This window comes from Epinephelus lanceolatus, chromosome 7 (genome assembly GCF_041903045.1).
Source record: "Epinephelus lanceolatus isolate andai-2023 chromosome 7, ASM4190304v1, whole genome shotgun sequence".
NCBI lineage: Eukaryota > Metazoa > Chordata > Actinopteri > Perciformes > Serranidae > Epinephelus > Epinephelus lanceolatus.
The window spans coordinates 14,706,313-15,256,326 of NC_135740.1; the positions used below are offsets into that span (position 1 = coordinate 14,706,313).

A 550,014-nucleotide genomic window follows, 5' to 3' on the forward strand; every position below is an offset into this window, starting at 1 on the left:
CTGCTTTGTGTCTATTATACTCTAAAGGGTACCGTACTTTAAAAAATGAACATCATGCTGTATTGAGGAAGACTTGAAAGTAGCGATTGAGACCATAAACTCATTAGGAAAACGTTTACTGAGGTAACTAATCAAGTAAGAAGTACAGTCATTTTCTCAAAGACTTCTATAAAGTCTGACTTCTTGCTGCAACCAAACGACAACCTCCATGGTTGAAAAATGAAGCCAACATGGAAGTGCCAAAAACTGCAGTTCTTTAAATGGCTGCTTGAGGCTAGCTACACAAGCCAGGCAGTCCCTATACCCACGTTAAAATGCCCAACTTTAAAGTAGAAATAAACATTTACAGCCTGGTAGAAAAACAGATTTTGGTGGTTAGGCCAGACAGTTGACCTATGGCTAAGCCACGCCCCCCTCCACTCACTCGGACAAAATATCAACATTCAGTGACCGGCGCTATGGAGGTGTCACAGTACACGGCATTTCGCAGGTGGCAATTGATGATTTTTGGAGACATAACGATCAGATGTCATTGAGAGGTAACCAAAAGGGCCTAAACTACGCACTGGAGGGATATATTCATTATTTTATTGTTGAGAAGGTCAATGAAAAGCTTAAATTACAAGCCAAAATTTACAGGTCCCAGTGTAAGCGTGATAAACTGCATCTCGTTGCCACTAAAGTTCAGGTTTTTGGCTCAGAATATGAGAAAAGGATAACAGCCTTTTTACCATCTTTACCAAGAGCAGGGGCGTCGTTTCAGCAAAAACTATGGTATGGCAATATGACATGATGTCACAGAGCTACTGATGATGGAGTTTCAAAAATATGAACTTAAATAAAACTTCACTTTGGTCTTTGACCTGTCAGAAGTACATACTATGCTATGCTATTGAAAACTGTTTCAAAGGACATGAAGCTGTTTCTCTCATTCATAATATCTCATGTCTGCATGTAATGCACAACTTGGTGAGAGCAGTGAAAACATCGGACCTATTTCGGCGCATATTTCAGCACCACGGACAGCGAGCGGATGTTTAATTATCATTATCATGTGTTTAATTTCACAGAAAATAAAGAAAATAAATTAATTACAAGCTCATTTCTAGAAGATAACCAAGGGGTCTGGTGTATGAAACACAGTAAAACAAAGGCCAATTTGGTACAATACTGTATAGGCGAATTTATTGGAGTGTCTCCAGAGACCGAAAATACAAGCTTAACATGCCAACATGAAGAAAAAAACCCCACATACAATCAGACAGGCTTCAAGACATCATTAAGACAGGCTGTCTACAGCTGCTGAGCAAAATGCCTTTACAACACATAGATACTGTATTTTTCCAAATAGTCGCCCGGGCGTTTATTTCACAAAATCGATTTTGACCCCAGGCATTTAAAAGAACCAAGGGCTATTTGCTCAAGGCTTTTGTTTGTTTTTTTTTGCACTGACCTGCACCTGGCCGTTATTTGGTTACAGTTCCTGTCCAGTAGGTATGTTTTTAGTGGGCGGTGGGTGGGCGGGCCTTCCTGCCCCGCCCATCTGGGGTGCGTCTGGTGTTCAGTATAGACTTCTCTTTTGTTTTTTTGTTGTGTTTTTTTTATTTATTTTTTTATTATAGGACAGTCTAAACGTGAATGGGAGAGAGAGGGGGAATAAGATTAACAATGATGTCTACATCTGTTCTAAGGTAAGTCAACATTGTGTTTGAGGCAACATATTGTCACTTTGCTGGAAATAAATATAAAGTTATCTCTAACATCTCTAGCTAACGTTAGCTAAAGTTAGCCTTACGTTAGCTCCTAGCTGCGTTGTTCATCATGTCACCTTGTTTGCTGGGAGTTCATCAGCCTATTTTGTTCTAGTTTTGTACTTTGGTGATCGTACATCATTGTTAGCTGTTGTCCAAAGGGCTCTAGTTAAGCTAACGTTAACTTCTGGAGCTTAGCTTCATTAATTTATCTGTAATCGCAGAGATAACAAAGGTTGGCAAACGTTATGCTGAATGATTCAGTGTAAATACTGTAGCACCATACTAACAGAGAGACACTTTTGGTAAAGATGGTAAAAAGGCCGTTATCCTTTTCTCATATTCTGAGCCAAAAACCTAAACTTCAGTGGCACTTTAACTTGTTGTCTTTGATGGTGACGGCAACAAAATGCGGTTCACAAGCGTACACTGTGACCTGTAAATTTTGGCTTGTAATTTAAGCTTTTCATCGACCTTCTCAACAATAAAATGATGAATATATCCCTCCAGTGCATAGTTTAGGCCCTTTGGTTACTTCTGAATGAAATCTGATCGTTATGTCCCAAAAAATCATCAGTTGCCTCCTGCGAAATGCCGTGTACTGACACCTGCCATAGCACTCGATCACTGAATGTTGATAGTTTGTCTGAGTGAGTGGAGGGGGGCGTGACTTAGCCATAGGTCAATTGAGTCTGCAGCCACTGTGGCAAGGACATTGCCTTCATATGTGAAATGGCTGCTCTACCCACTAAGCCACCAAGCGCCCCATGTATATTATTTTTGCAGTCTATGTTTGCAACCAGAGGAGTCACCCCCTGCTGGCCATTGGACAGAATGCATGTTTAAGGCACTAAAGCATTGGCTTCACTTTTCAGACCTGTATGCTACATCAACTTCTTACGGTAGGCCCTAGTTAGTTTGTTTTAAGCTAAGCGGTTACATTGCTGTTTAAATGCACATCAGTAAGTGAGCACATCATTGTTAATACGTCTGTGACCTTCAAACCTGATTCTGACAGTACTCAGGTTTAATTCGTTGCTGGGTAAAGCAGTTAAGGAAGAAGGTTTTATCGGGTCATCAGCTCAGCAGCCAACTATTTGCAACAGATTTATCACATTACAATTGTTTCGGAGTCTTTTGCTGTATAATTATAAGCTTTCAACCAGGCAGTAACATACTGTGTATCACAGCTGAGCAGCAGTGACAGCACAGCAGCTCTACTGGCAAAAGCTACAAAGCTACAAAGCTTACTCGGGTACAGACTATAAGTACGGATCAGTAATAGTGTGAGAGAACCACTTAATATTAATTCACAGATAATAATTAAATGTTGAGTTCAGTATCAAGCATGTATTACTACATGACTTACACACCACTCTTATCTGTGTCATATGAAAACAGCCTATGAGCCCACAGTCATCCTTATCTAGCTAATTACTAAAATCAATTACTTGTTATACAGAGTAGCTTAAACGCAAAACAAAGATGAAAAAATTCTAACAAGCAACCAGAAGGTCTTCTGCAATATAACCTTCATTATAACAACAGTATAGGAAGTTAAGACATATAGACACAGGGGGCTATTTAGAAATGTGCAATGAGCTAACAAAGAAAGTGAGACAGAAAGAGATGGTTTCTGTCATGGAGGCAATGTGCTAAACATCCATGTTAGAGAGACTGAGACTGTCCTCAAGAGAGGAACGACAGCAACAGCATAATATGTTTTCAGCAAAAGCACATTTGTTCAAAGAGCCTCTATCAGCTGCAAAAACTATGACTTTGGTCCATCAGAAGAAAAAAAGAATCAGTCGACATAATTATAAAGTGTGCTGGGTTAATGGATAGGTCCTGCAAAATGTCAGACTTTAAAGGGGTAGTTTGGATTTTTTTGAAGTGGGGTTGTATGAGGCACTTATCCATAGTCAGTGAATTACGTACAGTAGAAGGCTAGAGAAACAGACAAGAGTGCTGCCACAGAATCTAAACAATGTACTACTGTGGATGGGGGCAGCAGCAAAACGCATTTTAGCCACCTGAAAAAATTGTTTGTGTAATTGACCTTTCGCTAAGCTCTGCCCCTGTCTGATGGTCCACAACAAACTGTCAGAGTAAGCATGGAGCCCACACTGTAACTAACTGCACTCCCTGAAGAAATATTATAAAATTTTGGATAAATGAAACAGTGATTCCAGAGAGAAGAAGACAGAGGGGTCTACAGTCTGTGTTTGAAGGATATATCCAGGATGTCAAACTGACTCAGCAGCAACAACAGGTTAAAAAGACAAAGATAGTTAGAAGCTAAAGCCGAACTATAGGCTACAGATCACAGTGTAAAAGGGAACCACCACATCACTGCTGATCGTCACAGAAGACAATGAATATAATGGGAAACTTTGCTGATATTGAACCAGCTGTGTGGCATCACAGTGTGTGCAGATGAACGGTGTTTGGCTTCACCCCTGTGCTACTGCCAGCACCTGACCTCCGCCACTGGACAGGCAGGGATCTCCAGGGGAAATCAAACAACATTCATCTATGCACACTGCGATGACACACAGCTGGTTGAATATCTACAAAGTTTCCCTGGTTCCTGTACAGCAGGGTCGGCCTTTTTTTCATTGTTATGGTAATCATTAAAGTAGCTAGCTAGCTAACTCTACACTTTTCAGGATTTGATTTTGGTTTTGAAACAGGAAAGAAACATATATCTTTTTCCAACCTCTCCAGGTAACAAGTATCATTAATACACGATGTGCCCCAGGCACAACATTTAGCTCCAAATCCACAAAACCAGCCTGAAAATGAAGGAAAACTGAAACCATTGCATTAGAGTCAATGGAGCACAGCTGTGTTGTTGTCAGACCCCTGCTACATTGGCCAGTCTGTATTCGGGGGCGGGACTTAGTGAAAGGTTAATTGTGTGACTTTGGTGTTTGAAATGAGTTAGTTCAGATTCACCAAAGTTACACAGTACTCCTGCCCATAGACATAATATACGTAGACATTGCATCGAGTGGGTTTGCCCACTGCTGCGATACGTCAACGTGGCCGCCATATTGGATGTGGCAAGGCTGCGCTGTAAACGAATACAAGTAAATGGACTTAATTTCATAAAGTGCCTTTCTACAAAGAAATTTACGTTAATGCCTCTTGTTTATTCATTCACACACACACTAATATACTTGGGAAATAGTTAGGCACCAAAAACAATGTATTTGATCTTCTCAGATGGCTAAGATAAGAACTTTACTGATCCCACACAGGAGTAATTCACGTTACATCAGCTAAAGAGAACAAGGTAGTGCCGAAAAACAATACACAGTATATACAGTACAGGCCAAAAGTTTGGACACACCTTCTCATTCAATGTGTTTTCTTTATTTTCATGACTATTTACATTGTAGATTCTCACTGAAGGCATCAAAACTATGAATGAACACATGTGGAGTTATGTACTTAACAAAAAAAGGTGAAATAACTGAAAACATGTTTTATATTCTAGTTTCTTCAAAATAGCCACCCTTTGCTCTGATTACTGCTTTGCACACTCTTGGCATTCTCTCCATGAGCTTCAAGAGGTAGTCACCTGAAATGGTTTTCCAACAGTCTTGAAGGAGTTCCCAGAGGTGTTTAGCACTTGTTGGCCCCTTTGCCTTCACTCTGCGGTCCAGCTCAGCCCAAACCATCTCGATTGGGTTCAGGTCCGGTGACTGTGGAGGCCAGGTCATATGCCGCAGCACTCCATCACTCTCCTTCTTGGTCAGATAGCCCTTACACAGCCTGGAGGTGTGTTTGGGGTCATTGTCCTGTTGAAAAATAAATGATCGTCCAACTAAACGCAAACCGGATGGGATGGCATGTCGCTGCAGGATGCTGTGGTAGCCATGCTGGTTCAGTGTGCCTTCAATTTTGAATAAATCCCCAACAGTGTCACCAGCAAAACACCCCCACACCATCACACCTCCTCCTCCGTGCTTCACAGTGGGAACCAGGCATGTGGAATCCATCCGTTCACCTTTTCTGCGTCTCACAAAGACACGGCGGTTGGAACCAAAGATCTCAAATTTGGACTCATCAGACCAAAGCACAGATTTCCACTGGTCTAATGTCCATTCCTTGTGTTTCTTGGCCCAAACAAAACTCTTCTGCTTGTTGCCTCTCCTTAGCAGTGGTTTCCTAGCAGCTATTTGACCATGAAGGCCTGATTGGCGCAGTCTCCTCTTAACAGTTGTTCTAGAGATGGGTCTGCTGCTAGAACTCTGTGTGGCATTCATCTGGTCTCTGATCTGAGCTGCTGTTAACTTGCGATTTCTGAGGCTGGTGACTCGGATGAACTTATCCTCAGAAGCAGAGGTGACTCTTGGTCTTCCTTTCCTGGGTCGGTCCTCATGTGTGCCAGTTTCGTTGTAGCGCTTGATGGTTTTCGCGACTCCACTTGGGGACACATTTAAAGTTTTTGCAATTTTCCGGACTGACTGACCTTCATTTCTTAAAGTAATGATGGCCACTGGTTTTTCTTTAGTTAGCTGATTGGTTCTTGCCATAATATGAATTTTAACAGTTGTCCAATAGGGCTGTCGGCTGTGTATTAACCTGACTTCTGCACAACACAACTGATGGTCCCAACCCCATTGATAAAGCAAGAAATTCCACTAATTAACCCTGATAAGGCACACCTGTGAAGTGGAAACCATTTCAGGTGACTACCTCTTGAAGCTCATGGAGAGAATGCCAAGAGTGTGCAAAGCAGTAATCAGAGCAAAGGGTGGCTATTTTGAAGAAACTAGAATATAAAACATGTTTTCAGTTATTTCACCTTTTTTTGTTAAGTACATAACTCCACATGTGTTCATTCATAGTTTTGATGCCTTCAGTGAGAATCTACAATGTAAATAGTCATGAAAATAAAGAAAATGCATTGAATGAGAAGGTGTGTCCAAACTTTTGGCCTGTACTGTATATATATATATATGTATTGTAGCGACCCTGCAGTAAATGTAAATAATGTCAGTGTTCTGTGAGTTAATGGCATATCTGGGATTGAATGAGTAGTATAGGTAGGGGGGCGGGGGGCGGGGTGCGAGTGTGACAGGGATGAGGGCTGCGTGCTGGTGTGTGTAGGAGCGAGCTGGAGGAGAGAGCAGGAGTGCACAGTTGGAGTTACAGCTAAGTTCTTGTTTGTTGGTTGTTTTGGCGTGGTTATGGCCAACAGTAACGTGTACTGTTCAGTAGCTAATAAACGGTGGTTTGCCGAATAACTGCATCATCCTTTCCACACGTCCTGGCGGACACTACAGTATGTATGTATATATATAGCCTATGTAAGGGATAATGTATAATGAGCCGGTGAATACTGGGAAAATAACTCCCGACAGTTAATTCCCATGAAGGGAGTTATTTTCCCAGTATTCACCAGCTCATTATACATTATCCCGCTTATTACACGGCTAATTATCAGTTAAATAAATAATGTTGTCTGCCTCTGCGAAGTGCATTAAAACCGACCGGATTCGACAACTTTTGGTGAAAGTTTTGTACTCACCCAGGCTTAGTGGACTGAACCAAGACATAAAACTCGCGTAAAATGTCATTAAGCATGACTGCCGAGTGTGTATTCAAATCCGTGTTCTTTTGTTTTTGGCAGAGAAAGTTCGTCAGTATAGTAGTAGTAGTGCAGTGCAGTATAGTACAGTAGCCCATTTTGTTGTCTTTTTTGTATTTATCTCATCTTTCTCCTCCTGGTGTCAGTTTCTTGTGCTGTTTTTCGCTTGATTTTTTCTTTCCTTCTCCATTTCTTTTTCTTCAGCGGCATCCCATTCCTCAAAATCTTTGTAGCTACTCTCCAAATAAGTTAAAAGAAATGTTAAAATTAGCCACTTCTGTTTTTTTTTTCCCTCGGAAGTTGTTTGATAGCTGCAGTGTTGCAGGGCAGCCTCCCTAGCAACGCTGGGCTGCATAGCAACTGTGTAATGACGGCTGAATGCCGTGACTGACCAATTAGAATACAGCATTTAATAGAGCCGTGTAATAAATGTGTGTATATATATATATATATATATATATATATATATATATATAGACGTATATGTATTGTGTATTGTTTTTCGGCACTACATTGTTCTCTATAGCTGATGTAACGTGAATTACTCCTGTGTGGGATCAATAAAGTTCTTATCTTAGCCATCTGAGAAGATCAAATACATTGTTTTTGGTGCCTAACTGTTTCCCAAGTATATTAGTGTGTGTGTGTGTGAATGAATAAACGTGAGGCATTATCGTAAATTTCTTTGTAGAAAGGTGCTTTATGAAATTAAGTCCATTTACTTGTATTTGTTTACAGCACAGCCTTGCCACATCCAATATGGCGCCGATGCTGACGTACGGCTCAGCGCTCGATGCGGCGTCTACGTACAGTACAGGCCAAAAGTTTGGACACACCTTCTCATTCAATGCGTTTTCTTTATTTTCATGACTATTTACATTGTAGATTCTCACTGAAGGCATCAAAACTATGAATGAACACATGTGGAGTTATGTACTTAACAAAAAAAGGTGAAATAACTGAAAACATGTTTTATATTCTAGTTTCTTCAAAATAGCCACCCTTTGCTCTGATTACTGCTTTGCACACTCTTGGCATTCTCTCCATGAGCTTCAAGAGGTAGTCACCTGAAATGGTTTTCCAACAGTCTTGAAGGAGTTCCCAGAGGTGTTTAGCACTTGTTGGCCCCTTTGCCTTCACTCTGCGGTCCAGCTCACCCCAAACCATCTCGATTGGGTTCAGGTCCGGTGACTGTGGAGGCCAGGTCATCTGCTGCAGCACTCCATCACTCTCCTTCTTGGTCAAATAGCCCTTACACAGCCTGGAGGTGTGTTTGGGGTCATTGTCCTGTTGAAAAATAAATGATCGTCCAACTAAACGCAAACCGGATGGGATGGCATGTCGCTGCAGGATGCTGTGGTAGCCATGCTGGTTCAGTGTGCCTTCAATTTTGAATAAATCCCCAACAGTGTCACCAGCAAAACACCCCCACACCATCACACCTCCTCCTCCATGCTTCACAGTGGGAACCAGGCATGTGGAATCCATCCGTTCACCTTTTCTGCGTCTCACAAAGACACGGCGGTTGGAACCAAAGATCTCAAATTTGGACTCATCAGACCAAAGCACAGATTTCCACTGGTCTAATGTCCATTCCTTGTGTTTCTTGGCCCAAACAAAACTCTTCTGCTTGTTGCCTCTCCTTAGCAGTGGTTTCCTAGCAGCTATTTGACCATGAAGGCCTGATTGGCGCACTCTCCTCTTAACAGTTGTTCTAGAGATGGGTCTGCTGCTAGAACTCTGTGTGGCATTCATCTGGTCTCTGATCTGAGCTGCTGTTAACTTGCGATTTCTGAGGCTGGTGACTCGGATGAACTTATCCTCAGAAGCAGAGGTGACTCTTGGTCTTCCTTTCCTGGGTCGGTCCTCATGTGTGCCAGTTTCGTTGTAGCGCTTGATGGTTTTCGCGACTCCACTTGGGGACACATTTAAAGTTTTTGCAATTTTCCGGACTGACTGACCTTCATTTCTTAAAGTAATGATGGCCACTGGTTTTTCTTTAGTTAGCTGATTGGTTCTTGCCATAATATGAATTTTAACAGTTGTCCAATAGGGCTGTCGGCTGTGTATTAACCTGACTTCTGCACAACACAACTGATGGTCCCAACCCCATTGATAAAGCAAGAAATTCCACTAATTAACCCTGATAAGGCACACCTGTGAAGTGGAAACCATTTCAGGTGACTACCTCTTGAAGCTCATGGAGAGAATGCCAAGAGTGTGCTAAGCAGTAATCAGAGCAAAGGGTGGCTATTTTGAAGAAACTAGAATATAAAACATGTTTTCAGTTATTTCACCTTTTTTTGTTAAGTACATAACTCCACATGTGTTCATTCATAGTTTTGATGCCTTCAGTGAGAATCTACAATGTAAATAGTCATGAAAATAAAGAAAACGCATTGAATGAGAAGGTGTGTCCAAACTTTTGGCCTGTACTGTATATATGTCTATGCTCCTGCCTGCCTCTCCAAATTGGAGGCGTGCCGACAGACATCCACCGTATGTAATACACTGACTATGGATAAGTACCCCATACAACCCCACTTCCACAAATCGGAACTACTCACTTTAACACAGGAGACTGCTTTTAATTTCCCGTTTCCCAATATTTATTTTATTTCATCTTGACCACAGCTGTTTCTCAATCAACACCCTGGTTATTACTGTAACTATGACCACATAGGGCCCCTAACCTAATTTTAACCCAAATCATGATCTTTTCTGAACCTTTACCAAGTTGTCTTTGTGACTAAACCTAAGCAAACTTAGTCATAGCGCTATAAAATCATAAAACAGTTATACTGTATATCAGTTTTGGAAGTCTTGGTTGTTCACACTCCACAACTTGCATGGCTATCCTCTGCTGACTTCCACAGTTCTTTTATTTAAATGATGCTATCTTTTTCCAATTTTTGTTATTGGCAGGCCAGAATGCAATTAGCTTCACTTTTCCCCAGAGTCCTGACAGTTCACTTTTACAGTGGCATGATGGGTAACTAACATGATTGTCTTGTACCATAACAGTGAAATACATTCTCTAACCACACAAAGTGAGTGACATTTACCACATGTTAGAATGCCAAGGAGTACTATAATTTAAGCAAACTTAATAAAGAATGGAGAAACTGTGACAGTGACAATGTGATACAAATAACTATTAAGTGACAAAGACATGGTTCAACCTTTTATGAAATGGCAGTAATAGTTAGTTTGAATGTTAGGGAATTTTGGAGCCTGTAGCTGTAAGGAGAAAACCACCTTCTAAAATGTATTTCCTTCCCTTTTCATTTTCTAAGTGTACATTGCTTAAAAATTCTTCATTTGCCTGAATCTTTTCGTGTGAGTGAGTACACATTCAGACATATGTCTGTGTGTGTTGCTAGACTATTTCCTCCAGCTGAACAGAAGTGAAGGTCAGTGCTCTCTGCGAGGGGTTAATACAATCACCATTACGGCTTCCTGCTGCTGTGCCGGAGCAGAGGAGGCAGGTCGTGGAGGAGGAGAGGGGGTAGGAAGGAGGTGGGATGAGAGAGCCAGCGAGGGCAGACAGAGAAAGGGGCAACTCTGACATGACAGTGACAAATTGCCTTGTATTTATTCAAATAGCGTAATGTGATCTTTTGGCTGTGTTGTAATGTGTGTTTTGAGTGTTTGACCCTGCTGATGAGTTAACGCTAACGAGCTCTTAAAGAGGAGAAGGCAAGGTGAGCTGGAGACAATGAAGTGAGTGGACGCTCGACTGACAAGAACAATATTCAAATAGACTCCCATATAAACACAGATCTGAAAAAACAGATGTCTATCAAGTCATTAATATCATGGTCTGTAATTTAACTGTATTTTTATAAACTTTTTAGGTATTTATACTACCCTCTAAGTTACCAAGACTTGTTATAGGCTACAGCTCATGAAAAGAGAAGCTTGCATCTTCAACAGCTAATATTTGATTACACATGTGCGCTGTCAGTTTAACACAACATCCTGCAGTATTTGTGGCATAAAATTATTTCCACTTGTTCGTAAGTATTAAAGGAAACCTATGGAAGCAGACGTCTGGCAGCAAAAACTTAAAGGAGGTGTTATGCATCATGTTATATTCACTCTGACCAGTCTCTGTCGGCATCAGAAACTTGTACAAACAACAAATCATAGTTCCCCATGAGATACCTTCGTAGCTGTGTCAGCCTCAGTGTGTAGTTACTGTGTATTTTTAAGGACATTAATATAGCAGCAAATAACTATTTGCTATGTAAAGATATGGTGGAGTAATACTGTCCTGACCACAGAGTGAAGTCTGGCTACCTCTATGTGTGCTGTAATTCAAGCTTCACTGTTCTTTGTTGTGGTTGATGGTCCGGCTGAGTATGCTTGTTAGTGCGTGTGAGTCCCGCCCTTCGTGTCCCATTGACTAGCTAACTGCCACCGTCTTGCACCGCAATCGTACAGTGGTTACTGCTGATAAGACCATCCCCACACACAAAACCGTAGAAGTTGTCATTGAAGGGTAACGTCCACCATCTGGTTCCTCCCCTCTGCGTTAACACTGTTAGCTCTATCAGCACTGTTGCAGTTGTTAGCATTGTTAGCACCGTTAGCATTTTGGCTCAGTCACATCAGTTTGCTCAGTTTGCTTGTGACATCAGAGTTGAGAGCCGTGCGCAGGCAGCCCCAGCCCGGGTTCTGAATGCCCCACAGCAGCTTTAAAGTAGGGAACAGTCTCCTTAACTGTAACATGTTTCACTTGTCACTCTTTTTCTCTTTTTTTTCCCTACATGTGTAATATTTTCAGGAAAACGACCTGTTGTCAGGAATTTAAGCAAGAGTGGACGCTGTTCGATCTTACAAATGAAGCACATGTAAGAGAAAATGCGCTTGTAAAAGTGGCAAGATGTTACATTTAAGGCAACTGTGGAAAATCCTTAAGCACCCCTCTACCTGTCTCCGTCTACCTGCATAGAAAATCCCCCACTCCACTCCTACCTGCCTCCCTCTTCCTGAATAGGGTGAAGCCCAGACTCTATTTGTAGCAGCAGCTCACAGGTGGCAGTCCATTTTCTTTGGATAACAACAGCCTCATCCTACCTTCAAATTGTTTGAAATGAGTCTGTGAAATGTGAGTTTCCTTTGATTTGATGCATTTTTAGTAACCTCAGAAGATCAGTTAGTTATTTCCTGATTCCTAGGTTCATAGTTATTGGGTTTGAAGTTAAATTACCTTTGTTGGATTATTAATTATTCCAAATCAGGAATCATGACGTCTAGTTTAATAATGTTGATTCTTTTCTTCTGTTGTTAGACAATCCAACTCAAACTGCCTTAAAATAAAATATTTAAGTGGAACCTCCTGCATGTGATCGTCTGTCCTAACCCACACACCACTGAGTTGATAAAGTCTTTGAATCAGAGTACCCAAATTTCTAAATATTCTCTAGCAACTCTCCCCTATTATTGTGTTTACAGGGAGTTTGAGATTCAGTAATTTAAAGCCCACCCAGAGGAAAAATTTGCTGCTCACAATAGTCTTTTTATTGTCTCGTCAGAAATAAATCTGCTTCTTATTTGGAGATCTCTAAATTCTGATCTGTTTCTCCTAAACCTCCACTTAGGAGCAATAAAGAGCAAAAGAATAAATCAGCAGGAGTTTTTTTTTTTTTTTTTTTTTTTTTTGCTGTGCTCCTAGGGTTCTCAGAGGTTCCTCGACTCTAAAAACCGATAAAATACACAGAGCTGAGACTTGAATGTGATCACTGAGACAAATTTATGAGTCAGTTTAGTTTTTTTTCTTCATCTTACTGTTATCACAACAGCTGATTATTTCAGACAAATAAAGATTACTGCAGTGAGAGAGGAAAACAGATGATTTTAAGAACTTAAATTAGGATGGGACTGAGACAGGAGGAAGGCTATTTCTCAAGAGCTGAATTTAAGAAGTACTGTATGAGTAACTAATCAAAATCACATATTGATGTTATATTGAGTTCAGTTATATCTAGAAAAAATAGGCTGGACAAAGAAGGGATCTTATTTTGAATTTTCCCTTCCTCAGGGCAGTAAGGCTCGTTACACTGTCTAATATATATGTAACATTTTGGGTGTTCAGCTTGTTGCTGTCTTACCAGGACTTGGATGGGAGTGTATGAATGATGTCTCTGTCTGTAGACTAATCAGGAACATGTTAGGGTGCCACAGGGCCTAGAGGTGCTTGGTGGTGGCTAGCCATGCCAGAAAGAGAAGAACTATGTCTTATTGTTACTCAGAAGTTTGCTATTTGACATGCTCTGTCTTCCTGGTTAGCCACAGATAAGCCTACATTAGGAATCACCTTGTTTTGTTCAGAGTTAGAAGGTGTGATAACAGGACTCTTGGAACATGGAGTGGAGTCACTGGGGCTAAGCTAATGTGAGCCGTTGAAACCTCCACAAAGTAGGCCGGCTATTTGTTTCACGACAATGTCCTGTTCTCTATTTCTACATGTTCAAATACTGAAGATGATGCAAGTGGGTCTGGAAGCTTTGGAGTTGATGGAAGGCATCTTTGATGAAGCTGGGATGAGAAATAAAAGTGAGGTAAGCTATCTTGGTGATTAGTAAAGTAATGAGATTACTTTTTAGCAAATAATAATGATGAGTAATTGACATTTTCAAGTGGCCACACAATGCTAGATGCTTTCATAAAGAAAAAAGTGCACACCTAACACTTTCCTTGATTCATTCCCTCCAATAAAACCTAGCTAATAAATGCAGAGGGAACATATAGCCAGTGATAATTGATATAGATAACTGAAACTGACTATAACTGATCAGAAAGTGTCTCTGTCAAACTCTGTGACATAACATTCAGACAAATTTATTTCAGCGGACAGACTAAACAGCCAAAGCTGGAAACAGCGGACGTAGCCTCCGCTGGTTCTCTTCACTCTGCCCTCTGGGTTATTGATACAGACACCTGCAGGGATCCGGGAAGTCGACACACACCGATGAACACAGCCAACACACACATGCACTGATACACGGAGCCAGCACGCTGCGGGATGAGTCATGGATAGCTGAGGTCAGTGCAAAGATCTGGGGACATTAGTGAGGAGCGAGGGGAAGCACCTGCTCCAACAAGCCTGAGGTAAAGAGGAGTACATAAAGCAACAGTGAGGTGGATGTAAATTAGTAGGACAGGTGGGAGATAAAAAACTTTTAGGTGGTAACACTTTTAATATAGTGCAAGTGATCTGTTCTCAGTGTATCATCAGTTCAATTAGGAGAGACAAATGAGTGAAGTAAAGATAAAGTTTAATACAGAACATGGGTGAACAGATTTGAGCCGATTAAGATTTAACAGAAGTCTTTGGTGCTTGGACACCAGGGAGATTTTTTGTCATTGAAGGGCATCTGAGCAGCAGCAAGATAAATCCTCCCATGGGGTCCAGACACTAGTGGTGGTGGAGATGTCTGATGACTGAGGCTGATGGCTGATGAGGCTGATGAGTCCGTGAAGAAAAGGCTGTGATGGGGAGGTGTAGAATACACACGACAGCAGCACGAAAGGACTACAGGAGGCAAAAGAACCAAAAAAAATGAGAGGCAATAAGATATAGAAATAGTGAGTGAGCATGCATGCAAAAAGTGAATGGCAGAAAACATGAGAAAGTATAGCCTCCCTGACCGAACTTTCGCTTTAGCTTCATTTAAATCTCACAGTGTCTGAGACCACATTCACACGTAAGTTTTGTCAGACTGCCAGTCCAAATCCATTTGGGCATATCCAGATTGTATACATAATTATTTAAGAAAGTCTAGACAGCAAAACAGCACCTTAATTGTCTGCTTTCACTTTGATGGTGAGGCTTCTGTAGGTAAAGCTAGAAAGAACCTACTGGAACAGGACAATTTCTTAAGTGATATCTCCACGTTACTACATATGTACTGACGCCTACGCCATAACTACAGCTACCCACGCAGAAAAGTTATTGATGTCTGCACACAGACATCTGATATGATCACTTGCAAATAAGTGTGGACAGTTTGTCTTGAAGTTCTGATTTGTCAAAGTGTATTAAACACCCATAAAAACTAATCAAACCACCTCTGCAGCATAGGTCACTGCTGATAAAGTCTGCTTCATCCACAACACACATGCAAAATACACTACTTCTGTGTCACACTGTCACATCCACACAGCTCCAACACTCCACAAAGGAACAAACTTACATCAGAGTACCTGGAAACATAATGGTTTGAGAATCAACTGCTAGATACTGCGTCACTAAATCATTTTGTAATGATTAATATTGGAATATGTTTGCAAATCTTCAAAAACCATCAGTACATTTACAATTAAATAGTTTATCTGTTCTCAGGTGATTTATAATTTACCACACTGATTCAGAGTTACGGCCTCAGCACGCTAGGTGTCAAAATAAGTGGAATTGAAAGTTCTCGATCTCAAGCTCAGCTCTTTTTCTTTTATTTATATTTCAGCCACAGCTTAACATAACATAACAAGACACTGTCCGAAAGTTTGCGCTGTTCTTTTTATGTGTAAGATCATCACGTTGACACGACAAAGAAATGCAGAAGATACAGAATTCTTCCAGCAAGGGGAACGCTATGACAGCAAGCCTTTTACCCCACCTCTGAGTTTGGGCATTTAGAGCAGGGTTTTGCCTTGAGACGGAATTTTGCACAACAGAGAGTTTGAAACATACTCAAACCTTTTTTCAGGAACCACCTGTTAGCCTCTTATTCCCGAAATAACAGTGAGTTCCTTCCTTACTCCCCAGTAACTACTCAGGAATTCCTGTACAATATGTAAAGTACTTTGTCCCTCTCAGTGTAATAAAATGTTTCCTCCTTTTTCCTCGATGTCCTTCTCTTCCCTGTCCTCTCTTTTTCTCTCTCCTCTCTCTTCTTGGTGAAGCCTTATCAGTGCTCCAGGGACTAACTGACATTCACACAGACGCTAATGACACCACAGGATTCGAGGCGCTTCGCTCTCCGCTCTCCCCTCTCGCCTCTCTCTCCCTATCTGTTTCTCCCTTTCTCATTCTTGCTACTTTTTCTCTTGTTCTCTCTTCCTGGGCAATTAGACAGAGGGAGAAGTCCCAGTTGGCTCGCGGTGGTAATCAAACATCTTTTTCTTGTCCATTTAACACTGGGATTAATTTCCTACAAGGTTAATTAAAGAGGCCCATCAGACAGAACTGATTATTGCAAAGGTTACTGTAGCACTGCTGCTGCACTGTTTCCCTGCCTGTGCCTGTACACACACAAGCAGTATGTGTTTTCACACACACTCAGGCACCTAAATGCACATTCCTGTACATACACGTGCAACCAGAAGACCAAAATGGAAATAGGATTATGTTTCTGTTCATGAATTTAAAGTTTGTAAATGGTCTTATCTGATGCATTATTTTTGTAAGTAAGGTGATGTTAGACACACTGAAGGGTCACAAACCATAATGCATCTGATTTCATCTTTATTCTAGTGTCCAAAAGGCAAAAAGACTGTTTTTTCTCTTGGATTCTTTTTATGCACCAAAATACACTGGTGAAATGGAGATGTATGTATTTTAAGATGATGAAATGTGTGGCTGCTACCTTTTGCATTTTGGATGTTGGACTATGAAATTATGGTTTTGGTTCAGCACCACCGAAACAAAAGCACAGGCAAGTCATGTCATGGTAGCGTTCCTCCAACAAAAGTGCTTGTATTTGCCTAAATATAGAGACTGTTTTCCCCAAAAAAACGTCTTTGCTACTGGTAAAAAAAGTAGTGGTTGAATTTTTTTGTACTGTAATTTTATGGTACAATTATTAAATGACTAATGTCTCAAAATGAATGCACAGTATTAAAGATTTATTGTTGTTAAACCATTAATTAGAAACTCAGACTGTGCACACACACTTTTTTTTTCCAAGTCCACAGAATTTATTAGCTCAGTTTTCTTTCAATAGGAAATTCAATAGATCGGGTTAAGTTTTTCTTGTGAACCTCTGCTGGTCCACAAGGTAAACTACTTCCAACACTGTTGTGGGTACAGAATTTTGAGAATTCAATTTGGGATTTGAACAGGTCATTACAAATGTTATTTTTTCACCATGTTAAAATCAAAGTTTGGATTTTAACTAAAAAGTAACAGCCCTATTGTGTAGACATCATGTAGGTACAATGAAGAGAAGGACGAAAACTCTCATGTTGGTATGTTAAAATGAGGCTACCACCAGGAGCTAGTTGCTTTAGCTTAGCACTTAGACTAGAAACAGCTATCTTGGCTCTGTCCACAGTAAGGGCCACAGACGAATATAAAATTTGCTGGTGATTTTCTTTTTTCATTTTATTTTGCTAAATTAATTGTCTGCCTCCGAAGGACAAGTGAGAGCCACTGCTTGGCGGGCAGCTGGCACAGAACTAAAACAAAGTTTTGGGAGAGGTTTGGCTATCCAAGACTACTGAGCGACAGACTCTGATTCAGTGAGCTTACTGCACAAAGAGGCCAGCAATAGCAGAGAGACAGAGGGGGAAACAACATGTAGAGCCAATATATTTTCATGTCTAACTTGATGAATTCAGAGTTTATTTTGACCAAACCAGAGCTGAAAGAGTGGACTAACCAAAACAATTCTGGTCAGTTTTATTTTGCTCCTGTCAAGTTTGAACGCAGTGTGTTAATGAGTTAACAAGGCACTTAAGCTTTTTTTCACCTAATATGTTCATTGTCATTTTGTTTTGCTACTGAAAACACATTAAAGAAATGCACACCGGCAATATAATAGTTTGAAACTAACATAAAATACATTACACAGACATCCACATTTACATACACCCACACCCTACTTGCACAGATATTAGGTACAATACTAATAAATTAAAATGTTTCCTTACTTTTTTTTTTTTTTTTACAATTTCCAATCAGGTAACATTAGGGTCACATTAGCCAATTTATATTATAATTTAAACCTTTTATTTATTGTCTGTTTTTGTGCTTTTAAGTAAGCCAAATTCCAATTTGTCACATCAATATCTTCTTTATCATTTTTCCTCGCATTGAGTGTATCTAAAGTTGATTCTGTACTATATGCCACTAATGTGCTGTAATATTTAGATACAAGGCCCGTCCCTTTCAAACTTGCAAGTGTTATGTCCTCTAGTTTTATAGAGGTGATATACTCATTTGTTTAAGTTTTGATGACATTTAGCTTTTTAACTGTAGATTTTTGAAGAAATGTTTTTGACATAACTGATCAAAAGAAAGCAAAACTCAGCGAAGAGAAAGGTCCATCATTTTCTGAATACCTTTTATATACCATGATCGAAATCCTCCATCCTTTTTACCAGGTGCAAACTGTTCATTGCCCCAAATATGAGTAAACTGAGGCAGTATCACCTACATGTTTGTGTGCAGTATGCCAAACTGTTTTGTTGTCAACCTCCTACTGATCTGGTATCCAACAATCAGTCACATCCCTGGATTAATTTTTGCTGTTTCCCTGTTTTTAGTCTTTTGTCAGTTTTTGGACAAAATAAATCACAGCACCTTTAAGTTAATAATTTTTTAACACCGTTAAAGGTTTTCCTTAAGACATATTTTAATATCTCTTGGCTGTGTACTGTGTGTTTACAGCCTCTGAATATTTGCATATGCCTTGTGTTTCATGGTGGACCTGTAAATCATGTTAGCCATGGAGAACGAGCTGTGACTGCTCATGTCCACCTCTCAGCAGTCACTGAGAACAAAGGTCACCATGACAGGTATAACTAGACCGAGAAAACATTCCTATTCGACCGGTTACCATAACAGCAGCGAGTAAGACCGGGGTCAGCCCATAACACACACACACACACCCACACACAAACACACACACACAGTCTCAATTAGCAGAGCAGCAGCCATTCCTCTGAATGCCAGCCTGTTTCTGTTTATGCTGCACAGTGAGAAAGAGCCCTCAGGTGAAACACACACTCCACACAGAGTCACTGACACACACACAGTCACACACATACACACACAGTCACACAGTCACACATGTGCAGGTTCATTAGCATGCTAATTGGAGGTGAGGACAGTGTGGTGTGGAGGTGGTGCAGAGCAGCCCCAGTGTATTAATCACAGCCTCTGAGACACCAGCTGACTCCCCAACCTGGTCTCTCAGCCCCCTCACCCAGCTCCCCCTCCCTCACCCCTGCACCTCCTTCCACCCAGTCTGCCCACCTCCTACTCTCCCAGTGAAGCCTGCCTCTATGACTCCCTGCCCAGCTGGTAAAGGGAGCTTCGGTGCACAAGGAACGCTGTGTTCACACAGGTTCAATGAGACGAAACACTGCACGTTTTCTTTTTCTTCTTCAAAATCTTTGCTTTGGGTCCAAACACCACAACATATACAATGTTTTTATTTATTAATTTTATGCATCTCATCTCTTAATTTGTAATAACTTGTGATATGGTATATTTTTTGCCTGACCAGGGCACTTCTGTTTAAGAGATTTAAATTTCAGTAAGGCAATTTTTTAAATAAAGTTATATTTTTATGATCATGTGCTGAAGCATCCTAAGTAAATGGTAATGAAATACAATGATAAACACCCATGACATTATTGTTAGTGAAGGAATAGAGTAATTCCAATCCAAAGAAACTGATATCTAAATGAATTAGCAGTGTAGGAAGCATCAAATTCCACTACAACATGCCGCTAGTTTAAGCCGACAATCGTTCTGATCAGCTCACTTTTCACTGAAACCTGCATTTTTGATTTTTAGTCACTTGGTGCAGGGGTGTAGTGCTGCCAGAGCACACTGAAAAAACACTCCGCCAGTATTTTTCCCCACATGAGGAAAAAGAATATTCACAGTTCGCATAATCTGGTTGAAATTCAAACACATTTTTTAGGTGCTTGAAGATCCAATCATCACTAACACATATGTCAGGCAAGAGAGACAACAAAAACAACCAGAATGTGCAAAGTTGTCACATTTACATTTAAGGTGTGTTGACTGATTCATCACGTCAACTCATGCATTGAGTAACGTGCAAGAAAACATTGTTGCAGCAATAGCTGCTGGTAGCCTTTGAGCAGCACAGTGAATTAAATGATGCGTCTCAGTCTATAGCTGCTGAGAAGATGAAAAGGCATCAAAGCATGCTTTCATTTTATAGTTGCAGTTGACTGATGTATGTAAAGTTGCCACCATAGTAACAGTGATCAGATAACCATCAAAATCTTAACTGTGCACATGAGTATGTCATAGGTGCCCTGCAGTACTTAACAATAATAACTTTATTTATACAGCACCTTTCAAAATAGTATAATACATATTAATACATAATTAACATTTAACATTTTTAAAAAGTCATTGAGGTTGTAAGACAGCTTAATACATTATCAACTTATGAAGTTGTCATGGCAAGCATGTTAGCAAACTGTTGCATTTTTGTAGCCTGGAAATCCAGACTCAAATCTAGAAAGATTTTGAGTTTGGCCCTCACCGATTCACCCTTCCTACCCAAGGGACAGCACTAACTGAGGCATATTAAATGCCACCGCACGCAATTGGATAGCGACTCCTATGGCGCAGCGCTGTCTTCATCATCTTACGCCCGCCCAGAGCCCGCCTCTGTCAGATAGACTGATCTGATTGGTCCAATGGCGATTCAGCGGGCTCTGCTTGTCGGGGCAGGACTCCTATTTGAAGCCTTGACTGCAGTATTTTGGCCATCACTATCTTGTTTTTTTGTTTTTCTTTGGAGCCAGAGGTGCCCATATTTGGGCGAAAGGCTGGAGCTGTGGAGGAGCGAGGGGTGGATTTGACTGAAGCCGAAGGCACTATTGTCAGACAGCCTGTCACTCTAAGCAGCCAGACCCTTAATTATGCGCAAGTTTAAGCCGTAGTAAAGTGTAAACAGGTAAGTTATATAAAAAAAAATCACCCCTGTACAATTGTTATGAAGTAGGAATTTGGCTATAAAGACTAAAACCATTTTTGTATCAGGCTGTAATCATGTTTATCTCTGCTGTAAAGTTGACCATTTTAACATGGAGGTGTATGGGGACTGAGTTGCTTTTGGAGCCAGCCTCAAGTGGCCATCAGAGGAACTGCAGTTTTTGGCACTCACGTGTTGGCTTCATTTTCCAGACCCAGAGATTGCCGTTTGAGCACCATAAGCATTCATTTGAAGTTATCTCTCTGTCCACCTAATGAGTGTAAATCCGATATTCACACTCATTTTAGCCCATTTCTTTATCTCCACCAACCACTAAAGGAAATATCTGGCTCTTTAGCTGCTAAATGCTCCACTATGGTTACTAGTTGCTAAATGTATAATTCTGCTTTTTGTTGCTTTACGGACCCTATAATATCTGCCCGAGTTAATAAATCAAATTAACATGAGTGCAGGTGGAGCTTTAGCTGGTATGAGATGCTCTATATCTTTGATTTTCATTGCCAATGTAAGTTTGCCAGGTAGCTAACAGATAAGGAGCTGAAATGTGAAAAGCTCCTGTGTTATGCAGGCAGAGAGAGACAGAGGGAGAAAAAGAGCCAATGAAGCAGCCAAAAGTAACCTGCTGTTACTGTAACAAGGGACCCTGATAACACAGTAATAACAGGCTAATCGTATTTGGGTTCAGAAACCACAACATGCTAATTCAATTAGCTTAATAAGCCCCTGTAGATAAAGGGCTTGTTTCGGCAGTCGTGATTGGCTCAAGGTCCCAGGGAGGTGGTCCTCTGGGGCAGTTCGTCTCAGCATCCACCGCCACCAGTAGAGGGGGAACTTCCTGTATGCAAGTGTACTGTCCACTGTGAGTGTGTGTAGGATAGTGAGAGATGTGTGTGCATGTAAGCACATTTTTCTGTAGCCTTTAAACTTGTACCTTAGGGGAGCAGAGAGAATTACACAGGCCTCGCTGTCACTAGATCAGACCTGAGTGATATTTCATGCAAAAAGGTGCTGGAAAACAAGTCTGACTCCAAGCACAGTCACCTAAATGTTCTCTGAGATACACTTGAGTGATACACACAAGTTTCAGCGACAGATTTTCCAAAGAAGCAAATCCCCAGCTCCCTCTTCTGTAAACTGTGCATCCTCTTAAAGTCTCAACAATGAGGAAAAAGTTGCTCGTCCCTTGGAACTTTCTTTATTGTTTGTCTCCACAAACACACAACACAATGCCGAACAAAACCATTCTCAGTCTATTGTCCCGGTGCTGTGTCTCAGTTCACTCTGAACGTCTGTCTCAGCGCTGGGCTCTTTGTGTGGAGATGCAGAGAAAGGCATGGCAGTATTGTTTCACCGGCTGAGGAGGAGAATGGAACTGTTACAGTAGAGAGAATTGGCAGCTGAGCCCAGCGAGGAGATTCTCCACACAGTATTAGGGAGAGGGATCACGACGCTCCACCGCCGTGCTGGCCCCGCTCGCCCCGCTCACCCCTCACACACACACACCCCAAAAGTAGACGCACAGCCTCGACTCCCTCCCCTTCCCTGTGAAATCTGCATTCTCTCTTAACCCTTTGTTTCTCAGCAGACGAGCTAATCTGTTTACGGGTGTTTGTGAGGGCGCCTTTGTTTGCACATATGCGTGTGCACACATACATACACACACATTAATCTGCAGGCCACGAGCCAGCTGACACCAGCAGAATATAACACCAATCCCCACAGACTCTCTCCTGCACACACACACACACACACACACACACACACACACACACAGTTCTGTTTTTTTTTCTTCTCCCATGTCCCCAGATGCATGTGTACGTGTGTGCATGCAACATGCGACAACATGCATATTCTACCCAGCTATAGAAAGTGGGGGGATGGTGCATCTGATCAGCAGTACGTAAAGCAGATAAGAGAGGAGGCAGTGTCAAATGAACAGAGGCAGTGTAGGCAGAGAGAGGATGGTGTCTGGAGGCAGAGAACTGCTGTAAACAACACAGCTCGTATTTAAAGAAGGATTTGTTCAGACGCAGAGGGCACAGCTGGATCTGTACTGTACACATCAGCAAAAAAAAAACACACACTCCCTCTCTGACTGGGCCCGTTTCTCTTCTCACACCAAGCTCGATCCCCTTCATCAAACGTCACAGCAATTTGAGAGATTAGACAGCGCGGATTAGACACCACAAGGCTGCCTCTTTTTGAAGCGTCGGATGCCTTTGTGCTCCATTCTTTCCACTTCTTTCATTTCATAAGACGATATTATATCAAGTGGTGGTAAGACTCGCACATTCACAATAACAGCGTCTCAGTCGATTCACTGACTATAGGATATGTGTGAGTAATTATGTAAGAAGTAAACACTTCTCGCTGGCTGCTTATTCCACCTTGCACTGGCACACTTGTTTATTGGTTGGCCTTACTAGATTTCCCTGCCTCTACTTCTGCTCTGATTAATGAGATACACACACACAAACTCATTCAAACACACACACACACACACACACACAGACACACACACACACACACACACACAAAGGCACGTGCTCTCAACACCAGCTCCCCTCTCACCAACTTAGCAGCGCTATTAGTAATGATTGAACCCTATCCAGTGGATGTAATATATTAGCAGGGAGATTATTCTGACGTTAAAACATGTTCCCTGTGCTGACAGCATCATCAATCACCCTCACACTGCCTGTAGAAGACTCACACACTGGACATAATTGCTTCAGCATGGGGTTGGGGAGAGGGAGGGAGGTAGGGAGGTAGGGAGGCGAGGGGAGGGAGGGTGAGGAGAAGGAGAGTGTGTGAGATTAGTGTGAGTGTTTGTATTTGCATGTTGGCCATACAGGCAAGTGCAGCGCTGAGGATAAAGGACACGGTGCACACTGCCTAAACTGACATTTGATGATCCAGATTAGTCTAAAATGAGCTTTAATCTGAGTCATTGCTCAGGAAGAATGACTCCTACAATTATTTCCGATAACTTCAGTTAATGGGCCTAAATGTCTCTATTACTGAGTGCCTCTCAAGGATGAGTCCGATGCAGGTGGAAGGAGCTTCTTTCTTTGCTGTTTGATCTAATCTCTGTTTCAGACAGCGATGGAAAACATATGCAGATCCTCTTCTTGGGTAAAAGTAGGAATACATAATGCAGAAATACACCATTATAATGAAAGGTCGTGCACACAAAATATTACTTCAGCAAAGGTACATAATTCTAATCAGAAAAATGAATTTAAAGCAGCGTTCATTAATTTTTGGCCACTTGGGGGCAGCGCCACATGCTCTAACCACAACATTGTCTTACAGATATACTATTCAGGATATTCCTGGATAGACTCATACAAAAGTAATCCCTAATCATCATTTATGACCAACTACAAATGTGTGGTTGTGTATTTATCTGCAGAGTCCTGGCGTCTGCCTATATTTTCTCATTTTCTTTGTATTTTTGTTTGGGATGTTTATGAGAGCGTAGTTCCCTGCCAATAACAGTGTGCAAGTGAGGTTAGAACTTTCAAAAGGTAGCAACCAGGTAGCAGCAGCATCAAAGAGGAAGTTACAAAAATCGTGGACAGAGCATTGGAAAACACAAATATATCGAGGCAAAGGAAAGTGAAGCTGGGGTTGGCTTTCACTGGCGAGCAACGTGGAAGACGATAAAGAGTGATGCAAAGTCGGCTGGTGTTCTGTTAGACAGGTAGGCAGTTAGCTTAGTAAGCTCGCTCATAGAGTGCCTCAGGAATGAGTCCTAAACCCCAGGAATGAGTTAGCATTTTGCCACTCCTGGTTCCCTTGTCTCAAAGTCAATGTTTTTTTTAATGGAGTTTGATGCCTAAAATAAGAGTCTTTCATGTTTTGTTCTACAACATAAAATATGTCAGTAAATACCCCACTCATGAACTCTGAAGCTTCTATGTGTCTTTAAAAAAAGGCGGTTGCTAACAAGTGGCTAAATGAGAACATCAGAACATCATCACACCGAGTGGCGCCGAAGCTTTATGGTGTTGTTATGGTGGTGATGTCAGGTCATGTGACCATAGTGCAGTTTGTTTATACCCTATAAACCCTACCCTATAACGTTAGCTTTTTACTTCTGGCAATTGCAGTTAGACTTCAATAATTATAAAAGTGGTGTTCACTTGTGAAGATTTTCTTGCTGAACAAAACATGTAAGTATCATAAATGTTTGTTTGCCGCAGAGCTTAATCCAATATGCAACAGAATAATCCCATAGGCTTTATTTCGAGGGAACCGGGGCGATGCTAACAGAAAAATGTCAACCCTGGGGCACTCAATTACAACAAATGCAAAGCGCCTACAATAGCACAACAGCTTGCAGTGTACGCACAAGCAGTGTAGGTAGGAGGGACCAGGTTTAAATGTTGCTGTTGAGTAAACCAAACAGTAATGTTTAGGCAGGAGAACAAAAACAATGAGCTGAAAGAGCCTAAAATGCAATGTTGAAATGAGGAGGACTCCAAATTTGGGTGATGATTCTCTGTGGGTTCATCACTATAAATGGCCCCTTTCACATTACACATTGTTATTTTCCCCATCGCTAATGTGAAAATATTGACTAGTGCAGCTTTAAAGTCTGCAGAATAGCCCATGTCATTGTTATAAAAGAAAAAATAAAGCTTTTCTTTATTAGTCATCTTTTTTTTTTCACTATTATTTTTACACATTACCAAGACACACAGACACATGCACAAACAGGACCTATTCACATGCTTTAATAGAGGGATGTTAGAGTGAGGGGGCTGCCTATGGACAGGTACCCACAGCAACTGGGGGTTTAGTGTCTTGCTCAAGGGCACCTCGGCAGTGCCCAGGAGTATTACCTGGCACCTCTCCAGTTACCAGTCCACACTCAGTGTTTGGTCCGTATGGGGACTTGAACCAACGACTCTCTGGGTCCCATCCAGGTCCCCTCAGACTGAGCCACTGCCGCCCCCATTTACATCATTGTCTATTATGATACTGAATTACTGATGCATTGTAGCTGCTGGAGATCATTTGAACTATTTTACACACTGTTGGGTAGTTCAGTTTGTAACACTGCATTTTATAGGTTGTTTATATGTTTTGTAAAATATTCTAAATCTTCCAGGTAACTAGTATCTTTAATATAAATGTCTAAGCATAAACTAATATAAATGTAGTGGAGTAAGAAGCACAATATTTGCCTCTATAATGTTTTTAAGAGGTAGCATTAAATAAAAGTGCTCAAATAAAGGAAGTTATTTATTTTAACTGCAGCTATGGGAAATAACTGGTCCTATAGCAGCTTCCTGTTGTCGGTGACTTTCATAGCGTACAGGTGGACAGAACTTCTTTTCCTTTCTCGTCTGCTTCCAGCGTGTTTCCAACCCTGCTGTTTAGCTTTGCTCTCACCTGCCTGTGACATTACTTTTTCATCACTAACCCAGGGTATTTGCATGCTGCTCACAGGAAGGTGTAGCTTTAAAAAAAAAAAAGAAAAAGAATACCACAGCTTGCGAAGCCCACCTTTGTATTTGTGTTATCTGATATAATCCATGCTATTCCATGCTGCTTCTTCTCCTTCTATAGCTGTAACCATCTCTCTCCCTCTCTCTCTCTGTAATGTGATCCAGTGATTAGTATTCTGCTCAGGCGTTAGGATGGAAAGCAGAGTGGCTGCCGAGAGGTGTCCTGAATCACATCACTCATATTCCACTGTGTGTGTGTGTGTGTGCGTGTGTGTGTGTTTCAAAGAGTGAGAGTGAGAGAGTGAACCAAATCAATCTTATATCACCGACCGGCCACTAAGTGTTGCGTGTGTAAGCGTCACTCTGCGTTGTTTAAACACACATTTACCATCTAACTGAGCTGCTGCACTGCCATTTGTCAGTCCCCCCCCTTCTACAGTACATGGTGTGTGTGCATGCGTTGCGTTTGTGTGCGTGTGTTCGCACACATGCCAAGGTCAACCGCACCTCATCTCTCCTGGCTGGTAAATGCAGTCGGTCCTTTCACATGCTGAATGAAACGCAGCTGAAATCCTTTGTCATTTGTTTAGCTCACAACATACGGAAAGTTATATTCGTGTGATGTATGTTTCTCTCATCTGATATGAGCCATAATAGTTAAATTTCTGTGCATGTACCAGGTAGTAATTGGTCATCTGGACAGGCTGAATTTACTGTATGTAAACATAAATAATCCGGTGTGGTATTCAGAAGAGTTACAGCTTAGTAGTATTGTTTTATAATCAGTGTTAATATGCTATTAAATACAGAAATTAGAAATAAAATGTTTTATAGCCTTTAAACAACAGTGTGAAATATAAATGGGCTGGAGTTGGCAAACCTCCTGACAGGCCAACAAGGGCATAAATTAAAGCTTCACTCCAACTCCTCTGCCTCCGTACGTAGTTATTTTTGAGGGTTGAGAATACACTCACCACATAAACTGCTCCAAGGCCGCACCCAGTTGCATGTATGTGTTAGCTTCAGTTTATGCCCACACTGTGCACTACTGGGAAACTGTATTTGTTTAAAGAACAATTAAGTTTATACTTGAATTTAACTTTTTGGCACCTATTTTACATCCTAAACAATTATTACAGCAAAGAACTGTAGAAGTCCCACCAAAACACTATGGAAAATTTGCAGTAACTACAAAATGGAGCCAAAAATCAAGCCATATTGTAATAACTGGACTTTGGTTTTGTAATCTTTACACTCTGGTAGCGTAACACTAACTACACTAACAGAAAAGCAGTAAAACAGGCATCTAAAGCAAGTCACGTGTTCCTCTAAAGTTAGCTAGTGAGCTAGCTGCAGCTACCTTTAGCATAAGCGAAAACTAGATTTACTCACGCTATTGATTTTTTTCCCTACCTGATAATGAAAAATATCTGTTTTGATAAATGTACACTAAACCTTTTTGTTATTATTACTGAATCCAGAAAAATTGAGCTAAAACAATGCTAACGGTATCTAGCTTAGCAGCGTAGCATTAGCCAAACTGCATGTCAGCTTTGACTGTAGAGGAATTCATGCACTATGGTGAGGCATGGATACATTTATTATATTGATTTTGATATGAATATTGATAGTAGAAGGATGGACACCTTGAAAACAACAACAAAAACAATATGTTTTTCCTATGAACTCTGATAAAATGAAGTTACAAACAATGATTGATTACTATTCCTCTTGCAAAGGCAGAATGCTGTATATGAATATTTTACGTATCATGTGGGTATTATGGCAATGAAATTTGGGGTTAAATACAGTAATTGGCCTAACAGGGCACAAAGTTAAGGTCTAGAATCTCACAGTGTGTGTCATTCACCTTTTAACCTTACCCACCTTTTCCCAATTTTCTTTAGAGGCCTGTGGCTCAGGAGGTAGAGGGTGTTGTCTTTTAATCACAAGGTTGGTAGTTCAGTCCCTAGCTCCGCATGTTCTTGAGCAAGACAAGTAACCTGAAGTTGCTCCTTATGAGCTGTCTCGTGCCTTGCATGGCAGCACTGTTGCCAACAGTGTGCAAATTTTGGAGCTCTTTGTCCAGTAAGATCGAAATGTGCTGTATGAATGCAGTCCATTCGGCTTCCATAATATAGTTACTGTTTGCTGCTTTTGGAGGGCAGGTTATTTAATGTTATATGCCAGCATAATTAACCACGAGACTCGTTAGCCTTTTGGCCTCCAAAATGCCACAGTTGCACAGTGTGTCCAAACTCTCAGACTACAATATGAACGAGTTGTCATTTGCAACCATTATGACCCCTTGGAAAAATTAGTTTGCATTATTGATGCTATGTTTTAGTAACACAACATGTCTCCCGCTTTTTTTAAATCACAAATGTCTGTTATCTGATTATGTTTCCTTACAGTAAATGGACTGTAGCAGATTTTGGTTAACATTTCCTGACAGCGTCTAGCATTATGACACTGTGCTGCCAAACTCTGCCTTGTGTGAAGAAAAAGGAAATTTCATTACAGTATATATTTCCAGAAACGCCACAACACTGTGAAGATATTACCATAACAAATACCACAAATGGTAACTTCCATACGCGGCATGCTTTACTAAAAGCTAAAGAGACTAGAGCGATGCTGTGTACAGGTACACAGAGGGATAAAAAAGAAAGTGTGTGTGCTGTGATTGGGGTGTGTGGCCGGGGGTTGAGGGAGGAAGACGGAGTGTGTGTGTGCATGCATTAAAATAGGGGATTTTCTTGTCAGAGTAGCAGGGTTGGGGATTAGTTTAGGATCTGACTGAGACAGAGGAGAGGAGGGCTTGCCACATAAAGAGATGACTGGGCAAATATGGGCACATACATCAATATCAGCGCCGAGCACATTATAGCGCCGTGCAGCAGGGCGAAACACATACTGTAGACAGCCGTGGAGATTTTCTTTGTTTATGCATGACTGGAGAGAAGGAAATTAATATCAGTGAATTGAATCCGCTCCTATGGAAGATCTTTATGCCTCCCCAAACCTCAGACTCGCACGCCAAAATAGATGCAAGTGACACACACAAACGCACGCACACACCCTGCTGAAAGACAGGCACTAAAATAACCTCTGTTCCAGCTGGTGGACTGCTGAGGCTCCTGCTGGGCTGTTTTAATGGGGAAAATTAGCCAAGCAGAAAGGTGGATCCTGTTTGTTATGCTCCACTGTCCCCCTTCCACGCAGTCGGCCAAGGAGGCATCCTCTGTTGTCCTCTCTCTCTCTCTGAGCTCTCTTGACATTGTGTATCTCCACCAGCTGCTGCTGCCTTCATACATCCCTCTCCTCCTGCCTCCATACTCTGCCAGGCACAGATACATACAGGACGTATATCACACACACATACACGCGCACACACACACACATCAACAGCAGAGTAATCTCAAATATGCTGCACCCAAATCAAGGAACTTGCCAAAAGGATTTATCTTTTAATATTCCACCGGTGTTACCATCATCATCTCATTTACTTCAACCTGCTCCTGCAAGTGTGCTCACTAGCTACTCCCCCCCCACACGAGAACGCCAAAACAAAAGTGAGAAAAGGAGAAGAGACACAAAAAAGGTGCAAACAAATGAGAAGTTTGCATGATAGGGGAGTCGGAATGAGAGAAATGAGAGTGAGAGGTGAGAGAGTGAAGGATGAGAGGAGGATATGCAGAGGGGTGAAAAGCGTCTTTGTTCTGGATGCCCTTGAGACAGCTGACATCGCCACAATAAGACCTTCTTTCAGAGGGAAAGAGAGAGGGAGTCGGAGCAAGAGAGGGAGAACAGAGACGGAGTAGGATTCAGTACTTTTGGCATGCTGAACCGGTAGTAGTAGTAGTAGTGATAGTAGTAGTGTCACTTTTATGTGTTAGAGTGTGCGTCTGGATTTTTTGTTTAAAGGGATCGCTGGTTTCATGTATCAGTGCTGTCTGGCACAATGATAACATTGTGCTCAGCGAGTTAACATGCATGCGCAGAATCCTGATTTTAAAGGAAAATTACATCAGCTTGGGTCTGATTTCTGCAGTTTGAACCATCATTTCCATCAGTTCTGTTAATATCATACACCACAAAGTCATTTCTTAGAACAAGCCATGTTGTGACATCACTAAAAATGATGTGTGACAGGACAAACACCGCTAGCAGTCAGACGTAAGAATTTAAACACACCTCCAGACCCCTTATTTAACATGGATTATGCGCCATTGCTGGCTTTATCTATTTGTTAAGGTCATGTAGACATAGACGTCATTACGTAAATGTTCCTAACACCTTTATTTAGACGTAACAGGACTACAAGATGTCACAGAGCTTGTGCAGTGCATCAGTGATGGATTTTCAAACTTAACTTTTTTCACTGAAGCCTCAATTAATGATCCTCATTAACGTGAAGGACACATACACCTACACACACAGAACCCACTAATAAACATACAAAATATAGGCCTACCATTACAAAGTCTGACTGTGTGTTCAGACAGAGTTTGAGGAGAAATTCAGAGGTGGTGTTTTATCTTTTTTGGTTTCCTTTGTCCTGTACTGCAAAAAAAATTATATTTAAACACAGCATTCACAGTGTTTTGTGATTTATTTGATAGTGTATGAGATTGTAAAGTGATAGTTTTATTACAGTGTTTTTGAGAAGGTTACTAGGTCCAACCTAGTTAGATTGACGTCATTACTTTTACAGTAAAAGTGACTCAGGCATGGGTGCAGGAAGGTCGGTGCTGAGGTTGCTGCAGCACCATAAGAGATGGAACAAGTCTGTAAATAGCTGACTATTTTAACATATTCAATAGGCTATCTGAACTTTTTATTATTCTGACCAGCATATGATACGGTACCAGACAGAAAATATATGAAAATATTTCTTTAAATTATGCAAAATTCAATTAATTCCTCCGATCTGACAGGTCAAAGTGCGTCAGTCAGGCTCAGCTAAACTTGGCAAGAGATTCGCAGCAGCAGGAGCTAACTAACGGCACAGAGAAGGACCAAAAATTGCCAGGACTATTTTGGAGCTGCTTTTTAGAGCCATAAAATTCCTTGGATGTGAAGAACTTCCACTGCAGAGGGCATATCCGTATCCATATATCAGGATGGAGATTCATGGCAGGTAATGATGGAGCGGACAACAAGTGGACATATGATTTGCCCAGGGGACGTGAGTGGCTTCACTGAAGAGACAACTGGATGTCCGTCACCATTCAGAATGAAATATTAGAAATGTTGGCACATGCAGTCCAGAGAGAAATTGTGTCTGAGGTGAGGGAGCGCACATTCCTTGGACTAATGGCTGATGGAACCACTGATGTAAGTGCATCTGAGCAGTTTTCCTGTGGGTACTTTGTGGGTGAGTGTAACTCATGTGCTTTTTCAGACATGGACCAACATGTTAAATTGCAGTCACACTCATATGACAAGTTGTGTGTGTCTGAAAGAGGCCTGGTTAGCCAGAAAGAAAAGCAAAGAGTAAAATTATTACTCAGAGTGTCCGTTCTGAGCATGAATCACAACTTCCTGGTTCAACTTTGACCTTCCATACTTTTTGTAGTACTGCACATAGTTTTCTTTTGCAATGAGGGATTACAGCCATCGTTTTGGTTACACTCACACGCAATTTTACCTTTTAAAAAAATATTTCAGATAACTTGGCTGAACTGTTTGCATACTCATTATCTAACCGCTCATGTCTCTGGTCCCACCTGACTTCATTGCAGCCGTGTCATGACACTCTTAGATCGCACCTTTTGGTTAAAAATGATGGCCAAAACTATGAAAGTAAACCCCAACTGTAATAATCTGAATTTGCCTTTAAACACAGCTTGTGCAAATACATCTGGGTTTTGAATATTTTCTCTACACTTAACCCCACTAGCAGAAATACAGAGGGAGTTTAAGGAGATTCAATTTATATTTTCTTTCCTGCAGAAAAAACCCTTTCTCTGTGAGAAGCTCCACCATAACTGAGATGTTTCAAGTTTTTACTGCAATTCTGTCCAACTACTGAGTTGCTGCTTAGCTTTTGTCACATCCTGTGTCAAACACACACACACACAGGCTTGCACACAAACACACTTTAGAAATCCGAGAGTGTGTTAGACCTCTCTTCCTCCTCACCCAGAGTTCCTGGCCCCAGGGGGTGGAGGGTCTCTTCACCCGTCTCACACGTCCAAGCCAAACACACAGCAACCCACCGACACACACACACACACACACACTCACGAGCGCACACACACTGGCAGCAAACCACATCAGAGGGGGTCCATTCCTCCCCAAGTCCACAGGTCTCTGGATAAACATATTATTCTGGATTAAATGTTTCCCATATTTGTTATTCTTCCCTTCGAGACTCCAGGTGGAATTGGTATGAAACCAAAAATCATATGTACATTCCTTTGAATGAAAGAGCGGGCCGAGGGGAACGCTCCGAAATGGGAACGAGAATTCCCTTTCAGAGCGAGAACTTGTAACAACATTTGTGCAGATTCTTCGATCGCCCCAGATTCTACGTTACAAGCCTAACAAAGGCTGTGCTGTGTTGTCGGGAAAGTGGTCGTTTCCCTTCTGTAAATCTCACCGCGCTGCTACCCAGAATTCTCTATGAAACCAGGAAGTGTGTGTGCTCGGCGGAGGTCCACCGCTGGCTCTGAATCAGATCCAATTGGTTCAAGAGAGCCTCACAGGGGATGCTGCAGTGTGAGAGTGTCCTGTGATGTATCCGTTTGAATGGAGATAGGAGGTGACAGCTGAGCGGTGGCTTCAGCCACAGTGAGGCCTGAATTGAAGACTTCAGAGGCAGAAGGTGACGATGGCGAAGTCCTGCTCAATTATGCAATTATGTCCAAATTACTGCCAGAGCCTCTTGCCCTATCAGGGCCAGGGTTATAGCCTTGAGCGAGCCAATCGGTGAGGTGTTGATGTGTGGTGAGAGATCCCATACTGCTCACCTACAGCACAGCCCCAGTGGCCATGGTTATATTAACTGAGCCAAGATGGCGGATTGATGGATTGATGGATGGTGCCACATGTTGCAGCAGAGCAGATTATAATTTCATCCATCAGCCGGCAATTAAAAAATTAACAACTTCCTCCATTTTCAGGACCACGGAGAGACCTTTCATTTACATTTGACGCTCTGATATTTGCATTCAACATGTTATCCTGTCACAAATATGTCAGGAAATCATGCACGATCTGATGCTCTTGAATGATCTCTGCATCAAACGTTAGCTCCTGCATACTAATGCAACCGTGGGCAACAACAGAAGCACACAATAGGCTGAAACCCCCGTATCAGCGCGTTCGTTCCTTCCTATCGTGTTTATTTTTGTAAACTGCACAGCCCCAACTTTGCGCAGCGGTGGGACGTGTGTTGTGGACAGAGGGTTCTCACTGCAGTGTGTTTGATGTCTCTCTTTCTATTTCTCTCCCTCTCCGGACCCTGGAGACATTCCTCATGCATAATCGCTGTGTGTCTTTCTGATCTGCCTCTATCTACTGCTGGTGGAGGTTAATGTACAGAGCTGCACACACAGAAACACACACATAAATTAGAGGCAAGCGAAACACAACAATCTCACTCCCCACAAATTGCTAAGAATAAAGCAAACAAAGGCAGAGAGGAGTTTTGTAATGTTTATTGAAGTGATATAAGAATCAGTACAGCTCTTCAGGCTTCTCTCATCTCCTCACATATGTCATTTAGCACCATGCCGCACTAAACAACTCAATTGAATGTTGTGTTTTAAACACAGTTGCACTGCGCTCGGCTTAATAAAACCCATCTACTCCTGTAATTCATCATCCTTTACCATACATTAAGCCAGGAAATCAGGGGAAGTGATGGGATTGGAGTGAGGAGAGCTCCTGTATGGCTCAGTATTCTGGTGAGGACTCTCTAACTGTAGAGCAGAGGGGGCAAAGGGGTCACGAGGTGTGTGTGTGTGTGTGTGTGTGTGTGTGAGAGACGGCAGCATCACCAGTCCTCCAGGGCTCAGCAGGCTAATTAATAATGAATCCCAGAGAGTCTGTGTTTGAAATGCAGATGTGCAACTGCCGGCTCCGCCTGCTCCTTCAGAGGGACCTGTGTGTGTGTGTGTGTGTGTGTGTGTGTGTGGGTTTGTGGGCCACAGGGGAAAGTATGTTGGTTGGTTATTTAACTGCAGCAGAGAACTTGAAGATATTCCACATGAAATTCATCCGCTGATGTTTGAGAGAAAAGAGATTTTTTTTCCGCACAGAAGTTTTCATAACAAGTCCGTCCTGCGTCCTTTCTCTTCCTCGTTGGTGCCAGCGGAGGCCTCGACCCCCACGAGCTCTTCTATGCTCTCAGCACAGAAGAGGAGAAGAAGGAGAAGGACGTGGAAGAGGAGGCTCGAAAGGGGCCTGAAGAGCATACATTACATTTCTATAGTCTCTACTCTTCTTCAGTGGCTCTCTGTATAGGATACTCTGTGTGTGTGTGTGTGTGTGTGTGTGTGTGTGTGTGTGTGTGTGTGTGTGTGAGCAGTTTGAAGTTTAACAGATGGTAATGTTATGTAGATTCTGACCAACCTTGGCTCCCTTGCTGACCCAGGGACAATATATACTAGCCTCTTCCGCAAACAGCACCTGTAACACACACACACACACACACACACACACACACACACACACCGGTGAATAATCTCTCTGACAAACATTCCCTTTGTTTGAGAGAAGGCAAGAGGGACAAACAGTTTCAGTTTTGCTCAGGTGTTTCAAATGCTGCCAGATAATAAAAAATAATATTGCAAAGGCTGCTTTTTGTGCACGTGACTGTTTGTTCTCCACGAGACATTTTCAGGAGCTGGGAGCCTCTCTGACCTCAGGCCTGTGTGTTGTTGTGACTTGAATTCATTTTCTAATTAACTAGAAACACCCAAAAATAATTTTACGCTGGAATTTGCATCATAGTTGGAATACTAATATCCAGACCTAAGACATTTAATTGAAGCCTCACACATTTGCACTTCATGTCCTTCAGTCGTTCCAGGAAATTAAATTATTTGGATTTTGAGGCAACTTCGGAATTCAAAACAACTTTATCTGATTTTGAAAAAACATACAGGGTGTTTAAGTTTATCTCGTCATGACGGTCCATAAAACAGCTCATTCATATTTACATATATTATGTTTATATGCATCTCCTATAATATTGTGACTGCACGGATCTGCATGACGTTTACTGAGGTTACCACTGTATTTTTTGTTTTATCTTTTAAAATGAATATGATCCTTATAAAAGGCTGAAACATTGTCGGTTTAAAATGACATTTCAAAAGCACTGCTGATGCCTTTTTAATGTATTCCCAATTTAAAGTAAGACCTGCTTTTTCAAGCGAGTTCAGGTAAATTTGCATCGTTTATTATCTTTAAAAAGAATACAAGAGGAAAAAGAATACACCTTTCTGATGATCGGAATCAGGAGAAGCTTTGTTAATCCGTTGTCTCATATTAATTGCTTCTCCCGCGGTAATAATAAGTGGGAAAATAAGATTGCATATCATTTGAAAAGAAGAATATCACAAAAAAAAAATCTGCTGAATTAATTCCGCATTTTGCATGCTGAGCTTATGTGTTTATTGAATGCAAATGTCCCTGTTAGAAATGTCTCGAATGACATTTATCTCGCGACATTTCGTGGAAGCTTGCACCCTAAATCTGTACTTTAAAATGAAACTGTCAGTGGACAACACCAACAACATAAATTAGGGAGCTGTATTCAGAAATTCTTAGATTAAGGTTTTCTAAAAACCCGAGGACACTGCAGACTTGTTGAAGAGTATAAACCCTTCAATTTTGAGGCAAACTTTCACGTGCAGCCATGCACGAACATGCACGCACACACACACAACCCCCTGCACCACTGCAGACCAAACAGACGCACCGGGCCTCATGCATTATGAATGTACATTTACACTTGTGTGCTCTCATGGGATGAGCTTTAGCTTCATATACATTCACTCATTGGTGTGTCCAATGTGTTTCTTCCTGCTCTTCCTCACCCCTGCTGGACACACACACAGACACACGCACACTTACGCAGGCAGAGGTGAGGTTTCCGTGACTGACAGGTGGACATGCAGGACAGGCTGCACTTTTCTATCACAAACAGCTCCAACAGACGTTTTTTGTTTCAAGTTGCTGATGAAAACAAACGGCTTGTCAGCGACATGATGTGAGATTAGTTTCGGGTTTGCTTTTGAAGGGCCGTCTTGTTTAAACACGGTGTCACCGTCCTTTATTAGCGACGTCACGGGTTAATGGGAGTATCGATTTTACTGTCTGGGAGCGTGTGTGTGGGGTGTGTGTGTCGCGGATGTCATGATGGCATGAGAGAGGACGACTGAGTTTAAACTCAGAGGTGACATGAAGGCTTTGGATTAAAACACAGCTCTGCAGCAAAAATTAGTAGCTTTTAATTTGCAATCCGGATTTAAAAACATTGTTAATGAGAAAATAAAGGCCTGTTTTCAGGTTTATACCTCAACACAGGCCTGAAATGATTTTTCCCACATTGAGAATTTAGGCAAAGACAGATTGATATGTTTCAGTTGTGAAATCCTTTACTGGAGGCCATATCTGGCACGCAGCAGCAGAGATTTAGGCTTCATGGGGAAAGTTTTCAAAGGTCATGACACCAAGTGACAGGTCCCGCCCTCAGGCCCAAGGCTGTCTCAATAGCAGACTAAAACTGATTTATCTATAGACTGCAGCCTGCTGCACTAAACTGGGGAGGCAAGGAAACAAAGTCGAATAAAATACAAAGAAATAATAAAAATCTAAATTAAAATTTTCAAAAAAAAAAAAATTACTCTGACACATTTAGACTTTCACACGAAAATGAACCTTATTAATATATTTTTTATTTTTTTAAGAAATGAATAAGCCTGCAAAAGCAACGGCAGAACTGTACTATTGAATTATTATAGCGTGATTAAAAATATTGTGTAGGCCTATTCAAAATCACAAACACTGACAGACACATCAAACCTCCATAGGATTTATTTATTTATTTATTTATTTATTTCTATTCATTTATTTTTTTCAATTCTCCACTGTCTGTTCTTTAACCTATGGAAACATGGTGATCTGACATTAGTTATCAAATTTAAAATTAGTGGTCCCCATTATGTTACAAACCTGCAGCCAGGAAGTCATTACACTAAATTTTCTTTTCCCCCAATCAGAATAACAATTAATCTAGCAACTTTTTTTATTTATTTTTTTTTTTTTACAAAATCTTTATTATGTAAATTTAAGTGTTAAATTGTAGGCCCATATAATGACACGGTAATGTTGTAGTGGGAAAGGCATCAATAGGCTGCATTTTTTTCCTAACAATTGCATCTCTTCCTCTCATTTGCGTCGTTATGATAAACTCCTGGAGCTTTATAGTTAACTTTTTTTTTTTATTTACTCCACTGCCTACAGCAAAATAATCAGTCAGAAGATAATCAGCCAAAGCTTTACTCAAAGCCGCCAAATAAACACAAACACGCAGCTAAACAAACGTGACAAACAAACCGTAAACTGCCGTTTCATAAAGACAAAATTAAAGAAATTATGAGTCATTAGTTTGTGTTATTTCGCAGTAATGTGCATCTCGGTGCAGAGAGAGAGAGCCTGCAGTGCTGCATGGTGTAAGTGTAGCAGGGCTGGCTCGGGTTATCTGTGAATGGGCTCTTTATTGGAGGCGCGGAGCGGGGATTTGCCTTTTATTCGCCTCGCTATGGAAACGCGCTCGACGGCAGAAAAATGTTGATGTGAATAAAAGGAATCAGCACAAGGAGCGTTTCTAGAGAAGCATCTGTTACACTTAGAAACTTAGACTATCGAGAGCAATACAACCCCCTCTCCAAGTCCCTCTCCTGTCTGCTTTATGCTCCCCAAAACGCACACTTTATTTTTGTTAGCACAAAAAAAATGTAAGCTGTATTTTTTTAGCGATTCTGTGCGTTAAAGCAGTTAGGCAAATTTTAAAACCTTAAACTGTGCTAATACCGACAGGTTTAGATTTACTGAATTAGTTTGGATTTTCTCTCAGTGAAGAATTCCTCCAAAATCAATGCGCTTTGGCGTGTCATTCAATATGACACGTGTGAAAATACAGGAATTGCATTGAAATACCACTGCTACCATTGTGCTGGAATTGTACTAATTGTTTTGCATATAATTCTGCATAATTCTATCCCATAATGACTCAAAAGAAGCAATCCGGTTCAGCAAAGTAGGCCACTCGAACAACCCTGCCATTCACATCAAATATTCAGCCACTTTAATTAAGTTTCAAAGAGTAAACTCCATGAAGAATTTACGCGCAACACCACACTGAGTATTAGAGTAAGAACGCAACAACAAACAAATACATGTGCTGGATTATTCCCATCCATACACAAGCCTGCAAGCAACAACAGCACGAGGCTACAGACTGTCCTGTCATCACCTCTCCTTCACTGCCGCTGCTGTCTGTCATTCCTCCGGTTACCGAGGCCCAGTCCACCCTCCAGCCGCCCCGTCCACACACATCCAGCCCGCGGTCAGCTCACCTGCTCCGGCCTCCTCTCTGCCTCTGTCTCCACAAGCAGCTCCTCGGCTCAGCGCTCTTTAATGACTTTCTGGTGGCTGCAGCCTTCTTTTATTTCTCCTAAATGTATGAAAATGTATGCAAATTTAAATCAAGCTTAACCTGGAAGCTCGAGCAATATATTTAATGGAATTTCAAACCAATAAGGAGACCCGGACGCGGTCCTCTAATGGCAAATATAATTACGCAGCTAAGTTAGTTCTCAGATATGCAGATAGATCTTTTTCAACTCTGAGAGGACTTGATGAGATTCTTTAAGATTGCAAGTGTGAGTGTGTAGTGAGTGAGTGAGGACAGATTTATTTCTTTGAGGAAATGCAGAAATGAAGTTTTAGGTTGTAAACATGCCCAGCGAGTGCACGGTTTTCTGTGTGGGAGCAAAATGTGTGAGTCCGGCCTGTCAGAGAAATTAAAAAGAATAAATAAATATATTATGCACTTCTTATTTTAAAGACTAAATGACAATTATAGGCCCAGGACGTGCGTGTTTTTGTCTGACCAAAATGAGTATGGATAGTTAATGTCCTGTGCGTAAAACACTTGTGCGTAAAACACTACCTTGAGAAGCTCGATCTGTAAACACCTGAGGAAGTATTCTCTAAAAGTTAATAATTAGCTATGAGAACTGCTCTTGGTTTGATTGTATGCTTCTAAATTAAGTACTGGCACGTCTAACAAATGCCATTGCGCTTTAATCTCCTCCTTCGCACGCGCTCAAGGGTGACAGGAGCAGCAATAAAGTCGCGCGTAAATCAGTTGGAAACTTTAATTAATAAACAGGAACTGCGCTCCACGCGCACATCGTTCCACAGCCAGACCCACTGGACCAACACTCCGACTCACTTCCGGTTCGACTGCCTGTAACCCTTTCCTATCCGCAGCTCTGCTTCCAGAGGCGGAGGTTCGGGAATCTGCGCCGTCATTGGTCGAGACGCGTCGTCACTGCGTCTCGGTCGGACTGTGAGTGGTGGTGGAGGCTGTCAGTCAATGCCAGGCTGCTGCCGAGACTCCAGAGAGAGGGAGATGTCAGAGGCTGAGTTGCTCCCTTCCTTCAGTAGCACTAGTGGGGTTCAGCAGCCAGCATGGCCACAGCTGCCTCCAGCCCCTACACCCTGCTCAGCTCCAGTCCCATGATCCACCCGGACAGCCAGGCCATGCAGCCTGCTAGCCCCTACAGAGGACACCAGAAGCTCCTCCAGAGTGACTACCTGCAGAGCGTCCAGAGCAACGGACACCCCCTCGGGCACCAGTGGGCGAGCAGTCTGTCGGAGGGCAGCCCCTGGTCGGCCTCCATGGAGCAGCAGGACGTAAAACCAGGCCGAGAGGACCTGCAGCTTGGCATCATCCATCACCGTTCCCCGCACGTAGCGCATCACTCCCCTCATCACAACAACCATGGCAACCACCCGGGGGCCTGGGGAACTCCGGTGTCCCACAACTCCTCCATCACCAGCGGGCAGCAGATCAACATCTACTCCCAGACGGGCTTCACTGTCAACGGCATGCTGGACCACGGTGGCCTCACACCTCCACCCAACCCGCAGGGCCAAGGCATGCACCCGGGCCTCAGGGACACACTCAGCCCCGAGCACAGCGACCTCGGTGGGCACCACTGCCACGATCACTCCGACGAGGAGACGCCGACTTCGGACGAGCTGGAGCACTTTGCCAAGCAGTTCAAACAGCGGAGAATCAAGCTGGGCTTTACGCAGGCGGATGTGGGTTTGGCTCTGGGCACGCTGTACGGTAACGTCTTTTCCCAAACCACCATCTGCAGGTTCGAGGCTCTGCAGCTGAGCTTTAAAAACATGTGCAAACTAAAGCCGCTGCTGAACAAGTGGCTGGAGGAGGCAGACTCGTCCACAGGCAGCTCTAGCAGTATAGACAAGATAGCAGCTCAGGGGAGGAAGAGGAAGAAGAGGACGTCCATCGAGGTCAGCGTGAAGGGGGTTCTGGAGACGCACTTTCTCAAGTGTCCCAAACCCTCCGCGCAGGAGATCACCTCGCTGGCGGACTCGCTGCAGCTGGAGAAGGAGGTGGTGCGCGTGTGGTTCTGCAACCGGAGGCAGAAGGAGAAGCGCATGACGCCGCCGGGAGAGCCGCCGCCGCACGAGGGACCCTATTCTCACAGCGGGAGCGCGGGAGACGCCTCCTCGTGCCATGATCTCTGACCGAAGCACCGGGAGGATTCCCCCGGCACAGACTCTCGAGCGCAGGGGCGCGCGGTGGCACCTCCGAGCCCCCGTGCCTGTCCCGGTACAGACTCCTCCAGATGCCTCCAGCACTGAAACACAATAACAATAACAGAGATACCTGTTCAGCCTTCGTCATTTTCTAACTGTCATGAGGGCATTATCCTATAGCGGCATATCAAAAACGTCACATTTCAGATTACCTTTGGAGCCCGCCAAATTATTTTCTACATCACGGATATAAATACAAAATGTGCCTAATAACCTGCCAGCGCCTTTGGTTTGTGTCACCATTTCTCATCAGCTCGATAATAATGATAGGATGGGACTGATGTTTTGTTTTTATTTGTTTGGGCTTTCCTAGCACACTTGTGTTGTTTGATCAGCGGAGTGAAACAAATAATAATAATATCACTTTTCTTAATTGATTTGTTGCAGCACCAGAGGCCGTTTCACAGTCCACCTCATGCTTCCCTCGGGCTTATACGATGCTTTAGTTCTCACCATAGTTACACTCATTATTTTGTAACATACTCGTAGCAGATCTGTAATTATTTTGCATATGCAAATATAGGCCCTCATTCCAGTTGTAGAGGTACCAACATAATAGCACTTGGAGGGGTTTTGTTTTTATTAAATCCCTCCCTCATGGCCTGTAGCTTATGACGCCACACACAGTTACAGCTATTTATAAATTCATTTATTTGATTTCAATCATCTTCGACCATATAAACTGTGTGGACTCTGGAAAAGCAGAGCCGAGAATAGAAAGAGGGGTTGACGACGCTATACACCTGCCTATAATTTTATTGTACGTTCAGTATCAAAATTTTATAATCTTAAATACTCCTGTTATTGGTTTATTTCTTAAGTATTTTTTCGAATATTGTACAGTTTTATATATTACCCTTTTGAAGTCATTAATTTAAACAAATGCTCTTAGTTATTCATGCACTTAATTAGCAATGTAAAAAAAACACAATATTTTCAGTAAGATTGAACTGTTTCGGCGGTTTTATTCCAAATTTCGATGACAGCTCAAGTAATTATTTATTTTCAGTATAAAGCTTGTATTATGTTTTGAAATAAACTATGTATGTTGTAATAAACAATTTCTTGCTACAACTGTTCACTGTCCAAAATAGAATTTAACTTCTGATGAATGAATACTGAATATTTAGAAGTAGGCTTAAAATCATACATTATTATTATTATTATTATTATTGTTATTATTATTATTATTATTATTATTGTTATTATTATGGAAGCAATAATTAAATATAAAATGAAGTAGCTAAATTACATTTATTTTTAATCAAAATTCCTTCTTTAATTTTCACACAATTTGCAGTTGGGTTCAATTTTAAATTCTGACTAATTATAATTATCCTAAAGACAACATTATGCTCCATTCATGTATTTATACACTGCTTAATCAGCATAACCTTCACTTATAGCTTCAATGTCAAGTCAAAGGTCAACTTTTTCCGAGTTCCTCATGTCACTAACAGCTGTAAAATATCCAGTGGTTCCAACAGGACCTTGGCTGCAGGTCTGCAGGCTCTACGGATCACAGCAAACTGAGTCGCTTTCTCCAGCAGTTCCTCTGAAATGTTATTGTCCGGGCCCTCTGCCCTCCTCAATCAGACATGCGTGATTTATCGCCTGGGCCACTGGGCCTGACAGCAAAACACAATGACACACACACACACACACCAAACACATACACACACTCAGACACACACAATCAGAAGCAGATGAATCTCATTTCAAAGACTACAGCTGCGTATAATTGGCCATGCAAGGGCAAAATAGAGCTATATTTCTTAAAAAAATCATAATGCCTAAAAATAATTTAGGGATGGTTTGGAAATAAGTAGGCCCATAGATGCAGCGCTGCTTAAATGATTCAAAAATAGAGCTGGAGAGAGGGAGAGTGAAGGAGGGAGAGAGGAGAAGAGGAGAGGCGGAAGGGGTGCTAGGCCTTGCCTTGAAATGGAGAGCCTGACTGGAATACTAATGCATCTGAATTTATGCATCTCCTCAGTCTGCAGCCCTGAGAGGGGGGTGGGGGAGACAGAGAGAGAGAGAGAGAGAGAGGGAGAGGGAGGGAGGAAAAAGGGTGTGAGGGTGGAGGTGAAAGGGGGCGGTTATGTAGAAAGAAGAGAAAAGTAAAACCATGGATGATTGATTCCATCCATCTATTTTAGTTCGAAATAATCCCTGATTTCTGGGGGGAGAGAAAAAAAAATGCCCCTGGATGGAAGTCAGAGCGAGCAGCCGAGCAAACAAGCAAAGCGAGCCGAGGTCCAGAGCAGCACTGCAGTATCCTTGAGCCTCATCCACCTCGTACTGCTCCACGGTGGAGTCCTTAAAACCCTCACCAGCACCTTCCAAATATGTCTTTAAAGAGTAACTGATGCCTCCACATAAATAAGTTACCAGTGAAAAATGATTGACTTGGGAAAATGTGTAAAGGACAGTGAGGAAAAAAATATAACAGGTGCAAGATGAAAGCACATTTCAGAGGTATTAAATGAAGAACTTCAGGTAATTATTTTTTCCAAAATGCTTGAGGTTGGATGACTCGCCTTTGCACCAGCAGATAATTGACGCTGTGAATCAGATCCTGAGTGAAAGCAGACTGATCATCAGACAGGATAGCAACAATAGAGAAGCAGGAGTACTGACTTGTGTAGCAGCAGTTTGGAGGATGAGCGGGTTGTTTACTGGCAGGGGATAATGGGAGCGGCTGACTCACACCTTTTTCATAATTGCATCTCATCTCAAACCTTCTGTTCTCTTTGAATTTATTCTGTATCCTGTTTCAAAGACTTTGGTTGGAAGTTAAGAAGTCAAAAGTGTAAAAAAAAAAAAAAAAAAAAAAAAAGTGGTTACCAAATTCTTCTAAATAAATTGTTTTCCAAAGCTTTTATTAATAGTGTTATTTTTCCCCCAAGCTTTTTAAAAAGAATATCTCTGAAGGTCAATAAAGTGAATAAAACACATTAGGATTAGAGAGGAGTAACTTTAAAGCAGGGTGGCAGAAATTTACTGAGAAAGCAGAAAAAAAAGTTTGTGAGGCACTGATATAGTGTTTGCAGTAAAACTGGCATGTGGGAGGTCAAAGAGAGGACATTCGACAGCACATTTATCTTTAATTGGAGAGGGGGGAGAGCGGAGGGCTGCAGTCTAGATGCCGTACAGTCAGAGAACACAGACAGCAGCCCACATGAGAGGACTCGTACATGAGAGTAATGAATATCGGCTGCTACTCGGCCGCGTGGCTGTATGACTTTTGGACTTTCTGTCTCATCTGTTGGTTTGAGTTTATAAAATCAACTCTGCATCACTCCTAAATTTTCTCACTTTCACAGTCAGATAATTCACCGTGTATTTTCACAACTCGTCTCTGCTCAGGTAACTGTAGGTCAGATCCTTGTCTTTATAGGCTACTGGTTGTTCTGTTGCATTTGTGGAAGTCTTAAAGGGGAGCACCATCTAAATTAAGAATTCAAATATGTCATTTCCTTGGCTGAGGGAAGTTCAGTCAGTTATTGTGAACATGTGCTACTCTCTCTCAAAGGCTCAAACCAGAGAAGAACGTCTCAAACTGTGATGTCATTGGGTACAAAGTCCAAAGCTCCATAGACAATGAATGGGAGACTGATTTTGTGGACCCACCGAGTATTTGTTTTCTTTTTCTTATACCCAAATGAGCTTTATTCTATTGTAGTGTTCTCAGCTCTGAAACAGAAAATGTACCCATTATAGTCAGAACACTCCCCTGGCTGCTCTCAGTGTCAACATCTTTCACCATTCATCGATAATGGAGCAGCTCCCATCTTTATACCCTATGACATCACAAATTTGAGTTTATCACCAAAATTTTTTATTTGGGGTTGAGTTGCCCATGTTAACTAATACTTTTTGGACTGTCTTAGACCACAGGAATAACTTGTATCAATTTTGAAAATGGGCACAGTTCCCCAGTAAAGCAATGTGTCCCAGCCTTTTGGCAGTGTGACTCCTTAAAACAAAGGAATGTTTACTTGTGATCCTCATAATCAACTGAATACTGCATGTCTACCAGTTGACTTAAACAAAAAAAAAACATTTTTTTTCTGAATAATCGTTAAGCCTGAAAACACTTAACAATGTCCAGTAATTCAAAAGAAAAAAAGCAAAGATTAGAGTATTTCAGTTGTTTTTGGTCTTTTTCTTCTTTCATATCCTGTTAGTAATCTTGGGACGCTATTGAAGTCTGGACATCCAGGTAGAAAACCACTGTCTTAAAGCTTATTCTACGTTACTGTTGTTGTAAGTGAGTCTTTAAATGGACAGGCAAAACATACAACAAAACATTTTCACGCTACTTACAATACAAGAAAAAAATACAACAACTAAAATAACTGAAAAATAATAACAGAAACATGTATTTAATATGTGAGCAATATGCAATATGTGAGGGTAAATATTTTCTTTTCAAAAAGATTTATCAAATTTTGGAATATAGATCATACCGTTACTAACAATGGCTGTCATCTATGGGTGGCATATTTTAAATTTACCAGTATTTTATCACTTGGGCGTGTTACATTTAATACATTTCTAATAAAATATTCCATAAGAAATCCCCAAATTAAATGAAAAAATATATATAGTGGCACCCAAACGCACTCATTTAAAGTAAAAATTTCAAAGCCAAAGTTCCAATACTTACAGGGGTCAACATACCAGAGCAGTAGTAATTAATGACAGAAGTGTATCAGGCACACAGGCCTCTGCTGTTGCCAACACATACGGCATATGCATTCCTGTTAAGGAATACCAACACTCCAAAAAGGGCGACACTTATTGAGATAGTTTGTAGACTAAAACAGCTTATTAGTTGCTGAGTATCTATAAATGACATGCCACAATTCACAACATATTCTCAGTATACTTCAGTTGAACGTGAACTTTTTACTCAAATGATGCAGCATTGGATGAAAAGTTCAAGTTCAACTGAAGTATTCTGAGAATATGTAGGTATGTTCATGAATTGTCACATATACTGTGTGGATAATCTGTTAAACATCTACAGACTTAAGCAAAACATTAGAACTGTCAGTCTATCTCTGTAAAGTCAGATTAACAGACTTTTAAAGAACCCTCCAACAGTCACACCTAATGGTTCAGACATTTCCTGTATCCTCTCTCGTCTTGAGAGAGTATGAGTGAGTGTTGCATGTTTTGAACTGTGTACACACATTGCTCTGTGATGCTTTTCACACTTGTTGCAGGGGGCATCTGCAAACTGATTCATCACATTTTCAGTGTATTTGTGCTCAGATGTAGTTGCACACTTGAAAATTCAAGCAGCTTGGAAAAATACAAGCAGCCATGCCACTGCAGGGCACTGCCACAACTTCAAAGTGAGTATGAGCAAAGCTGATAACCGATCACTGGAGGGCAAAGGACCTCTGCAGGTAACGACAGTGCATTAGTGAACAGAATCAATCCCGGAGTAACTGTAACTGGGAGCGGAGGAGAGAAGAAAGCAGATCTGGTGAGGTGGGAAAGGAGGAGAGGGAGGGTGTCGAAGAAGAAGACGGAAGAATCTGCAATATGACTAATCGCATAACCTAAAATCAATTTCACATCCTCAGTTCTGGCATCCCCTGACAGCGCTGGGCAGCTACAGTTTGTAGGGTGGGGGTTGGGTGGTGTAAGAAACACAGTACATCCAGCCAAGGGGATCCCAATATGGGAGTCTATAAGAGTTATCATGAAAAATTAAGCACACTCTTTATTGTTTCTGGCAAAATATAAAATTCTGTCTCTGAAATGTGATCGTCCCAACCTCTTACGCTCAGCGCAGCCTCTCAGAAACCTGGTATCTCCAGCTCTTCCATCCAGTCACTGACGATTAATTGTAAAAATGGTGTCAGTAGAACAGCTGCCTCTGTGATCTCATTGTTCTTCTCTGTTGAGGCTGTGGCATTCATGTCTGTGCAATTACTTTGACAATTAAAACCATATTAAGGTTGTGCGGTGTGATAGCTCCATTACGGAACATGAGAACTCTGAGTGACATCCACACTTTATTTCTGAGGCCGACACTGCTGCAAACTTTGATGTGATGCTAAGTAGTTACACGTGGCTGCACACCTGCAGTTAAGAGGCCTTATTGCAAAGAAAACAACAGAGCCAAGAAGCATGCTCTGTGTTTTTAAAGGAGCTTTAGCCACCTTACTCACCCTGCTGGGCTCCCCGTTAAACACACACATACATACACACACACACACACACACAATCGAGGGGTATATGTGAGAGGCCTGTTTATGACACTGAGAGAGTAAATCACTGTGTCTGATATCTTCATTTGAGACAGAGGGCTGATCACTGCTCGTCCTGCTTGTTCCACATTAACTCATTATCACACACGCTCACTCCATTAATTCTCTTGCTTTTATTAGCAGCAAGAGTGGATACACACGCACACACACATAAACACACAGTGGACCGATGACAAGCACTGCCTCTACCTCATCTGACAGCTAATGGCTTCATTAGGAGCAGCGTGTTAATTGGCTGACTTTGGGGAGACGCTCGTTAATGAGGATAAATAGATTCACACCTGAGCGGGGCGCTACCCAGCCACAGCAGCACTGTGGGAACTCTGGATGACGAGCGAATGTGGACTGCATATATGACTGCAGCACTTTATTATTGGAGTATAAGTCAACGTGACATAGCCCTGTCCCCCTCTTTCTCCCTTCCTCCACGCCTGAACACAGTTGTGTTTTCCTTTGCCAGGCAGACTTATTAGTGGAGTGGTTGATTAGCACCAGGAGGCCAAAACAAAGAGCAGTATGTCAAAACAATTAGCCCCACTGTTTACCTCTCAGCTCCCAGGCTGACTACTAAACGCACCTAATCCAGGACAGAGAGAGAGGGAGAGAAGAGGACATGGAGTCGGCTCAGACAGTTGCAGAAAAAGGACAACAGCTGGTCCATAGGCCAGTGTGTGTATATGTGTGTGTATGTCTGTGTGTGCATTGGTGGGAGCAGTCTTGGTGCCTCAATCCATCTGCTCTCCTGCCTAGATCTCCATCCTCTGCTGTCTGCTCATGACAGCTCTGACACACACACACCAACACACACACTTCTCTTTACACACCACTGGTTAGAGGAGCTCATATTCTCAGGGGAGCAGGGGGTTGGACAGACAAAATGGAAGCAGGCGAGACTGATCATTTACATAAGGGTAGGACACAGACCCACTGTGGGACACTGTGTGTTCAACAGCCATGTAAGTTCTCATGTACTGGACAGTGTTACCACCTAGTGGTGGCTAATACGCTTTGCATCTCATTTAGGTCTATTGATGGAGGACACAAAGGGAAATAAAGCTGCTTTGGAGGTGGCCATCATTTTAAAGGGTCTGTTCACGTGAACTACAAACATTTTTCACAACCCCTCCTATCGAACCATGAAAATACTTTGGGTTAAAGGGTCTGGTTTGTAGGATTTAATTGCATCTAGCGGTGAGGTTGCAGAACTGACACCTCTCCCACGTGCCAAGTGTATAGGAGAAATACAATGGTTGACGTGGATATGCAAAAACATCAAAAAGTAAACACCTCTATCTGGAGCCAGTGTTTGGATTGTCTTTTCTGGGCAACTGTAAAACAACATGTCGAACTCCATGGGAGAGGACCTGCTCTGTATGTAGACATAAACAGCTCATTCTAAGGTAACAAAAGCACAGCAGGTCTTGTGTTCAGGTGATTATAAACTAATGAAAACATAGTTATGAAAATTATATTCCATTTATGCCAATAGATGCCCCGTAATCCTACCAACACATTCTCACTCTGACCTCGTCACATATTCACGTTTGGTCATGGCACTTTCACATCCAGATACAACATTGAAGGTACTCTGGGTGCGTTGGTTGTTGACGTTCTGGGATGAAGCGTCAAGTTCTGCCTGTTACATGCACTGTCTTCTTTCAAAATACACTTAAGTTTTCACAGGAAACTGACGTTTTTGTTTTTTCCTCCAACAACCAGCGCACATGGTTAGGTTTAGGCAACAAAAACATGTGGTTAGGTTTAGGAAAAAGGAACCGGGTCTGGCTTAAGAGTCTTACGGGCTTCGAACAGCACTCTCCCAGGTGAAAGTTGGTGTTTGTTGGACCCATCCACCACCTCTCCCATCCCCCCTACTTGGACTTTCACCACCTTAACTTTCCCTGCCAAGCGTCCCTCTGACCCTGTGAAGTGCCATTAAACTAGTTAAAGGACAGCTTTTTTTGTCAGTGTCTGAAGCCACAAATAACTCCTCAAGCGCCAGATTTCGACGACTTTGGATTGTGACCGGGTTGGTCCTACACAGTGGACCTTTAAAGCTGCACTGATCAGTATTTTTGCATTATTAAGGGATCAAATGGCTACATGTAAAGTGTCATTCTTAGAGAATTATCACCAAACTCTGCAGTTCCCTTCAGCTATGCGAAGCATTTTAGCATCTTTAAGCTCATTATTGTGGTTTAATCGCCCCCCAACTTTAGTGTTTTGGTTCACTCTTAAGGCTCTCATCAACCTTGCTGTTGTATGTTGTATTTTTACGGCTGCAGTATGGGTGAAGAGCCCAAGACAAATTTCCGAATAAATAAAGCCAATCTTGATCTTGATCTTGGTTTTAAGCCTAAATTGTTTCCAGTGAAAACAGCTCTGATCAACTGACTGTATGCTACATGCCCAGCACCTAATGACTGACAAAACTAGCAACGAGCAGATGAACTTGTAATGATTACATATGACTTATTTTCATTTAAAGTAATCAGTTACTTTACAATATTGCTGTCTGTGTAGAGTAATACATTACTAATTATACTACTTTCACCAAAATAACAGCAGAAGTATGATGAAGCATTATAATACAGGAGATGGTAGTGTTATTTTAGAGCAGATAATCAAATCATAAAAAGCTCAAGTTTATTGCAGCTCATTACAAATCCAGTGGTGAATGATATTGTACAGCCTAATGGAGACTCTCCTCCGGAGCGCAGATCTGGGCACATTCATGCATCAATATGCAGTGGTTTCCATGTGGTATTAAAATCACCTGCCTGTATTCACAATAGTGTGATGACACTTGAAAACAATTAAATAGCTTACACCTTTTTACATAATGTAAACCCCAGGAAGTGCACCATGCTTTGAAGCCAATTTATTGTGGCCAAACAGTGTAATAACACTAACACATGATGCCCTGCAGCCCAAAGAGACTTCTCCTCACAGACTTATATGGCAGAAGAGACGTCTGTAAATCAGTGGATGAATTTTCTGAAATGTTACAACGATCCATTCAGTCTGATAACATTTGAAAAGTCTCGGAGAGCCACACAATGTAATCAATTTATCCCCATTCAAATCAGCAGAGCTCTAAACTGGAAGAAGCTGACTCGGCCAGCAGAAGTCTCTAGCGCGCTTGCTCTGTGGACTACATAGTGTGGAAGCAGTGTTGATCATCTGGTTACTTTTATACATGGCAGTTGAACTTTTTGGCTTCATGCCTTGCTAAGCAACGTTCATAGTAATGAATGAGGCCCCACCTCCAATGCTCTATCCAGTTCTCTTTATACATCCATGCTTGCACCACCACTGTGTGAATGGAAACACATCCGACATGCTAACACACATTTGATGGCATTATCCAGATGTGTCGATCACCAGCACCCTTCTATAATGTCACCCACAAAGGCACTACAAGACACAAAAACCTTTGAGGGATACTTTTTTTGGTGGCATACTGGTGGAGGTGGGGTGGATGAATGAAAAAAATTGGGTAATGACATGATACTTGATACAGTAAATGTAACAATATTACCCGAAATCCTATCAGTGACATGTTATGTTATTTACTGTTAAAAGTAATAAATTACTCTAACACATGAACCCCAACACTGGTAAACATAGCAGGACATTAAGCAGCTATGAGCCAGATATTTCCCTCAGGAGTTGGTGGAGACCAAAGTAAAGCTAAAAGGAGAGTGAATATTGGACTCACATTTGCCAGAGGGCTGGAAACAAGACTCCAAATAAATGCTAATGTTGCTCTGCATCTGCTGGATGTGTAAATAGGCAACTGTTTGCAAACACATATGACCTTTGTAGGGTGATAATATGTCAATGCTGTGTTTACATCTTCATCTGCTCCCCCTAAGTGGCCAAAAAAAATCAATGCTGCTTTATTTGCCAAAGTTTCAAGATATATCTTTGAGATTCCAGACACCACCTCAACAAAATAAGTGTGACAAAAATTATTGTAATACTTCTAACACTGAAAAAATGCATTATTGAAAGGTGAAGTCTAGATTATCCAGAGCAAGAGAACTGTCTCTGAAAAGCTACGTTACAACTGATAAGGAAAAACAATCAGTGCTGAAGTACCACAAACATTACTCAGCCCTTGTTTTACAAATAAGAAGTTAAATTCATATGCAATAAAACACAGCTTTCTTGTTCTGGTACGTTAGTTTATGATGGCTAATGTTAGTAAGCTAATTGACATTACTGTTTTAACTTACATTACTGAGTCAATTTGCTGACTTTTAAACTTAGCCTGAGTGTCAGACTGAAGCTCCCAGAACCTTCAGTCTGACATGGCTTCCATTGAAGGTGATTTACAAGGGGGAGGGAATTTGATTTTTTCCCTAACCAATCAGTAGAGATCAACGACTCACCCAGAATCTGACGTCATTAGTATCCATGCCTCGGGGGTGCCGAAAACAAGCGAGCATTGCCCGTTTAAAATGTCTCCGTAGTCGTGCACGCCCAGCTGCATTGCCGTTAAATCCAGTTTAGCAGCTTCCTTAATTTGGTCCTCCATTAACGCGAGTAGTGGCGAAATACCTCGATAGCATCGTCAATGTGGTCTGTAGGATCTGTAGCGGTCGCCATTGTTGCTATCCTTACCAGTTACCCACCGGCGCACAGCTTGACATCAGCGTGGCGCTGATTGGCTAATCGCTAGACCCCCGGCGTTCATTGGTCTGTCCAGCGTTTGGACAAGATAAATCGCAAATTCATTGAAGTATGCCAGACCAGAGATGCAAGCCTACTCAGCTGAGTGGGCGCGGTCTATGGTCTGGAACCAGGCTATTTTAAACTCCTATCTACTTGTGTTAGTTGAAACAAGTCACAGTTCAACATTTTAATGGTTTTAGCAGAGAATAATAAAAGAAGAAAACTCTTCGATTTTGACCAACTGGATCTGGATGAGCCATTTGAATTTGATGACCGCCCATATTTATTTGAACACGGAGTACATGGACGCAGAACTCATTGAAACTGAAGAGCTGACGAGGAGAGAGATGGAGCAGCAACAGGCAGAGGAACATGTCCGAATCCAGCTAAAGGTAAACACAGACGTTCATTTCTCCTTTCCGTTATGTTGTCGGATAATTATATTAACAATCCCAGCCTATCTGTGTGAATAAAATGCACTTTTAGTGGACGTATTTTGACGTTGTCTGAGTGCCCTATTATTTAATATAGTGCACGCTCACAGGCTGCCGGCAGGTCAGCCGAGCTTCGTACTGGAGAAATGTCAAACATTGAACATCCTATCAATCATTTAGACAAAAGTAGATCAGAAAACAGGGCCAAGGATGAAAAAAAACATTAGTTCCCCTTTAACATGGAGGTCTATGTGGATTGACTCTTTTCTGGAGCCAGCCTCAAGTGGCTATTTAAAGTAACTGCAGTTTCTGGCACTTGTGTGTTGGCTTAATTTTTTAGCTCCAGAGGATGCAGCTTGGAGTGCACTTATGTTTTTGACAGAACAAACCAGTTCAGATCACACTGGATGCATGTCAATAATGATCTTTAATGTCAATATATACAGAACTTGAAAGAAAAATAGAATCTTAAAAATCAAATGAAATAAATACAATATCATACAATTTCCACAATGTCTTTTTGAAGAGATATCCATGGAAATTCTTTTTTTTTCCTTTTTTTTTTTTAAATTCAGCCTCTCTGGTTCGACGGGGTGCGTCCCGTCCCCCCCAGAGAAATCCCTACAGCTCCCCCACATGCTCTTCATCTTCAACATCTTCATTATATATATTTATATATTTTTTGCAAACTAGAATTTCTTTCATCGTTACCACAATGTTTCACCTTTGAACTCCAGACATTATCTTTTGTCCATCTGCAGCTTATTTTTGATACATTGTTAGCATCACAAAGCAACATGAGTCAGACTGTGAATTTCAGGGGAAAAGAAACACAGGTTCTGTCCACACATGCATTTATGTAACAAAAGTGCTGGCGGATGATCTTGACCCTGAGGGACCTTTTAATCTGCCACAAGCAGAATCATATCTTTTTTTTTGGGGGGGGGAGGGGAGAAACAGTCTTGCAGTGTCCCTCAGTCAATATCATCCTGCCAACACTCTCACACATAAACCATTACTTCACTTTGAGGAAAAGAAGTTAAGACAGCAAAAAGCAAACGAGGGAAGAGGAGGGAGAACTGAGGAGGAGGAGGATGGCAGAGCGCAGATGAAGAGCAGTGGAAGGGGTGGGGGGGTGGGGCACAGTTTACCGAAGCAGCTTTGAATCAGCCAATCACAGTGAAGGAGAACATCAGCTGGTGCGTTTCTTCCCCAACGCGAGGAAGAGAGAATGAAAGGCGAGGAGGGTAAGTGCATATGAAAGCTGTGGAAATAAATACAAGTCTGTCTCCCCAGCAGTAACAGATATGTGAGTTTCCCCTCTTCCCCTTCAGCTGACTTCTTCACAATGCAACCTACTCCAGTGTGGGTGTGCATGTTTGCGTGCATATGTTGGGTGTTTCAAATAAATAGATTAAAAAGGGAGACAGTAGGTCTGACTGGCCAGGACTTCAGTCTGTGTTTGTGTGTGTGTGTGTGTATGTGCGCATGTTTGCGTACTAGAGTCCAACTGAGAGTGAGGTCAAAACAGGAGGGCAAGCGGTGTGTGAGTCACTACATGTCTGTTGAGGTGAGTTTCTTCATGCTGCGTCTCTGGGCTAGACTGGACGCTGCCACAGGCTCCAACACCGTCTGACTTGTCTTCTGGCTCAGTGCTGAATAGGTGGCAGCCATGGCTCCCTGGAAAACAACAAAAAGAAACACTTGGCTTTAAATGCACAGTTTGTAATTTCTGTCGCTAAGGGTCTCTCAATCAAAACAGTAACAAAAGACTCTGATGACGCTGTGAAGAAGCGTGGGATCATGGGAGCTCTCTTCATAGCAAGAGAATGGTTTCTATATCTATGTAAACAACCACCAGTGCAGATGAAAACCTAACTGACATGACTCAGGCAGAAATCATGTTCAATTGTTTAAGTTTTATCCACGTTGCGTTAAGTAATTTCATTCTAATAGCTGCAAGTTAACTTGCTGACTTACCATTAGCATTAGATGTGTCAGCTACCCATACGCTATAGGCTACAGCTACTGTAGCTAAAGCTATGTGGCAAATTCAATCATGGGGTAGCCCAGCGCTGTTATCCATGGTCAAAACGAGTCCAACAATAGCACAGACAAACTGAATGAGGCAGCGGTAGACCAGCAGCTCCCGTGTTCTGAAAGGTAAAATTACTAGGGATGTACTGATTTATCGGCCACTCATCGGTATTGGCTGGTATTCGCCTTGTTGACTACCATCAGCCTAAGGGCAAATAAGATGACATTCACTGATGGCAGTTGGTGATGTTTTTCCATAGTGTTGCATCAATCTTGCGCAGACTAAAAGGCAGGGTAACGGCAATAATGGACGTCGTCCAGGGGCTAGTAGAACCGATGGAATGAATGGACACAGTTGAAATTGGCAGGAAGAGAGCTAATTAACAGGTGGCCAGAACTAGCTGCTGTTGGTGGTTGCATTGAGTTACATTATAAACCACTCAATTATTTTAAAGGTTGTTTCATACACTGGTATGATTGAATTTGTGCTCATTCAAAGAGTGTAATGAAGGACTGAATGACTTTGAAAGAGTTCAGTTATGAGGTGTGTATCTGCTGGTGTGTTGTACGTTTGCATTCTTTCATAAGTCAGTTTGTGGTACTTAACATAGCCAAAAGACTGTGATGCTCATTTCACCACCACAACTCAGCTCATTTGAAAAAGTATTTTTTTCTCCACTTAATAAATTAGGCAGATCCATTCATTTTTCCATGTTTTTCAGATTCAGAGTGAGTTATGCTGACATCCAGTTTATTCAACTTTGCGCTGCACTACACTTGTTTGTTTATCTACTGCCACCCACTTATCCAGAGATGAATCAGACATGCGTCATCATCTGCAAATGTGCAGAATGGGAGCAGCACTAAAGCCGGGGCTTTAACAAGTGCAGGTACATCTTAGAAAGTGGAACAAATATTACATCATCAAAATTGCAAGCAAACACTGAGGGCCATGGTGCCGGCAGTCAAGGTCAAGAGACTGAGTTACAATGATATGTGTTCGTGCAATCACAACTTCCTCAGTTACACACATCAGTGTGTTTACAGCTGATAGAAAAGAGTCAAACTGGTGAAACAGTCTGAGAAAAGGTGCCTAACTGAGTTCAAGAAGAAGCTTGTTCAAACTAACACAGACGCCACAGGTACGCAAATAACACCTCAGGATGGCTGTGGCGTGCAGCAAGGCATCTCTACACAAACTATTGGTCAGACCTTGAATCATGTGTGCAAGATGAGAGGAACAAAAATAGATCAGTGACAGCAGTGGGACTCATGACTAAGAGCAGAATGATGAGTTTACAGTCAGCAACACCAAAATTCACACTGACGAGTGAAAAAATGAAGCACGGTCTCCATCGTGCTAGCACAAAAGGTATAATTTAATGCAATCAGCATTAATCTATTGAACCGTCCATCCTACCTGACGGTAATTGTACCGTCTGGTGGCAAGGTGTTAATGACGCTGGAAATCTATCAATAGAGCTTTGCTTGGATGTCTGAACTGAGTACTGTTGCTGACCAGGTGCGTTAATGGAAACTGGCTTACATCACAACACCCACGCCCCCTTTGGGTCAAAACAAGCGCTACTGGCACGGTGCCTAAAAGCTGCTGCTCCGTCTTTTGCCCATCAAACTAGGGCTGGGTGATATGAAGAAAATCAAACATCATGATATTTTTGACCAAATACTTAGATATCAAAGTTGCGACTATATTTTTAAGTTTGACTATTGGTGCTTTCACGAAATATTAACACAAATACATTTTTGACTGATGATCATAAGTAAAAGTTAAAGTTAAATAATACAACAGCTAAAACAGTGTGGTAAGTTCAGAAAATTACATCATTAACTGTAATGCAGCCTATAAAACAAGGAAAAGACAAAACTTACAGTATTACAATATCAAAAATCTAAAATGATATTTAGTCTCATATCGTGATATCAATAGAATATCAAAATATTGCCCAGCCCTGTGCCCGGCAATAAAACTAGAATTACTGCCTCGCAGTTGTATGCCTCCGTGAACCAGTCAAGTTGAATTTAAAGTTTACATCCAGGTCAACGAAAACATGGATGCTTCACACACATCTTTACCCCGGTAGCACAGAAGATCTATACAATCAGCACAGTTTCAAGGTGGGCACCCAAGATTAGTGTCAACAATTCAGTATCTGACCAAATGTTTCCTCTTCTGTTCCTGAGTTCTAATGGTGAGTAATGGCAAAGTTTTCTGCAGAACATCATAATGTCACAGTGAAGCTGACCTTTGATGTTTTGAATATAAAATGCCACCACTTGATCATTTTATTCTATTAGACATTTGTGTGAAATTTTGTCATAATTTGCGTATGAATTCTTGAGTTATGGCCAAAAACTGGTTTTGTGAGGTCACAGTGACCTTGATCTTTGGCCACCTTAATCTTATCAGTCCATTGTTGAGAACAAGTTAACGTTTGTGCCAAATTTCCTCAAGGTGTTCTTGGGATATCACATTCACAAGAATGATCAGACAAGGTCACAGTGACCTTGAACTCTGACTTGTGACCACCAAAATCCAAGTCCAAGAGTCCAAGTGGGCGTTTGTGCCAAGTTTTAAGAAATTCCCTCAAGGCATTCTTGAAATATCATGTTCATGAGAATGACAGATGTACAAATGTACAGACGTACGTATGGATGAATGGACAACCTGAAACCATAATACCTCTGGCCACAGCTATTTCTAGCATGGGGGCATAAACAGCCCCGTTATTATTCTCTGTACTTCCCCAAAAAGCAAAGGACAGTCAAAGAAGGGATCTGTAGCTTCAGATTATCCGCAGAGAGGACGAAAATGTTAAACTATGGGATCTGACCAGTCAGTTCGTCTAAGTCTGTGGCAAACGCTTCAATAACGGGTTAGTTAATATTGTTAAAATCAATAGTTATAATGTTAAAAGTCAAAGTAGTGAATGTTGAGGCTGCATTGAAATCATTTGTTTGTCCACTTTGATGGAGGCAGGCTGAAAGGACATTCACCAACTTCTGTTTCTTTAATCCTTTTCTTTGTAACAACACCAATGGTTGATCAGCAATGAAATAACATCTTTTTCCTGACAAGCAATAGGACTTTTGCTGATGATGGCTAAAACACATTCTTATTTTATGCTAATAAATTAGCCAAGACCTCGAAATTTGAATTTACCGCCAGACAAATTAGACGGCCAGGGGCATGACCAAGGGCAAAGTACCTGGATGTGCTGCTCTCATCTATCCCTTCATGGTTATACTATCCTTGGATAATGTGCATTGTCACAGCATATGCAATAAAATTGCTCCATAAACATGACACTGACCTTGTTTATGCAGTTGGTCTTCACAGTCATCAGACCTCAGAAAAGTGAGGTCGAACAGGTTGGTCATTGCACTACATGAACTTGTAGCGTGGGGTTAAGATCCTTTGCAAGATCTTGTCCAATCATTACCTTGAAATTAAGGTTTTTTTGGAGTTCTAGCACGACAACTGTAACAATTCTTAACCAAAGCAAGAAGTAAGGCAGAGATCTGCCCTGTCTTCTTATCTGTTGCATTACATGCACTGAGAAAGATCTATGATGGCATCATAGATGGAAGATTTTAGGGCTGAGAGTAAAAGGACTAAGACTGCCTGTTGTTAAAGTGCTGCAGAGAGAACTGAGACACAAAGTACAGCTCTCAATTTACTGCTGATCTTTGTTCAGACCTTCGCCCATGATCACAGGCTTTGGACTGTATCTGAAAGAACAGGATCACAGATAGACTCAGATTTCTTTGCAGGAGGGCTGGCCTCTCTCTGCATGTTTGGGTGAAGAGTTCAGCTATTTCAGTGCCTGTAAATACAACTGCTTAAGCGCTTATTAAGGATCCTGCTCAGACAACCTTTCTTTGTACAAGGTGATGGAGTAATACTCAGTTGTGAGTGCTTGGACATGGGGAGTTAATGGGAAGAAGGGTAACCAGGCCACTCTGTTGTGCTGTTTTTACTGTGACTTTTTGTGCCTTCACAAAAGGATCATTTTAAGGGTTCTCATGACTTAAAATGTGGAAACTTTACAGTTGCTTCCAGTTCATGATTTGTGTTGTACGCCATTTTGATGTAAATGTTGTGATCAGAAATGAATAACATTGCTAATTTTGTTACAATGTAATGTTCTGCTGTGTATCCTACTTAACATGCTGCACCCACCCAAACACCGTTGCAGACCAGGATCCCCCCTCATGGCAATGGCACTCTCTGATGGCAATGCCTGATTCTGATTCTGGTACCCATTAAAGTTCCTTTCTTTTTTTAATGTCAGTTTTGTTATCGACTCCCATTGTCCTATCCGTCATAATGTTCCTAAACTTGTTGTTGAAGTACCAAAAAATGATTCACCATTTTTGAAAAGTGAACATCCTTTTTTTGTTGTCAGTTGCCAGGCAACACCGCTATCACGACTTAAGCCACTTGAGTGCCAAACCTGTTGTGTGCTCGGCTTCACGTGTCAAAAATACGACCCGATGAGTTCAATTTCAAAGAAGCATCTGACCTGGATAAGTGTCAAGATGAGATAGAAGGATGGACGCATCTGCTCTGCTGGAGCTCACATTAGTAATAGATGAGACAAGAAGTGGATGAATCACCAAGGATCAGGTTCACTTTCATATGTCAAGAGGCACTGCAAAGGTATGACATCATGGAGGAGTTCAGAGCCTCTTCTGATTCGGAGAGATGATGTGGTTCCATGTTTAGAAACACTGAGTGGTATTACCCTTATTATTATAAGGCCAACACATGTTGCATCATGTATGTATCACCCCAACTCCCACGCACCTTAAGCCTTTAAATCCTACCAAATTGTAGCAAATAATGGAGGTCTTGTTTTTGATCCTGTGTCTTTAATTACGAGGATATGTACACTCACCTTGACGAGGTGTGGTGCATCATGGCGTGTGAGCTGGAAGTGCGGTAGCGTATCTCTGCAGGTGATCCAGGAATGCTTTAGAACCTGCTCTGCTGTGTATCGCTGGTGAGGGTCCACGTGGAGCATATGGGACAGCAGGTCCTGGAACATAAATTCAAGTGTGTTTTTTCATTGATAGATACACTCACAATGTGTCTCAACCATGATGAGACAAAAATGCTGTCACTGTTGTTCACTCATCTGTTTTACAACACAGCTCTGACTCATATTTTGTCACTACTTGCACAATCATAAAGCACAACAGATACATTTACGGGTCAAATCTAAACATTACAGCTAGGTTAAGTTTATGTGGCACCAAGTGTACAAAGTGCTTTACAGACATGAGAAGAGAGAAAAAAAAAGCATTAATATTAGACTTTGAAAATATGCTTTAAAGTCACAGTACCAATGAAAATCAGCTTCAAAGACACACCACCTGCGTGAAGCAACAAAGTGTCAGTGTGTGTACCTTTGAGGTGTCTGATACAGAATCCCAGTTGCCACCCGTCAAAGAGAACTTTCCAGATCCTATCCGGAGTAGAATCTCCTCTGGTGTGTCGTTTGGCCCATTAGCAAACGGCGTGTACCTGACGGGGGTTAAAAAGCAGATGTTAGGAGAGCACATGTGGCATTTCATTTAATAGATTCTATTGTATACTAGCCTCATAACTTGTCTGCCACTTTGTGGTGATTAAACACATCATGAATACAGCTATCTGAAACTGTCGCAAAATTTGCAACAAGGTAAGTATAGAAAACTGTCAAGCAAAGTACAAAGAGCACTGATGATCCTATTGTGAGGACAGTAATAAAAGTCCCTCCCACATTTACGCCAAATTATCCAACAGTTGTGAGTCTTACCCTGCCAGCATGGTATACAGTAGAACTCCAAGACTCCATATATCACAGGCTGCATCATAACCTTGCCGCATTAGTACCTGGACCCACACAAAGAAAAAACAAACCATTAGGGACTCATATTGACAATGGGAATTTAAAAAAAACATCTTGCTTTACATGCTACACTTTATTCTTTGTCCACTTTACATCCTCTCTCCTCTACTATATCTCTTTCTCCATATATAGAAAATTAAACCATGAGGTTTTCAAGTCTTATATGCCCTCCAACATTTGCTGTCTTTTGGTTCCATCATCTCACCTCTGGTGCCACAAAGTTAGCGGTGTAACAGGGGGTGAGGAGCAGGCCGTTGCCTCCTCGAAGCTGCTTAGCGAATCCAAAGTCACAGATCCTGATGGAGTCAGGATTTCCCGAGTCATCCATATATAGGATGTTACTGGGCTTCAGGTCTCGGTGTACCACCTGGTGAGGAGGAGAAGAAAAACATTACAGGAGAAGATATCAAATTGTCACCTGTGCTCATACATGTGCAGAAGTGTCTCCTCACCCCTTGGCAGTGGAGGTAGTCAACAGTCTTGGTGATGGTGTAGAGCACAGCACTGGCCTCTCTCTCGGAGAAAAACTTCTGCCTGAGGATCTTGTCCAGCAGCTCCCCTCCCTTCATCAGCTCCGTCACCAGGTACACATACCTGCCCTCATCATATACCTGACACACATGTAAGGAGACAACCTGTCAATATGAGGACAGACTTAAAACTTTACTAGTCACGAAATGCTCCGACACAAATGTCACTGACGTCTTTCAGAGTGATGATGTTGGGATGCTGTCCGTATCGCATCAGGATTTCAATCTCCTCAGAGGGGTCCCTCTTACTTTTGTCTATAATCTGAGACACACAAACACAGACATAAGCAGTCATTGTCAAATGACAGACCGTAGCAGATGAGTCAAATGTAAAAATCTCTACTGTGTAACAAAGAGCATTTAACAAACTGAGATAATCAGCAAAGCACTGCTTTAAATAAGTGTAAAGAAGGTGCTGCATTATGGCTACACTTGTTGAAGCTGTGCTGCCCTCTGCTGGCTTGTTGGCAACACTAACCACAATCGACATGCTCAATTTTCAGCAGTTTTATACACTGTGAGGTTATTTTTATGTAGCCACATCCTAGAGACACTAATATATTAAACTGTGAACTCACACTGCAGTCATCTAATTTAATCATTTAGTTCCCCCGGAGTTTAAAACCACTGCTTTTCAAAGATGATCAATCACAGCCTTCAAATTGACTAACAAATACAGTAGGAGTGGACTTCTGTTTCAATAAAAAAAAACTTACACAGGTAGGCTATAGGAGTTGACCTCTATGTAACTATTGATATTGATCATGACACAAAATGTATCAGTGGGCTGAAGGTTACAGAGGCAGGATTCCGCTCTCTGGAGGAGCAAAATAAATCTTGGGGATGTCCATGAAAGAAGTGCATGCCCATCCTTCATTAGCAACTGTGGACATGACTTTGAGAAAGCAGCTTAACCCCCAACTGCTCATGTGAGGCTGTTCAGTGGCCAACTAAACTGGGTAACTCTCAGGAGTAACTGTGTGTACACGTGTGAATGAAAAGCACGGATGGTGCTACTGAAAATGAGCACCGGTGCTTAGTGGATTAAAAGTAAAAAGGAAGAGAAAAACCATACTACCTTCACAGCATAGTCCATGGCAGAGACTCGGTGTACACAGCGTTTACAAATGGAGTAGGAGCCGACCCCTATGTCCTCCTGCAGCTCATAAAGATCGGAGAACTTGGTCGAGCCCCCGTGCATCTGGAGAGAACGAGATTTGAACTGTTTCATTACATCCTGAAATATTAACTGAATAAATTCAAAAGCAGCCTCAGCTTCTTTCCCACACATCTTCAAGCCTACACATTTGATGTGCCGACTCGTAAACCTGATGTCGTGTGCTCCCACCGCATTCATTTTAACACTTCTGTTCACAAATATGCCAGAGTGGAACTTTAGTAGTAATGTTATTACATATTCAGCACCAGCAGTCAAACTGTCAGTGCAGATTTACCACCACTGTAGTATTAGCTCCATATTCACACATCGCTTAATGGCAAAATGCTGTCAAATTAACAGTCATGGGCAGAAACGGAGCCATGCTGAACGTGTGAGTATCCATCTGTGTGAGTGTGTGAAGGTCTGCAGTGGAATACAACAACCATTAAATGATAACTGTTGTTGTTCTGTGGCTACATTTTGCAGTTCCTGCCATCATGTCAGTCACTTTTATCCTAATTTAATTTCCTTGTAAAGACGTCAACTTTTCTGTCAGAGTGAGTATTGTGAAATTGAAGAAAGGCAGCCAAGTTGACTCAAAGTAGTTGGTGTGTAAGCACCTCTAGAAAAGTATTCAACAGAGTTTTGTCATCTAAAATGCAGTGATAAATGTTCAGCAACAGTTACAGATGTGTTAACTGAAGTGTTAAATCAGCTGTGCTTTGACCAGCTTTTGTAAGTACGCTGCCGGCAAAATTAAATCTGTGTAAAGCTCCAAAGTCAAAGAGTAGACACTTCTAGTCAGTATTGTGCTGCAAAATGGCAGCTCCACTACTGGAGCTAAATGGAATAATTCTTTAACTTAAGTGCACAAACTGAGCTTCATAAAGAGTATCTGCATGACCTTCATGTTCATAAGTGGATATGCTAATAATTAACCTGCGTAGCTCGTGATAGAGGACATTTGCAAAAGTAGAGATAATGTGTGTTCACCTGTACTATAGGGAGTATGCTGAGCAGCGGGGAGCTCTTGTTCTCATCCATCGGGGTGGGAGCAACAAAACTGAAGCCTTTGAAGAGCTGGTGGGCGTTAGCACTGGGAGGGATACCTGGGGAGTCTAAACATACAAAAGATAATTCATAATATAGTCATATGAACATACAGACACCCACTAGATTTTGGAGTCATTTCTTGTAGTCAGCACTCAGTTGCAGTTTCCATGGCTGCAGGAGTGGCTGTTGTTTTTTAAGCTCAAAAGCATGTGAACGGAGCATGTGTGTGTGTGTAGGTGTAGATTTACCTTTAGGCGTTTTAGCGGTGAACTCTGGGTCAAAGCAGAACGTGTCATCTGGTTTACCTGCTGCGGGCTTGAATGGGGGCTGGAGCTCTCTCCTGTACAGCTTCTGCAGACGGCATACACCGTACAGAAAACACACATACATGTTAGAAACCGAACCCCACCACAGGCTGTTTGCAGTGTGTGAACATATGCGAGAGGGAAGCCAAGACCCCTCCCAGATTAACCCGCTCCCATCCCTCTACATCCCGGTCCAGCCAATAGCATCCTGCAGGCTCTTAAACACTCACGCAGGGCTATTAGTGCACACACAGTGAGAACTGGCCCTCTGCCCAGACACACACATACACACAAACATAGTTGGCGTGGCCAAGACTGATGGCCAGAACTCACCAAGCCAACCGTTTGTTAGGTGTGAATCCTCAACAGAAGCTGGAGAGTTACATGTGTGTGTGTGTGTCAGTGTGGGTGTGTGAGAAATGAGAGGGACGTGTGTGCTCACATTCCAGTCGATGGTGGAAAAGAAAGCGTGGCGTTTGATCTCCTCCACTCCGTCGGGTCCGGCCCCTAAAGACACAGATCACTCCGGTTCAGTTCACCTGGCACGTTCGTTTTTATTGTTTTCAGAGGATCAACACATTCACACATTTTTCTCTCAGTGGGTTTCCAGCATGTGATTTAAGTGGATGCCAAAATGTTAACAAGCTCAAGCAAAGCGAGTGGCGCAATGTGAGGATCAACACACCTCATTTTCTTTCATTGTAACAGGTTTGCGCTCACACATTCGGCTTCGATGCACCTTACCTAGTCTGTTAGCAGGGTTACGTTTAAACAGCATTCTCAGCAAACTCTGGGCTTCCAAACTTAGGAACTGCGGCATTCCCAACTTAGCTCTGGAGTGGGGAGAAGAGCAGAAAATGATAGCTGAATATGGACAAAAAGAAAAGCTACAGCTGATGAGTACTTACAAACTTATCTCACTTCTGTCACACTTTTAGTGTTGTACAAAATGACTCACTTGAGAATCATGTTCATGGTCTCATTGCGATCTTTCCCTTGGAACGGTAATGTCCCCGTTAGCATCTCAAACTGCAAACACACAATGAGAGAAACAGAATATAAATCAACATTATTTTTTTTGCCTAATGAGTTCATATAAACGTCAAAGCAAATACAAAAAAGAGACAGTTTCTGTACCATAAGTACTCCCAGAGACCACCAGTCCGCACTTTGTGTGTGTCCTCTCCTGTTGACCACCTCAGGGGCCATATACTCCACCGTACCACAGAAGGAATATGCCTTCTTATCAGCATCTACTGACTCTTTACTCAAGCCAAAGTCTGCACAACAGCAATGTAAAGCAAAATGGTAAGACAGTCGCAGCAAGTAATAACACCACACAGAGCTTTTATTCTTTTAGGTGATGGCATAAGAAACATAAAAATAGCTGCTGAGGAAAGTCAGCCTAAGGAGGTCATGAATCTATTCTTAGCAGACACATTTAATATGAAACAGTTTAATCACAGGCTATTAACTAGATCACACTATTCAATTACTCTTTTGTATTTTTACAGTAAAAAAAGTCAGTTATTACATGTGCATTATGTTTATTTAGCAGTAAGTCAAAAACATACCTGTTAACTTTATGTGTCCAGCTTCATCAAGTAAGATGCTGAAAGACAAGAACAGGTTTTCCATGGAGATGAGCTTCAAACAACAACACAACAATGACAGTACTTAAGTCATCTCATGCCTTTGGTGTCGACAACATTTTTGCAAATTTGTTCTTCATCCCACAGTGACAGTTTGTATTTTTTGAAGTGGGGTTGTATGAGGTACTCTTCCATAGCAAGTGTATTGCCTACAGTAGATGACTGTCAGCATACCCTGAATTAGGAGACGCAAGCTGGAGTACTGCCAATAAATCTAAGCTATGTCCTGTTGTGCATGGGGGCAGCAGCAAAATGTATTTTAGTCACCTAAAAAAAAATCAATATCAGTTCATGTGTACGCTATATTTATAATGTTTTCTCCACTTCACCTTGCTGCTGGCAGCTCTTTGCAACGGGTAGATGAAGCTGTTATCTGTGCTCTCATCAAAGCATCCAGACTTCATTGACAAAAACAGTAATTGTACCTTGTATAACACAGGAAAAACTGGTCTACCGCTGCCTCAATGACTTTGGTGAATCTGAACAACACGGCAGCAGTAGCACAGATGGATATAGCGGCTTAGCTCCCCAGCAAAAAGGCCTGTCTGACAGCATGGTAAAGCAGAAAAATATTCTAAATATAGTGCACATCTAAACCAATTTTGACTTTTTAGGTGGCTAAAATACTTCTTGCTGCTGCCCCTGACCACAGCAGTACATTGCTTAGCTTCTGTGGCAGTACTCCTGCCTGCTTCTCCAAAATATGGACAATGGATAAGCACCATACAACCCCACTTCAAAAAATCTGAACTATCCCTTTAAGTTCTGGACATATTTAATGGACTGCTATTCATGAGAAACAACAGATCACAGTTCTCCACTCAAAGCAACACTGGAAACATCCAGTCACAGATTCTGAAACTACTCAGGCTAAAGTCTGGACTTAAGTCAAGCGATGTTACATCCTGTTGGCTGGTACAGGTCTGTGTGATAACATCTGTTCAGTGTAGTTATGGGCTGCAATGACTAGTGGAACATAGATGAGGGGGTTGGCTGTATATGGGGGAGGCTGCCTGCCAACTACTGTAAAACACTATGACACATTCATCCTGAAGAGAACAGAATGATGCCACCACTTTGACTCCAATACTGAGGAGTAATTCTGGACATCGCTCCTTTTAAATGATGACAACCAAACGGTCTATGAATTGTAGTCAGCTGTTTGTCACATGATATTAAATGTCTATGTTCGGTGCATGCAATATATGGGCAAGATATAAATTCTGCATAATGCATAATGTTCTCTTTATGACATAAGGACAACAATGTTGCTGTTGTTTGAGAACTGAGTTCAAAAGCTCATCTTGGGCATTGTTTTTGAACCGTAAGATATTCATGGCGAATGACCCAGCAGAAAAATAATAATACAAACATTTTCAATTTTAAACGTTAATCACAGTCATGTCTGACAAATGTATGAACTTTCTAAAATAATAAGGAGTAGGTGTGGATGGCCAGAGCTGTACAGTTTATATGTATAGATCAATAATCATCAGTGGTACTTGTGTCTCTACAGTTGGAAGGAGTTCAGAGATGACGATGGGGTGTGAGTGTGAGGGGTCAAAGGTGAAGGTGAGGTCTAGGATTCATACTTCTCTGGCTTGAGATCTCTGTAAACTATGCCCAGGCTGTGCAGGTGGTCGAGGGCCAGGGCCAGCTCTGCAAGGTAGAATTTCACATCTTCCTCTGTAAACATAACCTGATAAGAACTGGACAAATTTACTCTCTGAACTAAGAAGAGGAGAGAAATTCAGCAGCAAAGAACAAAAAAAGACACAACTTCAATATTAAGCTTCAGTAACCACAAACAGAGAAAACAGAGTAGCATTATTGTCACAATATCAACATTTCAAATAAGTTACACGACTCAGCAAGCTGTTGATTTGACATTGCCAGCAGCTAACGCTTTGGTTCTGAGACACGCTTTCAACACAAGGTCTATCAAGAGAACAATCACACATTGTCTGAGTTCCCTGAAAGCATTTGAAAAGAGCTGATCCAAGCCTCTAACTGACAAGCAACCGATGATCTAAAAGCCAATAAAGATTCCAAGAAAAGCACACGCGTTTCCATGAGGAATTCAAGTCATAATTTGAATAAAAAGCAAACAGAAAAGAGGGGAGACAAATGACTTGGCAGGGCTTGTGCTCTTATAAAATAAATTAAACATTTTTGCATACTAAATTTGCACCTGTTCCATTTGTAGCTGTCAGCATCACAATTCCTTCGGGCTTTTAAGAAGAACATTGTGGCCGCATGTGTAGTTCAATTTAACAAACATGTTTAAAACATTAGCGATTCAAAAAAAGGGCTGTTTAATACTCGAATGATATGCACTTTTCTTTTCACGCAGAACACTTGCAAATAATCTTGAAGTATAATGAGACATAAAGCAACAGGACGTCAGCTTACCTCTTTGGATAAGCGAGTGAATACATCCCCTCCCCTGAGAAAGTCCAGTATTAAATACAGTTTCCCTTCTGTCTGAAAGGCTGGGAGACAAGGAAACAAGTCAATTACCTGCAAGCTAATCGCGTTTCTGACTTCAACAGAGACAGTCAGGGTGACACGAGTAAACACAATAATTCACTTAGCAACAGCTTGATGACATTACTGATGATGATACGGATAATGATGAACCTTTTGTTTTCCATCATTGTTTTTATGTGAATAACGGCAATGTAGTGTATAAAAACAGATCTAATAATAAATTTGACTATTTGGAACCATTTTCTGCTCAATAATTATGTCATAACCCTCAAAATATTCTGATAAATGATATTGCAAATTAGGGCTGGGACAATGTGCTTATCTCCAGATTCAATACTGTCACAACACTTGGGTATGAGTTATTATGTATTGCAATCTTTAAGTAGTGCTATTTAATGGTATGATTTATAAGGGATTTTTAACTACTCTTGTTAACACAAGACCATGGGAAAAAGTTGAATCATACATGTGTTGTGTATGGTCAGGAGCAACTTGTACAGCTCTGCTTAGTGTTTCTTTTACATCTGACTTAACCTCATAGGAGATTTAAAGGGATACTACACCCACAAAATGACCATTTATAAATCAATTGCTCACCACGTATTACATTGAAATTATGAAGAAAGCTTTGTTTGTCCCGCATGCCTCCACGTTGAACAGAGAATCCAAAAAAGGTGAACATTCTTGATGAATTGAAGTCATTGGGGGCCACTTGTAACAACAGTGAAACTATATCAAAGCATCTATTCACAAACTCCCACACACCTTGTGCAGTATAATCACTGTCTCATGTATCTAGTCTTACGCTCAGTACTTCCCAAATACATGCATTTTAGCTAAAACGTTACAACATAAAAACACTTTCACCTACAAGTAGCGTGCCCTGAGGTTGCACTTGCGTATGAGCTTGCTTCTCAGCCATGCATGAGACTGTTTGTACAGAAGTGATTTAAATCAGAATGCTAAAGCTTAAATGCATGTGTTTGGAAAGTACTGAGCATACGACTGGATAAATCTGCGTAGTAACGTGGCCCCTGTGTTCTTTAATTCATGAAGCATGTTTGCCTTTTTTGGATTCTCCATTCACTATGGAGGGATGCAGGAAAAACAAAGTTTTCTTCATGAATTCAAGGTAGCACCGGTGAGTGACTAATATACAAATGCTCATATTGCAGGCGAAGTCTTGTCTCTGAGAAAAACTTCCTTGATGATATAACATACCATCAGTCAAAGGTATAAACCATGTTTTGAAAATCTGTATTTTCTACCACACTCTATGGATGAAGGTCTTTGCAGATAAAATGAGCAATTGACTTTGTGATGCATTTTGCTTTCTCTGAACAGCTAGGTAGTTCATTCAATGTTCCCTCCAGGGTCAGTTGGCGAGCTGCAGGTCTTTTGGCTAATTCTACATTTAGCTCTGGATGGTATCAGGCAAGATGGGCACTCATGTTGGTCATATTACCACAATATGATACCTGCCTATGACAGAGTCTGCATGCAGCTTTAGCCATGTCAAGATCCGCTTTTCCTTGAATTGTGTGAAACCTTAAGTATTTCAATATTCTGGCTTTAAAATGTGAGGGTGCAGGTTGTGTCCCCGCGAATTTCTGACCATCTGGCATTTTCAGCTTTTTTGCTTCAGCTTTGTTCTTCTTGAACCAGATATGTCATGATATTACTCACAGATAACAACAATAAAAGCTGTAACTTCTCTCCACCTCAGAGCAGACTAAAATGAAGCTACTGAACTTAAATCATTCAGGCAGTGATTAAAAAAATTGCAATACTAAAAGAGAAACTTTGGTATTTTTGAACCTAAACTTGTGTTTAAGTGACTAACGGAGAAAATGTTTTTTGAAATCGGTCCAGTACTGAGAGAAAGAACAGTGCATCTGGCAGCAGTAAAACAGGCTGCAATGTGACCTCTAGGGCACATTGGCAGCATCAATGTACGTCCACTGAAAGTGCTTGTTTTTGCCACTGACAGGCTCAGATTTTTATGAGCAATGAAACATTATGGATCCCTACAGAGAAATTAAACATTTGTTCTTGGCTTTCGCTGATCCGGACTGTTTGTTATTGTGTGAAACCAAGTCTGACTCAAGAAGAAGTCTTGTTCTGAGATCTCATACATTTCCATATTGTTGAAATCAGATGAATATTCAGCTCTGACATTGAAATTATTTAAGATAACACGACGCAACATGTTCTAAGCTCCATCACAACAAACTCTTCCAAGCCCTCCTTTCTCCAACTCTCAATAACGTTTCCACTGTTGTTTTTCCAGTAACAAGTCACCTCTTGAAAGATTTCAGAACGACACTTCTTCTTGAGCGAGACTAGGCCACACACACTAACAAACAGACCAGCGAAAGGTAGGGAAAACATTTAATTTCTCTGTAGGGTCTTTTCCATAATGTTGTTAGATACTTTTAATAACAATCTGATCCTGTCAGTGGCAAAAACAACTTCTTTTAGTGGACATAATTGGACAGTGCGCACATGCTCCAAGTGGTTACACTGCTGCCTGTTTCGCCGCTGCCAGCTGCAGCGCTCTCTCTCAATACTTGACCAATTTCAAGAATTGTTGTTTGAATTAGTTACCCTGGAAATCCAGAGTTCTCGCGAGAGCACAATTTGAATTTGCTCAGCGAGTCACTCTTGCAATCAGTAATGATGCTCATTACCCATGCCCTTGGAGCCGAGCTGCACCAATCACATCAGTGTATCTGATATAGGTGGGCCAGAGGCGAGCTAAACAGATGACGACAGCGCTGCAACAACGAAGTCCAGAATCAGTCAGTAAACATTGCGAGATGGCTACAGATGAACACCAGTTGTTTGAAACGGCTTTGGCTGCTACAATGAACGAGTTAGACTTGGCTTTTTCTCTAAAAGAGGAACAGAAGACGGCACTTGAATCTTTCCTTTGCAAGAAGGATGTTTTTGCGGTTTTGCCGACCGGATACGGCAAGAGTCTAATCTACCAGTTAGCTCCGCTGGTAGCGCTCTGGATACATCACCCCGTGTATTGTTCTGATTGGTCGTAGTGTTAACCAATTGCGTGCAGTGATATTTTCAAATGCATGCTTGGTGCCACCCCTCAAGTTGGACCATTTGCATTACTCATAGCCAGACCCTAAGTCTTTCTAGATTTGGGTCTGGATTTCCAGGCTATGAATTAGTCGCTTAGACACAAAAACATGGGAAAATAGGGTCCAGATTGAAATGAAGTTTTCCTTTAATCGATTTTTTCCGACTACTAGTGTTTCTTTAATGCTTGCACACTACGTAAATAAGACTCTCTTACCGTAGTGCAATTTCACTATGAAGGGATGATTGACTTCCACTAAAATGTCTCTTTCCATCTTAGTGCGAACTCTGTCCCTGACTGTAGAGACAAAACAGGAAGGGACAGTGAGCGAGAGAGAAATTCAACACAGAGGACAGAACATACTGGGCGATTTGCGCTGCAGTATTTTGCAGATGGAAAACAAAGTTGCATTACCTTTCAAAGATGCCTTTTTTAGAACTTTCATTGCATATAACTGACCAGCATCTGGACCCACGATCTTCCTGACAAGAAATACCTGAGAGAGCAGGATAAATTTAGAAAGATAAAAACACGGCTAGACTGATGGAAACCTTTGATTTGTCTGCAGCATTTCCTCACCTTGCCGAAAGAGCCCTGGCCGAGGACTTTGAGCAGTTCAAACTGAGACGGATCAGCTTTCTCACAGCCCTCTTTCACATGGTGGGTGATAGGAATCTCTTTATATGTCCCTTCATCCTACACAAACAGAATCAGTATGAGACTGCCACACAAAACTACAGATCAGACATCCTACATACACGCACGTATGCCCAAAGACCTGAAGCCCATCATTACTTACACAGTGTGAGAAAGACTCTCCCTCCTCCATGGGCTCGTCCATGATCTCATGTCCATTGACCTGCAGCAAAACCAAATAATTTCATCAGAGTCTGCAACAGTAATCACTTTCACAAAGCTTGTTCATCCTTGTTTTCAGCCGAGCAGGACTATGAGTGCAGCTGCTGCACGCCCACATGTATGACGGAAGACTCAACAGATGAAATCAGTGAGTCACATGTAATAACAGTGCGCTTTCACTTTTCCAACTCGAGCTCTATTTGTTGTCAAACAGTATGGAGTCCATACTCTAAGCCTGTCCAGCTGTCCAGCTCTCATCCTGTCCCTATAAAGCCCCTCATTATTAGCATTCTAGCTTAATCCCCAGCCAGAGCAAAAACAACATGTCTGACTGGCTCTGAGAGTCTAATGTTTGCTGGGGCTGTAGTCAGCAGTCACCCTCTTGAGGACAAACTGGGGTCCTAGCCCTTTTAGGGATTCGGGCTGATGGAAGTGGCAAGATGCTTTTTATTTTTTTTCCAAGACCACAGATAGACATGCTTTGTTCTACTCACAGTTACATTTAGGAGCCTGATTCATGCCTCTCTTTTGTTGGTTCAAATAGCCATACACTGTGATATTGTCAGCAGAGGAATGTCAGATATTTCAGCATCCGCGAGTAAATCAGACAATAAACTGACCGCTGTAACATTAACCAGGTCTGCATATTTCAATTCTGTGCTGAAGCTCAGCCTGCATGATGTATTCAGTCCAGTGTGTTTGTGTGTTGAATTCCATCAAGCCTCTGAAGAGGGGGGATGAGTCATAGCGCTACGCAAACCCACTCAGTGGGTGGAGCCACCAACATACACTCACGTACATCCACAGAACAGAGGCCAACAAACCAATATTTTAACACTACAGAATAACATTAACAACATAAACATTCAGATCAGTCAAAATGTACACAAAGGAGCAAGATCTAACACGGGAAAAAAATGTCAAAATGTAAGCCTTGGTGCATCTCTGAAGTATAACATCCAGGCTAGCCAAAAGCCAGGGCAGTGCTTGTGTCATAATTCACACATACATTTTCACTCCCACCTTTGCTGTGGATCATCACGGCTTGTAACAGAGTGCAGCCTACACTTGCAGCACAACCAGGCGAGCCTTTTTCAGCCATTTGAAAAGAAGTCTGACAGCCATACATAATATCATCTCACAATCACTGATACCGCTGGCATGCAGCACTTTGATTACATATCATCTTCAAAGGTATACTGATACAAAGTGCATTAACACCTAATATTAACTCTTGTGCCGCTGTTATCTTGGCAGCTTTCAAATGTGCAGCAAACAGCAGATTAAGATGCTTATTTGTTGTATGAGTCAGAAAGACTTTTTCAAACACAGTAGTATTTGGGGCTTAACAATTAATGAATTATTCGATGTTACCATGCCACCTACATAAACTGAGCTCCTTCAACAGATTGCCAAAAAGAGTACAAATGCTGTGGCAGAAGTCTACCAAACTATCACAAGAGGGGAGTTAAGCTCAACAAAGAACGGCCTGGGTCAAAAGTGTATGTTGCAATAGCTTTCAGCTGGCTTTAAAACAGTCACAGCAGTCAGACAAACAGTTTTGGACTGTAGGTGTTAAAGACTGCAAAGAATGCCAGAGATGGAAAGGTTTAGGATGTCAGGTTGGCTTTGCTGCTCAGAAAAAAAGAGATCTCATTGTGGGGCCCTTGTGAAAGCAAACCTGTCCACAGATGTAACAACACAGCATTCAGGACAGTCTTTAAAAAGGTATCACTGGTTTCATTTAATAACTTAAGATGATAAATTAGCCCATAATTAATACAAGGGTTTATATTCCATTAAGAGATCCCTGATGTTATGAGCTGGTGGAAAGAGTATGTAGCGGTAATGTTTAATTACAACTTCACTCTGCTAATGCACTTAATATACCATCAGCTGGATAGATGAATAGTTTTATCACATTATGAGTTATTATTAAGTAGCTTACACACCAGGAGTTAAAGCCAATAACAGCATTACTAATTCACTTGTGCTGCTGACAAGCCAGCCCTCACTTGAGAAGACGTCCGAGCACATTTAACCCAGCTAGTGCTAAACTTTAAATAAATTAAACGTTGCTGAAATAGTCTTTGCTGCAGAAACATTAAAACACTTTACCAGCTCCTCGTTAACAAGACGGTGAAGGCTGAATAAAAACTTGTCCTCAAGTTTCAAGTCTGCAAGCTGTCAGCTAGCATGCTAACTACATGCTAATGCTACATGCGCTAAGCTAGCTATGAGGCAAACTCCTCTGGAGAAGTGTAAATAACAACAAAAGCTAAGAGGAGGTCATGTGTCATTGGGTTAAGAGTCCGTCCTCTGTGTGAAATAATAAGCGGTCGCGAAAGCCCGGGCGAGCAGCTATTAAAGTAACAAATCCGGACAGTGCAACAAAAATAAACATCTAAACCAGCTGTTAGCATTAGCTAGCGTGTTAGCATGCATCACGGTGCGCTGCAGGTCGTGACGCGAATTTAAGCTCTACCCAGGCTCGCAGGGCAAGCTAACTTAACGGGACAGCACAAGCCGAAAACAATGTTAAGCGAATTAATACGCAAGGCACGCATTTATCAACTCACCTCACTACTAACGCTGTTTACCTCCATCTTATGCCAGGATTCCTCTCTAAGTCTAAGGCATCCTAGTCTACCTAGACCCCCGCTCCACGTTGCATGTCTTCCCCTCTGTGGAAGTCCGGCTGTTCTGCTGTGATGATCAGATCCAAGCTGTGTGGCTGCGCACCGCTATCGGGATGGGATCGGGGGGTCGGTGCGGGGAACAGTTGATGCCGATGACTGGACCATACGCTCGCCGAGAGCACCGCTACCCTGCCATGGATGCGAATATGGCGGCTATCGTGGTACCTGATCGTCAGTGAATGAGAGTTTATTGACGTATTTATGACGCAATTCAGTTAAGGATTTCCCCCCGTCCAAACCAAAGCAACGGATCTCGAGATAGAGAGGAGGGAGAGAAGACGTGGTGGCGTGGGGGGGTCTTGATGCTGGATGACATGCTGCGTGTGACATCCATGCATCCGGGTGATGAACCATTTGCTGGCGACTGGAAACAAGTCACATGGAGTTTAATTTACGGGTTGACGCAGGATAAAATTAGGGAGCAAAACAGACACCTCTTCTGGCGAGGCGTAAATCTAAGCCTCTGATCTTAAAGAGGTGTAAGTTGAATGTTTTAAAGCCACTGTTTCATAAGCCCGTCCATCCCTGATCCAAGTGGAAATAAGAGGCTTAAAGCTCATCCACTTTCCCTCCAGCTTTGTCTCTCCCACTCACAGGCACTAAGTCTTTGTGTTGGGAGGTAATGTCATATACACTGTATGTCAACATTTGTTTATGCTACATCACAATTTATAGTTTAAAACACATTTTAATCTCATCTGGCAACTATTACTGACAATCAACACTGGACAGTCTGTGCTGCTTTGTTCAAAATATGACACTAAGGTCACAAGGACGTAACCTTGAGGTTGAAGGACAGGTTTAAGTTCAAATCTTTCACCTCACATATGAAAATAAGCCCAGTCAGTGCCATCGGAGTCACTGGCGGACTCTGGGACAATGGGCCCCTAGGCACAGATATGCAAAAGGCCCCATCACTTCTCCTTCATATGAGCGAGACGTGCAGACTTTATGGTGGTTTTGCGTCTCTTTGAAGTTCTTGTGCATGTTTTTAAGATTTTGTGTCTTTCTGTAGTCGTTTTGCATCTCTTTAAGGTAATTATGTGTATTGTAATGGTTGTTATGTGTTGCTTTGGGGTCATTTTGTGTCCCTTCGTGATTGCATTTCTGTGGCCGTTTTGTTTCTCTATAAGGCAATTTGTCATCTTGTGATTGTCGTGTGTCTCTTTGTTTTGTAGTTAATTTGTGTCTCTTTGCAGTTCCTTTGCATCTCTCTGTGGTCATTTTGAGCATTCTCCTTGTCAGTTCGTGTTAGTTTGCGACATTTAGAAGGTGAAGGCCAAAGGGCCACCTGACACTTTGGGCCCCTGAGCCTGTGCCTGACAGGCTCTTTCAGTAATCCAGCCATGATCTGAGTTATTGTATAAGAATCATGTTAGAGCAATTTAATAGCTGCAATGTTCTTGTCTGCTTGTGCAATCTACAAAAAAGATCAGCCAGTGGTGTGTGTCAACTTAATTCTTTTTACATTTAAGGCTTTAAAAATATCTGCAGTCTTTTTTCTTTCATTTAGGATGAGCTGATATATAAGGTGTCACTTCTGTCACTAAAACACAAAGCCACATAGATAAGTTAGAGGTCGTTTATTGTTCTCTCTGGACTGGTCCAGAGCAAGGCGAATGATATGCAGTAAAAAAGGCATTTGTCAGCCCAACAGTCGTAGTGAAGCATCAATCCACAGGCACTAGGCGTGGAGCATGAGTTTACCAGAGTGCTTGTGTAAATGTAACACCGTATAGTCCATGTAGTCTAAGACCAGCTTCTGTGTGGCGTATGGAAACATCTGTGTGAGTGGATGTGAGCTGATGTACATGAGATAGTCACTTTTGTTCTATAACTGCCTCCTGCAGTTGCTCCTCTGATGCAGAGGGCTCAGTAACTTCAGTTGCTGTATCGTCTTTGTTCATGGTGACCAGTGGGACTTCTTCGTCTGCCGGGGCGGGTGGAGGCTCCGCACTGCTCGCACCACTTGCTGGGGAGCCGTTGTGATTGGAGGATGCGTCTGCTGACACAGCAGCAGGCTGTGTTCCTCTCTCCACAGTCATGTCCCAGTCCTGGTCTGAAGGCTGAGGTAGACTCGCCATGAGTTCCTTAACACACACACACACACACACACACACACACACATACAACAGCAGAGTAAAGGTGAGAAATGTGTTTCACTTCAAGCTGATGTTGTACTGGATCCTGTCAATGTGTAAACATGAATGTGATTGTACCTGCTGTCTCTCCAGGTCATTGTTCCTCACAGCGCTAAGCAGGCTCTTCGTGAAGCTTGCAAGCTCGTCGTATTTTTGTTTTTGGTTCTCTAGCTCTATCTCTAAGAACTGCACTTCCTCATGCTGTGACAGATGGATTCAAAGAAATGCAAAAAGTTAATTCACTGCTTGAGGTCTTTGTGAGTTACAATGCTTTTATCTTAGCATCACACCAATTTTCATTCAACAGTAAAACGGAAGGATTGTAACTGCAGCCATCAGATTACACTTGGTCAAACTGCCATAGTCTTGTGTGTGTGCGTGTGTGTCTTCACCTTGAATTCCAGCAGGCTCTGCATTTGCTCTCGGTCTGAAGCCATTAAGTCACCGCCATCATCATCGTCATATTCGTCTTCCTCGTCCTCATCGATTACTTCGATCTTCTGTTTAAAAAAACCCCAAACAGATTAGATCAAATTATTATGACACGTGTAAGTCTTATGGTGGCTATTATCTGCTATTGGTTTTATTCCTTAGGTTCTATTTCTGTAATTGACAGTATTATGTATTATGTAAATTTTGTATTGCAGTTTTGGAAGAAAGGCGCTACATATATGTTGATTAGTTTTCTCTAAGAAACAAATCATACTCTTGTGTAAAGGAAAAACAAGTCTTTTACTGAGTCTTGTTTATAGAATGCAGTGACAACTGTGTTGTCTCAAAAAGTGCTGTAAGGATAATAGTGATTTAGCTCACACTAACCATGAAATACTAAACTGGTCTGGCGCTTCACCTTGCTATCTTTGCAAGTTTTTGCCGCTGTGTCTCTTGGATGCCTGCTGTTTATGGTCTGACCTTGCTGCTACCTGTTTATAAAGCCCTGACCTCACCTGAGCACTGGGGGGGTACACACCCATAAACGTCCCGAACACAGAAAATAAGAAGAAAGTAAGAAAATACAGGCAGAGTCACTGCAGATAAATACACACACTGCCACACACTGATTGGGTCATAGGTCATTATTGAGAGGGATTACTTCTGTATGAGTCTATACATTGTTTTATAGGGAAATAGAATTGATTTAGGTTAAAGTCAATAATGACAGAGACATGGCTTGGGAGAAAGAATCGCAGTGATATTTGGGCCCATATTGGATGAATCCTTTAAACTGATACCATCAGTCCACTAGACCAGGCACTTCCTGCAAAGCTGCATTCTTAATCATTTAACTTGTGTTTTCCATCAGACACTGATAGGATACAATCTTATGTGAAATGCTGTCTAAAAAAGACAAATTATTGGATTTGGCTGGACTACAATCACTGAAATCTTCAATATAATTTGATCACTCAAAACACTAAACTATCAACAGTTTGCATTGAATAAAACTAAACTAAAACAGTTATGGTTTTCTCTTTAGTTTTATCTTTCTAAGATAAAACTAAAAAATCCCAAACAGTTTGACTAAACTTGATAAAAAAAAGATATTTGACAGAGGACTTGGGACTGAAAAACAGAAATAGATGACAAAATGAACACTAGCCCTCATACATTTTATCACACTGGAGTATGGACTATCTTGCGATCAGCACCCATTCCTAAGTGGCTAAATCTAATGAGGCTGTACAGTAATTTCAAAGAAATAATGAAGTACCACATTATTGGCCAGTGGAGCAGCAGTGGACATATCTATTCCATCCTCTCCGTCTCTGTGTTGTGAGTCGATGGTGCCATCTAGAAGCCAGAACATCGCATGAATGCTGAGACACACAGTTTATACTGACTCAGGTGTTTGTGTGTGTGTTGTATCAGACAGCAGCCTAACCTTCAGACAGGCAGAGAGAGCCCTCATCATTCAAGTCATCTCCGAGTTCGGGCGTTCTGAGCCCCTCCTCATCGGGGCTGAGGGCCACCGGAGATTCGTTTCCTGGGGATGAGGTTGAGAATACAGCAGGCCCACCTTTGGGTGGAGGGATTTCAATACCCATCAGACGGTACTTCCTTCGCCTGTTACTGATCCACGTCTGCCGAGTGGAAAACACAAAAGACAATGTGGTAAGTGTCACAGACGTGGAAGAAAAATGTTCAACTACATTTTAAGGATATAAATCAGCACTTCAAAATGAAGTGTCCAACAATAATACCACCTGGAAACACTGGAGAGGCAAAGTTGTAAAGTTGTCTATTTCGACTTTAAGTCAGGACAAAAAAAATCACCAATGATAGTTACATTAAGCCTTAATTAAATAAGTTTTAAGTAGATGTTTAACTATTGCTATGATATGAAGATTATCCTGAGAGTGACATACTGTTTCTCTACATAGATTTTTCTTCCTTGCAATAAATATCCCAGTAAGTGAGATGGCAGTGGGTCATGTGTGTGTCAGGACTGGGAGCCTATATTTAGTCCATCAGCATTCCTGCTGTGGCCCTGATATATAGCGGCATGACTTTTACACAACTTTGAGTAAGTTAGTTAGAAAACTTCTCTGACCTAGAACAGTTGCTCTTCCCTGTTTTCTTCTAGCCCACTAAAGTTCAGATGAGTAAAACAGTCTTGTTTTCACTAAATGTCATAGACAAGGGGCCAGACAGTGTGAATAAGGCTCACAGCTCTCAAGGTCTACACAACAATTCACAGCTTCAAGGACACAGCAAAAATGTTATGCCAGGAGGGAACCCAAACTTTTCTAGATTTCTCTGTATTTGTTCAACATTGGGAGTATTCAAAACAAAAGCTTAACCTGTGGAGTTGGTTACCTTGACTATTTCAGTGTCTACATTGAGTTGGTTCGCTGCAGCTGTGATCTTTTCCCTGCAGACTGAGCCCAGGCTGGTCATGCCTCGGTCCCAGTAGCGCTTCAGTTGGATGAGATCCCCGTCGCTGAACTGGGTCCGATCCTGCAGCTGAAAACACAAACCTGTTAGACCTGTCTCACACTAGCTTTATTACATACCAGACAACATCAGTGTAAGAGTGCAATAACAATACAATAAACCTGTTACCCTTTAATGTTTTTTCCCATATAATATATTCACAATATTGTGTTTAAAGTGACAAAAAAGTACTAACTGTTCTCTTTCTGGAGTTGCTGATAACCCAGGGGGCAGCAGACACACTGACTAAAGTCTGCACACAGAGACAGACACAGTCAGGTTAAGTCTTTCAATTCACTTTGAAGGAAAGCAGCAACAACACCACAACCTCTCGCAAAGTTGCATTTCCTTGGAAAGCAAAGACCTGCCCTACTGTCCGTCTGATTGGCTACTCATGGCCCTCATTGCTTGGGTTGGTTAGGTGAGGGCAAGAGGAGTGAGATGGGTTAGGGTAAGAATGTCAGGGAAAAGCCCATTGGAAGCAGACTACGGCAGAGGAGGGCAGGTTATACCTTCGCTAACCTAGGAAATGCAAATTTTCTAATCACCTACCTGTGAGCTGGATTCCCCTGTAAGTGAGGTCTGTGCTGTGACGGAGTAGCTGCCCTGAAGAGGTGTGTTGCTGTGAAGCAGTGTGGGTCTGGAGCTAGTCATAGGAGGTGTGTGGCTTCCCCTCAACACGGATACTTCAGCCGCGATTGGGCTAGCTGATGTCTGCTCCCTCTGGATGTGTGTCTGCGCGGCCAAATTTGCCAACTCCTCTTCCCTTTGCCACTCATCTTCTTCATCTCCAGTTTCCATGGCGATGGAGAAGTTCTGACTGGCGTCCAGAACATAGGGCGCAGGCTTATGACTCTCCTGGGTTTTCCGCGTAGACACATGACTTGACCTAAGTCTTTCTCCCTCGCCTCTTTCTGACAAGGTGAAGACCTGCTGGATACGAGGTGTCTGTTCAGAGGAGGGACCAGAGTTCTGTACCGGGAGGGAGACCCGAGTCTTCTGAGGAGCAGGTGGTTGAGGTTGGGGGTTAGAGTGAGGTCTGGATTGAGGTTGAGTTTGGGACTGTGGGGAGGAGGACCAAGGGCGGGTTTGCGCTGTACCGTACTGCCGAGTCCAGCTGTGAGGTACCACCCCTGCTCCTGCACTTACCCCTGCCTCTCCGAGGGATAATGTTCCCTTCCTGACTGCAGTGTAGACTAAAGGCCCTGAGGCAGATGTGAGGGATGGGAGGTTTTGAGAGAGTGAGACCAGCTTGGAGTTGAGGGGTGAGGTGGTGGAGCTGTTTCGGCTCTGTAGGGCCCGGTTGATCAGAGATGAGGATGTGTGCGCAGAAAGCTCAGAGTCTGACTGAGATGGGGGGGCTGTAGGTCTCGGTCGGGAGCGAGGGACGGAGTTGAGAGAGTAAATCCCGGTCAGTATGACGTCGTTATTGTTGTTGTTGTTGCTTCCGCTGCTGTGGGGAGAGGAGGAGGAAGGGGAGGAAGATGTTGACGAGAAAGAAGGGAAGGACGAGGATGGTGGGAGAAGGTGCACGCGATTCTGGATGTTCCGCGCCGCAGCCAGTTCAGCAGGAAGCAGTGCCCCCGCTGCCAGGCTGTGATTGGACAGTGAACCTCCGGGTAATGAGTGATTGGAGAGTATTCCCCCGGCAAGTCCGTGACTGGATATGGAGTGAGACATGCCTCCATTCTGTTCTACCCTGGAGGCAAGCTTACGTCTTTTGTTGCCAACCCATGTCTGCGGGGAGAAGAGCAATCAGCTCAGTAACATCACTTAAAACACACATTCTGCAAAGCACTACAGGGACTAATTCAGCAAAGAGAGGATAATAATTCATGACTCGGCATTAGATGGAGAACTCACGGGGAAGAGACGAGACTCGCCGTCTCAATTACTTGCCCCCACTAAAGGTGCAACACAAATCAAAGGAAAGAGTTCTGCCTCACTCTCGCTCATTCACAAACACACAAGGGCATTTTATGGGCCTACCCGGACCACACTGAAGTCCAGTTTGGCTTCCTGAGCACACTGCAGTATTAGCTGGAAGCAAGCCTTGCTCTGATTGGTCATCCCATTATCATAGAAACGTTCCAGGATCCTCTGCTGCTCAGCTGTAAAGACTGACCGCAGGTTCATCTGATAGACAATCACAAAGATAAAGAACACCCCAAAACTTTGTATTACACAGGAACAGCTCAGTGACAGATTGTGGTAGATGATTAGTTTAAAGAGATAATGCGGTAAGAGCTAACTTAAAGTTCATGACACTTGTGCAATTTCCTCTGTAATGGACTGCAGTATCAGGGGTTTTGTTTAATACTTTTTTATTAAACATTTATTAAGCAAATGCATCAACTATGACACAATTCAATCCCCTGAGAGTGTCACAGTCTCAAGATTACAACCGCAGCAGTCATCCCTGTATTTTGTTTTCAATCTGTCAGATTTCAAGTCATGTCATCACCCCCCCTCGCTCATACTGGAATACAATTCTTGATATACTCACAGTCTGCAGGCCACGCCTCTGTGACCATGCATCCATTCTGCTACTGGATGGGAACTCCATTCTGATACTGGAGGGGAACGGGGCAGCCATGCAGATCACAGCAAAACCTCCATGTTTCTAGATTTGCGCCGTTTTGATTGTACGCATCGTGTGTCTCAGTGCACCTGTCACACTGCTGGGTAATGAGGCTGAGGAGACAGCAAGGCAGACTTTGCTTAAGAGCGTGAATAAAAAGAGTATGAAACAATACCAACTCAACCTATGTCATTATGAGCATGAATCTGTACTAATACCAACAACAGACGAACAATCTTTTCTGGATCGAGATTGAAAAACTCACTTTCATCAAGTTGTAGACAACCAGTCAACACTTTGTCATATAATACATTACAGATTACATCAAGCATTGTAAGGCTGTAAAATATACAACCCACTGTCAGTCATAAAATAATAGGCTATGGAGAAGCCGCGGTGTAGCATCAATAACACCATCAATCAAGCTAATATAATGTGCCTACAAGTTATTGTTCTAATCAGCTACTGAAAACCATTGTGCACTTGCATTAACCATAGTCACAATTACACACATATTAATTACAAATTATACTAGTCTTTTCAGCAAAAAAAACGAAATAGTATAATAATAATATTAATAACAATAACATAATAATGTATCACAAGCCTATTCAAGTTAATATTTCAACTTCAAATGTTGTTTATTGAAGTTTTTTGATGACATAATTCAGTTTTAACATGCCTGCGTGTACAAACAATAAAGACACAGTGATATACGACGTTAAATAATTTGCTTTTTGTGAACACAGCTTGCTTTTATCTTTCAAAGTGCCACACACATAACAATATTCATTTATGGGGTACACTGTTGTTAATGTGTGTTGCGTTTGCACCCTACAATAAACGTCGGAGAAAAGCAGCAACCAGCTCTGATAAAGTAACAACACAGCACTTCCAGCGAGCTGAAAACTCTGGGATAAGTTGTAAATACAGTAGTTTGTAGTCAGTAGTGGTTTGATAAAGACAGAAACGTTACATACGGGAATGTTGTGCGACCAATAAGCATCCAGCAGGTTTATTTTGGCAGGCTGACTGCGCATGGCTACAGTCAATATGGAAACATTACGGAGCGAATTAGCGAACAAATTGTGGGCACGTCAGATTAGTATGCCACCGAGGCAACAGCCTGGGGATTCACAAACACTATTCCCACACGGGAACAACATGCCATAACTTTACGCCAGCGAGCCAGACAGTAAACAAGACGGGTAAGCGCCGACATCACCACAATGGCCATACAAACAGCACACGTTAGCTTGCAGGCCCGAGCGGCCATGTCTGAGCCAGCCCAGCGTTAGCTAGCATTAGCATAGCTTTCCCCATGGATAGCTGCAGCTAAACTTTTCCTTCAAATCTGTGATTTCCCGACCCTGGCATGGTCCTTCTCGCTGACCCTGCCCGCGAGCGGATACGAACCAGAAACGAGTCGCGGTACCTCGAAGCGAAAAGTAAAACCACTTTGCCTACTTACCATTTTTAATGTCAAAATCAGACGGACGTTCAAATTCAGCAGATTTCTTCACCAGTCCCCTTTGCTAGACAATGAAATCAGAACGTCCGATCATCAATTCTAATCATGATTGTGACGTAGCGGCAGACAGGAGCCAATGGGAGCTCAAGATCATCGCTGTGACATTCGGAAAGGGCTGAAAACTGAGCACCGTGGTCCCGCCCACCATTGACTTTGTTCAGTGGGCTGCTGGAGGAGGAGGTCACAGACATGGAAGCAGCTCAAAGTTTGGATGGGAAATGGTCTGTGTCCTCATCACCTCAACATGTCAAACTATCATTAAAGTGTTTGTAGTTTAGTTAAAGCTGTGCTTGGATGTACAGCAAACCCTGAAGATGTTTAAGTGGACTGTATCACTGCAGGCTATAAAACATGTCACTGTTTAATCAGACAGCAAATGATGTATTTAGATTTCAGTCTCTAACTTTTCATATATTATTAGATGTAATGACAGGAAAAGGCTGTTTATGAGTGATGGTTTTGTTTCTATTTCAAAGATAAATGTTAAAATCACCATTTTTGAAATTACAGGTTTACATTACATTTACATTTACATACACTGTAAACTTTGTACAACATGCTTTGGCAATACTGCACTTAACTTTAGTCACACAAATAACACATTTAATTTGAATTGTATTACTTTTTTATATTAATAATCAAACGATAGAAAGTATGACAGATGTTTTAGAATAATAATTCAAAGTCATCTGTCATCCTTAAGTAAGGTATACTGCACCTTCAGCAATTACAGCTGATTTAGGTACTGTCTTATTACAGCCTGATAGCTTACTGGCAGTTTACTAGTTTTATACTTTACACTCTCCAATATGGCAACCGAGACAGTCCCTTGTGTGAGCTCTTGAGGTTTGAGTTTTTTATGTGTTGGGTGTGGTTTTTCCTCTTCATTTACATTCTGAAACTGGTTGTTCCAAAGATAAGGTCTGAATTAGGAAAGAAATCTTTTAGGTTTTCAGCTCCTGGTGTTTGGAACAAGCTTCAGTCTGAACTACATTTACATGCACTGATTCCTTTGACTGATTTTAAAGAGAGAGTGAAATCTTTGGAGTCCTGGCTTTCGGTCTGTGAATGTTTTATCTGATTGTATGAGTGTTTGTTCATGTTTTTCTAATTATTGTCAACTGTAACTATGTGACTGTATCACTACTGTCTTGGCAAAGTCTCCCGCGAAAAAGAGATCCCCCATCTCAGTGGGACTGACCTGGTTAAATAAAGGTTAAATAAATAAAATATATTAGGAAGACAGAAAGATACAGAGCATGAATGAAGAATTTGGCGACAGCAATTCAAACTATTATAATAAATGTTTTCTTTTTTTAACCAGGTTAAAACAAAAAATAATTTCTGAAGAGTTACCTTGCCAATGACATAAACACAACTACTATATTTTCATTTGAAGAACATTGTACATCATTATTATTACTTTGTGGAGCAGCCCTGTCTGTTTGAAGGAGCTACATGGCATCCTGCGCCTTGAAACAAATTTGATTTGTCTGTTTTGTTCTGTGTAAGAGAAATAAAGTCAATTTAATATATAATCAGTGTGTTTTGTGATCTGTTCCTATATGTGTGTGTCTGTGTTTGTGTATGCTTACTTTTTTTGTAGGGGTCACCAGCGCTGTAGTGGAGGGTATACACAGGTATACCGGGTACACACTCCTCTTTTTCTGGCTGTTTAGGGCCTATAGTATACCCACCTATCAGCCAAAAAGTTACTGGATTATATAGGTGAGTATACCCTCTTCCTCCTCAGTTTAACTACCTGTCTACCTAGTAGTACACACAGCTCATCAAGTATCATTACACCACAGGGTGTCACATATTCATTCTCTTTATTATTAACTCCCAGATTAAGCTATTTACACACTTAACTGCACAGGCAATTATATAGACACTGCTGAAAATGGTGTTGATGGTTGTTGTAGTCTCACTATAACAATGTTTTCTAGTTTGCTCTTTGGTATCCTCCCCTTTGTTTTGTTTCATTTTGAGGTATCCAACTATCTATCTATCTATACATATATATTTGAAGTGAGTTGGGTGGTGGTGGTGTGTGTTGAGGGGGGATGCTGCTCCAATCCATGACGTCACCTGTGTCCCAGGTGCGCAGCAGGGGGCGCTGTTCCTCACAGCTGAGCCCATGCACCGAGCAGCAGCGCCTGACAACTGATGCTGATTTCCTCATCCACAGATGGTGAACTTAAAAAACCAGCTGACATGTAAGCATCACCTTGCCGTGTGATGTAGCACGCGCTCCCAGCAGGCGCAAAAAAAGAAGAACGCAGACAAAAACAGCCTTCAAATATATATGTATAGCTATTTAAAGACTAATGATGAGACGAATTATGAAAAATACAAATAATACAATCATAAAATAAAATATTATTAATACCTTAGTGCACTGTGTATATGATTTATCATGGTGAATTAACTATATGTGAATTTCATGAAAGGGTTGGTTAAGTTATTTTTGTGTGCACCCTTGCCTGTCTCTGTATGCATGTGTGCATGTGTGTGTTTAAGGCAGGGGGGAGACCGAGGGAGAGATCCTCCCTATATGGTGTGCGATGCACCATTCCCTGGTCTGTGTTATGAGTGGTGGCCCTTGTGATGCTGCAGCGAGGCGGGCGGGAGGAAAAAGAGGAGAGGGGAGGGGTCGCTCCATCCCCTCGCGCCCACCGAATCCACTTCTCACAGCGCGCGGGCTGCTGGCGGGAAGGCACGAGGAAGGGAGAGAGAGAGAGAGTGAGGGAGCAGAGCGAGGGAACGAGAAGGGAGGGAGGGAACGGAGGAGAGCGAGCGTGTGTGTGCGTGTCTCCCCGTGTGTGCGCGTGAATTGCACCACCGCATCCCGTTCACCGTTTCTGCAGGCGGCCATGCTCTGATGGAGAGAATAAAACTGACAAAGCTTTCTTTTTCCTCAGATTTAGCCTCCGCCGTGTCATTCCAGATGTGACTGACAAGTCGTTTTATGTCGCCCGCATTGAGTCCTGTGCCGTTCATCTCGGAGAGACTGTGACACCATGGCTTTGGTTATGGAACCTATAAGTAAATGGACACCAAAGCAAGTGCTGGACTGGATGAAAGGTAAATTTCAGATCCCTTCATTGCATCTGGTTGATTGTGTTCACTGTGTTTAAATGATGCTGATGAAGATGATGATGATGGTGGTGGTGAGCAGCGGAGGGCCACACTGTGTGCATGTGTGTGCTCCTTATCCAAAAAAAATACCTGCAGGCTGACGTGTGATTTCAGCCGCTGGAGCTGACTAGTGTGAGACTGATTAAAGTCACCAAAGTGGAGTGAATGCGTTTGAGCCGGTGCAGTGAAATGGATGTCCCCAAGAAGCAGGGAGTGGAGGCTCAGCATTCTGTCATCTCGCTTGCTTGAGAGCGCACCCCTTCGCAAGCCAAGCCTATAGGCTGCTGCTGCTGCTGCTGCTGCTGACTCCATGAGCAGCAGCAGCAGCAGCAGCAGCAGAGCTCCCGTCAATGAATGTGGAAGATATGTCATCTGCTCTTTCACTCACTGCCACATGCTCCGAGCCCACATCGCCACTCGTTGAATGTGTGCGCTTGTGCCTGCGTGCACGCGCGTGTTTGATTAATGTAGTTAGCTGCATGCACCCACCCCCCCACCACCACCTATGCCAGCCGTACAGTCAGTTTCAGCACCGTGGACAGCGCAATGCCGCCTACCATATAAGGCAAACGCACCGATCACACTTGCTATTTTTTGCTGTTGCTCGCTTTGCTGGCGCGAGATAGGTCCCTTCAAAGAGACAGTATGAATGAGTAATCACTAATCATGCGTGTGTGTGTGTGTGTGTGTGTGTGTGTGTGTGTGTGTGTGTGTGTGCGTGCGTATGTGTGTGAGTGGTAGGAGCCGCTCACACACACTCATGGTCAGACACAGAGCTGTGAGAGCAACTGTGGTAGGCCTACTGAGAGACAATGAAAATGGGGAGGGAGGGTGTCCGCAATCCCTTACTTAAGAGAATGACTTAATCACTTCTTGTGTGATGACTCAAACCTACAATGCAATGTTGCTATAGATACTTGGGATGTGTGTGTCTGCATTCATCACACACATGGAGTGATTGCTTTCAGCATCTAAGCCATGAATCTATCTAAAACTGTTTATTCCTACATGTGTTTCAAGGCTACTATAGCTCCTTTTCATTATGGCAAAGCACTGATGTCTGAGATTAGAAGTCAAGGAGATTGTCAGACCCTCAGGGGACACGGCGAGGGAGTGTTTGGGATGCGTTACGTTGAGTGATTACGATGATGTTCCTGGTTTTATAATTGCTCTCCTCAGCCACAGTAAGCAGCCAGTGAAGTTACGGCTTCATCCTCTGATCTGTGGAGTGTTCACTTGGAAAGCTTTGCTCCTGCACCTTTCCTTAAGAGAATTTGATTGCAGATTAGATTAGTAACAAGGCCAAATGTGGTTGGAATTTTATAATGTGAAAAGCATACCGAAAATGTTGGTTTTAGTTCAGTTTTTTGGATGCCATGGACATATTTGGGCTCACGAGACCTCAAAGTGAGATAGAAAGTCAGATAGTAGTAATCACTTAATGCCAAATGTGGAATTAATTACACTGTCCCATGTCTCAAAACATGCTGCCAATGTAGGGCCAGGAAGTTATCAGCCAGTCAGTCCCACAAAACCATGTGCTAAAATAAAATCCTGCATGTGGCAGTGATTTGCATTCCACCCACGGCAAACCAATGATTCCCCTCCTCGTACAGGCTCCAGTAACACTAGCTTTGAGCAATACATATGTGAAGACTGCATGTGAAAACATATAAGTTGGATAAAAATGTTCTATTGCATGCTTGCTCCTGTCTGCCAGTGAGGAAAAGACACATTTTCACATCAGTAATTTCAAGTGTTGTCTTCCTCAATCTCAAATCGTGCTCACTAGGAAATCACCACAATAGGAACTGAAAGTGTTGATGTAATTCAAAGCAAGGGCTGACAGGGGAAAGACAGCACATGCAGATGTTAGTAAGTGACATGAGTAAAACCTACTTAATCTGGGAAAAAAAGATCATATTTCATTATATGTCAAACACGTTATTATTTGCAGAAACCTCTTAGGTCTGTCACCAGTAAAGTAAAGACGAAGAAAAATATACACACTTGCACCCAAAGTCTTGAGGGAACATTGTTTCATCCGCTCCTCTCTTGGTCTTCTCATATGTGTCCTTTGAAAACAAGTCTCCTGGACCCCTCCACATGAAGAGCCGGGGCTCAGAGATTCACTTTCATAGACGTTCGCCAACATCTCCCAGTGTTGTCCCCATTCCCGTGAAGCCCCCTCCTTTTGCCTGCGGGGCTTCAAACATAGACCCTCAGTGGCAGGCTCATGCTCAGATCTTATTTTCTTATGAATAAAGTAAAAGGCGAAAGGCTAGTATTAATCTGTGCGCTTACAGGGGCTTCACCGTGGCCTCTTTTTCTGAAAGCACTTCATCTCTCTCACACTGATCTGCGTGCTCTTGTGCCTTTACAGGGAGCAGTGACATTGAGACCTTCCTTAAGAAGTACATAGTGATTTCTCTTGCTCACCATAAGAGAGAAGAATACTTTAATGTACACAGATGTAAGACGAAGACAGCAAACATTTGTCTACACTAAGACAAATTGCTATCATTTGTGTGTGGAGGGCAGGGGCATCAATCGGCCATCATAGTCTTTAGTTTCTCAGTCTTTCATGATAGAAACACTGGGCCTTTTTGCCTGTGCACAGTGGCTAATTGTGGCAATGTAGCTACACCTCTAGCTGAATTGTATGCACGTTATTATTATTATTTAGGGGGGCATGTAATGCCTCCAGTAGATGCCTCTAGTAGGAAAATGCAACAAAAGCCTCCAGAAGGACTAAAACTTGAGACACCACAGATCCTGACCGGCACCCTGACCCCTAAGCCATGGGGGTGCCCCTGAATTTTGTATTCTAGCTGCAGAAGTCTCAATATGTCATCAATATTCTGTACAGAAATTAAAATATTTTCACAATTTTACATGTCTTAATGCAAGATTTTTTTTAGATTTATTGACTTAATATACTATAATATCATGTATATTTTTTAAGAGTAGGCCTACATATCTTTACACGTCAATTTACATTGTCAATTTTTAATCAGTATTTGGAGCAGTAATTCAAATTTCTTACCAAGGTAAAAATATCAATAGCACACTGTAAAAATACTAAATTACAAGTAAAAGCTCTTCATTCCAAAAATGACTTTATTATCATCAAGACATGCTTATCTGCCCCAAAGTGTTAATATATACTGCATATATACTGTATATAAAAATCTAAATATCATCAGTAGTTTTAGTTGCTTGATGCTAAGCTAACTTTAGCTACTTTGTGTACTGCTGGGTACTGTTACTCTGTTAGGCACTGGTTTTTGCTTCAGCTCCTTAAAAACACTTTTGTCTTGCATATTTGTGTATTTTACCAGATATTTAATACTGTTAAATATATTGTTCTTAAACTGGGTGCAGTGAGTGACCCTGACCCCGGGAACCCACTGGTTGTCTGGTTGGTACTGGTTGTGAATAGTTCAATAGTTCATGCCACAGGAATTTCCTCTGGGATAAATAAAGTTCTGTTGAATTGAATTGAATTGAATTGAATTGAATAGTTTATTATGTAATGATATATTATACTTTATAAAATAATTAGATATTTTGTATGATTTAGTATGCAAAGTAGTAAGAAAAGCTGTCAAACAAAATGTTCTGGAGTAAAAAGTTCATTGTTTTCCTCTGAAATGTAGTTTAGTAGAAGAAATACCTAACATAAAATGGTGATACTTAAGTGCAAGTACCTCAAAGTTCTACTTCAGTACAGGACTTGAGTAGATGTATTTAGTTACTTTCCATTAGTGGTTTTGGAAGGGGATGTTTTTCATCATAAAGCTCCCTCCACCTTTGAAATAGCTACATTTGCATTCAGGTTGGCCTTGTGGGATCATCGGAGATAGTTTGAATTCTACAGACAGTATCAGGTTTGCAGTAGTCATCAGAGAGACACATTTAGGACTGCACTTTTCAGGAATCCGTCCTTCCACAGCACAGAGAAAGAGCTAAAATTACAAGCTTCATCCAGGCTTTTTGGACAGCAGCTCCTTTCCCTCATCAGTCCCCTCCTGTCATATGAAAGAATATGAGACAGGGAGACGGGATACTCTGCAATCCTATTGAGAAAACCTGACACAGCTAGCTACCAGGCCAAGCGGCGTATACTGTATCTCTCAGTGCTGTAGAAGGACTGCTCCAGCAGCAGAACACTGGTGAGGCTCACAGAAAGATGACTCATCAGCGTTTGTTTTGATTTGAACACCCACACCGGAGGAGTTTCCTCTATGTGTGTGTGCGAGGGGTATGTATCTGCTGGGGTGTGTGCAGACGCAATTGATGTGTAAAGTATGATGCGTAAGGATCTGTGCTTTAACGTGTTAGGCAGCCGAGAAAAAATGGACTTCTTCTGTGCTCTCCGTGCTGTGTATACCTCATAAGATCACCCTGTGCTTTCAGGCGCACGGTATCGGCAGCCTGCTGATGCATACAGTGACAGGAAAATGAATAAGGCAGTTCACTTTTCCTGCAGTAATCTCTCTTTTCCTCTTTTTGTGCTGAAGTATTGGAACAAAAAGAATGTAAAAATAAAGGTGTGTGTGACGTTGCAGGCTGAGAAAGGGACTGTGAATGACTGAGATCACGAGATGCACACATTTAGATGGAATTCAACACATTGTTGTGTAGCAGTGGTATGACATGGACACAGAAGACGATTTGCTCCTCTGTTGAAAGAATCCCCTGGATGTTATTTGGGCCTTTGAGTGTCCTGGGGTGGGGAGAGTCATGTTAACTACCGTCCCATACTGTGTCCTCTGATTTAGTCTCCTGCTGACACGGTAAAGAAGTCTGTGTTGGAAAACACGCGTCCCCTGGCTCTGACTGTGTGCTTGTTGTAGTTTCAGCTGCATTAAAGATTAAAGAGCGTGCCTTATTATGAGGAAACACACACACACACACACACACACACACAGAGGAAACTCCTCCAGTCCTCGATGTTCATACACAAAAGAATTTCAGAGATGCATGTGCTGCATATGGATTCACGCGGATACAGGCGCTCTAATGCACATGCTCACTGGAATATATGGTATATATGTATGTATGTGTGTATGCACACTGACACACATGCTTAGACACACAAACTCTGGAGCAGCAGCTTTAAGTGGGGCATCGGTAGTCATGGAAACCAGATCTGATCGTGTCGGAGTCACAGCACATGTCATAAGATGGGGAACCAGCAACACACGCAGATGCCCAATCCACATCCTGCATACTTCGAACGCACATTTAGACACACAGCGAGGTGCATATACATGCCGCACTTGCACACACACACACACACACACACACACACACACACACACACACACACGTACACACACAAGCTTCCCCTCCTGTTTTATGGCCCTGGGCACAGAGAGTGAGAGAGAGCAGGGACACGCATTCCGAAATGGGGAGGCGCGGAGCAAAATGAAAGAAAGGCTGAGGAGTCTAAGATGGGGGAGGAAACAAGGGAGTGTGCGAGGGGAAGGGGTGGGCATGACAGAGAAAGAGGGGGAGAGCACAGAGGCGATGGCAGAGCGGTGCGGAGAATGGGAGGATGCAGTGGGCATCATATCAAAGCGCCCGCTCTATCCGGGTGCTTGGACAGAGGGGCCTGTGTGTGTGTGCTTGTATGTGTTTTACTGGGTTGATTTTGCACCTGTTGTTCCGGAGGATGCAGTTTTACCACCACATATATCAACTTCAAGCAAACTTTCCCAAACTGGGGGTCAGGCCTCCACATGAGGGCCCTTTGATAAACAGGCAGGGTCACTGGAGATTTCAGGATATGGCAACAGTTGTGTGAAAATTCAGATTTATGTGACTACTTTATTTCTGGGTTTACAAGCCAGCCAATGTTGAGAAACCCTGACTTAAAAGATTAAGGTAGATTCTAAGTTTGTGTCCTTTTATAGTTGTCAGGATGATTATCTGGAGTTAACAGTTTATGTCAGCTTAGTTGTCAACATTTATGCAAAGCTGGTTTGTCTGTTTAAGCCCAGACAAACAGCCTTGCAAAATGTTTCATAGTCCTAAAAGATCATTCAGTCATCATGGCTCTTGAGTTGCTTTGGTTTAAGATAGCATTCTGAAAGTGCTTCTACACTTTTAAAGACCAAATATGCTCTGGCAAATGCACTGCATGTTGCACTTATAGGTAATAATGTGCTCAGTATTAACCACAACAACCCAGCACTAACAATAAAACCAACCACAGAAGATTCATTGAGGGATCAGTCAATGTGTGTCAACTGAAGAACTGAAGAAGGGCAACTGAAGAGTGGGGTGATAATTGTCTGAGGATCTGTTACTAAGAGAGACATCTTTTAATTACACACAGTCATTTGATCCCTTTTCAATAAAAAAATATTTTGTGGAGCAGCTTTAATGTCGACGAAAGAGTTTTTTGGAGAGTTGGGATTGGATTATTGGTTGATTGTCGGTGTTAACTCTGGGAAACATGAATGAACTCTCGGGCAGGTGGGTGGTGATGTGATTCTGATGCTGGTCGCTACAATGTGACCACATTTAAGTAACATTTTGTTGAAAACCCATGTGAAGTTGGCACAAAGACATTTCCTCCAGTATGGGATTGCTAAGAACAATGTGCTTCTGCGCCACTCTACATTCGAAAGCACGCTGTATTCTTCTGTCTTCTCCCCTTCCCAAACTACAGATGCAAATGCAGTGACTAGGGTGGAATAGGGATAGTTAGGGCTTGTGAGGTGAAGCTAAAGTTCATGTTTTAATGCATTATTGTACTTCTGTGTCTGTAGTCACTTTAGATTCTCCGAGGTCGGTTAGATCCTCAGAGTGGAGCTCAGCCTCTGAACTCCTTGCAGCTTCCTGGTTGACCCTGTTTCTCGTCGTCGTGTTCCTTCAGATTGCCTCTTGACACCTCCCTGCTAGCTGGATTTCAGAGAGGAGGCTGTGGTGCACTTGAAAGCTCACATTCCGGGAAGCTAAAATGCCATGGTCTTAAGAATATTCTGTCATGATGTGATGAATATTTCACAGTAGGAATATTTTTAGTGAGCGTTGTGTCTTTTCTTCCCACTCACCCAAGCACTTACTCCAGCTGGAAGCTCACAGATGGGGGGTGGGGGGCAAGGCGACGGGACAGGAGTCTTTGCTGCCTACCGCCGCTCTTAGCCCAGGCTTTACTCTGACCCAAACATGGTCTCAAAGGAAAACACAGGTTTGACAGTCTGATTTGATGTTAATAGCCAAGCTGCAAAGTAACTGCTCTGTGAGAGTTGTTCATTTTGAATCATATTCATCTGTAAATGCACTATTTTTATTGTGGCCTTCAACAAGCTTTCAGTCAGTGTGTGGAACACATATATAGGCTACAGTATGTGTGCGTAAGTATAGTGTGTATGTGTGCTCCTTAGCCTAGCATCAGTGCAGGGACCTGAGGGGCCGCAACTGCTGATCCCTCACTTCTGCTCGGAGGCCTCTCTCGCTCTGGTTGCCTGGCAACCCTCCTGTTTCTGAAGGGGAGGGGTTTATTTTGCTCAGTAAAGAGGAAAAGATTGGAGAGAATGGCATGAAATGTGGATGAAGCTGTCAACATGAGATGCTTGCTCAAGCCTCAGCACACTGGGATATACTGATGGTCGGGATCAAGGGATTCTCCAGTGTTTCTTAGGAAAATATTTCAGTTTTGCCATTTAAAAAAATTGTATACCACATTAGACTATAAATACAAAACAAGAGCCACAATAAAAATCTGTTGCCCTTGTTGTAAGGTTGTGGTTCAACAGCATTTAAAAAATCTAAAGCAAAGAATCTCTTTTTTATCTGATGATTAAAAACGACTCTGCACTGACAGTTGTTAAAATCAGGATGAAAAATAATACAGCCTTATGGCTTATTTTGAATTCCTTTCTAAATCTAATCGGGCAAGTTTTTACGCAATAGAGTCCTGCAGGAGTGAGACAGGCGGAAATGAGTTAGCATTTTTGTACTTCCGGCTCCCTTGTCTCAAAGTCAGTGGGTTTTTTTAATAGGTTTTTGGTTAGATGCCTGAAATAAGGTCTGTGGTTAACACAAGGTTAACATTTTTCACACTTTGTTCTATGACATAAAATATGTCAGTAACTACCCCACTCCTTTAATTTTGAAGTTTTTATGTGTCTGAAAAAAGGCAGTTGTTGAAAAGTGGCTAAATGAGACTACAGAACATCATTTAAGTATCATAAAAGTTTGTTTGCCACAGAGGGTATTTTATTGCAATAATCCAAAATCCATTGGAAAAAATCCTGTTAGCTTTTTGCTAAGTTTCAGGCCACACAAAAAAAACATCATCCCTGCACCAATCTATTTGTAACAGAAGTCAAACTTAACATGATTAAAAAACATATATAACATCCAAAGTTGAAGTACAGGGAAAAAACAGTATAATTTATTAAGAGTTAAACACCTAAAACTCAAATTTACTTCAACATGCTGTAATAGTGTAGTTTAATCAGATGTGATTTAGAGTGGCCTGGCAACATTAGCAAACAGCCCACCAATGCTGTCACATTTTTATTCAAATGTCACTAAATCCTGATTGGTGGATGAAGTTTGTGACATCACTTTTTTTTCCCAAATGAGTTCCACACAGTTCAAACTGAAGAGAAGAGCACAGATTAATGAATACAGAAATCTCTCAAGTGAAATTACCAAAATATTTTTAGCACTGACAGAAAATTGTGTTTTTAAGGCTGGATCCCATAACTCACAGAAAGAAGCAGCTGTAATAGAGGACCTTTATTTTGATAAAAGGCAAAAACTGGTGCAAAAAAAATTCACTAGAATGCAGGAAATTAAATGTCTAATGCTCAAAACTTTCTGATAGAGGACCACTGAACCCCCCTGTGTCATGTATATCCACCCAGTGTGAAAAGAAACCTACACCCTTGGAGCCAGCAATCAAAACTCAGCACTGTTATGTGGTGCTTTTGTCCAGTGAAGATTCTGACAAAGGTTCTTTCCACTTAAAAGAGGAATGTAGAAAAGTGAAAAAGCACCAAGCTGACTCATACTGGCAAATCCAAGTGTCACAGCAGACTTGTGGATGTCGTGAGCGTTCGCTGCATTCAGTAATCTTATTATCTCTATCAAAACTCTCTTAGACTGTGGGAAAGAAAACAGACTGTTGACAATTGACAAATTTGTGTTATGAAGAGCTCTTCAAAGATTGATACCCAGGCAGTGCCCTGGTTCAGCAGAGGATCGCAGCAGGAAAAACAATATTTACAGGAAACACATTAGTGTGGCCTGCCATCACCACATGAGAAGCCGGCAGAAGCACGATTTCAACTATCTATGGTTAGGCTATAATAAAATATCATATTCCCAAGTCAGTATAGCTCCCAGGGGAGACTAGCAGCAGCTTATGACTTGATTACACACAGAGACACTTCTGACATTACTCATGCAAAATTACTTTTTGTTTATTTCAGCTGCACGCAGGCTAGGATTTGTTTGACTCTTATTACACTACATGGCCTACTTAGGCGTGAGGTCAGTTTTATTATTTCCTGCAGTTACTGTGAACGCAGTAAACAGTCATATGTGAGAAGGCACTTTGGCGGCAGAGAAAAAGCATTTGTTGTTGCTTGGTGCAGATCTTGACTAATCACATCTACATCATTTTAATATCATCAACTGTCTGGCGAGGTGTAGTGCTGACAAACCTGACCCCTATGTGTTGGTTAGTTTGTGTGTGTGTGTTTTTGTGAGCACCATGTGCTATTTCCAGCTGGCATATGAACTCAGCAGATGAACCCAGATCAGCTGTTTGTCCTCTGGGGGAGGCATTCTGACTTATCTGATTGGCTAGCAGCTGTGTGAATGTATGCCTGCTTGTGTCTGTATGCAGTTCTATGCTCGTGCATGTGCATGAGTGAGAATTCACATTTGTAACAACGACATATCCCGTCATACCGTCAAGAGGATGGCAAATAGATGCTCTGCTGTCAACTTAGCACCTTATTCATCTATGTGTGTGTTGCAGAAGTAGGACATAACTATCGTAGGGGGCTTTCCCAGTGGAAGCAGAGGTAGCCGGCCTGGACCTCTTTGATTCTTTATTCATCACCTCTTTATATAATTCATAAACTTTATATACTACTGTAGGTGGAGAGAGGGGAAAAGGTGCAACTATTAATGATGAGACACCAGGAAGAGGACTGAAGTGATGACTAGAATAATAAGTGTGAAAAAGTTCATCCACTCTTTCCACCTGCAGAGAATCTTAAATGTGCAGTGAAGATATTACACCGGCATCATTTTGCAAATATAGTCAGACACTGCATTTGCATTATGATGACATAAGCCATAACGTGCCACATTGTACGACATGACTGCTATTAAAAAGCGCTTCCAGAAGGGGAGGCTGGGGTGTAAACGGGGAAGGACAAATGTGAGAGTGGCAGAGGAAATGAGGAGGATGTATCGGTTTGCTTCGGGAGGCTCATCTCACCTAGGTATGGACATAAAGATTTCCATTTTGAGATTTGAGATTTCCATCTCTTTTTTTTGTATTTCCTCTCATGTCTCTCTGATAGTGAGGGTCAGGATTCATATATTCAGAGGTCCGAGTCATTAGCTGCAGGGCTTTCTCTCACTCTGCCTCCACGTTCCCTGCATGGCTCTCTCTGTATCTATATACTGTAGCTTCTGGCCAGCTAAAGAAATCTGCACGTTCAGTCCACTTGTGCATATCTCTGCCAACACTGGTGATGATTTATTAGACTACACTAGACTATTTTCGCACTGTAATAAACATTTTACACCAGGAGGAAAGAAAAACAGCTAATTTAAATATAATGCTGGAGTGTAGCAGTACACTTACTCTTAGTCAAGAATTTGTCTCCAAGAACATTCCTGTAAAAAAAAAAAAAAAAGAAAACATGCAGCACTGTATTGAAATGAATTATCATAGATTATATTTGGGTTTGTCTGAATAAAGATAGAAAACCTCGGACTGGATATGAGAGTGCACAACAGCTTTTAAAAAGATTTCTTCAGCCCTTTCCAGAGGAAACGTGTTTTCATGTTAGCTGTCCACATGAAAGAGCACAAATTCACATTTGCGAGACAGAGATGTGAAAATTAAACATTGTCTACCACTCTACCACTGGTGGAGAGTAATTAAGTGCATTTACTCAAGTTCTGTATTTGAGTACAATTATGAGATACTTGCCCTGTACTATACTAGATTTATTTTACAGCTATAGTTAATAGTTACTTTTTAGATTCATCTTTTACATTAAAAAACACATGATGACCTTATAAGGTTCAACAAATTGTTAAAGATCAAGCTAGTGGTTCCCAATGTTTTTGGCTTGCAACCACTTACAGAAAAGTCAGTGTCTATTTGGGGTTCCTTGTCACATTCCAGATATCTGTGATTTCCTGTCGTTGCACTTCAGAGGAGATAGATTTATCCATTATCTTAAAACAAAAACACTGAATGGAGAAATTGGGAAGTGAATACAGATTTGTGTATCAGAAGTTGTATTTTTTTTTCCTTTTCAGTAACCATTAATCATCTCACAATCCCTCAGACTCATCTTGTGATTGTTTGGATGGGGGCCAGTCGCAAGGTTAGGCACCGTAACTGTGAAACTAGCTCCACCTAAAAACCAAAACAAATTACTGGGGGAAAAAAAAGAAGATCCAGATTCTTTACTTAGGTAAAGGTAGGAGGTAAAAATATTGAAGTGAGAAAAAAAGTGTTGTAGTGAAATTGTTAGTTAGGTATAAGTATTATCAGCAAAATATACTTAAAAGTTATGTGTGCAACATTTAGAAAATTAATATAGCAGCAAACAACTACCTGCTATGTAAAGACATAGTGGAGTAATGACGTCCTGGGCAGAGAATGAAGTCACGCTCCCCAGTCCGAGCTTCTCTGTCCATAGACTGTACGGCCATGGGTGCATGTTAGTGCATTGGAGTCTGATGTATGTATCCCACTGGCTAGCTAATCGCCACCACTTTGCACTGCACTCATACGGCTGTTACCACTAATATGGCGATGGTGTCGTCATGGAATGCCCATGCACCGGTTACTCCCCAGGTTAACAATGTTAGCTCTGTCAGTACTGTTGCCGTTATCACCATTGTTTATGGATTTAGAACAGTTGCTAGCAGCTGGCTCTGCCACCTCCATGTTGAGAACCGTGTGCAGACAACCCTGCCCCAGACTCTGAATCATAGATATGGTCTGAATGTTGTATGCAGCTCCATTTAAGTGTCAAAATTAAAGTTTTCAATGCAGAAATGCCCTAGGCATACAGTGTGTAAAATGTGTAAAGTAACTAGTAACTATATTTGTCAATGTAGTGAAAGCAGAAAGTAAGAAACATGAAGTTGAGGTAGAAGTGGGCTACCTCACATTTGTACATAGGTACAGAACCCTACTGAGTAAATGTAATTAGTTACATTCAACCACATAATATTTGAGCAGTTTCATTTTTAAGGAATTTTCAAATTCATAACAATTGCTTAGATGTTCTAAATTAGTTTGAATTGATTATAACATCAAATGTCATGTGCACATGTAAAAACAAGTAATCACATGCCTATTTGATAACACGTTTAGTTTTCATGTTTCATGTGCAAACTTGAAGCCATACCAGCCTTGCATGAGATAACATTCTATTATTGTATACTAACACGTGGGATATGAGAGTTTGTCCATAGGGAATGTATTCCATTAAACAATTTCCACTTGTGGTGCTACAGAGCAGAGCCTCTTGCCGACGTGTTAGATTTACAATTGCTCTTCTGTGCTGGATATAACAAGATTGTTTGTCCGTGTCACTCAGAGCAACAGTAGGCTTATATTATGTCTGTTAGGTCCCATGGCATACCAAGAGCAAGATGCCTCTTGCTCATCCTTTGTAGCGAATGTGTGTGTGGTGACTGTGTTAAGGTGCTACCACACTGTCTGCTCTCTGTCAGCATCACTTCCCTTGGGCATCAGTGTTTTCCTCACAGCTCCACTCGGCTTTAACAACATGCCTCCACAGAGGCGTCAAGACCCTGAATAACAACAGCAGTTGTAATTGTATTTGTATGTGCGATTGTGTTCGAAGTGTGTGTTCACCGAGAGACAGAGAGTGTACAGTTTGTGTGTCTCCATGTGTGTGTATGTGCGCATGGATTTGCTTCCTCTCATGCGTTTTTTGCTCTGTGTGTGCTCATTTTGGAGCAGGCTTGTTCATTAGGTCTGTGGGGAGGTGTGCTTTCTGCTGACTTTGTTTGGTTCAAAGCCTGAGGCTCATACTGATCAATAGTATCCCGGACCCTCCACGTCTATGTGCAGTTGATTGGCTCTCTGCATGGCAGGCAGCCACAGCTTAACAGCGGAAAGTCATACGTCAATATGTTACTCACATCTCTCCAGCTATATTTTGGACACACGCTTAATCACTCAGAATGTGCATGACATTCAGTTTTTCTGCAAACTCTGAAAACACTAAAAATGCATTGCTCTTAATTGTTTGCATGCTAAAATCTGTGGCATGAAAGGAAATCTTATTACAGAACAGTGTGCAATCATCATCAGATATTAGATTAGAATACCAAACCAACAAATGTGTTTTCTAGGTGACAGTAAGTAACCAGGAAAGCATTGCTGAAATCTCTGGGTTTAGGCTGGTGTTTTGCTTTGTTTCTATTTGGCAGAATACTTCTGCATTGAGTTTCTGTGTGGGTGTCTGCACTCATGCCTGAATTCTGTGTTGCAGCTATGTGGACCAGGACTCAGTGTACAATGTGACAGGCAGGAGCTCATATTTGTATTTCCATCCGTCTTTAATCAATATTTCCCACTTGTTTTTATATTTTTATCTCTGCAGTGGCAGAGAGCTTTCTAAAATACAAATGAGGCCTGTTAGAATATTCGGTTGTTTGGCTGCGGCTGACCAGCAGGCCCCTTATATACAGCGATGGCACATAAACCTCAGCACTGGCTAACCTGTCTGTTTGTGCTCTCCTCAGGTCTGGATGACTGTCTCCAGCAGTACGTGAAGAGTTTCGAGCGGGAACAGATGGGGGGAGAGCAGCTGCTGCACATCACCCATCAGGAGCTGGAGGAGCTGGGTGTCACCAGAATAGGACATCAGGAGCTCATCCTGGAAGCTGTCGACCTCCTGTGTGCCCTGGTCAGTCAGCCTGTTACTTGCTGACACAATTTCTCTCACACACATACAGGTTTTGGATGTGTGTGTTATTGTGTGCTGTGTGTGAGACTACTGTGACCCAAATCTATGGAGCCCTAAAACTGACAAATGGTAGTGAAAGGTTATTACACTAGCTAAAAATAGAACCAAATATACTGATAAATAATAGTTTAGTAGTGTAAGCTTTCTTACTTTGTTGGCATTATCTTTGTCAGCTAAAATGCTTTAGCTACTGTTACAAGCAGTGGTGTAGTGGACGGTATATGCAGGTGTATAGGGTTTACCCACCTCTTTTTCTGGCCATTTACAGTATACCCACCTATCAGCCAAAAAGCCATTTGAATATATAAGACAGTATACCCACTTCCCCTTTATAACCTACCCATCTACCCAGTACTACACCCACCTTGTCAACTACCACTGGCTACAAGAGGTGATGCTGCAACAGCACACAGTGCCAACACAGTCTCATCCTAATTTGTCAAATACCATCACTTTGTCAGTGGACACAAACATCAAAATGTGACACACTAGGTAGCCTCCTGCGTCAGTTTTGGACATTCTGGGACACAAAAGGTGCCTCTGTCCATTGTCATCATGCGTGGACGTCCACTGACATAGCGGCGGTATTTGAGAAGTTTGGTTGTTGTCCACAGCATCAACAACTGCTGCTGTCCGGTGCATATCTTACTGCCGTGAAAGGTGCCTCTCCGTGTTGGTATCTTATGTCTTCTGACAAAGCAGCGGTATTTGACAACTAAGGAATGAGAACGGGCTGGCAGTACAGTATATAAATGAACATACAGGCACTGGTTGGTGTAGTTTTATGAAGCTATCTAGCTTTAGCCAGATAGTTAGCGGAAAAGACTGGTCCTCAGTCCCCATACCGGGCAAGGTCCTCAAATCACCTCAATCACCGGTGGATTACCCTCTCCGGGTTGGGAGAGAGTTACTGCCGTAGAGAGTTCCTTTATCTCAGGGTCTTGTTCACGAGTGAGGGTAGAATGGAGTGTGCATGGATTGGCGGTTTGGTGCGGCTTCTGCAATGATGTGGGCACTGTGCCAGACCATCATGGTGAAGAGGGAACTGAGCAGGAAGGTGAAGCTTTCAATTTACTGGTCCATCTATGTCCCAACTCTCACCTGTGGTCATGAGCTCTGGGTAGTGACTGAAAGAATGAGATCACGGATACAAGCGGCCGAAATGAGTTTCCTTCGTGGGGTGGCTTGGCCCAGCCATAGAGATAGGGTGAGGAGCCCGGACTTCCGGAGGGAGCTCAGAGTAGAGCTGCTGCTCCTTCGCGTCAAAAGGGGTCAGTTGAGGTGGTTCGGGCATGTGATTAGGATGCCGCCTGGGCACCTCCTGTTCAAGGTGTTTGGGCACGTCCCACTGTAGGAGGCCCAGAACATGCTGGGGGGACTACATATCTCATCTGGCCTGGGAACGCCTTGGGGTCCCCTTGGAGGATCTGGAAAGCGTTGTTGGGAAGAGGGATGTCAGGGGTGCTTTGCTTGGCCTGCTGCCCCTCCGACTCAGCCCCGGATAAGCGGATGAAAATGGATAGATGGATGGATGGATGAATGGATGGATGGATGGATGGATGGACTGGTGCTCAGTGTGTTTAGCTAAGAGTGTTTTCAGTCTAACTAGAAAGCCACGCAGTCTGTTTTATTACTCTGCTGATGTTTGACACTAGTGAAATAAAAAAATGCCAAAATTTGCTCTTTGAGTTAAACTTTGGTAAACTTTGACACATAAACGTACACTGTTGACCAATAATAGCAAAGCTAACGTTGCTGCGGCATCCACTTTTATTAAACCCTCCTGTGTCAGAGTATGAACTGCTCCACAGAGAAGGACAAGTTTGCATTGAGTTATAGAATAGTAGTCAGTGTTACAAATACATCTTGAATAAACTGAATAAACTGGGGGGTAATAAACAACACAGTATAGAGAAAATACAAAAAAGCTTGCATGTAGCTAGTATGTGCCTGTCTAGTTGCATGTTAGTGGTTAACTTGCCAGCTACAGCTGAGGTAAATCAAAATTATGCTAATTTTATACAGTTTTATTTAGGCAAGCAGCTGCTTGTCTTTGGACAACATTTAACTTTTGAGAATATTGTCTTCATTTGTTAAATCAAACATTTTTATGGAACATATAAGATATCAATGCCCAACCTTAGTATTCACTCTATATCTACCATTAGGAATTTAGAATGAATGGTTCTCAACAAGGAGGTGGTTGAGCCAGCGGCTTGCAGCTAACAGTGAGCCTGAACAGTGCTAACAACAGCAACAGTGCTGACAGAGCTAACAGTGTTAACCCAGGCAGAAACTGGAGGTTTGGCACAACGATTCCATGACAAAGTTGTTTTGCCACATGGTTCAGGAGGACGTTATTATCAGCCAGTGCAGAGTGGCAGTAATTAGCTTGCTAGTGGGATACACACACAGGGACTTACATGCACTAATATGCACGCGCAACCAGTGCAGCTACCACAACAAATACCTGAGAAGTTCAGACTAGGACACACAGGGAGAGAGATTAACCTCTGCTCAGGACACCATTACTCCAATATATATTTACATAGCAAATAGCTGTTTGCTGCTATCCAAATGATCTAAATGTCATATACGGCACCTTTAGGACCAATTTTGAGTAAGAATAGTTTTCTTGCCTATAACTGCTGAAGAGATTCTCACAGATAGAAAGATTTATATATTGGCTGATGTTTATTTTCCCCCACCAGTTATTGATATTGGCTTAAGAAATGGCTAGAAAAATCCTCCATCATTTGGGCCCTGCTTTGTGTGTACTGCCTCGGTCACTGCTGACTGTATGTGCAGTGGCCCTGCTCAGGATTAGGGAATTAGGGGGAATTAGGTGCTACTCTCCCAGAGAGAGAAAGAGACAGAGACGAAGGGAGAGTGAGAGGGAAAGAGAGAGGAAGAGGAGGAGAGCGAGTATGTAGAAAGAGTATGCAGGATGCACCTTATCTCCCAGGCACACATGGCTGGATTAGTCGGGGCTGTTTGAATGTGTGTACGAGAGTGTGTGTGTGTGTGTGTGTGTGTACGCACATGCTTGTGTGTGTGTGCTAATCAGCACCTCTTCTCATTCAAACGTTCCAGCATGTGAATGAGTGTCCCAGAGCAGCAATCACCATATGTCCTGGAACTGGACACACACCACACACATACAAGATGTATCACTAAAACTACTGCTGTGAGTCGTATTAAAGGATAATTCCGGTTTATTACAACTTGGGTCTTAATCTATGTAGTTCTAGCTATTCCTAGATATAGTAACACTGATCACCAAGCTCAGATATGTCAGCATCTGGGGAGGAAACTTTGACCCTTACCAAACTCGCCGTAGGTGTGTGTGCATACAGTTTTCATGTATGGAAAGGGATTGTTACAGGCATTTTGGCCATGCTCACTTGAGGTTTAGATAATCTGGCTAAACTGTTGGCTGGTTTACAGCTTGTCTGATCATGCGAATGCTCATTTCTCGCCTTGTTGGATTTTGTTGTTGCAAAGTTGCAGTGTTTTCCGAGATCTCAGCAATTACTTTGTTAGTACAATGAGTAAAATGTTTTCATAATCAATAGAATTAAAAAACAAAACTACAAAAGTAAGGCCCCAATCATAATAAATCAAAATTATCCTTTAAGATAGCTTGGGGAAAGCAATTCTCAATTGACCTCCTACCTCTCATTAACTGTACTCTCCAGCTTTACTTGTAGATACCGTGAATATTAGGATAATAAAGGACGATTCACTGTCATGAGCAATATAATCCATCATGAGGAAAGCAAAACCCTGCTCCCCTGGCTCAACTGTTATGACTTTCTGGTCTTTCTGCAGTAAAAAAGGGGAAGCTTCTGTGGCCCTGGATCAATGCAAGTTTCAAGCGCTGACTGAGCTTTCAGTCTCGCTGTAAATGTGGAAAAGTCCCTTCTTTTATGCCTATGCAATCGAGTTTTTGCCCCCAGCATCTATGCTAAGTAGGTTTCTGTGGGTGCAGTGAATTTTCAGCAAGATGTGCTGGGAAATGGGCATAACTTAAGAATAAAATGACTGCTCATCCCAAAATCTGAAATGAAAGACACTCATAAATGACATCGACATATGTGTCATAGTATTGAAGCTACATTAAAAGTTTAGAAACTGAACAAATTAAAACATCTCTTTAATTTTAATTTTACTCACAAAAAAAAATACGGCAGAGGGAGGCAAATATTACTACCTTTTCTTTCTCAAGCAGTCATACGATGTAGGCTATAGCAGCCAGGTTTATTGTTAAACTTTATTGCAAGTATATGACGATTTCCCATTGTCACACACTCAAATGATACGAAACTATTCAGTTAACATCTGTTTATTATCTTTTTAAAACTTGTTGTGAAGACAAATTAATGATTATTTTCCCAGATATCTTTTCTTTTTCATAAACTGTGTCTCTTTCGATGAAATGTCACAAAATTATTACTTTATTTTGAACATTTTAGGACAGCTGATGAGGTTGAGATTAGCTTTTTGCCGCAGCTTTACCGAATACTCAGGTGAAATAAATATCCATTACAGATTATGTAGTTTTTATAAGTACAAGTATCATCAGACAACACATTCTCAATCCGGCCTCGTCACATATCAATGTTTGACCATGATCTTTCCACATCGACATATGTCGTGCTAGGTTTCCTGGGTGCGTTGGTTGTTGACGTTCTGGAATGCTGTGTCAACTTCTGCCTGTTACATGCATTGTCTGTTTTCAAAATACACTTTAGTTTTCACAGGAAATGTACAGTTTGCATACAGTCTCTTTCAAAATAAATGCATTACCTTGGTACAACACCGCAAATGGACCTTTGTTTCCTTCAACAACAAACTCACATAGTTAAATTTGGCTAACACATGTACATGGTTAGGTTTAGGAAACAAAAGCACATGGTTGGGTTTAGAAAAAAGAACAGGGTTTGGTTTTACAATCACACAGGAAGCAAACACCAGCTTCCCAGGTGAAAGTCAGTGGTTGTTGGACCCATCCACCACCCATCCATCACCCCTCCTGCCTGCCCTACTTGGACTTTCGGCCCCTTAACTTGTTGTCTGGCCACGTTCCCCCCTTACACTGCTGGGCACCATTACACAACAACAGCGACTGGCCATGTATCATGCTGAGGTTAAAGGATGGCTTTTTTTGTTGGTGTCTGACGCCAGAAGTCACTGCCCAAGCACCAGCATTTGATGACTGTGGAGTGAGACAGGGACACATCAAAGTAAGATTTGTCAATATCAGTACTTGTGATTAAGGAAAATCCTCATTTGAGTGGCTGTATTCAATCTTGTACTCTTTTGATCAAAAATTATCTGAAGTTCAATTCTGAAACTGCTCTATAAAAAGTTTTCTTATAAATAATAAGTGTAGCAACTTCTTATTTACCCATGTCAATCAAGGCTTACAATAACATAGACTCCACCCACTTTCTATTTAAACTCCGCTGTAGTATGGATACTGATATAGATAATTCAGTTGGTTGAACAGATACAGATAATGGTGTACCTGCTCATTTCTACTTTTTACATTCAAGCTGTCATAGTGGTGTTCCCCAAGGATCTATTTTAGGGCCACTTGTCTTTTCTATATGATGTATCATACTAGACCAAGCTTTATTTTCTTCTCAGGCCTAATAATTACTGTAATTTTGATAACATTTAGAAATGCTAATAAAGTAGCATAGACTAAACTCCATTTAATGTCTATAACATGCCTTTCTTCTTCAGCGCCACAGGAAAGGCATCATTCTCTACTGACTTCACAAAATGCAGAGAGGCACCCCGTGCAGCTCAGCAGTCTGTCAGGACTAACACACACAGACAAACACATTCATATCTTTCAGGAGTTTAGAGTTATTAATCAATCTGATCTTCATACATTTGGAGCACCTGCAAACAGGATGCGAACAGGATGTTCTGCCTCTATACAAAAAACAAACAACTTAAGCCTTCAAAAACCTAACAACTCTGAAATCTTGGCATGATCCATAATAATAATTAGGTAGCTTTATTATGTTTGGAACTATGTCCCAGTTCTGCTTTTGTTCTGCTTTTGTTCTGAGAAAGTGATTCATGCCATCATCTCCTCCTGTAACTCTTTCACAGCAGATGAGTCAGCTTTCTATGTTGGTTCCTTTTCAGTGCTACCCTGTGTGACTCCAAATTGATTTTAAAATCCTGTCGGTTATGTGAAAGTTGTTAAATAGTTGGCCGTAATTTATATTTCCAGTCCTTTTCATCTTGATTTTAGCTAATTAGGGTCCTCAGATGTTCCATATGGGAAAGTTTAAATAATTGTTGAATGTTGGGTTTGCTCCTATAGTCTGTGAGGTAGCATCTCTCATTATTGTCGGACCCCCTCCACTAACCCCACTTGTATCCTTTGCCCTTTGTTTGGTTTGCATGTATGTGCACATGTATGTTTGTCTCTGGGTGATTTCAGTCTTACTATTGCTCAGGGGTAACGCTATCCGAATTAAAACACTTTGAAACAGTCCCATAAAAAAGGTCATTACAAACAAATCAAACCATGTTCAGTTTCATAATTTGTATTCTGTTTTTGAACAGCTGAAAACAACTCATTTTATCATTTCAGCCCCTAATTTGAACTGTAAATCAAATGTTTGAATTCACTTGTAGGAAATTGTAGCTGGACATGTTTTGGGGTAAACAAGAAAAACCTGCAGTAAAAAATCTAAAATCCGCTCATTATACAAAACTCATCTGCTTGAGTTGAGCAGTGACCCCAGATCTTCTAAGCTTTCAAACAAACATTCCAACAGGAAATACAAAGGGACTCATGGGGAATGTAAAAGGTCTGTATAGTTGTGACATCACAACTTCACACAAGTCCTAATGGCTCATTTTAAGGCACAGTTTCTGAATACAGATTGTGTACATCTCCCTGTAGATTGAGCATTTTGATAGTTTCAAATGGTGAAGTCTTCCTTTTTGCCCAAACATTGCATTAACAGCATTTGAGTGTGATTCTGTTAACAATGGTAGCAATATCAGCATAGAGGAGAGGCCACTCCACACATGGCTGCTATGGCAACCACATCGACACGAAGGTGGAGGGAAGGGAAGGGGGGGTTGCTTAATGGCATCGCCCTCTTATTGTATTGATTTGACACACACATGCATGCACTGCTCAAATTATTTCTCCCTCTTTCTCTGCACACACATACAAGCAGACAGTCAACACGGGGCATTATTCCTCCGCTTCATCTCAGCGCTCTGTCCCCTGGAGAGAGACGCACACAGCTTTAGATCGAATCATAGGATAGGCTAATTACAGCTGTGCAAACATGTGCTGCTCCAAGTTCATGTATACATCCACGTTCTCACAGAATACAGAAGAATATACAGAACGCAGTGTATGCATGACCCAGTTTCAGTGAGATGCATAGTTGGGTGCTCTCTCTCCCCCTCTCTCCCTCTTGTCTTCTTCCTCAGTTCCCTCTCTCTCTCTCTGCTGCCACTGTGAAACCCTCTCTCCTTTGTAGTCACTGTGGTCGTGACTGTGTAGAATAGATCTAGAGGCAGAGGAGGAATAGATACGTCTAGCTAAGCCTGTGCATCTGACTATACAAGGATGTGTGTGTGAGTGCGTGTGTGTGCATGTGTGTGTGTGTGTGTGCGTGTGTATGTGTGTGTGTGTGTGTGTAGCCTTTATGTCAGCAGGAATCAGGCTCTGTCAGGCAGGACATGACTGGAGGTGCCTTGGGATGCTGAGTGCAATGTGGCTCAGTGGGTCTGTGTGTGTGTGTGTGTGTGTGTGTGTGTGTGTGTGTGTGTGTTTATTTAAAAGGGTCACAGTGCAGTAATGGGCTACTCGACCAGCTTTTGTGTTCTTGTATTAGTGTGGAGAGTGGCTGTTATATGAAAATGCTAATGGATAGTCAGATATAGTAATTTCTAATTTCAGTCCATTTCACTCAGATGCACCATTTATGGTTAAATCACAGTTGATACTTCTTTTGCGCGAGCTATAAAACTTGTGGGAAGGTAAGCCTTATTTAGACTGTAGCTATGTTGTATCTATTCCAAAATATATTGCAGTGGTTTCACATTACTCTTTCATGTTTCTTTGTAGATACACTGGTTTTTATAAACCTGTCATTCAGCATTTTGGGAAATCTCTTGCTTGCTGAGAGTAAGATGAGAAGATTGATGCCCATCTCATGTTTGAGAGCTGTATCTATGTTCTCATCTAACTCTCAGAGAGATTCCACACTGGAAAACTATTTCTTTAACCTCTGATCAGACAAATCACTGCCACAGGTAACCTTGAACCAATGGCATCTTGCACAATGTCCACACAGACAGCAACAAAATATATACAGTACGTGAATGTACTTCTAAAATGAGTCCCTCTGATTGTCCACCAGAACTACGGCCTAGAGACGGAAAACCTCCGGACTCTGTCCCACAAGCTGAACGCTTCGGCAAAGAACCTCCAGAACTTCATCCTGGGCCGGCGGAGGGGCGGCCACTACGATGGACGAGCTTCCCGGAGGCTACCCAATGACTTCCTTACCTCGGTGGTGGATCTGATTGGTGCAGCCAAGAACCTGCTAGCCTGGCTCGACAGGTAGCGAACACACCTGAGGCTGTACAATGAATTTGGGAGTTTGACCTTTAACATTTAGGACACTATGCCTATTTTTCATCAAGTAAGGATCACAAAGAAATCTAAATCTATACATTTTTACTAGAAAGCAGTCACTTTAAGGTCCCATCGGGTTTCCAGTAGAACATGTTTACATGCTTTAATGTAAAAACAAACAACATTTTTCTCATACTGTCTTTCTGAATGCGCCTGCATTCAGCCTCTGACCCTCCGTTTAAGTGCCTGTGTCTTTTAGCCCCTTTCACAAAAAAGCCCAGTCTGCTCTGATTGGTCAGTGTTTCCGGGTCTCCCACATTTGCGCTCTTGTCATCTTTGCGCCCTCATTGCCGATGGGGGAATGACTGTGACAACACTGAAGCATCACTTTCTATCTTTATAGACTGACTCACAATGTTTGTTAACGGTAACTTCCGGGTAGAAGACCTCAGCGTCATATACAGTCAGATGGCGCACAGCAGATGCTGCCTCAAATGGTAAGTTTTTAACTACCTTATAAAAGTCCCACCTAAAGAATCAATATCAGTTTGAGTGTACACTATATTTAGAAAATTTTCACCACTTTATCGCAGTGTCAGACAGCCTTTTCCAACAGGGAACTGAAGCCATTATCTTAAAGCCACCAAATGGAATTTTCAGTTGCTGGTCTACTGCTGCCTTGATCAGTTCATGTGTAAGGTAAAATGGTTACAATATTCCAGATACAGCATACACTTACATTTAAGGTATTTTTTTTGGTGGGACTATTATTAGGTGGTTAAATACATTTTGCTGTAGTCTCATTCACAACAGTACATTACTTAGCCTCCATGCTGGCAGATTTGGTTATATCAAAGACACTAGCAAAGAAGCGCAGTACATAACATGAGCAACAGCCGAAACATTAGATTGATCGGACCACCGCGTTTAATTATATATCATTAAACGTTATAGTTACGTCTGAAAACGACGACAGATATAAACAACAAGTTTGCAGATTTCACATATCTATTCAGATCTATTGCCAGTAATCTACCGCAAAGTGATTGTTGTTAGCCTGAATCACAACAACTGAATTTCTAGGGAACAGCTTGGATCCATGTTTGTTGCATTCACATACACTGACAAACATTCCAACAGGAAATACAAAGGGACTCATGGGGAATGTAAAAGGTCTGTATAGTTGTGACATCACAACTTCACACAAGTCCTAATGGCTCGTTTTAAGGCACAGTTTCTGAATACAGATTGTGTACATCTCACTGTAGATTGAGCATTTTGATAGTTTCACAGTATTCATACAGCACCTATACCTGCTTTACATTAATAAAGACATGGACTCTATACAACATGGGACCTTTAACTAAACAGAGCACACCAGGCAGTGGACAATATAACAGGAACGCCTTACAATCTCCCTCCACGAAGTTTCACCAGATATTGAACATAATAAACTTTTTGGAACTGCATTATATTACCAGGATTTCCTGTTATTTTTATGCCTCATACAGTAACACAATTCATAGATGGGTAAGGAAGGATGTCTTTATGTTGTTACTGTGAAATTAGATCAGCTGATGGGACTGTATGAATCTGAGAACAAACACAAATAAAGCGATGTTGAGCTTTAGTGGATCCTTGGGTTGCGTAGCCTTCTGGCCATGATATAAAACCAAATATTGTTGTTTGTCTTTATCATTTGCTCGTGTGTTCTGAGAGGAGCAGAGAATCGCTTTTATTGCTCTCGCTCACTACTCGGTCACAGCTTTTAAAATCACACAGTTAGCAAATACACTGAACAAAACAAAATAAAAAGAGCAATATAAAAAAAGAACTCCTCCAAAAATATAGTCAAGGAACTCACTTTTTAATAGAATGACCAAATATGCTTTGCTCACATTCATTTAAGTGTGATTTTGAGACCTATTCACCCCGGAGGGATAAACACTATGCTCCTTTTCCAAACTGGGGCATTTGATGAAAACAATAACAAAATGTAGAACAAGATGACCAGTGCATTATCCAATGTTTTACCAAAGTTCTCCATATTTTAATTTCTCATATCATGAACTCTCTTTTTTTGTCTGTTTTAGGTCTCCGTTCGCCAGTGTGACAGAGTATTCATTACTGAAGAACAACATTGTGCAGCTCTGCCTAGAATTAACCACCATCGTACAACAGGTGCTTTCACCCTCACTCACAAACATACAGAACGCATGCATCACACAATCCATCACATCCATATACATTCATTACACTGACACAGTAAAGATAATGATTTTGAATAGAAACAGCAAAACTAAAGTGGGTTTGGACTGGGAGCATCAATACTTGTTCTGGTCTGGAGCTCATTTCTATAGATTTGACTATGAGTGGAGCATATGCCCACTGCCACAGACTGTTTGCAGCATGGCTGATGGGACGACTAGCTCTCAGTTATAGCCTTAGGCAAAGTTCTCATTGACTCACTGTTAGACCACATCCTCTGCTTAACTTGTGGGTGCTGATGGAGAATGAACCAGGGGTGTCTCCTCCCCTCATTTCCCGTCCTCCTTCTGCTCCCCCTGTGGCTCGCTCCCTCGTGTAGATTCACCACACTTACACACACAAATGCACTTTAGAGAAAAATAAAACTGGAGATGCATTCACACACACACACACACACACACACACTGATACTGTAGAAATCTCATTGTTTGGACAGAAAGTATGTCTGCTCTCCTGGACCCCATCCACGTCCTCCCTGTAAGAGCCTGCTTAGAGTGTGTGAGAGTGTGTTTGTACGTGTGCCCGGAGTGAGTCCTGGAGCCGAGCTGATAACACCCATCCCCTCCTACAAGGGCCAAGAGGAGAGGGAGGAGAAAGAGGGCCACAGTGGGTCCACAATGGGCCAAATGAACATGTGGCTGCCAGGGTGCAGCGAGACAGACAAAGGTGGCAGCACCGCCTGCACTAATGCATCAAACAGATGAATTAACTGCTACCATGCACATCTGGTGGATTCAGTGGGCTGCTTTCCCAGAAATAGATTAACTATCAGCTATCGTTAAATAACAATCTGTCATGTTCAAATAATGTAGTTTATAAATCCTGCGGAGGCTCGTGCAGCTCCAGGCAACTGAGTGGATCCAGAACTGGTCAATCCAGTGTTTTAGACTGCGTAGATTATAAAGTAATATGCATAATGTGGATGGTTAGAAATGAAATAGCTGACTGCTGATGTTCTTTATTGAAAAAGAAGTCATCTATCTTCCCTCCTGTTTCCCGTCTCATTTCTCTTATATCCGTCTTTCCTGGTAGTTATATTTGGAGGAGGGAGATATTTGAGCTTCTTTGCGGATGTTCACATAGATGCTTTCTCCATCTCATGTTTTCTTCTTCTGTCTCTTTGTTCCTTCCTCTCATTTTACAGGATTGCACTGTGTATGAGACAGAGAATAAGATTCTTCATGTGGTAAGTTCCTGCTTTAAAATGTCAAATTCTTATGAGAATATCAATAATAGTGTTAAAAGTACCTTTTACCTTTTAAGTACCTCTAAGATTTCACCGTCACAGTCTCCTTTTTCTAAAGCAAGTCTTTCAAAGTCCTTGTTGCATTAAAGGAGTAGATCAGCATTCTGGAAAACATGCTTATTCACTCTAATGCGAAGGAAGTGGAAGACTGGTTACAGGAGAAACAGGTAGCCTGGCAATGTCTGAAGATGACAAAATCTACCTAGCAGCACCTCTAAAGCTCATTAATTAACAGTGTATGTCTTGTTTTTTTGCCATACAAAGCCATACAAAAACAGAAGTGTAAAAACAGGAGCAGTTGCCAGGCAACCAGCAGTGACTCCAGGAAGTTACTGCTCCTGGCCAAGAACCAGTCCGGCACATATCCTCCTATTGTCATTTTTCACTTCAGGTTTTATACAGATTGAACAAAGGAGACATAACATGTTAAAGCTGCAGCTGGTAACTTTTATAAGAATTAACATTTTTCATTTTTGCTGAAGCTGTCACTGTATTCATACAATAAGACAAATAATCTGTGAAAAAAAATTATACTCATCTGCCTATTCTGTTGTCTTGTAGTGCCTCTAATGGCCTTACTGCATGTGAACGACAACAACCAATCACAGCTGAGGAGTCGCTAACCCAGTTGTCAGTCATGTCAATCCCTGCTCGTAAACTGCGGTCAGAAAGTTGGTCGGGCTAGTAGGCAGTGCTTGGCACTTCAGTCAACTGCTTCCAATATGGCAGCCGGGTCACAAACTTTCTCATTTTACAGCTAAACAGTGCACTAAAACATGTCTCTAAAGCATTTGGGGAGAGAAACAGGCAATGCAATAACAGAATTTTGATTCATATTTGATCAGCGCTGCTTAGTTTGACAGTTTGACCATTGTCAGCTGCATCAGAGACTCCTCAGCTCTGTTTGGTTGTTTTCAGTGCATCTCAGGTACTTCAGAATATAGTGACAGTTTCAGCAAATGACAAGCTTTAAAGAATAACTAATTTGTGGAGCTGCTGGTAGGCAGATTATGTAACCTCTTGACAGAACCATGCCATCTGTTTTCCCCTGTTTCTGGTCTTTGTCTTAAAGGGATAGTGCACCCAAAAATGAAAATTCAGCTATTAACTTCTCACCCATATGCCGAGGGAGGCTCAAGTGAAGTTTTAGAGTCCTCATATCCCTTGCGGAGATCCCAGGGGGGAGTGGGTAGCAACACAACTCCACCTAATGCAGGCTGACGGCGCCCCAGATTAAAACGTCCAAAAACACATAATTGAAACCACAAAATATCTCCATACTGCTCGTCCGTAGTGATCCAAGTGTCCTGAAGCCCCGACATAAAAAGTTGTTTGGAAAAACCTCATTTGAACTCTGTTTTTTGTGTCAGTTCAAATGAGGTTTTTCCAAACAACTTTTTATGTCGGGGCTTCAGGACACTTGGATCACTACGGACGAGCAGTATGGAGATATTTTGTGGTTTCAAGGGATATGAGGACTCTAAAACTTCACCTGAGCCTCCCTCGGCATATGGGTGAGTAGATAATAGCTGAATTTTAATTTTTGGGTGCACTATCCCTTTAAGCCTGGTAAGAAAGCAAACCAAAATGTGTAACTATTCCTTTAATGAAGTCTTATCCTTGCTGGTAGACTCTTTCTTTTGGTTCTGATCAAACAGTTGTAATGATTCTGAAACAAAACTGTATGAGTTCATGAACACACTGAAAAGCTGAAATATGTCTGTATGTGTGTGTCTGTCCATGTTTTCTGCGTGGGAGTGTGCGCGCGCGTGTGTGTTAGAGCACTGTGTGTTTTTGTGGGAATTTGTGGCACAAAGCTGTGCACGTTAAAGTGCAAGTGGGCCTGAGGCCGTTTTGAAAGCTCTAGTTTAGCTTCTGTGTGCGTGTGTGTTTGTGAGAGAGTGTGTGTGTGCATGAATGCGTGTGTGTGTGTGTGTGTGTGTGTGTGTGCGCGCCTGCATGTATGACAGAGAACTGTCTGTGTCCACGTGTGAAACCGAGTGAGCAGCTAGTGTCTGATCCAAGCTGACAGTTGGATTGGGACACTTCCTGCTGCCATTCAAGGTCAGGTGGAGGAAACCAAATAAAATGTTGGCAGGGGGAGTTCACAGAAAAATATCTGGCCATTTTATGCCAAGAAATAAATCACACATCAGATGTTCTGTCAGTATATAGCAACGGTGTTACATATTTCTATAAACAAAAGCAGTCATACGTCTGTATTTGAGATGTTGGTGATGCGGTGTCCCTCCTGTTAAAATGACTCCCTCCTTAGCTTTTTGGTTGTCGTTTACCTCTGTTGTTACAGGCCTGTTAATGACACAGGACAGTGACATCAGGCAAATTCAAATATTTAAATGGCTGTGCACATGTGTGCACACACATACGCACACACAGAGAACCCTGGGTGCCAGACTAAAGGCTACACATGACTAAGTCTGTTATGTGTGGGAGGTTTATGTGTGAAATAGGGAGACAGTGTGAAGGGAGAGAGAGAAAGAGAGAGGAGGAGGAGGTGTTTGTTTTTAGATGCTGCTTTCTTGCTGATCCTTGTTTACTATGTGCTCTAGAAATTAATAAAAAGTGGAGGTGAGGTGACTCTAAACTAAACACAATGGACACACACAGAGGATGAAGATGATGATGCATAGATTATCATCTAGTATTTTACTTCTTAATTTGAACCAGGACAGTATTTTCAATTGGAAGAAGGAATGTGGACTTGTCCAATGTGTCAAATAATGGTATGAAAATTAGTTCCATTTTGTTTTCTGTCATATTTTTTTTATTGGGAGCCATGCAGTATATTGTTTATTAATACAAAAAGCATAGTTTTATTTTTTTGTTTAAATGGATCATGGACAAAGACTGGGTTGGGTAGTCACCTAGGAAACATTTAAGTCAGCCAGTTACCTGCAGAAAGTCCACGAGATGAGTAAAAAGGAGACAAATTACAGTAAGCAGTGTATGTCTCTCTTTGCTCTGCTATTTAGTGGAAAATATATTTAAATTTTGTACATAGACATACATTCCATTAAATCAATATAGCCTATATGCTACGATAATATGTATTTTTCTGGTTTGTATATGTGTTAGTGAAAGATGTTTGCTATATTTTGGATATTTACAGTGGAAAGAGACGACTTTTCAACTTTTACCCCACTAATGTTTCCAAGGCATTTTATTTTGCCACTGACACTAAGAGTTTTCCTCTAAGCCTCGCAACTACCACAGTTTGGGGATAGTAACTACAAAAACAAAAGCGCTTTCTTCAACCTCTTTTGGTTGTGCAGTGGTTGACGCACTTCCTTTTGAGCCTTCATTTTCCCAAGAGATTGTACCTGATGCAGACAGAATTGCATCATTAAAGCTAGGCAATAGGGAACCAATCTAACGCTGACGATGTCATTATTTCACAGCCGTTACATATAGCAATCAACATTTACTTCATAATAATAAGTCAAAGGTACTATGCAGGAATTGTTGGCTACTGGTTATCCACAGTTTCACCAGCAAAAGTGAAAGTGTAGGCCAACTCCAGCTTTGTCCACTTGGCATTCCAATTTCTTTGTTTTTCTGTGTTCATGATTTTTGTAGCCTCCTTTTGGATACCTTTTCTTAAAATCCTGACCTCACCTGTGCACTGTGCCCAGGAATGTCCCAAATGCAGCAAAAATAGAATAAAAGAAGAAAGAAACAGGGAGAGGGCAGGGTCTCTGTGGATTAATATGACTGATGATTGAGAGGGATTACTTTTGTATGAGTCTATAAATTTTTTTGCTAACGATCTACAGTACCTAAATGCTTACTTACTGCCAACTGACTAATAACTAACTATTAGAAAACTTCATAACAGACCAGTGATGAAAATGTTTCATCACTGGTCTGTTCATTTTCATCACATAAACATGATCATCTTATAAAATAATTATATTATAAAGACATAATGTAATAAGCCACACATCATCCTGCTACAACATTAAAATGCTGGTTATATCTTAATTCATCACCTTTGGCACTCAGAAGAAGTTTCAGCTCTCCAGTGTGCGTCCAGCGTGGGGCTCAGACACTGTTTAATGCTCTGGTCAGCTCTGCTGTAGCTACTGTAGCGGTAGTTGTACGTTTGTCAGCTTCTGCTCAATAATGCAAAACTCACTGCTACTCTGCTCTCCTCCAGACTACGGCCCGCAGCAATCAGATGGACAGGGATAGTGTGTCTGTAGTGTGTGTGTGTGTGTGTGTGTGTGTGTCTGAGAGAGAGAGAGAGAGAGAGAGAGAGAAAGAAAGAGAGAGAGAGAGAGAAGATATGAGCATGTGTAAGTCTGTGTGTCTAATGGAGCGTGAAGTGTGTATGAGTGTGTGTGTGTTTTTATGTGCATGCATGCATAAGGATGAGAGGAATTACATAAGACTGTCCTAGTTGTGTGTTTTTCCCTTTCCCTTGTTTTCTCCCCTTTCCTCCCGGACTCTCCCTCCCCACCTCCCTGCCTCTCTGCTCCTCTCCTCCACTCTCCTTCTCCCTGTCTCCATCTTTTCTCTGTGTCTCGGTTCAGGTTTATATTAGTTGTGTATGCCTATGCATGTGGATGTAGATGCATTATGCAGCCGCAATCGGTGTGTGTGCACGCATGAGAGAAGGTGCGAGAGGATGAGGATGAGGGAGGTGGTAGGTGGCATGTGGGGGATGGAGGGGGGGCAGTGTGCAGCCAGAGCTTAATCCATTTGGCAGCGTACTATGTCTGGCTTTCTGTTTGACTGCTCTTAAATCTCATGCCAGCCAGCCACATAAGTTAACTTCCCTATAATCTGCGCTCTGATTCTCCGGAGGCGTGTCAGATCAAGGCTGGGTGTGTCAAAGCTGGAGGAGTTGAGAGTCTCCACACTGGTAACTGGCCTTTTGTCTCTCGGCCTGTGTTAATCCCAGGTCAAGACTATTAGTCCAATGATTAAAGAGGGATATAAGCAGAGCCACAACATTGTCACTGGCTGCGGTCTCAGGCTGGGGACTTCACATACTATTTATGGCTCTATAGGCCGGATTAGATATACTCTGCTTCTGCTTTTCTCCAATTTATTTCTCACTTATTCATCTATTTTCTCTTTCATTTTTTTAAATTAAAGGTCCCTGCTTTGAGGTAAAAAAGTCAGATTTAGTACTTTTTTAGTACAGAGCAGGTATAGACATCCTATTCTCACTCCCAACTCGTCAAATGCCACCACTTTGTCAATGATTTTGGATTCAGATACCGATGTTCAGAGGCACCTTTTGCGGCGGTATGATAAGCATTGGGCGGCAGCTATTTCTGATGCCACAGGCAACTAATGTAGTATAAAGAGCGGGAGGGTTAGCAGAAGAGGAGGTGAATGGGACAGACAAACACCGGGCTTTCACCCATTCGTGTGATGTGATATTATAAGTTTTAAGTTTGTTTAAGTTTATTTACTTTATTAATCCCCCGGAGGGGAAATTCAATGTTTCAATGTTTTCACTCTTGCTTGTCAATTACACACAGGTCCGAAAGACACACGCACAAACAGGACCTAAACATGCACAAAGTGGAGAGATGTCAGAGTGAGGGGGCTGCCCTTGGTGAGGCGCCCCGAGCGGTTGGGGAGTTCGGTGCCTTGCTCAAGGGCACCTCGGCAGTGCCCAGGAGGTGAACTGGCACTTCTCCAGCATGACCATGATGTTTTTTTCTCAATTTAACAACGTGCTTTAAAACCTAACCAGGGACATTCGCTGCCTAAACCTAAGGAAATAAACATAAAAACGATGTGTTTTACCTATGTAGGTTTATTTTTAAAAAGACTTCATGCATGTACATTTCCTGTGAAAATGGAAATGTATTTTGAAAAGACAAAATGGATCTAACAAGCATCAATTGAGACTGGGTCCATGGACATCCAAAACCAATGCAGGAGGGTGCCTACCGCAGCATATTTTGCCGTTTAGGTTTACAGACTAAGAGATGGTTTTTGACGAATTGGGATGAGAACAGGTTGGTATTTATGGCATAGAAATACTGTGAAAGTATCGAGATGCTAAATCCCCAGAGAAATGCACATAGACCGTATTCAGTAACTGTTCCTTTAAATGAGTCGTCAACTTTGGTAAAGTTGTGATGTCACAGCTACACTATACAGGGCTGTTTCAAGACACTCTGGGGGCCGTAGGCAAGAGGCACCTTGGTGCGCTGAGGTTTGTGGGCCGTTACCTGTCACAAAGAGTAATGTGAACGGCTCGTTTCTCCTCTGACACATCACATACCTGTGTGCCGCCACGGCTCGGCTGTTCAGGTATTTCTGGGCAGTCATTCTGCTGCTGGTTGAAATCTGTACTTGCATAGCGTGCTGAATGATTTGTTTTGCTTGCACAAGAGGGTGAGTGTCCATGTGTAACGGCGCATGGACACTCACCCTCTTGCGATTGGACTTTGAACTTATACCACAGTAGTGGTACCCTGAGGTACCGTAGTACTACGGTACTCCAACAATGCTAGCGCAGGTGGCAACCAATCATGCGGGACATGGTCTCAATTTGTGTGACGCGTGAAAAGAGACAGAAATTCTGTGCAGTCCCACACAGTGCGGGACGTCTGGTCACCCTACGTAGCCACTCGCAAGCAGCAGCTAGTAGGGGGCCCCATTAGGGGGGATTCCAACGTGTTGTTGTTGTTGCAGTGTCTATAGGGGTTCCATCATATTGTCATTGATATGGACCATTGTCAGCCGTCTCTGGGGGCCCCCTTCCAGCTCGGGGCCCTAGGCAATTGCCTAGTTTGCCTGTCCGGTTGCGACGGCCCTGACACTATATAGGAACTGCCGCTACAGTGTTGTTACAGTCATTACCTGGCTGTAAAGACGGTTCAGAGACGCCAAGAGTGCAGATGAGAAATACCTGGAAATGCTGACCAATCAGAGCCAAGGGGGCTTTTTCTAGTGGGATGCTTAAAGAGGCAGGCACTAAAATGGAACGTTTCACACAAAGGGTGAATAAAGGTAGATTCAGGCACACAGTATGAGAAAAATAAGGTGTTTTTAAAACTTTAAAGCATGAAATCTTGATCTAGTGGAAACCCAAAATACAAATATAAACCTGAAAATGAGCACAATGTGGGACCTTAAAAGCTTGTTTGGGGTCTGTGGATGACATGAATAGTCCTGGGTATTCCATTACGTAATGTGTACACACTGACTAGAACATTATATTACTGTATAAATGGAAAACTAAACAGGCAGTGTAATGTTCAAATAACTGACCCAGAAAAGGATGGAAGTGTGTGTGTGTGTGTGTGTGTGTGTGTGTGTGTGTGTGTGTGTAGCATAAGCATCACATAGCCAGCTCAGTGATGATCCTCCACCTTTTCTCTCACACTAAATGAATCATAGGCTCTGAGCTATAGTGTATGTGTGTGTATGTGAGTGCTTGCATTACATGTGTGTGTGTTGAAGATCTTCTCTGTTCATTTCATAACAATAATCCTGTAATTGCTCATTAGGATTGAGATCAGGAGATTATTTTATGCAGGGTTCATCACTGTCATGCTGCTTGTGTGAATGTTTACAACGTATATTCTCTTACATGTATGTCTGCCAGCATACGTGTGTATGTCTGTGTGTGTGCACCCTGTGTGTGTGTGCACTCAGCAGCGATGCGATGAGGCAGGATAACCAGGGTAACGGTCTCTGTAAGCCCGCTGTAATCAGTCAGCCAAGATTAGAAGGCAGAGATGTTGCTGATGATAAATTAACTTGCGTGCGTGACCAAGCAGACAAATAGCCTGAAAAACAGTCAAGGTTTATTTAGAACAAGGCAAGGTGAATCCATGCTTTTTATTTGGCGTATTTGCTCAGATGCACAACATATTAGGTAATATGTATTAGGGATGTTAGTGCAGCGTAAAAAAAAAAAAATACAGCTTAGATAATCTAACCACTCTACAATGTGTCAGATTTTGTTTAGTTGATGTGAAGGCAAAAACAGCCCTTTTCGTACCCCCTAAAAAATGACAGATAACAACAAATGAAATCTGTGCTCTGTAATTTAGATGTTAGAAAATGTCATCTGGGCACCTTGGGGTTCGCTGGTATCGGTGATGTGTTGTTCTGTCTGTGACAGTGTCTTGTGGGCATGCCCGTGGACAGTCTGTGACAGGAAACAGTTTGTGTGCTGGAGTGATGGAAGTGGCGATGTGGAACAATCTGATGAAATGATTTCTGTTTCACCTACTCCAGCTAGGTCACGGCATCCCTCGTGGACCAAAACCAATCTCAATAACTTTCTGTCTTTCTCTTTTTGTCACTCTCTCTTTCTCTCTTTTCCCATCATTTTCTCTCCCTCTGCTTTCTTTACCTCTGATGCCACCTCCAGTGTAAGACCTTGGCGGGAATATGCGACCACATCATCTCTCTGTCGTCAGACTCTCTGGTCTCTCAGTCTGCCCATCTGGAGGTGGTCCACCTCACCAGCATCATGCCCAGTGAAGGGCTGGTAAGGACACATCCGAGCATGCACGCACATGTATCCCCCAGAGCTGCTTTGAAGATGCATTTATCAGTAGTTTCATAAAACCATGGACCAAATGCAGTTCCCCTCAGCTCTACCTGGCATTTTATCGGCACAAGTATTCATGAGTAAATCTGCTTTTGTACTTTATTTATTAAAACAGACTACCTTTATAGTCACTGACAAGTACAGCGAGATTCAGTTTGCAAATTCTGTCCTCAGCATTTGAACATTCTCCTTTCACAGCTGGTAATAATGTTTTTACATGACTGGATCCAAGTCTCTAAAATGCATATGAATAATAATTAAATATTGAAGGTGTGTAAATATGCAATGCCTGCCTTTTGCACTCTTATTCATTATTTATTGTTGCAAGACTTCACCAGGTCAAAACATGAGACTTGAATGTTTTTGCTTTTAAGTCTTAAGTCAAGTCTTTAGGGGGTGAAATTTCAAGTACACATGAGGACGAATATACAGAAAAACATGAACAAATCTGTGGAAAAACAACAAAAGCAGACGCTTTCATATGGAGCTTCGGGGGTCAGTGGATGGTTTAAAGAGTATAAAACTGTGGATCATACACTAAAGCCTTAGAAGTCGACCTAATTGAAGATTTTGCATCAACATCACTATCATCAAAACACAAAATGAGAAAATATTGTTCGGAAGAAGAGTTACAGTATAGTTCAAAGACTTGGAGAATCTATGACGAGAAGTATTAAAGCTGTTCTGGAGGATCTTGGTCGATCAACACCTTGCTAAGACTCTTTATGTTAGTTATTAGGGATTGGCTAGACAATGTCCATCCTGTACGTGACATTACAATATGGTCCACTTATCTAATCTTTGTTCAAATGGCTAGCATAGTTAATGTTAATACACTCACCTTTCCATGTGTTCCTAGATTTGTTTGATGTCTTAGGAGCAGAGAGTGTATTTACTCTCAACTCAAAGTAAAAACATAGGTGTTGTCGATGGAGCTAGTCAGTGGCATGTAGTTGTGTTAGCATGGCCATGGTGATTCTGGAGGTTTATCCATGATGACGAGCTGTGTGAGCAGCACTGAGCTATTAACACCCTTTTGGATATGCATTACACAAAGGTGGAAGGTCAAATGTGTGGTGGTTGCTGCCAGACAAATGCATTGACCCTGTTCTATATTAAAGTTTTTTTGATGGCATACAGTGATTTAACTGCTATATATGAATATCTGTATAGAGCCATAAAGCAGTAACAGAAGATCTGCACAGCTACAGTGAGACACTCGAGCCAGCCTTACAAGTAGAATAGTGACCAAGCATAAGAGTGATGTTTGGAAGTATTTCAACACAATAAACTAAATGAATGTGCAGTGCAATCTATGTAACATCAACAGCACAGAAAGGTAGGCTAACCCTAATCCCATGATCTCAGACCGTTTTCTTATGCTAGATTTTTCTTTGCGGGTACTTGAGTATTCTATTATAATTTAATGTGAGTACTCGAATATGGAAATTACTTAAAATGCCCGTCCTTCACAGTCTTCCCTTTAATTTGTCATCCATCTGTTAGTCAGGTCTCATACTCGTCCATTTAAAGTCTTAAGTCCTCAGTTTGTGACCTACATCTGACTAAAATCTCAAGTCTGTCTTTCAGGTCCACGCACATACAGATACAGACACAGATTCACAGATGTAAATTATACATATCATGTATTTCCTTGTGTACTCTGTATTATACTGAATCCTTCTGCCCTGTGCTTGTGTTTCAGGGGATGTATATCAAATCGACGTATGATGGACTCCACGTTATCACCGGAACAACAGAGAATGTGAGTTTTAGTTTCATCAGTAGGAAGCTCGACACTCAATCCATCATCTCAAATTCCACAATGACACTGACTACATCTACATGCACAAAATATTCCATTATTTGCCCTTATTCCAAAAAAGAAAATATTCCTACTAAGCTGTGAAGCTGTGAATGAAAATAAATATATTCCACTAATATTCTCATTTACATGCAGCTGTGTAGCTCTGAATAATGTGCCCTAACATGTCTTTTATCATGCCAAAATATGGAAAAGTGGATCATCTGGAGCCACTTGTGCCATTTTGTTTAATGCATCAAAACAAGATTTTTCCACTGGTAGTAGACTTAGTCGACCGTGTCAACACAGCCTCCCTCTTTCATTCCTCCAAAAGCTTTCTTGAAAAGGTCGGCAATGCAATATTTGGGCATATCCAAAAACCTGTTGATATCTATGATGATATCCATCTTTCATGACATTTAAGAGCAGGTATATTTGTTCTTCTGACCAGAAATGTGGGCTTTTCGTTTGGGCGCGTGTCTCTTACCCCAGCCTTGCAAACTGGTGACTAACTGGTTTGTGTACAATGCACAGAGCTGACTGTAAACAGGCAAGAGGCTGTGTGTCGTAAACTAAAAATGGCTATTCACACACATACTCTGAATGCTTTACATGCATGTCCAAAGATTGCTTCTAAAACCAGAATAATATTGGATTATTCCACGTGTGAATCTGAAAATACACTCAGAAAAAGGAACACCCAAACAGTATATGCTGTTTGCATGACCCATGTCAAATTCAGAATATTGTCATATTCAGAATAATGTTGAAATGTTAATGTGCATGTAAATGTAGTCACTGAATATGTGCCTTTATATATCCTGAATTTGTCCCCATTGTCCTTTTCTCTTCTCCAATCTCTGCCTCTGTAGTCTCCAGCAGACCAGTGCAAGAAGATCCATGCAGGAGATGAGGTGATCCAAGTCAACCACCAGACAGTGGTGAGTTAAAAAGCTTCCAAACACAACAGTCACATCACAGGAAATGTACTTTCCATGTGTTTCCACACTGCAAACTGTCTTTCGTTCTCCATTCTGTGCTCTGTTGAGGAGATGTCAAGGTACATGGTGTCTGCTACCACCACCAACACCACCACTGCCGCCATGGTGCTTCCTGTCCTGTGCCTGTGCAGTTATGTAGGCTAATTAGACTTGCTGCGGGAGCAGATTATAGGACGATTGTTACAAGACCTTTGTTCAGTCCAGCGTGATTGTCAGCTCACTCTTTCCGGAATTTGTTCCCATTGTCGTAAGAAACCCCTGAAGGAGGCGTCTGGTTTTGAAATGTGAACTCGTGTTCCACTTTCAGACTTGAATAAGTTGTATTTCTTCCTTCAACTCATCACATCAGAGGGAAGCACGAAAAATGGGCAGCCATTTTAAATGGAACGGTGCCTTGTGAGAGCATGTGATTGAGCGCGCTGTCTATTGCCTGTGCTGTCAGCTCTGGCACAAACGATTTGTTCCAGCGTTTATTTGAGATTTCTGAGGGAGGGGAGGGGAGAAAAAAGGTTTGTGTATTTGTGTAGACGTCTTTTGTGTGCTTTTTTCTCGTATTTCCTCGTACGTCTCGATAGGTGCTGCTCATGCGAAAGCGTGCATGCAGGCGCTGGGGAGCGGCGTTGATTGACGCATGAGGGGGGGCTGTGTGTTATCTCTCCCTCTCTCTCCTCGGGGTGACAGTGCAGATCGCACCCTGCCAGGCTCTCAGCTCCAACCCCTCATTACTCCCTTAGCTAGACCCTCACCACTCTGATCCCTCACTCTGGGGGAGGAGATAAGCAGGGGGAGACAGATGTGTGTGTGCGTGTGTGTGTGTGTGATGGGGAAAGGGGGTTGAAGTAGTCAGGGGATGCTGGGATGAGGCAGAGCTGGGAGAGTGAGGCGAAAAAGGGAGGAGGAAGTAAAGAGGGACTTAGGGAGAAGGGGAAGTGGATGAAAAGAGAAAGGGGGAGAACAGCAGAGGGAAGTCTCTTGTCAAGATAACTCTATTTTTTTAATCCTAAATGGAGCTGCTGAGGAGAAAAGATGGATACACACTACCAGCAAACTCTCTGTCAACATCACGGCTGATAAGTTTATCTAGCAAGGCTCCATATTTAAAAATTAGATTAGTGTGAATATTGAATGAACAAATTCCATTACATTATAGAATCATTATGTAGGCCTATCCCACGTATTTAGCAACAGTGCTGCTTTCATGTCTATGCATGAGCTTCTGTTTGAGACCCACTTCAAAACAGGACTTGCAGTTTTTAGCTCAGCTTCTCTTTTGAGGTAAAATGTGGAATTTGCTCAAATAACAAACTGATTGTTTGAAGAGGCAACATAATTATGTGGAGGTAATAGCATCTGGGAAAATAATGAAGACCCCGGGGATTTGAAAAAAAAAAAAACCCTCTCCAGCAGCAGTTTATGCTCTATTATTATTTTTGGTAGGTCTCTCCCTGTTTCCCTCTGCTCTCTGTGTATTTGCATAACAGAAGAGATCTAAACTGGCCTGGTTAGGACAGGCTTTGTGTTTGCTGTTAACATACACTGTGCTGTGCAGCCATAGTGGTGGAGCTAACAAGGGTTTAGCATGAGGTTCAAGTCAGTGAATTTAGGATTAGCCTTTGGCATGATTAGCCTTTGGCATGAAAATGTCCAACTCCTTCAGAGGCCAATAAATTCTCTGTCTAAGGCTGGGCATTGTTTGAAAATGTACGATACAATTGCCGATGAGAACTCTGGCTTCTGTCATTAAAGGAATAGGTCGACATTTTGGGGAAACACTTATTCACTCTCAGTCTGAGGCCACTGATGTCACTTTCTTATGTCTTTGCTCAATATGAAGCTATAGCCAGAAGAGGGCTAGCTTATCCTAGCACAGAGACTGGAAGCAGGGGGACACAGCTAAACTTAAAATGGCAATAGACATATTTTTTTTGCTTTGTATCAGTAATTCCCAACTGGTCCGTTGCAGGTCTTTTCTGAATGGACCATAAGTGACTCGCAAATGTGAAGTCACCTTATTTTGAAGTGAATTTCCAGCACAGAGCTTTTATTTTGAAGTGCTGTTTCCTGCTGTAGTGTGAGTAACTAATGAACAACTATTTGACAGAGACAGCAACAAGCCCAAACGCAAGTATAACCCTCAATGTATTAAAATGTGTGGACTTTGAAGTAATGACTAAGGAGGAATCTGGACTCCATGGCTGGACCAGTTAAGAACCAGTGCTTTAAATTAACATTAGAAAGTAAATGTTGATTGCACAATGTAACAGCTTTAAAATAATGACATCAGCGGAATTTAGACTGGTTCCCTATGAACCTCCCTTTTACTATGCAATTCTGCCACTGGATACGATTTCCCGCAAAAATGAAGGCTTGATTTATGTCACAAAGGAAGTGCATCAACCAAAACAGGAAGAAGATAGCGCTTTGTTTTCCCCAGTAGCTAATGGTAGCTATCCCCAGTTACCAAAAGTCCCGTTTACACCAATCACTTTCGGTATGGTACCTCTGGAATGTGAAGTAACCCTTCAGACATGGTACCTACACCCTAGGTCTGTTTAGCGTTTCCACCACAAACAGTAGTAATGTGGGCGGGGTTTGTTGTCACTCACTGCTCCGTCCAGCACTCACTGTATTTCCTCTTTTATCTGTCTGCACCTCGTTTATCGTCCACAGAATGAGGTTGCACGCTGACATTTTCAGAACAAAATAGAACAGGCTGCAGTGAGTCTCTCTCCATGAGATATTTAAAAATAGCGGGTTTGTGCATTTAGTCCTTCTAAAGCAAGCTCAGGGGGTTAGTGTTGCCATAGCCCACAGGAACGGCACTCTGTGATGCTTTTTTTTTTTTCTCCGAGTGAGGATTAAGATATATGCAGTTCACATAACCCTGTTGAAATTAATTTATATAACTATTTGAAAATCCACTCATTACTAAATGTGTATGTCATTTAAAACTGAAGTAATGGTCAAAGTTGTTAACGTGAAATTTAAGGTGTGTTGATTAATTCACGTCTTCAACTCGTACACTGAGTCACATTACAAGTTAACGTTCTACCTCAAATGTCGCCGGCGGTCGGCCCAGTGAATTAAGTTATTTTTTCTCAGACTCCAGCTGCTGCAAGAGGCAGCAAAACATCTTTTATTTTTATAGTTACAGTCTACTATTAAAACTCTCCACGGTATGAACAGTGGTTACATGAGCCTCAAAACCAGCCACAACTCAGCCCTGAGCAGAGTGACCGTCCGCTATTGACCAATCAACAGACTGCAGTGTTCACAGCTTCACCTTTTAGTACCAGATCTGTGTGCTAGGTACCCCAACAGAAGGGTGACCAAAAATAGGGACTGTACAGAACAGCTCCATTGGTACCATCCACAACTTTTTCACAGTGGAACTGAACTGAACTGAACTGAACCATACTGCTTGGTGGAAACAGGGCTAAAGAGTATCAGTGTAAGTTCTTTGCTGTTATTGTCACCACAATCTTGGAATCCATCAGCTATTGCTCTGATGATGACACGTCTCTGGCGGCAACAGCCAGTATTTCAGGAGATCAGATGTAGCCAGCGGCTACCTGGGCCAAAAGATTTCCTCCTCCATGTGCCAGTCATTTGGGTTAATCTCAGATAAATATAAAAAAGCTAATATAAAGGTAAATTGTCATCGGACAATAGTGAATGGGCTCTAGGATTGCATTTCTTCCAATTATTGGACACATGAACTGTTCATCTACTGCTAAAACGTGATTGGTCAGTAACTACTACTACTCCAATACCAAAATCTTGTGCCATTTCCTACAAATTCTGCATGATATGCAGGTATCTGTTTACAGAGCTTGCCATACCGAGAAGTGGAAATGGTGGATGGTGGAACAACAAATTAAAACTTCCTAACAGCGAAGTAGCTAACTGTAAAATGTAATGTGTCAGTGTTGTCTTAGCTACAGCGGCCACAACAATAATCCCACTTGGAAACACTCAATATTAAAACAATAAAAAATGTGTTAATTAGTGAGCTTTAGAGGCGCTGCATATAGGCAGATTGTTTTTTTAACTGTGGACAGACCTAGGCTACCTGTTCCCCCCCTGCTTTCAGACTTTGTGCCAAGCCAACCATTGCCTGGCTGTAGCTTCATCTTAAAGAGACAGATATGAGAGTGGAATCGATCTTTTCATCTGCCTCTCAGCAAGAAATCAAATGAGCATAATGAAGCAAAATGTCAGACTATTCCTTTGATAAAAGATGCCAAAGTGCTCAAATGGTAAATGTTGTCTGAACACAAACAGCCACTCAAAAACTTTGCCTCAAACTACCAAAGCTGTGACTTCAATCACGATCACAATCTGACCAGAGAGTATTCAAAGACTTTCAAAGCTTTTGGTACGTGAAGGTTTTTGATACATGGACACAATTCCTTCAGTATGTTTGGTTTGATAACTAGCCCTATTTCTGTCACTAGTTATGGTTGAACAATTTATAAATCAGATAACACATGAATGATTACAGTCCTGGTTTGTTCTAGTATACCTTCTTTTATTTTAGTGGGCTGAACAGGACAAAATATACAGTAGTAAATCACTGCCATTATAATTCTTGTTGCTGGTGAACGCTGGTTGAACCCGGAAGTTGTGAACTGTGCCAAAGAGAACAGGAAATGTGCTGCTCAAGGCTGACACAGACGGTCATCATTATGTCAGGAATAAGGTCAAAGAAGTTGTGTGTGTGAGTGTGGTGCCCTCTGCGGACACTTCCAGTAGCTGAGACCAGTGTAGCCAATCAATGGCCTGACGAGTGCTGCGAGCTCTGGAGACAGGCTGGCCGGAACCACGAGGAAACACTGCAGTCAGCACTCCTCTCTTACTCTTTCAGCATCTCTCTCTCTTCCTTAGACATAAACCACACTGACTGAGACAGCTTTTATTTTATTATGTTTTCAGATCAGTGGTATAGTGGGACAGCGTGGTGGATAGTGGTAGTGCCTGGTTGTTCTGGTAGCCACAAAGTGTAATGAGTGGTTTGGTGAGGCTGTAGTAAATGTTAAGTACAGAGGGTACAAAATCAGCATGTCTGAGGTGCAATAGTTTTATCATGCCTGGATATCACAAGAAACACATTATAACTAGAAAACACTCAAAGAACGTACACTACTGACAAGCTGTGCAAGCCTCTAAACCTGTTAGTGATGCTGAGAGTTTTTAAAATCTCCACGTGGATCCAAATCTACATCAAAATACATGTTGTGATATTTATTTTTGCCTTGATCCTTGGATCCCAAGTATTTTTCTGTCATTATTTAAAACTGCTAAACTGAGAAACACTGAAAAAAATGAATAATTGGGAAAAATATGTTAATAGAAAATATACATAATGATCCAAAGTCCTGCTCCCCTTAGTTACTGTTGCTAGGATGGACAAGCTTGACAAAAAGAAATATGGCAACACCAGTTTTGATTAGCCATGTGCCAGATAGTCTCTGGGTGTCAGGCAAAATAACTTCAAGAAGCCGACAGCAAGGACTACAGTAAGTGATGGAAGGATATATTCACGATAGTGTCATGTACTGTATATCTAAATAAAGAGCTCCAAAAGTTACTTTGGCAAGTAGTGTTACAGAGATAAAATAAAATGTTAGCCTTTATTTTTTCTGGCTTAAGATACTTCATATCACTTAAAAATATGTCAGCAACTCAGTCTATCTACCCTTTTCCAAATCTATTTAATGGTACCACAGAAATAAGGAGAAAGCAAACCTGGCTGACGCTGGTGATTTGACGTTAGCTAACTCCTCTAAATGTAGCCACAATTACGTTTGCTAAGTAGTTAGCTAGCTAACAGTAGCTAACCTAAAGTCTTGTCAGTTCCATTTGGTGCACATTAGAATGGTTATTTTTTGGTTTTCTCATTTTTCATAAACCCTTTGTTGGGGTACCTAGCACAGTGGTCTGATACTAAAAGGTGGAGCTAGAAATACTGCAGTCCGTTTATTTGTCAAAAGAGAACCATCACTCTTGCTCAGGGCTGAGTTGTGGCTGGTTTTTTCATACATTAGTAGACTATAACTATGCAATTAAAAGACATTTTGCAGCCTCTAGCAGCAGCTATGGACTGAGGAAAAAACAATTGAATTCACTGCCCAGTGCCAGCAGATACCAACAACTGATCTGGGCGTTTTACAAAGGTGAAACAGTTACTTGTAATGTTACTCAATGCATGAGCTGATGATGTGAATCCATCAGCACACCTTAAGTTTCATTATGACAGCTTTGACCATTTTATTATTTCTCTAGGATGACACATGCTTGGATCTTTAAGCGTTTAAAAAATGTGTATGTATTTCAACTGGCATATATTACAATCCTTATTTAGAGAAAAAACATGGCGGAGCATCATCTGGCAGTTCTAAACCCCTGCTCTGGCCTGACGGGGACTCAATGAACAAACCCGTTATTTTTAAATATCCCATTGAGAGAGACTCTCACTCCAGCCGGTTCTTTGTTGTTCTGAAAACGTCAGTGTGCCAACTCTGTTCTGTGGACAAATACAAGGTGCAGACGTTCCTCTGTATCACTGGGGAAGAGGACATACAGCAAAAGCTGGACAGAGCTGTGATAGACAACGACTGCGCTACATTTTAGAGTACTGTCTCTGGAGGAAATGCCAAACAGATTTAGAGTCTGGGTACATGTCTGTAGGGGTTACTTTTGGTTCTAAAGGTACAGGTAAAGGTAGTTTTTGGTAAAAACGGGGCTTAAGATGTGACTTTATACAATGTAATGTGTCCATGAGGATTGTGACACAAATATAACTTTATATAGTTATACCTTTGAATAGACGTAGGTGTCCTTGGTGATAGTGTTGATGTTCAGCTGACTGCGAGGTCTACTGCACAGCCTGATCCACTCCTTACATTGGACAACAATTGTTTTCAGTTTTGGGAATAGGATAATAACAATATGGTTAGGGTATTGAGTGTAACTTTTACAGGTCCCCCAGCCACATCCTTAACCATCTTCAAAATTTGGTTTTATTTTCTGCATAGATGAGTCTAGCACATAACATATCTAAGTATTGAAGGAAAGGGGACAGTTAACTGAGGTTCTGTTGTGTTCCAAGTTTGCTCAACTGTTATTTGAACACAGAGCGAAAAGGGACAGGATTTAGGATGGATCAATTCTGCAAATTTACAGACGGCAGCCATAACTTTTGGACGTGACCTAAATCAATTCTGGGAATATTAGAGCTTTAAAAGGGACCAATTGTGTAAAGTTTCAAGTAAGCCAGACTCATGACATCTAAGTTATAGCTATTTAAAAGTAGCCCATAATGTTGCTGTGTAATCAAATATCGCAGGCCTATGCTTGAAATTTATTGTGTTACTGAGAAGTTTGTTTAATATTGTGTTGATCACAATTATATCAGTGAGGCTAGACTAAATACTAGAAACACTCCTCATTATAACACGTTACAGTTCAACAGCACCACAAGCTACAGCCTCCGAAATGATCATGTAAGTTGAATCCGTACTTCTCTTAAACAGTTTCAACAAAAAATGAACATCATAATCTTGATGCAGGTTACAGGACTCTTGTATTAGACTGCACTCATTTTAGCCAAGGGTGCCTAATAATTTGGCACCTCATAGTATGTCATATAGGCTACATTTAAAAAAATATCTCGACCAATTTTAGAGAAATGGCATAAAAATTAGGGCTGTACTGAATAGTCTGAAGCTTTGAAGCTTCTTTTATAATGTTAACATTTCTGTTCTAAATCAACAATTTAATGCTGCTAAGCTTTTTATTATTTTTTTCATTCTGTTTAAACTCCATATTTCTGCACAGTTGCAGACTAAGATTAGGGTACACTAATATTACAACGTATTAGAATTAATATTTGTAGCATTAGATTCCAGTGATGGCTGCGTAGGATTGTTTCCGACTCAAGTGATCCAAACATTTTGCAAAACACAAGAGCGCTGTAAAGTCCAAAAGTCAAAATTAATTGAAAAAGACAGATGTATTCATTTCCAAATTTCACAACATGATTTTAATTAACAAATACTTCTTCTTTTATCCATATTTGTTGGCGTTTAGCCTTTTAAAAACAACATTTTCACTACGGTCAAATCACTGTTTGCTCTCCGGCTTGCCGCACACACAGAAAGGCACACACCTTTACCAAAACACAGTCTCATGGCAATCTAACAACACCATAAGTTACATTTATTCATTAAAGAAAGTTGATTTAATGAATAAATAAATAATAAAATAATAAAAAAGACTAACTCATTTAATTTCATTAATCACTTAATTCACATTAAGGATTTTGTTTGAGGATTTATTTTTTTGGGTGATGATGTCAAATAAGTTTTAATTTAAGAGAAAAAGACATTCGGTACAGCTACAATAAAAAACATATCATTCAGATGGTTTATGTTCCAGATTTGGTGAATATGGCATCTAATGACCCTTATACCAAAACTGACAGAAGAACAGACAGTCCTCAAAATATTATGTAAATGATATACAGTAAAATGGTTTATATGGTCATTGTACTTGGTCGTTGTAAATGATAACATGTGGGGGCTCCCTTGAGGTATAGAGGTCAAGACACTGACCATGGACTGCAATGTCTCCGGTTAGACCTTTGTTGGATCTCTGTCTGCCTTCTTTCCTGTCATTTCTCTACTGTCCCAGTCTAATAAAATAAATCAATAAAGACTGGTAGCATGTGGTGTCCGAGGCAGGTAGTATCAGGGTCCGCGTGTGGTGGTTTAGTTTAGTTAGTTTATGAAACCTAATATTTGTGCGTGGTGGTTTTTCCTCAGCAGATTTGGTTGCGTGTACAGCATGTGTGTGTGGTTTGCAGCAGTTGTTTCGGTAGCCCGGTGTGTGTACTCCTCAGGTGGGCTGGCAGCTGAAGAACCTGGTCAACGCTCTGAGAGAGGACCCATGCGGAGTCATCCTCACACTGAAGAAAAGGCCCCAGAACACCCTGAGCTCAACGCCGGCTCTGCTCAGGAACGTGCGCTGGAAACCACTGGGCCTGCAGGTAAATACCAGCGACACATGGTCGACTTAAAGGCTAAGTTTGATATTTTTCAACCTTGATCCTATCTTCTCATTTTCTTGTGTCTCAGTGACTAATTGAAACAATGATTTTTTAAAGTGGTGCGGTATTGAGCGGGAGTGCTGCAGCTGGCACATGCAAAACAGGCTGCACTGTAACCACTCAGGGCAATTAAGCACCATGGATGTACGTCTACTAAAGGTGCTTGTATTTGCCACTTAAAGGCTCAGATTGTTATTCTAAGTGTCTGGCAACATTATGGAAATGAACCCTACAGAGGTAGACCTTTTTATTAAAGAGTAAGATCCTTTTGCTTCAAACAGAAACAGCCCTAATATCACCAACCTCACCAGACTCCACTTAAAGACACAGTAATTTTAGCATATGTAAAGCCGGCATATTTTCATATCTAACTGGGTGATTCAAGGATAAATTTCAAACAAACCAGAGTTTGTTGTGATTGTTGAAACAGTGGAAAGACGAACCAGGATGGTTTTTGTGTAGTCTGGCGGGTTTGACGATGGTCATTTCAGGGCTTGTTCTAATGAAGCAAAAAGGATCTTACTCCTTAACAAAAGGTCTGTCTCTGTAGGGATCCTTTCCATAAGTTATCAGACACTTGATATAATAATGTGAGTCTGTCAGTGGCACTTGTAGGGGAGGTAAACTGACAGAACATGCGCCAAGTGGTTATATTGCAGCCTGTTTTGCATGTGCAGGCTGCAGCGCTCTTGCTCAATACTGGACCAATTTTAAAAGTTGTTGTTCCAATTAGTCATTTAGATACAAGAACACGGGAAAATAGGATCCAGGTTGAAGAATACTGAACTTACCCTTTAAGTGCAGTATTATAACAAGCTACATCATGACCTGAAAAGTGCTTAACGGACTCAATGACATGCTGCTCTAAAAACTCTGTGTTGAAATTTGAACTGAAATATGTCCCCTCTTCCAAACAGTCATGTATATCTGCACACTTCTTGTACTTACAGTTAGGGATTTGAGGCAGGATGATTTAGCACTGTGTGTACAGTAAGCATGTGTTGTACCTCTGGCTTTATCTTTGACTCACTCTCAGCTCTTGTTTTTACTGCCCACACTCTGCATTTTCCTACTGGCATTTTAAACAAATATTTTCAAAGGAAACTTGTTCGCTGTGTGACCTTGCATCAATCCTCCTGTTGAGCATTTCAACAAATCTCTCTTCTTTTTTTTTTTTTTTCTTTTTTTTTGCAGCCTGCCGTACTGCTGGCACAGTTCAAAGCCATTCACAAATGTGTCGGCAGCTAAACCTCCATCTGAAGAGAAGTTATGCATACCAAAAGGATTTTTTTTTTAGATGAAGATAAATTAAGATAGTGAAGGGGAAAAATAGCTAATTAAATCTTATATTTGCACTTTGTAGTTGTGTAAATGATTTAAATGGTATAATATGGGCTGAACCTTCTGCTTAGGAGCAAGTGCAGGGCAAAAAAAGGTCACCAAAAGGTCTGTCCACACTCCCACTCACATTCATATTCATATTTACTGAGACTATGGTCCTGATTTATTCAACCTTTGTCCCCAAGGACGACTCCTTTTTCGAAAGAGAGGTACATTTTTAATGTACAGTAGATCTAAAAGGTGGAATGCTTGTTTGAAGGCTTACAGCTTGGAGTGGGTGTACACATTTCACTTCAGGGCAAATACTTTGTCAGTCCGTCACTCAGTCAGAGCCTGGAAAAGTCACTCAAATTTTGGTGCACAGAAAGAGCAAGTTGTGCTGAGACGGACAGAGGGGTAAGACGAGGGCTGATCTGACGCTGCCTGAGTGCTCTGTGAAGTCTTGTTCTGCATGTCTGTGAGCATAACCCACAGCACATGTGAGCGTATGTTCTCATGAGAGTCTTACACGTTCAGTCAGTGTTTCGTGTTTTCCATAATTGCCCAGAAACCATTAACACCCTGTAATAACCACAGAGCCTGCTGCAACTTCATCACCATCTCTGTCTCTAACAGGGTTGCTGCCTTGTTAGATCATCGCTCTAAGTTGTTACCATGAGCTTATTGTTATATTTGCTGCGAACAACAGCAGAGGATTGTGGGAATTCTACCCTGATGGGCTGCTAAGACACAAACGTGCCGTGAGCGCCCAGATCAGAGCACTAGAGATATCTGTGGGAGAAGAGAAGAAAGGAGTGTTTTAGATTTGTTCTCTCTCAGAAACACTGGAGCTCTTAATTATTCATAAGCAACTACAGGCAGCTCCACTGGCTCTGAAACAAGAGCCGCTACTCAGCAAATACTGGAGATAATGCACTGAATCCAAAATATCCTGCTAAACAGCCTGTATGTGTGTACTGGGTGGGAGTGTGCACACATTTCTAAGCATGGCCGTATGCACACTTGTCCATCTGTCTGTGTGTCAAAGCAAGTGTGTTTCTTTGCATGTCTGCGCACGCATGCAGAGAGATGTTTTCTGTTATCAGTCGCGCTGCTCCTTTGAGAGGCGAAGGAACTGGGTCACTGCACTCTGTAAGCTCAGTTTTGGATACATACTGTACATACACTCACTCCAAAACAAACACAAGTACAAACACATGCACACTCATACCTCTAAGCCCGGTTTTAGTGGATGAATCGTACGGCTGTGAAGTTTAGCCCAAATGTGGCAAATGTTCAGTTGGATTATAACTGAATCCACAAAGGAAACAATTTATCTCTGCAAATTATCATGTGATTCCAGCCCCAAATCCCTCCATGGCAACCTTCTTTATTCTGCTAAATAATGGCACATTTCTCTCTCTCCCTCTCTTTGTGTGTGTGTATGTGTGTGTGTGTTTGCGTCTACGGCAGGATGGAGTAAAAGCAATTTAATGATCCACTGTAATTACAGTGATGCTGGCAATGATTTTGACAAATACGTTGAGGATTACTGTGTCTGCTGCTTCTGCAAAACATGCATGTACCGAGTCATTTCACGTGTGACTAAAGGCCACATCAGCGTCCACATCACAGGTCGCACGTGTATGTGTGTCACATATTGTCTGTGACCTCACTTTCATAAATATGTTATATGTTTAGATACATAAATAATTACTCTTTGGAAATGCATGCTATTTTAGGCAACACGTATCGGCTGGTTATGTATTATTGATGGGCCAGCTGAATGAATGAGGGGTTACAGCTTCTTTGGTCTGTTGGTCTACTTTTGTGACGCCTAATGCAATTTAAAATCTTTGCCATCCTTTTATTTTAAATCTTTATCATGATAAATTACCTCATACGAGTAAATGTAATGATAATTGTTAGAAAAAAACAATCTCACCTATGGGTCCATTTAGTTCTCCAGCAGATCAGACCCCACGATCTCCATCAGCAGATGGAGTTTGAGGCTCAACTTTTAAACTGACATGGATAAGAAGTCCTTAAAGAGCTCAGACATAAATAGAAATTTGAACATCTACAGTTACACCTCCATATGCTGATAAAGACTGAGTGATTTGATTGAAAAACTGGCGAACAGCTGTTTAATGGACCTTATGGTGACATTGTCTGTCTATGAATGGACTTTGAAGCTAAGCAATAGTGACTAGTACTAGCTTAAAAACATGGAGAATACGCATTCTAGCTTTCAAGTTGAGTGAAGGGTAATGGTAATATATGGATCAGATCAACATTGTGCTAAGAGACTAGATATCGTCTTAGATTCTGGATATCGTAATGTCCTAAGTGTTGTCTTTTCCTGGTTTTAAAGGCGGTATTACAGTAACGTGATGTCATTTCTGAACTGTTTTAGCTGTTCTATTACTTACCTTTACCCACTTAGTCATTATATCCATATTACAGATGATTATTGATCAAAAATCTCATTGTGTAAATATCTTGTGAAAGCACCAATAGTCAACCCTACAATAATGTTGTAATATAAATATTGAGGTATTTGATGAAAACCTTGTGAAATTTGATTTTCTCCATACTGCCCAGACCTATTGAGTAAATAGATACTACTACCGAGTCTACTTGAAACAGCTCTGGTTGCCTGGCAGCCTCACAATGACAACAAGACTCCAGTAGAAGGTTGCTCCAACTGGTCTCTACTTACCCAACTGTTACGTCAGTCTTTGTTAAGATCAGTCTTTAAAGCTGACCATAGGTTGCACCAACAAAACTTAAGGCTAGTCTTAACTATGCCTGAACTTAGTAATGCATGGTTAAGTGGATGCCCATACGACTACGGTTATTGCCCAGCAGTGTGCATTGCTAGAAAACATTGTTAAAAATCTCCGGCTGTCTTGCTAACGTGCAGCATTTACAATTTGCTGCAAAGTTATTATATAGGATTGTAGAAAAAAAAAGAAAATGTCAGCCAGCAGGAGAACATGTTGACTACCAAGCAGTAGAATAAGTCATCAACTTGGAGAGAGAAAAGGAGGCGATAAATTATTGTTCCCACTCGGGCAGCCTTTAGTCAGAAAATTAAGTTCAAGGAAAGACCTCCTGAGCCTGATGGAGAGAAAAATAAATACTCACCTTGACAGACAAACTCCTTCAGCCAATCAAAATAACAAACACTGGTGAACGTCTTCTTTATCACCAGTGGAGCCAGTTGATAAACCAAGCTTTTGCCTAATCCAGTCGGAAGAATGATGAAAACGTCTTTTCCATGCTATTGTTCTTGTTTAATTGTTGTTATTGACTCTATTTCTGCAATAACTTCACTTATTGCTATGTTTACTCTGCTAACATCAGAGTTAGCACCTGTTGTTTCGGGAGCTGCCATTACTGTTCATCTATGCGGCATCAACTATGGAGATGCCTGATTGACCCGGATTGGATTTTAATTTGTAGAAAGTGTTTAGGGCAGTGCCGAGTCCAGACTGATACCGAAAGCGAAACAGAATGTTGAGCTCATGTCTTCAGGATGGTCTTACCAGGCTACCTCCTGACTACAGTAGGCGTAAGATTTACGCCCAGTTCTAGCAAAAGGGACGCATACGAGTAAATGGTGCAACCAGTGTTAACTATTAGGTCAGATTTAGAACCACAAGACCAGGCATAAGCCCCGTTGGTGCAACTGGTCCCAGGAGTCACTGCTCCCAGCCAAGGAACAGTCCGGCACATAACCCCCATAAAACCTGTTTTTACACTACAGAGTTTTCGGATGGATTAAACAAATGAGATGTAACTTGTTCTTACGTGAGCTTTAGAGGTGACTCTGATAAACTCTGACAAAAGTTGGAGTGGTATCAATCTTGACAACTGACTCTAGGCAAGAAAAGTAAAATAAGTGTATTTCCCAACATGTCAAACTGTTCCTTTAATACAATTTTTTTCCCATGCAGGCTTATTTTTTTTACACACATGACTGGATTTATTGTTATGAACTTTTGGACCAGACTAAACATCTGTTTAGATATCAGTGGTTGTTGAAGCATTTTTCAATTTAATTGTATGGGATTCAGATGAGACTCACTGAATAAGCTGGGCTAATGTTAACGGCATATTATGTTATGTTTAATATATTAGCTTGTGTTAAGAGTATACTATGCAGGAATGGTCGGACACTGTTTGTTAACAGTGGGAGTGAAAGTGGAAGGGAAAGTGAATGCTAACCCCAGCTTTGTCCGCTTGGCGTTTCACCTCGCTATATTTGTATTTATTCTGCACTATGTCCGTGATTTTCAAAGCTTCCTCTTGGCTGCGTGCTGCTTACAGTCTGGCCCCTGGTTGCTACCTTTTTATAAAGTCCTGACGTCACCTGCATGCTGTGTCCTGATGCATCCGTGCATTTTTCAAGTGTAAATTTCCCACTTAGGACACATCCTAGTTACAATTCTTTTATAACCACATTTAAGGTATCTCTATCCAAAATGATTGTTTTGTTTGAACCTATAAAAATATAAGAAAGGGTAGGGATATAATTATATAATTTGTTTCACTAGCACATATTGATATCTTTGTCAGGCATCTTTAAAATCAGTTTATCATGCAGCACTATTGTAAACTTTTATTCGTACTGTTCTTGAACCTTTAAGTCCCTTAAATAGTCATAATATTATGTTAAGCGTAGAAGTGTGTGTGTGTGTGTGTGTGTGTGTGTGCATGTGAAGGTGTTTGTATCGGAAACATTGGTCTGGAGAGGATTTGAGCAGCAGATTTTTTGGTAGTGGTAGTAGTTTCAAGTGGACGCAGCAGGGGTCAGATGGTTTAAGTGCTGTTTTAACAGACTGGTATTTCGCCTGCTGTGGAGGTCCCATCTCTCTCTACTTCCACCCCCACTCCCCCCTCCCCCTTTATTCCATGCAGGCAGCAGTGGGCTGTAATCACTAAATTACTGTTTTCACTCTCAGCTCCAGTCACCACACTGCACAGCTCCCCCGCCTCGCTCCCTCTCTCCCTCTCTCCTGCACTTTTTCTCTCTGTCTCTCTCTCTTTGTCCTATTTCCTTTACTCTCTCCCCTCTTTCGCTTTCCCTCTCTTTTCTCCCCGTCTTCATTATTTATTGTGAAGCCGTCTTACTGTAAGCTGCCTTCATAAGAGGAAGACTGTGAGCAAGAGAAAGAGATGAAGATAGAGACAGGGCCTGGGGATGGAGGTAGTGAGGGTGCTGAGGAGGAGGGAGGATGGAAAGTTTGGAATATGAAATGAATTTGCCTAATGCACTGCTGATGAAATGATGAAACACTGGTCTTCCTTAATGAGAACGCTGCCTGCCTCGCCGTCGCTCGGGCTCTCTGTCTGTTTATCCATTCTGTCCACACTCCCGTCTCCTCTCTAAAACGGAGCGTTCTCCTCAGACGTACAGTAAAACACCCTGTTTTTACAAAATCTGGAAACCTCGTCCTTGGGGAGTAATTGTCGGCACGAGGTGCATATTTGTCACCCAGCTGTTTCGGCTGAGGACAAATATAATTCACTTGAAATTTGGACTGGGTTTCCGTCAGAAGCGAGGCACGCTGTTCTCACAGAGGACCTGATGACAAATGAATCTACATGTCCTTGAGTCAAGCTGAGGAGGAGGCCACGCTAGCTTTCCTCTGTCCTCTCCTCTTCTTGTAGCACGGGAGAGGAGAGGAGAGGAGAGGAGAGGAGAGGAGAGGGTTGTCATGGGAACAGACATGGAGAGGCCTGTGTGAGTGAAGAGGCTTGAGACAAAATGACAGAATAGTGAAGTGATTGAACGTGGGAGAGGCTGCACAGTCAGACAGATACAAAAAAAGACAACATACACAACATGGCAGCTGTGTGGAAATAACTCTCTTGTGTTTGTGATTCAGTGTTAAAACGAGTGCGGGCTGCAGTACAAGGAAGATAACACAAATAAAAGGCTCCCTTCTCCTCATAACACCGTAAACTGTGTGCTTGTTTGTTTTTCTGTGAGGCAGGGAAAGATCTGATGCTCACTTTCAGGAAGTTGTGCTCCCAGATCCCCTCACCGTCCTTCAATTATAACTCAATGAAAAGGTGCGAGTCACTCTCTCCTTCTTCCTGTCGTCTTTCTCCCCTCAGCCGGTCCCCACCAGCCCCACCAGCACCTCACCTACACCCGGTGGAACTTTGGGCATGTCCAAAATGGACGCCCCCAGCATGCAGGACGTCTATATCCTCTCACCTGTCTCTGGACTCTACAGCACCAGGTCAGCACACACAGATGTTTGATGATGGCAATTATATTTATTGTTATGATCCTGCTGATGATGACAGTGATGATGTGATGATGACAACTCTGCCCTCTCAAGGGAGGAGCTGGGTCTGATGTCATGTGACGACATCAGCCGCTACAGCGTGAGCTCCCAATCTGGCTCCAAAGGTTCAGAGGCAGTCAGCTACTACCTGGACCAGGACAGTGGTCAGTACTTCTCCCTGCTGGAGGGAGACGGACCCCCAGGGCCTGACTATGACAGGGGCCGCAATACGGGGGTTCGCCGGCGGGACAAGACCCCCACCCATGGTAAGATGAAGAGCGCCATTCCTCAGTATAAGTGGGGCAGTAAAGGCTCCGGCCCAGTTTGTGTTGTAGAACAGCATGCTCTCTGTCACCACTTCTCTCACCTCTTTCTCAGAGCTCCTCCTTATGTGTTCATCATTACTCACTTCATGGCTCTGCTTTTCTGTGTCTTTACCTCGCATACGCACAAAACACTGATCACATGCCAACGGTCAGTCCAAACACAGTGTGTCCAGCTCCCTGTCTGCCCCACCACTTGTGTCAACCTTTGTCCAAGACAGCTTCCTAGACATCCTGTACCTTCTTCGGAGACTCTCAAGGGGCCTATGATGTGCAAAGTGAGGATCATGTGACAGACGGAAGCACTAGAAGACTATTTTATGGCTACCTTGCTAGCTAGGGGCCATTTGTACTGTAAAGAATGTAATCAATGGACAGCACCGAACACATCTGGAGAGAGTTGAAAACGAAAACACAATATATATTTACTCAGATATGAAAACCACTATTAAGACACATTAGTCAATGATTTTGTATTAGCGAAGCAAGTATTCAGATGTTTTACTTTAATTTTGTGTATACAACATTCATAGCATTGTTGTAGCACACTCCCTCTGTGTGTGTAGTAATCTGAGCTTCTCTGTTAATTGTTGTGGTAGGCAGTCTGGCAGCGCACACATGTTAGTGCATGTGAGCCCCTGTGTGTGTATCCCACTGGCTAGCTCATCGCTGCCGCTCCGCACTGTGCTCATGCAGCAGTTACTGCTGATAGCAGGACAGCACTGTCATGGAAGCATCGCATCCACCCTCTGGTTTCCCACCAAGTTAATAATGTTAGCGCTGACAGCACTGTTGACATTGTAAGCACACTTAATTGAGTTAGCACTGTTAGCTGCTAACAGATGTTGAAAACTGTGTACAGACTATCCTGGCTCAGAGGTTAAGTAAAAGTATGAATATCACACTGTGAAAACACTCCACTACAAGTACAAGTCCTGCATACAAAACCTTAAGTAAAAGTACAAAAGTATTAGTATTAAAATATACTTAAAGTACCAAAAGTAAAAGTACTCATTACGTAGAGTGGCCCATTTCAGAATAATTTATATTATAATTTTGGATTATAATTATTGATGCATTATCACTTTAATGTTACAGCTGGTAAAGGTAAAACTCATTTTAGCTACTTTGTGTACTGCTGTGTAGCGTTATCTATAATATATATCATAATTTGTTTATTTTTATATTAATAATCTAAATCTTCAAAGTAACTAAAGCTTATAATTTACAAATATACATTTGGTGAACTAAAAAGTACCTCAAAATTGTACTTAAGTATTTTATTCTACTTGACTAAATGTACTTTTCACCACTGATAAACAATTGATCTGTGACAATGTGTTATGCAAAATAATTATCCCCCAACCCGGCTCTGTGCAGGGGTACTCTATACGTAGTTTTTTAGCCTGTTTGTTACCATTGTTTTGGCTCTCCAATCACGCTGTCCTCACACAATTTTCAGCCGACAGCTGCTTTCAACAAAAATGTTTGAATAAGCCAACTGTACGCTACCTCCCCAGCAACAAATGGCAGAAAGACAAAGTTACAACTAGCTGGTAAACATGATGGAGCATTTAGCTGCTAAAGACCCAGATATTGCCCATAGGAGTTGGTGGAGACCAAAAGAGAGCCAAAAAATGAGTGAACACTTTACACTGACACAAACGACTGAAAAACAGGGTTAAAATGGCTCCTATTTAGACATGGTTAAGGTAAACGTGTCAATCATTATGCACAGTTGAAAACTGGCTTCTTTGTACCATGAAATTCTTCCCTTGCCTTCCACTCTGAATGCTGTTTTAGAAAATTATAAGAAATTAAAGAAAAAAAGAAAAGAAAGTTTTCAAAGAACACTATGTACAATATACAATTATGGCCATCGCCATCTTGGATTTTTGACCTGCACATTTTGCATACTGCACTACGTCTTTTGTTGACCATGATGGAAGGTATAGTTTATTTTCAGTTTGAATCTCTGACTTTCAATGGGACGGCCCTAGGTGGGAGTTAGGATCAGGACACATTGTCATTCTATTCAAGTGTCCCAATAACTATGTAAAATATACAATTTTAGCCATGGCCATCTTGGATTTTTGGAGCCTGAAGTGACCATATTTGGACAAGAGGGTGGAGCTAACCCTAACATTAGCGGCTCGCTTGGTTAGCATGGTGCATTACAGTCTATGGTTAACTGTGATTATGCTAATGCTAATTTTCTAGGAAAAAACTAGGAAAAAAAAACATTAAAACAAAGTGTACTTACCAGAAAAAAATTACATTTGACTCCTTTGAACCACATTTTTTAGGCAACTAACATGTTACAGTTAACTTTCATGAACTGAAAACACACTGAAATGGTGACAGCTACAGCTACGCCTTAACTCTGTGAATCTGGGGTCACACCATGGTTATGTCACCTAACCAACATTGTCGCTGTGGTAGCAGCCTGTCAACAGATGGCACCCACCCTGCCCTTAATTATGCATAACAGTAAACCTTAATAACATTTAAACAGGTGAGTTATAGGAAAATTCACCCCTGTGCAGTTGTCATGAACAGTGAAATTAGCTATAGAGGCCAAAACTGTTTTTGTATAATGTTGTAAACATGTTAACTTCTGCTGTAAAGTTGGGGTTTTAACATGGGGTTCTATGGCGATTGATTCTCTTTTGGAGCCAGCCTCAAGTGGACATTAGAGGAACTGCAGTTTTTGGCACTTCACCTTAGCTTCACTATTCAGCCGCAGAGGTGTCCATTTTATCAAAACACCATGTACAATATACAAATAGACACTATCAAGCCATAACAGTAACAAGCCATAAGATATTAGTTCACCAGTGGTTTTCAGCCAATAGTAAACATGCTAGCAGATTAGCTCCCTAGCACCGCTGCTAGTTCAGCTGCCCCGGATGTTGTGGATGAATATAACTTGTAAATAAGACCTCTTGTGTGACCTCTTGCCTTACATGTCACAGCAGTCCCTCGACTCGAGAGTCTCTCGTTTCTTCCCCCACACCTGCACACACTTTGTCTTACCTGTCCACCCCTCCAGCTGTCTCCCACGCTGTCTCTCAGTCACCCGCGACACCCCCACTCCCTCCCCCCGTAAACGACTCTCTGATTGCTGATTGGTCCTTCCAGGTGACCTCAGGCCTGTTTCCATGCCTCCCGAATATAACTGGATGGCCGAGGCCAAGGAACCCAGCATGGGCAAAAGAGGGAGCCGAGGTACACACACAAACACACACACGCAAAAACACAGCCCCTCACACACTTAACACAAACGGGTCGGACTGGTGCCGTGCTTTGCTCCATAACACATTTCAGCTCATCCTCTGGCTCTCCATGGTGGTGTGGTTGTGTGAGGATACATATCTGTCAGGTATGTATCTGACAGAGTGACAAGTAAACATAAATGCAAGGAAACTGCATTTATACAGCTGCTCTGGAAATGAGGGTATTTCAGCGTGACCAATTCTAACCAGCTTTACCGTTTTGCGGTGAGACTCGATCTGTATTCGGCCGAGGATCCTCCACTCTACCATCAGAAAGTCCATGAATAACATTAAAGCACAATACTACTGTCTGGGCTCTGCTTTTCTCCTTCTCCTTCTCTCAGTCACTTTTTAGTTTTTTCACATTTAAGTGTATGGATAATAAACAAATAAAGTGAGAAGCCATTTCTATCTGGAGCTAAAGCAGAATAAAACTTTCTGTGACTGACAAGATTTAGCAGTAGTGCCCTCCATATCAGCATAATCATTGCAAAAAGATTAGCTGTATGTCCCCGGCTGTGGATCCATATCAGATAGTACAGCTCTGAGGTACTTTTATCCCTTTCTGTTTGGTTTTTATCTGTAAGGGTCTATTCACCCTCATCTGTTTCTACTCTGAGGTTCTCCCTCGACTCTACGACGCTATCTCCCCCTCCCTCCTCTGCGGTTTTCCTCCCTCTGTCATCCGTTCCGTCGAGCCTGTCCATCCTCTAACCTCTCCATCCGTCTACTGCCCTCATCCCTACAGATTCAGACAACTCCCTGCTGCGTTACCTTAGCGACGACAAGATCCTGGTGATTGAGGAGGAGCCCGAAGGTCCGGGCAGAGAGAGCCGGCGGGATTCCACCAGACGCTCTCGGCGCAAGAGCCGCAATCCCAGCAGCCCTAGCTTTCCCATCAGCCCCTCCATGCTGTCCTCCACCCTGCGCCTAGACCAGCCACCCGATGCTTTGCCTGTACGTACACAGTGTTTGAACCTTTTCAGAGTTTGTATAAGTGAAAGGTCTTGCAGTGCTGCTTGTCATTAATCATTTATCAAGTCATCATTATGTTAAATTTAGTTTATGTTCAGTTTAAAAACATGACACATTATCTAGTTTTAATCTTTGCTGCTGGTGGTGATGTGTTGTATGTTCTATTTTACGTACACATTTTGGGTAGAGAATTATTGTACAATGTTATTACGATTATATGATATATTTATCAGTCTAGATTGTTTTGGTGTAAGTTGCCAAGTGTGTAATATCAGCTGTAGAGATATCTGCCTTCTCTCGAACTGGTCTTAGTCTTTGTAGGGGATGTGTTAAAAATAAGCAAAATACAGAATTACGGCAGCCTTATCCTTTAAAGGCAACTGAAAAGTCTGCACACAGCGACATGTATAGACGATGCTATTTTATATGCTTGCATATTTCACCAGACAACACACTCAAAGTTCGAGAAGTGCTGAATTGATTTGTCAGTGAGATGGGTCTAATGCAATAAACAACAACAGAATCTTTAAAAAATGAAAAAGAATTTCACAATAGAAGTTAAAGGAAATATACAATGCATTCAAAGCATTCCTGGTGTAGACCTCATAAAAAACAGTGGGGAAATAAGTATTCAGATCCCAAAAGCAAAAAATCTGCATTCATGTTCTGTGTGTTCTGCATGCGGCAGATGCATTATCATATATTACATTATAATTACAGAGGTGTGACCAAGTCATTGTTGCACAAGCCACAAATAAAGCCCTGTTTCCACCAAGCAGTCCGGTTCAGTTCAGTTGGGTACGCTTTTCTTCCGTTTCCACTATAAAAAGTTGTGGATGGTACCAATGGAACTGTTCCGTATCGTCGCCATTTTTGGTTACCCCTCTGTTGGGGGGGTACAGCACAAAGATCTTTTTCTAAAAGGTGGAGCTGTGAACACTGCAGTCTGTTGATTGGTCAGTAGCAGAAGGTCACTCTGCTCAGGGCTGAGTTGTGGCTGGTTTTGAGGCTCATGTAATTGTTCCTACTGTGGAGAGTTTTATAAGTAGACCGGAACTATAAAATTAAAGGATGTTTTGCTGCCTCTTGCAGCAGCTGTAGACTAAGAAAAAAAAATAATTTGAGTAATTCGAGTGTTTTTCAACTTTTAAGGTGGAAAGTTAACTTGTAACATTAGTTAATGCATGAGTTGACAACGTGGATCCCTCAGCACACCTTAAAGTTCACTGTGGCACGTGCCTTAGAAGGACTAAATGCACAAACCTGCTATTTTTAAAAATCTCACTGCAGCCCTTTTGTTCTGAAAATGTTGGCATGCAACCGTGTTCTGTGGACTGTGCAGACTTCCCTTTGTGTCACCAGTGAAGAGGAAATACAGTGCGTGGTGGATGGAGCTGTGAGTGACACCTACCCCATCCACATTTAAGAGTAATGTTTGCAGTGGAAACGCTAGGGTCTTGGAACCATGTCTGAAGGGTTACTTTTGGTTCTAAAGGTAGCTTTACATTAGCTAACATTAGCTAACGTTGCTTACATTAGCTAAACAGTAGCTTGTTAACTGTGTTGAGATCAGCCTTGATTTTTTTTCTGTGGTTTTAAATGTAAAACTGAGTTGGAAACTGGGCGCAGTCTGTAATTTTTGACCCGCATGTTTTTGTTTTTTTATTATTTTGCATATGAATTACATTTTTGTGCTCAGGGAAAGGTATCAAGTATTTCAGTTTGTATCTCTGACTTTCAAAGAGCAGCATTTAGACATGAAAGTCCACAAAGCGGCAGTATTTGACGAGTTGGGAAGAGAACGCAGTGCCATTCTATTCAAGTGTCCCAGTAACTCAGTCTGTCAGTGAGCCAGCATGCACAATACGAGGAGCCTAAAACTGAAGCAGCTAAATGGAATTCAGCCATTGTTAATTTTATTAGTAACACCTGTATTTGTCCCCCTGTGACATGTTAAACTGTGTGCTTTACAAAAGCCCTGTTAGTAGCACTAAAATCACCTTCAAGGCTTTAAGCCTGACTCACTCACACACCTTCCTTTTATCTTACAGTGTGTGTCTGTGTCCTCTCCAAGGGAGACTGTGTGTGGTTGCAGGATAGGTCGTGGTGTTCACAGATTAAAACACATTGTTCTTTGTGCGTTCGTGTGTGTGTGTGTGTGTGTGTGTGTGTGTGTGTGTGTGTGTGTGTCAGGTAGAGGAGACAAAGGAGAGTGAGGATGATCAGTGTCATTGCATGGCTGCCAGCTTCGCGGATTATAAGAATGACAGTCACGCTCTCAGACACGCCCCTCTGTAACTTTTCTCTCGTTCACACAGCAGTACACACACACACACATGAATACACACACACACACACACATATATACATACACAAACAAACACACACTAGCACACAGAAGTGCATTTGTATGCAGGGTAGCCATCTCACGACTCATCCTAACTCATCCTAATATCCCCATCTCCTCAGACACGCCTGAGTCTAAATAGGAGTTTATTCTGGACAAACACACACACACACACACTCTTGCACGCGCTCACGCACACAAACACGTATCCCTGTGAGTAGGTGCATGACTCAGCATCAGCCAGACCAATTACAAGCGCTACTGACAGACTGTGCTTAAAACACGATGCGCACAAACACACACACACACACACACACACACACACACACACACATATACACAGGGTGCTAACAGCTTAGCTAACACCAGCCCTCTCTAACCCTCTCAGCTGTGTGCTTCTCATGGTGGTGACTCATATCTATTCGGTGGCACATGAAGTATACTGTCCTGCACTAACAAGCATATGCTAACCTTAATGACCTGCCTGTTTCCTCTCCCTCTCTCTGTCTGTATGATTCTTTGTTATAAACGTACAACACCAACATTTCAGCAAAAAACACGTTATTTGAACTCACGGATGTTCAGCTTGTAGAGTTTCATGTCTTTGTCTAGCAGCAGTACAAAGTTGCACAACAAAGCTATCCTGAATTCATCCACAGCAGCACAACTACATTCAATCAATTGTGTTGCATAATGGCAAATTAATGGATAATGAAATGAAACTGTGCCTAATGGCTATGGTTCAGGGTACCTGTGACCCTCTCCTGGGTGCCCAGGTCCCTGAGTTTTTGCCCGGTAGGACCATTCATTTAAAAGTGTCTCCACACTTGGGGCAGAGATTAGTACAAATTCTTTTTTTAATAAAAGTCAAAATTCAGTAAAAACATTTCACTGGGAGGATTATAGGATTATATATGGTGGTTAATGTCTTGATTAAATTATAGTCACCAGGAATAAAATGTGTAATCAGTCCAAAAAATAATCTGTTGATGATGAAACTGATCAAATGTAAGCAGCTGAGTCCTCAGGACGGGCTGACAGCTTTTAATAGTAGTGGCACTACTACCTGTGCTGTACTTTACGTTCTCTGTTTCAACAGATTTCATTTTCACTTAAATATGTGTTAGTATTTTTAAATAGATTAAATAACATTCATTCAGTCATCATTCCATTTTCCGTAGACTCTTATCCTGTTAGGGGTCGCGGGGGGGGGGGCTGGAGCCTATCCCAGCTGACATTGGGCGAGAGGCGGGGTACAGCCCAGACAGGTTGCCAGACTATCACAGGGTTGACACATAGAGACAGACAACCATTCACACTCACATTCACATTCACACCTACGGCCAATTCAGATTCACCAATTAACCTGCATGTTTTTGGACTGTGGGAGGAAGCCAGAGTACCCGGAGAAAACCCACGCTGACACAGAGAGAAGGGCTCCCCTACTCCGGGTTCGAACCAGGGACCCTCTTCTTGTGAGGCGACAATACTAACCACTGCATCACCTTGCCACTCCATGCTGTGTTGTTTGAATGACAATTCAACAAAAAAACACCAAACACAAATTCACAGTTAGTTTGATAATGACACTGGTTCCTACTTGTGGCGACCTGTAGCACACCATGCAGTGTGCACCCCATATAGGCTCAGTCCCTTGCAGCTAATGGATTCATTTACACAGTATATTACTGTGAAGAGGATATCCAGGTCTCTATTCATTGGGCCAAAATATTACATGGGTGTGAAATGTTTTAAATGAAAAAAATATGTGAAAGTAGACTGTTGAATTTTGCAGTTGTATCAGAAACACTGCCCATCTCTTATAGTGTATGTTATGTAGGTTTTCAATACATATGGGGAATAGAAATGCAAACCACAGACAATGATGTGATAATTAAGGTGCACAGAAGAAATGTGTGTGTCTGTGTGTATGTGCTGCCATGTTGGCAGACCTATAGAGGTTTTTTAGAAGCAGTTAAATGATGTCTTTTTCTTTTCTCCTGTCTCAGCGAGGTGCGGACACACTGCGAGCAGACACAACAGACAGGTGAGTCTGTGTTTGTGGTCATTTGTGGTTCGACCACATGCTTGTGATTGATGGAAGGAGTTGTAAGTGTCGGTTGTGGTTACATTCAATCCTGTCTGTCCCCCTGCAGGTACTCTGGCTCAGGAAGCTCAGGAGCGGCCTCTATGAGGAAGGTAGGAGAGCAGACAGCGCTACGGGGCTGACCGTGCATCTCTTAGATGTTTTATAAATCTATACTTCTGATGGTTTGTTGAAATGAATTTTTAAATAATGCTGTCTTGTGCCAGTACATTTTGATTCTGACTTAAACTGCGTTTTAATGACGCAGCAGAGGATTCGACAGTGAGAACACATCCGTTGTTACGTCGAGCTTGAGTGTGTCCAAATAATAGCTAAACATGCAGCCAGACAAGAATAGGAGAGATACCTGAGATGAAACTCATTCAAGACTGTAATAATTAAATAAAAGATAACGGTCGGATGAGGTAAATTGGTTTCCATATTTAGGTTACTGTGACACAGGAAGCTGTCTTAGTCATTAGCCCTCGCCTCTCCTCCAAAGCACTATGAGTTGTAGCATACAATGAGTCAGCTCGACTATAAAACGATATTTATTCGGCTTTGTTACCTAAATTAATAATCAGAAGGTGTATTCAGTTATGTTAATGTTGGTACCTATAGCCACTTAGCCTACTCATGTTAGCTTCTTTATGCAGTAGATAGTGCAGTTCAGGTGTGTTTGCGGAACATAAAATTTGATTTTAAAGTGAGTTTGTTACTTTGAAAGACCAAATAAAACAAGTTCTTAGGAATGAAAGGTTTGATTCACAAACAATAAAAAGCACCCTTGCACTTGGCTTATATCTGCCCCATTGAAAAGTCAGATTCGTTAAAGATACTGCGCTAATTACTACAGTGCAAACATGCCAATCAAGTTTTGCAGATGAGTGCAATTTGCCCTTTTTTGCATCTGATTGCAATTATCTCTGTGGCAAAGTATAAATGTTGCCTTTGTGTCAAGAACACAGTAGGCAGAACAATGGCAGAGAGAAAAAGAAAACTTTCCAGTGACAATGAGCTACAGGTCCCGACCAACAAGGTGTAGAGGCATTTTTCAAAACCTCAAGCAAGGAACTGAAACGTGGCACAGAGAAAGTGTATTTGCGATTTACCATCCCAGTCTGTCAGCGCACTTAAATTATCACCAACTAGGGGAGCCAACCGTCCCGTAAAATAAGGAATCATCCTGTAATTGGAAACTAAAAGACATGTTTCGTGTTGAAGTGATACAGGACGAGCTTTGTTCCTTATTTCTGAGAATCAGCTCAGTGCATGGGAGAGAAATATTATAGGTTAAACTATCAAGACAGAGCGACATATATGAAAAAGGAAACACTGCTGATCTGTCATCCCTTAGCCTTCCACTTATCAGACAGAGAATGCGTCATGAGTCACGACCAGTGAGAGGCCACTGTCAAACTATTGTAGCAACACTACATGTGACAGCGTTGCTACAATGCTACAGTTACCAATGGCTCATATGTGTGAGTGAGAATGTGTACAAGGCCAACTCTTTTGTATCCCCCCGTTCCTTATTTCCACCTCAGTATGTTGACAACCCTACCACCAACTCTGTGAAGATACTAATTTCACTATAACTGTGTGTGGCTATTAGCTTTGATCTTTGTGAATTGGACTGCTTTTGCAATGAGGCTCATTTGCATTTAGCGCCAAATGTAGGCTATGCATATTACCTAATTTGAATACGTACAAACAGCACAGGAGCACTAAGGCGCAATTATCTTGGCAGTGCAGTTAGGTGCACATTTCACCCTCTCCAGGGACTTGAAAATTACAGTTTCTTTGTGTCTTACTTGTGCAGTTTTAGCTGCTGCAAAAGCCGCGCAAGCCTGGTATGACCAGTAACTTACGGTTGCTAATGCTAGCTAATGTTAGCTTACTTCAGATAGTTGTAGCTGATTAAGAAGAAGAAGAGGCATTATTGAGATACTGACGTCATGACTCTTTCGTTATACTACATTTTAGTATTGATCATTAGCACAGAATTGTTACTTATGGCCATAGTAGCAAAAGCCATGCTGCTAACATGGTTAAAAACAGCCATAAAAAATAGCCCACAGTGGGTTGATTTCATTGATGCCTTTCAAGACAGTATCAAGGAAAATCTCAAAACTAAGCACTAAAAATCTGAGTCAACTTCAGCGTCTCAGTACTGAAATCTTTTTGATGCATCTCAGTGTTTTCAGGTGACTAAAAGTAGAAGCTAAAGTGATGCAGTTCGGTGTGGTTTTAGTCTCTGTGGCAGGCAGCTTTCATTTCTCCATCACAGGTTGTAGGTCACATCCTGGCTGTAGCAATTTTAGTATTGTGATCCCTCTGTGCCTGTAATCCTCTCTGCAGTGTGCCGGATAAAATAAAAATAAGCTAAACATGAAGAGTGAACTTGCTGCAACCTCTCTACGTGCATCAACACCAACCCAGATAGCTTTTTTTTTTTTTTTTTGAACTAACTTGTTTTTTCTCTCTCCCCTCTAGTCTTTCCATTACACCTCTCTAAGAACGAAAACCAAAAAGAGAAGTAAAGGTAGATACACTGGTGCATTTTCTCTTCCTTATGCACGATCTTAACAGTTTTACCACGGTATATGTTTGTTAGTGTTGGTGGCTCCAGAAAGAGTGAATCTTTTACCCCTAAAAATGTGGCTCAATCTAAAAGTCTGAACTCCAAACTCAGCCTGACAGACTCTAGGTGCTGTGACTGACATGTGCACTGTGGTGTGTGACTGTGAGAGGGTGACAGGGCTTGAAATATCAAAAGCAGAGTTGAGACAGGCTTGCTGATATAACACATTGCTTATGTGCATGAAAAGTCCAGATGCACAGTATTAGATGAAAAGAAATGCACACACAGGTGCAATAACACTCGCAAAATAGAAAATTAACATTTACAGACACCTGACACACCTGATTGATTGTTACTGACGTAATACTCTGAAAACCCAGTGCAGATGTGTAAAAAATGTCAGTGTGAAGGGATTCATAAGTTCACACTGCGTGCTGATTTTACATGAAAAAAGTGCGACTGTAAGCTACTGCAGACTTACAGAGTCCAGACATTTGGATTCAGCCTGTTAGTGCCAGACTGGAACCACTAAATACATGGCTACACTTCTACTTTACTTATGAAAATGACTTTCAGTATTAACATCCTTTCCTCTCTCTGCAGGTTCCCTCACTAGTGCTAGTCGAAGGAGAATTTCCTGTAAGGACCTGGGCCACGGTGACTGTGAAGGCTGGCTGTGGAAGAAGAAAGATGCTAAAGGCTACTTCACACAGAAATGGAGGAAGTACTGGTTTATCCTCAAAGAGTCCTGCCTCTACTGGTACACTAACCAAAACGTAAGGAGTCATATTTAACTGCCATTATGTCCTGAATCTCAGTGTCTGAGTCAAACTCCTCTAGTTTTCATCATTTCAGCAACATTTTTTCTCCTCTGTGCATCTTCATTCAGTTTGTTGAAGCAGTTTTATTAAAACTAATGTACAAGGGTGAGATACCACAGCCTCGTCAAAAGAATAAGGGAATTAACGGGACACTCCACCAATTTCACACATAATTGTCAGTCTCCTCATCGTGGAGAGTTGCTCAGTGTGTAGAAACAGTTCTGTGATGTCTTCTCTAGCTCTGGAGGGAGCTTTTTAAGGTCTGAGAAACTCACCATGATGATGTCATCGGGGTTCTCTTGAGTAAGGTTTTAGACTATAAATATTTGACAGCAAATCTGCACTTCAAAGTGGGGACACTGTATGTGCCAGTGTATTTAACATCTCTAGCAAAAGATGCCATTGAGTTGCATTGGGGGAATTGTAGGATCCTGTGTTTTTGGAGCTTGACTCATACTAGGGACTAAATATCTAATTATATTAGGCACTGCTGCTTTAAGTTTGACCTTTTTCGTTGTCTCTCAGCTCATAGAAAAGCATGATACTTAATAGTGTACCCCTTAAAATGCAGATTAATTTTAAACATATTAAAATCTTATATCTGAACATTATAACATAAAAGATACCATGCAATTACAATGCCCTTAGTTAGATTCCAGCTGAGGATTTTTTTTTACAAAAAACCAACACAGCAGACATTATGAAAAGAAATTAAGAATAAATAATGGAACATTTACTCGTTCATTTTTTTTGTTATCTAGAAACTTTTTGCTGGTTACTGTTTTCAAGGAATTGAACAGAGATCTGACTGCAGCTATAGTCTGAGATCATAGGATGTGATCTCTTTGTCTGATCTAAGCACACAGACTGAACTTGGTAAGAAAGCTTGTATGTGCTCTGCTCTGCTCGCTTGGAGAAGCCTTCAGAAAGACTTTAAAATCAGACTTTGTCTCAGTTTAAAGCTCTCATAAGAACAGTAGTGAATGAATCTGTTGGTACCTACCATTGGTTATTTAATATTTCAATATGTTATTTTTTTTTTTTTTTCTTTTTTGCAGTTATTTTTGTTTGTCTGGAACTTTTTATGCTGATGTCTGGGCCAAGTCTCTCTCGTAAAAGAGATCTCAGCGGGACTTACCTGGTTAGATATGGGTTAAATGAATAAACAAAAAAGGAATCTTATAATGAGGTCAACTGTACAAAAAGTTGATGGTATGGGGATTTAAAGGGATAGTGCACCCAAAAATGAAAATCCAGCCATTATCTACTCACCCATATGCCGACGGAGGCCCTGGTGAAGTTTTAGAGTGCTCACATCCCTTGCGGAGATCGGCGGGGGGAGCGGCTAGCACACCTAATTGTAGACAGCACCCCAGACTAACGTCCAAGAACACAAAATTGAATCCACAAAGTATCTCCATACTGCTCATCCGTAGTGATCCAAGTGTCCTGAAGCCCCGACATAAAACGTTGTTTGGAAAAACGTCATTTAAACTCTGTTTTTAGCCTCACTGTAGCCTGTAGCTCTGACTGCTTCTCTGTGCTCCGCGCTCACGTGTGCGTGCTTGCGCGAGACCAGCGAAAGCATGAGCTTTGCTTACCCGTGTTTACATCACATGACACGTGCACCGCAGGGAGAGACAGCATAACCACAGTAGCTAAAAGATAATTTGCACTATGGTCTTTTAGCAAAGGACAGCCCAACATGTCTGAAGACTTTGAAATTGAAGAGGAACAGCATTTCTTTGTTGAGCCGTATTTGTTTGAGCCCGAGTATACGGACGGAACTCAGGCTACTGGACAAAGCAGCCGCCGCAGCTCATGAGCCTAACCCTCAGCCAGCCGCAGAATACTGGAGTCGAGCACTGGAAATCTGGTGGTGTAGTTGTTTCAAATGCAAAGCAATGCCAACGGATGAGGAAAGTCTTTGCTGCTCAGACTGGGAATTGGCGATGCCTGCACTTGAGAATCTGGACATCAGGACTGCTGCTCTTCAGAGATCACCGATCACCCTGAGCGCGCGCACACATGAACACGAAGCACAGAGAAGCAGTCAGAGCTACAGGCGACAGTGAGGCTAAAAACAGAGTTCATATGATGTTTTTTGAAACAACTTTTTATGTTGCGGCTGCAGCACACTTGGATCACTACAGATGAGCAGTATACAGTATACTTTGTGGATTCAATTTTGTGTTCTTGGACGTTAGTCTGGGGCGCTGTCTACCATTAGGTGCGCTAGCCGCTCCACCTGCCGATCTCCGCAAGGGATGTGAGCACTCTAAAACTTCACCAGGGCCTCCGTCGGCATATGGGTGAGTAGAGAATGGCTGAATTTTCATTTTTGGGTGCACTTTTGAGTTATATTAGTAGAAATTATTCAGTGCTGCTTTTTATCACTTTTTTATGTAATATCACCATTCCTGGATTTGAGCTTCCAGCTTTCATAGAGGGGCTGTAAGTAATGATTATTTTCATTGTTGATTAATCTGCCAGTTTTTTTTTGATAAATCAATCAATTGTTTGGTCTATAAAACATCAGAAAAAGCCCAAAATGATATTATCCTATGTTTGCTTTGTTAGGCCAACAATCTAAAAGCAAGTAATATTCCATTTACTAAAATGTATTACTGATACTATATACTGATACTGATTATCAAAGCAGTTAAAATATTCTGTCGATCGACTAGACTAATGAACGAGTCATTGCAGCTCAAATTCAGGCTGATCTGTTTGATGCATTCAGAGGTTTTTGACCTCATACAAACACAAAGCTCACTGTTGAGAACACAGTTTTGATGTTTGTATCAATGGTTTATTAGACTATTTGCAATATGGTGAAGAAAAAGACCTAAAATGAATTGTGAATGTGATGGTTTGTTTATATAACTGGGTTTTTTAGCTACAATCATCATATCTCATCTGGCTTTTTTGTGTCAAGTGGTGAAAGGAGCCAACATAAACAACATATGCTGTTTTCATATGCTTGACTAGAGTAGTACTATCCAAAATAAAATTGGTATATCAGTATGTATGACATTTTGTTCTCTGTGTTGATGATGTACCACCACTCTCCATCTGTCTCTGCCTGCAGGATGAGAAGGCTGAGGGCTTCATCAGCCTCCCTGAGTTCAGAATAGACCGAGCCATAGAGTGCAGACGGAAATTGTGAGTGTCCCTCACATGTCGCCGAAATTACTAATCAAGCACATTTGCTCTCACCCACACAGCATGAACAGCACACACACCTACCGCGCATACGCCAAAACATTAATCAGTCTTCTTCTTCCCGACTGACTGCAGCGCCTTCAAAGCCTGTCATCCCAAAATCAAGAGCTTCTTCTTCGCCACAGATTGTCTTGAGGAAATGAACAGGTGAGTGAGTGAGTGAGTGGGTGTCTCTCAGAGTGGGTGTTTGTGTCTTAATGTGGACAACAGTCAGGTGCTGGGGGGATGTCACGTGTCCTTTCATGAATATTTTAGCTCAGTAAACCAAGTTTACACAAGGCAACAGCCCACACAACACTGTGCATGAATAAGGCATGAACCTGGCCCTCTGTTGTTAAATGTAGAACTGTGTGTGTGTGTGTGTGTGTGTGTGTGTGTGTGTGTGTGTGTGTATGTGTGTGTAAATGTGTGTGTGTGTCACGTGTGTGCTCGTGTGAGAGGGAGATCATAGTGATACTTGCAGGAGTGCTATCTGATGAGCTCTAATTATCCACACCTCTCCTCAATGACATGGGGAGATAATTGGGGGAGAGTAATTAACCAGCTATATTTGACTTCCATACTGCGCTTGGAGGTTCATGTGTGAAAGCGTGTGGAGGGTGTTGGTATAGGCATCAGAGAAATGGCTTTATATGTCATGAAAGTTTAACATAGCTTTTTGGTGCACTTACATGTGGGATTTCTGGGCTTCTGGAGCAGGGGTGGAGCCAGACGTTCGGGGCTCAGCCCAAACCTAGGGGGGCCGGGGGAGAGTTTTCTATTCACAGCAGCTATCTGTACTGTTGTTTACGCAATTAGAGATAATCAAATGCCTCAAAATCTGTACATTATCTGGGAAAAGCATAATGGTTTTATTATGCTGTAGAGCCTACATCCTATTTTGTATTTAATTGTTCTCCTGCTATCTTCAATATGCTGAAACCGTAACACAACAAATGTTGAGGGTGACTAATTTTCACTACTGCCGCCTAAAAAGAGGTGAAAATCGTACTATTTTTAAGTCATGTAACATAGACAGGGTAGGAATTTGTTGTAAACAGCATTACTAATCTTAAAACCTAGTTTTGTTACACTGTGCTGGAGTAGAGTTCACAGATGAATGTTTAGCTACATTTGAATCCATGCCGTAATAAACTAAGCTGCTCTAATTGCGAATCAAGAATCCAAAACAATGCCAAGTAAGTGTGGTCTTTAGTAGTCTTTCTTTATAGGGAATATATATATATATTATTATCTGATTGACACAAAGTTGAAGGTATTTTAAAACCTTAAAGATGTCAGGCTTTTGAAAACCCATTTGGGGCTTGAGCCCCAGAGGCCACCCCACCAAACAAAACACAGCTTGCTGGCAGATAATTAAAAGTCATTCTAAAGATTGAATTCAAGGAAAAGACAAAACTGATGCTCAAAAGTGAGTGAGATAACTTGTCTTTATTCACAGCAAATCCTGTGAAAAGCTCAAAGTCTGCAATGTGTTCCTCCATCTCTCACTCGTACAGTTTGACTTCCCTGTCCTATGTGGAGCTCCCCTAGCCCATTTGTTCCCTAATGAAGATGCAAATCTTTAAAAATGGCTTACAAATATATACTTTTATTTATTTTTTGAAAAGGCTCATTAATTTCCTACTGCAGCTGGGTATGTAGTTTTTAGCAAACATTACTCAAACAGGAGGTACTAGTTCATTTGTTTGGGACTATTTTCATTCACGGATAAAGACATATGTGATGCGCTAAGCACCTCTGGCATGATGTGTTTTAGAAGTTTTTGGACAATGGAGCCTGAAGGCACAGAGGAATAAGCTTTCCCAGGGTTTATCTGAATTTAATTAATTCATGGTTAGGTTTGGTCTTTTCATGGGAAAAGAAAGGTTAAATGGTACTTATCATGCTTTCCCTTATTTTCTGTCATATATATATATATATAATATAAGAATGCCGTATGTTCATATTAAACATGGCCAAAGTTTCATATAATGAGGTAAAAACGTATATATAAAAGTAATCCCTGTGAGCAAAACCTCAGGCTTCAGACCGTTCTGAATACTCTGTTTCCGAGGTTTTTTTTCTACTTTCGAGACAAGCTGACAGCAGTTCGGTACAGATTTCTCGTCATCTGCTTTAGGCGCACTATTGCAAGAGTTCTAGGTTCTAGGTTTGAGGTTTGAGGTTGATAATTTCTCTCACATTTGGAATCATTTTCCTGCTGGAACAGATCAGGTTCTGTTTAGATGCTTTAATTGGTGATGTTTTGGGGTAGAAAGTGCTACTATACTCCCTTAAAGTCATTCCCCAGTTTCAATGATGGTGCAGAGATGATGAGATATGGAAGACCTGAAAAACTGACCAATCAGAGCAGACTTGTAAAGAGACAGGCACTAAAACAGAGCGTCTCAGACAGAGGGTGAATACAGGTGTTCCAGCACAGACAGTATGAAGAAAATAAAGTTTTGTTTTTTTTTTGTACATTAAAGCATATAAACATGTTCTAGTAGAACCCCAAAATACAAGTATGAACTTTACAACTAAAGGTCCCTTTTAATCTAGGATTAACTTCCTAGTATGACATGTTTCCTGTTCCTCATGCACAGGCAGGTCCTCTATTCTTAGTAGTGACCTTATTATTGGGTGTCTGCAGAGAGTCACAGGACAGGCCAGGATCTGACAGAGGGGTGGAAGAGGACAGGAGCTGTGGATGTAGAGAAAGACCGCCATCTGTGACTGAGTGTTGGGAGAGAATGGGACAGAGGATTGTCACTCCTCTGTTTCTGCATCCATCTCTTTAATTATCTCGATGCTTTTCTCTCCTCATCGGGGGGATGGAGTCAGTCAGACAGATATCAACTGTTAAGAGACACCGTTTAAATTATTTAAAGTGAAAGTTTTTTATTCATCATCTACCGTTTACCCAATATAACCCATCCTTTCCCCTCCTCCACTCTTCTCTTCCTCTCATCTATCCTTTGCAGCCTTTCTTTCCTTTCTTTACATCTTTCACCTTTCTTCTTTTTCCTTGTTTCCTTTAGGTGGATGAACCGGTTGGGGTTAGCTGCTATTGGCTACACACCAGATGACAAGGTGCCACGCCCTGACGAAGGTGAGACAGATTCAGTTGGCTAGATGTTACTGACTTTACCCTTTCTTCCATAAAATGCTAACATGTACGTGTGTGTGTGTCTGTTTTTATCTCAATTTCAGACTACTGGAGTGAGAGCGATCAAGACGAGGTGGATGGCTCAATGACGCTCAAACAGGAGGGTCCCTCATCCCTCTGTGATACTTATCACCGCACGCCATCAGTAAGTACACACACACACACGCACATACTCAACATTTTCTTTGCAGGGTTTCATTCTGATAGAATATTTTATTCCTAAAAGCCCCACAGTTTTCTGAGCTGCATAGAGCAGAGCTCTCAGCATTAATAAAACATCAGAGTGTGAGAGTATCTGGTTCGGTAAGCAGCCAAGACCATCACTTGTCTGTGTTCTGCTGCCAGAACTTCTTCACAATCTGACCTCTAGGTGGCGACAATTGCCATTTCTCATCACATCCCTGAAAGATAATGTAACACTGGAATAGACTTTTACTAGAAGATGGTTCAGTGGCGCTGGTGCGTTCTCCCCGCTGAGCCATGCAAAAGTCACATCAGTCATTCCTGGAGTTACTCATCTGCCATCTCATTGCTTTTTTGCTCTCATCTTTTGTTCTCTTTCTGCCTTTTATATTCTCCTGTCCTTCTTTCTTCTCTCCTTCCTTGCACACTTCCTCCCTGTCCTTGTTTTGCGGGTCACATTTTCCTTGTATCTGTGCTCACCTGTCACCTTTCTGTCAACGTCCGTCCATCCCTCTTCACTCCTCTGCATACCGACCAACCTGTCCGTCTTACAAACCCTTGGCCCTTCAGGCTAACTTCCTCCACAGTTATGACCAGTTGCCCCGCTCTGTCAGCTCCATGAGCCTTATGCGCTCCACTCCGTCTCCACTCCCTCCATCAATGAGTGCCTCCACATCCCCCATCCCTCCACAGATGGTCTCTTCCACCTCCCCTCTCCCTCTCCAGGTCAATTCCTCTAGCCCGTTCCCGGAGCCCAAGCACGGCCGACACTTCTCCAGCGAGTCCACGCACTCCCACTCCTCAGCCGAGGACCAGCGTGGAGATGGCATGGGCATGGGCACGGGCACAGGCAGCACCAGTACCCACTCATCCGGCTGCCGCTCCTCCCATCGTGAGCGCCGCTCCTGGCAGGACCTCATTGAGACCCCTCTGACCAGTGCAGGGCTGCACTTCCTCCAGACAGCGCCGGGGGAGAGTGATTATGGGGGCCTAATGGGGAGCATGGCTGGAGAGATGGGGCTGTACGGCGGGCTGGGCAGACAGGGCATGTCCCCGGAGAGACGCAGGCAAGCCACACTACCCGTACGGAGACATCACGCCGCAGAGAGAGACAGGGAGCGGGACGGGCCCTTTCCTCTGGAGCGAGGTCCTCACACACACAGCCACACACACCGACGCTCTCACAAGCAGCGCAGCCAGAGTCTGCCTAGGAACAGGGACCCCATGCCAGGAAAGCTGTTGCACACCTCAGCTCATATGGAGGAGAGGAGCGAGGACGAGGAGGCAGAGGGGCAGGCTGCAGATATGCTCGAGGGTGAGGAGGGTAAGGCAATGACACACAGTTTGTTTTGTACAAGGACAGAGGCAGCAGTATGCACAAACACTTAAAAACACAGGAAGACGTCCTCAGAAGAGTAGACTTAAGTGGCTAATGGGTCAAAAATATTGTGCAACACATGATGATTTCCTTAATTAAAGACTATAGTGTGTCAGAACTTACAGTACTGTATATTAACTTTGTTGTAATATTAAAAAAGGCATGTGTAAACAAAGTACAGATGAAAGCGGACCTGGGCAGGTCATGTTACACAGGATATAGGGGCCAAATGACAGACAGTGCACATTTATCATAAATATATTATGGCTAAAACGGTGTAATTTAGGCAGTGGTGGAGGAAGTATTCTGATCTTTTACTTAAATAAAAGTAATAATACCACATTGTAGAATAACTCCATTACAAGTAAAAGTCCTGCATTGAAAATGTTACTAAAGTAAAAGTACCTAAGTATCATTAATAAGAAAATATCAAAAGTAAAAGCAGTTATTACACGTACAAAGGCTATGTCCTAACCGCAGCAGCCAGGAGGTTGATTCCAACTCTGGCCCTGCTGCATGTCATCCCTCTCTGTCCCCATTTCGCCCTAGACTTTCCTACCTAATAAAGGCAAAAATGCCAAAAAATAATCTTTAAAAAAAGAACATAGGTCCCTGTCAGTAATATATTATGAAACATAATATTATTGGATTACTACCACTGATGCAGTGATATGTAAGATATGTAAGCATTTCATTTTGCAGTGAAATGTGACTCTTGAACAGCTCATAAAACACACTGAACACTGTTTTTAGGAAAGCTGCTTATAAACATGATTTTGAATAGAGGATATGTTTCAGAAGTTTTGGGTCTCAGAGAACCCACCTGTAAATCAGGGTTAAATACGATGGGTGCTCATAAGCTCTCTATCTGCTGCTCTGTGATTGTTTTTTATGTAGCTCTACCCCTCTAAAATAAGTCTTTAAGAATTTCTGTTGTTGGAGTTTTATAATAGTTTCTTCATGAGAACTCTAACAGGGAGTCTTTTGTCTGTTGTTCAGACACAGTAAAGAACATAAAAAAAAATACTTTTCCTTATTTGATAAAATAATGCAGCTTAATCAGAATCAGAATCAGAGATAATTAATTGATCCCCGGTGGAAATTGTTGACATTACAGGTGCTCCTTACAAGAGAAGAAAGATATATAGTATAGTACAAAAAATATATATGTATATAATCCTATCAAATATACACAGATACAGTGGCAAAAAATAGATCATAAACATAAACAGAAAATGGAATGTGCTTTGCTTTTTGAACAATAATATACTGATACCGTACAGACTCATATCTGTATTCTGAAACCTGCAACCATCAAACGTCCAACCCCAGTTTGGAGAGTGAAGGCTCACTTTTTCTCTACATAGTGGGTTTTAATAAAGTCAGAGAACAAGTTAAAAAGCATGTAAAGGAAATAACAACCTTAATTAAGCAATTATTATACATACAAGGTTTAATCTGTAACATAACTATAGCTGTGAAATAAAAATAGTGGAGTCAGGAGTTGCAGTGGAGTGCAATCACACAGTCGCATACAATGGAATATATAGGTAAAGTACAAGTACCTCAAAATTGTATTTAAGTACAGCATGTGCTTGATTATATGTCACTACTGCATTTAGAGCAGTGGTTTTCAACCTGGAGCACACGAGATGATAAAAAGATTTTTAAAAAAGATTTAATTCTGTTGCATACAGTTATATTTTTGAACTTTTTAAAGTAATGTTTGCTTTTTTCTTGTGGACAAAGGAAACTTGTAGTTTTGCCTTCAAAAATTATTGAAAATGGTAAATCTGCATTAACCCCTGTTACAGAAGTATTTATTTTACGGGTGCACAAACCAAAAAGTTTGGGCCTCATGCAAGAACATTAAACGTGAGAAAATAGTGAGCCCAAAAGTTCACACTGACAATTTCATATTGTTTGTTTTGTCTACTAACTGTCCAAAATAGCAAAACGGTCAGATAACCATCATATGTAACTCAGCAAGTATTCACATATTTGGGGCTCTAAGTTGTGGATTTTTGCCCATTTTGGTGAAAAAAAAAACAATAATTATCAAGATGGTTGTTGATTCTTTTTCTGTCAGTCAGCTCATTGATTATTCAACTAATTGTTTCCGCTCTATATTAAACACACCTCTGTATATCCACATGGGGCTCAGTGTGTAATTCTAGCAGTGAATCTGACTCTCACTCTCCTGGGTGTCTCAGACCTGCGGGAGTTGAGAGTTGAGAGCAGAGAGAGGAGGGTGTCAGAGGGAAGAGAGCGGCGGGTGTCAGAGGGACGTGAGCCGGAGCAGTTGGACGGGCTAGAGCAGCTGTACCGGGCCCTGGAGCAAGCCAACGTGACAGCTCTGGGGGACCCGAGACCCTGCAGCAGGCAGGAGTTCCGACGTTGTTTCACACAGAGAGCCAGGGACCCTCTGCTCAATGACCGGCTGCACCGGGTCCGAGCCCTCCGCAGCACCTTGAAGGTAACACAGACAGAGGATTTGGGGATTTAAAGAAGAATTAGATGTTTGAGGATTCAATGTGGTAACTCCCTGGTGTCTCTTTCCTTCTCCCCCCTCAGGCCAAAGAGTCCGAGCTGGCGGTAATCTGTGCCCTCCTGGAGGACCCTGGCCTGTGCTCCCAGACCTTCAGAGAGTGGAAGCAGTGGCACAGCGAGCTCTACTCAGACATCTGCCAGCTCAGTCCCGGCACCAACGGCCAGGACGACCTCTCCCCGCTGGCCGCACCTCTCATGACCCACACACACTCCTTCATCGAGACACATGTGTGAGAAAGAGAAAGGGGAGCGAAGACTGAACTGACACACACACACACACACACACTCTCACTCACACACACAAACACACAGAGCTTTAGCCGAATCCTCTCTCCTGATCACAACTCTGAGCACGCACTCACACACACATACACACAAACACACACACACACACACACACACACAGGAACACACATTGTAAGATGTGTAAATATCATAGAGGGAACAGTCTGAGACCTGCGTGTATGAACTTTTGATAATCCTGAGGACCCCACAGGGTGCCTATTGCATGCCTGAACAGAAAGCATTAATCTTCCTTTGTCTATGGAACTCAGCATAAACTCCACACGCTTGTCAAGCAAAATGGGAAAAAAAGGAGACTTTTTAAACACATTGGTTCCTTTGTATTCTCTTGGTTTTTGTTATTTTCTTCCTCTTGATTTCAGGGGGCAGGGGGAGCTATGTAGCAGCAATACAGAGGAGAATCCTTTTCACCACAGCACTGTACTTTTGTACTGATGAACTTTGCACCCAGAGCCACCAGTTCTCCCCCTTTCTCTCTCTCTCTTTTGTTCTCTCACTGCATATCTCGTTGATTTACAGGGACCTCACTTGTTATTCCAGGCTGATCTGACGGGACAGTGTGGGGGGACAGTAGTGACTTTTTAGTACAAGACTGTGAAAGGTAGCCATCGCTGCTGGTTTATCTGTTTATCCAGTTCCCTCTGGGATGCGGTGAACACAAGCGTCACGAGCATTGAGGGACCATCGTGCGGGCTAGTTGCACACTATTTCAAACTGTGAACTGTTAAAAAAAACACACACACTTTTATCTGCAGAAGGAGGCTCCTCTGATTGAGTGCAGTCCTACAGTTCAGTTTGCATTCTCTCTCCCTCTCTTTCTTTTCCTCTCTCTCTGTGTTTCTGTCCATCTCCTCCTTCTCTTATTTTTTTTTTTGTTTCCTCTCTCTCTCTAGTCGTCAAAGACTTGTGTATATGTGTATACTGCTGTGTATACTGATGTAAATGTTTGCGTTCCACTACCACTGTGATATGCTTCTAGAGGTAGCGGAGGGAAGACAGAGAGTATGTATTTGCGTGGGTGCAAAACAATTTTTCTTTTCTTCTTCTTCTTTTTTTCTTTTTTAAACAGCGAATGCAAGAGCTAGAGAGTTCTTTTCAAAGGAGTCACTCACTACAAAGAATGCACTTTCTATATCTCTATATCTCATTGGCTGCATCACAGGGTCTATGTCTCATCGGCCTCTTTACCATTGCTGTTCAAAATATCAGGTAAAAAGCATTTGCCGTCTCATTTTCTAAAGATTTGTGTACAGTCTACAAATATATTTAAACATAGAAGAATATATAAATCTATTTACGTTTTGTGTCATAGATATAATGTAAAGTATGATGTATTCTATGCCAAGGTTTTGCAGTGTCCCCCTCTTCACTCTGTAGATGCAGGGTGTTTAGCAGTTGAACAACTAGGAGGCAGACAACAACAACGACAACAACAACCACCATCACCAACAGTTGATTTACTGGTTTACATCACGGCTGACCCTTCTCCTGGTGATGTGTTGCATGAGAAAAGTCCTGGGACTGATTTGATTGGACAGGGTAAAATATTGTGGATCATTTGTGTTCTCTTTCTTTCTGTTTTTTTTTAATTTATTCTTCCTCTCATGATTGCAAGATAATTAGACTTGTAGCGCATGTTACATGCAAAAGTACTGTTGAAGAATGACCTTTTATTTGTATGCTCATAGATTTTGTTTTTCATTAGATAGTGTTTAAAGACACACACTGTACAATGACTGAGGAAGGCATTTCTGCTGCTCAGTTACTTAATCTAATGCAGATCCTCCGTTAGCATCCTATAAGGAGGTTTCAATTTGATGTTTTGGTTTACATAGAGAGACTGACACATGTCCAAAGGCTTCAGGAATCTTACCTGAGAGAGATTACAGTATGGTTACTTCTAAAAGCTATTTTGACATTCCCTCTAAGCATATGGTTGATACTGGGCGGTCAAAGACCTCTACTTTAAATGGTCTGTAATGTCTGTGAAACCCGGATGAATCATTTCATCTGCAATATCAGGCCAAGGACTCAACGGTGCCCCCCAGTGTCTAAGACTCTGAGAGACATGCGTAGCACGCGCTGCATCCAGCACTATCTGTACTTATCCTTCATATTTTACTGTAGTTCTTTGAGTGTAGGTTCAGGTTTCTCATCATGTCACACTGTTGTGAAATATCAAACACACCCCAGAGATATAGCTCATGTTTTTTGAATGGTTAATTTGAGAGTACCACAAAGAAACTAAATGATGCAAGCACTTTCCCTGTGCCTCCCAACCCTCTCTTTGGCAACGATGGACTGACTATACTGGCGATCCTACACACACACACAGCTGTAGATGAGTTACAGGACAGTTTTAGTCTGCAGATCTCTCTCCGTTTCTCATCTGTAGTGGTCCTTTTTTTTCCAACCCCTGCTCCGCTGAGCAGGTGACAAACTGTAGATTACGAGGTGCGAGTTTTGATTTGTAGGCACAGACTGTGTTTATCCCTCCCAGAACTTTGTGTGTGTAGACCTGCAGAAACAGGCCGAAAAGGGAGATTCCACTGTGTGTTCTTTCAGGGGTGTACACCTCATGGTACATTGCACAGGTGTGTAAGATGTAAGTTGCACTGCGACATTAAAAAAGGAACATATTGCTCTTTTTCAAGGATAATATTAGCTTACTGTTATTCTGTACATTAAACTGACTAAAGATGATATTAAAAAAGAAAGAAAATGACATTTATTCTTCCTAAAGTAGCCTTTTTTGGTTTCATATATATGAATATATATTACAAAAAATACAGATTGTAAACTTAAGTTGTTAAACTTTGACTTCAATAAACTGAATCCTCTGCACTATGAGCTATGATCTGTTCATGTGTACCATTTCTTAGATTTATTGAAACAGCATTAAAGTGTGTTTTTTTATGTTACCAGGAGGAACATGAGCAGATTTCAAATTAAGGGCTGACGTTATCCAGTAAACCAGGAGGCCACATGATGTGTCTGATTCCTGCAACAGTTAAAGTGTAGATCTAAAATGCCTTTTAGCAAAGTGAACCTCCACATAATCTACCTGAAAGTAACTAACTACCCACAGTTATTACAGTTTTTTTTATTTTTCATTAGTTTTCATTGTTATTTTGAAAATTAGTTTTCAATTCAGTTTAGTTTCAGTTAGTTTCCAGAGTGGGTTTGCTCCTTTCAGTTTAGCTTTTATTAATTAGAGAATATTTAGTTTTAGTTTAGTTTTTATTAGTTTCCATTTTAAGTATTTGTTAGGGGCAAGATTTAAGAATTTCAGAATAGGTATTATAATACAAACACACACTTTGTCAAAGCACTTGACTACAGTGATGTAGATATCCTATAGTCTCAATAAACATATACACCAGTGGCTCCTCAAGCTTGTTGTGTTGACAAATTGACAAAAACTAAAGACATTCCCTGTATATTTTTATTTTATTTTAGATAGTTTTATAAGAACACAACATCTTTTCAGTTTTTTTTCTGAAGTCTAGTTTATTTATTTTTTTCTATTTCAGTTACCTAAAATGTTTTACACCTAGTTTTAGTATTTTGTAACTACCATGTATCCACCCATGACATCCATCTTATTCTAGACCTGTTCGGGGTCCACAGGGCAAAACTTAACTGTTGGGCCCTACTTTATTTGCCCCCTGTGTGCTGCTGTGTGTGAACCCTATCACCCCAAAGTTCCCAACACAACCAGTGAACTCCACTATGCTGGGACAATAATTAATGTGTGTTAGTTTGTGGTGATTTTAAATAAACTTCATTTAGGAGCATACAACATGTGAACACAACATGAAGTGAAATATTATAAAATAAAGCTCTTAAAGGGAGATTTTGGCACAGAGTCCCTTTACAAGACATTGCCATAAAATTTAGTGATAATGCCAGATTTACCTTGTTAATAATTCACCTAAGTTGTGCTAAACCCCCCCCAAATTAGCTAGTGATTAAAAAAACAAACAAAGAAAAAATTCAGACTTGAATTAGGAGATTTTGGAGCCCCCTGAGGTCTGGGGCACCTGGACAGTTACCTGCCTTTCCTTGCTACTAATAAACCACTGCATATCATGCACAATTTCTTTACACATGGAGCCACAGTGACAGATTAATAACGTTACATTTCTTTAAAAATGTTTACAAAGGGAGCCTCTAACTCTAAGTCCTTCTCTGTGGTATAATTTCCTATCACATTGCAAGGAAGCTATAAAAGTAAAGTACTTCACTATATATCTAGTAAAATATACCTTTTATGGTTTCCTTGGCACGTAGTCCTCCTGCACATGAGTAACAAAAAGGCTCCTGGAATAGTAGTTACATCACCTTGACACTTCATTAATGAAAATATTTAGAACAATGCTGTTCCATTACGTTAATTCACGAGTAAATGATTCTTGGGAGAGATTATGTTAAACAAGTTAATTTAGTGTTTTATTGAGAAATTCCAAGTTGAATTAACTGGTACAACCTTTTTACGATTTAACCACATTGACATTTTTACCATCATCCCCCTGGTATTCTCACATAACTGATTAAAACCAGACATCCTCAAAATAAGAATACATGCTTGTAATCTGTAAGTTTATTGTCAACTTTTGAACATTTTATATTGAACTAAACCACATGGACACAAAATATAGCACCATATCATTGACCAAAAAACGATTTTTTTTTAATTTTATGTTTATTTGTTTTTATTCATTTATTTTATCATTTTGATTTCATGCATGCAAATTTACAAGCTAACATTCATAACCAGTCCTGGGAGCTTGAGAACACTGTGTGGACACACTGTCCCCACTCTGGATGAGATCACCCTGGCCTGGCGCCGGGCTTTTGCAGTTGCCTCTGCAGTCCATTAGGTGGCAGTAGGTGACCGTGTCTCAGAGCGGCGCCTCAGAGCCTGTAGAAGAAGGAGGACCGCTGTCATGGCGGCCAAGGTGAATGCTTGACATTTCCTCTTCGTCAAAGTATATTTTTAATGAATGAGCGAGGGTCGTGTTAACACAAAACTGCCCCTGAGTCGTTAATGTAAACTTGAACCGACTGTCACTTTACAGTCATTTAACGCTACGCTGCATGAACAAAGCTTTGCTAACTCTGTGTGCTGTACTAGCCTCGCTGAATGAGTCGATGCTAACTACACAGCGTCTAACTACATTAGCTGACAGCAGTTTGAGTGGTAACTTAATCGCACAATTAATGACCTCCGGAAACATGTGTAACCGCTGATAATTGTCAATCCTGGCTGCGTTTGCCAATATGACGTTAGACCATTTTAACACAGTAAACAGATAGCATTAGTTAGCTTAGTTGGATCCACAATAGCTATATGAGCCTGGGTGTAACTTTAAACTAATTCACATGTATTGTAAACTCACATATACATATTAGTGGCTGTTGTTCGGGTTACAGTGGCCACTACTGCAAAACATGTCTGCGTCAGTGGTAAAAAGTAGTTAAATATATTAATTTAAGCGCCGCATTTGAGTACTATTCAGAAATATGATACGTATTGTAGTTAAAATTAGCCACAGTCTTTTAAACGAGCTCCAACTGAGCACAGTACAACTGTAAAATGCAGGTTAGGTGTTAATGCTTCAATAATAATAGTCTATAAAAACTGGGAAAGCTTCAGTGCTACATAATGATTATTTTAAATGCTTTGATAATCTATAATTGTCATGCTTATACACTTTTGTGTAAGTTAAATTGTGACTGTGGGACTTTTTCTTTTAATGGAGTGTTTTTACACTTTAGGTGCTATTTTTAAATATGTAAATATGTTTAATGTCTGTATTTCCACCATTGGACCGCATGAGTCATCCGTGTTTCAGTAAGTGGTTCCTGTCTGCTGTCTGTGTTGTTGCCACGAGCTGACATACACTTAAGTTTATGTACTGTTATTGTGTTCTAGGTGGTGATGGTGGCCGTCCCGACGGTGATCGGCATAGCCTCCATCCGGGTGTATAGAGTAAGTGAAGTCCCAGCTGATGGACTGGTTACTCGAGAAAAGGTATGTTTGCCCCCACATGTCAGCACATCTGATGTGAGATAACTTAAGTGTTGAATGCCACAATTACAGAACATGCTGACTTTGCCTCTGTCCCTAGCTGAACATCTACACCCCGCTGCCACAGTCTGCTCAGGCCCAGTTTGTGCCAGAGAGTCCCGGTGTTATTCAGAGTGGGTTAACGACAGCGAGAGAGGGCATACTGCCATTTGTCCTGGCTATTAAGGTATTTGTATTTTACAGTGTGGATCTACAGCGGTACATGAGAACATGTTACAGTTCAAAGACACCATCTGCTGCAGAATTAACTCATACTTTCACATCCTGTCTGACACTTTAAACCCAAAAAGTACAGCCCTTTGACAGATGTAAATAAGTGTGATGTGAGTGGAACAACAGCTAAGACACGTCGAAGAGGTCTTATCTTGCACCTGCAGTGTTAGTTTTCCAACCCTGATTTTTGTTCCCCTTGTTTGCGGTTACAGAGCACAATCCCACGTGCTGCGAGTGCTCTGTGCAGGTACGATTCTGCAAACAGCAAAAGTTCAGGAGTCAGACAGGAAATAGTGTTTGTGCAGTTAACTCAGCAGCTGCAAGGTTTGCTGCGAGGAGATTTGGCAGTTTGATAGTGCGGGAGATGGGGAAAAAAACACACTTCACACTGACTCAGATGTAGTTGTGTTCTTGATGGCCTGTTGAAGTGGTTCATTTGTCCTCTGTTTCCTGCAGGGTGCCTGTGTCTCTGTGAAGACAACAAGTGTTAATCTATATCATGCAGGAGAGGGTGAGTCACCAGTAGGTACCTGAAGGTGTCAGTCTGTATATAAGTAATATTCTTCCTCCATGAAACTCAAAGTGTAACTCTTGGTGTTTGTGCTGACACCCCAAAAACAAATCTCACATAGTGCATCTTAGTCATCTATTAATGGCTTTATTAAATGATTTAATAAGTATGTTAGGTCTCAGGGTACTTGGGGTAACAAAAAAGTCTTGTTATGGGTGCGTCGGTACAAATGACATAAGTAAGGGCAGCAGAGGAGGTACCCACACACCAATGTAACTGGGTTTGAAAGCCACAGAAAGGTCAACAGGCTGAGATCAATTCAAAAATGGCCTATTTATTTAAGACATCTGTGCACAAACAGGTGCTCAGAGTGCAAAATATATATATATATATAAAGAGTGAGTAAAAACAGCAGCAGATGTTTCAATCCTCGACTATCATCAGTGCTACTGACACGAATGCTTCACAGAACAGATACAGACACAAACGGATTCCTACCAGGTGTAATAAATAAATCAGCTGGTGCCACTAATTAGATGAGATCACTCTGAGGAGCAGAAGCATGACTACCAAATCACTATGACTTGTCATACAAGCACTACACTATTCACAACCTCCTCAAACACCAGTATATGAGTATCAGTATGTTAGGTTACATCATAAAATCACACATAATTTAACATACTGTGATTGTGAATGTTTTTCTGCGGCATCTTTGTATCTGTGTGCATGTTATGTCCCCAAACTCAGAAAATATGTAAGAAAAGCTGCACATGGTATTAGTTATCATTATTATTACTAGTTACGTTACCACTCTCATCATTACTACTGCTTGTGTAGTGTATTATGACAACATGAGCAGAGGCTCAGAGTTGGATTCAGACTTGAGAAAACTGGAGGAATGTTTGTCATCATGTTTACTATCTTCCTGTGTTTCCCAGATGTGTACTATTACTTGAAAGATCCTCCACCGGGTTTCCTACCCAGATTTGGCACCATCACCATGGCTGGCCTGCTTGGCATGTTCTTGACACGGAAAGGTAAGCTGATACCCAGTTACTAAATTACACGGTATGATTACATAACATTAGAGAAAATCGATTAATTGTGTTAGTCCAACTAAAGCTGGACTTTTAAAATATATGTAAACATGTTAGTTTGACTGAAATTGTACTAAATCGAATTTCTCAGAGTTGGACTAACACACCCAGATAATGCAAATTGGGAGTTGAGTTACCCCTGCATCTATACACTCAGTCAGACCCAGACTGGCCAAGGCGCTCTGTATATGCTTGTGGGGCTCAAAGTGCCAAAAAATTCATTTGAAAAACTCAACAGCAATGTCTCTTTCCAGAAATCATGACCTGGATACTCAAGATAATCCACAGACCTTGTTGCGAGCAGGTTCATGTAGGAGCTATAGAAATACTATCACATGGTATTTAGATGTATCAATGTAGTTTTTGAAACAGGCTATTTTGGATCAGTAAAAAATGATCTGCTATAAGCCGCTTGCAATATCACTGCCTGGAAGCTCGCCCAGTGGTCCTATAGCCTAGAATAACCTTTGCCAACAGTTGTGTGGTAATGTAACAGCTATACATACTAAATCTGTCCATAGTTGTGTTTATACTTAAATCGTTCTCATATTTTGTATTTATCAACTCTCATGTTACCCTGAATGTGACTGTGAGACTGTAAAATGTGTAAATCTACTTACACACCTTGTTTATTTAGCATACACCTTTGCACTTTAACTCAGTCACTTGGTAAAACACAACACTCTTTTCATACAGCAGGTGCATGTATGATACAGTTTTACTTGAAGCACATTTAACCTGAGTTTGACTCAGTCATAAGAGACAGCTGTCACAGATTATCAGCATTGGCAGACCACAGTTTGCCTCTCAAGTCCCCCAAACCTCACTGCTTAACCACAGTGGTACAAAGAAGTAGCTACAGCATGTAAGAAACAAGTGAAAATAAGTTTCTGTTTCAGTTTTATCAGCAGTCCTTTTCCTCCTCTCCCTCTCTCTGCCTCTGTGGGGAGTCAGCTCAATGACATTTCTCACTGCAGCAGGCCCAGATCAAGTTTGGCTCCAGGATTTCATTTGTGCCAAGTTAGACTGATCCACATTTTTCATTGTGAACTTTATTTCAGGCTCTCAATTCAAGAGGTTAGCTGTTCCGCTGGGCCTGATGAGTGCAGGAGCGTCTGTGTGTTACCCAGCTCAAACAGTGGCTGTGTTTAAGGTAACACTACTTCTTCAAATCGTGATCTCTTGTTTACGCCAGCAACAAGCCTTTTTATTTTCAGAGTTTATTTACACTTTTATTGTCTTTTGTGCTCCCAAGGTGACAGGTAAGAAGGTGTATGCTGTGGGGCAGTGGAGCAGCGCTGCAGTGTCTTCCCTCCTCACCCCCAAACCTCAGGAGCCTGTCGCCAAAGAAGTTCCTGCTTCACATCCAGAGGTGAACAGAGCAGATTTGTTATGACTGTTATATTCAAATGTAACCGACTTCTCAAGAGAAAGTACTGTAAGCCCATTTTACTGTGTGTGTGACTAAAACCAAGACAGCAGTTCAAGCCATAGAATGGCAACTCCCTTTCCACTGAACCATTTCCGCTCTACACTTTTTACTTTCTCAAAAAAAATCCCTCCTGCCTCTTAATAGGTTGTATTCCATTTCCTTTCCCAGCACTTTGCCCTTTCATGATGCTTGTATTGTTGCTGGTGCTTTGCTCTTTGTGCGTCATACGTAGTGGTTTGGAGAGTTTTGTTACCTAGAAATGAAAACTTATACTGCTGTTAAACTCCATGGTCACTCCATATCGTTAGCTAAATGCCTAAAATTTAAAATGTTAATGTAAGCGATTATTTTTTTCCTCTAGTCAGTGTAATAAATCTAACGTATTAGAACTGAAATGTTCAAGAAATCTGTTGCACTTTTTTCTGTTTATAGATTAAGTGCAGCTATACTGTGATTAATCAAATGGTGAAATTCATTATAATTTGATATAGAATAATAAATGCAAGTCTTGGTTAAACACTTTTAAACCTTTATTCTTTATCCACATGTTGTTAGACAGCTCCAGTGCCAAATCCAGAGTCTGCAGTAGCTGAGGAACCCAGCTCCACCAGAGACAGTTCAATCCCAGAGACAGAGGTGGAATCAGCAGAGTCTGTGCCTCTCTCTGATGAGCCTGCTGTCGCTGTCAGAACAGAGGAGGTGTCATCAGTAACACTTACAGAGACATCCCCCGACCAGACCCCCACAGACACCAACACAGGTTTCATAGATATTGATCTCTGTTTGCTTGTATCTGTCTACATCTCTTTTGTTTCACGCACAAACACACAAATGTTTCTGCTGTTGGTTTGCTGTATTTCCTCTCCTGTACAGATCTAGTGTCACATTCAGTGCCGGCAGAGACAGAGGTCACAACAACCTCTGAGGAAATATCTGCACCCGTTGAAAGTAAGGAGCCCTCAGACACCAAACAAGCACCGGTTGAGTCCACGCCAAGCTTAGAACCAGACACAGTAGAGTCTGCTCCAGTTGAGGTTGCCCCAGTGGAGGCTGCTCCAGTGGAGGCTGCTCCAGTGGAGGTTGCACCAGTTGAGTCTGCTCCAGTGGAGGCTGCTCCAGTGGAGGCTGCTCCAGTTGAGGTTGCACCAGTTGAGTCTGCTCCAGTTGAGGTTGCCCCAGTGGAGGCTGCTCCAGTGGAGGCTGCTCCAGTGGAGGTTGCACCAGTTGAGTCTGCTCCAGTGGAGACAGCTCTAGTTGAGGCTGCTCCAGAGGAGGCTGCTCCAGTGGAGGCAGTTCAAGTGGAGGCCACTCTAGTTGAGGCTGCCCCAGTAGAGGCTGCACCAGCAGAGGCTGCACCAGCAGAGGCTGCACCAGTAGAGGCTGCAGCAGTTGAGACTGCTCCAGCTGAGGCTCCGGAAGTGGAGTCCGTTCCTTCCTCTGAAGCCCCACTTGCTCCAAACGCGTCAGACGAGCCAGCAGGTACCAGAAATATTATGCCTGACAAAACCAAAGACCAGAAAGTGCACTAGTAGTGTAAGATTAAAATGATGCCATTATCAATCTACTTTCCTTGGAAACTTACTGTTGGCACAAAGGCAGATTAATTGGAAATGAAGGAGGTACAGTAGAAGCTACAGTTGGTAACTTTCATAAAAATAACTTTTTGTCATATTTGCTGTCACTATGTCCAGACAGTATTACATAAGACAGATATATCATGCTCCTCCTCATCCTCCTCTAAGTGCTTCTCATGGCATTTGCGAGAATCCATGGCGGCAGGGGAATGTGATTATTTTCTCACATTATCTGTCCTGTGTACTACTTTCAGAATATAGTGACAGTTCCAGCAAATATGACAAAAAAGTTATTTGTGAATAATGGACAATGCTCCTGTTGAAAGCTCCTCAGTAAAAATGATTCCATACAAGTTTGTGAAAGCTGTTTATGCATCTCTTGAGATACTTCTTATCAGGACTGACCAGAACAGATTTGTTGTAAACTGCCAAATGAGAACTTTCCAAATGTTATGAGTATTACTAATATTACTATGAAGTCACAGCAGCTTTGATAAAGGTGGAAACATACCAGTTCATGTTCCTGCTGCTGACCGGGTCGTGTTTTGATTTCTCCACAGAGCCAGTTGTTGAATCAGCTGAGCCCGAACCTGCTGCTCAACCTGAGTTAACTGACCCACTACAAGCTGCTGCTGAGGCGACACCAACCCCGACACTCACACCATCACCTCCTCAACAGCCTGCAGCAGAAAACAACAAAGGTACTGTAAACACCTGCTGCACTTACACCACTGTGCCAGTTTGAGAGTTGGGCATCAGCTAACTCAAGCACACAAACTCACATATACAAACACTACTTCTCTTCTGAAAATTACCTACACGGCATATAAATGTCTTGTGCTTGTTAGCGTGTGTGGTGCTCATTTTCCAGACTTGAGATAAGCAAAGTTTTGATCATACTTTTGTCACTTTCCACTGAACTTTGATTTGCGTCAGAAGCCAGCTCAGAAAAACCCAATCATGTTTGACAGATTGAGGAGTGAATGAGCTCTGCAAGCTACTGAACCATAACCTGTGGGATTCTTCTGTTCGATAGCAAAGAATGATATCCACCAAATAAAACCATTTGAGGGGTTCTGATGCAGTGCTACAGAGTCAACATTTGGGTTCATGCTGGGTGAAAACTATCCTCGTCCATTGTATGACTGGACGGTCTGGCTTTAACCTGACCAGAAAGACATTTTTACGATGCAACAATCCTGTATTGCATCACAATTTATTCTACATTTGAAAAATGATAACAGAACCAGTCTGTTTGTGCCAAATAACATCGGCCTCCAGGGAAAACACCTGCACAAAACCCAGCACATAAAGATCACGGTGAATTCAAGTTATTCTAGGAAGAGAGATGTCTCTCTGATTTTAATGCCCAACGTACTGAACACAAGTTCACTGGTTTTGTATGATCACAGAAAGATTGACAGGATGCTGTGGCTTTAACCCTGTTTTTCTTTTACCTTTTGTTGGTTCTAATTAGGGTCATCTAGTGGTTTTATTTTATGTTACTGATGCATTTATTGTCAGTCTGGACCTGTTTAATCATTTTGTGTAACGTGTAATATTTCTGTGCTTTTGGCTTAGATATGGTGCATTTCTCCTCTTGTCCTCCAGGGGGCTCCGGTTTCAAGCCAGACCCTTCTCTCATGGACTTTGGTCAGTCCAGCCCTGAGGATGAAGACCTGTACAGCACACGCAGCTGAGACGCCACAGCCATCCGTGGGAGAAACCTTATTCCCACACTGCCATCTCGTATCTCAGTCAGATACACCAACACTTTGTATCATTACACAGTGTAAATAGGCCATTTTGCAAGCAAGCAGAGTCTTTCATCAATATTTCCATTCGCGTTTCTTTGGCCCACGTCATTTATATTTCCACACAAAAGGTCCAGGTGCATTTGCTTTGTAGCAGCAGAGCAGCAAATTCCTGTACACAGAGCTGAGTCGGCTTGCGTAGAAGGAGAGAAATGCGAAAAAAAAATAACACCCACAACTGTTTACAAGTCTTTTAATTCACAGATTGTGAAAATTTTCTCTCTGTATGTGTCATTTAACAATTATTGGCTTTTTGGGCGACAGCTTTCACAGTCATGAGTGCATGGTGCTTTTATTTATTGTAATTTAGCCCACTGTGTTGGTATGCTGAAAAGACTGCACATGTGCTGGTGATGGTTACAAGATGGACCAGTGCTGCTCCATTTGATCACATCGCAAATTGTCCTCAGTTATTTAGAACCAAAAATAAATCTATATTTTTCATGGTTTTATGTTTTTCTTTTGCCAACCACTAAATACTTGTTAGTTTTAGTTACAGGAAAGATACACTTTCAGGGGTGAAACATTTGTCAGATAAGCACATAACTTCTCACATACAGCACAGCATTGCAAACAAATAACGTCATTCAGTCACAAGGCTCTGCGGAAAAATCTGACATGTAAAGGCTTCTTTCTAAAACAACTTGAGTTTTTTACAAGCAGCCAAAATAAAAAAAGTCATCACACATTTGGCAGCTCAACGAGGAGATTGTCCTAATCTTCTATCACACCTAAATCACATAAACAAAGCCTTTTCTCTTCAGGGAAACCCGCTTGGTATTGTAGCTCGTGGTGACCCAACCTCAACTGTGCTCACACAGACATTTAAGTTTAGGTGAAATTTGACTTTTGCTTTTCACTGTATTATATTTTATGAGATATTATGTTTGTAATTCAGGTTTCTGAGGTTCTTTCCTTATACATAGGAACAATTAGCACCATGAATATAACACTGTAACCTCATTTGAAAATGAGTGTAAAAGTAGAGATTTCCCCTCACTAATATACGTCCTTCAGAATGTCCCAGTTAAAGATCTCTCCAGTGAGCTGCTGCTAAGGCATATTCATAAGTCTTTTCAAAACATCTCATATGTATGGCTCACATTCAGAGGTCCCTATCTCATATTACCACTGACGGCCAAAACTCAAACTCCCAGACATGATAGAGTAGCTCTGTAATGAGCTGTGGAACAACATACAGTGCTGTGTTGTACTGTGTGATTGTATCTTAGACTTTATTAGTGGATGTTTCCATAAACCCAGTTTTTTTAAGTGTGTAAAACAAGAAAAAATAATATTTTATATATATAATTAATTATATTAATTGTTAAAGCCATGCCAGCAGCATTTATAGACGCAGTGTCTATTGGTCAGTCTAGTACTGACATTCATGGTCCCCAGAGGATGAATCCTACTGACTCTGGTGATCTCCTGATATTTCCTGTTGTGACCCTGACACACATTATGTGAAATATCTCAACATTAACAAGGTTGATTGGCACAAAATTTTGTACAGACATCCAGGGTTCCCAGAGGATGAATCCTACAGATGCTGATGCTCCCCTGACTTTCCTCTAGCGCCACCATGAGCTTGGCATGTGGTTTGGAGTGAATAGTTCTGGAAAAGAAATAGGTCCAGACATTTAAAAGGAAGTGAAATAACTTAGGTTTTTATTAGACACATTTAGTTCAATTTTGTTTCAATATTTTGTATTATATCAAAATACTTGCAAAACAATTTCCCACCAACATCAGCTGCACTTTGTGTTTAGGGCTAATTAACAAATGTTAACACACTTAACTGAGATGGTAAACATTGCTAAACAAAAGCATGACAGCATTGTGGGCTTGTTTGCTGCGTTTAGCCCAAAGCACCACCGTGCCTTCACACAGCCTCGCAGAACGTAGCTGTGGACTCTCAGACATGTTACATGTCATGTCAACAAATTATTCACTTAGTTGAGCCGAGTTGGAGTTTGAGTCATACTTTAAAAATTTAAATGAGATCTGCTTCCTTGGTCAGAAAAGTACAGACTGTATCACTGCTAGTAAATCTGATTCTAAGTGATGCGGTCATTATTTCCTAAAATAAAAGCTGGGAAATTGAATTCATTAATCCGAACTGTACAAATGGACAAATGTTAATCGTGGAAGTGATTATGTTGAGGAATTTGGAAGGTTTGCACAACAAACATGTATTGACAGCGGGAATGTCATCCATACTTTAAAGCATTTTTGGTGCCACATGTTTTTGCTTATTTGTGTGAGTACACAGTCCGTACCGAGGGTCCAGGCTATCGGTTAACATCTTTATAGCTTCTTGACTGCCCCTTGGAGGAATCGGAGCTGCCTGGACCTCATAAACTCTGCATGAGGTTGACCAGAGTCATGCCCCTTGGGACTCTGTGTGTGGGTGTGTGCAATGCATGCTCACATGTGTGTATTAGAAAATACTAAAAAAAAGGGAGATGTCAGATCAATTTGACATCAATACTTTCTCATCCCTCTTCCTGTTGTTCATGGAAAAAACACATATGGGAACCAGACTTCCTGTGGCATCGGAGCTACAGTGTGTGCTGCTGCTTCGTGTGTAGGGGTTACGGGACTTGTGGGCTGGTGTGACTGTGCAGTTTTTTTTTTAGACAAGCACTGCCAAATGTTCTGATGAAAAAATCCTCCAGGAACCACTCTGTGTCCTGGATTCATTATGCACCAACACCATGGACAAAACCACATGGAACATGTTGACTGGGATTAAAATAGAAAGGAGAGCAGAGAGAGTGGGAATGCTGGAAATCTGCGCAATCCTGTCTTCTCTCATGGACATCTTGTTGCTGTAAGCACGGGGGCCAGTGTTAGAGACAAGATGTGACCCTAAATATAGCCTCATCTCACCTCTCTCAAGGGCCCCTACATACGGGGGCCCCACTGTTCATACAGCATCCCACACAAGCAGCAGCTTTGATTATGCTCTGAGAACAAATGTTAGGTTGGACTACGTCATGTAGTCCAGAGCTCTCTCAAATTTGTCTTGACCAGCAGAGAGGAAGCAGGGCTCCCAGCCCTGACCTCTCACCTTTCACCCCCATGAGCCCGATTTTCCACGCAGAACTTCATGGATGGTTATGGTTTGCTGTGGTTATCTTCCCAGGATCCGGCCAACGAGGGAGACCCCCGCCGTCAAATAAACACATAGCACATTTATCAGCAAAAAACATAAACATAACAATTATGTAAGCAACTGAAGGGTGTTTGTGAATACAGTATGTGTTTATGTTCTCCTCTCCTTTATTTGAATAGGTCAGCGTGTGTGTGCGTAAAAAGTACGGGTGCATGAGCACGTGCTGTTTCGTTTTCTCATGCATGTTGATAAAATCAGATATTTGCTGTTCATTCTGCTCAGCGGAAACAGTATGTGTGCATCAGTTTTCCATTTGTTATTTTGACTACTGATATCTTGGCTGTACGAGGTCGTGTTGCAGCATTCATAGATATACTGTATAAAAATTAGGCTGTATAGATCTTGTTAATGAGAGCAGTAGAAGAAAGAAAAAGAAACTTCTGTAGCAAAAATGTCATGCTTTTAATCCAGACAGAAAAAAACAACAAATAAATAAATAAATAACTGTAAAGAAAATAATTGGCTGTGAGATTGATGTCCAGTAAGGGCTGTGATGTAAGCTGAGGTTTGATGCTCTCTGCTCCATTGCTCTCCTTATCTACTGCCTGTACGGACAGTGCCTTCTGGTTCATCAGACAAAAACCCACAGACACACACACTCCCACACATGCTCAAACTGTTAATCACCCAGACTCTCAATTCCTGCCTGAAACTCCCAGAGAGAGGAGGTTTTGATTTTGGTAGCACCAAGTCTGACATATTTATACATGTCATGAATGCCACAGAAAGTGAAACATTTATCAACATATGAACTAACTGTTACAAGCTGACTGAATTGATTGTCTGGAGATAGGATAAAGTCAAACTGTCCCTCCAATTGTTGATAAAGGTCAAGAATGTCAAACGGGAGCTGCTCAGAGATAAAACCAAGTGAAAGCAAGGTCGACTTAAAGTGTAACATTATGTAGCAGACAGAGCAATACATCTGTGATCTTTTCACTGTTTCAGTGAGTGTTAACTCACAGGCTAACTGTAATGTTAGCAGTGCAGGAAGACGTCAACTCCTTATGTAAGTAATATATTAGTAATTAAATAATGTTAGTAATAATACCGTAGACTGTAAAAATACTAATAATATAGAATAATACACATGTAAAATATGCATGTTAGCTGTGTCTACAGCCATGCTAGCAGCTCTGTGAGGCTGTTCCTCATGCTAACACCAGCTTGCTAACATGCTAATGGAGACAATGCTAACATTGTGATGCTGGGTACAGTGCCCATTAATGTTAGCTTAATGTATTAGCATGCGGTTAATTTTTCTTGTTTCTCTTTCTCTCTGTATATTATTGATAAGACTGTGAATTTTGTGAATATTTTGTTTCAGCCAGAAAATCAATAAAATTATGTTTACAAAAAAATGTATTAGCATGCTAACGGGGACAATGCTAATATGGTGAGGCTGAGAACAATATCCACTAACGTTAGCTCAATGTTTTAGCATGCTAACAGAGACAATGGTAACATGGTGAGGCTGAGCACAATATCCACTAACGTTAGTTCAATGTATTAGCATGCTAACAGAGACAAGGGTAACATGGTGAGGCTGAGCACAATATTCACTAACGTTAGCTCAATGTATTAGCATGCTAACAGAGACAATGGTAACATGGTGAGGCTGAATACAACATCCACTAACGTTAGCTTAATGTATTAGCATGCTAACAGTTGCTCAATCCTAAGTGCAGCTTTGGTTGGAAGTTTCCTTAGTTTTCCAGATTTTTGGTCATAAACTAAATGTATCAATAGGGACTGTTCTTTACTTATCAGAGGAGGGGGTGGCTAGGGTGTGACTTTGTTCTTTATTTTATTGTTTTTATTTTTTTACCCTTCCCAAACTACAGATATTTTTCGTTGAGCCTCCCTGAGTGACTGGTGAAACACCCATGATCCTTCCTCCACCATAATTAGATTTTTAAAACGTACGCTTTGATGTGTGAAAGTTAAAAGTTAAAAGCTGAAGGCAAAAATCATGGTATTGAAAAAAGAAATCTTGTTTTTTCACTCCTGTTGTGCACATGCAAACTTTATTTTGGGCCAAGTTTTAAATGAGATGTAGAATAAAGTGATTCTGATTAAACAGACCTATCGCTTTTTTAGCTCAGATCTAGTCTGACAAAGGCATTTGTGATGTGATGTGCAAGATGTGTCGAAAGAACCATCAGAAATTGAAAAATCCATCAATAAATTTTGTTTTTATAGTTTCTGGCTATTATCAGTGGTGGCCCTGGCACATTTGGTGTCCGAGGCAAGCTGAGGAGGCGTGGTGAGGCATGAACCCAGAAAAAAGGCCTCTCTATTATTTAGGAGACTTTGCTAGTTATATTGTTGTGGTCTTATGTCATAAAATAATAGTGGTAATAGTACTAGTAAAAAACAGTATGAGATAAACATTTTGATTTTTTTCTTCCCCCATTTGTGGTGCCCCCCATGGATGATGGTGCCCTTAGCATCCGCCAATACTGCCTATACCACAGGCTGGCACTGGCTATTATGAATGGTGAGAATTTGGTAGTTTTTTAAAGAAAACATGCCAATGGCTGGTTAGATATATACAAAACACACCCATTTCATTTTGTATGCTCCTCTCTTAAGCCAAATTAAAAAAAAGTTCCTCCCCAGTGCTTAAAAAATTATTTGGCATGCCTCCCCCTTTATGCACCACCCACTCATAAGTAATGAACAGTCTCGTGCTGCTAGCACAACTAAAATGTTAATGTTGCTTAAAAGTAAGTAGGCCTAATGTTAGTGTTAAGTAACTAATTAAAGTATTGCACCCAGGGTGTCTACAGGTCCTTCACTTTGACTAACTCTCCTGTGTGAAATTTCACATTTCTGATGTCTGATTTCTGAAATCTTTAAGCCCATTTAGTACCGTCTTTTACTTAATACTTGCACTTACCTGTTGGCAAGATGTAGATTAACCACTCTAATAATCATATCCCTACATAAAACCTACCACTGCATGGGACCAAAATACTTACTTTTATACTTACCTGCAATGCTTAAATAAGAAAAATGTGATTTTTTCCAGAAGTCAGTCTTAAATTTGGTTAACAATAATCTCATAAAGGTCTCATGAAGTATTAAATTTAAGTCCTTGGTAACTGTAGACACCCTGATTATGCCAAAACATGCTTAAAGTATTAGAAATGAAAGCACTCATCATGCTGAATACCCCCTTTCATAGTGTTAAAGGCTACATTAAATTACTGGATTATTATCCCTTACAAATGTTTGGAGGATTTAATGTTTTGGCTGGCGGAGGTGGCTACTGGAAGGTAGTTTCATCATGCTTTAAAAACTGATGGTTCTGTATGTTGAATGTTAATGTACAAGATAACTAGAGCTGTCAGATACATCTGGTGGAGTAAAGAGTACAATATTAATTATTATTTTATACTAATTTTGGTGTAGTGAAGCCATAATGTAGCAGAGAATGGTACTAGTGCCCCAATTATAGTGCTGTACTTGAGTAAATGTACTTGATTACCCCATTGGATTGCAGAGAAACTGCCAGGGGACATAGTTGTGTTTTTTCTGTCACCATGTGTTTCTGTTGGCCGGCATTAAGTCATAAATTTCTGTTTTTAGTTTTTGCATGTCATGACTGAGGGCCCTTGGCTTCTCTGTGTGTGTGTATGTGTGAGAACAACTGTGCATACCCAGCATGCCAGTGGAAGAACACTGCATTATGAAGTTTCCCTTTTGGAAAGCATAACCATCACATTTTCACAATTCTGTGCCATACAGTGGATTCCCAGTTTCTCATATCAAGAAGCCAACGACGAAGCTCTTCATTTGCGGCCTTCAAAATCTGCTGCCTTCTCTCTCGCCTTCATCCGTCATCCTCACCGTCAGCTTTCCCACGGCTATTAGAACTTGTCACATCCTGATAGATACTCAATGGAGCATAGTGCACACACACATCTGAACACGCGTGTAAACAGAGGCGAGCACGTCGCGTCGATGCGTGCATGCCAGGCTGAGATTAAGTACATCCAGTTGCACAAGTATTGAAGCATAGACGCACACGTGCACATGCGCGCGCACGTGCACACATAGGGACAGATGCACGCTCACACCATTGATCAAAGGAGCTGTGATGTAATCAGTCTCAGAGCTTTGCGAGCATCCCTCATTAACTTTCACCAGAGGCTTTAATGAAAAACCACTGGAGGGAATCTCCGCTTTCTCTCCTTCTTTCCCTCCTCTTTCTCCCTCTCTTTCCTTCTCATCTCCTTGTTCACTCCCTGCAGTATCTGCTCGTCCTCCCCCTCATTCATCTTCCATACTGTGCCTCCCCCCTCTCCCTCTGCCCCAGTAGCTGGCTTGACTTCCGCTGAAACAGAGTAAATATTTCCCATGGCTTATCTGACCGCTGGCAGGACGAATATGACACAAAGTGCGAGGCTCTGCTAATTAACACACAGCCTCCGTTCCTCAGGTCAGAGGCCCCGGTGGGGACAGTTAGAGCTTTAAGTTTGACACCTCAAACACACTGGTGTCCTGTTAATTATGGTCAGGTATGACACATGGTTGTGTTTCTGCAGTCACTGGAGATGTAGCTATTTCTCAAACTCACATCTTGACTTGATTTTCCTAGCTTTGGCCTTTTCTGGTAGAAACTCTGGGAGGGAGGGAAAAAAAAGGAGGGATAGAATGAAAAACAGAGAGAGCACGTTTCTCTTATTCTCTCTCTCCCTGCAGGCTGGCCTGTGTCCAGGTACAGTCCAGCCCCTTGGTAATGATGGAGGCGTGACGTGTTAGCAACTTCCCTGTTGTGCAATCATCAAGAGGCTCTTGGGGGCTATAAGACCCCCAACCTCATCTGGTTTCTCAGAGCCTTCACTCTGATTTCTACACACACACACAGATGCACACACACAAACACAGAGGCATGATATGGTCTGGGGCACTCAGCTGTGCAGTTTCTATTAGAGGGGTCGAGGAGCAATTGTCAAGACATGGACTTTAGCCAAGAGAGACACTGAAAACGGCTTGACTGCTTTTGGACTGGATGCCTAATCACTCAAAGGTAAAATTAATTCTTTAAATAGACCAAAATTATATATTTATTCTAGTTTGATTTGTTTTTTATTATTTATTCTATAATTAATGCATTCCCCTGGTGCACCGGACCGTAATAGGTGATTTAAGATTCCTGTAAAACAATTGCAACTTAAATTAAGATGACACTTTTTCATGAAATGTTTCAAAAATTTATTTCAGTCATTAATACACAATCGATGTTTCTAAGGAACCCATTAAGCAGCCAGAACATTACAACGCCCTCATATGTATTTCATTACTGCCCAACTTCAAGAGTGGTGTAATGTATTTTTGCTGTGATTAGTTATCAAGTAGGACAGCTAATAAACACTGCAGCCAGCTAAAGATTACCATGCATTACTGTGTCCATAAAAGGCAGCTGAATTTTGAATGCTGTCTGTTTTGTTTTATTTCCAGCCGACCTTGGAAAACTGAAAGGAGGGAAGTGAAATTGTGTGACGCAAGGGTACATCCAGTTCCATAATGGCAATCCCAAATGACCTCTCCCTTTTCAACTCCACCTCCTCCCTTTATTCAGCAACAAAGATTGAACCTAACACCTCTCTGGCCCCCTCTGCTCCCCACTGCCCGGACTGGCCTCCCATACCCATGACCATAGTTATCCCCGCCATCTACAGCGTTATCTGCGTGCTGGGAACCATAGCCAACGCCCTGGCAGTGTGCGTGTTGGCCCATGCCAGCGCCTCAAGGAGAACTGTTGCTAACACTTTCATGCTGAACCTGTGTGTATCCGACCTGCTGTTCCTGCTGTCTCTCCCGCTGTGGGCCGTCTACTACTCCCAGGGCTACAGCTGGCCCTTTGGCTGGGTTGCCTGCAAAGTCTGCGGAGCTCTCCACAATCTCAACCTCTACGCGTCCATCTTCTTCATCACATGCATGAGCATAGACCGCTACCTGGCCATTGTGCATCCGCTCCGCTCCCAGAGTGCACGAGACCCCAAGCGTGCCCGGCTTACATGCATCCTGGTGTGGGTGCTGGCATGTGCTTGCTCGGCCCCCATCTTTTACCTGAGGAACACTTACCACCTGGAGAGGCTTGGCGTGGAGGCCTGTGTGATTGACTATCCTGATGATACCTGGTATATGACCCTGGTCTGGATGAAGATGTGTCTGGCCTTTCTGCTGCCACTGCTTGTCATCTCTTGTTGCTACTGTGCTATAGGTAGACATTTGTTGGCTGATACAGGGCTGGTAAGAATGCAGAATGTGTCACACCCCAACATGCCCTCTTTTAAATCACTGGAGTCCAGGGACGGTTGCAGTAGACCAGACAGACCCCCGACTCCCTGCGTGAGCCCCAGCTTTAGCGCGAGCAGACCCCTGGAGGGCAGGGGGCTGGAGCGGGTGTTGTGGACAGTAGCTGCTGTGGTCGTGGCCTTTTTCCTCTGCTGGTTCCCCTTCCACTGCGTGACCTTCTTGGATGTGCTGATGAGTGATGGCTGGTTGGATGGCTGTGGGATAGACTGGACAATCCACAACCTCACCCCTCTGACCCTCTGCTTGGGCTTCTCTAACTCTGCCATCAACCCCGTGCTATACTGCTTCATCGGGAACCATTTCCGAGGCCGTCTCGGGGGGCTCTGCAAGGGCCTGTGTGTTCGTATGAAGGTCCGTGGCGATGATCACAGCCAGAAGAGGGGCTCCTTTAGCACCAGGCTAAGCTCCTTCTCCCGAAAACTCAGTGACCTGAAAGACCTGGCGATTGTGGAGCCCTCGGGTTCTGCTTAGCAAGTCCCTAGAAGGGAGACTTTCCCCTCACTCACTTGGTCTCACACCCCAAAGAGTGATGCCAGCGTCAAGTGACTGCCAAACTCCAATATGCATGAATGTGTGAGACGGAGCTGTTACTATAACTGACTGAGTCAAAGTCCAGCAGAGCTCCATTCTGCCCTACAAAGACAGAAAAAAAGGAACTAAAGAAAACATGAAGCTGAGGGGAAAAAGGTTTAAAGGAACAGTTCGCCCTAAAAACACATATGTTTTCTCTTACCTGTGGTACTTTTTATCAATCTAGATTGTTTTGGTGTGAGTTTCTGATGTTGGAGATATAGGACGTTGAGATGTCTGCTTTTTCTCCAATATAATGGAACTAAATGGCACTCGGTTTGTGGTGCTCCAAATGGCAAAAATAAAACAAAATCTGCATTTGAAAAACTCAACAGCAAAGTTTCTTTCCAGAAATCATGACCAGGTTACTCAAGATAATCCACAGACCTTGTTGTGAACAGTTTCATGTAGGAAATATTTTCTTTCTACTGAACTACACCCATATCATGGCACAGAAGGAAGCGTGTACTCCACTCATGGACAAGAAGTTTGTGCTCATGACTGCACGGTGATAGGGTTGGTGGGTGTAGTTAGGCAGACAGGAAATAGTTCCAACATGAAGCTGTTCACAACAAGGTCTGTGCTGTATTTTGAGTAACCAGGTCACAATTTCTGGAATGAGACATTGCTGTTGAGTTTTTCATATATACTATTTTCGTGCTTTGGGCACCACAAGCTGAGTGCTAACTAGTTTCATTATATAGGACAAAACCTAGACATCTCTACTGATGATATCTCCAACACTCAGCAACTCACACACATAAAAAAATCTAGATTGATAAATAGCACTACAGGTAAGAGGAAATATATGTATTTTCAATTCTGTAGTGAACTGTTTTTAAACAGTTAAAAACACTTTTTTGTTTTTTTAAGTTTTGCAGCTAGTTTGCCAAACCGTGTAACAGATAATTTATACACTTCACACCTTTAAAGCTGCAGCAGTCAGCTGTTTTTAGTGAAATAGCTTTAAAGAATGTACTGCAAACAACCTGCACAGCAGACAGAAACAGTTGGTGACTAGCTGGTGAACACAGCACAACATTTAGCAGCTAAGGAGCCTCATATTTTCCACAGGAGTTGGTGGAGACCAACAATGGAGTGTGAATATTGGACTTACAAATTTTACAAGTTCTCTGTATAAACTTTAAAGATAAATGATATGTTGGTTTTTATGTTCACAAAGTTCTCCCATGTCAGTTACAGCTACTCTGCTAAGCTAGGCTAGTATTAGTTTAGCAGGACCAATTTAGCTGCTGTTACTTTATCATGGTTGGAATTAGCTTCTGCCTCATGTACATGGGATCATAACTTGATATTAAGATGTTTGGTGACCATAATAGTTTTTTATCACATGAAAACAGGCATGAAGGAAGAGGTACATTTATGTTTACCTCCTGTAATGCTAGCTGTAGCTATCTCAACAGCTAGCTTGTTTTTAAGCTTCATTTTGTAGCTTTGCAAACTGTGATTTCTCTGAAATGATACCAAAGCATAATATTTTATATGGTAACACAATGTTATTGAGGTTTCTCCATTTTGAATGCCTAGCTACTACATTTTGGCTTTGTACAGGCCAAAACATTGAAAGACAGAAGAAGAAGAATAATTATTAACCAGTCATAGCAATGCTACCATTACTGTTCTTTTTGGGACAAAGATATTATATGTGTAATCATGTAACCTGTAACATTTTTATTATATTATTCTGTAAAGACAGATTAGGAAAATAAGAATGACTGCATTTCTTTGACTGAATAAGAAATAAAGTGAACAATATTTCCCTATCAGTGCCACTTCTTTGTTGGGTTCGACCTTTCTTTCCCTAAAACAGGAGGTTGCTGAGTTTATCTCAGTTCAGAGACACACATGCAACAATTTTGTGAAACTGATTCCATTTATGATTTTTTTACTTTCCCAATCTCACCCTCCAACAGCTGTGACTCCTGAGTTTCCGCCCCCCTGGGAATGAGAGTGCGGGGATTACTGTCGGTCCGGCAGATGGGCATTCAGTCTCCCCCCTTTTTCCTCCCCTCCTAGAATGCCTCACATGGATTCCGTACATATCAAGGCCAGATATCATAATCTCATACTAATGTCCTTATGAAGCATTCCAGTCCAGCCAGTTGTGTTGGTCGAGGGAGCCACCAGCTAATCAATGATGTATCTCTGTCTGCTATTTGTGTCCAGTATAGATCCACTGCATTCTGCATTGACCCTGGCCTGCCTCTCTGTGAGCTCAGAGCCGAAGGGAGTATGGTTTAATTTTGTTTTGCGCTGGTGGAGGCTATGGGATTATTATACACAGGAATATTGAGTGGATAATAGTAGATATACTTTTCTTTGTGCCTAAACGGTGAAGTGGTTTTGCTTTTCCTTATTCCAGACTTAAAAGCAATACAGCCTAAATGTTTTTAGAAATATGGGACCCAAATGAAAGACAGGGCACTTTACTTCAGCTTACTTGCAGCAGGTGGCTCCTTATTCATCTTGAAAAGCTTGCCACTGGATGGCGCTAAAGTGCTGTAGAAGCAGTGAACAAGATGCCACTGGCTGCTTACCCAGACAGAGCCCCAAAGTCCCACCGCTCATGATCTCTCTGAGCCGAGGGAAAGATGGCTCTGACACAGACTGATGACTCATGTAGGATACTGAATGTATAAAAACAGAAATCTCCAACAAATGCTGCATTTAAAGAGAACTACCAGCTCAAAGAATGCACTGAATGGCACAATCATCTGGTTTGCCTTCCTTGAAGGGTCCATTGCAAGGAGCATCTGGTGGTCTGAGGGACTCCACGCAGTTGTGACCGTGGTGTGAATGAAAACCGAGAATAATATACATCTCAGCACGTCTGAGCCGAGCTTAAAGTGCCAGACGCTGTACCATCATCTCGGTAAAACGAGGACGGCTGCAAACAGTCAATATTTTAATCACCATCTTTAATTTGACACGGCAGAACTTTCCAACTGACAGGACAGATTGCGGGATGAGTTTGTTGCAGCTCCGCAGTATGTTCATGTACACAGCTTCGTTAGCTGATGTTCCACAGAGCAGGTGTGAGTGTCCTTGACACACGTCTTAAAGAAGACAGATCAGTGACGTGACTGAGAACATGTGCTACAGTGTGGACGTGTGATGATGATAAAATACAAGCTAAGAAAAGGGAACACTTTAAACACAAGCTGTCTGTAGGTTTACCACAAAATGTCTCTAATTTATCATAATGTAATGTATCAAAGTAGTGGGCCTCATTGTGGCTTAGTCTTTCTTTATGTGTTTTAATGCTTATTTAAGTTGAGAAATATGAGGCATTGGTGATATTTTTATAATTTGTTGTGGAAAGTAGCTACTTAACCCAAGTGTGGTGCTAAAGTATAATGTTGAGGTACATTATACTAATACTACACTACATCTCAGAGGGAAATATTGTACTTTTTACTCCACTTGTCGTAGCTGTAGTGACAAATTTATAAATAAATTGCACTGTTCACTGCTTTGTGACCTCTTACACAATCCCAGAACCTGGCTGTAGGCACTTATCATGTCTTGGATGTGTATGAGTTGTTAGCAGCTCCACCAAAACTTCTTAGATTTTTGTATTTAATCAAAAAATGATCCAATATTTCACAAAAAGCTGAGACTAGATAAAAGTTAAAAAGAGAGGGCTTTTTTTTAAAAAAAAAAAAAAGAAAAAAGTAAACTACCTAAAGAAGTTAAAACTAACTCCACCTGCCACAGCTACAGCTGTAAAATGCTACTGACACTGAACTGTGGTGAAAATAGACAGTGTAAGCAAACTTCTGTTAATAAGAAAACAAAGTGCAGCCTCCTGATAATTGAGCTGGAAACAGTATAAGTCACTGCATAAGCACAATATACGTTTTCCTGTGTGAAAAGAGTGATATTGCTTTTTTTTATCCCCCTCTTGTGCTTTCTATTGTTGTGGAAATATTCAGTTAGAATCTTTGAAGTTATTTCCTGTTGAAAAATACAATCATTTCCTGAGAGATACACAAACCCACATTTTAGGTGTGTGTTCGCGCACACGTGTATGTGTGTGTGTGTTGTAGTGAGAGAGGAAGGCTGCGCAATGAGCCCATAAAGGTTAGAGGTTAGAGAGAGCTGCTATCAGTCTGAGTAAGAAAGTGGAAAATCAGAAAGCTGGCTCGCAGAAGCTCTGGCTCCCAAACGGACGTTTGAAACAGCGAGAACCAAAAATCAAATGAGAGGCTGGACAGCTGCCTCACCTGTGTTCCCAGTCTAGAGGATACACAGTGAAGACCAAAAGGCTCGCCCGCAGTAAAAGTTGAAGGTGAGAAAGAGCGAGAGAAGGTAGAGGAGAGCTGGCACTTGGGAGCAGAACAAAAAGCATATCTGGAGAGAAGCCGTGATGGAAAACCTGCCTGTCTACCACGGACCCATCGGCAAGGAGGAGGGGGAGAGGCGGCTGGCCCAGGACGGGAGAGATGGGTGCTATCTAGTCCGCAACAGTGACTCTGTGCCAGGCGTCTACTGCCTGTGTGTGCTGTGAGTACAGATTGTGCAATATCTTTGCTTCTTTACTGAGACCTCAACACATAATCCTATTTTCTGCTATTATAGAGATTATTGATCTCCTCACATTTAAGAAAATCAAAGCACAAAGGCATGAAGTATTAACTGAAACAAAAAATATAGCGGCCTGTTATTTAGTGTGAAGTCTCCCAGGAGCAATAACAATGACACTGATTTCATTAAGCTGAAAGATGAACCCAGGGTCAAAGGTGTTTCTGTGTGTGTGTGCAGGTACAATGGATACGTCTACACATACAGACTCCACAAGGACGACGCCGGCTCATGGGCCGCTGAAGTGAGACACTTTATTATTTTATTACTCGCTCTCATACTGCACCGATACTTTCCGTACCCTAAAACTTTACAAGAGAGGCAAAAACAGCTGCACATCCGCCTCGCTTTGGTTGGTGTTTATTAGTTCTAGAGGTTGTTTTGGTGGCAGCCTAATTCAGCAAGCTGTGAATTTGAGGCAAACATGTTTTTTTTTTTTCAGGAGTGACAGCACTGAGAAATGGGTTCTTTTCCTTTAGCAATAACACCCTGTGAGATAGTCCCCCCCCACCCTCCACCCTACTCCAACACCACAAATTTAAGACGCCACAGCATCAGCATATACTCCAGAGATGGGAAATGTAGAATTGCATTTGACAGCATTTCTGATGGGATATGTAATTGAGCACTGAGGGTTGGCAAACACCCAGAGATGTGAACGTATAGAGACATCTGAAGTCTGTGTCTCTCGCTGACAACTAAAGCTCAATGCTGTTGTAACTACATTTTACCCTCGCTCATTTTTACTGACAGCATCAAGCCAACAGACAGCAGGGGGAGAGGACTCGAATTAAACGGATTTCACTACAAGCTCGATAACAGTTTACATTATTCATGTGCAATATCAATCACTTTAATGAAATATTCCACGGGAACAGAGGTAACACTTGTGGCCGGAGACAGAAACATCCAAAGTGCTTTGCTTTGGAAAAGTGCTGCTTCTTCTCTGTTTGATTGAATGATTTCAAAAATGCACTGAAAGAACAAGATTTTCACCATTTCTCACAGCATGATTGATCGCACAGAGTGACAAACAAATAATGCTTTTCTTTAAAAGTCCTTACTTGACAAAATTATAATTCTTTGAAAGCTTTATAGTCTAGAGATTTTAAACGGACAGCTGTGGGCAAAGTGGGAAATTGACGAGGGTCAGTAATAATGCAAATATCCCTGAAAAATCTTGGATAAAATTTCACTCAATCCAAATGAAAACTGTCACGTAAAACCTTTGTTACCTCGGAAGATGAACTTTTTCTTTTTTTTACTTCTAAAAATGATCCTTGTGTTATTTCAGTTTTATCCAGTCACAAGTAAAGCTGTTGAGATACTGCTGGGACACTTAAAGCATCTTAGATGTCACACATAAATCCGAAAATAAATGCTTTCTGTTGACTAGCAAAATATAAAAAAGAGCCCAGGGGAGTGGATGCTTTCAGAGGCAACTGCAACCAGAATCTTCCTAATTTAGCTTGTAAACCCCACGAGTATAGTTTCCATGCTGCCACAGTAGTTTTCACAGCAATTACAGATTGGATTTCTTTTGCATCTTCTTATTTATTGATACCTTTTTATTGCCTTAAATGTGAGCTCAGTGTGAATGTGTGGACCAGATATATGAAAATATAACTGACATGCTTCCCTGCTCGCCATGCACCCGTTTTTCTGCCTCTACCTTCAGCGTATCTGATGTCTCTTTATAAGGTGAATCTGTGAGAGCTCATTTCAAACCGGTCCCCGTCCTGTCCTCTTCATTTCCCTGTGGGGTTTGATGTGGAGATGGAGACGAGGGAGCTGAATTCTCCTCTGCTTTTTTTTTTTTTTTACCCTCTTGTGTTTCAGACCACTCCTGGTGTGCAGAAACGATATTTCCGGCAAATCAGGAACTTGATAGCAGCTTTCCAGAAGCCCGGACAAGGAATTGCCATGCCTCTGCTCTACCCTGTCACAGCTCAGAGACGGGCACAAACACACACAGAGGCACAGATGCCCAGTAATAGCCTGTCACCGACACACAGCAGCCCTAACGCTTACCTCCAGCAGCGGCCACCTCATGCTGCTCAGGGACAGAAAAACAGGAACAAGAAGGAGGTGCGGCAAGCTTTCGGTTAGGGACAAACCCTAAGCTCAGTTTTGACCTAATTATAAACAAAGAAACTGTCTTTGCATCATGCCTGCTGTTGCATGTCACACGCTGTGTGAAGTAAATGTCATTTTTTTTCCAATTAATGAGCTCCTGTTTGTTAAATCAAGTCATTTAGGTTCTAGCTGTGACTCAGATCTCACTATCCTTCCAGCATCTCTCGCCTTGTTTTTCTGCACATGCGGCACAGAAAGTGCCTCATAACTTTCAGGGATGTAATGTGAAATATTCAACTGCTGAAACATTAATATCCATCACTGCATACGTAAGTTGACAACAAATATTGTGCTCTGTTTTCTTAATGCAATTCGGTTATGTGAATGGCAAAGGAAATAAATGATATTGGTTGAAATAAACTCTTTTAAATGAGGTCACGCGTACACAGCCATACACACCCGAGCCTCCCTATGACATATAATGTGGAACAAAAATTCAATTTGACATATTGAAGTACTGATTTCCGTGGAGAGAATGCTGACTACTCGAGAGGAGGGGGGCGGGGGGCTGTCATTCATCTGATTGACATTACTGGCTCTTCATGAAAAAAATGAGAAAGACAGAAAGAGAAGGAAAGAGAAAGAGAGAGAGCATCCATTCAGCCTAGACGATTCTTCAGTGCAGCGGTCTCCTAGCAACCGGACCCTCCATCTTTTCACCGCTGAGATGAGGTTGGACAGTATCTAGCGGAGCATATGGTTTAGAAGGGAAGGTGCATCGCAGCCGATCAGCAAAGTGCTAGTCAGGAACGTATATCACCTGCTCACAGTCAGAACATATGCATTGTGCGGCTTTGTCATCCTCAGCCCAGGAGAGAAACACAAACAATTAATGGTGGGCAGATGGTGGAGTGACGGTGGGAGGGAGGCGAGTGGGGGATAGGCAGACGGACGGGGAGGTGGATTAGTGGTAGCTAGATTAAAAAAAAAAAGAAGAAGAAAAACAAACAAACTTCTCTACTTTCTTTTTTAACTTTTTTTGGGGTGGGGGAGACTTGGAAGTGGTTCACATGTAGTCTGATTGGCATTTCCTAATGAGAGGAGACAAGCTGTAGAGAACAGCACAGCCAACTCCAGGTCCTGCCCCTTCTGCACTCACCACCCACTCGCTGAGCCTCAGCTGTCACATTTCTTCTTCCCTTCCTCTGTGCTTTTTTCTTTCTCTCTCTCTCTCTCTCCCCCTCCTCCTTTTTCTTCTTCTTCTTCTTCTCCTTCTTCTTCGTCTCTTCTGACAGACGCAGGTTTCTCATGCATATCTCGGTTTGAGCCATAATGATGGGTGATAATGACAGCACAGATTTGAAAGTTACAAACTCCCAGAAACAAGAACAAAGAGCGCACAACAAATGTGTGGAGGAAAGGCACAGAGACGGAGAAGACACCAGAGAGAGAGAGAGAGAGAGAGAGAGAGAGAGAGAGAGAGAGAGAGAGTAAGCGAGCAGACGCAGAGAGAAATAATAAGCAACAATGCCGATGAAATCCCACCGTGCAATCTGGTAATTCACACATAATAACTTTAATCAGCATTGTAACCCAATAAAGTCAGATTTTTCAGCGAGAATATTTACTATAGCCATGTATAATTCTTTGCAAAAATGTAACTGTTTTTCTATTGATTAACAATACTGACACTTACTTATGAACAACAGAATTTCCAGTTGAGCACTTTTTTCAGTGTGAAAGCACTGGCTATGTACATTCTTGATTTTAGTATACACACTCATACAAACTACTGTTGGAGCACACCAGAGGCGGAAAACCAAGAGAGGTTTCCTTCTCTAAAGGGGAGTGTCAGAGTTGACAAGGCCTCTCTTACACAATATGTAAACGATAGTATATCCGAGGTAAACCATGTAGGAACTCAAATGGCAACCGGAGAGCTCTTGATTTCGAGTCATGAAGAGGATTATTCATTGGCAATCCTAAAGTCTTCATCTCTACAGTTCAGTGGATTTTAACAGAGTCCAAAATGATGAACAGTGTTGAAACAGCAAATGACAGACAGTCAGTCCATCGGTCCGTCAGTGAGTCAGTTGGTCGGTTGGTCAGTCAGTCAGTCCCAGACCAGTCAGGATACAAAAAGCAAAGCCACAGCCAAACCACACTGCTTGTGCCACTGTTAGAAATTGGAGAACTGGACGATAATAATAAAATACCATCATTTTGTCACAATTAAAGGCATTTGGAAATCATTTTTTCCCCCAATCTCTCTTCTTGTTCTTCTTTGTCGTCGTCTTCTTTTTTTGATACAGTATAGAAACAGTAGAACAAATCAGAGTAGAGTAGAAACAGGCAGTCTTTGGTGGGGTGGGGGGCTGCTCACATGTCTCTGTTACCTGCCCCCCACCTCGCTTAGTGTCATAAAGTGGATGTTGGAGGGGCAGTCGGACAGCTCCGGCTGCTGCTCTATAGGCAGGGAGTAGTAGCCGTCGTAACCCTGAACCAGTCCTGCGGACAGTAGCTGCTGCTTCTCTGCCTCGCTCCACGCCCTGCTTCCCACATCCCCTAAATCCACCCGCTTCTTCTCCTTCTCCCATGCTCCCTCCACCGCTCTCTTCCTCGCCTCCTCCCTTACCCGCGCCCTCTCCTCCTCCTCATTCCCTCCATAGCGCACGCACAAGCACAGCGCCCCCTGCTGAAGAGTGATATCAGCGAATCGTCGAGTCCTGCCGTTCACAGTGGCGCTCATCTGAGACACACTCACATTCACCCCGCTCTCCAGAACACGCCCCCCAACTCCTAACCCCAGAGCGAGGTCTTCCTCAATTGGCCGGGACTGCAGGAAGTGATGGGTGTCGCAGCCGTGCACGGTGAAGCTCAGCCCGCTCAGGTGGACGGCACCATTTAAAATGGCTGCCACGCGGCGGCTGTCCTCGCTGGCTACGCCGATGACTTCTGCGCTGACGCGGCCATGAGAGACGGCAAACCGGATGCTGGGGCCAAGAAGGGAGGGCCGGGAGCCGAAGGGAGGAGGACGTGTCGGCCTGTGGCAAGTTGAGCCGACAGGCTCAGAGACCAGGGGTAACCTCTGCAGAGAGATGAAACTCCTCAGCTGTCTCCGCAGCTCACACTGGATCCCCAGAACCACCTGCGGAAGAAAGTACAACTGGTTAACAAATAAATATTACACAGGTCTGAATGCTCGTACATACTGCAAATAATGTGACTTGTCTTGAGAGGAAGAGCACATTAATGATGGCTCTGTTCCATTTGTGTGTTATAATAGCTCACTGAACACACACACAGTGGGTCTTTTTAACGAAAGACTTTTGACTCGCCACAGTGGGAAAAGCTGTAAATATTAAAATTAATGATAGCTGAACTTCTTTTGGCTGTGTCAGTTTAAGGGTCCTGGTATTGTGCACGTTGTCACACTGTTTAAGCGTTACAGCCCTGAATAGAACAGAGCCGTCATTAATGTTATAATTAGTAACACCTGTGCTTTTCCTACAATAACAAGTCAAAATGTCTGCTGTGAAAAGTTCTATGCAGGAAAGTGGCAACCCTGAGTGGAAGGTAGCCAAAATTAATATCTTTACTTTTACCAATGTGTTTCCCGAAATGACTTGTTACATCTGTGATAAAAAAAATAAAAAAAAACATCTATTAGGGCTGAGCATATTGTTTGTAGCCGTACTGTGATGAATTGATCATACTGTGTAATTAAACTAACCAAATTAATAAAGCAGAGAAAATAAATTGCACAAAAACAAAATAACAGAGTTGGATTAATAAAGTTATTGTTTTTCATATCTGCAGAGTTTTGTCCCATGCACTGCGTGATAGTGGAATGGTTAATTGAATTGAACATAAGTTTATTTTGCATTTTTACATAAATTTACTCATGTTGTGATACGCAGGACTGCAACTAATAGTCATTTTTATAATGAATTAATCTGACGGGGTTTTTTTTGTTTACTTGACCACAGTCAAATTCTTTAAGATATTCAATTTATCGTGATGTGAAACAGATAAAAGCAGCAAATATTTACACCTAAGAATTGGGAACCAGGCAAAGTTTGACTGAAAGAGACAGTTCAAATTTTTTCGGGATGTATGAGGTATCTACGGCCACTGTACAGTAGCAGTCGTTCGGCACACCTCCAGTTTGGAAAAGCAGGCTGGAGTACTGTGACAGAAGCTAAGCAGTGTACTGCTGTGGATGGGGGCAGCAAAAATTTGTATTTTGGCCAATTAGAAAATATCATTATCAGTTTCAGTGTGCACTATGTTTAGAATATTTTTACCTCTTTACCTCGACAGCCTTTTCCCAATGGGGAACTGCAGCCATTATCTATGTTGTCTTCAAAGCTACCAGACTCCACTGACAAAAACAGTAATTTTACCTTTCAGAACACAGGAGCTGCTGGTCTACAGCTGCCTCAATCAGTTAGATAGTTTGTGTTACTGTGTGACTTTGGTGGTTTAAATGGTTACTGTGGATTCACCAAAGTTACATAATAACAAACAAACTAATCGATTAAAGCAGTGGTGGACCAGCAGCTCCTGTGTTCGTTAAGGTAAAATGACTGTTTTTGTCAAGGGAGTCTGGCGGCTTTGAAGAGAGCATAGATAACGGCTCTAGTTGCCTGTGCGAAAGAGCTGTTTGACAGCAAGATAAAGTGGTAAAATTACAATAAAGTGATTACTAAAGTAAGTTTTGTTGCTGCCCCCGCCCACAGCAGTACATTAACTTCTGTGGCGGTACTCCAGCCTGCTTCTTCGAACTGGGGGCGTGCCAACTGACATCTACTGTAGGTAACACACTGACTAGGGATAAGTACCTCACACAGCCCCACCTCAAAATATCCAGACTTTCCCTTTAAGTGGCTTTACTGACAACGTATCAAATTTCAAGTGTTCATTTTCTATTGACGAATTGGTTGATTTCCTAATTATTTCAGCCCTCAAACTGATATTAGAAAACATTCTTTTTAGCCATATTGCCCATTAGGAAGAACCCAGATGAGTCATCGAAAATATTTCACTGAGTTACAGAAGGAGGAAAGAGGGGAACAAAAATACATACATAAACATTTTTTTTTTTTTAACATATATTTTGAATATACCAAACATTAAACGCAGGGACACACAGTTTCAAAGAGCCTTACCACTGCATGTGACTGGGGTTTGTAGTGGTGGAAAGCTCACCTTGCTGGAGTCCCAGTCCTGTGTCTTGGTCTGGGTCTTCATCAGTTCATATGTTTGTTCCATTCTACCCACTTCAGGTTTCGGGAAGCCTGGGACAACATTATGAAGTTGGAAACCAAATAACTGCAGCCAGCTACCAATGTCTGGACACACACACACACAAAGAAAAAAGAAAGAGAGAAAATTGCATGGAGGGAGAAAGTTAGAATACAATATGTATACTGTGAAGCAAACAAAAAGTCATAAGGCCACAGAAGCAACACCTCGTACAGGATATCACACAATATATGAGCATAATACGTGGCAGAGATGGTTCGGCAGGTGTTTCCCTGACAAACAGATTCTGTAATAAACAATCCTGCTGCAGGAAAACGTGACAGGCCAAATGAATGTTCCATTAACCAGAAGGACATACGCCTCCTCCGACATCCTATATTCATTCTCCTGCGTTCCTATTCCATCTCTTTCCCTCACTTGAGTTTTGTTTGGTCTCTCGGGGAAACAGTATGTTCTTGACAGACAGAGGGAACAAAACATAACAGCCTGTGTTTAAAAAAAAAAAACAAGTTGATCAGAGGCATGGCTGTCCTTTCTGTTGCCAGTACATTCTATCTGTCACATCATTTCTTTCTGCCACACAGCTCACCTGTGGTTAGCTGTGGGCCCTGTTCACACACTCTTCATCGCAGATGTTTCCCATGTAGGAGTGTGTGTGTGTGTGTGTGTGTGTGTGTGTGTGTGTGTGTGGGAGTAGGTGCTACTGAGTGAAATGTGCAAGAGCTATAATGTGGCAGCTCGTGTGAGTCACTGATTCAGTGTTGTGCTGGTGAGCGGAGGTGTGTCTGTGTGGCACTCACCTGTAGTAAACTCCGTCACCTCCTCCACTCTGCCAACTGGGCAGTTATTCTTGAAGGCGTACACGTTAAACGGTTTCGGCTCCTTGCTCAGCTCCCCCCATAGCTCGTGATTTGGTGATGTCCATCGACCTGCTAACGTGTCATAATCCCGCCTGCCCAAATGGACCAGCCGTGTGAGAGGATCGTACAAGCCCCCGTGGAAGCCGATGACAAGCTGGAAGTCAGGGTTGGTGTCCTGATAGACCTCTCCGTAAGGGGTGTAGAGGATCTCTTTGACCAGTCGCCCCTTGCTAGAGAAAACTGCTCTTGGACTCCCCACACTGTCGCAGGCGACATAGTACTCCTCCCCGCTGCTCAGTTCCATGGCGATGAGATGGCCCTGAAGATCGTAGTACAGTGACGTGATCAGATTGCTGCTGTGGTTGTACAAGTGGCTGACCCTGGTGGGGTGTGACAGATCAGCATAAAAGAACTGCAGCTGCTCGCCCTGGCTGCTCTTGGTGGCCACGCGCCGACCCAGCCCGTCATAGCGATACCACACGGTGCGCTCAGTCACTCGGTTGAAGACACGGGTCAGCAGGCCATTGGAGTTGTAGTCAAACAGATCGTTGGCTCGCTGGCGGAGGAAGCCGTCATCATCCACGCTGTACTGTAACTCACCAAGGTGTGTGATGCGGTCTCTCTGGTCGTAACGCAGCGGCGTCAGCCTGGAATTTAACCAAACCGGTATGTTCACTGATGGCATTAATTGTTACTGTTGTGAACTCATAAAACAACATCTAACATAAATAAATTAACAACAGTTTACAGCCATGCTGGCAGCTCTGTAAGGCTGCTCCAGAGACAGTTCAGAAAGCAGACGCTGAGTAATTTCCTGTATCTTTGTCTCGTGAGTTTTTCCACTGCCCCTTTAGGAGACTAGCAGCAGGTCCTGAGTCTATTCATTCTAATGAGAGAAGTGAATGTGAGCACAGATTATGATTGATTGTTTCCCCCCATATTTACTCAAGTAAATATTAGCCCCCCCTTTTTACAAGCCACATAACTTCTGAACATTCTGACACTAAAATGACAAATCAGGAGAAAATTAACTTTGTTTGAGACCCGTTTCTGTCTCTCAAGATCTGGCAACAACTGATAGGATCTTGTGCTGGGTTGATATCAGATATTTGCTAGCAGATAAAAACAAGTGGCAAAAAGCCCAAACATTCACTTTGTACTCTGTATAGTGTTGTATTGTCTTGAATCTGCTTTCATCCATCCACACAACATTCACAACACTTGAAAATGAGGGGGAAGGCAGAGGGGGAGAGACGACCACGCCCACTTTAGAGAGCAAAAGTGTATACCATTTCATACCATTGGCGCAGCTTGTAATGTGTCAGCTTTGCTATAGAGCGTATTTGGCTGTACTTAGAGGTACTTTGACCAAGATGCTAAAGTCAGAATGCTAACATGCTCACAGTAACGTTTTTTTGTTTCTCAGATGAGTTTGGTTGTATTAGTTATTTGATGCTATAAAAATTACTTGATGCTATCATGGTGTACACATGATCAATGGCACTACTTGCGATTGATCTGGCACAGACAGACTCTAAATCACATTACCAGCACAAGATGGCAGCAGCAATATCCGGGATTTTAGGTTTACCATGTTCATCATCTAAATAGTTTCTAGTTAGCACTTCACACAAAGTACAGCTGAGGCTGGGGACTGTCTATTGTTCCAACAGCTCTTAATTTCAAAGCCCCAATAGTCCAAAAACAGTCTCACTGGACCAAAAGCCCATTTGTCAAAAACAAACGCACATTGCTCTGAAGGGTCATGTCTCCGATGGCCAAACAGAAGCACAATAATGTGCTAATCATTATGCAGAGTGAGGTCATCGAACCGTTTGACTATGGCTAATGCATGACCCGCCATTCTCTGCCTCTGATTGGCTGGTATTTGTTGCCTTTGTTTACTGTATAGGTTAAATTTAGGTTTGAGGAGTAGGGGTAAGATTATCAAGGTAAACCAGCCAGAGGGGGAGAGAGGGGGATCATGCCTTCGTCATAGTAGAAAGGTCCAATGCTTTCATTCTGCACAATAATTAGCCATGTGTTTCTGTTTGGGGACGTGTGTAACCTATTTGCAGAGAAGCGGCCCTTCTAATCAATGTGGGTTTGTTTTCAGGACAATGGGCTGCTGGACCAATGGGCTTTTAAGCCAATGGGACATTTTCGGAACATCGGGCTTCGAATTACGAGGCATTGGAACAATGGCACGGCATCCTGATACTTCCATCCCTAAAGCCATGTAGCTAGAAAGACTAAATATAGTCTAATAGCACATGCGGTACACTTGTAATGACACATTCATTGCTGTTAAAGTGCTCGTAGGTACCGACTTACCTAGCACTGGTCCCATGGCTGAGCAGGTTAATGTTCCCATTGAGGTCGTAGCTGTAGCGCCACTGAGGCCGCTCATTAACCGAGGCACTTTGCAGCTGGCTGTCTGCATCGTACTCATAAGTGTAGCGTGTCACGTTGTTGTCCACGCCCACCCTGATGTCACAGGTGGTTGTGCGCCCTGCCGAGTCGTACTGGATGGTCATCCAGTAGGCAATGGATTTAAGGATCTCATACTGGACCTCTACCACCTGGCCGTAAGAGTTGAAGACCTTGGTGTGCTTCATCAGATGGGTGGTGATCACCTGGACAACAGATGAGATGAGTTAGCCATGCACCTGAACACAAACATGTAGGCTGAGGTGCTTTACACAGCATTAAAAGTTTTTATGGTGAACAATTGGACATCCAGCATACATGTCATACATGTCTCAAGTATTAATTTTCATGTTTGGGGAACTTGACAATGTAAGTCCATTATTCACTCTCCTTTTCTCTGTGTTGGTCTCCATCAACTCTCGAGGGAAATATCTGGCTCTTTAGCTGCTAAACGCTCCAATATATTAACCAGTTATTTGCTAACTTTATCTGTCTGCTGTTTAGTGCTGGGTAGCTAAGGTTTAGTGGGTTTATCAGCATTGGGGCAGTTGATGAGAGCTGTGAGAGTGAACCAGAGTGGTTAAGCTGTGGGCAATAAAATCAAAACAATGAGCCGAGAGATGCTAAACAGCTTCGTAGAGCATTGGGGGAACTGCAGAGCTGGGCGATGACTCTGGTTGGGTTCATCCCTATGAGTCAGTGCTTTTACATCACACACCGATTAATGTAGAAATATTGATTAGTGCAGCTTTAAGACAACATGAAAAGCACAATTTGAAGCTGTTATAGTATATCTTCTGCTTACCTGGTTAAGGTCATAAAAGATGACGCTGAACTTCCCAAACTGCTCGACCCGTCCCGACACATCCACATAACGGTACAGATCAATGGGAAGCGGGGTCTCGTTGATGACTGCCTGCATGCTAGTCACTCTGAAGTTGTTGTAGCTGTAGTCAAACCTTGCGTTGACCAAGCCCTCTTCGCTAAAGCGGAAGATTTGCCGACTTGTCAGGGGACCTTTGCAGAGGAATCAGAGGAGTGGTTTCATGTGCGAAATTTGCTGATATTTTAAGTATCAGAGACACACATCAGCATGTGTATGAACTAAAACACACAGCACACTTGCATTAGCACACACGGCCGTCGCAGTTGGCCATCATGCCGCCCGTACAAGCCTGCCTAATTAATTCAAATCAAGGACTAATTCAACATCATTAACACAGACACACGCAGTGCAATCCATTCAATCTTAACTATCCCCACACCTCTATGGCATTTCCAGTGGTGACCTTTAATATGGAGAGATAATGAAATCTAAAGACAATAGCCATGATGGGCCAATGTGCTCCTTAATGTCAGAACATCAACTTTAACAACACCATTCATCACCTCTGCTGCTCGCTACTACAGCTCATCCTCCATTTGGAAAAAGGCCTGCTAATGAAACACCATTATGGTGCTATTTGAGATGACTCTGATTGCAGTTAAAATGACTAAGTGTCTAGCTTTGGAGACTGTAGAGAGCTGGATCAGCATTACATCTTCTATTTTTATTTTCTGTGGAATGTTGATTCTAAACCTGCGCTAATGGGGAAATGGCAGAAGCACTGAGAGTGAGGTGGAGGCTTTCTACAGCCCTAGGGAACTCGCAGTCTGTTCGTCTCGCTTCTCTAGCTGTCACTTCCCCGAGCTGTCATCTTTCCTTCTCCTTTTCTGTTCCTTTTCTCTCTCGCCTACCTCTCTATATCCCTGTCTCTACTTTTTTTTTGTGGTCCCTACTCTTCCTTGTCTCCTCTCAAGGGACAATTACCACTATCTCTCCTCTCTCCAAGGCTCCGTTTGTTCTGCTGAAATGAGATCAGTTAAAGGAAGGTGAGAGTCTATTCACAGTGAGGGCAAAGCGATAAACACACACACATACACACACACAGCTGTGCCTCGCAGATTAGTGACACCTGATCATGGCGAGCCAATCACAAAGCCATGTGAAGTGAACCAGCGGCAGAGATGAGAGCGCTCTCAACGACCCTAGAAAGACTCTGTAACTTGAGGGAATTGGTGAACTGTATTAACAATGAAGGTTCTCCGAACATATCTGCTGCCACAGCTAAAGGGGCCCATTGATGGTAATGCTATTACTGGGTAATACTGCAATTTATGAAGTGCAATGTCTTTCTAGCCAATTTTCCGAATCAGAAGTGAAACAATCGTCACGTTATTAGGGTTATAATTGATGGCCTCAGGTGAGATTTCAGGATTTTCCTCTCCTACGCACACATGTATGGGTACAAACATGAGAAAATGTTCATATGCAGGCGGCACAAATGCAGTATACCTACACTTAGCCCGCCACATATTAGCTTATATTCATACATTCACTTGTTTACTTTGATCAGGCAGCCTGGTTGCGGAGGTGAGAAAGAGATAGCGTGGCTCGGAGCCCAGGGGGTGGTCTCGTATTTAAAGCTGTGGTAGACCACAGTCTCTTCCACTCTAACATGCCCGGCCCTATTCGCACATCTAACTGTGGCTGCATCAGTCTCAGATGAAATAGCACCACGGCTGACTCAAAGCCAAACTACAGAGTTTGATACCGCCCAACAAATCTGGCTTAAGACGCGCGATCATGCAGTCTAGTCACAGTACAAACGCTTTGAGTTGTGCTCTTAAGACGGTTTTATGCTCAGGGAGATCCTTTTAAATCATCCATTTAAAGATGACTCATCGCACATTGTAAATATTTTAAATTTGTAGCCGTTGGCCCCTTTAGCGCGTATGTGCTGCGAGAGCATGTGTATACGTACCTGTCTGTCTATAGCGTATGGAGCTTATGAAGCCATTATGGGTGAGATGAATGGTCTTGACAGTGCCAGAGGCCTCGTCGTAAGTGAAGGTCACCAGGGTGGAGTCATAAACCACCTCAGAGAGACGTGCTGCTGGTGTATACCTTGAGAGAAAAAAATGTAAAATGAAGAAAGGAACAATATAATACAACAGATGATAGCTTCTGTGGAAGTGTGGAAAATGTAAAATACAGTAAAATATTTGAACTTCAATGTTAAGTAAACATGCTATACACCTCATGAATAATACAAAAATCCCTTGGGCTATTAAGGAACAAGTTGCATCATCCCTTAACGTTTCATCAAAATCAAACCGGCTGCTGTGGCAGTTACGGCCTTTCAAATCTCAAAAATGGGGCCATTTATTATCCTGTCCCCATCGAGCCAATGAGTATTAAAAATGTTAAATGCCAGAACACTGCCCGAATCAGTCCTCCAACTTTCATCAAAATCAGATCGTCGGTGTCTGACATAGTGTGATGATAAAAAATGTGACCTTTAATCAGTCTCTCCATTAGTCCAATCAGAGTCATTTGTAAGGACAGCTGGGTGTGTGGCACGTTTTGTGTCAGCTAGACTTTAATAGGGCTTTTAAATATCTGAGATTAGCCTTTAATTATAGCACCTTCATCAAGCTAATCAGTGCTATGTTTTTATATGGCTGACTATAGTGCCAAGATGCATAATGCCTCAAAGTTTCATCAAAATCCAACCGCTAGTGTCACCTCTTCCACACTGCACTGCCTCCTCAAATTAACCGATAAAACCAACAGCCAGTGTTATTTCTGCGATGTGTGCCGCACCTGTAGATGACACTGCGTCCTGTTCCCAAGTACTGAGTCCTCAGCAGCCGCCCATCCAGGGTGTAGTCCTGCATGAAGGAGGACTGGCTGTCGGGAGGAGTGTATATGTTCCTGTAGTAGCCAACGGACAGGAGCGACTGCAGGGTGTGTTTCACCATGCTGGGCATCGTCACGGCAACCAGACGGTCCGTTTGGTCGTATTCAAAGACATAGCGCCGCTGGCTATGCAGGAGCAGCATAATGGACTGCAAGAACACAGAAGGATGCACAGCTGAGTTATAATACCATGGCTCTGTGGTGTGATGAGCCTTTTCTGTCTCTGTCTGGTATATTCTTTAATTTCAATGTCATGCGGTGAAAATGTCTGCACTTCAGAGACAACCTTGGTTTTAACCAAAGGACCATTCATTTTTCAGTTAGTCACTGAAGGCCGTTTAATTCTTAAACTAAACAAAAAAAAAAAAAAAAAAAAAAAAAAAATCACCATAACTGGAGCTCTGGGTTTTTTCAGCAGTTTTGTTTACAGTTGAATTTTTCATTTTACTTTTCAGGCTGGCTTTAAAGATCTGTGCCTGCAGTCCTGTAGACATTTGAACAGTTTGAACTGCAATAAAACAATGTTGTGTAAAAATACCTTTCTATTTAACCGTGAGGTATAATATTAATGTATTAATAATACATACAGGTGTTATTAATTTCAAGATGGTTCTGTAATATAAGCTCATTTATGCTCTAATTTTGTCTTGGACCAAAATCTGACACGAAATAGATTTCAGGGCTGAATATCATTCCATTAAATATTTTAATTAATTTCAAGGACGGAAATTATAGCTTGTGGTAGTTTTCAGCTTCGTCACACACTTGAAAAAACATACCTCTTTACATGTTTTATCCCCTTTACTAAAAAAATACATGCGCCATACAGTATTTCTAACCATTTTTCAAAGCACTTTCCGGAAACTATTGGTTTCTTTTCTTTTCAGCACTCTGTGAAAATCAAGTTAGAAAGCCTTGAAACTTGCTTGAGTTATGTAATTCATCACAATGAACATCTTGTCTGCTTTCACTGCTCTCAAAGCTATGATTCTGTTGTGTAGTCATGCAGCTATAAGTGCAGACTGATTTAAAAGCGTCTGCACAATAACTGAACTCTGACATAATCATCACTGCAAATTGATTTTCATAGACAAGTAAAAATGAATGGAACCCGATGGCTACTTCAAAGGGAGAAAAAAAGAAACATTAAAGGATGGTTGGTAGTATAGTACTGTATATGATTTGAATTTGTTATTTTCATTTCACATAACAGGTGCTTTTTTATACTTTGAGTGTTACTTTTGCTTTCAGCTGCGATAACCTTGAAGCAGTGAGCAAAGGAAGAGCAGATGTGTTAGATTTCTGCGAACAGCAAAGACAAAAACAAACAGGAGTGAAGCCATCAAACAAATCTCAGCATGAAACGGGCAGAAACCATCTATCACTCCACTCCCATGAACATGTTTTCTATATGTGCAGCACTTACTTTGTCTGCGTATGTGTAGCTCCAAATCTTGCCGTTGACCCAGGCTCTGGACACCACCCGGTCGTTCTCATACTCCAGCCGTTCAGACCAGTCTCCACGGTGAATGGCTGATAGCAGTCCTCCACCAGAATAGCTGATGTTTACCTCGGTGTATTTGCTACTGGGGGACCAGACCACGGGCCGTCCCAGTGAGTCGTACTGAATGTGGAGGGTGAACTTCCTGTGGTCATCATAGATCTTCCCTACTCTGGTGCTCTGATCAAAGTCTATGGACAGTAGGTTCCTGTTATGTGCCTGAAAAAGAAAATCAGCAAAGTGTCAGCTAGAGGGAGAACAAAATGTAACTTTTTTGTTTTAGTGCTTTATAATCATCATCAATTCTAAATAAGGCCACAGACATACAAATATAAATGAAGTGGCATGTCTGAGACAACCAGCATTTTCATTAGTTTAGATGAATTAATTGTGACATTTAGAGCAAACTGGACCTGCATAATAACAATAAATTGCCTTGTGAACAAGTGAAGAACCAAGGCCCGAGGACTGCTAATTAATTAGTACGCATCAGATAAAATGTCCTTATGAAATATTCTGTTTGTGCCGTGTACTTTCTGTGCCAAGGAAAAAGAGAAGAGGAGTTGCAGTCGGCGTGTGATTTGTGGAAAGTACAGCTAACGGGTTCCGAGTCACTTGACCTATCAGCTCGCTCCTGGTGACGTCATTAATCATTCAAAACATCTAACATGTTGTGTAACAACAAGCTGTGGCACGGTGTAGGTTTGGCACAAAAACAAATGTAACATCCACTAAATAGAATACACTGAGAAGTGACATTTCTTTGTTATTGTTGATGGGAGTGTGCAAAGGTCAGATTGCACAACTTGTGGTTAACTCTGAGCACTTCCAGGGTGTGTGATGTCAATTTGACCTATTCACACAGGGGTTTCTATGATATTTGGCTGCTGTTTGGATGTTTACTTGTTACCACAGTGTGTTAATGCATACTGTCTTTGTGTGGTGATAAATCTAGAGAAGTGGGCTCTCTATTTCTATTATCAGAGTTAGCTGAAGAATAAGTTGGTGATTTAGTGGTTTACCCTGAGCCTGCGTTCGTAAGTGCTGTAGTTAGTCTTGCTCTGCTCCTTCCGCTGCCTCCACTCTATCAGGCTGGGGGCATGATCTCCAGGCAGGCTGATGTTGCAGCGGCTGGCCGTCGGACTTACTCCTCCACCCATGCCTCCGGGGAGGAGGGGCTCCGTGATGAGTGACAGCTCCATTCCACTCGCCAGCGTCACAAGGAAAGACCCGTCAGCACTGACTCTGTATGAACTCTGAGCATGGTCTGGGGGTCGATTGCACGTGCGGGTCACAGATACACAAACACAAAAGCACACAAAACCACAAAAGCACACAAGGACGTCAATGTGCAGCAACAGATGAAAAAAAGTGTGAAAAAAACATCAGTCACTGTCTCTCAAAAAAACGGTCTTGAGAAAAATCAATGAGAGAGATACAGTAGCAGACTACATGAATGCACTGAATACAAGTCTGGCTTTCTGTACGGACGCTTTGTTTGAATTAATTGCTAAAATCTGAGTGTTTTTAAGAATTTTTTCTGCAACATTAGCGCTGTACTCTATCTGCTATTGTATCTTTCGAAAAATGTAAGCTATTCAAAAAGAGAGCAGGGGAAAGAGAGATAGATGGACACATAGTGAGAGAGAGATAGCAATAAAAAGAGGAAGAGACAAAGGAGGAACAAGAGGGGGAGTAAAGGAGAGGTGCTTGGCCTTGGCAGATTTTCACACATTGGCAAAGGTTTCTCAGAAGCTGTTCTTTCATTTCTCTAGTACTCTGACTAAGATTTGATACAGAATTTACACATGCAAATATCACTTTGTCTCATGCCTTTACCATTTCTAAAACACAACTGATAAAAAATTGCAAAAAAATAACCATAAACTATATTTTAACCATAAAATTTAATGCAGCTAATAAACTAGATAGCAACTTCTAGTCCCTTCACTACTATAAAACCTCTTTCTGTACATATGGTTATTGTTGGCTCTGAGGCAGGAAGAGACCAAGAGAGTTTGTTGGTGGTGGAAGTAAAAAGGGGGTGGGGGGGCACTTTAAAATAGCGGGTCATTTCAACTCTTCCCTGGCAGGTCTGTCATACTGTAGCACTACGCACATGCCTGCGTGCCTGCGAGTGTATTTGCGTGCGTGTTGGAGAAGCTTTTCTCTCCCTGCAGTCTTGTCATTGTGACAACTGCTAGAAAGCAATTAAAGGGATGACATGAGAGGAAACTGCTCCCATGAGCGGCTTCTCCACTCCACTCTCATTTTCTCCTCTTCTCATCTCTGCCCTCTCTTCCATTTTTTCCCGTGGTCATTAAGGCATTTCACAAGTCAGTTGGATCTGCCTGTTTTTTGTAAATACAAAAATAAATTGTGCTTTTTTTTTTTTTTTTTTTAACTGCCCATTAGTGTGGTTATGTAAAGAGGTCACATCAGATCCATATGTGAATTATTTATAGAAAGGAATAAATCCTTTTTCAAGTTGTGAATCTCGCGTGCACACATTCAGTGCAGCCAATGAAGACGAATGAAAAACCACAGGTCAGTGTGTCTGACCTGACCAGAACAACAGCCACATTACTGCAGTTTGCCAGTCATACATTTTTAAACATCACCATGCCCTTAGCCATCCTTATATATCTGTGTATGTTGTCTACGGCTTAGTTCCCTCCAGATGAGTCATAAACGGCCTTTTGGCAGGTTTGTGGTAAACTAGATGGGGGTGATGCATTGTGGTGAGGCCTTAGTCTTTCCTAAGTGTCAACATTTGAATACATGGGGGCATTACATCTGTGCCTCAATATTTGGCTCTGCGTAAGCTCCTTAGTCTTCTCACAGTTACCAAAGCTCCTACTGACTAAGGAGGTGTACAGAGAAACACGTGGCAACGCGCCATGATGCTGTACCTTGTCTGAACGTGTAGATGGTGTCACTGGCAGACAAGTTGGTGCTGGTGACAAAGTTCTCACGGTTGGACGCCTCGACCTCCACCCGAGACCAGCGTTCGAGGTTGCCGTGGAAACCACTCACTTCACCCGTGGGGAGGGTGATGTTGGTCACGCGGCCCTCGCTGTTGTACCTTCGAGAATAAACACAAAGACGGTGATGTACAAGCACAAACACGGACAGATAGCTGTCCCCCTTGGACAAATGAATATGGCCGTACGCTCACAGGAGCACACATGCATACTCACTATCACTCTGTTTTCCCCTGTCATACACAAACAACAGCACAGAGTAAGTGTCAACTATGATTTATATGTGTAATTATCCAGCTGTGGAATTTGAGACAGAGACTCGGTTGGCAGTGGTGAATAATTCAGAAGGATGTGTTTTTGTGTGTGTAGTGTATGTGTGATACTGAACATGTGTGTGATCAAAGTGTTGCAGCGACGTCCTTCAGCTAATCAGCCACTTAAGCAAAGTCGGCACAGAAAAAAAGTCTCTCCAGCTTCCTACAGTGATGGACAACCACCAGATGGCACTCACATTTCACAAGCTCTGTCTCACATTAAAACACTTTTGCATACATGCAATCCCAGGTCCATACATGCATTCAGTGCCAAGCAACCATACGTGAAAGAAAAAGTGAGAGGGAGAAGAAGGAGGGGAACAGAAAAAAAAGACAGAAAAAAATGAGAACACAATAAGCAGAGGAAAAAAAACTTACTCATAAACAGTGGTCCAACTGTTCTCATCACTCTTGGTTGCTAGGAGACCTGTGTTGCCATGGTAAGTGATGTGGGCGATGTCATGGCCTTGGGCTGACACCTTCCTCAGTGTTCCACTGTTGCTAAGAGACAGCCAGTACACCTGTCCACCAGGTAGTGCAAGCCAGAGAGGCACTCCGTGGGCATCTCTCCTCACCTGCAGGCCATGCCCGTCGCGACTCGTCAGTCCTAACAGCTGACCGTCCGTGCCGTAAGTAAAGTTGTACAGGTAGTGGCCGGTGATCAGGTGTTTGGTGAACATGTGGGAACCATTCTGTGGTGAAAAGAAGAGAGAGACAGCTGTCAGGATTAGGTTACACCCGCTTTTTGTTAATCCATTAATTAGTTCATAAAAGTGTCAGGTCACAGTTTATTTATACAGCACAGTTAAAACAACTGGAGTCAACCAGAAAAGTGGGACAGTTAAAATGAACAGCACGACAATAGCGAGTAAAAAACATAAAATAAATAAAATATGAGACCATCTTGCGCTGGGGTTGACACTTGACAAAGTTCTCAGAACTGCTTCTGTGGTGTGGACGACATTTTGTCCTGACCACAGACAGACAGACAGACAGACAGACACACACACACACAAAGTGAAACAACACTAGCTGTCGAACCTTTGTGGCTGGTAATAACAAAGAACAAGCAATGGCAATAGAGCTGTGTATTGGCAAAAATCTCATGATATGATATTTCTCATGATAGAGGGGTTACGATTTAATATACTGTGATATATTGTAAAACTGTAAGCAAGGTAATTTAGCCTTTTGCATTTTTTAAAAAAAAGCTAATTAAATGTCTAACTTAAGGCCTGTGTTCTTTGTCTTCATGCTAGCGATATGTTGTTACATCGGAGTGGAAGAGTCAGATGGCTGAAGATAGATTATAACACTTCTTGCCAGCACTCAGAGGTTTAACACAACACAGAAAAAACCACTGTCACAAATTTTTGCATGTAAACTATTAATAATATTGATAAAATATCAATAGTGTTTTTGAGAACCGATAGAGTATCACAAAACATAGTATTGCCATATTCAAGTGTATCAATGTTTTCTTACACCCCTAAATGGCAATGGAAAGTCACAAGGCAATGTCATAGCATGTTAACTGAAACACAACAAAACTTGTGAGATCAATTTTTGACAAATACAAAAAAAAAAATATGTCTTCAGTTTTGTCTTGTTTCTATCAATGGTGGGGATTATTTGAATGAAAGCAGAAGACTACAGACCCTTTTACTGTTTTTAACAGTATGATATTTTTTGGTGGCCAGAGCTTAGCTGGAGGCAAAACAGTTGCCCAGCAAGTTCTGTTTTCAACATAGAAGGAAGATGACACAAGTTTCTCTGAGTTCAATAGGAAATATTTATTCCGAGTACCAGAGCACACTCTGGCACAAACTGGACCCTTCGCAGCACTGTCAGAATGTACTATTCAGTTATCCAGAGCACTGCCCTTTCGGAGTGGCAGAGCGCACTCTAGGCCCTCTGTCTGGGGAGATGGAGCAGTGTGATTTGACAGGATTGCTGAAGGTGGGAAGGCCGGCTATATGGTTCATTACTATGCCAATCTTCTAAAGAAGGACGACACCTCATCCAGTTTGTTTTGCTATCAAAGCTAACATCAGCTAATGCACTAAAAAGTTAGTGTTACTGAGAAATCTAATATTCCTCCTAATACCTCCATAATTTCTGATTAGATGGACATGATAACCCTTAATACACTAAACATTATTCATCCCTACAACAGGAAATACTTTTCCCCTAACCTGATATGAAGTGCGCGCTGCATATGTGGTCACTTTTGATGATTGCCTCTTCCAGTCCTTTTGTCCTATAGCATTTAACAAACATTTGACAAAATTTAAGTTTTGAGCTATGACTCATTCTATTCTGGGCCTGATAACACAGCAAGACAATATTTTAAGACTCTAATGTGGCCCACAGCCCTGCGGTGGTGAGTCGTGTTTTGCCTCCAGCTATCAAATGACGTCATCATGACGTCGGCCCCCCAAAGCTTTGGAGCTTCCACTGCAAAGGCATGGTCTCCCTGACCCACTGGCCTCAGTCAGGGAATAGTTAAAAGCAACTGTCGCGAGGACAAAGTTGGAGGAGGAGCAGAGAATTTCTGACTTGTACAGGGGTGCCAGCCTATGTATGGCTTTAAAAACAAAAGAACCTTGAATGTGAAGTCGAAAGTCCTTTCTGAGATCTTAGTGACAGCAAACTACTGTAGTTTTAAACTAGTGAATTACTAAATTGTGTTGCACGGTTACAACCTAACAAATGTTTTCGCTAGTAAAGACTTCAAAGCAGCTGTATAAACAGGAAGTCATTACTGAATCACAAGATGTAGCAAAAATAACACAACAATGTTGCAACAATGTTTTTTGTAATATCTGTAACATCTGATTATGCTTACCTAGCTGACATCATTTGGTCATGTTTTTAGCGTTTAGTTTTCAATATGAGCTATATTGTTAATTTTCATGAAATGTAATTTAAAATCATCCCAGGTCTCATCATAATGAAAGTGTCAACTAATGTATGTTGAATTTAGTCCATATCACGTGTTTTACTCTTCGCTCTAAATGAGTCAGGTGAGCAAGCTAATGTTAGCTTTATCCAGTTAGTTAGCTTCTTAACAGCCAGCATTACACCAGGCAGTAAATATTCAGTAACAACTCATGTCAGGAGTAGCTTTTTTAAATTTAGTAATGTGTAATCTTAGTAAACACTTAACACATTACTTAAGTACAAAATATATTTATATTAATATATTTAGATTTATGGTATGGACCATTTCAGGATGACCCATTTTATTACACTTGCATATTAACAATAAAGTTCTTGAATCTTGAATCACTTGAGCTACACACACAAAATCATTAAGTTGTCGTATGTATGTATGTTATGTTGTTGTACATATGATTTTTTTATGGAATGTGCTATGGTGAATGTACGATTTCATATATGTCTTATGGCATGTGTTACGGTGGACCCAAAGGAAAATTTCCACATTATGGACAATGAAGTTTTGTTATTTGTATTAAAATTCATATGGTAATAACTGTGTTCATACAAATGTCTTATCCTCAGTCTGACCTATACTGAGATATTGTACTCAAGTACTTATATATTTTACATGCAAATACACAAAGCTCAGGCACTGTGTACCTGGCTGAAGAGATAGAGCTCCTGGTCCAGTGGGGAGCTGATCTCCACCAGTCCGGCTGGGCTGGGCTGAGGCTGGTTGGGGCTTACAGCTCTGATCCGGATGTTGCCCAGATCAGCAATATACAGGGTGCCATTGGGGGCCACGGCTAGAGAAGAGGGAGCTTTGAGACGAGCGTCGCGGGCGTATCCTCCATCTCCTGATAAGAAAAACAAAAAGATATTATTTAGATGATGACAAACTTTTTATCAACAAAATAGCGCAAGCAAAGGCACCCTCGGTTATGAACACACTGAGAAATACAAATTATTCTTTATAGAGGCAGAGAAGTCACAACTGGCACACACAAGCTTTGCAAAATATGAAGATCCCATGGTGCCGCTTAAACGTTTATCAGTTTAGCTCAGGACTCGGACTTGTTGGGATGCCGTACCTTCCCAATGGAGTTGATATGACCACCTTGATAGTGACCTCAGTCTTATCAGACGGTGGTAGTGGGTGACTGAATGCATTCAGATGTCTTTGGTAGCACAGCTGGATAACAGCCGGGTGAGGCCCTTTAGATGCTGTCAGCAGTAGGCCTGGGGCCTCTGATGGGTCTATGCAGGCAGCAGGGTGGCAGTTTATCTCTTGACAGCATGCACATTATGTGTGCGTGTGTCTTCTATGTGCGCGTGCATTCATGTCTGTTTGTATTTGTGGGTGTGTGCTCACATATGCGTGCATGTTCAAAGACACTGTGTGACTGTCTTCGGTGAAGGGATGGAAACGGAAAGCCTCTGAAGAGTAATCATCTGTTAACAGCAAGACATGATTGAAAATATGCAAAGTACAACCCAAGAAATAGGGATGGTTACAACCCATTGGCTTGTGGCATGGGAGAGACACTTCCTTCCATTTTGAATAAAAAAGAGACTGATTTTTATGAGCAGAATTAAATGATAAAATCACATCCTCCGACACTTACAATGAAAGCACGGCCTAACTGTCAAAAAAACATTGGCATATTTGTTTCGTCCTTTTCGTCTTCCATTTATTACATTTCAGGTGCCCCTCCATGATACACCAAGCAGTTAAAAACCTTCAGCAGCTAGACGAGGGCTTTTTCTTTCACCAGCTGTAATTTGAATGGATTTGAAAGGTTTCTCTCAAGCTGGTTCCTACTGAAATTTAGCTGGAGGTTTTTGCGAAGAAGGAGCCTCCCATGAATACAAATACATTCCCCACCGTACCCACGCTCTTTCTGTATATCCAACACTCACAAAGTCAAATTACATCCACTTACTTTTCCATTGTGACATTATAGATAGTCATTTCTTTCTGTATATTGTTATCATTTACACAAACATCATTATCATAATTTTTCCTATTTTTTCAAGGAGAGTCAAAACAGTCCTTCTTAGATATTAAAATTCCATCTCAAATAAATAATTTAGACACATTCAAGTGGAGAAGAAAGCAATGGAGGAGACAGTCAAGAGAGAAAAAGTTCCCTTTCGAGCACTGCTAATAAAACTATTGGCCAGCAGGGACACACAGGCAGCAAGATGCAATCACTCAATATCAAGACACACTGACAATTTCAATTCGTTTAAGTTATGCCAAAGCTTTTCTTGTTTTGTTTCCCTCCTTACACATCTGAACCAGGCCAAGTATGATATGATCTGATAAGACTTTTAAGTGAAGTTACAAGTTGTTTTTAGGAGTGTAATACTATTAGACATAATCTAATACTCTCACATAGGGTGTGCATGTGTCTGATGACCCACCAGAGAAGCAGTCACAGTTGGGGTCTATCTTACAGTCACAGTCCGTGGGGGCTCCAGAGATAACCGATATCTCCCCGTTGGTTGACACCTGTGAAGTGTTAAAAAAAAAAAGAAGAAAAAAAAAAAAACGTCACACACGGCTTACAAAATGCTGTGAGAGATTATTGTTCAAGAGAAGACAATGTTCAACAGCTTTGTTATGTCTAATCTCTCCGACAAACATGATAACGATGGTCGTTTCATAAAAAAACCTGAGCTGGAAATACAGATTGATGATATTAAAATGAAATAAAAGGAAATTGACGACAGTGTATTTTGGCTGCATTTGTGTGCTGGTGTTTCAACCAAACAATCCGAGATGATATCTCAGGTGCCTTTTTTTTAATTCAAGGAAAACAAAAGAGTTTATGTATCTTCAGCGTGTGAGAACGTTCCCTATTCGGCCTAAATGGGGCTTTGTTGACAGATTGATGAATCTTTGCAACTTGAAAACCAGCTCTCCAAACAAATTAAACTGGTTGTCCTGATGGAGAGTGCTATAAATGAGGTTTAAAACTGCTGCACCAACAGTTTGATTTTGATGGGGAAATGCCTCTTAACTGGTCCTAGGAGAGCACGCAAAATATTTGCTTTCTTGTGGAGAGATAAGAATACGACTCTCAGGTCTGTAGAGCACCTCTGAAGCTCAGTAATTAACACGTGTCTTGTTTTTTTTAAAAAAAACAAGATGTACTTGTTAATTAGAGAACTTTAGAGATGCTGGTAGGTGGAGTTTTTGTTACTGACGGAAGCAGACTGCATCTACTGTTTTTCCAACCCACTTCAGACAAAACCACGCCCACTTACGCATGATGAAAGCGGACTGCCAGACGTCAAGGCCCAATGACTGGCTGCCCCTGGGCGCACTGTGAAACAACACAGCTTGAGTTCATCAGTGGCTTTGAACACCACCCTTATCAAAAATACTGAGGAACTCCATCTCCTCTCATCTCTCTTCTTTGAGGCAGGACGTTGGGTTTCGATGCCCCTCTACCTCCCCTACCTACTCAGGCATAAGCAGAGTAATGTAGTGTATGCAGTTCAGTGCAGCCAGGAATGCACAGATTTGTACACTGGTTAAACTAAACAACCACTCCACAAACACAGGAGAGCCAGCTCCTCAGGTCAAGACTCAGCTGTCCACTTGTATCTGAAGGAGACGGGACACTCCTTCGAGGACAGCCATGTTCGCGTCTTGGCCAGAGAAGAAAGATGGTTTGAAGGAGGCGTGGAAGAAGCCATCATCAGTGGAGGCGGCCTACGACACCACTTATCAGTCACCTACAATGCAGTCTTGGGATCGCTCCCCAGACGACGTCACACCCATTCACACCTGGTCCCATCTGACCCTAACGACAGGAATGATAGTCAGGTGGGCCAACAGCCAACAGCTCACATGTGACCTTAACGACTTTGAAACTAAGAGCTCATGTGTGACCTCAATGACTCTGTAAGGGTTGACACCCACACAGAGTTTAAAGCCTGTGACTCCGCACCAGTCATTTAGAACTGAAGAAGCTTCTTGGGTGAGAGGCGAAACGTCTTCAAGTACGCAAGCAAGTCCAGTTGCCTACAATATAGCATTTATAATTACCATGACCTGGATGACTGAGAATCTTCACCGACAAATCTCCTTTACGGTATGTGTCTTGTTCAGATGTGTACGCCTCCCCTGAGTTTATTTGTTTTTTAATAGTCTTTTAAAGGAAATTTTGCAGATTTTCAACCAGCTTTGTCATGAGCAGTGTGTGCAGATGAACGCTTTTTGGCTTCCGCCTGTGCTGCGAGGACCCCAGAGTTCCCCACTCATTTGCGGGCAACACTCAGCCAGACTGTTGCTTGCACACACTACTCACACTGCAATGACAGAGCTGGTTGAAAATCGACAAAGTTTCTCTTTGAATACTCATATTGCTATTTTCCAAGCTACTGTAGCTGTCATATTTTGTTCAGATGAACCTTCCCTGGCTGGACTGCCCACCCAACTCCACGCTAGTTAAGCAAACTTTTTGGCATTTGTTTTCTGTAAGCGGCGGGGAATGGGCCGGAGGGACCATGGGTCACATCCAGTGGTGGGTTAGCTAGCTAGCTAGCTAGCAGCAGTTTTTTTTCCAGTGGCACTCCCTTGCTGTAGGCTATCAGCCAATATGCAGACATTTCGGCATGACATGGTGGGAAAAGCACAGGTGTTACTAATAACACTAACGATAGCTCTGTTCTATTCAGCTTTTCTAGTGATAGTGACGGTGAGCAAGCATGTCTGCTACCAGGAACCTGAGGAATAAAGCAGCTAAATAGAATTCAGCCATCACTACTTATTACTTACTAATTACTTATAATTACTCATTACTTATTCACACCTGTACCTTTCCTACTGTGAGAAGTCAAAATGTGAAAAACGGCTATCATCGGACCTTGACGTCTGGCAGCCCTCCTTTGTCTCGCAGAAGTGGCCGTGGTTTTATCTAATGAGCTGGAAAAACAATAGATGCAGCCACGCTAGCTGTTTGCCCCGCTTCTGTTTTTGTGCTAAGCTAACAGCTGCCGGCAGTAGCCTCATATGGTGGTAATATTCTCATCTAATACCTAATAAGAGTGTTTGCCAAAATGTTGTAAATTTGATGACCTTGGTTTGCGTTTATCACATATGTCAGAGTAGAAAATCAATCCCAACTGGCCAAAGAATTCTGCACATTTACTCCCTCTAGGCTCAGTAAAGGAGTTAAAGCATTTCATCAACTTCTTCTAGGAAAATACTTAAATGTCCACCAGGATTTAGGAGACCTGCAGAGTTCAGTTCTCTCCCGGCAGGAGGACATTCCAAAGGTAATGAAATACAGGAAGAGGAGCTTTTGATTTAAAATAATGAGCAACCTCTTCAGAGACACTGACGTGAATTTAAAAGTCTTGTGACTTGTATGTGATAAAAACGCTCCATGCACTTCACTGAAAACAAACAGAGCTACACCAGAGCTAATTTGAGATGCAATGATTGTGATTTTAATACACCTCAAAGCTCCAATATCATGCATATTCAGTAACCTCCCTGCCTCCATACTAGATTAAAAATAAAATTCAACACATACTGGTTATGCATGTGTGGTCCTTGATGTTATGGCCAAATGTTTTGGGTGCGTGTGAAAGAGTGACATGCCTGGACCATGAGAGCAGACCAACAGCAGTGCCAAAGCATTGCCTAAATACTCGTGGCCAAGGCACGTTCACATTTAATAGAGCTTATTATACTGGGAAAAAAAAAGGGCGAGACTTGCTGGCTGAACAGTACAAGATGCAGCTGGTGTCAGTCATTTGAGATGAAATGTAGCGGTTAATTTGTGTGTCATTTTTTATCAGTTTAAAATACATTGTCAGTCTGTACCTGTGCGCAGCTAGTTTGTCTTACAAGTGACGCGATTTTCTTTATTTAATTTAGTTTTTCCTGCATCACCCTGTATCTGCATCCGCCTGTCAGCTTCTTGAATGTGTTGATTGCACATTAGATCCACTGAGAAAATCGTCATTAATTTTATTTCAAGGTTCATTGTCATAAAACAGTTTCATTTACTCAGATTGGAGAGCCTCTACTTGCTGCTGAGACTGTGTTGGAAACTTCACAAATAACTCCTCCTGTCCTCGGATTTTTGTCATTCCAGTTTCACTTTCTGTGTTAATGTTCCTGAGATGCATAATTAATTTGGGCCCAGAAATACCAAACATAAAATAAGAGGGATAAATACAGATAAAAAGACATCAAAAGACTTCATTGCCCTATCCAACATGGCTGCCCAGTCGCCATCAAAAGGGCATCTGAGGCATTTTATGTTCTTGTCTGCCTCCACATGGACTCAGCGTGGTGCTGCTGACCACAAAGGGACTATTGATTGAGTCCAGCAGGCAATATCTTTGTGGTACTGGTGCCCAAATGCTGTGGGCCCGTGATAGCATGCTGCTAGCTAATGGAGCTAATGGACAAAAAAGTATTTCTTCTTCAAGTGAGTACAGGCTTTTGAGATTATATTTTGGATGCATCAGGGTTTTTTATGTCGACGTGTAAGAGGCAGACTCTGAACACTTTCTTGCTGTACAGCATCTGTGACAACAGCAAACACTTTGACCACAATGATGCATGTGAAAGGGGAAATTAGTGACATGAGGGACGGCTGGTGTCAGCTGCAACTGTCTTTTCCTGTTTGTCAGTTTTGCTAGAGATGTAAAGGACGTTCTTGCAGGGGCCCTTGCTCTGCGATTATTCAGAGGCATGCAGGGGCTGGACACCTGTCCAAAAGTTAATAAGAGGGACACAGCTGCAGATTTTGGACGGTGTAGTGAAATATAATGAGGTGTAGTGAATCAATGGCCACAGCAAAAATCAGCCTAGTCACCAGAGGAAAATATTGAAAAAAAGTTATGAATTGACTTCATCATCAGAAGGTGGAGGGGATGTTGGATGACATAACACCTAGGCGAGAGTCTGCCAAGCTGCAGACCACTGTTCAAAACCACAAACAACAGAAACGATTTTTTTTGTTGGCACTGTTGCATCTCCAGCCATGACTAAACCACCAAAACTGGAAATTTTAAGCCCAAACGTGATTTTTCCTAACCATAACCAAGTGGTTTTTGTGCCTGAACATAACCACAGACAGTGTCAAAAATTACATTTTTGACTCACTGGGCAAGGGGACTGGTAGATGAAAAAATCCTTCGGCCAAGAATGATTTGAAATGGTCAAAAAAAAAAAAAAAAAAAAAAAAAAATCGCCTCCTTTTGTCACATATATATTTCTTTTAGTACATTTAGTACAAATTGAAAGAAGAGGCCAGAGCAAAATTTAGAGCAAAGTTATTTTGATATATTGAGTAACTCAACACCACAGCCTCAGTATCTGAATACATTCCCTCTGGTAAGCAGTGATGCTGTGTACATGTCTAGGGCTTTTATTTTGAAAGGTAAGAACAGAAGAAGTGAAGCTAATGCACTCGCCGACGAAGTGGAAGGTAATAAAGATAATGTGTCCTCCGTGTTATCATTTTATTACCTTCAAACATATGGGCGCAACGCCTGCTAGCAGCAGACCAGCAGCAAGTGATAGCTGATGTCCTGTACGTTAAATAGTGGTGCAAAACTAGGCGTGTCCAAGACGGTCAGTTTAAGGTCACAGTTTATATGCGCTTGGAGCAACAGTGCAGCGTGCCCTAAATGACACCACAATGCAGAAGAGATTCTCTGCATTGTTTTTAATTACATGACTATTTTGGTACAAACATTCACCTGTCAGTGTGGCGGATAGCCTTCTAAGATTTACACACTAAACAGAAAATCTACCCGCTTCAGGCGCTTGGCTGGTGTTAATTTCGGACCCTGGTCCAGAGCTGTTTAAACATAATGCGACGTTATGTTTCAACATATCTGCTACATGATAATGCACAAATGGCACATATCCGTGGTTTGCAGAAACATTATGCCAACATCTGTTCTGGCAATGCGATTGGCAAAGTTGCCAACTGCACTTGACTTAAGTAACAAGTAGTATAGAGCAAAATATTCAAAGTTTGGATAAGTAAATATTTTGCTACTTGATTATTACTAAATTAAAAACATAACCAACATAAGAAAAGTAGTGGCTTAGGGGATCCCAAATGTGAGAGCTCTGTAGAAATGTCTAAAAATGGGAACCTGAGAGCTACTATCAGACCAGTTGATTTCAATTACATTAAATCCTTAATTGGCACCTGCCCTACAAAAACCAATCAGAGCATCTCTAGCTAAAAATACCCTGAAAGTAACTAAGCATGGTATTTTTAGTGTCAGGGTGACCTGTTGGATGCGGTTGATGCGCCTCTCATCAGTCTCAGCGATGAACAGTGTGCCCAGGTGGGACAGAGCGATGGCTTTGGCAGCCTCCAGGGTGGCGCGCACTGCTGCCCATCTCACCAGGTGGTGGTCAATACCTGGGACCTGGCAGTGGATGGGGCGGCCAGCCACAATACGCACCTGAAGATTTTCTGATACCTGACATAAATAAAGACAAAAAGAAACATGTATAAGCTATGTAAAAATAAGACCGAACGTAAATCATTACAACTGCTTAATTTTGGTCAATAGAATCAGAAACTTACATTATACCATTGTAGATCCAGTGAATTCAACATTACCACACCTGAGCCTACTTCATCTAAGGACTCATTAAATGTTCACAAGATAAACATTCAGACAGGCAATTCATTAATCCTGGAGTTTTGGGTAATAAACAAAACTCAAGTGGCATTTTCCTTAAGACAAGTTTTGCAGAAACTCTTGACAGTGTGTTTTTCTTTTTTATCAAGGTGCTCTTTTCTTTTCTTTTATGTTTGGAGCCTTGCTTACTCTAAACACACTTTAAGCACTGCAAATTGTGAAAAATATTTCATTACTCTTTCTTCCTCAGCTACATATAGTGCTAATGTCTCTCCAAGAAGCCTGAGTAGGAAACAGGGTTGGAATTTATTCACTAGCAAATGCGTTTTCTGTGTGTTTAGTGCTGTTTCTCTACCTGTAGGACAATGTTGTTGTCCAGGATGTAGAGGGAGTTGTCCAGTGGGTTAATGGCCAGGTCTGTTGGCCACTCCAGACGCACCTGTGGAATGACACACACACATATGAAAACACAGACAATGCATACAGAGACTGTATTTCTATCGAAAATTAAAACAAGACAACAAGAAAGCCGTGGTGACTATCACTCATGAGAGTCAGTTACAGGTAATACAAAAATATCTCCTCAATAACACAGCATTAGGCCTCCTGACCCTCCCTGTTCATGCAAAGGTCAACGGCGGGCAGGGAGCCTTCCCTGTGTTTATTCAAGACTCGCCTCGGCACTGTCGCAAATGTCAGCCAATAACCATGATCGCAGCGAGCTCAAATAGCACACCCTGCCCGCTAACGCTGTGGGGGTCAAAGACAGACAAACCTACACTAGCGCACAGCCACTCATATAACCGTCTATCTTGCACACACAAGCGCTCAAACTGTGAGCTGTGGAGGCGAGGCGGTGCGTCTGAGGGATCAGTGAGGTGATTGATGACTCTGAGGATGGATTGGTAAATAAATGGATCATGTTAAATTGCCACTGACATGTCCAATTATAGGCACTGTCAAATGAGAGAGAAGAGGGTTCACTCTGAAATCCCATTTTAAGAGGTAGAGAGATTCATCAAGCAAGACTCAACTCTGTCCTTAGCCAAAGAGGACACGCATCAAATCTCCCCTGCTCATGATATTGAACTTTGCAGTGATGACAGGCCATCACTTTTGTAAGTTAAGTTGAGCTGTACACAGAGCGGCGCCGGCTTTATTAAAGTCAAATTGAAACTAAAACAATAATTCCCTGAAATATATATTTATTACATCCCTTGTATCCCCTTTGATTTGGTGATTGCACCACTTTAATTGGTGTTCTCCAGGAGGCATGGATTTTTAGTCCTGGTGTAGTATCTTGTGTGGGCAGGCCCCAAAAATAGTTCAGAATACCACTTACATTTCAACAGCCACACATGTAGTTAACCAGCATGCAGGCTGACGTTAGCCGTTGAATGGTATGATCTGTGATTTGGATCTACATTACTCCAGGACTCTATACTTTAGTTACTCTGTGTCAAGATACGATCACTGGGTGATGTACATAAAAAAGGAGGGGGAAATGTCTTGTATCAGCGTTCTTGGGACACACCTGAATTATCACAGTTTTCCCCTATATGAGGCAACAGTTGTTCTTTTCCCGGAAGAGCAGATGGTGGATTTAAGATGTGGTTTAACAAAGATGTAGAAAATAATTCAGACCTACCTGTTTTCATATATTTATCTGTGTGAGAAAGATGATGTTCCAGAAACATTTCTTTAACTAATGAACGTTTTATCTCATCCACATATAAGCAACTGTTGTCTGTACCTCTGTTGTCAAAGGGCATTATCATATTAGGCATGACTGATTCATACTGTGCCCGAGTACGATTGCCCCCCCTCTCCAATCCCCCACGTCTCAGCTTTCACAGTAGTAATGTTATTCGGTTCCCAAAGAACACTTGCATCATCATCTTCGTGACATTTTTGTTGTGCTACAATGCAGAAAAGGGCGCTGCCGACAGACACTGCTGCCCCAGGGACCATCATCTGTGGGGACCAGCAGAGCACCGAGGCGAAGCTCTGCTCCCGGCTGGACGAGGAGCTGCTGCTCTCAGGCGTAGAGCTCTTCGCCTCCTGCCAGAGCTCTGACTGCAGGTTGGAGGTGGCAGGGAAGCTGAAAGTGAATCTGAATCTGTGTCTGTCTGCGGCTGGCTGTGCTGCGATCTGATATAGAGCCATCAATATTCAATTGAGACTGTTTCCTTACAAACTCCTTGCAGTTTTGTTAAATGGCAGTCCACCTCTGTATTTTGGTATTGTTGGTGTTACCAGAGTATATCTGAATTGTTCTCAAGAAGACCTTTTCAAGTGGACACAGATGGCGTCACATAGTCGGGTACATTACACATTGTTTACACTAAGTGTTCTTGGTTTTGGACTGGGATCCCTGATATGAAACCCCCTCAAACTGAGGAACTAACTCTCCTCCACATGGATGGCAAAGGTCAGCTCTCTTTGTTTTATGAGTTATTCTTAACATATTCAAAAGATTCATCTTTCAAAAGGCTAGGGGCATGGAGAATTGAAATAAAAGAGAATATTTATTAAAGTTGCTTGTTTTAAGGGCAAGACCTGGTCCATCAATACAAAATTTAGATTATTTCAACGGTTAAGCAAACTTATTTTTCACCTAACGGGTTAAATCAGATGTTCCCCAATATACCAGATATATGTGTGGAGTGTAGAGAGAAAAAAAGGTACATTAATTCATTGTTTACGAGAGTGCACAAAGCTACAGCAATTCTGAAAGAGTGTGGTTGAATACATAAGCTTTATAATTGGAAAGAAATTCCTTCACAAGCCAAACTCTGTCTATTGGGAATATACCCTGAAGACTTTGCTGTAACTCTGCAGCAGTCACTGCTCACTGACTTTGGACTTTTACAAGCCAGAAGGATAATTGCACTATTATGGAGGAACATGGATATACCTTCTATTGGAATGTGGATAAAGGGAGTGGCAGCCTGTCTCGCTTTGGAGAGACCAACTTGTATTGTAAAAAGGAAGGACAACTTTGTTCGCTTGTGGAGCCCCTATATGGAGTTTCTGGGAACTCATAATTTTGAATGATTTTAAGCTGCATTGAAACAATGTACTGCTGCAAGTGCTGTCATTTTTATTGCTGTTTATTTAATATTTTTGCTTGGGTTGGGGGCAACATACACACCTATTTGTTATATTGGTCATGTTAGGGAGAAAAATTCAATTAAAAATGTTCATAGTGGGGATGTGTGTGATTAATTAACTAGACAATTAAGCGGTGCCAACAATTTCAAATGGCTCTTATAGTATACGCAATATTATACAGACGGTGCATAACCTTATAAATTAAGTTTCAATTTTGGCTGTTTTCTGAATGTTTTCTTACTTTTAGACTAGTTAAATAGTCTACGTTTAAACTCCTGTTTAAACATCAGGGAAATTAGTCCTTAGGAGCATTCCTAGTTCATAGGCACATGCTCCAGTCAGTAGCACACCACAGAAGTTCAGGCTTAGAAGCTGTTTCCATAAATATGTCCAAAAATGTTTTAAAACTTAAAAAAATATGCACAATAGCTTCAGCATCATTACAGATTATATTTCCTTGTACAAAAAGTGAGATTTCAAATTTCAGTTTGACTTTTAACTAAACACTAAAGCCAGCACTTCGCTATTCACGCTGTTCATTTTGCATAAATTACAGCAGTGGTCTTTGTTTAAATGTAGCTCTAGAAGTTTACATCAATACCGACCTCACACTGGGGTCACAGCAGTTTATAAGAACAAACACAGATGGAGGGTGAATGTGAGTGGACACGCTGCAGGGGCTGATAACTAACAAACAGAAGGATTGTGAGGTAACATGGGCCCCTTTAAAGACATATAAGAGCACCTCTGGGAATTCACCCTGGCTGAACACACATATTCACACACACATACACGGCCATACACAGGCGCTTGCCTCCCTATGTGTGGGCAGAGATCCCTCTATAGAGCCAGCAGTTCATCTATAATTCATCTTCTGCTCTAATAGGCCTGATATAAGTCAGCAGAGTGATCTGAGGGCTGGCTGATCAAATCTGTACAGTAGCTGTCTTTGGTCTTTGCCACTCTCTCTCTCTCTCTCTCTCTCTCTCTCTTTCTCTTTCTCTCTCACAGAGACGCACACACATACACCTTCAAAAGGACATAAAGAGTTTCTACAGGAGAGGCCAGGCAATTTAGATTGACAAAACAGAGACTGACTATAAGAGCACAACAAACAAGTAATTATTCTTGATCCGTCGCCTTTTTGGGTTAATTACCCTCATTACTCAGCACAAAACACATGCAGGAGTCTTATATTTCCACAGATTATCTAAACAACACTGAAATGGTGAGGAAGGAGCCTACTTTAGAGCAAAAAATGTGGCTCTAGCTCTCTCCCACTCACTTAAACCAGACTGCATTATTAGCTTACCTGGCTGATGTCCATGCGTGCATCACAGCTTAGCGGCTGCGTCGACATCAGTCCATTTGAGCCAATCACAGTGGAGAGCAAACCCCTCTCATTAATCTTCTGAATGGTGGTGCCATCAACGAAGTAGACAACACCTCTTTTATCCACTGCAATACCTGGGCGGGTGAGAGAGAGAGGCAGAATGAGCTTTTGGAGATGACAGAGAGGGAGTGCGTGGGGTTGATAGAACAAAAAGGAAGAAGGAGAAAATGTGAAAGAGAGTATGAGAGAGGAGATGGAGAGGAGTGAGTAAGGGAGAGGAGTACAGTGGAGAGAGGAGAGGGCTTCGGAGAGGCATCCAACTCAGTTAGACATTCAGCTCAGCAAGCGGCTGTCTTATCAAAGGCACTGCACCACAGAAATGTAATTATATTTCCATTCCAGAGCCCACTAAAGGGATTAGAACAATGCAACTGGAGGAAGAAGTTATTTGTCACATTAGATGTGAGCAGGGTGCCGCAGTGAACTTTTGACATTTGCGAGTGTGCATTATATATGTGCATCCATATTTGCGCTTGCGAATGTGCATTATATATGTGCATCCACAAATCAAAAACATGTGTGAATGTCTACATTTGTGCAGACGCTCGCCTGTATTTTTTGCAAAGCACATGTGAACGAAAGCTTTGCGAGTGTGCTTTGCTATGAGCAGCATATACTTGAACTCTCCTTGCAGCGGAGCTCTGCAGTAGACAGTGAGTGGAGAAAGAGAGGGAGATGGGCAAGTCCAGGTATTAAAGGTCAGGGCAGACTATGAATCATCTGTTATGGATGAGGGGCGACCTTCATCCCCGTCTTATCTCCATACAGAGAATAGCCCTTTGACTCAACTCCTTGGCAATAATATACCACAACTCAACCCTCACCTCTCATACCGTATGCCGCCAATTCTCCTTGATTGCTTTCACTTAGCATCTGCGACAATAAGCCATATTTCAGTATTCCTACCTGCCATCTCCAATGCATGTGCCTCACTGTTTGGCCATTTAAAAATACATTGTGTTTATGGTTTATCATTAAGTCATGTCAAGTTTATGTATATATCTCTTTATCCTGAGCATGCCTCATGCATGATTTAATAGTGACGAAGCCTACTTATATATACCCACGATCAATCATAAAACTAAATGGCGCAATACAATATGCAACAAAGGGAACCATAAAAAACAATCACATGAGATGAAGTAGTATTGTGAAAAGATAATAAATAGGGCTACAACCAACCATTACTTTCATTACTGATTTATCTACCAATTATTTTGACTATTAATCCTTTATTTGTTTACTCTTTGATTCTTTGCTCACTTTGTGGGCAGAGTAATAAGCTGAAACACAAAACATTTGCACCCTATAAATTTGGTGGAACACAGCTGCCTATTGGAACATGCTAATGTTACTGACATAGAGCAATTCATTTGGAGTCGTATTTCTTGCCTCCTAATGCAAGTCCAATATTCAATCTCCTCTTGGCTATGTTTTGGTGTCTAACAACTCCTGAGGGAAATGTCTGGCTCTTTAGCTGCTAAATGCCCCACTATGTTAACCAGTTAGCTGCAAACTTTGTTTGTCAATTGCCATTTGGTGCTGTGCGGGGAGCATACAGTGGATTTAACAGAGTGTTTTCACTGAAAAGAGCTGCCTGCTGTGTGTGGAAACGAGGTTGGTGAGAGCTGCGAGGGTGAGCCAAAACATTAATGCTGCAGGTTATAAGACCAAAACAATAAAATGAACAAAAGATGATAAAACACTCCATAGAGCTGAGAGGAGCTGCAGAATCGGGTGATTATTCTCTGTTGGTTCATTTATACTAGTGACCCCTTTCACGTTACAGGTAATCATTGAAGACCTGGGTCTTTAACAGGGGGCCCACGACCCCTATGGGATCCTCAGAGTTACTGCGGGGGGGGGGTCACCAAAGTTCTGTATGATAATTTCACTTGTTTTAAGATTGTTTTTCACCCCAAAATTAAAATGTGTGCGAAAATACACATTAACATGAACACAACACAAATTATTAGTGAAGATGTATGGCTATCCTTGTATCCTTGGTTTCTGTTTGAAAAGCATCTGAGGAAGAGCTGTTTTTGGCTCGAAAAGTCATGCAGTAAATAAATACTCACTCTATTGGAGCTTCTTGGTGTGCGGACATTTTTTCTTGCTACACGTACGGCCTTTTTGTCCAGCACCCATCCCTAATATGGGTATGAGGATGTGCGTGTTGTTTTCACCTTTGTATTGGCTATTCTTGTAAACCACGATGAATTGCTTTGTAGCTTGCAGACTGAGACATAGTGTCCACCTCAGAAACCACCACCTGAAGTGCAGAAGGTAAAGCTAATACACCTAACCACGTTATAGCTGCTTCTGTCTTAGGCGCTAAAGGGCAAGCACAAACAAGAGAAGACCTAAATTTATTCAGAGAATTATCTCAAGGGCAACTCAGTTTTATACAATATATGTAGTAAGGGGACCCTGCTCCATCTCTCTTTCAGCTAAGGAGTCCTTGGCCTTAAAACCATTCAAATACCCCTGATTTAAGCTATTGTTTGTATAAAAATATTGATTGGTGCAGCTTTAAAATGCCAGAAAATAGTTGAAAATGCCCATCATTTTCATTTCCCAGAGCACAAGGTTATGTCTTCAAATCACTTTTATTTGTTTTGTTTTTTTTTTTATATATATTTTACTTTTATTATCATTATTTGCTGAACCTGCTGAACCAATAGAGAAAAGCAAGGAAAGCTGAACCATGGCATGTTTGGTATTTTCCTTTTAGGTGACTTACAGGAATACTCCAACACAAAATGACCATTTATAAATCTGGTCAACTGTAGTGTTTGAGTCTGTTTTTGGAGAGATCATGAATAAGTTTCACTTTCAGTTCAGTTTTAAATAGTAAGGTTTTAGTGAAAGTGTATGTTTGGGAGGTACTGAGCATACGATTAGATACATGAGATTTGGATTAAACTGCAAGACCTTTGAGAGAGTTTGTAAACAGATGCTTTGATATTGTTTTGCTATTGTTAAACGTGGTCCCCAATCAATCAATAAATCAATATGTTGTCCTCCTCTTGTTTCTTGTGGAAAGTTTTCTCCACAAATTTTAAGGTAACCCAACATAACTACTTGATATACAGATGATCATTTTGTGGGTGAAGTATTCCTTTAAACAATTAATTCATTATCAAAATTGCCATTGACCACATTTCTGTCAATCAGCTGACCTCTTTCAGCTCTAGATATAATGGGGCCATTAAGCTGCCTTCCCTGCAGCAAACCCTGTGGAAAATGAAAGTTGTGAAAAAAATTCAAAGAGCGATCTGACCATGCAGAAGAGCCAGCACACCATAATAAAAATGGACAATGGCGCGACACCATCAGTATGCAGTACGGCTCCAACTCCTCCTCCCTCATTCAGTCATCTTGTCCTATTTTCTCCTTGATTTTTATTCTGGTTCTGTCGGACTTTTTCCTTTCAAACTCTGTCATACTGGATTATGTGGGGATGTGCCTGTGCTCACTCTCTGAGCCCCGGATAGAAATCACTACTGCCCTTTTCCCAAGGCAGCCCTAAGGTCTCATCCTCCTTGACATACAATAGCTTTCTTTACACGTGATTGCATTCAACATATGCGTACACACGCACTCATGCAAACACAGTGCACCGCCACCACAACTAGATTCGCAAATGTCCTCAAACCCAGCAACCCTGGGCCGACCCTGTGAGTCATAAATCGTGCAGGTGGAGTGGAGGTGGAGAGGGGGGAGGGCCAGGGTCAGTGTGTTTCCTCCAGAGGCCAGAAGGTGAACTGCAGAGCTCTCCCTCCTGGCCCCTTCATCATCCCTCTGACACAGACAGATTACACCACCCACACAGCCCACCCCCCCCCCCCACGAACACCTTTCCTCTCCTCTTCTACCTCTCCCTCGCTCTCCATCCTCCCTAACTTGATCTTCTTCTGCTCCCTTTTTGCTCCCTCTTCCCTCTCCTTGTTTTTTTTCTTGAAGTCCTGTGCTTTGTTTCTGTTGTTTCGCTCCTTCTGCCCTGCCCTGAATGTTATAAGTGCTAATCAAATCAGTGCCCTTTAACCCTTCAATGATGTCTCGGCTCTGTTTTCTTCTGTTCGGCCCATTTTTTATTCCTTTCTTTTGTTCGCCTCTGCCTTTCCATTTCTCCTCCTGTCACCTGGAATTACGGAGGAGAGATGTCTCAACTCACAGCGCAGTCTCAGCCTACTTAGGTCTCAAAGTCGGCACATTTTCCCAGCTCTAACGCCACTCTCGGATCCCTCCTACATTCCTTTCACTTTTCCACCCATTCCCCCTCCTACCACCCTAAACCTGTCCCTGATCTTAGAACCCATAAATCCTGCACAAGGACATGACGAGACAGCTAGGTCTCTCTCTCAATGCTGATTTCTGTTCTCTCCCCCTCTGTCCCTGGATATTACTCTTTCCTCTCTTCTCCTTTGCTTCTATTGATTTCCATCCTAAAGTCTCTCTATTCTTTCTTCCCTGCCTTTGTTTGTGCTTTTCTGACATCCTCAGTATGCATGCTCAGGATCTGCATGTCTTATGTTCGCACAGGCAGCCTCTAAATAGCTGCCAATCTATCATCAACAATAAATGCGGGACCGGGCTGACTTATTCATCCTCACACAAGCACAACAATGAAGAACGATTGCTATTATTGCTTGGCATTGGCGAAAGGATTTACGCCATTTTATGTGTTGTTTAAGAGTATTTCGGCATGTTTATTGAAAAGGCGGCAGATTAGTCCACATTCTCCTTGTCAGGGGCTGGATTTCCTGCTGTTGTGGGTAAAGCTGTATGCTGTGTTAAGGGAATTTACAGCCTCTCCGTATAGCCGATGGATACTCACAAGACATCAAAAGATTTACCGTGTCTCCCTGGGTGGACCTGGCACTCTGATACTCATATTTAGAAGCTGGCAGACACACTGGTGGAGAAATAATTGAGATAAATCTCAACTCCAGAGGGAGACGGACATTTGGCTAAAGTTGGGACTGGATTTTATCATCAAAGAAAAGTGAATTAGACAGAGTTGGATTGACCTTGGGAAAACAGAGGGAGGAGAGAGGAGAGGAGTGAAGGAGAGGATGATAAAGTGATGCTATTCACATTCATCTCAGATTTAGGGAGGAAATGCAGCCAAAGAGAAAAAGACAGACAGCACCAAAAGAGGTGTGAAAGAGGAGAGAGGTGGTGATGAGACAAAGGGACATGATGAGGAATTGCTTCAATTAACCATTACAGGCCAATCACTCTCAATCAAAGAATCTCTTTGTTCTCCGTCCTTGTCAAAAGAATATCAGTTATAACGGCCCCCTGTGGCACTGCAATACAATCCAATCTGATTAAAGCCTTGGAGAGGGGTCTTCGAGAGCATCAGCGTTGATTACAGCTATTTGAAGAGAAGGAGCCACCAGGGGATTTTCCGAGCAGAGAGTGAAGGAAAGGTGAGGAAATTTTGTAAGGTGAGAAATGAGATGAGGTGGGAAAGACTCATTATAACAAAAGTTGTAGATTATGTGTCTTATTTTGCTGGAAGAGTAGGCAGCCCTGTTGGCATACAGTAACATCAGGATGTGGTGTGTGTGTGTGTGTGTGTGTGTGTGTGTGTGTGTGTGTGTATGTGTGTGTGAGTAAGTATGTGTGTGTGCTGCATACTGACTGCTAACGCCTGAGCCCTCAAGAGTACAGGAAGTCAGCCTTCTGGTGTTGTTCAAGTTTCCCTTCTACAGTACTTTCACCCTTCAAATGTTGACAGCAAGGCTGCCAAAAGAGCTGCCTCTATGGATCAAAGCAAGAGGAATTGTAAAATTGTATAGAAAACAAACACATCAGTGTCTGTCAGCTGGCGGAACAACCACCTAAGTGCAAAATAAGCACATATTCTGCAAAAGAAAACCTTTTTAAAGGATCTGTTTATGGAAGAGAAAGCATAATGCGCGCATGTATGGAAGTTGCATTTATACCTGGAAACTTTCATACAGCCACAACGTGCACATAGGAGGGAGGTGTTGTGACACAAGCACACGCACACACACACACACACACAGATTGCCAGCAGCCTGAGGAGTAAGTCATTCAATCTGCCCTCATATATCCCCAGGCTCAGTGGGTGTTAATGATATGGACTGACATATTATTACAGCATCTAAATGATGCTAGCCGTAGCTGATTATAGCCCATGGCACCTCTGTACAAAGTAACTGTGTGTGACTGACAACTGAATGTAGACAGATGGACAGTTTCACCTGCACAACTGGCCCCAGTAAGGGACTCTGGCCATAAATAAAGTCAACCAAATTAGCCGGGGAAAGCCTGGAGGGTTCACTAACTGCTTCGGTCCGACTGTAAGTGAAACTGAAGAACACACTGTTTCAAAGAGTCTTTAGCTGGCTGTGTGGCTTACTGTTCCCTTTTATCATTGCTCCTTGAGAACGCACAATGCTGCTTGTATGCAAACGTGTGAATGTATGTGAACGTGAGCGCATGTCGATGTGTGCAAGCTCCCGGTGAGGCGCGTGTGGGTGTGTGTGCATGCATGCATGCGGTGAAGTAGCTAGGCGAAAAGATAAGGCATGGCAGTTAATCATATTGTGCGCATATGCAAATATAGAGCGGATAAATCAGAGTGTCTGCAGATGAAAAATTCACACTCCCACACACAACTTTCTTGAAGACACTGAGGTTGCCCATGTGCACTAAAGGGGGGAAAATAAACCTGTTCACTCAATCTCAGCACTGTGAAATGCCTCGGTGCACCATACTGATTTTGTGTGTGCACGTGTTTGACTGCAGGGGTGTGCATTTTTGTGTGTGTCAACACAAGTGTGTGTGTGTCTCTCTGAGTGTATGATTTCACACCTGCATTAAAAAAAAATGACAGTCACGAGTATTCATCGATTATGCTGCCATCAATGGCACACTGTGATTCTGTACGCGCTGCATCAAACACTGATCTGTGATCTGTGACATGCACATCTATGAACTGCAGCACTGTAATACAAGCGCCGTTTCCGATTGCTCTTATTTTCCCCGATCAAACACTTATCATCAATCAATACAAGATAGCACCATAAATGAGGACGGGCGTGTATTTCTGGTAGATCTTTGGTAAGCAGTAATAATTCATGCTTCTTGTAATTAATTATTCATTAAAGCCCCACAGAACAGACAGTGGCTTAGTAATTAAGTCTGAATCAGACACTGTGGCTCATCTAATTATCAACCACTATAAGTTTGTTAACATATTAACCCGCATTAATTAATTATTGATAGCTGCCTTTTTTTTTTTAGCTGTTAGTTCTCGAATACACATGTATGGCAAGGCGAGACATTGCGAGCATGCAGAGAACTGAAAGAAGATTTTGCAACAGTTACATGCTAATTTTTGTGCGAATAAACTTTTTTTTTTTTTTTTTTGGTTGCTGAAAATATGCGACTTGGCAGTAATTGCCTTGTTTGATAGCAAAAGAGAGATCCAAAGTAATCACAGAGGCAGCAGACAAACTCAATTATAAAAGCAATTGAAATGCTTTGGACTAGAAAGCTCCATGAAAGGCTAAGGGGTTTGGATCAGTGCGGAGCGTCTACAGATTATGTCGCACTGTTTAGAACATCAAACAAACACAAGGAGGTCTATCAATAGAAGCTCTTTTACCAAACACGCCATCACAACAACAAGCCAGTGAAGCTCTGCAATGGTAGAAAAAGGAAATGGGATCAGATGGGAGGAAACAAATGTTTTCATGACTGAAAAAGTGGCACTAAACTACTATAGATAGCAAATCTCTATGTGCAGCTTCCACCCAAACAAAGTTTCACACATACAGTACAAAGACATCGCAATAACTGAGCCAGAGGCAACTCTAGTGCAGTCTTTATCACAGATAGTTGGCTTTGCAGCCATTTCAGATTTTTCTTCCACATTTTCCAACCGTGTGAGTGCTTCTTTGGAGGGAGGTCTGGCCACTGGTCTCGTGGAGCGCTGCAGGTGATAATGGTACCCAGGTGCAAACATTTACTGGCTCTGTTTTCGCATCCCCATAACAGCAGCAGACCCCCCCCCCCCCTTCTCTCCCCACTTTCACACAGACAGGTTCAATTGGACTGCCAAGCTGAACTGTGCCTGCCACCATCACTCTATTCATCTTCCTGTCAATGTGTTTTAAGGATCAAGGTAGAAACAACCTGCATGTGCACCAGTTCACTATCTCTTCCCTCATCAGAGCCCCCTTCTCCCCCCAAACCGAGACAAATGCTTCCATCTGAATGTGCGTGTCTGTGTTGGGCATTCACCTCGAGTAAATGCAATTTATTCCTCCACAGTGGCAAAGCTCCACTCCTCCTGTCAGCTTGCCAGGGTCCCGGTGGAGGTTGACAGGCCAGCTGCCAGCAGTGGCCATCTCGACCAGTTAAAGTGACACGCGTGTCACATTTCCCATGATCACGCTGACGTTGCCAACCTGACATACCTTTAGCAAGGCATAGGCACCCATAACTAACTCTATGTCCCTTCACTGGGAGAAGCAGATTAGGTCCAGGGACCCAGAGGCTGCCAATCAAAAACAAGCATGCACAAGCACACTGACTTGCACAAACGTTGCACCTTTGATGCACAGGCTCAGCCTTTGGCCTTGAGCCCGCATCTCTTATTGACTCAGGGCTTCATTACACACACAGTGAGCTTCAGTAATCTCTCTGAAGCCACCCTACACACTCCGACTACAAACAAGGTAGCTGTCAGTCTGTATAGTGTTCTACCTAATACATTACTTGAATAGCAGGCATTTTACAGGTAAAGCCTCGTTTTAAGTCAGCATAAATTTGCCTCTACTAAGCCCATTGACTATATTTTCTTTGGTCCTTAGCAAATCTTGGCAGTGGGCTGACTATTTCCTCACAGAATATCTATGAGTCCTCCCCTGACCCAAGGTGATTAGGACGCAGACTAGCTACTCTCTGAAATGGATCCCTGTTTTTCAAAGTAGCCCCAGACACGTCTTATCCATTTATCTGGTGGACAATGAAGTTCTAGCCACATGACATTGCATGACATTGGGCTCAGTGCAATGATCCATCTAGCACTGCCATCAGGCCCTCAACTCATGTTTTAATCTATTACAAAATGTTGTTTTTGGCTCAAGATGACTTTTCATTTCTGGTCAATGTCAACCTATTCATTTGTCTGCCCTTTTAGGAATGAATTATGCTTCTCCTACCTATTTAATCTTATCTTAGCCGTATGCAAGAGGCAGAAATATTGGAGTGCCTTTATATCACCTTACAGACCTTTTCTAATTTGACAATATAAATATTTTAAATGGCTCCCTTTGTATTTTCTGTTGAATGTTTGTTAATACAGAAGCTGAAAACAAACAAAACAGGGACCACCAAAGGTGTTCCCATAGCAACAGAATAGCAATGAAAAGGTCTATAAACAGAATTTTTGTACTGCAAACCATCTGGGCACGACTGAATTACTTGAAACAGCAAAGATGCATAAAAAGGAAGTACTGTAAGCAGTTTCTCCAAATTGCTTTGTCCAAAGTACTTTCAAAGTAACTACTGATACAACCTTAAAATGTCACCATCAGGCCTGAGTTAAGATGGTATTTTTGGGTTGTAACACACACATATTGAAAACATTAGTCCAACATGTGTGTAGGTCAAGAGAGAAGCCAGAGAAAGTAGTTTGATCAATTTCAGGCAATAAAATCATACACTTTTTGAGTGTTGTTAAAAGCCTTTCTGGTGTTTGACAGCCGAGTCCTCATTCTGTTTGGACGCAGCTGTCTTATCATATTGAAGACTGTTTTCACTGGAAAAGCAATATTTGTACTAATGCTTAACTGACCCATGTCTATATTTCCTGACAAGCAACCTCTTGTGGCACTACAAATAATGACTACACGGAAGTAGTATGACCTTGCAGTAAAACTCACACTCAGACTTAAAGAACTTTCAAACCAAAAGCCTAGACTCTACATTGCACAGAGCAACAACATTAGGTGTTTTCGGACCAGATGAACTTTTTCATAGTTCTAAGAACACAGTCCTAGAAAAGCCCCTTTTCATTGTGTCTGCACTGCAAGAACTAGGTATAACTGTTGTTCTTAGGACGTCGCTTTAAGGGACTTTTTTAGCACCTATTTCAAGAGTAGGTACTCTGGTAGTCCACTGAATTTGAGTTTATTGATTCGTCTGACATCTCGACATGAAACAGTGTTTTTTTGGCAGTGGGGGAACTAGAACAGCCAATCAGTGTCATGGGCCATTGTCAAGCATCGCCAAGGGGTGCGCCAAAACGAAAGAGGAGAAATAACAACAATGGCTAATACTAAAGACAAGCCAGACGCTGCTATTGAGGCTGTTCAACATGACTTCACAACATTCTCTCCACTCCATGCTTAAAACCCCAGCAAACAGGTATGTTGGCATGGCTACACATCAGTGTGGACTTGACACGATGTTAGATTCAGATGGATATGTTGGTCTCTGGTGATTGGTAGGGAAAATCGAATCCCCCTCCCCCATATAAATCCATTAGAGTGGACACAATGTCAGACTGAAGATGGTGTGTAGAATAACAAGCTGACAGTATGTTAATTTGTCCAGTTTAAGTGTACGTTGACTGGCCGAACACAAGCAAATGCAGCTCTGGTAACTGCTATTTATAAAAACTGGTTAGCCATGTAAACAACAGACAACACAAACAACAGCTTGTAATCAAAAAAATTAAGAAAACATGGTGCAATCTGTAGCGTCCTAGTTAAGAAGGAGAAGAAGAAGAGATACTTTATTAATCCCCAAGGGGACATTTTTTTTCACTCTTTTGTCACATACACACACAGGCCTGAAATACACACAAATGCACAAACAGGACCTACACATGCACTAAATGGAGAGATGTCAGAACAAGGGGGCTGCCGGGAGCAGCTGGGGGTTCAGTGTCTTGCTCAAGGGCACCTTGGCAGTGCCCAGGAGGTGAACTGGCATCTCTCCATCTACAAGTCTAAACTCCCTACTTGGTCCATACAGGACCCTCCAGTTCCCAAGCCAGGTCCCTATGTTCTGAGCCACTGCCATGAAAGTTAGCTGCTATGTAGCGCAAAAGCTTGATAACGTTCTTAAAAAATATCTTTTGTCATATTTTCTGAAACTGTCATATTCCTCTGCCTAGTCTATCGTCTTGTACTGCTTCGAATGGCCTTACCTCATGTGAACGAAAACAACTAATCAAACCCGAGGAGCAGCTGTCAATCACAGCTGTAAAATGAAAAAGTTAGGCTGAATCTAAATGTCCGGACTTAACCACACTTTCAGACTTGCGGACTTTGCTGGCGTGCACCTGGGAAGTCTGGGAGTGCCGAGGGCTGTCCAAATCCACAAATCATCCAGTCCACAAGAGGCTTCAAGAGGACTTTCTGAAGACTTCCAGAGAATCTGCCTGGGATGCAGATTTCACCAGACTTCACTGATTTAATACCCACAATGCACTGTAATAGGGATGTAACATTGTGGGGTTTTTTCAATTGCTGACTAAAACAACGAAACCTATGAATGCGTAAAATAATTACTGATAGTAAGGCCTATTTAAATGCTACTTTAGTTGTGTAGGCCAGAACCACATCATGACACAGATGTAGAAGTAAAGGCTACAGAGGGAATGAAAATGCATTTTGTTATTGCAACAAGCTGCTCAGTTTTATGCTAGAAAATTGGCCGAAAAACAAAAAAAGAAGCTTTTTATTTAGTCATAGTCCTGTCCTCATTTACACACATTTCAGTTTTTGTGCAGCTTATTACATACAGATGTATAAATACCATTTTGTTCTGTCACAAATAAAGCCTACACATGAGATTTACTCCTTGTTATCTGCAAGGGTAGATGAGCAGACACTATTCATCAACATGCGTGAGGAATATAACAGCAGTAATCACCCACTTGAACATTTCCATGGCAACGGCAAGTGAAAGAGACCTGAGACCTGTCTATCAGCAGCTTGAAGTTTCTGCCCTCGAAGTCTTTATGTGATGACAGTGAACACGTTACAGTACGTACAACTGAAGTCTGCAAGGGCTTTGCTCGCAAGTCCAGAGGGTGGACATTTGGATTCAGCCTTAGTCCTGCCACAAACTCAGTGGTCACAAACGTTCTCATTTTACAGCTAAACAGTATATTAAAATATGTTTCTGAACAGTGCAGTGAGAGATAGACAATGCAGTAACACAATCTTGATTTATATTTGATCAGCAAAAATGACAACAAGATTTATAAAAGTTAACAACTGTAGCTTGAAGTGCTGCTCTTCACTGTGCGTGTGTGGTGATTATGTTGTCTAAAAATAAGGACTCGCTGGGCATGTCATCCTGCTTGAATGAATCATATCATATTTTTTTTGTCATTTATGTATGTGTACCTGTTCCCCATTCAACAATTTCCAAACTCTAAACTCTTGGGCTGTGACACGCAAGTGACCTCAAATCAAACTGGTTCAAACTTTGGCCCATCAGTATGAGACATGTGTGCCATTCAAGAACATCAAAACATACAAAGACCTACACATAGTGTCACTTGTGGTATTACACAGTCAAGTACTGTATGTAGATCATGTGACATTTTCAGCAACACACATTCAGGCCATGCACCAACTGCTCACTTTCAATGAAAACATGTACTTTGAAATGAGAGCGTAAAGTATGCATTATTTATCAAAACTGCCTTTCTCATGTGTGACAAAGCAATACAGCTGTATAGCCTTATTATCAGTATCCTTTATTGGTGAGAGAATAGTTTTAAGATTCTTGCAGTTCTGTCAGGAACACTTACATCACATACTGCAGACTGTTTGGCTGTGACAAAGTCAGCAGTAAATATGCAAACAGGACGTTGGCCATATCTCTGCAATTCTTTCTCCAGTCGTGTAAAAATTGCTCACTGGCTGGACAAGTCCTCAATGTACCTGTGTGCTGTGTGCTTTGCTTGATACTCCTTTACTTGGCCCTCTGGATTTGCTGCTGGCAGCTATATTCTCAGCATTAGTTTTGGAAGAAAAGAGTCTCTGGCAGAACTTCTTATTGTGGCTGCTCAGTGATGCATGTCTGTTGCACAAACCATTGCCGATCTTCTAATTATCATGGATGCTGCAGTGAGAAAACTAGCTGTGGTAGAAATAGCATGACCCATTGGCGTCTCTCTAATTTGCATTATCATAGAGTATGCTGCTGTTTGCCTTGCTGTGTGATTAATTCATGTGTGTATCATTAATGCAGGAATGTCCAGGGGCAAAGACAAAAGCTCGGTCAATGTGAAATGAAACACAGGAGCAGGCTGTTAAAAATTGCGCACACATATGCACAGGCTCACACACAAACCGAATCTTGGAGCTAAAAACACAGTGTGACTTATCTGATGCCCTTGTTTTGCGAAGTAGTGCTCTGTTTAAACCAACAGAAACAATGATAGTTGACCCTCTGAGAGGGAAGGCAGCCACAGGGCCAGTTTAATATGCAGATGAGGTGTGGGACTGCTGCACGCTGCAGGATTTAGATGCAAAACACTGAGTTCTCTTTGTCTCTCTCTCCCTTTATCCATTTTTGTTCATTCTGTTGTTCTCTCTTTCCTTCCATTCTCTATTTTTCTCTATAAATTTCATATTATTTTTTAGTCCACTGTTGCGCCCACTTTCTCCTCTCACTCTCTTTCTGAGCTCCCTCTTTTTCTCCATCAATTTAATCCGCTCCCCCTCTCCCTCTCTCTATTTTGTGAGACGCAACAATCACTCTGCACTAAATGCTATGGGAGCCAGAGGTAGAATAACAATGGCATATTCATTCCAAAGTTATAACACAGAGCAGCTGGCATAGAAGCTACACAGCCCTAGGAGATCTTCTAACTTCACTGCTGCAGCCACTGAATACAGTTTGGGGAAGTGGCAGATTCAAGAAAAGTGAAATGCAGGCTGCAGTGATTAGAGCAATTGCAGGACACTACCGCTCGTATGACTCCACTGCTGGAGTAGGAGCAGGGGACCAGTGTTTGCTGAGTTAATGGTTTGAGTATGGGCTTGCTGACAGCATCGAAAGCTTGATTCACACTGATGAAACAAACTGGGAAACGCTTCTATGCACACTGCTATGTTTTCAGCCATTTCTGTAAATGAGACCGGCGCCCAATGTGTGAAGATATTCATTCGCCTAAGCTGCTTATACGTCAACCACCTGCCAACACAGATACTGTAGCATACAGCATGCAGCCTGGCTGTTGTGGTCTGAGGTTGGTGGCCAAGCAGTGATGTGCCATGTGAAGCGTATTTACCCCTGGCTGTGACTCTTTTTTTAAACTCCCTGGCTGTTCAACATGCTAATAACCGCAACCAGTTTAAACCCCACTGCTTCATTCGCTGCCCCGGCCTTGCTATCTCAACTCTGATGGCGTGCATCGCAGCTGTGGGGCTGAGTGAGGTGGGGACAAATGTGTTGTGTCTGTCTGTGTGGGGAATAGAGAGACACGGAGAAAGAGAACGAAAGAAAGCAGAGGAGGAGAGAAAAGAAGAGGGGGAGAGAGAGAGAGAGAGAGAGAGAGAGAGAGAGAGAGAGAGAGAGAGAGAGAGAGAGAGAGGCCGGCGGGGCAAGAGGGAGAAATGTGGTGGCAGCATGTCAGCTTCTGATAAGGGCATTAGCCTGCCCCCTGTGGGTCGGAGTGAGAGACTGACACTGCAAGCTCTCACACTACCACATGATCACACACATACGTGCACACTCACTTCTCTCTGTGGATATCAGCTTTGCTGTCTGGGACTAGTCAACAAATAACAGATAAGACCTGCACATGGCAAACAACAACAACTAAACTCTCAATCACTGGAGTCGCTCTATGAACTCCTCTGTCCAAACATGCACATGAAACACGGTTATTTTTACATACACACAACTGTTATTTACTAAATGTGTAAAAAAAAATCTTTTACCCCTTCGTGTTATGAACAGAAGGAGTCCAGAGATGCGAGCCAAGGCTGCTGGGTCCTGTGGGACTGACGCCTCTTTCATGTCAGACATGGGATCCATCCTAAATGGAGCGAGGCCTTTTATTTACCAAGCTAATTGACTGCAGTAGCGCATGTGGAGCCAACTCTAAACAATGCCCCAGATCTTGTATTCATAAGTGAATGTTTGAAGGACACAAGATAATCCCTGCAGTTTACGCTATAGAGAGACTATAAACTTGGGCAACAGCAGCGTGCTCAATAGTGCTGCAACATTGTTGGCTAAATTAAAATTATGGATTACTATTTAACAACTGTTTGCTGTGTTGTAACAATATTATGTGTCACAGCAGGCCAACTGCAGCTATGTCAACACCGGGGCACAAGCATAATGCGTCAATGAGAAAGAAGGCAGGACAGAGAAAGAGATGGAGGGAGTGGAGGGAAAGAAGGAAGGCTCTAATTTGGAGCGAGAAGCTCACCAGAGGACACAAGACAAGATCAATGCCAGAGAATCACAGAGCTACGGCTTCAAAAAAGAAAAACGGACAGATATTTCTCTGTGAAGTCTACCACTCATTACCATTGGTAAGAGGGTGTGGGGAGGAGGATGAGTGTGGGCTGTGGCAGATGGATGACAGGGAACCAGGGGGCTCCAGGCAGAAATCTCCAGAGCCTTTATAAGAGCTGGTTAGTCGGAACACAATGGTCACAGAAGAGTCTGTGAAGTGCAGTGAGTCAAAGAGTATAAAATACCTGACCGTGCGTGAACAGGAGGAGTCTTGGGACAGAATATTCTATTACTGTACAAAGACAGAGATACAGCATGTTCTAAGGTAGAAGGGGCACATATACTGAGAATAACAGTCCTCAGATCATCTGTCAGATTGTAGCAGGAATCAGCTCCAATCTTGTTTTTCTCTTATCTTCTCCTTTTGTTCTTCATCATCTTTTCCCTCATCTATCTGTATGAACTCAGGAAGTTAGGGATAATAAAAAGTTATGCTATCAAATTTTGGAGCCTACTTTGTATTTAGTTTGAAAAATGAAGACACTTCTGCGCTACATTTGTTTACTGTGCTCCACATCGACTGGCTGCCTGCCTCCAACGTCAGACTGCATTGCACGCACAAGCTGAGTGTGACTGACAGAAGAGGCCATGTAGGACTGTGGGTGTAGCCTGAGTGACAGGCCTGCGGCTAAATCTCCTGTGCGACCTGGGGACTAAGAGGTGGCCAGGTGTGTGGGTGTGATTGGTGAGGGCAGTAAACAGATTATTTCTCCTTCCTGGCAGCACACGCTTTTTGTGCAAAGGTAGCCCACGCAAGTCCAATCTAGTCCTATTAAGGCCTTCCCAGACTACAGTATATAATATCCCCCATATAATGACCTATTTCCACAGATGCTGGGTGGTGCAAACAAAAAAATAAGCAGAACAATCGGTCATGTTAACCTCTGCAGTGTCACATGCTGGAAGACAATAGATGAGGTACATCACAGTGCTACAACATATGAGCAAACATCTAAGAGTTTCCCTCCATTTTGTACCTAGTGTAATAGCTCTTGACACTAGATTGATTGCATCCATGGTGCCACAAAGCAATCCAAGCACTTAAAACTAAAGCTTTACTTTTTGTATGTTTTCATTCAGTGGTAGAAAGGTAGTTTAATCATTAATTACTACAAACTCATACTGTAGCACATTAGATATGGGCACCATTGTGATGTTGATGAATAATCAATATTGCTTTCAATTCTTGTCCTTTTCTCTTATTTATATTCACAGGCATCATTGTCAGGCACGTACATGTACAGTATATATGTGCAGTATATTACAATACAAACCTGAGAAATGTATCTAAGATGAGCTATAAGACTACAGGAATATTACATTATGTCACAAAGAAGCATTTAGAATATTGTGAAAAATACATGGCTTGTGAGATTGCAGCATATACACAAGACAAGAATATGATCCTCCACATTTACTGGGATTACAATTTGTTTGTTTGTTTAAGAGATCACATAAACCTAATGGTCTAAAATTTACATTTTATCAAATTTATTCATACTAATAATGTGCAAGATATGAATATGTAAGCATATGTATCCCTAATTGGCAACTTAAAATGGCACCATATTAAAAAAAATCACAATAAAAATCCAGAGTCGCAGTAGAAGTATTAGTAGGGTTGGGTGATCCTTTCAACTTTCTTCATATTGTTCAATCATGGTTACTCGAGACTAGTTACCAAGCATGGATGGCTTAGTCTTATATTTTGGGATACTCTAGGTTTTACCCAGATTCCAAAGGTGAGTCTTGGGATATTTCACAGCCTATCTGCAAGCTATGTAAGCAAGCATATGGAGAGCGGAGATCTTGGGTGAGATGCAGGATTTAAAATTCACTAGTCACTTGTGCTGATTAACAGGACTCAGGGGCCGGACGTGCCGCTCCACCAAAGAAATCTCTAAATGCACAACAGGGTGCAGATTTCAGAGATTTTATAACATCTCAGATTTATTGTAAATTAGTTAAATTTGCCTCAATATCAGCGTAGGAAAAACCAACTGTGGATCATCCCTTCAATCGTGGATATACAATCCAATTGCCAATCAGCTCAAACCTAAGTATTAGTGTAGTTAATTATTTATTTTTTGGTGCTCTTTGCCTTTATTAAAGGACAGCTTGAGAATGACAGGACAGGGGGAAAAGAGAATGGGATGACATGCAGCAAAGGGCCACAGGCTGGAACGGAACCTGTGCTACAGCAAGGATTTAGCCTATATGAGACACACACTCTACCAGTTGAGCTAGAGGTCGACCCATAGCTTTATCATAATTGGCACAATCATTAGTGTAGCGAGCCATAATCATTAGTGTTAGTTCAAGTTCCAAGTTAATTTATCATCAAAGTACAGCTGAAAAAATTACTAAAGTAAAAAATGAAATACTGTTTATCTCTCAACGAAAAGCCACGTTGGTTTTTGTGTTGAAGACCACGGTAAAAACCCATGCACTTATATAGATTTAGGTCCTACCCCATTTCTTATTTTTATCCATACCCCTTGTTTTTTAAAGGACCCTTTGCCGCATGGAATAGAGTGACAAGGGGTAGTGGTTGAAATCTTCCCCTATGAATGAAGACAACCATTAAAGACCCTGATACGTCAACAGTGGTCAATGGCATTTAAGTAAACATATGCGACAGTGGCAATAACAGTATTATCACAATTACATTTATGTGATGGAGACAGTAAAGTGTGATTTTGTTCTCCGCTTAAGATTCTCGATATGAATTGATCAAACAAGTCATTAAAAAGAACACTGCTTCATTACCAGACCACTAGCAGTGATCTGTAGGCTAACATTTGCAACTGTAACGTTGTTGATTTCTCAAAACACTAGGTTTGGAGTGTGCTTCTGAAAATTCTCCATTTTTAAGGGGGCATGTAACCTGTACTCTCTTCCACCTAAGCAAGGATCAGGACACCCTAACACTCCTCATTAACATGCAAAATGGAAGGGTAAGGGTTAAGTGGTAGGGGCAAGGGATGTACTGGGATCGTGCTTTTGTGTCTACATTTTACAACCACAGACCAGTGCAGTGAAAAAACCTCCCTATCCCCAGCTTCCCTGTGGGGGGACAATGCCTTATTGATGACAGAAGTCAGAAGAGACCAGTAAGACTTGTTCCAGCTAACAGGCGGGGAAGAAGAAAGGGAAAAAAAACTGTAGCACTGTACAGCAGCAGCAGAGACACATTGCTGGAATCCACTCCTGTCAGCTAATAACTAAGGGTATAATGATTAACCAATTTAAATCGACACTGCAGGCTTAATGTCTGAAATATGTGTGCATTAATTCAAAAATCTTGAACTGGGCTAAGGCTTGGAGGGAATCAGAGCTGAATCTGCAGACTTTTCTGTATTAGAACAGCTTAATATGACAGCCGTATTTTGGTTTAAGTTTAGCGCCTACAAGTGCCAATTTCTCCTGTAAGTCAAAGGAAGCCATGCTTACCCGACTACTTGGGCTATTATTGGCATTTTAATAAAAAGATCAAATAATCCCCCCGTCATATGACTGTAAGACAAGGAAATGTATGCCTGTTTTCTTAATCCAGTGGCTAGCTTTCACCCAGTTTTTAATGACAATTTTCTCAAATTACAAAAACATCATCTTTCTGCACTGTGATGGTGCAATTGGTCATTTTGTGTGGTAAGGAAATGTACTGAGCTGCTGAGGCACAGACATTAAAGCCAGGTGAAGTTGGACTGCGTGGGTGTGTAGAGACTGCTTGACTGACATCTCTCTGACTCTTCTGTTAGCTTTTCTGCATTACCTAGGGTGGGACAAATTATACCCTCATCATTCTTAATGGTATATGGAGTTTGGTGACCTCAAGTAATTCCCAGCAGCTCAGTCACACTTCAACCTGATGCCACATTCATATCATATGGGAAGGATGGTAGTAATGGGAAAGATTCCCATGTTTACAACTTGGCTGTGTGAGAGTGAACTGACAACACAGCACTACATTCATTGAATCTTAATTACGTTGAATGACAGGCACAATATTGGGTGTACATGTTTGTTTGGTTTTCAGACACTTCATATTATTATCAAGTGCCAAGTCACACATATCAGAGCTTTCAGAAAAAAATGTTCAACTGTAATTACAAGTGTTCATTAGTAAGTCTGCTGCAGTATAAAGTCTTCGCTGTATTCATCATTAAAAAAACACGATTTGCAGCAGTGTGTTGAAGCAAACATGGGGAGGAGGTGAAGGACAATCCTCTGTAGGCAAGGAGTACCTTCAGCAGGGACATTCTTTGTCCAGAAAGCGACAGGGGTCACAGCTTCCTCGAGAAATAGGTTTCCTCAGAGGTCAATCAACTCAAGCCCCTTTAACACTGCATCTTTACGATGGCAAGAAGGGACAGATGTGACGTTTCAACGCTGTATTATATCTGCACTTCACTGCCAGGAGATTTAAAAAGCAGTTAACAGCTAACTCAAAAGCGAAGAACAGCAGCTGAAAATGTCCACAAATTGGGCAGACGTTGAGATCCGGAAGCTCCTTTCATTCCCAGCAGAGGGCGAGATCAACTGCCATATAACAGGGAAGGTAAATGACTGTTATGGCCATGGTATGCCATTGTTATGTTTAGAAAAGCACTATGTTATATGTTACACTAGAGGCTAATGCTGTTGTATACATGTCAAGCTTGGAGTGCCGGCATGCTATCTAAAACACAACGGCAGCATTCAGCCGGTGTTGTTTGGTGCTGTATGAAAAAGCAAAGGTAGCATAACAAAAGGTCCTTGCTGCAACCCTATTGCAAGATCTCTGTGTAAAAAGGGTTTCAGCAGTTCTATTGACACAGTGGCAGATTCTCTGTCCTTCAATCTGGAATTCAGTGACCTCTGACAAGAAATGGGTTTCCAACGCACAGCAGAAGTTGTTTTTCTAAAGCTAAAGTCCTCAAAGCAGGTTTGGATATTTTCAAACAGCTTCTCCAGGAACTCAGCATGATTCTGAAGGTGATGTTTTTCCTCAGGTTTGTTCCAAAAGCTTTGGAAAGTGCAGCATGCCCTTCCGTATGTCAAGTTTAAACACCTCCAGCTTCCTCTGAAAACGTGCACACCACAGACACGAGGTCACTGTGTTGTTTCTGCCCTGAAGCTTGACATTAAAGTCATTGAGGTGGGATGTTATATCTGTCAAAAACATAAAAGCTTCTATTTTTTCTCCATTTTGCAGGAAATCCACAAACATTTTGGCTCTTGCATTTTTTAGGTTTGAAGCTCTGTGTGAATGGCCTTGAAAACTCTCCAGTATTTTGCCACTGCCGAGCCACCAGACATGATTGTGGAGGAGCAAATCATCACAAGTTGCACAGACCTCTGTCAGAAATGTGTCTCATCACAGCTTCTGTGGCTTCTGAGTACATTTCACCCAGACTAACACACAGAAACAGTGTGGATTATGCAGTGACATATCAGACCGGAGTGGTGAGTTTCTAAGCGTTGCACCAGTCGCCTCTCTCTCTCACTGTCATGAGAGGTACTCCATCCATGCTGATTCATCCATGGCAAGTGAGATGAATTGTGCCTTTTTTATGCCATCACAAAGTTGATGGAGCAAATCTTCAGCAAGAATCTCTGTTCGTCTTGGTGCAGAGGAACCTGAGAGTGGTATCTGATTTATTTTCTCCTTCATTTAATCCTTTTGCTTTCCTTCCAGCATGGCCTCACTCACACACTCTTTTATTAGTTCAGTGTCTGAAAAGGGCTTCTTGTGTTTGCCTAGGACTCATGCTACTCTCTGTGAAACCTCTCTTGCCTGCTCTTGCTGTGTCATTGATTTTAGAATTATTCAGCTATGGGCCTGATATGACGACTTCAACTGGTTTAATTTTGTGGTTCTTACCTCCATGTTCTGGAGATAGTATCGCTCACAATGGATATGTTTTACATTACCACCCTTCTCTATACATCAGACTAGCAAACACAGGTACTCCACAAAATGTCAAGGCCGCAACCCCTTTTGTGGGATAGAAAGTCAAAGGCCCTAGTGGACCTTGGATTATAATTTTGGCACATCTGCATGCATGTATTTCTTATTAAAAAAACATTTGTCTTATAGACATGTCTAATAATTGTTCTGCGACCTTGCCTTGACAGTCACTATCCATCAGTAGTGACTGTCACTAGCATCATTTAGCTTTGTATCCCACTGACAGTGAAAATCTGTGTATTATGTGTCCAAAATCTCAGCGTGAAAGTCTTGATGAACCCGCTACACAACAGCTTCTCTCCTGTGACAAGGTGTTTCTTTTCCCCATAAGGGACAAGGCATTGGCAATGACCTACTGCCAGTCTGGTCTATAGCTTAGAGTCAATGCTCCTCTATCTTTCTTATGACATTGTAGGGAAAAAATTGGGAGATCAGTGTTTGGTGTTAATGTTGGCGCAACCAACTACACAGCAACTCTTTGGCCTGTGTTATTAATTCAGACCAGCTTGATTAAAGCAGGAATTTGCAGACATGTTTCAACCTTCTCTGTGCATGCTGTTGCCATCTACCACGGGATGCTGGATTGTTTTCCCCCAAAAGGGGTCACAGTGATGAAAGCCTACTCTAAATGACTTACTGCTGGTCTGATGTATGGCCACTTAACATTTTGTTTCATTGCAAGTACAGCAACACTGGTTTTGTGCATCCTTTGGGCAAATCAAGCGTCTTTTTCTCAGTCCACTCATCGTCAACCTTCCGTTTTTATATCGGCTAGTTTGAGCATGCCATTTTACTTTTTTCAACCAGAGTTTCTACATCTGATCTGACAACAGCCTTGCACACTGTGGCGACGAGAAGGCAGCTGAATGCTGAGAGGTGAGGTGATGTGATAGCTATATGTCATTCGAAAGCAGTCTGGATCAGTTTGCAGCAAAATTTTGTTTCCGGTGCTGAATAAATTGTATTTCTCTCCGGATGTGGACTGGAGTCTGCCTATTGAGAATGTACGCAACAGCCTTGTTACAGTAAGAAAAGCACAGGTGCAACCAATAACATTGATGATGGCCTCATTCCATTGAAGTGTCCCAGTAAAGAGTGACAGTGAGCCAGCATGCACAACACCAGCATTCTGAAATTGGAACACTTGAATGGACTGCTGCCATGATTACTAGTTTTATTAGTCACACCTGTGCTTTTCCTGCTGTGACATGGCAAAATGTCTGCTGTGGAAAAGTGCTTGTCGCACAAGGCAGACTATTTCCTTTTCATAAAAAAAATTGCAACCATTATTGTTATTAAGGTAAATCACATAAATGAGGTCATTGCCTTTAAAAATAACTTCTAGCAACAATGACAATCACTACAGCTGGGTGACTGAAGAGCGGAAATATTAGTGTTGCCTGGTTAAATCAATTCAAATTCAAAAACTGATGGCAGGGTCGAGAAATAGGCAAAACCAGCACGAATCCATCAATCCGTCCGAGCTGGTGTCAACAGTACAGGCTGCTGGTGGGGGATATGTGGAGTGTTTTTTTGTGGCAGAACACAGTAGGGTCCTTGAACCAATTAAGCATTATTTTAATGCCACTGCATATCTGAATAGTTGAGGGCTCACAGTGAAAGTGTTATTTTATCAAAGCTTTAAATGATTTGTCTCTTCAGTCAAAACACAACACAGGAATCAGTCATAACATTAATACTTGTGCAGGGATTATACTTCAGAAAACTGATATCTTAAATAAACATACTTGCATTTTAAAGGGAAATAGAGTCAGCACTATAATTTAGAGGATAAATCTAATCACAATGGAGTTGTGGTGTAATTATCCTTTGTCTGACAAAATCGAGCACTGTGCATGTTATCCAATAATTAATAATTCATACATTATTCAAAATGTGGCAAGTCAATCCAGAATGAAAGAATATTTCTGAACAAGGGCAAGCAGCGAGGAGGTTTTTCATTTTTATAAAACAGCAACCACCCACAGTAAGGACATGACACAGGAGGAATTTATAGATACGGACATATTATCTAGGATTATGCACGTTGTAGCACAGCATTACAACCAACTTGGATTGATGGATGCACCAATGAAACCAACATAAAATGTGCTCACAACATCATATGAAAAAAATCACCTTTCCACACGGAAAGTAGTACTATACTTCCAGAAAAACAAACAAACAAACAAAAAAAAAACAGGCTTATCAAAGTGGAGATTGTGATAGCAGTTTCTGTTTCCCATGACAATCTCAACACTGATTCTGAATGTATCACACTCTGCCAAGTATCAAGCGGTGACGTGGTGAAATACAAGCAAACCAAAACAATTTTCTTTTGTGAAATCAGGAAAATAATAAATGATTCAAAATGGCAGTGTGATGAGCTGCTTCAATACAAAAGTACCGACCTTCAGAAAACTAGTCATAGCCTAGTCCTCCTGCTAGGTGTACCAAACATTACTGAATACTGATCCGTGAGCAAAAATTCTCTATATATTCGCCTGGAGGGATGCTAAATGTAATTCATGCTCGCGGCAACGGTGTCTAGTAACTGTGAGCTGACTGAGAAAGTGACTTCTTTAGATGTAGTGTTGATGTTCCTACCTCTAGGGTTATTGAGTGCAGCTTCCGTGGCCTTCCTGCCCTCCCCACAGTGGCTCTGGTCAAAAGGTAGACACTGCTCCCCTGTCCCGGCTACTACCTCCAGGTTGCGAGATGGATCTTTCGGCTGCCCGAGGTTCCTCACCCGGTACACTCTGCGGCTACTGGTGTCTGACACGTAAAGAACCTCCCCCATTGGATCCATGGCCAGGTAGTATTTATGAGCAGGGCTGGTGCTAGTGACAGAGAGTGTACAAAGTTAATGGAGAAAGCAAGGATATTTTAGATGCTAATTTTCTTATGACACACAATTTTCCGTAGAGCATTTAGATTGAGTTTTAGAACATGTTTCTTTTTTCTTACTTACTTACTTACTTACCTACCCAAAGTGACACAAACTGTGTACCCAGTATTCATGACTAGACAATACCATCAACTGAAGTAACGGCATTTAGAGGCAATCAGGTGAATAGCATCACTATAAGAGACTCCAGGAATAAACCTGTGTCTGTGCTGGAACAAGACAAATGTCCTCCAATTTAAATGGCACAGATTCCCACAGCATTAATCTCAATCTTGAGATTTTGTATCGGCAATTATGTTAAACAAGAAAATCTCAAAGATGTTAATTTCAATAAATGTCTGTTAAGTCACTTTCTATCACCAAATGAGGTAACACAATGGTGATAGTGCCTGTGGCCCACTGATGAAAGCCTCTGCCTCTGCAGTATTACAAACTGGGTGTCTGTGGGCACATTTCCAGGAAAAATCACAAGTGGTGCACAGTCATTAATAATCCGCCCTCACACACACACCACAACATGTATGGACAAACATACACAAACGCACACACACCGTCTATACTGTGGTAACCCTCTCATCTCAACAGCTGCAGGACTAATAAAACAAGCTAATATAAATACATTCACCCGCCTGGTCTGAACAGACTGCCAACAAACACACTGCAATTACTGCTTATTACCATAGGTGCCACCAAAGAGAACTAAACTGAGACTGTAACTTAAAGAAAAAATGTTAATGAGGTTATTAATTCAAATTATTAAACCAATGATTGATATGTTGTATGTAACTACTACTAATAATCACATGCAGCGAAGTGAACCAGGGCTAATCTCAACATCCTCAATATACTACATTCAGACTACAGGAAAAGCAAACAAACAAAAATTTGTCACAATCTGTCATACTAGGAAGTCTCCAGAGTTGGGTATAACGCGTTACAAAGTAACGCGTTAGAGTACTTTGATTAGTTTTTGCAGTAACAAGTAACCTAACGCGTTAGTTTGCTGTTTGAGTAATCAAATACTTAAGTACATTTTCAAACAAGACATCAGTTACTTCCGTTACTTTTAGAACGCTGGTCCTTCAGCTCAGAAACAGCAACGGCTGTCGTTTGGTTCTAATAACGGAGATAACGTTAAACCTATCAGTCTGAAAGAAGCCACGGAGCTTGTGGCTCGCTACGTGGTCGGAGAAATGCTGCCGCTGTCTACGGTGGAGTCTAAATAGGTGGAGTAGGACTCGCTGACAGACATATTTCAGACTCAGGACTTGCATTATGCCTGGTACACGCTACACGCTGGTACTCACCAATTATCCCTGGTCGTCTTTCACGGCGTGTGTGATGTCATCGGGTTATTCTTGTTCTATTTTTTATTACTTTCACTATTATTTGAGTCACTGTGTGTCTGTTCATGTACCAGCCGACATGTTGTTGTAGTCACCTAAAAGCATCAGCAGATGGCAGGAGGTCAAAGTGACGGCTGTGATGGGAGAATTGGATCTCATTGAAGGGCAAATGGTCCATGCTGGTCCATACTGCTTTAATTTTGGAGACAAAAAAATGTAGGTGTGGTCCATTGCCCAATAGGAAATGTAGAATACTCAAAAGTACTTTAAAAGTGCTTGAGTTACTTTTCTCAGGGAGTAATGCTGGAAGTACTTTTAAAGTAATTGAGTTACTTTACTCAGGGAGTTACGCAGTAAAGTAACTGGTTACTTTTTTAAAAAGTAACGCAGTAATGTACTTTGATTACTTTTAAAGTAACCCTTACCCAACACTGGAAGTCTCTATGTGAATTTCACAGCATATCAGTTGTTTGCACATGGTTCTCAACATGGAAGTGGCTGAACTTGCAGCTAGAAGCTAACCATGCTAGCTCCATAAGCAAAGATAAACAGCAGCAACAGTGCTGGCAGAGCTAACAGTGTTAACCGGGTGGAATCAAAGGGTGGTCATTACCCGTCTGTGACAATGCTATCCCAATATCAGCTATAACTGCCATATGAGTGCAGTGCAAAACGGCTGTGATGAGATAGCCAGTGGGACCGGACTAACTGACCACAACAAATTACAGAGAAGCTCGGACTACAACACACACAGAAGTAGATTTTATTCTCTGCACAGGACGCTATTACTCTACTATCTATCTATCTATCTATCTATCTATCTATCTATCTATCTATCTATCTATCTATCTATCTCTAACTATATATCTTTTCATAGCAAACAGTGGTTTGCTGCTTTATTAATACTCCGAATGTCGTATAAAGAACCTTTAAAGAGCAAAATGCCACCCTGGATACAGAGGTCTTTTCTACATTACTCTCACACCTATAGAATAGACTGTATGCTGCATAAACCTGATGAAACTTTTTCAAGGACCCTGAAACATGAAACACTAGTGTATGCCAAGGTGAACATTAAATATTTGCTACTTTTGTCGTGGATCTATTCACCGTAATGATAAAACAATATCGACATTTTTATTTCATATAAAATTGAATTTCCATCAGTCTAACTTCGTAATGAGACACCTTATTTCTCGAGCCTGGCAATGGAGAATATTAATGTCAAGGCTACAGCGAAGGGAACAGACTTTTAATATCGGGCTCGCTCATTTTTTCTTTATTTGATAAGGAAAGTTGGGAGACGACAGCAAAGCCTCTCAGTACAGGATTTAATGCGCGTCTCCTGTATAATGCTCACCTATAGTATCAGTATGAAAACAGCAGTATGCAGAGAGCGACAATGGCTTACAATGATGTCAGGGAGATGTTTTTGTATAAGCCAAGATTTTCAAGTGCTAGTCATATGTTCGTCAGGTTAAATGTGTCCTTGTGTCAGGCAGAGATAAGGAACCTAATGTATAAATGTATGTGGAGACTGGATAAGGTGGAGAACATAATTTATGCATTCATAAATCCTACCAAAAGCTGCACCCTTCTACAATATTTCAATGATATGATCCCTCTGTTGCAGAAGTCTAGTGGTGCATATTCAGGGTTATGCTTATAAGCTGTACGTGTTTCTGTTTTTGATTTCATGTGGTCTATATACTATGAGATAGCTGTAAAATGTTGTCTTTTGCAGTTCATTTTATCTTTTACTCCTGTGGCACACGGCCCAGAATACAGCAAACTAAATTGAGAGCAACAAGAAAACAGGAGAGACAATAACAGGGAGTGGGGATAACATGCAACAAAGGTCCAGACCAAAATTAAACCCAGAACATTCATATAGCTAAATTTGGCCTAAGCCAAAAGACGCATGTGGACACATAATTGTCTATTGTTCTAGCTGTTATTGTTAGATTATGAGAGGTAAGAGTGGACAAAAGACTGGAAGTTTATTCAGCATAAGGCTAAAAAATACAGAGTGTTGTGTGGAGGACAGAACACAGTATGGAATTATGTACTTTTCCAACTGTTTAAATAAAACTGTCTTTTGTCCTCGGGATGAAGAAAGCACACTAAGAGCACTGACTTCTTTTTACCATTACGCTGACGGTATATTGTACTCTGTGTAGGAGGAGAACCAACACTGTGGGGATGCAGCTGTGCAGTGAACACTTGACTTGTTTCTGTACATACAGACTGCAGTTTATTAATCACAGAGAACCTTTGATAATGTCGGGTCATTCTGGTGTATTATCGTGACTTGAACAAAGTGATTGCAAAAAAAAAAAAAAAAAAAAAAAATTATGAAAAAGAACTAGAATTTTGCACTTTGAACATAGTAACTAAGCGAGATCCAAGCAATTACTTCGTAGCGTGAAATCCAATGTCAGCCGGGTCTGGTCAAAGGCTTCCTGCCAATTAAACCCAAAGACACCCTGTGAAAGTGCTTTTCCCTTCTTTTTTCAATAAAAAGTCATGCAAGGGAAATTACAATGTCAAGAGAAATATTTCTAATGTCATGCCTCTGCACATTCTTCCTCAATTAGCAGTTACACTTTTTTACTGAGCTAAAAGCCTTTTTGTTAGTTAACTAATCGGTTCTTATAATTTTCTGCTTTATTTGGACAGCAGATGTATGCTGTATGACTCGCCTGCCCTCACCAGCCTTTACTCTCTGAAGAGAAAACTTACTTCCGATAGTAGCCTGAACCTTCTCCCTACCCAGAAAAACAAAACAAAAAAAAAAAAACACTTGCAGTATAGGCAAGGGTACTGTCAGTCATCGAGTCCATTAAGTGCATAACTGTTTACAGAGCTCTGCACTGAACTGCACATACATAATTTAAACTTGATCCTAAGAGAGTTATTCACAGAGTTTCAAAGTGTGCCACTGCTCCGCGCAGCATATCATATTTGTTTGGCCTCTTGAAGCTACCACAAGCAATGCACGGTGCATATAACTGATTACAAATCACTTCCCCTGTCTTTTTCTCAATTAGACGCTCGCAGCTCAGAATACATTTATCCAGTGGAAGGGAAATGAACAACAATAACAAACACCGCACAAACAACCTCACTCTGGTCTCCCTTGTTCTCTCCACACAAAATAAGAAAACAGTGATCAGAGTTGATAGACACAGTGATCTAGCTGTTCCTGACTGTCTCTCTGAATCGACCGTCTGGGCTCTCAGATAATATTGTGGAGGACTTCCTCCTCCAGGGATTTTAATTTTGGCCAATCTCCAAACTGATACTGTAAAAATCCATCATTGTCAGGATTTTATGTGTGGCAAAGCAGAATCAAAGAAGAAAGTAATGTACCTCGCAATTTACTGGGAACATGCTACCAGGTAACAATACTTCTTGTGAATATAATCCAATTCATCTAATTGCAGTAAATGTGCTTCATATATGCTCCATGGTAACACCTTATTTTGAAAAGCCGAAGAAGTCACATGAGAATCCTAGGTTGTTTTCTATCTATTTGCCATAAAGGTCAGAGTAAGGGTGCACTCCACCTTTAGCCACAGCTGGTTTGACCACGGACATGTGAGTGACGGCTAGCTTGACCGCAGTCTTTATCTCGGTCAGCTCCTGTGCTTCTCTCGTGGTCCAGAGGCAGTGTCTGCATCGCCTTGGCCGCCATGTTCATGGTGTTCAAACGTCAATATTGTAACGACTTCATATGCATATACAACTGAAGCGAATAATGTGCGGTCTTTAAACGATAAACAATTCACACCATAGCAGTAACATTCAGAAGCAACAGTAAACTAAACATGATTCAGAGACATTATTTTCAACTATTTCTTAATAACTTGTATATTTATTTATTTTAAATATTGAATGAGTGACACCAATAACTCCTCAGTGTTCAGGCAGGACATGGGGCTGATAAGTGGGGCGGGCCACTCCCCCAATATTATGGTAGCGGAAACACTGGAAGAATAGACAATGGTTTTACAGTGAGTACATCCCATATTGTCTCTCCTTGGAGAACACCTTGTTTTGAAGCCCTCTTGGCTGATAAGCACTTTGCTGGGGGAAAGAAATGTGGAGTGAAAAGCTTTGAAAGCTGAATATAGATAAATAATTAATGCATTTGACTTGGGAGAACAATAGTATAGAATAAAGAGAAACACTAACATGCAGCTACCAGTAAAAAGCTGCTGCGGAGAAAAAGGAGGAAGCAGGAACTAAAGGAGAAACCTCCAGGGTGAGTAAAGGGTATCCAAAGTGCCTACGGAAAAATACAGTTGCTATAGGCGTAGACCTGGGCTCGCAACACAGCGTCAATCTAATCTGACTTGCCCCACAGCTCTGTCAGATTGACTAAAGTGCCTTTTCATTTACAAGAGCTACCAGGGTCCAGATGTCTTCCTATGAACTGATTATATGAAAGTGGACAGAATAGTGAATATCAGAATCATATTTTTCATACAGTTAAATATTTTCCCTTAGAGTGGCAGAAGTTTCAGCCATTTGGTCATTACTAAGATAACTATTTTCAAGTGTTTTACTTGAAGCATTTTCAACTATTTATCCATTCGTTTTAGCTTGCCGTTTCAACCGTTTATCTTTGCTTCTTTGGTCTGTGTTAGCCATTTATTCATTACTATAAACATAATTTCAACTATTTATCCATTCATTTTAGCAAACTAATTCAAATATTTATACTTTTAGCTATCAATTTCAACAATTTATTAATTACTTTCAGATAATTATGTATACTGTTTATCTAGTTCATTTACATACAAAAAAGCTGTTTAGCATTGGCAGAGAAGATTTGGCAATTTTTTCATGAGCGCAACCCTCATACTCAGTTCTGGTGCTCATCCCACAAATGCATGTTCCTTACAAATGTGGCACCATTTAAAAAGGGAAATAAACAGGCTTTCCAACAGTATAAGATTAAATCTATTCCACCTATCTAATCTACCAAACACAAATTTCCTTATTTTTTGTGCTTAGTTTATTTTAATCATGTATCCAAACTTATCCAAACCATGTTCCATAACTATTAGCTATTATTTATCCATTATTTTTAGCTAGCTGCCTCAGCCATTTATCCATTACTTATAGCTAAAAATTTCAACTGTTTATCTACTATTACATTAAACATTCTATTCTAATCATGCATCCATTACCACTTAAGCTTTTTCAACACCTTATATCAATTAGCTATCATTTATTCACTACTTTTAGCCATCTGTTAGCATAATAGCATATCTATTAGCTATAAAGTGCTTCAGGGATTACGTTTTTCTGTAGGGCAGAAGTTAGCTTCGCCCTGGTTCCATCTTCAAAAAAGCCTGTAGAATATTTCCACTGGATTTTGGATTATTGCTGTGGCAAACAAACATTTATGGTACTCACACATTTTGTTCAGGAAGATCATTTTCACAAATGAACTCCATTTTCATGATTTTTTAAGCCCAAATGCAATCACCAGAGATAAAAAGCTAACGTTAGACTACAAACGAACCACACTCAGTTGCATGATTTAACATCCCTACCTCAACGACGCTGAAAAGTCGTGTTCGGTGTGATGACGTTCTGTACTGTGTTCGAAATCGCTCCCTATCACAGATATAAGATATAGTGCACTATATAGTGTGTTCGCCATTTTGTAGTGTTGTTCGAATTCTCCGTGGTTAATTTCATTCACTATATAGTGGACTATAAAATACCCACAATGCACAGCAAATGTGAGTGAACAAACAATGTACCCTACATTTTACTCCTGTATACCACAATACAATGCGGTCGTCTTTTGCCAGAGGAGAAGAAGAAGAAGAACCGCAAAGATGGCACAAAAAGAAAAGAAACGAATAGGATGCTAGCCGGTAACGTTAGCTCATGAGCTAATAATAGCCACTTAGCTTGCATGAGCCAGGTAGCTTGTAGCTCGTGCACTATCGTGGGCTATTACAGCTCACAATGCAGACACACAACCGTAGCTGACAAAACCAAATGTCCACACCATTGACATTTCAACAATTTATTGACAAAACGTACAACCACCATACAGTTTGATCATCCTCAAAGCGCCCGGTTTGTTTACATGATGCTCGGCGCGTCCACTTGCGTCACAGGAGTATGCGGCGCTGCTACTGACGCAACGACGTTCAGAAAATTTCAGTTAGTGTCTGAAATCTCGTTCAGTCGTTCCCCATGTAGTGCACTATATAGTAAACACGAAATAGGGAATAGTTAGTGAGTGAGTGAGTGAGTGAGTGGATGGCTTCGAACAGAGCTCTGCAGTCTCATTTAGCTAATTGTTAGCAAACTGCCATAAAAGCTAAAAAAAAAAAAAAAAGTCAAAGTCTCTTACGATTGTGTTAACAAGACTTGAAAAAACCAACTGACTTCAGGATGAGGGAACCAGGAGTGCGAAAATGCTAAGGACTCCCGGGGACTAGCTAAAGGATTCAAGTGTTTCCCATAACTATTAGCTATTATGTTTCCATTACTTTAAGCTAGTTGTTTTAATTTCTTCTCAAAAGTGAACTAGTTTTCATGCCATCTTAGTGGCAACTTATAGTGTTTGGAAGTTATAACTGTCTCTGGCTGGCTAAATCTTTTAAAATTTTAATTCTATTTAATCTAAGTGGTTGAGCTGCTCAACAGTCTTTGCACTTACCCCCTGGCAACTGCTGAAGTACCCTCTGAGGCACAAGTACCACTGGTTGGGAATCACTGACTGAGCCTATACAGAGGGAATTTATCACACTTTGTGCACGTTCACATTTTCACACATGCAGACACATGTACACACTCACCCATACGGTACAACCATAAACACACAGCCAGGTTATCCTTTTTGCATGGTTGGAAACTTTGGCATCTTGAAAAATCCTCTCTCTTTTCAAATCGGATAAACCCTCTTCGTCTCTCTCACAAACACCCACAAGCACACACAAACACACACACAATCGGCTTGATATAACCCCTGATAGCGGTGCACACGCAGACAGACACACAAACATCCACACCCACACAAACCCTATAACATCTGTCTAATCTTCTGTCGAACATGGTGTATCGAGCTCACACCACCATCAAGGCTCGGGGCCAGGGACGATGTCAAGGCCATGCAAGGCCTCAGGCTTTTAGCCTGGCTCAGGAAGTGCGTGAACTGCGGCATCCACCAAACAGACTTCCAGTAATCCTCTGAAACATGAAATCCTTGACATTTTGGCTGATTTCCAATTTACAAATTTAATATCGCCTAGTGAAATATAAATGGGGTTAGGACAGATCTGACTACAACCTGAGTATATGCAGATTTTGGGAGTGGTGTGTTTGTGAGAGGAGAGAAAGTCAGGTCAATGCAATTATACAATACGCATTAAACAAACCAAGATAAAGTGCCGTGAGGCATTTTGCAACATGGCCTGTCCTTTCTCTTGACACGTGTTTTTTGTGTGTAAGTGTGTGTTTTGTACAGGAATATAAAAGGAGGTGTTAATCACTAGTTCTCACCTGTGTCTGGTGTCCCGGTTCCTGATAATAAGCCATAAAGGAGCATTTAAAAAGGAGAAAAGAGAAGGTAAAAACAATCATTTATGATGCTAACGAGAGTCACTCAGAATTTCATAGGCTACAATGAGTCAATTTTCTCCTCATAAAGTGAGATTAGGGTTGATTTAGACGGCTGTATTGTTTCACATTAAATATTAACCTAAACAGGAAGCTTTTTGGCATTTCCTCCCAGAGGACAGGGAAGTATCAAATACAGACACTATGAAACCTCCGTCTGAACCAGAAATATTAGTCAGAGATACAATAATAACAGAGAATGAGAGAGTAAAGTTACATAAGGAGAACACTTTACAGGACAAATGACTGTGCAATCCCATCGAGATTCTACGCTTGAGAAAATACAGAAATAGAGAATGTAGTGCCTGCAGCGCAGTAGGAGATATCATCGTCATAATCCACGGAAAAAAATATCTTTGTTTCACAGCAAAGACTTTCAGCTGCTCTCACATCCTAAAGAGGTAGATTAGAGCCTGTGATGTCTGAACCTCACACACTCTGCTTGTGCATGGAGACAAACTTCAGAATGTGTTCTGTTGAGATCAAACAGATCACAACCGCAGATGCCGACCAGAGCTAACCCATATCAGCCCAGCTAATTTTGTTCTAATTGTGCTCAAGTCAATCCGATGCTCAAAATCCCACTGCTTCCCACTGTGGGAGATCCCTATCAAGATCAGTCTCCTCTTATCACATGCATACCCAACAAGATTGTGTTGCTCACTTGAGTTCCAGTATGGTCCTTGTGTATCCATCAGGGTGGACCCTGCGGATGAAGTTGAAGTCCCCCACGTAGAGAGAGCCGTCAGGGCCGCTGGCCAGCGCCACGGGGGCGAAGAGCATCATGTCCCGAGCAGCGCCACTACAGCTTGGACCGCAGGGGACACTCCGGTAAAAACCATTCCCCATCACAGTGCTGATGACAGGAGGCTGCTGGGAGAGGAAGACGTTCTCCCCGTTTCCCTTGTGAAGGATTCCTGGGGAGGGAGGAATGCAAGAAATAATTTAAAGCAGGGCTCAAAACAAACTTTTGAAAGTGGCAACGAGGCATCAGCTTTTGAAGCTGAAAGTAAGGCTGCCATTTTAGTTACCTTATATTTTGAGTTATTACAATACTATGCAGTTATATGACAGCCTTATAATAAATATTTAATTTTTTCATTACAATAACTGAACAAATTCTTTGTAGATTGTGTTTCATCTGATACTTAATACAATTCAAATCTTAAGTGCAACTTAATTTGCTTCACCAGCGTGTTGGAAACAGATGTCTGTGCGTAGGTGAGTAAACACACCAATCCTACATGAACAATTTCTGCCACATTTTTAAGTTTGTGATATTTCACATGACTGTTTTTTTTTTTTTTTTTTTTTTTTGTCTGAGCTCGTCTTACTGGCTTTAGGTAGATGGCAGTCATTTGGATAAAGGTGTCATTTATCAAATTTACTAATTTTGATGACAGCTGTGGAGTTTAGCTGATCAAACCACACCCACACCACCCTAATGAAGCAAATGAACTGAGTGTTTAACTTACACGTCAAACAAAATCTGATGTTTTTGCATTTTTCTACTCAGATTGTTTGACATTTAACAAGAAATATTTGATGTTATAGAGAAGTAATTACAATTGAAGCCATTTTTTAGGGGGCTTTAATGGTGGTTTGTTAGTATTGTAGTATGATGTCACCTTGTCATTCAGACTCCTGTATTTTTGCTATGTTTGCGTCATGGACCTCAGCGGAAATCAAATGGAAAACCTTGGACTTTATTGTGTTATCCTTGACATTTCTGCAGTTCTGTGAGATTTTATATAGTCCTTTGTGAATGTCAAGATTTATCTTGTAGCATTTTTGCCCTAAACTATTTATTTGGGACACACTGCATGTGATTGAGTCAAAGAAAACACAACCTCAGTACTGTATCCCCTACCACCGACAAAAAAACACACCAGTTTGATTCAGTTACATTTTTGCATTTGAAAATAAGGGCAGGTGCGGCACTTAGCTTCAATATGCCAAACACAAAACCAGACAAAATACAAACAAAAACTGTATGCAAATATATTGTTTGTTCTCACCGCTGCGTATGTTGAGGGCGTGGTGTTTGTCCAGAGACCACCCTCCCAGGTTTGAGGGGACCAGTTCAAATCCCTGCATCAGAGCAGTCCTCCTCTCCCATTGGATAACGCCAGGACATGACTCATACTCGTAGCCAACAGACACTGAAATGCAAACACACATAAGTGGGCTCGATGTTACGCGCAGTAATGACTATGTGCTGCAGACCTGCTGTGTCTAACACCACAGTACGTTCGGCAAAATGACTGTGTGCGGCTGTATTTGTATAGAACTTGACAGCCAGACTTTTACACACACACACACACATTCCCTATCTCTCTCAAAACTATACTGTATTGAGTGGTGAGACAGATGAAAGGCCTGTGGCGAGACCTCATCAGTGTGTGTGTTTGAGAGAGATCAGTGAGAAGTGGAGGCGTAATCAGGAGGAGCCCGTCTTCATGAAGGAGCCCTAGAATTAGCTGCTTGGCCTCTTAGTTGTAATGATATGCTGTGCAGCTTCCCACTACAACTAACAACTATCAACAGCTTTTTTTTTTTTTTTTGGCTTGGCAGGATTAAATATGTTTCGACAGTAATTTACCACTTCAGACTTGGAATGCGTTTAAAAAGCAACAGGTGACAACGCCGTGGTAGCTCTCAAAAACATGTAAACACACAAACACACTTACATATATGTTTTTCTGAATCACAGTAACACATACGTACAGAACCAAACATGCATCAAGTCTCTCTATTGGAGTATAAGTTGGCACTGAGGCTGAGGGGCGCAACTTATGTTGTAACTGTCGGCAAAATTGTAATATTATTGATGTTCAAGAGTGCTGACATCACTAAAGTAAGATTCGAAATAATGTTAGACTCCATGGAAATAACAAACACATCCAAACTGTGATTGCTAGCGTTTCTTTAACCAAAAAAACTCAATCTCATCAGGCAAAAACAGCAAAGTTTGCTGAAAGGTGACAAATGTACATGCCTTCTTTAGTTTAAAGCTGCATTAATTTTGTTGGCCACTTGGAGACAGCAGAAGAAGCTGTAAACACAACACTGACATAATAACACCTTATAGTGAACTTATTAGCACAGTTGCTCACTTACACATCCAACAGACACAGAGCAACATTAGCATTTATGTCTCTAGCCATCTAGTCCAACATTTACTCTCCTGTTGATTACCAAATATCTGGCATTTAAGCAGCTAAATGCTACGTTCACATGCTAGTCGCTAACTTTGCCTTTCTGCCGTTTGATACGATGGAGTGTGTGGTGGCTCATCAGAGCTTTTACACTGAAAACAGCTGCCTGCTGTGTCTGGAAACTACTTTGATGATGTTTGCTGGCTGGAAAATCAAAATAATGAGCTGAAAGACACTAAAGCATCAAGCTGAGGAGACCTGCAGAGTTGGGTGATGATTCTCTGTGGTGCTGAAATTACACTCAGTAGTTTACAAGTAAAGCCTTTTTATATCACATGCCCAGCGTTAGATTACTTTGAGTGGCTGGGAGTGAGTGTTGGTTACAAGACTGTAGAGGAGTTAACCTGAAAGAAAGAAGTCATCACATTTCTCTTTCGGTTATGTGATGTTTGAAACGTTTTGCCCACTTTTGTTTAATGTATGGAATGAAAAGCACCCTTTAAGGTACTGTATAATTAAAGCAGTAGGAATTCATTACAGCCACAATTTAAAATGATAAAACATTGCTTAAATTAAGATAATGACACACTGTAAAGTGAGGACAGCTTGACGCGTGTGACACAAACACGGTAGAAGAATAGTCTTTGCTGTCAATCACTGTTGGCACTGATCTCTCTCTCTCCGTCTTCATTGTAAACCGACATGCATCTGATTTGATGGGCACACAAGGGGAACTGGGGAGCAAAGCCAGCATAAAGACCACGGGAGATGGTGGAATACGTAAGTAGGGGCGCTCGCATTATGTACAAACTCAGGAGATTCCCTCTAACGCAGAGAGAAACTCTCAGTGGCCACATGGGGCCAACTTAAATCTCCAACTCAATGCTACAATCGATAAAGTGATTGGGGAGGGAAAATAATGGGTAATTTGGGACACTGGGGATAGTGAAAGAGAAAAAGAAACCGTATAGTGTTGGACAAAAGTTCTGAGTCGAGGAACTATCGCTGAAGTTCATTCAAAAGGTTCATTTGTTTCAATTTTGTGTCTTAAGCTCTGATAGGCTTGTGATCTTGAGCTTTTGAAGGGCAGAGAGAGAAGTGAGACGCACAGAGTTTAAATTTATATTAAAGTAAAATCAAAACACGTGTCTTCAAATATAACACATTCATATTGTGTAATTTCTGACCCTTGAAGTCACATTGCACCCCCTTGAAGAGCCTGTTTCATGGCCTGGAAACCAATCCATCCTTATGAAAATGCATCAAAAGGTTGCCATAAATACATTGCCGTCAGCAGGGACAATGTCCCGTTTTTTTAAACCTACAATAAAACTTATTTCATTTGAGGAACAAGGCTTTTCCAGGACAAAACGGGCAAAGCAATCTCAAAGGGAAAGTGTCAGTGTTTTGAGAACTGCTTCACAACCGAATATTACTGTGGCTATATTACAAGAAACGACACACACATGTACACACTCTCTCTCACAAACAATACACATGCAGTCCGTAAACGCACACTCAATATCTCACAGGTGAAAGCTTTCATTCCCCTCTGCTGGAGCCTCAGGCAATGTGTTCACCCCAGCAAACAGAGCATGATCTCCCTTTCTCTTGTTCTTTCTGGCTATGTGTGAGCACATGAAGTGTGTGGAGACGCACACACGTGCTGGCGGAAACGGGAGTGTGTGCTTGTCTGTGTCGCTGTGCCAACAAAGCACCAGGATCCATTAGAGCGGAAAGGGGTTGGGGGTGGGGGGCTGCAGCTCCCAATATATGGGAAAAAAATGTGCTTAATTTGAAGGATAAATTTGTTTTCCACTTAGATATGCAGATGTGACTGTGTGCCTTCACATTAGTTAAAAGTTTAGATGAGCTGCTCAACATAAACTGGTCACAGAAAAAAAAACGCCTCAAAAAATAATTCTGTGGATATTCTCATTTATCCAGGTCAATTCCATTCTGGCAACAATTAAATCATAGGCAACTGGACTTTGATTTTGTCTAGAAGACGTTTCGCCTCTTATCCAAGCGGCTTCATCAGTTCTCAACGCATCAGTCTGACTAGTCCTCACTAGTCTGACAAACAGTGGAGTAAGACTCAGGTTTTTAACCTCTGTGGAGGTATACACCCACCACCCTCATAAGACAATACTTCGTTAGTGGAGTTTCACTGGACCATTGTTTGGGTCAGGTGAGTCACACTAGTGAACGACGGTCGTTAGGAGTGTGTGGGGCCACTGGTGAGCAACAGTCGTTAGGCATGATGTGTGGTTACCAGTGAACGACTGTTGTTTTTCAAAAAATAATGTAAAACAGCACAGTTTTTACATTAAAATAGGCTGTATGGAAAATAAAGACACAGCATCGAGTGGTGAATGTGTCTGCATGTCATCTATACATCAGCAGGCACATTTATGCAGACTTTACACTGTTTTTATGCTGCCTGGGAGATTTATCCTGTAAATCCAGTGTTTTTTTTATTTTGTTGAAACTCTTTTGAATCTTTGGGCTCTATGTTGGTACCTTGGTGACTCACCGTGCGCCACAGTGGGAGGAGAAGAGAGGGGTATATATTTCATCATTACTTTGAGAGGGTGTGGCAATGCCAATCTAGCAGCGCACTGCAATCTTTACGCTCAGAAAGAGTGCATCTCGTATGGTCTGCTGCCCTCCTGCTCAGAGCAGGACGAAAGCTCAGCGTACTTGTGTTCCATAATATTTTGGTCACTTTATTTGTCAAAACACATCCATAAAATCTTCCCTGAAGTCATATAAAAATCCCCTTTATTCAGGTTTTGTTCGTCTCTCCACTTTTGTTCTACGATTTCCAGCCAGCTGACACATGATTGCACAGGAAAAAACAACATTTTAATTCGGTTATGTCTTGAATGCCAACGATTAATGAGTGATTCTTACCAGCTCTGTCATTTAAGACAGTGAGTGGTCTGTGCCAAAGATCTTTCCTTTAAACTAGTGACTCTACAGCCATCTGAAAGCAGCAGGTATTTCCATCTGCAGTCTCTCACAGGAGTGATGGTGCACACTGTCAAGCCACAATTACGCACGGCAGACTGGTCGGTTTTGTAAAATAAGGATCAGAATGTTGCAAAATAACCACAGCAGCATCATATTTGTTGTTATGATTAATTATTCTACAGTTTCTACTGCAAATCAACAGGCGTGTCAGAGACGGATGCATTTATACAGTTCCAGGAAAATTATGATCATTTAAAACTCCTCTTTCCGCTAATAACTCTCCCAGGATGGTCCGTTCCTGCCAGTCTTTCAGTAGGTGTTTCCATTCAACGGCTGCCTGCCTCATCTTTTTTAAACAACTTTGGCAAAAGTGTCGCCTGAATAGGTTTTGTAATTATAACACAGGCAGACATGCAGCTGCTGTGAGCAACATGATATGATGGAGACTGTTGATTTTTAAAATACCAATTTATTTGTGGATCATTACCAGGGTCAGGTATATGTGGCAATATTAAGATAAAAAGGGTAACAGTTTGGTTTCCCGCAATTATATCTGCAAACTTTAAACTTTAAAAATAATTCCGGGACAAAAAAACAGCACGCCATGTATTAAATACTTTTGGTATGGTATTACAGTGGTATTTCACTGCAGATAGTTAGTGTCATTGTGATGACAAATTAACTCACACGCTAGTATGCATGGAAACCGTGGTAACCGTCAGACCATAAGCACCCCCACAGAAGTGAACCCAGTTCTCTTGGCAGTATATTTGAGGTGCTGTATTCATATCTGAAGCTCTGCAGGTCCAAGACAACAGGAAGTTTCCTTTGAAGAAAACTCTCCACAGGATTGTTAAACTGCCAGTGCATCATGACAGGAAGAGCTCTGTGTTTAAAAGGGATGAAAGTAATGAATATGATTGGCCATGTTTGTTACAGCCTCTGATGCACCCACCTATAATGTATGATAATGTATTCTTTCTGATCCCACCCCATGCCTAAGTACGCCACAGGTGCGCCAGAGGAGCCTGGCCACGAAATTACCAAAAGTGCATTTGGCACGCTTCTGATGCACTGGGCAGGGCATGCATGACTGTGATCTGGGCACTGATGGGTTCATGAAAAGTAAGCCTGTGGTGTCCTCTTTGTGCTTACGGAGCAACAACAAACCCACCATCCAAATAAAAAAGAAAAAAGAAATAATCTTAAATTTCTCCCGCTGTTATATCGTGGTATTATTTCCATGCAAGGACTTTACTACAGAGAATGTACAAAGTCTGTGAGTTGTTTCTTCTAAACATTAATAGGCGTGTGCACATAAGCTGTTGCGTGTATGCACGTATTCAGGACAGCCCCTCCCTCACTGAAAATATGTTCTACCACATGCCAGGAACTATACAGAGGAAAGGATCAGGGGAAAACATGAGAACAGAGAACAGTGGAGGGCAGAGGAAGACAGGACAGACGCAACAGGGGAGATCAGAGAGAATGGAGGAAATAACAAGCAGGGAGGAGAAGAAAAGGGAGTTCAGTTAAGGACAGAAACACAGGAAACACAGTGAGGGTACAGAATGGGAGGCGAGGGAAGGGGGTAAAAAGGGCAGGGAGGAAGGTGGTTCAGCAATGCGGGGCAAATTTAAAAAAAACTATAACACAGGAGTTGAGAAAAGGTGAAAGATCAGGGGAGAGAGCTCGAGCAGATGAAATGCAGCTCTAACAGATAAGGAGGAGTGGGGATGGATCAGGAGGAGAGAGAAAGCCGAGGGACGGAGAGATGCAATCTTTGTTCGAGACCATGCACTCGAGTGGACATAGCTTCTGGTATGCCTGCGATATCTCAGTGCTTATGGAAAGCTCTCTCTCGCAGCTCCACTGTTTGTCTACAACCTTCCACAAGAAAAAAGCGGTGAGCACAGAGAGCAGAAACATTATCTCTCAAATTACCGATAGAAAGTTCAGAAGTTTAAGCCTCGATGGCATCTTTTAAACGGCCATTTTTTGCCATAATGAACCAAGGGTGCAATAACACTAACAGTTTTTACATCCAGTATATCTTTTTTTTCACAGGTGAGAAAGGACATCGGGTAAAAAAACAGAGACAATGGGCCTCATTCCTGCAAACTTTCCATGCACAGATTTGTATTTTGCACAGGCACACATTTTTCTCCATAGAGCCAGTCTTGTCAAAACTGTCGGGAAGGGCAATCTCCCTGCCACTGCGGATGATATCTTTACTGCCAGTTACCCTACAGTATATTTGTCGAGCCATACACCTTTCCATTCTTTCTTCTCTACACTGTTCCTTTTTTTCTGCTGTCTGAAGGACTTGGAAAGGTGGTACAGAATCTAAACTGCTCGCTGTTCACCTGTCCGCAGGAACCACTTCCCAATCCATTTATTACATGTTTCAAATTTTCTCGCTAATGATATTTGACCTACAATGAGCACTTCCTATCATTCTGGTAAATCTGCAGTTGTCAAAGCACCATTACAGACACTAGACCTAGATACGGCAAAAATCATTTATTATCAGGCAATTTTCAATCTCTCATTTCACAGCAAGAGACTGCCCATTAGCAATTGGTTGATTACCTACTGAATGGTCAATCATTTACAAGACGATTTCCAATCAGCCTCCGTGTTAATGGGGAGGATGATAACATTTCTGATTTAGTGTTGTTAGATTTGAGCACTTGACAGAGTTGAACCAAACATCTTATTTTAAAGGGTTGAAAATTGGTAACCTTTTCATTTTGAATTATTTTCTGAGTTTGCATCCCATCTGAGGACATTTCACTGTATAACTCAGCAATGCTATGTCTAAAAATACTATGGCAATGAGACTAAGCCATACAAATCCATTTTCCCATGGAGACCCGTGCCCTGTTTTAAGGAATAGTTAAATATTTTGGAGAGTATGCTGATTCATTTTCTTGTTGAGCGTTAGATGTGATGAATGATGCCGTTCTACTGTCTGTGCATGAAATATGCAGTGAGAACAAGGAGGAGATTAGCTTAGCGTAACATAAAGACTGCAAACGGGGACACAGCTAGCATGTCTCACTTAAGAGTTTGCAAATTCGCCTGGTGACACTAAAGCTCAGTGATTACTTGTTAACATGTTTAATTTGTGCACAAACAGAAATGTAAAAATGACAGAGAAGTGGATGGGTGACATGGGAACTGTGGAGGTTGCATTTAATGCACTTGGCCAGTGAGTTAAAGGATTACTTCACACACAAAATGATCAGTTAGTCAGATAAGTACGGAGAATACGGCTGAATAAATGTGACTTGCATTATACAGCATATTTATAAACAGATGTTTTGATATACTTTTGCTGATGTTAAATGCATCCATGTTTTACTTAAATTCAAGTACAAGTACTTTCTCTGTTTTTTGATTAATTATTCACCTTGGAGGTAAGTGAGATAAACAAGGTTTTCTTTACATATTCAGTGTAACAAGGACGAGTAATTGATATACAAATAAAGTCTCCCTTTAAACACTAGGACCACCAGGATGCCCCAGATGTAGATAACTACTTAATAAATCCAGAGGGAAGTTTAGGCATCCTGTAGTTTATATGACACATTCAAAACACTGATACACGCAGGGATAAAGAATAGAAACATTAGAATAAAAACACAGCTGTGAAATGAGAGTCGAGCCACTGAGACTACTACAGAGAACTGTCAATGATGATGTGCACTGATGTTTTCTTATTGTTCTCTTACTTAAGATAGAAATAAGAAAACATTTGAAAAGCAAGCCGCATTGTATATATATTCTACCTACCAGTAGCATAAGTGAGGCCCCAGACCTCCTGGCCGTAAACATCAGTCTTGTTCCACACCAGCCTATGGACCAGGCCAGGCCCAGCGGGATACCAACGCTGGTACAACCTTCCCTGGACGGATGCACGGACATGCACCTTGGACAGACTGCCCAGTGGGGAGATGGGGGACAACAGGGAGGGAGGTGTGAGGAGGATTCTCAGCAGAGAGAGGTAGCCTGCAGCGCGGGTGCTCAAATAGTTCAGCTTTGAAAAGGCTCCTGGGATTGAAACTTCCTCCTGCACCGCCTATGAAAGATGGAGAGCAGGATGAGAAATAAAGGTGAAAGAGGGAGCAATTAGAGAACAGTTAAAGAAAAAATATATATTTCATCATTACTTTGTATTTGCATAAGGAGCTCACTTAATTAGGGTGTCTGACAGGTACAGCAAGAAATAGCCCTCACGGTGAGATGCAGTGAGTACACTGAATATGTGTTAGCTGTGTTACAATAATAGTCATAAAATGAACATTTTCATGAAGAACATAATGTTTCTTTGTTAAAGATTATCTTTTAATGAATGGACTCTAAATAATGATATCTGTAACATGAGGGGTTTTCTTTTAAAGAAAATAAAGGAAAAAAACTCATATATCCTCTACCTGCCAGACTAGTAAATAAACAGCCAAGCTCATCTCTCTGATAAACAGTAAACAAGCTGCTGCAGCAAATATTCATTCATCCAATGTAATATTCCTCTTGGCTAAAATCAGATACCATTTGAGTCACTGATTACCTTAAATCAAATTATCTCTAAGACGAGTATCTCTGACACATTTTCATCAAAAGTCTTAAGGCTTTGATTCCGTTTCTTAACACAGGTGAACACAGTGGGTGTCACTAAGCTCACTGTGAACACTAAGTACTGTTCTTTTCCATTTATTTTCTCACTGCCTGTTTGTCCTAAGGTGTTATTTGTTGTGAGGATAAAATGTTCCTTCATTTTGACGATGTGTTCATTTCCAATTTCATCAGATTTCGTAAAATGAGCTTGAACTTGTGCACAAAATGTTTTGTGGATATGAAAAATAATATTTGGAAAAACATCTTTCTTCTGCCACAAAAAAAGATCTTGTGATCATGGCACAAATTGGATGTGACATTTTCTACAGTCTATCATATGTCCAGGTAACAAGAAAACAACTTTCTGTGTAGCCAGAATTTAAGTTGGAACTGAAATGAGGTCAGGGTGAGGTTTTGGTCACTGTGAAAAAAAAAATCTTAGGAGTCACATTGGAGAGTAAATATATAATCACCAGTCTGACCTCCACACCTGACTTTCAGCCACCTCATTTGCTTCCGTGGTGGGAAAGTATATGGATGGAGTACAAATTTGCATTTTGCTCATTCCTTATTTGCATGATGCAAATACGAATTGAGCTAAATTTGCAAAATCCTGTGAGACCAGGTTGGTTTGTTGCTGAGCTGTAACAAATTGAGTCGAAGCTTCATTCTTACTGCCTGTCATCTGTAGACATCGAGTAGTGCTTTGTTACATTCTATATTGTATTTAAATGGATAGTTTAGATAGGAGTACTGTCATGGAAGCTAATCACTGTGCTGCTGAATGTGGGGGCAACAGCAAGCCACCTAAAAAAAAAACATTTTAAATTTAAGTGTATGCTATATTTAGAATATTTTCACCGCTTTACCTTGCTGTCAGACAGCCCTTTCCAACGCAGAACTAAAGCCATTATATCCATCTATGCTCTCTTCAAAGCCACCAGACTCCATTAACAAAAACAATAATTTTACCTTACAGAACACAGGAGCTGCTGGTCTACAGCTGCTTTGATCAGTTAGTTTGCTTGTGTCATTGTGTGACTTTGGTGAGTCAGAACTAACACCTTAAAATACAGAAGTCACACAGTAACACAAAGAATCTTGACTGATCAAGGCAGCAGTAGACCAAGAGCTCCTGTGTTCAGCAAGGTAAAATTACTATTTTTGTCAATGGAGTGTGGCACCTTCAAAGGGAGCATAGATAATAGCTTCCATTATCCACTGGAAAGGGCTGTCTGACGGCAAGGTAAAGCAGTAAAAATATTCTAAATAGAAGGTACATTTAAACTCCAGTGCCGGCCGTCATCTACTGTAGGTAATACACTGACTATAGATAAGTGCCTCCTACAACCCCACTGCAAAACAGGGCTCAACAATAAGGACTGCCCGATTGCCCGGGGCAAGTAAAACTCGCGGTCGGGCATGTAAACTAACAACTCACTTGCCCGATCGGGCAAGTTGCTAAAAATAGTAAAAGTTAATAACTAATTGATAAAATAAATGTATTTTAAAACGTGCTCTTCGGCTCTGATGCAGCGGTCTCTCTGCCTGAAGTCACAGGCACAGCTGTGTAACAATGTCCTGCCCACAGCCCCCATTGATATTATTTTGCACGACGGACGCTTCATATAATAACATAACAATATACTATTTATGGTGTTATGTCATCTTGTCATTTCTGTCTCTACTTGGTCACACGTTAACGATTCTCCTCTGCTCTCTGTATTGTGCACGGTGGAGTTCCGCCACACACACAGGTGAGCACGCTAGAGCGGCTCGGGCCGCATTTTCCTGACCAAACCTGACCCCGAGCCCGGTGCAGTTTGTCAGCTGACAAAGTTATTGAAATGGACAGTGTGTAAATAACCAACAGACTGCTGTTACGCACAGACAAACACACTGGCAGCACAGCAGCTCAGCATGGCACTCATGCTGAGCTTGTGTTGCGTTCAGGCGTTGTCACGTAAGTAACAACTTCCAACACTTAAATACGTCATAGCACAAAACAGCAGCATGTCAAGTGACTTTTTACTTTATTATATTCAATAAAATTGTATGTTCCTAAATCTTGAGACACCTCATATGTAAGCTAGACAGACATTTCACCTGCTCATTACTGTGCACACATGTACTGTATGTACTTAGTCCTAAAGAGCCCTTCTGGTGCCAGTAGATACATAGAAACATCCCAGCAGGCTGTGCTTTGCAAGCATACAAAAAAGTTTCACACATGTGAAAATTATTTTTCATGCGTGTGCTTCACCTCCGCTGCTACAACTCCATCCTAGGGGAAACACTGCTGTGTGCATTTTGTGCAACAGGTGGATGTGGTAGTCTACTGGTAGAGTAGAGAGAGAGCCAAGTAGCGTTGAAGTAGAGTAGAGCAGGGCAGAGAGATGGAAGCAAAATATATTAAACCTGGTGTTAACACAGCAGAACTGGAGAGAGGGGTGAAAAATAAATAGAGGTGGGCATGGCTCAAGTAGGGCACAAAATTATAGACGGAGAACGATTGACAAATTTTTCACTTTAAGTCCTGACACTGTCATTTTTGTGTAGGAATTAAGCTACAATACATGACATATGTTGTTTTAATTAATAAATACAGTGTGAATAAAGATTACATAACATAAAAATAACTGCAGTCTTTGTTATTTGATAGCTGCTTAAATTAAACAATTTTTATAGGGCAAGTAAAAACTGACTTCGGGCAAGTAGATCTCTGACCAACTTGCCCGACCGGGCAAGTGAAAAAAAAAACCTTAGCGTTGAACCCTGCAAAAAAATCCAAACTATTCCTTTAAGTAGTTTTGTACCTGTAGCTCGGGTACTGCTGGCCCCTTCTCTGCGCATGCCCCTGTGTATCTAGGAAGCGGGTAGGGCAAGACCAGCGGGTAGGGACTCAAAACACTCCTGATGTCACATTTAGGAGGCTGAACTTCCTCCCTGGACATGGTCACCTGATCCAAAACAAGGAAGTTGTTGTTTGGTGTCCAGATGGTGCGTGTCTGTGGCAGGAAGGGTGGGCGCTGGAACATCAGGGTCATAGACATGGCGCCCAAAGTCACCAAGTCAAAACTAGAGTTAAATGACATTAAGACAGAATAAGATTGGAGCACGAGGAGAGAGAGAAAAGCATACATTTTGTGTATTCTGTGTGTGGATGTCTCTACCTTCCATCCTGCCTACTAATAGTGTAACCATACTCTGGATGCTGTGGGAAGGTGATGTTGACTCCAACCAGAGGAGAGCCGTCCTGCAACATGATGCTCCCTCGAATCACAGCCACCCGACTGGAAAAACAAAGGCGGGAAGCAGAGAGGGAGTGAGAAACGGAGAGAGAGAGATACATGGAGAGTAGCAGAGATGACAGGTTTACAATGATGGAGAACATAATGATTGTTTGAAGAGAGAGGCATATTGTGACGCACTAGCCAAACGACCTTGTGTGTGAAGAAAACCAACTGCATTTATTCTGCACAGTACAATTCCCTTCTTTAGCACAGAGAAATCTGCCAGAGATTGCCGGGATACAAGGACCATAAATATAGCTTCACCCACAGTAAAACCTTTCAACACCCTGTCATATAAAAAACAAAACTTCCACATCATGTTTATATTACAGTGACAGTGGTACCTGCAGCAAAAAGGCAGTGTTGTTCTTTAAATAGACCTTAAACCATCAGTCACATTCAGACTATTTTGAAATATTCATCATGATTTTACGGGTAAAGTGTGAAATACACTGCTTAAATCTAGAATAATCGCTGAACTGGTCAAATGAAGACAGATCAGGATGGACACGTGGTGCACACACACACACACACACACACACACACACACACACACACACACACATTGATGGAGCCTATCTGTTACTCCAGAAGAGGGATAAATGAAGGATGGCGAGGTTTCTCCGGGTGGCTTCACTGCCCCGTTTGTTACTCCTGTCCTGAAAGCTGCCATCGATTTCCCCTCTGAAAAAACTGCCAAATAATTAATTTATTTGTTTATTCGACAAGTAAACCGGGGGAGAAAAAAAAGGCACTTTGCTATTTTTCAGAGGGATCACTTCATGTTTTTCAATCCGAACTTTCTAGGTCATCATCTTGCCAGTGAGATGTATTTCCTCTCTGAGATGGTTGTGAGAGGCCACTGAAAAATTGATGGGGACACCTTTATGACTGGTGTAACCGAATGACACATGAATATGTAACAAACAAATACATTGCAGTTGTAGCCTGACACTGATACCCGAGGACGACGCACTGCTGTGTGACTGCTAATATCCAGGGGAACACAGATCACTAAGCACTGGCTTGTGAGCACATGAAAAGCCTCATTTACATGCAAACGCACACTCTCATTAAACAAATAATGGGCAATGGACAATTCATCGCAATAATACAGATGTATTTACTTCATTACCTACTTGTCATGTCTGTCTACATACTATATAGGAGAACAACTCAAGGACGCAGACATGCAAAAACAAATACATGACGGCATTAGCATGCACACGCAGATCCAGGCAAACAAAGAGTATACAATACCTGGTATCAAAGGGCACGTCTCCAGGGAGAGTGTGTGTGGCCGCCTTGCCAAGGAGGAAGCGTATGCGGCGGTAGAAGCTGTGAGTGTGTGTGCTGGCGGGCGAGGGGGGAGTGGTGGGGGGCAGCGGGCTCTGCTGCAACAAGGCCAAGGGGTCGGCAGAGCCGTGACACAGGGGGTCAGAGCCGCAACTCAGCTGCTCGCAACAGTCTGGGTCCACGCAGTCCATGAGGCCATCTGAAATGGACAGGGAGTTAAACATGTATAAAATAAAATACACAAACAGCATTAGGTGAGGAGAGGGTTGTTTAGGGGGAATTTACACAGTTAATATAGCGGAGACATTAACATCTTTATTGTGCATAGTTAATAAAGGCTTAAATAGATTTAAGTGACTAAGGTGCTGAGAACTCATTTCTATTCTAAAGGCCAAGGTAATGTATATATCCACAGTGGAAAGACATGAGGATGAAACCATAAAACCTCACGACTGCCAAGAAGTAACTTTTACACTTCTGGCCAGTGAGAAACTCTACTGGAGTAATCTAATCTACAACAATGAACTGCATATGCATCATCATAATCACGAATATCAATCAAATGAAATTCATTAGGAGCCATCAGTATACAATTATAGCATCTATTGTTATAAATCAGACCTGAATCACCAGCATTATTTGAATGTGATCCATTAAAGTCCAGCGTAAACAATGAGCCGCAGATACAAACCAAGGCGGCAGGTAATAGGAGCCAGGCTGGCATTTGTGTTTCCTATTTCAAGCCCGTTTCTGAAAAGGCAGGAAACAGTGCTGACATTTAAATGCATCTGACCACAGAGCAGAGAGCGAAAGGCCAACAATATTCTATTATAACCTCCTCCTACAAAGGTAGCATAGTACAATGGTTGATTTCCATAAGATTCACTACTTCAACTTGAAAGCACACTATTAACTGAAATTCTAATATCACTGTCATTAAAAGGACGTGCACGTTTGTAGCTTATTATGCAGGCATTGTTGTTTACCTTTACACACACTAGGCACAGTAAAAATGTAGATTTTGAACATATGTAATACATAAATATGTATGATTTCACTGCCTAGTGTGGAAAAATGCTGTTTTTTCAAGAGGAAGAACAATACATGCGCTTCTCTCCCCCATCCAGGCAGAATAATTGAAACTCTCTCTTCAAAGTTCCTCTTTATTCTCTGATTACTTGTGATAGCATCTTTCCATCTCTGTCTATCTTCAGAGACAAAAAGATTGCTCCGAGAGAAGGCTATGAGAGCCTACGGTATATCTGCCAATTAAGGGAGATGGCTGAATTGTGTGGTACAAAATTATAGTATCTCAAAGTATGTGCAGAAAGGCGGAGGATAGAAAGATAAGAGAAGTGTAAGTGTTCTCCATAAGGCTTTGTCAGTGAGTCTTCCTTTAGCATAACCATCCCTTAACTGATAGTTTGATACCTACAGTACAGACACTTCATCGATATTCATGAGGCATCATAATACCATATAATACCTTACAGTATGCTTTTTGCATATAGTGCAATTCACTGTAGTGTGGAGAGAAACCTGTCCCTTCCTCTACCCACTCACCACCTCAACCTCTACTTCACTACTCATACAGAGACAAAGAAAATACATATTGTAATAAATGGGTAGTCCAGCAATTTAATATCGCACTTCCATTGAGTGTGTCAAGCTTGATAAACACTAATAGCACCTTTTTGTTGGGTGCTGCCTGCCTAGCGACACCAAATTTTGGGAAATATGTTTATTTGCTTTTTTGCAAAGAGTCAAGTTAAGAAAATTTTATTTGTGTAACTGAAAATATTAATTGGGGGGGTCAAACATATGGCCCAGGGGCCAGAACCGGCCTGCTAAAGGGTCCAATCTGGGCCACTGTATGAATCTGCACACCTAATTGATGCCCTTGTGAAGGCTAACAGGTGCCAGGTTTCAGGAGTGTTAAATAGTAAGTAGCATACTTCATGTAAAATGCTGCTTCAGAAGCTTTTCTCTGGTCAACTGGCAGCAGTACAAAAGAATCTGTATCTTAAAACAACACTGGAGGAACCATACTGCTGAGGCGTTGTCAAAACCTTTGCAAATGGTTTGTATGGCAGGGGAAAACTTAACCTGCTTCCTTAGTAGCTTCCACTTTAGTTTGGTGTGGTGATGCCGGCTAATGTATGGAAATAATGCACATGTAATGATGATGAGTAGCAGACCGACTGAATGTGGAGAAACTGAGACATACTGTTGAAATCGTATAAATGATGAGATCAATACTGCTCATATCTGTTCATTCAGTATAAGGTGACAGCCAGCTGCCAGTTAGCTTAGCATAAAGACTGGAACCAGGGGGAAGGGCTACCCTGGCTCTGTTCGAACGTAACAAAATCTGCCTACAAGGACCTCTAAAGCTCACTGATTAAAATCTCATTTGCTTAATCCATACAAAAACCACAACAGCAATTTGTGGTTTTATGGGGGGTTATATGACTAAACCTTGGTCAGACGCAGTAACTTCTTGGAAATCTGGCAACCTAGCAGGGACGTAGAGACTCAGGAACTTATTATACTTATTGCTCTTTTTATCAAATGGGCAGATCAATTGACTGTATTGATCTTGTCATCTAAGTCGCTGCAACAAAGTATATTTCAGGGCTGACTAATAAGCCTTATGACCACTGACCAACTGGCCTTTATGTGTAAAATCAGTGGAATGTCCCTTTAAAAAGGGGCCCAGTTTGTTTAAGATGTGACTGAATTAACAGTTAATACTCTTGAATATAATGAGTAAATGCATTAAGTCCAAAGTGTGACAGTCCCACACATGAGACATCCATTAATACTAAAATATAATGAGAACAATGACATAATCTATACAGTACAATTGAAAAACCATCAGTGCCCACGCTGCTGGCAGGCCACAGTCCTGCTATGACTTGTTTCCTTTATTCAGCTCCTGTTTTATAGTCCACAGGACATTTTTTATTGTATGGCTCTGAGGTTATAATCCACGGTGAGGACCAATAATTCATGTTTTGAGCAGCCATCTACACTGACTTTCTTAAGTGTTGGCTCAGTCAGTCATGCCGCTTTGGTAAACAATGTGCGGAAAAAAAAAAAAAAAAGGTTACATTGCAGCTATCAGCACCCGGCGCCAGCCAAAAAAAGGACTACAAAACACTATGTATGTGTTTGAGGTTTCCTGCTGCTGTGTGCGCTGATTCAAACGCCACACAAAATGGGGAACCAAGCAAAAAAAATAAAAAAAAGAGAGAGAAAAAAAACAGGGACGCTTTTCCTCCAAACAAAAGAGACACTACCTTGTTTGCAATGATGGATTACAACACCGGCTTAACAGGCATGTCCATAATGGATATTTGATGGAGTTTCAAAAACGAATGGGCACAGTTTAAAGGATTGTAATATTGCACTATGTTCTCAAAACTTGTTGTTATGTATTGGAAAACAGCCTTAGATGGGGCTGAAATGGCGAGGAAAAGATTGCAATGAGCAGAGCTGCCTCTACTGCTGAAATTTTCCTTTCTTGTCTCTTCACCTGAGGATAGAACAACGCAGCTACGAGGCTGAGCGACACACACCTCTCACCTGTCACCACACACCTCATAACCAAAGAAGCAGAAATCTATTCTGCATGGTTTGCTGTATTTAGACTTGAGAAAATTTCTCTGAGTGCCTTTTATCTTAGCAGGTGGTATGCATATTAGACATTTAGCTGTGATAAGAGGGAAAAACAGACATACACACTGCGCACAAATGCATGCACACTCACACACACACACACACACACACACAAATACATATTAAATATAATAATGACCAGCGGGACTCTACAGGAGTCTCCGCAGGACTGGGACAGCACAGAGGGATACTTGGGGGGGGGGGGGGGGGGGGTGTAGTGAGGCAGCTTTTTCGGCGGGAGAAACAGGACTAGAAGTAATGGAATGGAATGGACAATCTGCCACAAAGACAGAAATAAAAGAGGTAAGAAAGAGAGAAAGAGATAGAAAATGATAGATGATGTTAGAATGTCACCTCCGTCGTTGTCTGTTCCATCACTGCAGTCAGTTTCCATGACAACGCTGCATCCAGGCCCACTCCATCCAGCCTGGCAGACGCAGCGCCAGCCGCTCTGCTCCAGGGTACAGCGCCCATGCCCGCTGCACAACCCTGGGCAGCCGTCTGAAAAGGTGTGTCCCACGAGCACATGTGCACACACAAACACACATTTGTAAGCATGTTGGAGGAGCACAAGATAAAATTTAAATCCTAAATAAAGATAAATTACCTTTCACAACGACGTCCAAATCATGAGTAACTGTAAGGGGGAAAGAAAGTGAGAACTGGGTAAAAGAAAGCAATTGTAAATGGAAATTATTCCAACAACAGTGACACCTTTTTTTATCCTATTAATCATACTAATCAAAATATCACAAGGAATAATTAAAAATACTCCCACATGCACACACACACACACACACACACACACAGAGCTCACCAATGTTACAGTGTTCTCCCTCCCAGCCAGGCTGGCAGATGCAGGTCCCGTCGTGGCACTGGCCGTGTTCTTCGCAGCGAGGATGGCACGCTCTCTGGTCGCAGGCAGCGCCAATCCAACCCTCCTCGCACTGGCACTGGCCCTCTGAGCAAACACCATGGCTGCCACATGGCACCGGGCACAGCTCTGCCGAACAGGTGGGTGGGGATTTGCGTGAGAAAAAAGCGTGTAAGTGTGAGAGGAAAAGAGAGAATGAGAGGGAGGGGAGCAGATGGAGGAATTGAGAATTGGAAGAAGAGAAAAGGTAAAAGAGGCACATGGGACATGGAGAGAGGAAAAAAGTAAAAAAAAAAAAAATCCGAATTGGGGGTGAGCCATCGGATATAGGTGAAAGAAAAAAACTAACGATAGAAAAGGATAACCTCCGAGACTAAAAAGTCTACTTTCTCACAATACATAATCTTCTCACCTCTAATAGCTGAGCTCCCTGAAGGAGAAGAAGAGTGAATAGACTCATAATAACAGCCAAATGATTCGTATTTGCACCGCATATTTAAACTACAGGGACTCCAATTCAGCTCTATTATTCTTTTCTGACATTTTGATCAGATTTGGTGGGTATGTTAATACCCTTTCTTTTGCTCCATCTCTCCATCTTTGTCTCTGTCAGCTTTCTCTTTTCAGTATCCCTTTCCCTCCTTCTCCTCTTGCAACATCCCTTTAAAATTCTCTCCCCTTCTTTTTGTCTATTTCCTTTTCTCTGTGCTTCTCACCATCTAACTCTCCCTCCCTCGCTCTTTCTTTCTCTTTCTCTCCCTCCCTCTCTCTCTGCAGAAGCAAAGCCTCATCCATCAGTAAAGAGAGCAAAGTGCTGGAGGCACACAAAGACTACTTATCCAGCTGCAGTAAAAAGTTATTTCAATTTAAATATACATAGCATGGAGAGGGGAGGAAAAAGTGGATTAAAGTTGGAGAGTTTTTCAGCTCTCTATTAGAATTACATTAGCTTAGCTATGCTTCAACAAGACCAGGACGCAGAATTGCTGGGTCCTTTTGATTAAAAGCCCGGCAGGTAGAGAGGGCCCGCTCATATCTCAGATATTCAGCCACGGTCCATCATTATCATGGGCTATATCACCATAATAAGGCATGCATACACCTGAGAGCAGCAGCTAATGCCAATTGCCTGCAAATCGTTGGTGCGCATGGTAAAGCGGATCCATCCCAACACCAGCGTTAAGTTAGTGTGGTGGAAACAGAGGGAAGTCAGTGCTATAAGGGGCTATTTTCCTCTCTGTCAGTTTACACTTCAAGGACAAGGACACTTTTCTCGCTGTGTACCGCAGAGTACTGTATCCGACATATTCGACACTAGACTACGCATGCTTTCCTTTTCTAGTTACAATAGCTAACTCTCTGCCTTTTCTTCACTATTACTATAGGACTGCTGTCTATTTAAGCAGGCGGAGTTTACCGAGTGCAAAAGAAAGTTCAGGTGGGTGTAGATGTAAGAAATTTTTTACAGCCATATCTAACAACCGCACAATGACTAATATGTAGTGTACAGGTAAAGAGGTCTGCAATAAACATCAGCAAGCTTTTAAATGCCAAGCTGAATGTTCCTCAGAGTAGCAGTCTCTGAGAGGCCTTGCCGCAAAGTGAGAATAGAGGTCTTTTTTTTTTTCCTTGCCTGCCTTTTTTTCTTCATTTAGCTGAAGGGAATGTGTGTGTGTGTGTGTGTGTGTGTGTGTGTGTGTGTGTGTGTGTGTGTCTGTGTGTGTGTCTGTGTCTGTGTGCATAAGAATATGTGTGTTACACTATAAATGCACAGTAAAGTGAGTGCAATCGCAAGAGTTGGGGAGGGCTCCAGAGTGCTGCCGTCAGAGTCATGAGGCGAAATCTCATTTAGGACCAGCATGAAGAGAGTGCAAAAACACACTCACTCACACACACACACATGCATATACATACACACACAGACCCATTTCACAGAGTGGCTCCAATCCATATTTCTCTCTCATGTCTATCAAATCCCCAGAAAATAGTATCTGGCAAGACCATGCGTGCTACAAGAACACTGGCAAACCAGAGATGTGCAGTTGAAATTTTCTGTGTTTATTTCTGTGGGTGAACAATAATCCTCAGGTCTTACCAGTGTAGCAGTCTGGTCCCGTCCAGTTGGGCTGGCAGGCGCAGGTGTCTGACTCAGGGAGATAGGTGCCATGTCCTGAACACTGCTCCTGACAGGCTGGCAGCGGGTCATCACAGCTCACTCCTGCCCAGCCTGCAGAGCACACGCACTCCCCGCGCACGCATACGCCGTGCCCTCCGCACTGAGGGTCTACGCAGTCCACTGCAGAGAGAGAGAGAGAGAGAGGACGAAAGGAAAAGCAAGAATGAGTCAGAGGTGAAGGGAGGGAGTGAAAGAGTTAGGGGGAGGAGGGGTTGAAGGGGGGTGAGGGGGGCGCTGGCCTCATTATAATCATCAGTTCATCGAGTATGAAAGCAGTGTTCTTTGCATCCCATCCAGGAGTTAACCACCCTAGCTACAATTCCTGTATCTGTTCCACAACATTACACTTCATAGGACACTTAGAACTGAGGCTTTGATAAGGAGTGAAATGGGTTGGTTTGTGTGTGTGTGTGTGTGTGTGTGTGTGTGTGTGTGTGCACTTGTTTTTCTATCTCGGTGGGGACATCAACCTGAATACACACTCACCCAGTGGGGACCTGGTTTACCGTGGGGACCAAAAATGAGGTCCCCACGGCTAGACGCCTCCTAGAGCCGTAAAACTTAGAATATAGGCGCCTCATGAAATTTCCTACAAGTGTCCCCTTGGAGTTATACACATGAAAAATGTGAAAGTGTGTGAAATTTGATGCGCCCTTAGTGGACACACACTGGTACTGCAGTCCCCACAGGGTTCAACCGAATGGTTATGTGTGTCACATTGTGCCACTCTCTAGCGCCCCCTATGGGTCAAAGGTAGAATGACAGCTTGGTAATTTATCTTAAATTTAAGTTGTTGTTTTTTTTAATCAATGATACCCAATTATAGACAAAAAAACTAATTCTATTTTGAGCTTACTTTTACCAAGTCTTGGATTTTATTACTGTTTTAAAAACAATTGTAAATATAATACATCAGTGTAATATATTAAACCAAAATCTTCTGCTTGTCGTCTTCACTTATCTTGCCAGGAAGTTTTTCATCCTCCACAGTCGACTTCATGTTGAAAGTGTACGACTCCACTATTATTATGATCCCTTTTTCAAACCATTCATTTCTGTTACCTCCAATTTCTAAAACTACTACTAAATTTAACTAATTGTTTCTATTTTGACTTTTTATTTTATATTTAAGATATTTAATATAATGAGGACATGATTCAACCGATTCATGAGTATACAGCATCAGGACACTAGTATTCATGCAAAATTGATCCTTAGCTTTAAATTCTTCTAATACTTGTTATACATAATAATTGGCAAACTTTCTGGGGAAAACCTGGTCTTATTAGGAGAGACGGCATTCACCCCACTTTGGATGGAGCTGCTCTCATTTCTAGGAACCTGGCAAATTTTATTAGTAATTTAAATCCCTGACAACCCAGAGTTGAGACCAGGACAGAGAGTTGCAGTCCTAAACGCCTCTCTGAGCTTCTAGTTCAGTTACCCAGCCATAGTTTTCATAGTTTTATACAAACGGTGTCTGTCCCCCGACCACCTAAATTATTTAAATCTAAAATTAAACAAAGAGGAGTTGTGCATAACAACCTCATAAAAATTAAAACCTCTTCTGTGACAGAAAGACAAAACAGGAGAATTAAATGCGGACTGTTAAATATCAGGTCTCTATCGTCTAAAGCAGTGTTAGTAAACGAATTAATATCAGATAATCATATTGATTTACTCAGTCTCACTGAAACCTGGCTGTGTCAAGATGAATATGTTAGTCTAAATGAGTCCACTCCTCCCAGTCATAATAATACCCACATTCCTCGAGGCAGCGGCCGAGGAGGGGGAGTTGCAGCCATTTTTAACTCTAGTCTGTTAATCAGCCCTAAACCTAAACTAGATTATAATTCATTTGAAAGCCTCGTTCTTAGTGTTTTACATCCGACCTGGAAAACCTCGCAGCCACTTTTATTTGTTATAGTGTACCGTGCTCCTGGCCCGTATTCTGAATTTGTATCTGAATTCTCAGAGTTTTTATCCAGTTTAGTTCTTAAATCAGATAAAGTTATTATTGTAGGCGATTTTAACATTCATGTCGACGTTGATAATGACTCCCTGGCTACCGCGTTTATCTCATTAATAGACTCCATTGACTTCAGTCAGGGTGTACATGAACCCACTCATTGTTTTAACCATACCCTCGATCTAGTTCTGACGTATGGAATTGAAATTGATAACCTAAAAGTCTTTCCACAGAATCCCTCGCTATCAGATCATTATCTGATTACTTTTGATTTCTTTTTACTCGATTACACGCCACTTAGCAACAGTTACTATACTAGATGTTTATCAGATAGTGCTGTCACAAAATTTAAGGAAAAGATTACTTCGTCGTTAAATTCAATACCAATACCTTCAGTAACAGAGGTTTCCCGTGCCGACTTTAACCTCTCCCAAATTGATCATTTTGTTGATAGCGCCGTAGGCTCGCTGCGAACAACGCTCGACTCTGTAGCTCCTCTTAAAAAGAAGTTAACAAAGCAAAGAAAGTTTGCTCCTTGGTATAACTCTCAAACCCGTAGGTTAAAACAAATATCGCGAAAATTTGAAAGGAATTGGCGATTAACCAAACTGGAAGAATCTCGTTTAATCTGGACAGACAGTCTCAAAACTTATAAGAGGGGCCTCCGCAATGCCAGAGCAAACTATTACTCAGCATTAACAGAAGAAAACAAGAACAACCCCAGGTTTCTTTTCAGCACTGTAGCCAGGCTGACTGAGAGTCAAAGCTCTATTGAGCCTTGTATTCCTTTAGCCCTTAGCAGTAATGATTTTATGAGCTTTTTTAATGACAAAATTCTAACTATTAGAGGCAAAATTCATGACCTCCTGCCCTCGGATGGTAGGCCTACCTATCTAACCTCAAACACAGCTGTAGAATCTAATATATATTTAGATTGCTTCTCCCCAATTTCTCTTCAAGAATTGACCGCAGTGATTTCTTCATCTAAATCATCAACGTGTCTCTTAGACCCCATCCCAACTAGGCTACTTAAGGAGGTCTTTCCTTTAGTTAACACTCATATATTAGATATGATCAATATATCCCTATTAACAGGCTATGTACCACAGTCTTTTAAGGTAGCTGTAATTAAACCTCTCCTAAAAAAGCCCACCCTGGATCCAGAGGTGTTAGCCAACTATAGACCAATATCTAATCTTCCCTTTATGTCAAAGATCCTTGAGAAAGTAGTCGCAGACCAGCTGTGTGATTTTCTCCAGGATAATAATTTATTTGAGGAATTTCAGTCAGGATTTAGAGTGCATCATAGCACTGAGACAGCTCTAGTTAAAATTACAAATGACCTTCTGATTGCTTCAGACAAAGGACTCGTCTCTGTTCTTGTTTTATTAGATCTTAGTGCGGCGTTTGACACAATTGACCATCAAATTCTACTGCAGAGACTGGATCACTTAATTGGCCTAAAAGGTTCAGCACTAAGCTGGTTTAAATCTTATTTATCTGATCGTTTTCAATTTGTTGACGTTCGTAATGAATCATCCTTACGTACCAAAGTTTGTTTTGGAGTTCCGCAAGGTTCTGTGCTCGGACCAATCCTATTTACTCTATATATGCTTCCTTTAGGTAACATCATTAGAAATCACTCTATAAATTTCCATTGTTATGCGGATGATACACAGTTGTATTTATCGATGAAGCCAGAAGAAAGTAATCAATTAACTAAACTCCATAACTGCCTTAAAGACATAAAAAATTGGATGAGCACCAATTTCCTGATGTTAAATTCAGACAAAACTGAAGTTATTGTTCTTGGCCCCAAACAACTCAGAGACTCTTTATCTGATGACATAGTTTCTCCAGATGGCATTGCTCTGGCCTCTAGCACTACCGTAAGAAACCTCGGAGTAATATTTGATCAAGATTTGTCTTTTAATTCTCATTTAAAGCAAACCTCACGGACTGCATTTTTTCATCTGCGTAATATTGCGAAAATTAGGCCTATCCTGACCCGAAAAGATGCAGAAAAATTGGTCCACGCTTTTGTTACCTCAAGGCTGGATTACTGTAACTCTCTATTATCAGGTAGCTCTAGTAAGTCCTTAAAAACTCTCCAGCTAATTCAGAATGCAGCAGCTCGTGTACTAACAGGAACTAAGAAACGAGATCATATTTCTCCTGTTTTAGCTTCTCTGCACTGGCTCCCTGTAAAATCCAGAATTGAATTTAAAATCCTACTGTTAACTTATAAAGCTCTAAATGGTCAAGCCCCGTCATATCTTAGAGAGCTCATAGTGCCATATTATCCCACCAGAACACTGCACTCTGAGAACGCAGGGTTACTCGTGGTCCCTAAAGTCTCCAAAAGCAGATCAGGAGCCAGAGCCTTCAGCTATCAGGCTCCTCTCCTGTGGAATCATCTTCCTGTTATGGTCCGGGAGGCAGACACCGTCTCCACATTTAAGACTAGACTTAAGACTTTCCTCTTTGATAAAGCTTATAGTTAGGGCTGGCTCAGGCTTGCCCTGTACCAGCCCCTAGTTAGGCTGACTTAGGCCTAGTCTGCCGGAGGACCCCCTATAATACACCGGGCTCCCTCTCTCTCCCTCTCTCTCTCTCTCTCTCTCTCTCTCTCTCTCTCTCTCTCTCTCTCTCTCTCACACTCTCATCCTATTACTGCATCTTGCTAACTCGGCCATTCTGGATGTCACTAACTCGGCTTCTTCTCCGGAGCCTTTGTGCTCCACTGCCTCTCAGATTAACTCATATCACAGCGGTGCCTGGACAGCGTGACGTGTGTGGTTGTGCTGCTGCCGTGGTCCTGCCAGATGCCTCCTGCTGCTGCTGCCATCATTAGTCATTAGTCATACTTCTACTGTTATTATACACATATGACTATTGTCACACATGTATACTGCCAGATATTAATACATACTTTCAACATATTGTACCACAGTAGCCAGAACTATAACTATAATATTATTACTTTCATTAATGTTGTTGTAAGCTACTGTCATTACCTGCATCTCTCTCTCTCTCTCTCTCTCTCTCTCTCTGTCTCATTGTGTCATATGGATTACTGTTAATTTATTATGCTGATCTGTTCTGTACGACATCTATTGCACGTCTGTCCGTCCTGGAAGAGGGATCCCTCCTCAGTTGCTCTTCCTGAGGTTTCTACCGTTTTTTTTTTCCCCCGTTAAAGGGTTTTTGGGGAGTTTTTCCTGATCAGCTGTGAGGGTCTTAAGGACAGAGGGATGTCGTATGCTGTAAAGCCCTGTGAGGCAAATTGTGATTTGTGATATTGGGCTTTATAAATAAAATTGAAATTGAAATTGAAAACATACATACATATACATATATATTCCTCACAAAAAATGCAGACATTTAATTGTTGAAGACAATGAAATGCAGATAACAGACGGAAGGCTACATCTTCTTTGGTTAGACTTGTGCTGATAATGATCCTTTTGTGAATTTTTAATCTGATCAAGGCCACAAGACTTATTTAAAGCCAGTTTCCCAATAGCACAACTGTCTTCATCAGGCCTGATAACCACATTATCATGGGGAACATCCCCAACACAAAAATCACCACTTTTGACACAGTTAAAAAAAACTCCCTATTCTGTCTTCTTCCTATTTCTTCACACTACCAGTTACTCATTCAATAATGGAGAGCAGAGGTATTTTACCATCATCCATAATCTTTGCCTCTTTCCAGAAATATTCAGCATCATTTTGCTGCAATTTTCTGGCCATAGAATTTGCTCTCAGAGTCTGTTCATATCTTTTAGTAATAATAATACTTGAATTATAACTATGAGTGGCTCTGTATTCACAGTGTCATGTAATAGCCTATAATTCAGGGTATACACAAAGGAGAAAGTCACAAATGGTGAAAAACTGAAAGTAAATACTTAAGTCAAGTACAGTAAGATGTGATTACTGGTATATAGGTACCAGCTAATGCAGTGTTATAATGCATGTTATCTTTGCTAACTCTCATTTAAATACAGACTTGAGCCGATAAAGCAGCATGCAGAATGGAGAACAGAGCAGCATGAAGAGAGGAGAGAGAAGCGAGAGAGGAGAGAAGAACAGAGCATGACAGGAGGAAGTTACACTATTTCAGTGTAGTCTTGATGTGGATAAAGCATATGTGCAATGTAGATTTATCAATAAAGTACAGATGTAGCTGAAGGTCCATCCCTGTATATTTGTTACATACTCAATAATACAGCAGACTGTGAATAAGTATACTTAATAAACAATAACTGCATCTGAATGATCACCACTAGACACTAGCTGTGTTGGCCTAGTTGTACTGTTAGCAGAGAAGCTACAAGAGCCAGATTGTGCATAAACAGAAATAACTGCATCTGTTAGCACTGGTTGTTAGAGCAACATGGACAAGTGACAGGAGAGAAGCAGAACATCATGAAGACAGGAGCAGAACAACATGGAGAAAAGCAGCATGGACAGGAGGAAAAACACAATGTCAGTGTAGTCACTGCTGTGATTACCCGTGGCACTCGGCCTGCGGCCTTGTGATGTGGATAAAGCATATGTGCAATGTAGATTTATCAATAAAGTACAGATGTAGCTGAAGGTCCATCCCTGTATATTTGTTACATACTCAATAATACAGCAGACTGTGAATAAGTATACTTAATAAACAATAACTGCATCTGAATGATCACCACTATATAGACGTGTTAGCACTATTAGTCCTAGTTAGCAGAATAGCTACAACAGTCAATGCATGAACAAACAGAAGTGATAACTGAATCTGAATGATTATTGAGAGTGTTATTTAAGTGTTAGCGCTGGTTGATGGAGCAACATAAAGAGAAGAAAGAGGAGCAGAGCAGCACAAAGAGAAGCCAAAGGACTAGAGATGCATGGAATAAAGGAAACATTGAACACAATGTAGTCTTGATATGGATAAAGCATGTGCAATATGGATTCTTAAATAAAGTACAGACACAAGGGTCCAGTATTCATTGTATTCAACAATACAGCTGATTGTCCCGTACACAGAGAACTTGAGAGCATCACTGTTTAAAAAGGCAGAAACAATAATTGCAGCTGAGTGACCTCCACTAAATAGATGTGTTAGCCTGGTTGTCCTGTTTGCAAATAAGCTAAAAGCATCACTGTGTGGACGAACATAACTGCATCTGAGGTATCATTAGGAGGCCTGATCAGTGTTTGTTAGCACTGGCTGTCCTGTTAGCAGAAAAACTACAAGAGCCACAGTGTGTGAATTAACAATAACTGCACCTGAGGGATCACTAGGAGGCCCAACCAGTGTTTGTTAGCACTAGTTGTCCTGTTAGCAGAAAATTTAACCCCCGTGTCAAAGCGTTTGTGAAGGCCAGGTCTGAAACTCGACCCAGTCAATGCCGTGACCTCCTGATAAACATAATTTCAGCATCCTAGCTCAAAGCGTTTGTGAATTTTTCAAGAAATTCAAGTTTCCCGCTGTTTTGAAATTCAAATGCCAGGAAGAAAACTCCTTTTGGGCTACTGTTTGTAAAACGTGTCCTTTTGGCCGCCAGGCAGTGATCTTTGACCCCACAGACCCCAGATTCGGAACAGAGGATCCCCAGGGGCCACTAAACATAATCCCGAGGAAAATAAACCCAAAGTCCTGCAGTTTGGTTTTTTTTTTTTTTTTGCCTGTTTCAGAAACTCCAAATCAGGAGCTGTAAGACCTATAGCCTCCTACACCCTCTGACGCAGGTGGACGTTTTGGAGCAAACATTTTTCCTAAAGTCGTACGAGTCTGAATCTTTTTACGTTTTTCAGGGGCTCCAGACGAGCGGATAGACATCAGTTGGTGCCGATCGGACCTGTACTTTTTGATGGGCAGGGCTTTGAAAAATCATCTTTTCCAACCTATGAGTGCCTGCCATTGCCATAGGACCTATAGCAGTCTCCCCGAGGCCCAACTTCATAGACCCTTTGGAAAGCTAACAAGCTCTGCGGTGGCCGTATCGCGACACGGTCAAAAAATCCTAGCAGAAGGCCCTCTGCGCCAGTAGTGTTTGTGGTTGTCATAGTGACCATACGTCACTTCCGCTATGTACGGTGGGGTTGTTATAGTTACCAGGCGTCACTTCCTCTGGGTCTGTGTTTTGTACCAGCTCTTGTTTACACTAAACGGCTGCTGCCGCACTACTCAACCTGCGTTGTGTGATTCATGTGTATCGTCCTCCTTTACTGGCGTGGTGGCAGCGTTTCCCGAACATACGACCAGAGGATATTATCAACTACTGAAGTCATAACAGTAACTACCCTGTCAGGGGAATCACAGTGTAGTGACGCCTACAACCAGACGCAGTTGAACTAACGGTGGCTAAGTGCGCATCATGGCTAATTCACACAGAGCACTGAACCAAGATTGAAACTGTCAACTCTTTTGAGAACTGGCGCCAGAACCTGTTGTACACACTGCCACTTGATGGTGAGTTTGTCCCATTTCTGCTCAATGGTGCAGAATGGGAGAAGAGTTAGTTAGTTAGTTACAAATTCATTAAAGTGTCCTGCACACCAGGGTGCCCAGCCCGCACGGGCTTACAAGACACTCGCTTAAAATACACATATTACAATCCAAGACAGCCAAAAAAAAAGGGATACAGTCAATATACTCGGAATGCGGCTTACGGATACAGAGTTCTCCTTCGTAGCTGCCATGCCTTCTCCAAAAACTCACTTAAAGTAAACACTTCTTCCTTAAACAGCCAACATAACATAGAACATTCAGATATCCAAAACAAATCAGGATTCTTTACCTGGATCTTTTCAAATAAAATGTTTCTTAAACCATGATAAAGTGGACAATGAAACACAAAATGAAATTCATCCTCCACAACTCCTAGGTCACAAAGCACACACAATCGCTGTTCTTCAGGAGTACCTTTATACCTACCTACCTCAACTGCCAAGGGTAAAACACCCGCTCTTAGTTGAGCACAGAGGGACCTCTGTCCTTTCTTTAAATTAAAAGAAACATAAGGTTCAGTGGAATACTCATTTTTAATCTGAATATAGTTTCTCAGTTTTGTTTTTTTCCAAATATCCACCTTCCATTGCTGTTGGTGTAACAATGACAGTTTCTGTTTGACCACCTTTAAATTACACTGTAAATTATTCATAAAATGTGCATTTAAATCCAAGAGTGAAAAAATTGAAGATATCTCTCTGATCCATGCATGGTTGTGTACTTTATTCCAATTAAATATACTTTTTGTTAACCTCTCCTCTGGCAATTGAGTTAGGCGGTTCCACAGCCTGATCATCTCACATCTCTGCCTTGCCAAACAACTTTCCCAACCTGTATCACCTTCAATAGCTAACTTAGTAGTGTACTTATGCACCTCAAGGAAGCACCTCAAAGCTCTATTCTGAATAATTTTGCATTCGGCAGCCTCTTCAGCGCCCCACACTCCTGCTGCATAAAAAAGGATAGAGGCAACCATAGAGTCATATAGTTTAGTGTAAGTAACAAAACCCAGATCAGGACATAGTTTCAGTTTACCTAGTATGGCACCCAGAGCTCTACCTGCTGAGTCTGCCAACATTTTCCTTCCCTCTGAAAAATTCATAAATTCATTGAAAATAAAGCCTAAATATTTATAAGAGGGGGTATAACTCAAATTCACTGACCCAAAAAGAAATCCATAGTTGTTCTGCTGCTCGTATTTCCTCCTGAAATGTATAATCTGTGTTTTTTCCCTGTTGATTGCGAGTCTCCATTTACTACACCACCCCTCCATGATATTCAACATTTTCTGAAGATTAGACTCATTTTCGGCCACCAAGGCAATATCATCAGCATATAAAAGAATACTCAGATTAATATTTCCAATTGAAATTCCCAAATTTTCCTGCTTAATTTCCTGAGCCAGATCATTCACATATAAAGCAAACAGGGTGGGCGAGAGCGCATCACCTTGCTTTACACCATAAGGTGTGGGAAACCAGCCAGTTCTACGATCATTTAACTGAATACAGGCGACTGGGGCTTTGTATAAAGCTTTAATGGCATTATAGAATTTACCATGAATGCCAGAGCAGAGTAACTTATACTCCAATAAGTCTCTGTGGATCCAATCGAATGCCTTTTTAAAATCAACAAAGCAAACAAATGTATTTTTACCCTCCTCTAATCTTGCTCTTATGACTGATGAAATAACAAAAATATGATCGATACAAGCTCTTTCTTTTCTAAAGCCATTCTGCTCATCCACCAACCCGTTATTAAACTCCAAGTAATCAGTGAGTCTCTTATTTAAAACGCCAGAATAGAGCTTGTAAACCGTACTGAGCAAGCTGATGCCTCTATAGTTTAGGGGGACTCTGGGGTCTGTTGTTACTGATTTTGGGATGGGAATAATTATTGCTTTATCCCACATGGATGGTGTGATGCCCGTATTAAAACAAGTTTGAAATAAAGGATGTAACACAGTCAACAAGTTGGGGGATTTGAGCACCTCATTAGAGAGCTCCTCCACGCCCACTGCCTTTTTTACTTTGGCGCGATCTATAGCATCTTGCACCTCCTTTAATGTAATTTCATTATTTAACATGTCACTGTGGTGATACACTGTATGTGAATTACACATCCTCCTTTCAAGATCACTTTTAATTTACAAGTTTCCTTTAGAAATTGATCATTGAAAAGCACATCATTACTGCAAGCATAGAGGCTACTGTAGTCGTTCTCCCATTTTTTTAATACTTGTTCACTTTCAAAAGAAGATTCCCCGTTTTCCATTACAATTTCTAAAGGGATCAGCTTACTCTTTTGTGGCCCAAGTCTGTTTATTTCTCTCCAAAATAATTGAGGATTGCTAAATTGCATTTGCTCCAACTGTAGAGCTTGTCCTCTCCTAAAACGCCGCTTGAAAAATCGCAGTTTTCTATCAAAAAGAGTTTGACAGAGTTTAAATTCCTCATGCAAAATCCTCCTTCTACTGTCTTTACAGCTTAGATACATTTTTTCTGCCTTTCGCAAATTATACCGTAATTCATTCAGTTCAGTGTTCCAAAAAAGTTGCTTAGTTCTGTGGTTCCTCTTCCTCACGTAATTTCTACCTGTGCAGTATTTGTCTAGTTCACCATGCAAAATATCACAAAGTCTGCCATAACACTGATCTATATTATCCTGAGTTCTACTGCCATTTTGCAGTTGATTTATGATCCCAAAAAGGGCATCATGACACACCTCGGAACATAAAAAATTTACAGGGAGGTGTCTAAGCCTACTCCTTTTTATCCCCTGATTTAAGTCTACACTCTGCTTAGTAACTTCAGCTGCTTGAAAACGGACACAGAGCAGCGCATGATCAGGCAGTTTACTGCGCACATCCAGCTGTTTAGTAGCTTCAAAGCCAACGCTTTCTACAAGTTGTGAAGGCATGTAAACTCTAAACTCAAGACAAGTTTTTAAATCGACGAGAAGAAATCCAAAACGTCTCCATGCCGAGGATTTACAGATGACGTCGACCCAGTTCCTGCTGCCCAACGTCGCAATAAAGAACGCAAGGTGGCCATGTTGGAGCTCATGCTGGGACAGATTGCTAATTACTGTCCTGTAATCTCTCGTCACAGCATTGTCAGAAACTCCACTTCCATTGACAGCATATGGCAAGCCATTCGCCTACATTACGGCTTTCAGTGCACTGGAGTGCACTTCACTGACTTTGCTGCTATCAAACGGGAACCTGATGAGAGACCAGAGGATTTGTATCAACGTCTGATGGCTTTTACTGACGACAACTTACTGCGTAAGGATTCCGGCATCAGCCACATGGGAGAAGTTGTGACTGAGGCTGAGGAGTTAACGCCCTCACATGGCTCCGCCTCATACACGCTGATCTGCCGAAGCTCATCAAACAAAGGTATTGCACTGAACTGCGGTCCCGCACGTTGGCATCCATTAAACCAGAAATCTCACAAGCCCTTGATTCACTACTAGATGAGTTGCAGGCCTCGGAGGATGCCCGTGCTATGCGTGCGGCCGTGTCTGAGCTTGCCAGGTCAAAGCAAGCCCTGCCTGCCCGTCTGAGGAAGTCATGTCCCTTATGCAAATGTGCCGACAGGCCTGATAATCACTTTCTTAGCAAATGCACGTTCCTGCCCCCCCAAGACAGAATCTTCATGGCTAAATCGCGCCAAGTGATGGGTGAGCAGACCAAGGGTCTGATCCTTTGCACAGTGGTCGCCTGTCGCGTCCTGATGCACATACTCGAAGGTCAGCCCCCTACCTCAAAGCATTGATGAATTATTAAAGAAAAGACAGTGCTTTTTAAAAAAAAAACGTGTCTCTTTGGCTGCTGCGCGATGACCTTTGACCCCAGGTGTCCCAGATTCAGAACAGAGGATCCCCCAGAGCCACTAAACGATAATCTGGAACAAAGGTATGAAAAAATTGTCCAGATCGCCCCCAAAGGGTTGACCTTTGACCTTTCCCAAGGTCACACAGGTCTGAAACTTTGCACAGTGGTTGCCTGTGGCGTCCTGGTGCACATATTCAAAGGTCAGCCCCCTACCTCAAAGCATTGATGAATTATTAAAGAAAAGACAGTGCTTTTTTAAAAAAACGTGTCTCTTTGGCTGCTGCGCGGCGACCTTTGACCCCAGATGTCCCAGATTCAGAACAGAGGATCCCCCAGAGCCACTAAACAATAATCTGGAACAAAGGTATGAAAAAATTGTCTAGATCGCCCCCAAAGGGTTGACCTTTGACCTTTCCCAAGGTCACACAGGTCTGAAACTTTGCACAGTGGTCGCCTGTGGCGTCCTGATGCGCATACTGGAAGGTCAGCCCCCTACCTCAAAGCATTGATGAATTATTAAAGAAAAGACAGTGCTTTTTAAAGAACGTGTCTCTTTGGCCACTGCGCGGCGACCTTTGACCCCAGGGGCCCCAGATTGGGAACAGAGGATCCCCCAGAGCCACTAAACGATAATCTGGAACAAAAAAAACCCAAAGTCCTGTAGATTTTTTTTGCCTGTGTCAGAAACTCAAAATCAGGAGCTGTCAGACTTATGCCCTCTTACACCCTTTGACCAGAGAGGAGGTTTTGGAGGAAATGTTTTTCTAAAAGTCGCAGGAGTCTGATTTTTTTATATGTCGTTCGGGGGGCCGAGACGAGCCGGTAGACATCAGTTAGGTTCCGATCGGCTCGGTAGTTTCCGAGGGGCGGGCCTCTAAAGGTTAGCATTTTTGAACCAATTAAGGCTCGCCACGGCCACAAAAATTGACCGAACCATGTGAAACTTGGGCTGCGGGCCTTACGTAAGACCTGTATCAGTCTCCCTGAGTCCCAACTCTGTAGACGCTCTGCAAAGCTAACTAGCTCTGCGGTGGTCGTATCGCAACGTGACAAAAAAATCCTAGCAGAAGGCTGTGTGGCACATGACATACTCGAAGGTCAGCCCCCTACCTCAAAGCATTGATGAATTATTAAAGAAAACACAGTGCTTTTTAAAAAAACACGTGTCTCTTTGGCCGCTGCGTGGCGACCTTTGACCCCAGGGGTCCCAGATTCAGAACAGAGGATCCCCCAGAGCCACTAAATGATAATCTGGAACAAAGGTATGAAAAAATTGTCCAGATCGCCCCCAAAGGGTTGACCTTTGACCTTTCCCAAGGTCACACAGGTCTGAAACTTTGCACAGTGGTTGCCTGTGGCGTCCTGGTGCACATATTCAAAGGTCAGCCCCCTACCTCAAAGCATTGATGAATTATTAAAGAAAAGACAGTGCTTTTTTAAAAAAACGTGTCTCTTTGGCTGCTGCGCGGCGACCTTTGACCCCAGATGTCCCAGATTCAGAACAGAGGATCCCCCAGAGCCACTAAACAATAATCTGGAACAAAGGTATGAAAAAATTGTCTAGATCGCCCCCAAAGGGTTGACCTTTGACCTTTCCCAAGGTCACACAGGTCTGAAACTTTGCACAGTGGTCGTCTGTGGTGTCCTGATGCACATACTCAAAGGTCAGCCCCCTACCTCAAAGCATTGATGAATTATTAAAGAAAAGACAGTACTTTTTTAAAAACGTGTCTCTTTGGCCGCTGCGCTGCGACCTTTGACCCCAGGGGCCCCAGATTGGGAACAGAGGATCCCCCAGAGCCACTAAACGATAATCTGGAACAAAAAAACCCCAAAGTCCTGTAGATTTTTTTTGCCTGTGTCAGAAACTCAAAATCAGGAGCTGTCAGACTTATGCCCTCTTACACCCTTTGACCAGAGAGGAGGTTTTGGAGGAAATGTTTTTCTAAAAGTCGCAGGAGTCTGATTTTTTTATATGTCGTTCGGGGGGCCGAGACGAGCCGGTAGACATCAGTTAGGTTCCGATCGGCTCGGTAGTTTCCGAGGGGCGGGCCTCTAAAGGTTAGCATTTTTGAACCAATTAAGGCTCGCCACGGCCACAAAAATTGACCGAACCATGTGAAACTTGGGCTGCGGGCCTTACGTAAGACCTGTATCAGTCTCCCTGAGTCCCAACTCTGTAGACGCTCTGCAAAGCTAACTAGCTCTGCGGTGGTCGTATCGCAACGTGACAAAAAATCCTAGCAGAAGGCTGTGTGGCACATGACATACTCGAAGGTCAGCCCCCTACCTCAAAGCATTGATGAATTATTAAAGAAAAGACAGTGCTTTTTAAAAAAACACGTGTCTCTTTGGCCGCTGCGTGGCGACCTTTGACCCCAGGGGTCCCAGATTCAGAACAGAGGATCCCCCAGAGCCACTAAATGATAATCTGGAACAAAGGTATGAAAAAATTGTCCAGGTTGCCCCCAAAGGGTTGACCTTTGACCTTTCCCAAGGTTGCACAGGTCTGAAACTTTGCACAGTGGTTGCCTGTGGCGTCCTGATGCACATACTCAAAGGTCAGCCCCCTACCTCAAAGCATTGATGAATTATTAAAGAAAAGACAGTGCTTTTAAAAAAAAAACGTGTCTCTTTGGCCGCTGCGTGGCGACCTTTGGCCCCAGGGGTCCCAGATTCAGAACAGAGGATCCCCCAGAGCCACTAAACGATAATCTGGAACAAAGGTATGAAAAAATTGTTCAGGTCGCCCCCAAAGGGTTGACCTTTGACCTTTCCCAAGGTCACACAGGTCTGAAACTTTGCACAGTGGTCGCCTGTGGCGTCCTGATGCACATACTCAAAGGTCAGCCCCCTACCTCAAAGCATTGATGAATTATTAAAGAAAAGACAGTGCTTTTTAAAGAACGTGTCTCTTTGGCCACTGCACGGCGACCTTTGACCCCAGGGGCCCCAGATTGGGAACAGAGGATCCCCCAGAGCCACTAAACGATAATCTGGAACAAAAAAACCCCAAAGTCCTGTAGATTTTTTTTGCCTGTGTCAGAAACTCAAAATCAGGAGCTGTCAGACTTATGCCCTCTTACACCCTTTGACCAGAGAGGAGGTTTTGGAGGAAATGTTTTTCTAAAAGTCGCAGGAGTCTGATTTTTTTATATGTCGTTCGGGGGGCCGAGACGAGCCGGTAGACATCAGTTAGGTTCCGATCGGCTCGGTAGTTTCCGAGGGGCGGGCCTCTAAAGGTTAGCATTTTTGAACCAATTAAGGCTCGCCACGGCCACAAAAATTGACCGAACCATGTGAAACTTGGGCTGCGGGCCTTACGTAAGACCTGTATCAGTCTCCCTGAGTCCCAACTCTGTAGACGCTCTGCAAAGCTAACTAGCTCTGCGGTGGTCGTATCGCAACGTGACAAAAAATCCTAGCAGAAGGCTGTGTGGCACATGACATACTCGAAGGTCAGCCCCCTACCTCAAAGCATTGATGAATTATTAAAGAAAAGACAGTGCTTTTTAAAAAAACACGTGTCTCTTTGGCCGCTGCGTGGCGACCTTTGACCCCAGGGGTCCCAGATTCAGAACAGAGGATCCCCCAGAGCCACTAAATGATAATCTGGAACAAAGGTATGAAAAAATTGTCCAGGTTGCCCCCAAAGGGTTGACCTTTGACCTTTCCCAAGGTTGCACAGGTCTGAAACTTTGCACAGTGGTTGCCTGTGGCGTCCTGATGCACATACTCAAAGGTCAGCCCCCTACCTCAAAGCATTGATGAATTATTAAAGAAAAGACAGTGCTTTTAAAAAAAAACCGTGTCTCTTTGGCCGCTGCGTGGCGACCTTTGGCCCCAGGGGTCCCAGATTCAGAACAGAGGATCCCCCAGAGCCACTAAACGATAATCTGGAACAAAGGTATGAAAAAATTGTTCAGGTCGCCCCCAAAGGGTTGACCTTTGACCTTTCCCAAGGTCACACAGGTCTGAAACTTTGCACAGTGGTCGCCTGTGGCGTCCTGATGCACATACTCAAAGGTCAGCCCCCTACCTCAAAGCATTGATGAATTATTAAAGAAAAGACAGTGCTTTTTAAAGAACGTGTCTCTTTGGCCACTGCACGGCGACCTTTGACCCCAGGGGCCCCAGATTGGGAACAGAGGATCCCCCAGAGCCACTAAACGATAATCTGGAACAAAAAAACCCCAAAGTCCTGTAGATTTTTTTTGCCTGTGTCAGAAACTCAAAATCAGGAGCTGTCAGACTTATGCCCTCTTACACCCTTTGACCAGAGAGGAGGTTTTGGAGGAAATGTTTTTCTAAAAGTCGCAGGAGTCTGATTTTTTTATATGTCGTTCGGGGGGCCGAGACGAGCCGGTAGACATCAGTTAGGTTCCGATCGGCTCGGTAGTTTCCGAGGGGCGGGCCTCTAAAGGTTAGCATTTTTGAACCAATTAAGGCTCGCCACGGCCACAAAAATTGACCGAACCATGTGAAACTTGGGCTGCGGGCCTTACGTAAGACCTGTATCAGTCTCCCTGAGTCCCAACTCTGTAGACGCTCTGCAAAGCTAACTAGCTCTGCGGTGGTCGTATCGCAACGTGACAAAAAAATCCTAGCAGAAGGCTGTGTGGCACATGACATACTCGAAGGTCAGCCCCCTACCTCAAAGCATTGATGAATTATTAAAGAAAAGACAGTGCTTTTTAAAAAAACACGTGTCTCTTTGGCCGCTGCGTGGCGACCTTTGACCCCAGGGGTCCCAGATTCAGAACAGAGGATCCCCCAGAGCCACTAAACGATAATCTGGAACAAAGGTATGAAAAAATTGTCCAGGTTGCCCCCAAAGGGTTGACCTTTGACCTTTCCCAAGGTCACACAGGTCTGAAACTTTGCACAGTGGTCGCCTGTGGCGTCCTGATGCGCATACTGGAAGGTCAGCCCCCTACCTCAAAGCATTGATGAATTATTAAAGAAAAGACAGTGCTTTTAAAAAAAAAACGTGTCTCTTTGGCCGCTGCATGGCGACCTTTGGCCCCAGGGGTCCCAGATTCAGAACAGAGGATCCCCCAGAGCCACTAAACGATAATCTGGAACAAAGGTATGAAAAAATTGTTCAGGTCGCCCCCAAAGGGTTGACCTTTGACCTTTCCCAAGGTTGCACAGGTCTGAAACTTTGCACAGTGGTCGCTTGTGGCGTCCTGATGCGCATACTGGAAGGTCAGCCCCCTACCTCAAAGCATTGATGAATTATTAAAGAAAAGACAGTACTTTTTTAAAAACGTGTCTCTTTGGCCGCTGCGTGGCGACCTTTGACCCCAGGGGTTCCAGATTTTTGTTCATGGACAGAAAGTTCACTTCCATCCAAGATCGGATATCATTGAGGTAGTCTAATAACACCTGAACAGAGGCTTGCTCATTTGTTTTTAAAGGCAGATAGATTTGTACGTCATCTGTAAAGCAGTGAAATGAGACGTTGTGCTTTCTAAATATGGATCCCAATGGCAACATATATATCGAAAAGAGGAGGGGACCCAAAATAGAACCCTGAGGCACCCCACAGCTCAGGGGGGAAGTGGCCGAAGCTGGACAGAGAAGCTCCTGTCTGAGAGGTAGGACTGAAACCACTCAAGAACAGTACCCTTAATGCCCACACAGGTGTTTAAGCGAGACAGGAGAAGGTTGCGATCCACTGCATCAAAGGCAGCTGTCAGATCCAGAGGGACCAGGACCGCAGAGTTACCAGAGTCAACTGTTAAAAGAAGGTCATTTAAAATTCTTAAAAGCACCGTTTCTGTGCAATGGCGTGACTTAAAACCAGACTGGAACTTCTTGGAAATGCCATTTAGATCAATAAAATACTGCAGCTGTTCATTAACCACCTTCTCCAAGACCTTAGAAAGAAAAGTAAGCTTGGAGATAGGCCTAAAGTTGGATAAAACTGTGGGGTCTAGATTATGTTTTTTGATGACGGGCTGGACCACAGCATGTTTAAAGGCAGCTGGGACGAAGATGAATTTATCAGATCCATAACAGAGGGCCCAATGATATGGAAAACGTCCTTAAAAAGATGAGGTGGGATGCTGTCAAGAGGACAGTAAGAAGGCTTGAGGTGCTGGACAATATCAGTTAAAGCTGAGAAAGACACTTAGATGTAAATGTTGCATCTTTCTTTTAGATAAAACACATTTTTGACTTGTGAATGAGTCAATGGAATTTCTTGCAATAATGAAAAAATACTGGCAATCATGTCCGCCTGGCACAAACCACATGTTTTGGACAGCTGTGAAGTGACAGAATGTCCCACCATCATGGTTCTTATATTGCCAGATTCCAGAGAGTCTCCCCTCTTCATATATGGCAGAATATGTTAACTTCCAACTTGCTATGCTGAGATACATGTAAAAATGTAAGAATTTAGTCACACGGATTTGTTCTTTTCATTGATATAAAAATTAATATAAAATACAGGCACATAGAAGGACATGAAATGATGGCAAATCTGGATAGCCCCGATTGTCCCAAAAAAACCCCAAGATATAGCATGTGTATGTAGCCTTTATAATGACTGTGATATGAGCTTAGAAGTAAAGGCAGTAAAAATACCCCAAAAAGGCCTAGGGCCCAAAGGGTTAATTTATGATTTAATTAATCACAATTAAAAATTAACCCTTAGATGCCAGTTTGATCATATACCACTAAGTGCTTTTTTGAAAAATACACTATAATTCAATATTCTAAAAGCAAAATTGACTTTGATTATTATTAGTATCATCGGTTGACCCAAGTAGAAGAAGAAGAAATGATTTGGGACTTCTCCTGTGCATTTGACCCTAACTATGTAAGAGCAGTGGTGCTATGGCAGACCCTCTGCACTGTCATCAGCACAAATTATGTGCCCCTGTGATAAAATCCACCATCCCCCCTGATTTTGTTTTTTTTTACAACTTGAGTACTGGTCTTTACTATGAAGCTGTAGTCCTTCCACCTACTCTAGATGATTACTGTCTTAACACACACAACCTGATTTTTGAGGTCCCCATCCGGACTATGCCCCTCCCCCACTGCCCCCCTTTGTCGACTGGCGCACCTGCGCCTGACGAGTGACGTCAGAGTGCGTCCGGAGGCAGAGAGGAGGAGGAGGAGGAGGAGGTAAACACCGGTGGATTCGTGATGGAGACGGTGAGTATTAAGTTAATGAAATAGGCTCGCCATGTCTTCTTGAGTTACATTTATAACAACTGTACAATTGTGTCCAGCATGAAAATAGAGAATGACGTCGCAAAATGCAGTTTAGGAAGTTAGCTGTGTGGGTTAGCCTTTGTTAGCTAATGTTAGCTGACCATGAACGCTAGCTTCACGTGCTACACTATTAGCCAGGGCTTAAGACCGGATATAAACGGCGGGTGTTGGTCGGGATTTAACCATTTGTACTTTTTAACTCTGGTCGCGGCTTCATGTCTCACGTGACACAGACTGCGTGGATGAGAGAGAGAGAGACTCGGTGAAACTTGTTATGCTCATTTTTCATTTCTCAATCCAGAAATTGGCTGTTGTAATATGAATGTGAAGTGTTCTGCTGAGTGAAGTTACATTGCCTTTTTTTCACTGAATGATGCCAGAATCTGATCTATTTTGTGTAAAACACTGAACAATACTTGAGTTAGTGGTTTGATAATATTTTGGAGATGAATATTGATGATATAAAAAATAAATTAAACATCACAAAATAGCAAGTAATGACTATTATTGTTTTAGATGATTGAATACTGCTGTTATTACTTTGACTGCTGTATGTAATCTGACATGTTGACTGTGTCTGTGCTGACAGGAGGATGGCCCGAGTTTGAGATCCACAGGACTCAGCTCTGAATGTGCAGGTATGAAAGTAATAACACAATCCAGAAAGTAATTTGTGAAACCTGTATATATATTGAATCGTTCTTTGCATCCTGTTTATTATTTATCTGTGTTTTTTATTGAGCCATGCTTGTACTTTTGTTCTACTCTGCATCTTTGATGTTTTCTTCTGAATGACGATAAAGAGAATATTGAATCTTGATTCAGTAATGATGGGAAACGTAACTTGGACAGCTGAGCACGCAACCCTCTGTTAAAGGCTACTGTTAGTGTTATTGTTACTCTTTAGTAAATGTATATCATCATTATTCAGTTAGTTTGCATTTTGACATAATTATATATTTAATCATATAAATTATTATGTAACCACCAATAATTTGCAAGCTGAGTGAGGAGCTGCTGTGTACTGGATCCTCCACTAACACATGTCAGCTAAATCAAAAAAAGAAGAAAAAAACAATATCAGTTAATGTTTTTATTTGAGTATTTTCTCCCATGTCTCACCATCAAACAGACCTTTGCTCTGGAGCTACAGTTTGTGAACCCTTGAACTACTGTATAACTGTACACAAGCCAGGGCTCAACAATAAGGATTGCCTGATTGCCCGGGGCAAGTAAAACTCACGGTCGGGCATGTAACCTAACAACTCACTTGCCCGATCGGGCAAGTTGCTAAAAATAGTAAAAGTTAATAACTAATTGATAAAATAAATGTATTTTAAAACGTGCTCTTCTGCTCTGATGCAGGCGCACGGCGGAGTTCCGCCACATACACAGGTGAGCACGCTAGAGCGGCTCGGGCCGCATTTTCCTGACCAAACCTGACCCCGAGCCCGGTGCAGTTTGTCAGCTGACAAAGTTATTGAAATGGACAGTGTGTAAATAACCATCAACAGACTGCTGTTACGCACAGACAGACACGCTGCTCGCACAGCAGCTCAGTACAGCACTCATGCTGAGCTTGTGTTGTGTTCAGGCGTTGTCACGTAAATAACAACTTCCAACACTTAAATAGGTCATAGCACAAAACAGCAGCATGTCAAGTGACTTTTTACTTTATTATTAGTGCTGCACGATTAATCTAATCGCAATCGAGATGTCAGGCTGTGCGATTACATAACTGCATGAAAGGCTGCGATTTGCGATTTAATGTAGGCTAAATAAATGTTAACGTGTGTGTCTGTGAACGTGACTGCGTCTCCTGTAGTGTGTGGAGTTTGTTGACATCACGCCCACAAGCTATCCTGGTGCGTGCAGCCGGCGTGCAGCAGTGACCAACACAGACGCTGAAGAAGAGCATGAGCTCGACCATGAACAGGCTGAGTTGGTGGCGAAAAAAACGTCTGTTACATGGCGATACTTTGGATTCAGGTACGGCGACGTTGAACAGAAAGACGTGCTGTTTAAAAGTTAAAGTTGCCACGTCCCGCGGCAACACGACCAGTCTATATCAGCACTCGAGACGGGACGTGGCGACTTCCACTTTTAAACTTTTACACAGCCTTTCTGTCCAACGTCGCCGTACCTGAAAGACGTGCTGTGTAAAAGTTTAAAAGTTAAAGTCGCCATGTCCCGCGGCAACACAACCAATCTATAACAACACTTGAGACAGCACAGGGAAAAGTAGGAAGAGTGCATATGAGAGAAAGCCGAGCCGTGTAACGTTAAAGACAGTGAGACAACTGACAGCCGTCAGAGCCTTATAAAACAACATCCAAGCACAGTTAAGCAAACATTTGTAAGTGTCACAGGGAAATCATGGACTCCATAACAAATGAAAAATTGAGCAATTTTGCTCTGTTTCGGCCCACTTGAGATGCTGCTGGGTTGTGCTATGGTGTGCTGGAATTTGTCATTTATGTGACAACGCCTGAACACAACACAGGCTCGCACCGCTGTGTGTACAGTTTGTGTTTATGTTTATTTTATTTAAGAAGGGACAGTGCACATTAATTAACATAATCACCTAAGTCACGTAAATGTGCCAAATTTAGCCATACAGGCTAATTTTCATCTGCAGATGTGCTGCGCTGCTGTGTGAGCAGCATGTTTGACTGTGCTCAGTCTGTTAATGGTCATTGACACACTGTCTGTCCATAATAATAACTATGTCAGGTCAGTGCCCCCTGATATAATGTAGGGAAACACTGAATCAAGCAAAAAAAGACTCATGATACCATTTATTTATTATATTTTATTGTAATTATATTGTAATCGCAATCGCAAATCGCAATAGTGTCCACCATAATCGCAATCACACATTTTTATCAAATCGTGCAGCACTATTTATTATATTCAATAAAATTATATGTTCCTAAATCTTGAGACACCTCATATGTAAGCTAGACAGACATTTCACCTGCTCATACTGTGCACACATGTACTGTATGTACTTAGTCCTAAAGAGCCCTTCTGGTGCCAGTAGATACATAGAAACATCCCAGCAGGCTGTGCTTTGCAAGCATACAAAAAAGTTTCAAGCATGTGAAAATTATTTTTCATGCGTGTGCTTCACCTCCGCTGCTATAACTCCATCCTAGGGGAAACACTGCTGTGTGCGTTTAGTGCAACAGGTGGATGTGGTAGTCTACTGGTAGAGTAGAGAGAGGGCTAAGTAGCATTGAAGTAGAGTAGAGCAGGGCAGAGAGATGGAAGCAAAATATATTAAACCCGGTGTTAATACAGCAGAACTGGAGAGAGGGGTGAAAAATAAATAGAGGTGGGCAAGGCTCAAGTAGGGCGCAAAATTATAGACGGAGAACGATTGACAAATTTTTCACTTTAAGCCCTGACACTGTCATTTTTGTGTAGGAATTATGCTACAATACATGACATATGTTGTTTTAATTAATAAATACAGTGTGAATAAAGATTACATAACATAAAAATAACTGCAGTCTGTTATTTGATAGCCGCTTAAATTAAACAATTTTTAGAGGGCAAGTAAAAACTGACTTCGGGCAAGTAGATCTCTGACCAACTTGCCCGACCGGGCAAGTGAAAAAAAAAACCTTAGCCTTGAACCCTGCAAGCTTACCCTGGGTTCACACAGCAATGATCCACAAATCAGCTGTTTGAGTCGGACAGAGGAGGAGTGTTTGTGTGCAGGAACACAGTTGTTCAGTGGTTGAAAAATTGTAGCTTCAAATTAAAGGTCTGTTCAACAACAGAGAAGTAAGTAAGTAAGTAATGTTTATTTTTTTACAGTACTTTACACAGAAAGAATTCACAAAGTGCTTCATAGTAAAATTAGAAAGAATATAATACCTAGCATAAGGTAGAGACACAGTGAGATCAGAAAAAGCAGAAAACATAGTCTAAAAAATATGAAGAAGGTGGTGAAAGTACTCAAGAGAAAACAAACGGCAACTGATATCAATGTTTTCTATGGTCATGTTTTGAAGCAGCTAAGATGATGTTGTTCTGCTCTCCCGTTCAAAGCAGCTCATCACTTTCTGTTTCACTGCTCCTTTAAACTGAATCAATGCAACTAACACATTGACCATGATGACAACCTCAGAACAAGTAACAACATCTAGTACACAAAGACTGGACAACTCCAACTGGTCAGTGAGAGGCTCAACCTCAGCTGATTTAACATTTACCTTTTCTTTGATTTTTATTTTTAGATGTTGATGGTAGCAGTGAGCCTGAACATGAGGAGGAGGTAGGTTATGCCATCTTCTTACAAGTAACATTTAAACCAGTAAAATCACCAGATGATACTGAGTTTATGGGAGGCCACCAATCTGATCCTGGTGTTTGTGTTATCCTGTGGAGTCTGTTCAGTTTCAGAGTTGATGGTTTTGACTCCTATGAATCTGCTCAGATAGTCTCATAGTGTCTGAACAGACTCATACTGTCTGTTCCATTTAAGACACAATATTTTTATGTGCTGTGGTCAGACAACTAAAGATAAGCACATGGTGTTCAGCACAGTGGTTCAATTTCTGCATCTCCGGTGCCATGGTTGTTCAGTGTTGTTTCTCGTCTAGACCCTTTGTTACGTGTTGTTCCTTCTCTTTGCTCTGGCTCTTTACATGGTCCCCTCAAATTAGATTTAAATGCCAAAATAGAAAAGGTGTATAGCTTTTACTGAACAATTGTGAAAAACATTTGAACTTCATTTTTACGGGTGTTTGGTGTTTCACAGGCAAAAAGTCGCCATATGCTTTATATACAGAAGCTCAAATCACACCATGACATGTGTGAAAAGCGCTACGAGGCGGCACAGGCAGAGAGGCAAAAGGAGGAGAGGAAGAGGACCTTGGTTCTACAACGTCAGCAGGATACAGCAGTAAGTCCTGCTACACCCTTTAAACAGGGATGCGTAGATCCGATATTAAGATCGGATATTGGCTCCGATATTGACTAATTAGCTGGATCAGGTAAATGAGGCAGATCCATGACACAGATTTGTTTACTTCAATTCTATGTTAGTCACACCACTACAACATGTGTCCGCTGCATGCACAGCAACAACCAGCAGCTGCCTCTCTGTGTGAAAAGTATGTCTTTCTGTTGTGTGTCAGTGTAAACATTGCAACATGTTTGACAGTGTAGCCTCACACCTTTTTACACCATAGGCCAGTGGGTGTGAGCAGGTTTGTCACAAAGAGTAAACCCACCGAAAATATGTTATATATGTTAGTGTTAAAATTTGTGTTTCAGAGTGATCACATGACTACAGAGTTAGCTGTAGCCATGTAAGAAGCTTCTGTCAGTGACTGTGCTGCAGCCTCTGTGATCCCTGAGCTAACAGATGCTCAGTGGCTACAGCTCACTCCGTGATCTTGTGATCACTGTAACATATATAACATATTTTCGGTGGGTTTACTCTTTGTGACAAACCTGCTCACACCCACTGGCCTATAGTTAAGGTGCACAGTCAAAGATGTTGCCATGTTTACACTGACACATAACAGAAAGACATTAGTCTTCACACAGAGAGGCAGCTGCTGGTTGATGCCATTGGAGAACCTAATATCAACTACTACTTCTACCAAACTACCACAGTAACTGGCCATGACCATTGCAAGTGAGATATACAGTACATGTATATAGATACACATGAATAATCTTAACTGTAAAATAGCAATGGCAAATATGTAATGCTAGTGATATAGCGTAAAACCAGTAACTGTTTCATGTGTAGTGGGAATTCTAGTTACTATTGCTTGTAAGTAGCATTATTTAGAGTACTTACCTGTTCAGGTTGATAGTGAGCATGTCAGTGTTTTCTCAAACAGTGAGATCTGCTGTGAAAAAAATGATTTCAGATACTTACCAAGCAGGACTTAGAAATCTGACTTTTAACCTCTTGTTTTTTAGCCGGACAGAGAAGCTCTCGGGTTGGTGTCAGAGGAATCAAGTTTTGAATTTAGTGAGGATGACTATGTCCCTGAATGTGGAGTAACCAACAGTGATAGCTCACTTGATGTCAAACTTGAAAGGAAGAGAAAAGTGCAAAAAACACATTCAGATCGGGAAGTATCTGTCCTACTCAAGAAAACGCATCTCCTGCCTGCAAAAGAGAGTGGACCGTCTTCAACAGATGATTCTGTCACTGTCATGACATGTCAGGACAGCGATGATGCAGCTCACGTCAAACGACAAAAAAAGACGAGTAAGAGAAAAGCCCAGAAAAGATCTCCAGATCATGCTGAGGAAGTCACTGTACCTTGCAAGAAAAGGCGTCCTCAGACATCAAAAGAGAGCGGATCATCTTCTTACAAGTCTGTGATGGTAATGACATTGAAAAAAAAACCTGATGGTGGCAGATTGTACAACAAAACATCTTATTGTACATTTTGTTCAAAACCTTACCGTAAAATGGCTCGTCATTTAGAGTCTAAACATAAAGACAAGCCAGATGTGGCTAGAGCAATTGCGTTTCCAAAAGGCTCTAAAGAGCGAAGGATTCAGTTCTCTCTCTTAAAGAATAAGGGGAACCGTATCCACAATAGTGATGTGCTCAAAAAGGGAAAAGGGATTGTGATACCTCGTCAGCAACCAAACAATCCTGTAAAGCCTTCTGATTATATGCACTGTATAAACTGCGAGGCTTATCTAAAAAGAAGATCACTGTGGAAACACATGAAGATCTGCCACCTAAAGAGGACAGCTGAGGGGTACAAAAGAGGAAAGTCTAGGGTCCAAACCCTCTGTGCATACACTCAGCCAGTTCCAAACAGTGTCAGTGAGCAGCTCTGGAAATTGGTTCTTTCTATGAACGAAGATGATGTAGCACATGCTGTCCGCAATGAAAGGCTCATATTGAAGTTGGGTGAACATCTGTTTAACAAACATGGTCATGATATCACAAAGCATGAATATATTCGACAAAAGATGCGCGAGACAGGTCGCTTGCTCCTACAGGGACAGCAGAGCCAGAATTTGAAAGAAATGTCTGATTTTTTTGCACCAGCCAATTTTCCTCGCGTGATTGAAGCTGTGAAGGTGGTAGCTGGATTTAGCGAGGAAACTGGGACTTACACAACACCATCCTTAGCGTTGAAATTAGGCCATAGCCTTAAAAAGTTGGCCAATATTCTCGAATGTGAGGGCATGATGTCAGGTGACGAGGAGGCCATTCACAATGCAAAGGTGTTCAGACAGATATGCAACACAAAATGGAATGAATGCATTTCATCGCAGGCCCTCAGGACACTCACTGAGGCGAAATGGAACAGGCCACAGCTCCTGCCCTTCACGGAGGACGTGAAAAAGATGCATCAGTGTATTGATAAACAGAGAAAGGATTTCCAACAAAAACTTGAACTTGAAAAAAGCAAGAAAAATTGGTCAGAACTTGCGAAACTTACACTCTGTGAGTTAATTATTTTTAACCGCAGAAGAGAGGGGGAGGTTTCGAAGATGTCTGTCAGTTCTTTCACAGCACGACAGACCTGGTCTCATCCTGATGTGGAGCTGGCATTGACTGACCTGGAGAAGAAACTGTGTGAACATTTTCAAAGGATAGAGATAAGAGGGAAACGAGGACGTAAAGTTCCACTGCTCCTCACCCCAGAAATGCAGGCATCAATGGAGCTCCTTGCAAAGACTCGTAATGACTGCGAAGTTCCAGACAGCAATCAATTCATGTTTGCAAGGCCACAGGCACTAACGCACTTTCGAGGATCGGATGTTATTCGACAGATAGCTCAATCCTGTGGGGCCAGTAACCCAGAGGCACTGTCCTCTACTAAGTTGAGGAAACACATGGCCACAATGTCCCAGCTTCTCAATCTCAAGGACAATGAAATGGACAACCTCGCGGATTTCTTAGGTCATGACATAAGAGTTCACCGCCAATACTACAGGCTGCCTGAAGGAACATTACAGCTGGCTAAGGTCAGCAAAATGCTGATGGCCCTGGAAAGAGGGAGAATGGCAGAGTTCAAGGGACAAACTCTGGATGAGATCTCCATTGATCCGCAAGGTAAAACAACCTCTGTGGTAACTGTATTCATTTGTTTCTCTCTTTAATTTATCATATTCACATTCTTCTTAGTTGTGCAGCCTATGTTTTGCCCTCTTGTGGGATGTTGCTGTCATGTACTGATGAATGTGTATTCAATACTTTTATCCATGTGGTTACTGTGGTCCTCAGAGGAAATAGCTCAGGACAGTGACCAGTCAGACTTGGATGAAGACGACGACCAGATGGCTGCTTCTACATCATTTTCTACGCCCTCCAGACCTTCATCCTCCACACCTTCATCATCCTCCAGACTTTCAACGTCCTCCACAACTTCATCATCCTCCAGACTTTCAACGTCCTCCACACCTTCATCATCCTCCAGTCCTTCATCAAGTAAGCTGACAACTATTGGGTAGTAATTTTATTCTTTTTTCATATTTATTTTGATTGCATTTTTTATTGCATTTTTTTTTCTACATTTCTTAAATAACAGTAAAGATTTATTAACTGGTGGAATTTAAAAGATTGGAAATAGTTATTTGAAATGCTTCTTAAAGGTATCATTTATACAGTTGTAATCATGTTCTTTTGAATCCTTTATATGTATATTTGTTGTTGACATTGTTAAAAATGTTGATAACACTGAAAGATACATAGCTATTGCAGCTTGAGGATGACAAGGGACAATAACATAATCACAAAGGCAGAATTAGAAAAGCAGCTTTTATTCACTTAAGATTCAGCTCAGTGCAGGACACAAGAAACCTCAGGAAATTAACAATAAAAGGCAAATACTGCAATAGCCCCAAATTACATATAGTTAGACATTGCTATGCTAAGATCACACACTGACAATATCTCTGCAGGCATAATTCTCCAGAGTGCCACTGTACTGTACTTATGTGGTTGTTGATGATTGAGTCCAGACACAGAAGAAGAAGGAGCAGGTGCTGGTCCACCACCAGGACTGGACTTGATTCTGGTCCTCATACAGACATGGAATTAGAGCAGGCATGGGCAAGGGCTGTGGCTGCAGGTTTTTGTTCCAACCAAGCAACAGCACACCAGACTTGACCCATTTAATCAGCTGATTTGTTAAACTGTGTGCTCTTGATTGGTTGTAGAAAAAAACTGCAACACCTGGCTCTTTGTGGAATAGTTTGTCCATGTCTGGTGTGGCAAGATCATAGTTTGTATATCCAAACATGTCATGTCTGTAATGAATAGTGAGGGGAAATATAGGTTTAAATAAATGCAGTAGCAATGTTGAATATGCTGAGAGGCACAATATGAACAGTTGAAACAGTCTGAAAATTATGAAATGCTGAAGTTTCATTTCCTGTATTCACAACTAGAGAGATGATGACAAATCACTGTTTGCACTATAGAACCAATAAACAGGGAGTGGAGCTCAGTGAGAGCTGATCCTGAACCAGCCGGTTCTGGATCAGAGGGTCCAGCATCAGAATCTTTACTCACCTCATGTACTGTCTGAGCTCCTGATGGAACCTAAACATTCAGTCCTGCCTGATCTCCTACCAGTGATGAAAAAGAGTCACAATATGGTGACACCATCAACACTGGGTCTACTGCAGGGCCAGAATTTTTTGCAACAGAATCCTTGGGGGGGCAGATATTCAAACAGGCCTAGATTGAAATAAAGTTCACCTTTTTGCCTTATTATTTAGTTGTTTATATTTTATTTTACTATAAGTACATCATTTTTATTTATACACATATTTGGTGTTTTTTATGATATAAAATGATGAAAAATCTTGACACAGCCCATCATATCATCATTTACATATCATGCTGGAGCTGCAGACTTCTATCCTCAGACATGCCCTGTGATTTTCAGCTTAAATATGAAAGGAGGCTGACAATCACAGGACAGGTCTGTTCTGAGGATACAAGTCATCGGTCCTGACATGTGTGTTTCTCTTCTACAACACACATTCTACATCTCGGAGGCCGTGTCTTTCCACACATGAGCTTCCTTCTTCTTCTTTCAAATGGGGCAGAGCTCAGTGGGAAACATTAGGAGAGACACAGGCGAGGCCATCTGTAGACCTAGTAATGTTTTATGTTATTAAGGTTTCATATTCATCAGGTTCACTACTTCTTTTACTAAGAGAGCTGTTGTGTTTCCAGATAAATCCAGTGAGAGAGAGAGATCCACCAGTGGAAAGGACAGCACACTTCCAGCTCAAGGTAACATCTACAATAAATAGTAGAACATGAGGGTTATGGACACAAACAAAATAAACTAGAGCAACAACTGTCATTTTTAAATAGTGTTTTATATTGTTTTCATATATTTTACTGATCACAATTATAGAATGCGAGTGTGTTTTATTGAAAGCAAGGCTGGGTGTGCGTATGAATATACAGTGAATTTTTTAGGTGCAGTACAAGAAAATCTCATAGCCTATTGTCTCTGTACAAATGTACAGTCAGTTATAAACTAAGTCTCATGTTACTGATGTAATTAGCTGGGCAACAGCCAACAGAATTAAACTTTACAAAATACTTGGATGAACCCAGTTGACAACATCACAACTTTGACACTTGAAATGTTGGTCAGTAAATTAGTGATTACTCACCGGTCTGAAGAAAGGCTGCAGCAGCAGCTGTGGAAAATCACATCCAGATTTACTTGTTTCACCTCTTTTTTTTGCCATCAAATAAGGTCAGACATCTGTGAAGAAAATAGGACTTTCTTGGAGCTGCAGCCTCTAAGCGTTTCTGTGATTCTAGTTGCGAACTGTAGGTAACATTGTGCTCTGGGGGAAGCTGTTCTTCTGTAGGAGGGGAGACAAGATGCTACACTCACTCATATGGCATCTACTGTCAAAATGGTGTAAAAATATGGAATGGGTCAGGGCTAGCTGGTTAGCATAGATGGAGAAAAATAGATGGAGGTCTTGGTCATGACATCATCACGGTGGCTTCTTCACATCATTGCCAGTGTTTGTTCCTTTTGGCAGGTCTGACACTGTACCTGAACTATTTTGTCCCTCAGTGTGACAGCTCAGGACAGGACAGGTTTCATACCTGAGGAGAGCTCCTGTCACAGCCTCAGGATGTTTCAGTGTTCTGTGTCAGCTAATCAGTCATTAGGAGTCATTAAGACAGATCTGTAGACCTAGTAATGTTTTATGTTATTAAGGTTTCATATTCATCAGGTTCACTACTTCTTTTACTAAGAGAGCTGTTGTGTTTCCAGATAAATCCAGTGAGAGAGAGAGATCCACCAGTGGAAAGGACAGCACACTTCCAGCTCAAGGTAACATCTACAGTAAATAGTAGAACATGAGGGTTATGGACATGTCTGAGGCCTGTACTGCGAAGGAGGCTCAACATAGCCAGGCTTTGTGTTCATGTTCTGGCTTAACAAAACCTAAAGCCAACTCAACTTGGTTTGTCAAGTCCGACTCTCAGCGTTGTGCTCTGTGTGCGTTCACATAAAAAGAGGTGTTTGGCGTCATATGATTCTGCTTCCGCACACGGCCGCTGATTTCAGCCAAGAGGAGCAGGTTGCTTTAATGGAGAGAGCATGAGTGATATAAAAAAGCGTGATCACAGCCAAAAGCTACACTGTTGCTGCAAATATGATAATGAATAACAAGTAAAGAGAGGAGGCTGATTTTAATTTCTGACAGCTGAACATTGCGGTACTTTTAAATACGAAGATTTATCCATTTAAACAAAATAAACTAGAGCAACAACTGTCATTTTTAAATAGTGTTTTATATTGTTTTCATATATTTTACTGATCACAATTATAGAATGTGAGTGTGTTTTATTGAAAGCAAGGCTGGATGTGCGTATGAATATACAGTGAATTTTTTAGGTGCTGTACAAGCAAATCTCAGCCTATTGTCTCTGTACAATGACAAAGACCTTTTTAACTGTGAAAATAGCATAGACATATTCAAGATTTGTGTTTGGGCAACACTGCCATATAACAGGCGAAACATTGAAATTAATTTATTCATGGCCACATCAAAGTGAAATGATTAACTTTACTGATTACCTATCTGATTATCTGTAATGCTGCGACCGCACTACTTGTTTCAGTGGCCCAGACTGCTAGGCCTATATAAAAGAAAAAATATATATAGCGTAATGAGCTCCTGACGGGAGTCGGCTCAACAGCTGAGCAGCGTATTCCCTCAGCTGAACATCTACAGGCGGTGACGCTCAGAGAGGAAGTAAACACCAGCGGATCAGCGCGATCTCTTCCTCTGTACAAATGCTCGGTTCTGATCCAGCTCCACTGGACTTTCAAAGTTAAGGTTGCACCCGCTGTAAATGAGTTAAATGGTGAAACAGCGGCGCTTTTATAGCCGATTTTAAGATTAAACTCTGAACATATAGCTAAGCATAAGTTACATAAGTTACCATGGTGATCTAGCCGGGTTAAAAGAGGGCCACCTTTGTGATAAAAGGAAAGCCTGGCTTTAGACTCAACATACCTCGCTAACCCACTAAACTCGCTTCGCAGTACACCCCTCTGGTTACCTGGTTAAACCTGAGGTTGTTGATCTCAACACTCATGAGGTCTTCTTCAAAGTCTAATCTAAAAAGTCTTGATCCTAGCTGTCAATAATAATGTGTTTGGTGATTGAAGTTTTAATGTGGTTAAAGCTGATTCTGTGTACAAAGTAGAAACTGTTCAATGGCCTGTATTTTATATTCTGATCAGCCTCAACAGTAAAACCAGTTAACCTCTTTGTGTATAACCAGTTTTGCTCAACTGTTTTTAAGCACTCTGTCTACTATCAAGAAATCATTTGCACCAATGTTGAAATAGGGACCTGCTCTTAACGATGTTGATTAGTTTGAGTTCAGTGTTCAAGAACATTAAGCTATTGTTGTATTTTATTCAGGTTCTTCACAAAGGAGAAGAAAGTGGTCGGAGGAGGAGGTCCAGGCGGTGGAGAAGACACTGAATAGCTTCATAAGGTCCAGGAGGGTTCCAGGAAAAGCAGACTGCATGAGATGTATTGAGGAGTCTCCACAGGCCCTGCAGGACAGGAGCTGGACAGCAGTAAAGTTCTATGTCAAAAACCGAATTGATGCTGCCAAAAGAGGGAGATAAGCTGCTGCTGCTGCTCTGAATTTATTTTGAGTTAAGAAAAAGAGTTGAGTTGAATTAGAACAGGTATTCTATCTTGCCAAGTTAAAATGCACAATATTTGCATTTCGTTCTGTGATTAATTTTTTGATGTGCATCTTTAACTGTGTTGGTTGAATAAGCTGCCAAAAGAGGGAGATAAGCTGCTGCTGCTCTGAATTTATTTTGAGTTAAGAAAAAGAGTTGAGTCGAGTTAGAATAGGTTTTCTATCTTGCTCTGGCAAGATAGGCTCCATGCTCCGGGCTCTGGAGGGCAGGAGCTGGACAGCAAGTAAATGCACACCATTTGCATTTCGTTCTGTGATTTTATATTTTTGATGTGCATCTTTAACCATGTTGGTTGAATAAGCTGCCAAAAGGGGGAGATGAGCTGCTGCTGCTCATAGTTTATTTTAGAGTCAGAGTTGGAGTTGAATGTGCATCTTTAACCGTTTTGGTTGAATAAACCACTTCTCTTATTGCAGTTTTATGAAGTCATCATTCAGCAATACACAAATTCAAGTATTAATTGTTTACATATGCAAGTACAGTACAGGCCAAAAGTTTGGACACACCTTCTCATTCAATGCGTTTTCTTTATTTTCATGACTATTTACATTGTAGATTCTCACTGAAGGCATCAAAACTATGAATGAACACATGTGGAGTTATGTACTTAACAAAAAAAGGTGAAATAACTGAAAACATGTTTTATATTCTAGTTTCTTCAAAATAGCCACCCTTTGCTCTGATTACTGCTTTGCACACTCTTGGCATTCTCTCCATGAGCTTCAAGAGGTAGTCACCTGAAATGGTTTTCCAACAGTCTTGAAGGAGTTCCCAGAGGTGTTTAGCACTTGTTGGCCCCTTTGCCTTCACTCTGCGGTCCAGCTCACCCCAAACCATCTGGATTGGGTTCAGGTCCGGTGACTGTGGAGGCCAGGTCATCTGCCGCAGCACTCCATCACTCTCCTTCTTGGTCAAATAGCCCTTACACAGCCTGGAGGTGTGTTTGGGGTCATTGTCCTGTTGAAAAATAAATGATCGTCCAGCTAAACGCAAACCGGATGGGATGGCATGTCGCTGCAGGATGCTGTGGTAGCCATGCTGGTTCAGTGTGCCTTCAATTTTGAATAAATCCCCAACAGTGTCACCAGCAAAACACCCCCACACCATCACACCTCCTCCTCCATGCTTCACAGTGGGAACCAGGCATGTGGAATCCATCCGTTCACCTTTTCTGCGTCTCACAAAGACACGGCGGTTGGAACCAAAGATCTCAAATTTTTACTCATCAGACCAAAACACAGATTTCCACTGGTCTAATGTCCATTCCTTGTGTTTCTTGGCCCAAACAAATCTCTTCTGCTTGTTGCCTCTCCTTAGCAGTGGTTTCCTAGCAGCTATTTGACCATGAAGGCCTGATTGGCGCAGTCTCCTCTTAACAGTTGTTCTAGAGATGGGTCTGCTGCTAGAACTCTGTGTGGCATTCATCTGGTCTCTGATCTGAGCTGCTGTTAACTTGCCATTTCTGAGGCTGGTGACTCGGATGAACTTATCCTCAGAAGCAGAGGTGACTCTTGGTCTTCCTTTCCTGGGTCGGTCCTCATGTGTGCCAGTTTCGTTGTAGCGCTTGATGGTTTTTGCGACTCCACTTGGGGACACATTTAAAGTTTTTGCAATTTTCCGGACTGACTGACCTTCATTTCTTAAAGTAATGACGGCCACTCGTTTTTCTTTAGTTAGCTGATTGGTTCTTGCCATAATATGAATTTTAACAGTTGTCCAATAGGGCTGTCGGCTGTGTATTAACCTGACTTCTGCACAACACAACTGATGGTCCCAACCCCATTGATAAAGCAAGAAATACCACTAATTAACCCTGATAAGGCACACCTGTGAAGTGGAAACCATTTCAGGTGACTACCTCTTGAAGCTCATGGAGAGAATGCCAAGAGTGTGCAAAGCAGTAATCAGAGCAAAGGGTGGCTATTTTGAAGAAACTAGAATATAAAACATGTTTTCAGTTATTTCACCTTTTTTTGTTAAGTACATAACTCAACATGTGTTCATTCATAGTTTTGATGCCTTCAGTGAGAATCTACAATGTAAATAGTCATGAAAATAAAGAAAACGCATTGAATGAGAAGGTGTGTCCAAACTTTTGGCCTGTACTGTATATCTGTCATCTTTACTTAAGCAATATCACACTTGAGGTCATGCTGTTGTGCTGAATATCAGCACTGGTGTGACTTGGTCATAGGCACAAGGCTGCAGGTAATCACACCAGTGACTACACTGACAGTGTGTTTTTCCTCCTGTCCATGCTGCTTTTCCCCTTTCTCCAGGGCATGATAACATCTGGATGTTTTTTTCTGTTTACATAATGCCCTCTTTGGTGGCAGTGACTGCCACTATTCAGGCCTGTGTCGAGTGAATTACATTTATATCTGATGGTTCTGAAACAATGCAGGGACAAGTGTGATGTTCATCTTGCAGTGCAGCTGAAGGCATGGTGGGTTAACGCAGTTCATACAAGGAAACATATCTATCAGCAAGCTAATTACTTGGCTTTCACAATCCAAGGCTGTGGATGGTATTTACACCGTTGTGTTAATGCACTATTTGATTTATTTCTATTTTATTCTGTATATTTTGTGTAGAGGTATTCACTGTGCAGCACAATCGCCCTTATCAGTACAAAAAGAAAAAAAAATATACCCGTTTATTAAGTAAAATGACACAAAGACAACATATCAAATGTTCAAGCCGAGAAATATCATTGTATTGAAAAATTATATCCTCATTAAGAATTTAATACCAACCGCAAAGTTGGAACAGTGGTAACCTAAAAGACCTGAAAAGTTGTGAAATGCTACAAGGTGTTGTGCTGAATATCAGCATTGGTGTGACTTGGTCATAGGCACAAGGCCGCAGGCCGAGTGCCACGGGTAATCACAGCAGTGACTACACTGACATTGTGTTTTTCCTCCTGTCCATGCTGCTTTTCTCCATGTTGTTCTGCTCCTGTCTTCATGATGTTCTGCTCCTCTCCTGTCACTTGTCCATGTTGCTCTAACAACCAGTGCTAACAGATGCAATTATTTCTGTTTATGCACAATCTGGCTCTTGTAGCTTCTCTGCTAACAGTACAACTAGGCCAACACAGCTAGTGTCTAGTGGTGATCATTCAGATGCAGTTATTGTTTATTAAGTATACTTATTCACAGTCTGCTGTATTATTGAGTATGTAACAAATATACAGGGATGGACCTTCAGCTACATCTGTACTTTATTGATAAATCTACATTGCACATATGCTTTATCCACATCAAGACTACACTGAAATAGTGTAACTTCCTCCTGTCATGCTCTGTTCTTCTCTCCTCTCTCGCTTCTCTCTCCTCTCTTCATGCTGCTCTGTTCTCCATTCTGCATGCTGCTTTATCGGCTCAAGTCTGTATTTAAATGAGAGTTAGCAAAGATAACATGCATTATAACACTGCATTAGCTGGTACCTATATACCAGTAATCACATCTTACTGTACTTGACTTAAGTATTTACTTTCAGTTTTTCACCATTTGTGACTTTACTGGTCCATATATGTGCCCGTCCCAGCTGACAGGGTGCGGGTGAGGTTTACCTGCTCAGGTCACCTCTCAGACACAGGGGCCGACACAGCACTCATCACTGCAACACTGTGCTGGCTTAATATACATGCAAAAACAACATGAAATTATAATATAGGCACCATTTTCTCTTCTAAATAATCATCTTCACTGATTGCAAAAGATTTTATTTTAATTTCTGCTCTTATACAGACTCAAAAGTGAATAGAAAAAATCCCTGTTTGGTAAATTTGATTGTCTGACACCTGGTGGTGGTTTGTGGTATGACACCAAAGAGGGGTCCCCAGCGAAATAGAAAAACCTGAAAAAATTAATTTGAAAAAACTTGGGAATTTTGGTGACTTTTCTGGTAAGAAGTGCTTTAAAAAAATCAGAGAATTGATTTTGATGATTAATTTTGCCTTAAAATGATTCTTTAAGGTGAGGTCCCCACCGTGGAAAAAAAATTCAGGTCCAATTTTAGGTCCCCATGGAGTAATAAAAACAAGTAAGTGTGTGTGCACACGCGCGTCATGGTGGTCTGCGCTACGCTGTGTTAGTGTGTGTAATTACAGCTCTGAGCGCCAAGCCAAAGCTCAGCACAGTTCGGCTCAGCTCAGCTCCGTCGCTCAAGGTCAAACACCTGATTTAGTCTCTACAGGCCGAGTTACTGGAGGCAACAGCAGGGCGGTCTTTGGGACAGCTGTGCCATCGGGTTATCATCAAGTGTAACATCATAATTGTTTTACATATCATGGCTTTGTTTGTTTTTGCTAATTTATTGGGTGGTTTTACAACAGACAGCTGCAAGTGCAGGATATGACAAAGGCCTACAGCTGGCTTCCTGTCCAACTGTAAGAAGCCTGAGCTACCTGAACCATTTATACTCTTGTCATTTCAGCCCTAGGCCATTGTTTCCTCCGTTTACTGTACTTATAGGTTTATGTCTACAATAATATAACAGTATATACAGGATCTAACAAATACACACTATATAAATACAATGGTTTTTTTTTATCAATATTATTTCTTACTTCTACTTCCTATTGTATGTCCTGAGCTTTTCAACACACCATATAATGTGTGTACAGTACAATGTGAATGGAGTAGAGTTTCAGTGTTATAGTGCTAAGCCTATAAAAACTAAGGTGATAGGACATCCAATGCTTTAGTGCTGTCAGAAAACAGTACTATCTATTGTGTAACAAAACTAGAATTACTGCTTCATGGTTGTATGCCTCAGCTAACCAAGCTCCAGTTTACATCCACGTCTGTACAGACTGGAGCTATATGGAGTGAAGTCTCTGAGGGAATCTAATAAAAGGTATTAAGTGTATTTTGTTTTTGGCAAAACATGGATGCTTCACACATAACTTCGACAAAGCAGTAAAGGAGATTTATAAAATCAGCACAGTTTCAAGGTGGACACCAAAAATTAGTGTCACCAACTCAGTATCTGATCAAATGTCTCCCCTTCTGTTCCTCAGTAATGACCTTGAATAATGGCCAGAAAAGTGTTTTTGCAGATAATTATGATGATGTTATGCCCCTCTGAATATGAAATGACATCAATTTATTATTTTATCCTAGTACACATTTGTGTAAAATTTTGTTATAATTAGCATATGAATTATTGGAAAAAACAAGTGACCTTGACCAATAACCACCAAAATCAGTTCATTGTTGAGTCCAAGTGGACATTTGTGCCAAATTTTATCAAAGTCCCTCCAGGTGTTCCTCAGATAAAAGGATCCTGAGAATGGGATGGACAGACAACCTGAAAACATAATGTGTCCGGCAGGCGTGATAAATAATGCATGAGTAAAAAATGTAGCTTTTTAAAGAACGAGAACTTTTCATGTTCCTTTTTCCTAAACTGTACTTCATCTCTTTACTTAGTTAAGAACCTAAATTAACTGATCTACTTTTTGCTTCACTTTAGTTGCCATTTATACCTTTGTTACAATGAGTCTGCTCTAAATGTGGGGATCAAGTGCAGGCGGGGAGAGCGCATGAAGAGCACCTCCACTGCAGCTGTCTGGAAGAAAAAGAAGCACCACCTGTCTTTTAACCACGATGCGATGGTGACAAAGCAAAACAAGGAGCAAGAGGAAGCTTCCACTTCCAATCCCTGGCTACATCTGGCTGCACTTTTTATACCAAAATCTAAATAAGACAACAGTTACATAACGAAGTGCTTGCTGTGCCCCTCGAAAGCACATCGAAGTCAGTTGCACATACTGTAGGTGTAAATGTAGATAGCTAGCTAACAATACCTGTGTTCATTTTTCATAGGTAATGTTCATCTCTGATGTTATGAAAAGGAAGAGAGGGGTAGTGCGGAAGAGACAGAGAGAGATTGTTCATATATCAATTGTCTAGACTTTTCCTTAATTGTCTGATTTGCTCACCCGCTCTGCTTCATCAAAAAGTTTTACCAAAAAGTGCTATTTTTTCATAATGCCGCACTGGTCTGCACACCCTAAAATATGAAAATGGAAAGTAACATTTTTACATAGTAGCATAGTATAGCTTTTCATTACTCTACCCCCCACTGGCCTCCAGTCACAGCTGTTGCATGAAAAGATAAAACTCCATTCCATGTTTCCATTTGGGATGAAGTTAAAGTTCTTGCCGCCATATAGAGATGAAGTATAATGTTGCCATGGAGTCAGGGAATTCTGCCCAATGCTTTCTGAACTCTATTTTTGCAGCCTACATTTGTTAACATTTTGCTAAATCTGCACCGTGAAAGGTCATGCTGAATTAGCTATCAGCAGCTCCTGTCTGCACTGTACCCATGGATGTACAGACAGTTGCTTTTGATGCTGCAGAAAAAGTAAATGTAATGAGAAATGATTCTGAGGCAAAATCTGAAGTTAAAAACAAGCTGGGTTTAATGTGATTTCTACATGGATTTATGGACATTTATCCTTGATGGACATCACTTGAAAGAGGAAGTTATGCAAATTCAAGCAGTATGACACTGTAAAATTTTGACACTGATAGGAAGAAGTGCAGTTTATTTATATGGAATTCATTTGAACCCAATTAAACCACATCAATTGCGTTCATTAAAGCTGCATTAATAAAACACAACATTGGCATACTATCACTTTAAAAAGTTGTTACGTTAGTAAACAACTGCCTATTTACCACAGACCGTATGAAAGAAGTGGTTGTTTGGCATTTTGAGAAGTAGGGTCATTTTTGTACAGACCTTTAAGTCCAGTATTCACTCTCCTTTTAGCTCTGTTTTGGTCTCCACCAACTCCTGTGGTAAATATCTGCCTCTTTTTTTTTTTTTTTTAAAGATTATTTTTTGGGCTTTTTTTGCCTTTAATGAACAGGACAGAGTGAAATGGGATGAGAGAGTAGGAGTTGACATGCAGCAAAGGGTTGTAAGCTGGACTCGAACCTACGACTGCTGCAGCGAGGCATCACCTCTGTACATGGGGCGCCAGCACCATCCACTACGCCACCGACGCCCCAAATATTTGCCTCTTTAACAGCTAAATGTTCCACTATGTTCACTAGCTAGCTTTTCTGTATCTGGAATAATGGTCTGGGAATAGAGGGTGTCACAGGATGTGCTGATAATAAAACCCTTTGGAGCAAAGTTGTAATTTTGGGCTATAAAAATTGAAACGAACTTGACTTTCACTTGACTTTCTTCAGACACGCTATAGAGCTGACAGGGTGTGCAGAGTCGGGAGATAATTCTCTGTGGGTTTGACACTACGAAGGACCCCTGTCAAGTAACACATTGTCATCTGATATTATATAAATATTGATAAGCACAGCTTTAAATTAAATGTGTACTTTAATCAAGAATAGCAAAGTCATTTAAATGTGTGTAGGTGGAGCCATCTTTGTTGCGCTGATGTGACATTATGAGGTGTGTATCTCGACTTTCGAGAGTGTTTCACATCTTACCTTGTTCACAGTTAACCCCCTTGTAGGCTGGGCTACATATGCAGATTCCCTGGATGCAGGAGCCGTGGTTGGAGCAGGTGGGGTCGATACACTGACCTTCCTCCACATTACACTCTGCCCCCTTCCACCCTGCCAGGCACACGCACCTTCCCTTCTCATAGACGCCATTACCGCTGCACAACACAGGGCATGAATCTGCAACAGGACAAACACAGATTACGCCCACGTTCTCAGTAGTACACACATGCAAACACACACACGGAGTGCTGCAGTATATTAGCTGGGAGACCGCAGTAACCTACCGTGAGTGGGGCTACGCTCTCTTATCTCAGCTAGTGCGCGGATTCAGCAAATCCTCAAGCAGCCTCTGTCTCCCTCTCTTTCTCTCACACACGCACATACACGCTCATACGCGCGTGTACACACACTCCAGCTTATCCCTCACGCTGTTTCAATTTACTCAAGCACCACCTGAGCCTGGCTACCACGGCAACCCAGGAATTGTAGAAAATCCCCCCGACGTCACCTCACTCGCTCTGAACAGGCCGTGAAAACAATCGTGAAAACGGAAGATTAGGAAAGAGAGTATTAGGGGTTTATAGAATGACGGTGGAAGGCAGAGCTATCTCCATACAGAGATGGAGAGCTGTGTGGCTAATGTAATGACAGCCAGGTAGAATAAAGGCAGTGAGTGTCTGATGACGCACTGACAGTTACACCCCTCCCCTCCCTTCTTATTGCAGCTGGAGGAGGTATGGCAGCTTGGGACTTCAAATGGATTAGAAAGACGATCCAGAACCAACGCCTTTTTTCTGGGATAATTTGCAGTGAAGGCCCCGTGTGTTCATGCAAGCGGGCATGTTCTATGTGTTTGTTTGATCCTTTGTTAAATCTAACACTCTGTACCCCACAGTAATAAATTCACACTTCACACGTTTTACAACTCTTGCCAAAACTCGCTGTCTAACTTTTCAAACGGAGAATATTATAACGCGAGCAAATGAGCGAGGATGAGAGGAACGAATGAATAAATGATGAGCGTAAATAAATCATAGAATGTGATATCATATCAGCTGTTTCTACACAATGAGACAGATACAACTACAATGATTTTACAAAGACGGACAGAGGGAGAGAGAGAGAATGATAAACAGAGTCCGAGAGAAGAAGAAGAGGGAGTGGAAAGATACAGAGATGCAGAGAGAGAAAGAAATGAAAGAGCAGTAAAGAGACAGGTAGGGCTGGGACAATGATAAGGTTGCAGTAAAAGGATGATGTTATTGGCAGCAAATCCAATGGAAAGCAAAAACGAATTGATGAGTATAGCCTGCATAGCCAAACCACAGCTTAATATTCTGTGCTATAGAACTCCATTGTTATCAAAACTATTTAAAACTCATTAATGAGCCACACTGTTGCACTGCGTGACATGTTCCTTCATGAAGATGAACAAGGCCATGGGAGTTTATTTTGCAGTCAATCCAACATAGTGTAAATTATTCGATAAAAGCTGGTAGTAAAATAATAGTCTGGTCTTAAAGTCATACTCACTAATCTGCTGCTGAGCTTATTTATTTATTTATACAGGAATAGTATTTTTATTCACTAATTAATTTCAGTTGCTGCCACACCGATTTTCAAGCTGTGAAGTTACTGTCAATAAAACATATAAAGCAAATGTCTCAAATTAACATCTGGAGGGGATGTTCACGACGAGTCGCTATAATGTGTGAGACATATGTGCCAGAAGTGTTATGTTTAATGTCAGTAGATTAACAATGCTTGAAAAACAGTAGAATGGAGAGAAAGAGAAACTTAAGAGAAGCAGAGTGCTGAGTATACATGGCTCTGTTGGTGAACTAATGGAGTTGGTGATATGGAAATGAACATTATACTGAATGTTTCAAGACAACAGGTGAAATCAGAGGAGGAGCTGAGTTTCACAGAAAACAGCAAATTAAAACAGGAAGAGGTCTTACTAAAATATGATTAAATATACTTCTGAAAAAGGGAAAACAAGACAAAGTTATGTAGAGGCCAGTTTTGAGTAAAGGCCTGATTCTCTCTGCAGCTGAGGTGAAGAAAGTCTATGATACAAATGCATTTTAATGGCTGAATACAGTACCTTGAAAATGCGCTATTTATTCAAACTACTCCAGCTGTTTTAAAGGAATACTTCACCCAAAATTGAACATTTGTATTAGAATTACTCACTCTTTGTTACTGTACATTTGTGAGGAAAGCGTTTTTTTATTTGCATGACTCTATGGTGAACGAAGAATCCAAAAACAGAGAAAGTTCTTGATGAACTGAAGTAAAAGGGGGCAGTGTTTAACAACAGCAAACCTACATCAAAACATCCATTTACAACTATCACATAACTCATGCAGTGTAATCCAAGTCTCACTTATTAATTCTTTTATTTAACCCATATTTAATAAGGTAAAACAAGGTAAGTTACTAGTAGCATGCATGGGTAAGTGTTTGAACTTGGCTAATGCATTCTGTCAAGTTGCCAAAGCACGCTAATCGTCTCTAAGTGAGACTGTTCATGCAGAAGTGTTTTAAATAGTAAGTTTTGAGTGAAAATGCATGTGTTTGGGAAGTGATGAGCAAACAACTGGGTAGAAGAGACTGGGATTATACTGCAGGAGGAATGTGAGAGTTTGTAAAAAGATGTTTTGAGATAAATGAGGATCCCTTGTACTTCATCAAGAATTTTCTCTGTTTTTGGATTCTTCATTCATCGTGGAGGCATGTAAGAAAAACAAGGCTTTCTTCACAACTTCAGTGTAACATGAGGCGAGTAATTGATATACAAATGGTAATTTTGTTGGTGCAGTATTCCTTTAATAAATGACTCAGCCCTACAAGTTTTAGAAAAGTAGCTGTAGAAGTGAATGAGCTTAGGGCTGAGTGTCACAGACAGTGTACAGAGGTCAAAATGTATTTAGAGACATACTAACAAAGTGCTGGTTTAGGAGTTTTCATCCTTTATCACACAGCTCTCACCTTTGGCACAATCAGGACCCAAGAAACCAGCGAAGCAGTGGCAGTGTCCAGCCACGCACTCTCCATTTCCATTACAGTCTGTGGAGCAACCATCCATGGAGTCTGCACAAAGAAACACACACACACAAACACACACATGTTCACAAATCAGACAATCATAAAAGGCAGAGCAGAAAAAAACAACAAAACTTGACAATATTCCACTTGTAACTCCATAAGCTGGCATAGCTCTCTGTTATTGAATGAGAGATCTGATAAGCAATGGATGGCTCCCCAGACTCGGGGGCTATATTAGATTAGTCTGATCCAGCTGCTATCACTCTCTGGGGAATGGCCAAGCACTCACTTACACTCAGTAGCACTAAGCACATTATACTGCATTACAGGTTGGAAACACACTGCACGCAAATTTACAAACATCAAGGCTTAATCAACAAACTGTTTACAAGGGCGCAGTTTGGAACGAGATTGAACAACATAAAATCTGACATTGTGAGTGCACAAGTTAGTGGAGAATAGCTAATATTGCGTCGCTACAGTAGCTACACTCTCGGCGTGGCGGAGATCAATGCGATGCTTGTTCCTACTAGCGCTTTGTCTCATCTGGATACGTGTGTTTCATCATATCCCTCTGTAGGCTATATTCATTTCATCATTTTCCTCCATCGGACTTCAATTAGCTGCCTTCCTTTTACCGTTCTCCTTTTCTCCCATTGATATGTCCATCATGTCAGATCTCATTCTCCGGGTACAGACAGCATGGCAAAGATAGATAAAGAGGGAGAGCACTTTTACGCTTTTAGGGCATTATATAAGTCTGCTGAGCTCTGTCAGCTCCACTCCAGATGGAAGATTCTGGTGGAGAAGAGGCTGGCAGAGTTGGGAATCTGAATGTGCTGCTGGTTGTCTTGTGCCAGGCGAGCTCTATCTAAGCTAGATAGAGTAATTAAAATGGGTGTCAAGGATGTCATCCTTTGTTTGACCCTGTGCCGTCCTGCTCTGCTCCTCTGAACAGGGATCGACTCCAGAGTCAAACCACTGCAGTCCCCTGGCTCGCTCTGCTCAGGGAGCATGGATGACAAATCCTTCTGTGGCATGCCTCGCTCACACGCGCACGCGCACATTTACAAACACATGCGCACAAAGTTATTATGTGACACAACCGCCTTGAGGCGCGTGTGACACATGCTAATGAGACAGGCCCTGCCAGTAGCCGGCAGCACAGCGTTATCCTCCACAGCAGCGCATCACTACAGAAACCAAAGTCATTTTCACCTCCGTCACCTGTCATCGTCACTCTGATGGAGAGAAGGAGTGGCAATCATCTTTTCTCCCACACAGTCAGGAGGACTCACAAACCGTTCTCCATGTGTCTCTTTCTTTCTCTTAAAAAAAAAAACAAAAAACCTCAGATACACAAATTCCAGTATTGTATCTGGCACCTGACACATGCAATGAACAAAAACTCATCTACAAGGTCACGGAGTTCCTTTTAATCCAGAGGAGATGATGGATCCCTCAGAATGCTCAGAAGCCTGTAAGGTGCAGGGGTTGTAACAGTGATATAAGCTCTATATCTTTCAGGTCAATGTCTCGGCTATAAAAATCTCCAGGCAATTAACAGATAATGTATGGTGAGGCATGTCTTTATTTGTTACAGTATATATACAGTGTGTGTGTGTGTGTGTGTGTGTGTGGGTGTGTGTGCGTGCACGTGTGTGAGCATCCGTGAGACACCCACTCGCTTCTTTCCACTGACTAAACCCTTTCCAGTTAGAAATCACTCATGCCATAAGTTATTGCAGTTAAATGCTATTATAAAATGGGTGCTTCCAGCCAAGTGATCTGATTGGTCAAATAAGCATTGCAATTGTACTTTATGAGCCTGTAAAGTTTCAGCCATGCTTTACGACCCTTGGGCTTTATGAATTTATGAAAAAAAAAAATGAAATGGCTGCTCAGCTAACTAGAAGCATCCAGCCGTAAGCTAACCACTTTTTTTTTTTTTGTTTATCATCTCTTTTGTTAAAAGTTCCAGCCATCTACGTGAAACTTTCTTATACTTCTTTTTTTGCTGGCCATTGTATAAAAGATATAATATTCAAGAGGATGTGTGATGACAGCTGAAGTGTAGCAATTATGCATAATTAATAGCCCTGCAGGAAGCACCACTCTCTGCCTGGGCACAGGCTGAGCAGAATTAAAGAAGATGGGGCTGGAGTGGAGGTGGCGAAATGGCAGATATCATTAAGCAGGAGCTTTTGTGGGTCACATGTAAATGTCAATAACAGTGGAGGAGAAAAAGAAAAGGTTTTCTCTGCACCTGCTGCTGTTTTTTTTCTGTACAAAATGGAGAAAAATCTGTTTGAAAATTCCATTTGAATCCACATAATGTCTATTTTCAAATCTGCATATGTTCTCTCACTTTTTTATGTTACAAATTTAGACATTATTGCCAGAATCACTGAGAAAGGATTGTAGAGTATAGTGTATACACATACAAGCATATATTACAGTGTATATAAATCAGCATTTGCGCTTTAATTTCCCAGATGGATGCTGTGTGTGTGTGATGACAGAACAACATAATGTCCTCTGACTGATACGGGTCAACTGACCAAACACATGTGGCTTTGATTGTTTTTCTTTCTTCTTTATACCTTTATTGAGATGATGATTATGATGATTACCTATGACAGCGTTTTCTGTCTCATGCAATCACATACATAGAGTTTAAACACCAACGCACATGTTTCAAATATTGTATGTTCCATTTTTTTCTGTGAAAACAAGCATATTATTTTTGCACATCAGCATCATTTTATGTATTGTTTTCATATTCTTTGTGTTCTCATATTTTCCTCCTTGTCATACTCTCTATTGATTACATTATATTTTATTTATTTATTCTTACGACGGCCTTTTGCTATTCTCTTATTTATACTGTTTCTTTGTTGTATCCGGTTACTATTTGCTGCGGAAAAGCTCAATTTCCCGACAGAGATCAGCTCATTTCTCCCTCGTCTCCCCATAAAGCTCTACTCTGGGCCACAGCATACTGTGTCTCTTATTAGAATTTATTGTACTGTAGCTCAATGGTTTTGATTTTCTGCCTCCAAAACAACACAGTCTCCTTGTAACCCTAGTTACGGGTGTAAATGGGCAGTGAAATGAACTTTGACATCAATCCATTAATATTATTTTCCTCTTTCAAGCCAAATCACTTGATTAATTATTTGGGAAAACCTGCGTGGACTAAAGACTGCTATTCTGAGCCCATCTGTTGTGTCTATATTTGTTTTGATTATCAAAGGGGGAAAGCAAAGTTTTTTTTGTAAACGCTGCCGTTTTCTGTTTAACTCAAAATATGGGACTCAAAATAGGTCTGGTATATTCCAGACTTTATAGACAGCACACGAGTCAACAAATGTTTGACAGCTCTGAAATAAAATCTGTGTTTAGCTGTCCCATGCTGTCAGTCATTATATAAAAGGACTCTGTCAATATGACGATGAAAGATGTCTACAGTACAATGTTTTGGCACTATGGAGCTGTTTACTGATTGGCTTACAACTTGGGCTGTTAAGAGGTTTGGTGATACACATGTTTGGCTTGTAAGCATCCAGAACGCTCGGTGCACTGTTCCTGAACATTTACTGAATAACATTAAAACTAAATAAAACATGGACACTTAAAAATCAGCGGGGCAAAAATCCCAAAATAGAGATTCATGGAGTGCTTCTCATAATATCTGTTCATCACACCATTGCATGCTTTGTAATTGCCATATCACCTGTCTGCTACATATAAATTACCAAGTCCCCCCACGATGGTACTGTGCTACTACATTTCATAACACTTTTTTTTTGTTATTTCAACACTGTATTCTCTTAAGGACTGGTGGACAAAGTGGGAGTGAAGAAACTGCCCTGGTAATTATCCACTTGTCTATATTCAGCCACGTACTCTTGCATTATTCACATCCTTCAATTTACACTGCCATCCGTGTGTGTCATAGCAATGAGCTGCAGTTAGCAAGCCCTGTCATTACTACAGGAGCTGTCCTCCCCTCTCTAACGGCTGTTACTTGCCATGCCAAGCTCACTCTTATAATAGGAAAAGTTCCCTTCAAATGTCAATGAGTCTCAAACTACTCTTGGCCTTGTCCTTATGTTTTTTTGCATATCAACAGATGAAAGGGGAGGAAGGACAAGAGTGAACCAACCCTGAGTTACAAATAGTGACACGCACCAATAATACAATCCTGTAACCATAAAAGCAAAACTGAAAAATATTCACAGAAGAAAGCCCACCAGTTTCAGCAGATTTCTAATAATCCTTCTTACCTATTGGCGTGCTGTGGAGTAACACTTGCTCCAGGTTGCGTCCGTCGTTGTACAGAGCGAGGTGCCAGGTGCCGGGGTCCATGTACTCAATGAAGCCCGTTTCTTGGAGGCCGCTCAACAGCAGGCCTTTGGGAGCTTTGGCAGTCGAGACGGGATCAGTCAAGGACCTGGGCAGCGCCTTCCCATCCAACAGTTTCACAAAGTCGAACTGGACACAATATACGGCAGCACAGTCAGATGACAACAGTATTGTCCAACTGGAATGAGCAAAGACGTGAATTTACCAAACCTGCACAAATGTTACAGGAATTTTTAAGCCAATTGTGCAGTGGTGCTTAGCTGCTGTTGGGTGAGCGTTGTGAAACTGCCAACTGAATGCTACTGGAAAACCGCCTGCATACAATAAGCTAGGGGAGAGCATTAGATGTGGATATCAGATGTGAATTACTAAACAGGACTGGGGAAAAAAGGAAGGGAAATCGCCATCCATGGCAGCTCTGTCCTCTATCAGACATGTTCCACAGCAGCTGGTTCAACAACTTAACATGCTGCTAATAGCATAGGCAGACTTTACCACCTAGGTTTTCAAGTGGAACAGACTATTATTTCATTTGTCTAAACCTTTCTATGCTTCTTTTTCACCCTCTTTAACTTTCCCCACCACCCTCGTCTCTCCCGCCCCTCTATCCTACAACCTCCTTGAACTAGCAAGCACTCGCTGAGTCTTATTCCCCCTGAGGGCTGTGTGTCACACGAGTGTCAAAAACAGCTAATTAGACCTCTTCATGCAAGCAAGAGCAGGGGCGCACTGATGTTAAAAAGCAGATGACTCAGTGTGTGTTGTATTTTTGTCTGTATACTTGCTTCTTGCATGGCACAATGCTGTTCTACACGGTGTACTACATTCACGTGCGTGCATTGTTTCTGGAAACAAGTCTGAGACACACTTAATCTACACTAAGCTGACTACATCAGAAATGGCTGTTTCCCTGTGAGGATGACATGTGTCCACACTTTCTGAGTTGCTTCTGTGAAGATCATGTCCACATGGGGAAAATGGCGATATCTTGTCTTCTTTCGTTGACGAAAAACTAAATTTTGCATCACAGTCAACATCAGGTAGTATGACAGATGAAGCCTGAATACTCTGCACCTCTGTTCTCAATCATCTCTTACGCTGGGTTTTAATACAGCCGATCTCACAATTTAATTGTTCTCGTTTACATATTTTCTGTTTCTGTTTCTGACAGAACAAGTATAAAACAGTGATTTGTTCATGGATCATAAATGCTACCTGTTAAACAGACAGACAGCAATTCTTGTTCTGCTGCACTCAGATGTTGATCAAATCGTTACTCTGTGCTTGCAAACGTGTCTGACAAAACAAGCATAAATACTGTTTATTGACACCTGTGCTGTGTGATTGCCTTTGCTGGCATTTAAAAGGAATAATCACAGATTGGGTTAGAGGTGACAGGAAGTTGTTTTCCTTACGTCCTACTGCTACACAACCCCCTGACCTGTCTGAGCAGGCATACAGTTGGTCTTGGGAATTAAATGCAGGCCAGTCATGTGTGTCTATTTGCCATTCTCCCAGTGCTTTCCCACATCCGTAGTACCTAGAGATGTCCAGTGCACATCAGAACAAATCCTTAACACCAGATCTTCTGACTGAACTTCAGCCCCTTTCCCACTGAGCGAAAAACTCACTAACATCTGGCCATTTAATGGGACAAACTACAAACAGCATTCCTGCATTCTGGCACCCTTGGGTCAAATGACTCCGCAGTGGTCACACGTGTTTATCTGCTTTAGCTCCGACTGGCTCCGATCAGCAGTGATGGAAATGCGACTACAGGTGGCAACAAAGTACCATCAGTCTCTGTCCAAACAGCGCTCAAACATTGTTTAAAATTTAGTCTTCACTAAGTTTGAGAGTGTAAGTAAGTAAGAAATATAAAAAAGAACTAACCACTGTGACCTTTTCCATTGGCCTCCATGCTGCTTTCTACCGTTTACTAACCTGTTTTTCGGCCCTTGCGTGGTGTTGAACCTGACCCACCAGGACAAAAACCCAAGACAAAAACAAACAAAAAAAACTCTACTGGCAATGGGAAAGCAGTCAAACACCTATTTTTAATAGCCTTTCCTACAATTAAAAAACCTGCATACACATGCTAATTTTGGCTGGAAAATGGATATTACCATACTAAATTTGCCATTGACCAAATCAGAAGCTTTTAGTCTGAGATCCCCGTTTCCAGCTCAGCCATGATACATACAGTTCTTCCTGGTTAAAAGCTGAGAACCACAGAAACAATCATAATGTTATAACTCTGCTGCAGGGGGGCTGCTGAGCTACAATATTAACTCTATTCTTTCTAACCTCAGCTGGACTTTGGGGATGTTTTGTATATAAATGCTTCAGCTCACTCTCTCCATCTGTTGGACCTTGAGATTTATAACTGGTTGTAAAAACCTTGCACGCCATTGTACTTGGTATTCTTTAGTCAGCTGATTATCATAATAGACGCACAGAATTTTCCAGTGGTATATCTTCATTTATAAAGCCATCCTTGGACTGCTGCCTACTTATTTATCTACTTACACATCTCATAACAGTGCTGTCAAAGCCTATGCTCCCAGGGCTTCAACAATCCCTCCATCCCCTCAGTCCGTACAGAATTACTCCTACTCTTCTCCTTTAACCTGGAACACACCACAGCAGGAACTGAAGCTGTCCAGCATGATTCCCTGAGGAGATTTTGAATTACTTTTAAGAAATCTGGAGAGAGTGTCTCTTGACGTTTGTTCTTGTACATAGTTTTGAGACAGACATGTTGGCACTTTTTCACTCACCATTTTACAATTTGTGTCTTGTTTTGTACTTTTATGAAGGCCCTGATTGTCTATAACTTTGAGCGTCATTCAAAAAAACATTTAAAAAAAAGACATTGTTTTTTCTTGTTTTTGTTCATATCCATGATTTGTTCTTATTTTGTTAGCACCCACTGACTTCTGGGATTCACTGATGCTTTCTTAGTTTTGCTTTTCTCTTAGGTAAAAGCAAAGTAAAACATTTTGTTTTCAAGGTCCACAAATTGTTGTCAAACGGAAAAATATGTTTTATATTCGAGGAGCATTTAACAAAAATGCACAAATACCATATTATCTCATTTTAATTATGTTTTATGGTATTTGCAATGATTTGATTTTTAAATTTCAGGGCTAAATATATACTTCTATATTTGGTCCACTGCTCCTCATTACTGTTAGCTAAGACACTGTAAATCCCTCTGCTGACCAGTGGTCATATGTAACAAAGAACATTTACTCAAGTACAGTAGGCAAGTACAAATTTGCTGAACTTTTTCTTTACTTGAGTATTTTAATCTCAAGCCACCTTCTATGTCCACTCCACTACACTGCAGATGTTTTTCAGTAACACCAGTACTGGCACTCTGGAAAATCACATTTGCTTTGTTTAAGTTTATTTAACAATGTGTCAATTTCACCACTGCAACAGTTCTCTTTCTTACAGCCTTTTTTGGTGGCACCTCTCCATTTCTTTGGCAGGTGCCAGAGTAGTTGCACACAGTACAACACCTACAATTGTATAGTGTTGAGGGGGTGTTACCTGTGCTAACAGAGGGCTTATGATCAAGTGGGAATTATCATTCAGCACAGCCGAGTAAGAACAAATTTGAATGGTTTGAATGGAAAAGAACAGTTTTCTACATCTGAAGCTGACTTCTCTTACATTTTCTCTTACAGAAAATTTAAAGAAAATATGAGAAATTTAAGAGAATGTTGCTGCACGATGCCTAGTCTGTCATATTGCTGTTATATCAACCAAGTCTCTGTTGAGAATGAGACCCCATGTCTCAATGAGATTACCTGTTTAGAATAAGGTTAAAGGAAGAAATAAAAAATAACCAATGCTTGTGCAGGCCTGGTTTTGTACAGCAACATACTGAACTGATGACAGTGATAATCATTAAACGTAAGATGTATGAACAGCGATATGTTCCCTTACTGTTGTGCATACTGATGTACACTTGAATGGTGATGCAATCACTTATCTTAAAAGATAAACAAACTAGAAGGTCAGCGACCATTAATCTTTGAATGCAACTGAACAAAATTATTTCAATCAGCAAGGTTATTTGCAATTTCCATCTCTATAGCTACAGTAAACCTACAGGCAATCTGACTGGAGATAAAACAGACAATGAGAGATGACCTACTCCACATATGTTCATATTGGCTGAAATTGTTGCTCACTATAACACACTGTCAGGTTGAGAGAGCATGCAGACAAAGTTGAGCGCGCTCAAAGCAGGGATGTTAAGAGAGCAGCCGAGACACTGTGTGTGGATGCTGTTGAGCACAGAGTAGATTGTTGTTTGTTCAAATTAAATAATTCTTTGCAAGATAATATTTTCTCTACAAAATCTAGTTTATACAACAAATATAACGCCATGTACATAATTGTCTTTGAAGAACCACTTAACTTGAGGCTAGAATTTTCACATTTTTGTACAGTCAGCTCACTCAAAAACAGCCTTAACGTGGATGAAAGACCAGAGAGAAAAAGGTGCATTAGTGTGGATGTGGTCTGTGGTACCGCAGCAAACAAACCCATCTGGGTGAACAGCATGCTACGACAGGAGCCTCCTTTACCTGAGTGTGTGTAGGCGGTATATTCCTGCGTCCGTAGACCCCCAGCAGTGCGTTGTGTGAGAGAGACAGGTTGAACTTGATGTAGGTCGGATGGTGCACGGTCATATGAAACCTCCAAAAAAGTCCCGGTGGGATTGCCTGGCTCTGCTGGGTTCCAACATCGACCTCGCCACGGTCGATGGCTCGGCCTCGCACCCATTTCTCTGCAGGTAAAAACCACAGATAGGGAATATTGTTAAGTCACATACTGCAGATTTGTCAGAGCAGACAGGGAGTTCTTTTCTGTATCAGAAGGAGCAATTAATAACCAACCTGATGTCTTCAAACGTCAGAGTGATCAGCTGCCCTGCTAATGAAGTGAGACTGAATAGACATCAGGAATGACTGATCGCTGGTGAAAATCCTGCTTTTCAAGAGACCCTGCTTTAGCAATGCTTTGGATAGGCTCTGCATAGAGATGAACTGCTTTGGAAAGGAAGTGTTTTGTCTGAGAGCTGTCTACTGGGGCTTTGTCATGTGCTATATTAGCATCTTCTAACAAGAAAGGAAGAGTGTGTGTGTGTGTTAGCATGTGTGTGTGTGTGTATGAAAGGAGAGAGAGACAGAAAGGTGGATGAGGGAAAGTGAGGGGGACAGGGGCACGCACGCATTCACAAACAGCGTCACGGCACACAGATAGTGTCTTGAGTGAGAGCATGTCTTTGTGTGTGAAGAGAATAGGTCTTTCCAACAGTCCCCTGGCCATCAGCTCCTCTCTTCTCCATAAGCCTTTATCAACCACCAGGCCCAAGCCTTTTGTGTAGGGGAATAGGCGAGGCTCTCCAGCCCTCTTTGTGTCGGCCTTTATGGAGAGATATATCTCTGCTTCTAAACTAAGATGGAGAAAATATGGTGACAGAGGGGAGCCAGCCGATCGTTACGGCCACAAAGGCAGAAGAACAGTTAGGGGCAGATTCATGGACGAGGCCACTCGCTCTCAATCTATAATGCCTGCAGCTTTACCACTCCATTATGGCGACACCGTGCCCACCCACAGGCTAGCCGACATATATCACATGTACTGTCACACAGATAGGGAGGTAGAGAGTGCAGGGCCAGTGAGTAGCTCCTGTTTCTACTGACGCTGGTCCTTAGATGTGCCCGTGGCATGGCTCTGGGGATGGCAATGTTGGCCTGTTCTGTCAGTCACTCGCTTAGTTCACCACTTTAGTTGAGACCGAAATGTCTCAACAATTATTTGATGCAATTTTGTACAGACATTCATGGTGCCAAGAGGATGAATCCTAATCACTCCAGTGATCTGCCTGACTTTTTACCTAGCACTAACATGTGGTTCACATTTGTCATTTTGAGTGAAATGTCTTGCCAACTATTGGATGGATTGCCGTGAGGATGTATTTTAATTACTTTGGGGATCCCTTACAGGTTCTGTTTATGACATTCAGAGTGTTATTATAGCAGCAAACAAGTAATTTCTATGTAAGGATGCAGTGAAATAATGGCATCCTGAGCAAAGAATGAAGTCACGCTCCCTAATGTGTGCTGTAATCTGAGCTTCTTTGGTCTTTGCCACACGCGCATGTTAGTGCATGTGAGTCTCAGTGTGTGTATCCCACTGGCTAGCCAAATGCTGCGCTCGGCACTGTGCTCATGGTGGTTACTGCTGAAAACGGCAACACGTTTGGTTCTTTCCCAGGTTGATACCTTTAGCTCTGTCAGCAGTGTAGCTGTTGTTGGCACCGTTCACATTGCTAGCACAGTTAGCTGCTACCTCCTGGCTAAGCCATCTCCATGCTGAGAGTAGTGTGCAGACAATCTAAGCTCAGACTCCAAATCATAGACATGCTCTGAAGATCATAAACAGTTCATTTACTTTTTTATTTTGTGCAATCATCAGGTCAGAGTTTCAATTTGTTAAATACTTTTATGACCACACAACCGCACAAATCATTACAGTTCTATTAGCCTTAGTTGTAGTTTGTATTTTTTGCCTATTCGCAAATATTAGGATGCTAACATACTAACCTAAGACAATGAACATAGTAATCACTACACCTGCTAAACAGCATGTTCATTGTCACTGCAAGCTTGTTAACACACTGGTGTTATCATTTAGCTATTTATATTCTCTAACATGGCTTTACACTCTTTGTCTTCATTCTCTCTTTCTCCCACCAAAACTCTTACTTTTAAGACCTTCCCACACAAATTGTCAAATATCATGTTACTAAAAGCATCGGACATTGCTTTTATCTTCTATCTCTTTATCTTCTTCCTCTTTGGACTATGCGATCGAAAAAAGTAAATTGATTAATTGGTTAATTGATTGAACTAGTCTGAGCTGACACATAGAGGAAGGGGATAAAAGACAAAGGGAGAGAAATATAATTGGGGGGGGGGGGGCTCTGAGAACAAAAAGAGAGTTCAAAAAGGTTTGTAATAAAAGCAAAAAAAGAGACAGGTGTCCTGTGAGAAGCACAAATTGTCCCTGTACTAAAAACCTCTACCAAACAGAATAAAAGCAGCTTGGCAGAACTAAGGTATGCATTCCTGCCGAGTCTACCTCAGCAGTCTATTCTTTTTAATGCTAATCCTCACTCCTCTTCCTCGCCACAAAAAAATAAAGGCCAGCAGAGGGATGGATGTCCCGAGGAAAGCAGCCTTTTATTCAACAATAGATGAATGGGACATGAATAGGGCATGGCAGTTGGCAGAACACTGGCAGGCAGACAGGCGCGCAGGCGGGCCGGCAAGCAGGCTGACTGGCAGGCTGGCGGGCAGATGAGCAGGCAGGTCCTTCTGATGCTAATTACTGTATAGCGCCTCTCCTAGTCTGATGTAACATGGGGACAGAAAGCTGCGCTCAGGTCAGCCGCGAGGATGGGTGAGGGTTGTGTGGGAGACGGGGGGGTTGGGGAGTTGTAGAAAGGCAGACGAGGGGGTAGAGAAGAGACGAGAGGACTATGTCCAAAGAAGAGGTGGCGGGTGTCAAGTTACAGCTGCTGATGCAAGAAAGAAGAAAAACCCTCCTTGCATGTCTCGCTCCTTCTGTCTCAGCAGTAGAGCATAATATTGCAGCTTCAGTGAAAAGAGGGGAGGACTGAGGCATTTTGGGAGTCCCGCAGAAACCAGACGTATCACATGGTGACTAGGGCTCCCCAAGGCCTTCCCAGCTGCTCAGGTTACCGCTGTCAATCAATGTGTTCCACCAGCATCGTCGCCCCGTGTATCTCAGCACAAAACCTGAGACCATTCTTTGAAAATATCTTTCAAAACAGAAAATCCCTGTTTATTCCTACTTGGCAGGCAAAAGAGACGCTAGCTTAAACAAGCCAATATGCGAGTGGGGAGGTAAAACTCCTTCACACCTTGCTATCTTGTGGCTTTAATAAGCAAAAAGCAGCTTGAAATTCACACTTGCTATCGGTTACTTACAATAAAAATAAAAATAAATGGCATCGCATAAATCTCCTCTTGTGCTTTTCATCATTAGTTGGCAGCAGAGGCAAGTTGTAAGCAAGAAAGTGTATTAAGGTTTATTTCAAAAATGTTGAGCTTGTTTAAAGAGGCGATGAAAGCGTTGCATGGCTTATTCATGTCTGCCATCAAGCACTACGTGCCCTTGATGGAAATGATAGAGGGTTGGTGGGCAGGTCTGCTTAGAACCAACATTCTGTACAGTGTAATAATGATGCTGCCTCAGCCAATTATTGTAGTAGTGCGGCATGGCGTGCACATAACACAGCTAATGCCCTCATCGACATGACTCACCTGCAATATACAACACATATTGCACATATAAGCAATAGTTTCTCCTAGATTAGCCCTTGAAAGGTTCCAGTGCCAGAGGACATCTGGATTCGGATGGTTTTGGATTTCTTCCATGTCTAATGACTAGCTAACATCTCTATATCGTTATCCTTCATCTTTATTACAAGGTGTGTGATTCTAAAAGTCCGTGTAAGTTTGCTCATCTGTCTGTTGTGTGTCTCTGAGTGTTTTGTGTGTCTAGTGTGTGTGTGCGCCAGGCCAGCGAAAGAGATGAGCTACATTAGGACTTGGGACACAAGGTCTAATTAATTTCTCTTGCCTACGGGTTATTCAGGTAAAACAATTACACCTGTAATCTATTTTCAAAGGAACTAAACTGTCTTTGCAATTAATGTTATTATCCCTCAGATTCTAATGAAGCGAGAACAGACTAAAAGTGCAGCCAGGGTCTTGGTGACGGGACATGTCTAGGGGGACCGGAACTGTGTGTGTGTGTGTGCGTGCGAGCGTTAGTCGATATTGAAGGCCCGAGTGTGTGAATCCCACACACATTGGTGCAGACAACATTAATAGTGTTCCAAATGCAAGAGAGATTGAGTTTGCCGCAGGATGAATAAAAATATCACAATGGGCAAGGTCTCTATAATTACTTGGATTCAATTAAGGGCCTTTTGAGCAGTTGGTTTAATAAGCTTTCAGCCGCCTCTCTCCACTGTGCAGCCTAATGAGTGTCAGTCAGAGTCAGGAGAAGATAATGCTCTTGGCCTTAGGGCCTTCCATTACTCTCTCGTCCTCACCTTCTACCATCTGGCCTCGGGCTATGTCTGTGACAGACAAGTCTGGCTTTCCACAAACTCATCCCTTCCATGTAACTCTGAGTGCACTTAGATTGTTACACCTGTAATATGTGTTAATAAACACATAAAATGACACATGGAGCAAGCACTTATGCTTTTTTTTTTTTTTTTTTTTTTTTGCCCTCTGCTAAGCTCGCACTAATCAAGTCAGGGCAGAGGCCTGTGAGAAGCAAACTAGAGCTCAGATCTAAGACCTAAATCCACAAGTTTTTTAGTCTACTTTGCTAACAATGACTGTATATAAAGATGGACAGCATCACAGCTTCCCAAAAATGAAACCAAGACATTTCGATCACCCCCTGGTGGCTGGAAGATGGTTTCTGTCATTTAAGGGAGTTCTCATCACACCGCTGTATGTTCAAATGTTCACTTTTCTAACAGGTTTGGTTGTAACTAGTAATTTGAAGCTATAATAAAGGAGGTTTGACATCGTCATTGACAGCGGTGTGTGTCAATTGGTGTGCTTGCGAACAATAGCACTACTTGCATTGGGTCAGATTGGTGTATGGGCTGAAACACGATACCGTGGCTCTACTTCCCAGTCGTTACTACTGATGTCGTCAGCGCAACATTGCACTGCCTGAATCTGGGCTATTTTGGCCTCAGTTTGGTACAGTGGGAGGAGGTGGAGAGGCACTGTCAGTCTTAAAATACAGTCTATGCTCTCTACTCTCTGAAAACTGATTTTCCCAATCAGAGTCAGACTATGAGTTATGAGATCACAACTGGCCACACAATTTTCTGCCACAGTTTGAATAATAAGATTTCTGCGTTTCCTTTTTTTCTCCTGCGTCTCCTCAGTGGTCTTACAAGGTAACATCAAAACCAGATTGTGATGCCTTAATGTGGTCATGAGATTGAACTTTCCTTCCAAGATTGTTTCATTTGAAGGATTTGTAGAAGTCCTTAAGTATCCAGTGTTTCACAAGAAAAAAGAACTTATAGAAAAGTAAAAAAAAAAAATTGTGTGACAGAAATATGTTTTTCCTTGTTCGTCTTTTAATGATGTTGTGATCCCCCAGATTTATGTTGGATCCCTGAAATCGTCCGTATCTGTTATAGATAAATGCTTGAAAAATTGAGGCCAAGTTGTTCTAAAGAGTCCAGAGTGTGAGGTTTAGGGGCATCCATTGGCAGAAATGGAATATAATACTCACAACTATGTTTTCATTAGTGTGTACTCACCTGATAATAAAAATTGCTGTTTTTTCTTAACCTGTGAATGAGCCCTTTTTATCTACATACAAAGTGAGTCCTCTTCTAAGGAGCCCACCATGACGAATGGAACACTGGGTCTAGATAGGGCCATTCACCCTTTCACATTCACTTTGGCCACTGTAGCTCTCCTCCATGCTTGGCACACTGGAGGAGTTTCAGTTCTGCAACTACACAGGTAGATGCCACTTAATCCTATATACTAGCTCTCAAAATAAAAGTTAAAAAAGTAAAAAGTTATATGCTACACTGCAATGTTGTTAATCCTGATGCATCAATAGCATTTTAATGTTGGGGCTGGACAAGGTGGAGCCACAGTAATTTCGACTACAGTGCTTTTTATACCATTAGATGGTTCAAGATAAAAAAAATAGTTGTATTGCCTACACTCATGTTTTTTTATCTAAGATCTTGATATGTTACATAACTAGTAACATTTTACTCTGAACTGTAGTACAGTATAAGTGGCGTAAAATGAAAATACCAGCAAAGTGCAAATACTCCAAAACCCCATTTAACCCCTTTTGGTACTCTATGGCAAAAGCAGTAGTAGTAAATATTTTTTCATCAAAAAGGAAGTTTGAGTCTGTTTACCAAGAAGATAAAAATTGACTTTGATTTTTTTTGCCTTTGATGTCAGACATCAATCTACTACTCTCAAATGTCAAGAGTGAGCGCTACAAAGCCCTCTGCTCGCCTTAAAATGTGTCATCTACACTGTAAACACTGACTGCAGCTTGAAATTATGTTTAATTTCTTCAGCTATATTTGGATGAGATGTTTTGAATGCAGGCTGAGTAACAGACAGAAATGTTGCTGCTGTTAGGCTTTCTCAACTTGAGGCGCTCAAGCAGGGGGTTCACCAAATGATCTATACTTTCGCTGCGTGTGTGTCTCTGTGTATGTGGGTGTGGGTGTTACATCCCGAGACTGTATCCCAGCGTGAGAAAATCAATGAGACCAGTGTAACAGGGACCAGTCCATCAGCATTTGCACACCAGCACGAGCACAAGCACGAACTCATCTCTCCCACAGACACGTCTCCTTTTCCCACATACATGCATACAATATGCACACTCGTCTGTACGCACACACTCTGCTCAGCCTCGCTCCTCTCTCTCTGCACGCAGTCTAGAATATTGATGTGCTCTTTAAGAGCCCTCCTCTCTGTCTGTGTCACATTCCATCCATCTACACACCATTTCCAACCACACCATCAGATAGAGTGAAAACAATTCAGCACTAACTCTCCTTTCATACAGAAGGTTTATACACTCATCGCATAGGCTCAGATGGCATTCCACAGGCTCCGCATTTCATCATCTTCACATTATAATGAGGCAATATGCCGCTCTACTGTATGTCAGTTTGTATCATTTCATATCATTAATATATCCGCCGTTCCACGTTGACTGAAATATTATTCTCAAACTTCAATGTACTTCATTAAGGCAGGGAATCCACTGACAGAATATTTCTTCTCTGGGCACTTTTGCTTTCATCTGCACCAGAGGAATTTCTCTGTGTGTGTGCATGTGTGTGTGTGTGGGCATGTCCGTGTGCTCGCATTCATGCATGTCAGATATAGAAACAGAGAAAAGAGAAAGATGAAGTGTGCGCGCCTTCGCACATGCACATCACCCTGAGGTTGATTATCATGGGGTGAGTGGCAATTAATGTAGCACTAATTAGAGAGGCTTTTATGTGTGGAGGACTAAGAAGGGCTCCTGGTGATCTCTGAAACTGCAGGAGAGATAGCATGAAGAACATAAAACGCAGCACGCACGGCTTGACAAGACACTAGCCATACGCAGATGACACAACATGTCAATTAGTATCTAGCGCCATGCTGCAAGCTGCCTCGCAAGGTAGATTACAATTCTGCTGCTCCCGATCCTGATTCCGGCGCCGAGCCAACAAATCAAACAGAGAGCCTATCTTTATGGCATTGAAGTTGACATAAAAACAACAACACTAAAAATACATGAACAGGAATACAAGCAGATTACTACCTTCCAATCATTCCGCTGAGCTTGTTTCATCTCTCCCCACTGTGTCATCAGTTTATATCAAAACAAGCAGAAACTGATAACCATCCTCCAATCAGTCTCCTCGGCTATCTTTATGCTCCCACTGTTATGTTGTTACTTGTGTTTACTGCAGCGCATCAAGAATAAAATCATTTATTCAATAAGAAAAAAAGAACATTTTGCTGCTTTGTTTCTCTGTTGTGTAGACAAAAGTCATGAAAATGGCTAAGAAGTTGTTTAATGAAAATTATATTTTAATGTGAGCGATTATCTAGCTTGTGCCACTTTTATGATTGATATCTCCACCATCCTTCAAGTAGATTGGTGTAGATCCATCAATCATTCTCGTCTCCTCCCATCACTCTCACTCTTCTCTCTCCCTACCGTGTCGTGTTTTTTTTATCATTTCCATTTCCCGCAGCCTCCTCTCACCATCCTTCGCTGTGTAATCTAGGGGATTGTGTGGTCTCTTGGTGTGAGAGGTGATGGGTACAGCAGGATGAGCGTGATAATCTGCCACACTGGATTACAGCCTAATCTCTAATCTCTCTGGCCCTCCCCTGCCCGGGGACCACCTCCACCGTGCCAATTTTATTAATCTCAGCCCCCTGCATCAACAGCTTAGCTTTGCCCATTTTGATTTCCCAGCTTTCATCAAGCATATAAAGCAATAGGACGTGAAACAATAGATTGTTGTGATGCAACACTCGGAAGTGAATTCCATGACCCCTGTGCGCTCTATCGGAGGATTTAGCTACTGATGAGAGTGTTAATCCTCAGAATGTGAGGATTCATCAAGAATAGTTGCTTTAGGGATGTCCCAGGTTGCCTAAATTGCAGTGGGTTGCAGTTTGGCTCGCACGGTCTCTGTATAAGTGCTGAACATGGGCTCCAACAGCATCCAATGTAATATCCATCAGAGTCTGTCTAAGCGTGAAGGTTGCTGTGTCCTGCCTGACTTCATGACCTGGAATACTCACAATTAATGTCCCATGTCATGGGGTTAAATTGGTGTTAGTAATTCCTCTGGCTAGTTGAGAGAAGGCCGATTGGAGAAAGGCTATTCCAGTCACGTAGTGGCTAAGAGGGAACATGATTAACCAATTACCTTGCCTTTCTAATAAATGAGTAATCAGTTCAAGGCTGATCACTGGACTGATGTCTCTCTATCGTATTGGAACATTCATTGTGCCGAGTGTGCTATGTATGCAAGCCAGAGTCCTAATGCAATAGAGACTGATTGGAATTCATGCCAATGGATATATAGTCAGTCTCAACATGTCCCAATCATAATGTTTAAATGCTTGTATTTACATTTCAAGAGGATTTTCAAGTCTTCCTTTTATTCTAATTATTGTGTTTCCATTAAATCCTGTAGAGGAAATGTTTGAGTGCCCTTGAAGGATTTCTATTTCATTAAGTGTGCAGACAGAAAAAACACAAGTAATATTAGATTACTGTCTAAGGATGGTATAGAAATTAAAATAGTCCGTGACCTGTCTCCACTTGTATGTATTTGAGCTGACCTTTCTAAGTGTGTGAGAGTTGTTGCACAACAATGTTTAATAAAGATGGCCCAGAAAATGGGAGCTTATTGTAAAAAGCCTGTTTCATAAAGCCTATTTGCAGCTGATGTGAGCAGACTAAGTCACGTCTTCTTTATTTCATGACTTTGGAAAGTAGACCTTTGACATCAATCACATCAATTCACAGTGAAGAAAATCACAGCCATTGTTCGCGAGCTACAGAACAGCACATATAATATGGAGACTAACAAATTACAACAAAAACAAAGCACAGCAAAAGAGAACTTTTGGCAGCATGTTGTCATTCAGCTCAGACAAAAGAAGAGATGAACTCAATACCACTAAATCCACTGTTAGCTCAAAATATTGCACTGATTCACTGGCAAACATTCCTCTTGAGTTGGATTCACACCTTACTAATGTAAACTTCCTTTATATATTTAATGAAAATGATGTGTATATGTTTAATGTGGAACATAATATTTAAAAACTTTGACATATCAGATAGGACCAGAGCCAGGTAATTCAATTTATTGAAAGAAAACAACTAATTAGCAATTAAAACCATTAGTTGGAACGTGCTGTACAAGTAACATAACAGCTTCCATAAAGATGGAAATGTTGTTTAATGACTGACTGGCTGTCTGCCCCTTTTGTATTTTTAATAGACTGATGTCTGGGTGTCTGTTAATTTCCTTTAGGGGATTTTAAAAAGGAAAGAAATAATGGAAAATGTTGGCTACAGTGGGGTGACAGGTTTATTAAATACCATTTTAGATGGACATAAAAAAAGGAGCCAGTGTTCTTTATACTTGGATAAACTAAAGAGGAAATAGACGCCAAAACCACACATATTTGCTTGCAACGATGATTACAGTGTTACTGAGATGTGTAAAGCCACCTACTGTCCAACGATGGAGGCAAAGATTGAAAAGTATATATTTGATGGAAAGAATAACAGCCAAACTCCAACTAAGGACAGATGTTTTTAGCATTAAGTTGACACCGGTAATACTACAGTTGCAAAGAGTGATCAAGGACACAACTTCTCCATAACTCAAGTGGAGACAGGGAGTTCAAATGGTACCTTATCAGTTTACATGTAATTGGAGCCATGTATGCAGATGTGTCTGTTATTGTGTATAAGCACATGTATAGCTGTGGTACAGTGAAAAACTACTTGAGATTGTCCCTGACCTTCCCTTTCTTTATCCTTCAGAGTTTTCCAACTGGCATACAAGTGTCTGCTTAAACATATGGGTGAATGCTCATTAGTTAGAATGTGGTTACTTGGGTTCCTGTTTTCTGTGTTGCCTCTGTGAACATGCGAAGCTTACATATGTTATGTTATGTATCATGTTTGTTCACAGCTATATGATTACATCTGACTGAATCTGAATGTGTTATGCTATCAGTTGCTAATTTTGCCTTGAGCCACTATTTCAAACAGAGATGAGAAGCCAGCTACTGGCAAGCTTACCTCTTTCTGACTCAACACCACCAGATTTTTATTTTCAGTTTTTATTTTAAACCTGTAGTAATGAGTCCCAACATCACTTAAAGCAATTTGTCAAATTCTGCGCAGCACCGAAAAGCTTTATAAAACTTTTTCCACGTATGTAGTAGTACTCCTCATGATCTGTAAACACACTTTGATGTGTAAAATAAGTGTAGATCTCCTTTAAATGATATGACCTCAGATTTTAATTAGACTGTAAAGGCAGCCCATGTCAAAAGGTGGTAAATCTGACCTGTACTTCAAAAAGGCTGACGTGAAGCTAAGCCTATAAACTAGCCTGGGATAAGTTTCCATAACATACTGGAGGTCGGACTTATTTAAATCTCCTTTATGATGCAGAATTTCCTGAAAATAACCCTGTCTCACTGACATTAGCCTAGTTTTACTGTTTTTAAAACACCCTGCTGGTTTAACTGCACACTTACCTTAATGCTTTTAAAATGTCACATAAATACAAAATAAAAGCAGCCAAGCACAGTTGTGTGAAATGCTTTAAGCCAGTGTTCATTCGATGCATTTAATATTTACGAATCTGCAAATTACTGTATTACATTTGCTGTGTTGTTACTGATAGGCAAATCCTGTCAATAGCTGAGTGCAGAACATCTGTTATTATGGTGTACACTGTATGTGTGTCAGCTCACCTCTGTCACCGGCGTGTGTGTTTTCAGGGTTGAGTGTGTCCAGCAGGTGGATGGAGCTGGTAGGTCTGGCTTTGCTGCGGTCCTCCTGTTGATGGTCTGCCGAGCTCAGACCGTTCTCGTACAGCTGGCTCTCGCCGTGCCGCAGATGCCAGGTCAGACCTAGCAGGTGGACCGCTACGCACACACACACACGCACACGCACACGCACACGCACGCACACACACACACACACACACACACACGCGCAGACACACAAAGACACACACACAGTGACAGCCAAAGGGAGAGGAAAAGCAGATAGAAAAGATCATTATTCAAGGCATGCAGAGAGGTGTGTCTGAATCTTCTTTTAATGCCCATCTTAGAGTTCTCACTCAGTTTATGTGCTTATTAGTGCCTGGCAAGTTAGTGGACAATGAGCAAATACCCACACACACACACACACACACACACACACACAAAAAACATGCACATAAATGCTCACACACACACACACACACACACACACACACACACACACGTCCAGTATGTGCACGTACATATGCGTATATGAACACAGAACGTGGCAGAGGTGGGCAATTAAGGCAGATCTTCAGAGCCTGAGCCCAGGGCTGGTATTAAAGCGCTAACACAGTCTTTTATGCATGACTAATGATGCTTTGAAAGCTGCTGCCGATTCACAATCCATATGGGCCTTTTAAACAACAAAGGGTATGGGAGGATGGGAGGATACTGGATTCCCCCTCCCACTCATAAAACTGTTTACTAGGACAACAATCCAGCATGCTGTTAAATAAAAACAACTAACACCTGGCCATTAAGGAAATTAATTAGCGTCTTGCAAGGCTGTCAATAAAATGTTCAGTAAAACATTCACCTTCCTCTGACCAATCATCAGGTCCCATTCATGTGAGATTGTACTGCAACACTGCTTTAGTTTTTTACTTTAATGAATCTAAAAAGGCAATGTCCCTTTGCTGACGTGAAGAACAAAGCAAATGAAATAAATCATTGCAGGTTTTTTCTCCTTTGACACATTGGGAACATCAAACAAAAGCAAAGACTCAAATCACAAAGTTACTATGCGCTGGTGGCAGCCAGAGGATGGCTGCTGAATGCAGATCAAGGTAAGGAACTTCTAACGACTTCAAACATCTTCGCTGTCTGTCTTCTGTCTGCTGATTGCCGACACCCAGAAAAAGCACTTGACACGCGCTTGCAAGCGCTCACACAAAATGGCTGCTTAGCAAAACGAATCCACAATTATACGGCATGACCAACACAATCACACAGGTACGGTGCGTTCACACAAGTGCATAGATGTACCTGCTAGTTTCATGCATGCAGGCATGCACACACCTACACGCTCTCCCCACACTTGATCCCCAGCTGATTAAGAATACCTAATTAAAACTCCAGATAGTTCAAAGCCATTTGCAGTCACTTTATGTTGCAGAAGCACAGAGAAAAAAGCACTATTTTCTCTGCAAAGCAAATCTGTGATGAGCTCTGAGAGTTGAAGCCAATTTGGTCCCATGCTCCACTCTGGCATCTATGGGGATCAGCAAAATCATACATTTCGACTTCTGACTAGCTCTAGCCACTGTTGGTTTAGCTATCTACTCATGCACAATATGAGCTCTCCTAAGCAGAACACTGACGATTACTAGGGCCATGAGGGAGACGTCATGCATCATTTAGTTCAGACTAATTGAACTGTCAGCCTGTGACGAGACCAGACATGGACACGCACAGATTCTTCACATCAGTGTGGCTGCGAGTCACTCATTTTAAAATATCTTTTTTTTTTTTTCACCCCCCCTTCACTGTAGTTTTCTTATTTTCATTTTATAAAGAAGAAGTGTGGGGGATTTTCTCAATAACACATTGCTGTGAAATTACTTGTGATGACTCATTCTGATGATGGGAGGAAAAAAAAAATATGACAAACAGTAACCCAAGTGATCTGCCATGTACATTCAATTTCATGGGTTTAGTCTCCAGCAAAATCCCCTCTGGTTGTCTGGTACTGTAAGTGCTCTATCTTTAGCAGACAGGTGGGAGAGAAAACAGGCAGGTAGAGAGAAACGCACAGAAAAACATGTTAATGATAGTCTGAATCACATTTCATTTAACAATGATGGATCTGGAGACGATCCCGCAGAGATTTCCTTTAAACTACGGCTCATTATCAACTCTCTTCTATTAGAATTAAACATGAAATATAGTGTTGCACCTACAAATGCAGGTTTGTATGCATCACCACTGTTTGTACTGCATTATATTACGCAGTGGAGTGGAACAACCTATCATAGTTTCATAAATTAGTCTGTAAGAGTGCTCAGTGAGGGATGACAAGTTATTCCCAAACTGATACATTTAGCATTTCCACCATTCAGTCTCTCATGCTCCATTCTCTCCTCAGTTCCTCTCATCTGAATTGCTTTTCTTTCCCTCCTTGTTCTCCGGTGCCCCCACACCTCCAATAGGCAAGTGTTACCCACTCCAGTAATGACTCTGCAGCGACAGTCCTCACCGGCTCTCCTATCTTCTCCTCCTCACCACTCCATTCCTCCTTAAAAGCCCCTCAGACCCTACTTCTCCTGCTCCTGCTCATCAGCCTCTCTCTCTCTCCGTCTCTCTCACTCTCTTGTTTTATGGCTGTTGACCTTTTGCTAGAACACTTAGCATCTAGGGCCACAGAGTGCGTGCACACATACAAACACACATTGAAGCGAGGAGGGATAAGGACCTGAGAACGTGATGAAGAGAGGATGGCGGTGGAGAGTGTAAGTTGGTGTGTATGCTCTTGTACTTTGGAGGACCTGATGTCCTCACGGCAATATTAAGAGTAGTGATGACATGTTTGGTGTTCTTCACTTGAACCAAGTTGAATCTGGGTATTTAAAAATTGAGTGCTTGTGGAGCCACAGGCAAGGACAGGACTAGGGCTTAAATTTAGGGATGCGGTTAAAGTGGGAGTGTTTTTTGACATCTAGGATTCTGCAACCCTGAGCCTTATTCATTTGCTGGAGGTGGCTGGCTGTTGGCACTCTTCCAAGGCTAAGAGGGGCATGAAACTCTCCTGGTTGAATCAGTGTAAAAGATGAGCAAACGCTGAGTGTGAAGGTTCATTCATGACCTTAGAAATAAAATTTAAACAATAAAAAAAGATCCTAACTCAAGGTCCACTTCATAGCTTCCACATGGACAGATAGAGTTAGCTTAGTTGTCATGGAGATAACTGTTATGTCATAAGCTCCAGAAAAAGCTCATAAATTTGGATTAGCATGTAAAACGAGTAACTGCATTAGTATATACTGTAAATGATTTGATAATAGGCCAAATGTAAATGCCTGTGTACATAAAAACAGAGACTATGTGCAGAGAGAGCGTAAAGAAGTCAATTACAACTCCCAAACAGGGTCAGATAATCCCACCGGGGGCTCCTTGGGAAAAGTTTTATATGAGCCCTATAGAGCCCACACACAAGCACATTTGCCCAACCCATTTTGCGTAGAGCCCTTGAAACCAAGCACTATTTCTATGCTGGGATTCTGTCCTGCTTCAGGCTTGCAGTATGTCAGGTTGTGGCAATTTTCCTAAAATGTAATTTGTTTAAGAATATACAGCATGTAATCATAATAACAACTCAAAGGTATTGAAACTAGTTTCAACACAGAGCCCCTCTGTGAGACAATATTCATATTTCTCAAAATGTCAAACTATTCCTTTGGGTGAATTTGCTGTCACATTCTGGGTGAAAGTCAGATGAATTCAGCAACTATACCACGCAGTTTCGTTCTTAATTGCAAAAACATGTCCTGAATTGGCTACAGCTTTGACTCATGCCACTGATTGGTTTCTTTTTTCCCGGAGAGGAGCATAGAAAAAAAGAAGTAGCGTACAATGGTGAAAGACAGATAATTTTATTTATCCTGTTTTAATTGAGTCATGAATTTCATATATGATGTTTGTCAATTTATAAGATAATTTTGCAAGTCAACAAAGTTGCAGTTTGTTGTTAAAGCGTTGAAGTATAAAACCTTATTTGCATCGGACTGGTATTGCCAGGGGACCTTGTGTGATTTAGAAATTAGCCCCCAACGTCTGTGTTCTGTGTGGCGCATTCACACCAGATAAAGTCTATTTTTTACTTGAATTTACTGATATAACCCCTGGAATATGAAGCACACAGTCATTTGTAATTCCGCTCTACACACCACAGAAACACTACACAGCACCACTCACTGTGATGTACAAAGTAAACCTCCCTTTTTTCATTTTTTTTGTTTTTTTTGTTTTTAATGTGGGTTAAACAAACAGGACAAATTCTGCCACACGTTGTCATGTCATCCATCTCCTCATCTTTTGAGATTTTGCTCTTCTGATAGATTTGAGCGTGCTCTACCTGCGAATGGGTCTCCATGCTGTGTAGCGAGATGAGCTTCCAGCACCCAAAATAATGTCAAAACATTTATTTATGATTGCCAACGCAGACTCTGTGATTTTTGACTGACAAAGAGACAAAGAAGAGACACAGAGAAAATAAAAAACCTAAATACAACCCAAAATCACTGAGATAAAAATCACACTGGACTAGTATTATCACGACATCAAAAGCTTTTTTCTCTCCCTATTTTCCAAAAGCAATGATGACTGAAGATCATGGGTATCACAGTGTTTGGAGCCATCTGCTATTCCAAAAAAATGATTTCTCAAAATTAAAGGAGAAATAATTGAAGCTATGATGATAACAAACATATAGTAGCAGGGTATTATTTCATTTTCCAGGACACTCTGATGTTTCTATACTTTTCTTGTCCTTTTTTTTCTTGGTCAGCTGATTGTATTGAAACAGTCAGGGAACTAGAGCAAAAGGAGGGTATCACTAACAAGTCCCCACATGAAGTTAAACTGGGGACGTTGCAGTTATATGGCTTGTGTCTTAACCATTCAGCCACAAGTGCACCTAGTGTTTATATAATTAAGATAGCTCTAAAATGAGAAAATCTAAAATGAGGATGTACAGTAGTATAAAAATACCTCTGGAGCCAGCGGTTCCACTTACTTCTTAACTCTATTGCTTATAGGATTTGATACATTTTTGATCCTTCCTGTGGGCACACAAAATACATACACACTCACACAGACACACTTCGACACAGCGTGCAGTCAGTTATGCGAGCAGCATGTGCTCAGCATGAACCTTCACTCTCACTCTCTTTTCCACCTGTCTGTCTATCCATCTCCTTCTCAGTGTCCATCTTTCTCTCCCGCGCTCTCGCAAAAAAACGCACATAACCATCACGTTAGAGAGAGACTCCGAGTGAGTCCAGTCATTATAACGGGAGCGGCAGCAGCACAGTGGCGACAGCGAGCAGCGGTGCAGCAAGCTAACAGGCCGAGGCCCTCGCACACATGAATCATTGATCAGTGTGACAGTGAGATGACTGCCAGAGGTAATAGGACGGCACTGCTGTGAGGGGGTTCTGTACTGTACCCTCACTGTCGGCTACCCTGCCGAGATGTACGTGGAAGATGTGGCAGGCTGAAGAGAACAGCGCAGGGTATGGAGAGAGACTGAGACAGTTAAGTAGTAAGAGAAAGAAAGTCCTTGATGTGTTTCTTTTTTTCCCAGGCTTACTTAAACTACCATGGAGAGAAATAAGAGAACAGAGGAATCCAAGCTGGTGGAAATTTGTGGATAATGTTAGCAAGGCAGCTGAGATAACAACCACTCGATTACTGCTCTTGTACACGAACAGCTGGAATGCAAAGACATATCATGGCATATCTTTATTGTGATTGTAATAAATGGCAACCCCGAACCACTAAATTCTCTCCATTATTCTCTCCTGATAGGCAGGTTTAAAAAGCAGACCATTTGAGCTGGTAGAGGCTGAGATAATGCTAGCTTGCAGTTGCTGCAGCAGTTGTTGCTATTGTTGTTGTCAGGCATGTGTGTGCCTCCAGATTAGATAGAAATGATTGTGGGCTCCAGTGATGATTAGATTTCACACTCGTGGTGGGAGAAAGAGTAGGAGATAGAGAAAGAATATCGTGTGTGCGCGCATGCCTGTGTGCATTCCTGTTTAATGCCTGTGTTACACTACATGCAGTTATCTTGTGTTTGTAACAGTGCTGGGCTGGGCTGCAGGACACAATGGGTGAGATTGACTGTGAATATACTGTCTTATCGATAACCATTACAGCCAAGGTAGCACTGCAGTCAGTTAAAAATGATTTATCAATACTCTCGCACAAGCGGAAACACACCAAGGCTTGATTGCCAAGTTCTTTTGCGCTCATACACATAGCAAACCGCCGACTATATTCCATCTGACAACCAAAGACTACAGCTGGCTTTGCCCGGCAGCAAACACTTTCAAGAGCATCAGTCATTCGATTTAGTGTGTAGTTTAGCATGTACAGTAAAAGCAATTTCTCATCCAAGTTCTGCATGGCTGTGTCAGCCTCTAGCTAAGCCACAACTTCTGAGGGATGGGAGAAAGAAAGGCAGAGAGGAAAAGAAGGGCAGAGGGAGATAAAAGACATGGGGAGATGGAGAGAAGGGAGTAAGAAAGGAGGAGAGAGACAAATGGGGAAAAACAAGTGTGAAGGAGAGTGAAGGAGAGGGACTTCAGAGCCAATAAAACAAATCTGTGTCTAAGTCAATGTTGGAGTAGAGACTGAGAGCCTGGGGGTCTGCCTGCCCTCCCGCCTCTTCGCCTGTCGGCCCTCGCTCCACTCTGACAGACAAGAGGTGCTAAAGTGTTTTTCTTCCTCCCCTCCACCAACCCCTTGAAAGCTACTAATACCACTGTCATGACTGTTTAAGTGTGTATGTTTGTGTGCATGAGTGTGTGTCTGCTGACATTTGCTTGTGTGCAAGTGTGAGCGGCAGCAGAGCCTCACTCCGTATTGTCTTGTCTGGTAAACCTCGGGACTCATCATCAATGTGACCTTGCTAGTCTGGAATCGGAAGTCCTGTTTGGATAAAGGGATAAAATGACGGAAAAGAGGGATAAAGGAAGAGCGGAGGTGGTGACACACTTCTCACATCTTGAATGATGAGATTTGCTGTATATCCTGGTGTTTATTTACCAGTAAAACTCGCTGTCACTGTCATCTAGTTAGTCACGGTAGCGACAGTACACCAAGTCCAACAGATCAGAGCTTTCTGCTTCACGCGTTTCTCTGTTGTTCTTTCATTCCTAATCACGCCCCCTCTCCCTTTCTGTCAGAGTCCCCCACTCTGCCTGTCTGTCTCCCACTCGCTGTCTTACTGATCTGGTCCTTTTCTGAAAGCTGAGTCATGTTACAACAGACAGAATAGTGTTAAATGAGCAGGGGATCGGCGCCATGTTAGATTCCCCTCCGGCAGTCACCATCAACCAGCACGGAGAGCCAAAACACTGCAGACAAACAGCGACTCATAACTGCAGCTCAGTCACATACAGCTCAGTGCCCGTGTGTTTGTGCGTAGGTGTGAGACTGCATTCGTGTGTGAGTGTCATAGGATGAGAGAGAAAAAAGAGTGTGTGAGTGTGGGTTGCCCTGCGCATCTGAGTGCATGTGTGTGTGAGCATGTACTTGCCTGGTGAACTATTGGAGCTATTGAGGCTATTTCATTGCAGCCTCTCTGACCTTCTGGAGACATTTTACCAAAGGGCTCTCTTGCCATTCAGAGCTTTCTGACCAGAGTCTGTCTAGCCATTTAAAGCAATTTTACCAAAGGCTCCTGTAGCTGTTACGGCAGTTTTAGCAAAGGCCAGCGGGTTTCTTAGAGCTGCATCAGACGACCAAAATAGAGGGCTGAAAACAAAGAGAAACTGGACCAATCAATACAGACCCCAATGAGCCATGAAGAAGCTGGGGGTGAGGAGCGCACACACACAGATGCACACACAATCCCAAACACAAAGTCATTTCACCTACATGCACATGCTTACACACACATAGTGTACCTTTGGACTGAGATACACATGTATGTAAGGCTCAGTTTTTTTTTCTTTGGGGTTTTAGCAAGGTTTTGTAAAAGGAGCAGAATGGTTGAAATTGCTTTTCACCTTAAAGATATACTATCCAGGATTTTCCTGAAGACAGTACATAGACTCAATCGCTCTCTCAATCATCACTTTTCATCATATTTCAGCCTCTGCCTGTATTTTCTGATGTGTGTACCTCTAAAGCATTTAGGTGAGGTCGGAGTTTTGTAAAAACGTAGCGACACAGCCCCAAAAAGCAGGGCAAAACGCTAAACAAGAGTCAATCTGGGGTTGGCTTTTACTTTGACTTGTGTGTCTACAAAGAATAACCGACAATCCGGTAGGGCTGCTCGATTAATCGAATTTTAATCTAGATTACGATTTGGGCTTTCAACGATTATGAAAACAAAATAATCATCATAAAAGGATTATGCACTTCTTGTCAATTTACTCTCGTTGTCTTGTGTTGCAAATCAAACGCACCCGGAAGCCGCACATGTGCAATACTGCCCCCTCCCCTCCTCTCCTCTATTCACTCCACGAGCCAGTCAAGTAGGTGAAATCGAATAATGTGAGGGGCAGGTGATCACAGAAGATTTCATAAACAGCTTGCGGAAAATGGCAGAGGGAGAGCAAGAGAGGTTGGCCTGGGTGGGTACGTGTGTGACAGAATTGACATGCCGTCATGTAAATAAGTCATCACGTGTGCTGCATAATCGTTTGCATAATCGTGATTTCAATTTTGACCAAAATAATTGTGATTAGGATTTTTTCCATAATCGAGCAGCCCTACAATCCGGCATAGTATACCTTTAAATTTCTGTCCTCATGCACCCCAAATAGGTTGTTTTCTGCTGCAAGAGCACTGAACACCACCACAGTTTATAGTAAAGGCGATAAGAAAATGCTTCCATGAAAGAAAGTTTAGAGAAAAACAAGGAAACACAAATGCACCACTTAATCTAAGCATGCAAAAAACAAAACTTTTGAATTAGAAATTATCAGATTTTCTTTCTTTTTTTTGAAAACTAGAAACTATAAATAATAAGCCTTGATTATATACACACACCACAAACACACACATAAGCACAAATGCAGTTAACAGTCCTCTGAGGGTGAGCTATAATTATGGAACAGATTGAAAACATCTGTAGAGACAAAGAGAATAAAGCCAATACACAGTGCAGAACATGGCAGCATTGCTGTACTGTGATTGAGTCACTGTGTGTGACAGCGATTTTGTGTCCAACTGAACTGTGCTGAGCCAGTGCACTCCTAATAGAAAGGGTTCTAGTTTCCAGGCCCTACTGGAAACAAGTTGTAGCAGCCAATCTTACCCACTCAGCATTGCTGAGTAGATAATTGGTTGCCAGTTGCCCTCCTTGACAGAGCTGCACAATGAAGAGGATCGCCGCTGATCCCAGACAAACAGGCGACCACCTGTTCAAAAACCTTCCTTTGGGAGAAGGTAACATTTCATTAGGACCAGCCCGACGCAACACCTAAACAGCTTCATCCTGACAGCCATCACCGGATTCGGCTGCCCCTCTGACTTTACCTCTGTACGCAATCTATGGCCTTCTGCCCACCACCTGCTATCAGAACAGACTGCAATCCCCACTGATACTGTTTTCTCCACTGAGGTTATTATTATTATCTCAGTCTGTTAGTTTCCACAATTTTGTATTCATCATATTGCAGTCTATACCACCTAATTATTGCTTCAGGAGCTGATGTCACAAAATGTTGAAAATTTCGTAAAAGCATTTTTACCTACTCAGTAAGTACGGCAATCACAGAGTACAGTCCAGTATCTGTGCGATGGCCTGCAGATTGTGCTGTCTGATTGCATATGGGACTCAGCTCAGAGTGAATAAAAGTAGCAGATCTTCAGCAGAGTGAATCAGCACATTTGAGCTTTTCCAATTTAGTTTTAGACTATCCTTTTATTTTGGGCCTGTCTTTTTCTTCCACATGGATTTGTTCAAAGTCTTTGCTTCTTCGTCCTTTTTATAGGTACACTTAAAAAAACAGGCCAAGGAGATTTACACCCTGTCTTTCTTTGGGGACAGTTCCTTAATTACTTTGCAACTTACTTGTGAAAAATGAGTTCGACAGAATATCCAACACTACTGTACTATTTTTGATGCTACTTTCTCACCAAGATACTCTGTAATTGCATTGCCCACAACAGCTTTAGCACACAAGTCCTAATTTGCTGTTGATGCCTTTAGCTAAAAGGATAAAGGTAAAGCTGCCCCTCACTGGAAGCGGCAATATTCATGTTTTTTCACCTCTATTCCCAGGGACATTTTCCTGCTGTACTTAGTGTGTTTACTAAAACAGAATAATGACAGCCAGGAGCACTGGTGCTGAAGATGGTCAGAGCTAGCCGGCTATATGGTGAGTGAGAGGCAGAGCTGGAGCATCACCAGCCTGAGACCCAAATATGCTACTTCCCTTATGCCTGACAGTAGGGGTGAGGAAATATGACAACATATACAGTGAGCAAAATAAATTTGTCAGCTAGAAATTGAGTTAGCCCATGGAGGCTACCACTACGTAGCTACAATAGTTGCTTCATACATTTCAGTCCAACATACTGTATCTACAACAGCAACATTAGGGACCAAGAATGACCAAGAACATTATTTTTAATCAGCTCATCAAGGACACTGTTTGTGCTGCTTCATAAATTCCCAGAATCTGTGGTCACTTCTTACAGTACTGTCAACATGGCTAAACAATTGAATCTGTCAAGTGATGCATCGTCTTTGTTTGCTTGTCTCGAAGACAGTAGGCCTTTGTCAAAGCAGACATTTTAACTTGTCATAGCAAAAAAGAGTAGAGGTGTTTCTATTAACATTAACATTAATGATGGCTCCATTATATTTAAGTGTCCCAGCAAGCCATGACAAAGTGATAGTGAACTTGTATGCACAATAGCAGGACTCTGAAACTGAAGCAGCAAAATGGCCATCATTTATCATTAATTTCACTGGGTACAGCTGTGCTTTTCCTACTGTGACAAGTCAAAATAACTGCATTATATTGAATGATTTTGATTTTGAGTTTGAATCGGTTGTTAAAGTCTTCTTTTGACAGTTACTCAACTGTAGCTGAGACAGGATGTAGAGTTATTGTATTCCCTAATAAAAGGTCAACTACCTAGTCAAACAGTCATACATTTTATTTAACCTTTTGGAGCCACTAGTCGGTATCCTTCATGAGCTCACCTTGTCTCTTGTCTTCACCAGACTTCATCAAAAGGTGGGGGACCTGCTGCTGCCCTCTCTATGGTAATGTATCAGAGTCTCACATTATACACTTAGTCTAAAGTGCACATACTATCTTATATCATTACTATTTTTGTTAAAATATGTATACCATTATAAATTCAGCCTGAGCCTCTTCTCCATTGTGAAAACTTCACAATCGTCACTAGATTTAAAAACTTTTAGAATATTTCTTTGCAACAAATGTAGCATCTCTTTGAGTAGGCATCAGCTACTTCCCTCAGGTACTTTCATCAGCCAATAGCTCCCCTGTTCACCTAACAGCTGCTAGTTATGCAAGTTGAAATCCAGGCTCAGTGAACCGACCAGGCAGTATGTCTGAAACATAAATGAACTTCATTTGTGTGAGGCAGTGTGCTGAAACTCCAATTATTACGAGTCAATGTTTTCCTTCTTCACCCCCCACACACTAAAAATGAAGCACTTTATTAGCTAAATTTAGAAGTAATTAAAAGCTAATTGGCTCTTTTTGGCTCTCTAAAACTGCTTCTTGGGCTTCCTGTCTTGGTCTCAAAAATAGCCCAAATCCCGTTTTAAACACATTTCCAGTCAACAAAACGCACACACTGGAACTGCTAACTCAGAGCTAGCTTAAAGCAGTTAAAAATATTATGTAACCGAGGCTAACTCACCTTGCCTTTGGCAGAAACGTCCCCCTCCTTTGCTATTTGTTTCCCTCTTTGCTGTCGTGTTTGTCTGTTAATAACATAAAGGTTAATAACTAGCAGCACTAAATTTAGGATAACGGTACTGCGACGTCGATGCAGTTGACGCTAGCTAAATACGCACGGTAAAATTGGTCAAGTCAAAATGTGCGCAGGTGCGGACTGAACCATTCCAGTGTAATAGGGGGGTGCCAGCAGGTAGAGAGAAGACCTCTTTTTTTATTGGCTCTTAATTCGGTCTGTCATCTTTTATATTTTCAACTGATGTTACTTTATGTATTACATTAATTACTTAGAAACTTGAAACTATGAAACAAAAAAAATGTTTAGCATAGGTGTTTTGAGGGCCACCTGCAACTTTGGGGCAGCTCAAAAACTGTTCTAGAAAAAAAGCTATTGTGTCTACACTTGTTGCTCAAGTGTTGTTTGGACTACTGCATTTATTTTTACACTATTTTATTATTAAGACATATATTTTGTACAGCTTATATAATGAAAATCTGGATTATACATACTTCATGTGATGAATGTATTCAAAAAAGTTTAATAAAAAGTGTATGATACTTAAACACATTTGAAATTATGTTGTTCCTGCCACTGCTTTCTTAGTTGTAAGACAAGACCCTCTTTATTATTATAAATCATTTGTCCTCCTCACAAGGTTATCTAAAATCCATCAGTGTCAATAGCCGGTAGGTGCACTCTGTTTGGCTCACATTAGCACAGCAGTAGTGACAGCAGGCTGTAGCAAACGTGGAAACCAAACGTGGAAACGTACACCATAACCTCTTGTGCGACTTCCAGCAGATGCAGCCACTAAAATAGTGATGAAGGTTTCGTTTTCCATCGTGTTACAACTGTGATGTCTGTGGTCACTAGGGCTGTCCTGATTACCATTTTTTAACATTCGGACCTTCGGCAGAATTTATAACGGGGGGGGGGGGGGTGGGCGGGGGGCGGGGGTGTGCGCGGCGGGCTCCGGGGTTTTTCCAGACCTAATTGTATTGTGGAGTTTTGCACAGCGGCGACCGGATCTTTGCTCTCAAACTACAAAAAAATGTGATGGCACAACAGTCTCCTTCAGTACATTATTCTATGCTTTCTTTTGATTTTCACATTGGCTAGTCATCCTGTTTAATTTGTCTTCTGATTAAATCGGAACCGTTGAAACAAGTTGTAGGAAGCCTCTGCAAGTAATTGGTTGCTGGCAGACACTCTGTGCTGCAATAAAATGGTTAATCAGCAGTGCCGTGCACTGTAGAGCTGATGCACTACTGGTTCTGCCGGCCTGAATAGAATATAATGTCTATAGCCTTACTGTTGTGTACAGCCTTTATAGACTGAGCTGAGTAGTGATGCACGGGTCAACCCGTGACACGCGGGACCCGCAAATGGAACTGCGGGTCGGGCAGCAGTGATTGTCTGTTAAATCGGCCTGTAAATGATATTTTGACATTATTATAATCTATCAATCTATAATCTATTACTGTCATGGCATCCGAAGGTACTGATGCGTTGAGCAGGTGACAGTCCGCGGTCGTTTTCAAAACACACTTGTGTCACGCACTCCAAAAAAAACCTTGTTGAAACTTTAAACAATAATTTATTGTACAAAACAGGGGAAACAAACGTTGACAAAAACGGTTCCATAATTCATATTACATTCAAAAGATAATGAAAAAACAGTTACAAGTTAGAGGGAATAGTGATAAAGTGGTAAAACTCGGCATTGATCTACAGCCTCAGACGGATGCGCTCAAGCGTGCCGTGCGTACAAGCTCAGTTGGTAGGCGATACTATATTTTCACATTTTTAACAATGCAATTTAAAAGTTTTGATTTTTATTGATAACCTACATTTACCAACAACAAAAGACTACATTTAGCACCAAAAAAAGTAAATAAAAAAACGAATATCGAATACCAAATTTTCATAACGAATACCTACCCATAGAAACAAATATTTGAATATCCAAATATTTGGGTACAGCCCTAGTGGTCACACATTTTGAATCCCACAAAAATGACACGACTGCGTGTGGCTTGATATATGTTAGCTTTGTAGCTAACCTTAGCTTTGGCATCTCATAGCATGTTGTGGATGATTGTTTATGAGCAGAGAATGAGACAAGGTCGTATGTAGGTCCTTGTTTTTTTTGTCTTGCAGTGCTCCTATTGTCGTTCCTGTTGTGTACTGTGTTCCTGACAGGAAATGGAGGGCTAATAATAAATAAAAGAAATAATCTTTTCTAATAACGATGCTCCAAGGTCTCCACAGATCTTCTAGGCATAATGTATGGTCGGCAGTGCATAATGTGCTTTTCAACTTGTTGGCCAGGGTGGTCAACGCCATAGAATAGAACAAGCACTTAATTCATGATAAGCTATAATCAGCCTGGTGCTTTGAGACAGACCAGGCCAGCTAGGACGTCTGGAGGAGAAATCCAGATCAAGAGGGAGCACATTAAGTACTCTTATTCAGTTCTATCCACCAAGCACATATGTCATCATTTGGTAAGTAGGGTTAGAATTAAAGTTTACTTTCATAATCTGTTTGTTGCTTAACTGATTAATCAAATATAGTCTCTAAAGTATAAAAGTGTCTTCAAATATATTCAAATTAGGTTTTGTCTGACCAATAGACCAAAAACAAAAGATAATTGATTTACAATGATATAAAACAGTAAATTATCACATTTAAGAATTTAAGAGCAGAAAATGTTTGACATTTTTGCTTTATAAATTACTCACAAGATTTAGTAATTAAAATCATTCATCAATAGTTCAGTAATCAATTCATTTGTGACAAATCATTAATTAACAAAATCATTTCATTTCGGCTACCCATTATACAAACAATAAAGCAAAACAACAAGCTGATTCACCAATTTAATGGATCGACATGAAAATAAATACAATTATCATCAATTCATTTCATCTGCCAAATGCCAAATCTTATACTCCCGTAGACTTAATATCTTTGGGTTTGTTGGACATAAAACATTCGAAGGCATCACCTCAGGCTCTGGGAAACCAAATCAAGAAAATAATCTGCAGATTTACTCTAATTAACACGCAGACACACCCAATCTTTTTGTCTTGTGAGTTCAGATGGAGACTGTACTGAGTTTGACCCCTATGAATAATGGCTAACTTTTAAGGCAGATGCTTTGAATTGCCATCAAACTGTGAAAGCAGATTTACCGAAAGAAATAGTGTGAAAGTAATGAACTTAAAGCCGCTAACGACTCATTTGGTTCTTTATGGAACCGCCAGGTCCCCTGAAGCGGCACGTATTGCACAACAGAACTATAAAGAAGATCTTAGCTTAAAGTGCACACTGTTTGCGTCCCTGTGTGTGCCAGTGACTGAAATGTGATTTGGAGGTGATTATTTGATTGCAGGGTGCTTCTGACTTGCTCATTTCACTTGCATCAGAAGCTTCTCCCTGTTGCCATAGAGATGATTATCTCTCATAACTGACACATCCCACCCTCTGCTCAAATTTGATTCAACAACCAAGGATTGTAACTGTTTAAAACAGCAAGACATTCATTAATGCAGAAAATACACTAATTAGCTTTTTTTGACAGCATGATAGAGCAATAGTAGGTAGGTTTTTTTTTCGGAGGCAGAACTTAAATGAGGCTTAGAATAGAAAATGAGTTACTGGAAGCGTTGTCAGTAGCAATATTCTTCAAGATTACAGATGCAATCTTAATCTGTCCTCTATCTCCCCTTAAATGCCCCGTTCGCTATCATAATGCCTGCTCCTCATATCTGATGGCCGTGTTGTGCTTAATAACAAGCTACGACTGCAGGAGGGAGGGGTACGTTGGGAGATAAACAAATTAACAAAGCTATTCGCAGCCCCTGCAACACCGGGGGGTATGGGAGGAGAGGAAAGAGGGCAGTAAAGAAAGAGAGGAGGACTGCCTTAGCTAATCACAACAGGGGGGATACAGTACGCTGCAATCACTTAGGCACAGCATTATCTCTGCAATCATGCATCCTCCTATTGTTGTGCTAATTGGAAACCTTAATTTGAGACATAATATTATTGCCTCATTATTTGCTAGGTTACTTTTTTTTCCCAAATTAATAAACAAGTCACATAACTTGCACAAAGAGCTTTAAGGACCGGCAGTGATTTGAGGTGGGTATTAAGAACCGCTTCCAAATTGTCAACAAAAAAAAGAGGATTTGCTGCGAATCATCAATGTCAGATGTATTTATTGAAGTATAAGACCTACATCAAGCGTTCAACATCTGCTTCAAGGACCTTGCTGTTACACTACCGGTCACACTGCACCTCCACAGAGCATCTGAGATCAGTAACTAACTCCATTACAGACCGAGCCATGGATGACTGCGGCAAGGAGTGCAAAGTCTGGCTGAGCGTCATGAGAAGAGACGAAGATTGAGCCAAATGTAACAGCTGCGTTAAGATGATTTTCACCAAGGAAGGGGAGCATCTCCAGCATTCTGAAGTGTTGGGCTCCAGCTTGGCAAGACTGTAAAGGGATATGTCATATTTTTTTTAATGTTGCAAATGTCTTGATTCAGTTAGAAGTGTCTGTGGTATCACGCTGACAGACAGCGGATACACACTGACATGTAGTTACACACCAAGTTACCTATTTACAAGATGAGGCTATGAATGTATCTACTAAGTTATATATCAGTTTTTGCTTGATCCATTAATCATTTGATTTATAAAGTTTTAGAAAATAAAAAATGTGGCTCTTTCGTCTGAGCAGCATTCCAAAACTTAAACATATTTACCTTATCCCTACAACTGAAAAACCACACAACAGCCATGTCCTATACAAACCCTGTGAGATACATTCATACAAATCACACTAAAAATACAGGACACCACAACACCCTGCTATCTCCCTCCAATAAATCATCCTCACTCTCCCCCTCCCCCCCAAAGAGAAGGAACACTTTTAAAAATGTAGATAAAAATAAAACCAAATACCATTAAAATTTAAGCATGGGGCATCATTACCTCCCCCCTCAACCCCAGCCAGGAAAACTTCACTCCTTTACCCCTTTTTATTTATTTATATTTTAATTTTCACTCCAATTTTTAAACCACTCCCTCCTATAGCTCCCTTGCACTCGCTTTGCTAGATTTTTTTTTAAACGAATAAATAAGATTTATATCCTAAAAACAAAAGAAAATCCTGTATTTTTGCTTAAAAATTAAAAAAAAAATGTACATATGGATTCAGTTCTACTTTCATGTGATGGGTCTTTTACATGAAAAATACATAAAATCTATGAATATTAAAATAAATTAAGAAGTCTATTGTTATGAACTGAATATGAAAATAATCATAAATATGATAATACAATGTAACAACTTCCCATCTAAGGACAGTAGAATACCCCACAGGAGCTGATTATATTTGCAATAAAGAATAATTCATTATCACGTTTCAAATATGATAATGAATTCGGTTTCTTATTATAATGTCTATGATAATAAGAATTAATATTCAATAAGAACCTGGTTTAATGAGAGACAAACTCAAAATCAATAAATATCAGCATGGCTATTATTTAAGAAGATGAAAAGGTGCAAAACTACTGAGGGAGGATCTTTTTTTTCTTTCTGTGAGTGGCTGTTAATTAATTCGTTAAAATTACTGAATCATTATGTAATGGGAGAACCTAATCATCTGGTGGCCTGTGTCTCAACCTCTCCCCCCCCTAGACAAAGACATTAAGTCCATGACCACTTTAATCTTGCTATTTGAATATCTTTGATTTACAGGCTGACATGTCATCTGTGCTTACATGCCATACGTCTTGGTGTGGTTGCCATGGTGATGTCAACATAGAGATCGATCATTGCCAAGCAGGAGTGGAGCATGACACCAATTAAAAGGTGATGTCGTCTCCAAGTCATCACTCACACTCCTCACTAATGCACTAATTACCGGGGCCGGGACATTAATGGAATAGCATGGTTCAGCCTGGGGATTAATCTGCATGGATTCGCCAGCGTGTGTGTGTGTGATGTCTGTCTGTGATGTGTGTGTCTGTGTGTGTGTGATTAATGCGAACCCCCGCCTGCTCCGCCGTGACCTTGAGTACCACCACAGGAGGGAAATGAACCGGCTGGGTGGAGGGTTGGGATATCTGCACTTGGGGCCATGGAGGGAAAACGATGTGCTGAGGTGGAGGGCCGGGCCAAGGTTGAGGATGAACAGGGAATTGGTGCAATCGGAGGGGATCGATGAATAAATTTGGTATTTGACTTTGCCAGACTCTGCTGATGATCTTCCAGACTGCAGAACAACTCCAGGAACTTTCTCGATTTTAAAGATGGTAATGATTTCCTAATTAGCATTACTCCTAAAAACTGGAGTCAATCTGCACTCATGAGCGCCTCAGAAATATGCTGTATTCATCCGCAGTTAAAATCAGCGGTGGAGGAAGTATTTAGATCCTTTACGCTCGATGTCCATATCATTTTGTTTTCTTTTTTAAAATTATTATTTTTAAAATTATTCCCATTGTGAGGAGAGCTTTTCCAGCCGCATGTGGCCACTTGCAGAAAAGCACTGCACTCAACTACTTCTTTGCTCCGACATTTTGTGCAGCCACTTTGAGCGCTTGTAGTTTAAAATCTCTGAACTTTTCAGAGAGGCACTTGTTTCCCCAGCGCCCTGCCAGCTTTTTTTTTTTTGCCAGAAAAAAAAATATGGACACTCAGCCTACTCAAATAAAAGTTGGTGTGATTCCAGGGTTCCTACAGCCTAAGGCAAGTTCGATTTTAATACTTTTAAATTTTTTTAATTGCTCTCTGAATGAAATTTTAGACCAATTTTACAATAACCAAAATTGGAGAAAAAAACATGAGCCAACATCAGTTATTTAGGATTTGAGAAAATTTTGGATAAATTGTTTGTTGTAAAATAAAACTAGACTTTCTTGGGAAATACCTAGCGTTTGTTTGGTGGTTTTCTTGGCGAGTTTGTGTTTTTCACTCTGCATGTGGGATTCCGCCGCTTTGATTTCCATCATAAAATACACCAAGCCTTGTAGGCATTGCTTTGTTTCAGCCATGCTGCTAAATCTTGGTTTAACAGATAATTTTTCTTGAATTTGCACTTCCCTTTGTCACCCAGGAATCAGTGACAGCTCGCTAGCCAGAAACCAAATAGGTGTTGATGGTTCCACTATCCTGATCTGTGTGATGTCCAAGGAACATTTGATCAATTCTTTAAAAAAAATAAAATAAAATAAAATGTTTCCAGTTATTTTAAGGTTTTACAATGCAACGTCAGGAAAAAAGGTTTTAATAAAATCCTGTTTTACATGTCATAGCATGTTTTACATTTTTGATTTATGACATTTTAATACCAGTTAGGGCCATATTTATAGCACAATGGATTCAATGCCTTTTGTGACTTTTTAAAAGTCCACAGCAGTCCTGGACTCACAGGATGTAGACTGCACATATAAGCTGGATATTGGCTGCCCATTTTAGAAGGAATTCTGTCTCCTGTCACTCACCTGCCTGTTGCCGTTTTTACACTAGTCCTGCACAGCCAGATCCATCCCCACACTTTAAGTGCTGTACGTACAAACAACCTCAGCAAGCCACGTGCTATAATGTATTTAATTGCTTTATGCGGCATTTTCTTTGACAGGATTTAACCACTTTAAGGGCTCGCCTCCCAGCATGCAAACTTTTCTATGTGTTTTTGTTTTTCTCTCTATCAAACATTGTGAACACACTGACATTAAGCAAGTCATGGACATTCTTACACACTGAAACATTCCAGTGTGTATAAAAGTAGATATCAAAGTAATAAAATATGGAAAAATAAATGAATAAATTAAATATAAAAAAATCAAGTGTCTAAAAATTACAACAAACGATAACATCAGTAAAGTCAATATACCTTAATCAGGGGCTGCCGAAAACAATTCTTTAAAATACAACGTGTGTGTATTTGTTTTGGTTGTCATAAGGGTCAATGCAATCTGAATTCAAACAAAAAAATTGTAAGGTTTGAGACTTAACATGCAAACCACAAAAAACTGCAATTTTGCTAAGGCAAAAGCACCATCAAGAAAATAAGGTCATAAGCGAAGGCGAACCTGGACAGATTAAAATAATACAGATAACATGGCTGAAAAAGGTAGAAAAATAATAAGGTGTGTGTGCATGTTTGTGTTGCTGTGGGTGTGTAAGTGAGAAAGAAAAACAGTGAGTGAGTTAGTACATACTGGATGCGTGTATTCATCATGGAATAATTACCAGCTCTGTGTGCTTTAGTCCAAGACAGCTAATTTACAATTTAGACTATCCTACAGAGGGTCACATTTGGAATACATTACCTGCTGTTTTTAAAGCCAACTCCTTCAAGTAAGAGGGTAACATTTTCAGCTGTCCTGCTTTGATCCACATCGATCTACTCTTCTTCTTCTTCTTTTTTTTTTTTTTTTGGTTCCTTTATTTTATTACCCTTTGAAGCCTGCAACATTGTGTGTGTGTAAAAACCTCTGTTGGAGTTTGTTTCTGTATTTTTTATTGATTCTGTTTTGAATTAATTAGGCAGTGTCTTGACAAGCCTCCCAATTTCCTGGCCCCTCGAGCGATCTGTTTTGAAAATGTTGAAATAAAATCAGAGCAAACAAAAGCAAATCTCCTTGTGCAGTTACGCGTGACGACAAACCCCGCGCGCTTGATGGCTGGTGTGTGCTGTAACTCACCGATGACGTATGTGAGCAGCAGGGCCAGGGTGAGAGTGAGGAGCGACGCCGACAGGGCCGTGCACTTCCAGTTGCAGCAGCGGTGAGGCTTGTTGAAGGTAAACAGTGGTCTGGTCACGCTGCTGCGAGGGAGAGGCCGAGGCGGAGGGGAGTACACAGTCCCAGAGGTCAGGGGGTAACCCTGCCCTGCCCCTGACAGTAGAGCCGATGAACCAGAGCCCTGCTTGAACAGGAAGTGTCTGTGGGAGAAACACAAAGACGAAATTTCATTCTAACCTACAACTGTTCGCTGAGCATCACCTCCTTAGTTTCTGTTGCTAGCTTCGCCTCTAAATCTTGTGCAGGGTGCAGCAGTTAACAATGTTTACACTTTTAAAACAATGGGTTTTTTATTTTAGACACAGACAGACAAAAGCAGACCTGATTTATACCAAGCAACTTGAAATGCCAACTGTGTCTGCCAGATTTTATCAGCAGTAGCTAGCTAGCCAATTAAGCTAATGCTAGCTCCAGGCTTTGGTTCAAACCGTATCTGGCTGACTGTTTACAGCTGACTAATTTTAAGACCTTGCAACAAGGCTCTTAAAGGGACAGTTCACCCCTAAAACAAAAATACATATTTTTCCTCTAAATTGTCGTGGTGTGAGTTGACGAGTGGTGGAGATATAAGGCATAGAGATGTCTGCCTTCTCTCCAATATAATGGAATTAGATGACACTCAGCTAGTGGTGCTCAATGCACCAAAAAATACATTTGAAAAACTCAACAACAATGTCTCTTTTCAGAAATCATGAGCTGCTTACTCAAGGTAATCCAAAGACCTTGTTTTGAGCAGTTTCATGTAGGAACTACTTTCTTTCAACCAACTGTATCATGACCCACACACTATGCATCTACTCTAGACAAAAGGCTCTTGCTTGTGACAGTGCAAAATGTAAACACTAATGGCATCCTCCTTGACTGAGCTCTAACGTTAGCTAGCTCAGTGGTGCTAGGTGAATGAGCAGTGCCATAGATTTTAATAATAACTAGGTACCAGATGCCAAGATGGTGCCTATTCTTTCCAATGAAGTTGCTCCCCTGGTGCATACACCAAAAAAGTTTTCTAGCTTCCGGGTTTACTTCTGTGGCATGTGGCCCACTCAGTATGCATAATAGTGTTTCTACCACTGACTCAGCCTTTAAGTTCCCACTTGGCTCATAGACTTGACATTGTGATAATATCACAGATTTTTAAATTGCTTTTCTCAGCTTGAGAAAAGTTTACAAATTTAAAACCATCATGGCTCCAAAATTAAGAATGAAAGATTCAGAAATGACCTTGTCTACTGCTCCACGTGTCCTGTCAACAATTTTACAGATGTCTCTTTTATAATGGTGCATATGAGGAAAATGCTTTTGGGCTGCAGGGGATTTTTTTGTTTGCTGCAATACCGTAAGTGGCCACTGGGAAAAATTTACTCCAAGGCTGAGCAGCTTTGCTGGAGGCCTGAGCAGTACATGCACACTTCCTTCTGTACTGTGATAGCGCTGGCGGATGTAGTTCAGTAGAGAGAAAATAGTTCCTGCATGAAACTACTCACATCAAGGTCTGTGGATTATCTTAAGAAACTGGGTCATGATTTCTGGAAAAAGACATTGTATTTTGTATTTTGGGGTGAACTGTCCCTTTAAATATGCACCTGCTGGCTGCATACTTTAACATTATATTGCGCTAAAAGCATCCTCACATGATGAATGTACGTATGAATGAATGTATGCAGAAGATGTGACAAAAATAAGAAGACTTTTGAGAGTGAAGCTACTTTGTCCTAATAAAATTATAGATATAAGGAAACGTGTAAGATTTTTATCTTGTTCCCTGTTTGCCTTACTTGTTCAAAAAGGATGCTTTCACTTTAACGTTACAAGATACAGGCTGTTCTCATGCACTCTTGAACTTATACCTATGAAAAGTGATGCATTATAATACTTATATAACCCACGTAATTGTGAGCCAGCAGGCTGTGATCACGTAACCTATGCGCTGCAGGCTGTCCTCCCTCATATGATGAGAACAAAGGAGAAAGTCAGGTGACAGAGCATAAAGAGCAATAAAGTAAGCGCTATAAGGAGGTCAGGCTGGACAGTCAGTTTCAAACCAACACAGGACTTTGACCCTTGAGACCGGGACTGACATCCTATGTGAAATGATTCTGTAGGGGTGCTCGCAAGATATCACACAAACCATGGTCTAAGGATAGGCTGCAAGAGAAATGGCTCAGGTGATGATGTGTGTTGCAAATGTAATGCTAGTGCTAGTGCCAGTTGGACTTACTGGAGTGTAAACTTCCCCAAATCCAATAAATGTTACCCTAAACTCACTAACTAATGCAGTTATTTAATAATGTGCTCCTCGGCTTTGGGACTCTGTTACTACTGTGGGTCATAAAATGGTTAGCTGGACATGCTAATGATTGCAGATAAACACACTGTTTAATCCATCCCGCACACTTCTCCTCCTCTGTGTTGGGATCTGGAAACACTAAAAAAACATGCAGAGTATGACTCTTTTTTTCAGCTCTGTGCACATCACTTTGGCATGTGGAGATTTAGAATTGCTGAGCTACAATTGTACAATCGCTATCTGGGGGAGGAGTTTACCGTAAGGACAATTAATTGCTGTCCTAATCTTATGAGCAGGGAGCCACTCTGCATTGTGTGTCCCACAAACTACCTGCCACCTCTGGGACCACTGTTTTTGTCCCTTTAAGTAGATTATAGTGTGAATTTGGGAACAATCTAGGACAGTGGTTCAATCCTTCGCCAATTAGCTTAGCGCAGCACGTACATCATCCTTTCTTAGGTATCTAGTATCTTATTCTGATTCTATTTATAATAATCTGCACTCAGTGGAATTCAGCCTTACTCTCAAGTACGCCTGACTGAAACTCATTTAACGGGCCCCCAAGGTGGCAGATTTTAAAGGAGACCCCTCTCCTGCTATTTTCTAAATGACGTGTTTCTGCTTTGCCACTGCATGAACATAGAGCCCTCCAATGAACCTCACCTGTTGATAAAAGCTCTCAGTACTGTTGAGAACTGTGTAATTCAGTTAAACCCTTAATATCCCACAGCATTTGTGTGCTTTTAATTTAAGTGGTCTCTTAAAATTGCAAGTAATGCATCATCAAAGATTAATCCAGAAAGCTAAAATCAAGGAAGAAAAGCAGTGCAACAAAAAATCCCTAAGCGTTACGACTCCACTCACAATTTATATTATGTTCCACCATTAATTCTTCTTCGAGGTGAGCAATATATGTGACAAATGTAAAACACGGGCATTATTCACAGTTAGTGCACTATAACCAGTTAACAATAGAAAAGCCAAAACTGCTATGCGGTGTAACCCACAGCACAGTATAGATTATGTATAAACCACAGAATATGAAATGATAAGCTCTTATCCAGTCCAAGTCTCTCATCAGAGAAAAAGCCCGAATTTGACAAAGTGCCTCTCTGGTGCAACATCACGAGCAGCTTCTGTAATGCAGAGCAGTGCCGATATGAAAGAGAATAAAAAAGCCCTGGCAGCCAAGGATCAATGACTTACCTATTCCTTTTTTTGACTCATCAAAGCAGCTACTTAAGTTATACGGCTATATTAGTTAAACGGAGATGAGGTTCATTTTCATTATGAAAACGAGCACGTTAGATGGCAGATGATGATAGGAAAGTAAGCTGAAGGGCAATTAATCTAGGTAGCATTTCATCTATATTGTGTTTGGATAATGGAGGGCGAGGGTTGGAGGGCTTCAGATGAGGAAGCAGAAATACGAGGGTAAGGAAATCATGTAATTTGGAAAAGTGGATCTGGCCAGGCAATTATGAGCAGTTCCAGCTTCTTCTGACCATATTGACTTCCATCAAAAAAATGAACAAAGACAGCTGGTGAGGGGAAACAAAGAAAAGGCTGTTTCGGAGAAAAAAAATCTAAAGCAAAAAGCAGCTATGACTCATTTTTTATCTGCAGTGTGTGAGTGTATTCTCCATAAAAAAAATATCCTGGAGCTCCTGGAATTCTCAGACAAGCAATGATTGCCCCAGGTTACCGTGTGCTCTCTGAGGGTTAATACCGGCTGCGAGTGCGATATGTCGGGGGCAGACACGCAGCTTGCCAGAGTGTTATTCTATCCGTGCAGCGAAGGGTGTGAGGTCACAGGCTTCTGGTAGGACCGCGGTCTCTGAAGGGCCCTCAGAGGACAGGCCATTAAAGTGGGGCCAGACAGCAGACTGACAGCGTCGCTGGACACCAGACTGCATCCGCCCCGTACCTCGTCCATTTGCCCTCATACACGGAGAAAACACATCCATCTTCTCATGTCATTTAGTCTCATATTCAGCCTTGAAGATGGATTTTACTTAAAAACAAGAACAATGTTCTGCCGGTGGGGTCAGAGGATCAAGAATATTTTAGAAATGAGTTTCGCCACCTACTGCATGACAGAATAAAGCTGATCATAGCTCTTGTATCACTCAGATTGCAAGAAATTATTGAAAGATAATGATTTGCATAGAAACTGGTGAAATTACTTCAGTGCAAGGCCAGACAAGATTATTTCTATAGGACCTTTCAAACATACCGGCACTTTAAAGAGCATTACATAAGGCGAAACTTGCATTAGAGCAAACACACAGAAGAAGAAAAATAACATCAATTAAAGCTGAGTTAAATACAATAAAAACAGACAGAAACGGAGGACATGAGGACAGTTTCAGTATATTAAAAAAATCCTCCCACATAGACAGATTGTTTTAATCCAAATCTTTCTTTTTTAGGTCTCAATTATGGACTTAATTTGGGGTAAGATGGATATTTTCATTCCCTTACTTAACTTAAAAGATCTCTTTTTCATTTATGCCAGACATCTTTGGTCTCTTCATTTCTGTGTGTGTGTTCTCTCTTTCCCTCTGTCTATAATGTGGCCCTATGGCTGAGTTTAACATAAGAGACAGATGACATCCATCCCTCACTGCCTGCCTCCCCTCCTCTCTCCATCCACCCATCCAGCGTCTACTGAAAAGCAGTGAGTCAGATGAGGGGACACAGGAGGCTGCACATAGAGCAACCACACACCTAAGGGTCAATGGTAGTTCAAATCTGAAAGGCCAGAGATAAACTTAGGACAAACACACACACACACATAGAGAAAGAAACATAGCTCGGCTCAGAGTTGCCCACACAAGACAAGCATACACAAAAAGATGTCAAATACGGGTGAGCATTTTCACATTTTTGAGGCCAGTACACAGGTCATGTCCTCGGTGGTGTTTTTATTGCTCTGCTGAAGGTGGATCAGAGCAAAAGGGATCAGAATCCAGCTGAAGAAATTGCATTTGTCAACGCGTGTGGAACTCTATTCTTCTTGTGTGGTGCTTTTAAAAATGCTTCACTGTTCTTCCTGGCTGCCTGCCTTTGATCTTCTCAGACAATATCCAGGGGCGACGCCCAGGAAGCTCTGAATTCATATCAGAGGGCAGATTTCCCCCGAGACAGGAAGAAAATGAGAGTTCCCTCTCTCCAGGAGGTTGGAGTCTACGGCCCAAGGGCTGTCTGTACCTGGATATGTGCGAATGACTGTGCATGTGTGTGGGTGGGTGGGGGCCTTTGTGCACAGGCTACAGGTACATGCAGATATATCATATGTGTGTATGTGTAGAAATATTCATTTCAGTATGTAGCTGCACATGCACAATGGTGCCCCTGGAAATCTTTCAAAGGGGTGGAGAAATGGGGCCACTGAAAATCTTGGGGTGGCACACCAAAACCTAAAGCCATAACTGAATTTCAGGGATTTTATTATGCTGTTGAAGTATGTAGGCTAGTTGAAAAGTATGTGCATATGGAGAGTTAAGGAATCACATACTGATATACCTCTTATTTTACAGTTAATAGTACCGATTATCTGATGTGTACAGACTAATAATCTTGTTTTGTTCCGTGTAAATAAATGTGTTAGGTGATATTGTTCTTTAAATAGGCTGGTTGTTCTTTTCCTTAGAAATACAGATAAACAGCTTTAATTTAAAGGAGTACATCGATTATAAGCAATAAAACATTTACTGGGAACAAGGCTTCACAGAGACCGTGGCTACCCATAGATCCTATTTTCATCTTGAGGGAAGAGCTCAAGGGAAGCTCAAAAATTACCAAGCCAGTTGTTTCCTCATGAATATTTTTGGCACCCTACAGATGCCTTAGGTTGCCCAGTTTCACAAGATACCAACACCTTCCCTAGTTAAAAAACATAAGCCTGCGATAGCCTCTTAAAGACAGTAATATCAGCCTCCAATTATTTTTGCCAGAATGGTCCAGTGTTACGGGGGCAGCGATTTTATTAGAAGGCCGTGGCCCCCTCTGACGCCACTGCACATGCACAGCATGTGTTTCAAGTCTCACTTCTCAGTGATAAGAGGAAGGAGAGAAGGCAGGGCACCAGTCAATTTATTACAGTCCCAACATTTGTTATGCCTCTTAACACACCCAGTGTGAAACCCAGTCAGATATATTGAACATCCATATCTGCATCCTTCCACTTACACAAGCCGGCCTCTCCAGAAATATAACGGATATGCCGCTGAAAAGGAAATCTATGCACACTTCAAACAATCTTAATCTCTGCTGACGCAACGTCAATACATTTCAATACAGATTCATCAAATGCACGTTGAGGAAAGTGGAAGTGTACTTGACAACAAGAGATGTTATACAATTTTTTTAAGGTCATAGCATCACTTATAATTCCATCGGCATGAAACCCCCGTGTCAAGTTTGGTGATAAATCTTTAATCTCACGTCTGAGATTGAGCTGATAGCAGCAGCGGCATCAGGGTGAGAGCAGAAATATGAAATCATTAGTTTAGTAGTGTATCTGGGAATGTGACAGAGGAGAGAGAGGAGGGAGCTTTTGATTATTAAATCCAACCCAAAACGGTTAAGCAGTGAAGACTTTGTCATTTTTTTGTCTCCCCCTCCACCAAAAGCTAGATCGAAGAGAGCCAATAATATCTGAATTATGTTATGAAGGGACACTATTCTATTGACTATGAATATGATTACATTTTATGGTTCAGAACTAATAGCGCACTATCAAATGAAACTTATTTGACTATAAAGTCCCAAATGCAAAAATGTATTACTACAAAAAGGCACCATCCAATATACTGAGCCACTGCGGAAATTGTGTTTTATAATCACATCTCTCTTTGGGAGCGACTTCTTTATGTTCAGCAAATATCATTTGAACGATTCGTAACGCAAAACAAAAAAAAGGAAAGCTTGAATTTTATTTACGGTGGATTTTCATTTAAAATAAACACACACAGATCCGTAGTGTAATTACAATGCACTTTTGACAAGTCTTTTACATTGATAGTCATGTCTGGCCAATGATTAATTTAAATTGTCACTGAATCTAATTTTATTCTTCCCTTCCTTTAAATGAGGTAAGATCTAATTATGGCCTAATGCATAACTTATTAAAACCCTCTTCTTCTGGTGTGGCAGCCTGCCAATCTCATCCTCACTCATAATACCAGAATTCAGCTGCTGCACCGAGCTCTCATTAAACATGCAAACATATTCTTTTGCACCTTGCTGCTTCTTCACGAAAGCAGCCTCACAAATGAGGATCTCCTAAATAATTCTCTGATCAATTATTACTTATGCAGCAAGCAAATGCTTAATTCTGTTTGATGGGATGAAATTCCAGCAGCCCATCTCCAAGCATTTGGAAAAATCTTACCCAGGTACTACAATTGGAAGCGGCATCACATTGTGTTCCTGAAAAGAGGATTTCTACAAGATACTGACTTACACTTTTATTTTACGTAGTCGAAACTCAGATACCAGTCCCCTCATGAATGCGCCTGCAGTGGGGGGTAAGAAAATGAAAAGAATCCAAAAAACCTGAGAGATTCGTTATGACTTTGATGGTGTGCAAAGTCCTGCAATAATACCCCAGAGGCCTGCGTGGTGTTCCACTTACTGCTCTCTACATGTGCAAAACATGTCCATCCTAACAAATCCTTTAGTCCGACATTCATTCTTAATCATTCCACTCTGATTTCTCTAAGAAAAACTGTAAAAGTGTGCCAACTCACACTCCTGACGAAATAATTTCCTTTAATCTAATGAGCCTCATTTGTGAGATTAAAGCAATGTCTTTAATCAAGTGACATTATGTTGAAGTAGGGCGGCTTGCCTTGAAGATATTTTCATTTGAAGGCTTTCCTTACAAAATGACATATCCACCGTTTTGGACTGAAAGCCTTTTGGAACGAAGCTTTCCATTTGTTCCAAATTCTTTAAATCATCTTAAGTCTTTTTGTTCATTTGTTTGGGAAAAAAAACCCATTCTGAAACATAACCTCTACTGTGAAGGACTTGTTTTTCCTCCATGTGTTGCATTCTCTTACCTGGTCTCTAGGGGAATGTTGCTGTTGAGCACCCAGCTGTTGTGAAGCTGTGCCTGGTCTGTGCTCGAGCTTGTGTCTGCCCCCTGGCTGCCCTGACTGGCCTGGCACCGCGTCGGCATGGTCTTCCTCTGCAGGCTGACTTGAGTGTAGGGCGCTGGGCGGGCACAAGTGCAGGCATGGGGTGGAGGGGGAGGCGGAGGCAGCGGGCGAAACGTGAACTGACCACCTGGACTGCTGGGCAGCTCTGCGAAGGGAGACAGAGGGAAGCAGAGGAGGAGGCGGAAGGGAGGGACAGGGGAGAAATAAACATAGCTTTATTAGGAGCGCAGTACCATAAATTACAAATAAAAGTGGCATGTTAGTTGACAGTTTATTGTTATTACACTGATTGAGGGACATAAATCAGCTTGAAAACTGTGCCTGTCCAGTGCCTTCCCTTCCTACCTGCTTTGATGCACTTCCAGCCGCCCTATAAATAGGTTCTTGGCTGGCTGCAACATTGAGCAGTCTTTAAAGAGCTAACAGCTCTGGCTTAATCTGCAGCCGCCAGCCCAAACTACCCATGTGATGTTTATTATGAGATCTGTAGCTCGACGGAATGAGCTAGCCAGCTGTAACTCCCTCACACTGGTAACCTCGGGGTCTAGCTAGAGCTCTCTCAATCCATCATTTATCATTCCCCCTCCCTATAACTCTCCCTCGCCCCGTCTCTTCCTCCCTGCTGCTTTTTTCTCTCTATTCACTATGTCTTCTAAAAGTGAGCGCTGGCTAATTACAGTTTTGCCAAATGAAAATGTGTGTGCATATGTTTGTTTAATGTGTGTCTATGTGTGTGACTGCAGATGCAGCTGGTTTATTTCCATGTGTGCATGCACCTGCGCGCATGTGTCAGTACGTATTCATGAGTGTACATCAAGCATCCTGGGACATTAGTTATCAGTGTTTAGGGGGACAGCTCATGCCATATGGTTGCAGCACGGTTCCACGAGCACGGCAAATCCCCTCATCCCAAAAGACAGACTCTGTCCACCTGTATTGACAATGAATGTAACATTAGCCTCAGACCCGTTGTAAGGGAGAGAGGAGTCCAGAATCTGGTAGACAGACAGTATTGGCCCACAACTCTATTTGCTGCCAAAATGTCAGCAATAATTTAGTATGTAGAAATTTACCCCACATGGGAGATTACCACAGTCTTCCCGATTCAAGCGTAAGTATTACACAGACGACACCAGACAACGCATTTTTGATTCTTGCCAGATGAAAACTGAGAAAAGTCAAGAATTAAATAATCTTGTTTTAGTTCTCTACAGTTTCTATTGCCAGCGTAAACACCTGCGTGTTACCAGAGTGTGCACTTCAGCCCCCATTATGTCTAAAATTGAGGCAGCATCTTTTTCAAATATTGCAGGGAAACAGTTATGGAAACGTGTTATCGTCAACATTTCCATAATACTAAATCTGCAGCACATGCCATGACATTTTAAGCAATGTTAAAAATCATATTGCTTTGATCTCTTCACACCACATTATTGTCGCCTTTCGCACAGACATGTAAGCCAATGCACTGTGTCACATCCGCCAATGTTCATTGACATACCACACAGTACGTCAGGTTTTATGGCTCTCAGTTGTTGGAAATTCACATTTACAAGATGTATATTGTGGCAGCGTTGGTAGGAGTGCAATGGCAGGACAGGAACAGTTCTGTAAATAGGACTATAAACATTTCCACAGTAATATTTCCATGATGCCATCTGTCCAGCTGAAATGGCATTTTGAACAATGTTAAAGTAGCAGTTATGACGTTTCCTCTGCTCGTGTCTCGGTGAATATATCTGCACATTTGACAGTAGTGTTCCCAGAATTACTGTGTAAATTCTGTCAAAATGCTCTTTGAGCAAACGACAAGTTCTTCATCTTCCAAAAACACATTGCTGCTTATTGATCTCCCAACATGGCTGAATTGTCTTTGTCACATCTCAAAAGCATGCAATAAAATATTTGTCTGTCGTTCTCAGCGTGCTGACACAATGGAATTATCTCTTCTTTACTCATGACAAGCCATTACTCACATCACATATTTATTTCATGATTTCATGGAAACTTGCAGGGGGTTCTAAGCAAACATCGTCCTCCCTTCATTGTTGTTCATTGCTCCAGGCCATCTGCGATGATGCACATTTCACACTCACACATACAATTTGATATTTTTAGCATGTTTTACATGTTTCTGTTGAATAACAACAGCTGAAGCGTGTAGTTTGTGAATGTTCATAACTGATGGATGTGTCATATTTCTTCACTGCAATACACACCGGCCTGTATGAACTTTAATAACTGGTTTCCTCGTGAGAAATATATTATATTGCATTGTACTATATAGAAACACGACCTGCTTGTCACCACACTACATCAAACGATTTCAACAGCTAATCAGAGTGTGCTTAAGCTGACTCCATATGAGACCTGGTAAAGTGACAGGAAATGTATTTGTGTCATCACCTGGAGGTGTTGTTTAGCCTAAACTAATGGATGTGGGAAATGGAAGTTATTTTTGTCTGCACCACCTCTGAGTATTAAAAATTACATGCTTAGGGAAAACTGACAGAACATTTTTAGAGCACCACTGCATCGTGTGTCATTGTAATGCACCAGGAGCTTTAAAGTGGTGCTTCAGTTTTTAGCAGTCTATCTGATTCATCAGTAACTGTAAGTCCTTTGAGTCCAGCCAGAAATCCCTTGCTTACCGTTTTTCCTCTTGAAACTGCAGGTAGATGTTTTTAGCATTTGTTACACCATATACAACATGTATTTTTTCATCTTTTTTTAACAACAACACACACACACACACACACACACACACACACACATCCAGTGCATTCCCAGAGCTGGGCACTCGAGTTGGGTACTTGCACTTAGGTTGCGCTTGAGGCACTAAATCAACTTTAGGCTTGTCTTGAAAGCAACTTTGTTGACTTCAGACTTGACTTGGACTACTTGACTCAGAAATTGCAAAGCTGCTGTGAACACTTCTGCCAAAACAAAGTTTTGATTTTCACAATGCTGACAAATTCTCTGACACATCACGGTGTGTACCTGTCAGCCTCAGGTGTGTCACCAAATCAAAACACATCAACAGTTTTGCCAACACTGCTTAATACAAATGCTAATGCTTGTTCTAAATGCTTCTGGCACCAGTAGAAGATGCACTCAGAACCTTTGCTTATGTGAAAGTAGCTGTACCAAAGTGTGAAAATACTTCATCACCGGTAAAAGTTCTGCATTGAAAGTGTTTTCAGCAAAATGCACTTCAAGTAAAAGTAAAACAAAGTACTCATTATACAGAACGGCCTTTTTTTAAGGGGTACTGCATCAATTGTAAATTGTATTCCCATAGAATTGGGAGAATCAAAGCAGCAGAGGCTGAGATATCCGACGACTGGATCCGACACTTCCCATGATGCCACTCAATCTCTCATTAGACTATTAGACCCCTGGCTGATACGATAAATAGGCCTTTTTCACTGCAGATTTATAAACTTGTCACAGTAGGAAAAGCACAGGTGCAAAAAATGAAATTACTCATGGCTGAATTCCATTTAGCTGCTTTGATTTCAGGTTCTTGGTATCATGCATGTTGGCTCACTGTCACTCTCACTGAAACGTTCGAATACAACAGAGCCATTGTTAGTGTTATCAGTAGCACCTGTGCCTCTCCTACTGGGACAAATCAAACTGTCTGCTGAAGGGGTGGGAATCTCTGGCACCTCGTGATTTCATTCAGTCCTGATTCAGAGAGCTATGATGCGATTATAATACGATGCCTCTTGATGCATGAAAACTATTGATTTCTATACATGATTTATTTATTTATTTATTAAAATTTGTTACTACTTTCTAACATTGCATATTTATAAAGATCCTTGATAAGGTCCAGGTCCCTTCTCCCCTCAACTTCATAGAAATCAAAATGCTTCCATCTGCAATTGCTTTTGCTCAGCCCCCTCACCAAACCTCAAGTAGTAGATTAGCTTAGAACGTATGATGTACATGACTTACATCTGTTACCTTTCACTATCCAATAGGTTCAGCCATGTAACATAGCCATGGAACATATAGCCCTGTCTTACAAAACTGTTACAGGCTATCATAATGTCAAGAATTGTGTCATAAATTTTCCTGTAATTGACTTTTCTTCAACGAGACAGTCTTTCAAGAGATATTTGTGGTGCACCCCAAGGAGCACCCTCCAGGGCTGACAAATGAAACCGACAAAGAAGTGCAAAAAGCCGCAGTTCTAGTCAATCCCCATAGACCTCCATGTTAAAATGTCCACCTAAACAACAGAAATAAACATCTTAAAAAATACAGTTTTGGACTCTATATGTAATTTCCCCGTTAATGACAACTATACAGGGGTGAATTTTTATTAAACTCATTTATTTAAATTTTGTTATAGTGTAGAGTTACACATAATTAAGAGCATAGCTGCTTTTTAATGACAAGTGAGTGCCGTCAGGTAACAAGACGCTACCACAGCTACTATGGTTGGGTAACATGACCATGGCATGATCCAAGATTCACAGACTATAGCTGTAGCTGTCACTATTTCAGTGTGATTTGGATTCATGAAAGTTAACTGTAAAATTTTGATCACTTAAAAAAAGTCCTGATCTGCATTTGGTTGTACTACAAGACCGTCTAAGGAGTTCGGTGTTCAGTTTTTCCAGTAAGTACATTTTGTTTAATGGTCTTAAGCCTGTTTTTTGCTGGCGAAAAGTAGCATAAGCATTATCACAGTTAATCATAGACTGCAAGTACATGTCAGTAACCAAACTAGCAGATATAGTTGGGGTTATTACCACCCACTCATCCAAAAATGGTCACGTCTGGCTCCAAAAACTCGATGACGATGACGACCAAAATGCAAGACCCAAGGCTTTAAAACAGGAGTCCGCAAACCAAAGGGTGATACCATGGTGGCCATGACTATTATTTAATACAGTCTATGGTTTTCCCACCCTTAGTCTGCTGTGAAAAAGGCCTGTGCCCATATTTCCATGTCACAGTTCGTAATGGAGGCTCCAAGCCCATGTGGAGCTAACCCATGATGACATTATTCGGGTTATTTGCTCAGACGTAAAAGACATTATATAACTGTTATCACAGCAACATGTTCAAAATTGTTGTAAATTACATATATACATATATATAAACATATATATCAACATCTCTGTGCATACAGGAAATGGAAAATGGAGGGAAAGAAGAAAGTGTTTTAACCCACATGGCTTGCAATTGTTGTAAAACCAAAACAATAAATCCAAATTATTTCTGCCTCTTATGTCTCAAATGACTTCTAGTTCATTATTAATTTACAATTTTTAGCAAACCTGAGTTATAACAGCTCTGGGAATACAGTCGCCACAACTTCACTTTACTACGTATGTGTATGCTGGTGAGGTGGAAGAGTGCAAAGTGGACAGTAAGGGAGGAGAAAGGACAGGGATGGAGGGCCAGGGGAGAATGTAATCTTAGTGAGTAGGGTGACACAGGAGGCCCAGCCTGCCAGATGGTGCTTTAGAAGGCTTAGCTAAGGCAGCTTTGGGTCTCTGCTCCCAAAGATCCACAAACTGACTCAATTCCTTTCTTCTCACACAAACACACAAATGGCAGAGAAACACTTGCTATAACTCCCTCTTCTGCTCTCACCAGTTCGTCCACACAAAGTCACATCAAACGCGCAAGCTGTGATGTTGTGTTAAATAGTAGATGTAACCTAAATAGGCCTGGCAATGTAGGGCAAGGGCCGTGAAATATTTGGCGGGCTAGCCAGGAGTTCAAAAACATCAAATCAACTCTGTGGGGAGTAGATGGAGGCCAGAGGAGGGGCCATTACAGCTCTAGATGACAGTCGTGACAGTGTAGTACATCCTCTGCCCTGGGGTTCCTGTGGGACTTAGCCCTCCAGAAAAGACACATTTGGAAAGTCGCTTATGAGATATTTTTCCTGGAATCATCAGCTTTTGGTTACATAAGCGAGATATGAGGGAAAGCGTTTTATAGCCAGCAGAAGGGAGATCTGGGGGGATTAACTGGGAAATGTAACAGGTAACAGGTATTTGGGCCAGGTATTAAAAATGCATTACTGTAGGTGAGATGGACCTAAAATAGCACAGACATTAAGTATTTATGACAATTTAGGCATTTAAAGCCAAGTCACACTAATGCAATGAGAAGAGAGAACGTAGTAAAATATGACTCAGTCATACACACCCAGCAATGCTTGTGTGTGTAATGAGTTAGCAGTTGTGATGGTGCAATGCTCTAACAAGTAGGTTTTAAACAGTTTGAATGAATTTGAATCATGTGAGCAAAATAATTGTGTTCATGAATGCCCTTCATGCTCGTCATTAAAATGTTCCACTTTTAGTCTGGATGTGAACTGCCAGATGTTCAGCGGTACCTGAACACGGTGTTCTTCTAATTGAGCAGGGAAATTTGAGAAGCTACACTTAAGGATGAAATTCTAGTAATTGTGGACAATAAGGGATTGTGTGAAAATAAGTGGAGGGGATAGCAGGGCAGACAAGGGGGAAAGTTATGTAGTTGTTCTTTTTGCTGAAAAGAGGGTAGTCTATCTTTTTCTTTTTCAGAAGAGTAAGGTCAGAGTCTAATTTTTTCTCATTCCAGATTTAAATTCTATTTAAACATCCTCTGCATGTGAAAGTTTATTTTATACATAAGGTTTTTTTAAATAAAGTGACACGCTACTGGTAATAAAGATGTCCTTTGGCCACATGCAGAAGACAGAGGTCCTCTCTCTGATTTGGGGCTCGTCAACATCACCAGCCTGTTCTTCTGTTCACTCAGTTCATGGCTATCACTACTGTTTTCAGCAGCAAGAGAGGCTCTTTATGAACTGAAGAAATACTGCTCACTGCAACACATATTACGCCATGTGTAGAAATTAAACACAGTCATTCCTTCATTTATAAAGGATTGTAAGCATGTAGCTACATGTAGCGATGTATGTATTGCAAACACTTGCAATAGCATGCCTGAAGCAGATGACCATACAAAGAAATCATTATGGTGTAGCCAGAGTAGAAAACCCATTGAAAAAATTTAAAACAGTCTGAAGCCTGAGGTTTCGCTCCCAGGGATTACTATTACAAACATTAACCTCATTATTAAACCCAGTCTCATTCCGAAGTCGTCAAAATCTGGTGCTTCCGGCATGAGACACTGATGAAAAAAGCCATCCTTTAACGTTGGCATGATATGCAGTCACTTGCTGTTATAGGTAAATGGCAGCAGGCAGCTTAAGTGAGAAACATGGCAGGACAAGAACAAAAGTTGAGGTGGCAAAAATCTGAGTAGGGTGGGTGGGATGGTGGTGGATGGGTCCAACAAACACCGACTTTCGCCTAGGAAAGCGGTGTTCATATCCCAAGATTATAAAGCCAAATCCAGTTCTTTTTGTCCTTAACCTAACCACATGCTTTTGTTGCCTAAACTAAACTAAACCATACACATTAGCTGTTGAAGGAAAAAAATGTCAATTTGCAGTGTTGTACTGACGTAGTGCGTTTATTTTGAAAGATGTAAACGATAAACATAAGGGTATTTTTTAAAAAGAAAATACATGTAACATTCAGAACTTCACATGGCGTCCCAGAACGGCAACAACCAACGCACCCATGGTATCTTGTAAGTCATATCTGGACGTAGAGTCCATGACCCAATGTCAATATCTGACAAGGTCAGAGTTGCATTATTTTAACTTTGACCACGTTTTAAATGAACATAAATCATCCAGCATTATATATAAGACACAAAATAAGAAAAGCATAGTGGGTGCCATTTAAGTTTAATATATTGCCTGCCACCTGAAACTGTTATTTGTGATACAGCTCCAGATGCTACAGTGACCTTCTGTTTTCTGATGATTGCTTTTGATTTACATATTTCTACAGTTTTTACTTGCTAAAGTTATTTCTGGATTCCAGTTTTAATGGTGCAAAATGATTTCTGGTTTAAAGGTGGTGAGTAGTTTCTGAGATGCCAGGAACTGTTGCAACTTCACAAGCAATACATACTACAGAGAGGTCAAATGGTGGAATGTAACTGAGTACATTTACTCAAGTACTGTAGCCTACCTAAAGTCACCCTCCAATAAAAAATGTGTTTTGCTTATGTTTATGTCCTCTCCTCTTATGTTTATGTATGTGAATGACCTTGACTGCAGTGACTTGTATCTATGCTAAGTTTGTGACCAGAGAAGTGTTTCTACATTTCTCTACTCTGCGCATTTCCCTAAAATTTGAGATTCAAACGTGCACTGGTCAAGCTAGATTAGGTATGTCACATATTGACAGGGGCTAACAACAGCAAATAAACCTGAAACCTCCAGCGCAGAACTTGTCAGTACCCTGGAGCTTCCTTCCACTATCTACCAAAAACCCCATCATAGCTAATATTTCTGTATGTTTTGGAACCATTAACCATGTGTCAGCCACCGCCAGGTGGCACACAAGCTAACAAGCTAGCAAACATCATAAACAAATGAAAGATGCTAACTACCTTAAAACTTCAATTAGTAGCCCAGGCTATTATTTGCTTAAATCACTGAACACAACAGGCCTATATTTGGGACAGGTGTCTATATGAGACAGGCCTTTAATTCCTTTCACACAAAAATGTTGCTCAGTAAAGTGAGAAAAGACAATAAAAATGTTAATTGAACTAGTATGAATATTACTTTTGTAAATTAGGCTTTGAATAACATATCAATTATGTATCATTCATTTGATCTAGCTCCAACAGACGGGCTTTATTCCACTCGTTTTACGGCACTCCAGGATTACGGCACCCGTCATACTGACACAACACCACTTCATCCTGTTAAAACAACATTCCCAACTTCAATTAATTGAATGAAAAATCCCTTTTGATCAGTGGACCCTTATGGACTAAAGGAAAATGAATAACTAACAGGGTAATCAAGGAATGGACATTCGTATATTCTGACTTTATAACAGCTTCTGAGGTAGAAAGTCCCCACTTTTATTTCTATCTCTCTCGTCTGGCACCGTGTAGTTCCTAGAACACCACCCCTTTCTGCATTCTTAGTATGGGATGGAAATAAATAAATAAAAAATAAAGTAGCCTTGGTTGGCATGGTAACGTTAGATACACGGAAGAGGAGAGCGAATGCAATGATTGGTCGAATTTTTCTTAGAACCATATGAGAATGGTATAATTCTGAGTTTTTATCTCTGGTGGAATTCACTTACATTTAGTGTGCCATCAGCTTATTAATAGCATTTTAACCTAAACAAAGAAAAGCGTAAAATTTCCAGAAAGGTAGGCTAAGTGTCGCTTTAATCTCTACGATGTTTCCTGAAATGCTAATGATGACCATCTTGATAGGCACTGATCTTTCACTTGTCAACCTGACACAAGCAGCGCTGGTGGACGCTGTAAGTCGCTGATGTTGGTGCACAACAGACTCGTCTGAGTCAGTGTCTGAAACTCTGACATGTATGGCATAATCTCTCTGACGTGTCCTCTAAACACTAGCCATCTTGATGTGCACTGCTCTTTCACCAGTCAAACTAGCGCAAGCCGTGCTGGAGAAAACGGAAAGAGAAACTTACCCTAAGCAAATTTCTCAATGTAGGAGAGAGAGTATATCTGCTTCAAGCCCCTTTTCAGAATTTAAACTATTATATGTGGGAAAACCATATTAAACAAAATAGTAGCATTTGTATTTTTACTTTAAAATGTGTCTGGAGAGGAACTTTGATTATAATTCTGACTGGTAATTTATTTGAGTGTTTACATTTCATGCTGATTTATAAATTGACTCCAGTGACTTCTGAATACTTGAGCTCCTGATTTTAACACAAATCACTCCACTATTATACACTTTGTTTACTGTTTTATAAGCTGTTTACACCTCTGTGTATATACATTTATTACCTCTAATTGTGCATTCATTTTCATTATTTTGTTATATTTGTCATAAATCATGTATTGTTTTGAGATATTTATATGCAGGTGCTGCATGTTTTTCCACATCAGAAGTAAGGATTGAACGCAAGTATTAATAATGCTGTGAAAGGTTTGGGTTTTTTTATGACATAAAATATAAGACTCAAGTCTCCTGCCCGCCCCAATAATTTTTGTGCAGTCCCTTAAGTGTGGAAGCTGCAACAACAGAATGTGTAGCTTTTTTAATAAGAAGAGACGATTCAGTTTGGTGTGTAGCCGACCATAAAAACATGAGCAACAATAATATTAAAGCCTAATATTTAACCAGGTTTCCTCCTCTTCTCCACTCTGTGTGTTTGCTCATGCCCCCTTCCTCTCCCTTCCCCTCTCTTCATTATTGTGCCCAGCGCTCTAGTGCAGAGTTAATTTCTTATTACAGGAAAGCCGTATAAAATCCATAGAGCCTGACCTCAACAATATCAACCCTGCCTGTCTAACAGAGGAATGTGATCGTTTTAGAGAACATTTAACACTATTGTTGGACCAAGCCCAGTAAAAAAAAACACATCATCCACCCCACTCTAAAAATAAAAGCTTAATAATTTCCCCCAGGATAGCTTTTCATCTATCTCGCTTCTTAATTGACTTGCATTAAATTGCCACAAAGTTTATTCCACTGCTGTGCTTCGATGAAATAAATAATTAACCCCATAAAAAGGTCAGACAACTGAAATTAGAACTCACTGGTTTTTGTTCTTCCTTTTTTTGCGGTAATGAGATGGGATCCTGCCCTAGCTGACCATCTGACTCCCTGTAATAATTTGTCTTTGTCTTAACAGAGTTCCTGGCTAGAGATAACACATTATCTCCATCAGACATTATAAGTTTCAAAATGACTTCTTTCATTGGCTGCCCGCTGATGAAGTTGGTGTGAAGGATGGTAATACCGATAATAACAATATGTATGATAACGGGGACTAATATTGCTAATGATCGCTGCGATGACGATGACACGGAAATAATGTCACTGATAATAGCGCCGGTGGTGATGAAAATAATGACGATAGCATCGGTAATAACAGTGGTAACAATGATGATGAAAATAGCAGTGATAGCAGCAGAAACACTGATAATTACGTTGATGACAGTGGGCTCTGAGACAGCAATTAGAATAAAAACAGCCATTGATTCATCTCTGCAGACACGGGGATAAACGGTGGGATCGCCATTTAACAAAGTGACACAATCATGTTGTCCAATTAAAGCAAGAAAATACAAATGAAGAAACCGAGGGCTCTAAGAGCTTTTCTCTCTCATACGGAACCCAGTCGATTTTCATACAGAGCCTGATAATTAGCAGCCATGCATCATCTGGCTTTTTCATACCGGAGGACTCACTCAATGTGCGTGCAGCTGCACGTGTGTATCGAGCATGCGCGTGCATGTGTCTGCGCGAAGGTGTATATCTGTGTGCATATTTGTGTAATTGCTTGTTTGTACCCCCATCTTCAAAAACAACTCCGAAGCAACTCCACAATCATGTTTAGGCTGCAGGTGATTCTGAAAGTAGCATTTCCCTGGAGAGGGCGTGAAGCCTCCTGAGTCTAGCTCCTCAGCTCTACAGCAAGAGGCTTACCATCACTCAAACACTTCACTGCAGGGGCCCGCGCTCAAATTACATTTTCAGGAGAGCACCCTCCTTCGGTCCTGCGCTATTTAAATGATCTCTTTAAAACTTGTAATTAATCAGCCGATGTTTCGCAGACATGAACTACCCAACCAAAACTTTTTTTTGATGTTAATGAATTTTGGCTGCTTTGCAGTGGAGGCCAGCAGGTTTGCCTGGATGTAGCCTATAGTTGGAATAGCAGCTAGCTGAGCTCAGCTCATCCCTCCTGAGAACACAGCAGTGTCCTGATCCTTCCTGACCTTGTCACTGCTGGAGGGTGTCCGGTCATTGCCACCTGCCATGGAGCTATGCAGGTGTTTGTGTGTGCTTTGGTGCATGTCATACGCCCATGTGCGTGCATGCATCCATGCATAAGTATGCACATGAGTGCTCTGTCAGAGCTCTTGAGCATGCTCGGTAGTGGTGTGATGTCATGTGAGTTATTAGCCTTGGTAGAAATTTGCATCGCCAGGAAGAGGGCGTGACAAGGTGTTTGAGACTCAGGAGGTGAAACGACACAATGGCCATTACGGTGATTAGTGCGCACATTCATCTTTTACAAGCCTCATGATTCTTCTCCTCCTTCTCTCCTCACTCTCTCTCCTATATATGAACACACACTGCATCTCCCTCAACCCCAAAACAATCACAACAAGCACACACAGAGTATGGAGGAGTTTCGCTTGCACACACATGCATACACTATATTTCCTCTGACTCCGACACTAAAACAGGAGAAAGTGCCTGGGCTTGACAGCAAACAAACCAACATGAAGAGATTCCTGGCAGGCTAAAGAGAGAGTAGTATCAAAGCTACAGGAATGCACCACCAGCAGCCCATTTTTTCACTGAGGGAGAGAGAGTATGCGCAGTGTTGTAGCAGACCTGAGCTGCTGGTAATTAGAATGGGCTCTGAGGAGAGACAGGCAGTGGAATGAATGCAAATGAATTCACTGGCTCCGGCACTGGGCTCCTCAACCTCACTTTTCATATAGCATGCCTTACAGACATAGAGCTACTGACACAAACAGAGCAGGGCTACACAGTAAACACTGAATGACATGACTGTGAAAACGCACGTGCCAACATGTCCATAACACACACACACACACGCGCGAGTGTGCAAATAAAATCCGCGTGCCTGAGACAAATACGAACCCCACAGTGCACGAGGAAGCTTGTGCAGATAAACACACAACCCCATAACACACACTCACATTATACTAATCCCTGCAAATGCCACAGTGTTGCTTGTGAAAAGAGAAAGGGGGTGAAGCTGCTTGTTCCAAGCGAACATCCACAGCATGTCCCACAGCGGAATAAACAAACCCTTCTTAATTGGTGTCGATTTGGAATGGAGTGATGATTCATCATGCAGAACTCCCCAGTAGAGTATTGGAAACCCAATCATTTCTAATCCATATGACCTTGACAGAAGGCCAGAGTTAGACTCTAACTCCTTCCACATGCATTGTCCGACAGACAAAGTCAAGGCATTGTAACTGACTTTACAACTCGTTGGAACTGTAATCCACCAAAGTCAGATCACTTCACTGATTACTCCATCCCAGCCAGCGGCAAATCTTTATGAAGCACTCAATTCTCCACAGCAGTCATAAATCAGGGTACTATAAGCTTTCCGTCTCAGTGATGGCACACCAGAGACACTATTTCCATACCACACTGCTCCAGTCAATAATTCCTATTCCCATTACATCTACCAGCGCTGCTCTCGACTTAAAGAAGTCCATCGGTAGCACCTCACCTCACCTCCAGATCCCCTGGTGGTTTGCCATGTGAAACTTTGATCAGCAACTCTGTGGCTCTTCTCAAGGAGAAGCAGGTCATCTGTGAAGGGGTCCTGCTCTTTACTAGCTGGTGCTGTAAATGAGTCTAATTAACACAACTCCCTTCCTATCTTAACCAGGCATCCGGGGCCAACTAGAGCCTTATTATAAAGTAGATTATGCATGTAATGTCCCCACTGAGATTACTGTATGGAAAGCGAAGCATTCAGAGAGACGCACATATATATGCACTGTGCACAAGAGGACAGGACTGTGCGAACACGGGGAGACGGGGGGAAATAGCAGAAAAGATGAGGGGCTGCTTGGTATTCCGACAGGAACGTATAATAGATGGTGGAGGGAGATACTGTAGAGATACAAAAAGAGCGCAGGAGGGAGAGAGGGGGAGAGAATAAGAGGAAAGAGATGTGTCTCCAGCACCACCTGCAGACTCGACTAGCGGCCATCTTGCGGTCAATGAGGTGAGTGCAGCCACCGCCCTGGGTCAGCATTAACACAGACCAATGACAAGTCGGCACTTGCCCTCTATTGCAACAACACCTTGCCGTTCCACTCCACCGACCGCACCTATCACACCGATCACATCGCGCACATGCGTGCTCTGCTAGCACTCTCCGTCTGTCTCTCTTCTTCTTCTCTCTCTCTTAAAATCGCGCACACACACCAGGAGAAGCTGAACAAATGTGGGAACAGATGCCCCACATCAGACTGCAGTTGCCCTCTGCTCCCCGCGTGCCTCCAGAGAGACAGAGGGATACCGTTAACGAAGATAAGACCTCTGCTGTCTCAAGGCATGCCTACGGTGAACACACACACACACACACACACACACACACACACACATTTATGAGCCATTTGTTAATGTCCGTATCAGTATAAAGCTGTAGAGATGCAATCAGAATATCAGCTTGATAGCTACAGTATGTGCTCTCCCCTCCTTCCAATCACCTCTCCTTCCTTCAAGAAAAACACTTGCACCAACTTCTTTTGGGGACATGATTTCCCTTCATCCAGGCTGCCATTGCCCTCTACTCACTTATTGAACTCAAGTAGCTTCTTTGATAGGTGAAGAGGAAAACAAGACATTTCATGACCCTCTTGTTCTGAGACATTCAGCTGAGGCAGAAACACATTATTTTGCTGAAAGCCTTTTCTTTAAAGTATGGGTGTGCATCTTTCCTTTCAGATTATTCTACACAAAAATGGTACAGATAACTGTGAAAGGCTGCCATGCAAAGCTAATCAATACGACTCGATTTATCTGTGTTTTATCATTGATTTGTCTCGGATTCAGGATTTGATAATGTAATAATTTTGAGTAACTAAATTAAAAAGAAATCAATATTTCCTCATTTTCATGTCAAGTGCAGAATTAGAAATCATGTCACACTAACATAGTAATCGTGGTAACTATTTAGCTAGTCCCAATCAGGATGGATTTTTCATTTAAATGCTGTCGAATGGGTGTTGTTTACCTCTGCTTCCAGATCAGATCCAGATCGGTTACACTTACTTTTAGGAGAGGCAGATCGTTAATATTGATACACAACTGATTGGGCTGCAATTTAATTTAAAGCTTCATAGGTGCGTGATTCAGTACACGAGGAGGTAAGCGTGGTTTAAAAGTCAGTGACATTTAAGGGAATGCAGTCTATTGAGGAACACTGGCCGGCCGCAGGGTCAGCCAGGAGATCAGACTGAATAAACATCAGCGAGGAAGAGGGAGACACACACACACACACATACATACACAGGCGAATAAACAGGAAGTAGTAACTCCATGAGGTGATGTTTTTGGCCACAAATTAAGCTGCAGCTTTTCATCTGATCGTTGGTGGATCAGACATGTAATCACTTAGCTCTCCAGACACACTCAGATGAGGGACCGAGGCTGAGGATATGGAGATGGATCAAGGGTTTAGGGCTGACACTTTCTGTGTTCATCTGACTGGCATCAATCTATCATCCCTTATGGTGTCTACTCTCTGTCTGACATGGCCTGGTTTCCCCCGGTTTCCCTGAATTACATGATTAAAGATCTGTCAGCACATAAAAACTGGACCCTCAGGCCGACAGGCCAGCAGTAGCCCGCTGACCACAGATCCCGTGACTACGTCCTCATTCTTAAAATACCTCACCGGACCGTGTGGCGCACAAATACCTACCTCTGCAGACTTGTCAAGAATATGCAGACGTGTTACAACGTAATAAATGCAAGATGAAACCTTGCATAGCAATCTCAAAATTAGGAGAGACGTCAATATGCTATTACAGAGAGACAGCTAAGTGTGCACTTAAACATAGCCAGGTAGAGGGATGTTTAGATAGCCATTAGCTAACAACACTTTATGACTATTCAGAAGCCACTTACAGGACACACACTTTCAGACACTTATAGCTATTAGCAGCCATTAACATTTGTGTATAATCATGCGGAATGATGTGCGAGGGAGCCTCATCTGCAGCAGCAACAGCAAGCGCAGAGAAAATTGAAATCCATCCAGAAGATGATGACGGCAGTGGAGCAGGGGGCGCAATGCAGGTGTGAGCGTGACGCACACACATTGGAACGCCTATGGATCTCATCAACAGCAACGAAAACCAACAATGCACAGCAGGGTGAGACATAAAAAGCCCACATTTTTTGGTTCAGCCCTCCGTTTTCATGCCGACCACTGACAGTGAAAATGTGACACCACTGCCCTCCACCGCACCAATCTCCTTTTCTATCCACAACTGTGACTAAAAGGGCCACTAACCTCTGACATGAAAACATAAAAAAAAAAGCCACAACAACGAGAAAAGACTGTCAGTGACCTCTTCTAAGAGGGTCAGTTTCTCCAGGCTATAAAATCTTAAAAAGCAAAAGATAATATTCTGCCTTAGCTATGACCACCGAGACAGCGACGAATGGCGAGAGGGGGAGCTGAGACAGGACCCCGGCCTTAATGTAGTTTGTAATTGTAAGTGTTGGTCTTTAATAAAAGCCCAGAGTATTTGGTCAGGCTAATAGACTGGGCTCTCTAAATCCTGCCTGCCATGCATTATTCAACAGCCATTAGCTATCGCCTCATCTGGGAGGCTTTATGAGTCCCATCATCGGCTGGGACCCAGGCTAGGCACACCAGAGGTGTGTGGGGAGGGGGTGAGGAGGGGATTAGCTCTAGGAGAGGAAGAGAAAAAAGGAGGAGATGCAAATACAGGTATGGGGATGGAAAAAAGGGGAAGTTAAAGAGGATTCAGAAGAGAAGAATCAAAGAAGCAGAGCTGACGAAAGATGGGAGTGATGCGGTGAGGGCCTGTGATATGGAAATGACTACAGAGAGACGAAGAAATGGCTGGATGAAAGCCAGGGGTCATGTGGTAGACGTATGAAAATCGGGAAGAGGTTGATGCAGGGGAGAGGTGGCCGATGGGAGGTGGCGGGAATGTAGCGAGATGCATAGAGGTATAGGTGTGGGAGGCGAGTCACAGGGTCAGAGGGAGGCTGGAGAGAGCAACAGAGAATGAAAGAGAGATGCCAGCCTGAAGTGGCATTTTCTGTTGGCCAGGAACATAAATGTCAGATGCTTCCTCCCTCTACCCTCTCAACCTTTTCTTCTTTCAATTCCCCTCACCTCCCTCTCAACCTCCCCCTGCTCCTTCCACTCTACCTCCTGCTGCCCTTCTCAATCTGCCCACCTCTCCCTTGCCTCTCTCCATCTCCCAAGAGTAGTGCCAGTGGTAATTTTGCTTTCAGAGACGAGAGAAGGCCATGGAACACATGGAGATGCAGGCTGCTCAGTTACCATGGTATCACTGGCCAACAGGAATGGCGCCAAGACCAGGACGTGTATGTGCGTTCGCGTGTGCATGGGTGTCTATGGGCGTGGGTGTGAGCGTGCGCTCTTGAGTGCATCTACACGTCTGGGTAATGGGTGTTTAGCAGGCCTGCCAGACTTGTCCCAGCCACTGCTCTCCCAGACTACCAGGTTCTCCTGACCCTCTGCGGCAGCCCAAGGACACACTCCTGTCTCTCTAATTAAAACACAACCCTGACACGCACACCGCACACTCACACGCGCCGCACACACCCTGCAGGTCTGCGGCTTAAAATAACCTTAAAAGGAACAAGCAGAGCCATCATCCCCTGCACTCAACACCTCTTCAAAATCCACTCAGTGTTTTCTCACCAGGCAGCTCCCAGGCAGACTCTGCCTCAATCTGCAGGAAGATTCGCAACAACAAACGGCGTCTTCAAATGCAGCGCTTGTTTATTATTGGGGTCGTCAAAGGAGCTGCATTTATTATTGCAATGGCCTTCATGGAACAATAGCACCGCTGCACGGCATACTGTAGCTCTGTGCTTGAAAATAATTGTCTGCATTTACAACAATCAGAAAACCACAAAGAGGCTTCTGGAAAACTGTCAGTGCGGCTGTGGTCTAGGAAACAGGCAGTTTCTTTCCAAAGCTCAATGCTTAGTGTCCAATGCATAAAATATTACTGCACATACACGAGTCCTTCTATTTCAAATTGTCAAGTGGTTAGTATCTTGCCTTACTTCGAGAATTGGCAGCTTCTAACCATTCTAACCACAATTAAGCCTTCTGTATGTGTTTGGAAATGCATCATTATGCACAGCTCGCATATCTGAGTCTATTCTCTTTTTGTTGGCAGCATACAACATTAACATTAATGTTGTGTATTCTCATAAACTGGCGCTACAGTAAGGCACGATTTCTCTATTTAAGGAACAAAGATGGCTCTTAGCGGTGCATACTCACTGCGTTATGCACATCGCTTCAAGTGAGGAAACCAAGATGTGTGGACATCACACGTGACACGCAGCATCCAGACAGCCTCTTCACTTCATCTCCAACAGACAATTTAGCATGTTTACTTCCTCGTTAAGCGCATGAGAGACCCTGATGAAGGAAACCCAGGGAGGCAATGGCGTCCTGTCACTGTGGGTTACCACTGCAGCATGATTTAATGGAACTGTCTGTCAGAAGGCCGAACAACAGCCTGTCAACCAACAAGCAGAGGTAACATACACACACGCACGCTCACAAGTGCATGCCCACAGTAAGAAAACACAATGCAGACGGATTGTCAAGAACTCTTCCCTTACTCTCTCTCCCTCATTTGCACATACAGGCACACAAAAATCAAAAAGCAAAAGCACATATGTCCAAAAAGGTTCTGGCAAGAACTGAGACAGGCGGAGATGAACACAGAAGTGCTCAGAGCACATTCGGAGAAATCAACGGTTAGAAAAACACACATCACCGGCAGCCCCCCCACCAAGACAGGAGATGAGTGCCAGGAATACGCTCGCTGCATCAAGCGGCACAGGTGTTATCAGAGCAGTGTGCAGGAGACCCCGCCAAACAAAGTACTACTGTCATCTCTACAGAAGTAGCAGCGTGGAAATCAACCCAAACAAATGTAATGAATGGTTCACAAAGTATTTAGCAGATTAGGCGGAAAAGTCTATGCATGATGGGGGCCCAAATCCAAAGCTCATTACATGTGGCATTGCATTAGGAGCTCACACAAGCCAGTATACAGCCCTATCCCCTAGCTCAAGGCTGATTTCTATCCCCTGCTACCCCTGTGAATGAGGTAGAGAGCAATCACATCAGCCAGGCATTGGGCATCCGCTATAAAACCTTTTCTCTATTGTATATTTCCACCATCATCCCAAACTGGCAGGACAGAGAGCTCTGATTAGCATCAAAGCCTTTGATTGCCCCACTCAACAATCAGTGCTGCTCTCCTGTATGATGCGTGTGCACATTTGTGTGTGCGAGACCAGTGGGAGAGAGAGAGGAGAAATCATCAAAAATTATACTAGGCGTATCAAAATGACTCAGAACATATGTGCAGTTGCTTGTGTAAGCCCACGCACGCACGTTAGGCCTTAATGTTTCGAGATGAACCTAAATGGTCTTCTAATACGCCGGCCTCTGAAGCTCACCTTTTGATGTTGCACACTGCAGCACCATCCTCTGGTTTGGACAATTCACTCTGGCCCTGAAAATAGGCTGCTTCTTTAAAGATACCTCTCTCAGTGGGTAAATATGATTAGCTGCAGAGGACATTGTAGCTCTCTCCACAGCTAATACATTTAGTATGGATTGTCTGAGGGGTAAGGATACAGCTAGCAGAGAGATCAATATTCTAAGTCAGAGTCTGTCTGGAGAAGAGGAACCATGCTGAGAGATGGTTAACTGTTCTGAAGGAGCAAATGCTGTCTGGAAGCGCAGAATGCCAGGAATCCCACAATACTGAACACTTCTTCAAAAGGTAATGCTTAATGCTCAAGCTGGGCGACGGTTGCGCTAAACTGTGTCTGCATCAGCCAAGGAGCTTGTTGAAGATTTGTTGTGGATATGTCTCAGGATGGGAGATTATATAAATCAAATCTGGATCATTCCTTATTGTCCATTGGTCGTTTTCAATACATGTGTGCTGGATTGGCTTGACTTGGTTTGACTCAGCATGTCAGCCAAGCGTGGCAGGGATTTGCATCTACATAAAACAGGGCTACGCGCTACGCGGTTTACTCAGCAAGAGTTGTCGTACTACCAGTGAAAGTGCAAGTTATTGCATTTGTTTAAGTCTACACATCATTTTCTAGGAAAATCTGGCATAATATATCTTTAAAGAAACAATGTGTGGGATTTAGTTGCATCTAGTGGCGAGGATTGCAGATTGCAACCAACTGAAACTCTCCCAGGGGCAAATCTTGAACTCCTAGTTAGGATTCCTTCAGTTCTGATTATTCAGGAAGTTTTTCAAGACCCAAATTAATGGTAGAGCACTCTCCCTCTCCAAAACAAATGGACTTGGTGATTCAAACCGATAAAAACACTGAATAAAGCAATTTCACTTGACAAATTGGTGTTTCTCCGATGCTGTGGCTCATCAGAGACGGGCCGCTAGCCTAGCACCTGCTAGGTACTCACCTTTATTCTCTGGTAAGATCAAGACATTTAAAAGGTTTTCACTGGTCCAATGTGAAATTGCAAATGGCCCTCTCTCGAGCCAGTGTTTGGTTTGTCTGTTCTGAGCTACTGTAGAAACGTGCAAGATGGTAGACTTCATGGGCAAGACTTGCTTCCTATGCGGACAAAAATGGCTCATGCTAAGGTACAAAAATCACAGTTCTTATTTCCAGGTGATAAAACACTAAAGAAAAAATTATCATATTCCCTTTCTGCCAAATTATTCCCCTAATTCCTACACACTGGACCTTTGCTGATGACATTTAAAAGTAGCAGCCTGTGCAACGGATGTTAGTAGCCAGCTACTTGTCACCATGGATTTTCAGGCTGTTGTTACGATATTGCTTGGCATGTGCTGCTAATTGTCTAAAAACAGAGACAGGGTGATGAAATGGATCTAGGATGGTCACTGAATGTTGACACTGATTCATCCCTGAATGATAAATAAGCCCATCTAACTTCACTGCAAACTGCTCAGAGGCTGTCCACCGCTTTTCACCTGACTGCGAAGATGGCCTATCTCGGGCGTGACTCGACAAGACTTGGTACGTTTAAAATTTAAATGGGAGCGCAAATCAACGCATGGTGTGACCCTTCCCGGTCAAAAGTGCCAATGGAAAAGCCCTACATAGTGCACCACTTAAGACCAAACCCCATAGGACCTTGCTTCCATAGGGCTGATGTCAAAGTGATGCTCTAAATAGAGAATAGGGTGTCCTTTGAGATAGAGGGGGAAAAGGACCCAGATTTAAGTGGCTTCATTTGCATGCGTGAATCCCTCACTTAAGCCCATTTGAATCGCACACACCAGCAGCCACAGACACAAACGCACATATGCACGCCCTCGCACAAAGTCCCCAGCACACAAATACACACACTTAGCCCAGACACATTCTTCCCCCTTTTTTCCTAGAGTCAGAGGACATTAGCACTGCATCTATTTCTGGAGGCCCATTAAGGCCGTAAAACATTTAAGATCCACACAGAGTGATTCCGACTGTCAGAATGACCCGTTCTTTCCCCATTTCTCCTGCTCATGTAAAAAAGCTGACACGAAGCTTGTGACAGAAACATGTATTTGGTGCCGTTCCGGATTCGGCTGAGTGGGCTGGCACGCTGGCTGGATGGGAGGAAGTGGGGTTGAGAAGAGTTAGGTGGAGGGGGGTGGGGTGGATGGGGTGGGGGACGCAGTTGTTCGCCCGCCAAATGGGTCCATTTTGCTGGAATGTGAAGCCTGCACTTTCCTGACACGCTATAATAAATCTATCAATTGTGTGTGGGTGTGTGTTATATGTGTGTGCACCATGCATGAAGAGGAAATTGGTGGCATCTAAACAGGAAATATCCCCTTCCTTTCCCCTCTATAGATGTGACAGTCACAGTAACAGCTAACAGCTCAGTTCACCATAACACAGGGTGGCATATGCCTTATAATGGAAATGCTTTGTACCAGTGAGGGACAAACAAGGTCTCACAAGTACGCATACACACACATGCATATTACGCACACACACTCGTAGAAGCTAATGTGGGATGGGTGAACAACCTTGTCTGCCTCCCATCTCAAATCTATACATAAATATATCATTTGCTGTCCAGTGAGGACTAAATCCATGAAAGCAGCAATGCTAGGCTACTTTAATGTGAAATGACAGGCTTCTAGGCAGCTCTTAGAAGCCTAACAAGCCTGAATAGTCTCTATTTCCAGAGGGGGAGTGTAGAATGCTAGCAGAATGTTAGCTTTACTATATATATAGATCATTATTGCACACAACCCTGAACACCCCCTCAGCCTCTGTTTCTTCCACCTCCCATCCGGTCGCACATACAGAACGTGTGGAAAGAAGCATTTCCTTGGCAGATGCTTTGTGTCTTTGCTAAGCAATTACTTGTTGCTTTAATGTATTTGTATAGTTGCAATGCATTTACATGTCTGTGTAAAAGCCATGAAATTCTAAATTATTTGTCATAAGCGTTGGCTGAATCCTTAGTTTCAGCTCCAACATGACGAAAAATTACTCCCACACTGTGTGACAAATCCACAACTTGCAATTTACAAATTTTGGAGAAGAGATTCAAAAACTTAGCCAAGGTTCATGAAGTTCATGAAATGAGTTTTGCTGGTGAAGGACTGGCTTTAATGATGAAGTTGTGGACTGTATGTCATAGAGGGCGATGGTGCCTCAATAAATGAATGTTAATTAATGTTAAATATCACAAATTATAGGAGATATGTATGATCTGTGCTCTGTGCATTAATTAGAAGATGTGTTACTCTGACCCAGGGACGTGCACAAGAACTTGTAAAGTTCTGTTTTAAAGTTTTGAAAAAGAAATCGAGGTGGGGTGAGTCTTTTTAAGTTGTGGAAGTAACGATGAACGCTTCAAAGTAATGCACAGCTTATCAATATTGCCCCATATTATGCTTTCACATGACCCAATCTTAGCTAGCTAGCTTATATATATATGGGTAGCGAGATTCTGACAATCAGCAGCTGAGGTATTATGTTAGAAATGTCAAGCAAACATTTACATAATTCATTTAGTATTAAGCAATAACATAACTAACATAATGTTAAAAAAAGTGCTGTTCTGCAGGGGGCTATCCCAAAAAGCCACAGTTGAGAGAGCTTTGGAGCACCTGATGAGCAAGTAAAATACTTCAAATAGCTATACTGAAATAAGAGATGGTAAGGCCAGGAAATGCTACACAACATGTTTTAATTCTCTTGTATTCTATTACTGAGTCACTGTAAAGTAAGGCAAGTGCAATATTTGCATAAGTTTGCTGTTCTTTGAATAATTTATTCAGATGTGAATACTTGACAGACCATTTTCCAAAAAAAGCCCCACATTTGCAGAGGGCACGGCGCTCCATGTAGACAGATGGCATAAAAGCTGTAAAAAAAAATTAACCCAGTTTACTCTGAAAATGGACTTAATGTTAACTCACAGTGACAGTGTGCAGTTGTATTTCACTATTCTTCAAAATTTGAAACAATTTACAAATGTAAAATTGATTTGTGGTTCATTGAATGACCATGTTTACACCATTCAGGCACATCCTGAATGGTGTAAACATGGTCATTAAACACCTAAAACTGGGAAGGGGGGATTGCCCTTTTTTTTAGGTTAGAGCCCCTGAAATATCTGTGCATGTCCCTGCTCTGACCAGAATAACTTGTTAATGGGATTATTTTTTTAAAAGACTACCGATGACAGCTTAATTAATGGTTGTGGTTAAAAGGAAAATTAAAACTTTTTTTTTTTTTGCTATGTCAAAACCTAACCCGATAATAGCATTTTAATGACTTTACACAGGCACTTAGTTTAATGGGCAAACTATAAAATAATACAGAATACAGTAATTACAAAGACTTGTCTTGATCTCACCTATAGATGCTGGTGTGGATTGCTGGAAATTATGTTTTCTGCGAGGCCAACATTTAACAGTTTGAACAACAATAAAAATTTCTGAGCCTATTATGGAACATGAATGTAACCAAATTAAACACACAATTAAATACATAGAGATAACACATCTGGTTTAAGGCAGAACTGTCGCTGTATCTCCGTGTTCCTGACATGCTCCATTGGTGAACATTTCAGAGCGAGTCATCGGCCAGACAGTTAAACTCCAGTTAGACAGTTAGAGAATCCTGAAATTAATTTTTAAGATTTATAGCAGCATTAAGAGTTAAATAATCCAGGTGATAAAGCTTTTCGTTAATGCTTGATTTGGCTGAACTTTGGATGCCCTTAGTGTCACCTTCTTCATTCTGCCTGCACTTTTATTCACTATAATTACCTTCTCAAGGCACGCAAGAGTAAAACAGCCTTTACCAAGCCACGCCATGATATTTATCTATTATATATGAGTTAATATTCCCCAAGTTAACTTTTTTATCCCCTGTTTATGAGGTATTTTCTGCTACGGACAAGATATATCTCCGAGGTTTGGCCTACACTTTGGCCAGCATTGATCCACACCTTGGTTTTTCCTCCTATCTCCCTATGACTTCTCTTTACACTCAGAAAAAAGAATCGGAGCACAAAAGCTTTTCCCTGGGGCACTAACCTATACAGTTACAAGACAGAACTATTTCTTGTAAGTCATTTTTGTGCCTTCAAAGGTACAAATGTGAACCCAAGTGACTGAAATGAACTTTTCAGGGAAAAAAAAAAACATGTCACAAAGTTGAGAAAACAGTGTGATATCCTTTCTCCAATTTCCAGTGGACTTCCTCTACACTCCTGTCTGCCACGGCTGACCTGAGGAGGGAGCAGACAAGCCGTGCCAATGCTTTTCATTGACAAGCTGCTTCTTTTAATCAGGGCAACGATAACACCGTCCTCTCCAGACACCAACCGCACCACACAGGTGACCCGATAGCCAGTACGAGCAAAGGTCGCGTTGACCAAATACTTTCTGTCTTTGACTGAATTTTTTTAACACTGTTGGAAAAAGGCTGTCTCAAGGCTGTCCATGACAGATTAGAACACTGAGGGCGATCTACCTTAACTTTAAGTCATTTACACCCCTGTACAGATGGTGGCATGTGCATAATAATTAGCTATTGGCTCATCTTGTCTTTGATCTCAAATGCATGGCCTCGTTGTCTAGCAGGCTTTAGCCATTGCATTGGGAGGCTAAATCCCTACATGAAATGGCAAAATGTCACAGCAGCTATGTACCCCATGTTTCTCTGCATAGTCGGTGTCTCTATTCATATTTAGGATTCATAGTGAGGAAATAGAAATACAGTTTGCATAATCCAGTTGAAATTCATGAGCACATTTTAAGCGCTTGAAGATCCAGTCATCACTAAAATGTATGTCATGCAAAAGAAACATTAAAAACAAACTGAATGGTCAGAGTTGCCATATTGACATTTAAGGTGTGTTGACTGACTCATGACTCAAGTGCTGAATAACAATAATAAGGAGAGAATGCAATAAAATGTTCCACCTTGAAAGTTGCCAGAAGCTGCCAGCAGCAGCGTATGAGTGGCACAGTGAATTAAATTATTTTCTCTCAGTCTACAGCCAGCTAAATGTTAACAAGTAAAGTTGAAGGGGCAGCAAAACTTTATTTCATTTATAGTTATGGTTGAATAATGTATGTACACTTGCAGCAACAGCGGTTACATAACCTTCAAAACGAGCCACAACTTAACCCTGTGCATGCAGGTAGTTAAACGAATAGCACAGTTACACAACTGCTTATGAATAAATCAATAGGCTTTTTCTGTATATCATTAGAAAATGTTAATGACTGAATGACAATCATATGCTATTAAACGCCTTATCATTAAAAAAGAAAATTAAAATGTCAGGTAATAATAGATTATGCAGAATTATTATGACACTGTCCATCAAAATGACAGACAAAGAGAGAGTTTTAAGCAACCTCCGTGTAGGAGTTGTTGACAAGAACATGATCCCACACAGGCTTCCCAGCAGCAAACACTGTCAACTGATGTTGTGTTCAGCCAAGCCAGAAGCCCTGCAGCAGCCTCTACAGACAAGTGCTTTGTCCCTCTGTGCCACCCCATATAGAGTGTGGCACCTTAACCCAGTGACTATTGATTTCTGTAGGCAATACTATTAAAACTGTGATTATAACATCGACACATTAGGAAATCGAATGTGATCACACTCTACAGGGTAGCAACAGGTCTAGATGGCAGCAAAATACCCTGTGAGATGTCACGCCCCATGTGTCGTGATCATTTTAACTAACAAGTATCTTTCCCTTACCTTAACAAAGTGTTTTTTGTGCCTAAACCTAACCCGACTGTAACTATAGTGTTGTTATACCATTAAAATGCAAGACAAGAATGTTTTGAAGCGGCTTGCGAGACTTTCGCAAATCTAAGTTGCCATTTATCCATGGCCCAACGAACACCAGCAATACTCCAATAATTTTAATTTGAGAGAAATTCAGTGAGACCTTTTGCATCAGATTCCTACACTGCCACACATTGTAAAATAGTAATGGGTAATAATTAGATCTCTACTCTACCTGGTGCATGCTGAACAACTGCTGCTCATATTTAGGCTGAATCGGGACCATATTTTTGCCTTCGACTATGAGAAAAGTCTTATGGCAGATCAAAAGGTATGTATCAAGTCTCATGTGGGCCTATTATGGTACACCTGTAAAAAAATGTTCTTCTCGGTACAAACATGAAACCCCTGCTGTAAACCTCCATCTGAGTGTGCTCAGTGTTTTCATGTATCGACTGTGAAAACAAATTTCCTCTCTGAGGATAATAAAGTATCTGTCCACTTTACTGAGGTGCAGGCTTGTTCTGCCTTTGTCAATAATATTCGTGTAGATGTGTTTTCTCAACGCGCCTACTGCTGCACCGGGGACTAGTCAATATCCCACAATGCACCTCTGACCTGTGGGCAAACCTGCCTCACTCTTCCTTTCAACTTCCGATGGACATTGATTTTCTAGCACCTCCCACTCATATATAAATGTGGCAATTGAGGAGATGTGAACAGGGATGTATTTTAAGTACAGATCGGGGGCTTTGAGTAGATAAGAAGATAGAGAGGAATATTTTCTTCAGATGCAGCAAATTCACAAACATGAAAAAAGCCTTGTAGCATCCAAAAGTAAGCCAAGAGAAAGAATCTGTTGCCGATGTTATTGTTCTTCTGATCACAAAGTACAGTGTGTAAGTGTGAAGAGTGTTACACCATGGATGTATGATATGTGAGGCGCTATTCTAGGGTGAAAATGTGTGTGTGTATAAGTGAGAGAAGGCGGTATCTAGGTCTTTGTGATGAATCTGTTTCAGTGGCAAGCAAGGTGCTGCGAGCAGCATGCCGTCTGTTAATTCACATTCGCCGCGGGTGGTTAGAGTCTGTGGCTGATGATACTGGGAGGTGTTGAGAAATGGAGGGACAGAGGAAAGGGAGGCTTGAAAAAATGAACAAAAACTGTGTGCAGGGATGATACCTGTTGTCAGCCGTCGGCAAAAAAAAATTAAGGCATAACTATTACTCACTGGCATTCACTTAACAAACCAGTTCCCTGGTGGCTGCACCCAGTAAATAATTGCATTTTAGAAAAACGCTTCAAAATTGCAAAGTATACACTACAGCATGAAGAGACGCAGCTTTATAAAAGAAATATTTCAGCTCAGTGTGCTGGAGTTTAAAGCCACTCTGTGCTTGTATAAGTAAAATTAGCTGGAGCAGCAATCTCAGCTGGAAAGGTTTTGATCTCTGAGCCATCATGTCTTCATTAAAGTATTAACCGATGATTGCAGCAACACCGACCCGCCGTGTTTAGTTCAGCTGCAATTATAACTCGTGTTACATCCATGCAATCATAACCTTCATCTGTGATAAACCTTCCCACACAGAGCTGCCTCTCATGGCCGCACATCGGTCACGGAGTGCATTAATCTATAGATTTCTCGCTCTCCTTGTTTTCCCTCTCAGCCTCTGGCCAAACATTACCAGCGATTGTGCATCACCCTGCATTCATTCCACTAATGTAGCACACAACTGCAGATATACATTTGATACATTGCACTTCTCACCCGCTGTACCCCCCCCCAGCTCCTTCTTTTCTTTACCTCCCCCTGCCTGAGATATCAGGGGAAATCCATTCAGCTAAGACGGTCCAAATGTAAATAGCTCTTGCATAAGCCCTGCCCACTCAAGATCACACCACAGGAAAAAAGAAGTAGCAGTGCCCTGGGCTGTGAGGACAAGAGGATGCAGCAAGTCCAAACCAAGATGATTTATATTTAGTTGCTATTTGGCTGACTTTGTGTTGTACAGGTTGAAATACAGCTCCAGATCTGGTTTATAGTGGTTGAAACCCCTCTGTTTCCTGTCTTGTAAAGCAGAAAGAAAAGATACTGCTACATCACCCGCATCACATAAATCAGGCATGAAAGCATAATGGTGAGGATTTGACTGAGGGCAACCGAGGGCAAGGACAGACATATGAGATATTACTCTCATTCATTCTTCTTCCCTCTGTTTCCTCCGCTCCGTCTGTGAGCTGACCCATCTCTGGTGCTGACCCAAAAAGACTGGAAAAGAAGAACCACATCCGCCTATTGCCAGCCGCATACCCCATTATCCCTGTCTCGCTCTGCAGCTATGATGGGGCACAGCTCATGCTTCCCCGAGGTGATCATCTCTCAACACATTTCGCAGGCTAGACTCATTTCTGCTCGTTCCCAAATCGTACAGGGATCCTCCCCGCTCAGGCAGGGCTGCAGTCATTCCCTTTTTTCCACCACAAAACAATAGATGAATGTACCTTGAATGTAACACCAGTTTCTCCAGGGAGGGAGGGAGACCTTAAGAACTGGTGGAGCATATCCACTCGGTCTAAAAACTACGGATCTGTAGTTCCTTGAACAGAATAGAATACAGCCTGAGGTTCAAGATGGACAAAAGGGGAATCGGCTTACAGGGTCAGCCGCTGTTACTCACATTCATGCTTCATCATGTATGCTGCTTATTATTTTTACTCAAACTGAACTAATTAAATCAAACAACTGACCATTCGCTTAACCCCTGCCATGGTCAGCAATTGCCCAATCATAGCTTAGAAACCATAACTAGGCACGCCAGGCCTAGGGCTGTAGCCTTTCCAAAACCAAAAACACAGGAGTATTTCTGCTCCAACAGCCAGTTTTTATTCCTAGGCCATCAAATACTGAAGCTTTGTCAGAGGCAGTCGGTGTCTGATTCTGATGCACAAGGCACCCTTTAGCATCTGTATGAGATGTACAGAGCTTTCAACTAATTTCAATGTAAACCCATGTCTGGCAATGACATAGCATAAAGAGACAGAACGTCTGAGTAGGGCGGGAGGGTGTGGAGGTGGATGGGTCAAACAAGCATAACATTTTCATCCAGGAGATCGTTTGTGTCCTGTGTAAAACATTGTGTTTTTTAAAATTACGTTACGTGCTCAATGTCCCATGACATACATGTCCAACAACATGCGTCACACATATTAACTTTAAATAATAAACTGACTTTTTCAAACCAAACCAATATTTTTTTTTAAAAAAAACTAACCAAGTAGTTTTGTTGCCTGAAATTAGTTTTGGTGACAAAACCTATGTCTCCTGTGAACATGGAAGTTCATTTTGTAAAGATATAAAAAAGTTAAAAAAGATAAATAAAGACTTGTAAAGATTATACTGTCATTTGAGTTGACTTTTCCTTTAAACTTCTCAAAAACTGTACAGTAAAATCACATGAAAGTTTTCATGAACAAAGTCACAGTCACCCTGAACAGGAATCCTTTTAAAACTTCATATAACCGATTAAGGATTTTTTTTCAATGAAATGTAAAAAAGAAGGAAATAATTACTGTGTTATAATGTATTTTGAGGTGACGTGACCTTTATATTTATCAAAAACTGCACAGTAAAACCAAATGAACCTTTGTATGGTCAAAGTCAAGGTCATTCTTTCAGCTGACTCAAGAGGGAAAGGTTTTTATTACAGGTCAAAGATGATCAGGCTATTTGATGGTGTTTTAACTCTGGAGCTCCCTTTTTTTTAAATAAAAAAACAGTACAGCAGTATAACCTTTTTATTACTAGATTTTATATAAGTTGCAATTTAATGTTGATTTACTTGGTGTATCAAATTGCTGAAATATGGATCTTGCTTCATGCTTTTGGGTGCTTCAAGCACCCGTACAATAAACCGACAGCTAACTTGACTTGCAGTAAGAACCAGCAGTCAAGACCACTATTAAACTATTAAACATGATTTTAAGGTTTCGCCGTTTAACGGTAAACCTGTAAATATAGCGCGATAATCAATCACACAAATGAAACTCATCATCTAAACATCGCTGTGGCTTTCTGCAGCATCCTGGGTTGCAATGGAGGGCCTATAACGGGTGATTTTTCACCTGCTGCAGGTGAAAGGTCATCATGTGACATAAACTGACTGATGGCAGCAAGGTCATTTTATTTAGAGCTAAATTATTATTTGTTGTTTAATGATCTCCTTGATAAGGGCCACTGGCAGGCCTTCACAAAAAAGAGCCTTGACAAAAGGGCACTTTGGACATCAAAGGGCAAAAGGGCAGGCACTCAAGCACCCTCAGTCTCTCCTTCACCATGTGTCTGTAACCCAGTGTTACCAGGGCCAACGAGCCTTTCATTAGCAAACTTTACCCTGTAAGGTTATGTGCAGGTAACTTTAGAAAAAGGATGTTCTGTCTCACACTACTAGACTCAATGGCTAATATTCTAATCACCTGCACACATTCACTGAGCCTGTGTGTGACAGAGCAAAGGTTATGATAATGTAACCCTGGTTCTATTGGCACAGGTGGAGCCCTCTACCTCTGGTCTCTGTCACTCCGAGGCTGCTCGCTGAAAGGGGTGTAGGATGGCGGACAGATTTGTGGTACAGCCTTGTATACTGTGGGGTCCACACGTAGAAATTTTAGTAGTCGAATGCCCATAGAGTCCAGTAGAGGGCTCCACATGTGTTACTACTACCTATGATGCTGGGAGATACTTTATCAGATTTACTACTACTATTACTACTACTAGTACTAATACTTTATCAGGTTAATGTTAGAGGCTCAGTCCCGATCTTTATTTCAGGAAGTTTACACTCAAACAACTCGTCGCATCCACACGTTATCCAAGACAGCGTAATGCTCACAAAACCCATTGTTTAGTTGTAATTCGAAAAACTAACCTCCGTCTTACTTATCCAAATATGAAAGCTAACTAGGATTATGTTCTTATTACAAAACTAACTACAGGAACAATTGTGCTCCTTTATTCCTGTGTCTTCTACATTGATTATCAACTGGTGAGGATGCTAACTTTTTGCCTGGTATATGTAGCTTTAGTTCCAGACTTTTGGCCAACATGGCCACCAAGTTGGCTATGTGAGTGTTAAGGGTTCTCATTTCAAAACAAGTCAGCCAGTGAGTGCGTTTTTAACCAACTCAGAAAGCTAGTGTTACCATAATTAGCTCACTAACTACTCTTGATAAAATGTGCCTGTGACAGTTGTCATTTAAGCCTGAAAAAAATAGGGTTAGAAAATGTCTACCACAGTCTGAAGTCATTCATTTTCACAAAATGACTACAAATTTTGCTTGTAGACCTGTCTCTGTTATTATTATAAACTGCTACACTTTCTGCACAAATTAAAAGCTTGACATGCATATGACAGGGGGATGGGGTTTTTCCTCCTGGAGCAAAAGTGCAGCATTACTTCAACAAGCGCACGTTAAAAGAAGGCTATTACAAAAGTTACAGTCCATAAACACAGCCCCCCCTTGAGTGATATTAAGTCCATTCATTCATGATATATAGCGCACAACCATTTCCACCACCTCCTCATTTACTCGGATTTGATAATGCTTTCTGTTTCCTTTTCTTAATGATTGCTTGCAATCACGATGCCTCATGTTGAGTTAATCTGCTGTTTGCTCTTATTCCATGGAGTCAGCTTAAAATGTTAAGTTTAATGTAAAGGTTTGCCTGCATGTGCTCTTTCTACATCTTGCTCTACCTAGTCTCTTCAATGTTATGTGTGTGTGTGTGTGTGTGTGTCAGTGTATGTAGTATTGGCCACAGTGTGCACTGAATATTATCCACCTTGGCCAGACTCACTGCACCGGCTGGTGTTGATCTGATTCAGCTAGTACACACACATTGGAAGAAAAAACATCTGTTTGGAACAAAACACACTCACACACAGACATGAACACAAAGCGCACGCTCGCTTGGAAGCACATGGACACACACAAACACGCTGTGCACATCCATTCACACACTCACCCCACCCCACCGCAGATGCACGCATATAGACACTATCTGGAAATGGCAATGAGCATCTGCTTGGACAACGCTAGGCTTTCAGTTTTTGTGAAACACTGGCAAGAGCCCTGCATTGGCCATGAGAAGCTTTTCTACTGCAGCATGGTGACCGGGTGACCGAGCAGCCGTCCAATTGTCTGCTCGCCTCATCCAGACACACATGCACACACACACACACACGCTTTCAACCGCAGACACTGCAATGCAAATTCAGTACCACCCTTCTCCCCTTGACACTACCACTCTCTTTTCCCAAGTCACCCATAAAAATGCTCATGCTTTTAGCGGCATTCGGAAGCATTTTAAGAAGCTATTTATTTAACAGCATGATTATCTATCTGGTGTTAGGGTGATCTATCTAGCAAAGTGATTGGGTGTGCTATTAACGCCCTCTCCTCTGGCACAGGTGGCAGCTGTTCAGAGGACATGTTAAAAAAAAGGGAAAAAGACTCTGCTATTTGATGTATTTGTGATATTTTCCATATGTACACATTGCAATCCGTGCCACAGCTTGACAGCATATAAATGAATCTCTAACGCAGGGAGAGAGTGGTCAATCAAACATGCTATGATGAGCACCAGTGGGCACAAACATATCAGCATCCCACATCCTCTTTCAAAAATAAAATGCTATAAATAAACACAGCCTGCTTGAATGTTGAGGGCCTTGGGATAATTCCATGTATTGTAAATATGAGGGTGATGTCTTATGCCAATCTGTCATGTCTCATCTTAACAAATGTATCTCTTCAGGGAGCGCCGGTTTAGCGTTTAGCATGTACATACATCACATCAATGTCACTTGACAAAAGCACCCCATTTGTATCGCCGACAGCTCAGTTGGGGCCAAGGTGTGTGAATCTGTGGTGTGTTTTCGTGTGTGCATGGGTGTGTGCAGAGAAAAATGAGAGGGAGACAGAGAGACAGTGACAGAAACAGAGGAAAATAAACAGAAACAAAAAAAGAGAGAGAGAGAGAGAGAGAGAGATAACTTGAAGGCAGAGAGAGTAAAGCCGAGGCCTGGAGGAGTTTTCAGTTATTTACATATGCAGATTCTGGTCACCCCAGATCCCTACCCTCATCAAGAGAAACCAATTAAAACTCTCTTCATTTAATGTTTACCTTAATTAACCGTAACAATTAATGGCTTTCCAAAGTCCTGTTGTGGCTTTTTCAATTAAACGCTGCCTGTGACAAAGGTTGCAATCCAATCCTATAAATCATACAGACAATTCTCCAGTGAGTAGAAGAAGTCCATCCCAGGGCAAAGTGAATGAGTGAAATAGGCTCATATATCACCTTTTTTCATTTTCACTTAAAGTAGGGATGATATGAGGAATGCTTTTTAACCCTTTTAGATCACATCTGTAGTATGTTGTGTACCTATTAAACAATATATGCCACACGCACATAAAAAATGTCTTCATATTCTTATATCAAAATCCAAAAATCTTTTCTTCCAAAACAAAATATTTGGTGATCTTACGTAAGCTAGTACCAACCAATTTCAGCCATTAATATCAGGACATCAACCCATCAATCAATCTGCAACATTTTGCCGCATGCAGCAAGGGTTGCTATGGTATGAGATTTTCACAGTACGATAACCATCTCAAAAATATTGCAGTTTCACTGTATTACTGAATTGGTCGAAATGACCATTGACAGAATGAAAAACAGAGGGTTATTTTTAGCTAAACAAACGTTTCATTTTCTTAAATGGATGTGTTAAAAGTCTCCCTTTTGAAAGTAACTAAAGTAAATATTCTCCCTCCAGCTACATTTCTTTTAATATTGTAGATAAGCAACAGATAGCTTTCAATTCTAATACTTTAAAACGGGTATACAGCTGCAACCCTACATGGAGCTAGTTAGCTAGTAAGCTTGGGCAGTATCAAGGTACTGAAACCTCCCATCTACAACAGGCTTGAGACGTGCCCTCGTTGAGGACTTGGCTCAGATTCTGGAGTTACTCCTTAAGGAATGTGATCCCGTTTGATAGTATCAAGGTATGACAGTATACCAGGGTATTTAGAAATCCTGAAGGTGTGATTTTAATACCATTTAAGTGTTATTAAACTGACACGGAGATGCTGTACTGAGGTGATGTAGTGCATAGCACATGCCACCAGAGGTCAGTCTCTACTGTTGGAACAAGCAGATGAGCCGAAAAAGACGGCAACTTCGAGTAACGTTACAGGACCAGTAAGAAAGAAATATGCCTTTGCCCCTGTTTAGGAGTAATGTCACACATCAGTTTATACTGAAATGACTTCTTCCAACTGGAAATACAGTTTAATAGCCAAATAATTTTATTCAACAAATTATTTTTTTAAGCCCACTGATGTGTCAGTATTCACCTCAGCAATAAAGGTCATCGGGGCCTCCAGCAAGAAGGGCACTAATTCCTGTTTATTATTCTATAGACAAGGAGTATTTAAAGCAGCAAGACTTGTCTAGGTGGGCTAATTGCATATTAGAAACACAGCATTGCGACAATGTCATGCGTGCTACGATGATTTCTATTATCAGCAACAAAGGTTTTTTTGTTAGCATTTTTTTTTTTTGTAACACAAATACCATCATATATTGTATACCTTGGTTAAATGTCAGGAAGGTATGAAAAATAGATACCACCAAAGTCCATTAACTAGCTAGCAACAACATGCAGTGTGGTTATCTGCAGCCAGCTATAATTTATTCAGCTGAGGAAGGGGTATCTATGACAACCCCAGATCGGAGCTGCCTCAGCATCTAACATTACATTGAGGATGGGCTTCATCTCGCTCTATCCTGTATGCTCACATCGTCGGGGTCTCACGGTTGTGACGCACCCACTTTTCAACAATTACACCGTTATCTCCATTACCATAACAATGTGGCTGAGGCCTAATTCATTTATTTATTAATCTAATTCATTCATTCATTTATTCATCTCAACCTCGTCCTCCCCTGATCTAACTACGGGAGAGGTGTGTGGAGCCAGCACTCTGCTGTACCTCCACTGAACTTTAAACCCGCCCATTTTTAGCAGTTCAATCAGATGCGGAGGATTTGATTTAAATCCCTCTTGTAACCGTACTTAGATCAAATATTCTGTTTCACTGGGAAATGCCTCACATAACTTCATTTCACTGGGACTTTATAAAGTACTTTTTTTTTTATTTTTTAGATGTGAACACTTTGTACTGGGCAAAAGTCTGTGCACACCTGGGCACTTGCACGCATGTGTGTTCACGTCTGTGCATGCGCACACATGGGCATGTGTATGCGTAGGTGTCCAGCCGTCCAACCAGCAGCACTCATACTGGTCAGCAGATTGTTGGGTGAGACCCAGTGGACCATTAGCTGTCCGTAGCTGCCAGGGCTGAGAGCTGATAATGACAGGTGGTGTACACACCCTGGAGGTCTGACAGGCTCAGGGCACGGTGCCATGTAACAACAGCCTTTACTACTGGCACCACGGCTGTGAAGGCAGCCTTTAACACTGGCACCGACGCAGCCATGGCAGGAGTATCCCTGGCAGTATCACGACGGCTGCGTCGGAGGAGCAGCTATTACTACAAGCAGTTAAACTAAAATGGCAGCAACTGTTAATGGCGGGGAAACCACTACGCTGCCATTACTACCACTGACATCCTCTTGGCAAATGCATTCTAATCCCAGTGCAGGCTCAGATGACAATTCTGATTATCAGAATAACAATGAACCTGTAGGTTCGCTATTCAGACAGGCTTTTTAGCAGCAGAAGCCTGCTTCGCGACAGGTCCCATTCATCCACACAGAGGATGGTATTGTGCAGGATAGAAAGGTCCTGATTTGCTTACTTTTCTGTTTCTTTCTCCGTCATTGTTCAACTAGGCTTTCTAGGTGCCCATTCACAGAAGCCAACATCTTTTCTCTATGCCTGCACTTCAGGTAAACAAAAAAAGGGGGAAATTTAGAAAAAAATTAATTTCCTCCTCCTCTCCATGGCAACCATTTCCTTGTCAATCCAGCTGTGTTGTGGCTACCTTTTCTATCACCCCTCCAAAATAAAATACCCCACTGACCCCCTCAAACACACACAGAGCACAAAACAGCAGGAGCATGTGTGGGCATCTGAGTGTGTGTGTGTGTGTCCATACAGTACAGGCACCTTTGTGTCCTCCGCCCCCTCTCAGCCTCTCTCCCCCAGTGCAGAACACTCTGATTTGCACTAATCTCTCAGTACACTCTCGGGGCTATTGTTCCTTTCTGCTGTGAGCTTATTCATGTGCCACTCACCATGCTCTCCTCTCATTTTAATACTCCACAGCGCTGGGAGCTAAAAACAGTTTTAAGCCAGCTTATTCGACTGTTTATTAAAAAAAAAAAAAAAAATCTGTTCGCCTCTCACCTCTTCTACTGTGTAGGTGATCGTGGAGTTGTGCGGGACGTGGCCGCTTATTAAAATGGCAAGTAGCGGTTGGACTCTGTGATGTTTCCATCACGCAGTTTATGTATACAGACAGCCTGTAGGCAGCCGGTGGACAACGTGAGATGAAAGCCACGGTTGATGTTCGGATTTGATGACTGTTGCCATGGCAGCGAGATGAGGATGGAGGAGGGGTGTAAGCATCCACAGAGAGAGACAGAACAGAAAATTATCCCTCACACTCTCTCTCTCTCTCTCTCTCTCTCTCTCTCTCACACACACACACACACACACATATACACACGGACACAGAGGCGCAACCCCCCATCAACCAGCAGTACAGTCCAGTAGGTCTCCCTTTGGATCAGTGAGCTGTAAAGGTCCATCATTAGGCCAACAGGGTGGGGTCCAACATTCTGACAGCTTGTCATGAACAGAGGCCTGCATGGCTAACTATGTGATGAGACTGCTATTAAAGGGAGAAAAACCACACGGCTGCACCGTTGCTACAATAAGGCACCTGGCGGATTCATGGTAGCTCTTCAGCCTCTCCTGGATGGCTGAACGGGCAGTTCAATAAAAACGGTTTCTGGCTTCAGCGGACGTGTTTATAGCGTTTCCTCTGGCCAAGCGCGGCACCAGGGTTAAGTTGATCATCTCTCACTCTGGTAAAATAGCCAGGGGAGTCTGTGTACCACTAGATCAACTCTACAACTTAAAGACCCTAAACGTTACAGCTCAGATGATCGATATGGCACTGAGCAATGTTCTTTACGAGCTAATAGACAAATCCATTCCTGCAAAACCCCTTGGGCCTTGGGAAGGCAAGGGGGAAGTTAGAGTACGCGGCTGTTTGCCTGGTGTTGCCACTTAGACCTGGGCTTGCACGCACACACACAAACACGGCAGGGAAGTTGGAGGAGACACTAGGATGCAGCTTGTGTGTCTGTGCGTGTCCATATGTGTGGTTGTATTGGCACATCTGCAGATGTCTCCATCTCTCAGGGTATTGTAGTTTCCTGATTCCGTTGAGGTTATCACGGCTGCAGAGCTGCCAAGAGGAGATTTGTGTCTTCTGACATCAGAAGGAGGAAAAACACATAAAACCCATTTTCATTCACATTGCTTAAATGCTCTTATCTGACACTTTTGGATAAGGGAGCTTACATGAAACATTTGTAATTCCCTCACTATCTAATTAAAAGTCCAGATTGCCTAATAAATGTCAGAATTGCATCATACAGTCGAGAAATCCTGAAAATCTGATTCCCATCTGAGATCTAATTCTGTGTAACACCTGTTGCTATTTCACCAGATTCCATCAGTTCATCTAAATCGTATTCCAAACCTGGCTTTAACACGCATCAAATGACTGCTAGCTAAAATTAAAATCAGTATAAAAGCTAAACCTTGCCAGGATTTTCTGATGATGGCTCTCTAATATCCTGTGCAATGTCTTTAGTTGCCAGCGAGCCTCTCTGTCTTCCTATCTTCTCTGTGCCCTCCCTTTGTCTTTCTCTGTGCCGTATGCTTGCTCATTAAACCGTAAGGTCAGTTTTTCACTCCACTCTCCCACCCTTTGTCTCGACACCCTTGCTAACCTCCTGCAACACTTACTTGAACACAGCTTGGCCAAACTTGACTGCAAAACTTTGGCACATCATTATAAAAATAATGGACCATGTTTATAAAAGATATGAGGGCCCTCTATGACATTGTGCATTCCCCCAGGCCCCCCAACTACCTAGTTTATAGCCGGTATGTAACATTTATGTTTAAGGTAACATTCATGCTTGTCTTATTTCAAGGCAAGGACAACAGCTACACTGTGAAAAAAATATTCTAAATGACTTTATTTGAAGGTCTAATGGCGGCAATCTATTTTTGGGCAATATGCCTCATTTAGTGTTGGTAAGTATGGACCTGGCAGGCATCTACTGCACTCTTTCAACCCTCATTCAAGGCAGAGAACATTTAATTTGCTTATCCTTCATTTATTAGACAAGCATATTATAAGAAATGGAAATTAGTGGGTAAAGATATGATTATAGTACATTTTGAAATTCTAACAAATGAGGATTGGTGAACTAGACTTCTCGTGTATATTTGATTTTAGTTTTTATACTGTCAAAAAAAGCCATAAATGTGTATTAGAGTTTCCCAGAATCATTTTTGCAGTGTCTTCAGATTACTTGTTTTGTCCAACCAAGTCCAAATCCCAAATTTTTCCAAATGACAAAGATATGACAGAGTGCAACGAGTAGCACAAACTAGAAAACTGTCGGCAGATCTGCCACCCATCTTGGACAACTGCACTGTTGAAAAATGCATGTTTTACACATGAACAAAGGGAATTAGAATTTGGAAGAAAATTCGCTCGTGAAATGAGTGTGCTCAAATTGAATTCAAGAGGCACAAGCTGTCAAGTGTAAATAAATTCATGTCTGATTACAATTAACAGGGAAGGGAGTTGCATTTCTGTTCAAATTACTTTGTCTCTATTGAGTGTTAGATCACATCATAGCATTTTAATATTCATTTTGCAACATCCTGCTTTGAAATATTCATCTGCTATCAGCCTGCTTAACAGACAAGATAAAAACCAAATAAAAGTTGAATACTAATGCACATGTTTTTATTTATTTATTTATATTTTAATGCTGTTTTATGTCATCGTGTCCTGTTATGTTGTGTGATTGCACCGGGATTAACGCAGTGTCAATTCCCGGTCAGATCAACAGATGTGGACTAACATGTCTTGATGCAATGGGATTACATCCGTACAAAACTATGTTTTCAGCACCACTACTTTGAAAGGGCTTGATTGCTAACTCGGGAACTATAAATGTTTGAGGCAATTTGAAAACCCATTTTCCTCTAACCATTATCTGCACTGTATGGCGGAAATGGAACACTCAAACCTTTCTAGTGTATTAATTTAGCACTGTGATCAGACAGTTATAAGGGAGTTGTCAAGTTTTTAAAAAATAATGGACGTCCTGCGGCCAATCAGAATCAAGTGCTTACTCAGGCCGTGGTAATTACACAGATATTTTCATTTTAGCACAGAAAGTTATCTACCATAATGAGTGATAGAGCCTTTCATTGGACTGCTGTTTGCAGTTGCCTTAGAACCCGTTCAGCTCAGAGGAAGATGTATGAAAAGTGCAGTCATGTAAAACCAGGAGTCTGTCTGCTACATGCCAATGTGTCAATCCCAAAAGTGGAGAGGGAAAAAAGATAAGCTAAAAAGATAGATGAAAGCCTAGAGTAAATCTGCAACTGATTGAACTAATGAAAAAGTGGCCAATTAATTAGCATCTCATTATAGGACAGTGTTGTAACCCAGATAATAAAGCTAATGTAGTTTTTTAAAATTATTCCACACTGCAGCAATTCAGAGGACTGACACCAAATCTATCTGCTCTCTCTCTCTCTCTCATCAGCCCTCCTCCTTTCTTTCCCTCAGCATTTATTTCAGCAATCAATTTTGCAATTCAATCAATGTCATTGCACATGAAAAAATTGATAGGAATAGATTGATTTCATGGGAATATTTTGACAGTTTTAGACTTGTGCTTATTTGCTTTCTTTGTGCGAGCTATTCAATACCACTCTCATGTCTGTATGTTAAAAATGTAGTTAGAGCCTGGGGATAATTAGCATAGCTTAGCTCAAAAATCAAAAGCAGGAGGAAATAGCTTGCTTGGCTCTTTCTTTAATTCATAAATACGACTACCAACACCTCTAAAGTTCACTAATTTGCACATTTCATTTGTTTAATTCATACACAAACAGTTTCTGTACAGAATAAATATGATACAACTAGCTACTGAGACTAGCTAGTTTCTGGCTTCCTCCTGTCTTATGCTAATAAGCTAATTGCCTCCTAGCTGTAACATTAGCTCCACATGTAACTGACAGACAAGAGAGTTGTATAGATCCTCTTATCTAATTCTCACCAAAGTGACTAAGTATATTTGAGATGTAAAAGATGTAAAACTAGGCCTAGCTTAGCATAAAGCCTTGGAAGCAAGGAGAAACAGCTAGCCTGGCTCTCTTCATAGTTAAAAAACAATGGCTACCAACACCTCTAAAGCTCACTAATTTGCACAATGCATTTTGCTTGTTTAATCTGTAAAGTAAAAAATGTTAGATGCAGAAACTAATACCCCTAATCCCCTAATCCACCAAAATTAGCTTGTGTACGCAGGTTTTTTTAAACATGGGAAAGCCCACCATTGCCAGTAGACTAGAGCCGTGTACATGGGTCTGCAGCACATGAATATATATCTTTTTTTCTTTTTTTTTTAACTGATGTGTTTGAGTCACATTCAAAGTCACCAACAGGCTTGGAAAATAGGTTAGTAAACAACAGGAAGCAACATGGAGGCCAGTGAAAATGTTATAGTGGTAGCTTTTTTGTAAATATCTGTCACTTCAGTCTCAAACTCGGTGCAGTCTAATTTGGAACAATGTCTGAGCAATGCTTGGGCGAAGATGGATGGTATTTTTTGGTGGCATGTCATTGGATCTCTCTAGTAAGGGGACTAAAATTAGCGCATTCACCTGGGTGCTGTTCTTCCGTCACTGCCGATCAGATCTAGCCTGGAAATCGAGACTCAAATCTAGAAAGATTTTGAGTCTGGCCCTCACTGATACACCCTTCCTACCCAAGGGGCGGCACTAACTGAGGCATTTCAAATGCCGCCACACACAATTGGATAGCACGATAGCCAATCAGAGCAAAAAACAAGGTGACGTATTCATTGCACTAAGCCCCACTTGTTTGCCAAACAGTGGGGCTAACTGATATTATGTTTTTGCTGTATCCCGTCTGCAAAACGGCAAAAACGTCCTGCCTGGAAGCGAAGGCTTCTAGGGCAGTCTTCTGTTCCTCTCTCAAAGAGGAAGCAGCTGTCATCTTGGCTGTTTACTTTTCAACTCCTATGGCGCAGCTCTGTCCTCATCATGTTACGCCCGCCCAGAGCCCGCCTCTGTCAGATAGACTGATCTGATTGGTTCGATGGTGATTCAGTGGGCTCTGCTCGTCGGGGCCAGATCCCCGTGCAGAGCAAATTTGAATTTGCTGGGGGCGGGGCCTCTGAATTTTCAGGTTAGATCAGAGCAGGACCCAATAAATATCTGTGACTACTGCAGAGTAATTTGACCTGGGTGTGAATACCAATTGTAACCTTTCCATTACATACAAAAGCCAGATGTTAGTGGGTGTTAGTGGGTTTTTTGTTTAGGGGGAAAGGGTCTTTATATACACTGTATGGCAAAAGTACTTTTATGTACTTTTTTGTGGGGAGACTAATTTGTATGATCTGGGCTAGGCCCCTTAGTCCCAGTCAGGTCTTGCATAAAATAAAAGTGTGCTTCCAACTGTGTGGCAACAGTTAAACAGAAGAATGATCTATGGTTTGTAAATATGATTAATTATTACGCATATGATTGTCCACATACTTCTGGCCATATAGTGTATGTGTGTGTGCATATGCGTGTGTCAACATTAAACTCCAGCTGAACTAAACTTTGTCTTTCTACTGCCAATCTCCTCTGTTCTAACGTTGTTCCGTCGTCAGTTTAGGGTGTTGATGTTTCCCTCAGTTTGTCAGCAGGTCTGACTGCTGCTCAAGAACACCTACAGCCTTCCTCAAGGGAGGTGTCACAGTTGGACACGCACCCCTCCCTGCCAGCCCATCACACAGGCACGCACACACATGCACACATGAAAGAGATTAAGACAACCAAACGTGGCTTCACACACAAGCTGAATCTCTTACTCCTTTACTCTTTCTTAATCTGTCGCTCCCTCTCGCTATTTTTCTCACACTCAAATCCACACATACACACACACATACACAAACACACACTGACTAAATTGACTTGTCAGCTTCAATCAGACCAGGAACAAAAGGATTCCTGCCAGTTTGAAGCTGACATCATTAATGGGTTTGGGAGGGGGCGCGCTCTGAAGACAAAGGGAGTGCAAGGTCGGGCCGACTTAAAATGCACTTTCATTTTGGCAGGGACGTTAGCTTTTTGATTTCAGCCCCTTTACGCCAACATCTTTTTGCGAGAGGCTCTAACTTTCATTATCACTGGGAACAGAGGGGCGTGTGAGACTTTGTTGTGCTGATGGAGAGAAATGTGACATCCATAATGCATTTCCTATTAGAGGATGCCACGCATGGACACACCTGGCCACGTGTCAGACGGAGATGGACAGGAAGAGGATGAGTACAAATGGGGTGTTGGTGATGGAGAGGAAAGAAAAAAGGATGCCAAGTTAAGACACCAATGCAAGAGAAAACACGCCGAGAGGGGTGAAGCTTGAGTGAAAGGAAGAACATGTTCTCGAGAGATTGTGTCAGGGTTTGGAGAGCCATAGGAAGTGCTGTACAGCTCTTCACGTGACATATGAAATCCACACATAAACCAGCTTTCCTGGTGCATTGTAGCGGTAAAGCCAAATGCTTTGAACATTTAAATCCTCTCCTCTCACTTCTGTGACTTCATCCGTCCTCATTTGCTTCTGTTTCCTCTGCCGCATGCCCATCTGCCTCCCCCCTTTCGCAGCTTTCATTCTGACCCTGGATAAAGAGTCCCTCATCTCAAATGGTAATAACTTTGGTCCATATGCACACAGCCATCACAAATTGATTACTGTGTAATGCTGCAAGCACTGCCACTCTCTCACTCGCTCACTCGCTCCTCTTCCATCTTGTGATTTTGCACGAGGCTGACTCCATGTCCAATCCTGCTGCCATTAAACAGCACCCCTGGGTGCATCCCAAACATAAACAAGCACATCCTAAACTCTCTGATTCCCTCTGGCTCACTGATCCTCCTCTCTTCCTGTCTCAGTCCTCTCCCTTTCCCACCATCTTTGTCTAACACTCACTCGAAACCAGCTTCTCCTTCACCTGTTTTACCCTCAACCACTCATTCCCTTTTATTCTCATTCTAATTATACCATTACATTACCATTTCTATTCTCTCATTAGCATTTTTTGCTCTCCCTGTCTCTTATTCTTCCCCTCTCTAATTCTCTTTTTTCCCCCTCTCTGTCTTTCTCTATCACTCTTCCTTTTTCTCAGCCGCTGAATACGTTCCACCTTTTCTGCGGCACATAAACAGACAGTGCCCTTGGGGATGGGTTGGAGAGCTCTGTCTTTGTTTGTGTGCACCTCTAACTAACTCTCCATCTGCGGGGAGCCAAGCCAAGCCCAGCAGTGCAAGACAGATAGCTGGCACCATCCCAGACTCTTCTCTCGTTGGCCCCATATCTTCACCCCCGCCTCTCAACTTCTCCTTCCTTCCAGGCTATAGTCTTCCCACAGAGTTGGTTGTCAGCTGCCCTCAGGCAGCCAGTCAGGTACTGTAGACGCCCGACCCCTACAATTCCTTTTCCTCCAAGCCTTAAACCAAAATCTGCCTCAGCTTCCAAAGGATATTCAATCCTTTCCGAGCCATATGCCGCGGCTGTTCGTCACCGGCCTTTCTTCAGGCTCATTCCCCCGCCAACCTCAGGTTCACCTCCAATACGAGCTCACTTCAGAGACTAAATAACCAATAGCACATTTTCTGTATTTAGCCACATCAAAGAGCTTTCAAAGGGAGAGGAACTTTAGCATTAGCATTAGTTCAAAAACGGAGAGTTTCAATCACGCAATTGCCTGAGGCTCTGACTCAAACCTTGAAGAGTTTTAATGTTATATGTTGTTTTTCTTTGCACTACTTTGTGAGAAATTTCTTCTCTTATTAATATAAGACTGTAAGGATACAATGTGAAATACTGTCAGCAGCCTGACTTCAGCACACACCGCATGCCACTTACATACACAAAAATGAATCATCAAAGGTGCTCTACATTATCTGCTCAGCTTAAATCTCCCCCGGGCATTTTGCATAGTGATGGACAATCCCCTTGAGGAGTAAGAAGAAAAATATTTCGCTCACCATTGTCAGGCTCAGACTTCCTGTCATGCTCAGTGTCAGTGAGAGACAGTGCGGAGTTGGCGCGGCTCGTCAGGCATGAGCTCTGCTCGGACTTCAGGCCACGCATCCACATGTGCTGCAGGCCGTGAGCAGGAGAGGGGTCCACCTCCGGCTCCGTGTCCACGTCGGAGCCCACGCCCAGGGAGTAGCGACTGTGGACATGAGCAGCCGGTCCAGAGCACAGTGCTTCCTCCTCCTCCTCCTGATGCTGCTGCTGCTGTTGCTGCTGTTGGTGGATGTGGTAGTCGGGGCTCCTCATCTGCCCAGCCTTACAGAAGTCTAAATCTAGAGGGAGGAGGAGAGACAGGCAGATTGAGATCACACAGACGTAGAGCTGCAAAGCCTCTAATACCTACATGTGTTTTTATTTGCTTAAGCAACTAAGCTGACCAGGTGTTTGTCAGAGGTAGGCATTTACAAGACAAACACCAAACACCTCCCAAATTATGTCAAGAGACAGGCTGTTATTTGAGCAAGCATTTATTACAAGTTTTGCAGCAGAAGTCCAAATCAAAATGCCACCCTCGATTTTTCTTAACCATTTGCAGCGAAGCTATATCCTGTTCGGGCTGCCTGATGTGTGTTATCGAGCTGGAGATGTATTGAACTGCTGCTCAAACAGAGCACTGATCTCATCTATATTCTCCTTGGTGGGGTGAAGAGATCAGATAAAGATCAAACCTTATTAATATTGACTCAGACTGAGAGAAAAATTGAGCCTCATATGCTTTCAGGTATTAGAACGCCCTCCAATCCCAAGCATCAACCTGTTATCTGAGAACATCAGATATACTGTGTTAGTCCTCTGGTTACACTTCAATTCAATTCAATTCAATTGAGCTCCACTTTTTTTTTTCTCCTGCAGAGGCAGTTGAGTAAATTTTCTTTCTCGCCACCTCGGTTTTCTGTTTAGAATATATAAGTGGAAGTGATGGAACTGATGGAATTTAAAAAAACATGGCGTAAATTGAAATCTATACAGATATTACTGCAGCCTGGTACCATATAGACTCCACTGAGAGCTCAGGAAAGAAAGACTTCCTCTCCTTCTCACTTAGTGCAGTTAATATGTGTGTGTTAGGTCGGGTCCTTTGAACACAAACCGCAGTGTTTCAATAAGAGCCACAGTCCTGTTGACCACTCCATTGACCAGCGATATGTCCTGCTGTGCCTGTTTGATGGGGTCAAGACCAACTGTGGCTCACACACTGTTGCTGGAATTAAACCGCCGCAAGATTGGTCACCACCACACACTACTGTTTCGCTCAAATTGGCTGCAAGAGGGCAATTCAGGAGCAAATAGGCTATTTCCACCGTAGCTAGAAACATGGATTGACTGTAAACTGAAAACTTGACCATTTTGTTTTGAAAGCAAATTTATAATTCAAGAGATTTTAGCAGGTGATTAGAAGGAAAATCATTTTTTGAATAACTTCCCATTTCCTGCCATTACAGTCAGCCACTTGCAACTCACTTCGGAGAAATATTGGCTATTCATACACTTTCACCCAATGTTGTAAGCACTTGTTGTATGCAAAAATCAGCTGCCAAAGCTGTCTGGGTCATAATGTCACTGTTTTGCGGTCCTGGGTGTTGTGAAAGACAAACACCTCTAAATTACCCAATAGTACTGTATAATTTCCGCTACAGATGTGGTAGGGCAGCACGTCCCCTTGCCAAGGCTTGATTACCAATTGAGCAAAGTAGGTGACTGGCCCTAGGGCCTCCAACTTAACGGGGCCCCCAAAATTGTGCGCCAAATGGCTTGTGCTAATTTAACTGCAAAATCTGGGGGTCAGGTAGTTTTCCTACATAGATAAATAGGACAAATGTGGGGGAGAAGTGGGGGTTAATGAGGCCCAGCAGCTTATTTTTGCCCTTATTATTATCATGCACTCTTAGCAATACACTTTATGAACAGCATTATTTCCGCTTAGACTTTCCTCTGTGTCTAGGCTGCCATGTGATTGGCTGAAGGACTAGTGATTGGTCAAGAGACGTTCAGCCTGTGAGGAAGAACAGACATGTTTGACTTCAACTCCCTCTGCATATTTTTTAGGTAAAATGGTCATTTAAAAAACCTTGATATACAGCTAACATTCTCCTAAATAATATCCTAGACACTGAACATCAATAAGCAAAGGCAATTATCTATACAGGGTTATTTTCGGTGGCATGACGATCAGTTTCACCATAAGGTGTTATTTGCCAAATTTGTATAAAAAGCATTCACACAATTGCAATTCTTCCCTGCTCTGATGCGTCTCCACCACATTTAGAACCAAACCTCTTGCTCACCAACATGTTAATATCAATGCAGATTTATTGACTGTCATTTTATTTTATGCATTACATGGTAAACGGTCCATTCATACTAAAATGATTAAGTTCTTGTAAGGCTGTTACTGCTACATAATTCAAAATTCCCCTCCAGACACGTTTTAAACCACGTAAAAAACACTCTGCCATCATTAATATGTTGTTTAACATGATTTTTTTTTTTTTTCCAAATAAAAAAGTAAAAATAACCTGAAAAATTTTAGGTTTGACCTCACACCCCACCACCACTGCTGCTTACGGTAGCTGACCAGTGAAAGAGCAGTGTGCATCAAGATGGTTAACGTTAGTAGTGGAGGAAACATCGAAGAGATCCAGAGCCTCAGTCAGACCCAGACTCAGATGAAAAATCTGTTGTGCACAGAAAGTGGTGACTAACAGATGTATCAGAATGTAAGTGTAGTTAGCATCTTTTATTTATGTATTATTTGTCTAATAATATCTGCTACAATATTACAGTGTGCTCACATACTCATATTGCTATTACGTTATGATAAACCAGAGCTCTAATCAAAGTTTCCGGAAAGATATATTCTGTCTGGCTGAGATGTTTATATTATGTGTTATTAGTCTTCTCTCTAAAGGAGGTTTCAGGTTTCTTTTTCGGCATTTGTGTACTAGACAGCAACTGGCTTTCAGATTTCAGGGACGGGCACAGGAATGTGAAAACACCTCTGTATTGACAAACTTTGCACAAACACGACAGTACAGACAAGGTCAGATATTTGGGGGACATAAGCATAAAAAAACACATTCTTGAGTGAAGGGGATCTTGAAACATTTATTCAGCTACTCATTACTAGTTTTGTAAACAAAATGTTGAGTGTGAATTAATTAATTTGACTTAATTAATAGGCAAACAAGAACCGATTATTGTGGTTAGCTCTCTTATGCACTGGAGAATCATCGTGAATCTATCTATCTATCTATCTATCTACAAAGTGTCTTTGTAGAATATAGAAAAGAACAAAGAAGCAATGCGGGATTAAATAGACAGAGAGTAATGCGTAATATTAGGGAAAATTAACAGATGGGGGAAGAAAAGGAAGGAAAGAGAGGGAGGAGCGGGCCCAATGTGGCGGTTTAAAAGATGAAGGAAAATATGAAGAACATGGGTGGGGAATTAGAGGAGAAACAAATTGGCTGATCTTTGTCAGGAACACCGTAATCCATTAAAAATGTCACTGGAGGCGATGTCCCCTCTTAACAGTTGGTTACTTAGGTAGGGTATGCTATATATAACTCTGATGCCCAAAGATGAACAGATGTGCTTCGCAGAACCGGCTGCCATTGACATTTCAAAGGCTGCTTTGGGGGGTCTTTTGCACCTTACCATATGACACTGATGGCGGGGGATGTTGTTTGTTATAAAAACAGAAAGGTTCTAACTGTTGAAAAAGGCAAGTGCTCTTTGACACCACAATGCTGCGGAGGACATGATGATGACTAATGGCCATTGATGGGTTGCTGCGTGGCAAACTATACGACAAAATCCATAGAAGGTGGCATTCAAACCACGAAATCCCCGGAGCGGCCTGCTTGTCAGGAGTTGTAACTGTTGTGAATGGCTAATGTTGCTTGTTAGCATGGTGGGTAGGTCTTGCTGAGTAGCGGGAGGTTGGGGTAGCGGAAAGAGTAGCTATTGATCACTATGAACCCTGCACAGCGGCATTGTCCTGATGAGGTGCGGCTTCTCTCTTAACGCCACACATGACCTGCATAAAGGCCATCCATCACAGCACGCGCTGGCCCATTTCTCCTCCTGTCACCGGCAGGGAAGAATTTTTCGGTGTGTATGTGTCAAACGTGCGTATGTATGTGTGCCTATGTCCGACCGTGTCTGTATCTGTGAGTGTGTGTGTAATGAAGGGTGGTGTTCCACCCCAGGTGAGGCCAGAGAGGTTTGGGGTTGACCTAGTTTAGCTGTGGGAGAGAAATATCACCTCCGTGGAGAAGAGGTAATTGGCTGCCTCCGACTGTCCTTCTGGCTCATTGTGGACTGTAATAGGTAATTCACATAGGCCCTTTTAAAGACCTCTGTGTGTGCGTCTTTGTGTGTGTCTACCATATGTGTGCCAGTATCCATTTGTGTGCACATATAGTTTCTGTACAACTGCGGACATATATTTCCAGGTAAACACATCCTGCCTGAGCGTGCCCTGAGTGTGGTACCTGGCTGGGGTTGGCTGTAGTTGCTCTGTCTTTCCCGGTGTGATCCGAGGGTGAGGCGTAGCTCATGTGTGTAGTCGGGCAGGGTTTCGCGTGAGGTGTAGGAGCGGTGGTGGGCGCGGCCGTCTTCGCTCTCGTCAGACGAGCTGGTGTAGGACATCTCCATTTCATGGCGCCCCTTAGACAACGGCTGGTAGGGTTTACTGTCCATCTCCTCCATGGCTTGTATGGCTCCGCTTAGTCACTCAGCACAGCCACAGCAGAGAGCACAGAGTCTGGAGGTGAGAGGGATGGAGGGAGGGGAAGGTATAGCGAGGGAGGCAGGAAAGGACAGCAGGAAGAAGGATGGGCCAGCAGAGGAAAATGAAGGGAAACAGGGGATTGAACAGAGGAGAAAAATAGCACAAGAAGTCTGTTATTGAACACAGTGGAGCAATATTGCAACGTCTGCTCATTCCAATTACAGCGGACATTCATAAACAGTATTTGGCTTCTTTCATATTTCACACCAAAGGTTAGTTCCAAATCAATACGCTCAGAAGGGACCACGATGGTGGGCCATTATGTCCGGATGTGTTTGAAGAGAAATTGGCCAAAATCAAGCGCAGCTCTCCGTTCTGTCTGTTGTGGTTCCTTATTTTTTTCCGGCTACTGTAGGCTTTATCTCCCTTTTACAGACAACCATTGACAAGTGAAGGATTAAATCAACAAATTTGTAGCCGAGCCCCACGTCTGTCACTCTCATTAAAACACGGTGACTCACCAGATTCCAAAGTAGTGATGAAACACTATTAGACACCAGTCTTTGCAGTGTCATTGCCCTTCCGAATAGAGCAATGATAAATCGGCTCCATTCAACTCAGATTCCCTTGTTCTTCCCTCAACCACATCAAAATCTATTTCTGATAACGTCTGGCACAATATGCTTATACCGCCATAACTAATGATTGATAGGGACAACGATTAGAGCACAGAAGAAGTGATTAGAAAATACTTCATTCATATTAGTTCTCTTTCACCATGCCCTGCCTGAGGCCTTTCCAGCCTATTTCCTGCAGATATAAAGCTTCTAAATGGAGCTTGAGAGGGTCATTGCTCATAGAGACAAAGTGCTATGGTATTGACCTCTTCAGGGAGTCCTGTAGTCCATATATCAAAGCCATTAGAGCGTGCCTGCTCAATACCTCAGAGATCTGCAGCACAGGGTGATCACCACTAGTCTGATACAAGTTTACAGCTGACCTTTCTACCACTGCAGTAATGCTTTTATTCCACCTGAAAGACTCCTCTCCCTGGCCTCGTGCTCACCCTCCTCATTCCCCACATGCATGCACACGCTCGGACCTGTTTGCATGCGCGCACACACAAGGACCGCTCGCTGACCCCTGACAGCAAACAGTCAAAAAATGGGCCAAGCCGCTCACACGTTCATCCCACACACCCCCTCACCCCCTGCAGACATTATCATAGCGCAGATGATCTGTAAAAAGCTCCACACTCATCTCATCTCCCTTTTATCCATCTCTTGTGTTTCCTCTTTAATGATATCACAAAGCTCAACAATGCCTTTAAAACCACATTTTGCAATTACCTGAGCAGTACTGTAGCATACTGTAAGCTCCCGCCGTCTCACACACATGCACACACTTGTGGTTCCCTGCAATCATGATGCCTTTCATTTTGATTGGCAGGAGTTATTGCAAGGAATCAAAGCCCGCTATTATCCCAGCTGCCCTGTCAGAATGGGATTGACTGGTGTCACCTTCTCTCTGGTACGCGAGGAGCGAGTATACATTACCCTGTGAGCTCTCGGCTTGCTGCAGGCACTGACTGCTGTCTGTCTCTACAGAGGCTCTCTGTCCCGTTTTATGTCTGTCACACGCTTACACGCAAGAATGAAAGCATGCAATCCTGCACACGGGTGCACACCGTCTTGTTCCCCCGTCGTGTGTGCACGTACACAGACCAGTCTGGTGAACATTTTGCTTAGCGCATGTAGTCCTGCTTGTATATTGACATGTACAATGTGAAAAACTGGCGTGGTTCCCTTGAAAACACACCTCTCTCCCGGTTTATCCCTTCCCCTCTTTCAGTCCTCTTTCACTCCTCTTTCACCATCTTCCTTGTACCAGTCCACCTCTGCTCTCCCTCCTCCTTCCAACCCTTCCTTGATTTTCCTCCTTTTACCTTATACGCTTTCCACCCTCCATCTCGTCCTCCGAGGCCCCTGCATTTAGAGAAGTAAGCCTGCTGGCGGGGGTTATTCTCGCTAATTCTAGCCCACAGTGGGGTGCCCATTAGGGGGTTTGATTCTTGGTTTTGATGTCAAAACCTGGAGGTTGTTTCCTAGAGCCAAGCTCACATCAAACAAGACACATGGGCGTTCTGTAGGACAAGTTAGCATGTGCCACCTGAGCACAACACTAGCCTAGATTTGCAGTCGAGGAATAACCACCTTGGGGCGAATCGGGCACCATAGGCTCGCTATGGGTTACTATTCATAGAAAACACACAAGGACGGCCCTGGAAAGGTTTGGTGATGTCGGAATAATTACCATCATGCTAGGGTTAAATTTTTAATACTGGAATCTTCAAAACCTTCACTACAAGATTTGTATCATCCCTCTCATCATTTTTTTATGTAGCCTACATGTAGAGAAGGGGACCACACAGTGCAGTGAGGGATCCCTTAGTGAAGCTAACTAAGTGCTTGACTGATTGCATCACTATACTGCCGGTGACTAACAACTGATCTTAATCATCTCCATGCAAGACTTAAGTATGTAAAATTCATAGACTTCAATGATTCATGCATTTCAACCTACTGCATTAACCACAATACAGTACTGCATGTGGACTCTGTGGAATACTTTTATTATCTACTGTCACTAAAAACAGCAAATAAAAAAAAAAAACTGTTGGATACAGTTGAAATCTGAGATGCATCTCATGCGAGTTTGTTTGCACTACAAGTGGATTAACAGCGCACAGTTGTATGCTGTGACATTGTATGTATACGTTATTGTGTGATTTTATTTCTAATTTAATTCTAATCTATAATTCATCAGTGTGTAATGGACTATTCACCGCTCGGTTTAAAATTAATACAAAGTGACAACAGTGAGTGAAACATATGCATCGCATTACACTGTCACCCCCCTCCTCCCCTGCTAACCATTTTCTTTCTGTCTCTTATCACGTTCTCTCTCTCTCTCTCTCTCTCTCTCTCTCTCTCTCTCTCTCTCACACACACACACACACACACACATACAACCACACGGGAGTGATAATCCACAGCTACACAGTTGCAATAATATCTAATGGGACTCTTCACCCACTTGATCCCTCCTATCTGTCCATTTGCTCAAACAGTGCAACCATAGACCAGTGGGCTGTTTTTTTTTTTTGCAAATCTGCTTAGAGGAGTGATAGAAGCTCTCACACACACACGCATACACACACAGTTGCTTTTAAACAGGATTTACGCTCCAAGTCATCTCCAGAGGGGCGGGGTCCCTAAGATGTCAGACAACAACAACAATAACAGCGTGGTGGCAATGGTCATGTGTAAAGGCAAGGACCATGAGGACGAGTCAAAACCGATTTACACTTTCCAATCTCAAATGAATGCGCTGAAATCATGACGAACAGGAAGAGAGAGCATGCAGAATGGGAAATAGAGAGGCAGAGAGAGTGGATTGGGGCCAGGCAGCGGCAGAGAAATTGAGTTTCACATTGGTAAATAAACAAGGAGGAAGGTGAGAGTGGAGTTCCATCCAACAATATTAACTCCTCTGATTATTGATACAGTATAGTTCCAGGATTACAAATACATTTCCGACATGCAGAGGAGGTCTTATTTTCATAACAGCCTGGAGACCCCCAGTGAGTAGGGAGCTACCATCTTTGTTAGCTCTGGCCTTTATACATTTCCAAGAAGCTTGTTTGCACAGAGGCGAGCTAATCCCGCTCACTAAACAGGCCTCGCGAGCTGCGGGAATGACGATGAGGAACAAAAAAAAAAAAGACCTCGCGAAATATATTCATGCTAAAACTGTCGCTGCTGCAGATGCTCCGAAGTGAAGTCATGACAAGCCCGGTGTTGTTTTGCAGGTTTGCATTTTGTCTACCATTATGATGGCTTAATCATCAGAAGGAATCGAGGCGCAGTCTGTAGCTGCAAATGCAGATCCAGGCTACAGGTCCTGCGGGAGTAAACAGTGAGCTGCCAGAGAGAGATGCCTCTCTCCGAGTGTGTGTGTGTGTGTGTGTGTGTGTGTGTGTGTGTGTGTGTGTGTGTGTGAGAAAAGATGGGGGGGACAGGACTTAAAAAGCTATCTGTTTTATTCGTTAGCACCGCCATAGCTCCTCAGGCATATGACAGGGACACCTCAGACAAGAGGCCCTGAAGGACCCACAGGACCCTGTTCTACCTAAACCACCCGAAACACAACAAAACAGCACATCGCCCACTGGGAGTCCTCAGCGGATGCCGAGAGGAGGGAGGGAGGGATGAATGGAGAATGAGGATAAAGAGAGTGATGGATAGATAATGAGAGATGGAGAGATTTCACAGTGAAAATGGAGGGAATTGAAGGATAGAGAGATTGCCAAGTGAGACATGGAGTGATAGAGGGTTTTAATTAGTGGATAAGGGCTAGCTATCTATGGGCAGCGGCAGCACTCTCGTCACGTAGTCGTGCTTTCATAGCTGACCAAGCCTGAAATCTCTTCCTGCTAATGCCGAGTTTACCAGCAGAACACAGTGTATACACATACAGCCAAACAAACACACACACACACACACACACACACACACAGGCCTGGACCTCTCTATATATGTACAGTATCCCTGATAAGATTCAAAGATGAAACACATACTGACAATCAGCAACAGACGGACACACACTCAGTGCACCCTGTGCCCACACACACTTATAGCATTTCACACTAACCGGCAAACACACTTGAACACCCACACGCCACAGAGAATCAACACAGTCTATACTGGCCTTTTCAGAAAAGACTGTTCTGAAAAACCTTGCTCGCTTCTTTCTATGCGCCGTCGCAGTGTCTTTACCATTCAGCCGCCAGTGCGCTGCCTACCTCCATTATTCCTCACACCGCAGCACCCAAGGTTAATGCCTGTATGTACAAAGCAAGTCATATAGGTGACACAACAGCCCAGGCGAGTCTGAGCATGTGCCCACCGGTGTCGGAATGAGAGCGTGACCAAGAAGCGAAAGAAAAAGCAAGCGCTTGTCCACTCGCAGAGCAGATCGGTTCTTGTCAGGAGCTGTCAGGAGCTGGGAAACCATCCTGGACCATTTGACTATTTATAGCGGACTTGGGTCAAATCCCACATCGCCACTGCATGCCTGAGCAGTGTGGAGAAATCCATAAGGTCCTACACTATTCATGCCCTCTGAATGTGGCCTGGAGCGAGGGAGTAGCTGAGTTTTAACTTTTCAAAGGCCGTTTTCATATCTTGACTACAGTTAAAACTTTTCTTCTTTCTTTCAAATCTCATCTAAGGTATGGCTTTTTTCCCCTCCACTGCTTCTCACCAGACTACCACATTCTTTTCATGATATCCACTTCGACTCCTTCTCTCTGATCTAAAAGCCCTCTGTTGATTCCCCACAAGGCCGAGGAGCAAACAAAAAAACAAAAAAGGCTGAGAAAATGCAATGGTAAACATGCCCCACGTAAGCATTCATATACACAACTAGAGTTGCATAATTCTCAGAATACTCGAGGTGAAAACCTTTCATGGGAATTAACAGGAAATAACATGGGAAATGGGAGTTATTTTCAGGCTGTATTTACTATGGATGAGCGAATATACTGTCATCTGTATCCGTGTCTGTTTAAAATGAAATAAAATAAAATGAAAGTAGGTGTGACTTAATCCCAAAATGGGTTGGGACCAAACCAGATGTTGTTATTTGAGGCCTGAAATTGATATGGATTGCTCAAGAGCTGCTATATTTATTATTTGATAAAAAAGCTATTTACAGAGCATCCTCAGAGTTGAGCTTCAGATCATTTTTGATCATAAGAGTGAGAGACAGAACACAGTTAAAGTACACTAACAATGTTCCTTACAGATGACCTTTTTTGCAGAAAGCTGAATAAGTACTAGTGTGTCATCCTGAGTTCCCCCTCTTTCATTCTCAATCAAACACGAAACCTCCATATCATTTGTTCCTGTGAGATTTCAGTAAGCTTGCCAGATGTGCCCACAGTGCTTGACTATAGAGGGATTGAAGGCTCCTGTCTCGAGAGTAGCTTGAGAGGGGCGATGATTAGAGCAACGAAAGTGTACATTTCAACTTAATTTAGACTTCTCACAGGACTGTAGTCTATATGAAATGACTATTATCTTATCACAAGTTCTTAGAAGTACTTACCTTTTGTTGTATGCTTTAAAGTGGGCCTTTTTAAAACCAATGTTTTGTTTTGTTGGGGTTTTTTTTAATGAAATTTTTTGAAGTAATTATACAATCAGATAATATTTTATGCATTTTGTGACATTTTTTCACCATTGAAACCTTAAGTGCTCTGAACACAGACCACCGTTGAGCCTCTGATCTCTTGAATCAAAGGTGGAAGCGTTACTTTCCAGCACTTTATCAAAAACTGTTGGTCCAAAAGACATCAGTCAAAAGTGTAGACTGTCCTGTGAATAAATCCAAGGAGAATAAGCACAAAACCATGCTTGTCTGGAGAAGAGCGCTTGCTAACGTGCACTAAAGGACAAAAAGTGTACGGAACACTGTTAGCCTGGGTTACCCAAATGAGGTTTTCCCTTCATTACAAGAACAGACAGTAACACATTGTACTCATGTGAGCATTCGGCTCAACCCTCATATATACCATGCAATATGCAGATAGAAGCAAACCCTTGAGCATATCATAAGCATATCATAATCCATGACTTTGCCAAATAAATCGATTAAATTGCCGTGTGGTGAGCTAGCAACTTCCCCATTTGTTGCTAACGGGGAGGTTGCTAGCTTGGGAGGGAGAATGAAGTGGGGAAGTCTACAACTTTGTGTCAGCTGTGGGGCTGTGTCCAAACTTAGTGTTTAAAATGAACAACTTGTATATAAAAGCAATATTTTCCAATAAAGACTGAATGGAAACAGATGAAAGCTCTTTCATTAGCATGCTCAGCCACGCTACGTCCCACATGGTACCAACTAGCTAGCCAAAACTAGTAGAGATGTAAAACAAGTTAGAGACTGTGTACTTTGCTTCAGGCCACAATCTGCTGGTTAACTGAAATGTCATGAAAAATACAAAATATATTCACTCCAGTAATATAATCAAAACTTACATGAAAGCATGTAGTCCTCTGGCTCAGACAGTGCAGTCGTGTTGGCAGTATGTGGGCTGCAGATGTGATGGGAGAATGTACTGTGCATGCAGAGGATTGTAATTTTACTGAATTCCTCGTTAATGAGATGCTGGCAAATTATCTGTGTGATGGAAGAGTGAGCCGCTGAATGCTGTGCATGTAACAACTCAATTGAACTGACATATTTTTAACCAAAACATGCCATAAGACCAGTGCTGGGGAGTAGGGAATGTACATGCTTGCTGGTAGTTCAATTACGTTGATATTTACATAGTGATTAAAGTCATTATGTCTCTTTTTTTGCCATCATTTCATGTAGTTAACTACTGAATCTGCACTTTGTACAGAGTCTAAGAGGGGACATGGAGGGGGAAAATCTAAGGTTAAAAAAAAAAAAAGATGTAACTACTTTGTTGCGCAAACTTTTGCTGATATTTGTTGCACTTTCTAATGAATAGTAGGGTATTTCACTTTGTTGGTTTGACCTGGTAACAAGAGGGCACCTTTTAAAATAAACTCAAATAAATGGGATTTTATTTTGCTGGTAAGTGACTTTTCAGTATTATATTTTGTTATAATTTCATATCACATGTACGTAGTCAATTTGATCAAAATATTTTGAACTAGTTTTTCTAAGTAACTCTAATTACCCATTACTTGTTGACATACCCATGGCAACTACAAGCGTGGCTGAAAGCCAAATTTTTACAGACTCTGCGGTGATTCTAAAAAGAGGCGGCACCTGGGCATCCTGATTGTTTTATGAACAACCCCGGACTTCTCAGTCTCTTTCAGCAATTTACTGCTCAGAGGGAACTCATTCAGCAGCTCCTCTGGCAGCAGCACAGCATCTCTTTCTATCCTTTCTTGCCAGTGTCGTCAAGTGATTTTGTCATAAACCTTTGGTAATGTAAACCTATGTGATGCTCACAGCTGGACAAAAGACTACATATATTTGAATGTGTGATAGTTCTGGTTTCAAAACAGCCTGTCACAGGTTACAGTGTGATGATTAGAGGAGAAATGGCAGAGCATAAAGGTCCAGGTGGAGAAAAAAAACCCAACTCAGTCATTTAGGAGTTTGCTAAAAGAGAAGGAAGTCACCTGTTGATTTAAGGGTACGATTTTCTTCTTTATTTTCTATTCAGGAGCTGTTTAAATGAGTAACATTTACTTTGTTGCAATTCTATGTTCTTAAATACATAATCATTTATTTATTTATTTTACTAATTTGTCATATTGTCAAGAATATCATTATCGCAAAAAATACCCTGAAATATTCTAATACTTTTACAGGGCCATATGGCCCACCTCTAAAGCCTGGTATTGCCTTTTATGCGTATCCCCCCCCTAAGAAAGATGAATATTTAAAGGTATAATTTTTATATTGAAACTGCGCTAAAATTCCCAAATTCTCGAGCTTAACTTCCCAGGAAAATTTTCCAGAAATGTAGTGGAAATGATCCAACCCATTGCAGCTCTAATCTTATGAAAGGTATAGCTTCCCTCCCCCCACTGCTTCTTACCAGACTACCACTTTCTTTTCATGATATCCACTTCTACTCCCTCTCTCTGATCTTGAGCCCTCTACTGATTCCCCACAAGGCCGAGGAGCAAACAAAAAACACAAAAGGATGGGAATATGCGATGGCACACATGCCTCATGTGCACATTCACAACACCACATTCACATGCAGGGGCACACGCATTTGACCACAGATACACAGACTCACACACGGAGCAGGAGACACCACCCAAAACCACTTAATCAATATTCCTGACAAGGCAAAGCCTTATTCAACACATTTGATATTCCTCCTCTCTCGCAAGATAAATACATGTCACTGTCCTCCTAGCAGGACTAAAAGGCTGTTCACACTAACTCGCTTTGCAAATAAAGCTTTACATCAAGACTGACAACCTCCTAAGCTCTCTGCATCAGCCACTGCTTGGTAAAAAGCCTCTTTCAATAATGCATTTGACCGCTAAAACCTCCAACACCCAAAGCAAGGCGAAGTGGCAGCATTACAGATGCAGAATTAATTGATAAATCATTTGCATTGATTCCAAAAATTGGATTTGGCGATTAGCGATTTAGACAGTATTTCCTGCGCATCTCCTTTATTAAGTTGTTGATTAGAGAGAAATGAGTGAGTAAAGAGCATTAGCCCTGCAGAGGAGTAGCTGAAAAGATCTAGTAGCTGTTGAGCAGCATTGCAGATTGATTTGTGAATGCTAAGTGGGCTAATCTTCCATCTACACTGTTATAATGTGACGATTGTCATCTGGAGGAACCCAGGATTGCATGAGAGACAGGGTTTCTTTGGTGATGTTCCCACTCCAAAAGTCCTGAGTGCTTCCCTCGGCTCCCTCTGCTCCTCAGATCTGTTCTCAGCCCTAACCTCCTCTCTGGTTCTTTCGGTCTCACAGATGCTAAGGACACGGCAGTATTCATCAGCCTTGCACAGGAAAAAAACTGTTCTCAACAAAGAGATGGAGCAACTCCTCAAAGGCCACAAGACTGAGTCGGGCACACACTGCAGTCTTGGTGGTGCTCTTTTGTGAGCTGATGAGACAGACATGTGTGGGCTGAATGCATTCCCTCCATATGTCTGTTCGCTGCATAGAAACACATAAATGCCTCTCAAGGATATGCCATCCAGTTTGGTTAACCTCGTGAAATAAAAGGAATTCAAACATTCACCAAGTTTTATGGATGTTAGAAATCGAAGCGACGTTTTTGGCCCTGAAGGTCTTCCCTGATGCATGTGTGAGATGCATATTAGTGCAAAGAGGAGTCACAGTTTTCTAGACAACAAATAAACAAAGCTTGAAATGAATAGCACATACTGTAAAATGTGTTTGCAGTTAGGAAATGGCAGGGGGTCACTTTAAGCAGTTTTCTCTTCAATATCATATACCGTGCTTTGTTTTTCATTTAACCTGTATCATTTTTGCTATCGCAGCCTTCTTCCTTTCTTATTTTTAAATTTGCTCAGCAAAACAGCACCGAACATGTTCCTTAACTGTTTCTCATTTCGTTGCTTGTCAGATGAATCATTGTGTCGTCTGAGAACATTTTATAGAGCGAAATGTGAATTTTCCAAACAATTCCTCTTCAAGGCACATCGGGTCAGGATGACATGCAGTGCGCACTGTAAAATTTAGGATTTCAGGATTGTTACATCTGGAGACAACATGTATTAGGTCTGCTATACTTGAGAAAAAAATGGCTGCACGCTGCTGCCATGATTTTCTTGGAGTAGATATTGGGTATTTCTTTGCTCGGATCACTTTTCTTTGTGCAGCTTGGCTTGGCGTTTTGGCTTGCAATCAGCGGAGAATATGTGTCTCTGCAATTCAGAGTCAATTCGGGGCGATGATACACATACTTGAAGCACATCCCAGAGTTCACGGTGGATCAAGACTCATTCTCAAATTAAACCTTGACGACAAAACAACTCCCCTGCAACACGTAGAAGAACATATTGAACTGTACCGTACTGTATTGTATAAAGCATGGCTTCCAGCAGAGACGCATCAAGCACCGTTTTGGAGCTATTCATCTTTTCTATGAGTTAATAATTCATGATCATCTAGAAAGTAGAGCTATGAATATTACTGATGATACACACGAGGCTATTTACCAGTCAGCAGGAAATAGATGAACTCGTTTAGAGGAGAGATGTACAGTATACCGTCACTGTGTTTTATGTTGCTAAATAAATCACTTCTTAGGCATGCAACAAAGCTGCAGATGCAACTTATTCATATTGAGGTATTAATCATGAACTTGAAGTGCAGATGTTGGTGTGTAGTGTGTTGTTGGTGTTTCATTGTGGGCTAATATGTAGCAGGTGTGTGGTCAACTCCCTTCCAGATCAATCACTCCGCTACAATGACTACTACAATCTAATTAACAGTTGCCTTGATATTTGATGATGCGCAACAAGTTTTTCTAAATATTTGATAGATCCTGACAGAATCCTTCCCTAATAATTGTCCTGTATTGATCTGAGTGAAGGTGAAATACTGCGGTACATCTTGTCAGTGTCAAAGCCGGCCAGCGGCGACTCCCTTTTTGTCCCCCCGTGTCAACAAAAGCAGGATAAAGTCAACGCAAATATAATGGATTTCAACTTAATTATTTTGACACTGACGCCAAGACGTGCACTGTGAAGTGAAGGACAATTTATGTGGTAATAAATTGGGGAAGAAACAAAAATTGATTTTTCTTCTTCTAAAGTTGTCCACTGACTTGATTAATAAAAATTTCACGGTGAGAAATGTGTCCCTGTAGGTGTGCATGCATCGGCTTTCTGTGTGTGTGTGTGTGTGTGTGTGTGTGTGTGTGATAATAGTGCACACAGTTTTGGTGTATATACTGTATACACAAGGGGTGGACAAAATAAAATGAACACCAGCACAGTGCCACAGTCCAACAGAATAAAAAGAACACCTATGAAGTTCACAGAGGAGGTGGGGAAAAAAAGAAACACCCTGCAATATACCTAATTAAAGCTGTAGCCATTGGTCGATTGACAGAAAATTAATTGCAGAAAAAATTGGGAATTTAATATAATTTTCAAGCAAAAATAGTATTATTCCATCTTTTCATGTGGACTTTGGTGTTGGATCTCAAACTGCAGGTAGGGCATGGATGACCAGGGCAAAAATATGTAGTGAAAGACAGTTAAATCAACATGATTTATGTAGAAAAAATAAACAAAAAAGAGTTTTCTGATGCTATCATGCACCTTTTTTAAATAAAATTCAAAATGGATGCTATTTTATTAGTTGCTTCCCCAGTTATTGCTAAAGATTGATTAAAAAAATTGCAGGGTTGGGGGCATGAACTTTTTTTCGGCTCCTAAAGAGGGGCATGACAGAAAAGGTTTGAGAACCACTGGACTATTGTAACTAAAAAATGAATAAGTATATTCAGAAAATAATCAGGAGATTAGTTGATGATAAAAATCATTGTTAGTTGCAGCCTTTTATATAAGACAATACAACAACACGCAAATGAAGTCCTAAAAATGACCACACACTAAAATCAGATCCACTGGCTCAGCCCTCTAGCTAGGTGCGTTCCATTAGCACTTCTCTTCAAACACACACACACACGCACACACACACACACACACACACACACACACACACACACACTCCTCTTGACAAATTAATCTCATATTTTGAAGAGAAGTAGAGTGGGCTTGACCAGTAAGCCTCTCGTGGCTCTGATCCTTCTGTCTTCTGACTAGAATTTGAAAGAAGGGGGAGGTGTTGGGTGGGGGGGGGGGGGGTTGCAGTGGAGTTTGAAGCTAGGGGAGAGTGAAGGGAAGCTGTGATTGCATTTTCACAATACAAATCTCACATAACACCCTGCTCCTTATCTAACTGTATATAGTTCCTGACTCTTGCCCATAGCCCGATGGAAGAAGACAAGAGAGAATAGAGAGCTGGAGATGCCAGTTGAGACATAGCCAAATACTTTAAAGGAGAACGCCTCGGGCATATACTCTATGTGTGTGTGTGTGCGTGTGTGTGTGTGTGTGTGTGTGTGTGTGTGTGTGTGTGTGTATATGTGTTTGTTTGCAACATTGGTGACTGAAGGTGATTTCGGTTTTGATACTATTTCTGTCCCTTTCCTTGTTGCTGCTGTTGGTCCCGCTTTTGGTTTCAACACTAAAATAAACTATTTCATTTGGATACTTTATCATATGGAGGGGAGAAAAACAAAGGAGACAAAAAGCTTGCTGATGGGAGAAATATTTTTATCATAGTGGGGAAAGGTGCCAGAAATAAGAGAAAGCAAACCGGAGACATCGTGGTTGCACTACTGAAGATATAAATGTATTGATACATATTCATAATGAATATTTGAAAGAGTTTCAATACTCATTATCTGCGGGATCGATACACCGGTACCAGCTGAGCTTTCTCTGTTTTTTGTTAATGTTTATTACAGTCATTCTGCTGCTCTCTGCTACTAACCAAGAAAGGGAAAGTCATTGTTATATTAATCTGTTTATAAAAACTTTAAAGTGCGTGTCCTCAATGCCAATTGTCCCTGTGGTATCCAAAGCAGTATAGAACATTGATATTTTCAAGGTATTGTATCAAAGTTAGAAATCCCAGTGTTGGTGAGAAGTCCTCTTTATTATGAAACACACATAATGTGTAAAAAATGAACGGGTATTATGGCTGTGAAGAGTTAATTATTTTTAAAAAATGCTAATCATATACCGGACCAAAGCTTTTCATATTCATTGCATATTATCAGTAAACAAGCTACGCTGTCAGGAATGCTTTACTGTGCTAAGTGCATTAATTGTAAACACAACTGTAAACACTGGGCCCATACTACCATATGAGATTTTTATAGGGTAATTTGGTGATATTATATTGCTTTTGTGTTTCACTTTTTTTTTTTTAATCGCAGCACTGGCAATTTCCTTACTGCAGAGGAAACCCTAATTAGCACTGCAGGATTTGTTAAACAATTCCTCTTGAGGATGGAGCAGTATTGCAGCAAGAAGGTAAATATTTGAACTTGTACAATGGTTACATCTCTAAGTGTCTCGGCGTGCGTGTGTGTGTGTGTGTGCGTGGAAGTCTAGTGGTCCAGCAGTCTGATTACCCGGCTGGCATGGGTTCTTTTACTTTGAAATTATCAGCAGGGTGGCGAACACTGTGACACATTTTATGCTTTTCCAGCAATTACATTCTTACCATATGATGGACATGCAGTGGGAGAGCAGGGGGGGCAGGGGGATAAAAACTCCCACTGGGCCTCACATCGCCTGCGAGCCTCAACTCTGTCTGCAGCACTAAGTGTTGTACTCAATATTATAAACAACCTCTGAAGCATTTCACATTGTCTTCTCACTAATTCATGACCCCAATTTTATTAAGGAAATGTAGTTTTGCAGCAAACTTGTGGGGCAGAAGGGAAGTGTGCGAGCGATTCCATGGGAGAAAGGAGCATTACAGTGCCAGGGGCAACTGCATTCCTGGAATGAAAATTCATAAATAATGCAGGGCTGGATAACAAAAAGAACTCCCCCGCTGTCTCGCACAGCACTGCGCTAACCAAAGACCATGCAATATCACTCAAATCTCAGAAAAACACAACTTATTAGACACAAGCGAAGAATTTATTTGTTAGTGGTTTCTTGACTCAGGACAATGGGATCTGCTGACAGTAAAAACGCCAGTATCCTAACAATCGCCACTCCGGGGCCTGGATTGTCAGGAAGTTGCACTGAAATTATAATGGGGCTCCAAGCCAAGGAGCTGAGTAGCTCCTCTGGATTTCCAAAAAAAGAAAAAAACAAAACTGCCATATGCACAACAACAACAAGTCTGAAAATTAAAAAGTGAGTGTGCAACAGCTGAAAGAGATAATTACTGTAGAGAAGACCGCTGACCACTAACTGCTGCTGAGGGGAAACCAGAGTGTGTTGGCACAAGCTGAAGTGTAAAACTCTGAATATCTGACTGATTGATTAGTCATGTGGTTAGCTGGTTGACTGACAGAAATGCCAATTCCTTATCAGTGGCATGTGCGCAGCATATAATTGGTGGAGTGACATTTCAATTCAAAGACTTGTCCTCTAATTGTGAAAGGCGTTGCCATAATGGGGGTGCCATTTAAAATATGCACTTAATCACTGTTCATCAGCACCTCCGATGCAGCAGACCTGCAGGGCCTTAAAAGTCCACGTGGACGTCGACAAGCTGACACACACATATACACACACACACACTTCACCAGACAATAGCACGAGCAGCCGCCAGCTATGACACACAGCTCATCAACGCTACAGTACAGTACAGTGGGAGAAAAGACTGCTGAATTACAATTATCAGCCTCCCCAGCAGCACCCCATACATCTACATCATCTTCTCCAGTGTGCACTGTAAGTGTGTATGTTTGCGTGTGAGAAAGACACAGAAGGAGTGCGTGTGTGTTATCTAACCTCCATGCACAGATGCTCTCTATTAATCACAAAGAGCAAAGACAGGCTGCCTCATTTTTATCATCACTATCAATATCGTGCAGGCCGAGGAGGAATTAAACACGGTGCCTGCATCATCGTGAGCAGCGTCAGGTAGGGCAGTGACACGCAATGCAACACTGACAGAACATACTGCATCCAAGTCTATAGCCTTGTAACTAAAGCTGGTTTTGGGTCTTATAATAATATGGTGGGACACAGGTATGCCAGATGGGTGAAACAATCCAAACATCAATACAGAAAGACGTGCACACTGGCTGGAGGAGTAGTGCATTAGATCCATGTATTAGACATATTGATAAATTGTAGTTTCTGATTACAATGCATTTGCATTTTCAAATGCAAAGATATCCTTCCCATTGCCGTGGTCCAGTCAAGCAAGATTAACAAACCATGCAGGGGGAGAGCATGGGATGATTTCTGAGACTTTCTCGTTAATGGAAGAATATATTTAGACAATTACTCAGGATTTTTTGTTATTTATTTATTTGTTTTTCCCGATATAATTATTTATTTATTGGAAATATGCCTTCAGTGGTTTACTCCGAGCAATTATTTATAATCTGCTGTGAAGGAGAGGAGTGAGGAGGTCTAATTTAAATCTACCGGAGCATATCCATCCTGGTGCAATTTTCCCTGCCTTCACAATAATTATGATTTATCAAAATGCATTTGCTGCCTGTTAATTATTTACCCTTGCACAATTTAAACACAGCCAATGTGGGGGGAAAAAATAAATATCATGCAGTTCAATAATTTAGTCAGGGAATGGCTTCAGCAGCTTGGAGAAGGGTAGAAGTTCAGGTGTAAGGGGAGACATTTATCTGCAGAATAAAGCAGGTCACAGTGTTGAAATGTGTCCTGACGTGCCGGTTGGACCTGTGGTGGTGGTGGTGGTGGTGGTGTCTGAAGCCCGGGCCCGGTAGGCTGCGTTGATGTTGGAAGACAGAAGGCACGCGTCAGAGAGATCTATACCCCCTGGATCTCCAGTGGCCCTGTTGGCATCATTAGGCTACCTTAGTGCTGATGGAGATGGAGTGGACGAGCCAGAACTGGAGCAAAACAACTCGAGGCTGCAAACGTTGCTGAACCAAAACGACTACGACACTTTGCACACATGAAGCAAAGGCTGTCTGCTGCTCCGCACCTGAACTGTCATTATTTAGACTGGTTGCCAAGCAGACAGGTTTTGTATGCACAAAGTCTGCATCCCTACACTTCAAAGGAGGCGCACTGCTTTTCATAAAAACCGCACCATACACACACACACACACACACATACCTCTTTACCTCTGTCTGCCTCCTCTCTTCTTCAACACACATGCACACACACACACACAGCACATCTGAACAGCTGATAATAACCATTTCCTGTGAACTCACGTTGTCTCAGCACCCAAGCCTCGTTTAGCCAAGCAACATTGTAGCCGATCTCCCCTCCAATGAGCCCACTAAAAGGCCAGAACTGAACGTGGCGCTTACCTTTCCGACGTAAAGCCATTCCTTTAGTCCGATTCCATGCTTATAAGGAGCCTGCAAATGCTGAAGACTGCGCAATCCCCTCCGGTAGAAAATGACTTGAGACGCGGTGCTCCTTGCTATAAGGGGGAAAAAAAGGAAAAAGATGTGGGTGAGACACCTCTCTGTGTGCCTGCTGGTCTGGTTTCGAGGCGGCGGTGCTGATGCTGATGATGCTCGCGCTCTCAAATGCCGATAGAGGACGACGAAACGATTTGTGCGGGGAGCAGGAAGGGATCTCCTTGCAGGGGCTGTACGCGAGCCAGCTCCGCTGTGCTGTGTGACAGGGAGCCCGGCGCGGTGCGTTTAGCCGCAGTTGAACCCGAGGAAGCTGACGGGCGATGCTGTTGCTGCTGAGGCTCGGTGCCGCTATAACAGCGTTCCCCCGGATCATACCACCGCACCGAAGAGAAGGGGGTGTGGCACAGACCGGCCACAGACACAAACACGCACAGGCTCTCTCTCGTCAGGAGGTCGTCTGGATCGCTAGTTAGACTCATTCAGGTGATGCCATATGGCTGCACTGTTGTCCTGTGCTGGAATGCTGACTCATTAATAAATCCATGGTGCAAGTTTGGTATTTTCTGCCAGGGCTTCTGCTTTGGTAACCTTTCAGCAGTATATCCCCAAATATCAAAAACAATTTATTCCAATGAGCAACAGGCCTGAGAGCAAAAATTGTTTCCATATGATATAATTAAGTACAGAAGCAAAGCAAAAACTGCACGTACAGTGATACAGGAAATGAAATGTGACAGTAATTTATTGCTGCAGTGGGCCTGGTTTGTGATAACACCTGCAGATCATCACATAATATATGTTTTCCTTTCCTAAATTATCCACCTAATGATTCTGACCTGTGCTCTGTATGTGTGATGCATTGGGTATTTACAGCCAGTCGGTAGCTGGTACAAACAACTTGTGAATGACAGGGGTTCTAATGATGCAGTTTATTATTTCCCCAAAGCACAGTACGCGCGGGGCTACAAACAACCATTTTGACAGCTGCTTCAGTCTATCTGCCTTTCTGCCTGTCTCGCTCTATCCCCAACACAACACAGCAGTATGCATCTTTTATCAACAATAGGTTTTGGCACTTTCCATCAGTTTCATCACTGGCTCTCTGTAAATGGAGGTCCAGCAGTAGAGTGAATGATCCAAGGGAGCACAGAGAGAGAAAAGAGCTCCGGGTCCAAGTGTGTTTGTGTTTCTTTGACGTAGAGATCACCAGTGTGTTTGTCATCTGGACGTGGGTTGTCAATATGTGGCTGCCAGGCCGCAGCAAGAGACTGTTTCTTGGAACAATGGCTGCAGAAGATTGTAATGGATTTTGATCAGCAGTCCGAGGACCTCCAGAGTTTCCGAGCCCCACGTTGGAGAGCTGTGTGTTTTTGGAGATTCCGTGTTTGCCCGCGGAGTCCTAATGGCAGGCACACTACACCTCCAGCAGCTGGGTAAATGCTCTTTTAAAAGAGCAGTTCCTCTCCTGGTCGACACATCTCACTGAGACATCTCCTTGACAACCAGCTCAATGCAGAGATTTGAAATGTCACAGATTTTACTGTGATTCTTTTTCATTATTACGGTCTATAGAGGAGAGATAATGGATGGTGGAGACGGGAAGAGGATTGGCCTTGCTAGAAGAGAGACACAGCCCTCACTTATTATTCAGGAAAACATGGCAATAGAAACTGAGAGTAACACTTTGTATCACGAAAGTGTGGTTTGGAGATGATTGATATGTATCTATGATATTATAGTGTAAGGGCACTGACACACCAAGCCAACAGTTGGCTGTTGGTCAATGTCAGGTGTCAGTCCAATTGGCGCATTGTGAGATAATGGGCCCCTTGGCACAGACATGCAAAAGGCCCCGCCGCCTCTCCTACATGGGAGCACACACAAACACACACACTTTGTGGTGCTTTTGCTTCTTGTGTTGTGTTCTTTGCAGTGCCTTTGCTTTTCTTTGTGCTCATTTTAATTTGACTGACTTTTGGCAGGTAAAGGCTAGGGGGCGTCTGTCACTTTGGGCCCCTAGGCCTGTGCCCGGTAGGCTCATTCAGTAATTCATTGTTTGACACCCAAGTTTTTTTGGTGTGTCCCACATTGTTGGCATTCGTCGACCCTTGTTGGCTTTTTTTCGGTTGATTCAGTATAATGAATCAACATCAAAGGTGACCCCTTGGTGAGAGAAATCACTCTGGTTAGAAGTTCAGCTCAGTGCACGAGAGGAGAAACAGAAGTGAGGAAAGCAAACAAATGGCTAAAGTCAACAGGAAGTGAGCTCAAAACAAACTTGTTAAATTGGTTAAGATTATGTTTTGTAGCCTTTCGGCTCTTTAGCAGCAATGGTTTCTAATTGTTTGTGTTACTGTTTGCTAGGGCATGGTAAATATAATTTGTTCTTTCAACATCAGGTTGTGTTGTCAATGTGCTAACTGGCTAACTAGCGTCTTGAATCCGTCCTGTTGGTCTTCCGGCTTCCCTTTTTGAATGACGATTACAGATTACCGCCGTCTGCTGGAGGGGAGAGTTATTTCCTCTCATGCAGGCACAGAATGTACGCTCACGTTGGTCATTAACTGTCTTTGTGATGTGTTCAGGTGCAACTTTTTGGCTGAGACAAGGCAAAGCAAGTCGGCCTTTGTCGCCACTTGTTCTTTGATGTTGGTTTGGTGTGTCTGGGCCTTAACGCATGGGGCTTTCATGGTAAGGAAAGTTTGCAGTGTAGACCCAGTCTACATTTTATCGGATCATAAGCATCATTAGAGCCACAGATGCTCTATAATGCTGGTTAGAGTGCATTTCAGACATAATGCCAGTTGCATAATGTCATCAGATTATAATGTAAATTGCATTAAAATGATATAACCTAATTAAAGAGTATCTCATCCAGAGAAAAAAAAATGTCAGTGGAAACAAATAGGAGAGCCCCATCTCCATAAGACCATGTTTGCTGATCCAATTATTCCTGCCCTATTTGGACGACATGGAAGCTCAGCTGAGCGTACAGGGAGTGAAGGGGAGCACAGAGGTGGATTTAGAGCTGATACTCCATAAAAGAGAGTGGAAAAAGAAAGCTACTACTGTTGCTGGTCGTGAATGCTAAAATGGAGTCTGGCGAGAATAACTTTGATGGGAAGCTGTCCATAGCCCTTCTTTTCCCCTAATTATAAGCAGCATGCGTGCACTCCGTGTGACACATCTGTTTTAAACCTGAACGGCTGGGATATATTACACTTTACATAGTGTCATGGGACAGGGGATACATCCGTAATGCATCTGCGCCTTAATGCTACTTCAAGCCCTGGCAGTAATATCGGATTTTAAGTATCCCTGCACTACTTCACTTCACAGCTGGAGGCAGTTTCAATGAGCATTATTTAGTCTCGTACATGCAAACTGCAAAGCCAAGACAGTTTTTCTCCTTGGAACTCTGTGTTCCTCTCGTAGGCTGTGATCGATTGGCCACTGATCAATCCCTCCACTTTTGAACACAAGGTGAACGTTGCTTGCTGTAACTAGAAACTAACAATTATCCTCCTCATTTCTTTTTCTGCAATTCTGGCTGCTGATTTTCTTCCTTTATTTTCCCCTCCGTCCCTTGCCTCCTCCTACCCATGTTTTCTTCTAAAGTGCTCTCTCTATCTTTTCCCATCTCTCTTCTGTTTTCCACTTTTCTCTTCGTTACTCCCCCCCCCCCCCTCTCCATCTCAATCCCCCTGCCTGGTTCCATCCCTCTCCAGGGTGACGTTGCTGAAGGGGTTTCTCTCATTCTGTAATGAGGGATCTTGGATCAATGCTGTCAACAATGCTCACCAGCTGCACCAGCGATACAGTATTATTCTGGCCTTGCGGTGGATGCCTGATCTCCAGGGGTGTTAAGAGTTAACTAGGGTATTCTTTCTCCGGAAGGGTGTTTGGGACGTGCTCCATCACTCTCTCTCCCTCTGTTCTCCACCAGCGCACCAGCTCCACCCAGCCAGCCATACAGTTTGAGTGTCTCACAGGAGACAGAGCCAACCATTTATTGAAATCTTTTTTTGAAATGACAGAGCTATGACCTTTTCCGATGCATGCGCTCCACAACCATAAATTCTCACAGATTTCATTTTACATTTCCTCCAAGCATTCACAACCACATTACACCTGCACAGCCTTCAACCTACGGGCAAGGAGCCAGCATTTTCATCTTCAATTATGACTTTTTTACTTTCAGATGGTCCTTTAGCACTTTTGGAGGCAGATAAGTGTTTTGGAAGTTCTGAAAAGGGTGGCATAATCCGTCCCGAAGAAACACACACATTTTGACAGAGTTTTCAAAGGCTGTCCTTTTCTAAGCCTGTCATCAATTTCCCATCTGAAAAAGGAAAGGGGAGAACAGAGGCGAGCATGGAGAGGTATCTATTGATTAATCACCAACAGTAAGAGCCCTGATGTGCGAGCAATGTGAACCAGTTTCAAAGTGTTGACAGATGAAACAGCTATATAACCTCACCTCTGTGACACATTCTCCTTCAAGCCTTTCTCTCATAATTAGGCACATCCCTGAAAGGGCATGACATTAATAAATTCTACATTAAATCCACATGTATAAACTGAGAGGGATTTGAAAGAAAGCAATATTTTTAACCAGCGGTGCTGTGACATTCAATAGCTAGTGAAGAGCCGCTGGAGATTGCACTACAGAGGACACAGAACGATACAGGGGGAGGACATCACTGCACCAAAGACAGGCACCGAGCACGTGATACAGGAATTATTGATTTATAAGGCATATCTTTATCCTTACAGTATGCATGAAAGTGAAGAGAACATCAAGAGCATCTCTCGATCACCTTGAACAATGGAATCAGGTCTTTGTTCTGGGCTTAAACAAAGCACCAACACACACCCGTGCACACACCCTTTGGTCCCCAAACCAGGGCTAAAAAAAATGCTTTTTACTTTGGACCCCTAAAATCTAAGGATTGTTCCCTAAGGATCAAAGTGTATGTGTATGTTTCAGGGGCTTTTGTATTTAAGTGTGTGTACCATTGAGTGCTTTCCTCAGCCTGTGCAAAAAGCCCTCAGATACCGAATGCCACCCTAAAGCATGGGCACTTCTCCTCTTCTCCTTTTATCACCGTACACTCCTTGCTCTCGCAAACCCTGCTTACCTGTGACAGGAGCGCCTTTCAAACGCACCTCATTGCATTTCAAACGCCAGCGACTCCCACTCCCCATTTCCAAGACTCCCACACAGACGTACACGCACGCAGCTGTCAGCTGCCCAAATATTGTATATCCCCTGGCCTTCTCTCCCACCCCTTCCTGAACTAACTCCTCCACAACCTCGAGTTGTTGAGAAAATAATATTTTATGCATGCCACAGCAGCCCACACACAGATACAGCTTATGAAAGACATGCCGAACTGACTTTCCTGCCAACATTTGTGGCATGTCGTGCATGTCTCTCTCTCTGTTCGTGTATATTTGTGCGCAGCTTGTTTTTATATGCTAAATTAAGACATACTTAAATAATGCTCTTGTGTTCTAATGCAAGAACACAAAGCACATGGCTTGTTTTGTACTGTCTCAGGGATCAATATGCATTATGTAAATACTGTCTTTGTAAAAATAAGGGGTGCAAAAGGCCATGAGAGTCTAGTTTTGGCATAGGCATCCCGTTCTCAAGAGAATTAATCACAGCAACTGATCCGGATGGAGTCTGCCTACATACCTAAGCATTTGTCAGAGCAGGAGAGGACACAGTACAATGAATTTGCATCTGTTTGAAGTGGTATTATTAATTCATGCCAATGAGACTTTGCATAAGGGAGACTGGGTAAAATTTGAAAGGGGGAGAAAAAAAATGTCCCAGTAAGCACAGGGACTGTTTGATCTTATGTCTCCTTGTTCTTGTTCTGCTCGTGGAAACTATATTGTTGTCCAAGTATCTTTATGTTTAGGTATTGACTGAGCCCGTCTGGAACAACAGGCTGCTATAAGCGTGGGCCTATCTTATTTAATCAGCATGTGTTGAGCTAAATGACGAGCTATTATCGCCGGCCACCCATCGAGTGCTGCTCAGCTTCTCAAACAGCCAAAGCAAAAGGTCAAACACTGATAATGAGTAGACAGAAAGAGCTATTCCTAATTAGACATGAATGTAAAATTTGAATGGGAAATTAGGCTGGCATGCACAAGCAAGATACAGCACGTCCATCTGGCAATTTATTCCAGCTGTACTCAATATTTACTCCTCTCTCTTGTTTTTTGGTTTCTCAACAGGTGCTCGCGAGTGTGTGTGTGTGTGCATTGTGCAAGCGAGTGTGTCTACATTCATATTTCAGCATCCACTGGGTGTACTTGTTGATGTACCTGCATGTGTATAAGGTTGCAACTGCATGTGATATCCCACATGTGTGTGTGCGCGTGTGTGTGTTGTGCCGGTGCCATGGGTAGACTGTGTATATGCTGGCACAGCTATTTCCCCTCGGACTAGGGACGCGGGGGGTGTTGGCGGGTGACAAATATACTAGTGGCACATTATCAGCAGCAACACAAACACAGGCTGGCAGTATCCCAGCTGTTAAAAGGGGGTCTTTATTTGTGTATGTGTGCGACTCTATGCGTTTGAATCAAGGGAAGAGGAGCACAGAAGGGTACTGCCAAGTAGGGAGGTTTTGCCTTCAAGGAGAAGGGTAATTACATGAGAGCACATAGAAGATAAAACATATTAATAGTATTACTGGTCAGCGGGGTGCTGTCCTTGGGGTGTCCCGGAGACACATATCAAGCATGTTCTGGTAATACTGTTGATTTAAATCTGTCCTACAACAAATACTGTAATTCCGCAGCCAATTTTCTTCCTGTTTCTACATGATCTAATAAAGCAGTCATCGCGCACTGAGTAAAGTAACCATCTTTCAGCCAGAGTGCCTAAGCTCAGGCCCCGGTGACAGCAAGCATTTACCTTGCTTAAGTGTCCTTGAGCATTTTAGTTAATCCCCACCTGCTCTGGGGGTGCTGTTGTGGTGCTAACCTGTGCTCTCTGTGGATGCTCGGGAACATGGATTTACCCCTCAGGACCAACAGCTTCAACAGGAGCAGCGCCGCTCTGATAGCTCTGTCCGTGGTGCTGAAATCCAGCAGTAAAACTGCAAACATATGCTGCATCCCACTTCCATACTACATACTAATTGCAACTGGTTTTCAGTATGCAGAGCATTCCTGCCGCAAAAGTGCTGAAATTAAGCATACTCAAAGATAACAGTATGCATATGAAATTCACTTGTATTCAAGTGTGCTGTTGATGGACACTATTATCCCACAATGCAATGCACAAATGAAATAGGGGAGCAGTTTGCAGCTGGAAAAAATTAAAACAATTTGTGGTATGGCTCCAAGAGGATCCTCCAGGAGGAAGCTTTTGAAAAATGTCATCAGAATTATCTCAGCTTGGGCCTGAGCTGTAACACTTTTAACATTATTAAGTTGTAGGCATGTAGGAGGCCGGGAGGGTCTAATGAAAGACACTATTGAGTTGTGCAATGGGATATGTATTACCTGATGTTTTTTTGAAGCTTGACTCATACTAGGGGCTAAAAGTCAGAATATCTCAGCCTTTGCTTCTTACATTTTTACTGTTCTTTTTCAAAATCTGTCACTCACAGGTGGCCCAACTCTGTGGAAGTGACATAATAACTCACTGGGTGCCCTTTATAAAGTATAAAACCATTGAAAACACAGTTAGCTTTCTTTTATGAAATTTATTCCCCTGTAACATTTCAAATACTCAGTTTCATTGATGTCTGTCAGCGTAGGTATCATTTCCTGTTGGCTCAAACTACTAAACCCCATTATTTTCTTGTATGCCCTTCAGAAAACACCGTATAGTATCAGTATTTAGTATGGAATTAGGACAAAGTAATAAAGTACATGATGCTGCACGATTTAAGCAGTCATTCCCTGCTGTGACTTGACACTCCATACTTTATCCATTGTGATCATTACTGTAGAAGATGGATACAGTGAAGAATCTAATCTTGGCCCAGTCTCATATTTTGTAAATGCATTTCATATTTATAGTCAAGCCAATTCATTTAAACAGCACATTTTAAGAGAAATGCTGACAAACATCTGGCACAATGGAGATAGAATTACAGTTACATTAAAAACAAAAGGCAATATTTAAGATATTAAGAAGCCCTATATTCAGATCACATTCAATTATAAATACATTGTATATGCATACACAATTAAAAGAGCACATATAGAATACTAAACTAAAATGCAAAAAAGTTCTTGAAGAAACAGTGTGCAGGTTTTAGTGGCATCTGCAGATTGCAACCTGCTGAAACCTCTCCCATGTGCCAAGCTCGAACTCCACTTAGGTGCTCATTGTTCAGGAGGTTTCAAGTGCTAAGTTGAAACATCTGCAGAGGTCTCTTCCTCCACAAAAGAAATACACCAGATGATTAAAACTGGTAAAAAAAACAATACTGAATTAAGCAGTTTTTAATGTTACAAATCAGTGTTTCTCCGATTCTGCTTGGCTCATTGCAGACAGGCTGCTAGCCCGATAATTGCAAATGTGTGCTTATCTTCTTCCCTGATAACTTAAGATCCAGATGTTCACAGGTTTTTCACAGGAGTCAAATCATCCACAGCTCTCTTCCTCTCCAGAACAAATGGATGTGTTTTTTTAAAACCAGATAAAACACTGAATAAAGCAGTTTTACATTAAAATTCAGTCTTTTTGCGACCCTGTTTGGCTCATTGTTGAGGGACTGTTAAGTGAACTACTAATGACCCTATCTAGAGCCCGTGTTTGGTTTGTCCTTTCTGGGCTACTGTAGAAACATGGCGGTGCAAGATGCGACACTATGTACAAGGACCCTCTCCCTATGTGTATGGAAATGGCTCATTCTGAGGTAATGAAAACATGACATTTCTTTTTTTCAGGGGATTTAAACTAAAGAAAACATACTTACATGCTTGAGTTCATTGTTTTGGAGGTTTTTAGTGAAAGCTGAAACATTCGCAGAGGTCTCCTCCTCCCAAATAGAAACAGACCAGAGTATTTTTTTTCAAATAAACACAAGAAATTTGTGCTCTAGAGAAAGGATCAGCACTCAGTGAATAACCTCCTAAGCCCTATGATAAGCTATTATGGTAAGGCTTAACTATACAGACCACTGAGCAGTGATAACTAACATGTCTTTGGGGTCATCAGGTGGGAACCTCCTTTCACCAGTGTTTTGTCTAGTTGGCCCACGACACCTTCAGGAGGCTAGACAGTGATCTCTGGCGTCCCAGAGACACTCCCCTAATGCCAGCTCTCACTGCTCCCCACACCGACCCAACAACCTCCTTTACCTTACTTACACATGGCTTTCTCAGCCCAAACAGCACCGCCACCTTCAACAAACCCTAGGCTCCATTTATGCGAGCTCCAGGTAGCGACCATGCCAATACTACCTTTCCTAGCACATTCACCATACTCTGTTTCACACGCTACATATCATAACTCCAATATAAGCTAAAGTTAAGGGAGATAGAGAAGATTAACTCAGAATCTACAAACACACTCACCTTGCAGCATGGTCACAAACAAAAGTGATTAAAATAGTATATAGTAGTCAAATAGTATAAATAATTAAAACTAGTGAAAACACTGAATAAAGCAGTTTTACATTTAAAATCAATGTTTTTGCGACCCTGTTTGGCTCAACTATGGGGGAAATGCAAATGGCTCTATCCAGAGCCAGTGTTTGGTTTGTCTGTTCTGGGCTACTCTATAAACATGGCGCCGCAACATGAGCCTCTGCGAATCAGGATCCACTCCCTATGTAGATGTAAACTGCTCATTCTGAGGTAACAAAAACATGACAATTGATTTATTGTCAGGTGATTATACACCAAAGAAAACATTGATTATATGATATTCCATTTCTGCCAATATATCCCTCTAAATCACACACACTGGACCTTGAAGACTTCAAGATTTAAAACTGTGAATAGAAAAGGAAAACCTGATAGTGACTGGTAATGTTATCATCAACCCTTTACCTCCTTCAAAAATGTGTCATATCTGTGAGGTTAAAGTTTAGGCCTGACAATTTCATGTAAATTGGATTTTCGGTGATATCAGATGAGCCACTGCTTCTTAAAGGAAGCTCTATGAATCAAACTGAAATCTGTTCTTGGATCCTCTCTCCAAGGGATCAACATTATTTAAGCAGATTAATAATGTATTGACCAAAAAGTCCCTATTTATGTGGCTTCACAAAATTCCAGCTATGCTTTGGTCCCCTGGCCTGAAACCCACGAATACAACCAGACTCTTGATAAGTTCTTTTTGCACCCGTTTTGTATTTCAATGTATCACAATGAGAATTCAGCTGTGACTGCCCTTGGCTCCAAATTACTCCGAGGCAGTCTGCAGTACGTGGATGGGTTAGAGAACAACAATAGTGTGACTTATCAATCTGGCTCTGAATGATCGTGTTCCTGCTCCTTACAAAGCAAAGAGACGGAAGATTTTTTTTTCCCTCTTTCTGTTTAAATTTCTCCATATTATTATATTAAAGATAAACACTTGCCACACTAGCATGAGTCTCCTCAAATGGTTTCATCCCTTTGACAAATAAGGCTATGAGCCAAAACAGTTTGATTACCTAACTTAAAGGCCTTGAAAACATATTCTCTCAGGCAGCTTTGTGTATGAGTGATGGAGTCTTTCATGAGCACATGATTGTCTGCCAAAGTTGGAACAGATTAGGTTATTTAAATTGAGAGATTTCTGTATTTGTGGTTTTGTTTGTGCTCTTATCTCTGGTTTGGAGTGGACTCATTTGGTAAAATGTGATGTCAGGCACTTTCTATGCACCATTCACAATTGGGCGACATTGGAATCAGACTCTGATGACAGTTGTGGGGTTGTTTGCTGTTGTTGCCAAGCAACTGGCAAACAAATCTGATCAAACGACACCCAATAGATTTTTTTAGTGTTAAACTCTTAATAAACAAGGATTTTTTTTCTCCCCATGAACCTTAGCTTTGGAATGTTGCTCATGCATATCTGATGAAATGGAGGATACTTAAAGGATAGATCCACAGTTTTTCAAGTCCTTGCCCATATGAACAGGGAGACAGGTTTTGCTCATTGATCATTCCTTCTGTTCATTGCTTGGGTCAAGGCCTTTGATTCCGATCACTCGACTGAGTTGACTAATTTATCTTGCATCATGACATGAAACAGCAGTTTCTCAGTTGAAAATAAATCAATCCAATGAGTGACTAACGTTGTCAAGCTGTGTGCCGGAACCAATGAGAACTAATAACAACAACAGCTACCGCCATAGATGCTGCTATCGAGGCTGTTCCAAATCGACATCCTTTGTCAATATTGCCCAACATAGTAGTTTGTTTCTGCTCCCTGACAATATATCAGAAAATTTGCATGGCTATCCATCATTGTGCACTTAAAATGACTTAAGGTTCAGATGAGTACAAAAACTGAATACCCCTCCCCCACAGTTCGGTCAGATATCAGGAAGTTCTAGTGTGCTGGCCATTAAAGGCATAGAGTGTAGGATTTATTAGCATCCAACGGTGAGGTTGCAGAAATGAAACTTCTCCTATGTGCCAAACATGTAGGAGAACTATGGTTGCCGACTATAGACTGTTGTCGTTGGTTTGTGGACTCACTCGTTTTGAAGTCTCGAGTTTGGCATTGCAGCTGTCGCAGTCAGATATGACCATATTTGGGCGAGAGGCTGGAGTGGAGGGATGGATCTGACTGAGAAGCTGAGGACACTATTGGCAGACTGCCTGACATTCAAAGCGGCATTCCCTTAATTATATGTGCTTTTAAGCCTGCATAACATTTAAATGGGTGAGTTTTATAAGAATAGAGACCAAAACTGTTTTGTACCAGGTTGTAAACTTGTTTATTTCTGCTGTAAAGCTAAGCACTTTGCATGGGTGTCTATGGGGATTGCTTCCAGAGCCAGCCTCAAGTGGTCATTCAAAGAATTGCAGTTTTTGGCACTTAAGGTTGGCTTCACTTTTCAGCCTCAGAGGTTGCCACTTGATGCAGTTATACCCCTCTAAATCCAACACACTTGATCTTGAAACAAATATGAGAGTGGTACTTCTCAACTCTCAGTGAGAAGGTCAAGAATGGTGCATGCTGCCACCCAAATACAATGGAGGAGAATTAGATGTTACATGTGTATTCATAGCATTGAAAAATTTCATTTAAAAAAACTATTCTTATTTTCAGGTGATTATAATCTAACAAAAATTTCTGCTAATAGTTGGCCCTTAATCCTACACACCTTTACCTTTAAGAGATCCCTCCATAACGTGCTTCCATTGTAAGTGATGAGAGACAAAATTCGCAGTCCTTATTCCATAGGAACATTTATTCAGAAACTTTATCTGAAGTTAATATAACACTTAGCTGTCTGAGTTAGACAAATCAACATGATATGTTCCACACTGAAAGTCTTTCTGGTACAAAATTCTCCCTTTGTGTGTCCCTGGACAGCGTTTCCTTGTTGGGCTGCAGTGAAGAGATAATAACACAAAAGAGAGAATGCTGTACTAAAAAGACTGTGACTTTGGAAAAAACTTGATTTGATTAACTCCGGCTGCTGCAGCCTCATATTATCTTTGGTTAACCTTTACAATGTATTCTTGCACAGCACAAGGACCGTGGATTTGTCCCCCCATTACTTACAGTGGAAGTGCATTAAGAAGGAATCCCTTAATGGTCATTAAGAAGAGGAGGAATGATTGCAGCCTATAACAGCGTCCATGTGGACACCTGACTTTTGTTTTAAGACAGACTGAACCTATCCTTTACAGACACAGTGAGATAAAAAAGACATTTTTAATTCTGTGCCACTGTGTTAATTGTCCTGTTATCTCTCGTGTAATATGTCAAAAACATTTTTTGGAGCCTGCTATATCCAAATGTGTCTTTTCAGTTCTTTTAAAATCTTGAAATATTTTGAATGACTCATCTTGGACTCAGGAGCATATGTGTAAATCTATCCAATCAAATGCTAATTCCGCCTACAGTATAAAGTAGCACTTGACCGTTAGCTCGGGGGTCACAGTAGCTAGCAGAGTGGTGTCATGGGTCATGTGTGTTTGAATGTTGGTTGGAAAAAACTTCCGCCTCTTGATCTAACATCATGTGTGAGGGAGCTGTGGGGGGGAGGCCAACTGCTGCACATGTCAGGGTAAGCCATGCTCACTTCTGAGTAATAAAAAATCTGATTTTCATGCTTACATATAAATAAATATATCCTGTTTGCCAAAGGATTTACGAAACAGTATTGAAGCTAAAGACACTCTAACTTCTGTTTCACTCTTTATTTAAAGGGGACCTATTATGCTTTTCTTCATTTTTGGTAATATTATAAGGATGGATTCAATGTATGTATGTTAAAGTAATCCGTGTGGGCAAAAACCTCAGGCTTTACACTATTGTGAACACTCTGTTTCCAACATTTATTATACTTTTGCTACAAGCTAAAGTAAGCTCGTGGTGGATTTATTTATATGGTTATCTGCTTCAGGGATGTTTCTGTGAGTGCTTACATTACATACACTGCTACATGTAGCTACATGCTAACAACAGGGAAACATGTCATCTTGGCTGTTGTTCATTTCTCCCCAATTCCAGATCATACAGAAGCTTTCTGGCTGCAAACAGGCCTACGCTGCTACATGTAGCCACATGCTAACATCAGGGGAACCTATAATCTTGGTTGTAAAAGCTGTTCACTTCTGCCTGATTTTGGATCATATTCGCACCATAGACATATAAAGAGATCAGGATACAGCGTTGGAGGCGGGACTCCCTGTTTATTCCTGTGAAAGTTGCTCAGTGGCGCATGAAGCCAAAAACGACAACTACCGTGTATAAAATTACCCAGATGATCTGCGCTGTTTCCGCATCATTGGGCCCATAGAGCAGGTGCACAAGAGACTTCTGCCAGCTGAGCCAGTTATTTCTAGTTTAGTGCTCTGCTAAGTTAAAGGGGGATAAAATGATTTAATCTTGCGGCTCTCTTAGACTTTCAAAATGTTATCAGACTGAATGGATCAAATCCTGATAAGGCTCGTTTCCACCGCAGGAACTTCGGGGTAATTTTACGGGGCCGGGGCCGTTGGTGCGTGTCTCCACCGCAGGAACCACCCCCGAAGGACAGAGTTCCGGAACTTTTACAGAGGCTAAACAAGTCCCTGCCTTGGGGTAGGTACTCAGAACAGCCCTGAAAGACTCCTGGCTGGGGCTTGGGGATTACTTGGTGCTGATTGGATATACTCAAGGAGGGATGTGACGTCAACAGAAAGCAACAAAATAGCCGGCATTTTTAAAACTCAGCAGACGAGGATTAGCTCGTTCATATAGCTTTCGCCGCTATGTAAAAAAAACTCAATAAATGGCCCATGAAATAATTATTCTTTCCAGCTGATATCTTAGTTACAACATGACTGAGCTAGCAAAGCAGTTTCGTGTTGCTATGTGTGGTATTTATTCAGTTTTGGGAATTCACGATGTCTAGAAAGCATCAGCTGACAGGGACAGCTAACAGCAGCAGTAAAGCTAAAATCAGGACGTCATCTGTTAAAAGCCTCCCGTTGTCGGATACGACATGAAACTACTCCAGTTAGCTCAATCATGTTGTAACTAAGACATCCGCTGGAAAAAATATTTTTTTCACGGGCCATTTAGTGAGTTATTACAGACACCGCTATCGGCTAACGGTGTCCCTACGTCGCCCTGGTCAAAATGGTCGCGCAACGATTACGTCACATCCAGAGGCAGCCCGTAACTTTACAGGAACCTTCCTCGTATTCCGCTCTCTCAGTGGAGACGCGGCGGTTGAGAGGGCCGAGCGAGAGGACGTTCCTGTAGTAGTTCCTGCCCCCCAAATAGTACCAGGAACTTCTTCAGTGGAAACGGGCCTATAGTGAAACAAGACATTTTTAGGGGGTTGTGACCAGAGTTGGGTATGACACGTTACAAAGTAACGTGTTAGAGTACTTTGATTACTTTTTGCAGTAACGAGTAACCTAACGCGTTAGTTTGCTGTTTGAGTAATCAAATACTTAAGTACATTTTCAAACAAGACATCAGTTACTTCCATTACTTTTAGAACGCTGGTCCTTCAGCTCCGAAACAGCAACGGCTGTCGTTTGGTTCTAATAACGGAGATAACGTTAAACCTATCAGTCTGAAAGAAGCCACGGAACTTGTGGCTCGCTACGTGGTCGGAGAAATGCTGCCGTTGTCTACGGTGGAGTCTAAATAGGTGGAGTAGGACTCGCTGACAGACATATTTCAGACTCAGGACTTGCATTATGCCTGGTACACGCTACACGCTGGTACTCACCAATTATCCCTGGTCGTCTTTCACGGCATGTGTGATGTCATCGGGTTATTCTTGTCCTATTTTTATCACTTTTACTATTATTCGAGTCACTGTGTCTGTTCATGTGCCAGCCGACATGTTGTTGTAGTCACTTGAAAGTGTCAGCAGATGGCAGGAGCTACATTTGAAGCGCCACACGTAAACTGTTAGCTACTGTATCTTCCACAGGAAGTTCTGACAAATGTTTCAGAATAAAAGCCTATTTAGAAAATGGAGGGATTCTCTCAGCCGAGGTTATAAGGGGCTTTTAATTTGAAACAAGTGTTGAGTTTGAAATGACGGTGCGATATGTTAACTTTACAAAGACAACGGAGTGGATAAAAAGTAAGTATATAAACACACAGAGGGATTAATGAATAATGGACCATCTATAATGTAGTTTGTTTCAAATGAAGCTGGGAGCCTCTGCAGTTGTGGTGAGTAAAAGCCCCGCTGCTATTTGTTAATGTTATTACTTTATGTCCGACTGTGAGGATGTAACATTGTTTGCTAGCTTGATGCTAATGACAGTAACGTTAACTCGACAAAGTGCCTCTGCTGTTTCACACCATCATTTCCCCCTTTTACTCTGTGTGGTAACATCCCTAGAGGAAATATTAAAAAGGCTGGGGTGTTGTTGTCATACAGTTGTCTACGGCAGCAGATCGTTCTGTGTTTCTACTGGTCAAAGTGACGGCTGTGATGGGAGAATTGGATCTCAGTGAAGGGCAAGTGGTCCATACCTTTAATTTTGAAGACAAAAAAAGTGTAACGTTAGGCTTAGCGCCCTGTGGTCCATTGCCCAATAGGAAATGTAGAATACTCAAAAGTACTTTAAAAGTGCTTGAGTTACTTTTCTCAAGGAGTAACGTTGGAAGTACTTTTAAAGTAATTGAGTTACTTTACTCAGGGAGTTACGCAGTAAAGTAACTGGTTACTTTTTTAAAAAGTAACGCAGTAATGTACTTTGATTACTTTTAAAGTAACCCTTACCCAACACTGGTTGTGACGCTGAAAAAAAAAAAGTATCCACTGATTTCCAAACATCTCCTTCACAATGTAAGTGTTCAGGAAAAAGTCGGAAGTTGTAATTCCATTGTTGGGCCACTAAAAAAAATTGGCTTCATAGCCTGGCACACTTCCTGGGGGCCTGATTCCTGCTGAAATATGTCCAGTTGTGTTTAGAGGCTTTTAATGGCTGATTTTCACAGTCCAAAGTGACGGTAAACTTTGATTCCTTCATTGCTGCAATGACAGTAAAGAGACATCAAAAAGTGGAAGACCCACAAATACTGACCGACCAAAACAGACTGGGCTTTTTTGGGAGGGGGGCTAAAAGAGACAGGCGCTGAGACAGAGCGTTTCAGACAGAAGGTGAATACAGGCGTTCCAGCACAGACAGTATGAGGAAAATAAAGTGGGTTTTTTTATCCAGTAAAGCATGCAAACATGTTCAAGTAAAAACCCAAAATACAAGTATGAACCTAAAAATGAGCATACTAAGTCATGAATCAAGTTTTCAGCGACTTTTAAAAAAAGTAAATGTTTGCATTTATTGTTTGTGTCATATTTAAAATAGCATGAGTGGTGTTTTATTTATGGAGCGGTCTGTGTCCTCTCAACCGAAATATGTGTGGCATAAAAACCCTGCAGCCTTATGCCAAGCTTGATGGGAACAAGAGGTGAAGGGGCAAGTCCAGTCTGCAAGTCTTGGGTATTGAGTTGAATTCACATTTGTGTATATGTGTGTGTGGATGGTAACTTCAAAACACACCGATCGATAATGCTGTGGACTGGATTTGAATGTTATGCGTCAATGTAGGAGCCGTCAGGTTGATCCAGAAGGCATCAATGGTCCCAGCAGGGTGAGAGAGTACAGTGCTGTAGATCTGTGGCGGGGCATCTGATGGCAAGGTGTGAAACACTTCTCCGTTAACACTTTCACACACAGCCTGTCAGTGTAATGAAAGCCTACAACCCTAGGCAGAGACACACACACACACACACACACACACACACACTGTAAAGTCGGTCTGTCACTTTGATTTAACCTTGTTAAATAGTTTCACAGATATTTTTCCGAGTGGAGGCAGATTTTCTGCCTGGCATGTGATGGGTGAGTTAATTAAGACGGTGACATTATTAAAGCCAAGAGTGACTGTGGCTTGTTTTTATTAATTCACCATCTGACCTTTCTTCAGGATTCAACACCTGATACCTTTACAGTTACCATATCACAGCTCCAATACATTCAGAGGAAAAGAAGAAAACATCCATTCATCTGTTAAATATCTCGCAGCAAAGCTGCATTGAGTTTTCCGTTTTGTTTCTGTGTCCTTTTCTTGCTGTGAGCAGCGGGTGTGCTTTTAAAAAAAGGGCAATTTAAACTCTGCGCGCGCACACACACACACACACACACAGATTTTCTCTGTGTATGTATGGTATGCGAGGGGTCTGTAATAAAGCAATTGTGTAAGATTTAAAAAACAACATTTTGTTTGAATATTACTTCTCAGAAATGGTCGCGACTTTAAATAGGAGGAATATGACATTTACAAAAATACAAAAAGTAATTTCCAAAACCAATTTCCCACATGTACAGCTCGGCTTGAAGAGCTCACAGCCTGTATTATTAGGCAGATGAAATTATTCATTGATTAAAAAAAAAAAAAAAGCACCACACCGTTACACAATACAAGGCCTCAAGCTATAAACTTATGAACCAATGAGACTCAAAGGGCAATGATGACAAACAATGCTGCTGGGATCACTCTCTCTAGTCAATCTCATGACTTTGCCTTGAGCCAAAAGTCATGAAATTACAGTTTGTTATCAGGTGTAGGGGAGCCAACATTTAGACAGCTTATCCCATGAGCAGAAACATTACTATTTTTATCAAACTGTATTTGTTTAAAACCCTGAAATTTGTCATATTTGACCGCAGGTTAAAGTTTGAAAATTGGTGAGTTTTAAAAGTGTTGTTGGAATATAAAAGCCTTGGAGCTAAGATTTTTGGTTTACAATCCCCTCGATGAAGCATAAAAATCTGATTATTTGCTTTTATATGTAAACCTGCATTTATTCAACAACAGCAGAGATGTGTAATAGTATAGCGTGCACATGCAAAAGAATTAATGAGTGGACACATAAAAAATGTTGATGTATCCTACCATACTGGTGTACAGCATTCTGATAGTGTGCTCACTGTGAGCCTGTTTAGACCTGATATTAACATGCATTTTGGGTGATCTGATCAGAAGTAGACAGCACTAAATACAAATCTAAACGACCACCAAGACGCACTGTGATCCGATCACTCAAACCACTTGCTGAGGTGGTCTGGAGTGCATTTAATCACATATCTACTGTAGTATGAGGTCCCAACAAGGACTATGTCATCAGTGCAGGACATGGTGGTTGTTTTGGTAACAGTGCGCTAAAAGCTCTCTAACTTACCCATTTTATGTCAAGTCTTGCGTGACTATCCCTTGTTTTGCCGTATGGAAGGAGACATTGAATTCTGCTGACAGCGATATCTCTAGCTGTATTGACAAAACCAGTAATATGACAAGCAAGCGTGCTACAGAGCAATTAGCAAAAGTGTGGCTGTAATAACTGTGCACAGGGCAGCAACGAAATCTGAACACAAGTGGTCAGCTGGAGACGCATGATTGCCACAGGTGTGAACATCGATGTGTCTTGGCTGTCAACTTGCGTTCAGATCATCGAAACACATGTTAATACAAAGTCTAAACAGGGCCTGCCACGCTGTCATGGCTTAGTGGGACTCTTGAATAGAACAGAGCCATCATTAGTGTTACTAGTTCCCCCTGTGCTTTTCCTCTTGTGATGAGACAAAACGTTTGCTATAAAAAAGGCCAATGTTGTGCCTACACTCTGATGGAAGAAGTACACAATCTTTTACTAAGTAAAAGTAACACTACCATAATTTAAAACACTGACACACAAGTACAAACTTCAAAATTGTACTGAAAGCTGCAAAATTCAATATTTTCATTATAACAATGGATCAAATTACTATGCACATGTAAAAGGTGTCACTCATGGTGACAAGCCGACAGTAAATAATAGCCCACCTCTGCAGTTCTCCTTGGCACTGCAGAGTGTTTTAGAATCTTTTACCTCACTGGGCCTCATGCAGAAACATTCTCTGAAATTTATCCAATATTTTCTCTTAATTTTCTATTAACATAAAAAATAAGGTGTCAGAAAAATAGAAATCAGCTCCAGATGCAATAAATGTTCTTAACTATCTAAATGTGCTCTCATTTAGAATTCCCCTTGGTCACATGTAACCTTTTAGCATAGGTAATGCCCCCTATAAGGGCAGGTGTTGTGCCGTGTGCAAAGGGCTCTGGCACATGCCCAAGATTGAAGAGATGCCACCAAAAAAAGGCTTAAAGAAAAAGAACTTATGCTGCAGTAAAATCGACATGCTGTTAAATAAACTTAAAGAAAATTAAAGTGGCACTGGTGAAGACGAATTCAGCTCATTTAATTAAGTACCACAATATAAAAATATTAAAATATAAAAAGTATTAAAAGTGAAAGTACTCATGCAAAAAATTAAAATCAATTTAATTAACCAAATTATTTTAGAGGAAAAGAAGCAAGTCTTCACATTTGTTTAGCTGGAGCCATGAAATATTTTTGCATGACCTTATCAAAATAGTTGCCAATTAATTTTCTAATCAATCAACTAATCGTTTCAGCTGCACTTGTGTATGCACAAAAATCTTAATTTGTAAAGTAACTAGTAACTAAAGTTAGTAAATAATAGCAATGGAGTAGAAAGTAAAACAATTCCCTCTGAAGTGTAGTGGAATAGAAGTGACACGTGGCATGAGATTAAAATACTCATGTTAAATAAAAGTACCTCAAATAAGTACTCTATTACAATACCTGAGTAAATGTACTTAGTAACATTCCACCACTGGTCAGCTGGGGGATGCACAGTAACTGAAATTACATTAACTGGGACCAATGGACCAACTATAGTAGTTTTTCTCTAGCCCACAAATTTCATAACCAAATCATTATAATTACTATAAAACATAATGGTCTAAATTAGATATGGTATTCATGCATTGTTTATGTTTAACAAATTCAAACCTTGTGTTTCCTCACGTTGGATGACAATTTGTGGACTCTCAAGACAAGATGTTTTTTCTTATTTTGGTAAGAGTGCTCTGGGTCAATTTTCTCTCACCTAACAGTAGAGCAAAAATAAGACAACATTGGTGAATCCCATAAATCAGTGGGTTCTTGCAAAATAAGAACAAATTGTGGATACAAACAAAAACTAGAGAAAATTTGTTCGTATATCGCTTCTCGCGTGAGGCCCATTGTTACAGCCTATAACCTCACTTTTTTCGTCACTCCCATCAGCATCATTTTAAGCAACAGCAGACAGTGGTTTTTACCAAACAAACTCAAATAACCCCACTGTACAATACCTGCTGAGCACCACATAGCAGACAGACAAATGTGACCTGCAGGTGAGCATAGCGGAGCATTTAGCAGTTAAAGAGCCACATGTTTCTCTCAGGGGCTGGTGGAGACCCAAACAGAGCTCAGAGGAGAGTTCATATTGGACTCACATTCATCAGGTGGACAGAAACAAACACAACAAATGCATGCAAATGGTGATTTGTCAGTGTTGTGTTTAGAGCTCGTTACTACTGTCCCCAAGTGGCTGAAAATCAGTTTATTCAGGTTTTAATAAAAGTACAGAAGTATTGATTAAATGAGTTTTAGTATGCAAAAAGGGTCAGAGTCCGAGTGTTATCCATAGATTATACTGAAATAATAGATGTAGCCACTGTGAACTACCATTTTAAAAGCTTAAGTCTGGTATTCTGACCATCACTACTTCGATTTTTGGAGCCAGACGTGATGGGAGATGACCATATTTGGAGGAGAGGGTGGATCCAACCATAACGCTAGATGCTAGCTTGGTTAGCACAGTGCATATACAGCAGGCCATCATGGACGGCACTAAGCCTTGTTCCAATTTTATCCAGTGGCCACTTGCAGTATTGCAGTGAAAAATGTAAAGAGACATAATGTTGGCAGGACAGCTCTAACTGCAAACAAGGTGAGTTATGACTGCTTGTATTAACTTTCCACAAGCCATAAGTCTCAATGTAAAGTCTATTGGCCAGGCACCAACTGGCAGGTGGGGCCAGTGGGAAAACATTCAATGGGCCACATACCCCCAAAGTAAACACAGAGGCCAGTAAATTTTTTGGCACATGCACCAGGCAAGAAATTTACACCGGACTGAATAGGTATAATATTCGGGTCTGGTATCCCGATTCAATAATACAGTTACAGTTTACACTCTTTAGTTAACTGTGCTAATGCTAATGCTGATTTTCACAAGCCAAAAACAGGCTTAAAACCATTGAAACAAAATGTACTTATGGGAAAAACTGAGCATTCCTTAGAGAGTCGGACCAAAATGTTCCAATTAAACTTAATTTCATGAACTGAAAACACACTGAAATAGTGACAGCAACAGCTACGCCTATACTCCTGCACTCAGTGGCTACTCCATTAATTATGCTTCAGTTTTAGCTTTAATAACATAAAGTGGTGACACACACACTTTGGACCCCTAACCCCAACCCTACCCCAGTTCAGTTGGTATGAATGGGCTAATTTGCTACAGACACCAAAACTGATTTTTGTACCAAGCTGTTAACATGTTCTGTTGTAAAGTTTTGAATTAAACTTGGGTGTAGATATACTCACTTTTGGAGCCTCACATGGCCATATGAGCAGCTGCAGTTTTTGGCACCTCTGCTTCATTTTTCAGCCCACTTGGTGTTATTGTGAGCTTATTATATTATTGATGCATTACTGATGCTACTCAGCAGCATTTAACATTGTAGCTGGCTGAGGTGAAGCTAATTCCGATTATATACAGTTGGGTAGTTTCAGCTATTACACAAAATCACATTTTGTAAACTGATAGCATTTGATATATTCAAAATCTTAATCTACAGAGCAACAAGCTATGGTTTTCACATAACAGTAGAGGAGTAGAAAGTACAATATGTCTCTCTAATATTGTGAAAGGAAGTATGAAGTTGTACTAAATGGACATACATGGACATCAAAATTGTAATGCATCATAAATGCATTTAGTTATGGGAGACCTTGGAGTGAAATGTCAGACAGAGGTGATGTATTTCGGAAGAATGGTGATCATCCCCGCAGCAGAGCTCAGAGATTTAGAGAATCTAAGCCGGGGAGTAAAGATTAGTGGCTCTACACCTGACAAAGACACTTAATGATGCTTTTACCTTCAATTTGTCACCCATCTGCATTTCCTTATCGATGGCGGCTGATTGGATGAGCAGTCCCTGTAAAAGTAAAGCACTAACCACATTTCTCATCCACTTTTAATTAACGATTGGGATGCAAGTTAAGGAAAAAGCAGAGATCAAGATTGGGCGACACACTGTGCGCACACTGGACCCCGAGGGCCAGTCTGGCTGGATGAGACAGACTGATGATGGCATTACTGATTCATTCTTTAAGCAAGGTGGGGAAAGCTGAAAGAGGTTTTGTTGATGTTTCATTTTGGAGAAGGACCTAACCAGTCAGTATCAACAATGGCACAACATTACACAGTATCTGTGCGCAGCTACAGTGAAAATAGCAGGTTATGAAACACACTGAATCACTTGGCAAAACAACAAAAATAGCACAGCATGACTGTTTGACACGACTATTTTTTTCCCTAGTTTCTTTAGACATGCTGAATAAAGGATAAAAGCAAGAGAACGAATTGATTCATGACAGCAATAGCCATGTTACAAATTTAACAAGCAGAATTGTTTATTTGTTGATGCTTTTTTTTCTGATTCTATGGGAGGGAGATTGCAGGCAGACAGACAAATACATAGACTACACACATACATACAGACACACAGACATACACAGGCAGTAATTTGCAACATTTCTGAAAGTTGAACTACATGCTTCTGAAAAAGACAAACACACACAGACACACAATGTTCTCATGCATATATGAGATACAGTTCAGCAGCTGGTTCAGTCTGAAAGGTCTGCCCTGATGATATGTAGCAGAAAACTCATGGAGCACAGAGCACCAGAGGTCCCTGAACCGCAGAGACTGCTTTGCAGGCAACCAAAGGCATATCTGCAGGCAGCTACATCACACACTGGTTTTTGTCTGGGGCTGGTGTACATCATCGTGAGCTCTGTAACACTGGGTACTGAAACATCCAAACGCCGAGATTCCCAGCGGAGCACCGCTTTCTCTTCCACAAAGCTCGAACATATTGCATTACAGTACTGGGAATATGAAACAGTACTGTATCTGTTGGAGGTTTGTGTTGTGCCTCAAAGATAAGTTGAATATGTTCTACCAAAGTGCAGTAGAAGGTGGTCTTTGGTTGTCTAAGCTCGGGGGTTATCTCCACCACAGTGCACAGTGAAAGCAGGGGGGGATCTGTAAACAGTGTTAATCACCAGAACAGAATAATGTGATTTGCTCATAATGAGAAAGGGCGTAGCACATCACACTTAGAGCTGTGATTACTGTCATCTCACTGAGTCCCGATGTAGCAGAACTAATTCATACATACAAATGTATGTCTAAAAAAACGATGAATTCACTTCAGGCAAATTAATAATCAAACAAGCCAATGAGCAGTGAAACACCCAGATGATGCGATGAGTCCGACTACGCTAGGCTCCTTATGATCATAATGCAGCACCGTCGATATCGCCAGGAGCTGTGTTGTACATGTCTTCATTTGTACAGAATTGCCTTTGATTTCTTTAACATTCGCACCAGGCTGTGGCAAATTCAGAAATTCAGCTATATCCTAGAGGGATGTCAACATTAAAGTGAGAACAAAAGGTAAGAGACAGATTATGCAAAGGAGCGAGATCTTTATCCCTGTTCAAGTAAGGCCATCAAGAAGGCTGGGTTTTCTCTGTTTCCTTTGGTAATGACATTTGCAAACTTAACAAGTGAGGTCAAACTATGTGAGACAGCCATGTTGATTTTATACTACGGTCTTGAAGAGAGACAGAGCTTAAACTGAATTTACCTATGGACATGACATGTTGACTTTAATTAATGAACAGTTCAAGCCAGAATTCATTCACATTTTCAGCACGTTTGCATCCAGAGCAAATTACAATTAGTGTAAGCTCATTGTAAGCTTAAATTCCCTGCGTGTCAATATTGTAGATGACTGTGGGAGGAAAAGAGTGCTAGGGTCACAACTGCTGCACACAGACAATGAATACAGTGTGGTGAGTGTGTCTGCACTCTATCTATCTATCTATCTATCTATCTATGTAGTAGAAGTTGGGAAGTACACTGAGAGTGAATGGTGAGTATGGAAATGACAGTAACTTGAAAACTACAGTAGAATATCAAAAATCTGTATGATATCTTTAAAGTGCTAACAGTATCTCTTATAGGTAACAGCATATAATAAAGTATAGCTTAGAGTGTGTAGTTTAAACATTGTAAAATGAGATTCATTTTGAAATCTTGAGCTCCATAGGGATTAGTGTATTTTTTAAAAATTTTTTTGCATACTTTGTTACATATTAACATGAAATATGCATTTTACCCCAAACTTAACATATTTTGCGTTATTGTCCCATCTTTATTGAATGCAAAATTTCTTAACGTACCACTAGCTTTGTTTTAAAAAGTTGTCTGTGCTAAATTTTGGCCTATAACAATGTATTTAAAATCCTATTTTTATGCTCTAGTTTTATGCTCTAGTTTAATAATTATTCATATTTTGACCTTCATAATACTTTGTAGTGTAGGGTAGATATCAGGGCAGATATTAGTGCAATTTCAACTAAATGAAACCAAGAGTTGAAAAATTACATGAGATTAAGGACCAACCTAACTTCTTATTTTCACCCCTTCCTCTGGTTTTCAAGGGCCCCTTTGAACAGTTACAAGGAGCACATGACATTTGCCATTTATCCGATGGAGGCTGAAAGCATGGATGCTCATAATGTGTTCACAACTTAAGTTCACAATATCAACTGATCAAACAGGTCATCAAATAAAAAAGAACAGGACATCATTACCTGGACACCAGCAGTGCTTTTTAGGCTAGCATTAGCAACCCATGCTCCTATGTAGGCCAGTCTGCTGTGATAAACTAATATTAGAGTCGTAAAATGTGCAGCCACTTCGCTGCTGGAGTTGAGTAAAATTTTCGGTATCATATGCTCTGGGGCGCTGAAAAGGGGGGAAAAAGGAGAAGGATTCTAGGGGCCCATGATTAAGAGGGGCCCAGAGAGGCCCCTAATAAAATTATAATACTGACAAAAAAATAATATGACACTAAGTTATTAACTAACTTATGATCACAAATATATTTTATTTACAATGTACTGGTAACAGTTTACATAAAATGGTTCAGTCCGACTGGATTAGCTGCAGTGCCCCGTAATTTGTCACAGACAGCGGGTAAGGAGGCGGAGACGGCAATATGCCTCAAAAATCAGGTAGCCAAAAACGGAAAGAAAGGAAGCTAAGAGAGGAGAAAGAAGCAACAGTATGTCACCCAGTATTTCAAAAAGCAAGGTGGGTTTGTTAGTGGTTCATGTGGTGGAAAGTTATGGAATATTAACTTTGTCCCTGGTCTATAAGCAGCTTATAGACCAGGGACAAAGTTAATATTCAGAAGAAGGTGATCATTTTAGTTAGGGATGAGCAAGCAAACAACTTAGTCGTCTGTGTTCAAGCAGGATAATAGATCTCCATTCATTGCACGTCGGGCTTTCTATTTTCTTTTCAGAGATGGTGTTGCGTTCATGGTCCCCCCAAAAAATGGGAGAAAAAAAAGGCCAAATATTCGATCCCATGCCATCGAATGAAGCTTCGAAGCTTCGAAGCTTCGAATTTTTTGGGTCAGCCCTATAACGTACACTCTAGAGAGCCAGGTCCAGGATCCTCTTCAAGTTTGTCAGGGAGGAATGTGGAAGTGGAGGAAGAGATTGTTCTTTTTTCACAAATGTGGGAATGATAGTCAAAAATACCATCAAAATGCATAGTTTTATGTAAAATAGCATCAAAAATTTGCGGCGGCCTCCCGGCCAGCTGTGTATAGGGCCCAGTAAAAATTATTTTCATGGGGCCCAAAATCCCCAGCGGCGCCCCTGCATATGCTACTGGGGGGATGCAGCATGGAAATACGTCAAAAACTGGGACTGTCATGCACAATGCAAGCAAACACAATGTAACGTTAGCTAGCCAGCTAGTTAACTAGTGAAACACAAGCATAGCCGACCATAATACCTTGACACAGAATTAAATTAAAATGATGATGATGGTTTGATCACAATTTTTAAATCTTTATTTACAAAGAAAATACATTTGTGGATTTCTTTTGTTGCTTCTGAAGCCATCTTGCCAACAATTTCTCACAACACTTGATTGTGAGAGTGCCTCTAGTCACCTCTGTTTGAGGGCCATGTAGCCCTGACACTTCGCCCTACCCTTTCATCACAACAAGAATCAGTACACCCTACCCCCTGGGTGTGAACACGCAAAACAGAGGGATATGGGCTACGCGGTAGGGCCAAAGGGTGTACTGGGGTTGAGCCAATGGATGTATAAAGAAAACTGGATACAGCATTGGAGGCGAGGCCTTGTTCATTCCTATGAAAGTTGCTCAGTGGTACATTTACTCAAAAAAGTTGAACTACCATGTATAAAATAACTGGGTGATTGAACTGCTTCTGCACTATGTGGCCCATAGAGCAGGCATGCTAGAGAATTTTATCCGCAGAACCGGCTACTTCCAGTTTAGCCCTCCACCAATTTCACCATGTGATGGTTTGATTACTCTAATTACTCCTCTAAGCCCAGCACACTTCCTGTGGGCCTGATTAAGCTTAGGAAGGCACCCCACCGTCTCCAGAGTGGTCTCATGCTGCGCTTTTTAACCTGTGGGGTAAGCCAATATATTGATCAATTTCATCACTTCTGGCTGTATAAAATATTTTGGTGACAATGATCCATTTTATTCACGTCAGTTTTGCTCTACCTCCATTAGGGGTATCTGAAAAACGAAAGCCCTTTTGCAGATTTGTGCCTGTACTGTGCCCCCTGCAACCTTTGATATCAAAATTCCACCCCTGACTCCATGAATATTTAGGTCTAATAGAGAAGTGCTTTGGTAGCACTTCTGTGTTAAGGAAACAAAAAGGGGGAATTAGGGCAGTGCATTGTTGTCACAGTTTACAATATAACCAAACAATTAGCAGTGCTACTTGCTCTCCCCAGTGTCCAGTGTGTTAATAGTCTTGGGCAGGTTCCAGTATTCCATTACTGAATAATTGGACAGCATAGTGGGCCATCACTGAGCCCCTTGCTCTTGCCAAGGGAGAGGTGAAAGCCTTATTGATCCTGTGTCTGAATCTCTGATCAATCACCCCAAATCAGCCCCAAGGGATGAGGGAGGGAAAACAGGTGACAAAGGATATCTCTATGACTATGTATATATTAATCACAACAGGGGGAAGAGACGCACGCAGCATCACAAGCAAAATCTGGCTCGAGTTTTCTCACTGAATTCTCAAGTGAGCAGGAAAGTTACATCAGATGTGTGCGTGTGTGTGTGTGTGTGTGTGTGTGTGTTTGTGTGTGTGTGAGGACAGTTTGGTCAGTTTGCTCTTGCTTGCTCGGTAGAGCCGCCCCAGCTCTCCAGGTGACTTCAGTGGCAGAGGAGCCTGCTGTGGCTTCCTGTAATTGAGTTAAATAAATGATTGCATTTCCAGTGGCGGTTGCCGCGGCCTTCAGCTTTATGCCTGGCTAGAGCCACAGCCGATTTAATTAATTTTTAATTAGGAGGGAAAATTGCAGGCCTATTCCACCGGGACCTTTAAGACATCTGTGCATTAGAGATAACATTCTTAAATACCTTGAGCCTCCCAACAGTGGGAGCTCTGAGGGCAGTGTGGCTCGCATAGTCCAGGGCCACGGGAGGTAGGCGGCATGCTGTAAAAGTTTGCTGAGCGCATGTCAGTTGGACTCGACGTGATCGGGGTTTGTTGATCGTTAGTGTGAATGTCACCAAGCCGGAGTGAGCTTTAAACCTCAGACTTGAGAAGATTTGGTCCATCCATCAGTCACACAGTTTCATGTCACTGTCACGCGCAGCTTTAATTGAGTGATTGATTGAGCTTCCCCTCCTCCTGTCACACACACAGACACTTACTGTATATATGTGCAGGCAGCATACCATCAATTTGCACACTCACATGCAGCCCCACTCTCCCCTGATGAATATGTAGTGGTGTCCTATTTTGCTTCTCTCATGTAATCCCTCACACACTTAGCCTTTGCATGCTGTTGCCCGGGCTTGATGTATGGTAGTCATGGTTTGTAAGGATGTAGCGGGGTGGATGTTCAACAGCCTGTTGGAAGATGTTTTACAGCCCTGGCAAGCAGTATGTTGTCACAATGTGTTCAATATCACAACGCATCAAAATTTACTGCAGGCTTCCAGCACTTTCCATTCATTGTACTTTATTGCTATGGCGACACACATTGATCTTGGCAAATAATACTTTTTATTATTGAACATTACCCCACGCACTCCATAATCAGATTTATTTCCTGTCCGGCATGTCTGCGCCGAGGCATATGAACAGATATCAGAGCACATATAAAAGAGAGAATTCTTCCCTATACTTGACGCGATAATATCCATGAAGAACACTTTATCTGAGAAGGCGATGGTATCTACGTTTGTTATGCCTGAGAAAAACACCTGACCTTCTCTTGGTGATACAGACTGACAAGTTCTTAGTGAAATATGGGAGCTGATAGCAAAAACCTCGTCGCATTTGATCGTGCGCGGTGGCACAGGCCACCTGATCATTCGCTTTCTCGCATTCTGAAGGCAGGTGAAGATAAATAAAAAAAAGATAATACAACAACAGTGCTGTTAAAATGCGAAATATTGCAAAATCAATCTGCTATTAATGAATTTCAAAGAGCTGATGGGACTATTATCAGCGGTAGATATCCATCTCTCCTCTGCAGAGCAGCACTGTATTGCAGTGGTCCATTTTGTTACATTAACAAATGTGTTTTTGGAGGGAGCATTTGGTTGGAAGAGCTGATGGCAGAGCATGGAAGTGGCTAATTAGGCTGCTGTCCAGGAGGCTGTAGTGTGTGTGAGAAACGCCCCATCTCTGGCATTTAATCTAAGCCTGTCACATCCACTTTGCCTCCCCCTCAGCCCTGAGAAGCACTCTGAACACATTGGCTGGGGGGACACCTGAATGCATCGCTGTAATTTTCTCTTTGCGGGATGCACGGTGATATGCCTCTCGCATGACACCGGCTGACGGTCCTCCGGGCTGAACTCTGCTTTGCTCGTGTAATAATGAATGAAGCGCCACAGTACGTTGGGACCAGTGTGTTGGGGTGTGTTCATAGAAACAGAAGTGGATATGAAGACACTATGACAGGTAGAGAATTACATGTAATTGGACAAAGCAAACATTGACTGTGACCCAATTATTATTTTTTACACAGTTTTGTTTTGCCAAGTGACAGACTTGTAAATTAAATTGTCTTCTATTGATCGCAACATATCAATGAGACATGGAATGAAGACGACACAAAACTGCAAAGACAAACACTGTGTCAAACGGGGGTGTGGCTGACAGGCAGGGAAAAACAATGTGCAGCCTGATGAGACAACAAGAGATGCTTGAAACGTATTATTTGTCAAATCATCTGCATGTGACTGTTTGTTTTTCAGCAGTACGATGAACAACACAAAGGGTAATGGCTCAGTGCAGGTTTTAAAGGGTTGATTCAACCAGATTACAACAAACAAACAAACAAACTACATCTGCCATCACCCCAAAACAATGGATGAAATTGTGGCTCTTGCAGCACTGAAAAATTAGCACCGACATCCTTTTACAGGATTACTGTTCACATTACTGTGGATGATCTGCAGCTGGCTGTGAACACTTTTCACTGGAACCCATTTCTACTAAATAAATGCTATGGAAACTGTCGACAGTATGTTAAAGATGCTGTATACAATATACACAGAACATTACTATAGCAGAGAACAACTATTAGCTATGTAGAGATATAGTGGAGTAATGGTGTCACACTCCCTCTGAATCCAAGATTTTCGGTTCTTTGTTTTGGTAGCTGGTCTAGCTGCAGGTACGTGTTAGTGCATATGAGTCTCTGTGTGTATATCCCACTGGCTAGCTAAATGCTGCTGCTCTGCACTGTGCTCAGTGATTAGGCCTGGTAACTGTTGATAACGGCCAATTTTCCCTTGGTTAACAGCGCTAGCTCTGTCAGCAATGTTGCCTTATTAGCACCATAGGCTGCTAGCTGCCAGCTCAGCCACCTCCATGTTGAGAGCCATGTGGAGACAATCCAGCTCAGACTCTTAATCATAGATATGCTCTGAATGTAAGTGTTTTACCCAGAGTATGGGTACACATATGACATCATATTCTCCTCTATTGTATTGGGGTGTAAGCACAGACCATTCTTGACCTTATCTCTGAGAGCTGGGAAGATTGATGCCACTCTCACATTTGTTTGTTTAATGTTAAACTGGAGCCAGCAGGCAATTAAGTTACCCTAGCTTAGCATAAAGACTGACACCAGGGGGAAACAACTAGCCTTAGACTGTCCAGACTTTTTTAAAAAAATGCCTACACCAACATCTCTAACACTATTTAACATGCTAGCTGACGGGTAATCTGACATTACCATAAAGTAGTTATGGCAACCCCAGTCTCACACCTAGTTTGTCTATGCTTGGTCAGTGGCACTTGATGTCAGATACCGACGCACCTAGGCATCATGTAGTGATGGTATGAAATGCACCAGGCCTTGCTGCCTTGATGCTCTTAGCAACTTCTGCACAAGACTACAAAAGTAAGCACAGGGCAGGTGGGGAATGTGGTATATGGGTCAAACAACCTCCAGACATTCACCTAGAACACTCCTGCACCAACCTAGCCTGTTATGAGAACCAATCTGCCCCACCCAACCTGTAAACATATACATTAATCAATGACCTGAACCTGGCCTGCAGACTGGAGTTGAACGTTTCTGTTAATGACCATCACTAATAACACCCTACTTGCTGTTGTAAATATCACAATAGCATGTGTATTATCTGTTTGAAAAGACAGCAAGTACTCACACATCTTTTTTTAAGTGGTTACATCTTAACTATGATCTCACGCATTCAGCTGATATCCTATGTGGTTTGTTGACATGACGCTACAGAAGTGCATATTTAACAGATTCAGTGCGGACAGAGACGTTTGCTGTTAGGACACAGTGTGAGGCCTACGTATTGTATTTGCAGAGGGAAATATTTTCACTGGATATTATGACCAAAGAGATTTAAATATGTCAGACTTCAACAGATTTTTCAGGCCAGAAGTTGAATAACAGACAGCCTGAGTGCAGCAGCGCCGATGATAAAGCTGCTCGCTGTGAGAGAGAGATGGACAGAGAGACAGAGAGAAGGGAAGAGAAGGAAGTTGAACTATTGCACATTTCTGAATGTCATTAATAACTCAGTTAGAACGCTGCTTTTTCCCTTTGTGACCAGCCCCCCTGAAACACACTATATTTTCTAACAAGCTTTCTTGAAATGCCTGACCTGTGGGTCAACTGCAGGCCCTGCAGGCTGTGGATTGATCAGCAAAGCAGTATGGTAGTATCTGTAGCATACATACATACATACATACATGTATGTGATGGATGTACTTTCACTGCCTAAATGTGACATGCTGTCCAAAACTGACTCCAGAGGGGTACCCAGAGTGTCATATTTTGGTGTGTAGGGCCACTGTCCAAACGTCAACCTTTGGTGAGTTGGGAGTGAGACTGTGTGGTTACAGCATGTGACTCCTGGTGCAACCACAACTTGTCATTTTTACTTTTTAAAGAGATTAAAGAAATTGAGATATAACATGTTAATAAGTGAGCTTTACAGGTGCTGGAAGGCTGATAATTAAACTTTAATTAGATTGGTTGTTTCCTACTGCCTCCAGACTTTCTGCAAAACTAAGATAATCATCGCCTGGCTGTAGCCTCATTCAGAACGGACAGATATGAGAGTGGTATCAATCCTCTCATCTAACTCTCATAAGAATGTGAATAAGCGTATTTCCTAAAATGTCAAACTATGCCTTGGAGATATCCATCTGTCAGATTTCAACCACAGATCCAACGCAGTGGAGATGAATATGAATTTTATTATGTCACTTTGTGGTCAAGGTATTGAAAATTACTTTTATTATAACTGATAAATGAGCACAACATGTGGCTTTATTTACAATGATGTTAATTGTGCAGCTTTATAGTAAACAGTGAGTAAAACTGGAAGATTAACAAAAAAATTACATAAGGAAATGTTAGCAGCAGCATTTCTTTGCAATGATCCAGGAACTCACACTGAATGGTTTTCATTATCATGTTTTACTTCAAAAGAAATAGGTAAACATGTTGTTGTTTACTTTAAATGTCATTTTTTTCAGTGCTGTGAAATTCTTTTAATCACCTTTGTATTAGAGTGTCTCTCAGATTTTTTTTGGTGTGGGTGAGCTAACCCCTTTAAAAAGCCAAACCACACTGATCTTAAATATTTTGTATGCAACTGGTGTTACCTCCCTGACAGGAGTTGTTAAAATCTGTATTTACTGAATCCAGCCTCATCATCTGTATTCCCCGTGTTCAAGTCCGGGGAGACTGCTGCAAACATAAAGCAAAACGCTTTGCAGTGTCAGTGCAGGTTTCCATGTGTTTCCCCGAGGGATCCCGTTGGTGTCTCTCACGCTTGCTCCATGCCCACTGACCGCATTAATGCCTGCAGGTGCAACCTATAGCAACCCCCGTTAAGCTTGTCAGCCTTTACAGTGAATGCCGTCTCAGTGGTGCTGGGCTTTAATAGATGATAATCATAGTAGGACGTAGGAGGGCAGGCCAACGTGATTTTAATAGCTTCAGATGGATGCGTCTGTGTGTACAGTAGGATGAGGAAAAGAGGCAGCGACATCAGCACCTACTCACACTGACTCCGAGGTGACCTTCTCCATAGAAACAGAGGAAATTTCTTCTCAATTAGGCCCATCACATGCTCTGTCTCTGTCACGGCCGGCCAAAGGGACGCACTGAGGAGTTTTGACAGCTGGATGCTAAGAGCTCAAATTGCTCCATTAGCAACAATTTGATTTGGAATCTAAATGAATCCAAAGCTGATTCATACCATCTACGGTTAAATGCACTGGTGGAATAAGTGGCTCGCTGCAATGCACTCCCATTCGTCCTTTTTATAGTCTGTCACATTTATTTGTGTTTGCAAGGAGAGTTTAAATGAGAAGATTAAAAATAAACTGACAGTCTTATGGTTTAAGTTTAAATGTGGTTGAAATAAAACACTTGCAGCTGATTTAGTCTTTATTTGTGACACCAACCTGCTGTTAACCCCAAAAGACACTTCCATTTAAATCATTCAGGTGCCCTGTCAAGGCATTTCTAATTTTAGTTTTAATCACAGAGCTGATATATCTGCATTGTTAAATCAGAAACCTCATATACCTGTTAAGCCGGATCGTTAATCAACTGGTAATCATTCCAATATTCATTTTCACCCTGGCATGAAAAGCCTCCCAGATACTTAGATATGCACGCATGAGCACACAAGCACGCACCGGCACACACGCACGTGCACACACTTTTCCTGCCTCATCCTCTCTCAAACACACAAACATACACAGACTCGCACTTGTTCAAATCAGAGCTTTGCACCCTCGCATGCCTATTAACAACAGAAAATGGTGACCTTGGTTTCACACAGAATATGAAATAAGCTGGGCCATTATTTCGTTAATGCAGAGTACGTGTAGCCCTTCAAGCACTTTAGTTTCTGCCTTAACATTTAACCATTCTTTATTGCTTGCTGACTAGGCTCAAGACAGCAAGGTCAATTACCAAGGGTTCCCCTCAGAAGGTACTTTACCTAGCTCATCATTTTGCATAAAGTCTTCAAAAGTAACCATAATGACCCTTGTAAACGCCAGGTGGAGGGATTAAAGACGATTCCCTTTGTTTTGATACACTACTGTTTTGCGATTTTAGCCGAAGCCGGGGAATAAAATACAGAGGCAGAGCGCTGTAAAAACGGTTTAAGATCTCACCATATTAAAATATTCAACATGCTGCCTTGAAAAGAGGGTCACTACATGAAAAATGTTATAGACCACATTATTTAAGGCTTTGGGAAAAGAATAGCCGTCTCCCTCCGGCTACATTTGGAGGAGAATATGAGATATGTCTGCAATTCGTGCTGCAGTTTAAGTCCGGACAGAACGGAAGATTGTAAACAGCAAATACCCATGAAATTATTTGTGTATGCCCCTGACTTAATGACATCAGGTAACACAACACTAATCCCCGCCATCACCCCGTCGCCTTACACCCCCTCCCTCCCTCCCTCCACAAACTCTCAAAATCTGCCTCATAAATGTATGCATGTGCGCACAAAATTACACACACATTTGGCTCATAAATTTCAAACCTTGCACTACCTGCAGTAATCACACCTCCCATGCATGATGTGCTCTACCCCCCACTGACAAGACCGTAATCAAAGGTCACACATGAGAGGGAGAAAAAATGCACCACTGTAATTGTTACATGCCTAATTTAGTAGAACATTGCATAAGCTTTGGGCTGTTGTCTGCCATTGATTTATGTTATTGCAGCCCTATTGACTTTCATAACAGTACTCAGTGAGCTATTCCCCTCTAATGTTTACCACACTGGATATGCGTGTTACATCATATACAATGAGTGAAATGTACTGTACCTACATGATAGGAGCTGTTGCCACTCATTGCCTAAGATAAAAAATGTTTGTCTTACAGAGGGCTGAATTGGCAGAGACCCTTTTGCCACGGCAGCTGTAATGTAATGCTTTAGAGGAGGAATGATATTAGAGGAATTTTTCATCTATTGTCCTCTGACAACTGCATCTGGCCTCCCCCCCCCGAAAGGCATTCGCTACATGAGTTTTGAAAAGCAGACTCAGCTGACGTTATTTCGCCTCCTATTTGCCCGACACCCCTGCACACTGGAAACTAATTAACTGGACATTTAGTTCTGTCGGAAGCCGGCAACTAAATGCCCAAAGTTCAGCTTCTCACAACTCGAAAAGAAATCATTCTTAAGCTGCGGTTAACAAAAATGTCATTTGTGAAAAGGAAGGGTTTAATATGCGTTTCTGCTCACATTTAAATTTGTGGCATTCACAGCTCGCTACAACTTAATGGACTTTTAAGTGAAGACAGCTTTAGAAGAAGGGAAAAAAAGCAGCGTACAATCCTTGAATTTTGATTTTTGTTTTCAGACAGGGATCCTGAAATGCACTAAAGAAATATGTCTGCTTTTGCTTTGATGGAAACTGTATTATTTTGCACATTTTATACAGTATTAACAAGGTTAGAAATGAATGTATGCCTGATGACACTGGTCAGAGATAGAGGAGAGGATGAATGATGTGGGATATTGACTAAGATGCAACTTCTGGGATAAAAAATGCAGCACTATTGATTTACTATTTAAGTTTCCCATCGAACTTAATGCTCCCTACCTTGACACTAAAAGGGTGAGGACTAGGAGAATAGATGGGAATCCACTCAGGCTGAGGTCTGCCTGGTAGAAGCACTATTGAATCCAACATCTCAAACACAAATAGCTGCTTTGACACTGCTAAACATAACCCTCTCGTGTTCCACATCATATTGACAAACATCACTGGAGTCGGGCTCATTGGCCCTGGCTTCCCCTGCTTCTGTTCTGAGTGTGTTTGATGAGGCCACCGTGTTAGCTCAGCCTCTGAGGATGGGTGCTATCCTGCCTCACAGGGTGTAAAAGCACATCTCTGTGCCATTCTACTCTTGCACCGCGCACCACATTTGTATGACAAACAAATATCCTTTTCAAAAACCTTCACACGGATTGTAAAAGCAGAGAGACAGCGGATCTGCAGAACTGAGCCTCTGCCCCGGTAATTTGCCTCAGGCTCCGTGTGGTTTCAATCATTGTCAATCATTTAGTTTAATGCACTTCGGAAGACCGGGGAGGACCTGTGTCACCGCTCTGAGCTGCACAGCCTCCTGCCTCTGCTCTGCACAGGAAGACAAAAACAACAAACTCTAAATCACAGGCTCCTCTGAATATAATTACTACTCTCTGGGTAATTCCCCAAACCCTTTTGTTCCTCTGCCTTTCGCTCTCTTTAGATGTGCTCATTTGAATAGGAAGCAAAAATCATGTTCCTTTAATATATGATGTGTTTTCTTCCATGGACGTTATTATGGAGCCCTTACAGAATGGTTGTAGGAATAAAAACGTCATTGAACATAAAGCTCCGACATACCGTAGGGCTGCAGACACTGACTATGCTAATGAATGCTCCATGCAGCCTCATTATGAGCCGTGGAGAGGGGTCGTTTTTCTTGGCTATTTTCCCCGATGAAGTATTGCTCGAGGTGGGGAAGTGGGTTGAGGTCCGTTGGTGTGCTTCTTCAGAGGATTGTAAAGGAAAAAAAAATTGAATGAATGAAGAGAGTGCTATCATCAATCCATGTGATTTATATATATTAAAGGCCTTGGCGTGTGTCTCCTGCAGGGTGTTTGTGTTCACCATTTCGGTTTACAAGTTGCTGACAAATGAAGAGCAAATTAGTTTAAGATTAAAACTTTGTGGCCATTTTATGGATATAATTATGGCTTGAGTTTCCCTGCCACTCCGGGGACCTTGTGTGGTTTGAACATAATTCCCATCCAGTACAGAAGGCAAAAAAAGGACATCCTGTTTTTCTTTCCTTTTTTTCCCAATGTGATCCACATGGCCTACAAATTAGATGAGTGAGTGTACCATCTATAATTTTATGCACAAGTTATCCATATTTTTACGTAATAAGCTCAGGGTCCTGAGACAAAAACTGAGCACGCCAATTAAGACACTCACTCCAATCTTCTCCCTTTCTTTCTCTCTCAGTCTCTCTTTTTTTAAATTCCTACAACCTCTTCTTCTCTGCTGATTATTTCTGATGCTGCAATCTTCCCGTCCTACCCCCCCACCCCAACCCCACCCACCCCCGGTTCCCTGTCAGCATCTCAACCTCATAATTAGCCGGCATTAATTAGATGCACTGGCATAATTGTTAATCATTGGTTACGCTGGAAACATCTTGGAGAATGAACAGAATGCCAAGCAAGGCAGGAGGAAAAACAACGACTCCGTAGCTGAGACAGAAAGCAGGAGACGCGCAGAGAGAACTGTGTGTAGATGTGGAGGAATATGCAACACAGTTTGAACGACTCCCCGAGACCTCAGCTTTGCAACTTTGCACAAGGAGTCGGCACACATGCAGCGCTGAGATCAGCCTGGTAGGTAATTCATTAATGACTCCGACTTCCTCTTTTATCACCTTACATTATTACTGCTCGCACTCCAGAGGACGGTTGTGAGAATTAAAAACAAACCCTGAAACACAGCCTGGATCTGGGAACGTGGATTACAAACACACTTAACGGATGCCACGATGAATGGCGTGGAATGGAAAGTCATGGCGATAGTTTACTTATGGAGTCCCTTTTGGCTGGCTGGCGCTGACAGCACCGCTGCCTGTCCATCTCCGATTACTGTCTAATCGAATTCAGCCTCATGTCTGGCTGCTCCCGCGGGTCTGCTCTGGCGGTCGACTCCTGTGATAAAACATAAAAACAAGACACCGCCATTTCATTGTGGAACGAATCAAAGGGGACATCAAAGAACACTGCATCGCCTCTCTTTAGCGATCACTCTCTCTACCTGTCTGTCTTTGCTTCTGTTTATGAACTTGTTTGCATTCTCTCTCCGCCCTCGCTCTTTCTTGCTTCGTCTCTCGCCATGTTGATGATAATAGTCGGGGCTCGGAGTGAGTCGACTGAGCGTCGGCTGTGTCATCAGGAGTCAGGCAGCATCCTGCAGAGGTTACATGGCTCATTCTTTATTCTCCATGTCAACTGCCCGTAAATGTTTATAGCTTTGTGGTAAGACCTCGGCTATTCAAATTATCTTGTCACAATGCATCCCTGAGCAGGAATAAAGCCCTCCTTTATGGGGAACTGTAAACAGTCGCTGTGTGCTTCATGGGGAACAATACCCATTTATAAGAGTCCAGCAGAGGCCATGTCCAAAGGGGACAGTAAACTTTTTTCCTTTAGCTTTCCCGTTTCTTCTTCTCCCCTGTCTGTTCTTCCCACCTCTGTTTTTTTTTCTTGCCTTCCTCACCCCTCCTTTCCCAGGGCTTGGTTGAGATCAGGCCTGGGTTTTAATGAGAGCTGTAGCCTCAGTCTGAGCCCTCCTCTCTATGCAGCTCCATGAGCCTCGTAATCCGTCATCGATCCTTCCATGAGTTGTTGCTGTCAGCTTTCAGAAATAACAGAAAGAAAAACAAAGCGCCATTCCAATTAGTCCAGGTTATAATTGGGTATTATTACAGTGTCGGAGCAGGGACTCGGTGGAGCATGACGCATGTCATCGTTCCCCTCACAGCGAAGCCCCTCCGAGAGGTCGGGAGTGACACAGTGCCCTTCTTGCCAACCCACATCCTGCCCTTCTTGCCAGCTCATATCCACATGCAGAAAGCTCTCGCTGTCACAGCTCACAACACAGAGCCAAGTAAAAACTCCATTTGAATGCCACCATAATCCTAATTACATACAGACAGCCGTTTGGTAAGAGCTCGCCCACTTGCTGTGTATATTTAAGTGTATATCTACAGAAATGGACTTCTGCACAAATGTCCGCTGACTTGCTTGAAAACGCTCAAGGACAGGCGAGGGAGATAACCTTTCTGAGGAGCAGCAGTGCTACAATATGCCTTTCAAAGCTTTTGTCCCATCAGTCTGTCTCACCTTTGAGTAATTCACTGGACAACTTTTGATTCTTTGTGCTGCCTTCATGGTGCTGAGGTTGTACAATGGGAGGAATTTGAATAACAAAGAGAATCGTTTAAGGAATGAACCACACACTCATTTTCTGCGGATAATAGCCACACAGTCTGATACAGCAACTATCATTCATTTATTATTAATTTTTTTCTACTATAAATATTCTTAAGTCTAGCTTTTTAGAAGTACACACATTTCAGTGTTTAGATAGTATCCATTTACATACAAAAGGCTATTGTTTATCATTGAAAACTATCGATAAAAAGAAACCTCTTCGGGGACAGATGGGACAATTTAGAGAAATTGTTCCAGCAATAAATTATATTTCTTTTTGCTAATTTCACTACAGGACTGAGTTTGTACTTTTCTTTGCTTGAATTCCATTTCTGATTCCAGGAAAAATAATCTTCAGAATATTTGGATTACTGGGCAAAGTCAGAAAAAAACAAATATAAGACTTCCAGGACTCAAAGCCAAAGAAAATAAGTAACATTTGGTACAAAAACTCACAAGTGTTAGGGAGGCTTAAATGAGTCTTCACACTCCTCCTCCCTTAAGTGTATTCAGAGAATTGAATTACACCCCTCTGGAGAGAGACACAGAAGAGAGAACAGAGTGAAAAAAAAGGAGACACAGAGACAGAGACGGATAGAAAAATGGAGTTTGCTTTGCCTTGTGTGGCTAGCAATGTGGAAATACAGCTTTCTGGCACTGCAAAGAGCAAACATCAGGACTATCAACTCAGATGGAGCCGAGGCTGGCACCTATGCAGGAGTTACTGTACCGTATGTTGCCATGGCAACAGCTAAACCAACTGATGATGTGAGCTAGCCTGATTGTCACAAACACGGTCACCGAGACCTGGCTGTCAAGCTTCTTGGGGAAAAGCACTCAGAGCACTTACAGGCCTGTTCTTTTTCCTTGGTTTACTGTACCCTTATCCGTCCAACTGCCAAACTCGGCTTCATGAAGGACAGGCAAGTACGCCGTACTTTTATGCCCCGTTTGAAGCACCCTGTGTAAATCTGTGTGGGCTGTTTGAAGCAGCTCTGATTTGTAGCATCAAGTCTTCCAAGCCTTTGATGTGAGAGAAAGCAAAAGCAAGTACACTGTGGCTGTACCATTAAAAATTGTTTTCCAGACTTTTATGTGCTGATTAGGTATTCTGTATGAAATGCCTCTCTGTTTTCTCGTCTGTAGCCACGGAGCTGCAGACCATGAAGGTGTTTAATAAAAAAAGAGCAAAGCAACGGATGATCTTTGCCTCTGCCGTCCCGGGGGAGACAGGCGATGGGCAGCCACCACCTGCCACTGGGAGCCCTGTACTTTACTGGTGCCATGAAACGACAGAGGCAGCTCTCCGCAGGCCAATCAAACTATACCAACAGCTGGCTGGCTGCCCTCCTCAGCCTTGCTCACTCTCCATCTCCCTCTCTGTGTCTCTCCGCCTCAATCTGTCCCCCTCTCTGTGCATCTTTCACTCAAACACACAATCCCCCCCTCCACACACTCAGTCCTTTCACGTCATCCGGCGGGCACCGTGGCACTACAGAGAGCGCCTCCGTCCCCTTACTCCCTCCCCGGCGACAAATATTTACTGTGCTGCCCTGATTTATTCTGGGTTAATTAGTGAAAGTTAAATAGCTATCATAGGCTTGATTCCACAAACACACGTGTGCATGTGTGCGCGCACACACACACAATCGTACTGACAACTGGCTGTCTCACACACACTGAATGCCAGCTCCTGACCTGCCCTCTAGCCCCAAAGGCATAATGTGGTTTATTATAGACATGTGAAGACTTAATTAGATGTGTATAATGCATGCTGTCCAGGGACTGCTTGCTGTACTGCTGTCTAAACCAGGCCGTGTATAAAACTGGCTGTGTTAACAGGCTGCATTAGTAAATCTCTTTGTGTGTTATGTTTGCGATGAGAGGCAGCTCGGTGATAAAGCACTGCTTGCTCCCTCATTATGACATACTGTATATGCTGTATGTTGCTTTGCTAGCCATGTGGAGAGCGTAAGATTTCTCCCACACTTCTTCCTCAGCTTTTTTTGAATAATTGGCTCGCTATACAGTAAGGAAAACGGAACAGTGTGAGAAGTTATAAGTAATGAGCATCATCATTAAACAAATACAACCTGACACACCTTTTGGCTCCCAATTTGACAACTGCGGTAGTGACAGCTGGCGCATCTGAATACGTGTGGAAACTTCTCCCTTCAAACTCAACTCACAAAGAACTTCTGAGACTCCAGAGAGTTTCTACATCTCTGGCAAATCATTCAGCTAGGGCTCAGTGCCCTGCCCTGGAGAAAGCCATAAAGATTAGCAGTTAGATTACAATCTTTACTACAAACAGTCTTTCCAAGAGTGGGAGGGTGAAAGAGCAGGCCAAAGCTGTGCCGATGAGGGAGATTAGCCTGGGCTGAAACAAGAGGGACAAAACAAATCCAGTCAAAGGAAGCAGCCAGTCGCACAAAAGAAGAGGTGAGAGACGGTGTAAAAAACGAAAGGATGCTGCTGACTCCAGGAAATATTTATGACTCACAGTGGGCATAAAACTTGAGTGAGAGCTTCACAGAACCAAACGGAAACAAAAAGAGGAGGAATCAATAAATCTATACAAGTCCGCAGTAACACCAGGTACTCTGACATTTGTCACATACATTATTGGCCTTTTGGACAGGACAGTGACCCCGGGTGACTCCGCTGACCCTGTGTTCATGTCTGTCTTTAGAAATGTGCACAACCCACACAAGGTACAGAAGGACGATGATAGAAGGCAATGACTTATTATATAAACTCACCAATCCTTTTGAAAGGATAAGGGTGGTGTTATTCTATGTTTTATAGATTGTCAACAAATCCAGTGAAAAGACCAAAACAAACACGGTGTCAGTCCATCTCTCAACACATTCAGAGCGCCATATACAGTCTGCTGCACTTTGAAGCCCATTTCTTTCCCACTGCAGAGGTAAATCTATAGAAAACAGATCACAATTGCCAAGTTAAATCTGTTAAAAAGGCTCAACAATTTCCTCAAACAGCTGGGTACTGTATTTTTTTAGCATACATTATTCAAACAGGAGCAAATAATTCATTCCTTGGGGACTAATTTCAGCGGTGGATTAATACACAAACGCGCAGTGAATATTTGCAGCACCAGTACAGGGTATGTGGATTGACTCAAAATAAACTACAGTGCCCTTGTTCTTCCTACGGATGCAACATGGTTTCCAGTGCAGCAGTGTGGCTCATTGAGGAACAGAAACAAGCAATATCACACATTTGGCTTCAGTGATAATACTTGTAAATTGGATCAGCGCCTTTGTTTGTTTGTTTGTCTTTTCTTGTGATTTTGGGACAATAAAAATATAGAATATCACCATACTTATCCTTTCTAAATGTTTCTTCTAGATATATTATCAGCAAATTGGAAATGTGAGGCATCTCTGTGAATTATTTCTCTCAGTTGCTATACCAGAAAAAATTATATTCATATATGCAGCAAGTTAATTAGGTTCAGCTGTACAGCTGTGCCCTTACAATGCACACAGTAGTTACACATCCCACTCATATCCTGTGCTGCTGTACTCTATGTACTGTGTGAAAAGCTTTGCAAACATCTCTTGCTGCAAATAAGCAATAGTACATGGGTAATATATATATAGCTAGTATCACTTTACGCCATTAGCAACTCTGCATTGCCAAAAGCTGTTTCCGAAATTCTTAATCTTATCTCATGCTCTCCGTAGTTTTGTATTTATATTTCTACAGCATGCTATACTGAAATTTTCTTTTTGAAATAATTTCCCTCTTCTTCCTCATCCAATCTTCTGTCCTTGTCTCCTTCGTCAGTGGCAAAGCTATTAATTGTTACATTAAGCCGTGGATGTGCTTGTTTCTAAGGTGACTACAAAGATGCTTTAATTTGATTCTTTTAACTTAGCAAGAAATATTTGATTGCCAGAGTGAAATTGATTCTTCTAATCATTTTCTGCTCCTCTTAAATTGATATGTATTGCATTTCTAATTATTTGATGGAAATCTATTTTGTAATGCAGCAAAACTCACAGTAATCTAAATCAAAGCACAGCCCCTATGTTTTTTTTTCCACCTCACAACCCATTTCAAATCAAACACAATTTTCCTTCAGTGCTCACAAAACTCATCTTTGTGGAAAATTTGCACACTATTCACTAAACAAACTACTTAATTAGGTAAAAGTAAACACAGTTGTGGAGTTGGAGCAAACAAATCCCCATGAACAGAGTGTCTAACAACAACTAACATTTAATTTGTTGTCATTTTGTTATTTAATTTCAGACACTGAACAGCTCATACACCTAATCCAAACTTGTCCGACTGTATGTTCCGCTCTCAAATGTGTTTACATACAGTTTCTATCATCACAACAATAGTGGCTAAATGAGACAAACATGAACCCTGTGAGACAAACAGGCAAACTGTGATCATTACTTTCACAGGTGTGTGGCTATGATTACAACAGTGTCCGTGTGCCATATTTGTTTGAGCTTGGCCTGGATGTGACTGTTGGCTGTTTTTGTGTGTGAGCATGCGAAAGAGAGAGCTGCACCCATTCATTATCCTGTAAATACAGCCTGAGCCAGAGCCATTATTTAGTTGTGGGATAAAACAGTGAGAGCAGCTGGTGAATTTACTGAACAGTAGAGCAAGCTGACAGAAAGTTAGTGTCCTCATTTTAATATATGATCGCAAGAACGCCCATGGAAACAACAAGTGCAACTGTATAGTTTTGGAAGTTATAATGCTGTATTATAATCAGATAAACAAATAAAACTGTCATCATGGATTTGGAATAGCATAAAGTCATCTGCAGAAAGCTCTAATTCAAAAACCAAAACTTTCCAATTTTACTGTTGGACTGAAACAATCTGTTCCGAGTGCATGAAGCCCAGTCTTACTACCTGCCATTTTAAGCATGGCGCTACACTTGCCTTAGACATACCAAAATGCTACCCACTCATCAGTCACCACCTTCAGTTTTGGACCCAGTTTAGAATATAAAAAAATTGGATATCAGGTCCCTTTACTTCGTAGTCCAACTTCAGTCAGTTATTTCCCTCTTGGTGCTTCTTTACAAACTTGGCATAAGTGCTTACAATGTTTGAAAAACATTTCAATTAGTAACTGCTTTGTATCTTTTGCCTAACTGACTGACTGATATTTGGTATACCCAGGAACCATTTTTTAACATACTTAGCCTATTGGCATATTTCTGTATTTTAACCCCACTGCTTAAGTATGTTCAGTGCCAGCATATATTATTTTAAACTCAAACATAAGTTGCACCTCTACTGTATGTCAACTGTCAAAACTATATGAGAACTGGACCTTGATTTTAATTTCCCAGGCATGGCCCCCGAAATTACTCATCTTTTATATGCACTCACCATGCCCTTAGACAGTTTTTTACCATTATGACTTAATAATGTATATGTAGCCTAATTTAAAAAATACGACTCTTTTTTGCTTTTTTCAGTTTAATGTCACTGTAAACTGAATATCTTAAATGACTAACAATTGAAAATCATTAAAACAATCATATATCCAGTAACAACATTTGCTAAAATCCTGATCATGTTACAGATACTCCCAACTCGTCAAATACTGATCTTTGGTCAGTAGCCCAGTTCAGACCAAAGATCTGCAAGGAGACAAGTTCTTGGAATACGTCTTTCTGCAATGTTCTAAAAACCTGCTGGTTCACACCAATGCAACTAGATTAGACGCTGCATCATCTCTATTCAACAACTCGTCGTACTCCCGTTCTGATTTCCAGCTTTTCAGGCTTATTTTGTGGCTGAATATAATTTGTAGTTTCTTAAATTATGGATGAGATTAGTGATAGTGAGATACGGGCTACAGCTGCATTTGTATTGATGAAACTACCAAAAACATAAACAAAACCAGCATCAGATGGACTGTATTCATAATAAATATGCCGTAATAATATATAAAAAACACAATCAGCCAGTGAGAATGTATGTGTTTGTGTGTGGGAGCAGGGCATAAGCACGTACAGAGAGCAGCAGCAGCAACCCACCGTCCGACACCGGCACACCATGAGGACAGAAACAGAGCACTCAGCAGGGATGGAGTACCTGCCACAGCAAGCAAACACACCATTTGTGGTCATTTTGACTTGACCAGCAGACTCCCCTACAAGCCAATTGGCTGTGGAAACAGGTGATGTGCTTTAGGTTCTAAAACCAGGCACTGGTGATTTGACCAGCTGAGTTGAAGGTGATACCATCAGGTGGCTTGAGTCGAGCTCAGACCAGCCAGTTCACACTGTTGGAACTTTTTTCTGCAGCGTTGTTTTGTCTCGTTGCGAATCATTGGTCCTAACTGGGCTTTATATGATGCACAGTACATTGGCACCCTCTAGCATCTGTATGAGACACATCGGGCCACGTCATTATTAAACACTCAGAGCAACCAATGTGGTATAAAAAAAGGAAAGTCTGCATAAGGAGGAGATTTGGATGGATGGATGGGTGAAAAAAACACAGGACTTTTAGCCAGGAGGGCGCTGTTGGTGTCTCTTGGGAAATCAAAAGTCAGCGTACAGTTTGAGTCGATTATGACTTCCTATACCTAACCAGAAGATTATTTTGTAAAGACTCTGCTCATTGAAGGGCATAAACTATGTGTTTCCTTTGAACACGGAAGTTTAGTTCAAAGGATCTCTAAGTCTTCCTAAACTTGAAAAGTTTTTGTCACATACAGCAAACATCTTCTCACTATCCGCTAGCTACATATCCTCTGAATATGCTGTGGAAAAGTTCGGTCTCTGTAGGCAGCCCAGGCTCCGGACATGTAGCTAGTGGATCATGAGGAAATGTTTGCTGTATGTGACAAAAACTTTTCAAGCTTAGGAAGACTTAGATAGCCTTTAAAACACTGTATGCATGTCACTGACATGTGAAAAAAACACTAGACTCGACACTAGAGGGGTACCTAGAGCTTCATAGTTTAAAGCATAGGGCTACTGAACCAGCCAGGGACGTAAATATAGACAGTGCAGGCGGTGTGGTTGCGCTGGGCCTCATGGGATGGGGGGTGCCTGAGTGAGAGTGGTTGGAAGGTCCCCTCTTCTAAAATGATATGTTCATTTAACATTGATGAGATAAACTATTTTAAGAAACCATGTAATGAATCATTTCTGATTTTATTTGCTATTTCTATCATATAAAGATTTGCAGTGATGATTGATATTTTGTATGTTGATGTTGTCCAATGTCAAATCTGCAATTGATCGTAAAATATATGGTTTAAAATACATGGTAGCTGTTTCAACACAATCTGGCACTAGGGCCCATCATAATAGTGTGTACTGGGGCCCATCCATCGCCACTGGAACCAACATTGTTGGTATTTGATGAATTGAGAACTGAATGAAATATTGTGACTGTTTCCCTGCCTTACTCCTCCTTAGGTTCTCAGGAGAAGGTTCGGCTTGGATATTTAGCCAAGTTTTGGAAATTAGTCTTCCAAATTTAATCTTTTTTACAGTGTAACACTGAGCCCAACCCTTTGCTGACTTTCCAATGAAATAATTGTTCTTCCCCAAAGCAAATCAAGGCATGCTAACCTTCGCCTCTTCACTGGCTTGATGAGCGATTCTACTTCAATAGAGAGATGCAGCTTCTTCCTTTCATCCCCACTGGATTAAGGGCGCTATGCTTTGTTTGAAATTTGAAAAAAAAAAAAGATGTTTTTGTAAAATTAGAAATTTGATGCTGTTGTTGCCTAGTAACTTACCCTAACTATTATCACATTGACATATTTTTTTAGTTCATTTATTTAATTGTTAATCAGCTAGTTTGTTTTTTTTCTTACTTTCTTCTTCTGCCTTTCTGCCTTTTCTATCACAACTACTCCCTTTCAAACACCCTGCCTGCGTTTATATGTAGTGTGTTTACATGTGAGATGTAAGTGTGTGTGTGTGTGTGTGTGTGTGTGTGTGTGCGTGTGTCAGCAAGATTTTAGGACTTTGGTTAACAAGAACACGATAACTCTTAAAAAATGTTTATTTGTTCTGTATTTCAATGATAACCACTAAAATACCTTAGAAAGAAATAAACTGATCAAATTAATCAATCAGGGATTAAATCAGTACTTAATCAATATGAATTATTCTTGTTGATTAAAGAGCAGATGCATACATGTCATATTTGTTCTTTGTGTTCAGTAAGTGCGGCATCAAAACTGAGCTGAGAGAAGCTGTTCAAGGTCTCGCCGCAGCATTGTTTGTCTTGACGAAAATATGAGGTGATGGATATTGGCAAACAACCACTACCTTCCGTATTTAATCTCATAAAACATGTTTTCACAGAAGCAGAGCTGACTTTCTAAATCCCTCACATCACTGTTTTACACTTTAATTGGAAATGGAAGTCGTCCTCAAAACAGTTTTCAGTGGACCAGACTGTCATTGTCTGTTTTGGTTTCTCTGCCGTGCCGTGATGGCTGTCTCTGTGGAGCATCGAATGAGCCGTTGATTAGATTAATAAGGCAACAGATTGAATGCGGTGATGTGTTTGGTTTACAGGTCATTCCCAGAGCCCCTCTCTCTCTGTGGTCTCTATACGGGTCCAGGCAGTAAAGCCATTTGTTGCCCGGTGAAGATGCTGATAGGTCCCCTGGGAGCCAGTGTGGTTGGCTTACTGCTCCAACAGGCGGGCGGTCATGTTGCAATGAGATACCCCCCTCGGCTTCTTTCCCTCCTTTCCACATGCAATGCATGTGGAAAGGAGGGAAAGAAGCATCTTATTAAGTCTCCACAAAACATATAAAACCTTGCAGGACAATCTTGAATTTACTGGCGACACCGACTGAGCATTGGCTTACCTTGATATTTCGCCACAAGAATTGAAGCGCAGAAACTTTTAACATGGATTTCTAATATCCTGGTGTTGATATTGCCTCGCTGTTATCAAGGTCCACTGAGGCTGTGCAAAACAGTATTCTATGAGATAATGGAATAATGTCTCACAGTAGCCTCCGTTCCTCATTTCTTTTCCTGTATAATCACTGATATGACATGATATAATGTGACAAATGAAAAATATCACATTTCAAAGCAACCAACACCTCGCATTTATCATCGTTTCAGGAAATGCCCAAAGGGTGAAGCCACAGTGCTTACCTGAGACTGTAGCCTATTGATCTCAGCTGGCAACACTAACTGTGCTCTATTCATCCTGTTCTGGCTGAGGTCTCGCACAAACAGAGCCGTCAATCACCACCTCAGCAGCATTGGCACCACCCTTGACATTAAGCTAACAATATCATTTGTCTCTTAAGTCACTTTTCCGCAGAATTATAGAGGCATTGGCAGGGGAATCCTCTTTCATTTAGCCTCTAAAGATGCAGAATTAAATTTAAAGTTTAATTAAGTCGTAATGAAACTTGAAGGGAAAGCCGTATAACTCTTCTTAAGCTCTAGTTTTGCTAACAACAGCCATTTAAGATACAACCATCTGCAGCTACTAATGTATGCTGCTGCCACGGTATGTAACACACTGCAATCCTGTGTTACTGTGTAAACATGGCTGCCTGCTGGCATGTGGTTGAATGGCATCAATGAATATGTATTGATGCGTGCCGGGTTAAGTATCTGGCTCAAGGTCAGACCGGCTATGTCACCATGTCAGGAATCCTGATCAGCGCTTCTCTCTACCGGAGCAATATCTGGAAAATAATATTGACACCTTAAACAACTGATGAATTCATTGGGAGCTCAAAAAAATCCATTTCAAATGATTTCCCCATCAGTAAAAAACAGAATGTGGGCATTAATAATTCATCTGGATTCAGAGGGAATTGATCCACAGAGATGGCAGAGTCTTGACGGTTGGGAGGGTTGGAAATTGCTCCTACACATACGCAGTGTGGGCGCTTGTGCACGCTTTTACATATAGACACGCACGTCTGTGCACATACGCAGTATAAAGATTCACTGTTGATAAAACACTCCAGCTCTGAAATATGTGGGTTACATAAAATAAGTGGAAGAAAATTATATGCATACGTCTCCCGTAGAGCTTTTAAAACTGGGGTAGGCAGAAATCTGGAAAAGGCAAAGAAAAAAAAAGTCAGAATTTGAAAATACACCCTCCTCCTGCAGCTCTCTCCTCAGTCTTAAGCCCCTCCCAAAAGACAACCATGAACATATGCATATGTGTTATACAGTAACCCAGTGTTTCCTATACACTGATAATCTTATTTCATCGTGGAGTTGCAAACAGCTCATTCTCTCAGCCCCTCCTTGCCAGGCTCTTTCTCTCTCTGTTTATCACAGCACATATGAGACAAGAATTAACTAGCTAGCCACCCCATGGTCTCTCCGCCTCGTGCCCTGCCACTGTGAATGGGAGGAGGGCAGGCAGCGGCTCGGTTGGCGGCTGTAGCAGCTTGAATTAAGCTGGCGAAAAACCCGGAATGGCAGGGGTCACAGCAGGCCGATGGACAGGTCTAACCTGTGTAATAGCAGCAGAAAGTTTGCTGATCCGGCAGCGAGTCCTGCTTGTTTGGTCTCTTGGCGCTGGGGTTTGGGCTGGATGTATTCGTCTTGCTGCGACTGCTGCCGAATGCCGAAAGCTGCTGCCCACTCTCCTCACATGGAGATGGTCTGTAGCAGCAGTAAGTTAGGCGGAGGCACACTGTGATTTGCTAGCAAACGTTAGCTATGGAGATAGATTTGTTTCATAATTATGTGTGTGACCAGATCGACAATCTGTGTGTAAATGTGTAATCTGTAAATATAAAACACCTTCCACAAATACAAAAAAAGATTTGTAAACTCACAAAAATATTTTGCAAGTATAAAACAGATCTGCAAATATACAAACACATTCCACAAATAAAAAAATATATATCTGTGACTACATTAAATTAATTTGCAAATAAATAAAAAGCATTTGTGAATATCTTCCTAACATTTACAACTTTCGAACAGGCATTTGTGAACTCAGTTTTTATTTGTGAATCGAAAAAACATTTGTGGATCTCAGTTCTATGCATGTGGATTTGGTTTTCACACACACAGAGTTTTGAAACAAACTTTCCGCCGGTCTGAATGAAAATGCACTCATATCACTCAGCCATCTTCGGATAGCACGTGATCACCCAGCTGATGACATCATGTCCACATGTCAGCTGAGCTGTCATATGAGCTGTTATATAGTTGCATCGTTTCAGAAATGTTGTATTGTAGTTTTATTGTTCACTGTTAATATGTAGATTGCGCTAAGCTAACGTTAGCTACTGAAACAGCATCTGCTGCCATGGCAACAGTAAACATTTATGTTGCGGGCTGGGTGGATGAAAGCAGGGTGCAGCATTTTATACATTGTAAATAGACCAGAAGTCAGTACCATCCAACCTGTAAAAGATAACTTGTGTCATGTTTCACTTACCATTGCATTTATTGTAATCATGCACCCCATTTGTTGTTTTTAGCATAATTGCTATTTTCTATATGTATAATCAGTTGGCAGTTGTCTTTGTTTGGCCAGCCAACCTGCTACCGCCATCTACTGGTCATAGTGTTTTTGTGTCATCATGACTTATTGCTCTGTTGAAAGTAGAAAACTCAGCAGTTAGAACAGACTGCACGGGTTAGATCTAGTCTGGGGCCATTTAGTGGCCGTTTTGGTAAGGAACTGGAACCAGGGCGAGAGAGACAGGATCTGGAATTCGATGGATGTGCCTTTCCGTCAAAATAAAAGCACCAAGCTAATAAAAATGCGGTGAAACTTTTTAATTTAAAGAATATAATTTACAAGAAAAGCCCCAAGCCATTAAGTTAAACGTTTTCTTTTATTGTAAATCGATGGTGCACCAGAGTTTGAAGTTTTACTTTGGTGAACACTTTTACTTTGGTGAATATGGTGAATTCCGGATCTGCTCTCTAGACCGGAACCAGAATCCAGACGAAATTTAGAGTGAATGGAAACCAGGCTCTTCGCCGTACGTGAAGAGCCTGGTGACGCGAGGCTAGGTTAGATCAGATGTAGGTACACTTAGGCCTATATTTTGCATTATTATTAATTCTTATGAATACAAATATATTTTATGAATAGCTGTGTTTATTTTCTAGTATAAAATGCTGCACCCTGCTTTTGTCCACCCAGCCCGCAACATGAATGTTTACTGTTGCCATGGTAACAGATGCGGTTTCAGTAGCTAACGTTAGCTTAGCGCAATCTATATATTAATAATGAACATTAAAACTACAATATGACATTTCTAAACAAAAACAGCTACCAACACCAACAGCTGTTCTATCAAAGACCTTAACCACGGTGTTGCCACTTGTCATATCTTACAACAGTTAACGTAACCTCACTGAAACAATAAACATGGTACAATTCACTGCGTGCTCTTACTTTGACATGTGGAGATGACATCATTAGCTGGGTGATCACGTGCTATCCAAAGATGGCCAAGTGATACGAGTGCATTTTTGTTCAGACCGGCTGAGATCCACAAATGTTTTTTCGATTCACAAAAAACTGAGTTCACAAATGCCTGTTCGAAAGTTGTAAATGTTAGGAAGATATTCACAAATGCTTTTCATTTATTTGCAAATTAATTTAATGTATTCATAGATATTTTTTTTATTTGTGGAATGTGCTTGTGTACTTCATCATCATTTCGTCATAGATTTTCTAAAGCCTAAAATCACAGGAGGTGCAGAGGGCTAGTGTTCCCTCATGCCACCTGAATTACAATATACTCAAAGGTTACTATTGGATTTTTGCCTAATGATGCCACAATAAAACTGCCTACCCCAGCTTTAAAGGCTAAACAACCACACAATAATGTCACGAAAAATTGTCTCATTACATAATGATGATGCTTTATTTTAAAAATCTCCAGTTCACAAGAGGTATCAGGTTAGCATTCACATTTCTTTTCCCTGAATGTATTCAGCATTGCCCCATTTCTGCAGTAGTTAAATGGTGCCTCACTGTCTTGGTATCCATGAGCTTTTTGCTTTGAATTGAGTTTATCCAATTATCTTGCAGGTGTGACATCACTGGAGCTGAAGAAAGCCTCGGAGGCAGAGAAAGTGCTGCCGGTTGAATGAAGAGATAAGCAAATGAAAAAGATGCAAATGGAGAAAAGTTATTTTGAAAATTTTTTGAATGTCTAAGCTAATTGGTCGCTAGAGAAAAGATGCTGATGCAGAGGTTTCGCAGCCTGCTGCAAAGCCACCCACTCTACAACTCGCACAAAAGCTCCGAGGCGAGCATGTGCGCATACAATACACACAAGCACGCACACTAGAATGCATCTGCCACAGCTCCAGTAACACCCTACCGCGCTTGCTTAACAATACTCTGTTCTGCCAGTTCACTATGCATTAGACGCATTAGATGTCATTGTGCTCTTGTCTTCCATATCATTTCTCCTGCCAGCCGTCTTTTGTTCGGTATATGTTAAAAGCTGACATTAGCACACCGGAGTGTCCTGCTTTTGTCCTTTTCATGAAGCATTTCAATCTCTCACCTGCCATTAGCCAACATGGTCTGTCTGCCTGAGTCACATTTTACAGAGAGGAGATGTAGAACTGTTCTCTCCACACCCCATTAGAGACCAGGAAAGAGCTCCAATAAGCCTGGGACTTTGTGCAGAACATATGCGCACTCTCACACACAGGTGCACAAATACACACACACATACATTACACAGTTAGTCACAAAGCAGGCGTGTTGTTCTTTCAAAATATTCACCGTATAGTTGATAAAGATGCAATAAAATAAACCCAAACAAAATGAGCAGTGTTATAATGAGCTGCAGAGGGAGTGGAGGACACCTGTTTGTTTATACAATCTTTCACAAACACTGTTCGGTTAATCACCTGAGGTGCTGCCGGGGTGACGCTTATCTACATCACAATGGAGGGGTCGGCCTGCATTAAACACAGAGGACAGATGCCGTTCCATTTTGCTTTGGCTTTTCAGTTTTAATGCCTGCTTTTTTCCCCAACCGAGACACAGATGCAGATGTTCTGTATTGTGCTGCACCTGCAGTTCCAGCCCAGCTTCTGCTCGCCAGGCATCAGAAAACAGCCAGACTGTGTGCACTCACAATGAGCTGGGTAAAAAAAACACCCCCACCATCAAAGATGGGAAAGAAAGACATCAAAAACCATTTCAATCTCGCCCTCAATTTTCTCTCAATAGTTGTCTGTAAAGTAGTTCTCCTCTATCAGGAATAAAGAGAATCCTATTACATATTTCTTATTTTTACTAGCTCTGTTGCCTCTGACGGCCTTTCAACAGCTGTAGTTACCACTTTATTTGCTGCCTCCATAAAGGTGACTTATAAGCTGTTATCACAAGGCCTGCAAAAAACGTCAATACAAGATTAAAAGGTGTGAGCAGAGAAAGGGACAGACTTCATTAAAGTTGATGTAGAGCTACAAACACCTATTGATATGTGTGAGACATCCAGGGTAGTTGAGAGGCTCAATTGAGTTTTGGCCCCTCATTGACACCTATTGACTCCCATTGATTTGTCAAATGTAGCTGGCCTACGGGGAAATATTATTTAGCTTGACAGTCACTTTCCAACAATGGTAAATATCGGTGATGCTTCTAGTCGACTGAGATGAATGCTACGGAGAAGATGGACTTCACTGGTGAGATACATTGATCAAGAGTGCAATTTTCAAATGCAAGCCATACTATTTTTGAATGCATTTCTTCCAGGGACAAGTTGTTTTCCATTTATCTCATTATCATATAAATTCAATGAGCAGATTCCTGTAACTTCCTTGAGTTGTGTGGTGAAACAGAACATGCACAGACTCAAGCATAAAACGCATGAAAAAAAAAAAAAAGTAAAACCCACCACAAGAGCTCCAGAAACTCAGCATGCAGAGGTGACAAAAGCTGGAGAGCATCCAGCCGTCATCATCCAGTCCAATCATCAGCAGTTAAATAACATCACCATTGTCACTCACCAGTTTTATAATCATCCTCTGACTCATGAGCATGTAACAGTTTGATGGCATAAGAGACAAAATAATTTTGCATTGAATTACCCCGACATGATAAATAACTTTGAAAAAAAAAAACTAAACAGAAAAAAATACTTATGTTCAATTTGATGCATCACACAACTTCAGCAAGTTTCAAGAGCCTGCCAACAGATTTTCATCACACGCAGAAATAAATGGAAAACAATAGATGGCTGGAACAAAAAAACAACAACAGCATAGTTTGCCAAATGGTTAGCTGTAATATAAAGTGGATTTCATTTGTGCTTCAAGAGCTGAAATATGCAAAACCACTAGTACGGTCCTTTAAAAGATAAGAGTGTTTATATTCTATATTTCTGTTATTGTCAGCACAATACATGAAAGGACCAGAAACCAACGATGAGTTCATCCTACTAACAACCACTGTCTGTGTATCCAAAGCCTGATGTACTGCTGCTAATTCTTCTCTGCCACAGAATGCCACTGTTGTCCAAAATCTGCTAAAAACACATAAATGAGCCACATTGTTGCACTGCGTGACATGTTCCCTCATTACACAGAATGTGGGCACTGTAGTTTATTTTCAGCCAGTCCCGCCTACGTCGCCCTGCTGCCATAAATACTCAATAGAGCATCAAATCCGCACCTGGAAATAGTTCCAATTAAATGCATAATTTGCTTCTATTTAAGTAGCATTTACTAAAAACTACATTATTTAGTCTTAAGAAACATAAATCAATCAATCAATAGATCATTTATTTGTCATATGAAATCATACAAGGTACAACTGCATCCCATCAGCCTCTTTAACCTGTGTATTGTAATTTAGTCATTTTTATCTCTTCTTACACTGAAGGCGGCTGCTTTATAATTGTCCATATTTCCAGACAGACTGCAGCGTGTGTGTTTATGGCATCCCGGATGGTTTTGGTAATCCATGGTTTCTGGTTGTGGAATGATTTAACTGTAGTTTTGGGTACAGTTGCCTTTGTCGTCTTACAAATTTAATCCGCCAATCCGACTCAGTGAATTCACTGATGTCATCGGTGATGTCGACAGTGTAATCCTGGAACATGCTCCAGACTCTGATTTGATGTTGTAGCATACATGTTTGTGGCCTAGCTTTAAAGATTTATATTTTACAGTAGGAACGCAGGAGCATAAATATAGACTGTACAGGCATTGAAGTTACACTGGGGCTGATGAGGTGTGTGTGTGTGTGTTGGGGGGGGGGGGGGGGGGGGGCAGCTGCCATTTGCTATATATGCCCTGGAAAAGACAATCCAATCTCCATCATAGTTTCCTTTTTTTCTACAACTAAATCATATGATTATTCCACATGAACTATACAAACTGTACATAAATTATATACAATAATTCAATTTATTGAATAATTTCACATTGTCTTTGGTATTTCTGTCATATAAATATGCAACGATGACTGCTGTCATTTATGTGTGTTGATGTTGTCCAATGTCAAGTTTGTATCTGACCATGTGAGGAGACACTACTATATACAGTACCTAGCTTAGTTGCAAAATGTCAAGACTGACAAGCTGAGCACATCTGCAAATACATTTACACCCAATTCTGTGTGTGTGTGTGTGTGTGTGTGTGTGTGTGTGTGTGTGTGTGTGTGTGCGCGCGCGCACATTAACTAGCCCTGGACTAGGGCCTGTCATAATAGCATGAACTGGTCGTGCCAGATCAAGCACATTAGGAGTCCTAAACAACCTTCCCCTGGTGCCCAGCCCCAAAATTATTATTATTAGAATTTTTATCTTCTCAAACAAGAACAAGAGCTAATGAGAAATACACACAAATAAGCAACATAGCTAACAAACAATAATAAATTAATTGATTTACATTTGGATTTTTTCTTTTTTTTTACTCTAGATGTAAATAATGTGCCAGAGAGCATAAAATGGATCTTGATTATTTTAAGAAAAAAAAAGTGCCTGGCCTGTGTGGTGCTGCTGCAGCTGGATTCACCTTGTTTACTATCTTATTGTATAGTTACTACTAATGTTTGCTTATTAAGTGGCTCCTGGCCTGCTGTCATTTTGCAAAAGTGGCCCCTGGGCAAAGCATGTTGAGTATCCCTGCACTAGCACACTCTGGCTGTGATGATCACTCACTGATGAACACGATAAGGTGCACTGCATTGCCAGGACCACTACGACTGACTGACTGTCAAGAATCTAAATAGGTGGTTACCTATGTCACCTATAAGATTGTAACCATTGTAACTGCCTGACACCACTGTAGGCAGGACTAGAGGTTGCTACTGAGTATACTGAGCATTTGTTGACAGTAAATAAAAATATATAATATTGCTGGCCTTATCTTTTAACGTAAGTTTGGGAAAGTAAAACTACTTTGTTAAGGGTAGGGAGACATTGTGGTCATCCTTAAGGTTAGGGAAGCATCTCCATGATTAAAAGAAACACTTGCTGATGTGAACACAGTGTCTAGTGTTGAAGTTTAGCACTTTGAACGCCCAAAAGCCACCGTGACCTCCTCCTGAAGAGAGTTTGTAGTTTTAAAACAACACCACACTACCTCCGCCTTTCCTACAGAGAGAGGACAATCATTATTCGCAAAACCGCAAGAGGCCGCTTGTCAGAAAAACATAAACACAGGTCATTCCAGGCGTTTGAACAAGCAGTTCTGTTGTTTTTCTGCCGAGGACAGTTACCATTTAAAAAAAAAAAAACATTGCACATCTGCGTTCTGTGGGTCATAACATGCGACAAAAATACATCACAGAAAAACAACGCTGCTGCTGCTGCTGCTGCCTCTGTGGCTGATTACTCACTTAATGCAGTTTTATACCACATCATGCTGTTCTGCTGTAGTTTGGCCCTCAGCTCCTGACAACAGAGTGAAGGCTGTAGCAGGTGAAAGAGTTCATTAGAGCAGCAAGCTGGGGTCCACAACAAGCAGCCTCTTCACATGGAATAGCAGAGCTTAGCCTTCAGCTGTGACCTCTCCCATCCAACATGCAGAGATAATACAGCAGCACAGAAACTCAAGGCAAACAGTGTTCGCACAGAGGAGCGCGCTTTAGCCCAGGCATAAAGTTTAACAAGTAGCACATAACAACCTTGCCTTGCAGCACACTGCCCCCAAACTTACTTTTGCCCAAACTCCTAAGCAACTCTCCGTGCCGTTCAAATATTTTATTTTATTTATGAATATTTACAAAGGTCAAAGCTTCAAAAGTTTTGAAATTGTTGAAAGAAATATAAAGAGTTAAGGTCAAGGTTAGAGGTGTAATGAAGGCAGAAAACAAAATCTCGGCACACATATTTTACACTCTTTGCATGCTGATGATTTTCGTGCCCTCCACCAACCCTTCAAACGGAGACAAACATGTTCTCTATCTCTCCTTCACATGGGCACAGAAAACAAACGTCTAACTGTGTAACAGATGTAGAGCAGAACCTAGCCACAACTACCATAGTATTTCACTTAGAAACTTCATGAGCACAAATATATGACAGTCTATTAAAAATTAACCTAAATTGCCATCTGCTCTGCGTGGGAATAATTTTATTTCATTTATGCATTGTTTGCTATTTTGCCAATAGAATGAATTGCCTCGGATGTAAACATTATTCTTTAATCTCTTAGAAAAGTTAAATTTGCTTCTCTAAAAGGGGGTTTCATGCCGTGAAATGAGGTTGAGAAAAGCCAGAAAAGACTGAATCTTTTACCACCGCCAGATGTTCCATGTGGGTTGCATCACATGTGCATTGATGTTTTCTCTCCATTTATTCATCTAACACTAACACTAATACAAAAAATATTAACCACTATTTACAAACCTTTAATGCACTTTGCAATTACAGTAGAAATCTCTAATGGTGATCACATCTGTCGGGGTCAAATTGATCACTTTAGGCAGATGATTACTATAACCAGATGCTTTTCTTTTTCTTTATTTCTCATGCCGATTGCAATCTAATTGACATTTGTATGTAATGAAACAGACAGCTTCACCACATTATGTTAAGTACCAATGGATGCCACAGCCTCTTAAAGGTCCAGTGTGTAGGATTAAGGGGGGTATGTTGGCAGAAATGAAATATAATATGAAAAGTATATTTTCTTTAGTATATAATCACCTGCAAATAACAATCTTTGTGTTTTTGTCACCTTAGAACGAGCTGTTTTTATCTACGTCGTCCACGGAGATCGACATGTCGCATCATCATGTTTCTACAGTAGCCTGGACCGGACAAACCAAACACTGACTCTAAATAGTTTCATTTGCATTGTCACATCGGCCACCGTAGCTAGCAGCTCCTCAGCATTGAGAGGAAACACTTTTTTAATCTGAAACTTTTTTATTCTGTGTTTTTACCAGTTTAAATCACCAAGTTCGATTGTTTTGGAGAGGAGGAGACCTCTGCAGATAACTCTGCTCCCGGTAAAAACCTCCTGAAGATAGAGAAAATAAGTGAGCAAACATTTGCAGGTGCTGGACAAACGGGCTGTCTGTGATGTGCCTAACAGGGTAAGAGACACACTGATTTGTATTTGAAACTGGAGAGGAGGACATAATTCAGATCCCAGTGAAAACCTCTTGAACAATAAACACAGAAGGAATTTTAAACAGGAGAAGTTTCAGCTGGTTGCAATCTGCAATTCTCACCAGTAGATGCCACCAAATTCCCCTAGGTCTTACACACTGGACCTTTAAAGACAGTCATATTGGCCTCAAGTTATTTTCATCAGGGGTGGCCAGTGAGGGGACCAGTAATTGTATTAGGGTGGCCATGCCCGCCCCTGGCCCCCTCCCTTTGGGACGCCACTGCTACCAGGGGCCTGCTCAAGGGGACATTACATGACTGGGCATTATCAATCCACTTGGCAAGGGCAGCTTCAACTACAGGTGATTTCCTTGTGTGCATTTGTATTCTTTCTCCATCACTAGCAGACATGACTGTTTCTCACTGTTTGAGTAGACTACACAAGGTAGCCTGAGGAACACCAAGTTTTGCAGCCGAATCTTGTTGGCTCATTTTTGGCAGATTGGCACAGGCTTCAAGGAAACTATGTATTTCATGAGAAAGAGAAGAGAAAAGAAAATTACTTGCTTTTTCCCATCATGACCTCAATGTGCATGCAGCACCAGTTTCAGGTAGCAAACTGGAAGCAGACGGGTTACAGCAAGGCAAGGAATAAGGGAGTAAATAAAGAAGAAAAACAGAAATACCATAGGTTTCATTCTTCTTTATTCTGTATGTTGTCATGTATAAAAAGACCAAAAACAAGCACTGTAAGCAGCCCATTTGATTAGTATAGGCAAATCTTTTGCACAACATTTGTATAGGAGTGATTCTGTCCAAAGCTTTTTGATCTCGAAGTGGTTGAGTACTGGAACGTGATCACTATAAGCTGTTTCCGCTGTAGTTCTCCTGGGTGAAAGGCGTGTATTGCCTCAAAATATGTAGATCTCACTGAACATTTGTGCAGTTTTTTCTAAAATGCTCTAAAAGCATCTCCACTTTGGTCTGGTGAGAAACAGCAAATCAACAAACCCTTCAAAGGTTCTTCTCAAAGCCAGGGGTCAAACTGGCAGTTAAAAATACATAGCTTTTGGTTCTGTGTAATTCAGCAAGAAGCAGGGGTTCACCTCCCGCTGGGACTGACATGCTAAAAATGTTTGCATTCATACTGACTCTTAGTGTGAGTGTTCATTAAATGAAATGTGTTAGTTTTGCTCTCAGATTATGTGTCGTGCCTCAAATAACACAGCCTGTTTTAACTAGTTATGGCAAAAGCCTTGGGTGTCTGACTCATTCAAGCCTTCCTCCTGTCCTTGTTCTACTTGTCTGCCTCCACCAAATGGGTAATGGATTTTGAACAAAATACCAGCCAAGAAAACCAGCCAACCAATCAAAATGTTCTCCAACAGTACATCCACTCTCCGCTGATGACAGTAGAAGCAATTGAGCTCAAGTATGAAAGATCAAGGTTGGTGACTCTTCTTTTTGCCACTACTTATATTAACCATGTCGGCTAAGTGGCTTTTTTTTTTTTTTATCAGATGTCTACCTTATCGCCGAGAAAATGTGACTGTACTTTCGCACAAACACTCTTGATTATACCTCAATTCAACACACAATCTGGTAGGTACTGACATTCTGTATGAGCAATTGAATGCAATCCAGCAATGAAGAAAATGCTTTCGATCCACTTGTTTTCTTCCGTAGTAATCACTCCTGTCCAGTGGGAAATCTGTATGAAAATTGCCATCAAAACTTTGCTTCTAAAAATTGTCTCTAGCCAAATTGAAAAATGTATTTTGAATAATGTTCTTGCACAAACTCTGTCTTTTCAATTTGAATGGCAAAACAGATAGAAACCAAGCAGTGAAAGACAAAATGTTGTAATATACACAGGGGAACACCTTCAAGACCTGATTTTCAACACCCACAACTGCAAGGATGTTACACCTACCACTACTGCTGCTACTACACAGCCTAACTGCTACAGATATTGTACACCCTGGTCAGGTTGCCAGTAGGATATATCACAGGATAGATAGTCCAGCATTTACGCTCACAGTCCAGCTCGCTATTCTTAGTAATTATGAGCATACTGGATGATTCTGCATCTGATTTAAATCCAATGCCAACATTCCGTAATGACGCAGGAAGCAATGTGCTCTTTACATAGCTCGGCATAAAGTAATGGTGTAAAGATGGTCCAACATTCTCAAGGGAGAGCGTGCGCATGTCATGGCCAACCTGCAATTAAAGGTACTATGCAGGAAGGGTTTTTAAAGAAGATGAAGAAGAAAATATACTTTATTAATCCCTGAGGGGAAATCTCTTTTTTTTTCTCTATTGTCATGTACACACAGGCCTGAAATACACACACATGCACAAACAGAGTCTATACATACATTAAATGGAGAGATGTCAAGGAGGCTGCCTTGGATAGGCACCCTGAGCAGTTGGGGGTTCAGCGCCTTGCTCAAGAGCTAAGGAGGTGAACTGGGAACCTCACCAGCTACCAGTCCATGCTCCATACTTGGTCTGTACAGGGACTTAAACCGGCGTCCCTTTGGTTCCCAAGCCAAGTCCTTGTGGACTGAGCTACTGCCGCCCCAAAACATGCCATTCAGACTTGGCCCCTCTCCCCTACACTGCTTGTACATACACTGTATAAGCTACTATTGTAGGAGCTTTGAAGGTCAACAGAAAAAAAGGTCAACTCTGCATTGCTCTTCATCCCCATCATCTTCCTCACCTTTGTTTTGGAATGGGCTTTATCCACTTGCCATTTCGCCCTGCCATACTTGTGAGTTTATTTTTCCATGCTGTAACCACCATATTTGTAGCTTCCTCTTGGATGTATGCTGCTATAGCCTGGTCAATACCTTCCTATAAAGTCCTGACCTCACCTGCGCACTGTTATTGGCTGGGGACTACACACCACTGCCCAAAGGTAGCAGCCCATAAACTTCCCAACAACAACAAAATAAGAAGAAAATAATAAAATACAGGCAGAGGGCAAAGTCTCGGCAGATAAATGTACTGCCACAAATTGCTAGTGGGTCGTAAGTGATGATTGAGAGGGATAATATTTTTCTTATTCTAAAGGAAGACCCTGAATAGGAAACCTTTCTTGTTTGCCTTTTTAAAAATAAAAAAAAAATTAAAAACTTCCCCTTACGTGTTTTAGTATATGTTAACCATAATTAATTGCTTTATTATTCATTAGAAAGCTATTTACAGAACAGTCTCAGGATGAGCTTCAGATCATTTTTGATGACAAGAGTAAGAGATTGAGCACTGTTTGATACTCTTAGTTGTAAAAAGTCCATTATCCGTACCAGATGCTCGTTTCATCCAAGTATTCAGCTCAGTTGTCCAATATTAATGTTCTCGTCTGATGATATGAATTAAACAGACACCTCAGATTAAGCCAGATTTTGGTCGCTGCCCACTAATTGTTCGAATTGGATCATATTTGTGTCAGATTGGGTGTTGATTGACGGGCAGTTTGAGGGGGGCATGATGCCAGATTAACAGCCTTAACGATCGGCAATGGGGCTTTTGGGAAATCAGATGGAGAAAATTTTGATCTACCGTCTTGCAGTTTGAGCAGTGTTACAGTCGGATTTCTTTTCTTGCTGCTGTCAAAGGATCAGTTCTGTAGTGAGCTTGTTTTAAAATGTTTAATACACTGTGCTGTGATATAAAAACTGAACTTTGTTGCAGAGCAGACAGATCATGCTGTGCACGTCTTTGAGTAGCATTCCATATTTTTCCCTTTGCTTTCTTTTCTTCCCACTTTACATTCACAGTAGAATTGCAAAAGGAGCGCTGCCATTTTCTCTTTTTATTAACATTGTTGAGGTTGCTTGAATAAACTTTATTGGAACTGTCAGTGCACAAAACCAACTGGGAAATTCTATGTTTACATAAACTGTGAGAACCCATGTCATGAGCATGTAAATCGCAGGTTCTAACCATCACAATTAGGACAATTAAATGTGTAGTTCAAGTGTCTTCTCAGCTTCACACTGTCACACTTTAGAGGTGCTGTAGCACCTGGAGAAAAACCCACATAGTCACAGAAAGAAAACGCATACTTGTCACAAAGGTCACAGGTGGCCAGCGGTTTTAAATACAGGATTTTCTTGCATGTGACAAAACTGCAGCTATTATTACCTGCTCCTTCAAACCGTATTCTTGTGTGATGATGAGATTTGCAGGTTGCCATTAAAAGCAGTAAAGGTAGTGGTGTGTTACATTACTACCGGAACAGTTGTAGGTCTTGCTCAACAGCCCTTCTCCTCATTAAAAGTTAGTTAATTGACGGTGAACTGGATATACTTGTGAAGAAGTAATGAGCTGGGAGGGAAGGTCAGGTTCAGCGAATCAGCACTGATCTCACTTGTGCTAATTAATATAAAGGGAAATCTGGAAAATTCCAGTCTACTTATATGGAAGCAGAGATATCTTCCATAATAATGGGCCTATCCATAGGGAATACTCTTAGTACATTGGTCAAACCAGTAAGCACAAAATGTCCCCTTTTTAGATGAAAAAGTGATGAGTTAAAGGGACAGTTCACCCCAAAATCACAAACACGTATTTTTTTCCCTCTTATCTGTAGTGCTATTTATCAGTCTAGATTGTTTTGGAGCAAGTTGCTGAGTGTTAAAGATATCAGTTGTAGAGATGTCTGACCTGAACTAGATGGCACTCAGCCTGTGGAGCTCAAAGCGCCAAAAATAATTTATATACTCAACAGCAATGTCTCTTTCCAGGAATCATTACCGAATTACTCAAGATAATCCACAGACGTTGTTGTGAGCAGTTTCATATAGGAACTATTATCTGTCTACCAAACTACACCACCAACTGTATCAGTGTGCAGAAGGAAATGTGCATCTACTCATGGATGAGAGGCTTGTACTCCAGACAGCACAAGATGTAAGCATTAATGGTGTTCTCCTCAGCTGAGCTGTAATGTTAGTTAGCTCAGTGGTGCTAGCTGAGCTAGCAGTAGATGCACACTACCCTCTGTGCAGTGACAAGGTTGGTGGGTGTAGTTCAATAGAAAGAAAATAGTCCCTTCATAAAACTGCTCACAGCAAGGTCTTTGGATTATCTTGAGTAAACGAGTCATGATTTCTGGAAAGAGACATTGCTGAGATTTTTTTGGCGCTTTGAGCACCACAAGCCGAGTGCCATCTAGTTTTATTTTTTAGACACCAGGAACACTGTGAGGCTTTGGAGCCAATTTGACATTGTGACCAAACAATGGCATTACAAGTTCTGGGACCATCACGTGATGCTATTGGGCACAAAAAGACTTTTCCCCTTATAGAATCAGTAGCTACATTTTTTGGAGTGTCACAACCCCTGTGAAAAGACCATTTTCACTATCAGGATTTGACCCGGTCGGTACAATAACATTTTGAAAGTCTTAAAGGGTCGCATGATTGAAGCTTGAAGCGCACTAAACCAGAAGTTAGCTGCTTGGAAGTCTCTAGTGTGCTTGCTCTATTGGCTCAACAATGTGGAAGCAGAGTGGAATATCGAGGTAATTTTTACACAGGAAAGTTGAACTTTTTGGCTTCATGTGCCACTAAGCAACTTTCATAGGTATGAACAGGGCCCTGCTTCCAATGCTGTATCCAATTTTCTTTATACATTCATAACTCCATTAAATTCAAGAGAAAACAGTCATCTCTACAGCTAATACCTCCAACACCAAAGCAATCTAGACTGATAATAGGGCTACAAAAGAGGAAAAATATGTATTTTTGATTTGGGGTGAACTGTCCCTTTAAGTGTATGGCACCAATTTAATCCTCTACTCCATCCTCTCATCCTCTGTCCATTTGACTAGTCATGTGCATATACGTGACTGCCTGTCCCGCCACCCTGCAGTGAACGTGTTAGCCCGCTAACGTGAACACTTTATCATCCTCTTCTCTGTCAGCATCCGCTCCTCTACCTCCTCCGTTTCTCCACATCTCGCCGCTCCACCGTTTTCATCTTCCATTTTCTTTTTTTACATGCTGGCCAGTGTCCACGCTTCTGTTCTGCATCTCTCCCCCTCTCTTCTATCTCTGCTTTATCTCCTCCATCTCTCCAGCTGTCTCTCTTGTTCCTTTCTCCCTGCCCTCCCATCTGCTGATCATGCCCTGATAACTCTGCAGAGGGAGGCTCTTCTCCCCTCACACCGTCCTTCTCTCCTGATGTTCCCCACTCTGTCCCCTATCTATCAGACTTTCTCCAGAAGCCACCGCTCCATCTCCCACTACCTCCCTTGCCCTATTTCCTTTCCTTCAACCCTACTCCACTTCTTTCATCCATTCCCCTCTTCCTCCATCTATTCACAAAACCATCCATTCATCATTCATCTATCCACCCATCCATTCATCCAGCCAACTACACTTTCCCCCTTCCCTCCCAGTCGGTCCACACCCTACAGCAGTGGGATCAAAATGTAAGGGAGATAGAGCATGAGCCAAGATAAGCTCTCCCCCGCAGGTCACTGTCTATGTACCAGCTGATAGGAATCAGTCTGCACCCCAGGATACTGCTCCTTTTGTTGTGTTTTTCCCCTCTGTTACAGGCCCAGTTGTTTTATTTTCCCTTTGCTTTAATCCTCGCCATTTTTTCTTAAGCAGTGCCAAAAATCATTACAGTGCAATACCTTGATCCCTTTTTTTAACTCCTCAGTGTCATTACAGCGTATGAATTGAGATTTCTTTTCTGCTACATTTTATTTAGTGCATACCACTGGGTGCTCTGTAAAAAGATGCTCGCCAGATGAGAGTTATATTCATTATATTCCACATTAACAAAAAAACAAAAACAGCTTGAACACCAGAATAGAAACCTGGTGTCTTGACATAATTTTCAGGCTAGCCGCTGTTTTATTAGCTTCTGTAACTTAATGCAATCTCTCATTAAGAGGTTCTTGCATCTGCCTTTCTAAAGTGGAACACGCCCCTGTGGTTTATGATCCATATCCTAAGATAAATGACTATCTATTGGTGTGAATATTACTTGAGTTTATTGTCATATTTGGAGACGCGCCATCCACCATTTAATTTATAAAATTAAAGCTGAAGTGCCTACATCAAGATAAGAATGGGCATATTAGATTGCAGGTGAGAGGTAAAGGGTCATTTTCAAATTTCCTTTACAGCACTTGCCGATAGAATTGGGACAACGTTAAAAGCAATGATTTATTTGTTAGCAAACAAAACTAAAGCTCCCATTAAGTTCTACAGTTGTGGCAATTCATAATCTTACCCGTTATTCCCTTACCCATGATATATTATCCATATACTGGTCACGTTGATGCTGGAGTATGTGCTTGCATAAATGTGTTTATCTGTCTGCCCACAGCAAATCTCACAAACTACTGGACCAATCAGCCTAATACTCTGTTTACACATGCATGACTGTATGCACAAGGACCTCTCATGGTTGAGGCAACTTATAATAGCTGAAAAACCTGTTCTATTGACTGTTTATATCAACATTGCCAGCGGATTTCTGACTTCTCTTGATCTGGCGGTAGGGTTCCCTGGAAATCAACTCCGCTAAAAACAAGCCTTACCATCTGTTTCTAGTCACATTTTGAACCCGAACATCTGCAGATTAGTTCCATACCTGATATTTTATGATGCACTAAAGTTAAGCACATTACGAGATGAATTTGTCCCTGTTTTTGTTATCTTCACTGCCATCTTGATTGTTAGGGAGCCAGGAGGGACAGTTCCACCAGGCCCAACTGCAAGAGGTTTTTTTTTCCATCCTCTGCATGGTGTCATGCTACATTGGGAGATCATTTTTCCTTAATGTTAGTGTTTTTGCCATAAATGTAGTTTAACAGTTTTTAGCTCTGTTTTAGTTGTATTTATTGTTATTCCCTACCATGTTGTGCTGTAAGCTACAGATAAAGTTAATGCAGTTAAAAACCAAATTATGAATTACATGGATCAAAGATGTGTGGCTGTTTTTCAGTCTTTAAAAATACATTCACCCTTATGACTATATTGTATCTATATTTCACATAAAGTGCCTGTTAGCAGAAGAACTTGATACGCCATAGCTCCATCAAAAATAGACAGGGTGCCTATAGCTTCTGAAATTACATGAATTGTCTGGAGTGGCCACAAATACTTGTGAAGGTCTGCACTATAGTGAGTGTATTTTTCAAGTTTTAAACTGTAAACACAACACTGACATATTTCAGTCTTATAACACTGTTTACAGTATTTACGCATCCAGCAGAGAGACATCATTACTGATTTAAAATCTGGGGAACTGATAAATCTAAGTCTAATATTCACTCTGCTTTTAGCTCCTCCTTGGTCTCACCAACCCGTATAAGTGAGTTCATCAAAGCTGAAATCAGCTGCCTGCTGCTGTAGTAAACAAAGTTTCTGAAATTGGAGAGACTGAACCAAAATATTTAAGATTATTTTCATGACCTATCAATGCTTGGAATATTATTTCATCTCTTGGTGGCTCATTGGTGGCTTAGTGGTGGAGCAGGCGCCCCATTTATAAGGCTGTTGCCGCAGCGGCCCAGGTTTGAGTCCAGCCTTTTGCTGCATGTCCCTCTCTCTCTCTCCCTCCTTCACTGTCCTGTCAATTAAAGGCAAAAAATGCCCTAAAAATATCTTAAAAAAAACAAACAAAACACTACACCTACTCATTTTCCCTCCCTGAAGAATCCAGGATCTATGAATATGCAAATATTTTTCATTTTAAAAGTTTAACTGCTGGACATCAGATGGCTCTTTCTTCACTCAAAAGTCCACTCTCAGTGTATGTGCACCGAAGACTTCAAGTTTTACACATGATTAGCTTTGATTAGCTCTGTGATGTCACAAAATAATGCTCATACATATCAATTTTAAACTGAAATGCAGAGTTAGAGAAACCTTCCCTCTCAGCCGATGAATGTGAAATGGCATTCTGCACAATGAAGCTCAAACACAGTAGAGTGGAAATAGGCAAAAGGGGGCTGAGGGGGCTTTAGAGACGAAACAAAACAATAAGCTGAAAGATGCTAAAATGTTCCACTGGGCTGAAGGGAGCTGCAGAGTCGGGAGATCTGTGGCTTTATCAATACAAGCACCATCTTAAATATAAATAATAATTAGTTCCATTTTAAAGGACCAGTGTGTAGGATACAGATATGCACGGCAGAAATATAAGATACATAATTATGTTTTCTTTTGTGTATATTCATGAGGAACTAGGAATCAGGAGCCCGCTATGTTGTTAACAGTAGCCCAGACAGGCCAAACCAAACACTGGCTTTACGTTACCTGAGGGTCATTGTAGTTTCTGCTACACGCTTGTGATATTCAGTTGGTTGCCATGTGCAATCTCAACACTAGATGACACTAAATCTTACACACTGCTCCCTTAATGTGTTTTTTTGTTTGTTTGTTTGTTTGATTGTTTGTTTTTTTTCCCCCCTGTACATCAGCTGGTGATGTTTAACTAGAAAACGTCTCGGGCTTATGGGAAACAGTATTCATTAAAAAAAATCAATAAATGACTAAACTATATTACACTGTTTTTACTTAATTTACAACCACAGTTGAGATAAACAGAGCGACTTACAGGATAATGTCACCTTGACTGCATCTGTGTTATCTCTACATCAAGAATCACAATGAATATAAGTCTTTGGCACTTGTGTAGTTGTGTGTGATTTAATGTCGTTGATCTTATAACGTCAACAAAAGTTAAACCTCACAAAGTACTGCTGACTGGGGCTTCCTTTTCACTAATTTGCATTGATTTTGAAGTAGGTTGTCTCACGTCTGGGACACAACCAGGAAGTTCTGCCACAGTTGAGCGACTGACCATCCATTAATACTTTATAATCTTTTCTATGGCGAAGCTGTCTTGGACACCCAGTTAGCAGAGAATCCCCCCCACCTGAGAAAGGTCACGGTAGAGGTGGATGGGAGTGGACCACACACGCCTCTCGCCACAGAGAGATTTATCAAGCCAGCTTTGCTCCCCGAAACACATGGTTAATTTAGCAGCCATTACAGGTGACATCTTGATGAATAGAGAGGGCTGTTCACGCATACATAGGCAATAGGTATAAACACACACACAAACACACACGCACATACACACACACTCACACACACACAAGAATAATGGTCATTTTACTGCAGTCTGCAGGAGGACAGGAGATAAAAGTTAGTGTTGGGAGAATGATGTGTCAGGATGGTTTCATTAGCTCAGAGATAGAAGACTCCTGTCTGTGCCATCAGTGATCATTCTAGAGGGAAGAAAATATTCCTCACTGCCGGAGATGGACATGTGCACTAACACGGTGACAAAGTGTTATGTTACTTAGCCCTAACTACTTATGCACCAGAATAATCCTGGCTCCGTAATAAGGGCTCCTGCTGTGGGATTTTCAGAAATTTGAATTGCTAAAAGTTGAACTGCACCTGTGTGCGCATCTCCAGAGGAAAAAAAAAGAGTGAATCCATGGGACAACAGTCCATTGCTCATCAATCCCCTCACCCATTTATCATCATTCTCACCCCTTGAAACTGATATGTATTGATTTAGTGCAGCTGCCCTTTACTGCTTTGAGTAGGAGGTTCCACACACAACCACAAATATTTGATCACTGTCAAACATGTGTTGGCTGGGCCTGTGACAAACATACACTAAACCGCTCTACAAAGGGCTGTCTATTCAAACCAACAGATGATATAGAGTTGTTCTACCCACACACGCAGGAAGCAGTCTGCCTACGGTTGAACGGCAGCCCAGAACCAGGAGCGGATAGAGAATGTCCTTTATGAGGCAGCAGCGACTCTGCTCATGCTTCTATCTCTCCGGCAGGCTTGGCAGGGTGCACAACAGACGTACACACAGACAATAGAGAAGTCTCTATGGAGATCAGCCTGCGCTGCTACACGGCCACCACTTTTTTTTTTCCTCCGGTTCCCGTGCCTGCAGGGACACCATAACCCTGTAATATACATTTTGAAAACATGGATAAATTAATTTTGCTGTGCTTTGTTGAATATCAAAGTGCTCTAGCCACAATGCAGTGAAAATTATACCATGTAAATTTTATAAGACGCTCCAGAATACATAACTCCCAATAAAGAAATAGCAGAAAGTCAATACTGTATCTGTCTGTATCATAACAGTCAAATCAGATCAAGCAATCACATCAGATGCAAACTTGATTTGATCATAGTCCTTCGCCACTAGTAGTTTTTTTCTTATACCGGCGGAGTGGAGCGGTGTCATTACCTTCGGCACTCATCAAGATGCACCCTGAAGGTCAGACCTGATGAATTGGAGAGACAGCTCTGTTATAGAGAGCAGCCATTATCCATGATACTGAAGGAGATTATTCACTCTCCTGAGAAAGGTGAGGAGAGGACAGGAGAGGAAACAGTGAAAAGGGAGGAAATAAAGGGAGAGGTGTAGACGAAGATTAAAGGAGGAGAAATAAAAATAGAAGAATGGAGGAATGGAGAGCCACATCCAGCGGGCTCAGAGAACACCTCAGTGAAGAGTCACTGTGAAATGTTGATAGCTGATCGGTGACAAAACTCCCCTACCCACTTAAAGCTGACACCTCGGTGCAACTGTTTCTCTCCACAGCAGGCAGTCGGGGATGATATCAGTGTACCAGAGAGAAGCTCGAATACTCCCAGCCCAGTTAGAGCTGACACCAGGAAACAGTCTCCCTCCTCCGCTCCCCTCTGTCTCAACTCAACATTTTTTCTCAGCGGAGATGTCCTCTGACAGAATTCTGTGCTGAAACCACTCCACAAGGCTGTTAGCCGCAGATATCCCCTCAGGCTGGAATTTAAGGAGGGAAACGCCTGCTGGTTTGAGTGAATTAAAATGAAGTTGATCCGTAACCTTATCACCAAGCAATTTGCCAATAATCTTAAAACATGAGGACATCCTATTCTACCCCAACATCCCCGTAACTTATATTTGAAACTGGGGCATAAAAAGCGCTGAGCTGAGCCTGCCAGCCTGTGGGATATCCCATCGTAATAGGGGTCTTCTTGAACCCTAAGCCCATCTTCCAGTCTGTCTCTGCTTCTCTCTGCAGGCTGTGGTGATGAAGTGTTCTGCGCCCTGCAGTAGTCCAGCGGTGTGTCATGCATGATAAAGAGCAAGAGATTGTGGGGGAAGCCTGGGGAAGGCTGTGCAACCCAGCTGCTGGTACAAAGCTGCAGGCCAGAAGCCATGCTGTAGGCCGGGGGGTGAATAAATGATTTGAATGGCAGTAAAACTCATGCAAATAGGTTCGGCCGGCTACATTAACATACAGTCGCATTGCGTGAAATGACACGCATAAACAAAGGTGAGTGTCTGGATTTATCCGCAGACACAAAAGTAATGCTAATGCATGCGTGCGCACACAAATACACACACACAAACACCCGTAAAACTCTGCATATTGTACATCCATGCATATACTCATGATGATCTACAAGAGATGAATACTGACAAGGACAGGATATTGAGTGAAAAACAGCCTGTTTTTCTTCTTCTGTGACACATCACGCACATTCACACCTTAACCTCCAATGTATTACACTCATATCCAAGACATGGGGGTGAAAAGATAAATTCAAAAAAGCACAAAAAAGGCAGCCAAAGTATGCCTATTGTATATACTGTACATGTATTTTACTTTGAAAAATACATGTACAGTATATACAATAGTAGAATCCAGAGTTCACTTAATGCCAGACAAAAAAAAAACTGTGTGTGTATGTGCGTGTGTGTGTGTGTGCAATGCGTGTACTTCAGCCTCAAAGCTCAGAGGATTAAATTAGAGAAGGAGAGGGTCCTCTGTTGTGAACAGGGGAAGGGTGGACCACTTCATGGGTCACACCTCCAGACTCCATAAGCACTTCAGGCCTCATTGAGGAGACAGTCTCAGGGGTTCGGGGTGGACAGGATGACCTGAGGTTGGCCTGGGGAGCCCACGCTGAGACAGGCAGACATCACTGTATGGGTCAACTGCACTTCTCAAGGGTGTAATTAAAAAGTTAGAGGGGTGATTTCTGCTGTTACTGCAAAACACAGTACAGTATGTTGCCTGAGGCAAAAGCTGCTCAGTTTCTCTCAGTGAGCATTTGTATTTTGGCTATTTGAATACTTTTAATATTAACATAAAATTGATCTTATATTAAATTCAAAATGGTAGCTTCATTTTATTCTTTATCTGTAGCTGACTTTGTTTCCCCTGCTTAAAATTCAGATAGATCACACAGACTATATATTAAAGTCTTCTCCGCATGGTTCATCTTCATCGATTTTTCTTCTTAGAACTACAATCAGTTTAAGGCAGCGATACCCAAACTTTATGGCACGCAAAATGAAGCAGTGGGTTCTTGTGAGCCATAATCACTATTTGTATGTGTGTATGGATTATGACAAGGCAGCCCAAATAATTCTTTTTTACTTTTGAATATGTTTTGAGCTCAGAGGAGGGAGAATAATCTGGTATTTACATGAAAAAAAGCAAACATTAAAGGACTGTCTGAAAAAAAGAAAATACAACTTTGTATAGGAAATTTTTTCTGCTTTCCTATTTTAACCATTTCTTATTTCACCACCACTCAGATTTATCCTGCAGCCCTTTTGAGATGCTAAATCCCAGGTTTGGAAGCACTGGTTTAACTACACCTGTGTAGTGGCCCTTGAACATCTATGAATATATTGACATGCATACTTGTATCCTGGTTTTAAGTCTTACCCTGATCCAATGGTTTGTTAGTGCCCCTACCAGTTAGGTTAGCTTTACGAGACGAATCATGGTAAGGAATTGTAACCTAACGTGGTGTGATGTACCGACTTGACGTTACATACATACGTAACCTAAAAAAACTCAGCCGTGACTTCTGGTGTCACGCCGGACACAAAACCTGGTTTCTTGGGTGAAAGTGCTGTGTTTGTTTGACCAAATCACGGATCTTGTTGCTCTTTATAACTACTCCGTGACCTGATTTTGTGCATAGGTCACATTATCACAGCCTCTTGGCTTATGAATCTCATTGCATTACTTTTCATAGGTAGAAGTACGAACAGTGAATGACAACAGCCTGTTTCAGGAGATGATATTCACATGGAACATGAGAAACCTGGTTATTCATGATTCTAAGACGTTAATAATTTTCCACATTTCTGAAGTACTGTGGCAGCCTCACCCAACTACAGCCTGAACATTCAGTACATTTACACAAGTACAGTACTAAAATGACCACCTGTATATCAATTACTCACCTCATGTTACATTAAATTTGTGAATAAACCCTTTTTCTTGCACGCCCCGAGTGAACGAGGAATCCAAAAATGGCAAACACCGGGGCATAGGTGGCTTAGTGGTTAGAGCAGGCGCCCCATGTACACAGGCTCAGTCCTTGCTGCAGCAGACCAGGTTTTAACCCGGCTTTCAGCCCTTTGCTGCGTATCATTCCCTCCCTCTCTCTCTCTCCCTCTTTCTCTCTCTCTCTTTCTTGCTGAATTAAAGCCATCATGTTTTACAGCAGCAGAACTATATCACACATCCATTTTCAAACCATCACACAACTCTTGCAGTTTAAGCAATTGTCATTTTTGGATTCTTTGTTCACTGAAGTCACGTCAAAAAATGCAACATGGGGAAAGTGGTCATTTGGGGGTTGAATTATAAGTATAGTTCTACGATACTGTACTTTCTCCCCACTACCTATATGACCACTGCAGTTACTAGTCACTATGCAGATACAGTTTTTTTTTTTTTTTAACAAAACTGAGCTTAAAGCATGTGATACATTGTTTCAAAATGCCCAACAGTATATAAAGTGCTTTCAATTAGCTTCACCTCCACCAGCTACAACACTGAAAGGAGACCTCCAATGAACTGACATATAAAGGTCAGTTTACAAATGATGGAGAGCACCAATCAGCCTTTTAAAAACTAAAGAAGGTCTCCTGTGGCTCTGGAGGAACCAAGGCTGTCAAGGCTGACAAAATAACAGATGATACTGGGCTTGCTGACTACAAATTTAAAGGATTCTGGTTGCATTATGGGAAATGTAGGATTAATGGCAGTAGGTGAAACCATTGGGAAAGTGCCTACATTCTTTCTAATGTCCAGCAGGGGGCAACTCCACTGATTACAAAAAGATTGTTTACAAGTCTATGAGAAAATTACCCTACTTCTTATATGATTTATTCCCTCAGTAAACATTTTCCAAAAGGATTTCATGGTCTGATTGGTAGTTTAACATCTTCCTAAATGCAGCATGTTTATTTAGAGTAAAAATAAATGATAAATCAGTGTGTGCTTTAGAGTGTGGATACCTTGACAACTCGCTACCACTGTGATGTCCTCAACTTCTCAGTCAAATCCACCCCTTGCTTCACCACAGCTCAGCCATCTCCATCAAATATGGTCATATCCGGTGCCAAACAACTGCATGGCATGGTGTTGCAGTGGTTAGCATTGTCGCCTCACAGCAACTGGATTCCTGGTTTGAACCCTGGGTGGTGGTTTTGGAGCCCAGGGTGGGGGAGCCCCTCTGCGCAGAGTTTGCATGTTCTCCCCATGTCAGTGAGGGTTTTCTCCAGGTACTCGGGCTTTCTTCCACAGTCCAAAGACATGCAGTTTAGGTTAATTGGTGACTCTAAAATTGCCTGTAGGTGTGAATGTGAACCTGAATGGTTGTCTGTCTCTATGTGTTAGCCCTGTGATAGTCTGCCAAATTGTCCAGAGTCTACCCCACCTTTCACCCAGTGTCACCTGAGATAGGCGCCAGCACCCCCGCAACCTCTAACAGCATAAGTGGTTACAGTAAATGAATGAATTAATGAATGGCTCCAAAAGCAGAATACTGAATCACCGCAGTGCCCCTTTAAACTTCTTTTTGCGTACAATGCATCGGTAATTATAATATTCCAGAAATGCAGTATGACATAACTAAAGGAGCCATTAGGCATAATGAATAGCCTGACTTCTGTACCTCTCTCAAGTAAAATTATGGATGCTGGACTTTTAGTCGTAATGAGTATTTTTAAGTAAAATACTTCTTCCACCACTGCTCATCACTTGAAGTTGAACCCACTTTGGTTTCTGGCAACCTAGCCCATGGTGACTCTCATTTATCTACTACAGCTCAAGTTGAGGAAGCACCTACGCACATAGTAGACAATGTTGAAAAAGTAGCTCATGTGGAAAATCCAGGTTTCTTAAAACTGGGCTAAGGGCTAATCCATGTTTTATAACTCAGCATGATGTTTACATGAGCAAAACATGGCTGAGATAGTCCAACTGGAATTACGTGCTCTGTGTCATTCATTTTGGCATTAAAAATTAGTAGCTACAGAGTTCCTGCAGATAGATTTACATTGCCACTGGTTATTAAAAAAATGTCTCCTGTTTGATTCACATTGTTGCACACTGAAGACCTTGTTTCCACACAGTTTTGTTTCGTATCTGTATTTCTCTATAGTATAGAGAATATGCCCTCTAGTGTTCAACACAAGGAAATGCATCTCTTTACAGATGGATGAAACACATCTCCACAGAAATCGCAAAAAAAGTTCATTTTGATTGTTTTTCACTGTCCAGTCTTGTGAAATGTGTGCATTGAGTGGTGCAGAGACAAAAACAGGACTAACAGTTCATGGTACCAAGTAAGTGAGTTCTGTGAAATATTTTGTTTGTGCTCCAAATGTTATACAACTAGCATGCTACCAGTGTTAGCTAGTCAAACATATTGTTAAACTTTTCACTTAAAAAAAAAAATACAGAAATAGGGCTGCATTACTTTCGACAATCCGTTAACTTCTTTTGGCACAGTGCATACGGTTTGTCTGAAATCTGCCACAAAAAAGTTCAGATTTGTCAGTGTACTCAAGGAAAATTCCAGACCTAGATAAATAAATAAATAAAAATGGCAAGAGGAGTTTCGCAAACACATTGAGATCACGGAGGTTCCAATAGATTCAAATGGATTCCTGGTAAACCAGCATACGCACACATGTGGAAATGGAGCATTAGTCTCAAAACCTCTTCGACCTGTTCTTGAATATAACACTTGAATCTGCTCTTTAAATTGACCCTGACTAAAATATGATGATCTTGACAGTGGTGGCAGGATCACTGTGTAGTTCAGGAGCTCCTTCACTATTTCCAGAGCAGAAGGTCAATTTTAAGTGTAGCCTTAGTATTCAAATATCCTTACTTACTGCAAAATTTCTGCATTAGCTGGCTGACCCTCTGCCCCAACCACAGGGAGACACAACCTGACTTTTTCAAACCTAAATCGTGTTCTGTTTTATATGTAGAAGAACTCAAACCCTTTGGTGCATGCCACCCCTCCCAAGCAAGTAAAAATCCACCACTGAAAAGATTTTTTTTGATTTCATATTTTTACAGGGAGAATCGCAGTAATTGAGAGCAGACATGATCTCATATAGCATTTATTTTGTTATCATGTTATTTGGGCAGATTTAATCCTTAAGAGAACATCTGCTACAGTGAAGAAGAGCTTTCGGCAGCTGTTAATAAACTACGAGCTGCCAGTCATGTCTTATATGCCCCCCCCCCTCATTTCCCAGAGGGATGGAGAGAGGGGGAGAGAGACAGAGAGTTAATCAAAGTAGTAGTCTTGCAATTAAGTGACAGTGAAAGTTACAGGATTGTATCTTGAATCCATTCGGCTTACTTCATGCCTGAGATGAGGGCTCTGAATAGACTCCGTTGATTCTCAGGTTCAGTGATTAAGCTGGTCATGGCATATAAAAGGACAATAGAGCAGTGTTTTTACACTGCATTTTCGTGTTCTTGTGAATCTGTACGCCGTCCTAGAGAAAGCGCTGAGGAGTACAGTCACTGTTTTGTTTTGAAAATTCATCCTCTGTCATGCATATTGAGATTAAATTCAAATGTTTTGTGATGTTCATCAGCCTCCCCTATGAATAATTCCAAGAAGCTTCTATCCGGCTCAGGCAATTCGTTCTGATGGGACTGAAGGTTATCCAGATGGATCCGGAGCGTGGCCTCAGTGTATGATTACATGTTTAGCTCCGATATTGATGTAATCCTCAAAGGGTATTACCCTGTAGCAGCCTACCTGTGGATATGCATCATGGGGCTTTGAATCTGCACCCAATCTCCCAGTATCTTGCCCCTGCAGCTTTTTCTATCAAACGGCGGCGATGCGGCGCACTTCTCCTTATGGGGTGCTCCTCTATTCTCCAGCTGCAGTTGGACAGCTGACCCTCTAGCCAAGGTGTCTCTTCTAACAGGTCTGGATGTTTTATTCATGGCACCTGTAGAACACAGTAAACTGCTCGACCACAACCAAAACAAAACGGCTCAGTCACCTCAAGAGAACCACTTTCCCAGTTGAAATAAGACACCTCACATCTCTGTTGTGGCGGTGCTGTGATCCTCATACCATGCAACAACCACACTGTGACAACTAAATCCATTTCCCCGGATAGTCTTACATAAAATATTCTCAGCTTTTTTTTTCTTCACCACTCTGTTTGACAAAGAATTTATTCTTGTTTGTTCTTGTTGTCAAGGCTGGAATATTTACATCTTTCCAGACTAGCCCTGATATAAGTTTTCTGCTTAAAGGTGTAGTATGGAGGATTGAGTGGCATCTTTTTTATGAGATTGCAGATTGCAACAAACTGAATACTCCTTTGTTCACCCCTCCATTTTCATGCTTGTAGGAGAATCTATGGTGGCCTTCAGGTAATTCAGGTAAAAACACAAAAGACCCCATCTAGAGCAAGTGTCAGTGGTCATTCTAAAGTAATGAAAACACGATTCATATTTTCAGGCGATGATAGTAATATTCCATCCATTCATTACCTGTAACTGCTTATCCTATTCAGGGTTGCAGGGGCACTGAAACCTATCCTAGCTGACACTAGACAAACAACATAACATGAAAATACAGTAATTATAAGCATCATATTCCATTTCCACCAATGGATCTGCCTAAAGCCCACACACTGCAGCTTTAAAAAAAAAATATAGATTGTACGTCATGATATGCTGTCATATCTGCATTTCATAATTATGTGTCTTTCATTGTGTTGTTCTTACCACAGCACTGAAAAAATATGCAATTTTGTTCCCTATTCTGAAAATTGAATATGGAGAGGGTGACAATAAGTTTCACCCTCCATCTGTCTTGGAGATATATCCAGCCAAACTCATGACATCATGTCTGGGCGAGCCTCTGTTCCTCTACCTTTTGTATCTCAATGCAATCTCTCATTCCACATTTACTGCATTGGTCTTCCTGAAAAAATTAAGCACGTGTCTGGGTTTTACTGTCCATATTAAATTAGGCATCCACTACAGCACTTGCTACTAGAAACTGAAACCTCAGTGATTTTAACAAAGTTAAACGACGATTACCTTGTGAACACAGGAAAAAAATACAGCTCCCACAACAATTTGAAAGGATGGCAAGGTGTCTTAGTTTCACAAATATCCATTAAATTCACCAATTTTCTCTTCTTGCTTCTTGCTTTTCTTTTCTCTGCCTTAAAAAATACATTTAAAGCCTTTACTCCCCTTTGTCCATCTGTTTTTATAGACATGTCTAAGCTAGCTGCAGCCTCTCAACTCACCCATGGACTCTTTTGTCGAGCTATTACACTTTCTATTGTGGATTAAACAAACAGAAAATAATACGTTAAAGTCTGAAGTTTGAAGGTGCTTGTGGACGGACTTTACCGTTATCATTACCTTCCGACAGGGACATGCTAACTGTTTTTCCCCGCTTTTACATCTTCTCAATACCTAGCACAGGTAATTCAACAGTTAGCTACTTAGCAACTCTATAATGGAACAATTATGGGTCAAGTTTCCTGCTTTAAGGTGTAGGTCAGACTTTTGGGAAATATTTTTGCTTGCTTTGTCCCTAAGATTTAGATGAGAATTTTGTTGCCACTCTCATGGGAGTTACTTCAGCAGCTCATACATTAACCTAAAGGGAAACACTACATAAATTAAGGATTTCAATATGTTATTTTCATGCTCGAGGAAAGTTAAATCAATATTTGTGAACATGAGCTACTCTCTCTCAAAGCCAGAGAAGCAAGTCTCAAATTTGTGATGTGAGTGTAAAGCCTGAAGCTGCTTCACAGACAGTGAAGGAGAGACTGATTTTGTGGACCCACAGAATGGTTGTTTTCTTCTTTTCTTCCATGTAGTGCTTTCAGTTCTGAAACAGGAAAATTACCCATATGGACTGACACACAATGTTTGTTTACAGTAACTACTGCCTCGTTTTTAGTTTTTTTTAAGCCACCTAAAAAAGACTCACCTAAAAATATGTATATTCGTTTCAGTGTATGCTACATTTAGAATATTTTCACCACTTAACCTCCCTGTAAGACAGCCCTTTTTAACAGGGAACTGAAGCTGTTATCTCAAAGCCACCAGACCACACTGACAAAAATAGCCTACTAATTTTACTTTGCAGAACATGGGAGTTTCTGGCACCGGTGCTTCAGTCAGTTTGTGTGTAAGGTAAAGCAGTAAAAGTATTAGAAATACAGCATACACTGATACTTTTTAAGTTGAGTCTATTAGGTGGCTAAAATATGTTTTTTTTAATGGCAGTGCATTGCTTAGGTTCTATGCCTGTACATCTGGTTTATCAAAGACACTAGCAAAGCAACACAATGCAGACATAAACACAGACATAAAATAAGCACAGCAGAAAGGTTGGACCACAGTGTTTAATGATATATCTTTAACTGTTAACAATTTGACTCCAGCAGTCTACTCAGTAGTGACTCAGTGCATCAGAATGACTTTAGAGAAAATGGATTTATTGTTCGATTTAAACCAGACTTTTAAAACCCACATGTTAGTCTGACTGAAATTGTACTAAATCGAATTTCTCAAAGCCGGACTAACACACCCAGATAATGTGATTGGGAGTCTTATACTCCTGCATGTATACACTCAGTCAGACCCAAACTGGCCAAGGTGCTCAACGCATGCTCCGCAGTTTTCGCCCCAGGCTTTGAAATGGAAGTCCTACGGCCAATTTCCACCAGATGCGTGTTGGTTGCGTCTCCGCTCCGGCACGGCAACAGAGCCGATAGGATTCAATTCTAGTCAATGTGTGTGTTTCCACCGGCTGCGGCTGTGCTGCGTTCCGGCTCCGTCTCAGCTCCGGCAGTCCGGAGCCCTCCGCAACAGATATGCAGGACTTCTATTTTTGCGGGCACCGGAGCACAACGCAGCAATTCAGCACAGAGCAGATCGTGCGGGGCAGGAAGTCTTGCACAGAAACACAATAAAACATCCGGTTAATTTTCAAAATAAAATACATAGTGTTCACGGCAGATCACATTTCCCTGCACTACACCTTAAAAACTACATAATGGGCAGAGGCAGGCCTGAAGTCAACAGGTCAGAGGTTTTCAGACGTCATTTCACCCCGTGAACACCATGGACGAGGAGATATTAATCATGGCAGTGCACCGAGATGTCTTCCGGCGGAGCTGCACCGCACCGCACAGCAAACGCAGCCGGTGGGTATTGAGGATGGCGGAGCACACAGCGGATAACCAGCGCTGCCGTTCCGCAAAGGACACACATCCAGTGGAAATCCGGCGTTAAGCATTAAATGTGAAACAAAGAAGAAGCCTATAACAAGCTGGCAAAATTTACGTCTAGAGCTGTGCATTTTTGGATGAACGAAATGTACAGAGCTGTAAAGTTGTCCACATTCAAGAAAAACTCCAAGAGTTTGCCGCTAGCTAACCATAGCTAATTTGTTTGTCGAATGTTTGGTCTGTGATGCAATAGGTCCTATACTAACAAGCTGAGGGGGTATATCGCCACCTACTGTATAGTAGCAGAGTCAGACATACTTCTGTCAAGAAACCCATTCCCCTCTTGTGCTTGTATACTGGAACAAGAACAGGAGTCCAATTAAATGGCCTAGCTGAGCTATAACCGTAGCTCGACTTAACTGTGCATGTAAACGTGCTGATTGTTATTGTGAGCATGACGTCACTGTGATTCGGTCTTTATACTCGCAACATTCCCCTGGGTGCCTTCATTTCCCCGGGTGTTCTCAACCATAACCATCTTAACCATCTGTGAAACTTTACTCCTTGGTTTTAGCAAGGAATACACATAACAGCCAAGAAAGCTGTTTCATCTCTTTCTAGCCATTATGCTAAGCTAAGCTAAGCAGCTGTTGGATATACCCTTACATCTACCAGACATACAGAACTGTACATGAGAGCAGTACTGATCTTCTCATCTGACTCTCTGCAAGTAACCAAAAAAAGCATATTTCAGAAAATGTCAAACTATTGCTTTAAAACCAGTGCAGCTGTAGTTGTAAAGGAGAGAGCATGCCTCTTTTACTTCTCCAACCTTGATCTCTCATAGCAATCAGTGAATTTAAGCCAGTAGCAGTTTTTTGTCACAAAAATGTCTTCTCCCTCATGAAAAATGCACGAATATCCCTCATGATCAATAACACCCGTACCACTGTATCCCAGGTGATCAGACAGAGTGCATAATACACCTTGTGTGTGACAGCTGCGTATTGTGGAATGATTGAAATTGATACAACGTCAATGTTCAGTAATCACAGAGCTCCCTGTCTCTTCTCCTTGATCATTCAGAGTGAATCAGAGTCAGTCTTTGATCAGTCTCTGGCGCTGTACCCAGGGACTGACAAAAAAAGACAGGCAGTACAGAGGAGAGGACAGACACAGCCATGTATTTACCCCTGCATTTCAATTTCACTAATGATTATTCACGTCCAGTCACTGTATAACAGCTTGGAGGAAGCCAAGTGCTGAGCCTTTATTATAGAAGATCTGAGTGAACATTATTGCTTTTGCTGCATGAAACAAACGCTTCAAGCAATTATAATGATTATCATTATCTGCTGAGAGACACGCTCGACGCAAATTGGCTCTATGTCAGTAATTAAGAGATGCATCCCTTTTTTGGAGGGGGGTGAGTGAAGTTTTCATGGTGCTTTTAAAATAAAAAATGCCTGAGCAACGCTGTGCAGAATTTTAATATCCAACCTATGGGGTTAATCTGACCCCCTTTCTCAAAAGGTTCTACATTTGAATGTTATCACCTTTCACAATGGCTAATTACATGTGAAAAAAAGCAGCAGGGACATTTTGCAGCCTAATTTGAATCATTTTGCTCTAAAAGGCCAAGCAACACAAGATATGTACTGTCCAAGTAATGTCTGAGTTGTGTAACTGTGCTTCTTTTTTTCTAATTTCCTAATTCTTTCACTGGAAAAGGACCAAGATTGTGTGTGGCAGTGTGTAACAGTCTAATTTCCTTTTCGTGTCGAGCCAAGAGAGAGTAGCTGCATTAAAACAATGTATCTAGAACCATCCCCGTAGTCGCAGCCTTCCAGTTACAGTAGTGCCACCAGCCAGTCCAGGTGTTGGTTTATGTATACATTAAATTGTGCATTAATTTAGATTTTTATCGCCTTCCACTGCTCTCACTGGAATGTAGCTGTGACAGAATGAGGTTAGGCTTTGCATGACCAAAGGGATGGCTACAATTTAAAAAAAAAAAAAATGACAGGAGGGCCAAACACCAGATGCTGTGATTGAAGAGCATTATTTGTTTACATCTGACATCCTCTCCTCTCAAACAAAAACAATCCTCTCCAAACTTTTCCTTCACTTCACACGTAATGAAAACTTTTGAGAGGATTGTTTTAGAGCATTTCAGAGTGTTGGCAGGCAAATACATGGACCCACTGCAATTTGCTTACCAGGCCAAAATTAATGTTGAGGATGCCATTCTTTTTATGCTTCAAAAGCGAACGTGTGCTTAGAAAAATGCAGATAGCTCTGTCAGGGTGTTTGTTTTGATTTTTCTAGTGCTTTTAACACAATCCAGCACAGGCCTCTCTGCACCAAACTCAAAGACATGCTGTTTCCGTCTCCCATAATGAATTGGGTTTATGACTATCTATCAGCTAAACCAATATGGTACATGTGCAGTTCCTGTATACATTCTCCCTGAGCTGATGTACTCTCCTTGTTTCTGTTTAGCTTTTGCACTGCTGACTCCCAATGCAATCAACCTGCTTGTCACATACAGATTGTTCTATCTATCTATCTATCTATCTATCTATCTATCTATCTATGATATACATAGCACTCTAGGCAGCCCTACATATAACTGAAGGCCCAGTTTATTACGCAACTCAGTTTTATACAATACAATGTATGTTGTAGGGGATCCCTGCTCTGTCTCTCTTTCAGCCAAGGGGTCCTTGGTCTGAAAAATATTGACCCCTGCATTAGAGGCCCCGTCCTCAGAGAAGCTTCAAGGTTCACACATCCAGCTCCAAACAAAACCGGGTCTTGTAGCCTAACGGTGACTAACCTCAGAAAGCCAGCTAAGAAGACACATATAACATAAATACGACCAATCTGAGTTATGGTGAGTCGCATTGTTTCTTTTTTGGCAGATGCTGCCTAAGGAGACGCAAGATGATGCTGTGGCTCCCTGTGGCAGGCTAGCGCGTACTCTCCCCATAAGACAACAAACAAGCTAACCCTCAAACTGTCAATGTGTTACTGGGATTGGTAATGATGATGTAATTACTGATTTAAAAATTGTAATCTCTTACATTACTCATTTTCATACTTGACGAGAGTAATCAGAGCTCAGGCATTACTCAATAATGTATTGGTATTGGTGCTCAAGATTGTCTACCACCACTGTACGCTGTCTATCTGTGATAATAGAAAGGGTCATTCCTGTTACACAGCAACATTTGGGCCTTATAACTTTGTATTTTGCATTATACAAGAACAGTGACATGGTTAACTGTCATGTAAACATACTGGGCATCTCAGGCAGTCAAACAGTGACTACCACAGAAGGCCTGCCTCTCAAATCATCCCATTGGACAATGGACAAAAAATGGCGAAAAAAGAGATGACATGGGGTGTTTTTCTTTTCCACCTTGAGTTGAAGTTTTTTCAACTCGAGGAGTTCAGCACTCTCCGGCAAAAATGCCAGGTGCCAAGAGTGCAGAAACACAAGGCAAAAGCAGTGAGCGAAATGCTTCATTCTTATCAAAAACAGGTAAAGAAAGCTGTCTCCAGCTGCTAAAATGCTTTCTATGTGATCGGGGTTATATTAAGAGGTCATGTCAGTTCAGTTATTTTATTGTAAAGAAGATTTCTTTGTTTCCCCTGCATAAAAAGGGTCAAAATTTAAAACAAAAACAAAAGAAACAACAACAACAAAAAACAATCAGTATCAGCCAAATTGTTATTCTAAACATCCGTATTGGTATCGGCCTGGAATTTCTCAATCAGTGCATTTTTAATATGTAATATTTGAAGTCATAACACATGGACATGGTAAAATCAAGAATATGCCTGCTTGTCATGTCAGCAAAATATTTTAAATGTGCATTATTCTGTGTTCATGTGATAAGGAAAACCTGTCTCTATAGTTTAAGGCGTTTGTCATAAATATTTGAGGAATAATTTTATGGGGAAAGAAATGTTTCTACATAGGAGGAATCACCTGAAAATGTATTATATAAGGTCGTTTAGAAAGCAAAAGCTTTATGTCTTACAGGAAAATGGTGGAAAATAAAGCTCTTCTAATTATTCAGACTAAGTGGAGGTCACAAGTGGAAGTGGGCGGGAGGACTATTACGTGATCCTCCGCCTGCAGGTGAGTATTCTTCATGCGTTTAGAGGGGATGGCAGCAACGCTATAGACAATGCAAAAGGGCACCAAAAGAATTATAAGCCAAACATCTTACAACACAGAGAGAGGGAGAGAACATGTGGAGAAGGTGAAAAGAGAGAAGGAGAGGATTGCAAGATTGATGTGCGGTTGGAGGAGAGGAAATACGGGGCAGAAGAGTGGGTGGGTTGGAGGGGCTGTTACTTGGGTGTAGGCGGCTGGGGAGGGAGAGAAAGTGTGAATCCATGGGATATTAGATGTCCTGACCTGGCCAGTGGAGGGCGTGAGGATGGATTGGCCACTACGGACCAACTGAGAGAGCAAGAACAAGAGAGGGGGAGAGATGGGGTGATGGAGGTGTCGAGAAAAAGAAGGGAGTAAGGAGAATATCAATGGCCAGACAGAGACACGTATGGATTTCTCTTCCGTCTCTTCAGAGCCTAACTTTACAGCGGCGCAGGAGTGGATCGAATTGGGAGGGAGAGAAAAAGTGCCTGCTGATCCTCCCCAGAGAAATCAACACTTATGCATGAAAAGCTTCTTTGACTGTTAACTTTGTTTCCCTGCTCATTGTTCAATAGGATGCACTTGTTTTTTCATGTCCTTCTGTTTACAAGTCGACACAATAAAAGCAACATAAGGTGGTGACAGAAAATAATGAATACCATGTAACTGATAAAGAGCAAGTCCATGCCTCAGAGTGAACTAATAATAAAAAAGGAAATTTATGAATAAGTGTGGTTATTACAAAGTGCCTGCCTTGTGACTATTTGCATAATTCCAATTATTGCACAATGACACAGTTCCTTCCTGATGTGATTTGTGCTGACTGTTAATACCATCAGCATAAACAAAGGAATATCACGTTGATTCTCAAGCTGAGTCTGTCAATGTATGCATCAGCATCCACATAATGTGAAAAAGAAACTGGAATGTAGAAAGACACTTGGAGGTCTTGCTCTTTAGAATTATATAATAAAATAGACCTCACCACATGCTCCACGTAGTTACTACTCTGGATCATGATTATAATTATAATCATAATGACCATGTGATAGTGAGATTGTTTTCTCAGCTGCTGCTGTTGCTGCAAGGGTCAAGATCAGACCTTGGAACTCATATTTTAAAGCAACATGGGCTAGAAATTCCATGACACCTGGGCAAACTCCATGTGCTGATAAAGATCATGTGATGTGATCTAAAGCTGCAGAACAGCTGCAGCTACTAAGGCCATGTCTACACGTACACAGATATTATTGAGAACGGGTATTTTCCTCTGTGTTTTGGCCTCTGGTCTACACACAAACTGAGTTTTGGGTCACTTAAACAGAGATTTTATCAAAAAACCTTCTAAGGAGCAGATTTTTCACCTCAATATGAACATGCCCAATGCACGACTTGGACTAATGACTACGTTACAGTTAAACTTAATATTGCTGCACCACTTCACAAGTAAACAGAGGCATCTGCTGCGCCCAGTGTTATGTGGTCCACCTCAATGTCCATGAAACAACGGTTTTGGATCAGACCTGGTTGAACAAGCAAATTGTGGGACAATTTAGAAAGCAGGATTGTTATGGAGAAGGAGGGGAAGGAGTACTTTCGCATGTCCGGAGCATCACTCATAACAAAAGTGAGCTCCTCCCTCCATATCGAATGGGAATCAACAATGATGAGATCTCCTGTAGGTGATTTAAAAAAGGTAATGTTAGCCTGTACACTTTATTATTTCTAGTGTCGAGGGGAAAACTGCCGAAGACAGCTAACGCCAGTGAGTGTTCTAGTGTAGACAGAAATATTTTGTAAAACGAAGATTGTGTGGAGTTTTTTTTTTTTTTAAACCATGGGAGAAAATATCGATTGAAAAAAAAACCCCTGTATATGTGTAGACAGAGCCTATAGAGACTTTGCATTGAAATAGTTTTCAGTATGTCTAAGAATCACATTTAAAAATATGACCTTGCACTGTTTCTCAGATGCTGTTTCCACGGTGAACAATGGACTTTGAAACTCAGAATAGATTAGTTTAAAGGCTAAGTTAGTGTATCTATTTGTTGGTTAAAGGATTGTATTTTACTGTTTGTGAACACATTCGCAAGCAAAAATGAAATCAAAAGCCAACCCCAGATTCACTCTTGTTAGGGGTTTACCTTGCCATATTTGTGTTTCCTTCTGTGCTGTGTCTCTTGGATGCCTGCTCACAGTCTGGCACCTGGTCGCTACCTTTTGGAAAGTTCCGACCTCACCTGAGCACTGTGGGGGTACAAGCCCAGAAATGCTCAGAACACAAAAAATAAGAAGAAAATAAGAAAATACAGGCAGTCTGTGCAGAAAAATACACCAACTCAGACTTCTAGTGGGTCATAAGGGGTGACCTACAGGGATTACTGTATTGTTGTATTGTTTTTAGGAAACTCTTGCAAAGTATACCTTCAAGGGTCAGCTTCCCAAAATCATCTGTTTTCTAATTCCTTCTTCATGGTATCGATTCATTCAGATAGTTGTGGTTTTATGTGCTGATGTTTCAAGATATCCCCAACTGAAACATCTGCTGCTGCCCCAGCAGGTGCTCAAAGTATTGAAAAATTACATTCTAAAACTTGAACTGGAATATGTCTTTTTGGTTTATTTGGGTAATATATGTGAATATTTCTTAGGTATATAATTCTGAAGAGCTGTATATCTCAAAACATCTGTAACTAGAAAAGCACTCAGAGAGTGCAGACCTCCGCCAAGTAGGTGATATTCCCTCCTCCTCTGCATCAGATTTTGCAGCCTGCATCACAATTAGGTTATTTGCATCACTATAATTATTAGGTTACATATGCCTTCACCATGGAGACACTGTGGTGTATTTATTTCGTTCTTATTTTGTACCAACACAGAATACGACATGTTTTTTTGTATTTTTTACTTTATTTTTTCCAACACAGAACATTGATTTCAACTTTAGAATTACAACAATATTTAGCAAGTAGAACAAGTCGTGCTTTCCAGCCACCAGATGGCGCTATTTTCACCTTGGCAGTTACCTCTGCCAAGGAGGTTATGTTTTTGCCGGCGTTGGTCTGTTTGTCTATTTGTTTGTCTGCAAAATAACTCAAAAAGTTTTGAACGGATTTTGATGATGTGGATGTGGATAAATAAATAAATAAATAAACAAACAAACAAATAAATAAATAAATAAATAAATAAAGTCTATCGTCTGACAGCCTCAGCAGCAATTCTAATTTCAAAATCCGTCCATAAATTTTTGAGTGATTTTGCAGACAAACAAACAGACAAACAGACAAACAGACCAATGCCGGTGAAAACATAACCTCCTTGGTGGAGGTAATAAAATGGAAGCAATCTGCATAGGGTAAGTGCAATGTGATCTCGGCTGTACTTGTTACATTTTGACCCTCGGGCAGAAGCCTCCGGCATCACTATAATGATGCTGGGAGCAGCCTCTTGCATTGTATCTTGATGCAGAAGGGATCGTTGCTTCGTTATGCGAGTCAACTCACATGACCAGGGTTGGGCAAGTAACTCTCAAAATGTAATTTATTACATATTACTAGTTACCTTCATTTGAAAGTAATAAGTTAATTTACAAAATTACTCTCTGTGTAGAGCTATAAGTTACTCATTACACTACTTTTTTGTTACTTTCACCAAAATGACCTCAGAAGAACAACCAGGCAATAAATGGATGGAGTTTATTACAGTTTATTTAAAATCCAGTGATGTGCAGACTTGGCCCATTAATGCATTCACATACAGTGGTTAACACTTTGTATTACAATCCCCTGCTTAAATTAATAATAATGAGATGATACAGAACAATTAAATAGCCTGGACTTTTTATAAATATTGTTGCACACAGGGAGGTTCAGGCAGAGGATCAAAGTCTGATAAATTATGAGATAGTGATCAATATTTGAAGGCCTATCCTATGAAATACAATAAACAGACTGATTAAATGGATTGGTGTGTGAGTAAGTCACTATGATGAGCGCAAACTAATACACCAGAGTTAAAAGACCTGCCTGCTGGTTACCAGTGCGCCAGTCAGCTACAAAAGCACCACAGAGTGACTTATGCATGAGAAGGGGATGGTGGGTGTTGCTCCTCCGCTGAAGTCAATACATTCACACTCCTACATTGTCACATATCGACATTTGGTCATGGACTTTGCACGTCCAGATACGATGTGAAAGGTACCCTGGGCGTGTTTATTGTTGACATTCTGGGACACCATGTCAAGTTCTGCCTGTTACATGGATTGTCTTCTTTTAAAATAAATGCACTACGTTAGTACAACACCACAAATTGACGTCTTTTTTCCTCCAACAACTAACGCACATGGTTGGGTTTAGGCAACAAAAGCATGTGATTAAGCTTAGGAAAAAAGAACAGGGTTTGGCTTACCCTACCAGGTGAAAGTTGGTGTTTGTTGGACCCATCTTCCACCCCTCCTGCCGGCCCTACTCAGATATTTGCCACCTTAACTTTTGTCCTTTTCCCGCCACGTTTTCCTCTGACACCGTTGAACTAAAATGGTGACTGGCTGTATGTCATGCTGACATTAAAGGACAGCTTCTTTCATTTGCGTCTGAAGGTGCAAGTCACTGCCCAAGCGCTGGATTTCAAGGACTTCGGAGTGAGACCGGGTTATTCAAGTGGATGTGAATAAAAAGACATCCAACATGCTAACACACATTTGACAGCATAATGTGTCAATCATCAAAATGAGGAAAAAACAAACAAACCGGAGCCTGTCTCCTGATCCCTGTTGCTTTCAAGCAGCTTTAGGATGCAAAAAGTGCATTACCTGTGTGTGCTGATCACTGGCACCCTTTAATGTAGCCTATAATGGCATGACAAGCCACAACAACCTTCGGGGGACATTTTTCTGGTGGCACACTGGTGGAAGTGGCACAGTGTAGATAAATGAAAGCTGAAAACAATATGCAGCTTATTTCAGTTAGTATCGCATTACATGACATTGTAAATGTAATAATATTCCTCCAAATATAGTTAAGTTTAGGCGATACAGGGTTAGAAAAAGATGGTGGTTGACAAAAGTCATGTAAGTCATCTCATGAGACTAATGACTGGCATGAAAAAATAGCTTAACATTGAGTTTTGGTTTCACACGGGACAGGAACAGTTGTCTCCTGGGTGAAAGTTCTGTGCTTGTTGGACCCATTCACCCAGCCTCCCACCTGCCCAAAGCAGACTTGCGCTCTCAGTACTGAACATCTGATATTGATGCAGACGGGTTTACATTGGAGTTGGTTGAAAGCCCTGTGCATCTCATAAACATGCTAAACGGTGCCACCAGTGTCATTGCTGGGGACACTGCCCAAGTGGTGTATTTCGAGGCCCTGGGAGTGAGACCAGTCTGGCAAGGTGGAAATATGGATTATTGTGATTTGGTGAAATGAACCTTAAAGCTATACAGGATAACATAGAGCAGAATAGAGTAGAATAGAGTGATGGCCTTTGATCCCCTACAGGGGGATCGCCTGTGAAGAAGATAATGAGTAAATCAATAAGGCTGGTTGTAAAACTCAAGTTCAGTCATGCCTGCTCGGTTGGGGGTAAGCTGTGTCTTACCGTCAGCCCTCCAGCATCAGCTGAAACATAACTGCAATGTGTTACATGTGCATTTGTTAGTGTGGGTTTCTCAGCGTGTGTCACTGTGTGCATTCAAATACGTGAGTGTGTTTCCAGGAAGGGATATGGAAGGCACTGAGATGAGAGGAACAGGTATATGTGAATGCATCACCTGCCACATCCCTCCTTAAATACATGTCATCTTCTGTGACAGGGACAAAGGTAGAGAGGAAGGTTCAAATAAAGCCTCAGTGTTTTATACTGTGGTAGTCTCGCTTGCGTGAGGCAACTATTCTTCCCTCTGTAGATTTTGAGTGTAAAAACAATACTGAACTGTGATTCCAGCCTTAAAGTATATAGTTCAACATTTTGAAAATACACTTATTCAGTACCTCTCTCTTCAGATCTGTATGGTTGATATAAACAACAGCCAGCAGCTTTTTTGCTTAGCTTAGCATAAAGACTGGAACCAGGGGGAAAGGCGTAACAAAATCTGTCTAACCAAATGAGATGTATAACTTGTTAATTAAAGGTTCAGTGTGAAGAATTTAGCGCCATCTGTTGGCAGAAATGGCACAAAATATTCAGAACTATGTTTTCATAAGTTCATAATCACCTTAAAATAAAAATTGTTGTGTTTTTGTTATCTTAGAAGGAGCCGTTAATATCCACATACGGAGCTGGTACTCTCCCATGGAGTCTGCCATGTTGTTTCCACATTAGCCCAGAATGGACAAACCAAACACTGGCTCTAGATAGTGCCATTTGCATTTTCGCGTCAATCATTGTAGTTCACCTATAAACTTGGAACATGTTCTACAACTTCACCACTAGATGCCACTAAATCCTACACACTGGACCTTTAAAGAGCTTTGAATGTGCTGGTGGGTGCATTTTCTGGTTTTCAGACAGAGCCTGGCTTCCCCCTTTTTCCAGTCTTTGTGCTAAGCTAAGCTAGCTGGCTGCTGGCTGTAGTTTCATATTAACCAGACAGGTTTAAACGAGGCATCAATCTACTCATCTAACTCTTGGCAAGAAAGCAAAGCTCCTTCTTCCCCCACATCATTCCTAAGTGGTGTTATTGTTGGCGCCACTGTCATAAAGACAGTCCATCAACTGCCACAGTTTCCACAGTTACTTCGGTCGTTCTGCTATCCGCCATGTCCACTAATGGGGATAGCAGAGATGGGACCAAGTCACCCATGTGCAAGTCTCAAGTAAGTTTTAAGTCTTAACCTTCAAGTCTCAAGTAAGTCCCAAGTCATTTTTTCTTGGGCAAGTCAAGTCAAGTCACAGGTTATGTCAAGTCCTGTAATAGGTCAAGTCACCTTATTATTGTAATTTTACCTGCAGAATCTGATCTTAATAAAGTGAAAAGACAAGATATATGTAACTGTCAGTAAACATTGACTTCATTGCTGCAGTGTTGCCCCCATGCGTGCGTGCGCGCGCACGTGCACACACACACACACACAAACCAAGGCAGCGGCCAAAATCACCCATTTAGCTCATTTAACCCTGTGTTGCTCGTTCATAAAACGTACAGCCGGTCTTGTGATGAACCGGTCGGAATGTTCGCTCACGTTTTCTGGGGTTAATGTTAGCAAATAAATTAAAAAACAAGTTCCACCAAACCGAATGACTAATTGACAGGGTAGTGATCCAATCATGACAACGCCATTCTCAGCCTGCGCTCCTACCGGGTAATCGACATTATTTTTTAAATTAATTTATTAATTTTATATTCTAACCAAAAACATGATGTGAATAACACTCAAGTCATTCAAGTCATCATGTCTCAAGCCAAGTCAAGTCCCGAGTCTTTAACTTCCAAGTCTGAGTCAAGTCTCAAGTCTTTTATTTTTTGTCAAGTCAAGTCACAAGTCATCAAAACAGCAACTCGAGTCGACTCGAGTCCAAGTCGCAATGAGTCCCCATCTCTGGGGGATAGTACTCTTTGGTAACTGCGGATAGCTACCGGTGAGTACAAAAGTGCTAGCCTCTTCTTGTTTTGGTTGCACAATGGTTGATGCGCTTCCTTTGTGGCGTAAATCAAGCCTTCCTTTATACTCAGTGGCAGACAGAATTGCACAGTGAAAGCAAGGCTTATAGGGAACCAATCTCATAGTGTCATTATTCTATAGCTATTGAGCAATCGATATTTACATCATAATGATAAGTTAAAGCACATATCTTGTCTATTTCCACTTTATATTCATTTTAAATGAAATGCAAATGCATAATTTGTTTTGTATTTGATAGTTATGGAGAGAAAAATCAGCACTGCCCTCCCTTACCTTTGTTTGTGTGCATTTGATTAGCAGCCTGAGTTACACCACTTGTACAAACCTGTACACCAATCCAAAAACACAATTTATCCATGTGCAGTAACATGCGTCATTGAGCTTAAAGCACTCCTAAGCAGCACACCCTGAGCCGCAAATCGAACACAATCATTTGCTCAGACTCTTATCAGCAAGAGGTCAGCAAGGAAACGTGTATCATGGAAACATGTTATGACCCTTGTTATACTACGAAACAAATGCATTTATTTCAGCATTTAGATATTGGACATTTAGAAAAAAAAGGTATTGTCACAATTTGATGTAATTGGTCATGTTCCTTGCACACATGCTGTCTTCGTGTTCCACACAGTCAAAGCAATGATTTACTGTGTTAAGCTCTTAATTGCCAGCAAACATGAGCACCGTGCGGATAAAAATGCATGGAAGAGAAATGCTTCAGGTGCTTAAGAGACTGTATGTGTTCCTACAAAGAGACTGCATAAATTGTAAAAACTGAAGATATGTTACTAAGCATAACAATAACACCTTACCTTATCAGCTGGAGGAGCAGTGCACTGTGGCTACATGAATGATTGCTTGTGCATTTTATATTTTTTTTGTGATCATTAAGTCTGTTTGATATTTCATTCATATGGAATCTGTTTAGTGAAACACTGCTCCAATTCTCTAAAGGGAACTTTATTGTGTTTTCCACATAAAAAATGCTTTATTTTGTTTTGTTTGTGCTTATGGTTGCACAATGTTTTTATTTTATACATTTACATTTGGAGCATTTTTATGTCTTGTATCAAAATATGTCCTGACATACACCACCTCTTTCCCATTCCCGCTCATAACCAACCCATAAAAAATGCATCTCAAACTATGATTTCTAGTTTTGACCCATTTTACATCGGGCAAGAAACGTGAGCGGACTGCACAAGCTACGTGCTTGCCTTATGTTATTCTCGTTATCTGTTCACATCAAAGAGGCGTCCAGTAAGAATACTTTAAGGATGTTAATATTTCACAGTCTCTCAACTCCTGTAAAGGCCATTGTGCTAGAAGAGAGGACAGGAGAGGAGAGGTGAGCAGACCTTGGGTTGGTTATATATTCAGGACGGAGCTTCACTCTAATCCACATACACTCCAGCTCTGTCCCCCATGTGTGCCCTGCCCTTAAGAAGACAAACAATGGATATCCTTCAGTCTCCTCTAGATCACCTCTTTCAACACATTATCCTTCATCTATTGGCCATACTCTCCCTCTTTCTTCATCTCTTTCACATACAAATTTGTCTGTATATTTTCATGTAGAGCAGAGAGACCCATCAATATATGAAAAAGAACGTGTTTTGCAGAGATGCCCACATGAAATGGATTTTATGCGCAAAAAAAAAGCCCTGGATCACTTTCTGTTTGTGTAAGAGGGATTTTTAGTTAAGCCCAATTTAACAGTCAGTGAGTTTAAGCAAAGGTGCTCCACACTTTCTATTCTGCAGCATAAACACTCAATATATGCTAAGCCTCATTCTCTTGGTGTGCATAATGCTGCCTGGATCTCACCAAGCTCCCGTGGACCCGCACATGGCCCCATCCTCTTCACTCCTTCTGCCAATAGCTGCCAAGGAAAATCAATATGTCAATACACATCGCAAATGTTGGGTCTTGACTTTGCAAGGTAATGTCTGCTTGTCTCTGCAATTTTGCTCTGTGCGCAAAAGAAGGTAAAAAAAACTGTTCCTTCATTCTCCCACGGACACTGGCTGAAAAAAAACACAAACATCACGGGTATTCAATGTTGTTTTTAACGGCCTTGAACATGACAGAAACATTCTCCGTACTCGCTCTGTTCATCCTTCACATACTCATCAGACACTGCAGTGCACAAAACTTCAGTGTTTTTACAGCTTGACACCCACAGAGCTTGAGATTGGGAGCAGAGGGAAGCAGGAGTAGTATCTATCCGTCTATCCGCTTGCAGATTTCTCACTCTTTCACCACTTTTAGAAAAAGAGGAAATCGGCTGATTTTAAATGGGAACCACAACCCTGAAACCACAGTGCTGTATCCAGGCTTCATCCCAAGGCCCCACAGTATTTAAGCACGGTGCTGAGAGGAGTGGGAGGGAAACGGCGAGGAGGAGAAGCGGGGCTCAGTGCTAAGAGCCCAGAGACCCCTGTCTCTCCGAGAGATCGGTTCGACTCTGAAAACTCTATCTACACTTAATCCTGTCTCGTGGGGACACACACCCACACATGCACATACAAATGTAAGCACGCAAACACACGTGCAGCTGAATTATGCATTCACACACAATGAGTGCACACTGCACATAATCACAGCAGCTGCAGGAGCTATCCTCTGTGGTAGGACTTGCACTGATGAGTTTAGAAGACTAGCTAAATGAGAAATAATGATATTTTTCCACACTTAATACCATTTTCTTATTATGCACTAGTTCTAGCACGCATATCACAGCTGAATTGGCTAAGGGGCTGATCGCTTGCCAAAAGCACATGTTGAAAGGAGTCTTTTGCAAAACATATGAACCCACTCCCAGAAGAGTTCTTGCACAGTACAAAGTGTGTGACAGATGAGTAAAGCTGGAACATTTTGAAACATCTTCAAGAGTCAGGCTGCCCTACCTTTATATCTGAATATGCATGAGATTTCAAATTAGCCAACCACTTTTTTTTTTTTTTTTTTGCATTTCAAATACATGCACACTGCCTCTTCAGTTGTCACATACTGTGCTCGTATCTGACAATAAACAGTTCAAAACTTTCAAGCACACGTGGTTTTCATATTTTATTTAGATTTAATTTTCTATCATCAAGCTCAAGGAGCATTAAGGCTAGTTTGATCTGGCTTTTTAAAAATGAAGTTTCATGAATAAGGGCACAAGGGAGAGAACCAAACAACCCTGTCAGACACCAGCAATGTCTGAAACCCATCAAGGTTGCTTTCTCTCTGGGGATTGTTAGTCACAGCCTCTCTCACTGTCTTGTTCTGTTTTGATCCAGGCTTAGCCCTCAACAGCTTTTTGGATGATCAGTGATTTTTGCTGCAAAAGGTGACTCATGAATAAACATGTTTTCAAGTGAGGTAAATTAATTCTTTGGTGCCATGTCAATACCTGGAATAAACACAACATTGACATTACTCCAATTTTAGGTGAAATCACTATACAGTAGACACAGCAGCTGTTGAAAATGAATACTACTGACACTGGCATGGCTGATACTGACCACAGAAATGTTATCTGCATGGAAAAGGTTGAAAAGTGATCCTTTACAGCCACTGTTTGTGTTTTTTTTTCATATGATAGCAAGTAACAAGTGCTTCCTTATACATTCACATTACAGTGGTGTTTCTGGCCATCTGAGAAATGTAATTTGCACTGTCATCTCTTTTAGCTTTGGTTTGGTCTCCACCAACTTCTGTCTTGGTCTTTTTTTCTGGTCAGGGTAGAGGGAAAGTACTGACTGACACAAAGTACAGAGATATTCTTATTGAAAACCTCCTCCTAAGCATTCGGGCTCTCAGACCAGGCTGAAAGTTCACTTTCCACCAGGACAATAAAAGCCAAAGCACACAGCCAAGACAACACAGGAGTGACTTATGACTCCTTGAATGTCCTTAAGTAACCCAGGCACAGCCCTGACTTGAACCCAACTGAACATCTCTGGAGGGACCTGAAAATGGCTGTCCACTGCTGGTCCTCATCCAACCTGACAAAGCTTGAGAGGATCTGCAGAGAAGAATGGCAGAAAATCCCCAAATCCATCGTACCCAAAAAGACTCAAGGCTGTAATCGCTGCCAAAGGTGCTTCAACTAGGCACTGAGTTAAGGGTCTGAATACTTATGTCAGTGTGATATTTCAGTTGTTCCTTTTGAATAAATTTGCAAAAATTCTCAATCCTGTTTTCACTTTGTCATTTTGGGGTGTTGAATGTAAACTGCTGAGGGAAAATAATGAATTTAAATGATTTTAGTATGAGGCTACAAATTAACAAAATGTGAAATAAGTGAATGGGTATAAATGCTTTCTGAATACACTTTAATAATTTTTTACAAAGCTAATTGCTAAACGTTCACGTCTGCTGTCTGGGAAGGTGGTGCACAGTAGTTTTAGCAGACCTTGTTTGATGAAATTGCCTGTCTGCTGCTAGAAATGAGGTTTGTACTAGGGATGTTCTGGGTTTTTTCCCCCAACCTTAACTTTGATCGATGCATATTACTGTAATGGTGCAATGTGTAATACCTGGACACATACTCCAAATTAATGACAGGCAGCATGTCCCCCTCCAAGTCAACTATTAACTAACAGAAGAGCAAGAATATGCAAAATGCGACCAAACTGCTGAAATTCTACCTTGTAATCTTCATGTACGGCTGTTTTAGAAAGACCACCTGTGCAAGAAAACAGCCACATTAAAGCCATACATCGGTACCATTTGGTAGGTTTATTGGTAATATTTCTTTTTTTCATGTTGTCATTAGTTGCACCGTCTGTGCTTTGTGTGTCTTCTTTTCAACAGTCCTTGCTCTGGACGCATTTTTGGCTTTGACCAATGCCTGAATTAGATAGATAGATAGATAGAAATGACTCAACAGTGACACCAAGGATGCCTCTCTGAGCCACACATTATGCATCAATAGTTGGATCTCTGAACATTGTGTTACATTGTGAAACATCTTTGAATGTAGTGTATGCAATGAGCTCTGAGTAGTGTGATACTGTGATATCGAAATAGACAGAACTTTCTTGGCAACTTTATTTATTTGAATAATGTTTGCTTTGGTAATGTTCAACAGTCGCTGACATAACACCCACAATAATGACATTACAAGGACATCCTGTATCTCTCCCTGTGAAGGCACTGATTTGTGAATGTCAAGATGTGATGGAGGTAAAACTCAATCAAACTTAGACTTCACTATGAAGGAAACCTTGGGAACTTTGCACAATTCCATCTCTGGCACAGTATCTATAGCCATGCAGGTGCTAGGCTACATACGGTGATGGAGATGTGATTTTTTCCCCCTTGTATTTCAGGATATCTTTCACTGTATACAAGCCTTATCTCACATTCAGACACATCCAGGAAAATATGTTCCTAGGCAGGGAGAGTATTTTTCTTTTAATTTGAAGTTTGTCTAAGTCACATTATTAATTCATATTTTACTGAAATGGCTTTGCAACTTTGACTTTGTGATGCACAGCCCAGTAGTCTAGAAGCCCTGCTCCAACACTATTACACTCTCCCACTGTGAAAATAAAAGTCAAATTCCACAATTTCCTCCCGGCTCATATTTCTAAAAAGTAATTTGGCACTATTTAATCAGAGATGTGTAAAATTGGTCTTTCACCACTGGATTCCACTCATTGCTCTCAGGTAAGGACAAACTAATTAATCTATAATCCATGACATGCTGTAATTTATTGAGATGAAGTCACACGACCCTCCTCTCTGCCAATATCCACCATCCGGAGTAAAATGTCAACTAGAGAGAAATGCTGCAATGGATACAGATAGACGAGAAACAGGCTATTTACTGTTGGCACCATTTGCTTCCTGTTCCTTTCACTTAGTAAATCCTTTGTAATTAATCATAATTGTGGTTCCAACTCACCTGTTCTTATGCTGCTTTAATACACTTCTATAATAGTGCTGTTTTATCCATTTTTTTAGCAGTGGCTGGGCATCACGTTGTTAGTGGCACAACAGACACGTGACATGTCCAAGGTTTTTCCCAGGTTAATTTTTAGCCATGCCAAGGACATATCTCCAGGGATGGCAATGATGGTCAGTCACCTGGTCCACCACTTCAGTCCAGACTGAAATATCTTAACAATGGTTTGATGGATTTCTATGAAATTTTATGAATGGTGATTATATAATGATTTCTACTGCCTGTGACCACACCATGTGTTTGACATTTGTGGTTCAGAGTGAAATGTCTCAACAACCACTGGATGGATTGCTGCTGATATTTGCTACAGATATTTATATTAGCAATAGTTAGCATGCTAGCACACCTACCCTAAGATGGTGAGCATGGTGAAGATGACACCTGCTAAACACATAGACTGTGTAAAATAATTTAAACCTTAATAAAATGTAAACCACTGGGCTGTAAACATGTTTATTTCTGCAATAAAGTTGGCCATTTTAACATGAGTGAGGACCAACTGGCTTCTGGAGTTAGCCTCAAGAGGCCATTTGAGGAACTGCAGTTTTTGGCACTCTCACGTTGACTTCATTTTTCATGCCTCGTTTCCAGTTACATATGTGACTGGTGTCCGTAGATGCATAAATATACGGATGATGCCTCTAGATTCCAATGCAAGTAAGTGCATTTCTTTAAAGATGGATAAAAACCTTATAGAAACTACCTGTAGCCATGGGAGAGAGGCTGATTTTGTTCGTTTTTCGCCATCCAGTAGTTTGGAATATGCGCTTGGAGCAATACCGGGACAAAAACAGGACCAACATCGCATGGCAACAAATGAATGAATATGTTGGCCTGCAAGATATGTGGTATGTTTTGTGAAATATTCAATCAAAAAGACTGAAAGAATGGCTGAAAGAATCATACTGACGCTGACTGCATATAATTTATAACCATATTTTTGCAGAATAACATTACTCAGATTCACACTGTGTTAAAACTAGACAAACAAGTTCTTTTTAATCATACAAACTGACTTGATGATCAACACAGGCAACTGAATGAAGAAAATAGCCTGTTAGCCAGTTAGCAGCTTGTTAGCTACGTTAGCACACTGTCATGCAGTCTCTCCACTGCAAAAGTTACTTTTTTTTTTTTAACGAGGCAAATTCCGGACCAAAATATTACGGAGGGGAGGAGTTTCGCAGGCACATCGGATATCACAGAGATTTTCATAGGAATGAATGACTTTCGGATGCCTCGTCTCTGTATACACAAGTGGAAACGAGATGCTAGCATCTATTCAAAGCACTGCACAGTGCACTGTACAGCCTCACAGAGCTTCTAACATGACTGTAAACTCTTTTTCCTGTGTTGACTTCAGTAATATGTCTTTAAGAAAAAAAAAAGACAGAGCCTCCTGAGCCGAAAGTAATGTCTTTATGCACCTGCTCCGACCATGAATTGAAAACCCATTTAGGGATAGAGTCGAATTTATCAATAAGTCAGTTGGTGGAAAACGCATTGCCATCATCTTTGAAATATATCAATCATTTAAGTCATTTATGAATCCAAAATGTCAAACATTTTCTGGTTTATACTTAAATGTGAGGTTTGGTATATCAGTTTTATCATGAGAAATTGGATAGCTTTGGGGTTTGACTGTTGGCTGGATGAGAGAAGCCATTTGAAGATGTCACTGTGGACTCTAATAATGGACATTTTTCACAATTTCCTGACATTTAAGACTTAATCAGTTATTTGAAAAACATATTGATTAATTGATAATAAAAATATATAAAGTTGTAGCCCCTATACAGACAAGCAAACAAATCTTTGGTGGTCAATTATGTAGATCACCAATTATCAAAATAAGAGACAGATTTTCTGTCGATCAATTCTCAGCTAATTAACTGTCTTCAGCAATGGACATTATTGAGCCAACGACAGCTAATCACTTACTGTATTGCATGGTTGTCCTTTTAATGCTAGACACTTGGTTCTGTCCAATTTGCATCTATCCAATTAAGGACGGTTAATATATTTGAATGCAAACCAGGAAAATGTGGTGATTTATATGTTTTTTTTTATGTGATGCTTGGTGACTCATACAAAAACAATGAGCTGAAGACATTACGACAGCAACAATAAACAGTGCAGATGGGAAATACATTAGATTGTGCTCATGTATGTCCAATGGAAACATAAAAGAAGGAATTGAGTGCCCTTCATAGCAATAGACAGTTTACAATGGCCCTGGGGGAAGATGACACACCAGGGGAGAGGAGACACAAGTGTTTTGATTAGTAATACTAATTATCTTCAGACCGTTAGCAAAGAAGAGAGAGCATTAAGTTAAATGGCCTGCTCCAAATTCTCTTTCTTTCAGCAACATAAATAGCTAGACGACGAATCAGATCTTCATCTCTTTCTTATTCACTCTCCCTCTGACTCCCCCCTTATTTCTCTCCCTTTGAGGAGAGCAAAATGAGTCGAGATCTTGTTCATTACAATGGAATCAGACAACATTAAATTGTTCTTCTATTAAATCACCCCTTTGTCAGACTAGACATCTTCAATACACAGCAACAATATGACAACTCAGTTCACACACCCAGGTCTCTGCAGACCAATGAATGGATTCCAGCTCTGCTGTCACACTTAGATGATAATTATAGTATATATTGTCACAGTGGATGCATCCTGACAAAACACAAACACACCATATGCAGATTGGCCAGTTTAACAGGCTGAGAGTAAATCAACATTTAGTGTGCACCGACGCTGGGGAAATATTTATCCTGGAGGACAAACGATGTGTGTGACAAAGCAGCCATATTGGGAGAAGTAAATAAGGCAGATTAACCGTTCTGGTGTTCGGGTGATGTTGTGTTCCCAGACATGTTCTAGTAGGACAGATGGAGGCAGTGAGACATGCAACCCTCATTGTTATCATCACAGACTGGGCAAAGCCGCATTAGAATTAATCAAATGAAAATAAACTCAGCGTGAGGAGCGCTTGATTACTTCTTGTGCAAGAAACTAAAATGGGAGTAAACAGGGCCTCAGCTTGAGGCTGGACCGTAAAGGACGATCGGCTTCTGAAACCACCAGCAAGAAAATATTTCATCTGGTTTGAGCTTTCTTTTTTGTTACACAGTATTATCATTCGAGTCTTTGCCTTTGCCCTCTGGTCTCAGCATCATCACTCTCCTATACAGGTGTTTTTAAATCCCTCTGCCACTGTTCTCTTTAACTCCCCAATCATACTCTGTCAACAAAATGGTATGGCTTCTCTTTCTTTTTCTGTCACACAAGACAGTCTGATATTGATGTCAATCTGTTGGTAGGGTCCAGCCGGTCGAACGAAAGGTCAGAAAACAGACTCTATATCCCTTTTCAGTGGCAACCAGAGTCACCTACATGTAATACTGTGTGCCGCATTATCAATCCTGATGAAAAGACACGAGGCGTCCTTTCATCTAACCTAGCTGAGAAATGTCATCTCTTTCACTTGGACCCTGCCTGTGGTTGAAGCCGTTTGTGTTTGTGTCGTCTCTTGGAAATTATGAGCTGCACTGCCTGTCCCCTGTAAAGCAACGTGTTCCTTGAGGTATTATAAAAAGTGAAAGAGTTGACAATAATCCACTGATCTTTACTTCTCAAGCACTCACGGTTTCTTGACTTTGATTGGCTCGGATTGATTAGCTTTTTAGGCTCTGAGAAAGTGTGATAAAAACATCATGCTGTTAAGTGAATATCATATATTTCCCATAAGAAATAATGCGCACGCAATCTTTCAAGCTCTAACAGCATTTACCTCCTGGCAAAGATCAGACTGAGACACTGAGACACAGATCAGTGGAGGAGTCTCTGGGGGAAACTCAGTCTTCATCTCACTCTCAATAATAACACATGCATGCTTACAGACTTGAATATGCAGAGATACCACAGGATCGTTTTCCTCTTTCATTTCTCTTCCTTTCCTTATCTTTTCTTCTTCCTTTGTGCAGATATATTTATAATGTATGTTTATTTATATACATTGTATACATTGCCACTATGTGTTTCTCTGCTTATTTACGCTGCATAATCAATGTGAAAAGGGGGCATTGCAATTACAATTATTATTTCCATAAAAACAATCTCTGTGTATATTCACACACCAGAAGGACCCATTTAATTGAATCTATTTCCTTTGCAGATGATGGATTCACCTTCTGTCATGGTGGATGTTGTCTGATTTCCATGCTGTGGAAATATGGTTTTATTTTGTGGCTTATCTCGGCTGCCTCTACCTCATCTGCTCTCGGTTCCCTCCGCATTACTCTCTCTCACTCTCACTCTTTCCCTGACTATCTCACTAACATTACCACCACCAGCAGAGAAATGATGGTAATTGGCCATTTTGGGCTTGGACAGCTGCTAACATGAAAGCGAAAGTGGCTTCAGCTTGGAGTGCTGGGCTCTAACCTCTTCAACAGTTTTCCCCCTAATAACCAGAATCCCTCTTTTCCCTCACAGACTCTATACTCTCAATAAGCACGTATGAATAAATGAATGTGCACCCAGGTAAATTGGATAAACACACACACAAATACACATTGTCTCCGCTGATTTCGCCTCGTCTTGACTGATTGGAAGTGAGAGCTGAGACAGACGTATGTCTCCCATATACAGATTAAAAAGCTTCTTATCTCGCCTCTTAAGGCCTTTAAGCAAGGACGATGTGCTTCACTGAATAATAAATGAGAAAGTTCCACTTGACTTGTAGCTTTTAATTTAAACCAAGCCATTACCTAACTCGTATCAATTAGACATCGTCGGATACTATGGACCTGGCCAGCAAATGTGTGAGATCATGTCGTTTTCTTTTCTATTTTTTTTTTCTTTTTGGCTGAGCCTCTTTGCAAATGCGTAAAGCAAATGAAATCATCTCACAGTGTTACAGTGGAAAATCATGAAATTGAATAGAGTGATTCCACCATTCTGCAGCACATCCCGAGGCTTGGTACCTTGTAACAGAGATCCAATCGATGCCTGTAGCTTTAATCACATCTAACTTTAATGCTAGCCACATCTCCGAGGTCTAATTCTTTACTTTCACACCAAATTACTTTTTAGCCCGAGGCACATTTTCTCAAAAAGTGTATCTGTGGTCACAGCTTCAGCAGTATGACCATGGCTCCATTGATTGACACACGGCTAAAGGCTGAATTCCAACAGAGAGGATTCCTGGTGACACATGTGGCTGGGCTGTTTCTATGGAGTTACTGCACATGTATCTACACCCTCATTACAGAAATAGGAGCCTGAAGCCTTAGGGTAACTCTGTCATTAATGCTGCGTAAATGCGGGTGCAGTGCAGTGCAGAACACAATCACCGCTCTTTATCAAGTTTGGTAGCAGCTTCTTATTGAACCTATCTAACAGCAACCAATAATTCAATGAGAGACTGAACTACACCTCGGAACTCTTAGTTAATTAAAATCCTCATAGCAAATTTGGTCAATTTCATTTCATCATTTTAGATCAACTCCTCCGGTTTCACTCTATCAGTCGGATTCCCCTGAAACCTGGATTTGCGTGTGTGGTATTACTCCTGAAATAGACAATATTCTCAAACGTACGCTATATCTGATTTTTAATAATAAAGGATTGTCTTGTAATCCACTATTCCACTGGCAAGATGTGTGCAGTGTCCTTTGAAAGAGCCACAGTGCCATCGTGTGGCAGAGATCTATAACTGCAGATCGGTGCACAGGAAGTTTCACAGACAACTTTAACTTGTAGAGTGACAGCAGGTTTCAGGAAGTGCCAGCCTTCTCTGTAAAAAATGTGTATTTTGTATTTAAAGAGGATAAGAAGGAGAAAAAGCAATTTACATCCTGATAGTGAAGACGAGAAGACTACAGTTTCAGCTGGTTCCTCTAGATGTCTCTCTTCACTTGAGTGTATGTCTTGCTTTTGGATATTTGGCACATCTAACAACCTCTACATGCCATTACATCACCCTAACAGCGAGGATCTAAGTGTGTGTGTTTGAGGTGAAGAAGGGACGCTGGGTTGTTAGGGTGACTGGAAGGGGTCCACATTTAGAGGAGCACAACACATACAATGCTGGTTTGGTTTTATTCTGTCACAAAAGAAGTCATACATGAGACACTTGTATAGATATTCATGAAAGAAAGAAAGAAAGAAAGAAAGAAGGCGAGAAAGAGAAAATGGACATGCACAAACTTGAAAAACAAAATGATGCAATATAAAACTGACTATAAATAGCATATAGCACAAACTAGGTGTTGTATTAAACCAAAGCATAACGCAGGACTAACTCACATTCACACCTACGGGCAATTTAAAGTCACAAATCAACCTAACCTGCATGTCTTTGGACTGTGGGAGGAAGCCAGAGTACCCAGAGAAAACCCCCAGTGACATGGGGAGAACATGCAAACTCAACACAGAAGGGCACCAGTCAGCCTGCTGGCTCGAACCTGGAGCCTCTTGCTGTGAGGCGACAGTGCTAACAGTGCCGCTCTCTGTTTCCATGGTGGTCCATGATATCAATAAAGACTGCTACGCTTCTGCTACATTACAGGCTTATATGAAAGTTGGGATTAAATTAAAGTAGATACTACTTACTTATACAAATAGTCATTTTTAAAACTAAAATGCTAAGCACATTCACCCCTCTGTCTGCTTTTCATCTCTTCTCTCACACACATAACCTGCTGCTTAATGCCGAACCCTGTTAGCAGTGTTCAAATATTTTAATGATTTCAAATAACTCAAATAAAAAGACCACAGTAATGGAAATGACACACTGAGTCAATTATTGCTTGAATCATAGCCGTACATAACATTTTCTTTCAACTAAACAGCTCCATTTTTTTCTGCTTCAGAATTTTAGACAGGAATTAGACTGTAGATCATGTTTTAACCATAGGGTTACCAGATACATAGCTATAAATGCTTTGGAGAAATACTTATGTCTGGAATATGCGTGAACACATAATTTGGTTTTGCTACTGGCACAGTGTAAACTCACAAAATGTCAGCCACACTCCCTCTTTTGCTCCCTCTCTCGGTGATAAGACAGGATGTGCAGGGAAGGAATGGGAAGCTCGCTGTGCATTTCTCTCCGCCTCTAACTAGGACATGGTAAAGGAGCTGCGGCGAGGACAGAGAGATAGAGACGGATGGAGGGAGGGATGATATGCAGCTATAATTGATAGGCCTAATAATGTGCCTATTGCTCCATCTCCATTAAAAACGGGTCTGCCCAAACCACTATTTTCACAACCTAACCACGGCAGAGGACGCTGACCAGAGACAACGATGTGGTCAGAGGTCAGCATTCATCAAGGAGATAAAAAAGACAACCCTAAAAGAACTCTCTTAATGACGAAGCAGTGTGAGGAATGCCACTTTACTATCACTCACGCTACTAATTGTGTACTATCTCACCTCAGATCTCACCTCTTTAACTCTGCACAGCGATACTGACACATTGTGCTGAGAAGACACAGGATGATCTGCAATGTTTCATCTCCTTTTCTTCTCCTCAGTTAAATATCCCTCCTCTTGCTGACTGCGATCCCTCCCTTTATCACCCTGTCCCTTGGGGGTTTTCCCACTGAGCAACTTTGCTCTCCGAAGAAGTGGAAGCACCAAGATGAGCGGAAATGTTGTTTTGTATGCTGGGCTGCTTTTCTCTCACTGCTGCTGACCCACAAACACAGCCAAGTCCAGCTCAGCCCAGAGCCTGTAAGGCAAGATACACAGGCAGATGAACAATCACTCAGATACAGAACTGGGATAAACATCTGCCTGATCACACTTTTGACTTTTGACAGCAACATTTGCACAAAAAAAGCCAAAAAACAACAACTTTATAAAAGCACATATAAAAATAGGCTTCACAGAAAACTCATAGTACTACAAAAATGAACCCAGCAGTGCTCATAATTCTGTCAAACTCAAGAGCATCGTATTTGTTTATATAGAGATGTTCTTTCCGGAGTGTTGATTCTGATTTGAATTCCTAAAAAATATGCGGTTTCCTCCCTCGCTTTGAAACAGGAAGTAGAACTGCGGTTGTCTTCCGCCCGTCTTGTTTAATGGAACCCGCCTTCCTGTTTTCAGATTCATCCTGATAATGGCTGAAAGTCCCCCAGCTGTATGCTCCACACACAAACACACAAACACACTCCCCCCCTCGTCCTGTCCCTCTCTTACTCTCCCCAGTACGTCCCTCTTTCCCTCTCAGATGGCTGCTAGATAAGTCCTTTAGTGGGACCTTCCCCATCCCCATCACCAACAGTCGTCAGACCTTTCTATACGTTAACATTCCAGCGGCCCATGTGTGTGCCATGTGAGCTGGTACGTCTGCATGTGTGGGAGAGGGCCCAAACTGATTGATTATCCCAAACTGATTGCAGTAAAGATCAAAGTATCTGTGAACTGCTGGGATGGGCTTGTGTGTGTGTGTGTGTGTGTGTGTTGTAGGGATAGTGCCATGTGCAGCCAGGCCAAGGAAGTATGCAGGTCAGAGCAGAGGGAATGTCAGGAATGTCAGTGTAATTCAAACTCTCTTCTACCACTGGAGGCAACTACTACCTGGGCATATTTTATACCAGAAGTGGGCAGAAATGTTAATCTGTGTGTGTGTGTGTATGTGGGTGTGTTTGGCAGTGTGCCATTTTAAGATGCCGGCGTGTGTATAAGGAGCCACAGTGTATACATTGCTCACAGCGTCATCAGCATCTCCCCTTAACTCAGTAATCTCCCCATCTAAGGGCATTCAGTGTTTTAGCCTCAATGTTCCCAAACACCTGCACTGGAAACAAAATGTGACTGAACGCCCAGCTGTTCTCACACGAATTACACCTCCCGAATCCAGTTCCCAGGCTTTAGTAAGCCTTTCATTTGATATCACAACATATCTGCGCCCCCCCTTGCCCTCCCTGTCTGGCCGGCTTTTTCACGGCAGCCTGTTTTCACTCAGCTGCTTTGACAAAGACTGGCGAAATAATTACAGCTGGGCCCAAACTCAGCAAGTGTTTGTCTCCAGTAATCTCCACCAAACCCCACCAGTGGGGACTGTGTCATAGGAAGAGGAGGAAGAGGTCGATTGTTCTGAAAAACGAGAAGCCGATGACATCATTTCAAAGGGCTCTGTTCGGAGTGTTCAACACTCACGGTAAATAGGCAACAAAGTAAACTCGCTGTAATGTACACAGCTCGCTAAACATCAACAAGACTTATCGTTTCAGACTCAGGCCCAGCTGGTGGAAAGTCGAAATCTCTAATCTGCCTGCCTCCATCCATCCATCACTCTCTTTCTCTTTTCCTCTCATACTTTCTGTCATTCATACAAAATGCTGTTTGGATGGAGTTATATTCTAAAGATAAATTAGTTTAATTTCTGTATAAGCCGAAACATTCGGCCTTTTTGAGCCAGGATGTCTTTTGTGGCAGGAG

The 550,014-nt window shown here is 41.7% G+C and overlaps 9 protein-coding genes across 14 annotated transcripts; 6 read left to right on the forward strand and 3 right to left on the reverse strand.

Annotated features, from left to right (window-relative positions):
• Positions 1-40,330: 40,330 nt before the first annotated feature.
• LOC117260553 (POU domain, class 3, transcription factor 4-like) lies at positions 40,331-42,704 on the forward strand. The gene has a single exon (XM_033632524.2). It carries the CDS (start codon positions 40,466-40,468, stop codon positions 41,552-41,554), a length of 1,089 nt encoding a protein of 362 aa, XP_033488415.1. The 5' UTR covers positions 40,331-40,465; the 3' UTR covers positions 41,555-42,704.
• Positions 42,705-53,438: 10,734 nt separating this feature from the next.
• rps6kal (ribosomal protein S6 kinase a, like) lies at positions 53,439-75,090 on the reverse strand. Its single transcript, XM_033632749.2, has 22 exons — positions 74,706-75,090; positions 72,068-72,127; positions 71,848-71,964; positions 71,683-71,764; positions 71,485-71,565; positions 68,094-68,173; positions 67,274-67,380; positions 65,604-65,641; positions 65,167-65,309; positions 64,988-65,058; positions 64,774-64,862; positions 64,472-64,536; positions 63,973-64,075; positions 63,665-63,789; positions 62,591-62,713; positions 61,685-61,774; positions 61,435-61,593; positions 61,188-61,349; positions 60,890-60,966; positions 60,498-60,615; positions 59,987-60,127; positions 53,439-54,710 (listed from the first exon to the last, which is right to left on the reverse strand). Exons 1-22 carry the CDS (start codon positions 74,730-74,732, stop codon positions 54,585-54,587), a joined length of 2,184 nt encoding a protein of 727 aa, XP_033488640.1. The 5' UTR covers positions 74,733-75,090; the 3' UTR covers positions 53,439-54,584.
• A 1,303-nt stretch (positions 75,091-76,393) lies between these two features.
• On the reverse strand, positions 76,394-84,109 carry hdx (highly divergent homeobox). The gene is made up of 11 exons (XM_033632748.2): positions 83,953-84,109; positions 82,407-82,594; positions 81,890-82,036; positions 80,453-81,637; positions 80,097-80,153; positions 79,784-79,930; positions 78,849-79,047; positions 78,678-78,757; positions 77,359-77,466; positions 77,045-77,167; positions 76,394-76,915 (listed from the first exon to the last, which is right to left on the reverse strand). Exons 2-11 carry the CDS (start codon positions 82,494-82,496, stop codon positions 76,646-76,648), a joined length of 2,406 nt encoding a protein of 801 aa, XP_033488639.1. The 5' UTR covers positions 82,497-82,594; positions 83,953-84,109; the 3' UTR covers positions 76,394-76,645.
• A 2,622-nt stretch (positions 84,110-86,731) lies between these two features.
• LOC117261121 (connector enhancer of kinase suppressor of ras 2) lies at positions 86,732-167,679 on the forward strand. 5 transcript variants are annotated; one of them, XM_033633363.2, is made up of 24 exons: positions 86,732-87,099; positions 101,164-101,327; positions 109,802-110,004; positions 112,113-112,200; positions 113,432-113,473; positions 121,905-122,024; positions 123,793-123,852; positions 124,764-124,832; positions 133,795-133,941; positions 141,451-141,578; positions 141,681-141,892; positions 145,091-145,177; positions 145,973-146,181; positions 150,556-150,593; positions 150,703-150,745; positions 153,129-153,177; positions 153,820-153,992; positions 157,129-157,202; positions 157,338-157,409; positions 160,286-160,356; positions 160,458-160,558; positions 161,167-161,920; positions 164,188-164,450; positions 164,549-167,679. In XM_033633363.2, exons 1-24 carry the CDS (start codon positions 87,036-87,038, stop codon positions 164,756-164,758), a joined length of 3,441 nt encoding a protein of 1,146 aa, XP_033489254.1. In that variant the 5' UTR covers positions 86,732-87,035; the 3' UTR covers positions 164,759-167,679. The 5 variants fall into 5 exon arrangements, with proteins under 5 accessions (XP_033489254.1, XP_078025343.1, XP_078025345.1 ...); XM_078169217.1 differs by having other exon boundaries at positions 86,734-87,099; positions 161,323-161,911; XM_078169216.1 differs by having other exon boundaries at positions 86,736-87,099; positions 161,323-161,920.
• Positions 167,680-169,683: 2,004 nt separating this feature from the next.
• On the forward strand, positions 169,684-178,012 carry apool (apolipoprotein O-like). Of its 2 annotated transcripts, none has more exons than XM_033633924.2 (11): positions 169,684-169,788; positions 170,766-170,864; positions 170,962-171,087; positions 171,591-171,645; positions 172,587-172,685; positions 173,807-173,898; positions 174,001-174,117; positions 174,733-174,937; positions 175,051-175,656; positions 176,312-176,452; positions 177,333-178,012. In XM_033633924.2, exons 1-11 carry the CDS (start codon positions 169,777-169,779, stop codon positions 177,449-177,451), a joined length of 1,671 nt encoding a protein of 556 aa, XP_033489815.1. In that variant the 5' UTR covers positions 169,684-169,776; the 3' UTR covers positions 177,452-178,012. The 2 variants fall into 2 exon arrangements, with proteins under 2 accessions (XP_033489815.1, XP_033489817.1); XM_033633926.2 differs by having other exon boundaries at positions 169,685-169,788; positions 177,363-178,012.
• A 7,575-nt stretch (positions 178,013-185,587) lies between these two features.
• LOC117260717 (type-2 angiotensin II receptor-like) lies at positions 185,588-189,430 on the forward strand. The gene is made up of 2 exons (XM_033632767.2): positions 185,588-185,784; positions 186,216-189,430. Exon 2 carries the CDS (start codon positions 186,282-186,284, stop codon positions 187,545-187,547), a length of 1,266 nt encoding a protein of 421 aa, XP_033488658.1. The 5' UTR covers positions 185,588-185,784; positions 186,216-186,281; the 3' UTR covers positions 187,548-189,430.
• A 2,455-nt stretch (positions 189,431-191,885) lies between these two features.
• On the forward strand, positions 191,886-194,747 carry LOC117260777 (SH2 domain-containing protein 1A-like). Its single transcript, XM_033632859.2, has 3 exons — positions 191,886-192,173; positions 192,432-192,495; positions 194,091-194,747. The coding sequence occupies exons 1-3, from the start codon at positions 192,037-192,039 to the stop codon at positions 194,358-194,360; spliced, it is 471 nt and encodes a 156-aa protein (XP_033488750.1). The 5' UTR covers positions 191,886-192,036; the 3' UTR covers positions 194,361-194,747.
• Positions 194,748-195,884: 1,137 nt separating this feature from the next.
• tenm1 (teneurin transmembrane protein 1) lies at positions 195,885-442,243 on the reverse strand. The gene is made up of 38 exons (XM_033632857.2): positions 442,104-442,243; positions 425,238-425,509; positions 420,690-421,013; positions 376,000-376,243; positions 367,543-367,781; positions 346,853-347,026; positions 335,291-335,493; positions 330,608-330,815; positions 326,262-326,363; positions 323,250-323,444; positions 282,919-283,119; positions 280,767-280,952; positions 280,557-280,586; positions 280,304-280,450; positions 276,233-276,467; positions 274,853-274,972; positions 274,496-274,757; positions 270,858-271,143; positions 262,944-263,087; positions 261,590-261,842; positions 260,809-260,829; positions 251,626-251,858; positions 227,439-227,593; positions 223,368-223,451; positions 222,653-222,847; positions 216,797-216,884; positions 215,030-215,226; positions 211,805-212,118; positions 211,041-211,213; positions 209,151-209,395; positions 208,054-208,347; positions 206,532-206,776; positions 205,690-205,832; positions 203,691-203,902; positions 202,790-203,091; positions 200,396-201,102; positions 199,539-199,681; positions 195,885-197,475 (listed from the first exon to the last, which is right to left on the reverse strand). Exons 2-38 carry the CDS (start codon positions 425,452-425,454, stop codon positions 196,720-196,722), a joined length of 8,277 nt encoding a protein of 2,758 aa, XP_033488748.1. The 5' UTR covers positions 425,455-425,509; positions 442,104-442,243; the 3' UTR covers positions 195,885-196,719.
• Positions 303,054-315,838, forward strand: LOC144463790 (uncharacterized). The gene is made up of 8 exons (XM_078169220.1): positions 303,054-303,182; positions 306,792-306,829; positions 307,316-307,459; positions 308,494-310,603; positions 310,775-310,978; positions 312,737-312,796; positions 313,812-313,871; positions 315,478-315,838. Exons 3-8 carry the CDS (start codon positions 307,331-307,333, stop codon positions 315,687-315,689), a joined length of 2,775 nt encoding a protein of 924 aa, XP_078025346.1. The 5' UTR covers positions 303,054-303,182; positions 306,792-306,829; positions 307,316-307,330; the 3' UTR covers positions 315,690-315,838.
• Positions 442,244-550,014: the final 107,771 nt, after the last annotated feature.

Bases quoted from the DNA above. Each gene is read 5' to 3' on its own strand.
- LOC144463790 (XM_078169220.1), top strand. From the start codon at position 307,331: ATGCTTTATATACAGAAGCTCAAATCACACCATGACATGTGTGAAAAG. The intron at 310,604-310,774 runs GTAAAACAACCT...TGTGGTCCTCAG, and splicing joins GATCTCCATTGATCCGCAAG to AGGAAATAGCTCAGGACAGT. The intron at 310,979-312,736 runs GTAAGCTGACAA...TTGTGTTTCCAG, and splicing joins ATCCTCCAGTCCTTCATCAA to ATAAATCCAGTGAGAGAGAG.
- tenm1 (XM_033632857.2), bottom strand. From the start codon at position 425,454: ATGGAGGAGATGGACAGTAAACCCTACCAGCCGTTGTCTAAGGGGCGC. The intron at 347,027-367,542 runs GTGAGTTACAGC...GTGTGTGCGTAG, and splicing joins GCTGCTCACATACGTCATCG to CGGTCCACCTGCTAGGTCTG. The intron at 212,119-215,029 runs GTACACAGTGCC...TTTTCACCACAG, and splicing joins AGCTCTATCTCTTCAGCCAG to AATGGTTCCCACATGTTCAC.
- rps6kal (XM_033632749.2), bottom strand. From the start codon at position 74,732: ATGGAGGTAAACAGCGTTAGTAGTGAG. The intron at 61,775-62,590 runs GTAGTATGGTTT...TGTGTGTCTCAG, and splicing joins CCATGGACTATGCTGTGAAG to ATTATAGACAAAAGTAAGAG. The intron at 60,616-60,889 runs GTAAGACTCACA...AACCCCCGTCAG, and splicing joins CTGTATACCATGCTGGCAGG to GTACACGCCGTTTGCTAATG.
- hdx (XM_033632748.2), bottom strand. From the start codon at position 82,496: ATGGCTGCCCCGTTCCCCTCCAGTATCAGAATGGAGTTCCCATCCAGT. The intron at 81,638-81,889 runs GTAGGCCCATAA...TTCTCCCCGCAG, and splicing joins TGGACTTCAGTGTGGTCCGG to ACATGGGTTGGCAACAAAAG. The intron at 79,048-79,783 runs GTAACCAACTCC...TCCACTCGGCAG, and splicing joins TAGACACTGAAATAGTCAAG to ACGTGGATCAGTAACAGGCG.
- LOC117260717 (XM_033632767.2), top strand. From the start codon at position 186,282: ATGGCAATCCCAAATGACCTCTCCCTTTTCAACTCCACCTCCTCCCTT.
- LOC117260553 (XM_033632524.2), top strand. From the start codon at position 40,466: ATGGCCACAGCTGCCTCCAGCCCCTACACCCTGCTCAGCTCCAGTCCC.
- LOC117261121 (XM_033633363.2), top strand. From the start codon at position 87,036: ATGGCTTTGGTTATGGAACCTATAAGTAAATGGACACCAAAGCAAGTG. The intron at 123,853-124,763 runs GTGAGTTTTAGT...CTGCCTCTGTAG, and splicing joins TCACCGGAACAACAGAGAAT to TCTCCAGCAGACCAGTGCAA. The intron at 157,203-157,337 runs GTGAGTGTCCCT...GACTGACTGCAG, and splicing joins ATAGAGTGCAGACGGAAATT to CGCCTTCAAAGCCTGTCATC.
- LOC117260777 (XM_033632859.2), top strand. From the start codon at position 192,037: ATGGAAAACCTGCCTGTCTACCACGGACCCATCGGCAAGGAGGAGGGG. The intron at 192,174-192,431 runs GTGAGTACAGAT...GTGTGTGTGCAG, and splicing joins GTCTACTGCCTGTGTGTGCT to GTACAATGGATACGTCTACA. The intron at 192,496-194,090 runs GTGAGACACTTT...CTTGTGTTTCAG, and splicing joins CCGGCTCATGGGCCGCTGAA to ACCACTCCTGGTGTGCAGAA.
- apool (XM_033633924.2), top strand. The intron at 170,865-170,961 runs GTATGTTTGCCC...CTCTGTCCCTAG, and splicing joins GACTGGTTACTCGAGAAAAG to CTGAACATCTACACCCCGCT. The intron at 172,686-173,806 runs GTAAGCTGATAC...ACTTTATTTCAG, and splicing joins CATGTTCTTGACACGGAAAG to GCTCTCAATTCAAGAGGTTA.